The sequence below is a fragment of the Melozone crissalis genome, unplaced genomic scaffold (genome assembly GCF_028551555.1).
Source record: "Melozone crissalis strain CALT ecotype California unplaced genomic scaffold, PUWL_Pcris_2 ptg000002l_1, whole genome shotgun sequence".
NCBI lineage: Eukaryota > Metazoa > Chordata > Aves > Passeriformes > Passerellidae > Melozone > Melozone crissalis.
In genome coordinates, this window is record NW_026535780.1 from 8,450,217 (window position 1) to 9,026,932 (window position 576,716).

Genomic DNA, 576,716 nt, shown 5'->3' on the forward strand with positions numbered 1-576,716 from the left:
TATATTTATATACTGAACATCTCTCTTTCACAGTCCATGTACCTTTTGAGGGTCCTGAAATCAGTGACTCCTTCAGCTTTGCAATATTAACTGAAAACAAAAAAGCACCACTGTTGCCAGGTGGAGACAAAGAAGGAGCAATCTCAGCTGGTTTGCTGAAAATCTAAGGTTCTAAAACAAATATGTGTGAAATGACTTTTGCTTGCAAAACCCACTCCCAGCAGTAGTGACAGGGGTACTCCAAGGGATATTATTACAACTACAGGATATTAAATATATTTTTAATTAACTTACCAGTTACTTAAAATAATAATAATTAAAAAAAAAAAAACAAACCAGCCTCCTCCTATTCATCATTCAACACAAAGACTATTTTGACAGGCTCTCAGTTTTGTAAGTTTCTATAAACCATCAAGTAATTTGCTTCAGATGAGTGATTGCCTCTTTTGGATGTGCCCAGATCGATGCTCTAAAGCTCCATCCAGGAGTTACAGCCTTGTCCCAGAGTCAGCTTATTCTGTATGGATAAGAGCAAGTCTCAGCAATTCAATCCCTGTGTCCTTGTTCCCTAGAAAGGCGAGACCAGAAGCTTGAACAAGCTGGGAGCTGTTCTTTAGCACTTTTCCCATATGAATGATGCTGGGAAGAAGATCCTAGTAGGATCTACACCTCAAGGTGAATCAACACTCTGCCTTTACAGCTCATTCTTCTTTAACAGCCTAATCTGCAAATTGTTATGCTTGGCTGCTTGGCAGTCCCAGACCTGTTCTCAGGATAATGAGGACACAGGGAATACATCCCACATGCCACAGCTGACACTGCAGTGTGCAGTCACCTGCTGCCCTGTGGGACTCCCCTTTTCCTGGCAATTAACTTGGCAGGACCCATTACATCTCAGAAACCACCATAAGGATGTTAGCAGGCACGTTTTCATGGAACCATCTCCAGCAGCATCCTCTCTTTTTTTGCTGGTTTTGTTTGGGTTTTTTTAATTGCTTCCTGCAGAACAAAGAGGAATTCAAGTACTCATCATTTCCGTTTTATTTATCCATTCCAAATTTATTCAGAAAAAAAAAGCTCACCAATATTTAAAACTTTATTTAAGCAACAACATTTCCACCTCTTACTTTCTCAGACAAGGTAGGTCACGTGTCCATTGCAGCTTGTGGATCTCGCCATAGTTCTCTCCTAGAGCTAAGCTGTCCTCACCCCATTAACTGCAAGTTTCTTATACAGCATGTTTGCAAGGTGACCTCAGGCACCAATTCACCCCATCTTTCTGCTTACATCAATTTCAGAGGACTAGAGCATTCTCCATGAACCTGAGAATTATATTAACAAAAAAAAAAAAAAAAAAAAAGAAAGAAAGAAAAAGAAATACGGAACTTAAATAAGTTCCAAGCTATTTTGAGCTTTATGGATAAAAGTCAATATTTTATTTTCAGCTTTAAGGTCATGGTGAGCACAGAGAACGCCAGTATCACCCATTGCCCCTAGAACACAGTTTCACAGGTTTTATTTTCATGTTTGATGCTGCCTTCACAGCTAGTCTGTATTCCCATGAAGAGCATACGGACATTGACCAGTCTCAGCTAGGCGCAGCAACCCAAGCCTTTGGATTCTCTCTTTGGAGCATTTCCTCTCAAACATTAAAAAAATAAAACTTTGATAGTAACTGCTGCAATGGGGACTTCCCCTTTCAGACATTTTGCCATACCCTATTATGGATTCTTTGATTACGAGTCCAAAAACCATCCTTATAGCTCCAAATTATTTTGCATCTCTTTTTTTAAACCCATGCTGGAATATATCCTGTGCATGTCAGAAAGTATTGCATCTTAACATCAATATATGAGGAAGAAGTTGGTTTTGCTCCATGTTCCTAAGGTTAAGAAATTACCAGTAAAACAATAGCAAAAAACTTTCTTAATTTTAACTTGAAGCAGAGGCTGATGTCCAACCAGAGGTTCTCCTTTAAGGCAGAAGCCACTACACCTAAACAACGGCCATCATCGCTTTTGCTTGAGGCCATAGCTTCAAATTTGGGCACCTGTCTTTGCATAATGAACTTCGCAGAAGTCCATTTCAGATGTCAGACAATTTCAGCCCTGGCTCACAGTTTTGTAGCAGTCTTTGCTACTCCAACAGGAGCAGGGCAGTGCCCATTCCCCCTGTACTCAGCATGAGTGAGCCTGCACTTCAAACACTTGGTCCAGCCCTGGTTCCTTCATGAAAAGAAGAACTTTGAGGTCTTGGACAGTATCCAGGGGAGGACAATGGAGCTGGTGGAAAGTCTGGAGCACAAATCTGACGAGGAGCAGCTGAAGGAGCTGCTCAGCCTGGAGAAAAGGAGGTTCAGACCTTGTCACTCTCTACAACTCCCTGACAGGAGGAGGGGTTGCCAGGTGGGGGTCGGCCTCTTCTCCCAGGCAACAAGAGACAAGACAAGGAAATGATCTCAACTTGCTCCAGGAGAGGTTAAGATTAGATATTGGGGAAAAAAATAATTGTTCTCCTAAAGCATAGCCAGGCATTAGAATAAGCTGTCCAGGGAAGTGGTGGAATGACCTTTCCTAGGGGTATTTAAAAGAGATGTAGGTGTGGATCTCAGATTATTTTTTGGTGGAGTTGGCAATGGTAGGTAAATGGTTGGAATCAACCATTTGTTAATCTTAGAGGTCATTCCCAACCTAAATGATCCTATAATTCTGTGATCTTGTGATGCCTAAGACTGTCAAAAATGTGTTCATAAAAATTCTGTCGTAGGTCAGTGCCAAAACTAAGTCAAGTTGTGTAGCTTATGTAAATGAAGGCTTCACTGGAGTTAATTTATTTAATTCCAATGTATGAATGCATTCATGGGCCAAAAATAGTTTCTGGAGACTTCTTTAATCTAGTGAAGAAAAGCAGAACAAAAATTATGATGGGATGCTACACAAGATCAAATTGGAAATAAAGCACATACATCTGACAGCAAATATGCCTAACCACTGGAAGAGGACACAATGAAAAACAATGATCTGTTATCTCCTGAAGAGCTCAAAATGAGATATGGAGACCTTTGTGGAAATTATGCTTTATTCAAATACAAGTGCCTGAGTCCATTGATGGGAAACAATATGTTTTTTACAATCTGTGAAATTCCAACAGACAGGCTGGATATTTCGAGCTTTCTGTTTTCTATATCCATGAATTTGGCATTATCTCTTCACCACTAAGATAAACAACCAAAAGAGATAAAATCTTCAGTCCTGAGAATGTTTCACAGCTCTTGCTGGTACTGAAGATGAAGAACTGACTGAAGATGAGGAAGGAAAATCTTTTCAATTTCATGCATTGATTCAGAGGCTGGAAAAAACATAATTTGTTATATGTCTCCCTTTGTGAATGCACTGGAGGCGTTGCAAACCAGTGGCTCAGCTCACTGGCAGATACTCACCAAGCTGTTTAGCTTCCCAATCCCTTATACAACTGCTTCATTGATTTCACCAAAAAACTCTGTAGTCAAGCATCAAGAAAGAAACTGAATTACTCCCACAATTGCATTCCACCATTCCCACTCCCTTACTGCTCCCTCTGCCACGTTTCCTTCCTCACCCCAGTGCTCAGAGCAATCACTCCCCATTGCAGTTGCTCTAAGCAAGGCTGTAAGACCCACTTGGGGAAGAGCATTTGTTTCTTAACAAAATTTTCTTCACACAGGGTTCAGTAAGATGTCAGGAAGTGTTTATGGTGTTGTGTGATCTTGTCCAACTGAGGGTGTTCAAACTTTCCCTTATAATGAGAAATGTGGCCTTGACTTCAATAAATGAAGGATTTTCTACAAGAGTAGTTTATTATAATGAGGTGTCCCTGTCATTTTTGTATAAATATATGATCTTACATATGTAAGATACTCAGCCTGACAAGGCTTCTGTACATTTTTATTCTACATCCAGAAAAGCCTCTTGGGAACAGATAAAACAGGATGCAGTAAAAGAAGAATGAAAGGAAAATCTACCTCTGAACTTGTCTGGAGGGAAGAGAAAGAGGCACATTAAATGCTCATAAAATACCTTACAAATAACCCAATTACCTACTTACAACCTGCAATGGATGATGTATTTCTCAAACTTTTCACAAAGGCTGACAAGAACAGTTTTTCACTTCCACTACACAAAATGCAGTCACCTAATTCTGACACCAAGATGAGAATAACTCCCAATATTTCACTTGGATTAGCAGTTCCCACCAAGTGACAGAGGGGAGAGATTTGTGCTGGAAAGTCACAGTGGCAAGGCAGAAAAGTCTCTGCTGCTCTGAGTTATTGGTGGTGACTCACCTGAGAGCACGGCCCAGCCACACTGTTCTCTTGTGGGGTCTCAGGAGAAGGGGACACAGGTTCCAGTGCCTTTGCACAGTGCTGTGAACCTACACAGCTATTTCACACCAGGGGTAGTGGCAGGGCAGGGCACGCTTTTTAAAGACTTATCATCCTGTTAGGGGCATGAAATGAGAATTTCACAAGGTTTAATTTTGGGAAGACATCTTCAATTGCATCTAAGTGGAGGGAGAACAGTTTAGTGCCATCATACCACTTATATGCTGGTAAAAAAAATAGTATTTTTTTAAAATTATGTAGGCAAACAATTGCATCTGAAATGTCACCAACCATGAATCCTTTCTGTTGGTTGTCTTTATGTTGTTTATCCCACAGGTTCTGATGTTCAGACTTTTCCTAATATATCTTACACCATCTTAAATGGTGTTTTTCAGGCAGAGAAGCTTCTTCAAGACAACAGGAAAGCACTTTGCTGGATGCCTGTCATAGGTGTCCTGAGATCATTATGACTCATGGCAAATGCCAGCAAGCACAACTCCGAGGTTTGTCAGTCATGGTTTTGCTGCATCCACCTAAATGTTCTGGAATATAATGACCTTACTTTCTAAAAAGCTTGAAGTTTAAGCTGCAGCATGCTAGAGTGAGTTGTGTCCATTGTGCCCTTCTATGGTTATGTAAAACGTTCTTTCTTCAGAAACATCTTTATTTACAACTTTTCCTACCTCCTCTGTCTTGGATAAGTGAAAAAGTTCAAGGCATGATGGCTCACAGAGGAACCATGAACCTCTTTTTTAGATTAGTTTACCTAGAAAACATTAGATTGTATTTCTGCTGCAGAAGCTCACATTTTATTCCTTTTGCAGAAAGACTTAAAACATGAAAGAAGTATAAATGACACAGCAATTCCTTTCTTTCACCTGCAGGCAGGATGAAATTATTGGCCAGAGAGATGGAAAAGCTGAAGCAGACACAGCTGACTGAGTTACTAATTTTGATTCCCATAGCAGCAAGAAACCAGGCTCAGGATAAATCCAGACAAAAGGTGCTGCTGTATGTACCGTTTTCACAATGCCACCACAAGGAAAGGCAGGAATCATTACTCAGAGCTGTGGGCATTGCCTCATTATTCAGGACTGTGGCACAGTCCTTCTGCATGTTATGCCCCTGTTTTTATTGTCTTACACTGAAAACATCTAGGACTGGATAAACTAAACAAATTTTATGACTCAACTAAAAATTAGCATTAATTTCTGACCTCACTTGATTTTAATCTATGACCTGGACCCTGTCAGTCTACCAAGTTCTGAAATTTCTCTCCCAGCCTAGGGACAGCTAATCCTCTCCTCAGGAGTACATATATTGCATTTCTTCAAGCATTCATGGAAAATTATGTTTCCAGCTGTGTCTGAAGGCTCCTTAATCACTTCAGGTCTCTATTCTCCTGATGCAAATCTCAGACACAGACATGTGAAGTGTGGGAATGAATGAGCCCAAAGTTTCATTGGAGCACCAAGCAGCTCAACTGAGACTTTTCTTTCCAAGACAAACAGCATAAAGTGGCTGCTGGAGTCTCAGAAACTCCTGTGAATTCTTCTAATTTTATTTTTGTTGTTGACTTTCCCTCATGATCCTCATCCTGCCAGTATTGAGAGGCCACTCCAGGGACTCATCCTGGCATTCTTCATGTTGAATCTTGTACTCTGCTGGACTGTAGCCCTTGAGCAGGATGCTCATTGTTGTGGTTGCCAAAGCACATTAGGGACTGTGAGCTCTATTTCCAGAGCAGCTCATAACAGATACTCTCCGATATGTTATATTTATATATGGTATGCTATGCTATAGCACTTGGCTGCATCATATCAAGTTTGGTGCTGAAACACTCATATGCACACTTATATGAAATTATTTTAGCATATGAATCTTCCCACACTTGGCATTACCTGAACCCTTGTTAGAGTTAGGTGCAAATTCTTCTTTTCTGGTTTTTTTTGGAAAATAGGTGGTACCATGAGGAGCAGCTGAGGTCACTTGGATGGCTCAGCCTGGAGGAGATGAGACAGAGGGGAGACTTCATTGAAGTTACAGCTTCCTTGTGCACGGAAAAGGAGGAGCAGACACTCATCTCTTATCTCTGGTGACCAGCGACAGGACCCAAGAAAATGACCTAAACTGTGCCAGGGGAGGTTTATGCTGGATGTTAGGAAAAGTTTCTTCACCCAGAGGGTGTTTGGGCTCTGGAACAGCTTCCCAGGGCAGTGGTCACAGCACCAAGCCTGACAGAGCTCAAAAAGGGTCTGGACAAAGCCTCAGGCACGTGGGGTGACTCCTGGGGTGTCCTGTGCAGGGCCAGGACTTGATGATCAGGATGGGTCCCCTCAAACTCAGCATATTCTATAATTCTATGATGAAAATGATGGAGTTTATAAAGAGTCAGAAATATAGAAACAGGATGCAAAACTGCCTACAGAACATACCCATGGGCAAGCACAGACTCAGTCCGGCTTATCTGAAACAAGCTGTCATGAAATCAATGTGCTTTTATATCTCACTTCATTTATAAGGTAATAAACACCAAAATCTGTAATGTGTTGTGAGTGGTGGAGAAAAAAAGAAACAAAATAAGCTTCTTTTGCAGGTAGGGTGCTTGAAAAAATCAGAGGAATTCAGTATGGTTGTCTTAGAAAATGGCTCTGGAAAACAATCACATCTGCTGACTGTTGCAGTCTAATTCATCTGCAAATCTGTCATGCTGCATGCAGAGGAAAACCACAAGCATTAGAAATCATTCCAGTATTTTCTGAGGGATCCATTTACTGTGTAATCATTGTTTAGGTAGCTATGAACAACTTTCTCTCTTTCTTGCTTTGCTGTGACACCCTTAAATAGTTCTCAGTCTTTTACCGGCACAGAATGCTAATGTGCAGAAGGATCTGCTGTTTTCATTCCTCTACAGCACATCATTTTTAAAAGGAACTCATGTGGGCCTCTAATAAACAGCCATCAGATGCTCTGCTCATGCTCAATACCCTCTGCCTTGAACAAGGAATGCAGATATGTCCAAAAATATAATGCCATTGTATTTATAGCAGAGCAAAAAATTTAGAATGCAAATGAAAGTGCATGGAAATCATCTGACCTTACTCAAAGATCACATCAGTTTCCCAGAAGGGCACATAACATCTGAGGTATTCAGGCCATCTGTAAGACCCAAACTAACCTTCAGGTTTGGCAGTGAGGCTGGATGAAATGATCTTTAAGGGTCCCTTCCAACCAAAATCAATCTGTGTCTCAATGCTTGAATGGGAAAGCAATTGAAATGAGAAGCAGGGTGGCAGAAAACTGGTGAACTTTTCTAACCTGATTTCTTCTGGCAATCCTCAGCATTTCCTGTGTTTTCCTTCAAACCAGACCAAATATTTTTTTAGTATCTTTGTCCTGTACAGCATCCAGATGTGCTAGGAATAGCTAAATTGAATAAACACTGAGAATAACACCCAGGACATCTCCCTGATGGATGTCCATAAGCCCTGGGCTTTACAGCATTGCAGGTTTCCAGTGTGCATATCCCTGTCAATGTCACACAGATGCTGCATGGTAACACCACCATGTTCCAGCTGCACAGACAAATCATTGCTCCCCACAATGTTTAAAACAACCTTAACAATATATTGCAACCCACAAAGTTCTGGGGCTTTTCTTGTCTCTGATCTGGAGAACTCGACCTGAGACCCAGCCCTGAAAATCCTGAAAACTCTACCCTGTGCCTTATATTCTCCAAAACATTTCCTCACCTGAGCAAAATACAAGAAATGGCTCATTCATGCTACACTAACGTTTATATTACACCAGATGCTCCTTGATTTGTAATCCTCTCCAGCCAAACTTGGAACCCCACTCCACACTGTGCAAAATGAGTTAGTTATCTCTTCAGTGCTCCTGGAAATGTTATCAGGTGCTGGTCCATTGCAGTTATGCTGTGGATGAAGGGGAGAATTCAGCAGTGCTTTTGCATTGATACAGATTCATGTGTGGTGCTGACACCCCAGAAGACTTTGCTGATGGAAGGGGATCTTCCCTGGCTCTCCTCAGCTCCATCACTACACACAGATCCAGCACAGTGGGACTACACAAGGCTCCCTGAGTGGTCTCAGGTGCATAAATCTCTTATTAGCTGCTTTGTAAGTGTGTCTGTAATGCCAGCCTTGAGGAGTTTGCTACCAAAGAGACAAATGGGTTGAGTATGGAAGGAAGGGAAGAGCTCTAAGCACCAAAGGGATTTGTCTGATGCTTTTTGGCTTGTTTTATCAGAATCAGAATTGCATTTCAGGTTGTTGATCCTAACACAGATCTAAAGAATGGGGTTGTTTCACTTCAGGTAACATATAAGATTTTTCAGGCTGCTGTTTTGAACTGACCATAATAAACATCTATCAATTTTTTTTCTTACCATAAACAAACCCTTATAGAAGAGTTCCTGCCTGAGGAGTTTAATCCTCTTAGAGCCTCAAAGGGACTTCATGGATTTTTGTCTGTTTTCTGTCAGTGTTAGAGGATTTGATTGATTCTTTCATTATTCTTCCAACTCAGAATAATGGAGAGTGGCATTTTACTTGGAGAGATGTGCATTGGCTTAAAAAAACACTCCCAGTTCATCCATCTGCTGTAGCTCTGGAGAGCTGAATGGTACTTACAATTTTAGATGCTCAGTCTAACACAGAAAAGATTTCATTTTCCCTTGCTTTAAAGTGTTACACTGTGTTCACAGTTGTATCCCATGTGGGTTTCATCCTTGGTCTTAACCAGGTCTGGACTAGAGCCTTTCCTGCCCTGGAGCAGATCTAGGGTTGATTCTTGCAGCCCTGAAGAGATGGACCATGCCCCTCACCATGAAAAGCCACAGCAGAAGCAAAACCCAGAGACCACAGAGACATGTGGTGCCCTGGTGTCAGCCAGATGTGCTGGGGAAGTTTGCACAGCTGCAGGCAGGTCCCAGACAAGATCCAGCCTGCTGCTCCACAGAGCTGCACAAAGTGGGATGCTCTGCACAGAGTGGGATGAACTGCACAGAGTGGGATGTTCCGCACAAAGTGGGATGCTCTGCACAGAGTGAGATGAACTGCAGTGAATGCTGGACTGTCTCAGTCTATGAGCAGCAGCAGACAAGGTACAGTGTTCAGTCATCACTTTTAGTTTGAATTTGAAGATGACATCTCCACTAGGAGAAAAGGAATAGGTCAGTTTGCAGTAAAAAATACAAGGTGGGGACAGAGGCACACAGAGGTAACAAGCTTTTTTAAGAGCAATGATCCAGGCAGCCAGGTTTGTCTCAGTTATTTCAGCAGCTCTATGGCCACATCCACCTCAGATGGCAGTGGGGACAGTCCCTTTCCTCATCGGAGCAGCAGGCTGGAGCATCTTGGTGCTTCCCTTGGGGCAGATGCTCGGGGTTTGGTTTCAGGCAGTCAGGCACATGGTGGGGGACGAGCAGGTCTTGCACCCAGCCCCAGCAACCCTGGGACATTGTTTTAAAAGAGGTGGTTTCTCTGCATCCTCAGCCTCAGGAAAACTGCCATGGATTTGGCTGCACTTGTGGCTTGCTGCAATTCACTTCTCATTCTACTGCATGCATTGGAGGACACCAGCATGAAGGGAGGTCCTGCTTGGAATGAACAAACATGTTCCTTGTCCCTGTCCCTCTCACTTGTGCTCCAGTATCACCCAGAGCACACTTTCTGTGAGGTACAACATGGCAGCAGTGGTAGCAGAAAACACCACTATTCTGAGGCTACAAAACAACTGAGATTTGGGTCCAAATCCAAGCTCTAATACACCCCTTGGAAAGATGCCTTCACTTTCCTATGCTGATTTTTGTTGGTTTTTCTTTTTTTCCCCCTCTACTTTCTCCTTGTCATTTATTTAGAATCTGAAACATTTAAATGGGCAAAATTCTCCAGTATATTTTATAGGCAATTAACATGCTGGTGCCCTGGTTGCCTGCAAGGACTACAGAGCACATGAATGAAAATGCACAGAACCACCCTGATTAAACCTCTATTTGCATTCAGCACAGCCACTGTGGCTCACAGACACTCCCCCAGCAATTCAAACCAGCTCTAACACCCTGGCTCCCGCTTGAACAGCTCTGGGTAAAGCTGCCCCACATCACCCCCCAAAAATTCCACTCCACCCACCCCCACACAACCAATCAGAATTCCTTTATTATTTATGCTGGATTTTGGGATAAAATACCCCAGAGTGAGATAGTTTTGTTGCCACCAGGTCATCCTTCAAGTGCAGCTCTTTCCATTCGTGTCAGCGCTTCCGCAGGCGAAGAGTGTTTAAAAAGGGAAGGAGGGATTTGAGATAAAGCACTTAAATTCTGAGTTAATAGAGCAATTAACACCAGAGATGAGGAGGCTGAAGCCCAGGAGACCTTGCTCAGCTGCTGTGCTGTTATCACATGATCGGGGAGCAGATTTGAAGGTAATAGCAAATAACTTCATTAAGCTATCAATAGATTGAGAAGCTTGGAGAGCTTTTGAAAAAAAATAAAAATATTTTTCTCACCAGGTGGCTTCCACAAGCTCTCCTAGTTCCCACACAATGGTATTTTCAGAATCTTATTGAACACAGTGGGAAACTTAAATGCTTAAACGTCCTTGAATGTTTTTGTCTTGGCTTTTAGCAACCATTTTCCTTTGCTGCCCTCTTGAGGGAGAACAGCAGAAACACGCGCATTCACAGCAAAAATAAAAGCTTTCATTCACCAAAATACATCCTGACCTAAATTCACCTAGAATGGAGACAGATCTCTGTGAAAGGAGCCTTTTTCATTTCATGCAGTTTCTATACAGGAGGAGGTTCTCTGTTAATCTCTGTATGGTACAGCAGCTCAATGTCAAATATCTGTGTGGCAACACAGCATCAGACAGGACAGGTGAAACCAGAATTGAAGAGTTTTTCCTTTGATGAACTGGGGCAAAATAGACATACATACATATATATATATATATATATACACACACATACAATAATACAATATATATCTATATGCACTGTATACGCAGGTATTATGTAAATATACATTTAAGCACAAGTACAGGCTGGATGGGGAATGGGTCAAGATTAGCACAGGAGAGAAATTCACTTTGTGGACAGAAAGCTTATTGTGATTCAGCAATGTGCACCTGCAGCCAGAAAGCCAAATGTGTCCTGGACTACATCAAAATAAACATGGACATCTGGTTGTTTGAGGTGATTCTGCCCCTCCACCCTGCTCTGGTGAGACCCCACCTCAAGTGCTGCATCCAGCTCTGGGGTCCCCAGCACAGGAGGGACATGGACCTGTGGGAGCAAGCCCAGAGGGTGACACCCATGAGATTCATCACAGGGCTGGAGCACCTCTCCTATAAGAGGAATTGTTCAGCCTGGAGAAGAGAAGGCTCCAGGAAAAGCTGATATCTCCTTCCAGTATCTACAAGGGTCTATAAGAAACCTGGACTTTTGACCTCAGTTCTGAGGTTCTCAGGGTCACTTGCACTCCACATTCATCTCATGTTACAGATGATTTTGCAAGTACATTGTTATCCAAGAATTTCCTGGAAGAGATCTATTCTTCAGAGTAATACAGTTTTATCTCTAAAATGAGGCTGAAGAAAGGTGATTTTGGGGTTTATATGTTTGTGGAACTGCTTGAGATGATGAATGATGAAGATTATGCAAGTCCTTGTTTATTATCAGGTAAATACTTTTATTTATTATTATGACAATAAAAAGTACACTTCTCCATGCAGTCTTTTTATACAAAACAAGAAAGAGAGAAAATACTCTTAAAAAACCCAAATAATCATTTGTTTGATGATGTAAGGATTGCGCAAGCCCATAGGAATGGCAAAACTCGATGGCAATTTAAGGATGTCCTGTGGCATCATGAGCACAGAGTGTAACTTAATGGTGGTAAATCATAACAATTTACCTGAGTATTTTACAGCCCTGGCAAGTTCACAGAGCCTCTGAACATCTTTAATTTCTGACTAATTTCAGAACCTTTATTAACATCTTTAATATCTGACTAATGGTTCCACGTGATGTTTATTTATGAGTAGCCAAATGTTATTATCCAATACAGGGTGGCCCAGAGGAGATAATGTAATCATCTCTAGATGAGCTGCAGCCAAGGCTGCCTCCAGCTTGCTCCACTGTCAAAGAAAATATCCACAGAATGTGTGACATAAACCTGAGAGGCCTGGAGGTCTTTCTGCCATCCCAGTGCTGTAAAAGCCTGGGGGGCTGCAGGGCTTGTAGGTGCTGCAATACAACCAAACGTGGTTCTCACTAAGGCACTGAAAACAGCATCAGCTCAGACACTTTGAATTTGTTACCTTGAGATTATTTCTGCCTCTTTTTTTCTCTCCAGTTAAAAATTATCTCTTTTGGATGGCAAAGGCTGAATTCCATAATCAGCAGGCAGACATTCATATCTTTAAGAAGTGGTTGACATTTGCAAACTCTGGCAGTCTGTACCACCACAAACTCTTCCCATGAGTTTTCAAGAAGATGCTCCAAGTCTCTCTTTCCTTGGGCGTGCAAAAACCTTTGGAGTCACCATTAACCAAAGTAGATGAAGGAGCATACCCCCATAAATCCATCAGAAACCCTCTTCAGATGCCGCTTTGTGTGATGCTGGCATGTACAAGTTAGTTCTTTGAGGGTGCTTAGGGAACTAAACATCAGCCCTAAAAGAAATGGATTTGAGAAATTATGCCACTTCCCCCTCCCCCAAAAACAATTAATTCATTAAACCAGTGCATTCTTTGCAGTACTTCACAGCTGCTTCTAAAGTAAGACCAAACATTAGATTTTATGTAAAATCCTGCTCCTCTGAAACACAGTGATTTCACCTAAGGAGATGTTTTCAGAGATTCCCATTGGTACCTTCCTATTTTCAGACAAGTAGGTCTTCTGTTGGACTGTGCTGAGTCTCAGGTTTTGGTGTATGTGACTTCCCAAATCCAGAACAACTACAAATGCTCTGTGTTAAAGGTTCTGTGATCATTTGGAAAAATAAAGGACATTCTTTCTGTACATTTGGTGAATTACTTTAAAAGTGTTTAAACGGGGAGACCACAAATGCTAGAAGAGGACATCTGGTATTGGAGTGGGAAAGTTCGTCAGCAAGCAATTAATTAATGATGTAGGAACAGTGCAGAACAGCTACATCCCCGTTCATTTTTCAGGAAGCAATAGAAGATATCTTGTCAAAAGTGGTGTCATGAGCAAGAGCCTCAGTTCAAGAGGGTGAATCACTGTAATGGAAGGGATTCATCTACTGTGAGCTTGGCACTAAAATTTAAAGTGCTCTCACTGGGCTCTGCTAGAGATAATGAAGTAGACATCACTGGGAGGTTTTTCTAGCAAAGTATCCAAAATATTTTTCAGTGGAGATTAGCAACACAGCCACAATTCTACAGATGAGATAACTGAAAAACTAAGAGGCAAATCAATTTATTCAAGGTCACAGCAAACAAGCATATTCCATTCTTTGAATTGGACACCCTTACTCTGCCCACTTGACCAAACTGCATAATATTTGCATTCTCTCAGGGCAAAAATGCTTTATTTGTTCATGTAACGCCTGACATAACTGTGAGTGCCTTTCTATGCTGATGAATGCTATCCAGTGTGCAAAATATTCTGGCAATTCACTAATGCTCTCCACCCATGTGAACCCCAAGCTTTTTTTTTTATCTCCTCTCAGCAACACACAGCTGGAGACAGCACTGCCTCATGATGGAGCCAGGCAAGTGTTACCACCAGTAATTTGCTACAGTAACTACTGTTTTGTTTAAATCACTGACACTTGTAAACTCATGCACTGCGTGTCACATATCTCATTAACAAACAGTCCAAACATGAAGAGCAAAAAATATATCTTGCTTTGAGATGTGGGGAAGGTGTGAAATGGAAATCAAGACACTGCTCCAAGCCAATGCAAATTTCTGTAAATCACTGATTGGTGCAAATGAGTGTAGCTCTGTTGCATTGACTGATGCTACATTAATTACCACCTGCAGAAATTCTAGCTCTTGAAGTATCATTTTCCTTGTGCTCAATTTAAGGAACAGCTTAACCAATCTTCTGCTCAGAGTATTAAAAGCAAACCAACACCTCCAGGTCCTAATTTTCTGCAGTCATTTTTTTTAAGTCCTCATACAGAATGTGGCAAAATGAGCAAACACAATGTCAAATCACAGTTTTCCACTCACTGGACCCACAATAATGTTTAACACCCAGAAAACACAACATAAATAATGAGAAGGAAGTGATGTCAATTAGTATCGCACCTATTGATTTTCAGGAATGACCAACACATTCTGGACTGCACCAATTTCTGATTCCCAAACTGTAGTGACAACCCTGTTTATTCACACCTTGTGAATTTGGCACATTATTTTTTCTGATAGACCAGCCCCAACCTGACTACAACCTCCTTTCAGAGAGTCATAGAGAGTTATTACATCTCTCCTGTGCTCCTTTTTCTCCATGCTGAGCACCCCCAGCTCCCTCAGCTGCTCCTCAGGCTGTGCTCCAGACCCTTCACCAGCTCCATTTCCCTTCCCTGGACATGCTCCAGAACCTCAATGTCTTTATTTTCATGAGAGACCCAAAACTGGACACAGAATTCCAGGTGTGGCCTCACCAGTGCCAGGTACAGTCCTGCTGGTCACTCTTTACTGATAACAGCCAGGATTGTGTAGGCCGTCTTGGCACCAGCAGCTGTTCAGGAAAGGTTCAGGGCCCCCCATCCCACCCTCTCTGCTGCTCACCCTGTTTGGGAGACCTGCACAGCACTGAACTGTCATGTCAGAAATGCCACAGCTGAATATATAATTCCTCCATTTTCCTAAATGTCTCAATATTGTATGTGCAGGGAATGTCCTGACAAAGGCAGGAATGATGCATCTGACTCCATGTTCTCAGAAGGCTAATTTATTACTTTATAATACTATATTATATTAAAGAATACTATACTAAACTAAAGAATACAGAAAGGATACTTACTCAATGCTAAAAAGATAATAATGAAAACTTGTGACTCTTTTAAGAGTCTCGATACAGCTTGGCACTGGTTGACAAATGAGTGAAAATAACTCACCAGAATCTAATCAAGCAATCGCCTTTGGGTAAAAAAATCCCCAAACACATTGCATGTGAGCAAAGCAGGGGAGAAGCAAATGAGATAAGAACTGTTTTCCTTTTCTCTGAAGTTTCTCAGCTTCCCAGGAGAAAAATCCTGGGCAAAGGAATTTTTTTCAGAGAATGTGAATGCCACATCTCAATGTCTCGATTTTCTTTCTTTGAATTCTCATTGTGTTGACTGCACTGTCCTGTGTACAGTAATGCTCAGAATGCAGATTCTGACACTGCTCAGCTAAATTACTTTGCTTTGCCCAGTTTATGGTGGCCAAAAGTTACAGTTGTAGCTTGTTGAAAAGTGGCAGAGTCCTAGAAAGCAGGATAGAAAGAAAGAAAGAAAGCATCTGGGCCATCCTCCTGATCCAAACCCTGTCACCTCTATCCATAATATTTCCACAGATATATTTCTGTTTCTACATTTTATTCAGCACTATTAATTTTTAATATTCCTCTACCTACTGCCTAAACAAAAATATCATTTTCACTGGATTATTTTGTTTATTTTCCTCTAAACTAAACCTATATTTTTTGCTAGTAGCTTTTCTGCTTTTATCCTTTTTACTAGTGTTCACATATCCCTTTAATTCAAAGGTTTAAGAACTCCATTAACAATCAGCCTACTCACCCTTCTTAACTAACATGAGTGTTAAAAAAGATTGATTCTAACTGTAACCATTAGCCATGACTTCAAAAAACCTGCAATTTCAGTGGTTTTTAGCCCACTTGCAAAGACATTTTGAATTCATGTTTGGGGTAGGAATCCATTTACACACAATTCTCAATACCTCTTTTAAATCAAAAGCTGTTTTGCCTTTAAGGAGAGCTGCAGGGAACAAACCTTTGCAGTGTAATTCTGTCAAAAATCAGATTTTCAAAACATCTCCCATGCTTTTCTGAACACAGTATTTTCTTCATTCAAGAACATCCCTGTCACTTTATTTGCAGGTAAAGGGAAAACAATTTCCAGGGTCATTTTCCTTTCATCTTCTGAGCACTATTCTTTGGATTTTCAGAGCTATCAGTTGTCTGATACTTTCCAAGTTAGAGTGTTATTCACCTAAATGAATGTATTTCTTTGTCATTTAGACATGTTTCAGCTCAAGTAACGTGAGAAAAAATATAGCATTTTTGATAATACCTGATGAGGCAGCTGGACCCTGCACATGGCTCTGAGAGACAGCGTTCAGCAAAATGGCACAGTGACTCCTTTTGTGATGCAGAGTAGCTCTAGCAGACTCCTGAACCTTTTGGTGGTGACCTGTGGATGTCAGAAATGTGGCACACCTGAGGACCTGAGCCTCTCAGCAGTCCCTCGAGGTGCTGGCTGGCCTTGGGTGCCTCTGGGATATGATTCCAGAGACCTTCACTCACTGTTGCATTGCGGCAGGATCTTGGAGTTTCGTTGTTAATTGCAGCCCCAAGATGTGCAGGATGTCTCTGTTTCAGCCAGCGCATCCCAAGAACGAGTCACAGCTCTTCAGTTTTCGCTCTTGAAGTTGTTTATTAATTCTTACCTATGAAAATTTTCTTTCTGCCCAGCCGAGGTCTGCTCAGCAGGGCAGCCAAAGTCACTCTGACCATAAATACATATAACATATTTACAATTACTTTCCAATACCTATCACCTATGTTAGACAGTGCACTCAGTGCACTTCTAAACCAATCCCAAAGTGCCAACATCACTGCAGAAAATGGAGAACAAGAAGAAGAAGAAAGGCTAGACATGCCCCAAATCCCTCCATCTTGTCCCCAAAAGCCTCATTCCAAAAATCCTAAAATATACATTTTCACCCTGTGATAATTTTATTATTATACTATTTAAACTTCTGTGACTTTCAGGTCCTCATACAAAGCTGGTAACTTGCTCCACAGGTCAAAATCAAATCCCCAGGTGCGCTGGGCTGTGTGCCAGGGTCTCTGAGCTCCCCAGCAGGATCATCGGCAGCTCTGGACACCCAGAGGGATGCACTGAGTTCTGACACCAGGACACCTCAGTGGCCCAGACACCTCAGCCCATTGTGAAAAGTGAGTACAGATTCCAGGCTGTGGCTGCATCACCTGGGCCACAAGGCTGCACATTAACACCTGCACAGAGCTGGAAGCTGCCTCTGCCTCAAGATCTGCTCCAACCTGAAGGGTTTAAAAGCTCAGCTAAGAAGGACTAATCAGTTTTGGGAGATATTCTCCTATGCTTTTAATTGGCTTTATGCTAAAGAAAATTGAGGCTGTGAGAGATTTAGATATGGCTGTGAGAGATTTAGATTTTCAGATAGCAGAAAAACTATTTACTCACAGGAATAGGAGTCTGCAGAAATCTTTGCCTCATTTTGTAAGAGGGGGAAAATATCCAAAACCTGTGGTTAGATGCTTGAAGAACAGCAGCACAATTATACATCTACCACTCTTAGAACAGGAAATGATCTGTGTAATAGACCTGTAATTCAGCCACCTGTTTTAATTAGGAAAAATGCAATTAACATTGAAATCACTGCCTTGAGACATAGGTTTACTGGAAGAATGAACCATTGGTCAAATTTAAAAGGCAAGGATATTGAAATGTCCATTTTATGTCCAGGAGGTTCATCCAAACCACTAAATAGGAACTTCTCACACTCTTGACCTGTTACATTTTATTCTTATGTTGTTGCACAGGAAACATAAGCAAAAATAATGCTTTTCTAGAAGTGTATCAGACATTGCCATCTGCTCAGGACTAGCCCTCAGCAGACATTCACAGGGAGCTCATCCAGCCCTGCAGTCTATAGGTCTCCTCTTTACAGTGAGAGGGGTTTCTGCATATATTTGGCATATACTTATTTAGTTATCTTTAGAACACACAAATTCCCATTTATTCACCTCAGGTTTAAGAATACTTTCTAATGAGATCTGAACTAGCCCACCAAGGGTGTGTGTTTCACAGGACTGGTACAACAGACATTTTCTGGAGAGATACATCAGTGATTGACTGTCTCTGAAGAGGACCTAATTTTATTTCAACAGAAGGCTTCCCATGGCAAACATATAAACTATGATTCTCCCATCAGAACACAGCAAAGAATCCCACATTTAATGCCTAACTTAGGCTTCTCCCCATCTCATTAAGACCAGCTGGAGCCTTTCTGTCTCTTGAATAGGCCCCAACAAGATACAAAGCAATTGTGATTGCTGTTTAACATTGATAAATTTAATACAAATGCCAGCATTGGTACTAATTGACTCTGAGAGTTTTTAATTTCACAAACAACCAGTTAAAATTAATTATACTTGAGGATTTCTGGACTTTATTTCAGCTTTGCATGTCATGATGCAGGCCTGCTCTGTCAAAACACCAAACCCCAGAATCATGGGGTAAGTGGGCACAGAAAGCTGAGGGAGAGGAGAGCACAGTGAAGAATTGCCTTGACCAGTTTAAACGCTTTTGTAGGCAGTGGTGAGTCAGTGGGGTCTGGGCTGTGATCCAGCTGGTCAAACGTGGGCACCTGCCCTGCAGGAAGATAATCACATCCCACACTCCTTTATCTCTGCTGAACACATCTCTGCTGGTTACAAAGGGATCCCACCGTCCCATATAGGGCTCTGTATTACAAACACCCAGATCTAAGTGATCTTGTACCATCTTGGATTTTGGGGGCACTAGGTGCCAAATGAAGTTGTTGGAAATGTAAATGCAAATCAGAACTTGAATCCTGGGTGGGAGATCAGCTCTTCTGTGCAAGGACAGCTGCAAGGTGGAAGGTCAGCTCCATCCTTTGCAGACAGCTGGGCATTAGAACTCATACAGAAAATCTTCCAAATTCATTCTACCTTCTCTTATTCTTTAATGGTCTCTATAAAAGGTACTGATAAAATTCTACTACATTTTTATTTTTCAAGGCATAACCATTCATTATCTTCTTGCCTTGCTTTGCACTGACTAAATTTTTTGTTTAATCTTCTGGCTAATATTGATGCTGATATTAATATACTTCTCTTCAGAAACTCCCTTTCTATAATTGTTATTAATATGATGTCTGCCATTCAAGGAAAATGAAAATTTTTATAAGGGTTCTAGACAGAAAATTAAAGATCATTTCTCATGGCTGATGGAAAAAAGTGTCTCTCTATTAACCTTCATTATCATAATGAATTGTCACCACTGACAAGAAGCGGTGTAAAATGAGGTTTAAAAATAACCTCAGACTAAAGTTAATCAAGTCATGCCCGGGGTGAGAGGATTTTTAGTTTGTGACATCTGTCAAACCCTCAACAAAGGAAAATCATCTGTACAGGTGTGTTAAAGGGAGAATTGAGACTTCAGCCTGCAAAACCAAGGAAGGCAGTTCTTCATTAACAACAGGATATGAACCCCCAGATGCAATTTAATCACCTTTAATTTCCATCCTTCTGAGGCCAAGCACTAGTGCTACTGAGAACAGAGGACTCCTGGTACAGCTGTATCACCTTAGGAATGCTGAAGTATGAAAAGCCTCATTTGAGAAAGATCACAGATGATTTATTGAAAGTCACAAGTGACCTGAGGTGTTTGTTGCCTTACTCACAGGAGCAGCCTCTGATATGAATTCCCCAGCTCTGTGCCTTGGACAGCTCCCTTGAGCTTTTACAATGTCAGTTTTGGCCCATGCAGGGAAGAAAGCTCCTGGGTCCAATCCCCACAAATCAATGAGTGAGGGCTGCTCTTTCAGCACACACAGGGTGGGATTGACAAATCTGTCCTTTATTAATGTTTTGGTTACCTTCTATAAGGTGCTGTAAGTGCATCATGGTGACTGAATAACTTGTTTACCAATCACATCCATATATTTTCTTTAAAATTCCAGAAAAGCTGCAGAGAGTTAAGTACTACTTTGCTGCCAGGGTGTTTTATCAACCCCTCACATTTACACAGTCAGCAATCAGTGAGGATGTTACACTCCAACAGCAATTATACTTCTTGCCATCTAATCAAGATAACTGTGATTGACTTTGCTACATCTTCAGAACAAACAGGGTGAGTTTTCTCCTCATTATTTTATGAAGGCAATGCCTTATGCAACATCAGAGAAACTCTCCTTACACACCAAACATGGGTATTAAACTCATGTATTTTCTTGGGAAGGAATGGTAGTTCTATCCAGAAGACTTGCACCTTGAAAACTTCATGTAAATTCATGTTTTATGCAGTGAAATTCAGGATATTAAATTTTGGCAACAAGTCCTTTAAGTCACTACCTCAACTTGGCTAATGATGCCTCAAATGCAATAAAAACTGATGCAAATATAACTACTGAGTTAAATAATTGTGTAAAAGCTGAGAAACAATGAGAAATAAAACATTTCAAGTAAAAATTTTGTGCATTTTCATGAGACATGAATCTGCCAGATGTTCATGGCAATTGACTGGAAGGGGGTAAGTGCTGGAGTCAGAAAAGAACTTACCCCTTTGCCAGCTACATAGAGATAAAAATGTGTTTCACATGAGATGGTCAAAGTTCAACCCCTCATCACAGCAACATCCTATCTTCTGTCATTATGTCCCTCACAATTTTGATCACATTCTGTGTTTGCTCCTTTGGTAGTGCTTGCCAGGCACAGTCTGTGTTCACTTTCTTCTATTCTAGTATTGAAGTCTTTCCAGCTAAATCTTTTTGTGATTTTTCTCCAGTGACATCGAGGCAGACAAGTACCCTAAAGCATTTACACTGTGTGGCAATAACAAGTTGTTACAGTCAATGTAAACACCTTTAACAAAATAAGAAATTAATACTGGATTGGCAATTCTAGAAGGTGATTGCAGGAGTACAATTTTCATTGTTTTAGATGGAAGTTGTGATGATTTATTGTTAAAAACTCATGTAAAACAAATAAAAATAAATAAATTTGGTTTAAAACGGACATTTAATTTTATTAGATAGTTACAGAGTTCAAGAAACACAATTTCACTAGAGCTTTGACCAAATTAGCTTTTAAATTTGCAGTTTCCTTATTCCCTTAAGGGTTGAATTTTTCACTGCCTCCCTAACAATATTCCACATCTCCAACCAGCAACTCTAAGAGAGTATATTGCAAGTAGAGGTTTTCCTAATTTTTGCTGCCAACTCTGACTGATGTTTTACTTTTGTTCAACAGGCCTTTATCATGTCAGGGCTGCTTCCTCCCTTGTGTTTGATGGCCTATCTGTCTGACACAACAATCACATCTCCTTTGCACAGAACACCACCTTATAAATTAAAAGGTGGCTTGAGAGTAACCATCTATCTAAATTTCTGCTGTGCTATTCAGTTTCTTCAGTTTTTAACAATAAATCATCATGTGACTTTCAGAGAACTTCCTCAGGTCACATCTTTTCAACTTACACAGGAAATCACAATATTATTCTCAACAGATTGGTTATGTGGTTGATTTTAGCTAAAAGTAACAAGTGCTAATTAATGTAAAACATAGGGTTTTAGCTACATACCACTATATATGATCTTTTTTAATTTACTTTTATTCTGACTTATTTTCCACCCACCCCTGTGAAATGCCACATGCCAGAAAGAATGCAGTAACTTCTTTCCTGTGCAAAACAAGACAGGAGATAAGGAGGATTGGCAATGTATCATGACCACTTCAGAGCACTTTTAAGGGCATTCAGCAAGAAAATTTCAGTGCAAATGGCTGAGTCAAAAGACTCAATCCAACCACAAAAATTAAAATTCAGATAAATAATTCAGAAGTGAACTTAATGGGGAATTTTGCTCTCCAGTTTCACACATGGGAATTTTTTTCAGAGGTAGTTTTGTGTTGTTTGTTTTTTCTTTCCCTCCATTATTATTCCTCAGCCTTTTTTCATTGCAGGGAGGTGACTGTAGAACAATGAAATATGGGCAATATCCTCCATAGCAGTATTCCAGCTTCAGCCAGCCCAATCTCCACAGTAGCCCATCCTTTTCTGCCTTCATGCAGGTTCCTGTAGAGTTTTCAGGGGTGCTGCTCATTGTGCTGCCCCAAAGCAAAGTGGTGCTCTCACAAATCACAAATATACTTACAAATGCTCAGCAGAGCTCTAACACAGTTGGATATACAGGACCATATCCTATTCCTACTGCCACTTGCTAAGGGGAGCATATAAGGAACACCATATGCAAAATGAAGTAAAGCATGTCACACAGTTATGAGCACAGTTTAATCACACAGTTAGGAGTGATTGAAAAATTGCAGCTGCAGAGATTAAATCTGATTCCCACTGCTTTTTATTCATTATTTGGCAGATCCCATATCAGGTCTCTACCATAGCAGCAGACTGCAGCTCATATTCCTTTTTATTAATTGCTGCAAGCATTGCCACTGAAGATAATGATAATATTATTTTATCAGATTCTTATCAGATACATAATAGAGTCAGACTGAGAGATTAGTGGTATGTCTTAGAAGTCTCTTGGCTCCACCTCAAGATAAAGAGGCTGACCTGGCTTGCAGGCATAGCCAACCTATGAAAATAAATCAGGAGAAAGGAAGAAAGCCTTCTGGAACGTCTATGTGGGATCAGCCCTCCCCTTCCCATCTTATCCTCATGTAACGACCCTGCACTGAGGGACAAACCCAACAGACTCCCTTGTATGGGAAAATCACCCAGTATCTGACATTACAATTGTAATGCTTTATGGCATTTTGGATTGGACACCTCCACGAGACAAAAACTTGTATATTTATTAATATAAAACTTTCAAAATTGCTCATTGTGAGGGTCACATAGGAATCATATATTCATTATGTCATATGTCTTAAAATCATATATTCATTTTGTCATTATGTCTTAAAATATTATAGGCATAATGATGAAGTATCCATACCCTGAAATATTCTGGTTAGATACTCTGTGGTAAGTAGATCCACTAAATGCCCTCTCCCAGTTTTCCATATGCCTCAATGTTTGCTACTTTTATATTTTTATACTGAAAATTCATCATAATTATAAACTCTGTCCCAGAGTTTCCATTAAATATCATTTAACAATCCGCAGATAATCTGAATCAGATTATGGAAATTTTTAATTCCTGAATTTCTTAACTGATAAATCCCTAGCTAGCTAGTTACTAGGTAATAGTCCTTACTTAGTTTTAGTTATTTCATCTCATTAATCAGCTGTAGCCCTGCAAAACTTCCTTCACAAGTCTGCATTTGTCATCTGATTCCTTCTGGGTCTGGGCTCAAAAGCAGAATTGTTTGAAACAAGATTTCTTCCAAGGAGAGAAAAGCTGGGCAAAGCTTCCCATGGGATCTTTCCCAATATGAGGCAGTGCACTGTGCCTGCTCTGCTGAATGCAGCTTTGAGACCAGACTTGTAAATAGTCTTAAATTGTAAAAAGTCCATACTGTGAGCTTACACCTGAGGTGTGCCCAGGAGAGCATCCCATGACCATGAGGGTTTTTCACCCAGCAGTGTGGGGAAGGAAAGCACAGGATGGGAAATGGTAGAAACCCTTCTCACACCATGTACCTGTAGGACAAAGGAACCAGTGGGAGAACCCACAGCCTGTATGGTGGGACAGCCTCCCCTGACCCCCTGAACCCCAGTGCCCCTGGGCAATCCTGCCCCTTGCCTGGGCACTCCTGTGTCCTCAATCCATGCTGCGTTCCTAGCAGTGCAGCACAGGGTGCAGAGGCACCATGAAGGGCACATGCAGAGGCACCACGAAGGGCACCAGCCTTTTCCTTCTCTCTATCCCAGCAGTCTGGGGGACAGCAGTGGCTGTAGGTCTTCCTTCCCTCCTCTAAAGAGAATTGCACCGCTCAGGAAGTGCAGAGGGGAAAGTACACTGTGACCAATACAGAACAGACACAGCTTTCCCCAGGTAAGAAAGGGAATCAGGGACCATTTTGCAACCTACTCAAACATTTTAGCATGGAACAAGTGTGTGCCATTTCCTCTTCAGAGATTTGATGAAAACCTGAGGACAGAGGTTGCATAGGCACAAAGAGGAGCTTAAATTAAAGACAGCATAAATAGAAACCTGTTTTGTGGCCAAGATCTAAGAATAGAGGATGGTAAATAAATGGGCTCTGTTAGTTCCTTGATCTTTTATCTAGCCCTGTCAGATTAGTATATTAAATTATTTAGGCTGGATTGATTAACTCTGATAATCTTTTAAATCCTACAAACGTCTTTTGTTGCCTGCAGCCTGGCACAATGATTTTGCTTCCCCCTCCCCTCCATATGCACTGCAAGGCATAAAGTTAATAGCTCTTTGCAAACTGCATAATCAGCTAGGTGATATTGAAATGCATTCAAAAGCCTGAGCAAGCGCTCTGTGCTCAAATCTCTTCAGCAGCAGAAGGACCCTTTAGGGATAAATATTAAATGTGGTGTGGTGGGATTTAGTTCCATGCCTCCTATTACTTTTCACAGGAGGTACACAGCGAAAGATTTCTGCACCATGTTAAAAATTTAGGCCTTGATGTTTAAATACTGAACAAAATGTTTAATGTGAGAGCATCAACTGCTCTTTCTTTGTTGCCCAGCCACTACCAAAAAGGGATGGAAACAGCTTATGAGCTGTCATATTGCTTCCTTTCACTGATGCTGCTGAAAATGAGGGCACCATTTGGCAATTTGTGAGCCTCAGCCCATGGCACAGAAGTGATGATTTTAATTTATTTCATGTTTCATAAATACATAAAGAGAGAATGGTAAAATTCCCACCCTGGCTTTCAACATCACAAGCAGTACAGGAACATGGATTAAAAGGGAAGGAAAAAGTACCAAACTGACATCCCAGGAAGGAAATTTTTACCTCCCACAATGCTTTGGAAGTCCTGGTTGGATGCAGCATGGGCCATCCTGGGGAAATTCAGCTGCCATATATATGGAGCAGGAATATATAAACAGGAATAGGATCAGGAATATAAAAAGGAATAAGGATCACTCCTGCACATGGACCTCTCACCATTTGCTGTGTCCCTTTATCTGTAATAATATTGATATCTGCCCCTGTGCTGCTCTTTCCCTGTGTTTTTGTCATGCTGTGGAAAGAACAACAGCCACAGAATTTTGTCTCGTCATTTCACCATAGGAATTAATTTTGGCAATCAGTAGGATGGTGCACACATTTGAGTTGGTTTTTAATGTGATAAGTATTTAGTACCTGATGGCTAGTCATGGTCTTCCAGGATTTCTAGACCCATGAAGATCCTAGGAGCTGCCAAAAGTTACTGAGAGGATGAGGAAATACAACTTCACACAAAGGACTGAAACCCATCAGAATCAGTAAATGGTGGAAATACATAAATGGGCAAAGGGTTAACGTAGCTCTATTGCTAGCTTGTAGTGCTGTGGTGTGTTTCCCTACTGATCCTTCTTCTGGGGCCCTGTGGAGAGAGGAGCCCAGGCTGGAGCAGGTTTTTTGGCAACACTTGTGACCCCGTGGGGGATCCTTGCTGGAGCAGCCTGCTCCTGAAGGATTGCACTCCATGGAAGGGATCCACATTGGAGCACTTTGTGAAGAACTGCAGGAGTGTCCCATGGCAGAGACCCCACACTGGAGCAGGGAAAGAGTGTGAAGAGTCCTCCAGAGAAGGAAGGAGCAGCAGAGACAATATGTGATGAACTGACCTCAATTCCACTCCATGTCCCTGGGTGCTGCTGGCAGGGAGGAGGTAGAGAAAATAGCAGTGAAATTGAGCCCAAGGGAGAAAGAAAGGCTGGGGAGAAAATGTTTTAAGCTTTAGTTCTATTTCTCATTATCCTGCTTTGGTTGGTAACAAATTAGACTAATTACCCCAAGTCAGCTCTGTTTTGCCCATGACAGTAACTGGTCAGTTGTCTTTCCCTGCCCTTATCTGCACCCATGAGATTTTTCTCTATCTTGTCCATCGGAGGAGGGGAGTGAGTGAGCTGCTTTGGTGGGCACCTGGTATCCAGCCAGGAATATTCCATCACATTAAAAAACTCCAAAGCAGAAGGAAGAGAGTTCAGAATAGTTCCCAGGCTCCTGAAGGCACAAAAAAGCAGAAGTGAGATCAGATGAAAGCAATGAGGTGTGCAGTTGGTAGACTTCAAATATTGCTTAATGTTGCACTTCCCTTTTATACCAACTGCATCCCAAGAAGAATCTAGGTTGATTCTTGATTTAGCTTAGGGTAGTCCACCAACATTTTAGCCAGAGATCCTGGAAATTTGTCAGCATGGTCTTTTTCCTGATTAGTGGGAAAGAATCTCAGAGTCAGGCAGCAGGAAACAAGAAAGCAAGCAGAGAATAAGTGACAGCCAAGCCTTTAGTAGCAAGAAATCACGAAAATATGTTGGAAACCTGTTGCTGTTATGATATCATAGCGCACATGAGCAGACATTAGCCCATGAGTTCTTGTATACAGATTAATTTTATCACATATGTGGCTACAAACAGGAGATAAAATGAATCATTTGCTGGTGACAGCAACTCTGTGCATTTTCTGAATAAATGAAGGAATAATCTATTCAGCAGTGCAGAGAAATGAAAGTTAGACCTCAGCAGAGCAGAGAAAGGAAAGACACCTGAGGGTCTTTTCACAACTAATGTTTAATGACAATTGTGTGACACCTCCAAGTCAGCTTATCTCTGTGCCTTTTGGATCCCAGCCTGCAGAAAGGAGACAGCAACATTTTCTTCTCAGAGGCCTCAAGGCTTCTGAAGGTAGCTTAACTGCTGCTAATGCAATTGAAAATGGAGATAAAAGCCTTCTTTTGCTTTTTCTTTATTTAATATTACCCTGAACTACAGATATGCTCCAAGATGGTTCTTCCTGTTAATTTTTTCCTCCATTTAATAAGAAACAACTCTATCAGAACCAGTTACCCTTCAGCACAAGGATTTCTGTAGGAAACATTAAGATCAATTTCAGTTGCGTGGCCCAAGGCTGCAGTGCCCCTGCCCAACTCTCTGCTGTGATATCAACAACTGTGATATCAACTACCTCCTCCCATGGAAAGCTTTGTCTGCTTGAGCTGCTGCTTTCTGAGATACAGGAGCTGCATCTTGAGGGAGCTACTTGTCTGTCTCAAATTTTGTCACCCATCCCAACAGAGTCTCAGGGGACAGCTGAGCTGCCATGGAGCCACTGAAGGTCTCCAGCTTCAAAAGCAGGAGCTGAGACCTTGCTGGAGACGGGCACGGAAGCCACCTGCAAGTGTAAGCAAGTACCTGATAGCCTGTGCCAAGAACTGAAGATGGAGAGAGGGAAGTGCTGGTCATGGCTTCCCCTGCCCTTGTGTGCTGCTGACTGAGAAGCTGGAGTGTCCTCAGTCAGGAGACAGAGCAAACACTGAACCTCACTTGCTTGGGGCTTTTCTTTATAATTGCCTGTGGTCAGCAGGACAGTTTAGATGACCTACTGACGTCCATTCTATATTTATAATCCATGGTCATTATTTATTAGCCAGGAGAAATGATAAAATGGCAAAGAGTAAAGTTGCAGAATGACCTAAAACCTGATAAGTTTCTCAAAGTTTCTAGATCACATATAGTGTGATCTAGAACACATGCAAGCTGAACTCCTGCAAGATGTTATTTAACACAGGCACAAGAAAGTTCATCACAGTGCCTGAGTTGCACTTTCATAATAAAGAACTGTGTGTTTAAAAAAGGCAGCTCAGAGTTCCCTGAGGGCAAGCAAATGAACACTGACTGTTTTTGCAATAAATCACTGAAGAGACCAAGCCCCATTCCCAGCTGTGGAAAGGAAATGCTAATCAGGAAAAGCTCCAAAGTATTTACCTCTGCCTGAGGAGCTCAGTGCAGGATACTGAGCTCAGTGCTAAGGTTTCCATTTGAAGAACAATGGCTTCCACCCACTGCAAAGTCTGGGGATTTTTCTTGTTCCTTTTCTTTAGTTCCCAAGAAACAAAGGTTCAAAAACAGTGTATGGAGAGGTTGGAGATAGCACTAGGGAGAAAGACTAAAAAGGATTGATAGAGAAGCTTAATAAAAATCACAGTGAGACGATAAATTGATGACAGAATATAAAACGCTTCCATGAGGAAAAGATGACCTCTATAAAGATTGTTTAACAGAAAAAGGACAGAATTCAGTCTTTTTTTAAAGTTGGGCAAATTCTGACTAGAAATAAAGCAACATTTTAATGGATAATCAAGCACTGAAAACCTTTCTTTACTACCTGATTAAATAGCCATCTCCCTTTAAATGCATCCTCTGTGATATTCTGCCTCTCTGAAAAGGTATTTTTTAACTCAGTTACGGACATTAAACAGAAATTCTGAGTGATAGTCTGTGGCCTGAGTGATCCAGGAAGTCAAATCACAAGGCAATAATGATGGGTTAAGACAGTGAGACACAATTCTTCCAAGTCCTTGTCCAAACTCCTTGTGTGCTATTATGACCTCTAAAATTCTTGCATGGACCTAATCTTTCAGTGCTCTCTACATAACCTTTTCAGTAACTGAAGTGTCCCTGACATCTTTGCATAAAATATTTGATTAAATCACAACATCAGAAGGATATTACTGGTGATATTACAGTAAGCCATAGTTCTGTCTCCAGTAGATCCACCTCCATGTCTCTTTGGACTATTTTTGACTTAAAGAGTATTAAAATGCACCCATTCCTGGAGATATCTTCCAGATCCTTAGACTGCAGTATAAATTCACTATGACTAGCAATTTTTTGCATATCTCCTACTTGCTGAAGCAAGGCAAACAACGAACAAACCAAACAAACAAAAAAAAACAAAAGAAAAGGTGGTATTTTCCCCAGCAATTTAATTATGCATTTTTCATTTTGATGTCCTTGACAAGATAATATTTAGGATTTCACTGATAATCCTCTTGGTTGCTAAGTGACAGTAGAACTGAGGATGAGGAAAATTCAGTTTGCAGGAGAGCACCCACAGAACACTGTTCTCAAGATAACACTTGTACTATCACAGTAGAACACATGTCATGGAAAATTATAAGATAAAGCACATCCAAGAAAGGGACTCCTCCAGGAAAGCTGACGGTTTGCAGATTTCAACTGAAGCAGTCATTGCTCAAAAAAATAAATGGGTTTCAGAGTGAAATCCATGCTGTCATATACAATTGATACTTCCAGCCCATACAGGAGTTATACAATTGATACATTCCAGCCACTTGCAGGGCACTGATTCAGTGGTTTCTTGAGCTTGCTGCCATAACCCAGCCATGCAGGGAAATGTGGGGTGTCAGTGGGTAAGTTTATTCCCCAGAAGATTCCATCCCAGTGAAGGTGCAACCAAGGTGGTTCCCAGTGATCCCAGTGAAGGTGCATTCTATAGGTGGCAGGCTGACACTTCATGATTTCTGGTCCCTGTCCTTGTGGGAAGCTTTAGCTTGTCAGATGTCTACTGGAAACTCAACACAGGAGAAAGGAGGCTGTCTAGGAGGTTCCTGGAGTGTGTGGAAGAGACTTCATGAGAATTTATGACCCTCAGAAGAAGAGGCAGGCAACTCAGAAAGAGTTCAGAGATGCTAGGTCAGGTAGAGAGAAAATTAGAAAGGTGAAAGCTCAGCTAGAACTCAGTCTAAGCAGTGCTGTGAAAGATAATAAAGTGTATCATCAAGAAAAGGAGGGCTAAGGAATATCTCTATACTTTGTTGTCACCAAGAAATAGGACTTGTCTGAAATATTTGATGCCTTCTTTGCCTCAGTTTTCAATTTATATCCTCAGCACAAGCAGTCCCCTGAGCTGATAGTCAGGCATGGGGAGAAGCCTAAACCCCCTTTAATCCAGGAGAAAGTAGTTAGCTGTAGCCATATTTCTCTTCACAGAGAAGAGAAGGCACAATTCTTCCCAAGAATATTTCTGAGTTTCACATTCTCTGAACCTTAGAGAAAGGAAAAGCAATTCTTATCATTTGCTGAGCCTGTGTTTGTGCAAAAGTAGAATGCAATACTACTTTACCCAAAGTGATGGTGTTTTGTTTCCTTGGCCTATCAGGGCCAAGTGTGTGTGAGTGCAGTTGAGTGCTTGGCAGATTCAGTTTAGATGTAATGTAATGGAGTGCAATATAATATAGAATAACATGGTAAAATAAAGTAATTAATTATCCTTCTGATAAGATGGAGTCAGATGCACCATTCCTCCCTGCCACAGGGATCCCTACAAATACAATAGTCAGTGACCTGCTGAGCCATTCAGACACTCACAAGTCTATGGGGCTGGCTGGGATCCACTCAAGGGTACTGAGGCAGCTGGTGGAAGAGCTGACAAAGCCACTCTCCATCCTTTATCAGCAGTCCTGGCTCACTGGGGAGGTTCCAATTGGCTGGAGGTAAATGTGATGAGAACAGCTGGAAGGAGGATCTGCGGAGCTACAGTGCTGTCAGCCTGAGCTCAGTGTCCATGAGGCTTATGGAGCAGAACATCTTGGGTGCTGTCACACAGGATAGCCAGGGAATCAGGTCCAAAAATAAATGAGTTTAAAAAAAATCAGATGCTTCTTGATGTCCTTCTATGATCAGGTGGCCCACCACACAGATGAGGGAAAAGCTGTGCATTAACCCACCTGGACTCCAGTAAATCCTTTTATGCTCTTTCCCATGGCTTTCTCCTGGAGAAGCTGGCAGCCCATGGCTTGGGCTGGGTTAAAAACTGTCTGGATGGCCAGGGCCAGAGAGGGTGAGTTACACCCAGCCTGCAGGCAGCAACCAGTGGTGCTCCCCAGGGCTCAGCAGTGGGGAAAGCTCTGTTTAAGATCTTGTCTGATGATCTGGATGAATGGGTCAAGGGTACCCTCAGTCACCTGGCACATGATTGTAGGGGGATACAGTATGGGTAAATGAAGGTTGTATAGAATGTAATCTTATCGCCTAAAGAGTTGCAGCTGAACCAATTACTAAAGATTAGGAGCAGGCCTGAGGCTAACAGGCCACACCTGTAGCAAATAAGAACAGTATTATAAAAGAGGGGATTGGCAGGAACTGGTGTCAGATAGTTACTGCAAGGACCAGGAAGAGTTAGTGCTTGGAGGAGCTGCCTACAAGAAACATCAAGAAGGTATGAAGCTCTGGCGATTTGGAATCCTTGCACTATAATGATAGTGGAATTCTTGATAAATAAGACAACGCGTGACGCCAAGCTGGGTGAGAGTATTGATCTGCTGGAGGGTGGGAAGGCTCTGCAGTGGGATCTTGACAGGCTGGATTGATGATTTGAGGTCACTTGTGTGAGATTTAACAAGACTAAGTGCCAGGTCCTGCCCTTGGGTCACAACAACCCCTGCAGTGCTCCAGGCCGTGGGCAGAGTGGCTGGAGAGCTGCCCAGGAGAAAAGGAGCTGGATGCTGATTGACAGCAGCTGAAAACAAGGCAGCATGTGCCCTGTCAATGGCAGGCCAGAGGCACCCCACTCTGTGTGTCAGGGATAATGTGGCCAGCAGGATCAGGGAAGTGGTTCTTCCTTTGTCCCTTTGATGTGGCACATGGGCCATGGTCTAGTAGATTTGGTCAAATGTCAGACTTGACCATCTCAAAGGTCTTTTCCAGCCCTAATGACCCTGGGATCAGTATTTTTATAGCTCTGGGGAGAGCTCTGTTTCCTTGTGGCAACCTCAGAAAGGGTTTGGGTCTGCCTCCTACACTCATCCTTTGGGAATGCCTGGAGACATTCTGCATGAATTGTTGAGGATATTTCTAAATCTTTGTTTGCTGGCCCCTGGTGTCCTAAGAGCACCTAAATTTCTCTACAGTCCTGTATTCAATCAGAAGCTTTGCTGTGGATTTGAATCATATGAAAGTGCAATGACACAACAGAGCAATATCTTACCCCACAATTTATTTTTTTTGGAGCAGGAAAGAGGGGTGTGTGTGTGTATCTCTAAAAAATAACAGGAACCCCATGCCAAAATTTCATGTGGGGAGTCATCTCTACAAATAAAAGTGAGGAGAAGGTGTTTTGAAATTTGGTTTTATTTCTTATTATCCTGGTCTGATTTGATTGGTAATTAATTAAATTAATTCCACCAAATCAAGTAATTTTGTCCATGATGGAACCAGTGAGCCTTTTGTTCTCTTTTCTCTCCCCTGCCCAGCCAAGGAGGGGAGTAAGAGAGCAATTTTGGTGGGCAACCACCACAATTACAAATATTAATTGTACTTTATTTTTCCTTGTAAATATTCCAAAAGAATATTTGGAATGTTAAACTAAAAATATGGTGTGCTATATAAATAAATGACAGATCCATTAATCTTAACCATGCAGATTAAAATTACCAGTTCTTGAAATCTTGCCTTTGGTTTTTTAAAAACAGGTATATTGTAGGAGTATGGTCTTTATGTTCAGCAATCTGGCAGAAAAAGATTAATTTAGAACTGCAAAGAGCAATTTTGTTTAGTTTATTGTTTTGTTTTTGTCCTGAATCTTCCACTGAGGTGGAATGACTATATCCCATCTGTTTCATTTTACACTTCCATCCTTGCAGCCCTTTAGTATTTTCTGTGTTACTTTGCCCACTTCTAGGACTGCCCAGCTGGCCACAGATCCAATTCAGGCAGCTGCTAGATGCTCCACTGAGGCACGACCTGTGCCAGGGAGGGTTATTAAACTGATTTGCAGCCTTTGCATGAAGTTGTGGATACCTGCCTGTAGAATCAGTATTCTTTTGCTGTTTCAGTCAGTGGATTTACACAGTAGTTCTCACATCTCAAACTGGTTCACAGCATGTTATTTCTAATTAATTTACAAATATAGCTTCAGAAGACTAGCTTGGTTCGATGTATTTGTAGAGTGAAACTGTAAAAGACCATACTTTATGAACAAGATAAAGATTTAAAAACATGTCTTACAAAGTTGTTTGCTCTTGTTCCAGCTATAAGCAGCCAATTGAAATGAAAACAAATTTTTAAAACACAAGGTTATATTTTCAGTCACTGTTTATTCGTTAATTGCATGTTTTCTGCATCCTGACATAATCTCTATTTGATCATCTAATAAGAAGCTGTACCATTCTACTAAAATATTAGTCATACAGACCACCTAAAGGCCTCCCTGTTTTTTAGCAGCCATCTGGTTGCTAGAGAAAACCTGGCTCAGAGGGAAAGTAGGAAAAATGCAGAACTCCAGAATAGCTCACATTTGAAGGGGAAAAAAAAGTTCTGGGTTAGCCATCTAAGAACCCACCCAAAACTGCTGGGTGAAATGTGAAAAAGTTAAAAATTTATCCAGGCCTAATGCTTCATAGCAGAGCATCTTGGAAATTCATGAAACAGCTTATTGTGAACGCATGAACACATAAAACCTTGTGCTAATGGATGGCCAAAATAATGGATGATAGCACCAGTAGTTGAGACAAGGCTTCATGTTTTGAAAGAAATTCTAGGATTTTTACATTAAACTGTGATTTAAAATATCAAACTGCTTGTGATGGACTTTAAATTTAGTAGAAGATGAATCCCAGCAGAGGAACAGAGCCAACAATTATTTTAAACTACAGGCTGGTTTTATAAGCAGACCTTCATGCTACCTGCTTATATCCATTTTGTTGCTATTTTTCAGCAGTTCCTGGGTTTGCTCTGCAGCAAGGAATAAAGAACAAGGACTTGTACCTCTCACCTTCAAATCAGCCACCAGACAGGTAGCACTGCCCTGCACATCTCTGTAGGACATTCACAAATTGGTAAGTGTTGTTATGTTCATCTTCTCTATAGATATGCAAGTGAACATTTGTGTTTGTAGGCTTTTTATTTATGGTATAACTGCAGATTTTGCTATGACAACTCAAGTATTCGATATTCTTCAGAAAAAGCTGAAAGTTGCTTTTTATCCTTGAACTGGGCCTTTAAACAGACAAAATTCATGAGTTTTCTCATCTCTATAACACTTTTTTGGCATTTGTGAGGACTTTTGAGTTGCCTCATTAGATCTTAAGTATTATTTGTGTTACTATTTATGTGTTAAAGGTTTGGGTAGACCTTAAATAGCACTGGCTGTTGGATATTTTCAGTCATGTTATGCATCATTTCGGGGAAACATTTTACCCAAAGATACAAGTTTTGGCAGGAGGGAGGACATTTTAATTGTATTTATTTTTCTTCTATTAAACTAAACCTGCAGCTGGTTCTCCAGAGGCTGACAGGGGCCTGACTGAGCCCCTCAAGCTGTTGCATGGTCTGTCATCCCTGTGGGACAAGGCAGGACAAAGGGATCCCTCACCCAGAATCTCCTGGACTGTTTGAATTGCTTTTTTATTCCTGACTATAGGAGACAGGATTGAGAACTTGAGGAGATTTTTAGCTGGGGTACCGTGGGCTGAACACAACTCACATGAGCTGAAGGAGAGTGTCCCCCTGTAAGGAGAAGGAGATCATCTGGAAAGCACATCTGGGATCCAAGACCAGGCATTCCCTCCATGGATTTAAGGGATGAGAACTTAGCATTTCTCTGCTCTCATTTTGTCTGTCACCTTATGCTCTCCACATACAGGTTCTGAGAGACAAAATAAATGTCTATAAATTATTTTGAGCATCTCAGATGAGTGATTTGAACCAGGAGCTGGATTATGACTGGGTAAGGCACAGTATGGTCATGGCAACAAAATGGATCATCTTGACAGATGGTGAAGTTGATATTTTTGTCTCTTTGATTCTTTTCACATTGATTTTGGAGTAAACTGGGTGATTTTTCCTGGAATGATAAACTGTCTGTCTGGACACTTGTGTGTAAGTCTAGATGAAACATATCCAGAGCTTTATATAGATCCAGCTTTCCTTATTTTTATTTTAAAAGGTGGGAAACCTCTTGCTGCCTGTATTAAAAGAAGAAATGAGGCCTTTGTTCAACTGTTTTGTCTCCAAACTACTCACATTTCACTCCTGAAGATAAATCCAGTACCCTTGCCAGACAGCTTTTGAGAAGACTTGTGGCAATTAGAAATCCAGGAAGAACAGATTTGTTGCTCTATTTCTACAGCTAGGCCAGACACTGGCAATGAAAAAAGAAGTTGGCTCAGAACAAGATGGAAATTCTAAACTTTCAGACTTATCAGTTCTGAAAGTTCCTCACGAAAATCTGCCATTTCAGACTCGGCAACAGCCAGATGGAAAATTTCTGTATCTTTAAAGACTTAGAGGTTTGCTTTATCATATTCGGAGTACTTTCTTTTTTCAAATGCTGATCTCACTATTACTGTAGAAACATAGAAATGTTTGAGGGGTTTTGTCTTATTGTGATAATAGCTAACTGAAGCTTCTCTGTGACAAAATGACCCTCCAAGTTGATGAGGGAAAGGCTCTGAATGTTGCCTACCCTGGCTTTAATGAGACCTTTGACATGGTTTTCCACAGTTTTCTGGTGTAAGTGGCTTCCCATGGCTTGGATTGCTGCACTGCTTACTGGATGGTCAGGCCCAGAGAGGGGTGGTGAGTGGAGTTAAATCCAGCTGTGGTGTTCCCCAGGGCTCAGTATTGCAGATAATTCTAGTTAATGTCTTTATCAATGATCTGGATGAGAAGATCAAGGGCACTCTCAATCAGTTTGCAGATGACACCAAGCTGAGTGGGAGTGCTGATCTGCTGGAGGGTGGGAAGACTCTGCAGAGGGATCTGGACAGGCTGGATCAACTGTATGAGGTTCAAAAAGACCAAGTGCCAGGTCCTGTCCTTGGGTTTCAACAACTCCATGCAGTGATCCAGGCTGGGGGCAGGAGGCTGAAAAGCTGCCCAGAAGAAAATGACCTAGGAGTGCTGGTCAAGAGCATCTGAACATGAGCCAGTGTGTGCCCAGGTAGCCAAGAAGGTCAATGGCACCTGTGGGCAAGAGTGTGGGCAGTAGGGCCAAGGCAGTGATTGTCTCTCTGTGCTGGGCACTGCTGAGGCCACACCTCAAATCCTGCGCTCAGTTCTGGGCCCCTCCCTGCAGGAAAGACACTGAGGGGCTGGAGTGTGTTCAGAGAGCAACAGAGCTGGGGAAGGGTCTGGAGCACAAGTGTGAGGAGCAGCTGAGGGAGCTGGGGGTGTTCAGCCTGGAGAAAAGGAGGCTCAGAGAGAACCTTGTCCCTCTCTACAGCTGCCTGGAAGGAGGCTGTGCTCAGGTGGGGATCAGTGTCTTTTCCCAGTAACAAATGTCAGGATAAGAAGAAATGGCCTCAGTTTGCACCAGGGAAGGTTTAGATGGATATTAGGACAAATTTCTTCCCCTAAGGGTTGTCAAGCATTGGAACAAGCTGCCCAAGGAAGTGATTCACTCAGCATCCATGGAGGTATTTAAAAGATTTCTGAATGTGGTGCTTAAGGACATGGTTTAGTGGCAGACTTAGCAGTGCTGGGTTAACAGGTGGACTTGATGGTGTTGGAGGGCTTTTCCAACTTAAATTATTCCATTATCCTATCAATACTGCACAAGACCAAAAATCACACCATCAGGTACAAATTTTGTTTGTAAATGGACCCATTTCATGTCAAGCAAAATGTGGAAAATGTAAAATAGCTCCCAAAGATTAATATAAAAAGTAGCAGGATATGTTTATATGTACACACATGTTTTCAGAACTTTGCCTGATTCTGGTTTCTGTTCTTCATCTGTCATACTCATTCTAGTTTCATCCGATGGGAGAGAAAAAGTCTGAATTAAATGTCAGTTGTTCAGAAAGTCCAGAAACAATATCCTGGCAGCTCTCAGCACTTCACTTAATGAGAGACAGCTGCTGGATTTGAAGAGCTAAACAAGAGCTTTTGATTTGAAGTGTTTAGGACAGAGGCACCTTCACTAGAGCACAAATCAGACAGATGTACTCCTTAACATTGTCTGCCAGTCACTCACTATGGCTCTCAGATCAAAAAGTAATTCTGCTCTAATCCAGGCACAGTACATCAGATAGCTGCTAAGTCAAGAATCATATCACATGTTCTGCTGTCCCTCTCACAATCTACCTGTAGATATGAACTTGGAAATGAACCACCCATTGTTTGTTTTTTCCATTAAACCTGACTTTTCTAAAGCAAAATTGCACTTATAAAAACATTACTTGTGAAAAAAGTCACCTGGGCTACCTGTGTGTATGAATATTCAGCATCCCAATTTCAAATGGCTAAAGTGAACATGTGATTAAAAGCAGGAAAAAACTGTACATAACAAACAAACCTCCTAACACATTGCTCCCACTATGAGGTCTAGCAGAAAGTCAGGTTTCCAGCTGGGAACATCAGACCCATTTCAGACAGCAGCTGGGAGCCTGTCCTTGCTCCACACAGCCACTCACCATGGGATGAAAAAGTGCTCTGGGCGGAAGGAGGAATAAATGGCTCTGCTACAAGGTCCACAACTCCAGAATGCAAGTTTCTTGGGATTTGGGATGTCCGATGAAGAACTATTAATTCTCATTTCAACTAGCACTGCCTTCCCTTTTTTATTTCTGTCTTGGATCCCTTTTTACCTCGTAGGGACAAACACAAGTCTCTCTGCTCTGTGAACCATTGTGGAGGCCAGTGATGTTCACTTGTGCTTCATTCTTCTCAGAAGAGAAGGATGGAAAGAGAAACCTGTTTGGCATAGGAATGAGACATTTTCCCATTTTTCCTAGCAAGGGCTGCCCGTGAGAGCAGGGCTGTGCGTTCAGAGCCTGCAGTGTGTCTGCAGGCAGGCCGCGCCATCACTAGGGCTCGCCAGAGAGCTGCAGGAGCGGCCTGCGCTCGCTGCAGGAGCCGCTGCTCCTCTGCTGAGCCTGTGCTTGCCTCTGCCAGGAACCGATGGCAATCCTGGGAGGGCGATCTGCGCAGCAGGAACCCTTGCAGCCCCTGCCACGAATTATAGAGGGATGCCCTGCTACCCAAAAGAACCAGGCTCTGCAGGTGGGTCTGTGGAAGTGGATCCTTCAGACCCTGCACAGGTCTCTGCTGCTTGCTGCCCTCCCTCTGATTGTGCTGCCCCTGTTCTGGGCTGTTTATGAGCTCTCAGCAGGCAAACACTGGTGTGACATCTCCTTCCTAAGTCTCATTCCCATGCAAGCCCTGACAGAGTGAGAAAAGTTGTTTTTTTTTAAACCACCACGCTGTTACACCCAAACAAACACCTCTGAGCAGTGAAATGCCCTGTCATTACTTCATAATTAATCATATGCTTCTCCTGGCACTGTGGATGACACCACCACTGGCATCAGCTCAGTGTGGGTTGTGCCCTGACACCAGCACCAGCGTTTCAGTGTCACCTCCCTCCCATTCCAGCACCCTTGGAAAGTGCTGCTGGGAAGGGGAACGTGACAAGCTGCATTTCTGAGGCACATTCAAAGCCATTTCTGTATGCTGTGTCTCCACAGAGCTGGGACAACTTGACATAATTATTGTGCCACATAAACCCTTTCCTAAACAACAAGGCTGCTGTCAGAAAGCTCCTTGATAGTCACTCACTGACGGATTTTAAAAATAATTGGTCCATATTTTCACAGGTGCTGAGCTTGTAATCCCAGTCACTTCATTACAGGGTAGGGTACAAAGAATTAAGAAAGTGCCAAGGCATCACCAAGGTAAAGCAGATCACCTGCTTCTGAACTTGAAGAAAGAAAACAGACACGTTCTCCTATTCCTGCTTAATTAGCATCTCATTTGCATTGGGTTATGCAGCTGCTCAGCTGCAATCAAAAAATGTGCAGCTCTGAGATATGGGGGACCCTGAAAACAGCACTGGGGCAAAGATTCCACCTTGTGCATTGTGTGCCCACAGGCCATGCTGTCAAATCACTGATCAGACTGAGACCCATGTGCTGGGAAGATTTGTGGTTTAATGGGCAAAGCAGTGGCTTCAGAAAGGAAAATACATTATTTAATACATTATTTATCCCCCTGTTCTGAATCCTAAAGTGCCTTCCCTTGTGCAAGGTGAGTGTCTGACAATGTTTGGTGGAAAAGTAACCTAACAGAGTCTTATCCCTGTTTAAAATCTTGGTTCCCTTGTGACTGTCATTCAGATAAGGACATTGTCCCCAGGAAATACAGATTTTTGTCATTCCTAAAAATTGTTCATCACATCTGATTTAGCTGAAATTGCCCTTTGGGAGCACACAGATGATTCACTAGTACAAAGTCAGCTGGACCTCAACACAGCCTTAAAGGCAAAGCAGCATTCCTCAGGCCTGTGGAAAGTAAATCTCTTGCTGATGTCAAAGCCTTTACAACAAGGTTTTGCAGCACCAGGATCTTCTTGGGCTCCATTTTAGTTGTCTTCTACTGGTCTTCTGAGTGATTTCAGGAATGTGTAAGAGCACTTTGTGCTTTCTGAACCTGCTGGGTGGTGTTTGTAGTGCCTCTTGACCTCATTTTCTAGAGGAGGCAAAGAGCACAGGAAAAGTCTGGGAGAGCTGTATCTGACAGTTTCTGGGAGGAAAAAAAAAAGAACGGTCTGGAAGAGATGCCGAGAGGCAGAAATCTTCCGGCAGTAACCAGGAATCCCTGCTAGCTAGCTAGCTGTGTGCTGAAATGTGAAGAATGGAAAAATGTATAGCTGGGGAATAAGAGTCTTCCAAGGACTGACATCCTGATTTCTGAGATACCTGTCCAAGCCACTGAAAACCCAAGAAGTTTTCAGGTAATCTGTGCATTTAGTAAACCAACTGACCCAGCTGAGAAATTTAGGGACTTGGTTAACTTTCCATTTGTAGGCTACTGGTATAAGAACAGCTACGTTTCTTATAGAAATAAAAATATAAAGCAGTAACAGTTCCACCCTAAATATATTATTTTATGAAACAGAAGTGGTACACTGAAGTGGTTTTGGAGTGACTCTCATTACAGGCTGTTCATACCAGTTAGTCCAAAGGAGGCCACAAAGACTGTCAGAGGGCTGGGACACCTTTCCTGTGAGAAAGGGCTGAGAGAGTTGGGGCTGTTCAGTCTGCAGGAAAGAAATCCCCAGGGAGCTCTTATTGTGTTCTTTCAGCATCAAAAGCAGCCTACAGGAAAGCTAGAGAGGAATGTTTTATATGGGTGTGTCATGATATGATGTGGGGGAGTTGCTTTAAACTGAAAGAGGGTAGCTTTAGACTGGATATTGGGAAGAAGTTTTTTACAAGTAGGTAATGAAAAACTAGGTTTTTCTGTCAGGTTCTCAGAGAGGTGGTAGGTGCCCATCCCTGGAAACATTCAATGTCAGTCTGGACAAGGCTCTGAGCAACTTGACTTATTTGGAAATGTCCCTACTCATGACAAGGCGATTGGACTAATTGATCTTTAAAGGTCTCTTCCAACCCAAACCATTATACAATTCTATGATTCTGTGGTTGTTCCAGTAAGAGGCAAAGCAAGGGGTTAAGGGAAAAAATCTGAGAGCATAAAAAAGGGAAGGATCATGCTGATGAGCCCAAGAGTTCATCCTGGAGGCAACATTAGGAGCTTTCATGTTAAAAACTGGGGTGAATCTTGGACAGAAAGTAGGGATGGTTCTGCTGATTTCATTTCTCCTGCTTTCAGGAAAATAGGATTTTGTATAGTCACATAATCATAGACTTATTTGGCTTGGAAGAGACTTAAAAGTCATCCAGTTCAAACACCCCTTCCATGGGGCAGGGCCATCTTCCAGTAAATCATGTTGTTCAGTCCCATCCAAACTGGTCTTGGACACTTCCAGGGATGGGGCATCTACAATTTCTTCAAAAAAGGTAAGTCAAAAATCTATGTCTATTATCTCTCTCTCCTCCTTAAAGTGACAATAAGCAGTTTGAATTCTCCAGTCTATTTGACCTGTGAAAGGCTGGTGTCACTTTTCTAGCTTACAACAATTCTTTGAGCTATTAATTAAAATGATATAAAGCACTTGGAGTCTCATATTAATGACATGGTATCTGTGCATTTTATCACTTGATTTATTGCAATCCTGGACACTGGACAGTAATGTTTCTCTGCACATTTTTGTCTTTCACCGTTTCTGAAGCACTGCTCTGTTTTCTCTCCCAGTTTTAAACCATGATGAAGTTTAACCAGTCATCTTTTTATGTTTACATCCTTGTTCAGCATCATCCTCTTTCATTAGCTGTCAACACCAGGTACCAGCAGAGTTTCAGAAACCACTGGTGCCAATGTCTCACAGTCCTCTATCAGAAGCAATTAGTCACTTTGGTGAAATCTGTCAAGGTGCCCTCCTTCTAAATATATATGCACTATTATTCCCTTCAACAAACTTCCTGTGTGGTAAGCTGATGTTCAGTCTGTAAAAGAGGAAGCTCCAGAAAATCCTTACTGCATCCCTATCAGTGTCTGAAGATGCTACAAGAAAGCTGGGGTTGCACAGTGACAAGATAGGGTCATGACATAGTAACCCCCATAAAGCAAGGCAAGTCTGAATCCATGATGCAGAATGTGATGCTTTTTTGGGTAATGTATGACTGCTGAACTTTGCTTATGCCAATAGTTGACGACAGGTGCAGCTACTTCTGAAGACAGGCAAGGTTCAGCACATTGACAAAGGATCTGTCAACCCTGGAGCACTGGGGACTTGCCTTCCCAAGCAGAAGGCTGGGTCAGAGCATGAAGACAAGGATTTTTGAATTCTTGAATTCTTTGTGAATTCTGAATAACAAAATTGAGAGTCAGCTCCCATGTCCTCATCCATTACATTCCCTTCAATTATGAGGAAAGGGGCACCAAGCATCAGAGTGAAAACTTTCTTTCCTTCTGCCCAGACATGCTCTTCTCCTCTGACTCCAGAGGGAGTCTCACATTTTCAAGCTCTCCAAAGGCCACCAATTGAATTCTACAGTTCTCATCTTCCCAGCCTGGTTAGCAAATGCAAATGTCTCACCATGCTGAACTCCAAGCCAATTCCTTCAGTGGAGTTGAAGGTCCCACATACAAACCTTGCTGCCCACCAATGCAGCAAAACAGTACATGGAGACTCACTGGGAGACCACATGGGATTGCAGCATCTTCCTGCTGATTCTGTGGAGGCAGTTTGTTCATGTTGGACACTCTCAGAGCAACATTGCCACTTAACACATCAGTCAGGCTGCCCATGACTTGACACATCACTCAAAATGTTTAAATGGGGACCCTCCCCATCGCTCATGGCATACAAAACAAAACAAAATCCAAAACATTTTCTGGGCAAATACAAAAACTAAAAGTCCTTCCTGTCTTATTCATCTCTTCCTTCACATGTTTTATGATAATTTTTAAGTGTTTTTCTGCATGCATAAATCTATCTTTGTTAAAAAGTAGAACTGACAATATGGAAAGCAACTCTTCTCCCAACAGAGATAATAATACATGAAAATGTCATTACAAACTGGTTTCATATATAGCATCTAGATCTAGGAATTATAAAAGTATCTCAATTTACCAGCTGCTATGAATCAATGCAAAGATGTAGTTGACAAGAACTAGAGTTACAAGCTGACATTGGAGTTCATTTGAGGACAACCTTGCTTTTCCAATTTATGCAATGAAAAGAAGAATGACAAGGGCAGAGAAAGAGGAAAATAGCACAGCACAAAGCCATAATGACCATAAGTCACTGGTGACTTCAGGTGATCTATTTGGAGGATAAACACAAGATCAAAGATTACCTAAATGAAAGCAATAGACCGGGTATTTTTTCACTCCTTGTATCTCCTCCGATGTAGTGAAGGACAAGTTACTTTCCCAAAGTTTGGATTAGCACCTGTAAATTGTCAGCATTCTGCAAGCAGTGAGAGAGGCAGTTCTTGGCAGCCCTGACCTCGGATCTGCTGTGATCTGAGCCTGGTTTGTCACATCCTGCAGTGACCTTACTGCCTCCCTGGAGCAGTCCAGTGATCTGCCTGGATATTTTTGGAACATCTATGGTGACAGTCATTCTGTTTTCCTAAGGACTTAAAAAAAAAAAAAAAAAAAGACAGACTTCATAGTTAGAACGAGCTGAGGCCAGCTGAGGATCCTCAGAAAGAAATGTTTTTTCCCTTCCCCTGTGATGAAAGGCAACCATGAATTCCCCTATTTCTTCCTTTCATTGCTAGCAAGGATCATTTCAACCCTTAGCTGCAGTCTCTGCTTCTGTCAAAACTTAGTCTGAAGAGATGCTAAATAACCAGGGACTGATAACCTGAAGGGACCCAGGATGAGTAGGATGGAATCTGTATGGCCCATTAGGAGTCATATTAGCAGCCTCTGGTCACAGTGCAGCTGCCACTGCCAAAAAAGGAGCAGGATGCCCTTCACACCCCCTCTATCCTCAGTAAAGTCATCCCTGGCAAGAAACAGAATTAATTCACCAGCCAAAGAAGTTTGCAGGTTCTTATTCTTCCAGTTCCCATTCAAGAAAAAGGAGGCATTTATCAAAACTGGAAGCTGAAAGTTCAAGCAGTGAGGTTTTCATGGACCACATGCAATTTAGCTGTTTTCTCTGCAATGCAGCTAGTTCTTAAAGTTAAATGCACAAGCAATATCTGGCCAAAGTCTTGATGCCCAAGTTGCCCTAAACTGACTAAAGAACTTGGAAGAGCCAATTAACATCTGTTAAAGTATTTTAAAATATTTTTCTGAGGGTGACAGCTACCAGGGTGACAGCTGATAGGGGACAAGGATTATCAGGTAACTGCTTGGAACCTAAAAATTCCTCTGAAATACCCAAAATGGCCCTTTTAAGAAACAGCTGGCATTTTAAGCAGCCTTTTTTATGAAAGACTGACTAAAAAGACTGAACCACATTTGCCAGCTTCTGATACAGTTTGTCATACTATTGTGGCAGCCTCATGGGATGTAAGTGGACTGACACAGGGACTGGATGACATAGCTTCAGGCTTGAATATTGTGCAGGCCTGTGGCTTGCTGTGTAGCCACTTTCCTCCTGGGATATGTGTCAGGTGACACAGCAGTGGCAGGTTTAAACAAAAATTGATGGAGCTTGGTGTCTGCACTCTGTTCACAGTTTTCCCATTGCTTTACCAGGACAAACATTCAGAAATAAGAGTTCCTTTTCAACTCCAGCACTCATCAAGTCATTGTGCCCTGTATTCCTGCCACACCACTGGGAAGAATGGGAAAAATTAAGTGGGAAAGGGTGTATCAAGACAGGCCCCTGGAAGACTTTTTCCCTGGCAGTCAGTCCCCATCACAGAGTCAGGCTGCCTCTCATGCAGACCTGCCTTCTGCAGGCATTTACAGGCATTGCTGCTCCCTTCAGCAAATGCTTGTTTAGCCTGGAGCCCAAAACTTGCTGGCTTTGCATGAAGACAGCCCAACCTTGTCCTTTTCACACTCCATCCCTGTGCCACAGGCTTACAGGGAGTAGTCTTGAGCAAGTCACTCATTATTTCCCCTAATTTCTTGGCTGGAGGTATGGGGCAAGAAGGGTGTTATCAATCAATTGCCAATTAATTGTAGCTTTAAACAGTCAGGATCATAATGCTTTCCATTTCAGACAACTCTGCAAGTAAGAATAAGCTATTTCCAGAGCTGAAGGCTCTCAGTGCTAGCTCCTTGTCTAGAGAGTGCTTACCTTTACACCAAAAGCTCTCATTTCTCTGTAGCCTACACTGCCCAGATGCTGATCCCATAAAAAAGGCACTACCTCAGTATTTTCAGGTGAAATCTTCAGTCCTTTCCCATCAAGGCAGTGTGAGCACGTGCATTTGGGGTGTAATTGCATGATACCCACACATTTCCAGAAAGCTCTCTTGGACAAGGGCTGCTATTCTGACAGCATTGCTTTCACAAATAAACCACAAATAAATACATAGAACATCTTGTTTGCTGTTTCTAGCAGCAGCCAAGAGCTTTATGACTGTCTGTTCTGCCTGAGGGCAGCCCATGCCCAGCACATCTTGGCCAAGCTACTCCAGGATATGTCTTAATTAGTTTGCTGAGATTCAGGGACAGGTGAACTTTAACAAGTCTGCAATGACTCAACATACATGAGCACCAAAAATCTCATTTAAACAGCTGTTCCCAATTGCAAAGTTCAAGGTGATGCTTCTGCAGAAGCTCTGTGCTCTTCAGCTACTGTAAAACTTCCTAGCTCTATTGAAATTATATTTCAATAACCTTTTCTAAAGACTTATGGTCTAATGTTTAAAAATCCTTATAATGCTAATCAGTTTTATTCTTGACTCTGTCACTGACTTGTTTATCAAAGAAACCTATTTCACCTTTTCTTCATTGTCCCCATCTGAAAACAGGTTAAGTAATTTTAAGAATCTTTATTTTTCAAAGGGCTTTCAAGCCTGGAGACAATTCACCATCCAGTACTCAAACATTGCTATGACCTTGGCTTTACCTTGTAGGATTATATTAAGCCAAGGAGCTCTTTGAAGACAATATTGCTGCTGAGATGGGTCAAAATAGCCACGTTTTTTCAAGAAGGCTACCAGGTAACCACTCATCTCATAATTTCTGCTTTGTGCAACTAAAGGGAAGTTAAATAAACACACAAGAGAGACTGCATAGAATGAAACAGGGAGTATTCTTGACTGGGTCTGATCACATTTATTCCTTTTGAACTCAGTAGTGCTGCATGCCAGAAAGCTTCCATTCATCGTCGCCAATTCAGAGGTTCTCTGGCATTTGAAGTAAATAGCAAAGCAACTGTAAGACAATGTTTAATAAATGGCACACTGACAAGCCTGAGTCCATTTTTCTTTGTATAAAGCAATAGTGAGTTATTCTATTATTTTTCCTAATGTTTTCCTTCCTTTCTGACCCTTGTCCCCCATTGCTGGTTTACAGCAATATAATAATTGCTGGGCCAGTTTAAAACTGATCTTTTAAAGCCCTTTTAAAGTCAATATCTTGATTATAAATAGTAATGGCAATATGATCTTTCTTTGTGTTCCATATTGCACATGAAAGTGCTTCCTGGAGGCACTACATGAGGGAGACCACACTTATATCCAAGGAAAATATAAGCCAGAATTTTCTGTGAGGCTCTTTAGCAGTGCAGCACTTAGGTTTACAAATAGGAGAGTGGCTGTTTAGATAAGTATAAAGGAGGAAGCAAAGTTTGGGGAAGAGGCTATATCTTCTCTCAGAACAGCTGTTGAGGTCAGGGAAGAGATGAGCCTCATCAGCTTGCTTAGACCAGGTGTCAAATATTGTTTGCTTCTACCAAGGCACAGACCTTGGTAGGTCTAAAAACAGACCTGGAGAACTTCACATTTAAAACAGACCTGCAGAACTTCACATGCTAAACATGAGGCTCACAACTGGCTCCTGGCTCACATTACCCCACAGGCAGGACAAGGTACCATCACAGCCAGGATGCCACAGCCACTCTCTTCATCAGAATTTCCACATCCATCTCTCCCAATGAATAGGAATGTTTGCAGTGAGCAAACATTCGTTGGGGGAACTCCTCAGTAGAGGAGTGGGTTACACAGATCTTGTGTAATGTTAAACTTTGAGATGTCCAGCATGGACAGGACTAAAATCATAATTTAGGGCCTAACAGAAACAGAGTACCTGTAACTTAACTGAGCTTTCAATGTGCTTTTAAAACATCATTAAGGACCCTTGTATGTGTGGACATGAACCAGAATTGTGAATTGCATGGTTAATTATAAGAACAACCTATAACAGCAATTAGCTAATTGTCAGCACAACACACCAAAATGGGCAATGAGTAAGAGAAGTCAGAGCTGACAGCCTTTGTGCTTTGTCATCTTGTCTTATGGGTGGTTTCTGACCAGCTGTATGCAAGTATTGCATTGCTTGTCCGATGGAATAAATGAAACAGAGACATCATTACAGCCCAGATAACCACAGTGAGAAGGGTCAAAGCCCCTGGCTGGAGAAAACCATGGAGGCTGGCAGAACAAACCACTAGAAGAAGGTCCAGGCAAGTATCAGCTAACCCATCATGTAAGTCCAAGTCCCATGGTACAGTGCATAACATCTGGTGCACTTTGGGATAAGATTTGGACAATTGTGAGGTCTGATAAATGAGTTATGCCTGTGTATAAAGCATCTATGGTTTTTCTCAGCTATTTTGCATATTGAAGCTTTTGGGGGTTTATTTTTATCAAAGCTGCTGGAATCAGAGCTGCATTACTGAGAGGCCAAGGAGATCTGTTTTCCACCACTGAATGGAAAAGAGTTTTCTGACTGGGTGGTCTTTGGAGATCACCACTGCTGGACAATACAGCTCTACGTAGATTTAGACTGCATTACCCAATGGAATGATTCATGGCTTAGAGAAAATACAAGGATCTCCTTAAGTAAAGAGAGGCATTAGGAACAATTCAGCTGCTCAGTCATTCTCTCCCGCCTAAGAAAGGGATCGTGTTGGGACATCCTTTCTCCTTTGATCCACAATTGACCTCAATTCCAGTCATCTGGGAGTAATGAAAACACTGCTTGACCCTTGGCACCATGTTTGTTGATAGGAAAAGATGGTTATGACAAGGAAACTGTGAATTACTTCACCACACCTCAAAACGGTAGGTGAAGATCATCACCTCTAGCCCAAACACTCCCTGTGTGAGACATTGTCCTGCAGAGGCCACCTAAATGTGCCACTCTCTCTCAGTTCTTTGCTATGGCTGCCAGCCAGGTGTCAGCTATGACAAAAGAAAGAAAGTGTTCAGCAAAACTTCATCTAACTTTCTGTCCTCTCCAGTAATAATCATGCATCTCAGAATACCAGCAAGCTGGCCACTAATATCACTGGATTTCCTTTCTGACACTGTTGTCTATTGAAACAAGCTAGGAATAAAATTCTTCACAATATTAACAGCACTTACGCACCACTAGCCAAAATTTTAGGAGTGTTTTATGAACACGAATTAATTAATCTGCATAGTGGAAACAAAACTGGTGTGACTTTGGCTACTGTCCCCTTAGGTTTAAAGCAAGAGAGTCCAACTTAGTTTTGCATAAATTTATTTCTAGGTCAAGCCGTGCATACTTTGCCAGCATTAGCAATAGTTACAGAAAGGAAAAAATATGCAAGAATGGAAGAGAGTGGATTAAAAATTGCTTTCAAAAATTTCCTTGAAATAGAAGCCTTACAAGGGTGTCTTCAGAGTTCATGAAATAGAAATAACATTTTAACAAGTTTAGATCAATAGTACTCAGTCATGAAAAATTTTCATTGATGCTGTGCTGGAATGGAAAGTCATTATAAAAATCTAGATGTGTTTAATTTCACAACAGATGAAAATTGAAACCCAGAGCTAGACCTCAGAGTCAGAAGATCCAAATTCTGATCTAGACTGTAATGGGACAAATTAAAACCATATCTCTGTATAACTTCTTACAACCCTTCACTTTAAGGCCTAGGATGATATCAGTGAAGGTGAATGTTGGTGTTTAAATGGGTTCTTGTCTCTCAGAAGAGTGTGACCACTGAAGCTGTTTTGCCTGCATTACTGAACTCAAGAAATGACTACCAAATGTTTGGTTTGGTTTTGGCATGGACACATATTTGAATTTCTTCTTCTAATGTTACTTTGGACTTGCTCTAAAATGAGCTCCGGATACTCAAGATGTGGAGAGGATCAAGGACTCAAAGGTCAGGTGTGGGTGCTGGGCAGTGCTGTGCCAAGGGGTACAGGACACCTCTGAGGAAAGAGAGGGTGCGCTTTATACCATTAGACAAAGATTAACTTCTGAATTACTGTCATGAAGCATTGACATCTCATGTGGCCCCTTTGGATCCTTCCTAATTGCCAGCTCATGGTTACAAACCCACTGTTTTAATCCTCTCTTCTGTGCTGCCCAATCCCATTCCTTTCATTCTATCAAGGTTTATGCAAATTATTACTTGGATTTGTAAGTTTTTGCTGTTCTCTTAAACTTCCAATTTAACTTCTTCCAGAACAACTTTTTTTTAGCCCCAACCCAACAGCTTCACTGAGGTGCTTACAGAGACAGAAGTTGCATTATGGAAACCATATCTAAAAAATCTCAAGAAATGGGGCTCTGATGTTTTTATCCCTATGGGCCAGTCAGTTCCTTCCTTGGTGTTTTCCCACAGTCATTCCATCCCTTTTCAGAGGACATCAGTACATCCTGATAATGTTCTACATGCATGTAGACAGCATGGATGGGTGAATTAATTTCATCACTTGATCAGGTATTCATGGAAGTAGAAGACCAGAATGACCTTTTTACCCTAAGGAAAAGTATTTATACTTACATAATCTGTGAAAAATTTGTGTCCTAATCCTCTTTAAAAATTGTCAGTGAAGAAGATCCCACAAAATCTGCATACTGTTTGTACCATGCGTCTTTCATATTTTTAAATATTTTCCTAATGTGTAATTTACATTTTCCTTGATGATTAGATTGATTAATGTGAACTGATTTTTTCCTATCTTACAGAAAGTACAACTGATGACATTCTCATTGGCCTCATCACACCATTTTGCAGACTAAATATGATTTAATCTGTTCTTCTCTAGATTAACACTCTTTTGACAGACTTTTCAAATTTTTTTTCTGTCTATTTCCTTTGGATTATATTCTTTTTGCCTATATCTTTATTTTAAAATTGCTCTGCTTATTTTTAAAGTCACACTTCTCTAATCTTACATCCAAAACCTTGCACAATACCTCTCAGAAGACAATGTTTGCAACAATGCCCCTTTATAAGTAATTTCAGTTTGTGATCCCCAATATTCACCATTCTCTTTTTGGCAGTTATACCAAAGCAAACATCAACCACCATTGTTCCATCTTTCTAAATTTGTCCATCTCTCTAAATTATAGCACTTGGCTTTCATGGAATCTCATCTGACCACTTTCAGAGAGCCTCTCCAGTTCAAATCTAATTTCAAAGCTGATCTCCTACCAAGACTTCACAGCCCAATTCTATCCAGGGGTCTCTTCAGCTGACCTGAGCATGTTGCCTCTTCATCATCAAAATCACTCACAAAATAATGTCCAGCTCTGCAGGCCAGACTCAGCCCTTCTGAATCCCCATCTTTCACTGTAAAAATCTCCTCTTTCCCTGTGGGTCTTAAACAAATATTTACATCCACTACCTTCATTTAGACCCCATGGTCTAACCTAGGACTCTCTTAATGGAAGTGGAAATGAAGGAGAAATGACTGACACAACCCATCCTTTGTCCTGCTGAGCTCCTGTGCCAGTGAACTTTGGCTCTCAGGCACCTATTCTCCTAGTGTACATGCTGGAGTCAATGGGAGATCATCAATAGCATCACTAAAGCTGGATGTATTATTTCTAAACAGACTTCATCTTCTGTGTCCATATAATTTTCCAATTCTCTTTCAAAAAAGAAAATTAAATTAAATTAGTTTGGCCCAATTTGCGATTGACATGGTTGAACTCATGGCTTTTTATCGCTCAGCCTTAAGTGGAAGGAAGCACTTTTAAGAATATTTTATTATTCTACAGACCTGAAGAAACTGATTATTTAGTAATGTTTTCTTGTGTCTAGCTAGGTAACAAAGTTAAAGGAGCTGATCTTGAAATCCCTGATCCATTGGATGCTTTCCTTCAGTCCTCTGGGACCAGAGTGCCCTTGCTGAGTGCTCAAAGATAATCATGGGTAACTCGGAGCTGTCTTGGATATTCCCTAAATCTGCTCCATTTCATTAGGTCCTGCTGAGCTGACAGCATCTATTTTATATAAACAATCACTGACTTTTGGTTCCCTCCCTGATCTCATTTGCATTTCAATCTCTTTGTTAAAATTAATTTTTTCATGTATCTAGGTATAAGTAATATTTTTGGGGGAGAAGACTGAAGCAAAGATGACAATTATTTTCAGTCTTCTCTGCAGTCTTCTCCCCTTTTTTGTGTTCTTCCCATTAGTGGTGGGGTGCTACACACTCTCTTTTCCTTCTTTATATTTCTAATGTATTCACAGAACATTGTCTTGTCAGCTTTGTGATTTCAAGTGCTGGATTAGAACTTGGACCTTTTGTGTTCAATCTTTACTTTGGGAAAGATTTAAAGAGGAGCAGGGAAAGAATAAAAAGAGAAATCCAATGAGAAACTGAAGTAAAAAGCAAGAGCAGGGCAGGAAAGGAACAGAATTGGAACATACTATTAAATAAAATAACTTCTCTTTAAAGGCAGTCATATTTTATCACAGTCAGTTTAAAGATTTATTCTGTATGTGCAGATAAAAAATATTAATCTAGGAAAACCATACTGGTGTTTTAGAATAATTTTAATTTCTGAGGTCACATGAAGAGTGAGAAAATCTGTGAATCTGAACCATTCTGTCATCTTAAAAATCAGTTGTTGTGCTTTCCCAAAGAACCACCACAAGTCACCCCGGCCATTTTCAGCTCACTCAGCTGATGCAGCAGTAAAGGTCACTTTTCAAACAGACCTGGTTCTGTCAGTGGCCCTCTGACACCCAGCACACCTGATAGAGCTGGGTCATTGTTCCACCCAGTCCTGAAGCCTTGGAGGGAATCCTGGCAACACCCCCACCAACTTCAAGGTGCCAGGCTGTCACCATGTCCTCTTGCAAAGGGAAAAGGAGCAGGTTTTCTGCTGCTGCCTGCAGGGAAGGAGCAGGAGTGGGTCCATTGAGCACACACAGTGCAGAGCAGGCAGCTCAGGGGAGCCATTAATGCAAGGACTCTGCTGTTTCTTCTGTGTGGGAATGAGTTTTTATTCACTGTTGGTGCTACATGGCAGGGTCACCTTAAAGAGGCTGGACCACAGTGACATTTTTAACCACTGTCAGTAGCCTGACACTGGGCACTGCAGAAGAGACCTGATCTGCTGATAGTACCAGCAAGTTTGTTACCCCTGGGGAATGAATGAATGGATGAATGAATAACCTGCTAGAGAATTATCCCTCCTCCTGCCTCCTTAAGGGTTCCCTGTCTTTTACTTGTGTGCACAGGTAAAAAATGCCTGGCTGCCAGGCTGGGAAAATGTAAGGGTACCTAAGCATGCACTCCTTGAATGGCTTTAGATCTTTAAACTGACTTGACATTTCAAAGTTGTACTACAGTATTGAATTTTAGGTACATGGCAGAAGCCTGGCAGTACATTCTTTCCACACAGCAGATATGGAGAAAGTTCAATGCAGATCACATTTAGAGTAAAGCTTTCAAATATTTGGTAGCTGGTAAGTGGGAGCTCAGCCTATTCCATTAATTAATTTTCTTTGATATAATTTTTCCCCTAGGGTGCTTTTCCAATTTAAAGCTATGACTCTGAGCCTTACATTTTGATATCAACTATGACTACAATAATGGTCTGAGAAAATTGGGTGATTTAGATCCAAGGCAAAAGGGACAGACCCAGGGCTGAGGAGTTAATGATTTTAAAAGGTGTGACCTGAGGGGAAGAAGGAAGGAAGGAAGGAAGGAAGGAAGGAAGGAAGGAAGGAAGGAAGGAAGGAAGGAAGGAAGGAAGTTAGTTAATGGGCTGTGTTCCAGCAATTCCTCTTAACCTACATTTTTGTCCCTAAAATTCATTGGGGTTTTTGCAACATTTTTTTTTTTAATCATCAGAGTAATGAACAACTGGTGAAATAAAGTGCTTTTTAGTGCTCTGACAGCATTAATCACTGGCATAACTAACTCAAGGCCAGAGTACTGTCACAGCAGATCTATAAATCAAGAAGAAAATTGTGTTCCAGGTCGCCCTAGAAGTATATATGCAATGCAGGATCCATTTGATGGCCTCTTATGGAATCTGGTGGAAAGAATGGATTATTTTCTCTCAGTGTTCCTTTTCAGTCTTAATATTTTCTTTTTCTGTTTTCAATCATGTTCCAGGAAAACATCTCTATTTCAGAGAGCATTTAGCCATATGCTTACTCTGCAAAATGACTTGCTTAAATCCTGTGAACTCCTCGGTGACACAAGTACATGCAAAACAGTTCATCTGAATTTGATTTACATTAAAGTTGGAATTCACTATGCCAGTAGAAGCGCTCCTAATTTATTTCTTTTCCCTGCATCATCATTAAAGATGATTTGATTATTAAGAGCAGCCTAAGTTTGCACTTGTAACTTTGGCTCAGGTCTGCCCAGTCTAGATCCTGTGGGTTCTGGAAAGACAATGTTTGGATGCTTACATAACTCCTCAGCTTTGATGTGGTTCAGTTTATTTATAACATCAAGCTCTTGTGAATAATAATTCCTGCTTCAAAGAGTTCACAGTCAGCTCCAAGTTCTTGGCCCCTCATTGCTCCCCTCCAGAAGAGCAGTCTGGTTATCAGAGCACTTCCCTGCCACCCGTGCACAGGGAAAACACCTCCAGTTTGATTCTGGCTGGGCAAAGCTCAGGACAATGCTATCAATCAGCAGACCAATTCACTGGATTGTCAACATATTCAGACATAATTTTGATGTTCAGTTTGAGCCTTTTGTCCTCTACTGTGTATTTTTAGAGGCTCTTGCCACTGGCATTGGTGAAATATTTACAGATGAATTCTTTGACTTTCGATGTCATCCAAATGCTCTAGGTGGCAATTAAAATTCAAAATAGACCAGTGACAAATTCAGAGTTGTGAAAAATTTTCTCTGCTCAGGACAATATTTTCACTTCAATCTATTCAGTGAATTTCTATTGACATGTACAGGAAGTTTGCCCAAGGGCCCTTGAAGAAAGACAAAACATTTTGCCAGTGTTGCATAAGGATTCTAAAGGCATTGTGTTTCACCAGCCTGATCTGACTTTCTGTCCTAAGAGAAAGGCACCAAGCACTCAGAAAAGAAATTTCTGAAGGAAAAAATTCAAAGGGATTTTCTGGCCTTTTGGTTTGTGGTTATAAAAACAACATTTTGGGATCTGAAGATTCAGCAAGGAATATAGCTTGTGTTTCTGGATTAAATTGGACTTTGAAATTGCTAACTAACATATCAGAAAATTGGTATTCACCTGAACTGTGGCTCTTTGAAGATCTGTGTGGTGTGGAAAATCACATGTGGAGCCTTTTGTGAAGCAATTGGTTCATCATTTCATCTTTCCAAGGGTGCGCTACAACATACCTCATTTTTTCTTCCTAGGTCAGTAATTTCAGGCCCATAATCATGTTCATGTCTCTCTTGAAAGCATTCTAATTTCCAGTAGTTAGAACTTAATGCAATATGCCCAGTGTAGTTACAGCAAAGCCTCTAAGAGCTAAAAAGGACTTCAGTTATCTCTTTGGTCTTTAACTGCAATATGTTTTGCTTTATTTGCTGATAATATCAAAATGACAAATTATTTATCCCCCATCATGGTAATGAAGGTGCTCAAGCTATTTCCCACGCACTCTGTAGAGCAACTAGAGAGCATTTTTCTGACATGCATTGTGTTCCTTTTTGTTCTGTATTTCTAGCCTGTTTCTCAATGTCTTATTTCTGGGATTTCATTAGCATGCACAGAAGCTCTAGCCCATTTTAAGAGCTGTATTCATCTGCTCACAATGGGTGATCACCTTGTAACAAAAATCTGTCAGTTACAAGGAATTAAGGCAAAATGTGTCAGCCGTCAAGGAAAAAACAATGTGAATACAATGCTGAGACAGCACAGAGATCACCTGGAGAAAAGCACAACACCACTCTGGTGGTTTAACCTCATATTATTTTTGATGGGCACTACAGAAACTCTGTCCTCTTCTACAGAACATAAAGTTTTGATTGGGCAGGGACTGCCTGATGGGCAGATCCTCAAGTGTTGGCCAGCCAGGTGGCTTTTGCTAAATCTGTATCTCCAATTTTGAAGGAAATCTGTATCTCCAATGTTTAACTGTTAAAGACTGCACTGAGACCAGTGTAGTCTTCAACAATCCTTTGCATCATTTGGTATTCCCAGAGATTGGGGAATGATGTGGGATGTGATATACCCCCTCAGTGCCAAGTGTTTATGAGACTGTTTCCCAAATGAATACCATTGTCTGAGTCAATTATTTCTGGGATGCCACATCTCCCTAAAATTTTCTTTTCAAGGCCCAGGATAGTGTCCCAAGTGGTGGCATAGGGCACAGGTTCTGTTTCCAGCCATCCAGGGTTATTTTCACCATTGTAAGAGCATGGTTCTTGCCTTGGCAGGGTTTTGGGACTGTTTATATATTGAATAAAATGTTCTGTGGTGTAGAAGATCCTTTGGCCAGTTCAGGTCACCTATTCTGCCCATGCTCCCTCATGACTCCTGTGCACCTGCTGAGAGCACAGGACACTGAAATGTCCTCGACTCAGGGCAAGTCCTGCTCAGCCCCAGCTGGAGAGTGTTTGCAGTTATCATTGGACTTAATTAAAATTAAAGCACTGTACTAGCTACTAAGAAGAAAATTAACTCTATTTCAACCAAAACCAGGGTGTGTTGACACATGAGTGTCAACTGGACACTGTTCAGAGGGAACAGAGAGAAAGAGGCACTTTCAGGGAGAGTTTTGCCTGGTCTGCTTTAGGCATCCACCTTGGCAGGACACTCCTTAAAGATGCTGTGTCTCTGCACTGAGTAAGTGGGGCAGGGCTCTGCTCTGAAGGTGTCTGATGCAGGGTGAGATGAATCCTGCATCTTGTTTTATTCTCCAATCCTGTTTCATTTCTCTCCAATTGCAGCCCCATTCAGAGTCACATACAGCTGCAGTAGATGACTGATTTCAGCTATAGCTGCTTGTTTGGCATCAGAAGCTGAGGGGGTGATAAGTGAGTTGGATCGGGACTAATTTCCTAGGATCTGCATAGACAGTAGGGAATTTCTACACCACCTAAGCACAGCTCTCAAAATAAGCTAATTACCAGCCTCTCTGTCCCACTTTCACAGTTTTATAGCTTTGATCATGGGAGCCTTTGAGCCAGACTCCTGACTCCCACATTACATATGTACAGACTCCTGCACAACAAGCCCATTTTGCCTGAGGACCCCCTGGGTGTGACTTGAGAAATAATACTAGACTAAAATAGGATTTTCATTTTCTCTAAATATAGTTCAAGTGGCCAGGCACATTGCTGCTGGTGGATACTTGCATCTTATGATCAACCATGAACACATTCTGTAAATACTTTTCTCCAATAAATACCACAGAATTTAGTTTACTGTTATTTCTAAAAGCAAATTTAAGCTTCTGGAATCTGAAGAGCCTGAGCTGCTTCTCAGAATGAGAAGAATGGCTGAAGGGACTGGGTAGATGTGTTCAACAAAACAAGCAGCACAATACCTTCATAGAGGTGCTTTATTTTTCATTAAAAGAGGCTTTTGTAAGCTGCCACTGTGCCTCAGTCTCCCTCCCTTTACCTGAGAGATCATGGCAGTGCAGAGCTCTGCAGGGTGGAAGATGTTCAAATTGAAAATGTTGTTCATTTAGTGCTGCTCCAGTGTTGTCCATCTCTCAAGGTCATTAGCAAATCTGCCTAAAGCCTCATTTGACAGGCACTGAAGTTGCTCCAGTCTAAGCACTGAGGGGCTCAGGAAATGATGAGATTTCACAAGCTATATTCAGCTTGCTAAGATACAAGCAGACAGCCTCTGGGCACACTCAGGTCTCTCAAGCTGAGCAAGCAAGCCTGGGAGCCAGGGCTGACTTGGCCACTCTGTGACATTCTCGGAATGACAGAACAAAAACCAGCAGCTCAGAATGATGGCCATTAGACTGTTTCAATTCACCAAAAACAAGTTTTATTTCACCTTGGGCTCCACATTCAGTATTGCTTATTTCAGGAGAAAGCAGTAATAAATAATGAGAGCAAACACCAGATTTTCACAAGATAAATAGTCCCAAGGGCACATGCAGGACAGAAGTCTTTTTTTTCCATCTCTTGCAAAAGAACAGGCTTCACACTCATTCTTTGTTCTTTTGTCCTACTTCTTGCAGCAGCATCTTTGTTGAGACTTTAAAAAATGGCACATTATTTATACTCCTGAGTTTTCCTCAGTCATCCTCAGGAATGGCTTTTTACCCCAGAAAAATGGGAGAGCTCCCTGGACTGCTCACACTGGAGACAGTGGCAGGCTTTGTTGTGACCCAGGCTTTTCTTGTCACATACAAAATGTTGACAGGAATTAGTCTCCACTGGAAAGCCCTGCCTGCTTGAGACAGGGGACAATCCTGTGTTTAAACAATCCTTAACAATCCCCAGGAAGAGGATACTGGAAGGATCTGCTGGGACCAATCTCATCTCCAGCTGTCACGTATCATCAGGTTCCATCTAAAAGCTGATCAGGCTTCTAGAAAAAAAAAAAAAAAAAAAAAAAAGAAAAAGAGAACAAAACTCCCCAAAATTACAGAAACATTTTTGGCTTTATTACCACTACTGGAGGTTTTTCCAGAATCTCAACAATTGCTGCAACAATTAAACAATTAGGAGCACTTTTCTAACTATCAGGCATTTATCCATAAGCAGTTAGTGCCTCATTTTCCTTATATCTGTATTCCTCAAATTCACTCATTCTGATATTTCCCTGGTGCTGACCCAATGGTGTGTTTATAGCTGACAGCCACACCTCTTCTCACTCACTCTCCTGCAGGATGGGACAAGCTCCCAGCTTGGTCAGACTTTCCAAGTGGTGAAATCTCCTTTCCCCAGCCACCACCATGACCCCTCTGTGACTGCACTATAAACTCAGTTTTCTTTTCAGAGGGGTGAGGAGAAGGATGCAGTATTGCAGCACCACTTAACACTTCCCTGCTGGAGATTCTTCCCCTGAGACACTCCAGGGGTGCCTTTGCCTTCCTCACACCTGCACCATTTCTATGGCTCATGTTCAGCTTTTATCTGACTAGTCCAGGTCTTTCTTTTCCTTAGTTACCTCCTGCTGATGAGCTCCCAGCTTATTGCAGAAATCCATCTTATTACCCCCTAAATCCCTGCTACAACAAAGTATTTAGGTTTCTAATTCCTATTTAGACATCTCCTAACATCCCACTGAAATCAGTAGGAATCAACTGATGCTACCCTGCTCCCTCTGAAATCAGTGGGAATTCAGTTTTGTGGTATAGAGCAGACTCAGCTGTCAGCTTTTCTCTAAGATGCTCATAATAGAAACATGATCAGCAGGAGACAAGACACTGTGAACCTTCATATTTCTAATAATTACTTCAGGAGTAATAAACCAGAAGGTGCTTTTAAAGACCTAGTAATGAATTCAAAAAAACAAAATAGTCATGCACACTGATTTGAAAGCATGCATTCTTTAAAAAAAAATAAAAAGAACCATACTAAATGAGAAGCCCTATTTGGTAAGGAAAAAATTGTTAATACTAAGTCAAAAAAGGCAAAGTACTACTACTAATGATAATAATATAAGAGTCCTAGCTTTTCTCCCTGAGTCAGAATGGCCAAGTGGAACTGAATTGAAAAGAAAATCATCCCTCCAAACCTTCCAGTCCCCTAAATCACTGTTGGTACCCCAGGAATTTTCAGTTTCAGAGCTCCTGTGAGTGAATCTTGAAGGACAGTGACTTCAGAGAGAATGATCTTTGATTATTGCATCCCCACATGACTATTTCTGACATTTTCCAAAACTTCTATATGTTTTTCTTAGTGCTACAGTCTAGCCTTGCCAAATTGCTAAATTATTACAGGATGATACTGTTTGGGATATCACTTGAAAAAATAAGGCACAAGAAGAGAAAAGTCTTTGATGGAAAAATCACAATAATTTAAGAATATGTTACTCCAAACAATCTAAAACCAGGCAATTATTTGTTGGGAAACCTAGACTGTAAGAATATTGCTAATCACTGGGTTCTGCAAAGTAATCAAAGTGTGTGCTTTACTTCCAACCTTCTTTATAAACATGAAATAATGTAGTAAAATATGAGAAAAGATTGCATTATAATAATTACATGACAGCTCAGAAGCAAAGGCATGTCAGTTTTCTTCTAAGAATATTTTTTTCTTGGATGACTGGCGTTTCTTCACGCATCAGAGAAAAGCCATTGTTGCAGAAATGGGTGCAAGAAAGGGGTAACCAGGACCTCTGAGTGCTTCCCTGCAGCTCATGCAGGGGCAGAGCACTGAGCCCTAGGTCTGCACCCCAACACCCACCTATTCACCTCCCAGTTAAATGAGAGGACTCAATTCCAACATAATTTCTCTTAGTGAAAGTTAAAAATGTTCATAGCATTTGTTGTGGTGAGATTTCCCTGACAAAAGTTTTCTGGAAGAAAACTGAAATAGCTCCCTATGAGAAGACCCAAGCCAGACACAGAGGCTGGCAAAGTAAAGATGTGTCCAGGAGACTTCAAAATTACAGAGCAGCCTGAAGATACAGCTGAAAACTTTTTCCCACCCCTCAGGCTTTTAGAAATAACTCAGCCCCAGAAAAGTCCAGATTTATAGTTCCAGAGGTAACTTGGTGAAGTTAGTGCTGTATATTAAAGAAGCACCCCAAAGAGATTTAACCCCAGGAGTGACATTTATATTTGTGTATTTGTGTGTGCACATATATATAAATATATATATATATGTATATTTATATATATATTTGTATAGAATGGAAGACAGAGAGATGCTCAGGTTCTCAGGTACTGCTTAAGGCATCAGAGAAGATGCGTAGAGGTGCAAATAGCAAAGATATGTTGACAGAAATTCTCCCATTCTGTGGATTGAGAGATGGATCCTGCAGGGTGGCACAGGCCACTGCAATCTTCCCTAAAATCTGGACTAAGCATGTGTTTTATGAGGATACCTAATCTCTTTGAAAGGACTTCAAATGAAGGAGAATTCAGCCGCTTTACTGGTAGCTGATTAAATATCTAATTTATCTCACAACTAGGATATTGCCTTTTTTTTTTTCCTAACTTAAAATACATCATGTAAGACAATACAAGGTTGGGAGAGACCCTGGGAGACCTCTTGATTCATCTCTTTTTCAGGTAGGGATCAGTTTTACCTAACATGCTGTTGTATATGGTGTTGGTTCTCAACAATCTGCAGAGACAGAGATAGGACCAAAGCCCTCATTCCCACTGTCTCACAAATAAACTGGATAGATTGTGTTATTTATATCTTCTAAAGAAAGGTTTATTTCATTATTTCTCAATTAGTGTTTGGGTCTGGGCCTCTTCTGGACTTCCTTTATTTCCATATCTGTTTGGAAGGATGTCAGCTCAGTTGGATGAAATATTTAGTTCATGAACCATCCAGTGTTATTTCTGAAGAAAGGATGACTGTCCTACAAAAATATTTTTTAAATATATATATATATATCTCCTGCAGAGACATTTGTGTTCTTTTTTTCCCATCCTTGTGTCCTTGCACCTTGATTAGGCATCATGAGCCCTCATTTTCTGGATGAAAACTAAAAAAAAACCACACCTTTCTAATAATTCCTCTCGTAACATGTGTTAAAAAACAAATATATATCACCTGCTCTATCAGAAGTGAAAGTATCATATGTTATCTGACCAAGAGCTGGTGACCAGACAAGTCCTCCACTAATGGCCTCACCCAGCACTAGCTATGTTAATAACTCCATTTCCAATTTTGTCAGTGAGACAGTTTTTCATCCATCTATTTTTTGCCCTGTTGATTCCCTTTAATTCAAGATTTTAATCAGTGTGTCAGGCAGTATTAAGTGAAGTGCCTTGGAGAAATCCAAAGGCACCTCCTCAGCACAGCTGTCTTAATCATCCAAACCTATAATCTTATCAAAAAGAGATAACAGACTTGTTTAACAAGATGTACCTTCCATTAAAACCATTTTGCCTGGCATCAATTCCCTTCTTCAGGTCCAACTCTTCACTGACAGAGTCCTGAACTTACTGCTCCACTGCCTGGCCCATAAGAAATATCAGACTGACTGATGATATCTGGTTTCTCCCTTTTCTCTCTTACAGGAATAAAAAGATAAAATTGTCTGAGATACAGACTACCTTATTTACCAGGATGAATTATCAAGTAACCACAGCAGATCTGGGCAATTCTTGCTTCATCCCTTCTTGATGCCTAATGTAAATTATTTTCTTGATTTGTTTATTTGAAGAAATCTGGTATCAGATTCTGCTTCATATCTTCCTTTGATATGGATAGTAATTTTTTTTTTAATCCACAACATTACTTGGGCTTAGACCTTTTTGTTTTGTATCTTTCAAATATAGAACAAAAATATCTGCAAATATCTTTTTCTTTAGAAGTTTTGATCTTATATATACTTATTGTATTATTTTATATCTGAATCCATTAGATAACTTATTCACAGAATTCACATAATGACTGTGTTGGAAGAGACCTTCAAGATCATCAAGTCCAACCCATGCCCCAACACCTCAACTAAACCTTATACTTGACCTCAGCTTTTCTTTTCTGCCCTAAAATATTTCTTCTCATTGTTTGTAGTCCTGGCAATTGTTGCTATTCTATTGACTCCTTAGCTTTTCCTGTCAATCACTTATTATATTTTAAAACTTGTGACTTTCATTTGTGGTTTTTTACTCCCACTTCTTTCCTGTTCTTTACATTAGGGAAATGCTTCTTTCATAGGTGCTTTTTCCTACAGGATGCCATTAAAAAAGCAACCAAAAAAAACAACCCAGACAACTCACTTTTCTTATTTTGTGTTTGGAAGATCATGATTTTATGGACCTTCAGGAGCATTCAGATAACAAATTTACAGAGTTCATTAAGCTTTGTCACTTGCATTCCCATGTTGCAAACAGAGATTAAGGAGAAGACAGTTGTGTTGTCCAGTTAAAGACAGGCAGAAGTTGTAGCTGCTAAACATCTTACACTTCAATACTCCAAAGGTGCATTCCAGCAGTCTTTCTGAGGTGGAATCATACATGAACACACAATGGTTACATGAGCTCAGATGAAGAGGGGCTTCTCTTTTTCCTTTCCCTTCCAAATTTACAGAGCCAAAGGATCCCCCTCTCTTCCCCAGGACCTTTCCTCTTCACAGCCAAGAGGGATGTCTGTCCCATTTGCAATGTCTCCCAGGCTCTGTGCAATGAAGCTTCTTCTGATGCCACCAGTGTCAGTGCAGGTCACTGCAGGGGACCAGGGGCTGTCCCTCCACACCTCAGGATCACATCTGCAGTTAAAAGCTTCCTCACCTTCTCCTGGAAAGGTGCTGCACTATTCCACTCTTCTTTTTGCAGGAGACCTGCCTAATTTTGCTAAGACTGTTCACTTCTTTGGGCCAATCCTTGCTACTTTCTGAGTTGTTCATTTTGAGTTGCACAGAGCTTATTTTCTTTCCCATTTTTTGAACCTGTTCATTCTTACACATTGTTATCCTCTGCCTAAACACATGGAGATATCATTTCCTTTCCCTCTCCTTTTCCAGGCTGTTCCTTACTCTATGCCCTGGTGATAAAACCTCTATTTCTGAGTCAGAATGTGCTGGGCTGTTGTGTATACCTGGATGTCAAGGAAGTCCTGTCTGCTCCTGACATATGATCAGCTATTCCTCAAGAACGTAATTTTTTAATAACTTATAGGCAAAGGCTCTCTCTTCAGGAAGGATTTTCTTATGCATGTCATGACCATTGATTTCTCTATAATGCTTTATAGTATTTAGAATTAAACTTGTCCCGAGAAAGCAAGACCACCAACCTTTCTCCCATTAATTCCCATGTAAAATCTATTAAGTAAAGAGATCTTGCATCCTTCAGCTGGGAGAGACTAGAAAAATATGTTTCATAATCAGTTTCTCACAAAGAAAATTGAAACAAACTACTGATATTTCAGGCCTAAAGCAAAATGTAGCTTTTTGAGAAGTTTATCTGAGGTCTTTTTCACTATAAAATTCTTTATTTTCAGAAATCTAGACAGGCAAATTGCCCACTTTTCTACAATTGAGCTGAGATGTTTTTCGTAAGTGTTAACAAGTAGAAGGCTATATTTGAGTACACCATGACATTTCTATAAACAAAGCATACTCTAAAACCAAAGCATATTGGGGGAGGAGAGATGGAAATGCACTCCGATTTCTGTTTAAGGTTCAATCTTATCACCCTTGAATACATGGAGCTTCTTAGACTTTCAGCACATGGATGCAGGATGAAAAGAGGGATTGCACTTTAAAACTTCCTACCAAAAATGCCATATTGAAAGCTGTCAGTTGAGTGTCCCATTCTTTGTGTAAATTGCAGATCATTAAAATGTCACAAACAGAGATCTACTTCTTAAATCTGGACTTCTGGAATGAGCAAAAGGAGATGCACAATCTAGGCCATGTAATTTCAGGGTCTAAAATTGTCAACAAAACTTCATAGTCTGATGTGATTAATATTCAACTGCTGCAACTGCTACAAAAATCTTTTGTTGTTGTTGTCCCAAAGCCTTAAAAATGCAACCATAAAACTGTCCAGCAATTGTTGAGCTGGGTTTCTCCTGATTGGTTCTGGACACAATTTTCAACATTCCTACATTGATTTTCAATATCTGGTTTATAAAATATTGGAGGAAGATGAAATGAGGAGTAATGAGCCTATTTGTGCACATCATTGAATCTGAGGGTGAAGATGTCAGGATTTCTTAGGTCTTTTAAAGTAGCTGCACCACCAGGTTTTTGTGCTGTTTGTTCTCAGGATGAGAACAGCATGAACTTTACTGTACTTCAAAACCTTTATTCCTTCTTTGACTTACCCTCCACTGTATGAGGGAAGAAAAGGGATTAAATCCCCTCCTGCCTGGATTAGCTGTGGAGATCAGGTGCTGCAGCAGCTCCCCAGGTACCATTTTCTGTCAATGTATGTCAGATCCACAGACATGGGTCCCTAAACAGGTTAGGTGGCACTGTGATTATTTCAGTGTAGGTATGGAAGGATAGATGGACCCAAAACTCCTCCAAGGGCACTTTTTGTCTCAATGCCTTCCCCAGCAGGGTGCACCACATCATTCACTGACAGATCAATGTACCATGCTGGAAAAGCAGCAGTGCTGGAAAGGGGCTGCAGTGCAGGAACGGGTCTGGCCATGTTTGTTCAATTGTCTGTGGGTGTTTTGAGCATGGAGCTTCTCCAAGAATGGATCCTACAATCAGCAGGTTATTGCTTGGCAGGCTTGGCCGTGTGCAAGTCACTCTTTGCTGTAATTCTTCTATGTCTTTCTGGCCCTGCCTTGAAGTATATAGAGTTAATTTATTACCACACCTGCTGTCCCCAAGGTGTGTTTCAGAATGACTTCTCCTTGACTCTGCATTATTACCATTCCCTCCCATCACCATTTAAGTCATATCCCCTCCCTGCATTTTCCCCATCTGCGTTTAAAGGGGTTGAGGAAGCAGAGTTTAATCACTGAGCTTCACTGGCTTTATTATGTTCTGGCATTGAACCTCAAAGCTTGGCAGTAAGGGAACTTCATAATAAGTTATAATGATCCATCTTTTCTTATGTATGGTGAATTTTAAGCCCCCTTCTCTGATAATTTATTATTTCTACTTGGTATATGAACTATTTTATTCTCCCAAGCTCTAACATGTAGGAAAAAATGCTATGAAGCAATATAGATCTAGATATGCTTCCACCAAATACAAAAACCCAGCCCCTGGCAATTTCGTTGGAAGCTAACAACTTATAGGATTGTTTAGATGGAAATTGCTTCATTACCAAAGTGATTTATAGTGTTATCTAGAGAGGTGTCTTTCAAGACTCATGTAGACACAAAGATAACAACCAGTTTCAACTCCTAAAATAAATTCCTGACATTGCAAGATCTCACAGAATTGCTGGAGCCTCACCTTCCTTGGTCCTCTGGTTTGGTCTCCCAAACTCTGTGGTCTGGGGTCTGAGAGAGGACACTGGTATGGTATTTATTGTCTGAGTAGAGAAACAAAGTGCTGTGCAGGTCTATTTTGGCTTCAGGCCTGGGTTAGGTATGGAACATCATTCCTCAGGACTGGCATAGGCAGTGCTCTTCTGGGAAGCAGTTGCTGTTTGTGAAGGGTCCAGGCTCTGCCAAAGTAAAAAGGTGGGTGCCAGGAGGGACCTTTATGCATCTCTTGGAAGGCATCTGCAGCTAAGGGAACAGATTCCAAACTTCTAGGCAAAGGGTCCCAAAAAAACCTCTGCAAAGCACATCCCAGACACTTCCCTTCATCAGCTGCAGCCTTTGAGGGTGGTGGAAGTGCTGCCCATGCCATGATCCTGGCTTTTGTTGCTATGGTAATCCAGAAGATTTTTTCAGGACAGAGCTGTAAAAGTTCATTGTTTACATTGCATTGCTGTTTCCTTCTGCTCATCTTCCTTATTTCCCACTCTCCCCATTCCCATGGACTGCCTGTCCACATCATTAAATAATTAACACCCCTTTGTATTTCACACCAGGGATAGTGTTGCAAACATAAGCCATAGGATGCAATTCAAAAGTACAGAAACTCCTCTCTGATTTGAAATTAAGCAGGGGAAATGTTCAACCTTGAGATCATATTCTTCAGTGCATTTGCATTTCTGTATCTCTCACAGCAAATAATTTTAAGAACTTAATTTGCATTTCAATTTTTGTCATTCCATACTAACTCTATTTCACTCCACATAAAGAATGAAAATAGACTGTGAAATTTACTGGAAGCTAAGAAATCTGGTTCTTCTTTTCTAGCAAAATGATGCAGTGTTTGGCTTATAAACCCAGCAAGGGAATAGGTCCAATTAAAATTGTTTTCATTGGAATGCTTAAATATGGAAATATTTCTATTGGTTTGAATCTTCATTTCCCAGAACTTAAATTCAGCTCTAACCTGATGTGTTGGTACAATTTCTAAAAAATCCACATATTCTCTTCCCAGCTTTCAGGCCCTAAAGTTGACTAACACTTAAAGAGAAGCTTTTAAGTAAAATTGCTGAGGCTTATCTGATGAGAGCAGGGCCCCATGCTATTTCTAAGCTGAGTGACAGGCTTTAAAACTTCTACAAAGAATAAAGTTCCAGCAAGAAAAAAGTCTCAAAATATATGAGCAAACAAGAATTTGGGAAATGTATTGGAAACAAACCTGAAACAAGGCAGTCCTCTTTTCTGCTAGTTAGTTGGAAGTGGAATAAGAATTTTTCAGGTTTTTTATCTCCTCTGGGCTGGAATTAACCTACCCTTCAAAGTTCTTTAAATCCAAAAAAAATGTAGGGCAAAATCCAAAATTTGCTCTGTGGACTGATTTCCATCCTTTAGAATTTATTTTTTTGCAAAACAGAAATCTCAACTTCATTATTTCCATGTCCAAAACCAACAGAGAATGCTTCCAAATGTAGACATACGGATTTAGTGTACTTCCACTGAAAACATGTGTAAATCTCCAGTTACCTTTCTTTGCCTGGAGGAAAATTCCTTACTCTTCTTACTCCTTGAAATCAACTGCAACAACACAAAGGATGTCTTCTGACAATAAAGAATTGCTTGTGATGGAAGATAGTAGCCAGGAGGTCACCTTAGCAGAATGTCTTTAATGATGTTTGAAATGTTCTTTCAGCCCCAGAAGGACTCTCTGACCCACACAGAATCATGCTTCTCCCTTATGACATGCAACATATCTCTGCAACATGTTGCTTTGAAGGTTTGCTTTGTTTGGGGCTTTTTAAACTCTCCAAGGAGAAATTCCTCTGGCAGTCTTTATGTTGGAGAAATGAGTCAGGGATAAGCACTGGATCTGTGGAACTCACTCTTGCTACTAATTAATGCATATCCTGTGAGGATTTGAAACAATAGCACCAACTCTGCCACCAGCATGAAAACAGAATGTACCTGTTTTTCAGCAGGGAAAAAATCTCTTTTCCTGACTACCTGTCAGTAAGTAATCACAGGGTCCTTCAGAGGAAGAAAAGGTGGCAAATACAACAGCTTCTTCATCAACCTGTTTTGAATGAGCAGGGAATCCTGATTCAAGAATTTTTCCTGTCTTCTATCATAGATCAAGCCAAAGTCCAAGAATTTTATCTCAAAAACTCTGTGCTCCATAGTAATCATTATTACACATGTGATGTGATATGGCAGCTCATCAACTGGACCTCAATCAGGGAGCTCTGAAGGAATGCATAAGGGAAGGGTCTCCCATGACACATGACTGAGATAATTCCATATTGCTAGGCACTTGAAGGCAAGGAGGGAAAGGAGGGAAGGACTAATCCCCTGTCCCTGCTCCCAAAGCACAGGAAGAAGATGCCATGTGCCTGGGGTTGGCTGCCACCCACCACACTCCTTGGCAGCCCTGTCCCTGACCCAGTGCCAGTTCAGAGCTCTGTACTGCAGCCCAGAGCAGGGCTCTGAGCCTGAGCTCTGCTGTGAAAGCACTGATTGAGAAACAGAAGCAAAGGATGAGGTCCCAGAGGGCTGGAAGGAGGTGGTTTAAGATGAAGAGGTCATCCAGCAGTGAGAACACTTGCTTCCAAGGGCGTAATTTGAGCTAAGCTCCTGACATCCTACAGACTTCCAACATGCAATCAAAGACAAATTATAGGCTCCACTTATGTTCCAGGTGCCCATGTACAGCATGGGTGCAATTGTATTTTCACTTCTTCATGGAAATGTTGGGCAGATGAAATGGAGAGGTGCTGCCATAGTGCAGCAGTTGCAGCCATGAAGGCCTGTAGGATCTGAATGGGACACAAGTGTGGACCTTCTGTGAAACTGGAGGGAGCTAGAATGAAACAGTGGACTGCCAGGCCAGGAATTACCATGAGAGAGAAACTGAGATGCAGAATAATGGCTTTTTGCATTCCCAGAGGAATTTCAGAAAATGACAATAGTATCAATAAAAACCATTCGCTGCTCTGTTTCACCCAAATAACCAGTGCAAAGCTCAGCTAAATGTCAGATCTCCTCCACTGACATAGAAGAGTTTGTGCAATGCTGAAAGTCAGAAACAAACCATTTAGAGGAATGAAGAAGATTGTAATGAGAAATGTCAGGGAGACAGAAATATCTGGTCCCCTCACAATTTCACCCTGAAGAAACATTTTGCTACAGCATGAGACTGGGGATGAAAGGGAGTGAAGGAAGGCTATGAATCATGCCATGGAAAGTCCTTGTTACAGAGAACTCTATGTAACTATAAATCTTATGAGAAGTTTTTCTTGCTCAGCATCAAAAAAAGACAGAGAAAGTCACAAGGAAAGGTGTCATAACTGAGAAGAAATTCAAAATTTAATTGTTTGTTTATTTGGACCAGAATGAACAGCAGTCCCATTTTCCACCATGCTCACACTCGTATCTGAGACCTTGCTAAGTGTTACTGTATTTAACCTCACCAAATCCATTGGCAGGGTACCTAGTGTGGGAGGACAGTTTCTAGGACAGCCAAACACCACCATGGAGAAGGTAACCATGGCCTGGCTGCCTTCTGTGCTTGTGCCAAGGTGCAGCACAGCCAGCCAAGGGTGGCAGAGATGGAGGGGACACATGGTGGCTGCAAGGAGCCACGGGCTGTGCTTTGTCCTGCTTATGACACCAGCCTGAAAGCAGAGAAGGAGGAGCAGAGAGGATGGTTCATATTCTTTAACCAAACCTGGGCCCCTCATCCAACCAAGTGTAGACCTCAGATGGACACACCCATCTTAAACTTGAATTTCCTCACCACATATATCCACACTGTTCATCTTGCCCAAGGCTGCTGGGCAGCTTAGAGCAACCTTCACCATGACAGCCTAGACCCCAAACCCATGAATAAAATGAGTCTGAGCAGTCACAGATGGTCAGTCTTCAGCCTTCCATCCTCATTAGAGCCCCATTCTGTGAGTGTTTAAGGGATATTGTTAAAATCTCAGAGCACAGGGGGAGGAAAGAAGCCACCACAGAGAATGCCAAGTGTTATATTTGCCCTGCAGCTGCCTTCCATCAGCTGTTCTGCAGAAATGTGCACTAACTCAAGAGGGAGCAGTCAGGGTACTCACACAGAGGGTGTAAAAGGACTTTATTGAACCATGGTTGAGCAGACAGGCCCCTGGTCCTGTCCTCTCAGAGGCTTCCTGGAACCACATCCAACACTAGCCAGGGTTTTCTCCAGAGATTAGCAGCTTTCCTATTTTTAAATAATTTACACAAAAGCATCTTCCTTCCCTAAGTCTGGTTGTTTTTAGACAGAGAAAAATACACACTTTTATCTTCATAAATAATCAGAACCATATGGCCTGAGCATTCTGAAGAGATCAGCTAAGCCAGCTTTCCAAGGGAGGGACGTCGTGTGCGCTGTGTGTGTTCAGCAGAGCTGAGCTGTGTCAGGCAGGCAGCCTCAAAAACTGATTGCAGGACTCACAGCCAGCTCTACAGCACAAGACATTCTTACACCACTGTTGCAAAGCTGCCTTGGGCTGTAAAAAGCAGGAGACAGGTCATTTTTTGCATGGTTGTGTTTTGTCCCTGACTCAATGTGACCTATAAGTGCCAGGATCAGACTTGGAGCTGCTAAAAATTCTGAGACAATCTCAGCGAGACAAAACGTTTGGAGAACTTGATATGAATAAAGGCTGAAGGAACTGGGTTTGTTAAGCCTTGAGAAGAGGAGATTACTGGGAATCTAATCATAATCTTCTAGTACTTAATGGTAGTTATAAAGAAGAAGGAACTTTCTTCACAAGGATGAACAGTGAGAAGACAGAAGGCAATGGGCACAACTGGATCTAAGAGAAATTCCACCTAGATATAAACTATATGCTTCACTGTGAAAACAATTAAACATTGGAACCAGTTGCCAACAAAAGCAGAAGAGTCTTCCTCAATGGAAATATTCAAGCCTTGACTTGTAAAGTCCCAGATAACCTAATCTAAAGTTTGCTTTCAACAAAAGGTTGGACTAGGTGATCTCTAGAGATCTCTTTAGCCTAGATTTTTTCTGTCATTCTGTGATTCAGAGTGCTTCATGTAAGACAACCCTCCAAGAGGAATAATTAAAAAATAAAATCCTCTAAGTATATCAAATAGACTCAGATAGTGAAGTAGAGCTCATAGCCTCTGTCCTAAAGATCAAGTTCTGCAGGCCCAAAGGTTTTGACTCTGAGGGACCTGAAGGTGCATGCAAAAAGGAATGAGTTTCCATATTTGAGGTAGGTATGCACAAAGTAATTCAGATCATCATATTTTGTAGTCCACAATGACAATTTCAGTATCAAATGCAAAAGGATAAGCAGGATCAGCCCCCATGTTTCAATGGAAGTCAGTGTTCCCTTTGCTGCAAACACCCAGCAACTTCTATAATTCATCTGTTGGTTTCCACTCCCATCCTGCCGCTTGGCAGGTCTGTGCAGAGCTCTGGAATATAAATCTCCAAGCAGCCAGCAGGAATCATGCTGCAACCTGCACGTGGGGGTTGAGGAGACAAACATACTCCCCAGGAGAGCTTGTTTATTTTTAGTTCTAGAGAACCCACTACAAATCTGTTGAAGAAAATACAGAGTCCCATGGTGTCAGCTAATGCTGTAAGTAGGAAGACAGATGCAAGTATGTGCAGAGTAGATTAGATGAGTGATCACTGCCCAAATCAGTCGGCGTATTCTTTTCAGGTCATAAAACTGTTTTTAATAGTAGGGCAGAAACATGCTAACATTGCTTCTCTGTTTACTTGTTTGTTCTAATTCCTTATCCCAGGAAGCAGTTGCTTTGAGCATTTCAAACTGTATATAAGCAGTTAGCAAGCCTAAAAATTAAGAGCCTCTGGTGGAGAGTGAATGAAGGTCTTTGTGCTGCCCAACCTCCAGCTCTCCTTGGCCAACTGAGATTTACCCTCATGTGTGGGGACTCTTTGATGGATGGTATAATGAGGCTCAGAGGGCTACTAATCCCCCAGGGTACAGGAGGGTCGAACAGAGGGTATGAAAGGCCACGATAAAGCAGATTTCAGCAACTCTCAGCCAACAGCCACTTTGGCACCATTCCCAGCCAGCGTAGGTTAGTGCAGTCTCTGGGGTATTTCTAGCTGCTGAGTGTAGGAGTCCAAGAGAGAAGAGAGAGTGAGTAGGCTGCAGCATCTGTACCTCCCTCAGTCAAAAGTGCAGTGCCAACCCTCCCTTTATAGAGACAAATCTCCATGCACACACAATCTCATCCTCGGCCTCACACGGCCAGGAGAAAATGAAACCTGTTGGGTTGGATGAGGGGGATGGCCAGCAAGCACAGACACAACAAGCTGGAAAGGCAGATTCCCAAAGGCTGTTGTGTCCCCAAACTCAATAGAAAATTATTGATTTGTGCTTATAGTGGGGGCCATGAAGCCAGACAGAGTGATCAGCAGAGGTAGGGTGTGCCTGCAGTAGTCTTTTTTGAGATTAGGAGAATTTCAGATACTTGATCATTGCTGCCAGCAAGGGGCAATTGGACATTTATAGACACCAAAAGTTAATGGATGACAGACATAGTATTGCCACTGCAGCTGTACAGAGCAGCAAAACAGTGAAAGATGACTCTGTGGCTCATCACTATGTGTTCCCTCATCTCACGGTAAATTAGACGCAGAACAATTCTCCTTTTCTCTAGCTCTCCTCTGGTCTTTTCATTTCCACCAACATGATTGCAAACTCCAGTCCTTTTGACGTGTACTGTAGGAGAGAGAAAATCAAACACACACATTCTTTGAATTCATGACTTTTAAGTTATTTACCTCTGTTATCTCTATCCAACCAGAGTTCTGTAGGGGCTTTCTGTCGCAGCAATATTTGTCACTGCTCTGACTTCAACCTTTCTTTTTGCTGGTACTTTAAAATTATTGGTTTTCTCTCTAAACAGGTGCTTAGTTTTAATCAGTGTTTAGCCCCATTACTCATCTAAGTATTCATTATTTCTCAGTTCACTGACGTTTAATCATCCCCATTTGATCAAACTGAGTTCTTCATCTGCTCTTCACAGCTTCCACGCTCTGACTCTGGTCCCTGGTGTACCCAGCTGCTTTTCTGCCTATAAAATTTCTCCATAGACATTTTATTTTTTACTTCATGTGCAGTTAGGATCAGGAGATGAATCCTTCCTTTGAGTGATTCCTTTAATATTCATCCCCTTTTTTTGCCTTTTGTGCATTACTTGCTTTGTGCACATGTGGGATTTGTGCCAAGAGGTGCTAATTCCTCATGACGTGGGTGTTGCAAGTGACAGGTGTTAATAAGGTTTGATCTGTGACTTCTACTTTACTGAACTTTAGAATTCTTCTTCTCATTTTAGCTGTCTCTTTAACACCTTTGATAGGACTGCACAAGTGTATATCAAGGCATATTAGAGCAGTCTCATTGATATCGATATGTTTGGGACACACTCCTCTCACTCTCTCTTTGAACAAATCCTTTGATTGAAGAGCTTTTCATTTATGCTCATACTTTCACATTTCTGCCTTCACTTCCAAGGAAAAGGCATCCAGTCATTCCCTGGGAGAGCCTTGGAAGGGCAGAACAAACTAGAGCCCCAAAGAAAGCAGTCTGGCAAAGGAATAGCCACAGTGGCCACACATGTGTTTAACCCTTACTTTCCCCACAGAAATTTGATTAATTTTTTATGAGACAGACTTTCCAGTAGTCACTAACAAGAATTTTCTTCCCAAAAATACTTTCCTCAGGTTGAGACTTAGCCCTAGCAGCAATGACTCAACAGCTACTGATTCCTAACTGGAAACAAGCCAATAATTAACTTAGTTTAGTGTCTTTGCAGAAAGTGATGGACAGAAAGTGATTCTGCACTATGGGACCCTGACAGACTCCAGCCTTTCCTACATTTATGTATTGATCATTGCAGGGATCTACTATGCGATGTCAGCAGCAAGAGTGCTGCATTTTTCTGCATCAAGTTCTTGCAGTGAAAAATGATGTGGCAGCACAGTTTTGTCAAGGGGTTGGTGTTCACAGTGTTAACTTAGATCCCATTCTGATCTCCATAAGCTGCTGCTTCTGCTGGTTCACTTGGTGCATTAAATGTTGCCTTGGCTACTGTCAGGGCTTCAGTGTAGATGTCTGCAGCTGAGCTGTTTAGATTATCTCTGTAGTCAGTGGAGAGAAAAGGGAGTTTCCACAGGGCAGATCATTCCATCTGGGAATAGGTGTCAAATCTGAAAAATAAATCTGTCAGGACACAAGGACTAACCCAGATGTTGATCTCTGTGTGGTATAAAGTGCTAGATTCATACTCAGATAACACAAATCCCAACCTTGCCTTCTCTTCAATGACCTTTGCAATGCTTTTTACCTTCTCATGAGGTTTCCTTGGAACAGAAGAGCCCAGGGTCTTCTCAGCCTCACAACTCTCTGCAGTCGCACTGCTCTGGACTCAAATTTTTTATTGGCCCAAATTTAAAGAAAGTGACAAAGTGTTGAAAAAAATCTTTTAAAGTCTCTGTCCTACCAACACCCCTAAAATCTGTTGGTTTCTGTGGTAACATTCCAAAATAGGAGCTGAGTTGTTCAGTATTCATATTCATCCTATTTGAGCAGAAAAAACCTACAAGGCTTACAATTCTCCACAAGTGCTCAAGTTCTGCATTTTGGGATGGTCCTGAAAACTGAGAGAATGGGAAACTCACTCACCATTAAGTCCAGCAGTATGAGGACCTCTGACAAGGCCAGACCAAATCTCTGCAGCCTCCAGAATCTGAGCTGGACCAGACAATTGCTGTTTGCCAGGACCAGGATAAATCTCTTCACAGAATGCTCCTCAAGGAGCAACAGGTCGTTAAGTTAATAACAGTAATTTAAAACTGTAATTATCCCACCAACAGGGAAACTGAGAAAAAATTATGGAAGAGCCACTCATTTGTCTCTTGCTCCCTGGGATGTCCTAACCCTGCAGACTGTGCCACCCTGAAAAGAAGGGTCCAGTGAGCAGGAGCTCATGTCCAAGGAGTCACATCCATGGCCACACCAGAGAAATCAATGAATTTACATTGATTCAGGATACCAGCTGGAAATGGCAGGGTTTCTTTCCACAGCACCATATCCTGCTGTGCTGTCACTTATCTTCCATATGCTGTGGGAATAAATAAAAAAAAATTAGCATCCAATGGCCTTTAAAGCCACTAAATGCCACACAGAATCTTTTTTCTAATAACCATTTACATTTAATTTGTGTCTATTGAAATGGGAAAGAAGAGGAAGGAAATGCACCTGTATTTATTTATCTCATGATTTCCTGATGATTTTGTCAGATCTGCTATCAATTAGTCATCAGTTTTCCTGTCAAAGAGAATGTTTTTCTCCTCAGAGTTTCACTGGGTTAAGTGCATGTTTTGATTGTCTGTTGGAAACTCCTTGCTTAAACTGTGCTCTGAGGGCATAAAAAATCTGCATTCAAAGTGAATGAAACTCCTAAGGACTCAGTTCTCTGCCATCCTGCACTAAATTTGGCCATTCACAGCTGTGCTGAGCAGATGTAAAGCTTACAACAGGACTGAGCATCCACTTTGCAGTCACGTACGTGACCCCACAGGGTGCCAGGCTCAAGGAGTTGAATCTTTGTAGTTGGGAATCTACCAATTATGGAAGAAAATGGGCTTTCAGCACTTATGTATTTAAAGTATCTCTCTGTGTATATGTGTGCATAAACAGAGAGAAAATAAGAGCTTCAGACTGGCCTTGCATCAGCCCCTTGAAGCCATCTGAGTCATCAAGAAATTTGGTACAAACATTGTGACACAAATGTTAATGTGCCTCTGAAGAGATGTTATTTTCTGTTGCCAACAATTGGAAGAGGATTCATCTGAAATGGTCAGATGGGAGGCAATCAAGAGAATCAGTGTTGCCTGGGGCCCATTTATCCCATCCCAAAGCAGACATCTCAGGTAGGTAGGATGAGTCATGCCTGATCATTAGTTATGTAGAGACATTAGATGCATAAAATTAGGATTAAGTTTACCATTGAGGTTTCCATCTGAGTAAGAAAGCTTCATAATCTCTGAAGAAAATAAAACATCCTCATGGATTTACTATTCTTGTCCTACCAAAAGCAAACATTATTTGATTTGGCTCTTGCACATTAAGTAGAACAGAGAATAACTTTAGAGACCAGAACTCCTGAAGTCAGTAAAAGTGATTTCTGTGAGCATTGGTAAGTTTTGAATCAGGCCTGAAAGAATCTGATCTTTACACCAAATACCTGCTTGAGACAGAAGCAATGTCACAATTTTTGGCTTTGGTTTTCTGCCCCTCAGACTGGATGTTGGCCACCACAACAAGATCCTCAAAATTCATTGCCCCTTTGCCCACCTGCATTTGATCGGGAGCTGTTGCTGGACTTTCTCAGCTGTGGTGGATGGTGGATCAAGGCCACTTTCACAGAAACACATTGGATTGTTTTTCCAAAACCAGATTAAATTCCCTAAACCTGTGTGAGCAGAAACGTGTCAGGGGAATGTGGGAGAGAGAGCAGAAAGGGACAGATACACCTTGGGCAGGCATTGCTGCCAGTGCTTCACTTTGGGTAAAGCATGAGGGCTTTGATCATGCATGGGAGTCTCACATGTTTGGTGGCCTGATCACCCCTGGGCTCCCACCCTGCCCCAAGTGCTTCTTGGCACTGTAAAAGAGAGCCTTTGTTCTAAGTATCATATTATGAAAAAATCTTTGGGACTCCATGGTAATGTGAATCACTTGATCCAATATTTAGCAACTGAAACAGGTGCCAAGCAGTAGAGTTATTTGGGCATTTTCCAGAAACATAGTTTATCATTGGGAAATGCCACTTTGTTGAAAAGGAGATTTCTCTTGGGGATATGCCAGTTTTGATGAAATTTTCTCAAGAATGGTTTCCATGGTAGGGTAGGATTTCAAAGAGAGAGAGAGAGAGAGAGATATTTTTGCTCCTCTAGGAAAGCCAGTAGGTTATTGTGAGGGCACCTGGTGAGATCAGAACACCCAGACCCAAATCCATAGCCAGACCACATCATTGACCTACCAGTTATCTGCTTGGGTACCTGAGAGTCCATTTGCTGTTCTCATCTGACTTCAGCATCCTCTATAAGAGCTACTCTGCATTCCCCAAATAACTGCTGGTGTAGGAATATGAACCCTAGTCCAAACAGGGCTTCAAACTCAGCCAAGCTCCTTCTCCTTTCCTGGCCAAATATTATTTATTCATTAGGAATGTAGTAATTGGAAGGAGTAGCTATTGCTCACTTAGCTTTAGTGTGTGCACCCAAGTCTCAACAGCTGTGCCTATGCAACAGCAAAACTTTTACATGTGTTCATGTTCACAGCCATGCCTGGTGTGCCTTCCCCCACACAGCAGCCTGGGGGAAACCCTGCAGCTTGCATGTCGATTAAAAAGTGCTGAGCAGCAACATGGGAGCCAAAAAATTTCCACATGTTCTGGAGGGCACATCCCAGCTCCACCGAAATCCAGCAGAGGACCCTGGTGAAGGTCCAGTGGTGGGTCTGCGCTGAGATGCAGGCTTAGGGCCATTTCAGTAAAGACAGCAAATGCAGACACTGACCTCAAAAGGGGTTGAAGACATGGGTCACAGTGGATGACAGCTGCTAGGGTTGTGTGGATCCACTTAATTAAATGAATTAATTGAAGTTAGGAATAGTGTTATTTCTTTGAATTCAGTGAGGGGTGCTAGATATCAGCTTTTGAGTTTGGCATGTCTCTGATATCTCCAGCTGAGTGAACTTCTGACTTTTTTGCTGGTAAATTTCCATAGTTTTACATTCTTAATGTCATCTGAGCAGACAAAGACCACAGATCTTTTCTTTTCTTTTTGTTTTTTTTTTTTTTTAACCACAAACCATTTCATTATACCCAGAGTTTCAGAGTGAACCACATTGTGGGCAATAATCTGTGAGAATTTTTTAAAGTTTTCTCCATGGAGTAAACATTATTTGCAAGTACATCATCCATCAGGGTTCTCTGAGGTATCGTAGTGATCAGCAGCATAAACAGAATGTTTTTTATTGTGATCCCAGCAGGCTTCTTCCTTATCTACAGACCCAGTGCTTTGGATTATGTAGGAAAGGGTACACAGAAAGCTTACAGCATCTGAAACTTTTTCATTTTATTTCCCACAGCCTCATGTGTCAAACTGAGGCAGAAAAAGTATATTTATATACTCAGTTATGAGGACGGTTGCTGAGTCAGAAAAAGTAGTTTTAGCAGGCCAGGAAGGGGAAGTGCCAAGCCTGGAAGAGTTGTTTTGCCAGTCTGATTTCCAGTGACACCCCTTGACATGCCCCCAGTCACAAGAGGACAGAACAAAACAGAAGCTGAGCAGGGGCTGCCCCTGCCCCACTGCAGCCTTGGGCTTGGCTGGGACAGAGCAGATGCTGTGGGAACAAAGGGTGCCAATAAAAGTGGAGTAAGGGATAGAAAACAACCAAAGGGAAAGTCTTTGCCTGCCAGAGCTCTCACCATGGCCCTGCAGGTGAAGACAAACCAAGTGGTTATTGCCACTGTCATCTCTCTTTTACACTGCCACTGGTGTTTTGGTCTTTCCTTGAAGGGTGAATTCTGGGTTCCACACCTGGCACAAGCTGCAGCCAAAACCTGGCAGTTTTGAAATCTCAAGTTCACACCCCCTTCACCCCTTACATACCCAGGCAAATATGCTTTTCCTCCTAATGCAGCAACAGGGGCTTCAGGAGAATAATAGTTTATTGATTTTTCCCCATTGGTAAATTTAGTAGAGGACAGACAGATGGAGCATTGAAGTAACATTGTCAAAACAAAACACATGATGGAGAAGATTTATCTAGCAAACAGCTCACTTTAAGGCATTAGTTTGGTGCAATCTATGGAGTGCAAGGGAGTGTATCCTCAATTTTCCATCAGTTTCTAGTCAGCCTGTACTTAAATAAAACTGGACTGCAATTCCATCACCATGAGGATTGTCATCTACAGTATCAAATATTTATATTTGATCATTATTTTATAGTCCCATGCTTTAATACATTTACATACACTTGCAAATATTTAATAAAATACACATGTGAAGTTTAAAAGAATGATTTTTCAAGTCCCATTTCTAAGAAATCTAGACATTTATTCCTTCCTTTAGTAATTTTGAAGGGAATATGACAAGAGTTTCAAAGTACCAGACCTCTATTGCACAGCTTACAGACAATGTCTTACAACAACTAAAAGTTATAAGACAATAGTTTAAAAAAAAATGTGATGAAATCCAATCCTGATTAACAGGACACTTAAGGACAAGCCTAAGTTTCACTTTTAATAGCAAAAGTCAAGTTTGTCCTCGAGTCCCTCCCTGCCCCAGCATCTTAGCCCGGTTAAGGGGTGCAGGGCACCATTACCTGACACATCATGCCTGACCCACACGTCCCTCTGCCATCTGGCCTGCTCTCAAAAAGCATTTTCATCTCTCCCAGCAGGCTGGAGCCACACCTGGAGCCCCAGTAGCCCACTTGGGAATTTGACAGCTCAGTGGAAGGGCAGCAGCCCAGACTGTCAACACAAGGAGGTACCAAACATCTACACACTGCTTTGCTTCAGAAAATTGAGTCCTCCTATTTCTCTGAGAAGCCATAAAAAAAGGAAAAAAGTGTCTGTTTAGGTGAGTCTGTTGACATGTAGCTAAGTGTTTGGAATTAGGGCAATACAGAATTTAAATTGTGGTTATTCGCTTTGCACATTGGAGTAGAGCTCAAGGTTGATTGTAGATATTTCAGATACAGCCAAAAGACAAATTCTAACTTAGGTCTAAATCAACTAAGCCTAACTTAGGCTTGCTTCAACTCATAAAAGGGTCTAAAATATGTCTATATAAAGGTCAGCAGTAAATCTTTATTTATTCATGAGCCTCTGTCTCTACTAATGGCTGTGTTTGCAAGTATAACAGAAATGAAGCATGGTCTTTTTTTCTCTGACTTCCTATTTGATTATAGCAAAATCCAATGAAATAATTAATTGTTGCAAAGAATGTACAACTAAATGCCTAGCTATTCCTTCACAGGTACAAAAATAAATCAGGATTAATTCCATTGGTTTAAAACATGGCTCTAAAGTTTACATGGGTGGCATCAGCATCAGATTTTATATACAGAACATTCAATTTCTATGTAAGTTTAAGCTTTGAGGAACTTCAATCTTCAGAGTATCTTATCTGCCTGAACATTGATTCCTCCAGAGATCCCAGCAGCAATTACAAACTCCAAAATAACTGAGTTATGAAAAATTTGGAAATACCACTAGGTTTTTAAGAAGTTTTCAGAGGTTCAAGTATTTGGTACAGATTGCATCAAAATGAATTAATCAGCCTTTTGGGTAAATGGGCAAAGTTTTTAGGCAGGAACTAAGAAAATATTATAAATATACATATATATATATATATATAGGTATATAGATATATCTATTATATCTACTATAGATATACCTATATATAGTATATATACACCTGTATATATATGTGTGTATGCATATATATGCATATGTATATATATAAATAAATATTCTATTTTTTGCTCGTTTATGCTAGTCCTGAGGTCCAGATATTTTTTCTGACACCAAAATTAAAAGACAATTAAACCCTCTAATTTTCCAGTCCTGCTTCAAAAATGCTTACTCTGTTTTAGCTAAAACTTCCTAAAATTTTAGAGAGAACAAAAATGCTTTTCCCAGGAGTCCATGTACCAGAGAGCAGAGCAGGAATGGAGGAGTTCAAGGAAACATTTCTAAGTCAAGCCTGTAGTGCAGAGTGAACTTCAGCCAGATGTGATGAGGAGTTCTGCTGGGTTTTTTTTGTTTTTTCATCGTTGAAAAAAAAATTGTCATTTCATCAAAATGTAAACTCAGCAAGGAAGCCTGCTGATTTGTTTTCTGGACAGACTTTGGAACATTTATGTGGGTAAAAGTGGAACAAAAGCAGTTACTGTCTTTCTCTGAAGCCTTATATCTGGGGTAATGGTTTGGAATAAATGTGGTAACCAGTAGGTTCTGTCCTTCTTAACTTATAGGATAAAACCAAACCTTGTTTTTTCAGCATTTTCCTGCCTTACTTATTTCATTATTGAACTTTACAAAATAAAAACCTCGTCCATCCTTGCATATTGGACAAAATAGCATCCAGGTTTGAATGGGGGCTTCTGACCTGTGTTATTTCATAAACATTCACCTCTTTGATTATTTCTGGCTGCTGCCAACCATCCCTCTGGACACTGTGCATGGGGAGCTCAATGCAGAGACTGAGTGACTCTGTGACACTGGAGCAGAGACTGGAAACATCCCCCAGCCAGAGAAAGCTGCAGGTGCCATTTCACCACAAGGACTCACTGCAAGCAAAGGATGTGACTTCTCTCTGTCAAGGATAGAGATGAAGACTGGAGCTGACCCTTAAGGAATTTGCTCTTCCTAAACCATTCTGAGCCTATAATATTAGAATGGGTGTTGGCCATGCTGAAATTACCGTGGTAGTCTCTAGGTATTTAAATGCCTAAGTCCCAGCCTGTTCCTGATTTTCTCTGTCTAGACATGGACTCTAGGATCTTTTATTACAGAAAAATCTAATGCAGTGTTTTCTATCGACCTCCAAGCAGTCCATGCCAGGCTGAAAATCTTTAATTGAGAATACTTTGGCAGATAACTGACTTTGGCCTTCCATGCAGAGGGGCAAACATTGGAGGAGGGGAACTGGGGACAGGTGCTGTTATTCTTGGATTCATAACTCACATCTGCTGCACTTTTAAATATTGCCTTGCTTCCACTCCCCAGCCTTCAGCCACTTTAGTGACTTCAGCTCCCAGCCCCAAATTTAATGAGTTTCTATAATCTGTCTACAGCAAACCTGGGGGTTTTGACTCAACACGAACTTGCAGAATGTGACACAGACAGTTAAACCCAGCCAAGGAGGATTTGGGTTTGTTTTCTCTCCTAAAAAGAAGCTGTAATCCATTCAAAGTATTACCAAGATATTTTGGAATTGAACTAACTCACTTCTGAAGTTCACACTGAGGTAATGTGTTATTAACCTCAATTGTTCTGTTTTAATCTTCTCTGTCCATGGGAACAAAGTTGAGTTTTGGCTTTGGCTTAAAAAATAATCATTTACAATCCTGACAAAACTCAGAAGTCAATGGAGCTGTGTGAAGGAGAGGGCAGCAAAGGACATGGGGTGCTATATTCTGCTGAGGCAAGAACCAGAAAGATGAACACTATTTTCCAGACCATTTCATGCCACAGGCTCGTGTGTCATGGGCTTACTCAAGTGAGTGGAGGTCACACCTCTTACCAAGAGTGTCTGATCACTTCTGCCCTTGGTGCTGAGTGGTTCACCCACCCTGGGGTGCTTCCAGTTTGGAAAGCAGAGGCAGCCCAGAGGGAGAGGAGGCTGCTCAGCTCCCCACATCTGCCTCCAGCTCCTCACAGATGCCATCCTCTAATCCTCTGCTGTATTCAGAGGACCAGGGACCATGACAAACTGATAGTGACTGTGGCTAAAGAAGTTCTCCAGAAGCCACCAGCTGGCACTTTTCAGCATAGCTATAATCCAGGTTTACTGGCCAATTCCTTCTGAGCTGATTTTTCATCGTGTAAAATGATTCTGCCTGCTCTGCTGCACTGATAGGGAGAAGCAAAGAGGAGAGAGAAAACAAGTGGGAAATGCCAGTTGGCACTGAGAGAAGTGATGTGCTTACTATGGAAATGCTGCTGTTTCATGGTATTTAGCAGGCCCCAGGTCAGGCTAGAGGATCTTAAAGACCTTCCCATCTAAGAAATATGGTAATATTTCTAAAATATTACTATTTTACAATTTCCTAACAAACAAACAACAACCAGAAAATATTGTTTACTTGTGCAAAATATATCAGAGCAAGTGTCACAATCTGAAAATACTTTCACCAGTTCACTGTCCCTCCCTGCAGCAGGAAGGAAAGGGTGGGCAGGGCAGATGTCAACAGGAAAACATCTGTCTCAACACCTGGCAGAGCTACAAGGTAAGGATGTGGGTGGCAGCATCTTCCTGAAGGGACCCTCAGGTCTCAAAGCCTGGAAAACAGTTCTCACAACTCTGCAATAATTTGAAAATAACAATGCAATATATTCTGTGCAGAGTCTCCATATAATTGCTTGTATCTCTTCACTCTGTCCTCTTGACAAGGAGATCCAGATGCTGATTTAGCTGAAGTCTGCAGATTTCACAGTCATTTTTCTGTTTCCTGTGAAGTGGTTTCTGCCTTTGTCTTTCTCTCTCCATAATTAATTCTGCATCGTCCAACTGCCCCTTTTGGCATTCCTGATTTTTAATGGTCTTAGCTTTATATGGTTTTCAATTATAATCCTTAACACTAAAGTGTATAGCTATCTATTTAATCCAGTTTTCTGCCTTCCTTCCTTTTCATCTCTGCAATATGATTCTCTCCCGTCTTTTTTTCTGCAGGCTGCCAACGCCAAAACAAAGCTAGTCCTATTACTCTGGTCATACATTTTTAATGAATTTTTGTTTCATGCTCACTATTCCATTCTTTTTAATAGATTTCTATCTTTCTTTCATGTATCATATTTTTATAGAGCTTTCTCACAGGTCTCCCTGCTGAGACTCTTTAACAGTAAGTCTCAGAGAAACAGAAAGACTCACATCAGCCAGCCAGAGACAAGCTGGATCCAGTGCCCAGGTCAGCTGGTTCCACTGGTGTTACTGGGAGCCCAAGTGCTCAGTGCTGCAACCTCACCCAGGTCCAGCACAGCATGGAACATCTCCACAGCTTCCTGCTGCAGGGAGCCCAGGTGCAGCCGGCTCAGAAGAGTCAGAGTGAGCTTTTCTGTGCCATCATGCTCTACACCCCATGGCATTCATCCCCAAGACAGCTGCCTCTGGGGAATGGCAGTCCAGCCACCTCCTGCAGGATTTTTCCAAGCAGCATTGCACAGACCATGACCTTGTCCACCTTTCTGCCTCTGTCAGGTGTGGTTAGAAGAACATGCTGTGCTTGCTTATACCTTCCATTCAGGCCTAGTTTATGTTCATTCAGTATTTTGTATTTGAATCTCTGTCTCCTTGGTTTATCCTCTCCCAAGAATCCTGCAAGTGCATTTGTTTTCAAAGTCCTTGGGAGGAGTCATTTCTCCACTATGATTCTGTGACATTTCAATTCCCTACTTGACTGCAATCAAAAAGGTGCAAAGTTTTGGATTCTGGGTATTTCAGCATTTCTGATAAAATAAGTATCAGTCTTTTTGGATGAAAGAAAGACTTCACTTTTCTCTGCCTGAGAAGAACCTCATAAAAAAGTATTTTCTTTTTCTTCTTGCCTTGCAACTTTTGAACTGAAATATTCCATTGCACAGAGCTGAAATTGGTCAGAAAACTTCAAATGTATCACCTTCATCAGGACCTTTCTTTAGCAGCTAAGCCCAAAACCACTGCTATGTCACTCCATTTCATTCCTCCAGCACAGTACTATCAAATCTAATTTTGGGGGCCCTCCATGGACCCTGGTTAGCTTGTATCACATATCACATCCTTGTCTCCAAAGCCATTCTGTCTTTAGAGCCTATTCAGATAGAAGGACTTATCCAAGAATCCATAGTGCATTGGTTGGGATACTAATCCATGGCTTCATGTTTCATTTCAACTGAATGTGACATTCAAAATATTATCATAGTGAGTAACTGCTCTGCCTCTGGAGACATTTGAAATAACTGGATGCTATCTAACAAGAAGAAAGAAAAGAGAAAAGGTCTAGGGATGTTTTGTGATGAAAAGCAATTTCTATGCAAGCAAAGCAAGTCTCTTCCAATATACAAATATGGATTTTTCTATGTACATTATTTCACACAAGTATTTAACTTACAATTTCTTAACTTCAAGTTTAAGCTACCAAGTCTGTCTTCTTGAAGTACAATTATACAAAATCAAATGTCAGTAAATACATTTTATGTGCACAATCTGTTTCCTGGAATTCAGGCAAAAATATTAGAAGAACATCCTCACAGTGGTTTTAATTTTTTATATAAAGAAAACTAAATCTTATGGAAAATTCTGCAAGTATATTGTAAATCTGGCTGTTCTGTTGGCTTCCTCTTGCAAATTCCAAAGTGATAGGGAGGACTTTGCACACAATAGCAGCTGATATTTGAATAGCTTGCATGAGGTTTTGCTGTTAGCATCTTAGCCTCAAACACCCGGCAATATTTCCATTTCCCCCCACAAAAAAAAGTTTAGAAGGAAAATAATTCAAAATTGAGTTGTCTGGAATTATTTTTGGCCTGAACTTGAATCACCTTTGGCATTAAACATGCCTTTCATTTTGGCACTTGAACTTTGCTCAAGGAGATGGGGAAGAGCACAGGCACAGTGCCATGTTTCAGAACAAAATACCCATTTTACATTACATTCCCACTGCCTGTATCTAATTGCATGTGAATATCTGACAGGAAATGGAACAGGATACTCAGCATTCAATGCTTTTAGGAAACAGATAATCGGTAAATTGGTCTTTGTTATAGTTAAAGGAACAATTGTTTTACTGGACTGACCAAAACCAAATTACACCAGGGATGCCAAAGAATACTGACAAACTGTACTCCACTGGGCAAAAATGGGATAATTCTTTTTCTCCTGTTTTACTCCATTGGGTTTTGCTCCATTTCTTTTCCTGCTCTGATGCTCTCTCTTTGTAGGTGCGTGACTGGTAAGAAAAAAAAATTAACTTCAAATGCTGTTAAGATAATTAGCTGTCACATACAGGTTTTACTCATTGCCCAGCCAGGATAATGTCATAAGTCTCATGGTTGGCCCTACATTACAGAAATTATCTGTGTTCCTAATGATCATCCAGCCTTTGAGATGGAAAATGGCTTTGCACTTTTTGAGAATTTTGAGAGAGTGATCTATTTAAATGCCAGTAATCAAGCAGTTCAAATACATGGGAAACCTTTTTTTTACCCCCACACTTCCCTGATAAAGATATGAGGGTAAAGAATGGTTTTTAAAAAGAAGATTTCCAAGCAGACACTCATAGCCTCCACCTAATGGTAACAGTAAATGATTTTCCTATGAACCTCTCCCTTAAGCAACTTCTTCTCTTCCAGGGTGGTTGGTGACCCCACATTTGAGAAAAAGGGTCCTTTTCATATGGACACTTCCAATCATTACTCAGCTTGATGGAACCTAAAACGTTGTGGTTTGTGGTTGGGTTCTCGAAGGTCCATGACTGACCTACTTGATCTTTCCTTTCTCCTTTTTCCTAGAAACCATATCCCCACCTGGTTCAATTAATTGCATCAATTACTAAATTTTTTTTATTTTTTTCTTTTTTTCCCTTGTCTTTGTGGGGGGAATCAGAAAAAACAAGCACATCAGCTGGATGGTAACTGCTCTTGCCTTCATTACTTAACATGATCTGCAAGTGATGCAGATACCATTGGGGTGGATTTGGTTTATGTACCCACCATGGACCCAGCCCAGGAAATGCAGTGCTGTTTTCTCAGAGTAATCATAACTTGCCATCTTGCCCAGTGTGGTTTTGTTAGTGTTCATGACATTAGAATATAAAAAACCTGTTAAGGAGCAAAGTTAACTGAATGATACAACTCAGTAGGTAAAATCAGATGAGCCTAAGGGACAATTTGAGTAGCTTCTGCAGTCCTAAAGAATTTCCCTTAAAATAAGAAAAGGAAATAGTGAGGAAAAGAGTACAAACATCTTACAAATATATATGAGTATATTTTAAATAAGCCTTTAAATAAGGCTTTAAATAAGGCTTGTGGGCAGCAAGATTATACTTTACTTTGTACATTCCTGCATGAGAGAAATAAAATATTTATATTAGAAAGTAGAGGTGTAATTTAGATTAAACCATTTAAAGACTGATATGCCAGATGACAATGAATTTAATAACTCTTTATAGTTTTCAGCACCTGTAACAGTAGGATAGTGAAGGACTTCATTAAAATTTACAATGCCCCTGCCAGATATTGCTATTAGACACCACTAAAAGGAAGGTGACTTGCCCAAGGTAGTACTACATTGAATTCATAACTCATAAAGCTCAGAATTCTGAGTTTTATTCCCTGGTCTTACTACAAACCCTGAGCTGTGCCAGCCTGGTCCCTCACCCAGGGATCAGGCAGTGCTGGCAGGGTTGCACATCCTGGTGTCTCTGGGAGCAATCACATCTTTTTGCTGCTTCTGTCTTCAGACAATTTGGTATGTCTCTTGCTTCTTAAACACCATCTCAGCTGGAGATGAGCTAATTTTTGTGGATTTTGCATGGACAACATCAAGTCCAACAGTCCCTGTCTGATGGATGACTCTGTGGCAGCTGAGAGACAGTGCTGCTGCACAGAGTGAGAACATTGGCTTTTTCTAGTAGGAGCAGCAACCACGAGCAGTTCTGAAAAATGACACAGATGTCCATTTGTTTTTTAAAGATACATTAATCTTTCAGCAAAGTGTTTCTGAAGTTGTATTTGGACTTGGCTTTTGCTGATGTCCCACATTGCTAATTGATTTTTCTGACCTTCCCAGCCCGTAAGAAAACAGGGCTGCTGGGGCTGCTGAGGGGAAGCACTGTTTGCTGCCACAAGAGCCACATGGCTGGCAGCCAGCAGCACAATTACACCACGTGCCTGGAATGATAATTGAGCTATTGCTCCCCTCTTCACTTTTAACCTTGTTCTTACCATGGATGCAGCCTCAGTGTGACAGACTGACAGACAAGATGGGCCACGAAGACTTGTTATGATGACGCTGCATGGAAGGTCCCCCGAAGGCACCACAGTGAGAGTTCACTTGGGTGCACCCAAGGAGGAAATAAGACAAATAGTTCTTATTAATAATTATTATTGTTGCTACTACTGCTGTTACTGCAGCTACTACTGTTACTGCTATTACTTGCTGCATTCAAGAAGGATCTGGGAGGTGCTAGAGATGAGAGTTTCTATTAAGCAGAGAGCAGGATGGACAAGAACATCATGTCCCGGGAGGAAGATCTACCATTTTTGATTCCTTCCATCCCCTTTGTACAGCTTCTACAGCCTCTCTCATGGCTCTGTTCCATTTTTTTGCCTTCTCTCAACCCCATTTTTCTGTAGCCTGACCTCTACTCACCATCTCAGGGGCTTGCAAAACTCCTGGGGAGCCTGAGGACAGTTTAAAAAGTTGGATGTGCAACAAGGAATGAAGTTCTAAGCTGAAAAATTTAATCAAAAGTGGGCCACCAGTAAAGAATTTGGCAGAATTAGGCCCTTTGGAGATCTATGGTGTTCAAGTCTGTATAGCACATAATGAGATACAGTCCCTTTCCTCAAAAAAATTTACAGGCAAAGTTCCAGAGAGGAGACCAAAGAATGGGAGGTACTTGCTGGGAAATAATAAAGAAGGGCACAAAATGAGTTTCTTTGACAGAGAGAAAACTTTGCTTTAAGATTAAAAATGAGGCAGAGAGGGTAAACAGTGGTGAGAGAGCAAAGCATTTAGTATAGCTATAGACTGATTTAAGACTTCACATTTTAGTATTCCTGTTTTTCAGAGCACATTTTTTTCTTGGGGTTTCTTGGGTTTGCTTTTATTTGTTGCTTTTTTTAGGGTTTTTTTTGGGGGGAGGTGTTTTTTTTGGGATGGGGCTGTTTGGATTTTGTGTCTGTGCTCTTTGTGGTTTGGGTTTGTTCTTCTTTTTGCATAGAAGTTGCAGAACTGTTCCTTTTAAAATGTTACTTCTCTTTAGGGAGGATATTTTGCCTTTTAGGTAATGAGATTTTTTTTCCCAGTAAATTCCCAAGATTTTCTCTATTTCTAGGCTGAACAGGTGTAAAAACTACATCTACATTACGTTAACATTTCTAGTGTTATTGCTAGATCCTTTTATCAATATTTTTCCTGTTTTACACACATCTCATGGGTACCAGAACAGTAATTTTTAGGCACAAATTTAACATAAAATTTCAGCTCAAATTTAATAATAAAATAACTTAATAACAATATACACAGCACCAGTTGAAAACAAAACCTCTGAGGCAATATGAGTCATAACAATATAACAATCCATTACTTGCTGTCTTTTGCTTTTTTTCCTCTTCTGCTTTCCACAATTAAATACTAATGGTCATGAAGAGATTCTCTGGGGCTTTTGCACAATGTAATTTTTCTCAAAAGCATCTACAGTTGCTCGTGCACTATTGTTCAAAACATACAAATAGCTGCACCACCAGACGTTTCAAAAGTAGAATTTTACTGCCAGTTGGAGCGTGTTTAAAGTGCTCTTTACCAATTACAGCTTGAGAGAAGCCAGGGCAGAGATGTTTATAGATATTCTCTGCACTGTAGGGGTGGATTCAGACACAAACTTCATGGGGGCTGTGCAGAATCACTGCCTCTCCTGTCTGACTGAGCACTGCACTTATCACTGCTGATGGAAAGATTAAATCCCATTAAACTGCCACATTTTCTTCTTATTATTCCCCCTTCCCCAGGAATTTCTCCAGCAGCAGGCTTGGACCAAAATATGACACAGGGTTCACATGTGGGGCAGCTCTGGTTTTGTACTGAGACTCAGAGCAGTTCTTACAAGGATGTGGTCTCCCAGTGACATCCTGACTCCTTCTCTCTTTCTCTCAGCTTCAGAAGCTGTAAATTTCCACCCACAAGTGAGACAGGAGTAAGGGTAGCTGATTTGGACACTCCTATTGGAAAAAAGAAAGAGGAAAACAACATTGAAACCACATACAATAAATAAAATGCAGTGCCAACTAATAAGGGAGAATGAATAGTTTTCAGTTGTCCACATAGGTCAGCACTGGTTTAGTGACAATTTTTTTCTTCTTTAAATAATCAAAATTAGTGTTGATATTTCTGGATGGGATGTAAAGGAAAATTCATGGGTTTAAATTCAGAGAAAAAGAGGAAATTCAGCATACTTATGGACCCAGTCTATGACACACACAGCTTAGTATAAGCACAGGAGTTCAAGTTCAGACCAACACTCCGTGCTTTGCTCATCATTGCTGCTCTCTCAGAGCCACAGCCTGACATCTCTCCTCTGCCAACCTCGATGTTTTATTACATCTCACATTATTGCATTTTTTCTTAAAGACCATGCTCCTGAAAACATGCATTACACAAGAATGTCAGCTTTCTCTTGAAGAAAATGAAGTTTCCAGACAGCACTGCTGCAGGACAAGGCTTGGAAAACATAAATCTTAAGTCAAACATAAAAGCCTCAGAAACCAGATGGAAACTCAGAAGCATGCAACCATCTCTCTGCCTCCTTTTTTTTATTTTCTTTTTTTAACACCCCTTGCTTTTAAAGCTGTCATACAATTTTTCTGATACCTGACTCATGATTTCTGAGCGCCCAAGGTTGTCAGTCCAACTTCCCAAGATAGGAAATTTTGCCAGTGAGAAGCCCAACAGTTCTGAGCAAGAGGCAAAATGAACAAAGCATCACCCCTGAGCTGTGCAGGACATCAGTCCACAAGCATGACTCCCTCCAGGCTTTGGGACCAATTGTCAGGCTGTGTCTGCTCATGGCTCCAGGCTGCCTTCCCCTTAATTGTCCAATTGCATGAGCTGGGCAGGAAGACTGTAAATATTTAACAAATGTGGAACTAAGTCAGGAGCTGAAGATACACAATCATTAAAGTCAAGGCAGGGCTCTCTTCAGGATGGAAATCCAAGGAGTGTCTGGAGATATTTCCATTGTCTGCAGAGGAAACCTTTTGATGGCCATGACCCTAATCTAGGCATACTAATTAAGAGCCTAAACTCAAGTTGGATGAAACCAGGCTAAATCCTTGTGTCTTCAACAGTTTCCTCTTCCAAGAGACATTTTTACTGAAGTGATTCTGCAACTAAGAGAAAGCTCTAAATGGCCACCTGAGCCAACTCACAGGAGAGTGTAGATAATCCACTACCACTCATACAAATCTCATTTTTCAATGTCATATGGATTAAAATTCATGCCTTGCATCTGCAGGACATTTTGGTGTTATGTTTAAAAAAAAAAAAAGTCAATAGATTCCTCCAGGTGTGCATTAACAAATGTATGGGGTTAATTCATATACAGGGGTTACAGAAGTGCCTTTAAAAACAGTCCCTTTTTTTGGGTACCTCAAGGCATGAGCTATGGTGATGGTTTGAGGGCTATGAAGCATCCCTCCCAGCAAAAAGCAGGGTCTTTGACTCAGGGTGCACTAAAATAGCAGGAATATACTTTCTGCTGCTCTCCATGAAAATCTCTAAGATATCTCCTTTTGCCCACCCTCCTCTCAGAGCTGCTGAGGCAGCTGGGTTTAGCTCTGAGTCCTTCCACAAAGGCTGAGCCCTGGGCAGCAGATGCAGGGGTTGAACCAAACCACAATCTCCAGTTTCAACCCAGGTATTTATGGTTCCAAAGACTGGAAACAAGAACCACACATCTCCCCATGCCCAAGTGTCAGGGAGGAGAAGGTGTGGGAGTTGAGAGGAAAAGAGATTTCGGAAGCCACAGGGATAATTAGGAAGGGGAGGGTGTGATCACAGGCAGAGGGAAATACACAGATGTAAACAAACACAACCCAAGATACTGAACAGAAGCAAAAGGCTTCCCAAAGCCTTTTGGAGTTTGGAAATACCAGAATTAAAGTTGCTAGGGCAACCATAATTGGCCCCACTGTGTATAAGCTTTAATTAGATAACCACAAACTATTTTTTCCACAGGACCTAAAGATCATTTCCAGTGCTGGGACTGGGTGTGGTGTTGGGCACAAAGGCCCCAGCAGTCCCACCCATAGTCAGGAGACAGCTGCAGGGACAACAGAACTGAGCTGGGTGAGCAGCAGCAAAGGAGCTTTCACAGCAGTATAAAGCACAGCCACAGATCCAACAAAGCAGGGCTGGTCCCTTGCTGTCTGATATCCTGTAGGAAATCACTGATTCCTGTATTTCCACAGCCAGTCATTGGTTGGGGATTTCTTTGTATATGTGGCTCAATGAAACTGTTCAAGGCCAGGTTGGATGGGGCCCTGAGCAACCTGATCTACTGGGCGGCATCCCTGCCTGTGGCAGGAGGGTTTGAAGGGTGATCTTTAAGGTTTCTTCCAACCCAAAGCATTCTCTGATCCCATGACTAACACTCACACCTCTAGAGGGGAACATTCACACGTGAAGCCAGAGTGTGCTTCACCCTGGAGCAGCCTGACACACCAGGCTGGTGTCAAGCACCCTTTTCTGTGTCATTGCAGGCTTTGGACAATAATGTCCTTCCAGTGAACCCTCACAGAAGCACCAGAGGAAAGCAGTATCTTGAAGTGACCTGAAAGCTGGACATGCATGTTTAGCACTGAGGTCACAAACTGCTCAGAGCAGACATAAAGGCTGCTGGAGCTCAGCACAGAGCCAGCACACAGAGGTGTTTGGGAAGAGGCTGCACTTCTGCCTTCAACATGAACATCTCCTTTCCTTGTGTGAGCACCCCAGCCTTGGCCACATGCCTGTAATACTCATCATGAATAGAACATTAGCACCAAATACAGGGCAGGCTAATTGCACTGCTCCCCATGCTGCTGCTGCACCCAAAGAGCCACTGGGTGACCTTACAGAGGTCATTATCCTGAGCCCCTGCTCCACCTCTCCTCATATTTTGTCTCTCTTTATTTTTCATTCTGATGGCTTTTAATTTAGAACTTATCCTCACTGCCCTTTCACACTATGAAACATGATTTTAGTCTGGTTTTTCAGCCACTTTTCATTTCACTCTCATAATCTAAAGAAAACCATCCAAAGTCCTCCCAGGTCTTTACTGTGTCACTGCTGTTACAATGTTATCAGTACCATCATTTCAATATTTCTGCTCAGCTCCAGCGCTAAAGGAGAATTCTGGATGCACACACAAGTATTTGAGAAGCTGTTTTTGCTGACCCAGAGAGGAGCATGTTATTTTGGATCTCCCTTTTGAACATGAACACAAACTAAAATGAAGGAGAAGCAGAGAGGAAGTGAGCGGCTCGCACAGTAAAATTGCTTTTGAGAAGAAATGACTCAGCCATTTTCTGCTTAAATGCAAACACACACACAAAAATATCCCTGCCACATTATGCAGAAATCACCCTTGTTTCAGCTGGGAAAATAAAGAGCCACTGAAGCATGATGAAAGCAGCCAGAGCCAGCCAGCTCCTGTGCGAGCACCCCACGCTGCCCTCCCCTCCCCTCCGCTCTTCTGCCCCTCAAACCTGACCAAAAGAAAAGGGGAGGGGGATCACTCCTGGCCTGAAGTCAGACTTTTGCTGCCAACTTTCAGCCCAGAAGCAATTTCTTACAGCTGAGTTAAAAACCCTGGGCAGAAAAAGGCTGGGAAACAGAGAAGGGAGGAAGACAGGGGAAAAGCAGGCATGACCTTTACTTCAGCAATGCAAGTGGGTGATGCTGGACTCTTCCAGGGGCAGAGAGGTCTTGTTTTAAGGCAAAAAGGTGAAACACCATCTGACAACAATAAAAAAATTATATTTTTCTTTCTTCCTTCCTTTTATTATTATTTATCTATTTCATTTTCAGGCCATTCTTGCTCATTTATCTGAGTTGCTTTAAAGTACCTGTCAGTTGAACCACTGAGTCATATAATCAGATATTGTCATTTCAATGGTGACAATGTTTCTTCAGCTGTGTTTTTTGTATTTTACTTTCGGCAATTATTGAAGACACTTCCAGAAGTTCAACAAGCCCAAGGCCTGTAGACATCAATTGTAGTTCATCTGCATAAAATTTGCTTCTTAAAATAATTTTCTGTGTTTGCAAATGTTGTCTATAAAATGCAAAAAAATCTGGACCAGTCTGACTTTAGACCAGTGGGTCAAATACCAGGAATTAATAATTTTGTGACTTTTTAAACATGAGACTGTACTTGTAATTCATTCATTCTGATGCAAGTATTTGTACAAATGGTGAAGAAGAAAAATGACCATAGATACAAGGGAGTTGCAAAGTGACTTGCCAAGTATCACACATAGGATTTTGGCAAATGGAGGAGGACCTGTGTCTCATCACAGAATAAAGAGCTGTTCACTTTTTATCACTTCTGTGACCTCAGAAGAGTGTTTCCCACCCTTGTTAATTAATGGATGTATTGTTCATTTCAAAACAAAATGAAAGGCCTACAAAGAAAAATATTCACGGAAAGTTTGTTGCAGTGTTGTCACAGTGTTTTCTTTATTTCCAAAAGAATAAAAAATAGATTAAATGTTAAACATTCATTTGTTACTTTTATTTTGCTCCTGTTTTCCTTGCTTGCATTTTGAGGGCTTCTGTGTGGGAGTATTCTGGATAGGTGGGAACAGGGATTTCAACATTTTGTGGAAACGCCTCCACATACTCTGCACAAGTCAACCTCGTAAATGGGTTTTGCTCCAGCATAAACTGCCTCTTAGTGAGCTTGAGGTTGATCCATGGTGTCCATGTTGATATGCCCTCAACCTGACCTTCAGAGAACACCACAGTACAGGAATATAGGAATTCTGTCTTTAGGGTATTTACATCTTTGGTCTTGTGGCTTACACCACTGAGCATAAATGCATCTGGGGTTTAGGGAGCGGTTTACCAAAGATCAGCCACCAGAAGTCACTGGACAGTCAATGATGATATCAGCTGTGAGGCAGATGTGATTTAGCTGAGAATGGAGATTTCTAGTTAGCAATGATGTGAAATGTTGGTAAGTTGCATTGTGTGAGCATTGCACAGGACCTTGTACTTTGCATCTTACACACAGCTGCTCTGGGGCTCAAAGCACCAGGAGCAGCCATAGCAAAGATAATCAGTGACTTGGATGGTTGAACAGGTAATTTCTCTTGTGTTTTGACAAGATTGTGAAGGGCTTCCAGTGTCCCTGGATCAGTTTGGGGAACTACTTACAGAAGGGAACTGCTCATTCTTGGACTTTGAGGAAGCAATGACTACACCACAGACTACAGAAAAATCAGTTCAGCTGATGCTCAGGAATCATCCTGCTCATCTGCTGATAGCTGCTCATGTCCCAGTCATGTGAGAGCCACTGACAGAGGGCCTGAGTAAGAAATGTAAAGGAAATGCTCACCCCACAGTAACTAGGATTATAGTCATGAAAATATGGCTCTCTCATACAGACCTGACATATTTTTGTAAGAGACCCTTCAGTGCACTCTGCTGCAGACACTGGTGTAGTTGATTTCTTTTATACTCTTTAAAAATAGTTCACAGAGTTGTATCTTCTGGTCTGCGTCAGAATTAGGAATAGGGCCAAACCATATCCAATTACCAAGTTACCACTGATGCTGGAAAATATGAAAAAAATAAAATCCAAATTTATCCTTGGATATCATTTTATTACACAGTTTTGCCAAACCACATTTACATAGTTCACAATTTGAAAAAGAAATAGGTCTAAAAAATTTGAAGAATTTTCAGTACTGAAGTCCCATTTTTGTGTACCACTTCAGCCAGATCTTCAAATGCAGGGAAATATGCAACTCCCACTGAAGTCATTTGAAAGCAGTTGGGTTCTGAATGTCTTAGCTATTTAAAAACTCTGAACTTCAAAGATACTAGATTTTACATCTTATGCAAAGTCAAAAATTGGGTTTGTATGTGACTTGTCCTGTCTGAAGCCATTTAACTGGCATCATCCTGCTGTGAAAAAGACTGGATATTTGATATAAAATTACGTGTTTCATATTTTTTCCATTGGAAAACTGAAAACAAAGCCCCTCTGACTGTTTTATTTATAGTGAAGATGCTTAGACTACCTTCAATGCAGTTTCATGTTCGTATCACAGCTGGTGTAAGCTGGTCTCAGAACCCAGAGGTTCCAGACTGGACACCCCAGTGGGTTCTAGAGACTTGTATTGTCACTGCTTGCAACTCCATATTTACCTTTTATTTTATTTTATTTTCATGTTTGGTGCTAGTCTCAAAAGCAAATATCCAGTCCAGGGTGCTGGTTTGCCTTTGCAGCTCTGTCAGCTCTGCAGAAAGTCAGCAGTCGCATCCTCAACCAAACCCAAAATGTAGTTAAAAGTGAAATGCTATGCAGAAGGCTAAAGGAAATGCTTCTGTCTGCTCCTAGATTATTCAGTCAAAAATCATTTTTTAGGTTATCTGGCCACTTCCCAGCCTTTCCTAAATGGAAAACTCAGTCAGCCCTAGCTCCACTCCTTTGAGATGTTTGTCGCCGAGTTGAAATGGACTGGAAAGATACAGGGCCAGAGACTGTCTGCCAGGAGGCAGGGCTTGTATCCCACTCCTACACACAAAGCCATAAATCATATTCTGCCATCAGATCATTATTTTTCTTCTGTTTCTTATAAACACAGCAGCAGCATCAAATGAAATATGAGCCTTCCAAGGCTGTTGGATTTCCTTGTATGTACTGTAGAAGGCAACATTTGCAGACATATGGCATGCAGGCCACTCTTAGAGAAGCATTTTGAAAACTGAACTTGTACATTTTTGAGTCCAATAATTGTAGGTGGTCTGGGTTACCCTAAATCACTTCAGTGGTAACTATTTCTCCTAGTCCTGCACATCAGTCTGCGTGACATTATGTTTGATGGGATTTTATTAAACAGATATCTCAAATATAATCTCCTGGAATGAACTATAAAATATTATCTTCTGAATGCATTTTTTTGCCTTTTTTTTTTGCCTTTTTTTTTTTTAATTAGAATTGCTTATTTGGTTACAACACCAGGAGAATGTTGGGCAAGCACACACCACTTGCAGTGCTCTGTGAACAATCTGGATCTACTCTCATTCCTTCACCAATTTGTATTTCTTCCTGATTTTTGCCTCTTCCTTTGCCACAGAAGTATTGTTAGGATATAATGACAAAAATTTCTCAGGAGTTCAGTTGTTATGAGAGAGGAAGACCATAGAAGTATCTCAAATATTTTGTTAGTTTTGATCTTTTAACTTATATTTATCCCCCTACCTTCAGAGAGAGAGAGAGAGAAGTGGAGGTCCATATACATATATTCATAAACATATACCCTATATTTTATAATTAATTGTTTTTATGTGATTGACTATTGAGCTACCCTCTTCTGTGTAGGAACTGTGCTACATAGGCCTTTTTGGAAACTGCATATTATACATATATATATATATATATATATATATATATACACACATATATATATATATATACACACATATACATACAATATATACATATTATAACTGCATATTACAGGCATGGCCATGGAAAAGAACAAAGGAAGAACAGCCTTAGTTTTCCTTGGTATGGGGATCTATATGGGTACAAGCCCAGAGACTCAGAAGGGTGATGAGGAATGTTGTGGCAGGCAAGTGAGTGTGAAAAGCTTTGTGAAAAGACAAAGAGGCAGAATCTGGCCACGTGGGACCTTGTGTGAGAGGGTGGCAACATTGTCCTGACAGCAAGCATGTCCAAAAATCCTCCCATGAACTCTCCAAAGCTTTGCTGCTCGCACGCTCTGCTTGTGGAGGCTCAAGGCTGCTGTGACCATGCAAGGGCTGGGTCCCAGCCCAGAGGTCCCCACTTCCAGCTTTGGAGGCAGGGCACCCTATACCACCCCTGTAACTGCACACATCAAATGCACTCAGAGTAATTTCTCAGCTTTTGGAGAGCACCCTGGGTCTGCTCTGCACAGCAGGGTGGCCACATTCCAATCACCTGTGAGGAGGGACGCTTGTCCCCTGCCCTTCCCCAGATCATGCCCCGGGGAGGTTTAAGAGACAGATCCTTGGAGCCAAGCCATAATGGTGACTGAGTCTGCCATTTTCACAGCACAAATGATCAGGTTCCAGTTCCTAGAACTGTTTCCTGGCACCATTTAAACTACTGGTATGAGTACAGCCCTTCCCCTTGCCCCAGCCACAGGGAGCCACATGGTCAGGAGCAGCTCACTCCAGCCAGAATCTCTCCCTGGCTTTCCCTGCCACAGAGTGTGGCAGCTGTGACCCATCTGCAGTGACACTGCAGGTCCCAGGACATCCTTTGTGCTGAGCGTGCAGCAGGTTTAATCACACTGTGCAACCTTTAACACGATTGCATTCTTATTTATTGCTGCACTGACACAGACAGTTCAGCTACTCTGCTGATGGATACCCTCATACATTAGCTCAGTTAGAAACCTGATTTCCTGCCTCTAAGTGAACTAAAAGATGCTCTAGATGCTGATACAAATGTCTCATGATCCAGCTATAGCATAGCATTAGGATAATTGTCTTGGGACCAGGTAGTGCCAGATTGATAGTCCCTGTTCCATTTGCGAGCAGCGCAGGTGCAGATGCCATTAACAAATGCATCCACGCCTTTTTAAAACACTGCTGAGCACTTTGCTCCAAGGCTAACCTTCAGCAAGGAGTTCCTCGAGTTAATTATTCACTGTGTCAGTACAGATAAAATGCCCAAATTAGAATTAATAAAATGCTGGAAAGTTAACCCTGAAGGGAATAATCTCAGAGAAGGATGCTACACTGACAAGGAGATTGAGTGGATGACCTAATAAGAAAAATTTAGTCCCTTTTCTAATTTCTCTTTTAAGGCTTGACCAGATGTGCTCAAATCCCAAGCACATTACATGCTTTGAAGTACTCCTCCAGCCCTGGGTGCCTCTCAAACTATTTTTTTCTCTGTGTATAGTATTCCTCACTGTTGTCTCTTTGGCCTTGTTGCTGCTGACAAGACTGATACGTGCATTCACACCCAATTCCACTCAATTAACACTCACTGCTTGTGCTGGAGTGTTCATAGTGAAACAGCTTCAAGGAACACTTTGGATAAAGCATGAAATCTTATTAGTTGTTTACATTTCTTTGTTCTCAGCCCACCTCTGCTTTTAGTTGTGTCTGCAGAATTATAACTACTTAAATCTAATGAAGTAAAGAGCATAAACAGAAGTGTATGATTGAATAGGCCTTCTTCACACTGAACTCTGAGGTTTCAAGTGGTGTTTAAAATTCAGTCAGAGCTGCAACTGCATTATCTTCTGCTCACTCAATCCTTGATTGTGAATTGGAAGTATTCATTATTTATCTACATCTGTCATCCATAAACCTGTTTATTATGAAAGGGATTGAACATTTCCCCCATACAAATCCCATTATTCCGTTGGATTTGTAGTCATACCATCCTTCTCCTTTGAAAATGCTGCTCTCTGTTCCTTTAGTAACATTGAGCAGTTGCTGCCATTTAGACAGACACAGGATAAATTCCACATTTCAATGGCCCTTCAGAAGCAGTGTCACTGTTGTTTTATCTCACCATCCTCTTGCACCAAGTAAAGCAGTGGTAAAGCCATCCAGAGCGCAATGAAACACCTGAGGGTCCTTTCTTCCTCCCCAGCATGTGGTGGGGGAGATCAGACTCTCAGACCATCTCAGGACTCTGGCTGGTCACAGTGACCCCGAGATACATTAGAAAATCTCTTTTCCCAGCCCAGTGGTCAAAGAAGGAGTCAGAACTCTTCAGTTCTCATTCTCAAGGTTGTTTATTGTTTCTTATCTATAAAATTCTTTCTCCTGGTCTGCCGAGGTCTGCTCAGCAGGTCAGACAGAGGCACTCTGCCTGCCCCAGGGCAGTGTTATCTTTTATACTAAAAACTACGTGTAAATTATTTACCATAACTTCCCAATACCTATCACCTATGTTAGACAGTGAGTTTCTACTCTAAACCAATCTATAAGTGCCAACATCACAGCAGAAGATGGAGGCTAGGAAGAAGAAGGAGAAAGGCTGGACACGCCCAGATCCCTCCATCTTGCCTCCTGAACCCTCATTCTAAAAACCCCAAAAAACTATTTTTCACCCCATGATAAACTAACTATTATTCTACTTAAAACTTCTTGACTTGTAATTCTTCATACAAAGGTTGGTAATTGTTTTTCCATGGGTCAAGATCAAAGGCACAGGGATCCTGGGCTCTGTGCCAAGGTCTCTGAGCCCCTGTCAGGGTCTCGAGTCCTCCAGGGCAGCCAGAGGAGTTTCCTGGGTTCTGACAAGACCAGGACTGTGGAGTTGTCCTGTAGAACAGATATACCACTGCTGGTGTCCCTGACGCCACTGGGGGCAAGACGTGGTCCATGGACTGCAGGGGAATTAAATAGTGGTGGGACAGTGATATTTGTAGCAAGAGTGAACAGAGGACAAAGAAAGAGCACTAGTGATCAAAACCATGGCAGACCTGGGAGTTGTTCTTAGAAAATGAGCTAACAGACAGTTCTTTCAGGCAGAAAAACAGGCCAATAAACCATGCCAGGTTTTTTCACTGGGCAGGAGTTTTGTGGTATGAATATTTCCAAAGGCAGATATTTGGAAGGTAAGTATTAGAGCAAGTATCCTTATGAAATGTAAATTTTCTGTGCAAATGTCCCCAGAGAGAGCATAGATCTGAGATAATATTTATTATTGTTATTATTTGTTATTGTTGCTACTGATATTGTTGTTGTCAGGTTACTCCTGGACTGAATGGGATGGCAACACACTGAGTAACAGGGAAAGATCTTTGGAGTAGAAGTGCAAGGAAATATGGCCATTCAGGCAACAGTCTTGTTTTCCTTTATTCCATTGCCCCAGGATAGTGCAGAAAACTACTAATGTCTAGCCTGGGTTCAACTGCTTCCAGGCACCACTGCAGGCACTCAAAAGCAGACCTGTTGATGCCACTCACTACATTTCCAAGCACACTTTGGGCTACAGGTCTGAGCTGGACTCTGCTGCTCTGCTCAGGCAGCTCTGTGCAGTCACCACAGCTTTCCCCAGCGAGGCAGCAGATGTCTCCTGGGACCAGAGCCATCTCTGCCATAAGTCACTTGGTTTCACTGATGTAGGACTGCAGCTACACTCATCCCAGGGGTCTGGACCTTGACTGCTCCTCTGCATTGCCATATGCTCCACTATAATTGTAAGCTGCAAAGCAAAAAACAAATATGCAGCTTAAACAAGGCTGCTCTGTGTGGTGTTATTTCACTTAAGGATTAGGTGAATCAGCTTCACTGAAGAAGGCAATCTCTCACCATCTGCCCACCCAGAGCCCCGAGGGGCTGCTGCAGGGCAGGAGGGAGCTGTGTGCTGTGAGGGGAGCCACAGCTCCGTGTGCCCCTGGTGTTCATGCCTGGCTGTAACAAATTCTACTTAGAGAAAAAGATCTATATTTAAACAAGGCCTCTTTGGGTAAATACCTGAAACCCAGCAAGGACTATCCTGAACTCTCAGAGAAGGATTCTTGAACACCCATGTCAAAATTCCCCCTGTCATCAGTGAGCCCAGAGCTTCATCTTCAGACTCCTCCATTTGAATGCACAAATTCAGAGCAATGAAAGCTTAAAATCTAATTACCTCAGCTGCTGATGTTTGCATCTCTGAGGCAGCACTTATTTACCTAAAGCTCTCCTTTCAGTCAGAGGAGAAGCAATTAGCACCAGGAGTCTCACCCAGAGTCAGGCATGTATATATATATATATATATATATATATATATATATATATATATATGTAGCACTGAGCATCAAGCTGGGACAGCTGAAGTACTGGGGAACCAGAAGACAAACAGGCAAACATTGCATCTGCTTTTGAGATAGGATCATAGCAAAAAACTCCAACCAGCCTCCAACTAAAAAGCCCCAAGCCTTGCAATCAATAAGGAACAGCAGAAAATACCAAGAAAAAATTATCAATATGTCAAATGGTAAAGTTGTAATACATTGTGAGGAAGAAAAGTTTAACCTGTGTGTATCTAACATAAAGACAAGCGATACTGAGGCTTTCATAGGCATATTCTTTATGAAACCAATCAGAATAATGGGTGCAGAGGAGGCAGACAGACTGATGGGCACACAGCCTTCTTTCAGTGAACTTCTGCAGTTGTTTTCATGGGCATTACACCTCAGACTTTCAGATCTGTGCCAGTTCTTACTCATCTATCTCCCTTCAAGCTGTCAGAGGGCATGGCCTGACTTGGAACTGTGCAAAGCTCCAAAGCATCATCAGAGACACAATAATGATTCCACCACTTTCACAGTTACACAGAGTGAAATCTTGGTAGCAGATATTCTCTCCATGAGGCAAAAGGAAGGGCAGAATCTCGATTCTCTCTCCCTAAAGTGCTGTTCTGCACAGTTAGCAGAAACAAAACACTATTTATGTCACTAGCAGTGGCATATTTTATTCTGAATACTTGAAGGAAACAGACCTCTAGAGAATTGAAGGGAAAATAAAAATAATTTCTTTGGAGGAGAGAGATGCTTCAAAATTGAAAAAAAGTACTGGACATGTTGCTCTCGTAGGAACCATTTATCTTGCATCTGTACCCTTAACTTTCTCTCCAGCTCCAATTATGTATGAACACAGCTGTGTGCATGAAGGGTAAATATCCACATGAGTCCAGTAGTCCAAGAGTCATGTTTTATCTCTTTAATTTCATTTTTCATCTCTTCATGCAGTTCAACCTACCTTATGGGCCTGACTTCAAAAACTCAGCTGTTGAAGACAGAGAACGCCTGTCTGTAACTAGCACAAAATCCAAAAGCTTTCAGACATAGAAGAGTGGTCTTAGTGTTAAAGGAATTTGGTTTATTACAGCTAGAAAAGATTTTTTTTCCAGCAAATTCTACTTGGTTGGCTATAAGATAGTCATTGAATTATTTAACATAACAGCATCACAAAAACACAGTAGGTATGAAAACAGTAAACAAATGGCACTGAATTGTTTTTCTCATTTACTTTAGTTTCATACAACTTTGGTTTCACTTTACTGGTTTTTTATCTCATGTAGATCAGTAGGTTTCTACCACAACCAATATCTCCAGAGTGATTTCATCAATTGAGGTTTAGCTCTATTGAGTTCAGTGAAACTACTGCTGTTTGTGCCATAGTACATAGCTAAACAATCAGGTTCCATATTTTCTATTTTATTATACTTCTCCTTAGAAAAAAATATAACCAAGTGTGTATGAAAAATGTTTTAGAGAAGTAGGAAGGGACAAATGCAGAACATTCAAGAATTTCCTGAGCAGGAAGATAAATATATTTTATTATGCACAATAATTAGCTCTGAAAACATTCTCAGCACTTCCAGGGTACTGCTCACACAGCAGCTTGCTTATAGCTACTTTTTGTGTCTTTCTTTTTCCAGTGCCCCAGATGGTTTGGGTCATATTTTGTTGCATAAAGATGAAAAAATTAATTTAGATTAAATGTGTCAACAGAGGGTAGTTCCATCAGTGAAGTGCATTTGTCTCATCTGAGCCTCTACAAGATTTCCAGCAGAGAAATGCCCATTTTCTCACTTCCCTCCTCCACTCTATGGAGCTCTGTAGGGTTGAGATAATTTTCTCCTGCCTCGGTATTGCTTTGATTCTGAAAGGCACAGGCATGGATTAAGGAAATGCCCCAGCTGAGCAGCTGTTATTTGTGAATCTATCCTCAGGCTAATGATAGAGCTAAAGCTCTAATAAAGCAGTGAAACTCGAGCCTCAGTGCTGGCAGAGAACTTTTTGGCATGAATTGCAACTTGTCTGAACCAGAAAGGTAAAATGGTAAAAAATGGAGAGGGTATTTATTTTAAAGCTGTAAGACATTGTTGTTAATGAACCAGATTATGAGCCCCTTACTCATACTTTGTTCAAAAAAATAAAGGCAGAACAACTCCCAAGAGGCTGAAATTTCAGGTAGATTGGTGAGCATCCAGGAGAGATATTTTTCTGTTAAGGTCTGAAGTAAATTCAGCAAGTCGTTTTTGAAACGGCAGCAATAGTCTGAAAAGCATGGGTTCAGAAATAGTCCTTATTTTAAAGGTCTGCTTCCCATGTTCATGGAGCAAACAACTTCCATGTAGAATTTATGTACCTATCAGTTAAGGGGAAATAACACCAAAAAAACCCTAAGAAACAACCCCTATTAATTTGTAAAGTGATTATATTTGATCTTATGTCATCAGAAGTTCAAAATTGTCAGTTTCACCTTTCCAAACAATGCTTTTTGATCTTCACATTAAAAAGCTGAAAATTTATCTTGCCTTCCCCCAGCACCATTTTATCAATTATAACTCAGGAGGCAGTAACAGATTTTTGAATTTGTGGACAAAACCTGATCAGCCCAATGAACAAACATGAAGCATTTACAGTTTTTCACGATAAAAAGAAAATAACAAAGCCATTGATTTCTCCTTTGGTCCCTTTCCTAGGTTAAGAAAAAGAAAAAAGAATGGAAACTATATGTTTTAGAAATGCCCTAAACAGGCATTACCAGTTTATTCAGTGGGTGCAGAGTTTTGCCAGGAGGTAGAAAGTTGGGGTTCAGTTCCCACTTCCCTCCCAGAGATGAGAAGCTAAAGGAGTTTGTTTACTCTATTGCACAGGGGAATAGTCTGCTGGGAAATACTTTGTGTCTTGCTTTTTCTTTTTTTTTTTTCCCTGTAGATCATGTTCTACTCTGTATAGAATATTGAAATATTCATTAGGCCAGAGAGAACAACTCTATATCATGGTGTTAAGGCCCTGCAGAGGAGAGACAGGACATCACTCTCATGAATATTTCAATATTATAAACAAGGTAGAACCAACTCTATCAGAGGTATTGAAAAAACATTTCCTCTGTCTCCATCCTGCACTGGGGAATATCAGTCTGCTACTTGGGGGCTGTTCCTGGGAAATTCAGGTGGGCTCCGATCTCGTCTGGCAGATGAGGAAACTAAAACCTTCTTCTTTGCATTTTGAATGAGTCCCTGCCAGATGAACTATTGAAAGACAGGAGACAGGTGGCTTTTTAATCAACTAATCTATCTTTATGTATCTCTTCTTCTTTTCTGCTTCTCACCTTCAAGAGTGACAAGCTCATCCTGACTTTTGGAGCAGTTCTAAGCCCACTGAAATGCCACTTTTGGGAAAAACACTTAACAAACAAAGATTACTCAAATCTGAGCATATTTAATGATATTTATATTTTTCACAGCTTTAGGTTCATCTCTAGAATTATACAAACTGTGTCTAAGCTTCTTTCTACTTCTCATCATACTTGGATAATTCTGATTTGTCTCTGATTTGGTGGAAAAGTAAATTGATAAGTTGGAAGGAAGGAAAAGGGAGCATAGGAATCATAATATATTTCACTGTAATTAAAAAAAAATCAATTAGAATTGACACTTGTGAAAAATATTTATCTGATTTCTATGTTACAGATTTACAGCTAAAAATTGAAAGTTTCTAGAAGCTGAGCTAGACTGGAATTTGTCCATGATTATTAAATTCACAGGGTAGGTAGCTGAAGTTTAATTCAAGTGAAATGCATTTAAAAAAGTCCTAACTACTACTACATTTCTGTCTAAGGAAAAAAAAAAAATAAACAAAACCCTAAAATGCAGAAAAAACCCCAGCATGCTCTGTTGAGCAATTCTTCCTGATTTATGTGAGTCCACTCTGCAGGCACAGCATGGTAATTCTTCCCTTCCTATACAGAATGCAGTCCTCCTTTCCTACCTAAATGCTGGGCTGAGGGGGAAGAATTTAGGCCAGCCATTTAATTTTATTGTGAATTTTGCTCTTATGACTATGCATTATAACATGGGGCATGGATAAAGTCAGGGAAGAACTGGAACAGATGAGCCCTTGGCTGTTCAGAGCTTTCATTTCCCAGGCTCTGAATGATAGGCACGCTTAGATTAGAATAAAATTTCTTTTGTCATCTCCAGAGCCTAGAACATCCCCTTTAGCTGGCTGAGCAAAATAATGTTTGGAAAATCTCTGTGTGATATTATATTGCTTATATTATTTATTTTGCCTGAATTTGTTCTGTAGCAAGCATTCTGAAAGCAATGCAAGTAAAATAACTCAGCAAGGAATGACATAAATGCAGTGAACTGTCATTGCATATAGCTTCAAGAAACACTTTCCACATACATCCACCCAGTTTTCTTCAGTGTAGTTGTCACAGGAGAGTTTGCTAAGGATCCTACATGATGGAAATTTCAAACACATCTTCCTACTGCAGTTTATTCACCAAAGAAGAGTCCCTAGGCTCCTGAATACCCAGGGAATCATTGGTGTTCTGGCAGGCAGGCTGTCACACAGAGGCAATGGGTTTGTGTGTGTGTTTTTGCTCCCCACAGGCACACGCTGATTCAGGCTGCATCTGCATGCACAAGTGATGTGGGTGCAGGAGGAGCACCAGAGTGTCCTATTGCAAATTGCAACCATCACAAAGCCATTTGTGCTGAGGACAGCAGCTATACCTCATGCCTCATGGGGTTTTACTGCAGGACAGCCCTAATCCTGTCCTCAGGACACAACTCCTTTCAGCTGCTGGAGCACACTGGTGCCTGGTTGCCTGCAGCACATTTGGCTGGATCTGGCTCCTGCACTCAGAGACAAATGGTGCAAACCAAAGCTGGAGAGTGGGGGCAATCAGGAGAGTAAAAAGCACAAAGCTTGAAGCTGAAATCATGCCTGTTCCTTACTTCAAGGCCATCATTTCTACACTGCTGTCTCAGAAAAACCACATGCTCCATAGAAACCTTCAAGCCTCTTTCTCACAGTGGGGGATAAAAGCAGAGACTTTTCCAAGGCACCAAAGCCAGAGCACAGAGGGCAATGCAGCCTGGGTGCAGTTGTGAGCCATTCTGGATGTGTCTGTGATGGCAGGGGCACAGGCTCTGCCAAAATATCTCCACTCTTGGGTCACTCCAGCACTCTGAAGAAGCAATTTAGATAATTTGCTAGAAGTACAAAGGTACATGGAGCTGGGGGCTCAACCATCCCAACTGGCCAGAGATGTCAGGATGAACCTCAAATCAAACCTGTGTGCATTGAAAGAGAAGATACTACAATTTCAGCATATTACAATGACCTGAGAGATGTCCAGTGGCAGACAGGTAGTGGGAGTAGAGGTTAAACTGTGATCTTTAATTATTTTCTGGTTGTGCTGAACGTCCCATTTCATGTACTGGCAAACATCTCACTCTGTAATGCCTAAACTGAGGGCCATGGGACAGTCACAGGGTCAGGACAATACCCAGAAAAGCTCATTTTATGTGGCTAGCGAATCCTTACGAAAATTTGCATGGCTTTGGTAAATCAAAACCTCTCACCAGCTTCACTGGAGGTTTTAACACATCTGCTTTTAACACATCTGCTTTTATACCCATATGCAAATATTAAACTCCACAATGATCAAATTTTCCATGTCACGACAAGAGCACATCTACTTTTCCCTCTGCAGCTGTATGTCAGCCATAGGAAATGCACTCTTCTACAACACCACTACTCAGGTGTTGTCAGAACCAGATCCCATAATTTTATGACTCAACATGTAAATCAGCTTTTAATAATATGTCAAAAACTTTCAAAGGAAGAACTTTACTTGAAACTCTCAGTTATAAAAGCAAATTGTCCTAAAAATGCACCTAAGCCTTTCGGAGATGGGGCCTACATCTTGGCAGGCTCCACAAGACTGCGGCACATTACAATAGTTCCTCAACATAAATAAAAAGAATCTAGATAATTTTTTGGTGTCTGCACATCTCACACAGCAGGGATCAGACCCAGCTGACCTCCTGATGACAGTGTCATATAAATATTAAATATTAATAGTACTGTTACTGTTAATTTGGCAAAATGTGATATTGTGTAAAGCAAACTTTGTCTCTTTTGGCTGTGCTGCAACAAGGAAAACACATGTTCTCAACATTTCTAGCTGAACAGCTTTCTTTTACAAATGTTTGCTTTTCTTAAATTAACATACATGAGTGGGTTGGGGAAGGGGGGATGGGGGGGGAGTTGCTTTTACCTGAAGTCTTTCAAGCCCCTTTTTTGTGAGTCACATTTACACCTACTGGAAATCTGGGCTTAGGTGACACTTGTCTCTAATTCAGAAACAGTCTCTGGTTCATCAGATAAAAGCCAGGAAAAGCTGTCTAAAACCATTCCTGTCTTTGACTTTTGTAGGTTTTTGTGCAGTTCCTGTCATAAATGTAGGTCAGAGACTGAAGGTAATGGCTGGAGCAATTAAGTGCTCCATTTGACACAATTGCAGATCACATAAAATACTTGAGAGTTTAACCATTATATACATACATTTATTCTTGTGCTTTCTATGTGCTGTAAATAGGAAATATTTACTTTCATGCAATCTGGAGACACAGTATCAACAGTGAGAAATAATCCTCATGAATATGGCTCTCAGGATATCTGCCAGCATCTTCTCTTCTTTAGCATTAAAAAATGTTTCTACCTTACTCCTTCATCAATGTACTTGAGTCTTGAGAGGTGAAGTAAAGATCAGAAGGAGTCTGAAGGAGGTATCCCTAACAGCCCCTGAGGACGAGGTGGAGTAGGAATTGCACTCTTAGATAGTTCTGCCACTAGGAGCTTGCAAACAGCTCTTGGAAGCCTAAATGTTATTAGTTCAACACAGCACAAAGAGATGAGGTGTTGTTGGCCATTTCAAGTGGGAAGAAAACGAGAAATAAACAGAAGATACAGAGAAAACTGAGACTATTAGAGAGAAAATGGAATGGCATTATGAGGAAGCACAAGCATGAAGAGAGCAAAAGCTGGTGATGACTCTGTTCAGAGCTGGCTGTTGAGTACTGGTGAGAAGATTGTGGAAAATTGCTTCACTGTCTCACTGGGGAAAAGGGAAGAAACAAAAGTATTTGTGGAGATAGGTGGAAGATTAATCAGCTGAGACAATGCTCTGCACTTTGAAACATGATGAGGCAGATGCAACTGCCCAAACTGGGTACCCCATGAGACACCCAGGAACAGCAGCTGGAGGGCAAACAGCCATCCAAGGGCATCTCAAGTAGCCCCAGACAATTTCCTGAGAGTGGGATAGCCAGTCTTACATGCATGCTGTTGCAATGTTCCTCACTCGGGGTCAGCAAATGTGGTGGTGTTCACTGGGGTCCCAGGACGAGGGAAAAGATGAGAATCTTGACTCCATGTTTCAGAAGGCTGATTTATTATTCTATGATATATATTATATTAAAGGAAAATTATATATTAAAATTATACTAAAAAATAGAATAAAATTATTTCATCAGAAAGCTAGAAAGGCAAGGAATAGAATGATAATAAAATCTTGTGACTGACCAGAGAGTCTGAGATAGATGGACTGTGATTGGCCATTAATTAAAAACAACCACATGAGACCAATCAAAGATGCACCTGTTGCATTCCACAGCAGCAGATATTTATTGTTTACATTTAGTTTCTGAGGCCTCTCAGCTTCTCTGGAGAAAAATCCTAGCAAAAGAATTTTTCATAAAATATGCCCATGATATTATGCATGCAAGGCAGATGGATAAAGAGGTAGATGGTCGTGGAGGCTGATGTGTCCAGTGTCATTTTGGGTTCTATGAATATCTGCCTTTTAGTACCCTAGAGGTTTTTCCAACCTAAATTGTTATGATTTTATCACTTTCTAGTCTCTCTTTGATGCTCTCTGTGATATTTTGATATGACAAGGTTTGGTGGGCATGGTGGTACTTAATCAAAGGCTGGGCTTGATGATCTTGGAGGTCTTTTCCAGCCTTAGTGATTCTACAGTTCCATACTGGCCAATCCACTGCAGATGTGCCAGGTACCATAGGATGTCTCAAACAGCACTGAACTGGTTTTAAACAGCAGTGCTCCCCCCCTTTGATACTACAGGCAATCTGAATTGCAAAGGGAGCTTCTCAGTCATTTTGTCTCAAAGTGGGCACTGAAAATTGGCCACTGGAGTTCTTCTTTCAGGTCTCTGGACTGCACCTTCATTGACTATAATGCTACCTTAGACAGCTCATGCACATGTAGACTCCTCCAGGTAATGTATCTTTAACTCTGGAGATGAAGTCACCCTAAGGAAGCAGAAGTTTGGAGAAATTAATCTAAATCTGGGGCAGTTCTTGGAATATTTGAGTGCTGCTGATCAGCTGAAGGGGGAGGGCCAGGCAGCAGAGGCCATGGTGTGAGCAGTGATGGGTTGCAGCTAAAGCTGTTTGAGGAGCCCAGCCCAGCCTGGCTCCATTGGATCGCCTGACACGGGCTCACGCTCCCTGGAGAAGCTGCCAGCCCTGCTCCAGCCCGCCCACCACGGGCTGCAGGACCAACAACTGATTCATTGCCATGCAAACAGCACAGTCAGCTGCACTGCTCGCCCCAGCAACAATAAACATCAGCACAGGGCTGTGGAAATGGGACTGTGCGTCTTTGAGATGCAAAAAGCCATGCAAATATGCTAAAACCATCAGATGAATGTAAACCCTCGGTGAGAAACTCTCACAAAAAGCACTGCCAGGGGTTTATAGGACCCAGCATGAGGCAGGACAATGCAGACAGACCCTGATCTGGTAAAGCAGAGACAGTGAATGTCCTCAGGGTGAGGCAGCAGGCACGGCAGGTCAGCTCTCTAATGGACAGGGGCACAAGAGAAGGAACTGAGGCTATAAATAAGCTTCTCTCCAGCCAATGAGCCGTGAGAAATGCACCGTGGAGTCACTGAGGAAGGAAGTTACAAGGCTGCAAAGAAAATGGATTGTTACATCTCTGGAAAGTAGAACGGGCTGCCTCTCACAGCAGTGAAAGCCTGGCAGACACTTGGGTATCTGCACTGACCCAAAACCACAGAACAGAATCACAAAAAAAAAAAAAAAAAAAAAAAAAAAGTCACTGCTGATTACCAGTGAGTGAAGCCAGAGCACTTGGGCTGTTCAAGGCAAAACTGTCTGCTGATGATTGCATCAAGATGAGTCTTAGGGGAAGTGCTGTGGATAATGGATTTCTCTGGGCTTGTGTTTTAGTCTGAGCAAGGCACAGGAAAGGTCTGGTGAATGTTGAATCACTAATGGAAGCCCTACCAGCAGCATTACACATGTTTTTCAGAGTGCAGTCAAGAGTTTGCTGGATTACAGGAAGGTCTCTGAGCATGCTTTAACGTGGCTATAATCAGATGGGACAAATATACAAGCAGTTGGCATTTGGGAATTTCATGGCTGGCCAAATCACAGGGAGAAAATCCTCCTGAATGCCCAGCAATACATAGGAAGGGCAAAGCATGCAAAACAAAGTATCCCATCTATCAGATTCCAGCCAGATTCTTGGAAAAGATCAAAACAAATATAAGAGGGGAATTGCATCATGAGAGAGAACTTTCCCAGCTTCTGGTAGGTGGATGATTTGGAAGCCATTCAGGCAAAACTCCAGTGGGGAAACAGAAAACACATTTTGCAAGATATGACATAACCAGGTCCCGCACTCAGACAGTCAAGCACATGACACAGTAGCAGAGTTTAAGTGACTCAGCACTCCAGGAGAATTTTAATACAAAACCTCTTCCCCTGGGTACACACAAAGCAATAGAAAAACCAGATCAGCACTAAATAGCCTGAGCTAAACATTCATCTGGACAAAAGAACAATCATGCAGGCAAATCTGGCAGGCTTATATGAAACAGCAACAGGCTTGGGACAGCAGATGAAATGAAAACAGTAGCAATGGAAGAGTAATGGCAGGGAGCTGGAGCTCTTGTAGAACGGAGGCCAAGGCCAGGAAAGCCCTGCAAGGCACCCAGCAATGAGCTGAGCCAGAGGAGATGGGAAGTGTGAGAGGAGAAGGCCCAAAGGAGGGATGTACTGAGTGCATGGTACAGCAGAGACACAAATCCTGCACTGGCAGGAGGCACATGCTGCTAGTGGCAGCCTTCTCCTTCAGAGGCCTGTCCAGGAGAAGGGCTACAGGACTTGGTAGGTTGCTGCAAACTCACTGCAAAAGGAATAGCCATACATCTCAAACTTAGAGTTTGAGCTTCTAACTCAAAGAGTTAGAAAATGCTTTAAAAATTAAAGAAAAAACAATTAAAAATGGAGTAGGTGGTGCAATATCTGTCATAAAAGCAAAAGGAGAAGCACAGGTTGCAAGAGCATGTGTTTTGAAAGGGTCACTAGAGGAGGCAGGCTGGGTGCACATGACTGGGGAGCTGAGTCAGAGACAGGAAGACAAAACCCTTTTGGGACATCTGAGAAGGTCAAACAGAAACATAAACCTGAAGCTCAGATTCCCTTTTCTTTTTTCCTTCCCATATTCCCTCCTAGGCCTTGCATATTGTGCTGCCCCTCTGAGAGCATCCCCAAACTCTGTGGGTCAGGACTCCAAGGAGACATCACACATTGTGCTGGGAATGCTGCAGTCTCTCTTCTGCTGCTAAAAGCCTCAGCAATACATTCCCTTTTGCATTTCTTCTGCTTCACACTGTGCAGGGACACATCAGCACTGTTCCTCTTAATCCCCTTTTGCTCAAACATCCCCCCTTGCTCAGGCACATTTAGCTGCTTATAAGGCCACTGCTACCTTAAGGTCAATCATGATTGTGTCGTTCAAAATTTCCGAGTGTTCTTTTCCTATTGACCAACCACATCACACAACAGACTAATTAACCCACCAGGTTCTCATTAAGTGGTATTCCTTTACTCTCCTCCAGGACCACCAGCTGTGCTGCAGATTTCCTCTGAGTTTTGGAAAATAACAAGATTCATTATTAGAAATGGATTTTTTTTTCCCTGTGGTGTGTCACAGGCCCACGGTCAGGTTTAAAATAGCAGCCCCCAGACTCTGGGGCTTGGGTCAGGATTTAGGTAGACTCCTGCAGGGGATGGGGTTGATGTTTCAGAAATTCTTTGGGGAGTGAAGGAAGGATCCCATCACAAGGAGACCTGGATTTCTACCCATATGCTCAGTTTGGGGGAAAAAAAGCAGGTTTTATTCTTTCACACAACATGATACATTAGATGCTGCTGTGCTGCTTAGGGTCACAGCAGGTCTGCAGCTCATGTGCTCTCCAGCTCTTGGGCAACTCTTCTACCACCTCAAAGTTCATGTTCACCAACTCACTTGTTTCTCAGAGGAAAAACTGCAATACTGACACCAAAACAGAGAAGGATGCTGAGCCCAAAGCAGCCTCAATTTACCCATCCTTTAGGTGGTTAACAGCCTCAGACACTACCCAGGATGCAGCAATTCCTACACCTGGCTTGGGCACCCACTCCTCACACAGCAGCTGCCTGGTGTTCCTGCCTGGTGAAGGAGCATCTCTCACCTCTGTCAGGATCCTGCCCAGCCTGTGAATTCACACCCAAACTTCAGACCTGGCAGCAAAAAACACCAGGACACCAAAGTGCTCTGTTCTGGCAGGCCAAAATACTTGATCCTCATGTTGGTGGTGAACAAATTAGACAACAGTGTGTGGGCAGGTGCCTCAGCTCTGAACAGGCTTTAAAAACTGGGAAAAAACCCAAAACAAAACCACTCTAAAGTAGTTTATTCAAAAAATAGTAGCTCATTTTATTGTCTCTCAGTAACTTCCAAGTCAGTATAGACAGTGTCTCTGATATTGGTTGCAACCAGCTGAAGAGAGGTTTCCTAATTTCTCATCAATGCCTGTAATTTGAAGGATATTAAGGTTGTAAAGGAATGCTTATTCGTCATTTAAAATACCACTGATGTATGTGTAATGAAAATTTATGTTGATTTGTATTAAGTGTAATAAAATGCCAATAATGAATAAAAATTTCTATTGGCCTGTTGTAAGTAAAAGAAAGATTTTTTTTTTAAACTAAATTGGACATAGAAATAGATATCTCATTTCATGAGACTCAGCAGCAAGTTCTTATTTTGAAATGAAAGAAAAAAGACTTGAAAAATTTTCATTAAAACACAGGTAAAAGATTATTTTGTTTTGATGTGTTCCCCAATCCCAGCCACTTTGAAGTATTTATTTAAAATTTAATATTACTCAGCTGTTTATGAAAATACATTACTTTAAAATAAGTTGTTTTGAGTAAAATGATTCTCTGCATGTTTTCATTCAGGCTTTATTTAGTCTGATTTTTTTTTAAATGTTACATATGTAAATTAACTATTACCTTTTCCTATTTGAACAGGAGGGGTGTATTTTTGCAGTTGGGCCATAGAAAATATAGGCATGCTGGAAGATTCCAAGGCCACTTTTATCTCAAATAAAATGTTTTCCTTCTGCAGCAAATTTTTAAAATTTCTAATTTCTTAATTAAACTGTGCAAAAGGGAAATACAAGGGATAAAATATTCATAAGGAAGAAAATCAATATATAGCTAAAAGGCTGTATATTACATGAAGTACATTAGAGTACATCGATTTTATGAAGTTGTCTTTCAACTGCTAATTACACATTCATTACAGGATTATAAATCTTAATAAAGGGATTGAGTCAATGTACTAGAAGGAAGAAGCCTTTTCAAGTCCATGATTTGCATGACCAGACTGTGGTTTCCAGCCTCACATCTGGCCAGGTTTGCTGTGAGAACAGGATTCCAGGCTGTGAAAGATCCTTGTGTGAAGCCAGGAGCAGCCTGGTGGGGTTTGTCCCTGCCTGTTCTCATGGAGGATTTTCCCCCTCGAGCTGCAGAGCTGGAGCTGGGGCACTTTGGAGAAGGGCCAAGATGCAGAGGGACACAGCTCAACAGGAACCTACAGACCTGATGTAATATGTGCAAGAGGAAGCAGCTTCCTGACCAACCTATGACTAAAAAAGCTTTTTTAGCAGACACTTCAGGTTGCTTGGGAATATTTCCTGTTGTTCCAAAATCCCTAGACAATCAGAACTCAGCTGTCTGCAAACCATATTGTGCAATGTAAACTCTAAATTTTGAGAGAGAGATATGCACAAATCCTAAGTGTACATCCATTGTCAAATTCTGGTTTAAATCTGGCCTTCCCAAAAATCACAGCATCATGCCCTATTTGCTGCTGAAAGATCAAAATGACAGCATTTGATCCTGCAAAAACTACCACTGTGAGTCGTGGATGTGTGGAGCACAAGGGACAAGATGGGCAGGTTCAACAAGTTTCAGATGAGAATCTTCTTGCTCAGATGACTCTGATCTGTGCACAGGATCCTGTTATCTGTGCACAGGTAATGCAAGAAATTGTGGATTACATAAAAATACAGTAAAAAAGTCAGGCCTGCTTCAGGGAAGTGCTAGCTATTCCACTGAGATGCCAGAGCAGTCATCCAGGGAAAGCTTAAAGCAGTAGTTTTGCTTTGTGTAAATTACAGTGCTCACTTGTGCACCCTAAAAGCCACATTTAACCCAACTGGTGAACCCTGCCCAGCTCTGATTTACAGCATGTTCTGCTTTACAAAACCTACTTAGTCAACATATCGGAACAAGGATGGGGGAGGAGACGTGAACATCTGCTTTCCTTGTCCTGGTCTTGCACCATTGCTGTGCGCAGCTTTTCCCTCTGGAAGACTTTCAAGTCTGAAAGAGTCACCAACCACTTGGATGCAACAGTGTGCTATGATGTTGCTGCTGTCTGTCTTCCTGCTGTGACTAACTCAGGATTTTTCTGGTTTTGACAGAGTGCTGACGTGCCTGGCAGTTTGCTTGCAGTCTTTGCTGGCAGGGCCAGGGGCCAGGGTCTCCACACCCCACACCCACCAGGCACCTCATGCTCATGGCCATCAATGAAACAGCTGCTTCTCATTAAAGATTTCCAATAAGGAGACTCAATAAATGACTCTGTTTGTCTCAATCTATACCACTGCTGTCACTTTCTATGTGCATTCTGGGGATGAGAGCATTATTTTTAAGAAAGACCAGCATTTCCATTTTGGAGGCAGCAGAGAGGGAGAGGAGACAGCCAGATGTGGCATTTGGCTTCGGAATGCGCCAGGGCTGGGCTCCAGCAGACAGAGCAGAGCAGAGGTATGGCTCTGGTATGGTTCTGCTGTGCAGACTGGCTGGCTTCTGACAAAAATAAGATGTCTCCTCAAGAAATTGGCACAACTCTTATGAAATACAGTCCCTCAAGCCTCTAGTGCCCTGGGATAAAAGGGCTTGAAATGCTCTTTCTAGTCCTCAGAGTTTCTTCTATGAGCTTCTATCCCCATAATTTGTTCGAAATGTGGCAGGAACTTGACCCTTCCCTTGATAAAACTCTCGCCCCAGCACATGTGAGTGCAGAAATTTCTGCTTGTCTGAAACGCCTGGCTGCTCCTGGTCAGAGTATGTGGGATCAGCAACTGCACAGAAGCAATCCCTGGGCCTGTATTTCAGGCTGAGAGCTTTCCTCAGCCTCTCTGCACACACCACATCTCTCCCACAAATTTTCTTTCTCCCTTCTTAACTCCCACATAAAGCACATAAAGCCTTGGAGTGGGGACTGGTGCGGCTGTTCTGCTTTGCTTTATCACCACAATGATCAGTCATGAAATCAGTGTTTCCTAAGGCAAAAGGGCAAGGACTCTGTGTAAAATCACAGTAAAGGTGGCCATGAAGATGCCAAGAACATGGCTGACTTGAGGGAAAGAAGATGGATCGGGTTCTATTGTTCCCACAGGGCCAGATCCTGCCACTCGCATGTCTGAAATCACTGCAGCATTAATGATTCAGTGGCTGATCTGGCTGGCTGGTGGGTGGTGGAGCAAGTTGGGGCCCCAAGGTAACCTTGAGCAGGAGAGGAAATGCAGCCCAGGGCCCGAGGATCTCTTAGGATCCATTTGCAGGCCAAGATGCTCGAAGAGATACCCAGCAAGAGGCAGCAGCCTGTGAACTGGAACAGATGAGTCAGATGCCACTTGTCCTGTGCAAATAAATGCCTTTCTAGTTCCACGCCCTTCAGACAGCAGACCTGCTCCCAAAGCAGTGGCCTGGGCCTCTGAGCACCACAGGAAAACAGGAGAACCATGAAGTGGAAAATGGGTCTGAAAGCAGCTGTGTGTACCTCCCAAAGCAGCCTCTGCTACCACTCCAGTAAGCACAGGCCTGTCTGCAGTTCAAAACTATCAAAAGTCACCCCTAATGAGTATGTCCAAAATCAGCGCTATTTTTTGTCTGCATTACAGTTCTTCCTCTCTATATTTTCAGATTTTCTGGGTCACACAATGATAAAGGATATCATTTCAGTTGTCATGTATGCTTTCTCTTAGTGCCATAGCTGAAAAGTTGTCCCAGGCACTGCCTTGTCCATGGCTTTGTCATTTTTCTGGCATGTTATTTCCCCCATTGTAAGATGCATTCCTTTACTGAGCCCAAGGAGGCCTTGGTCACTACTATTCCAGTAAGTGGCAACTATCATTCCATCTGTAGAGAAATTAATATCTCCCAGCCTTCTCCATCCCCCTCCCAACTCCAAAAGGAAATGTTTTTCAAAGTGCAAAGCACAGATCAGGACACTACTCCAGGTGGTGTCCTTTTTGTGTCATTCACATTTTTGTCATATGAACAGTGAAGAAAGAAAGCAGTTTGATGCATGAGCCCTTGACAGGTCCCACATCTTTGTCTTCCTGCCTTCCTGCATTAAACTCTGCTCTCCCTCCTGGTGCATACTCCTTCTCTCTGTCCAATGTGGGCTCATAATCATCTTTCATATAATTTATTTATATATAACAGCCACAACTTTCTCATGCCCTGATTTTTTGGCCTTTGGGCCCACTGGGCCTCAAGGAGAGAGCAAGATGTGTCATGGAGATGATAACAGTCCAGGATCTCAGCCCCAGCTCCTCAACCTTCTCTTCCCTGTCCTGCCCCTACATTATCACTCTCTCCATCCATACATTCCGTCTGGTTTTATCCATTAGTTTCCCCATTAACAACCAGGTTTTGGTTGCACTTTCCTGGGCAAACTGGCAGAGACAGTGGGCTTTGGCACTGCTGCTATCACCCAGTTCAGTTTAACAACTACCACTGGATTTTCAGAAGACACAACTTTACTTGGGCTCACTCTCTGCTTGTGCCTCTGTGTGCATCCTCTGAGGCCAGTCTCAACCAATGGGAGATGGCAGGACATCCCAAAGTTAATGCATCATTAGCCATGTCAGACCGGAGAGACTCAGTTGAGGATAAGGCTGTAAAGCAAGCTCAGACCTTCTTGGACACAAAAGAGATTTTGTTAACACTCGAGTCAGCATCAGGAAATAAATATCAATAAGCCTTAAGGCAGGAGAGGGATTTAGGTGCATCCTTTCAGATCATGAAGTAATTACTTGCTTTCAAAATGTCATTTGAAGTCAGAGTCACCAAAGCCCAGCTATTGAGAACTTCAGCTGTGATTGCAAGACCCAGCTTGTTTTTCCCCAGCCCAGTCTGGCACTACTCCCTCACATGCCCCCCATCAGCTCTTTAGGACTGGGGTCTGTCCCACAGGGCTCAACCTTGCAGCCACTTCACAGCCTGTAGCTCTCAGTGATCCCCACCTGCCCTTGGAGGACAAGGGTGATCATCTCTGAAGCTCTCCAGGCTCATCTGAAAGATTGTTTTGTCCAGTGGGGTGGCATTTGGTTTTCCTGTCTTCTGTGCAGAGGAAATCTGCTCTTTGAAAACATTTCTAGGGATGGTGACAAAGAGATATCACTGTTCTGTTGGCATTTTGAGTTTATTCTCATTTAATGTTGCTGAGGGTCCCAGAGCCATAGCAGGAGACAGCTTCCTAAGTCTCATAACTTTTCTTTACCATTTTCAGCATGTTTTCTGGAGTCACTGGGACAAGGGGAAGGAAGTGGGGAGGAGGGTTACAGATGGCCACTCCAGAGACCAACGCTTCCTGTTCTCCCACCTCCAGTGACCTCAGCACCCCAGGCCTGGCCCTCTCTTTAAGACAGTGTTGCATAGTTTTACTTGGGCACTGCTAAAGTGGTAAAAGAGAGAATCTGGATCTGAACATCCACATTGCACACACACAAAATTATTGCAGACTGGTTTTGACAAGTCAGTTACTATCCAGGCTGTTTGCCTTCACACCCTGGATGCTAAGTCTGAACGGCACTTTGAACATTAGCCCTTCTCAAAATGTTCTCAAATAATTGGTGATAAAACATGAAAGAAAAAAAAAAGGCAAGGAAAGCACTGATCCTATCTGTTCTACCCTGTGTGGGTGCCAGAGAAAACTTGGTATCCTCAGGGATTTGTCAAATACAGGACAATACATGAAGATGTGTCCTGAGGAACGTCTGCCAGTCTCAAAAATGTGTGCATGTCTCATCAGGGTGGTTTTCTCTCACCTGCTGACACTCTCAATAAGAACTCATGTTTCCATGGATACTTCTACTTTCGTTTTCTGTGATATCCTTCCTTCTGTGCTTCTTATTGCCTGCACAGCTGGTAAGGAGACATCACAGAAGCCTTCTGGAGGTAGAGTGTGGATCTGCAAGGTGGCTCACACACCACCTAGGGAAACACATTTTCCTGAGCCATCGTTTATACCTTTACACCAGCAGGGTTCCACCACCAGCCTTGGTAACTCAATGGGCACTCCTGTGATGCTCTTTGGAAACAAATATCCCCAAAGACTGATCCAGAGTGAGAATTATATGGTCTCTCTCAGCCTGCCTAGGTCCCAGCATCATCCTTGATGTTACCATGGTATCATGTGCTGAAATACCACAATATTTTAGCCTCTTCAAGGAAACACGGGAGGCAAGTGGGTTTGTATTATTTTCATATTGAGTTTTCTTGTGAAAATTGAAATGAAATCATTATTTGAATAAGAAAGGAATAAAAAAAACTAATAAAAAAACCACATCACTGCATATTCTTGAAGGACAAATGAGCTGGAGTTTTGCAGCAGCACTAGTCAAAGGACAGCCCATAGAAAAGCAGAAACCCACGCAACCAAGAGAGATGTGGAATGAAATCAAACAAGAGGAAAAAGCAAAATGTTGTGATAAATGCACCAACTGTATTTAAGAAAAATTAGAGGCAATATTTTGCTTGTCTTTTTAAGTGACTTAATGACAGAAATATAGCAGAGGCAGACTTGCAATTGAAAACCTTTCACCTTGCCACAGAAATTATTATCACAGGCTTAGATCCTCCTAACACAGCTTCTATCAAACATAATCCTGAACTAGTCCGTTTGAAAATTCATCTTCCAAGTCAGGTAGAGACTCCATGGTAAGAGCTACCAAGCTGAAAGTGATTGTCTTTTACTTGGGCCATAGACTTGATTCAGCTTTCAGAGGAAACTAAAATCTTTGTGAATTACAAGGAGAAACTACCAGTGACACTGATATCACTGAAAGCATTTATGGTCATACCATAAATCCAGCTTTAGGACACCCGTTGTCAAATAAAGACCACTGTAACTTCATAATACAAAACACTTATGTGATAAAACCTCAGTGTACCATCTCAATTTTTTTCAAAACCTGTGGGTAAGTTGACTTCATCCTGGCAGGCTTCAGACTGGAAAAAAATTATCACTGGCTTCTACTGCTTAACTTGATGACAGACCTCTGTCACTCCAAATTCAAGCTGAATCCCAGCATAAAAACACAGAGCCAGCCTGAACTCCATGGTAAGTACTCAGCTAATTCCTTGGAAAAATGGTTCCCAGTCTTGTTTTCCTACCCTTGTGGAAGGGGTGCTGCTGGGTGATGGGTGAATGCACAGTGCCACAGTGGGACCACAGCCCCTGTGCTCTCCTGACTCTCTCTGTGTTTAAAGAAGGTGAAATTGCTTTTTATCCCAGTGAACGCTTCAGAAAGATAAAATGAACCAATGCCAAAATAACAGGAAATAGCTGTTACCACAACATTAGCTCACTTTGCCTGGGGTCTGTCTCGCAGCAGCGTGCCAGGGTGCTACAGTCTCTCAGCAACTTGGATTTCCCGCCTTGAAAATTCAAATATGAAACCCAGGGTGGTATCAGCTGGCAATGTGCCAACTCCCTGCCACTGCATGGAGTGAAATCCCCTTCCTGGCATCCAGCTCACTGTGCCCCAGCAGTGGATGATGGGAGCAATGCAGCCAGCAGATCTCTCTGTCCAAACAAGACTTTTAACTGGTTTTGTCTGCAATTTTCCTCCTTCTTGCTTCCCTGTGGTAACATAGCCTATTTTGTGAAACAAGATAATTTAAACTCCACTGGCAATTACCCACCTCTCTACTGAAGCCCATTGCTTTATTTACAATCAATTTCTCTGCCCACAGCATCCAGCAAAACCCACACCAATGGGTGAGGAAACAGGAGTCCCTCACTGCCTTTAATAATATTTTTCTGTTCCAGCCCTCTATATTCAGGGTCTTAATGTTGGAACTGCTTGATTTTTGTCTTGTTTTGCTTTTTGGGGAGCAAGACTGTTTCTGAGATAAAGCCAATGTCCACGTGTGGGGCCACCTTGCATTTCAGCCCCACCTGCAAACAGAATTTCACAGATAAATAAAGAGTGTCATCCATTTAAAAATCACAATGGGTATTTAATAGATTTAGGAGCTGTCTTTGAAAGGCACCTCAATACCCAAAGAGGCCATCCTAGGGAGATGCACACACATGCATTTTGTTAGCAAATGACACTGAAATGAGCTCAGTGAGTTTTTCACATGATTTAACAGATGTTGTGAAAAATGCCTGCGTGTGCACAGCCTCTGTGCATCCACACACAAATAAAGAACCCAGCTACCTTCCACATTTCCCTTGGCTATTCCTTTTTGCCCGTCCTACAGCATTTTCTTTTCTTTATTCTTCAGGCATTGCTGGTAGGAAAAGCACTTTTCTGTTCTTAGGTTGAGTTCTATGAGTGCTGGCAAATCACAAAATATTTGACAATGGGAAAAGACTGTGGTTATCTCAATGTTGTTAATGAAGAAACTACTATAGGAGGATTTTGGAGGAATATGTCTATTTGCAGCATACACCTTCACACAGTTATCCCATCTGTAATAAAAGTTACAACTGATAAAATAAAACTTTCACTTCACTCAAGTACTTTCAGGAACTCATAAAAATATATTGAAACAAGATGAAGAGTAAAAATAGTGAAAATGCTTTATGGATCAAAATTCCCAAAAATATTTGGATTTGATTGAAAGCCTGATTTTTAAATATTTGGAAAATGTTCATATAATCTTTACCTTATTTTCCCTTATTTTTTCTTTTACCTCTTAGTGCTTACTCAAAAATAATCCATTAATTCATATATTTGTGCATCCATAAATTCCAACAGTAAGCATCTCAGAAGTAGCTGTTACACGTGATGTTGTTTATTTAGACTTATGAAACCAACAAAGCAAAAAATTAATTCAGACATTCAGGATCAGCAAATATATTGCTGCCATCATTAGCTAAACAGTTCACCCTTTTGTGTTTCTCAACACTCTGAGTTTCCCTCAAACAATTCAACACACCTGGACACAATTAGGAAGAAAAATACAAAACACCTCCGAAGTATTGCAATTAGGTTTGTTCTGGCAAGTCCTGCATCTGTATTCTGGTGGCAATTGGCTTCTGGTGCAAAACATGGTGCCAAAAGTAATGTTTTCTTTTGCATAAAACATATGGAGGGCCTTTGCTGAATTCCACTGTGCAGCATGCCTCTGGTACTGCTGTTGTCCAGCCTGGAGAGGGACAGCCCAAGTTACTGCTGGGAGCACTGAGATGTTATCTCAGTGAAAGGACACTGTGGCTTGCAAGTTGGTGTGAAGGATTTCACTGCCAACCAGCAGCAAAAGGCTTTCATCAGGAGAAATCTCTGATCTACATGTGGTGGCCATGAGCACCCTCAATCCCAGAGGGTGTAGGCAGGGAGGGGATTTATTGGAAATGTCAAACAATGAAAATACATAATTTGCAAAATTATCCAGCCTGAGCCTGTAGCAGCAAAGAGCAAACTTGTGCATCATGCTGAGTGTATCTGTATCTCTATCCACCAATTGTTTTGTGTGACAAATCCTTGGCCTCAAACACAAAACAGATTCTCTATGCAGAGCACTTGCAAAGAGTTTGATGATATTATTTGAAAAATATTTGCATTGTTTCATTTTCTTGGTAAACTAATACTAAAACTTTTCTGAGAATGGTTTGCAGGCATCATCCAGGTAGTCATATTACCAAGTTCAGCAAGATGTTTTTTGTCAGTGGAACTACTTGGAAATTGAAAATTGTAAACTGAAAGCAAAAAAGCTAACCTCAGAGCACTCCTTTCATAAACTTCCCAAAAACTGAGGGCAGTAAATGGCTGTGTCACTGCACCAACTGATCCTTGCAGGGGAAACATTGTCCAGCCCCCTTTGTGTCCACTCACCCATTTTCCAGCTGGTGAGGCTGGGCTCAGGCCAGAGGAGAGGCATCACATAACAGTGGAGCTAAATATTACAAGAGAAGCTTTGTTGTCCTTTCTCCTATGCCCACAAAAGCTCTCCTTTCTGGTGAATATAAAAGAAATGCACTGCTGGGAGAGAGCTTGATGCAGATCAGGCAGGATCGCACGTGAGTGAGGCTGTACCTGCTGAGGTCTAACTGGGAATATCTGCAGCTCAGGCTGGCAGAAAGCCCTGAAGAAGAAACTGGGACTCTGTCTGGAAAAGAAAATGGGCAATTAAAGCTGCAGATTAAAACATCTCTTTCATTTTCAGTTGGACCAACCATGCCTGATGACAGGTTGTGAGCCAAGGAGGGGCTGCAAGGCAGTTTAAGGGGTTTGGGGGCCTGCAGGGAGTTTAGGGCCAACAACAGCATGGATGAGCTCCATGTGGGTGTAGGAGTGTGGCAGAAGCACCAGCAGAAAGCCCTGCCAGCTTGGCTGGAGAGTGAGACAAGTTTGCTTTCACCAAAGCATTTCCTACTGCTCTTGAGGTGAACTGAGGCAGCAGCTGATGAGGACTGAGGAGATGCTGAAGCAAACATGACCTTCCTGTGTGCATGAAAGGCCTAGCAACTGGTTTAAGATAAGGAATAGACACAGTAAGAGGGACTTTATCAGTTACTACAATTCATTTCAGTGACTCCCCTACACCCCTGTGTATGGATGGCTTTTTTGCACATGGAGTTTTGCATTTGTGCAAAGAGCATTGAGCACTGCAGAACTAGGGGGCTGTTTTATTTCTGAGCAATCCTGCTCCATTCAGACCCTGTGGGGCACATGCTTCATCATCTTTGGGCACACAAGACATCTGGAGCAATTTCCAGGAGCTGGATACCTGTGCCAAGTGAACACAGGTCCTGCAATGTGTCCCCAACCTCCCTCCTGGGAACAGCAGAACTTCCTTAGTTAAAACTACCTTAGAAAATGTTGATTTGAAAGACTCTCAGCAAAAACTACTGAATTTTAAAAACAGGCATATATAGTGGAAATGTTTGGTAACCTGAGGTCCAGCATGGTCAGTGGTAGCCTCACTGCAAGGAGGGGAGAATAAAAATCTGTTTTCATCCCTGAGTCCTGTGAGTCCTGCAACTCCTGCTCACAAGCCAAGAGAGCATTCAGTATCCCCAAACTATTCTTGGGCAAATTTGTGTATTAAAGTGACATCTTGGTTGTCATTGACCACAAGGACACCAGAATATCAATTAATCTGTCCTTAAAAAGAGATTTGGCTGAGATGTGAATGTTTGGCTTTTGGTTTTGTTTGGGGATTTTTTTTTTTCTCTTTTGTTTGGTTTTAATGCCCAAACTTTAACTCTTGGACTGGAAAAATTAGCCAGTAATGTTCACTTAAAAAAAAAAAAAATCAAAATTTGCAGAGATAGAGAGAGCCTTTAAAGTTGTACTTGGCCTCAGTTCTGTTCCAGACCCAGTAATCTTATCATTGATTGAGGCATTCTTAATGGGCCCTTTAAAAAATAAATAAATGAGAATTGGTAGTTCAATCAATGTACTATCTTTAATTCAGTATTCATCCCAACTGATTTTCACTTCCAAGTTTCATTTTAGCATGAAGTAGGGCATTGTGTTAAGGAAGTTGAGGGGGAGCTTGTAGGTTTTGGCAGCTGGAATGAGTGGAAACTGTGGTTTTTAGATTAGAGGAAGGTGTGGGAACCAGTTCTTTAGCAAGCTGTTGGAGCAGCAGGGCCTGTGCTGTTTGTGTGCGTGTTTGTGTCAGCCCCACAGGCTGCCAGGGGCACAGGAGAGGTTGCAGAGGCACCAGTGGCTCCCACTCCAGCCCTGTACCTGCCCTGCCACCACCTCCTCCACTGCAGTGACTGTACTGGGCCACCAAAACATCCCTGAGCTGCTCCCCAGCTGTCCCTGCCCCTTAACAGAAGCACCATCAAATCCCCATGCCCATTTCAGCTGCCTGGGGAAAAGAAATTCCCTTTCCCAGCTGGGGCATCTCCATTTACAAGGCTGCCAAGCTCCTGAGGACTGCAGCTCTCCAGCAAACATATTTCCAGATATTTTCTGTGGCTGCACTATATATTCTGTGGTTCAGTCTCATGAGATATGCAAGGCTTTCCATGGCAACCACAGAGGTTTCTTTCTTAAAGAAACAGTGAGTGGCAGAAAGGGAGAACTTTACAGGCATGGAATCAACCCACTTAAGGACATCAAGGAAGCCCATCAAAACAAATCCTGCTCCCAGGAATGCAGCAGTGTCCCCATGGGGAGCAGGACTGTGGAAACAGTCACAGTCCTGGATGCACTATGGAACAAGGCAAAAAGAGCAGGAGGAGCAAAGAAAAACCCATCCAGTTTGTGCCTCGCCTGTCTGAGCCCCTCCTTGCTGCACCCAGCTGAGCCTGTCCCAGTTCCCTCACCAACAGTCTGGGGTCAGGTTTTCAAGGGCACTCACACTAATTTCCACAAAAACCCCAAAAAACCCCAAACCCAAAATACATACAAAAAAAGCAAACAAAAAGCCAACAGAAAAAAAACCCACAAAAAACCCAAGGTCCTTTGCCTGTGCTTCACTGTCTGCCCAAACACACATCCATGCTGGCATCATAACCATGATCCCAGCTGGTCTCCATCTTCTTTCTCCCTCCATAGTCAATAATCATTTCTCAGTATCTCCCTCAGTATCTCAATCTTTTTATGCAGCTCTCTGACTCCTCTCAGCCACATCAGGAGCTGCCAGTTAAGTGGCTGGTCCATTTATAATGGTCCATGCAGCTCTTTGTACTTTACTGCCCCATTTTTTTTTACTGGGAAACTCTTTGGGAAGACATCTGTCCACTTCAGGACCAGTGATAAAAGGAGCAAGCAACCAGTTCTGAATTATTCTGCTAGCTGGTATATGTGGCAAAAATCATTACAGCTGTAATAAGGAATGTTGATAAATTAGAGGTAAATTTGGGAAATAATGGCAACACCAAGGGATCTAAAGGGACTAACTAGAATATCTAAATACCTTCCCCAGGTAAGGGTTTTAAAAAGGCTTCACTAATTCAACAAAGCTATAAGGAGTACACATAGAAGGAAAGTACATGTTCAGGGTAGAGCTAAAAAGAAAAAAACCAGATAAGCTGCAGAGGATATTAAGAATCAAAACCCAAAGAGAAACCAACCTTATACCTTGACATGGTTCTCCATGCCTGACCACATGGCACAAAAAGCTGGAGTAGCCAAACCAAGGGCTGCCACAGCTGCCCTCCCTTGGCACAATCACAATGTCCTGTGAATTCTGAGCACGACCTAAAACAGTCTGGATTTTACCCCTGAGAATTAAACCTCAGACTCTCATCAGGATGAGAAGTCAACATTTACATAGGGGCCAAACAATTACCCTCCTTTCATGGTTTCCTTTAAAGCATGGGTGTGGTCATTTGGAAAAAAATTATATTAAAAGAATGAAGATCATCTGTTTGATACCAGTCAGAGAATGCAGCCACTTGGTGCACCAAGTGCTACAACACAGTTTGGAAAACAAGCTACATGGTTTGCTTGGAGTCACATGGAAACAGACAGGACTGGCAGCAGAGCTCTGACATCCAAGGTTCCAAATCTGAGACGTAACCACAAAATTCTCTTTCCTTCCTCCCACGGCACTGCTTGTGCAGCTTCACTGGGGGAGGGGAAAAAGCCCTCAGTGCTCACCAACTGGAAAATTAACTCAAAAGTAGCAAAAGAAATCCTGTTTCCAAACTTTTATATGGCAAAGACCTAAGGGAGGGAAGGGGTAAATCTATAAACCCAGGTAATTTACAATGTTCTGCTAACTGTAATTTTTAAAAGTGAATTACTCTCCGGATAGAATATGTATTCATTGTCACAAAATCACTGGAGTGGGAACCACAATAAATTGTTGCAGCTCCTTTGAAGTCTGCCAAACTTCTGTGAGCTAGGCAGGACAAACTTTGGAAAACTCTCTCTTCATTTGAATATTAAGAGGACTAATAAAACAAAGAGGACATGGTAAGTTTTGGAGGCTTTTTTTTAGTTGCCAAGGGACAATTTGGATGTCAGCATGGTTTTTAATAGCTCTCTCCACTCCAGTCCTTTAGTTGTGCTTACAGAACCAGTTGCAAAGAGCATCTCCTGCTGCTTTGCAGATTAATTACCCAATGTTTGGGTGAAGTGCTGTGTCAGTGCTAAGCATTATTGCTTCCAGCACCACCACTCTGCATGCACTGAATGCAAGTGGCCACTTTGGGAGGGTCACAGTTGCTTCTGCAAGACCTCCACGTTCCTCAAAGCCATGTCCCACCCTCTGATTCACAAATGGGATTTCTCCATAGAGATCCAGCAAACATGAACATAAGCAGCAAACACTGCATGGTGATACAGCATTTCATGCACACTGACAGACTGGATATGAACCCTCAAAGGATGAATCCTGCCTGATTCAGAGTAGCATCCATCAAATCCTGCCTCACTACTCTTGTTACCCAGCTTAGCTGCCCACAGTGATTTTGTTCCCCCACCTTCAGTTTCCTGTGCAATTGGGCCCTATATAATGATCCTTGTGAAATTTATTCAGCCACAGTGCCCAGGGACTGTAAAATGTTGAAGTAATGGCTGTGTTATGATCACAGAAGAATGCATGGATTGTGCCATGGTGGTGGCTCCCTGCAGAGTGCCTGGCCATAGAAAGCAGGACTTTAGGGTCAGGAGTACCTGCTCCTCACTGCACCCAGCAGTGGCCAGTGGGACCCACAGCACACAGCAATTGGTGTCTTTTCCCACAGTCCTTGGGACAATGCTGTCCTGTCTCCAGAAGTCTGCATGAGTGCTTTTACAGGGGGCAGTCATAAAAAGTCCTCTCCTTGCCTGTTTTACTCAAAAGCCAGCCACCATCATGCCCTACACTCAAGAGAAGTGATCTGTGGTTAGCTGGCATGTTCCCCTTCCTACAGCTGCCTCAGACTCCTTTTCACACTGATATCCTCTATCAAGATCCTGGGATGCTGCAGCTCCACTCCTGCCTTGGCAGGGCATTATCTGAAAGAACAGCTTTGGTAGTATTGCCTCCTATGTATGTTATGAACCAGCTGGGGCACATTGATCACATTTCCAGGACAAGGAGGAGGAAAGCAAAGAGCAAATCAGAATCAGGCTTTGTTTTCTCACCACCTTTTTAGCAGAAGTCTGGGAGAAAAGAGGAAGCAGTTGTGAGAACTGAGGTTCCCCTTTATGTTACCATAGGAGTTTGCTGTAAGATGGTGTGTGCATTTTCCAAGGAATTTAGTTATTCACTCAACACTTCTGCTGAGACTGTCCCACAGGGAAGAGAGATGAGAAAGGAACACTCATAGAAAATCCATCCACACACAGGACACTTGTGTTAATGCAAGGTTATAGCTCATTGCTGAAATACACATGGAAAAAATTCACATCACTCTTATACAGCTCACTGAATTATTATATTCCTAAAAGGAGCATTACAGACAAGATGGAGCCAGACTTCTCAGAGGTGTACTACAGAGGGATAACAGGAGCTTGATCTAACTTTGAAGCTGACCCTGCTTTGAGAGACCTCCAGAGGTCTCTGACAACCCCAGTTACTCTGTGGTTCTATGATTAAAATGAAATGTATTCTATGTAGAATGTTTATTAGGAAGTAACAAGATTTTTAAAGATGCTTGATTTTTTTAGTACTAAGCTTTTATTTGAAGTCATCAAATCTCACTGAAATTCTCCCCAATATTGTCTCCATTTAGCTGAAAATTTCCCTGGTTTTCTTCAGAAGTCAAAATAAATAAGCAATCTCTGCATAAGAGCATCAGCTCATTAGAAATGCCCTGCTGTGTTAGATCTGTCATCCATCTATTCCACCAGTGACAGTCAGAGATGCTATTTCAAGAGAATTTACAAGCCCAGATACTATTTGTAGTTCATTTCCCACACACTCCCCCAGCACTGACACTCAGAGCAGAGATGTTCAGATTCCCTCTGGGTGCTGCTCATGGCCTGTTTCACAGTCTCCTCCAGCAGCAGTGTCAGAAGTCTGGGACACCCCACCAAAGCAATTCTTTCTCTTTTTTTTGTGCTTTTAAATGATCCTCTGTTGGTTTCAGTGGGTGTCAGGCAGGTCTGGTGTTGTGGGATCAGTAACTGCTCTGCAGTCACAACCCAGCACCTCCTCAAGGCTCAGTCCCCATCATATCCCCCTTCAGCTTTGTCTTCAGCCAGAAGAGCCCCAGCTTTTCCAGTTCCTTCTCATACAGCAGCTTCTCCAATCCCTAAGTTATGCTGGTCACTTTCCTTGCCATTTCCCCTAACCCTCATGCCCTTGAGATGCAGAAACTCAGATCATGCACCAGATTCAAGGCATGGAAGAACCAAAAATGTAACAGAAAAATTATTCTTTGACTGCAACATCTTTCCAGATGAGCTCCAGCATTTTATTGGCATGCTTTGTTTCCACTTAACATGCCCAGTCAAGAAATTCAGAGAGCTGTCACTTTTGGCTGCAGGATCTCTTGACTGAGTTCTAACACCATCTTTTTTGATTTGTTACAAGTCCATACAGATATGTGAGAGCAAGAAAGCTCTGTGAGTAGGTGGTGTAAAATCAGGAGAACTAAAAATACTTAACTCATTTATAAATGATGAGCTAGTAATCTGGATAATTAAAAATAACTGCCTTAGGTCTGCAGTTAAAAAAAGCTTAGCTGCACATCCTTAACTCTGTCCAATGTCCATAAGAAAGATGGCCTGGTCTTTAACTATTGTACTGCACATTACCTCTCAAGAAATACATTTGTTCAAGTACTGGATCTGGGTTTGTGTTTGTTTGCAGAACTGGATTCCATTCTATATACATTTTCCTTAGAAATTTTTTTGGGTTTTGATTTCTTACACTCTTTAGAAGCAATTATGTATTTATGCACTTGCTGTCAAGGTGGCTGACATATCAACATTAGTGTGGCCTCTTACAGTAACATGTACCTGCTTATCTGGGCAAGAGAGACACTCCTGCCATACTTTTCCCCTTTGTATGTTCAGCACATAAGCATGATGGATCTATTTCTCCTACACAGTTTCCATAGATTGTTTGTCAAGAATTGAACCTGAAGAAGATATTTCATACTCCTGAGATGCAGAGATCCACTCCAGGGCTGAAAACAAAGAAGGATGTCCTTTGTTCAAGATGTCCTTCTGGATTCAAAGTTTTACTTTCTGAAAAATTCATAGAATCCAGAGAATCACAGAACAGTTTGTGTTGGAAGGCACCCTAGAGATCACTTAGCTCCAAACCCCTGCCATAGGCAGGGACACCTCCCACTCAACCAGGTTGCTCAGAGACCTGTCCAAACTGGCCTTGAGCACTTCCGGGGTTGGAGCATCCACAACTTCTCTGGCCAACCTGTTCCAGTACCTCAACACCCTCATTTTAAGGAATTACTTCCTAACATCTGATCTAAAGCTACTCTCCTTCCATTTGAAGCCATTACCAGTTATCCTATCACTACATTCCCTTATAAAAAATTTCTCTTCATCTTTCCTGCAGCCTTCCTTCCCTTCCATTCTCTTCCCTTGGAATGTCCCATTTATGCCACTCTGAAGCCTTCTCTTTTCCAACCCAAAGAATTCAAATTCTCCCAGCCTCTCCTCACAGGAGAGGTGCTCTATCCCTCTAATCACCTTGGTGGCCTCCTCTGGGCTCTCTCCAAGAGACCAAAGTCCTTCCTGTGCTGAGAACCCCAGAACTGGATGCAGGATTGAGGTGGGGCCCTATGAGATCAGAGGAGCTGAATCCCCTCCCTCCCCTGCTGCCCACAGGGCTTTGGGTGCAGCCCAGGGCATGTTTGGCTTTCCAGGCTGTGAGTGCACTTGCCAAGTCCTGTCCAGCATTTCTTCCACAGCACACCCAGTCCTTTTTGAGAGGGCTGCTCTTGATATGCTCATCTCCCAGACTGTGTTGATACTGGGGATAAAGCACCTTGCACTTGGTCCTGTTAAATCTCCTGAGATTCCCATGGGCCCACCCACTGATGGACAATAATCAATCACAGCCTCCCAAACCAGCATCAGAAATGTACTGTGACTTTAAGAGTAGTACATTTGTAATAAAAATGTAGGCAAACAACCAGATGATTAACTATTATGACAATGAATGTAGTGAAGGGAAAAAAATAGTAGGAGCAACCTTATGAGCAGCATTTGCAGTTAAACTAAATAGGTTTATGTCATCATTCAGATCCAGCAGCCTGCTGCTGGTTCAGGAGATGTTTATTCTTAGTGTTTGACAGCTGCTGAGTTCTGGGCTAGGGATTGTGCATTCTGAATTTTTTCAGTGACTTTTATTTTGTCATGGCCTAAAATTATGAAACATTTGCTCTGAAGAGCTCTTAAGAGCTTTTCACACTGCTGCCTCTTTTATTGCCATGAAATGGGAACATACACAACCTAAGGCTAAATGCTGCTCTGTGCTGGACAATGAATAAGTTACTACAGAGAAAGCCATGTATGCAACTCATTTCAAAATCTTCCTCCAGGCTCTGAACACAAATTAAAATCTTTTTTTACTGACTTCTCAGCTTGTAAATAAAACTGAAGGCAGGAGAAGAGAAGGGTCATCCATCCTGGAATTCAAGCCTATCTCAGGGGAGTGCTGGTTCAGCAAACCTGATGTTTGGGCTGCCACAGCATGATGAACACACAGGGAACAATATTAAAATAGAAAATTCCATGAACTTCAGCATCAGTGACAACAGGCAGGTCTTTTATAAACCAATTTTGTTCTGCCTTTGAGCAAGTCTAGGTCACTCCTTCACTGACAGCGTACTGGTGTGGCAACAGCATTTCCCTGGTGGTATCTCACATAACACAGCAGCATTCAAACCCTCGGTGAAGAATCACTTGGTTCTGGGAGAATCTAAACTCCCATTCAGGGGATCCCCCTGTCCATCTCCTGAGCCAAACACTGAACAAATCCCTCCAAAATTCCATTGTTTAATGACTTTCTCCTCACTAAATGAGACAGTTCTCTTTTTTCATCCACTGAATGGCTTTCACAGACATATGCAAAATGCAAAGGATGATCCTCAAAATAGACCTGTGGAGAAGGAGTTAGGACCCTGCTGGCTGAGAGAGGCCACCTGTAAGTACTTAGATCCTCCCTGAACTAGGATGTCCTCTCCTCTGCCTTTGAAATCACTGTGGCCAGGCCTGCCTGTGCTGTTTTCATGGTTACTAGCTTAAAAAAAAAAAAGATTATAATAACCAGATTATCATATTGACATCATAAACCCTGCTACATGTGAATGAAGTGCATCCATTCTCAAGCTGTGAGGTTATTTAATCAAAACCACCCAGGAGAGGAAATATTTAGGGGGTTTATGATGTCAGATCAAGACCTGGAGTGGCAGCAGTGGGTGCTGCTGCTGCCAAAGCAGTTGATGATTAAAATAAGATGATGTTTATCCACAGCCAGCACTAAAATAAGTTGTTTAAAAGGGAAGTTTGTTTATAGCACAGTAGTATCTACACTTCTAAACATACTCCTTCTTCCAGGAGCCATCTGCTCTGTGATGAGCAGAACTGCTTTAAAGCAGCTCAATGTGTGGGCCACAGTGCTTGGGGAGAAGGAGCAGCCTGCTTGACCCTACTGTCCTTCCTCTTCATTTATCAGAATCCTAACATCAGACAGGAAAGAGAACAGCAGCTACCTTCTCAGAGGTGATGGGTTTTTTACTCTCACAGTAAATTCCAAATGCCAGCTGTTGCCAGTGGATGGAGATGTCAAACAGGAGCAGGAATGGTCACATGGAAGGAGTCACACGTCCACCCCTGGTGCTGGGAGAGAAATTACATGTGGAGATGCAATCTGTGCCTCAGGATGACTCACAGATATCATACCCAGAGTCAGGGCAACCTCTGGAGCCTCCTACAGCTCAAGCAGAAAAGTTTTAGAAATGCTGTGGTACTTAAAGATCAAAGGACAGACAGTGACAATACTGAAATATGAGTGGAGTGACAATACTGGAGTCAAGTGGAGATCAAATCTCCACTTCATAGTGGAGACTTGGTCTTACCTCAGTGCTGTTTCCTGGCTCTTCTCTTGGTTTGAGGGAAAGCTCTGATCAGCTCAGTTTCACTCACTTTTCTGAGTCTGTGCCTCCCTTTTGTACTACACTCTGTACATTTCTTATTTTGTAGTGTCCTTATCTGTGCAAGAACAAGATGGGAATCCTCTCCAGAGCCACAACTGCACCTCCCACCTTCAGCTTGTCTCTATACTTGGTCCCATTAGCTGTCAGTATGATATGGCCACAGTCACCATAAGGGACACAGACCATCAGCCTTGTTTGTCTTTGCTGGGAAAACATCTCTTGGTCCATGGGCTGGCTACTGCTGTAGTAAACAGTATAGAAAACAGCTTGGGCTCAATTTCCTTCCAGTTCATTCTGTTCTCATGATGAAAACTCTTCATGTCTTCTGTTTTACACCAGTCTGTGCCTTGCCATTTGTGGGCATGCAAAAACAAGTGATGGTATTGCACAAGACCATATCAGATTCAGCTGTGGACACTGCTTTAGTTCATTTGGAAAATCATACACCACAATTGGCAATTCCTTTGATTAAAAACATTGAGCTACATTTTGGTCTGATTCCTGTTTTGCTGAAGTTGGGCAGATGTTAAATATAATGCATGTGAGTATTAAATAGTGTTTCCTCTGTGTTCATGTGAGCACATGCATGTGGGGAACTGGCAAGTCTTCCTGCCTAAAAGACAAATGGAAAGCATTTGAGCTTGGGACAACACAAGAAGGACTTGGAAAACTGGATGGCTTTGTGAGTGAGAGGGAAGGTCTCTCTGCTGTGCTGTGAAGTGTGGCCAACCATCCTTGGGGAGACTTGTCACACACACCCAGGGAAAAACAATCCATCATTCATTGCCCCCGCCATAATTTTCATCTGAAAATTAACTTTCACCAAATAACTGCTGATGTTGTTCTGTACAACCAAACTGCAGAAACAGTCCTCAGAAGTCATGTCTGACAGCAGGTCCTGCAGCAGATAAGCAAAATGCTGGTGGAGGATGCCCTGCATCTGCCTAGAAACCTTCCAGCCCCACTGCAGCTCTTCCAGGCAGCAGTAATGTCCAAAATAAACCATGCTGAACATGAGGAAAAATTCACCAAGGTTGAGCAATACTCTGTGTTCATTCAACATCTGTCAGTGCCCTCAGCAGCCTATTGCAGTGCATCTTGTTGTAAGAGGAGCAGGGCTTGGGTTACCTCTGCCCCAGGGCTGCTTTGCTGGTCAGGTGCTCTTAGACTGGCACCTCTATTGCCAAACTGAAATGATGTTGGTATAACAAAAACACTTCCTACTTTACCCTGAAAAGACAAGATCTTTCCATCAGGAGTGTTTCTAACAGGGATCAGGAGAGCAGCATTGCTGCAGCTGAAGCTCTGCCCCCAGCCCCAGGGTGACTGGGCAGCAGTGTGGCTGTGCTTCAGCTGGGGAAAAGCCACAGAGAAAATGTTAGAGCTGTGTCACATCCCCCTCAGGCCAGCACAGCTGAGGGTAACCATCAATGCTGAAGTCCCACTGAAATATGAGTCCTCTCAGCAAGTAGAGGTGCAGGCTGCCTCTTCTGCTCCTCCCTTTGCAGGCCACTACCAAATTTCTTTGCTTCAAATAAAGTCTGGGACAATAGGGGAGCAAAGTACTCTATAAAAATAGCCCTTGCTGTCTTCATTGCTCTGCACTTCCCAGGCCTGGGATATCATGAGAAAGTACGAAATTGTGGAGCTGGACTTCAGTATCAAAGCATGACATTTTTAAAGAAACGAAATTCCTAAACTAAGCATTAAAAAAAAAAAAAAAACAGGGCTCATATATGAACCTGTATTCAGGTCCATATATGTGCCCTGTATTCATATATATGCCCTGTATTCAGAAAGCATATTTTCTCCCCTCTAATCTCACTGAAATCAATTCTTAAATTATACTGGACACCTTAATCACAACATATAACATAAATATCAATTCTGTTAATTATTTATGTGTGGTCCAACTTCACAGAAGCCTCACAGCAGTTATTATTATCATATTCCACAGCATCCAATCACTTCTCATTGCATTCACACATCCAGAAACCTGTCTCCCCCAGATCTCTGCAATGTTGCCATGAGCCTGCAGTAAAAAATACTGCACCCAACAGAAGAGAAAAGCAAAATATTTAGGTCAGCTCAGAATAAATCAAATAAGAATCTGTTTTGCAGCCACATTAAAAAAAATAATAATAATTCAGTGTAGGAAAAAAAGAAAATGCTTACTGTGATGTGCTGCTTGGGGAAGTTGGTCATGCAGGTGTTTTGATGGAGAATCTGGGTCAAGTTTCTCTGAGACGTGGGCAAGGCCTCAGATGTTGTTTAACATTGTAGGAGTCTGTGGTACTTCCAGGCACTCTGCTGAGGAGGGGACACTGAGGCAGAGCTGTTTTCATGTGGGTGCAAAGGCAGGCAGTACTATCAGCTGGGAAAAGGTCTACAGACCTTTAATTTGCATCTCTCCCCTCCCTGTCCCTGGGAAATCAGCTGCTGAGAGCTGAGGCGAGCTGCCCTCCCAAAAGAACTAATTTGCATCTACTAAAGAGCAATAGAAAATGAAAGAGGCTTTCACTTATTCATTGTTTGGGTTTCATGTTTCACCTGTTTAATCAGAAAAGGACATTCAGCATGTAAAGCACCACAGGGCCCACAGTGAGATGAAACTCAACTTCTTCAGCCTGAACCTAGGTATGTCCCACAGGGCACAGGCCAGGCAGGGCTGTTTCCCTTGCCAAGGGCACCTCCCTCTCCCCTGATGAGAGACCATCATGAGACCATTTGGGAACTGGGCCCATCCTGCATGGACACAGGGCAGCACTGAGAATCCATCCCTGCCATCTCCAGCCCACCCAGAAACCACCCCTGTCACCTTGCAGGGGAAGCTGGGTCACACTGAGAGCAGCAAATCTGCCAGTGGTGCTTCCATTAGGCTGCACACCATGGCATGGCCAGAAAGAAAACACACTGGTTTCACACAAACACCCTCTTCTGCTTTTGTCCACTGTGACATCAGACTGCAGCAGCCCAGCCACTGCACCAGACCATGCATGAGCAGTGTGTCTCACCATGGCATGGGTGTTAAATGGGTCCACAGCACCAGTTCCTAAGAGAATGTGAGCTAGAGGACCCCAACTGCTGTACTGAGACTCCAAAAGATGGAGAAGCAAACTGGCTGCCAGTTGTACCAAAGACCCCTCATATTTTGCTACTGCAGTTTGCCTTTTCCAGCCCATGTCAGCTGGCAATTGAAGGAGCTGCTCTTCCTTCAGCAGCCACTCCATTCACAGCTCACTGACACAGCTCTGCTTGTGATGAAACATTTCCAGACAAAAGGTCCTTCTTGACTCAACCCTCCTGACAGGAAAACAGAAGTAAGATCCTTCCCCATGTGTGTGACACATGACTCACCTTCACAGATCTCTTTCCCAGAATAAGGATAGAAAAAAAAAGAAAAGAAAAAAAAAAAAAAAAGGAAGTACAGCCAGAAGAAAACAGCAGAAAAACAAGCAAGCACTAAGGTCATAAAAAAAACCTGCTACAGACAGCTCCTGCAAATCTACAAGAGCATCACTGAGATTATCATGAGGAGGCCTTGCAAACACAGACAGCAGCAAGATGTGGTGTGAGTTAGTGTTTGCAAGAGGACAGCAAATCCAGGACAGCATCCAGGAAACTGCTATTAGTGTGGGATCTGTCAGGCCACATTAACACTGCAAACATCTTAGTGACCTGCAAAAAGCATTTGAGAGAGAAGGTAAATGAATTTCCGAGCTTTGTGTCCTTGCTGTTTATATCCTGCTAGCACTGAGTCAAACTCAGCTGAACAGCTCTGCCAAGCCCCAGCTGCCTCCCTGCAGCCTTTGTGTTGTGTGAGCACAGTCACAGGGAGCCACATCTCCCAGCACTACTGCCTGCAGTGCATTAAAACTGTGCCCTTGGTTTAGCCAGGCATTTATCTGGAAAGGGAGGGTGGGAGTCATCTGAAGACGTGGAGGTAAATAAAATTATGTGAAGGTAAATAGAATACAGAGAAGTGCATCCCAGACCATCACTGAGTCTCCTCCAGCAATGAAATGAGAGGAACCAGCGCTTGGAGGCAATAATCCACTCACCTTGGAGCAGGCAGCAGACCTAGGGGAGCTCAGAGGGCTGATATCTCCCCAGTGGCAATGCAGGGAAGCCACCTGATAAGTCCAGGTGCAGGTCAAAAAGTGGGGACTATTTCCAACCCCACATGCTGCAATATAGCTAGTCTGTGAGACCACTGACACCCACATCCAGGTTTGGGGTTTCCCTGAATGAAGCCAATCACCAGATTTCCATTTAAATCAAATTAATTGAGGAAATTGTAGCAAGCCTCCCAGCTGGTCAGGTCTGGTCTGTTTTCATAATTTCCTAATTCTTCTGAATTAGCATTTCCATTATTGAATTTCCTGAAGGAGTGGGATTTGCTCCCCTTTATGGAGGCTGGCATGGGTGGGCCACCTGTTCAAAACCTGACATGAAAACAACCTGGATGACAGAAACAACGGTGGAAAGAAAAGACTGCTCAGAACAAAACAGCCAAACAAAACTGCCTTGGCAGCCCCAAGCTATTCCCACTTGTATTTGCAAATATCCATTCCCTGGTCAGTTCCAGAACACTCAATATGTGGAAAGGGTCCTTTTTATCCCATACCAGAATTAAGCCCAAGTAAATGCCAGCTTATGTCAGGTCCTCCCTCCTTACTCCTCTCTGAGGATCCCATACTGAGTGAACTGGCCCCACCTCCTCTCCCACTGTGATTTTTGGGAACCCCAGCAAGACAGGAGAGAGAAGACCTCTGGTAGATTTGCAAAGCAGAATATGTTTAATTTATGTCCATATGAGAAGAACTGCTCACTAGACACCAGTCCTGCTCGCAGGAAGAGACAACAGCTTTTTCTCTAATGCCACCCCCCATGTGGTTTGCACTGAAATCCCAAAGCCTCCTCCTCCAGCAGCTGAGCAGACAAACCACAGCCCCGCCACTTTCTCTCTCTGTGTTTCAGTTTTCCTCTTAGCAGAAGGGATAATAAAATTACCCAGCACTCAGGAACGCTGTAGCTTTAATTCATTAATATCCATAAGTAGCTTAGAGCTCCTCAGCGGCAGGGGGCTCTGGGAGTGCCAGTGGAAATGCTTTGCATCTTGTTGCTGTACTTCAACTTTCCAAATCTCCCTATTGCATCCACCGATTCCAGTAATTTGAGCTCTGAATTTTCTGACTTGGCAAATTCGAATCAGCTTTTCTCAATGGTTCTGTGAGTAAAAATGTGCTCTTTGTCAGAGAGAGGAAACAGGGAGCAGCACTGGGCTCTCTGTATGCTGTGTGAGTCAGCCACAGTTGTGCACCTGCTGTGACTTACAGTCTGAATGCATTGACTGCACTCCGAGATGCTAGTGTTGCAAACAGATGGATTTTGTAAATCCTGTTAATGTTTCTATGTGTAAGAGCTTCCCAGCAGAAAAGGATCATGTCCACGTGAGTATCAGATCCACTTACCCTTGTAGATTTTAGAATAGTAGATTCATTTTACTCAGGCTGGAGATATAAAATGGATTTATCGTAGAATGGCCACCTGGTTGTGTTTGTGAGAATGGTGGCTTTCAGGAAATTAAATTTTAAATTAGCTGCTCTAAGCTGTAAGAAGAGGAGAAATGTGTGCCTCTACACACACCAGCTCTGGAGGGCTCAGTTCCACCATACTCCAGCAAAATACCCAGCCTGGAGATAGCACTGGGGCTGTGCATGCAAATGGCTTGTTCTGCTCTCTCTCAATCGCAGGGTTTTATTCCAAAAAAGTTACTGGAATGTTTTGTTCTCATAAGGTTTAAGCAGCTTAGGCAGGGAAAATTGCATAACCCGTTTTCTGAGTTTCAGACTTTGACATGTACTGAGCTCCTTTTGCTTTGTTCATGTGCCTTTTGCATGGGATGGGACTAGAGAAGTAAACAAGGAAACTGAACTGGATAAGAAGGGAAAAAGAGTTCTGGGAGTTGCTGCTGTAAATGCAGGAGGAAGGGAAGTGGAAGGCAGCAGAAGCACAGCCTCTGTACACACAAAACAGCCAAAATCTTTCTATTCTCCTAGGCAGGGAAGCTGCAATGGGCAGGGCACACACATGCCACACACCTGCGTGTGCATACCATCACCTTCCAAGGGCACAGTCTCTTCTGGATTGACCAAAAAGAGTAAAACAAGGGGGAAAAAAAGTGGTGAAGGTTAGCATGCTTCAGCAACCACAGCAGAATGCTCTTTGGCACTCCTGGAAGCAGCCTCTCTTGGCTGCCTCAGTGGTGGGTTTAAGCATGGCTGTGGTTTGGGAGGAGGAGGGAGCTGCTAAAAAACTTGTCATTTTGGTATGTCTGTGAAGGGACCCTAACACCAGGAGGGAACACTGAGGTACTGGGGCAGGGATGGCAGTCCAGCTACGACCCAAGCTCAGACCCTGGCAGAAGGTGCAGTCAGGAGCTGAACCCAGCTCTCAGACCTGCCTGTGCTTAGGACACCATGGCACTGAACTTCCCTGCATTGCTGGCATCATCAGTAATGGAATGCTGAAAACCCTCTGCAGGCTGTAAAACCCTCACTGCTGTTACCGGAATTTATTATGTGGGCAATTAACATAGGCAATCCCATTTCCACTGGTGGGATTTATCTGAGTAAACCTCACATGTGTTGTTCTTCTACAAAAACAAGCCATCAACTTTTTGGCTTGGCCTAAGTTTCCAAAGATAAATGTCTCCCCTCATTCATTACTAACTACACAGCTTGTGGCCATGTGGCGTGAGTATAAACAAGCTGAACAAATGTCTAGTATGGGAAGGAATGAAATGTTAATGCAAAAAATTGATTCAGAGATCTCTTTGCAGGCAGTGAGATGAGTATTTCATTGCCAGGTCTGACTATGTAATATAGTAACTGTGTGATTAGCACTTAATGGCCAGAGTTTGTTTCTTTTCCTTCCCAATCATTAAAGCCATGTTGATTTGCTCAGAACATATTGATAGTTTCTGAATATGTAGGCAAGCAAATCAGAAACCACAACAGGCTGCTCAGGCTGTGTTTATTTCTCTGCACTGACACACAGCAGACCTTGGCAGATGGGGAGGTCTCCACCTAGGCAGGGCAAAGGACAAGAAAAAGGGAATGAGGCAGTTCCTGAGCTCTCAGTTCTCAGAAATACCAAGTCACAAGACCACATCCATCCAGAGAAAGATGACTGGGGCTCTGCTGCTGTTAAATCTTGGGGTCAGCATCCCATGCAGCTGCTGAGCACAGAGACAGCCCCCCTTGCTGTGCACAGCTCACAGCCCTGAGCACAAACATTGACCTCATGAGTCTGCAAATCCTCACCTGCACAAGACCCAAAGCACTTCTCCTTCCCTTCTTGGCCACAAAAGTCTTGGCTTCCAAGGTGGTTTCCTGCCTCCCTCCCCCATTACTTTCTGCAGCCTTTCAGAGATTCCAAGGCAAGGCTGCCCTCCATGCAGAGCACCCAGTGTGTCTCTGCACCCCATGTCCATAGGAATTTTAGCACAGCTACTGCTGTTATTTGGCTTTTGATGACATCTGTAGCATTTCCCAGTCCTGGGAGATCTGACCCTTCACCACCACTTAGGCTGCTACAAGTGGTGCTAAAAGTGGGCTCTTGAGTACCATGACTGGGATTTTCAAAGGTATTTAAGAGGGGTGTTTGAGGGCCTAGCTCCTGAAGTTTTACAGGAAGAAAGGATGGCTAATTCCTTTAGTTATGACTAGTTCTAAGAAAAGAGACTCTCTGCCCACAGTGTGCAGCAAGGACTCTCTCATGCATGCTGTGAACTGACCTGTGTGAGCACATTCATGTCCCTGCTCATCACTCGGCCCAGGGCAAGATGTATGGAGGCTTTGTGCCAAAATCTCTGCAGAGATTCTTCGTGTTCTGTGGGAGAAAAATCCCAAAACAGAACAAGCTACAGTTATGGATAAACATTCATCTGGCATTCAGAAGAAATCCAAAGATGCATCCCAAGTCAGTTTCCATCTGCTAGTGATGATCCCAAGCTCTGTTACTGGAAGCAAAACGCAACCAGCTAATTCATCCCTATTGCCTGCCATGCCAGAGCAGAGGAGAGCAGAAAGCCTGTTTCCCAGCCAGGTCTGTGTTACCAGGCAGATTGTCTGCCTGACTGATGGACTTCATTATGAGCAGGAGCTGTGCCAGGGCTTTGACTCTGCAGGTAGATGATGAGCACAGCATGTGGGAGGGTGGCATGGTCGAAGGGATCGCTCTGGGTGTCTCCTTGCTCAGGGGGGTGCTCCTGCTAACGTGCAGGGATGGACAAGGCAGACCCCATCATATCAGTCAGGAACAGTGTTGTCATGTAGCCTAGATGTAAAAAATTATGCTTGGGCAGAAGAAAAATCCTAAAGGAAAACCTTGTACTGGTAAACAAAACAAGCCAGGACACTTTGCATCTTCTTAAGAGCAAGTGAAGTGATACATCTCTCACCACTGAACTCTGCACTCTCAAACCAGAACAGCCTTATCTTTGCTTCCTCCTGGCCCTGCTGTCCTCCCAGCTGTGCCACAGAATCTGTGACAACAGTTGTTGGGATGGTCAAAACCTTTGAGGCATTAAAAATTGTGGAGAGGGTCTCCAGCCAGTGCCCTGGCCCTGTTTAGCTCACTAGCCTATGTGTAGCCAAAGGGCCTGACTCAAGAGTCAAACCCTTTGGACTAGGAAGTCCAAAGCTGGCTTTTCTCAGTGCTGTGGGTTGTGCTGAGGCTGTGAGTCTAAATTGGGAATTCCCAAAGGGACTTGAATTCCCCTGTAATTAGTAAGGGAGCTGAGACCATGTACTGTCCCACTTACAGCCCTCTCCCACTGGACAGGCAGTGGGCCCAGATGGCTGGGTTTGATATGAAACGTTTCCCCTATTTTGTCTCTCCTTCCCTGCTGCTCATGTGTTCACTTCACCCAGCTGTGGCTCCCTCCTTTTTGCAGCCTGGCTCTGGCCCTGTCTGCCCATGACTCACAGCAGAGCTGAAAATGCAGGGCTCGATACCTGAGTGCAAGCCACACACCCCACAGAGCAGGACCAATCAGTAACACAGAGCTGGGGACATGGCAAAGGAAATGGATAAAAATCTCCCTAAACCCAGCTTCAAAACACTGGAAAATAACTCACTGAAATCACTTTATTTCTGGCTTTGTATTTCCTATTGATACTGCTGTAGGTGGACATGTAAAAAATTGTAGGTGTCCTGCTGAATTAAATTTTGAGGGTTCTGGTGATGCCATGTTGCATTATAAATAGTGTCTGCCTAAAGCAGTTGAATTCATTCTTATAATGTTTTTTTTTCCCCTTAAAGTCATGGTGCCAAGTCCAATAAATTGGTAGAAGAACTCCCACTCGCTTCAGTAAATTTTGGATCAGATCCTGCAGGATTAGCCCACATGAGCTTTGCAGAGCAGGCACTTGCAGACAGCAGTGACAGATTGATGAGACCATTTCTGGGACCCAGCGTTTGCCGACAGGGGTTAAGTTTCCATGGCCAAGCACTAACAGACTTATGCCATCATTTTAATGGCCTCTGCATCCATTATGCTGAAAGTGAAATGAGCACATCTGGGTGCCTGGACATGACAATGATTAATAAAGAGGGGGAAAAAAGAATACTGAGCAGGTAAAGCAAAGAGAATGGGAATGTTCTTCAAAAAGTTTTGAACAGATATGGGGGGTTTGTGGACCTGATGTGCTCTTGCACAACAGAAGTGCCCTCCTACACTAACAAAAGTGCCCAGGGCTTGATTACCAGCTGAGGGCTGCTGTCAAAGCTGAACAGAAGTGCAGTTCTGCTCACTTTGATCGGAGCTCCCTGTGCACACCAAAGAGCACAGTGGGAGCAGTGGGGCCCAGGTAGAAACTCCTAATGTGAGGAAATTGGGAGTTAAGTCTAACAACTGGCTGCATGCACAGAGAGGGTTTAAATAAACATGCTCCAGTGAGGGGACAGGCAATGTGTTTGGAAATCTAGACAGACTCTTTCTGCCGTCTGTGTTTTGTTTCTGGGTCCAGTGCTATGATAATGAATAAGCTGTTTGCTCTTTCAACTGCATACCACATGATAGCTAGTTTCCATCCAAAAGCTTTGGCCCCTGCTTGTAAATTGATCCTGTAAAGTTAACTCCTTTGTTCAAGAGGTTAAGTATGTGATGTATCAATTGGGCTTTTTGGGAAAAAGCCCCAGAGAAATACACTTACTGAGCCATATATTAGTATAGTATTGCAGGATAATATGCTATAAAGATATGTGGAAGAGCAAAGATGGATCATACAAAATAATGTAGGCTCCAGTTCAAGAAAGTATCAGCTCAGAACAGAAGAGATTTTAAGCATATGCCTAACTCCCACTGAAATATGTCTTCTAATCACATGTTTCAGGTCAAGAGTGTAGTTAATGCTCACCCCAATAGGGAGGGATGTAGATATATGCTTAAAACATCTGAACTGGGGCATGGATAACAAAAGGGCCTCTGGAGTCTGGACTGACCAGACTGACCAGGAATCAAATTTGCATCCAGTCTCTACCAAACATGCCAGGGAGACTCACAAGGGGGAAAAAAAGTTGGAAGGAAAGAGCAAGATCATCTGGAGATCCCACAGAAGACCAGAAAAACAAGGTCAGTTTGATTCCAACCACAAAATAAGGCAATGACACATCCCTGGGATATAGCAGCACAGCCAGGAAATGAAGACACAATGGCCTTCACCACTCCTACATGGACACCTTGCTTACAGACAAGTGGATGCTGAGGATACCAGTCCTGGGCTCAAGATCTATTTGTTCTTTTGGCTCATCCCTCATAATATGATGGCTCTTGTACCTGTCCCAGCCTCCCGTGTAAGAGTAGAAAACCAGGAAATGCTCTCAGCCATGGGGGCCACAGAAATCCCTTTAGTAGATGGAAAAGTACCTACATTCTGGTTGCTGTAACCATAAAAATATTCCAGGGAGCAAAAAGGGTCTCTGTGAAAGTAGTTTTGCCCCCATGGAGAATTCAGAGTGAACCCTGAGGGAAAAAGGAATCTTTCTCCTGGGAAATGAGACTGTCTTGATATTGTCTTCTTCAGTGAAATTAACATTGCCTAGGAAGGATGACATCTCCTCTAACATCTTAATCCCTGCCACCTACCCTGCTGGCAATGGGATCATATGCATCTTTGGCAACAGGCAATTGGCATTTTCAAAGCATGTTAAATTCTTCCCTTCTGCTGCAGTGCATCGGGACACGGAACGTACTGGCAGCCTTGCTCAATGTTATCCTTTTATTAGAAACTCCTGAAGGAGCATATTTGTCTTATCCCTTCAGGTTTTTGTTATTTCTTTCTGGTAGCAAGAACCAACAGCCAGTGAGGTACTTTCCAGAGAAAATTGTGGCACAGGCCATCAATCCTTTTAAAATCCTCTGCAGTCTTGTGAAATAAGAGAATCAGAAACCCAACCCCACTGTTGTGACAATGTAAAGGTACTTTCAATATTTCTCTTTACTGGGTGTCTCTGTGTGTGTGTGTTTAACCTTCATCTGTTCAATAAGGAGGTTTATTTTTCCAGTGTAAATGGGAGGATTGGGAAAAGAAGTGTTCTTGATTTCCCTGCCTTAATCCAGTTCCTGCTCCAAGGTGGAGCATCCCATCAGCTGTGCTGTTAAACACCTAAAGTACTTTTCCTCCTCAGGAACCCTGGAATAAGCAATTCCTATAGATGCCCCAGCAAAGTCTGGAACAGCACTGGCTCAAAGAGTTTGTGGGGATTTCAGAATACACTCAGCATCTCATCTGATCTAAACTGGTGGAGCTCTGCCGTGTTCCTCAGAGCTCTGCCAGCTCATACCAGGTGGGGATCTGGCCCTCAGCCTCTGTTAATTGTCACATGCATTCAGAGATGAAAAATACATTTATCACAAAGTAGGGAGGAACCTGCAGGAGCTGCCAAAAGGAGAGGGGCTCACCCAGCTCACTCAGCTCAGCTCAGCTCAGCTCAGCTCAGCCCAGAGGGCATTGCCTCAGTGGCACTGGGCACAGCTCTGCCAGGAGCAGGGAGGCTCTCCCTGATGTTAACCAGCAGTGACAGAGACAGACCAGACAGTGCTTTGGAGTTCCTCCCTGCCCTATTTTTCTGATGTCTGTTATTTAACAAGGAAACAATTCTGTACCCTGCTGGTACAAGATGCAGCAGCCAAGGCCAGGCAATGCCTTGCAGGAGCAGGGACTCAAAGGGTTGTGTGGCTCTGTTCAGGCAGGATATTGAGGACAAATTTGGGCTTCTGGGGATTGGAGATATGGAGGGAGCTCCCAGTGGAGTAGGGCTCCATGCAGTGATGGTGGTGGATGAATTCAGAGCAGCTGACTTTCCCTGGGTGTTTCTCTGCCTAGTTTGAGAGGTTTCATAGGGATTAGGGAAGGATTTGTCAGGCTGTGGTGCCAAACCAGTGTTTATCCACAGAAGCCTTTTGATTTTTTAATTGTGTCAGAGATCTCTGGCTGGCATCTCTCTCTCCAAACCTGGCCAGTCAGTGGAAATGGAAGATTTATACCCAGCCTTTGTTTTTGGACTGGAAGTAGGCAAAGGGAAGGCTGAGCTTTCTTTTGTCTGGCTTTAAAAAGATACCCCCTCCTCTTCATCTGCTTCCAGCTCATCCTCCTGGCTGGCAGACATGGAAACACTCCTGCCAGAGCTATGGAGGGATGGGGGAGGCAACAATGGCCCCCTTAGTGTGAGAGCATCAATAATAACACAAGGCCCCCTCAGATGCACACGAGCCTTTCTGTTGACTGCTGTGGGAGTTGCCTGCATATTTTAGGAGACAATTAGGCCGGTGCTGTGTGCACTGCCTATTCACTCTCCATCTCCAACCCTGGGGAGCAGGAGGAATGATTTATTAGTGAGACAGACTTAATGTCTTCTGGCTTTGGTCAGCTGTGATGTGAAAATAGCCTCACAGAAGGCAATTAGTATCAAACCCTAATTAAAAACATAATCTTTCCTTGGTTTGCTCACTGCACTGGAGCACAGTCTTGCAGGGGAAGGACAGGGAAGGTGTAAGAGGAGATGGGAAGTGATGGGAAAAGGCAGGAGCTCCCAATCATGAGGAAGGCAAGTGTGGGCACCATTTGGGAGCACTCAGCTCTTCACAGAGAGCTGCCTGGCAATGCTAGAGTCTCCATCCTGCTCTGCTGGGGCTGTGCAGTGACCTGAAAAGCTCAAGAGAGATGGTTTGCATTGGCTGGTGCATATCCAGACAGTTCAGGAGATACCTGCACTGCTCTCCATGACAAATCCTCAATAATCCTCCAAAAGCAGAAACAAAAACTGAACAAGTGATGCAGCCTGAGCTTGCAAACAGGCGTGGGTGGCATTGTTTGATCTTTGGTCCCTGCCAAAATGGAGCTGGCTAAACCCCAGCACTCCCACGAGGTCTGCACCAGCAGAGAGCCCAGGTTTGCACAGGTGCTGGGATGAGCTGCTCACCCCCTGGCTGTGGCATTGCTGCCAGCCCTCATGTCCCTGCTTCTGCCCCAAAGCACAGCATGGAGCCCCCATCAGCTCTCTCACTGAAGATATGCTTGCTCTGCGCTTGTGCCTGGTCCTCTGTCAATTCATTTAGTGGCACTGACTGAAGCCATTGCAGGGAGGCTGTTTTGTGCCTTTACACTAAAATGGACCCACTCTTGGGTGTCCCACTTCAAGCCAGAGGCTGCAGAATGGGACATGGTAATGTGTGGGTGCTGGGGAAGCTCCTGTGAGGCTGGATGAAGTCTCCAGCCCCCATCAGCCCTGTGGTGGGGTGCTCGCCATGCCCCCCTGCAAGCAATACCCTGCAAGGTCTCCTCACTACATCTGGTGCTCCAGGGGACACAGCAGCTGCACCTCTGATAACAAATGGACCATGCCCAGGCCCCTACTCTGTCACTGAGGCCAACCAGCTTAGAATAGCCTGCAGCTGTACTTCTGAGCTTTTTTGCTCTCCAGAACAGTGTAACCTCTTCCAAGTTTCCTGCTGGGAGAGGTGGCTGACCCATGCTGCTTCCTGAATGCACTGGAGACTTTTCTAATAGCACAGACAACTCCCAGTGCTTTTCAAATGGAAAATCTCCTAGCAGTATTTAATTTATCAGTCAAAACAGAGATTAGATGTTTTCAGTATCTTCAGGTTAATAGAGGACTTCTGTGATTCAAAGGGCTATTCCAAAATGCCAATGGTGTGGGAGAATTTTTAGGGCTGCTGTTCTGGGAAAAGCAATCTCTGCTGGAGCTGAAGCCATGACTGATCTGAGCATGAGTCTATTCAGCAAGTTCACATCCGCCACATCTGCTGCAGCCAGGGACAGGGGGGTTCCTGCTGCATGCCTGCCCATCTGCTGAGCCCCCACCTGCATCCCCCAGCACTGCTGAGCCCTCACTGCATCCCCCAGCACTGCTGAGCCCCCACCTGCATCCCCTAGCACTGCTGCTCCCTGCTCCCTGCCCAGCCTGGCTTGCTAACGCCAGGAAGGAGCTGCAGGTGGAAACACCTGGGATGCTGGAGCAGTGCCTGGGATCCCACAGCATTGACATGGGATGCTGGAGCAGTGCCTGGGATCCCACAGCACTGACAGCCAGGGGATGGGCCCATGGGGGTGCTGATGCTCTGCTGTCCCCTGCCACACCAGCCATTCTGATGCCCTGCTGTCCTCTGCTGATGGCTCTGCTGTCCCCTGCCACACCACCCACTTCTCCACTGCCTTCAGGCTCACCACATGCAGGACCTGTGAGCAGCCTGAAGAGCAAGCCAGAGCCAAGGTGGCCCACAAACAATGCACATTGCTTCTTCTACTAGAAAACAGACTATTCTGACTATGAAAATTTGTTTCTGGAGTCTGCTCCTTGGGCTTATTTAGAGCTTTGTTAAAGTTATACATATTTCAATTAAGCATCCATATGCATCATCACAGTTCAGTAAATCAGATGACACAGGGCAGCCAAATAAACCAACCATATTTCAGCATTGTAAGGTGTGTGGCAACACATGCAGCAATGTGTATGGGGGTAAGAGAGACTTGGTGACGACTTGGTACTGAAGCATGTGATCCCACTCAGTTCTGATAAGACTTCCATATAAAGAAGAGGTTTCCTGTCCTAGTTTCATCTGGGATAGAGTCATTTTCTTCTTAGTAGCTGGTGCAGTGCTGTGTTTCAGATTCAGTATGAGAATAACTTTGGTTGGTGCTGAGCAGTGCTGTCCCTGAGCCAAGGGCTTCTCAGTGTCCTGGGCTCTGCAGTGAGCAGCTGCCCCAGGAGCCAGGAGGGGACAAGGGCAGCAGAGGTGACCTGGACTGGCCAAAGGGATATTCCACACCCTGCAATGTCAGGCTCAGAGCACAAACTGGAGGGAGCTGGCTGAAAGAGGCTGATCACTGCTCAGGGATGGGCTGGGCATTGGCCAGTGGATGGTGAGCAATTGTACCATGTCTTTCTTGGGTTCTGTTCCTCTCCCTCTTTTTGTTATCTCTCCTCTCATTACTATTTTAATTTATTTTATTTTACTTTGATTATTAAACTGCTCTTATCACAACCCATGGGGTTCTGATTCCCCTCCCCATCCCACTAGGGGTGGGGCAGTGAGTGAGCAGCTTGGTTGCTGTCTAGGGTTAAACCATGACACTTCCTTATCTGAGGATTCAATAAAAATTGGGTTTCTGTTCCTGAGAGGAACTGATGTATGCTATCAGCTGTCCAAATTATTCTGAGGCGTCCTCAGGTTCCCCTGCATGGCTATGAATCACTTCCCCAGAATTATGTGCAGATATTTAAAATGTATGCCTGGAGTATTTTAAAAACAGAGCTAATTGCCAGTTTTGAGCTCCTTTTGCACAGTCTATCAAGAAGATTTTGAAGATTAACTGTTTTATTAGGCAGGCAGGATTAGATCTTCAGCTGTATAAACTAGGACAGTCTCACTTCAAATTCCCATATATGATCTTTATCTCACTTGTGCATATGTCTTCAGCCTCAGGCTGCACTCACTTCTGCATCCTGTGAGAAACCCAGTGGGTGGAATAACCTGTTATATATCCTAGTGAGGGGGAGATGCTGTTGTAGCACCTGCCCTAGAGCCCACAGAAGGCAGAAAAAAGCTGCACTTAGATTTTAGAATCAGGCCTAAGCCTGGCACAGGAAAGCACTGCATAAATGAGTAATTTACTTCCACTATGTGCCTCATTTTCAGTGACTTCAACGAGACTCAGAGCTGAGATTTTCCAGAGACTGATTTGGTTCTATGGTGAAGAGCAGAGAAGTGTTGAATCAGAGCCTGGCTGGGGTTGTTTCATTTGCAGAAAATGGAACAGGAGCTGCACTCAGGGATGCTGCTGCAGACCTTCCAGGGCAGATGCCCTCACTGCCACTCAGTCCACCACATGCCAGATCCAAAGTTTTCAGATGCTGCAGTTAACCTGCCACATTCCCTATGGAAAAGTCTTTCACAACTTAATAGGAAATTCCATCCTTGTTAATGCCTATTTGGGGGCTTTTTAATAATTTTAATTCTAACAGGAAATTGCATATAAAGTGCTGTAGAATAGACAGGAAATCTGCTGAATTTCAGGGGGTAGTCTGATTTTTTCTACACTTCCATGTCCTTGAAGATCCTCATGATTTCACCAGTGTTAAAATCTGCAGAACTTTTCCACAGAGGAAATCTGTCATTTATTTTCTTTACAGTTTCAACTGAGCAAATACAGACAAAATAAAGTTTACTGTGGCACAAGGGAGGCTTGAATCTGAAGTCACTTTTCAACAAATACCTGAAGCTGTGAGTGATATCTCATGCCCAACAGCTGAGTATGTTATTTGAAAAATCCTGTTACATGAGCAAATGAGAAGAGGAAAATATCTTGCTCAAAGCTTTTCACTTTTCCAAAGTTTCTTTTTTTTTTTTTATTTCTTCCTCTATCTACCTTGATTTTAAGAGACTGACTCACAAAAAGTGTGCTTTTCCTAGTCAAGAGAGAGCTGTATCCTCAGAATTCTCACATCCAGTCCAAACTGAATCTTGATCCATGTGTTTCCTCAAGCTCCAGACTGCTTGAGACTCAGGGCTGTGATTCAGGTGCATCTTCCAAGTGAAGATTAATTACATCTGGGTTTACTTGAGGCTTCAGAGACCCATAAGGCTGCAGAGAGACCAGCAGAGATTTGATTTTTAAATGAAGGAAGACTCACTGGTGCACATACATCTTTATATACCCAGTTTTTATATGCAAGAACAGGATTGACTTGAGTATTTTTATATGCCTTTGTCTAATTGAGAGACTAATTATCCAGGTACAGATTTATAAATAGAATAGAGAAAGAGGGCTGAAAAGAGGTAGAGCAGATTATCCATTTCATCCTACCCAATCTATGCTCCTCCATCCCAAGGACCTACAGAGCCTTCTTCCCTGGGTGGGGCTCCATCCACTCCTGCCATTCAGGCACATTGTCAGGCACACACAGCTGTTGCTTTAGAATAATGAATCATTAAGCTTGAAAAAGACATTTAAGATCATGAGGTCCAACCATCAACCTAGAACCACTGACATGTTCATGATAGAATCATGTCCTTAAGTGCCATATCCACACCTTTTGAACACTTCCAGGGATGGTGACTTCACCACTTCCATCAGCAGTCTGTTCCAATGCTTTACAACCTTCTCTGTGAAAAGTTTTTTACTAATATCTAATGAAATCTCTCCTGGTGTTACTGGAGGCCATTAGCTCTCATCCTTACATTGCTGTGTTAAACCAGGCCAAACACCTAGGTGCTATCTGGATGCATCCAGATAGCAGGAAATTGACATTTGAGCCATACAAAGCTGATTGATAATGATAAATAACATAAAAATCAAGAGGAGATTTTATGCTTTGAGTTATCACAGCAGTGCAGGGAACCTTCCACAAAATGCATATTTCGATTCAGTGCCCTGGAAATCTCACATCTGCAGCTAATATTTCTTTTCCAATTATTGCTGTGATTGGATAAAATATATTTTAATATCTTTGTGCTAATAGTTCTAGCTAGAGAGAGAGAGGTATTTCCACTGCACTGCAAGACCATTACATTTATTTGCACAATTCACTTAACTCTGGCCCATGGTATTGCCAAAAGCTCTTGATGGAATTATGGTTCCATAATTACAGCTTTATACATTAGAGTCCTTAACAGCCTTAGGGCTGAATTCTCACTTGCAATAAATCATCAGGGCTTCATTGATTTTATTGAAGTATATGAAGGAATGTCAACTTACACCAGCTGGAACCTGAGGTGAGATCTTCACCCTTTGAAGTCATCAGGAGTTCTGCCATCAGCTTAAAGGCAGCCAGACATTAACCCTTGCTCTTCATTTTCATGGCCACTTTGCTACCATGAGCTATATCAAGAGAATAAATTGTTGAAACTAATGCTGTCACAAACCAAGATGCTGCTGCTAGTAAAAATCTATCATTATCACTCATACTCTAAAAGGTTGGGCACTAAAAGGTTTGATTCCCTACCACTCTTAGATTCCCTTTGTACAGACCAAGTGCAGCAACCCCCTCTTAACTCCTGCAATACCCTCATACATTTTTATGGAGGTTCTTATATATGCACACATAAATTTAAGGGTTGGTTCAGAATATGTCACTGTGCACTCTCAGCTAATTTATTGTTCATATATGAGCCTCAGTAAAAGGAAAGTATAAATAACAAGAAGACATTCAGCATTTCAAGTGGTCAGCAAATGGATGGATGAGTTCACTGAGGCTCCTCTGGAAAACTCCACAGCCTTCTGACTAGAAGCCAGACAGTGGAAGAGGAGGTTAAAATATGAGTGTGGGGAAATGCATTGCACTGGGGGAAACAAATATATAATATTCATATGTAAGCAGTGAAAATCACTCACTGCCATAGCTCAGATTTGACCTAGTATTGATCACTTGGGATGGACACAACTATCAGTCACTTAAGAATAAGTACAATATGCTGTCATGTCTTTCCCACTAAAATAATATATATAGCATCAATGTATTTTAATGACAGTATTTTTTGTGAGCTTAAATTTGGCTGTTTGAATCTTCAGTTATGGAAACAGAGCTACTGAAAGTTTCAGTCCAAAAGAGACACTGGTTTTTTGGCAATTGAAATGTGGATGTCTGTGCCTTGCCCCAAATTCAGCTTTGGCAGGCACATCAGAGATAAGCAGTTCCTAAGTCTGAGCAGTGAACTTTGATTACAGCTTATTACCCCCCAAATCTAATTCCTTTAAAAATCAAAACAGGTCCTCCAGAGGAGGATTATTAGGGGTCTGCTAAGGATAGAGCAGCACAGGCCCAAATTTACCAACAGATGAGACGGCTGTGGCGCAGGCAAAAGAAGGCATAAAATGTTTATCCCTTTAAGCCACAGTGGCTGATGAAGGGAAAGCTGGAGGGACTGCTCCCCAGCGACCTCTCCTGCACTGCACTGCTCCAGTTTTGCTTTCCTCTCTGCTCATGGTTATAACTGTCTTATTTGTCCTTTCACTAAGATAAACATAGCTTTTCTCCATTTGAATCTATTATGATAAATTTATTGGATTCACTCAGAGAAAAGCTATCTCTTGCTTCTTGATAGCCCCAGAACAGAAAGATAAGGGTGGGCTGGTGAAAACATTGAGCTTCTCATTACTAGAGAATCCACATCCAAGGGACAGGGAGGTGATGAGGAAGCTCCTGCTCCAGGGCAGGCTGTGCTCTCCTCAGGAACCTGGGGGAGCAGGGGAACCCTTTCAGCTCTGATGCATCACAGGTGGCACTTGGGAAGAAGAACCATGATAAACAAAAAGCAAAGACAGAAAGTTAGGAAAATGGAAGAATAGGCAAACAATTTCCATGGAGCACATAACTGAGAAGGTAAAATCACTTGGCCAGACACTAGTGAGCAATTTAGTTTAGAGGATAATGCACTGATGCCACAAGCTGCTCTGAAAGGCTAGAGTGGCTTTGTCACAATGGGCAGCTGGAATCCTTTCAGGCCCACTGCAGCACGAAATGTAAAGGCAGGGAGGAGCCCAGCATGCACTCCTGAACCCACATGCTTTCATGTTAACTAAGCCCTAAAAATAACATGCTGTATCAAATGCAAATTGATAAAGTCAGTCCAAGGGGTTTTTTTCTCCTCTGCTGTCTCTTGAAGAATGCTGTAAGCAGTTTCACCTCAGTCATTTAGTACTAACAGATGCCTCTGCTCCTTGCACTGATAGAGAAAAGTGAAGTTTTCACGTAGGCAACACAGTTAGTCCAAACTACCTGCAAGGCAGTGATGAATACAGCCCCAGGGAGCACATTTTTCTGGGTACAGCGCATTAACAGGGCATTAACCAGGAGGACCTTAATTACACATTGTCACTGCTGCTCACCCAAAAGGAATTCAGACTGGCAAAACATGATCATAAAAAAAAGGCATTTGGAACAAATCAATGTGTGTGTGACATAAGAATGCCATTTGCATCCTGGCTAGGAAGGCTCTGCAAGCCTTGCATCTGCCTCTCAAGGTCTCCACAGCACCATCAAACACACCCTCAGATGATGGTCCAGTGACTCTGAGCTCCACTTAATGAGCACTGGCAGGGAGATTAGAACAAAACCCAAAATACCCTCTGGAACGTTTCCAGATATAAAACCTCATTTTCTAGGGAGTTTTGAGCTCTTTTCTTTTTTTCTTAATAATTCTGTTTTAAGACAGACTTCAACATTCCAGTGACTGAGGGCCAAGACATCTGGGTCTCTGAGGTTAGAATGTGCTGTGAGGACACAACTTCCTGATTCTCTGCCCAGTTTCATCCCCTGAGTCTCCCAATCTGCTCAAAACTGCACTGTCCCCAGGGCCCACAAACCAGATGAGGACAGAGCAGCACAGCACACCCTGAGCACTCAGCTTGCACCCATCAACCCCTTGCAGGAGACCAGGAGATCCATTCTGCCATCTGTGACTGCTGGAGATGACACAGTGTAGAGAAGAAAGTCCCAAAAGTGTCAAATCAATTGAGCCATAGAAAATCTGCTTTCTACTCAGACCTGTTAAATGGAATACTGATCATCCATCTTCAGGGCACTCTGAATGAAAGCATACCTGTCACCACCATCGCTACCAAATCACTGCTCAGAAGAGCAAAGTGACTTATATTTTAAAATCTACACAAAAGCTACATTCAACAGCTGGTTCTGTTAGAGAAACACTCAGCTGTTAATGTGTGCACACACATGGGGCACAGCCTGGTGTGAGCGTGCCACTTTGGGTTAAAGCCACCATTGCTTTATAAATCGTGCACAATCATCTGTAATCTTTGCAAAATACAAAATACAGTTTGCTCTCTGTTGCCTGTTCTGCACAGCCCTTTCATTACAGAAACATCTGTTAGAAGTGCTTTAGTTGAGAGCTCGTCAGACTTTCCATTATAAACCCCCATATTCAAGGGGTTACTGCAACTGAGCCATAAAAAGTTGCTCCAGGCTCAAATTTGGCATAAAAGGTCTCCAGTGGGAGAATTATTTTTTTTTCTAAGCCCAAAATGTTAAAATACATGCAGTTAAACAAAAGCAATTCACTTTCCCTCAGAGACTGCCTCTCCTGATTCTATGTGTTAGACTTACTTATATGTACTAACATTGTGCATGAGCCTTTAAATGCAAGCTATTGGTTAATTAATTAATTAAGCTATTTGTTGAAATAAAGTCACCAACTTCACAGCCTTACTGATTCATTCAAAATATAAGTGGCCAAATTATTTCAGATAGAAAAACAGCTACCACATAGAAAATAAAATATTCATCCATAAATAAAAAAACAGGGGGGGAGTACTTTTAGGTCATATTTTCATCCTCAGCTTTAACTAACTGCTCTCTTGCAGAAAATGCATTTACCCCTGGGCTGACAGTAGGATACAATGACAAAATTACCTGAGGGCAAAGAGAGGAGCTATTTTTTTTCAGAGGCAGCCTGCTCTAGAAGGATGGTGGAGATTAGCAGAAAGATGTTAAGTAGGAGGAAATATGCTTGTTTAAAGAAGATAAGCGGGGGTGGGTGGGTGTGTGCTTGTGTGTGTTTCACTGTACAGCACTGATCAAGGCAGTTAAGGTGATCCACTGATCCACAAGCAGTGGTAGAGACAAAAATCCTTCATGCAGCCTGGAGACTATGAAGAAGAGGCAGAAACCATAGGAGAGGTCAATTTAGGAAAGACTGGTTTGCAGATAAAGGAAGATGAAGCAAAACTAAAACCCAGGAGACCTTTGAATTGAAGAAGGGCTCATTTTTCAAGCTTGAGGCTAAGAGCAGTGCTGATGTTCAGCAAGGCAGCCCTTGGGCATAGAACGAGCAAAACTCTTGTTACACCATTAATTGTACTGTACCCAGCAGCTGCAGCAACAGACCTCACTGCTGATCCTGCAGGAATTTAAGCCCATGAGTAATCCCATTTAAATTAATGGGATTATGCCTCAGAAGTGTAGAGTTAAGCATATGTGTATTGGTTTGCTGGAGCAGGCCTGGGGCAGTGAGCAGGCTCACAGAGCCCTGCCGCTGCTCTTTGTGCTGCCATCCCACAGCTCCTGCTCTTCCACCCATCCAGCCATTGGGAAGGAAGGCTGCAGAATGAGCTATAAGGTCTCTAAGGACAAGCCCCAAACTGGGAGAAGTCACACAGTGATTCACCATTGAATGAGCACCACCATTGAGTGGCACCATTTCCTCTGAGTCAGTCCTGAACTAAAGTCCCAGCACAGCTTCAAGATGGGAAACTGTGGCTGTATGTGCAGTCCCTTGGGGGAGATGGAAAACAAACATCCTGCTGGTCACCGCCGCACAAGGTCTCCGTAGCTCGTGTGGAGGGTTCGTTTTTTCACCCTGGTGTTTCTGGCCAAGATCCAAGTGCTGTAATTCCAGCTTTCTGGTTCACCCTCCCAGCATGGGCTCCTGCTCTTGTGGCCTTGGTTGCATTTCTGAACACCAAGGAGCAGCTGCTGGAGCCCTGATGGTTGAGGGACAATGTCTCTGTGCACACAACAGATGACCCAGACACCCCCAGAGAACGAGCATGATGTGAAGGAATAACACTACAACCTTCACTCATGCTGAGGAGAGCTTTGGTTTGTATTAAATTCAGACGCTGCTCAGCATGCTTGACTACAGCAAAGTGGCTTTCCAGCCTTCACTGACATTGGAACAACTCGAGATTTCACATGCAAATGTTCCCTTTAATCCACTCCAATGCTTCAGCTCTAGCAGTGAGCTCAGGGAGAAGCTGTGAATGTTGTGCAGTGCCTTATGTGAGTAATGCATGTATTACATCCTGCCTATGGGCGTAAGAGGAATATTTCACCACTGCAATCTTGCTATCAGCATGTGGCATGCTTGAGAGGCTCCTGATTCTTGGATGTTGGCCAATCTCCTCCAGAGCTCTGGAATTAACATTGCCATCATCTGATGCATTGTGTCACACCCTCTCTTGAGCATCAGGAGCTCCTAGAAAGGAAAAGTTCAGACAAGGAATCAGTCACTTAAGTTACAGATTATCTGAAGTGAAGGCTACCCATGGCTTCCTTCCTTTTTCCTGTTTTCTGCAACATTATTCTATAGTAGTTGTCACCATATTTCTTAAGTCAAGAACACTCAGATAACCCCTCCTCATATTATTAATTATTATGAAACAATTAAATTCCTCTAAATTAGAATGAGTGTCCCAAATGTCAGGTATTTGACTGGCTTGCACCCCAGCAATTCAGTTTTCTGGTTTTGCTTTATTTTATATACATGTTTTGACTGGTTCAGAAAACCTCTTCTTTTAGATATAAACAAATACTAAAAATCTGAAAACAAAAGCTGATATTAAGTAGCTAGAAATCTGAGATAGGTATAAGCTAAAAGGAATTTCCTGTTGCTACTATGTGTATTCCTACCTTTAATCATTGTCATATTATCTTCTTATTCCTGGTTGTCCTCCATGGCATGATCAAGGCAGATATCATCAGATCCTAAAAAGACTTTTAGAACAGACTGGTCTTTTAAGATTTGCCTTTGCTGTAAGAAGTGAATAATGTTAACAAAAGTTATATACTATTCTATGTATTGAAATATTTTTCTTGGGCAGTTATCTGTAATGTCAACTCTACCTTTCTTTCCATTTTGAAGTTTCAAACATCTCTACAAGGCCAATTAAAAAAATCTTTTTCTTTGCATATTTTTTAAGTGAAAGTGATGGAAATCGGGTATTTAAAATGAAAGGGAATGGATTGTAACCTGTTACTTTAACAAGAAACAATCTGGTATTTCCATAAGCAATTAGACTATGTTAATAGCCTATAATCTATCATGCCAAGAAATGACAGAAGCAACTTCTCAACTATATTAAAAAGTGTCAGGGGTTTAGTTATGTTTCTTCTTTAGAGAAAAGATAACTCACATGTCCATCTGGATCTAACTCAGCTGTTGTGAAAGAGCAGCATCAGCATCCAGAACAGCAGAAACAGCAGAGTCAGAGTTCAGGTCCCAGTGCCATCCTGTTGTTTCTGCAAAAGCAAAGCAAACAATCCTGGAAAAATACAGCAGAATGCATCAGGGAGAGAGGTGTTATCCTAGGCTGTAAAGCTCTCTCTGAAGTAACCACTGTGGGTGTTGATTTGCCTTTCTTTTATTTTGCTTTTAAATAAGATCTGTGATCCTGTTAGCATTTTGCATGTCACAGTGAAACTTCACCCCAGAAAGTGACTGGGAAGGAGATTCCTCAGCTGTGGTCCACAGCTCAGGAATGGTGAGCTCACTGTGCCTGCAGTATGCTGACTTGCACCCTGGACTTCATTGGAAAGGAACAGAGCCAAGGGAAGGAGAAGAGATGAGATAAACAGCAAAAGCAGAAACCATGGTCAACTTTTACAGGAAGGTCAATACCCATATTCCTCTAAAGATCTCTTAACAAGAGGCACAAATGCTTTTTCAGTATGGTTTTCCATGTAATGTAAATTGCCACAGGGATGTTACATAATGATTTGGAGGATAAGTGCCCATGAGGCAATTTCTTTATTGAGATGTGGAGCTCATCACAGAAAAGCTGGAAAACACCTGTAGGTGTGGGAAGAAGTTTCTACTCTTACTGAAATAATATACTCTGGTTACTGTGCTGGCTTTTCAAGATCCCATAGCACAGAACATCTATTCCTATCTGTCCTCTGAAGAATCCCTTCCTTTTTGTTTCACAGACGAGACAATTTACCTGGCATCTAGCAGAAGGAAAACCATTAACCCACACATTTAAAATGGTTCATGATGATCAGAAGCCAAGAGACATTGCAAAGGGAGGAAATTAAGTGTGTGAAATGCAAGATTATGCAATCTTGAGATGCAGTGTTAGAACTGGCTTTCAATGCACCATGTATGTTGTATTCCCTATAATAGGTACAGCTCTGAATGATTCAGATGAAGACCAAAAAATGGAGAGAAAGTTTCCTATTGACTTCAGGGCCTTTGGATTACAAGCTTTTGCAAGAAGCACCATTGATTACTGAAATAGTCTCAGCCATATGAAAACCCTGAGAAATTTAGTTCACTATGCTGTAGTTATTTCTGTCACTACTTCTACCTTAGCTGTCTGTCTCAGGCTGATCTATTTTAAATAATTATTTCTTTCTGGAACTTTAAAGGCTTGAGTCATCCAAGATGATGAATTTTCAGGGAAAGCTCCTTTTCCACCTCCTCCCCCACCCCTCACATAACAGCACTGTGGAGGCCTTGTACATGAAACTTCACTCCTCCATTAGAAGAACTTGAAATTTGACAGTGGTTTGAAATTCGACAGTTTGAATATGGCTTATCAAACACACATATACTTTCACATCTTTAAAAGCCGATATATACCACAGAATCACAGAAAAAGCTGACTTGGAGACCCACAAGGGTCATGGCATCCAACTCCTCGCCGTGCACAGCACCATCCTGAAGAGCCACACCATGTGCCTGAGAGCATTGTCTAAATGCTTCTTGAATTCTGTAAGGCTTGGGGCTGTGACCACTTTCCTGTGAGCCTGTTCCAGTGCCCAACCACCCTCTGCCTCTGGCTGAAGAAACTCTTTCTAATATCTAAACTAAACCTCCCCTAAGCCTCCTCTGGCACAGCTTCAGGCCATTTCCTCAGGCCCTGTCACAGGTCACCACAGAGAAGAGATCAGTGTCTGCCCCTCTGCTTCCCCTCACAAGGAATGAGGTCTCCCCTCAGTCTCCTCTTCTCCAGGCTGAACAGACCAAATTACCTCACACACTCCTCACATGGTTCCCCTCAAGGCCCTTCATCATCTCTGTTGCCCTCCTTTGGACACTCTCTAACAGTTTAATGTCTGTCTTACATTGTGTCACCCAAAACTGTCCCCAGCACTTGAGGTGAGGCTGCCCCAGTGCAGAGAAGAGCAGGACAATCCCCTCCCTTGCCCAGCTGGCCGTGCTGTCCCTGATGTCCCCCAGGACAGGGCTGGCCCTCCTGGCTGCCAGGACACTGCTGGCTCATGTTCAACTCCCACTGACCAGGGCCCCAGGTCTCTTTCTGTGGTGCTGCTTTCCAGCCTCTCATTCCCCAGTCTATACACACATCCAGGGTTGCTCCATCCTAGATGCAGAACCCAGAACTTTCCCTTGTTGAACTTCATATGGTTGGTGATTGCTCAGTCCTCTGATTTGTTGAGGTCTCTCTGCCCTCGAGGGAGTCAGTGGCTCCTTCCAGTTTAGCATCATCTGCAAACTTGATTAGTATCCCTTCCAGTTCTGCATCCAAGTCATTTATGATGATTTTGAAGAGCACAGGGCGTAAGAATGATCTGGGTTTCCATGACCAAAATTGCCTGAGACACCTTTGCTACGTAGGGTATGTCAACGCTGAGCTGATCAGGACTGATCTAGACTGCAACTGGGTCAGTGCACAGACATCTGAGAACTGCAAACCTCACCCCAGCTGAGAAGAGAGGGAAGGTAAATCAGGGATCAGTCAAGAAGTGAAAACTACATATTCACATATCCAGCAGGGATGGGAAGAAACTTAAGTGACCAAAGATGGGGAAGTGGCAGCTCTGCCACAGCTCTGCCCACGCAGCTTTAAGTGACTGATCTACACTCTCTTACAGTATGGTTATGGTACATTTTACAGTATGCATTGAATTTTAATTTTTCTGTGCAGATTTCACAGCCTTCCTTCCTCCTGTGGCTTTTACTACCCAAGAAGGGAGAGAGGCGGAAGAAAAAGCTGCAAACCAAAGGGAGTGTGGGTGTGAGGGGGTTTATGTGTGCTTTGGGCTTGAAGCTTTGGCCTGAAAAGAGATATTTCTGTTAACAGACTACAAAAGATGGATGATTTGCTTTGCTGAAAAAGTTAGAAACTCCTGCAACGTCAACACAGTTCATTGAAAGTTAAGAGGGGGCGTGTTATTTTTAGGTGCTAAGTAATTCACAACATTTCATGTTTAAAATAAAATATTCATCTGTATCATTATGAGTCATCCTTGTTCAGATAGTTTACTAAAATATTCTCCTTATGTAATACTATCATCCAACACGCCTGAGATCTCTATTTTATTTTAAAGTTGGTGAAGAACAGAAAGTCAACAGATACATTTGTGTTTTTAAGGTTAATGGTGAAACAATATTTCAGGTATAGTCACTGTTAACAAGTTGTAAAATGTTGACTTCCCTTGCTATATTTTCAAATATTCTGTGTCTTTTCTATTATTATTTTTCTGCTGCAGTTTATATGCTGTACTCCTGCAGCCAGGAACATGTGTTTCCAATTACTTGAGCTTTCCATACCAGCTTTGCATTCAATAGCAACATTTTTTTTAAGGTACTTCTCCTCCTCCCACAGAAGTTAATATTCCTCTCCTTTTTCATGCAGCTAACAGCAGTGGCTCTTGATTTCAGGCTTATTTTAGAAATCATTTGATTGGGAGCTCCCCCAGACAAGAATATTTCTTTCTTCTAAACTTCTTGTACATTTTAAGCGAGAAAACCAAGCTTTCCTATTGAATGTATACGAAGTCTTGAAGCAAGACTGGGAAAACTGATGTAATCCAGTCTGCCTTGCATGACATTTTCTCTAGTTTCTTATACAGCAAAGAATCCGACTTGACCACTAGAGCCACAATGGTAGAAATATGAGACCTCATCCCATCCTTAAAATTCATGCATAGGTCTTACAAATCCCATTCCTGGAGCATTTGTACAACCTGTGTCCAAGCAATGTCTTGTAAGGTCATACGTTGTGATTATGACCATTTGTACTTGGAGAATTGAGGCAGAGAGATGGTTTTAGCTCTGTGTTGGCTTAGGCCTCAAGTTTGTATTTGACTTTTCTGCACATTTCTGGGATGAAGAGGGATCTGAAGGTCTATAAATGTTTCCTGAGGAGGTCAACAAAGCCAGTGAGAGGGCTGGAAGTCATGTCCTGTGAGGAGCAGCTGTGGGTTCTGGGCTTGTCTGGTTTGGAGAAGAGGAGGCTGAGGGTGACCTCGTGCTCTCTAACAGCTTCCTGAGGATGGGAAGGGGAGAGAGAGGTGCTGAGCTCTTCTTCCTGGGATTTATTGGTAGGACAAGGAATGGTTTAAAGCTGTAGCAGGGGAGGTTTAGACTAGATATTAGGAAGCATTTAATGGAGTCACAGAGTCATGTTAGGTTGGAAAATACTTTTAAGATCTTCAAGCCCAACCATTAACCCAACACTTCCAAGTTACCATTAAACTATGGCAAACTACTACTAACCTTAAGTGCCACATTTACACTTTTTTTTTAATACCCCTAGGAATGGTGACTCAACCACTTCCCTTGGAAACCTCTTACAATGCTTAACCACCTTTTTTCTGTGGATTTTTTTCCAGTGTCCAATCTAAACCTCAGCTGGTGCAAGTTCAGGCCATTTCCCCAGCTCCTGTCACCTGTTACCTGGGAGGAGGGACTGACCCCCACCTCTCTATAACCTCCTTTCAGTTGTACAGAGCAATAATATCTCTCCTGAGTCTCCTTTTCTCCAGGTTAAACACCCCCAGCTTCCCCAGCTGCTCCTCACAGGACTTGTGCTCTAGACCCTACCCCAGGCTGCTTTGCTCGGCTTTCAACATGCTTCAGAGGATGTCAAAATACTGGAACAATCTTCCAAGAGGGGTGGTCAACACACCAAGCCTGTCAGTGTTTAAGAGGTATAAGGGCATGCCCTTAACAACACGCTTGGTCAGCCCTGAAGTGGTCAGGCAGTTGGACTAGATAAACATTTTAGTCCCTTCCAACTGAGATATCCTATTCCATTGATCATCTGCATCACTTAGACATTGGCTTTCACTCAAGATTCAATCTGAGAAAGGTCATGGGCTCACCATACAGAGAAAATTCAGGCACAGAGCTGGAGATTGAGATGCAGACCTTACAGATAGTGCAAACATAGCCAATATAAAACACCTAACAAGAAAATGGACCCCAGCCTGAGGCACAGTCCATCAAGGTAAGAGGTGTAGCCAGAGAGACCCTGGCTGTGTCTTGTCTAAGCAGGAGGTACAGGGCAATGTTTGAGTGGAGTGGAGCAGGGTTACTGCACATCCTTTCATCCTGCTTCAGGCTGGGATTAAGACAAAACACAACTAGACAGCAGCTTGGCTGTGCCTTTATATTTGTCACTTTAAGTGAAGTTTGGGTGATTTGACCAAGGCCAGCATAAGAACTTGAACTTGGCATTATTCACAAACCTGCTTAACAAAACTTCATTAACAATTTAATCTGCCTCCTAGGACTAGGTGTGATCAGAAGGGGCAGGCCACTGGGGCAGAGTGGGCCCCAGGCAGCAGAAAGGCTAGTCAGAAAGTGTTAAGGTGTTAGGAATAGGTTATAAACCTCTGGCCTTTTGTCACTGAGTAACCAAAGATTGCCTAGCAGATCTCTCATTTGACCTCCGTGAGAGGAAAAGTCACAATCCCCTGTTTGCATGAAGAGAGCCACACAAACACTACTTTGTGGTTGCCCTGAACACTGGGGAATGTGGGTATCTCCTTCTGAAGTACAAAGCTGGTGAGGCAGTGTATGCTGAAATTACGAGGTAGGAATGCAAGATATTTAGCCCAAGAAGAGTCATTCAGAAAGGGGATTAATTAATGCATGGTGTTGCATGATCTTCCTCCATGGATGTGCTTTGTAGACCTCAGATGCTGTGTTTGAAACCTCCAATGGTAACATGGCAGAGCATAAATGAGAGATCCTGGCTGAGCCAGGATGAGTGTTTCAACTGGTGAACACTTGCAGAGGGATTCACAGCAAGTGAGAGTGGGATGAAGGCAGCCACCACCTCCCACAAGAGATGAAGGAGCTTTTCCCAAAGAGAAGCCTATAACCAAAGTGTAAGCCAGAACAGTGATGTGATGAGGAGAAATATGGAAATGAGACATCTGCAGGCCCCATTCCTTCTTTGGGGAAGTGCTGCAGTCTCTGTGGCAATAGCAAGTCTCTTCTCTAATCACTGTTCCTCCCCACAAACCTCTCTGGTGCTGGTCCCTGGTGCATTGGTAGCAGAGGACAGGCACTGCAGCCCTCCTGAGCATGGGATACAGCACTCTGTGACTCACTGCGTCTAACAGAGGCCACCCCACCACCCACACTGCCCTGCTTTTCTCCCTGTAAAAATCAGCCACACATTCATCATTTCTGCAGCAATCCCAACCTTCTGCTGGGCCATCTCCTTCTCATCTACATACATCGGGGCCATAACACAGCAGACTTCTGTTTTATCCTTTGGCATTGTTTCTCAGTCATGTTTCCTCATCAGCATTCTAGGGTTTGGATTTTGATGACACCCACACATGCATATGCATAAGCATAAAAAGCTAAACTCCTAATCAATTACAGTAATAAAAAAAAAAAAGGATTTGTATTTATCTTTCTCTTTGTAGGCATGTTTTGTGATGACCATCACCTATTTCCAAAAGATGTGAATACAATACAACATTTTTTTCCCAGTAGCCTTTAATTTTCTGGACCACTCTAAAGCTCTCCAGGCTAAAAACTCATGCTCACAGCCTATGTGTTGTTGCATCCAAATATTCAGTGCTTAGGGCATGTGATGCTTGCAGCATTTATAACAGTGTTGACTCTCACATGTCTATGACAAGTCTCATGGCACCCATCCATACTTTTAGCTCCTTGTGATAATGGATTGACGAGAAATATAGCACTAATTTTTATGCATACATTAGTCTTCATTTGTAAAAATAGCTTAAAATAATTGCTCATATGACTTCCAAAGACCCAGATCATGAGAAGCTTACATCTCTTTTTTAAAAAATCCTCTAATTGCTAAACAAATCTGGTGATCAACTAGGGTTTGTCATACTGTTTGTTAATGTCTGGAATTCTTGACTTCTGTTTGTCATTTAAGTTTTCTGTAACAAACCAGTGGCACCACATTGAGAAGGCATCTTTTTCAACAATTTTTTAAAAGGAATTCAAGGAAAACTTTAGTGACAATTGGAGAATAAGCCCAGTGTGACACTCACATGTCCAAGGTGTCCATCCAACCCAGCCATTTCAGCACAATTGACATCCTAGAAACCTACAGAGAATGATGTAGAGAGAATCAGATTTCTCCACACAACATTTTTATTGCAACTTGGGTCTGTGGAGCATAATTCAAGTTCTAGTTGTGTCTCAATACTGTCTGGACTGTGCACATATCTTTAGGAAAAGATGAAGCCAGTAGCTGCTCTGACACTATGGGGACCTCTCTATGTGACATCTGCTTTCTTTAGTACCCTTTATTGTATATTTATATACAGCATCTTTGAGCAGAGCTGGTAAAACAATTGTTTGTACATGTCTTTGGTTTCCTCCCTTCATATGCCACATTGGAAAAAAAATAGGAGGGAAAAAAGACTATGAAAATACTCCCCATTTTTGCCATTGTACCAAGGAACAATGAAGGAAAGGCAAAAAAGTAAATGCTTCAGGGTTTGGAGTTTTTTCTTATTTCAAGAAAGAAAACTAAAACCAGTTAAAAATGAAACATGCACAGCCTTCTGTGCATTAGTGCAGCCTGTAGGTACCACTAAGGGTCAAGTGCTTCTTGTCAAGGCAGTTTCTAATGCCTGGACCTTTTCATAACATCAAAAAGTGCTATTTGCTTAATAAATGTACAAACATGTTGTTAAACCTGTTAGAACACAGCTTCTGCTGTATTTCACGGAATGAAAAGTGGGGAAAGTGACAATGTTTCTTGTGTAATGCAAGAGCACATGGTTTGCTGGATGGAGGGGGCTTGGTGCTTTTCCTAAGGCAACATTGCCAGCGGAGATGCTGATCTCAAAAGTAAACCTCCTTGGCTGCTCACTTAGGAAGGAGCAGGACTAGCAGTAAAAGTGGCAGGGATCTCCAAGGAAATGTTAAAATTGAAAGCCAATGCACAAAGAGATCTGTTTTGTAGTGCAGCAAGAGGTCTCTAAACAAGTTAATTACTGAAGTTTTCAAGAAAAATACTGTTTATAGTAAGTTGTGTCAGTGTTTATGAAATCCCTTTGGACAGTGTTTTCTACTAATTTTCTGTAATGCTTGCAAAGTTTTAGTATATGCTGCAGTAAATCTAGATGGAGTCACAGTGTGATTAGGGAATGTGGTTTAGTGTGTCACAGTATTTCTCTGGCATCCAGTTTCTGGTAGCTGGAGGGAGAAGAGTCTGGGATGGCTGAGACAAAGGGCTGGCCATGCTCTAAAGGGAAAATACATTAGTTTCATGTCAATATATTAAGTAATTTTTTTCAAGGATGTAAAGCCTCCAGGTGACTGAAGGGTGGAGAATGACAAAACTGGGACATGCAATTTCTTTCTCCAAATGTTTTATTTATTCTGTTGAAATCTTCTCCAAATCCAATAAGTAGGGCAGTAAAGAACTGATCTTTCTTTCCAATCTATAATGAAAAAAAAATTCCTAATTATAATAATGGTAGGGCTTGTAATTGAAACATGAAAAGTAACAGAGCTTGGGGCCTCATAGGTTGATGATAATTTTCTTGAGCATTTTGTTCATGATCTCAATAATTATTTCATGTGCTTTATCTTTCACATGCATATCTAAATCATTTTAATCTTTAATGAACTGACTTGTCTTAATTCAGTAGCCATAGAGTTCTATATGGAAGAAGTGACAATTTTGTTATCGGCTCTAGGAATACACAAAGCTACATCCTGGGGATATAGAATAATTGATCAGAAAGCTCAGCTGCTGCAGGTACATCAAGGGTGGATGTGGTTGAGGGTTTTTTTCCCAATTTAAAAGCAAGCATCTTCACATCTGTAATGAGCAAGGCCACTGGCCTTTTTTTTGCTAAGGTGATGGGGGATTTTTTGCAGCTGCTGCGCCCTTCTTTATCCACTCTTTAGCTTTGATAACTCTGCTTGCCTGAATTTAAAAATTTCTTTCTACTCCATTTCTGCTGGAATGTTTCTGTAAAGTTTATTATTTTCAGCTTCATTATTTTGCCTACCATGCTGTCCCTGGTCTCCCTATTTCCCAAGATGGACAATAACATCGTTTTGTAGAGTTTTTCAACACAAATATGTCATAAAATTAAACTTTTCACAATAAACACAACCTTTTTTCTACTTATTTTTTAACTGGAAAAACAGGAAACTATAATTTTTTGGTGGTTCTTTCTGGAAATTGTTGGAGATGTGTTATAAACTGATAGTTTTCCATTTAATATAAATTATTTCCCCCCCTTTTGAAATTGTTTTACACAGAACCCCAGTTTTGCAGAAAGCATTTGCTTTTCTGCTTACAGCCCATAGAACGTAGCTGGAGGACACTAGTCTTTTTAATTATTGCTTTATCCCCTCTCACCTTGACCTCACTCTGCCCTGGTAGGGAATGTTTGCCTACACCTAACTGATTTACAGCAGATGTTAGTGGTAATAAATTATATCCCACTTCCCCCAGCTCCTTTTTTTTCTAGACCTGCTTGAGCATTTTCAAATGAAAAGTCTCTCAGTCTTAAAAGGCTTTTTTTTGGTCAAAATGAATATTTTGAAGTTTTATGCCTATTTTCTCTATTTTTTAAAAATTTCTGTCTAGTTATACTGAAAAGGCTGGACTTTATACCTTTTCTCTGTTTTTTGCCTTCCGACTGGAATGAGTGGCACTGAGGGGAAAATACAAGAAAAGAGAAAGTGAAAAATACTATGACAACAGAAGAACTCCTATGGAAAAAAAAAAAAGTGAATAACTGAAATAGCTCACTGGCAAAGCACATGGAACAAGAAAAAAAAGAAAAAAATGTTCAACCCCGACATGTTTTAACTTTCCCCTGGTTTTCCACCAGTTCCTTCCTGACATCATCAAGCAACCATTTGGTCCTTGTTTCATGCAGCACGTGCTAGCAAGGCAGATGACTTCATGCCTCTAAAGTCAAGTATTTGTTCTACCAGCTCTTTGCACAGATGCGGCCACCAGTGCTCCAACCACACTCACAGGGACTGACCCCCATCATCACGTTTTAGAAAACCTCATGTTTTCCAAAATGTAGTAGGAGAATGACTGGGAACATGACGACCCAACTTGAAAGATATTTTTTGAGTCAGAATTAGGCTGGAGACCAGATGATAGTTCCTGATGAAGGGATGCCCCCAAAGCCCCATTTTCTACCCCAGCTCTGCTGCCAGGCACAACCTAACTCCATAATCCAGGCACGATGTCCAAGCCTGGCCACCTCCCGGGAATGCTGCAACCAATGCTGGTTTGCCAGAGCTTCTATCTTTGAAATAACAAGCAGAAACACACTGCAAGTAGTAGAAGGAGCTGAAGGAAGCCTTTTCCTATAGTGCTCCTGTTTTGTACCTAGCAGGAAAGTTAATATAATGACAGAGGTTAACACTGCATGTGGGACTCACATTAGGGCCATTTCAGAGGAGATAATTGCCAATGCCTCAAGCGAGGGCACCAGTCAGTGAATATTACCCTGTACTAATTACTCCCACCAGCAAGTGAAATTCAAGGTAATAATTTTTTTTTTTTATTTATTTCTATGAAGTCTTAGGAGAATCAGAAAATCGAAAGACAGGATGTTTTCTTTCTAACATGCTTTAGGCAGGACTGTCCCAAAAAGTCAATTTTCAGAGAGAGGAAGCATTTTTGGAAGTGGGCCCTTGCCTTAGGAGTCCATAACCTCTGGAAAGCAGAGAAGCCTGGAATTGTCCTCCTCCAGAAAACACAGTGAAGTTCCCATTCTGCAAACATACAGAGTCTTAACTCTGTGTATATGTGTGCTTGTAATACTATGAATTTAAATTTGGCAACTCTTATGTAAACTTCACTTTATTAATTACATCTATGGGGTGAGGGGTCAGCTCTATGCAATACTATTGCTTCTCCTTGCCTTTACATTAATAGTGTAGCCAAGGTAGATCATATCAAAGAAATAAATGAAGTCTAAAAGTGATATTTTTATGATGATGAGCTAACCACAAGACACAAAGAGCAAAATGTATAATCTGAAAAAACCAATCAAACAGGCTTCATCCTAATTTTGCTAGGGACTGCAGAGTTTGTTCCTCAGTTCACAGAATCATAGGATAGTTTGAGTTGGAAGGGTCCTTAGAGGTTATCTAGTTCCAGTCCCTCTGCCATGGAACTAGATTCCTAGACAAAATGGCATAAAGAGAATCTCCAAACTCCCCTGCTGCTTTAAGTAGCCTGTCCCTACAATTTCCAGGGGAGGAAGCAGGGGGTCTCCACTGTACCAGCCTGGGGTAAACCATCAAATATCCCACAATATATGGGAAATATCCCACAGACTGCCATATGAATCTTGTGTTACAGCAAAAGAGAAGTGGAAAAACAGGTAAAACTCCCTCAGGACTACCAGGTACCCACAGTCAGTGGCACACAGGAGTTTGGGCAGGCTGCTGCAGGGCTCAGGGTGCATCTCCTTTTCAGAGGAGGAAAATGATGCACCTTTCCACTCCAGCAGCACCATGTAGAAACCAATGGAGTTAAAAAAGGCGAGGGCAGGGCTGAACGCAGGGCTGCTGCTCAGAGCGGGGAGCGCTCAGGCTGCGGAGCCCCGCGGGCAGCTCGAGTTTCCAGGCGCTCCTATCGCAGATCTGATTTCAGCCGTGGGCAGGCAAAGGGTTAACAGGGACGCTGCATGTTAACTGTATCTGTGGAGATTATGGCATGTTTATCCAGTGTTCAGATTTCCTGTCTGAGTGTTTGGATTTCCTGAAATCCCTGCTATCAGCCCAAGTGCTGTCCACTGAGCAGACCTTTTTCTCTCTCTCTCTTCCCCCCACCCCACCCCACCCCCCTTTTTTTTTTAACTTTGCTCACATGGTTGGTTTTCCTTCCTGCTCTCTTTCCAGTTGTAGTGCCTGTGTCTCCTCACCGGTCAGGACATTTATGGATGCTGATCAACACTCTTAGACTCCACAGCTCTGAGGATTGCCGCACATTGGATTTCCTTTTTATTATTATCGCTATTATTTTATTTCACTTTATTTCAACATTTTGTGGCAAGAAAACCTGAAGAAACATGCTCCTTTTCAGCTGCCCATGGGAGAATATGTTTTAGTCTGAGATGGAATAATGGCCTTAGGCTTGGGGACCAGATCTGGAATGGGAATTCAGACTGCACACGTCCTGGTGAGTTACGGTGCGTGGGGGCTGAGCGTGGCTGGCGAGGAGCAGCTCAGGGCCAGGGACAAAGGCTGAGCCCGTCCATTCAATGTGGCTGCGGAGCAAACGGAGAAAAGCAGATGGGTGAAGCTGAAGTCAGAACTTTTTCAAACAAAAAAAAGACAACTGAAGTCCATTTTTCGATCCTGAAAATACACACACACTGCTCCACAGCCCAGATAATGCCTGGGTAAACTTTGTAGCAAAATGTGTAAGGCCAGATTCTGTGAGTCCTTTCTCATGTAAGAAACTTTTACTCACGTAAACAACCTCAGTGACTTTAACAAGAGCTCATGTAAGAAAGGACTTGCAGAATGGGGCCCACATTGTAAATTGTAATGTCTCACTCTCAGCAAAAAATCATTAAAAAAAAAACACCTTTGCATTTTCTGATTATCTTTGCATGTTTCCTTGGCCTTTTACATTTTATTGTGGATCTAGATTTAAGTTTAAAGAGGAATCTGTGTGCCAACTATTTGTCCTATTGTCTCTTAAATAAGTTTGCAGTAGGAGCAACAGTATTGCTGTATTCCATGCAGCAATTCCGGGAGGCCAGAAAGGGGCTTTCTGTTGTTGGAGGGAAAATGCTGAGTGCTGTGCTGCTCTGAATGAACTGGAAAGCTGCACTCAGACATGGGGCTTAGCTGAGGTTTTAACTTCATTTTTGGATGTTACAGTTCATTATGACATTATCAGCCTTAGGTGGTTTTAGCTAAACCACAGTCACAAAAGCAATAAGTTGACCAGCCTCAAAATCAGTGACTCAGAATTTGAAAAGAAAAAATCTTCCTTTCAGGCCTCTGAAACAGAATTCATTATTGGCATCCATGGAAGTGTTGCTGGAGTAAGTTGTGGAAGATAAAGCATCATCACTGTTGCAACTTTTGCTCTGTCCCATGGCTGGAGGCTGTGGTTGTGCTGAACATTCCTAAGCTGCTCATTGGAGCCAGTCCAGGGATTTGATTCTCTAATTGTAGGGAAAAAACTTGTTTCAGGACTTGCTTAGATGTAGGGAAACATCTTTAGGAAAATCATCTTTTTATAGCAATTTTACTTTTTATAGTAATTTACTGTTTTTCTTAGACTACTGAACAAGTCCTGAATTCTAGTGTACAGCATTGCATGTCAAACAGAAGATGGATATTTAAATTTTGGGGGTTTAGTAGGACAAAATACTTTCCTTCTTATACCAATAAAGGAAAAGAGCCATTTTCCAGTTCTTTGCAATGCTTTCAGATTTGAGGTTTTAAACTAACTTCCTGGTGTGCCAGCTATCTGTACAACCCTTTGAACATGATCCTGCTGCTCATCTTCAAGGTTTTCTTTGCTTAAAGAGGAATGTTTTCTGGAGGAGCCAGACCAAACTAATGTCTTGTCTGCCTGGGAACCTCCAGGAATTTAGTTTTAATTATTGACATGGGGCAACACTGAACCTGGAGACATTTTTTGCATTGAAAGGTCAGTTCTTGCTGTGTATGTAGGATGTACTCTCGTTCTAGTCAAAAAAATGAAAGGGAAGCCAAGGAACCCTCACCTGAGTTAGGCTGGACTGTGGTGCCCTGCCCTGCAGTTACCACACAATTTGATGGTCCGTGGTCATGGATGTGATCAAACTGACTGGAGCAGAAATGTGCTCCTCTCAAAGCTGGCAGAAGAGTCAAATGTCATCAATGATCTGTGAACTGCAGAAAGTACAGATGAGGAGTCAGGGGAATTATAAAGACTCATCTAGGTCTACCCAAATCTCCTAGATTTGGAAATTTTGTTGGCCTTCCTATGAGCAAGATCCTTGAGACTGGGTCAGCTTTTGGATCAGTGGGATTTTTGCCCCCTTTTTGCAGGGCTGTCAGAACTTCTCTGGTTTCAGCCAGGTTGGGAATGCTGTGGAAATAGTTTTCCTGGTGGTATTTTGGTATTTCCTCTTCTGCTCACACCCAGAGCAGGAAGTGCAGAAGCACAACCTTCAACTCATTGTGTACGGGTTTCTTTTTATAAACCTGAATTCTCTGCCCGCCCCCTCTCTTTTTTTTTTTTTTTCCCTAATAGCCCTCACATAGGCTATTAAGGCTCTGTTGGATTTAGACTGAGAATTTTTTATATATTTTCATATGACCATACTAAGCACTCAGTAATTCCTTAATAATTCATTAATAAGGGATTATCACATTAATTTTCAATTGTCTAAGTGCAATATTCCCAATCCCATGGTCAATAATGTCAATGTGCCAATGTCCCCAGCAGCTGCTTCTGCTGGCATTTACTCCTGAACCTTCAGCATCATGTCACCATGGCCACCAGGACCTACCTACTCAGTTGCCCATGAAGAAATTCTGCAAATTCTTCTTTTTTTGTAACAAACTGTGCCATTAAACCCTCTAAGATTAGACACTTCATGCTTTAATGTTCTTTCCCTCACTCATTTTCTTTTTCTGCATCAGTGAGGAGGTTCAACTCATGTGCCCTCACTCCATGTGTCCAACTCACTCACCATCACGGCTGCCAGTCCTCCTGCCTTTCTTGCTGTTTTTGGCAAGTATGGATAAACAATTTTGACAGGTACAGAGTCCTGCAGAGCTAACTTCATAAGCAGAGTGATGTTTCACTGCTCAGATGATAAACGGACCAGAGGAACTAAACCACTTTCACCGAAAACGTCCCCAACATTAAAAAATTTTTAACCCTTCCTTTTCACACAGTTTTCCTCAAAAAACCAAAGAATTCAATTTTGTTTCATACCTGAGAAAGCATATCATGTTTGGATTGCATCTTCCCCCTCAAGACTATATTAGCCATGATGTGAGCCCTTAATTGGCCATTTTAGAATTGAAAATAAAGTTAAGATGGATCTTAAAGTTGGCCCATGGCAAAATAATTATCTCCACTTGGGTCCACTTTAGGAGCACTACATGAACAGCTATGCCAGTCATGATTGGAAACTCTCTCCATGAGTTTGTAAGACAATTTGCTCCTCAACAGTTTCATAGTCTTCAAAAATACAAGGAAACACAAGCAATGGGAAGTTAATTTACTTCACTAAAATCCTCTGTAATTTAAGATTTAAGCAGATGCAATACAATTACCAAGGGGATTTGAGTTCTGTGATTCTTTCAGGGTGTTTCTATTGCTGTTGGCTCAAATTTTCTTTCTTGGGCTTTGGGGAGCTGCAGAGCTCCAGAGAGGGCACTAGGAGGGAGATGGAATGACAGCCTGGGTCATTATTTCAGACACTGATTAGCAGCAGGCTCAGCCTAGACCACACATCACTCCTCCCATGTGGCACCCAGGAGCCAAGCTCCATCCAGGCTGAACAGGGGGAGATGTGAAGCTCCTTGCTCAGTCCCCCCCTGAACCCCAAAGCTGGGTTCAGCCCTACCAAGTGATGCTTTTAGTGCATCTTCCTCTATCTCGACTGGAGTTAACAAAATCCATCTGTCTCTGTGAGTCAGCAGAAAAGTATTCAGCTTTTATAAGAGTTAAGGGACATGGGATAGGGCAATGTCAAAGCGCAGAAATCTTCCCCCAGCTTGGCACTTGCACATCACACAGGGAGAGGAGGTTGCATTTTCAGTTCCTATTCACCAGAGGAGCTGATTTACACCAGCAGAGGATGTGGCCCGTGGTGTGCATGGCCATGGCTGCTGAACAAGGCTCCTTTCACCAGCAAACAAATGTGCAAACGGCATCACCCAGCACGCACTGTGACACAGCGGCTGCTGGCACTTCAGGAAAGTCAGAAGATATCTCTATTTTCTTCTCATCAAAAGCAAAATGAGGAAGTCTCCCCTCTCCTCTTGTGCCCCCACTGCTACCACCCTGGCTTGAGCAAGTTGATCCTTAGGTATTTGTGTGGGGGTTTGTTCTCAGTGGTTAACCACATAACAATTTGAAGCATGTGGCTCACTCAAAAGAAACTGCCTTTAAACATTTGCAGACTGGAATTGTGTTGGAGAGAGGGGGCTGCTGGCCACCCTGGGGGCTGCAGCAGGAAGCCCTAAACATCCCACAGCAAGGTCCCATGAAGAGGGGGAAAAAAGCTGATTTTATATCTAGGAACTTTTCTTCTTGACAATGCTGTACAGCCAGGGCCAGATGTTCCCACCTCAGGTTTTGTATCTTTACTTGGTGTGTCAGAGCAAAACACCCGATAGGAAACAAAACAGAGAGAAAAGGGGTGGCAATGAGGGGAATAGTGTTTTGGCACATCACTTTCATAAATAAAGACAGAGAAAAAATAACAAAGAAATTGGAGAAGCTTTGCTGTGAAGCTGAGAGTGCCTGAGACTGCTGCATGATCCCTGGGGGAAGGGGTGAGGCAGGTAGTGTGAGACTGGAGAGCCAGGCTCTGCAGGGCATGGCAAGGAACAACCCTGTTTGGTGTGGTAAAATGCCTCATTAGATTTCCTCCATCCCTCCAACCTTTGTTGGACAGAGAGGAAAGACTGGAGAAAGGAGGTGTGCAAACAAGATGAGCAGTTGTGCTTGAAGGGGTAAAGACCCCAACACCTGCATGGTGCTTCAGCACTTGTTATCCCAGAGCTACGGGGCTATACTAACATCCAGTTTTAAAGAGTCTGAGCCTTAAAGAAGCCAATAAAACTGAAGATTGCAACATTACCCGATGGGAGAAGATGTCTGTGAGACATTCTGCAAGTAGTTTGTGACTCCCTAAGGCCATGGGCTGTTAATTGCCATCTGATCCAGTGCATCCTCAGTCCATGGTTAGGAGAGTCTCTCCTTGGCTGCACATATACATGCTCCCAAGTGTTCATTGTGAAAAATAACAAGTGCAACTAATCTTCTTCACCCAACTACAAGCCTCACTTCTAATTTAGCAGGTTAAAATACTGTATCTGTATAATTGCCAGAATGGCACCTGATCTAAGAAAGCTTTTGGATTGTGGCCTTAAAGGTTGTAAAGGGTAAATAAGGCCTTGCCAAGTCTTCTCTCATGGCTACAGTGACAGGAGCTGTGGCCTGTTGGCACAGGGATGGGATTGGATTCCAGTCAGAAATTGAACTATGCCCCCAGGTCCTGGGAGGACCTGCAACCCCACACATTCCTGTTCTCCAGTCTGGGGAGAAAATAAATCAGCTCTTAGTGGCTGAACACCACCTCTGGGATTGCCACCTTCTGTCTCTGAGTTATGATGGGCAAGTCACTGCATGGCCCTACCCAGACCAGCAGCAGGAGCAGCATGGCTGGCTCCCACCTTCCTTTTGTTCATCCCTGCAGCAGCCAGAAGGGAAATGCAGAGCACATGGCTGATGTGCTCCTCAGAACCACTGGGGCAAGGACAGGCAGATATCTCCTGCCAAGCCTGGCACAGCATCATGTCCTTTTTATAGCAGCTGGCCAAGTGCACAGAGAGCAATTTTGTCCTGGCCAGTCCTGCCAGAGAGGCAGCAGGACATTTGAGGCACTAGGACAAGCCTTATAGTATGTGGATTCAGCCTAAAACAAAGCCCTTAGCAAAGTGCTATGGTTCTACACAGGAACATGAAACCATCCAAGCCAACACGTCAGGATCTTGTCTTCAGCAGTGCCTGACACATGAAAGGTGCAAGAGTTGAGCAGGGAGGACATGTAGTGGTATTTCACAGATAATGGTCCCAACGTTCCAGGATCTCATCTGGAGGATTTTCTGAGCTTTCAGAGCTCATGCTTAGGATGTACTTGTCCTGCAGATATTTGCAACATGCTTTGTGGGCTTTTTCCTACATAAACTAATACACATTTTAGGCATCCATCTTATAGGTACAAGAGATTGTTAGACAAAAATGAGTAGGCAAAGTCATGGAAGGAATTTTGTCCTGAGTTTACAGTTATTAAATCATTACTAACAGTGAGAGTACAATCCTAGTTTCCTACCTGATTTATAGTAGTGCTACAAACTGAATTTTGTGGAAATATTCCAGATTTATTTGCGAATAAATAAGATCTATGCCAGCACCATGCAACTCCAGTACTTTATTTATGTAATTTAGCATGGAACTATATTGCTACTTTCCTTCTGCATTAAGATTCAAGCAGTTCAGTATTCACACAAATGAATATGCCTACTGATGTAATTATTTACATAACAGCATATTTCTCATGAAATGTGTAAGACTGCTGATGAAATGTGTTCTCTGCTGATGTAGGATACTGGCTCCATCCATCTGATAAGAGGCAGGTTGTAGTCACACATCCTTTAATAATTATTTCAGCAGGTGTCCTTTTATTCCTGTTCATAATTAGTAGCTGAGTACTTAGCAAAGCTTGTCAGGATCAGAAATTCCTACAATTCAGTAGTTATCTATATTCATGAACAGACAGGATCTCTACCTTGGTAGAATAATTTCTGAAGATATTTTAAAATAATTAGGGTATTTAATACTAACGGGTACTGTAATTCTACAATAAGTATAAAGCTTTTGAATTATTATCAACCAGCAGGGTATAATTCTGATGTTACATGTGTCCTAAATGAATCTGATTCCAGATTTAATCAATGGTAAGATAGTTCTTAGCCAGAATCCCAGATCTCACATTTTTATTTTCTGTGTTTTTGAAGCTGTGGTAAAGAATGATCTATCATATTTCTGTATTGACCAGGATGGGGTTAAAAATCTAATATCCAAGATGATCTACAGCTGGAATTTATTCTCACTACCCAGACAAATGGGATTTGGCTCAGTGGAAACAAATTTCCTTGCTATTGAGAATATTAAAGGGCGTCAGTAGCAGAGGAACAAGGATAAAAAGGTGATTGTAAGTCATGTTGTGCTGGAGCCATACAACAGCCTACCTGACACCTGGTCTGAATTACACAAGTCTCTTGATGGTTGAGATTTATGCTTTTCTTCTCAGAGCCGCTTGGAAGCTCAGAGCAGTAATTAGGCTGTTTCCCCCACAGGGTGGTAGATACATGTCTGCACAGGGTATTCCATAAACTCCTACACTTCATTCCCTCCAGTCCCTTCCAGCATGGAGGACAGCCTGGCTGCACGGTTCCTCTTCAGTGAGAAACATCCTTCCCTCAAGGACCATTTCTAACTCTACTTCTGCCCATCTTAGGACACTTTGATTTCCCAAAGAGCCACAAGTGGCTGACACATGTATCTCCATCTCAAGTCTGGGCCCTGCAATAGGCCTCTGTACTGTGAGTCACATCAGCAGCGTCCTAAGCACAGTCCTCCAACAGTTACAGCTTGAAAAATAGCTCAGACTTAGACTCACAATAAACTCCTACCATAGATTTACACCATTAGACAGAGGAGGCACAAGAAGGAACATGACCCCAGTCAGTAAGACCAGGTTTAGCCTGACCCTAAGGAAAACAAGGAATCTTAGACAACACTTTTCCATGATGCTGGTGCTGAAAGACAACTTATCATTTAAGGGAACCTTATCCATGTGATGATTATTTACATTCTGGGGGGGAAAAAGTAACTTATATTGTAGATATTCATATTATTTAAATAGGGTTTAAATAATGTGTCACTGAGAAACTGAGAACTCTGCAGTACCTATAGCCTGTTTACAAGTGAGACTGAGGCAATTGCATTTTGTGTGTGTGTGTGTCTCCCCAAGACTTTGACACCCCCCCTTCCCTAACCAAGACAGATGGAGGAACAGAGGTCTCAAGTGCTCCTACACATTTTGTAAAAATAGGCAGATTGCTAGAAGAAAAAAAAACACTGTTTGAAACATCTAACTACCTCCTCTCAAAGGGAAAAGCCACAGCTACTGTGAAGCCAAAAGAGAATTTCCACAGGAGTGTAATGATGAGCTCACTGCAACCCAGGAGAAAAGCTTCCATAGCATTTGCCCCTCCAGGCTGCCCATAAGGGGTTTCAGAGATTCCAAATCCTCTTGGTGTTCATGCAAACCTATGTGTGCTAATGGGGCTTTAGCAGCAATAACAGTTCAGAGAAAGACACCTGTTGTTATTTATCCCAAGAGTTAAATTCTCTCTCCTTGAACTATTATAAACCATTAAACTACCATGTTAATGCAAGAAGTGTTTCCTGGAGATAATAATGTGCTGGCATCAGTATTGCTTCCCTACCAGTGCTGGCTGCTAGTACAGTGGCAATGTTTTGAGAGGACCCTGTTTGCTAAAGCTGGCCATTGAAGGTAAAATATTCATTAGTAATTTTCAAAAGATGGTTGCCTAGAATTCAGAACTTTAGCTCATAACAAATTAGATAGATTGGATTAGATTATTTCAATGCTCTTTTAAAAGTGAGGTTGATTATTTTAGTCTAGTAAGGGTTTTGCTAGGAGTTTAGTGCTTCCTCTCAAGTGTCCCAGTGCAGGACAATGTAACTCTGCTCTGAGCTGCAGAACATTTGTTTTTACAATTCAAGACCTGTTCTAAATAGAAATCCTCAGGTGGGCCAGGCTGTTGAAGCCAAGTCAATCTGAGTCTTGTGAAAAGACACTAGGCTCCCTTCAGAATAGGAGCTTAGATGGGAGAGAAATGGGGATGCCCAGAAAGGACAGGTTTATGCTTTTGCCCCTTAGTACCTCCAGCCATCTGCACCATAAATGAGTTTAGCAGGTTTAGCAGGAGACAAGTGAGTGGTGGCCATGAACACCAGAACTGAGCAGTACCAGCCAGCTCCCACTCCAGAAGGAAACTGCAGCAGGCTTTGCTCTGGTTCCCACAGATGGAATGCAAGGGAGGAGGAACACCACAGTGACCAGGCAGCATCTGTGTGAACACTGACAACACCCTTTGGTTTCAACAGCAGTTATCATGAGAAAATATGTTTCTGCTTTGTTGTTTCTTGTGCATGACAGAAACAAACAAGATTTTTTTTTTTTCCCCAGAAATGAAGCAGGTTTGTTCTGGAACGTGCTGGGCAGATCAGGTTCTTCTAAGTACTGAAGGATATATATGTGGAATTTCACCATTTTTAAGCTCTCCCAGGATATTTTTGCAATATTAATTGTGTTGGTTTCAGCACTGTTTTTGCAGCAAACAGTAGACCCAGTGTAAGGAAAGCTGGCCTCATTTGTGGTGTTAAGTCTTTCTTAGAAGCAGAAATTATTTGCAAGATCATAATTTCCCTCACAGACACTATGTTTAATTAGGGAAGAGTTCTCTTACAGGAATAATATTCTTACTTCTGTTCACATCTGCACAGTATTTTCCTGATCAGGAGTTCAAGAGAAAGAGAATCTGAACAACTGCTTCTCTAAGTCATAATGAACAGAGAGCTGTGCAGTAAATCATAATGTTCAATAAAATGAAAAACAAAATTTGGCTGGAGATTAATGGCTGGAAAGGGACTTACTGAATTAAATTGGATCAGATGTTCCCTGGAAAAAAATCTGAGATGCATTCACAGGGCTCTGTGGTGTTGGTTTTATTTTTCACAAAGGAAGATTTAACTTGATTGTTTTGCAACTATTAACAATTTCTAAGCCTTGCAGACTGATCTTAGGGGCTTGTGGTAGAGGACAGGGACTGGCTGGAAATTCTGGTCCCATTTAGGCAGGGGAAGGGAACGAACACGGAACCTTCCTGCTACACAATGCTACAAACTTTTCAAGTGTTGCAGGGGCGTTGCATTTTAACAAGAAAAAGAGGGCTGGCTTCAGTTCCCATGTTCAGGGGTAGATTCATGATTACAGGTCTACTGCAAAGACTGATATCCCTGAGTTCCCTAAGGCTGTGCTCAAAGCCCAGCTGCACCTCTCATGTTCCCTCTTAGGTGGTTTAAGTGCCTCCTTCTAACTGTGCCTTCTCCTATAACCTCTGTTTTAAACATCCAGTACTTCAGATGTTGGCTGAAGACACATATGGGCTCTGAGTCAGGCTTTTGAATTTCCCCAGGGACTCAGGCCCTCTAAATCTACCCTCGACTTGGTATTTCACTGCCAGATTTGCTTGTGACTCCAACCACAAGCAGCAAAACATTTACACTTCAAGAACTTCTCACCAAAGAAACCAACTTAAAACTGTAAACCAGTGATGGGGACCAACATTTACCGCTGCTGCTGGTAGTTTTTCTAATCAGAGATGTCGCTCGTTTTGTCAAGATCCTGACCTGGTTCATTAATATATCAGCTGAAGGAAACCAAAGCTGCATAAATTGTCACTGATCGTGCTAGAGATACTGAAAACTCTTTCCCCCTGAGTTAATTCTCTGAACTCAAAGCGAAACAGACCCGTGGCAGGACAGATCCCCGGCAGGCTCAGAGTCGAAGGGAATGCACACACCTCCCCTCTCACCTGCTCCCTGCAGCACAGCAGGTCTGCAGGGCTGTGCTCAGAGACTCGGCCTTATTAACTTCTCTGGCTTTTGGGAGAAATGGACTTAACAACAGTTGCCTAGAGCCAGAAAAAGAGGGGAAAGGCTATGTTATTAAAATCTAGAATGTAACATCATTTTAAAATTCATCAAAGAGCTCAGAGCAAATTCTCCAGAGATTGGAGACTTAGTCATCCCAGGTTTCTCCAGCTCATTTAGATAATTGCCCTTGAAATAGCTGTCTTCTTTCTTCCTTCCTTTTCTTCCTTCCTTCCTTCCTTCCTTCCTTCCTTCCTTCCTTCCTTCCTTCCTTCCTTCCTTCCTTCCTTCCTTCCTTCCTTCCTTCCTTCCGCCACTTCCTTCCTTCCTTCCTTCCTTCCTTCCTTCCTTCCTTCCTTCCTTCCTTCCTTCCTTCCTTCCGCCACTTCCTTCCGCCACTTCCTTCCTTCCGCCACTTCCTTCCTTCCTTCCGCCACTTCCTTCCTTCCTTCCGCCACTTCCTTCCTTCCTTTCTTTCTTTCCTTTCTTTCCTTTCTTTCTTTCCTTTCTTTCTTTCCTTCCTTTCTCTCTCTCTCTCTCTCCCCCTTTCCCTCTTTTGGTAAGTAAGTAAGTAAATATTCCTGGAGCAGGCACATCAGCTCCACAGCTGCAGAAGGGCAGAAGAAACCTCCAGATACTCACCATGCACATCTGTGTTCTCTATAATATAAGCTAACCCCATCTCAGTGCATTCAAAATATTCATCTCACTGTCACTTGCAGAGATATTAGGAACTCATTAGCCAGCTTAACTAATTAATGCACTGGTAATATTATTTTTTTATTAAGCACTTTATTAAGTAACTGGAGCTGTTTAGAAAATATAATGTGTTATTTATTTCACATTTTTACCTACCCTCAAGGTCTGAAGGCACTCAGTCTCAATACTTTCTCACCTTCTTGAAAACTGTATGATTTGCTTCCTTCTGTCTTGGTATAAATTCATTGGCTGTTACCAAGACAGGAAACCCAAATAGTGTTACATGAGGTTGAGCAGGAAACTGATACAAATGAAACAGAAAAAAAGAGGTTAATTTTCAGATTTTATTTAAAAAAATAGAACTTAAATTACAACATATAATTTTATTGTGGGTTTTTTGTGTAACTTATATCAAATTCTGAAAGATTAGTAGAACTTCCCATTAGATTGCCACTGGAAAATATATCAGCATCCATGGCAGTGCACCAACATTTTTTGTGTTGTTTTCCATTGAAAGGTTGGGACTTCTTAAAATTTGTTTTCTTCCTCCTAATGTCTCTTCTTGACTGTAGAATCAGAGGTACAGTTTTACACCATGGTATGGTTCAGGCAGAAATAAGAAGGCCCTGCTGCAGGCATGCAGCATCTTTGGAGCAGGTCTTCACCTCTGGAATCAGCACCCTACTCTCTCTTTTAGTCAGTGGGATGAAAGAAGCAGTTTAGTGTGTGATTCATGGGATTTTATAGACATCTACTCTATTATCTCTGTTTTAAACTTCTACTTTTGTAGGATGAGGTGAGATGCAACCTATTTTCAGTTATCTGTGTTGACCATATCATCAGTCAGGATGAAAGGAGTCTGGAGTGAACAGCTGAGGCAAAGACACCTTGTCAGATACATCCCCCTTTTACAGCTTAAAAGTTGAGTCAGAGCTCACTAAAGTGGAGGTAAAGAATCCCATTTGCATGGACTGAGTTTGGGTTAAGTTGTAAAGGTTCTGTTCTGTCACTGACTTTTGAGTTTATGTCATTTTTCTATGTAGATTGGACACAAAATTTCAAAGACATAAATATCCATGCTCATGGATCTGGGCATGACTCACTGTATGGGTAGCTACAGACCTGAAGAGAATACTTAGGAACATCTTCTATGCCTATATTGAGGTTTCTATGTGCCTTTTATTTTGGGAAATTCTCTGCAGGCACTTTGATAGTTCTGCACTCTGCTGAAGGACAGGATGGCTAGAAGTATAACTGAGCCAAAATAAATTACATTTTCACAGGGCTGTTCAGTAGAAGAGTGGCACCACTTGGTGCTTGTCAAAGAGGAAGGAATGACAAACATTGCACTGTGAAGGACAGAGATATATCAAGAAAAGTGGGGTTGTCACAAACTGGAGCCTGATGGTCTTGCCTTCAGTCTGCTGTAGCCATACTACAAATATATATCAAATATATTAAATTCTGTGAGGTGCTCAGACACCAGGACAATGCTTGACCTCATGAGTGCCTGATGAATCAATGAAGGCTGGAAGTAGGAGGTGTGGTGCTTGCTTTGCCTGAGTGCTGCCAGCTCAGGTAGAAAAGCTGCTGTAGGAAAGACATGAAATGTTCAAATGAACCCAAACTTTTGTGCAGAGATGATTTGATCTTTAACACAGATGTACCAGGTTTATTTTCTAATTTTAATAATGACTCCTTCCTAAAAACTCAGACAGGAAATGATTGATCTTCAATTCAGTCACAATCAGTGGCTACTGAGAACGAGTGGGGGCACTGACAAGAGAGCTTGATGTCATATCTACATTAGATTATTAATCTGTAATCTATATACCATGCACAGGGTATTTTGCTATTAACTTTGTACTGAGTAAATAATTAAGCAGTGACTAAGCATACAGGGAAGGTGGGAAGCACTCTTGTGTGCTACTAGCCCCTCACAGTTTTCAGAAGTGGATTATAAGTAACTCCAAATCTTGGACTGTGAATGGCAACCTTGTCATCAAATATAAAAAAATACCCTTGACAAGATCAGTGAAAGCCCTGCAGAGGTCTGAAGCTGGGCAGCAGACACTCTGATTAGATGCTGCCTCCACAAAATGAAAATTCTTCCCTGAGCCCAAGAACAGCTGATGGATATAGTGGGAAGTGATAAAAAGGTCACTCTTAAATGGATACAGGGAGATTTAACTCACAATACCACCATCCTGAAGCCCTTAGACAAATAATAAAACACAGGCTGCAAAGACTAGAAATTCATTCAATCGAAATACTTACAAAAATCTTTGTCATAGATCTGAGTCCTAAAGAAAATTCACCTCTGAACAAGACTGCATAAATTGACCAAATAAGCACCCTTGAGCCCTCTGGCCCTCTCTGGCAATGCGCTATAAAATCCTAGAGTAAAAAACTGTTCAGTCTTAGAATTATGTTTTGCAGCACGAATTCCAAACGACTGTTCTACAGAACCTGCACAGCCCATCCATGATCATTTCATAATCATATGGCAATTATATCACATGAGACAGAGAACTAATTTCCATTCTAACAGTAATAACCATCTCCTAAAACTAGGTTCTTTTTAAATCAGTTGTTATTTCTAAAAGTACCATGCAAGAAAAGGTCTGAATTTTTAAGGTGATTTTCCTTACATATTCAAACACAAGGATATGTCAAGATGAATAGAAGAAATCTCATACTTTGCCAATATATTTTAAAGTTTGGTGTAATGACCTGAGGATTAATAACCCTCTCAGCTTGACATCAATCTGGTGCAAAACACTGGAATTGTTAATTCCAGGTACTATTTATAAAGAATCAGAGAAAAATAATGCAATTTATTACTTTTCTCATGACTCATTGCATACCAATCAGGATGGAATTAAGGAAAATACATTTTATTTCAAGAAAACTATCTTGATATTTTTTCAGGTTTTAAATTTTCCTGAGGAAAAGAAAAATCTTTACTACTTATGTATTACTTATGAACTTTGGTAGCACTTGTGGCACTAAGCAAAATTTTGACTAAGAAATTAGAATTCTCCAAAGTCAGTACTGTAATGATTGAATAGATTAAAATCTGAGCAATTGACATTTTTGGAAACCCTCATAAGTGGAGACTCATCCTCAAGAGGATGTCACTCAGCCCTTCAGGGTCACTCCTGGGCTCTTTGCTGGGTTAGTTTTCCACTATTGTCTTATTTCAGGATTCAGCCCATGTCTGTAAGCATGCTAATACTTTGATCATATATTTTTATGGAAGCACTGAAAACACATACAGCTAATTCATCAGGGTGGAGCTTCTATTGCTTAGGACATACTAAAAGCAAGTCCACAGACAAATATGCTCAGATTTGCTTCCCTGAAGTTTGTTAGACCACATCTTAATAGTGTTATCCAAATCACGGATTAGGGCAAAGCCAAAGAACATATGTTTGTCACATCCTGTTTGGATGATACCAACACAGACACAAACAGAACAAGCAGATTTTGGCATGAAATGAAAGACATTTTTGTTAACCTCACAGTTGCTAAAGAACATGTCAGTTACCACTTGGACTGAGTAATTTTGGTCCCTATTTTGCCCATGAAAGTGTCTCTAATAACCTTTGCAAAATGCGATTTTGAGGACAATCTTTAAATATGTAATATCTGCTTTTCAACAGAACATAGATAGAACATTGACTTGATTCACTGCTTTTCAAATAATCAGCTTCTTTTTTTCATTTGTAGGAAATAAGATTTTTCTACCTGCTTTATTTTAAAGCTTTTTGGGATATAAAAGCTTTCTGCTCAGTCATTAGCTGCAAATTGCAGAATGAAGCAGCATTTCCAGATGAAGTAGTCTGTTTACACAGAAAGCACAAGAGCTATAATTACTACATGATCACATTTGTATATCAAGGTCAGATTTCTGTGATTCACACTATTGTTTGGACATAAAGGGAGTTGATTTTCAGCATGGTGGTGCACAACTACTATTGTTATTGCATCAGTGACTGTAGAAACAATATTAACTTTTGCTTGTTTGAGTTTTTCTAGTTAGGGTACTTCTGTTTCAGGAATATGAGAAAATTGACTGGCTAGTATTTGCCCTAAAATAGTCATTAGACATGAAAAAATATGGATTTATATTATTGCTACTCAGGTCATAGAGTGTATTAGGAAAGAAAAAAAGCAAGATAAAATAGGTCATTAAATGACTTATGCATGAAATCACAGAGTTTAGGCAATATCAAATACAGGTAACTAAAGCGTGTAAAAAATATTTCCTGATATTTTCCTCTCCTCTGCAAAATCCCTGCATAATTGTTTTTCTTGATTATTACCCAATACATTAGCAATTTTTATATTCTCTTCCTGAGAATTCATTAGCTTTCCACAACACCTACCCTGTTCTAAAACCTTAAAAATACAGGGATTCAACTCATTATCCTTATTAGTTAAGCATTAGGATTAGTCAAGCAGTTAGATTGTACCAATTAATCCAATATAATTGTATGTATTTATAACTAGGCACAAGAACAAATGCTTTCCTCATCTAAGGACTAATAGAATCTGCTATTGTATTCCTGCTATTGTGTCGAGTTGTCACCCAGCTGCCATTAATGTCACTCTGTTCTCAGTTAGGCTCCCTCCTTGCTTAAGCCCCACTAGACTTTCTCTTTCCCAGTGTAGGTGTTCCTGGGTGAAAAGCAATCATATTTCTCCAGTTTTCGTTGTTCTCTATATGTTCTGGGCTTTTATGTTTCGTATCCACTCCCTGCTCCCACTCACATACTGTCATATATAAGGATTTTCCACAAATCTGGTAATGTTACCTCCACATTGCCAAGGACAGTTGGGGAGCATTGGTATTGTTTTCTTAGGGGGGGTGAGAAGAAGAGTCAAAATGCCATCTTGACACAGCCCAAATTTTTCTAGTGTCATTGGTTCTAGGATTTCAGAAAAGCTGTATTTAGCCTCAAAAGACTCTTTACCCATATAAATGATACTAATAGGTGTACGGCTTGAGGAATTTGCCATTTGAATGATGCCCTAAAAAATTGTACAAGGTCACTGAACCAGTGTTGAACTCTTATCAGCACTTTCACCACTGGGCCACCATTCCTCTCTCTAGGAGAGCCACATATATTTCCTTCTCAGTGTTGTTTCTCACCAGTCAATGATGATAACTTCAACCAACTTCATCTCTCTATAAATATTTCTCTGGATTTCTTTGATATTTCATTTATTTGCTGAATGCTCTTGTATAAATAGGCTCCTAAATGAGTAGGAGACCTAGAAAGGGAATATAATCATTCTATAACCACTGAGATGTAACCAAAAATGCTCATAATGCCACTTATAGCAAATGAGCAATTAAATAATATTCAGTAGCTTATTATAGCAGACATAAAGAGATTCTGTGACTTTTTAGACTTACAAAAAATGAATTGCCATCCATTTAAAATTTAGTCCAATCATAGTTACTTGTAAACTTAGAAAGCAATGAGCCATTATATATTTTTTATTTCTTGCTTTGATTTAAATAACATAAACCTATGATGATGGTGACCTTTTTTGCCTATGAAGATGAGCAACATAATTAAAAGGAAGAGGTATGCTGTAAAATTAAAGAACCAGCACACATGTCATCAGAGGTTGAGTCACATCCAGGGCTGCCAGTGGTTAAGGGTTTGTTGTAAGATGATGGTACTCAGTTGTCTGCCAGGAGACACCTTTCCACAAAAAATCCACAAAAACAGTGCAGTGCCAGGGCTTCCTTCTAACAACTTTTTCCTACATGTACCACAATATTCAAGCACAATGTTCTTGATTTGAGGCAGATACTCCTCCTCTTGCACACTTGCCTTCAAATCAAAGGACATACCTCCTTATCAGCAGAGCCCATAACCATGTCTCCTCCTCCTATGCTGCCAAGTTGATGGCATATCTGGTAAAATCTCAGATGCTTTCCAGGCAGCATGTAAAAATCTCATGTCTGGTAAAAAAGATGTCTAACCCTCTTAATAATAAAAAAGCTCTTGACAATATCACTTGAAAGTATTCTAAAGGCTCAGAAACAGAAGGGAAAAGGGAGATACTAACATCCCATCCAAAACCTCATATGTCGCAATTTTTAATTGAATCTCATATGTCTTGGAGACAGGGACTATTCTATGTTATTTTTAATGTTAAGGGTTGGAAAACATCCAGACCCACATGAAATATCTGGAAACACAAAACAAACAGGACAAACCCCATAAACAAACTACAGCAGTCTCTGGGGAAACAGGTCAACAAGCATAACAAGGCTTCTCTTAGACAGAAGGTTAAAAAAAATACTCATAGGGAAGGATTTGTGTTTTTCCTCATGGAAGCAAGGAATAAAGTGATGTTCTTGAATGAAAATGGGCAGACTGGTTAACCAAAGGGTGTAATCTGGGGATGGCCTTTCTCCCACTCCCCTGCTGCCTGGGCCCCTCTGTTTAACTCTGATCTCACTCTCATCGTTATGGGCCCTTGTCACCTCTCCCATGTGCCAGCCCATGCAGTCCACATCCCTCTGACTCACGGGCTTGTCCCAGCCCACCTGATTTACCATCTCATGGCAATGGCTTCTGTGTAGTGTTCTCCTTCTCAGCACCCATATCTGGCCTCAAGTCCTTGCCAATCTTTTTCCAGCTTGTATCTTTGGACCAAACAGGAAGATCATCCCAGAATGTCCCAAACTGAAAGGTATGTGCCAGCCCTACTCACTGCTCAGGGCTCTGCAGCATGTCTAGCACCTTCCTTTCCCCACAGCAACACAAGTCTTAAACTGGAAAGAGTATGCAATATAGTGGCAGAAAAACCTGATGAAAAACTGTGAGACCACTTGTCCATATCCTGCCATGGCTGGTCCACACCCTCCTGCCCTCTCCCACATGCAGGATTATGTCCCATCAGAACCCTTCTTGTTCCCAGTCACTTTATCCTTCAGATCTTATCTCCATCTTCCAAAAAGGATCATTCTGGTGCATACACCTGACATAGAAATTTTCAGCTTGAATGGTTAGACTGAAGTTATATCAGAAAACAGGGTCTTCTGAAGTGTCAGACAGCTTGGACAGGCAAGTCCTTACCAGCACCGCACTCAGTGCAGCTGACTGAGTAGTTGCCACATTGAGTTAGACTGATCTTCCCAGCCAGCTAAATGAAGCTCTCCTCTAGAAATTTTTAACAAGGTGTTCTTTATCAGGGAATTTCTAATGGAACTGTTTACCACAGTGAAACTCATATTATCAAATGCAGCAATCAAATAATGGAAGATAAATTTCCATCTCTGAAGAATTAACACACATTGTTTCAAACTGACTATTTAAATAAGAGACTTTGTCAGTCCCATAGCTTTGGTCAGTTTTACTTACTTGACCTTTTCTCCTCTTCTAGGTAGGTTTCTGGTCGTGACAGATGAGACATGAGATCTTCAGCATCCAGGCTTTCAAGTTTTTCTTCAAGAGATTCACTATGGAATCGGTAAGAAAGACAAAGACATAAACATAAACATAAATATAAATATAAATATAAATATATAAATATAAAATTATAAATATAAATATAAATATAGTTTAAAGAGTAAAAGGCAGACCAGATGTTTTATAAATTCTAATACCTGCCAGTAGGTTTTTTCTGCTTAATGCCACTTCAGACCTTACAGTGGGTGTTCCTCAGAAAAAGTCTAACCTATTGCCTTTCAAGGTTCAAAAATTCCAATGAATCAGTAAATCCTTACAAAGCATTGGCCACCTGAGCAATTATTGGAACAAACACTAACATTTATTACATAGTTTGCTTTGCTTTCATAGATCTTAAAGCTGGATGAGGGCAGCAGGGTACACAAAGGACATTGTAACTCCTTTCAACTCATCTAGATCTGGTAACTGATGTTGTTTTAACTTTGAAAACAACAAATCTCTCATATCAGCCTGAAAAATCTATGGCAAGATTTGTGTGGGGGCTTGAAAAGAGGAGGGACTCTCTTCTTTGTGTGATGGAAAGCGCTGAATAGCACACAGTTGTCTAAATATGCTTTTTGTTTATTCAGTCTCTGGATGGTGAGTTCTCTTGTTTTAAAATTTTCACTCTGTTTCACTGAACCACTAAAATCTACATTTGGATTGCCTGACTTGAATCCCCTACATCAACAATAGTGATGGTTAAGGCTGAAGTTTTCTTTGTACTGGATGCAGGGGCTGGAGCTACCCTGGCACAGGTCACTGCTCCCTGTGACCACAGAGCAGTGTGGGACTTTCATCCTTTCTTCCTCCCTGGGGGAATCAGTTGACCATACTGCAGTCCAGACCAGCCAAGAGGGTGAATCACTGCTGCTGATCTTCCCAAAACTGAATAAATCCTCCTTTGGCGCATTTGCTTTGTCACATGGCTACACATACTTTTCCTTTTTGGGTCCATGAGGTCTTAAATAAGCACGAGTTCAGAAGTCAAACAGTTGTATTTAAAAAAAATGGAGCTATTAAGCTGGACATTCCTACTTGATTTTAAAATGGCACTTCCATTTTTATGTCCAACTGTTCCTAGATTTCCTTGAAGGAAATCACAATCACCAACAAGAAAATAAGTAGTGCTAACATCCCAGAAGTTAATGAAACCAAATTTCCTACGGATCTGTGTCTTGATGAAGCTCCTGAGGAGGTGCAAGCCATCACTGAAACTTTTCCCATGACTGGGACACTTAGGGGATCCTTCTCCCACACTGATTAATTTGACAAAGAACACGGTGACAGTGAACCTCTCCCATTCATAAGGACACGAAACATTTTGTTACCCCGCTCATTTTAATTTTATCGCAAAACTTTTAGGACCTGAAGATTTTTGACATCTTTCCTGCTGCCCTTTCAAATTTTCTGAGATCAGCATTGCTTCAAAAAAAATCCTTAAAGGCAGAACAGATGAGCAGATGGTCACCGTCTACAGTAGTCAATGGAGCGCCAGTTAACTTAGGAAGCTGCAAGCTCAAATTCAGTGTTTAAAAGTAGAAGCAAATGAGTAATTGGCTAAAGGAGCTGCTATGATCAACCTCTAGACTGAAATTCTGCACTGTTAAATTTCATTTAGCACCATGTGAACATTGGCCCAACAGAAATTTGGTACACACAGCAAGACTAGTTTCCAAAAACTTCCATATGGTTATCTGTCATCCTGGGTTTTGCCAAAACCTTATGACTTCAACATTCAAATATCTACACTAATAAAACCTGCAAACCATAATTTTAAATATGAGTAATTTTGTTTGAGCATAAAGGAGACATGCCTCCAATTATTTCAGATCTTACGTATCGTTAAACATTCTGATTTCCTTAATAAAACAAACAAACATGCAAACAAAATAAACACAAACAAAACAAAACCCAAAAGGCACCACTCCTGAATTGAAAATTTCTTATGCTACTTTCAAGTCTAGAGTCTGGCCAAGGGATGCATCCTTGAAAACAGTAGCTTATATAAGGCAAACACAGATGTGCTAATATGTTCAGTAGCTGGAAGAACCTTTTTTTATAACATCCAACATCTGCAGATTTATTTCCAGCCTTTCTCTAATGAGATGCTATTTAGGAAATTATGTGAAATAAAGTATGCTCAGACAACACTATAAGCCAGCACTTCAACTCAGTAGGCCCATACACCTTCACATCTGCAAACTGTGTCTTAGCAAACCTTGCTAATGACTTCTGTTTATTATCATGGGGGTCTTAGTCCCTCTTTTTCCCCAAAGTAATGCTAAAAAACTATAATATAGAGGGAGGAGGAGTCCCTCACAAACCCAGATATTTCTGATTTATATTTTCACAGCATTAACAACTAGTAGAAAGAAACCCTTTCATTTACCTGCCAAACCTTTTTGTCTGTCCAAAAAAGTGCTGACAAAACTGTTTGGACTGAGAGTCCTTCTCATCCCTCAGCTATTTTTTGAAACTCTTACAATAAAATATATATTAAAAATACTTAGTTCTGATACAGTAGTATTCAGCTGAAAAAGCCCAGTATTCTTTCACCTAGAGAAATAAATGTAATTGTCTGCATTCCACAGATAGAGAAATGATGCACACAGAGATCAGTTGCCATGTCAGAGCCATAAGTGGCAGCTCAAGGACATGATCCCAGGTCTACAGAGCATTTATTTCATTCTCCAACTGCTTCCCAGGTTCATTTTGGTCTGAACCTTCATTTTTACTGCAGGCAAAACACTGCATGTTGCCATCAGCATAGATTTAGCATCTTCAGTAGAACCAGAGATGTGCCTGGTAATGACACAGCCATATCGTTTCCAGAGGGAAAGAGAAAATATTGAAATGTTTGCAATGTGGGTTGAGGCTTTATTTCATTCTCTTTTTATTTTGGAGAGCCTGCTATGCCAGCTGCCCTGCAACATGTTCATTTCTGGAGTATCACCCTCTGATTTTAGTCATTGCTATTTCTCATATTAAAAAAAAAAAAAAAGCATCCAGCTACTAAGACTCCTTCTTTGGAAGGACTCTTATTTCTCTCATTTCAGTCAGAGTACCCCTTCATGACATTCTGGCTTCATCTTGTCCTTTGAATCCCACTGGAATGACCTGCTCTCCTGCCAACGTGTCTGCAGTGTCTTTCCCAACAATGCTTCAAAGATTTGCTCAGTGTCAGGAATGCAAGGACAACCGTGTCCAGGTTTCCCTGTGGTGCTCCTCAGCCTCACCAGTGCAGTGATGATGGGTACTGCAGGAACACCACCTCCCTCAGGGTCAGCAGTTCCTGCCTGACCATCTCTGTGAGTAATGAGCAGGCTCATATTGTCACTTGGGCAAGGGTTAACATCAAACCTACGAGTGGCTCCACTGACAGATTTCTTATTCATCAGCACGCGTAAGAGTTTGATACCTTTGGACTGTCCAAAAACCAGTCCATACAGAAGAATATAGTGCTGTGTTTTTATATTCTGTAGATGTTGTAAGAGCTGTGTTTGAACCTGTTGTCTCCTGACACACTGAATCACAGAATCATAAAATATCCTGAGTTGGAAGGAACTCATAACATCACTCAGTTCAACTCCTGTTCTTGCACAGGACCATGCCCAAGAATCCCATGTGCCTGAGAGCATTTCCTAAGTGCTTTTTGAACTCTGTCAGCCTTGGGGATGCAAGCACTTCACTGGGGAGCCTGTTCCAATGCCCAACCACCCTCTGGGGGAAAAACCTAATATCCAACCTAAACCTCCTCTCACACAAGTTCCAGCCATTCCCTTGGGTCCAGCCTCTGGGCACCAGAAAGAAGAGATCAGTGTCTGCCCCTCCTCTTTGCCTTGTGAGGATGTTGGAGATTACAATGAGGTCTCCACTCAGTCTCCTCCTCTCCAGCCTGAACAGTCCAAGTGACCTCAGCTGGTCCTTGCACGGCTTCTCTTCCAGATAATTCATATGCATTATTGCACTTCCTATCAACTGAAGTAAGGTTTCTTAAATGAGCATCTCTAACAAAAACCATCTGTGAAATAGAAATACCAAATTCATCACACCTGTAACAAGAAAAGGAGGAACTCTGTCCTTCACCTGCTGCCTCTTGCTGCAGGTGACCATTTTTCATTTTTGGAGAATGCAGAGGTGGCAGGAGAGCAGCCCACTGCTTGTTGTTGTTACTGGGAGCCTGGAATGCCATTACGTGTTTGTCTGCTTGACACTTGATCTTGCATGACAAAACCAAAAAACAAAGGCAAAACTGAATCAGCAGATTAGTCAGCTTAATCTTGTGTAACTCAATGCTGCACTTCATTTTCAGTACTGTTATTTTCAGCTGTCCTTTGAGGTGGGTATTTGAGTTTCCTTATCATTCAGCCAAGCTACTTGCCCAGGACATTCATGTAAATAAGATGCAAAATATATAATTCAACAAAATATTTCTGATGTTCTGACTTAATCTTTTTTCATTTTGTCCACATAGTGTTAAAACCACATGATCTTAATGCTACCAAAATGTCATTTATAAAGAGAACACAATGGGCTCTCTTTTTGCTCTCATTTTAATATTGAAAGAATGTGAAAAGAACCTTCTGTTTAAGCCACTATTGTAAGCGCTAAAAGGTTTCTAAAATAACATATAGTTTCTGAGACATTCACTATCTCATTTTAAATACCAGATGAAGACAAATGGTGGGAGATGCCAGTATTAAAATTGGAATCAGCTGATTCTTGCATTCAACACAGTCACAGCAGCAGCACAAATTCTTGACACAGCTCATGCAGTTCATAAGCCACATTAGAAGATACTGTTCCAAAAACACCACAGAATTGCAATCAGCACGTTTGCTGGATCTGGATTTTGGTCTTCTTCACGTTCAGCAGTGTGACATAGGCAAGAAGTTTTCTTTTACTGGAAAGTTACCTATTTGGTCCCAGTAACATAATAATTTCAAAGGTTTGTTTGCAAATGTCAAAGCCAACAGCCTTCTTCCTCAAGTAGAAAGATTCTCTGCAGTTTACCATGTACGTTCCCTTCAAGCAAATTAGCACCAGTCACAATGTGTGATGTAGGCTTCAGTGTTTAAAATAGACTTTGCCTTTTCCTGTGAGTACATCATGCACTTGTGTGATATTAAACGTGCAAACATGCTGCAGGTTAGATACGTGGTTGTTACATTTTGTGCAAGGCTGTCAGCCGTCTGACCGTCCTCTGAGAGGACACAGCTCCTGGAGGTGAAACGCCTCCTGACTAAACATTTCCTGCTGAAGTACAAAGTGATGATGTTACTTGTCATTACATAAAAGGGGTGGTTTTGCTTTGCAAAACAAAACTAAGAGAGTTCCATTAACAAAAAAAGTTTACTGAGTTTTAGCACGTGAGATATTCCAAAACCAAAAGCATAACTCATCCTGCTGAGATTCCTCTTGATTTGAAGCTTCTTTAACCCCCTAAGCCCAGCATCTAACTCAAATGAGAAGAGCTGATATTCAGAAATATTTGTGGATATTCTAGTATTATGGCCCTAAATAAAAATAAGCCTTTCCCATTAATTTTGTCAGAAGTTATCTGAAAATAAAACCATAAAAATGTAGGACCAGCAATTTCCCATATAGATGTTTTTTCAGGGAACCTCAAATCAGCTTTATCAGGTATCAAATGCCATGGATGCCTGATGTCATACAACTATCTCATAAAGAGAGTTAGGATCAGGAGGAGGATGGGGAGTACTCCTGACTGCTGTGTTTAGCTGAAATGGATGAATCTAACACCAAACCACAAACGTATTCAGGATAGCATTATAGTAGAGAAACATAGCCTAAGGATATTTTCCTGATGCATTTTAGCACACTACTGTTGCTATTTGCTGCTGAGCTGGTGACACTCTCCATGTTTGTGGAGATGCTAAGGAGCATAAAAAGAACAACTATATAGTTTACTAAGAAAAGCATGTGCATTTCAATGATTTGATGTTTTAATGAAGCACTACTGTCTGTCATATTATAAAATCAGCACTTTTATGTGCAGTAACCACCAAGATGGAAACCTTGCAAGTCAAGAAATGAGTGTAAACCTGTAAACCTGTATTTGCAAAAAGCAAAAAGCAAAAATTAATCATCATGTTAATACTTGAGAATCAAAACCCCCTGAATGTGAGATCCTGCCATGACCACACTGGTACTAATCAGAAGGATCACTGCACGGAAGGGATGTGCATAGTGATTTCCATTTTCCAGCTAACAACTCACTCTGCTGCCACACTGAGAGGCTGCAAATGGCCCTGGAGGCAGCTTGTCTGAGCATGCTTGACAACACACTGGTGCACAGCCATGGACCCGGGTCAAGTTTGTTTCCAAAAGCAGCAACCACACCTGAGTTTGCATCTGTGAGTTTGCTTCCTACGTGGCAGGGAAGCATGACCTCAGGGTGGTCCTGGGGCTGCTCTCTGCAGGCAGCATAACCACATCCCACAGGAGATTCACCACCAGCTTCAGCCTAGATGAGGTGTTGATACCCTGAAGAGATGGCTTTGCATGACTAAAGCTAGACAGGCACAAACACAGCAGGGCCACAAGCTCATCTATCTGGCTCCTTATCTATAGTGGAAACACAGTCTTGCTGTTCTCTACCTCATGGCTGTGTGGTTTCAATAGTTAATTGCATTGATGATGTGAAGAGCTGTGCAAGTGCCATGTAGCTCTTCACCTCTGCACATACTGGTCATGCTGCAAAGTTCACAGTGATGACAACATCATCACCTGTTCACTCCTGCTCAGCTCCTGTGCGTGAACTAATGGCCTCAATCTAAATATAAGCTCTCTAAAATACTATAAAATGAAGAATACTATCATTGCTATTCAGTTTATTGCACAACACCTGTGTCTGCAGCTTGTCATTGCTATGTTCCTTAGCCTCTCCCTAAGCATGGTGACTATCACCAGTACTGCAGAATTACTCTCAGTTTGCTGTAATTAACTCTTCTGTTTGCAATCACAATACAAACCAGGGAATCAAGTGGATTTGTAGACTGAATCACTGGGTGGGATGGCAAGACAGCACAACTTCCTTGACTGCAATGCATCAGCAGTAAGGAGTAAGTGATTTCCAGTGCTGCTTGCATGATCCTCACTGGCATTAGCTTGCCCAGGATGGAAAAGATGTATTTCACTTCAGAATACCAAGAGGATTGAGATAAGCACAACTTCACTGGCAAACCTTCCATGAGAAAAAGGCTGTGGCACAGCCTCACCCAGGATCTAGCACAGACTAAGACAGGGTTACAGCAGACACTGTGAAACATAACTTTCACATTCTGATGATTATTCTTTGACATTTGTGAAGTGAAACAGTGATTTCAGTTAGTGACAATTTATAGAGGGGTGCATCTTACAATTTAGAATTGAATCTCAGATACTGATTGCAATTCAAAACAGGAAACATGGTTAAATCTGAAAATAACTGAATACTATTTGAAATACTTACATAATCTGACTAGTTTAAACATTAGCACATTTTTACAGGTAGCTTGTATGTTTTTATTAAAATCACATTAATTTACTGATCTTGTTTCCATGTGTTTAAATGAAAATAATCCAAGTCCAAAGAGGTCATGCCTATAGGGCTATTTTCTTTACTAACATTTGAATAGGGGAAGGGGAAATGCTGCTTCTAAGCAGCAAAACAGAGCACTGTATTCTCTCTGGCAGAGTAAACAATTTCAGAACAGTCAAAAACAATTTCAGAACAGTCAAAAACAGACCAAAAGGCAGCTATGATCTTCCTTTTTCATTTTTAGGCATTGTGCCATTCTCTTTATTTACCAGTATTCTTCTGTATTCATTCTATTTCTTATATATTTTATATGTCTTTTTAGAAGACAACTTTTTTCCCTGATGAGGAAACACAAAAGTTCAGTTGCACTTTCTGCTCTGCCTTCACTTCTGTCGCTCTTCACAGTTTCCCTGGCCGGTCTACTCCCTTTCTTAGTTGAATATGTTCTTCAGTTCTGTAGTTTAAATTTGCACAAAATAGTATCAAAGCAATTATGTCTTTAGCAATATGTTCAGCTTCTGGGGGGATTTATTGGGATAACAGATGAGGTTATTTTACAATCCAGAGATTAATGGTCAAGCTCAATAACTTCAGCCCGAAGAAGAGCAATTCAACCCTGACAGTGAGAGTACCCAATTAATTAAACCAGTTTGTCCACCAGTGTGATGGATTTATCCTCACTTGAAATCTGCCAGTGAGGGATCAGGAACCTTCCTAATGTGAACACTGTGGCTGACCCGTGGACCACCAGGCACAGCTGTGTGACAGCCCATGATTGATGTTCAGCAGGAAATTACAGGGGGTGACCACAGAGACCCTGCTGGGCCCTCGGGCCATATCCCTCACCCATCCAGTTTCCAAGCAGGCTAGGCCAAAACAGCTCTTTTGGATTTTACCAACAGCTCTTCCCTGGCCCAACCCCCCAGCCAGTTCTTTACTCTCCTTTCCATACTGCTTTTGATGCCACCAGCCATTTTTATCTTCTTGGTCTCTCTTCCTCCTCCACTGCTCCGATGAACACGATCATCAACTGATTTTCTTCCTACCTCTCCCGCTGCTTCTTCAGCCCTTCATTTTCTTTTGCCCAAATCCATTTTTCACTGTAACTCCCACACAGTTCTTTTCTTGGCTTCCTCCTCTTCTTGCCTACTCTACCTTTCAGAGTCTCATGACGTTTAACAATCATCTGTACGAGCTCAGAGCCTTTGTGCCAGAAAGCTGCATCACGTGAAGCAGCAGCAGCAGCAATCACATGGCCACATGGAAGGCTTCTACTAAGGCAATGAAATACAGAAACATGTTCAGGCAGGACCACTACTCAGGAGTATTGGTCATATTTTTGCTGACAGAACTGCATAGAAGTATTTTTTTTACGAGTATACTCAAATCAGGCATCTCCTTTTTATCCTTACTCAGGCATTGCAGTTTTTAGTTGATACTGTAAACTATTTTTGAGTTGCACAGGCATTTTATTGGAATTACATGCAAAATCATGTACAAGCCTAACCACATTGTAATGTGGCAGGTACTTATGCAGAGAACATAAAATCTTTTGAAATGGATACAGCCATATAATATTGCTCATTCTCAATTGTTCAGATTTGAGAATATTTACCATTCCTGAATGGCCCAGCTTATGTGGAGAGAATCCCAAATATAAGGAGGAGGTAATCACACAGTAAGGCTAAATAAATCACACTGATGCAGCAGATGACCACAATTACTTGAGCCTCCTGAGACTGAGCCTTCTTTAGAAATGAACATATGGGACCTCAAACCTAAGCTTTAAGAAAAAAAAAAAAAAAAAAAAAGGGGGGTCTGTCTGTCTGTCAGTTCCCTGAGTTACGTGATATAACAATGGATAAAGGAGATGTTAACTATTCAGAAATACTGTTTGTGAGTGGACACAGAGCTGTGAGCCCGCGGTTCAGGTTCGGGCCAGCGCTGCTCTGGGGCACCGCGCTGGGCTGCGCGACCCGGCCACGGCAGCACCGAGACAGCTCTGCTCCGGCAGGGCTCAGGCATAGAGCTTGTAACGCAAAATCGGCAGTAGCAACTTCAAGGGCTTCTCTAAATCATAGCAGGACTTCTTAAAAATTAACTAAGACTAAGGAGAGTAAAAACCTATGCAGTCAAGGCTGCCGAGAGGGGTGGCTCCCTCAGCTGCACGAATACCCGGCTGTACATCACCGGCGGATGGGCTCCGACCGCCCGTGACGGACTCACGGAAGGGAAATAAAGAAACAAGAGAGCCTCCGACTCGCCCTGGGGGTTCCCTGGAGCGGGAGCGGAGCCGCAGCCCGAGGCGGGCAGGGTCCCTCCCCGCTGCCAGAGGCACAGGAAGCTCATTCTCCCGCTTAGGGACAGAACCGCTGTCCAGCACCCCCCGACCTTGTCAGCTCCCACCAAAAAAACCCTTTTTTATGATAAGAAAACGAAAGAGTGGCAGCCTCCCCCCCTCAGAAACCGCGGGGCCGGGGGAGGGGAGCGCCGGCCGCGCCTGCGCGGAGCCGCTTCCTCGTTGTCGCGCGTAGCGGCGGCGGGCGGCGCGTGCCCGTGCGCGGTGCCCGTCAGCGCGGCCCCGCGGCCCCGCCGCGCCCGGCCCGGCCCCGCCTCCCCCGCCCGGGGGGCGCAGCCCGAGCCCGCACAAGTCAGTGCTCGACGCCGGCGGGAGCAGCGGCCGGACCGGGGGGCGTGGGGGGGTCGGCGCGGGTGGGGAAAGGGGCTGAGCCCGGCGCGGTCGCCGCTCCCCTCCCGCCGCCCTCCCCGCAGCGCCGCGGCGGGGCCGAGCTGGGCTGCTCGGAGGCGGCCGCGGGAGCGCTCCCCACCGGCGGGGCCGAGCGAGGGGCGCCTGCGGGGGCCTCTCCCCCTTCACCTCCTGCCCGGAGGAGGAGGAGGGGGCGGCCGGGGAGAGGCTGGATGTAGAGGGCGAAGCTTCAGCCTCCCTCTGCGGCTCTGGTGCTTTGATGCTGCGAGTCTCTGCTGGCTGTTAACATCTTCTTCCCTCTCCTTTTTTTTTTTTTTTTTTTTTCGTTTTCTTATTTTTTCCCCCCCACCTTTCCCCTCGAAACTTGGCTTCTTCTCTCTCCGGATCTGTGTGCCCGCCTTCTCCTGGGCTTTACCGGTGGGGCAGGATCATGCCGGACCAGATCACCGTGTCGGAGTTCATCGCCGAGACCACAGAGGATTACAACTCCCCGACCACCTCCAGCTTCACCACCCGCTTGCAGAACTGCAGGAACACGGTCACGCTGCTGGAAGAGGTAAATCGTCCACACCCCAAGCCCTATCCCCTGGTTTTTATAATTTTCCCTCTTTTTTGTTCCTTTTTATTAATTTTTTTTCTGTACGCCTTTGAGAGAGCATCAGGGACGGGGCAGCACCACCCGCCCAAATCCACAGGAGCCAGAGGCGTTGGTATGCATGTAATCTGCTCTTTTAATTGTGGGACTTTGCCCTTGTGTTGAGCTAGTTACAGAAAGCTTTCCTGCTCCGGCGTCTCAAAGATTAGTGCGTAAAGCAGTTGTCTGAACTTAAATGTTGCTGTGGTACTTCTTGGTGTTTTCAGTGTTGTCAGTTGTTGCAGTAGAAAAAAAATGCGTGAATGTTGGGATTTTCAGAGGGAAGATGAAGGGTGAGTTTTGTTTGAGAGCATTAGTAGAGGTTTTCCCCAGCCACTCATTACATCAAGTAAGCACAGAACTCTGGCTGCAGAAATCTGCCAAGGGAGACTTGGTTTAAGAAATGAGGTAAGGATGAAGAGATGAATGTGGAGTGAAGGAAATAATATGAAAACAGAATTGGTGGAAGGAGAGGAGCAAAATAATGCAGCAGAAGAGATTATACGGTCTCAGCGCTTCAACCTTGAAGCCTCAGTGCTGGGGTTTTTCATGCTTGTTATGAGCGTCATTTAAATGTTCACCCTGCTCTGCTGTCAAGAACTAGGAGCATGAAAATGGGTAAACTTCCAGAGCTGGTTTCCAAGGAATATCAGTCCACTGCTTCCTATTTGAGGTTTCAGAGTGATTTCCTATGGACTAGGTCAGTGGTTATGAGGAAATGTCTTCCAAATGACTTTAAAAGAAGACAGTGTACAACTCTTCTCTTGCCTTTTGCTTGCTTGAAGGTCCAAGCATGACGCCACTGAAAGAAGACAGATTTTTGCTATTGTTGCAGAGGTTGCAGTTAGTTGTTGGTTTGGATTATACACTCAGTTCATCAAGTATTTGTCGATTCTTCAGGAGCCAGTGCGTATCTAGGAGATGGATTTAATAGAGTCTTTTAGTTCTGCTGAATGTGTTGGCATGAGCAAAACATTTGGTATGCAAGGAAAGAGTATTAATTATTTAATTATGGTTTTTGCTTGATAGTCTTGGGTATGGAAATATAATGCCACATGATTCAGATCAGCTGAAGTTTTAATAGAAAAACTGTCTATGTTCAAAACTGTGGCAACGGACAAGAGTAAGTTCACATTTAGAATTATCTATTTTATTTTTATTATGTAACCTAGATTAACATCTGTAACTTTTCCATAATTGTAACTGGTTTGGTTTTTCTTTTCTCTTGTAACTAAGCCATGGCCACTGATAGATTTCTCAAGAATCAACCTGTTAGGTTAGTGTTTGACAGAATTGCTGCCCCCTGTTCTTAACTATGTGGAATAGGTACAGACATTGATATGCTTATTAGTACACTTGACAGCATGCACAGAGTTAAATAATATATATTTTGTCATCATTGGCAACTTACTTCTAGGGTAAGAATACAGTGTAATGCTTTCATGGTTTGGGAGATACATCAGTGCAGGCTGAATGTGATAATGCCTTTCCAAAAAGAAACAAAATATATAAGATAAATACACAGTGTTCTGCACTATTTGTGTGGACTGTGTGTATTTTAGAAGTTTTTATGTTGGATTTGACTATAAATCGAGGAATAAAGAATGGTGGGTACTTCTGTTGCTTGTGTTGCTCTTCTTTGAATTTCTTTTGTTTGTATAACTGTTTTATGTGCCCTATTTGAACTGATTGCAGTTTAAACTGGACTTGTTTTGCATTATTTTTTATTATCTGTAAATACAAAAAAGCTGTATTTGGTGGGAAAAAAGATTTAAACAGGCTCTACTGTAACATGTGCAAAAAATCTGCAACTCTCCCAAATTTATAGTTAATAATTTGCATTGGGGAAATACAGTCAGGATGTGGCTACCAAAAGGCTCCTTTGGAGTCTTTGTGCATGCAAGCTCCAATTACACTGAAGACACAGTTTTGCTGCTGCTGCTTTCGAGCTGGGCTGGTTTCTCTACACCTGCTTACCTAAAGCAGTGAGTTCTGTGAAACACGGGATTAAAACCAGTGGTTGAAGTGGGTGTTCTGCAGCTCCTGCTGCTGTTGTTGATGTGTTGTGAGTGACCTAAGAACTCCTCAAGCAGCTCCTGAACTTCAGTGGTGAGCCTGCTGTGTTAAGGCAAAGGGGATGGTTCCCTCCTTGCAGCTGTTTGGTTTTTAACTGGATGTTGCATCTGGGCTCTTGCAGGCAGTGGCAGGCTCCGTGCTGTTATGGCGCTGCTGCCTGGAGGAGCTGAGCTTGTTTTACACCTAATTTAATTCGGCACAACCTGCACCTACCTCTGCGACTATGGGCTAGTTTGTGGATTAACTAGTTATTTTCTTTATTCTAAGCAACCTTGCAAACTGGAACTGTTTGAACAGAAATGCAAGGGAAATTAAACAGATTTAATGAAAGTTAGCTCTGTTTTCCAGCTTCTGAGTCCAGTGTAGTTCCTGCTGTAGCTCAGATCAGTAGCTAGATAAGAAAAACCTTTTCATAAAGGATGTGACAAAAAAAAAGTGGTTTTGTGTGGATGTCATTACCTGGTTCTGTGAAGTTATTAAAAAATGGTGAACTTACTGTTCCTGCATCACAACTAACAAGTTTTCTGAAATAATAAGAGGTGATGGACTAATTTTCTGAATTTCTCACTTGCTTGTCCATCAGTAGAGGGGCAGTATGTTCAGCTGGGTGAATTGCTACATATTATCTCCTAGTTACCACTCTTTTTCCTATTTAATTCATTTTCAGAGGAGATTTTGGATCCAGTTATATGCAATTTTGGAACAAGTTTCAACTGAAAAATCAGAGCAGGCATGTTTACTGATTCTGATGAGTTTGCATTCAGTAAGTTTTCAGTGGAAGGCCTAACAAAGCACAAAGGCATACCTCACAAAATGAGAACCATGGGAGTGCTCCTCCAAAGGACTTCGCTGTTCTCAACTTATTAAAGCAACAGACAAAACAAAAGAAAATCTTCCACCCAAACTTTATTTAAATCTGCCATAATATTAATCAAAGACAGTAGAAAGAACATGCTACTCTATAGCGGTTTATTGAATAGGAAGGTTTAATGCTATATTGTTCAAAACTACTGAAATTTACAAAGATTTGCAAGTTGCATTGTTTAAAACTACTGAAATTTACGAAGATTTTCTCTCCTTTCAAGAGACCAAGCTTTGATTTTTATCATCCAGTCACACCAAAATAAAAAAAAAGACCCTGCCATATTTCTAGCCAGGCTTAGGCCTCTTTAACAGTAGTTAACAAAAGCTGCAAGATTGTTTTATAATATTTTTTTTAGAGAATGAGTGTTGTGTAATTGCCTCCAAGTAAACACACATTTTCAAGATCATTCTATTGCTAAAATAATAGGGTTTTTTCTCAAACTCAGAGGGAGAAACAACCATTATATTGTACTATAGGTCGAATTTGAGAAAATTTGCAATCTGTACTCCTTTCTGTTGATTTCTTCAGCATGATCTGACATTAATGTAAAAAATATGTTTTTAACATATTTCTGCATGCAGGTGGGAGGTTTTTTTTGTAATGCAACACCTTTGCTCTTTAGAAGGGCTGAGAGAATTGGAGTTTTCAGCCTCCAGAAGAGAAGGCTCTGGGGAGGCCTTAGAGCAGCCTCCCAGGGCCTAAGGGTGGTTGCAAGAGAGTTGGAGAGGGACATTTACAAGGGTGTGGAGTGTCTGGACAGGAGGGAATGGCTTCAAACTGAATTAGATATAGGGAAGAAATTCTTTACTGTGAGAGTGGTGAGACAGTGGCCCAGGCTGCCCAGAGGAGCTGTGGGTGCCCCATCCCTGGAAGTGGATGGGACCTGGAGCAGTGTGGCCCAGGGCAAGGTGTCCCTGCCCATGGCAGGGGGTCGAGCTTGGTGCTCTTTAAGGTCTCTTCTGACCCAAACCATTATATGAATCTGTAAGGATCATATGAAGAGGGAATTATTGCATATGTAAATGGATGGCTAATTACTTTTTTTAAGTAAAAAGCCTAAATAGTGAATACAGACAGATCACTGATACAGTCTCTTAAAATACAGCCTCTGCTTTGTTTTGACCAGACATGCTTTTATATCCACAGAAGCTCCATGATTTGTGTTACTCAAATAGATTTTGAAAAGTTGATTTTAATCATTGAGTTAATATTACTTTGTGAGCTAGCTGGAATTTTTAGAGAATGATGACATCTGTTCTGAGAATAAGTAGTGCACATGTGGGATCACCACAAGACTGTCTTGATTATCATTCTGCTGTGTCCCAGCTCCAGCTGAAAGGACATCTTTGCACTCAAGGGATAGCTCAGTTATCATGACCAGGCAGTTCTGAGTCTTTCTCTTAAAGTAGCAGATGTTGTGCAGGACTGTCTGGAGACAGAGATTAAGCTTAAATATTTAAATTCTCTTTAGTCAGGCTGGTAGATATGAAGGGACAGCTAGAAGCTGATGATAAAATAAAGAATAGCTTCAGTTGGGATGATGCTGATTTTGCAGTTTAATGCCTGTTTTGCTGTTGTACTTCTCTAATACTTGAACATCTTAAATGATTAATGTTATTTCTTTCTTTCTTTTTCACTTGAGTGAGAAGCTGAAACTCAAAATGTGTTTTCTGACAATTAGATTGGCTGCAGATACATTTGAATTTTGCTTTCAGGTTTTGGTTTTGGTTTTGTTATGTTTTGGTTTTTAATTAAAAAAAAACCCAAACCAACACTATTCCTGGAATGATTGTTGCTCATTTTGTTTCTCACAGTGCTGATCTGCCTGAGCACAGCAGTCTGTCAGTCTGGGCTGGTCCTATAACAGATGTGTGCATATACATCACTAAAAGAATGGCTGTCTGGCTCCTGCTCAGCCTTATACACATTTGGTTGTTCTTGGTGCAAGTCTGGTGTAAACTAAAAAAGCTTGAAAGGAGGAGATTTCTCATGTTCTTCTTCATGTCATGGATACATCTCTAAGATTAGAGATGGGAAAAGGGAAAGTATGGGGTTGTTACTTTTTTTGCTTTGCCTTTTAAAAAATTTTTCTTTCAAAATGTGTTGTGTATGAATCATTTTCACAGTTTCCCATATGTATCTTTCCCTGTGGGCTTCAGTTTATGCATTTATTTCTTATTCTACTGTGAGGAGGGACTTGGCATGAGGATGAGGGGACAGCATTTTTCCTCCTTATAATTTTGTTGAAACTTGTGTAGCACTGAAACTGCCATAACATCAGATCTTCTGTGGTGATTTCATACATTTTTCCACCCCAAGATCCTTCTCCAGTGACAAAGTGTTCTATCAAGGGAGGCAGCTGAAACCATGCATGAGAACAGGAGCATTTCCATTCTGTAGCAACTTTTGCTGGTATTGTGCATAGACTTTGTTCATTACCCTGGGCTGTGATAATGAGTAGGATCTATTTTGTGTGTGTGTCAAGAGAAATAAATAATAGAAAAAATTTCTATCACCTAATTTCTTTTGAAGCATCACTTCTATATAATTGCAACAAATAAATTATAACATCCTATTCTTTGCATTTCTCCATTTTTTAATTAAAATATATTTTTATTTTTAGGAGGTGAATCCAAGGAGCTCCAGCAGCATTAGACTTAAACTCAGCTCTTCCTAACCTTGTAAATTATTACTTATGGCAGTTAGAAGCAGTCTTGCATCATAGAGAGCTTTGTGCTTCAGAGCTGTTTTTTTATGTAACAGACCACAAGCAATCTTCAGTTTTTGAGGAAATAGGCTTTTGATAGCAAACTGTCCTAAAAATAACGGATAAGAAAAATTTATTTGTGTAGGTAATAAAACTCAGGATAATTATTGCTGCTTTTGCAATGAATGACAAATTGCAACAGAGATGTAAAGATGGGCATGTGAGCATTCTGAAATACAGAGGCCACAGTGAGAGCACATGGGTGACTCCCAATCACAGTACTGAAAATGTAATGCAGATGGAGTTGACAGCAGTGTATTGTATTTAAAATGCAGCTGAGGATGCTTTTATATTTGCATGCTACAGTATTTATTCATTTAGTGTGTAATCAGTTTTACCCTTCATTTGATAGCAGTCAAAGCATTCGTCTGTAATAAGCAGGCAATCTCCTTTTACTTAAATGTGACTGATGTTAGGAAAAATAAGAAATACTCTCTAGTAGCTCAAATTTTCAGTCATGGCAGTTGAATTAGCTTTGCCTTTTGACAATTTGTATTCATTTTAGGCATATTTATGAAAGTACTTAGTGCATTTGGTACCTCATATGTTTTTTGGGGAAGTATTGCTTCTTGTTTTGAACTCCCAAGAGGCTTCTTCATGTTTACCCATCAGTTAGGAAGCTGTGAAAGTGCTCTTTGGTGCACTCTGTTCAGTATGCTGTGCAGATAAGCCCTGACAGAGTGTGTACCATGTAGTCATGGGAACTTGGCCCTGATGGAGGGGAGACACTTAAAGTGACACGACTTGAAGCTGAGTTTAATGTTTAGGTTTGAGTCCTGTGGAGACACCTTCCATAGTTAAAAAGCAATAAAAAAGTACTTTGAAGAAAACAGAGAGGGGGAAACAGCCCACAAAGCCATGTTTGTATTTCAGCAGGGTGTCACTGAAGGACTGCACGTGAATGATCCAGAACAAAATGAGATTAGTTGATTTAATTTCCAGTATGTTTCTTAGTACAAAGAGTAAAACTCAATTTTCATAACTGTCTTTATGATTTGTAACAATATGAATAAAGATGGCTTTTAATAATTTTAAACAGCAGATGTGAAGCAAATTTACAGAGGATAATTGTAAGAAAGATCACAGCATCTCATTTTGAATGGAATAGTGCCTTGCAATAAAACCATTAGGCAGAATCAAGCTGAGAATGCTAATTATCAGTATTGTTTCAAGTGCAAAGGTAGGCAATATAGGCAATATAAGCATGTTCTAAGAAAAGGACTCTCAACTCATAGAGTTTTTATATCTCATGGAAAACTTTTCAGAGTCCAGTTAGCAGCATATTTTGGTACTTCTCTTAGAGACTGTTCAGCCAGGTTTGTTTGATACTGGCCAAGAGGTCTAAAGTTTATTGGTGAGTACAAAGGAAAAGCCCTGAGATAATGGCATGAGTTTCCTTTCCTGAAGGAGTGCAGCTGGAAGTCCATTCCCTGCTGAGAAGTGCAACAAACAGTTACTTTATATTTCTAAAGAGAGAGTGTTGATCTGTAGTATTTATCTATGGCTGTATGTAATGGGTTGTAAATATTGCTATCAGTGGGCTAATGCTGAGCTTTTGTATAAGCGTTTTGACAAGTAAGATTTTGGATTACAGTGGGCTTGATTGTGGTGATTATGGATCCTTTAATGATCCTGTGAAAAAGCAACAAAATGTAAGGATTTCATTTCCCCCTTTACACACATAGATGTGCATGTGGGTGCATGTGGCCTTCTTGTCTCTCTTAGTCAGTGGTGAAAAGAGAGGCCTGAAGTTGTGCTGTTGCTGTGGTTAAACTGGAAAATGAATGCTTTTTCTTTCTTCTAAATAGCCATCTCTATCTTGACCTTTCGTGTTTTATCCTTCTTGTTACATTTCTTAACAGAAGAAATATAAAACTCTTTCTGATGCAGAAATAGAAACTTACAATGCCAGAAGAGTCTTTTAATTTCTTGGTTTTGTCTTGGTTAAGAGCTAAAAATCAGTATGGTGCTGGAGGTAACTCTTGCTAAACGAGTCTGTAGGACTGTCAGACCTTAGGCATGGTGTGCTCTGGGAGCCTTCTGTCGCAGCTGTGAGAGATGGACCAGGTCAGGGATCTGCAGGCTGGGTGGGACATGGCCTGGGTGGCCAACACAGAGGATGAGGACCAATGAAGCCAAGTCCAGCTGGCATCAGGTTGCAAGTGGCACTGGTGCCTTCCAGGATCAGTTTTGGGATTAGAGCCATTTGGTATCTCTTAATTGGGTGGATGGTGGGCTTGAGTGTGATCTCATCAGGTTTATTTGATCATCCCAAGTTGTTCAGTGTGCTGGCAGCAGTCACCCTTCAGTGGGACCTGGAGAAGTGGCCTGACACAGGAGGAGCCTTGCGTGACTCATTGAGGAGAAATATGAAATCCTGCCCCGGGGAGGGATGGAGCTGCCATGTGCAGCAGTACAGGCTGGCCAGAGGACAGCTTTCTGAGGAAGAACCTTGGACCCAGGTGGATGGGCTGTTGAGTGTGGCTTCACAGTGACAAAGGCCAGCCATGTACTGGGCTGTGCTAATAAAGTTGCAGCTGGAAGATTGTGGTTCTTCCCCCCTGTCAGGAGCTGTGAGGCCACATCTAAAGTACTGTGTTTGAGGTTCACCAATACATGAAATACATGCCACAAGTCCAAGTGAGGATCACCAAGGTGATGAAGGGCCTAGAGCACATCACTTAATGAGGGAAAACCAGACTTCTTCAGCCTTAGACAAGAGACTAAGGGAAGGTCATATTGATTTCTCAAATATGTAGTATATGTAAAGGCAGAAAACTGATAGAGTAGAAATTCTGATTGCTTTTGAGAAGGTTTTGAGGGGGTGTATTTGTGGTTTTCTATTATTATTATTTTGGGGGCTTGTTTGTTTTGAACCATGAATCTGGTGAACAAGTGCTCAGAGAGAATGTGAAACCTCTTGTCCTCAGAGACATTCAAAACTCCACTTGACTGTAGAAGTAGGCTCCTTAAAATTGTTTGGACTGCATGATTTAATCTTTTAGAACATAAGGAGGCAGAGTAAAGTGGTTGTTTAGTTTCATGAATGTGTTTTTGTATTTTCAGGTAGGAGTTTATAGTGAGCTTATTCTTGGAAAAACAGCATATTTAAACCTAATAAAACCAGTGTAAGAAAATTGATATTTTTTTTCTTTCAGTGGGAGACTGCTTTAATAGAGAAAATGGGATACTACTCTCACCTCTGCAAAAGTGTAGTTAAAAAGCTTATCAAATTTGGGGCTTTGTGTGATTTTTAGGAATAGTTTGAATAGTTATTGAATGTTGGCAAGTTATGTAATTCTTTTTAAATGACCAATCTGTACTTCTAGAAAGCTAATATATTCTGTGAAGTTATAACTATATTAGAGCTGAACTATGTCTCTGCTGGGTTAATTTTTATTATTAACTTTTCTTTGTAGGAATTTTGAATTCTAGAGCTCCCACCTTGAATTTATTATAATAATTTCCTTTCTTCTTGTAATATATTTTTACTTTTCAGGTAAATTATCTTTTGATTTTTTTTTTCCTCAAAGCAAGAATTTTGGACTAAAGAGGGAAATATACCTGAAGAAATGTCCTTAATATAAAACTTGGTTTTTCTGAAGTGCTACAGAAAAGATTTACTAGGGATGGGGGAGGCAGGAAAGAATAAAATATAGCAGGTTTTGTTTGTTGGGAGAGTTGTGTCTTCTTGTGAGACTGTACTAGGATTTAGATATCCTATTTTGATTAGGTTTTGAAAACCTCATTTTCTAAAATCATGGAATATAAGGAATTTTTTCCTAATGGCTAATCTAAACCTACTATATTTCAGTTTGAAGCCATTCCTCCTTGTCTTACCACTACGTGCTCTTGTTGGAATAAGTCTCCAGCTCTGTTGTAGCCTCCTATAGGTAATGGAAGGTGCTATAAGGTTCCCCTGGAGCTTCTCTTCTCCAGACTTAACAAGCCCAGTGCCCTCAGATTGCTTTCATAGGAGAGGTGCTCCAGCCCTCTGATCATGTTTGTGACTGTCCTCTGGACTTGCTCCAGCAGATCCATGTCCCTCTGATGTTGGGGGCCCAGAACTGCAGGTTCTTCTTCAGGGGCCTCACCTCCTTCAGCCTGCTGGCCATGCTTTTCCTTGTGCAGCCAAGGGTACAATTGGCAACTGCACATTGCTGGCTCATGTCTGATTTTTTTTTTAATTTTTTTTTTTTGACAACCAGAATCCTCAAGGCCTTCTTGACACTGCTTCTCTCAATCCATTCATCCCCCAGCCTTTTGATAGAGGGAATTACCTGGACCCAGGTGCAGGAAGTTGAGCCATCAATTCAAACACTTTGGATGTGGTCATTGAGCCAATTGCTTGTCATCCAACCTGTATCCATCAAACCTGTGTCTCCCTGATGAGTGACAAGGATGTTGTGTGTGACCCTGTCCTAGGCCTTATAGAAGTCAAGGCTGGTGGCATAAAAAACACATGACAGTCAAACTACAAGAATGCAATGCTCATGCCAAACAAACAAAACCATTCTAATCAGTACTTGTACATGTCAGTGTCATAGGCTTGAAAGTAGTTGAGATGTTCTCTGCAGTGTGTAGTGAGGTAATGAAGACAGCTGTTAGAAAAATTTAAAGGTGATGTTAAAAGCTTAGGATGCTTTTGTTCAGTGATGACAGAGTGCCTGTTTACAACCTTCAAAAACTGTTTGTTAATTGTCTGTTTATGAAACTGTTGAATTTCAATAAAGTTAAATGATGCCAGGATGAGTATAACAGAATGTGAAAATTGTGCCAGGCTGTGCCACATTGTCAGTGAGCAGGACCATGATGGTCCATCCCTGTGTTAATAATGTAATATACAATGGTGATGGTGTTTGTGAAACCAGTGGGAATGGATGACTTTTAAGTAAGAATTCCTAAGGAGGTAGCTTAAATCTAAGATACTTGGATGCTGTTGGTTGTGTTTTGGCTTTGTATTTTTCTTGCCTCACTAAATGTCAAAATTGTGGGGAAAATTGTTAAATGAAGTGTGACGATGCTAAGACAATGCAAGTGGGATATCCTGACTATGTCTGTTGTTCAATCTCTTATCTTGGAAAAGTATTTATATTATCTGTGTTAGTCATGAAGTTGAAATGTATTAAAACAGACAATGAGTTTATAGCAGACAAGAATTTATAACTAACTAGAAATAGAAAGTTGAATGAAGTTGCCTTAAATGTTTTGACAAAGCTGTTTGTTTTTACTGTAAAACTGGCCTCACACACTACATTTTTCAAACCTTATAAATGATGCCTTGATTTCTTTTGCAAATTGTTCTTCATATGAGACTTTGCCAAAATTAAACTTTTATTATTTGATTTGGGGAAAGCTACTTGGGCAAAACAATAAAATTTTGATTCTTTTGCAAGGCAGATGGATATATATTTTAGTTTTCTAGTATATTGTCATGGCTGCAGCACTTAAAATGGCATCATTTTTAGGAGATGTTTTGTGGTGGGTTTTTTTTTTTTTTTTTTGTTGGCCCTTTGGTTGGTTGTGGTTTTTCTTCTCCCACCTCTAGTCTCTTTCAGGGAGGGATGAAAGAAGCCTAAAGAGACTCTTTGATGTTAAGACCTACTTCAGTTATTTTTCACTGTTTTGATACCAGGACTGTCTGCTCACAGATTTGGAAAATTGGTGGTATTCCTTAAGTGATGTGATTCAAGCATACAGAGAAGTAAAATCTTTTGGGGTGGGGTCACTTGCAGAAGCCCAAGTGCCCAAATATTGTCTGCTCACTAGTACAGTTACAAGGGAAGAGATGCTAGATCTCTCTAAATCCTCCTTTTAAAAAATGTCTATTATCCTCTGGTGGCAGTTTTGTTGCCAAGCTTTCACAGGAAGTGCTTGGAAGGAGACCTTGTTTAAACTGGCAGAGAAAACATGAGAAGAAATGCCCTTTTTTCTTTGCTGACAGTTTGCAGGTTTAATGACGCTCATTGCTGCTGACTTAAACCCTCAGATTCACTTCCTGCCCTTCCCTGTCTCCCCATTTCATTTGAAGTGCTCCATATGCTTCCTTGCTTGCTTTTTTCCACCATGTCTAGGACAGGTTGTGCAAATTTTTTTTTCTGTGGTTAAAACAGCTGTAATGGTGTTGCTTTACTTCAGCAAAGCCTGCTCTGTTTGCTGAACTCATGTGCAGTTTAGTACAGCTTCCTGTTTTTCTCATCCTATTTAATTAGGCAACAAGTTGCAGCATAGCTGCTTCCTTTAAAATGAATCAGTGAATATTGTGCATATTGTAAATATGAAAGCAATTCATGTCTCTTTGAATCTTAAAAATCATGACTATTTTTTCCATAGCTTTAATGTTTGTGTGGAAGGCCAAACCTGGTTGCATACAAAGCAATTTTCTCCCTTTCTGTGTACTCCTTTTCAATTTGATTTGATTTACTTTTTGTTCTCCAATCCTGACCTTTGATGGTAACAAAAAAGAGCTGTCCTGCCTTGTTTTTTTCTGTCATGATCTCAATTGCTTCATGACATAGAACTTGTTCCTACAAGTAATGGTGCTACTTCATTGGGTCCAGATGAGTGTATGCCATTAGATAACTCATCAATAAAGTTGACAAGTACTTATTAAAACTGTCTCATTTGTCTTGCAGTGAGCAAGATATAGTGTGATTGTTCTTATAGCAGTGCAGCTGTTTCTTTGAAACACTCCCTGTGTGTTCCCTGTGAGAAAAGCAGAGGGAAATGAGGAGTTAATACAATGTAGCTGGTGCAGAGCACAGTTCATATAATAAACCTGGGAAGCAATTACAGACTTGGGCATTAATATGAAATCAATGATTGGCTCATGACTCAAACTGAGAAACTACTGGGTGGAGTGATGACATTTTGCTTGTAGTTGAAGTATGCTGAAAGCACATGTACAATGTGTACAGAGATATCTGGGTGGATGCCTTTTTGATAGAGTGATTTTGCCTGTTGTAAACATGCACCTGGACCTTTGTCCATGTGCCAAAAGTTAAACCAGAAGGTTGTGCTTTAGTCTTACTCAACAGGACCTTTTGGAGTATCATTCTCTCATCAAGTTGCTATGACTCTCTAATTTGAAACAAACCTATAATCTTGTGGTAGAGGAGCAAAACCTGAACTTTGTTCATCGTTAAGGAGAGCTGGAGCTTGGCCTGAGGCTTTAAAATAAGTAGATGCACCTATAGTGAATGTTATTGGGTGCAAGAAACGCCCTATGTGGTGTTAGTGATGCCTGCATGTCAGTGAGTGAAGTGCTGTGCTTGAAGGACTTCCCAGTCATTATGGACTGTTCTACCAACCTGCTGAATAATTCCACCATTTGGGGAGTTTATGGTGCTTCTGCTGGAAGAATTTACAAATGTAGTTAAAGCTTGACCATGATTGAGAGTTATAAAATAAAGATTAGATCACTCTGAAAACAGCTGTAGATGAATTAAGTGTATAAAATACTAGGGTTTGATAGTGTGAATTTTTAACTATTGTTTATACACACTGAAAGTCTTTTTAGTGTTGTTTCCTGTGTGTGAAAGCAATTGCAGGAATAAGAAATTTATATCTCTTGGTCAGCTGAATGCTAGAGAAGTGGGTTTGTCTCTGTCCAGTTAATGAATTTTTCTGAGGTAATCAAAAAATCATGTAGTGTGTTTTCCACATGATCAGTAATTGGAATTTCTTAATTTCTGAGAACTTGCCTTGAAGCTGAGTAGCCTAGCTGAATGAAGAGAGTACTGAGGCCTCCATGGGAAGGCAACTGAATGTATTAATTGACCATAGCAAACTTTATAAAACACTGGTGTACTGAACACTTAACCTTAATGGAAGATCTTAACTCTGATAGGTCATCTTAGTGTTTTTGACAGGGCCCCAGGTAAATTAATTCATTTTGCAAAATTCTGAGTTATAGCAGTCTCATAAAATAGCTAAAGAAAATTTAAGATTTCTGTTTTCTATGCAGGATTTGAGTAGCATGTAGTTTTAATGGGAAGGAAAAATATACAAGCCTAGAAATTTATATTGAAAGTAGACTGAAAATGTTTTAAAAAGCAGTTCACTGAGTGCCACTCAGTCATTTGGGAAGCTGAGTGGGCTGGGATAAATTAAAATGGAGGTCTGTAGAGACAGATGGTCATTTAGGGATGTGTCTTACATGTGGTAACAATTAAGACGTGAATGGAGCCTGCAACTGGGCTTCTGTGTTCTGTACTAACCTCACTTTTTATCCTCTGTGTGTCAGGGTAGATTCACCCACATCAATACAAAAAATGTACACACACCTCAGTGTGAAACTGAGTGGGGCTGCTGCTTTTCTGTGTCTGTGCTGTGCTTTCTGGCCTGCTAAGCCATGCACATGCAGGATATAGACAACCAGTGCTCTTTCTTCATCAATATGGGCATTTAATTTGAATTCAGCTGATGCATAAAGAGTTGACTCAGGCTCAGGTCACTTCTCTCCTGAAGCTTAAAGACAGTTGGTAAGTTTAGGGTGATATAGAATCATAGAATGGTTTGAGCTGGAAGGGACACTCAAAGGCTTCTATTTCCAGCATCCCACTGGTGAGAAGGAAAATCTTCAGCTGGTTCATGAGCTTTGGTTTATTTGACTGCACTGTAGTCTCAAACAAGCTTCCTGTAATCAATGGATTTGTTTGTATTGGGCTTTTATTTTGTGTATTAATCTTTGAACAATTTTGATCATTCTTAGGAAGATTTTAACTGCGTTTGAAGAAGTCCTACTTCATACTTTGTGTGCAGTTTTTGAAGCATTTTTTCTTCTTTTCATTAATAATGGAATTAACAAAATGGAATACAACAATATGTTGGTTGAAGAGATAATTTATGTAGAAAAATGAATTGCGTCCAGCAGAATAATAGATGTGCTCCTCAAGTGCATATGGTACACAGATATAATGAGTTGTTCTGTCTTGGATGTTGCTTTCAAAGAAATTGGATGAGATATGTGATGAAATGTAGAGCCAAAGGTAGATAATGAAAGTTTATGATCATGTTCCAGGATCTGCTAGGGACCAGGTATACTTTAGTACTTAGTGAGTTGAAGCATCATGGTATTCCTCCAAAATGTTGGAGTGATAAAACTTTCATTTCAGCTGAGGAATGGGTAAGCAATGTTTAAAAACTTCAGCAATATTAAACTTAAAATTAAATTGAGCAGTATTTTAAAAGAAATTTTATTAATTTCTACTGTGACTTTGAGCAGAACATTTGTATAGTACTTTCCACCCAACTTTCCATCCTTGTATATCTTGTCCCTTCTTGAAGGGCCTAGAGTTGACTGATATCAAGTCTGTGTGGATGGCTCTTAAATGGTTCAGTGCTTGTAGCAAGACCTCCACAAGACTTAGATAACAGCCTTTTCTATAAAAACTGCTTATATTTTGCAGAAATAAATGTATTATTCACAACTTGGTCTATTTTGTTGTGGTGGGTAGTTTGTTCTGAAAGTCAGTGCATGTCCCTCTAAATTGTACTGGTTCTGTCCTGGTCATCCTGCTGTTAATTCTGTCCTGTTACCCATTTTTTAGCTGCATTAACATAGAGCTTCTGAGACTCCCTGGCTTATGTGAACACAATAATGAGAAAAGTGAATGGTTAGGAATTGAAACACACGTTGTGGGTGGAGAAGTGTGCTATGATTGAAACAGTAAAAACTTTACTTGCTCTAGATATTCTCAAAACTTGCTTGGGTTGTCAAATTTTTCTCCAGAAATTGCCACGACATTGAGTCAAATCACAAGTTCTCCTAAGCCTGTATCCTGCTCTTTAACAATCACTGATCAATAGCATCTGTCTTGGGGAGAACATTAACAGGAAAACTTAACCATGATGCTATTTCAACAATCTGCTGCTCAGAAATTTTCTGAGCTGTAGATGATAAACTATTAAACACACAGATGCCCTGAGTATCCTTCTCATTAATTAGAATTTGTTAGCATTCATGCAGACATAAATTTCACATCTTACCTATGTGGTGTTTAAGATAAAAACCAGAGTTTTTAATTAAACTTGCATCCTTATGATTTAATTTGTCATTTTAATAGTATGAGAAAATAATTATTCATTCTGTGTTTATTTCCTCTGTTATTACAGACTGTAGACTTCTCTTGCTTTACATCAATCACTTCTTTTTGAGCTTGAAGAACATTAGCATACACATATTTGATCCCACCCCCTTAGGAAGTGTTTCCATAGTTGAGGTCAACCTAATTGCCTTCTTATATCTCTCTTTTAATGTTTTGAGATACAAAGACCAAAATGCAGATGTACTATGAACTTCCATCCTGATATAATAATGCCTTTTGTGCTGCTTTTACTCTGTCCTCAGTGGCTTGATATCCTGGTAGCTCCTGAATATTCAAGGATAGTTCAAGAAAACTCTTAAAACTGCAGCATGTATTTTGTCTACCATGGTCATGGTTGATTCAGAGACTCACATTATATATGTAAATTTAGAAAAATGTTTTTTTATGTGCATTGCTTTATGCTTTTACATACATATTTTTCATCTGCTTTCTTAATGGGTAGTTAGAATTTGAGAAATTACGTGGCCTCTGCATATTAATTTCTATTTTTCTTTCTTGAACATCTTATATCATCAGTGAACTTTGTCACTTTACCAACCACCTTCTTTCAAGACAGTGTAGGATGGATTGAGCTGCACAGATGGCAGGACTGATTCCTCATGACTTCCCTTGAATGGCAAAATGGACATTTTGGAGTTAATTCCTATTTCCTTTAATTCTTAACAGTTGCTGCTCTGGAGGAATGACTTTTCCTCATCTCATGTCAGTTGTTTCTTTATCAAGCACCTTTGGTGTTGAGCATTGGTAGATCTTGTTGAAAATTCAGGTAGACTAAACCAAGCAGGTTGCTAACAAACCTATCTGTCCACCAAAAAGCAGCTGTGGTATATTCAGTGACTTGGATCCTGAGGTATCTCTTCACCAAACTCATGGTTTGGGTTATTTTTGTTCTCTGTCTCCCCATGTTTCTCAGTTTCTTTGTCATTTGGAGATGTGGGAATGAGAGAGGAGGTTCACAGCAGAATTAAGACAAGCTTTTAATATGTTTGAAAAATATATTGGTTTGTAGGCAATTAGAAAAATTGTTGCCGCAGATCTCTTGGTTTGTGATTTTTACATTCAGTTTGCAGAGTGCTTCAATGATTTCCTTATTTGCCCATGACTTCATCTTTTTGGAGGATGTCTTCTTTTAGTAATCTCATTTACAGGCTCTTTTGTCATTATGAAAAGCTCTATTTTTTTAAATGACAGACATTCATTTTCTTAGATACAATTACTTAAAACATTATAATCAAAGATCTGAAGTTGTGTGTTGGAGAATGGGAGATCTCCAACATACTTTGTTGGAAAACTGTAATACTGAGAATTATATGGGAGTACTAATTTAATACAAGTATGTATTTATACTGTTTTATCAGGAGATCATCTTATATTAAATATAATTTTAATGTACTTTGCAAAAGTTTTTGTGTTTTCCAAAAAGCTTAGGTTAATAGTGCAAATATTTGTACGTTTTCAGGAAAAAAAGACCCTTTTAACCAGCTGACCTTTGCTAAAAACATGGCCAAGAGTGGAGTGCTTATAGAAGAATTTTACCATAGAAGTACACTGGAGACATGAGCATCTAAGTTCAAGTGGGATTGCTGAACATATTTTCCATGCATTGTCCTTGTCCACTGAGGTGATGTTCAAAATGTCAGGAGACTTCCTTCTTTCTGTGTGAAAAATGAGACAGCACTTCTGTGGGTCAGCAAACATTAGGATACCCTCGTCTGAAGTTATCTGGGAATTGGGCAGATGCTTACTTCAAAAACATCAACGAGTACTTAAAACTGGGCTAATAAATCAGGGGTAGGGTTTGCAATGTTACAGTTTTTTTTTCTTGCTTAGTTAAATGAGTTAAACTTAAAATATTTACTCTTTACAATGTTACCCATGTGTCTTTACAGAGCAGATTTTGTCCCCTTCTCCTGTCCTTATGCCGGTGCATTGCTGGGTCAGTGCACTGCTGAGGGGCAGAGCCTGTGCTCAGCACTGCTGGAGCTGCATTAACCACACAAGTGCCTGCACAGGAAATGGAAACTTTCTGGCATGTGCTGCAAGAGAAGTTGTGACATGATTGTGCAGGTGGCACTGCTGGCAGGAAGTTCTGCCTCTCTGCAGGAACAATGTCCCTTCTCTGCAGGAAGAATGTCCCTTCTCTGCCCTGCTCCTGAATAGGGTTGGTCAGGGAGAAAGGTGGGATTACCAGTCTTCAAGTGGGCACGATCAATTCAGGATTTAAAAATGTGTAGCCAGCGACTTTTAGTTACACTGTTGGCCATAGCAAAGGATAACTTTGTTTTTTTCATGTTGCCTTTTGGCCTGGTTTTGTCTCAGCTTTTGATCACCTGTGCAGCATGGCAGCAGTAAAGGGTGTAAATCCTCCAGGCTTGACTTGTTAACCAAGCAGTTTCTTTGCTCTTTGTTCCAATACACGTCCTTATATCAAAGGGCAGGTGAGCCTGTGGTGTTGCACAAGTCCCCTTTAGCCGGGGGTAGGTGCACGAGCAGCAGGAGTGGTGTTTGCTGCCACCCTTCCTCCCCAGCCTGCTCCTCTCACCAGGCTTGTGTGCCTGGAGCAGGCAGTGAGCAGCCCTGGACTGTGCCACAGCAGTGGCTGCTCTTGGCTCTTGCTGCTCAAGAATTAATTGTCTGCCTCTTCTTGCTTTTGTTCCAGTTGATTGGCCATTTGTGGTTCCTTTTCCAGGAGAATTTTTGTTTACTGAGCTGGATGTTTTGGCTGACAGTTTTTAAATGTGAAAAAAATACGAGCAAGGCATCTGCCTCACAACTGGGATTGCGTTGGGAGGGCAAAATGACAAAGTTCTGTGAAAAGAAAAAGGGATGAAAAGGGAGATGAAGTTCTTCAGGCAGGGTGGAAGAATAGTCTTGTGTATTATCTTCAGCATGTGGCTCTCTTCATCTAGTTCTTTTTTTTCTTTGCAGGATGGCAAAATGTATCATTAGATTGAACTAGGGATTTGTTTGAGGCCTGAAGGTATTCAGAGTGTGGGGTTTTTTGGGATCTTTGATGTTCATTAGGGAGTAGTTCTGTGCCAGGTAATGTTTACTTTGCCTTTTTTAGTTTCCTTTGCAGACTGCAGTTGTACTGTTTTGTACTTCCTCCTGAAACTGTTGATGTTTCTTATTTAGCTTTTCTTCCCCAGATAACCTCTTAGGCTTTAGAAAATTTCATTATCTGACTTCTGTGAGATTAAATTTAACACAAGAGAAAATGGTGAAGATGTGGTTTTGGGTTTTTTCTTTGTATTAGTGGTTTTTGGGGGTTTTGTTTGTTTGTTTTTTTACAAAGGACTTTAATTTTTTTTTGCAGCATCTTAGCACTAAAGTTGCAAATAATAGATAGGTTATCCCCCATGTGGTCATTAAAGTCAGTACTTAAAATATTACAGTCTTGATGTCACGCTCTGTGCTTGCTTTTTATATTTTTCTTATGATAGACAGTAAATTGTATGTTAATTTTATTTTCTGTTCATGTTTTGAGTATTTGTTTCTTTTTCAGATAGTTTTAGATAAATGATTTTTTTTTAGTCTAATGGAAACTCTACAGTCTTAAGAGATGACTTCATAAAATTATCAGGACTTTACATTTGGTGTCATATTTAACATAAAATACTGTTTAGAAAGAGAAAGAGTAGTTATGCCCGGCAAGTCATAACTTACAGCAAACAGAAACTGGTTTTGCTTTGTTTCCTGAGTCTCAATTTCATTTAGCTCTCTCCACTCCTCACACTGTGAACTTCTGTCTGAAATCATGTGGGTGCTGCAGCCAGGTGTCACGGGTGTTTACTAATCAGATTAAGAGAAACTGAAATAGAGAAAGGAACTTGCACGGAAGCTCAGGGTATGTGACAACAGCGCTGAAACGTCTGCGTGGTTTGTGTAGGAAGCAGCAGCTTCCAGCTTAAGGCCAGCAGCAGGGTAGAGGCTGCACCAGGGTTACCCTGCATGATTGATAGGAGGATTGCTCTTTGAGGGCTGATGAATAAGCTGGATTCCCATCTCTGTAATCGTGTTGTGACCCCGGCTGGCCTGAGCAGGTCACAGGGCACCACGGCAGCAGCTGAGCCCTGTTGTTGCTTTCAGCCTGCGATACCACTGAGATGTTGCAGGTTGCCTAAGAGAAGTCTGAGGAGACAGCCTGCAACCTTCTGGGTTTCTCAGTAGCCTTTCAGATGTGTACTTCTTCTGTTTTGTACTGAATAGCTTTTACTGATTGTTACACCATTTCACTAAGCAGGATTGTGAGACACATACCTGAAAAGATTTATCTAATTCATGGAAGTTACAACTTGCTTGATAAAGTTGAATGAATGGTGAAATAAATGATAAATGGAATTGTAATTCATTTTAAAAATTATTCCTGAGATTAAAAGCAAATTGCAGCCACTGAAACTAAAAAATAAGTGTTGCCAAATATATCAGGACGTCCTTGGAATAAGAGCTGACTCTGTCCAGCTTGAAGGCAGCTTCTGGTGTCTTCTCACAGGAGCCGCCTTGCAACCTGTCTTTATTGCCCTGTCCACAGCTACCAAAACCTTACCACATAAACTAAATAGCACATCCACCTAGCAGAGAAGTTATTTTAATGTTGAATTTGAGAATGTCCTTATACAAGTTGTGGTAACAGCAGCTGTTAAGTATGGCTGTGGGTTAGAGAATAGGGTGGTGAAAGATTGATCAAAACATGCCTGACATCAGCACACAGTGCTGATAGTGCAATGCTTTGCATGACACTCTCTAATGTGCAATTGCCTGAAAGTATTTGCCAAGATCTAGTTTGACTGTTAGTGTACTTCAAGGACATTTAAATCAGTTTTTCAGAGTTATTGCATATGTAGCCAGTTGGACAGTTTTGGGGGAACCAGACTTTGGGTAGACTTGGTCTGGAAGTGTATGCAGTGCTTTTAGGAGCTGCTGTGCATCCCTTGTAGATTTTGCAGAATGGATATAATGAGTGGGTGCTGATGTCCAGATTGCTGAGCATGTACAGGAGTTTCTGATGCACATCATGTGAACTGGTACTTATGTTGGGTCAAAAATCCTCTGGGAATTCAGACAGCTGCAGAAAATCCTCAGTTTGTGTGGGCACAATTTCTGAGTTTCTTAACCTGTCATGCCACTTTACTGCTTGGATCATCCAGCTGAGGTGGGAACTTGTGCTTCTGATAACCCCTTGAATAATCAAAAGGATGTAATAGGCAGCTGGGTGTTTGGTAGCACACCTGTCTTTGGTAACTTGCTACATACTGGAATTTAAAATTCCACCTATTTTGTTATCTTAAAATAAGAATCAACTCCAACCATGGCAAAATGGAGTGCAAATTTAAAACATCATGACTTTGTGAATGACAACACACAGTGCAAATGTTTCTGAATGAAGTAGGAAAAAAAAATGGGAGAATGATGTTTAACCAAGTTGCAACTAAATTCACTTAGAGCTCTTTTCCCCTCTCTCTCTCACTGATTCAGCTGGAGAACTGCCTGTCCTGAATTCTTTCTTTGATCATACCTCCTGCTGCACCTGGTAGAAAGCACAACCAGCCTTGATGCAGTGTTTGTGTGTATGACTAATCTTATCCTTGAAGCCATGGGTGGACAAGAGGGAGAGGTCTAGACTTAAAGTTTTCTTCATTTTTTTCTTTCTTGTTTGCAGCTGCAAATGTGGGTCAAGGTGTCCTGCAGAGTAGCATGTTGTATTTGACAGACTGATTAACAAATGTGTTTGCCTGAGAATGTGGTAACATTTTCTGTCCCTTTTTGTGACTTGCTAAGGTTGTTATTCTGCAGAATCTGAGTTACCTTTTTTTTGATGGCACAGACTGTGACTTTATACACCAGCAATCATATTTTCTACTGAATGTGTACTGAATGGGATAAGTATGCATCATTACAGGCATTGAATTGTGTGTAGCCACAATGAGGTCTACAGTTTTTGTGGTAACTGACCTCCAGCTTATACTAACAGTAGGCAGTAATCCATACCTGCTTATCAAGTGTAAACAGGGTGTAGAATGAATATTTGAGAAAAACACACCAAAACCCCCATTACTTTTATGTGTAATAGTTGTTCTTCTGTCAGAATAAGGTGCATTCAGTTGTTCTTAACACAACTGTAATAAAATCATCATCTTTGAAAAAGAATGGCTCATTCGAGAGTACTCATACTCTAAAGGTATTGTTAAGGTATAATAAGTTACACAAATCAGTGGAAATAGTTAAATTGTATATCAATAAACATATTATTGCATGCAGTACCTATTTGCTGGGATTTGTGGTAAATGACCTGTAGCAAGACCTGTTCGAAATTACTCCCTTATGTTTACTGATGCCAGTGCTAAGTGAAAGTTTCTGTTCTTAGTTCAGTGGTACAGTAACTACACCAGTGATGACTTAGCTGGTGTTAAGACCACACAGATGTGTTATTCTTCTTGAGAACACTTGAGATTGCTCAGAGGATACTATTTACAGGTAAAGCAAAATCGTGGACAGCTTGTTTTTCATTCCTCTCCAGCAGCAGTTTAGATCGATTGGGCTGCAAGCTGGCAATTATGTTTCATCTTTAGAGGCCCTAAAAGATACCTTTAAGGTACATATATGTTTTAGTGTCTCTCTAGGTACTTTTTGAAAATGATGCTTCTCCTGACAAGTGAGTTGCTTGGAAACTGCTGATGATTTGGAAAGTGTATTTTCTGGTCATAATACTCCTTGGTAATGTTTGGTGCAGATGCAGTAAAGGCCTGTAAATTGGGTGACTGCAACAGTTGCAGAGTGCTGTTAATAGAAACTTGTAAAAACATGGTCTGAGCTACTCTGGGTTTGTTCCAGGCTGGGAGCATACATGGGGGTATCAATAATTCAATTTAATTTTATTTATTAAGATGTTGTATATTGGTTAAATATCTTAAGATTTGTAAAACAAAACAACCCAACTTATGTTGTATGCTCTGTAGACATTCATACATTGGTAATAACTCACTGATTTTTCAAGACTTGGTTTTATTTTTATTAATATTGGTGAGTCATTTCTGCAGAGGTTGTTTTGTTTCCTTGTGTCACAAGAAATAATTTAAAAACTACTGCTTCTGTTAATAAAGAGCAAAAAGCTTTATACTGACTCAAGGCATAAACAGAATAGAGGTCTCAACTGAGCATGCGACTGTTCAGGCATAACAAAATCAAAGCAGCTGGTTGAATAGCTTGGAGGTTTTTGTTTGTGCCAACCTTGCCAAGACATCTGTGTTCTATAAGACATTAAGGGGAGAAGTTGATTTCAAATAGTTGTATGTTTTTGACAGCCTGGCATTTGAATAAAGGGTTTGTGTAAGTTTCCTTGGTCAAAAATGCAGCATGCCTTGTACTGTGTCTTCCTCTGCAATCTTTCCAAAATTCCAAGTGTTTTAGTAAGAGTCTGTTTTAATTTGAAGTGTCAATTTTATATCAGCTGTTCTGTTACCAAACAGAGGTGTTTCGATTCATTGCAACAGTTGAACCAGTATAGGTTTTTGCCTTGTGAAAACTAGGGGGAGAATCTTTGCTTTTGGGGTTTGGGATTAGCTGTTGTATCACACAGCTGTGAAACTACAAGGTGCACAAGTTATTTGGCTTTTAGCTACAAATTTCAGAAATCAGTGCCAGAAGAATATTGTATGGTAGCCATGAGTGAATCCTTGGAATATCCTTTTTAAAGTGGGCAATTACTTCCAGCTAATTGGTTTAGAATGCTTCTTCTTTCAGAAAGCTTGGAATATAACTGAGATTTCATTTTTCCCAAAGATTCTCAAGATATCCAATACACACATTGTAATCTAACATTCAGCATAACTCCAGGAGTCTGTGATACCACACTTCATTTTAAATTACACTTGTAGGATTCAGAAGATACTGCTGCATCATGGAAAGTGCTTGCTTTCTTGTAAGAGTGAGGTTTCTCTGAATTCTGTGAGCTCAGTTGAAGTCATTGACACTTTGTTATAGGAATAGTCCTTTATTTTGGCTAGGATACTGAATTTATAAAGTTACATGCTGGTACAAATGGTTTAGTTCTTAAACTCAGAGAGCAATTGAGAAGAAGAGCTAAGATGCTACTAATTGCTGTGTGATGTTTGTTTGTTTGTTTTAATTTTAAAGTCCCATATGTAATTGCATGCATGCATTTCTTCCATCAGGTAAATGTGTTATTACCCAAGTGACCGTGTAGTTTTTCCTTGTTAAGTGAAGGCACCTCAAGGTAGTAACAAACATTACTCAAAGTAATGTAACAAACAATCTGAAAAGAATCTTTGGAATTTAAATGTCTTACTTCTTCAAAGAAGTCTTACTTAACTATTAGCAGTATGAAACATGTAAGTGTGAACTATTTGTTTGTGGAACTCATAATTACAGGCCAAAGCCTAAGTCATGTTTTTCACAGTTTCGCAGAAAAAGTTTCTGTAGCATCTGTTCCTGCAGGGCCAGGCCTGGTGAGCAGCTGAAGTCTGTGCATGAGCCTGAGCAGGGCAGCCCTACCTCTCTTCCAGCCCTGGGCTGCACATTCTGCAGTGCCACACACAGGAGTGCACATGGAAGGCAGCATAAGAGTCTGGGTTGTCTACCTTGGAAAACATTTCTGGAGTAAAATTTGAAAAATCAAAGAAGTTCTGCATTTTTTTCCTTCCATTTTATTAGTATGCATATGGTAGAACCTCGGGAATAATTCCTTTCTTTCTTTTCTAACTGCGTGGTTTTTAGATTTGTATTTAATCATATTAATTAGGGGTCAGTTAATCTATGAATTTACTTGATTGTTTTGCTAGACTGTGAGTATGTGATGCATTCTTTGGTTGTTGCAGTTATCTGCTGAAAAAAGAATGTTAAAATGTGTCACTTGTCTGTAAGTTTTTGGGTAGGTAGTGGAGTTCATGGGGTTTTTTGGAAGGATGTGAAGTTTTCTTGAGCTCTCAGCCAGAATGGCTGCAGAAAAATGTGGTTTGCAAGGCACTGATTGACTGAGAGACAGAGACAATGGGAATAATGGAGAATTGAGGAAAAAAACATTAAATTCTCCAAGTGAAAGTGGGAGGAGGAAGAGAATAGGTGAAAGAAAGGGTGGGTCAACTTAGACAAACACAGTAAGGATTCAGAAAAAAAGAGGAGCCCAGAGAACTTCACCAGCAGGCAGAGAAAAGGACACGGTGTTAAAACAAATGTAACCAAAAGGAGTTTTATTTTTAGCAGCACACAGCAAGGCAGCCTTTGGGAAACCAGAGCACAGAGGTGCTTGTAATGCAGCTTCTTGGAGCTTGTTGATCATGCCAAGGCCTGAACTTGGTGAGGGTGAGATTTTTCTGATTTTGCAGTGGGTTTTATGTGGTTTTGGGATTTTTTAAAGGTAATTTATTTAATCCAGTCCTTGACAAATTCACTGATCTCTGGAATACAGGTGAGGAATATGTGTTATCTTGAACAGTTCTGCTGAGAAATGAGTGCCTTGATTTCCTCTAAAATAGCTGTGCTGACTTTTATGCACACCTTCACCTTTGCTTTTACTTTTTGGGGAGAAGAAACCTTACAGCTTTCCACTTTTAACCTGTTGTCTCTTGCTGTCTTCCACATTTGTCCATACTTGGCTCTGGCCTTCTGTGTTCTTTTGCTTGTAGACTTAAAGGGAATTTCTTTGACTTCATGTTGCCTCTTATCCTTGCTAGGGACTCTCTAGGACTGTGCTCAAATGTTACATATACCTCTTTCATGTTGTCAGTAAAAACTTGAAAAGAGTGCTGTCTGTCATGCTAGCAAGTGCTGTCTTGTTGTGCTCCTCCTCTGTGTGGGAAAACATTTTCATTTTCTTTCATGTGTTGCCTCTATCAGATCAGAGACTTTGCCTGACACTTGCAGAGTTCTTACCCCAAAGGACTTTGGCTTCTCTTTGGGAGCTTTGGTAGTATATGTAAGAATACTGGAATACTCCTGCCTTTGCTATTATTTAACTTTTTTTTTTTTCCTTTCTCATTTTTAGATTATATTATCTATAGGGAAGTTGTCATCAATTGGTCAAGTCCTTATTGCTGTAGAAGGAGAGAGGGAATGGCATGTACATCCTAGCAAGTTTCTGATGATTTGCAAACTTTCAAATAGATCTTTATTAAACAATAGCCTTTTTTTGGTATGGTAGAAAATTGTTAATGTTGGAATGGGCCACTAAAGTCATCAAGTCCAGCTGTCAACCCAGCACAACCACCATGTTTACCACTAAACTACATCGTCAAATGCTACCTCCACATGTTTTTTGAACACTTTCAGGGATGGTGATCCCACCAATTCCCTGGACAGCCTGTTTCAAATTACATCCCTTAACTCCTTGAGTGTCTGAGGTACAAGGTGTGCAATGGTGCAGTCCTCTCTTGCTTCACTCTGAAAGCCAGGGGATAAATTAGGCTGTGTGGTAAAAGGCTCATCTCCAAAACCACAAAGAGACCCACTGGAATGGTGACAGATGGGGAAATAGCCTGAGAAATGGAGGATCCTGACCTGGTTCTTCCCAGGTCTGCCACAGGAAGAGGATCATTTCCATGAGACATATTATGGGGAGGGGAAGACCATCCATAAATTCTCCAGGATGTGTTATGGAATGTTTAGAGGAAGGGCAAAAGGCAGAGTCTGTGATTCTGTAAAGGAGGATTTGAGGGGATTTGGAGCAGAAGAAATACAGGAGAGCAGAATGGGGGAATAAAGGGACTAGTCATGTATTTCTGGGTGAGGGGCTCTCTTCTAAATATATTTGTATGTGTGGAGTATTGAGTGTCTGTCAGCCCACAGTCCTGACTGAAGTGAGGCCATTGGGTGTTAGAGGCCCCTGCACTTTGGAGTCCAGTCAGCTGGAGAGTGTGTCCTGTGTGGAGGCGTCAGTGTGCACCCAAAGCAGGGCTGGTGTGGCCTGGAGAGTGGCTCAGAGGCTTGGAGCCAGGTATTGAAGCAGCCATGAATCTGGGAGAGACAGAGAGCAGAAGTCTGCTGTACAGTTGGCTGATTGAGGGACTCACAGGTCCAAGGCAACTCCTGCAGATATGATAAAGGTCCCAGGCCTGGCTGAGGGTTTGTGCACGAGGCACAGCACACTGCAGGGATGAACTTCTGTCCATGTCAGCTCTGTGGAGCCCAGCACGAGGAGCCCTTTGTGCTCTCTCTGTCTGCTGGAAGTACCCACTCAACCTTTGTCCTGGGGAACCTCACCTTCACTGAGCTGCCAGAATCAGCACCTCACCTTCACTGAGCTGCCAGAATCAGCAACACATGAGCCATTTGGAGGAGTTTGTGTGTATGGTTGTCTTTGTCCTCTGCTGTTTTATGGGTGTGGCTAAAAATGGTACAAGGTAGACTCTGGATATATCTAACATGTCCGTTAGGCTCTTTACAGATTACAGTTCAAAATGAGTTTTTTTGGTAAATTATATGTCTAAGGATAGCAAGGCATCATTGACATATAACACATTTTCAAATTTTCTTTTTTTTTTTTGTGGAGCCCTCTGAATCCTGTTCTCAAGAGGGTCTCTTGCCTCTTCCTGCAGTAACTCAGTCATATGTGCACAACTTGGAACACACAGTTCCCTCTTTCAAGGAACAATAATGAATAAAATGTATAGAAATGAACATGAAATTTACAGAAGTGGAGGATGAGTAAGCATAGTCATCTTACTATTGCCTTCTGAAAATCAGACTCATCTGACAGTAAGAAATCTTTGTAGGGGTCTTAGTTTTCAACACAGCAGTGTTCTAATTTGGAGCATGAATATTGTTTTGATTTAAATTTCCTTAATATTCCTCTTAGTGTTCTGTGTTTTATATCAGGGAGCAACTTTATAGGAGACAAAACTGGATTGCTTTTGTATGAAAATAGACTGGAGGATGCACTCTCAGGTATTGCTGAGCATTCAATTCACAGAGCAGTTTAGATCTGGTCTGGAGTAATTCTGCTTTTGAAATGTACCCTATGTGGATAAGTTTTGTTTCACAGTTCTATCCTACTATGGGGCTTTACTTGTGTCTACAGATTTTTTTCTATTTCATGGAGCAGCACAAATATGTGGGATGGTTGTTTGTTTGCTTTTCCTTGTTTAAACAACAGCAAAGCTTCACCTAGGAGGAGTTGCTTTCTTATGTTCTCTAAGGTGCTTTGTTTTTGTGCACCATCCTGATGAGGCAGCTGCAAGTCACATATACTTCTTGAAAAGGTTTGGGATTGCAAATCAGTTCATCCTTCCTTATTATGGTGTGTATTTAAATTATTTTCCACTGTGCTGCTTCTTTTTCTTCTGTTTGTATTATTTCCTCAGTGCTTATGACTTTGTCTGTAAAATAATCCTTTGTTTATGGTCCTCAATCTCTGCCTTTCATCTTTTTATAACTATTGTGGAATGTACCATACAATCACATCCGCCATGGGAGCTAGTTAGCTGCAGTTGCCATCACCTTCTGTATTATGTGACTTTAACTATGATTTCTATTTTGTATATTATAAAAACTGAATGTAACATTGGCATTAAATCAGTCTATTTCTAAATTCTGGAACTCTCCAATTTTGTAATTAACAAGTGTTGCCTTTATGATTATTCAGTATATAACTAGAATTTGAACATGTTCCAAATGCAAGTGCTTAGAAAAATAGTTCTTTACTGAATCTTCTATTTATACTCCTCATGTGAAAGAGCTGAAGGTTTTCTTACTTTCTTCCTCAGATTCAGGCAGAATACAAATCAGCAATAGGATTTTTTTGCATCATTGCACACAGCTTCCTTTTCTACTGCTCCGTTCTATTTGTGTCCTGTCTTCAGCCCTGCTGCAGCCCTTAGCATTCTGTGCACTGCTGGCTTGCAGGCAGGCAAACAATGCCACGTTCATGGAAGCTTTGAAAGCCTGCAGTTGCCAGGTGTAGGGTTTACTCTGTTCTAGCTGCATGCTGGCAACTTGTAATAAGCCAAGACAAAAATAGAACCCTACAATATTCTCTTGTGAATTCACAAGGAAAGATTTATGGTCACGGGGATGGATTACCTTTGCTTGCTCAGCCCATAGCTGTCCCTAACCAAGGTGAGAAATGGATGCTTATAAAAAGGGTGTAGAAGCAGTTTGCAGTGATATTTCTCTTGGTATGCAGTTCCACTGGTTTTTGAGCAGGGATATTTTTAGCTGGTGTTGCATAAAAGCTGTTGTGATTAAACCAAGACCTTCCTATTTAGAGGTAGCATCATGACCATGTCTTTTACTGTTTCTGTTTTCCCTACCCTCAATTTAATACAAACCTGTGATGATGCAAAGTGGAATTTTATTGTGTTTTGACTGGTAGGTGTTCACCAAAATTTTTTGTTTTTTTGTTTGTCAAAACATTCTGGGTCATGGTAGATAGTTCTCAAGTGCAGCATTATTCATTCTCATTGCAGGAAAGGGCTGAATTTACCATGGCAGGTTTCTCCAGTGTCTGGTGCACCAAGATTCTTACCAAAAAAGTATATGTATTAAAAAAAAATTCTATATTAAAAATGTTCATCTTAAAAGGCTAGGAGCTGACTTAATACAGTCAGTTCATTTTTCTGTAAAGGATTATGGATTTTATTAAAACAAAATGGCTTTCTGGGAAAATATTCTACTCTTAGTCTTTCAATTTAATGCATTAGTTTAGTAACTTTCCATTCACTGCATAAAGACTGGATGTCCTTGAGTCATATAAAAAAGTTAATTAACTTTTACTCTTGGTGTGTATAGGGCAAAAGTAACAGTATCAGACAGCTGTCCTTGTAAAGACTGGCAATAAATAGTGTTCTTCTTTTCCTGTGACTATAAAGCATTCTCCAGTCTATACATTAAACAATCAGGTTCTGTTCTCTTTTTAGTTTAAAACATACTGTAAAGTGTGCAATGGAAATTTGAGCAAATTATATATTTTGCTTTGAGTTTATTCATTTGATTTTGAATGCAGCACATCAATTTGATTTGTAGAATGAGAGTAATGTCTAAAGGGTATGTACATTTAAAAACCAAAATGTATGAAATGTTTCATTGGTGTGGTGATCATACTTGTTCAGTTAATTCCTTCCTACTTAGTTAGTGTTACACCTTTTAGAAAATCTTCCCCCTTCTATGTGTAAATAGCTTTTGGAGCATTTGCAATGATACCTGATTCTCAGATCTGAACAGGAAAAGTTGTCCTAATTTTCTGCAGGACTTTTGTGGGCTTTTTCCCCCATCTTTTTACTGAGGTTTGACTGTGCTTGGTATTGTGCATATATGGTTATGTACTGGTGAATTCCTTCTTGTTACAGCTTACATAACAGAAATGCCATTAGTGAGGGGAAGAACAGCTGTGATGGGGTAGTCCAGAAGTTGATAAGACCCTAGGAGCTTTTCTGACATTGCCAGCAGTAGAGGATAAGGGCCGTAGAGGAAAAAGGCAGAGTTGCAGAGATACTTTCTCCAGTATGACCTCCCTGTCTCCAGTAACATGCAGCTCAGGGTATGGCAGAACAAAGGCATTAAATTTATATTTAAAGGCTGTACTGAATTTTTCTTCCATGACTTTACCCATTTTGTCTTCAAGTTTTTGAAATATGTATAATTTTCAAATTCACAGGGAGTTCCACAGCTTACCCTTTGTGGTGCAAAGCACTATACTTTTCCTTCTTTCTTTTTTTCTTTGAATTTGCTACCTGCTGGTTTGTTTAAAGTCCTCTGCCCTTTATGTTGGAACAGACTGTGTTCAGCCATTGAATACTGACCCCAGTTTGCCATTTGGGATTTTTATAGGCCTGTGAGGCCAGGCAGGGTGCTTGGCCCTCTGTGATGCCATGTGCTCCTCTCCAAAGCTGGACCTTGTGCCTGCTGTGACTGCTCTGCAGAGATCTGAAGGGTTGTACTTACTGTCTTGGGTAAGAAGGAGGAATAGGTGAGACTTTTGAAGGAGCTGCTCTGTGAAAGAAAATTCAAGGTGAAGTATTTCTGGAAAAGCTACTGTCCATTTCCCACAGCTTCTGTTGCATTCCTTAGTGTTTTCTTTCTGTTTAGTGTTCTGTTAAGGCCAGCATCTGGCCTGCAGAACTACATTCCCCTTTATTAAATACCACCCTTCTCTGAGCAAGAAGTGCTGAGAGGAAGTGCTGTGTGCATGGAGTGATGTCTGCTGTGGTGGAGAAATGGTCTTGTAAAAGCAGCAGGAGGTATTTAAACCAGGTTACCTGACAGTTAATAATACAGAGCACTGCAAGTTACATAAAGTGCTTTTCAGATTTTGCTCCATTGATATTGTCAAGTGCAGTAACTCTGTAGCTGCAAATGTAAAACTTCAGACCCTTCTTCAGCCATGGTTTATGTACTTGTGAAGATCATGAGAAAAGGTGTAAGGAGCAGCAGTGAGTTGCTTTAGTTTAAATAGTTGACTGAGTTTCTGAAGGATAGAAGCATTTTAAAATCACGAGAAACAATATAAGATTTAAACAGGAAATCTGTAGATGGAGTCACCCCTGCTTGGTGAAGGAGAAGATGGAATTTAGCTCTGTACATGGATATTTCTGCCTTCTGACAGAGTTGTTTTGTAAGCATTCTAATTTTACAGTCTCAAAGTGTATCTTCACAGATCAAAAGTAGGTGGGTTGCAAGGAATGCAGCTCAGATGGAACGGATCCTAATGTAGTTGAAAAATGCAATATAATCTGTCTTCTCAGGTCACATGGCAATTTTCATGGAATCCCAGTGTGGGTAAGGCTGGAAGGGACCACAGTGGGTCATCTGATCCAATGTCCCTGCTCAAGCAGCATCATCCCAGAGCACATGGCACAGGATTGGTCCACAAGTTTCTGGAAAATCTCCATTGAGGGAGACTCCACACCCTCTCTGGGCAATCTGTACTGCTGCTTGGTCACTGCACAGTAAAGAACTTCTTCCTCATTATCAGGTAGAACTTCCTGGACATCAGTTTCTGCCCACTGCCTCTTGTCCTTTGCTGGACACCACTGAGCAGAGCCTGGTCCATCTTTTGACACCTCCCCTTGGATACTGATAGACATTCATGAGGTCCCTTCTCTGTCACCTCTTTTCAAGGCTGAACAGGCCCAGGTCCCTCATCCTTTCCTCATAAGAGAGATTCTCAAGTCCCTTAACCATCTTTTTTACCTCCACTGGACTCAGTCCAGGAGTGTCTGCCTTGTACTGAGGAGCCCAGAGCTGCACAGATCACTCCAGGTGAGGCCTTGCCAGGGCTGAGCAGAGGGGCAGGATCCCCTCTCTGACTGCAGGCAATGCTCTCCCTGATGCACCCCAGGGTACCTTTGGCCTACTTGGCCCCAAAACACACTGGTCTGTGTGTGCAAGTTTGTGCTCTGTGCATCCTTTGAAGGGGTTGGAGCCACCATGTGTGCAGTTGTGCATCCTCATTTGCAATGACCACAACCCACCAAAAACGGCAACTGCAACCTGATCTAATTCCTTGACTTTGTGATCACCAGTGTGCTGGTACAAAGAAGGTAATGGGAATGAGTGGTTGGAAGAGAAGAAACAGGAAAATCATATTTTTCAGGAATTCTGACCATTCTAGCTTTCCACTAAAACCTGCAGGCATTCCTGTTGTCCTGTTGCTTTCAGTCATGAAATACCAGCTGGAATGTGGAATGCTGTTGATTTCAACCTTCATTTGCTTAACAATTTCATCTTTCCTATCCATATTTTTATTATATTACTCACCATTTTTCTTATACATTCATTTTATGTTCCAAAGTGAATCTTTTAACCATACACATATATTTGGTGTATATTGTAGGACATCTATTGTATTTTTTGATACCTGAAACCATTGTTACTTCCTGAGGAAAAGGAGAACAATCTATTTTCATTGATATGCTTCCACTGAATTAAGTTGCATTTGGAGGTATTAAATTTTCATCAAAAATACTATAAGGAAGCTGCAGAAATGTAAAAATGGAGCAAGTGTCAGTCTCACTAAAACTGATCATGAAATGGTACTATATTGGTGATAACATTGTGTCATGTTGCATAGCATCAAAGTTTGAAGGTGTTTGTCAAGTGAATATACTGTACCATAAATTCAAAAGTTTCTGTTGTGTTCACAACTTCTTCTTTGCCACTTTGTGAGAAGCTACTATGCTGTTACTTAATTTTAAAATATTGCAGCCTATTAATCTATTATTTTTCTAGTATCTGTCTTGTTTTTATGTAAAATTATTCCTTCATTGTGGAAACCTCTTGATTGTCTTTAAGACTGATGTTGACTGAGGTTAATTTTATTCAAGCACTAGCTGCATCCCTTAGATTTAGTTAATAGAATATTTGGAGTGGGCCAAAATGAATAAATTGTTTTTGCAAACCAAGGTAACTACAAGATAAATGCTATCATTTAATGGGGCTTAGTATTAGTCTAAATTTTGTGCTTGGGGAGGGAATGTATAGTTAAAAGGAAAAAAAACATTAGATTAAAATATTAATAACTTGGTTTCTATTAAATATACTTCATTATGTAATTATTGCTCTTTTGTATGGATTTCAGATTATGGAATTTTGTCCTACGTTTAAATGTAGCCTATATGTTCTAGTTGCATATTATACAAGCATGAAAAACTACATGGTAAGAATCAACTTTGTCCATGCATTCTTGTTTTCCTGTGTTAGCAATCCTGGCTTCCATTTGCTTCCCCACATTCCTTTCTCCATTCTGAAACATAAATAATAGTCCTTATTTTAAAGAAGGGTATTGCCAACCTGTGTTCTTTTGGAGAGACATACATCCTCATCATAGAATCCTAGAATGATTTAGGTTGGAAGAGACCTTAAAGATGATCCAGTTCGAGCTCCCTGCCCTGGCCAGGGACACCTTCCACTGAACCAGGTTGCTCAAAGCCCCATCCAGCCTGGCCTTGAGGACTCCCACAGGTGGAGCACCCATAACCTCTCTGGGCAGCCTGGTCCAGGGCCTCACCACGCTCACAGGAAAGAATTTCTTCCTAACATCCAAACTAGACCCTTCTTCAGTTTAAAGCCCTTCCCCCTTGTCTTTATCCCTCCATATCCTTATAAAAAAGTCCCACTCCTGGTCTCTTGTAGCTCTTTAAGGTGCTGAAGGTGCTGTAAGGTCACCACAGAGCTTTGTCTTCTCCAGGCTGAGCAGCCCCACCTCTCTCAGCCTCCATTACTTAGACTGCTGATTAGATAAAACAAACCAAAATAAACACAGCAGAGTTTGTTGCACAATTATTCTATATTCATTGTGGGTGTGTAGAACAAGTGTTAGCCAAAGTGTTTTGAGCTTGAGGAAGAGAAGGATGATTGTGTGTGGTCTTCTCTACCTCCATTGAATGTGAACCTTCTCCTTCAAGCCCTGCATATATGGGGAAGTTGTGTTCTTTGACTAACTTTTGCATTTGAATCTGTGGAATGTGAATGCTTTTTGCCTGAGTATTTTAAAGAAAATTGTTGCTAGTGTAATTTAGTTATGTTTAGGATCTTGGCTATGAATTATTATCTGAAGTGTGATATTATTAAAAGAAAATTATAGAATATTCTCCAAGGGCATCTGTTCTCCAATACAGTAATAAAAGAGAAATAGCATGGGGCTCTTTTTGCAAAACACAGTACTAGGTTTAAAAAATGCTGTGAAGAAAGTAGCAGCTTGCTTGCAAAGTACTCATAATGTTTCCTAAAATGCTGGAAATTGCTGCCAAATTCTTCTAAGTTTCACTGTGGCTTTAAAAAAATACCTTTTAAATCTGCCCTGTATTTAAAGTGTCCTTGGTATGGAAGGGAAAGTTGCAGATTCTGTGCTGTCCCAATGACTTTGTCAGGTCATATATACAATTTGGGGAATTTAAGGTTACCTTTACATTGTAGGATTTCAGTGGTGTTAAAATATCCTCTTCTTGCACCCTTCGTTGATTCCTGTCACTTATACACTTGTACATGAGTCAGAAATTCTTTTTTATGCATAACCAGTTTGCAACTGGTCATAATGTGTGCCAGCATTCCCAAAATAAACCTACAGAGTATAATCAAACACAGGTCTTTGCTTTAGTTTGATATCCCTTCTCATTTCACTTTTTTTACTTGTATATTGAGAAAGCAGATTTTACTCTGGTCTTATGTTGCATATAGAATTATTCTGCTAATTAAACATATATATAATTAAATCATATGTATTACACACATATCTATTCCTTGGTTTTCTTCAGCCTTTATAGCTTTTAGAAGTCTGTAGGTTTTCTGTACCACAATGGGGATGAGATATACATCTTCATTTTCTACTGTGCATTTATGCTATTTTTGCATGTTGATTGAAAGGGAGTGTAGAAGAAAATAGAAGCTTTGAGATGAGGCTTTTATTAAAATACTGGACTTGGCTATCCTGATTATTGTGTTTCCTTTTCTATGATTTTCCCACTAAATTATATATGTCCAGAGAAAATAATTATATTAAAGAACATAACATGGAAATTAAAAAATTAATGCTTCACATCTAAATTATACTCTTGTGATTTTATTTTTCTTTTTTAAGAGGGTACCTCCAATCCCTCATTTATGCATTTTGTAACAGCCTAGTGACAGGCTAAGCATAATTAGAATTAGATTAGAAACACAACTTCTACTGTATATAGTAAAACTTCTAGTTTTCTAGAATCTTTCTAGATATCCATTTTTAAATTTACCTTAAACCAGAAAAAAAAAGAATGTATGCTTATTTTATAGATTTGTTCTAGATGTGTTTTTATTCCTCTTTCTGTTATTATCCAGTAGTGTCATTCTGTGTTATAACCTGTAATGAAGTTTGCTTGCTGATGATGCTCTGTTAGCTGGTGACATGAATGTAGCTCTGAATTTCATAAGTGGTGCTGCTTGAAGGTTTAACATGGTGAAAGGTGAAACTCACCGAGTCTGCCATCATTGCAGTCTCCATAAGCAGAACAAAACTGGACCCTAACAGTGTCCCATCATGTTGTAGTAGTCTTCAAGGTCTGTATTATACTGGAAATCCTATTTTTTTTTAAATTAACCTAATAAACCCTTGAAAACTGCAGCCTGGAAAACATAGACACGATTTTAGTTTTTTTTTTTTTTTAAGAAACAGTATTAGTATGTTAATATACTCACTTTTTTTTCTCTGAATGGAATAATTCTGAAATGGAATATTGCAGTCATCCATCAATGTATGCATTTAAATATTTTTCAGGAGTTAGGAGGAGAAGGAGCATGAGTTGTTCCTGTTCTCAAGTAAGAGATCATGTCTGTTCCCTCACCTTAGCCAGGACAATTTTTTTTCTTAAAAGGATTTCTGATGGTAGTAGTAATGGTGGAATGGTGGTAGAAGGTCCCAACAATGCCACTCAGGGTTGGAGTTTATGGGGCCATGAGATGTGAGTGTGCTGAGTGCCTGCAGCACCATGGAGAGGCTGCATTTATTCCTCAAAAGTATCATTTTTGACTTTTGTAGCATTCACAGAAACTGTGGACAATATTTGTAGAGTTTTGCTGCCAGGAAGAACAACTAGTCCTGATCAAGTAGTCCCTGAGTAGAAAGTGTCTGTGAGTTACTGGGATAACAGCTTAAATGCAGAGCCTGCTGCAAAATATTTTGTGGCTTCAGAGAAAGAAAGAAAGGAATTAACAGGAGACAAAAATATTTTGAAATACTTAACTCTGGTGCTGCAACTAAGGAGCTGTCCTGTTAGTGAAATTTACAGTCTGGTATAGTGGGGGGAGCAATTTTCTGGAGACTTCTGTACTTTTTTCCACTTCAAGTTGCTAAGAATCACATTTTTAATAACCCTATATTTGTTAGCACATTTGTTGTATGTAGTTGTGTTTATGCTGTTTATATGTCATCTTCTCCTCATTTTGTTTCCTTTTGAAAGACCTTGCCTCAAATATTCACTATCTTCTGATGAGTTTATTGTTTGATTGTTCTCAAAAATACATAATCTTGTTCTATCTTTTTTGGGTGTGTTAGTGTATAGATATATCTCTTGCATATAAGCTTTTCAGGTTAGATTTTTGTTAAATGAAAATGTCACTTTATAATGTCTTGGGTAAATGACAAGAAACTTCAATGAATTATGCTGGAGAAAAAAAGAAGTAATCTTGTGAGGTAGTATTTGGTAGCCAATATTCACACCCAAATCAATGTATTTCCCCTAGCTTTTGTAAAAAAGCATAAGGAGAGGTTTGAAAGAATTCAGGGAGAGAGTAGACTTCTATTAGTTTAGGATCATTCCCTTTGTGCTTTTAAAACAGTACTTAATAGATTGCTGATGTGGGCAAGAACTATCAAGTCACAGGAAAAAAGACTGACAATATGCCATGGCTCACTAAAAAGCAGAGTGCAGCAGCACTCATTATTTTAAACACAGGAACATTTGTAATGTAGGAAGGTTCTTGGGTGATGTGCTGTGCAGCCTTAGTGCTGGCAAAGCCCTGTGTGCAGCCTGGGAATTGGGGACAGTGGCATCTTCAGGAGCTGGGAGCCTGGCTGTGGGTGTGCTGGTTTCTGAGCTGTAGCCATATTTTATCCCAGCAGTCGTGTCAATGTGTTTATCCAGCTGCTGTGGTGTGAAATGGGTAAAGTTGTGCTGCAGTGACATTTAAACTGGAAAGGTTTTTTCACTGTTTTTGCCGTTCTAGGTTTCTGTACTATTCAGCTTCACTACTGCTGATTGAAGTGAGTTTGTATGTAGTGAATGATAATTGTTCCAGCAGCTGTAGCTAGCTCAAAGTGTGTTGTTGCCAGTATAAAGATAAGAATATTGTCACTAAGTAGTTGTGGATGCCCCTCTGTGTCCAGAGAAGCTGTGGATGCCCCATCCTTGAAAGGTTTCAATGCCAGGTTGGATGGGGCTTTGAGCAACTTGTTCTAGTGAAAGGTGTCCCTTCCATGTCAGGAGCATTGGAACTAGATGATGTTTTCCAATTCAAACCATTCTCTGATATTTATCACCAAGATTAGTTTCTACCCAGTGAAGCTGATTTAGAGCCTGTGGGAGAAACTGTCACTGGATGCTTTCAAGTGTTGTCACGAATTGTGGGCTTTTCAGCATCTCCTACATGACAAAAATTAGAGAATAAATCTGATCAGTGTACTCAAAATTCCTGCAAAAAAATCTCTTAGCTTATTTTTCAGATATCTCTAAAGGTACCTTGTGCACAAAATAAGTTAGACCCAGAAGTATTGATGTAACTCAACTGAGAGCTAGAAGGAAGAAATTGCCCAAAATATTGTTAAACTTTCCCAGGTGTGCCAGAGTGTGCACAAAATCCAACATCCACACCATGGTCATTAGAAAAAGTGTGATGCTAACTTCATTTAATGCAGAAGTGATCATACATAGATGTTTACTAGTGTCTACATTCTTGCTCTTGCAGCAAAGGCTGCTGGGTAGAAGTCTGGTTGCAAAGAAGGATCCAGTTGTTAAACAAATTACAATTAGCAATACTGTGCTTTTCCAAGCAATATCGACTGTGCTTCCATTTGAGTAATACTTGGAGAATAATTAAGTGGCTAACAGTTCTGCAGCTCTTTTAAGAGCCCACACAAATGAGCTGGCTCATCTGTTGTGACCTTCACAGCTCTGGAGGTTGGTGATTTTTGTCACATACGTGGAGTTTGGAGAGGCTGTTGCATTACATCAGACCACGTAGCTAAGAGCAGATGTGAGGAAAGTTCAACTGATGGGATCTATGTTAAATTTGAACATTACCTGAAAAAATGCTTTTGGGAAAATGTGTTTACTCAGTTTGATCACTGAATGCTTTTTTCATTAGGTTATGCTTAAAACAATTGATGCTTAAAATTTTCAGAGAAAAGACAAGGTTTTGAAAATGATGTTATTTTAATTGGTGTTCTATTAGAAGCAGCTGGGAAATGGTGGTGTATGAAATGATGCTGGCATCAGTTACCACAGTGATAAGTGCTTGTTGATGTGTTATTTTGGTTTGCTTCTTCTCACTGTCACCCTTTGGGGTTTTCTTAAGTAGTTCAGGACAAGTTCAAGCTGGACCTTTGTATATCTACCTTTTACACAAAGAGGTTGTCTCTAGAAAATTCTTAACACTTGAACACCCTTATTTTTGTCATGTAGACATGTGCTGAGACCAACAATTGAAAACAATTTTCATTCTGGTGACTGTCAGGAACAGTATAAATTGAGTGGAGAGGGAAGGACAGGAAGGGTGGTTTGAGTCAATTCTCTGTGCTCAGAATTTAGTGGGTTTGGAATTCTGCTCATTTCTGAGCTACAGGAGACCAACACTTGATGCTAATCTTCTCTTTTGGTTCTGTTTCACTGTGGCAATTATAGGGGTTTGTGTTGTTGCAATTTCAGTGGCATGCAATAACTTAGTAGCTGTCTAGTCTGTGTTTGTTGTATTTCCAATAAAGTCTGGACTTTATTGTGAGGAAAGCTGATACTGCTGCTACACAGCCATGACTTTGTAAGGTGCTATTTCTCTACTTCATTCCATGGGTCCTGTAACTGGGACTGGAGCAGAGGGCAAGCATGTTTTATAGGATAGCCAGCAGTAACTTCTGTGCCAGGGTTAGAGAAGTGTGTAAATTGGTAAGTGAAAGGTTTACTACTTTTTAGTCCCTTGAGGCCAGTAAATCATCTGTGTGTGTTTCATGAAATAATTATTCTTGTGTCTGACAAGACAGGCACATGACTACCAAGCATTCATTACACCCATTTACGTGTATTGCCTCAAATATTTTTATATTTCACATGGATTACTTTTTCAATATAAGAAAATAATTTCTTAAAATACATGGAGAGAGAAGTTTTTTGTGATAAGTACATAGGTTGTGCATGCTCTAATCCCCTTCAAGGTTTTGTCATGGATTTGTCTTGTGCAAAATATTGGAATGGTTTAAAATATTTCTTCTCTGGTATGTTATTTTTGTGGATGGATTCTGGTAGTGGTAGGATATGGAATCTTTTAGGGCAAATCTCCTACAAATGGTGTGAATTTCTAAACTTTCTCTGATATAAGCATGAGTGGTTTGTTCCAGTTGGAACATGCATCTCCTTCAGATAATAATATACTGACATATTAATGTGATAGTCAGTGTCTTGAGCCACTTTTTTCTTTTGTTGTTGTTAGGCTGACACAGAAATTAGTGGGTTTTTTTACCCCTCTTCAAATTGCAAAGGTTTGCAAGGTACACAAAATGTATTTGATATTTTAGTACTCTAGTGGGCTCAATGGGCAGTAGCATCCTTTGTGCAAATGTGTGCCTTTGGATTGGTGTTGATTTCTAGAAAAGCTACTTTAATATGTGTGCAAAGCACTTTGGTGATTGGTTTCTGGACAGTAGTTTTATGTTAATATAGAAATAAAGGTTTATGTGCTGTTTAAACCATGATTTTCATTTGTACCAATAAGCACCTCAAATATTCAAAGTATGGTTTACAGTATGTAGACTTTTGTGTACAGACACATCAGGACAAATATGGAATCACAGAATGGTTTGGGTTGCAAGGGACCTTAAAGTTCATCGAGTTCCAACCTCCCTGCCATGAGCAGGGACATTCACTAATACACTCTAATATGTATTTATGCACACACATGCCCATAAATATATACATATCTGTACAGAATAAAAAGACACAAGGTTTTAAAGAAACAATTAGTGGTTTATCTAAATGTGAACCTGACAGTTTTTACTACCTCAGAGACAGATGGCAAACCAGAATTTACCACTTTCCGTGCTGTACTGTAGTATAATTTCTGGTTTAAAATTTAGAGACTATTAAATCAGAGCATGGTCCCAAAATAGAAATACCTCTCACTGAGAAGAGATCAGGCTCTTGAGGGTTGAGGAGAGGCAAGGCAGTGTCTGTCAATATGAACAGCAGTGGAAAATGCGTAGCAGAGAGGATTGGTGTGGGTTAGGGAATGTCAGCATATACCTCTCCTGACCTGGCCCTGTTCTGTGTGCTGTGGCAGGCTGGTAAAAGTGCCCATGCTGCTTCCCAGTGATCTCCATCAATGAATGATCCCTTGGGAGAGCTCACCTTGTCTCCAGCCCAAAGTTAATTTGGTTTTATATCCTCAGGTGGACAAGTTTTCCGCTCCCTGGTATGAACAGCTAGCTGTGAATGTACATGTTAGGAGGGAGGAGGTGCCTTCTCTGAATGTGCAATGGTAGCTAAGTACAGATGTCTGTCAGTGTGCACTGCACTGATGGAAGGTGGGCTGAAAAAGAGTTTCACAGGGCTGTTGGCAGCACTGCAGCTCCTGAGCTGGGTGTAGCCAACAGGAGTGCCCTGGGGTCAGGGAGCAGAGACAATGCTTTCTTCAGCAGGGCAGATTGGAACCAAGTTGGTGGCTTGAAATGGCAGGCTGGGTTCAAAGCACCCATATTATAGCAGAAAGGAGAAATTATATCTGGAGTAACTATGTGGGCAATTCTGCACTGATTAGTTAGAAGAGATGATGTTGAATGATCAGGAGATTTTCTTCTTCAGCATAAGCTTCAATATAAGTGAATGCAGCAACCTGAAACCTCAACAAAGCCAGAGAATCCGCTGAGAATGAGGAGCAGGGAGCTTTCCTTGTTTCATTCTACTTAAGCAGATTAAATATGGTGGTTGTTTTGTGTTCTTTCTCAAATTTTCCCCCTTTTTTTTATGAAACTGATTTTGCATTTTTTTTGATCTTGTCTCCAAGATGGGCATTTTCAAGAATAAAGCTTTGTTTAGCTAATAAGGTAGTAAATCTGTGGTATGGGTACCTTTAAGTGATTCATCTTTGCAAAATGCATAAGAGGGTAAGAAAATGTTCTTCTGTTGAATTTAAAAAGGCCTCCTGCAAGATGGTTTTATGGAAATGAAGAAAGAAGCATTTGTCAGGAGTGGGTGGTGGTAAGGAAGAGTTCAGTAGGTAGGAAGGAGTGCCACTGAATACCCAGAGATTGTCACAGAAACTCCTTGGCTCCCTAAGACACTGAAATTTCCACTTATATAAATGTATGCCACTTTTAATGGAAGATCACATTTTGTGTCTTCAATGATAAGCAGTTAAAATGTTTAGTATTCTAAATACTCAAAATGAAAATTAATGGATACTGCAAAAGCTCATTTTCACCTAGCAAGGGAAAGCAAGGCTGTTCCTGTCTAAGATGCTGAGAAGGTAATATTACTCTGGAATAATAATTGAATTGAGCATTGAGTGCAACTTAATTGGCACCTAAAAATTACAAGGAAAAGACATCTAAGAGGAATGTAATATATTTGGAAACAATCTGTCTCCAGTTATATAAAATAAACAAAACAAAATCAAACAACCAAAAAACCTCAACACCCAAAAGCACCTAAGCAACCCTAGATAACAGGTTTTGTGTACTTGGTATGTAAGTGTGCTTTATTTATAGTTTTGGACTATGAAGAAGTAGTTCATGTAAAAATTGTATTTGCAAGTATAGAAATACAAAATTGGCCTGTGATGTCATTTTCACTTAGATCACTGGCTCCTTCAGGCTGTGGATGTCATCTCTGTATATTGCTTTACTCAGTGATTCCTCTTTTAAAATAATGAATGTTCCCTTTCCTCCTGCTCTCACATTAGTGATTGCATCTAATTCAATACCAAATCCAATTTAGAAAATTTTTCTAGTCTGCTTGTCATAGTCTTTTAGATTAATAACTTCAGGAAAAAGTTTCCTGGGGATTTTGTATTTGTTTCTTTCTCCTGAGTGTCCAATTTGCTTCAGTACCAGACCTTAGTGCAAAGTTTTATCTCTCAATCTCATCAATGTTAACCATTGTCTTTCTTTCAAAATACTGGTTTCAAATTCTTATCTTGTGTTCAAACTCTCAGTAGACAAATGAGTCATTATTTTTTTTCTGGTCATTGAAGATAGAAAGAACTTCAGTAGAAATGTATGATAGCAACTGCCTGACGTAGAGGCAGGCAGGAGCAAAAGCTTTTGACAGCATTTGCAAAGGAATCAAAGAGAAGCACTTGCTGTGCACTGTCTTGGAAAGGAACACTGAGTTCCCAATATTTTATTACATTTAAAAATGGTAACTTTTCCTGGCAAGATGTAAGTCAAATCCAACCCACTATTTTAGTGAGGAGCAAAAGAAGTAATGATGTTTGCAGTTCTTAATGTTTTAATCCATTTTTCTGCTGTAAATGGAAAAAAACCCCCAGAGATAAATAACCTCAGAAGGCATTTTTACAGCTTTTGTGGTTCCAAACGTTCTAGTTTTAGCTGCCACAGGAGTGATTGCATGATCTGAGAAAATGGTTGTTTCCAGTTAAGGAACAGAAACATTCCATTTTTTGTTACAGATTATCATGTATTGTTCAGCTATAACATTTTGCATGGTTAAAATTGGGCTACTCAAAACAGAACCATTATATATTAATTGGTTTCTCTCTGTATGGATTCCTACTGGAAGTGTTCACACAGAGGAGCACTCAGTGTTTGGAACTCACTGAAGAGCAGAACCCTCACATTTACCTGTCTCCAGTGCTTAATGCTGAGTTGACTGGAGCTCCTGATGTGGTTTTCTGGAGCTTCTTGATGCCCAGTGGAATATCCTTCAATTATAGGATCATAGAATGCCTTGGGTTGGAAGAAAAACTAAATATCATCTAGTTCTTATGCCCTTGCCATGGGCAAGAGCACCTTCCAGTAGACCAGGTTGTTCAAAGCCTCATCCAGGCCTTGAGGACTTCTAGGGATGGAGTAATCACAACTTCTCCGGGTAACCTGCGCCAGTCCCTCACAACCCTCACAGTAAAGAATCTCTGTCTAATATCTGATTTCAGCCTACTCTCAGTTTCAAGCCATTCACCCTTCTCCTATCACTCTATGCCCTTATGAAAACCTCCTTCTCCAGCTGTTTTGCAGACCCCATTTTTCAGATATTGGAAGGTGCTATGAGGTTTTCTAAGGCTTTTACTGTCAAAACCATCTCAGATTTGGCAGTGAAAGCTCTGCTTATGGGGTGTTTTCACTCAGTGTTGCTGGTGATGTCCTTCTGTTAGGAAGTAGGAGTGGCTGACATTGTGCCTTGTTCTGCCAGGCTTCAGACCCCCAGGAGCTCCAGAGTTTAAACTTCTGGATAACAGGGCTGTGCAAGGGTCTCTGCAGTGTGAATGGTGTGGTCTCTACCAGGCCCCATGCTCAGTTGTGCTGCTGTCCTGACAGTGGTTCTGAGTACAAGTTCTCCAGTCTCCAGTGATTTGGAAGTGAATATAATATAGCAAATACTGCCATAATGCCAACACTGATCTAACATTACCTAGGTGATGGGACGTTGCCTGTGATCTAAATGGGGAAAAAATATAGCACACTATTTAAACATTTCTGTGTATGATTGGAAATCTAATCCTCAATTCATCATTACTTAATAAAATTTTATACTGGATTTTGGAACTATTGCAGAAAATTTGAAATTCTTAAAGATGTAGTCCTGAAAATGTATATTTGAATATTATTATTATTATTATTGTTGTTATTAGTCCTTCAGTCACATTATATTGCACAAAATCAGGTGTTATTCCTTTATTTTGATTTACTGCTTTTCATCTGCTGTACTTTTAGAGTTATGTTGTGAAATTTGGTGCAAGGGATAGTGTTGTGATCTGTGCCTACAAACACTATTACTGTAGGAAAGTCACAGATGTTATCAAACAATTTAGTTGTAGTAGAAACCGTAGGGCTAGTGTAGAAGCATCTGCTATTTCTTTTTTTGGGTTTTTTTCCAAAATATAATGCAATTGAATAAAGGCTTTGTCCTTTGCAAAACTAAAATGATGTTTTTCTTTTAGTGCTGTCAGTACTGTTCTGCTTTGTCAGAGCATTTTCAGTTCAATTCTTTAATTCATCCTGAAGGGGTTGAATGACCCCAGACCTTCCCACAGGCTGAATCAGTTGTACCTGCAGCTTTTTCCAGCCTGTGAAACTACTTGTTTTGTTGGTTTCTTTTTAGTTGTTAAAGTATATTCTGGCAATCAATGAAGTAAATATTTAAAGTTTGTTTGCTTCTTGCTATTGTAGGCATTGGATCAAGACAGAACTGCACTACAGAAGGTGAAAAAGTCTGTGAAAGCAATATATAGTTCGGGGCAAGGTAAGACATTGTTTTCAATTTTACAAGAGCCAAGGCATTTAATTTCAAGTTTGAGATGTCTCACAATTCATCCTGTTGACATGTATAGCATAAGAAATGCCTATCTGTTTAGGAGTGTTTGGACTTCAAAATTTTCTTTCTTCACTTCTGCTTATACATCAGATTAATGTGCTCTCCAGTTCTTTTACCCTCATATTCCTTCTCAATGGCCTCTGGGAGAATCCCACCGGTAAATTTTTTTGCTGTCATAATATTTCAAGCATTTACCTTTAACTAGAGCAATGACAAAAAGGTGTTCTCAACTGAATTTTTAGAAAGCAATTAGAAGTGAAATAAGATTTAGAACTTGTTTAAAAGTTTTAAAAGTAAATTTAAAAAATTCTAGGTTTGTTTTGTCAACATTTGCTCTCCCTTCATGATGTGTTTCTCTTCTTGCCTAAAATCAAAATTATGTATTTTCCCTTCTTACCTGAAATAGTATAGTTATATAATTGTTTTGCTTGCCTGAAGACACTGTTGATGTTTTACTGGGACTATAATAGTTACTTTGATGGGAGTTTATTTGGTTAGAATATGAATTGATAATCAGTTTGAGTGCAGTAACAAATGGTGATCAAACACATCAATATACAGATTTGGTTTTAAAACTCTAATGCTTCTGCCTCTTCTTCTCTTAAGTTCTAAAAACTGTGCCAAAGGCAGATAGGATAACAGAGCTGTGGACTTGCCAATAATCTTCTGGCTGTAAATATATGATTTGAGGAAATCCCAGTTCCAATTTCCTAAAAATAATAATGATCAGTTTAGCAAATATTTTCCATATACAGAGTACTTTTGAGTGCTCTTAGTTTATAAGTTTATGGAAGTGTCTGGGATTTTCAATATCTTGTAGATTCTTAAGTATTCTCATTTGCCAATCATGTTGGTTTGCTAGCACCATGCTTTAATTAACTGTAATTTCAGTTGTTGGTGAATGTTTCCCAATAGTCTGTGAAGCCTGATGTAAAGTGAGAATAGTTTTTGGTGCAAGTGTAGTTCAATGCTTTTAGAAGTATTCAGATGCTCCAGTAAGCTTTTCTATTTGACAGTACTTACCTAAACAGAGTTTTGAAAACAGAGTTTCAAAACTGATGAAAAATGTAGAACACATTGAAGGTGTTTCTGCCTGGTTTAAAACAATAATATAAATAGCTATCATTTGAATCTTGGGATAAAAATAATATCGTTGTTAAGGCCTGTAAGTAAGGCAGTACTATATGATGAATTAGTTGCATTGAATAAAAGCAATAGAAGGTGGATTTATGGCTTTCATTGGGTGCTCTGCACTTAAAAAGGAGCAGAGATGGGTAGCTGGTTTTTAATTTCTTTTTATTTTTTTTACATTTTAAATTGTTTTTTTACCAAGCTTTGTTTCAAAGGTACAAGTTAGTAAGAATTCTTTTGGCTCAAGAAAGCCAAAGCTTTATACACAATCCTCTGGCTCCCTCTTCAGAGTGCTGCTGTCATAGGCACCACAATGAAAAGCTGTGTGCAGGAGGCAATTCAGGCAGTGACTGATAAACTGGGATCAGTAAAGCCAAGACCAAAAACGTCTTACACATGTGAAACATTATAAAAATAAATGTGAAGTGAATCAAAACTCAAGCTCATTTTGTCTGCTTGTACAAGGAAAATTGCTGAACCAGCTATTTTCTTGTGCTTCAGTGATAAAAATGGATTTCGTTGATATTTAAGTAAAGCATTCCAGAAACAGCTGTAAAAAGAATTGGGGTTTATCAGTTCAAGAAAGTATTATGTGGCTATTTTTATACATCAAAAGAAAGCCTCTGACTACATTTTGAGAACCCAGAATTGGAGTTTTGTTTTACAAATTTATTTGTTTGCTACCATGTTTATTTACTAAAGTAGGAGAAGGTTTTGTAGTACTCCTTTGCTTCAAAATCTCCTTTGAGAACTCCAGCTGGACTGGTGAGAAAGAGTTATTCAGGGACAATAGAAATTCTTTTTTCAGTTCAGTAATCCAATTCATACTCTACCAAAAGCCATAGCTAGTTTTTTTGGATTGTAGTGGTTTTGGGTTGCTGAGGTTTTTTCTGTTTCTTTGGGGTTTTTTTTGTTGTTTCTTTGGGTTGTTTTTATGTCTTTGGTTTTGGGGTTTGGTTTTTTTTTTTTTAATGCTTGTTTGTTTTTTGTGGGCTTTTTTTGTTTCTTTGGTTTATTTTTTGTTTCTTTTGGGTTTTTATTGGTTTTGCTTTGTGGGGAGTTTTTTTTGGGGGGGGATTGTTTTGTTTGGGTTGAGGGGTTTCTTTTGGTGTCTGGGGTTGTTGTTGTTGTTGTTTTTCTTTGGTTGGTTTGGTTTAGGTCTTTTTGTTTTCTTTGGTTTGTTTATTTTTTTTTTTCCTGAGTAACATTTGACTAGTGGCAGTGACACAGTGCAGTGTCTCATACAGAACTCTTCAGGAGGGCTGAACCTTTTGGTGTGTTGATTTGTTCCTCTCCAGTGCTGAATTATCAACCACAAGGGTCTCTGGTCTGTTACAAAGAGCTTTAACATCACCCAAATACTTTCTGCTCTCCCTGTACTTCCCTCACCCATTTGTCATATTTACCATTAGAGCTACTGCTGTGGAAATTAAAATAAACCAACACAAGAGTATAGAAAACCCTTAGAAATGTCCCTTCCCTATTTTCATTTCTGAAAGGGTTGTATGGGAAAGGACTGCTCATGGAATCCAGTCAGACAGACAGACACCTCCTTCTCACCCCTTGCTCCCTGTCAGGCTTGCTGTCTTCTGGCATGATCAATTGGGTCTGTAACTAGGAGCCCTTCTTGTGGCAGGAGTCCTCAACTTCATGGAGGATCTGTTCTGGCTTCCTTTCCTGTAAGATTTGGATTGAATTGTAACAGCAGTAGATGGCACAATTATTTTTGCTGTAGGTTTTTCAATAGGTCTTTTTCATTATTTCCCTGGGATAAGTCCCAAATATAATCAAAAGAGTTTACACAATGGAGAAATAAAAGCATAAAATCCATACAAGACCAAAGGTACTGAGATAAATCAGCAGTCCTCATCGTCTCCCACAATGTTCAACAACAGATGCTTGAGGAAGAAGAAAAATGGTTCAAAGATGGAGTGTATTTTAAGTACTTTGTTTAGCACTTTCTCAGCTCACACTGACATAAAGGCCAGGAATTACCTTGAGTCAGAAATTATATTTGATGTTTGATACTTCTTGATGGACTTCTGCAACTTATTTTGTCCAAGGAATTTGAATTAATGTAAATCTTTATCATTCACAGTCCTGCATCAATCTAGTTAAATTCTCCTGAGCAAAGTTTCCTAGTGCATGCTCATGTTCTTCAGATCTTAAGTCACCTGAGGAGGAGAGTGTCCCTTGCCATGTCTCAAATTGGCATTGACCTCAAACCCACCAAAACAACTCATCTGATATGAAATTGAGGGAGCTTTGCATGTTCTGGGCATGAAAGTTTGTAAGAGGCTTTGAAGTGCCAAATCTTGCTAGAGTAGAGCCAGAGGAGTTTTTGGTGGATGAATCCAAACTGTTCTGTGGACCATTCTGTATCTTGAAATAGGTTTGAGTTGTTTCTGTTATTACTCACAGTATCTCTCTTCTAAACTCAGCAGCTCTAGGGAGTATTGAGGGGTGATTTTTTTTGATTTTTCTTTTTGTTTGTTTGGGGGGTTTTTTCTGTTGTTTTTTTGTTGGTTTTTTTTTTTTTTTTTTGGTGTATGTGTGTGTGTTGTCTTTTTTGGGGGGGGGGGGGTTTTACTTGGGTTTTTTTTGTTTTGTTTTTTTACAGAAACCATTGCCTTTAATCATCCTCACTTTCTCCAAAATGGAAGCACAGACTTCCTTTTCTAAAATAGAGAAGAGGAGGAGTGAATTTTGGGCAGCAGGGACAGGAACTGCACACAATATTAAGGGTTTAAGCCTAATATGGCAATATTTTGATATTGCGTGCTTTCTTCAACTGTTAGATTTGGTATAAGCCCTCTGAAGCAGAATAGAAAGAAAATTCTTCCATGAGAGCTTCTTCAAACATGTCAGTGATGAACAGAGATGTAAAAAGAAGTAATTTACTTTTCTGAGCTGCCTTATCTCTCAGTGCTCTTGTACGGTGATGATCTAGAGAACCTTGCAGACACAGTGAGATGTTTCTTGCTCTGAAATATGGAAAGAGGCTTTTATTACTTTTCCCTTGAGCAATCTCATTCCAGAAGGCGTTATTGTTATCAAGTTCAGACAATTGTATGGTGGTCAAATAATTTTTTTCTATTATTTTTTCATTATATTTCAACTTGTGAAGAATGAAATGAGAAAGGGTGTTTTTTATTTCAAATAAAATTTCTGCCATCCTTTTTAACCTTGCCAGCTTTCTTGCTTTTCTAAAGCCTTTCTGAGTCATCTTTCATTCATAAATGCATGTTGGCTCTGACCTTGGTTATTTTTCCTCTCGCTATCCATGGAACAAAGCTGTTTTAGAAGAAGCTTAAAAATAGTTTAGAGTTGATCAAAATTCTGAAATAATATTTTTATTTTTGTTAACCACAAATGCAGAATTGATTCTTATTAATTTAGACATTCTTCAGGTTTCTTTGGGCATAATCAATGACAAAAGTAGTGTTTTTCTTCTGTAAACTATTTAATTTTTTTGTGCTTGTGTTTTTCAGTGTTTACAGGATAATATATTTGAACAAAACTGTTGTAGAGGAAGGAAATTTTAAGCCTTTAATTTCAGTGATGTGTTTTGTAGGTCCAGCATATAAAGGCTATCCTTTAACCTCTCTTCACAGAATTTGTACTTCTGTACCCTTCTTTAATATGCACGAGTAGTCAGAAATCTCACTAGGCTCAGAGGCATGTGCTAAAATTCTGATAATTTTCGGGTGGAAAATAAGCATAGCATTTCATGAATGCTGTGGGTTCTAGTGAAAGAGTACAAATTCTGGCAATCTCATTTAAGTATTTTCTGTTCATCCTGGGAATAATTTCCCACTGGGTCACTCTAGGCATGGAGAGCTGCAGGTGACTGCCTGGGAGTGCAGTGCCAGGTGGGGTTGAGCCCTGGGAGTCCTTCAGAGCTCTGTGCTCCCTGCTTCTGGAAGTGCTGCTGTGCAGCCAAGGGCAGCTGAGAGCTGCCACTCCTCCCTGAGCTGCTTGGATCTGCATCTCCAGAGGCATTCCTGTTATTTCCTCTGAACATTTCCCCAAAATACATGTTAGAGCTCAGACATAAGGGATGCCACAGCATTACTGTGCACTGGGAGCTGCGAGGATTTTCTCAGACCAAAGGGAAATTCTGTGCTGAATGTTGCCCGGGGTTGAAGGTGTGGGTTGTTGGGGGATGCACAGCTTTCATTCAGCTCAGAAAGTGCCATTGCTGTGTCCAGATGTGCTGTTTTACTCCACATCTGCCCCACTCTGGTGGCATTCTCAGCATGGGCTCAGGGGCTGGGGGCCTTGCCAGCTCCCACTGGGAAGGGAATGATGAGTGAGACCCCTCTGAAGGGAGCTGTGTGTGTCAGTGGGTGCAGAGCCCTTGCTCAGTGTTCCATGATTCCCTTTGAAGGGAGCTGTTTGTCAGTGGGTACAGAGCCCTTGCTCAGTGTTCCATGATTCCCTCTGGAGGGAGCTGTGTTTGTCAGTGGGTACAGAGCCCTCGCTCAGTGTTCCATGATTCTGGCACGCCTCAGAGAGCTGCTGAAGGAGCAGGATTCTGCCTGGGGAAGCTGTTCTATTTTCATCCCAGTGCTGAGCATTGCTTACAGTATTGGAAAGACATGATTCAGTTCTGGAAGACAAATCTTATTCCCTGTATGTGCTGCTGTCAGTGATCCTGTCTCACTCTTAGGGTTATTGAAGTCTTGGACATATAAGGACTTGTATGTAAGAAAGTAAATATTGTCATGCCTATTAGAGCTTTCTGTATGCAAAGGAAATTCTATTAGGACATTAGGAAGTAATTTCTAAGTGCATGAGGCACCTAGAGTGAGATTAAAGAATGCTCTTTGCTCTAAGCATGCCAGGTTTCACATTCCATATTTTAGTGTAGGCTACATTGCAGATTTAATTTTTCAGCTATGTGCATTTATGGTTGAGTAGGGAATTGCCTTGCCTCTTTAATAGAAAATATTTAATCTCATTTTGCAAGATTTACACTGATACTTATGTCGAAATTGAAAATTTCTTATTCTTACAGAATACTTGCATTTTGTGTGGCAATTACAGAAGTAAGTATAGGAGTATTCCTTCACCATCAAAACTTCATTTCTAGATTTAGGTGATTTGTAGTCTGGGATTCTTGAGCATTTCCTCTATATTGTTCTAGGACAATGATCTGCTTCCTGCTTCCTCTTTCTGACCGGGAATTTCTTTTGCCTTTCTACAGATAAAGGAAAAAAGCTTCTTCAGCTCTTTTTCACTCTCTTTATGAAATCATTTTTGAAAATGCTCTATGAAACAACACAGTGCTTAACATCAAAATGCTGGGAAATACTGTGATGGAAAAAGTGCTTCACAAGCAAGGACAGGGATTCCATGACCTAGCAGGGCTCTTTCTGACCTTCCCTTATCCTTGCTTTTCCTTCAGCACAGCTGGATATGCTATGCTTGAGCTTTACTCAGTTAGAACTTAAGCTAAAGCTCCTTCATAGATAAAGGCCTCTGTGTGTATTTGTGCAAAAGCTTTTACATCAAAACAAAATGCATATTTTATTGTTATGTAGTGGTTTCCTTGAGTTCAGTGCTAAGCTATTTCATTAAAATTGTATGCTTTTGGAACATTTTCTTAAAAACATGTGGCTTGAATTGCAATTCTGTATTAACATATGATTAAATATTTGGCCTCTTGAAAACCTCAGTATTAATGTCTGATTTTTTAGAATGTGACTGATGTGATGTGTGAGCTTTGGGGCTTGGTATTGGTAAATAAGGATTGTACTTTTTTAACAGGTTTTGGACTTTTTTTTGTTGGAGCTCTGGTGCACTGTTGTTTGAGTATCTGCAATACCTTAAAAGAGTTAACTGTTTAACTCCTCATCAGCTATTTGTTAATGCCCAAATAGATTTGTGCATCGTGAGACATTATTTATGAGACATTATTAATGGAATAATTGTTTGAATTCATGGAGGAATTGTTTGAAACTTACATCTTCTTTTTTCCTTTTCTTCTGAGTCATAACTTGTAATTCAGATGCTCTTAGGCAATATTATAACTTCAACTAAAAAAAAAAAATAACCTTGGGGATTTTGAGGGAAAAAACCCATGGTACCTCCTGGCAATTGTTCTCTCTTTCCTTTCCTCCCTTGCATTACACAGATCTTGTTCTGTAATTCTGTGGTTTTGTGTTTGTGGTTTGCAGAAAAAAGCCCACATAGTAAGCCCAGACAATTCATTAAAGGTAAATATTGATTTAATTAATACTGGTAATATCCTCTAAGAGAGATAAAGGTGATAAAGCCTTTCCCAAAGGGCTGTAGAGGTAAATTATCTATTTAAAGACAATAAAATAGAAGTAACAAAAATTATGTGAACACATGCCAGAAAAGAAACTAAATAGAAACAGGAAGGACATTTCAGTTACAAGAGCTTCAAATTCATTCTTGATTCAAGGATTTTTCTCACTTTCCCTGGCTTCAACTGCATTGTCTTGGTTCTGACCTCTCTGTATGTGCAGTGTGCTATTAAATACACTGGGATGAGTCTTTGGCTGTGTACCAATACACATTCTGTTATCTGGGATAGCTCAGGGTACAAAGCAGCCAGAAAGGGAGCCTTTGTAAGATGCTGCTTCTTTTGAGCTTACAGTCAATTCAGACTTGGCCTTCTTACATTTAAATCTGATACTTTTGCCTTTTTTATCTGATACTTTTGTTCTTTTCTGAAATGTCCAACATTTCAAAAGAAAAGTTCATGTATGGATGAAAGTTCCTGTAGTGTGCAGGTAAAAATTCCAATGTTGTTTACAAAGCAATCTTATATTGTTTCACTGATGTATTATTGATCTTATTACTCTGTCAATAGCTACAGAGTTTTCTTCATCTCTGTATTACAAATTTCAGCTTGCTGATTTAAAAAGCATATATATGACTATTGGTAAATAATTCTTTTTAATCTTAAAATTCTTTTAATTTTCAGCAAATGTGTTGACTTGTGGCTTTTCTCAAAGTACTGTTTATTAGTTTGTTGTTTGAAGTTGCAGTAAGCTTAAAATTATAATTGGCTACAAAAAAACTTACTTTTGATTTTTCTTTGCAGATCATGTTCAAAATGAAGAAAACTATGCACAAGTACTAGATAAATTTGGAAGTAATTTTTTAAGTCGGGATAATCCAGATCTTGGCACAGCTTTTGTAAAATTTTCCACACTTACTAAAGAATTATCAACACTGTTGAAGAACCTGGTGAGGAGTTTTGAACTTTCTTAGCTTTTAACTTGTTTCAAAACAAAGTATAACACAAAAACTGCATGCATGATCATGATGACTAAGGATAATTTTTAAGGTGTTTTTTTCCAAAACAAAACCTACAGTTTCTTCAGAGAGGATCTGTAAAGGGTGTTATGACACACTCTGTGTTTGATTGTTAATTGGAAGTTAAGAAGGTAAATATAAATGTTGAGCCACCCCTTGAGTCATCATTCACAAGTGATTGATGGTGATCTATACCTCATGGAGCTTAATTTTAAATCATCCCTTAACTTGAAGTCTTTCTTGTTAAAAATACAATATCATTAGGCATGACTGATTTGTTTTACCACAAAAGGAGAAACATTCACTTTTTGGAAAAAAACTAACAATTTGAGCATGTTTAATTGGTGTTAACAGTCCACTCTCCCTTTAATATATAAAGCATCCATGCAAGGTTTTTGAAAGTGGTTTAAAGATTTGTCTCAGTTAAAGTTTGCCTTAGGCCTTTTATTTCTGAAAACTCCATAATAAAACTGAAGTCATAGCAAATATCTTTGAACACTGGAAGTAATGAAGCCACATTTCTTGTGAAATAATTTTTCATGGGCTTGGTAAATGTAGCTGTTTTATCCAGAAAGTCACAGCTTCACTTTTATATTTTTCTTATAGTTGTGTAAATTTTTAAGCTTTTCTAATGTGTGAATTACAAGTGATGTTACAGATTGGTCTTCCTGTAGTCCCCAGCACAGCCATAACTGCTGCAGGTCACACCAAAGGTCCCTGGCTGTGACAGTGGCCCAAAACTGAGCCTTGTGCTTTGCTCTGTAGAGACTTCTGTCACTCTGGATTAATTTGACCTTTAATTTAAATTTAGCACACAATTAAATGTAAGTATTATAAAATGTGAATTAAAGTGCAGTTTAAGGACAGTTTGGGACTAGAACTCAAGTTTTTTGGAAGCTTTCTGAACTTTGTCGTTCCTAGCGGGCCATTCACAGATATTTTTTACTTATTTCAACTAGCAAAGATTTCAGGGTTTATTTATTTATTTAAAATAGTGCTGTTCATGTGGAAAAAACACTTTTAATTTAAGAACCACACTATTTCAGCTAGATTATGAAGCATTATCTACCCAAATTCTTGTTAACAGGATTCAAAACAGGGTGTTCACTAATTTACTTCATTTAGCAGTCTCAAATAGACAACAAACTTATTTTACGATTGCCTCAGCATTTTTTAAACCATTTATTTTTCTTATTTTTTCTCCTTGAGATGGAAAATTCTGCTTTGTTGTTCTTAAGCATCATTCTGTTTAATAAGATTACACTGAAAGAAAAAAAGATGTTTATATCAAATAGAAGTTGAGGTCCATTGAAAAAGCCATTGAGAGAAGGATTCAGTTGTGTCACTGCTAAGGCCCCAAAGTAGGTGCTGCGCCCTATGTTGATAAAATTAATTGGAAAAATACCAGGAGTTATTAAGATGAATGGCAGGATAATGGGTTTAGGGATTTTTTTTATTTTTTTACCTAGAACAAATTGTTGATGCCTTATTTAATAAAGGTACAATAAAATAATGAATAGTCTTTAAAGACATAAAGATGAATAAGGACTGGAGCTGCACAGTAGACAAGGAAAAAATGCTTCACAGATTTGGATACTTTTTGTTCTATCTTTCAACTTCAATTTTGATTCATTAAAATTTTCATAGAAATTTTGATAATTTGGATATTTCATGACAAGGAAGGTACAAAATAACTTACTTTCTTCTTTGTCAGTTATGGAGTGAAGGAGTGACTATTTTGGAGTGATAGTCACTTACTATGGAGTAAAACCAGCAACTTTTTTACATACTCAACCTTTGAAAGGCATAATTTTGAAATGATTGCTCAGCATACAAGGGCAAGAATAAAATCACATCCATTAATCATTTTAACAAGGCTAAATAAGTTGCTGTGCAGTTTTTACTACTAACCGTTGATGTTATCATTAAATATAATGTCTGAAACTTAAAATTTATGAGTGTACTTAAGTTTTTCAATCATTGTTATTAAGATTGTCTTATAAGAAGGACACACAATGACCCTTCAGTAAGATTTTATAAAGGTAAAACATTGGGATTGGCCATTGCCAAACCTGGTCTCTGTTTTCAGCAAATTCTGAGTGTCCCACCAGAATCAGTTTCTCTGTTTTTTACTTCTACCTCCTTGGCCATTTCAGGTTGCATTCTTTATGCAGTGATTCATTATAATAGTGCATTTAAAAGCTGTATAAAGACCTGTGTATTTGAAAATGAGTGTGTCAAGATCTTTACATTGATCTAGATGAGGTTTTGGCAGAACATTTGTAGCAGTTGTAGATGATTTCTTTTGAAAATTTGCATGATTCTTGCCTTTTTCCAAGTGTTTAAAGCCTGTTTTTCTCTACCTCTCTTTCCTGTAAATGTCCTGAGCTAATCTTTGCAGGCAAATTATCTTTTGTTCACAGCCCTCACGAAATTTTCATATGTGTTTCCATGTGTTAAGGGATTTTTTTTCCCTTTATTTTGTTCCATATGTGAGACTGCTTTACTTTATCAGATTGTTTCCAGTTCATTTGGTCTATTGTTTTATCAAGTCTTCAGTGATGTAATACATGATTGCAAATCCTTACTGTATTGGAGTAATACACTGCTATTTAGCTTTGGGTTTTTAGGGGTTTTTTTTGTATAGCTGACATATTCATTGGCTATTGTTCAGTCATTTCAAGCCAAAAATTAATGGTTTGAGTTGGTTATCTTTAATGGATACACCTGGAAAAATCAAAAAAAAAGGCTACAGTGTCTTTAGAATATGTGAGGAGTTTGAGTGGAACACAGAACCTGTTTCAGTGCTTGTTTTGCTATTCTTGTCCATAACCAAGCAGGCATGAACTCAGTGGGGTGAAATTTAAACTCAGGGGAGTTTGAGGGGATGTCAGATATACACAATGGACGAGGAAAGGAACAGTGTTCCCGAAAAGGGGGGAATATTCACAGAGCTGGTGCCCCTGTTTGCTCCTTCTGTTCATGCTTGAATTTACATGTGCTTTGTGTGTTCCCAGCCTGTGGCACAGCAGGTCCTTCTTACTCAGGAGGCTGTAGCCAAATTTGTACCCAAATCTTTCTTTTGCTTCAAGAGGATGAATATTGCCTTGAAGTGCTTTCAGAACTTTGCTAACATACTATTTGTAAAATTCTGGATATATGTCACCTTGTTTAAGTAAACGTTAATTATAATGTTTCTGTGGCTCATGCAAGTAAATGTTTATTAATTCTTTCCAGACTTGAATTTACTGTGAGTTTAGAAATGTGAGGTGGTTGCAACTTGATTAGTGAAGTTCAAAAAATTGTTGGCAGTAGTTTGATAAGATGAGAATAAATCCTTCTGAATATAATGTTTTTGTTTTTAGCTCCAGGGTTTAAGCCACAATGTTATTTTCACTTTGGATTCTCTCTTAAAAGGAGACTTAAAAGGTGTTAAAGGGGTAAGTGTTGCAAACTAAATTTTTGTTTTATGTTCATCTGTGTAGTAACTGTTTTCCTTTCACTCATGAGAGTATTTCTTATGTTGGCATTTATTAATAATCCGTATTTAGTACGAAGAACAAAATTGGCATGACTGCAATGAAATCTTGAAAATTTCATTGTAAATTGCTGATTTAGTGTGCACAGGAAAGCAATACTTTACAAGATTGAAACCCAGTATTTTTTTCCAACTACTTTCTGAAAAGTTTTGAAAACAGCAGTTTTTTTGTTGCTTTTTATTACTTGATAACTACACAGAAAAAGTTTAAAAATGTTCTAAGACAATTTTTTGTTTCCTAAGGACCTCAAAAAGCCTTTTGACAAAGCCTGGAAAGATTATGAAACCAAATTGTAAGTATTTGTCTCCCATTTGTTTTTTTGTGGTGTTGGGATTTTTAAATGAATTATTATTAGCAGTATTATTAATATTTTTATTGCTATTATTAAGGTATAATTTTTTCCCCCAGGTAACACACAATCTAGAGAATACAGTTGAAGGAAGGACAGTTTCATGGCTCAATAGCTTCTTGAGATTTAAAATATACAGGATTTGGTAGAAGAGCAAATCTTTAAAATGTCTTCTTTGATCCTTCTTAACTATTACTTTTTCCCTAAATAATGCCAGAACACATTTTAGCAGAAGGGATTCTCTAAAATTTTTTCTAAATAAAATTTCAGTACCAAGATTGAGAAGGAGAAGAGAGAACATGCAAAGCAGCACGGGATGATAAGAACGGAGATAACGGGGGCTGAGATAGCTGAGGAGATGGAGAAGGAGAGGAGGCTCTTCCAGCTGCAGATGTGTGAAGTAAGAAACAAAGTTCCGTTTTTAATTGCAACACCAGAACTTATTATTAACAGACTTTGGGAGTCTTTCTTGAAGATGGTGAAATCTTTTGTTGCTTAATGGGGGAGGAGGAGGGAGGAAATTATTTTCATGTGACACAGTATAGCAATATAAAGCTAATTATTTTAACAACTCTTGCACAAAACTGGGCTTCTTTTTGTTTTTATTCCTTTTCCTGGTTTTTAGATTATTGTGGAAAGGTTCTTGGGCTGAAAATACACTGCAGAAATATTTCTTATCAGGTTTTTGGCTTAGCAATATTTTGATATTTTTCTTCCAATATGCTTTCTGAAGCCTTCAAAAATTTCTAATAAAGTGATAAATGTTAGTGATACGTTTAATTCCATGAAGCTGATTTTTTATATTAATAGTTCTTTTTATTACATTTTAGTGGAGAACACAGTGTTTGTAGTTTCAGAATATTTCAATAATGGCTGCTGTAGCATTAAAAAAGGGAAATCTTTAGACAATTCCAAAGGATGAAAATTTTTTCTTAAATTTGCTCTAAGCTTTCGGATGTTTAAATTTTATGGAGTGGCCAGATAAGTTGTTGCCTGTTTTAAGTTTAGTTTAGCAGTGGTGAACTGGTGTTTTGTGGCTCAGCACCCAAGTTAAACACAGAGTTTAATTCATTGAGCAAATGATGTTTTATTGTTTGAAAACTGTTGAAGTTTGTGATACATGATTGTCAACATGTTGTCTATTCTCTCTACAGTATCTTATAAAGGTTAATGAAATCAAGACAAAAAAGGGTGTGGACCTTCTGCAGAACCTTATTAAATATTACCATGCACAATGCAAGTAAGTGCTGCAATACTTTAAGCTTTAGTCACTATTTTCTTTTTTTGCACAAGTTTTTGTTTCCCTTTGTTTGAATGTATCAGGGTTTTTTTCATGACTGTGATGTGACAGGTGTCTGAATCTTCCTCTTCTGAGGCTGTAGACTTCCAGGAGGGAGTGTGTGAGTTTGGGGGGCAGGGCAGTGATGGAGAAAGAGGCCAAGGGAAAACCTTGCATCTTGCATGCAAAAAATAATTTTATTTCCTGAGGCATAAATCTAGAATGCATTTTTATAAATATCGTGTTTATTCTAATTAAGTTTTTAGTTTTTGTGTAAATTTTAAAACCACTGTGAAAGCCAGTAATTTCTTTGGATTTCCCTGAGGTGAAACTGGTGAGATACAACCTTGTCATCATCAGAACCACAAAGGCAGATGCACAGGAACTTAATTTAAATATAGAAAAAAGATTTTAGAAGTTACTGTAGGAGAAACACATTGGCTATATTCTCTCTAGTTTGATACTTGTTAAAGTCACAATGGTGTATCTCTACTGTTGAAAGATACTCTAAACTACTAGGAAGGGTTTTTTTATTGGAGTTTTTATTTGTTTAATTATTTTGTTCAGTTTTGAACGTGGAAAAGCTTGATATGTTTTATTGGTTTTGCTATTTTTCTACACAAGACAGTCTACTTTGTGTTGTGAACTCCATACATTCCTGATAAATCCAAGGTATTTTTCATTCCAGTTTCTTCCAAGATGGCTTGAAAACAGCTGATAAACTTAAACAATATATTGAAAAGTTGGCTGCTGACTTATATAATGTAAGTTTACTTAAAAGTAACTTTATATCTAAAAATGAAAATGCTTTGTTTATATAAGTACATATATGAAGTACATAAATTTTAAATAGAACTACAAGGATGTATATTGAATTTACATCTTATAAATGAAAAGTGTGTTACTTGAAACTGAACATAGCTAGGTGAAGAAAAGACCGCTTGACTGTTAAACTTCATATGCAATTTTTAGAGCTATTAGGAAAAGTAGTTGTCATTCTACTGTTATTTCAATAACACATTAAGATAAATCTACTTTTAAGTATGAATATTGGAATCAGCTTATATTATTAACATTAATTTTAGCACCATTTTCACTTTTTAAAACCAAACTACTTAATGATAGCACCAGGGTTTTTAAATGAATTAATTGTGATGTTTATTGAAGAAAAGTAATAACATGGAATCATAGATCACTTGTCATCCAAGTATTTTTGTATTCCATAATCAGAATTACAGTAATCCCATTTGCTATTGTAATTTGTTGCTAAATTAAACTGCATTTTCATTCCTTAAGTAATTTGTCAAATTTGTTTGAGTTATTCTGATATTTCAGAGGATAATTTAGTTGCATTAGCTATAGTAAGCCATGACAATATAGCAGAATAAACAGTGCATGTCAAGTTATACATTCATTTTAATTTGTTTTTCAAGCAGTAAATGCATAGAAAGTGAAGATATAAGAATGGACTCGTACATGAAAATAAACTCAACTATTACAAAAATACAAAATAGTTGAGCATCTGAAATGGTATATTAAAATGCATAAAACATTAAAATTAAAGTTGCATCCAGCAAGCATATAATGGCAATCTCTTTCTGTAGATAAAGCAGACACAAGATGAAGAAAAGAAGCAACTTACAGCTCTTAGAGATTTGATAAAATCTTCTCTGCAGCTTGATCAGAAGGAGGTAAATAATTTAGACATGTTATTCTTGGAGATAATGTAAATTTGTGAATTTTATATTCAGAAATTGGTTTAGTTAATGTTAAATTTTTATAGTCATTGGTTCAAAAGAGTTGGACTTTCAACATCATGGCAAAAATGATATTTACAATGTTCAACTACATATCAACAAACATTCATTTTCTGTTTTCATTTTATGTACAAAGAGAAATAATTCTCTTTTTTATGTACTTTCTTGATGTACTATAAGAAGAGTTGTAATGGGTCAGATAAATGTTTCATCTCCCCCAGCATCCTGTCCTTGACAATGATAAGGAATGATTGTTCAGGGAAAAAAATGAAGAGAAGGGATGCACACTTCCATCTTGTGTTCTGCTGTCCTCCAGGCAGTTTGTGCTCAGGATTTTCCTGACCCAGGTGATCCCAAGGCAGAATGAGAACCAGAGGTTTGCCTTTAGCTGTGGTTTGCACTTTGGAGTTCAGCTGCTGACTCACATGGGTTTTGGGCTGTTGTTCTCCTCTCCAAACTCCTTTTGCTAATAGTATATAGTAAGGAAGAAAATTTGTTTGCTATTCAGACAGAAGGGACTGAGACAGGGCAGTTAAAAACTAAAATTTATCATCAAATGCCCTGGTGTCTGGTATGCACTGCAGAAGTGGAGGGAAGCACATGTGGTGTCCATTGCAGATGTTCTGAAATACTTCTTGAACTAGGAGAGAACATAATAACACACATCACAACTTTTACCTGAGATAATACTCTGACTTTCCAAAATCATCATCCCTGAGAGAAATACTGAATAGCCCATGGTGACAGGGATTGTTGGGAGGGTCAGTGTAGCTTTCCTTCAGGAAAAATTTGCTTATCCTCTGTTCAGTTTTGTTGGTGGTGTATAAGACATTCATATTTACCAGGTGTCTGTTATGAAATATGAATTATAACAAGACATTAGGCAGGTGCCATTCTTCTGAATATATATGATCATCCAAATATGTGATCAACAGTATTGCTAATATCATATATGCATAAAAACATAATTTACACCCAGGTCACTTAGCCAAGTTTCTGATGCCAGTTTATAGTGGGTGTTGAGAGTAAGGGCAGGGCAATAAACACTGATACTTCCCCAGAATACTCTCCCATTCGTAGCTTGGCTAGCTTGGAAGTCTTTGAATTTGTGCAGTTGCTTTTTGAAGAAGTGTAAATCATTAGCTTATGTTACAGCTGAGCCTTTCCCACCACGGCTGCATGTTGTGTGGAACAGTCTTTCTGCTTTTATTTGTTTTGTATTTTTTGATCTGCTTACCCTCTTCAGGATCTGAGTGTGTGTGTGAATTTATTATATCCTTGCTAGATACGTTTTTGTTCTTTTTTTTTTTTTCATATAAAACCTTACATTGACTTGCTTTTTTGGCCAGAGGAGGTGTGTAAGTTTGATCATCTGTAAAGCTATAACCATATCATCCTGTTTCTGAATCTTCATGGTGAGCTCACAGTATCTTATTCTTCCCCTCTGCATCACTTGGCATTTTTTTATGCTGATCTTCACCTGTCATTTGTTGTCAAGCTGCTCACTATTGTTGAGTTCCTGAGAAATCCGTCAGTGAGCCTTTCTTGGGTATCCTGAATAATTTAATAACATCTAACAAAATTTGACAGTTTACTGTTCACCCTTTTCCATATTGTTTGTGTAAGACACAATATGTGCTGGCACAGCTTTCTGTGAAACTCATTTGGCTGTTTCATGCTTTTAACCTGTTATGTCACCTCAGGACTTTTCCTCCTGTCCTGTGGCAATGTAATTCTTTCCCTTTCATAAGGAAGAATAAGTGCCCATTGAAAGTCCAGGTTCACTGCATCAGTCATCATTTACTTGCTGATTCTTCCAGGAAATTTTTGTACATAACCTCTCTGTTCAAAAGCTGCCCTGATTTTCCAGTATATGTAATAATAAATATATTCTTCAAAGTAGTTTTCATTAATCTTCCTTCTGTGCTGTGAAGCTAAAAAAATCTATCTTTAATTTCCTGGAATTCTTTTGAAATTTTTGAAAAACAGGAGAAGTAATAGGTGTAAATATTTTTGTGGACTGTCACATAATTCTACAGATAGCCCATTGTGATCATGGCCACTGTGTGTAGATGTGTGGCTTGAAGTTAGTAAATTAGCTGATGTGGAATCCCAGTTAATAAGGAATAAAGGACAAGTAATTCCTTACAGTGGTGGTTTGTTTTTTATTCTTTTGAATGTTTGCTTACATATGCTTACATAACACAGGTGTACATCATACAGCAGACAAACCTTGGCCAGCAGGCTGTTCCTCTTCCTGCACCTCTAATCCCACCATTCTGAAGGACAACACAGCCTTACAATGCACTCTACATGTTTTTTAGAATTTCTTTTGTGGCACAAATGCTGACAGGAGTACCACAGCGCACCTTTGACTAGATCCCAATTTACTGTAAAAGCTGTCAGCTCTTTCTAGTGCTCAGTATTCCCTTAGCTCATACTTTACAGTCTTTCCTGATTCTCAGTTTGGTTTGGGTTTTTTTTTCCCTTCCATCTCCAATGTGCACATGGATTTACCAGATCTCTTCCATAACACTTATATTTGTCATCTCCCTATTATTTAAATCACTCTGAATTCTAAATCACTCTAAATCACTGCTCATTCTTCATCAGGAATTGATTCCCAACACACAGAGCAGCAAGACTTGCTCTCCTCTCATGTATCTTTTCTTCCACAAGCTGATTATTTGGGAAGCAAAGGAAAACATCTCCTCCTCTCCTGGATGCTGCATATGTTGTTGAGTTCATGCTTCTTGACAATCAGCCAGTTCTTGGAAATAAAGTAGGAGAAATGGGTGGATGTTCTTCAGCAATGTATTGTGCATTCATAGATGCATATGGTACAGTCCACACAAGTCAAGTTTCAAAATTACTCATAGATTATTATGAGGCAGAGTAACAAGTGAAATATAATGTTTGGATTTTTGGTTACCTATTTCCTTGATGTGTAGTATAAAAATATATATAGTAAAAAAAAAACTCCTCTAAAATATATCAGTTAAGTGAAATTTAAGTGTGAAGTCAGATTTTGAAACTTGAATACATGTTGAAATAAAGAAGCTTCACAGGCATCACCAAAATAAACTGTACAACTGTTCTGATTGTCATTACAGTCTGGACAAATTCTAGGACTCTTGAAAAGCTCTGTGTGTGTATATATGTATAATATATGCATATAAAGTTATAAATGTAAAAAATAAAGTCTTTGTTTTGAAGAGAATTGGAGTTGTGTCTTAGAAGAAAAAGGAGCAGTATTGTGATTCTCAGATATCCAGGCAAATCACAGGAGAGAGGTAGAGAAATGCTGTAATGAAAGAATCTGCTTTTTTTGATAAAACAACCACTTGATCACATTGATGTTCAAGTTTCTGTCTCAAAATCAACGTGAGGACTTTGTCATGAGATTCTGCTACATGACCTGAGTCAGAGGGTAATGATGCTGGCAGAAATTGAGGAGCTTGATAAGACAATGTGTTACTTAGGTATTCAGTGTTTGCTCCTGAAGCAGCAGGTCAGCATTCATTACTCCTTGGTTGAGAGGCAGCAAAGCCTGATGTGGCCTGAGTTTTTCCCAGTCTGCCTCCATCACTGTGTGTATGCAAATCTTCAAGTGCATAAAGCTGGGCTTTATTATTGTGACAGATGGCCTGGTGGATTATGATTCAGTATACATTTCTCCACTTATATTAGTGCACTATAATCTCATTGATGGAAAATTGATGGATGAATGGGATTATTGAAGAACATTCAATGAATGGGATTTTCTGCAGTGGATTTGTAAAAAATCAGAAGTATTCTTACCAAACATTGCTTTGGCAGGGAAGCAGTTTGAAATAACAAATTGAGGCCCTAGTTGTTGATAGTAAACAGTTTTTTTGATGGAGAGAAGGAAATTGAAACTAGGGATTCCTGTCCAAATTGTAAATTCTGCCACCTTTAACCACTTTGGAGCTGCTGTGAGAGAAGTGAGACGTCCTGACATTTTTGAGGCCTCATAATGCAGCTCCTGTTCCACTGTTTCATTTGTTCAAGGTGTTTATTTAGCACTATGGGCATCTGTAATGACCTTGCACATTTTTGTGGCATACCTGTCCTTTCATCAGTGAGAAAGGTATTACTGCAATTACTGCAATTACCTGGCTCCTGGAGAAGCACATCTGGGGCAGGTTTGAATCCTGGGCTGGGCAGCAGTGCCAGTGCTGCAGCAGAATTGCAGGAATTACCATTGACATTGGCCCTGTCACAGGCAGTGTCTCTTGTGGCTACTCTTGTGCTGTCCTCATGTCAAGCTGGGGCAGATTCTGTTACCTTGTGCAAGAATTATCTGATTTTTGAAAATTATTATGGTTCATGGCTTTTGGAAAAAGTATTTAGTGAATACTAGTGTACTTTTAATTGTGTAAAGCATCTGATCTTGTATGTTGCAAAATGCTCATATCCTAAGAAGATTCAATTTTAAAAGAAACTGAGCCTTTAATACAGCCTTCTGTTCCCTCTTTTTGTCTATTAATTATTACTGCAAAGGTAACTTAACAGCATTAAGTTGAATATAGCTGATTTTTGGAATGTTTTGTGTCTGTTTTGTCAATTATTTCTTTACTTTTTGATTTATTTCCCTAAATCTCTATCTTATATGCTACTTGCAACAAGAGCTATATCTCCTTATGTTCTTTCCTATGCTAATACCAGCAGGATTAATTCCCTAATTCCCATGGGAATTTGAAGTTTGATTTTAACAAACAAGCTGCTGATTATGGTGGTGTGAGACTGCTGGTAGCACCCAGCTTGCAGGAGCCTCTGTGCTGCTCCCAGCCACACCTGCCAGTTTTACCAAAGCACTTCTCTAAACTCTGTGGCAAACTTGTTACAAAATGAAAGTCAGTTGTAAATGCTCTGGATAAACCAAGAGGGAGTAATTTCAGTATATATTGGTTGTGGTAGTAAGAAACTCTGCTGTAGAGAAGAAAAGTTATTGAGAAGGGAATAACTGAACTTCCCGTTCTTTTCAAATTTTTTTTTTTTCTTTTGGTGAGGTGTTGTCAAATGTTTTGCAGGTTATTGTTTCACAGTTTTATTCAAAAACAAATTGATGTGCCCTTAAATATAGCTTTTTGCATACACTTGCAAAAAATCAGTGTTAACTTTGGGCCTGATCTTTCTCAATGGAAATTCGGAATTAGGTGCTGTTGTGGAGGATACAATATAACTATCATTTTAGTCAATTTAAAGATTACAAAGATTGGAAGATGTATTAAACTTTGATCCTGCAGTCCTCTTAGTTATTTTGTGAAGCCAATGTCATATATGCCAGATTGCCTGGAATTTTGTTATGGTATTTTGTTAATGGATGCAACAAAACACTTGTATGCCTACAAATAGTTCTTGCCTTCTCTCTCTTAGTGTCTTTAGAAAGGGGAAACATTGTTTTAACAGTTGGGGCTATAAAATTTGTGTTCAGGGAGCATGTTTTTTTAAATGAATAATAATTCTTGTTTCAAATTATTTGCTTTCTCTTTCCTTTATTGCTTTTGCCTTTCGTGATCGAAGTCTAGGAGAGTAAGTCAATGTTTTAATGAACTTGGGGGATTTTTTTTTCTGATGTGCTTGTAACAAGTTAATCCATTTCTCTTAATTGTTTCACTAGATCAGGCCAAAAGTTATTTCAGCTGACTTCATTCACTAAAACTCATGAATTATAAATATATTTTATTTGAAGAAAAAATTACCATTTGTCTTTCTTTATATATGTATTTCTATATATAGATGCATGCTATATTCTGTTGTTTTCTTTTTGAAATTTTATCTTTTGCTTATGAGGTTGTGCAATATTAAATACCTGTATTCTAAAAGTCATTTGTTTTGAGATGCGTATTTGCATCAAAGGCCTAATGTATTAATTAAATCTTGAAAATGCATCTAGTTCAAGATCACATGGTGTAAAATCAAGCTCTCCTGTCAATGTAAAACATGCAGTAGGAGTTATCCTTTTTTAATCTATATCAATTTGTGGTGTTGTAGAGAAGAAAAAGTAAAATAGGCATAAAGGTTAAGAAAGTTTACTGTGCACATCAGGAGAATATTAATGTTGTGTTTCCCTTTTCCAGGATTCACAGAGCAGGCAAGGAGGGTACAGTATGCATCAGCTTCAGGGGAATAAGGAATATGGCAGTGAGAAGAAAGGTTATCTTTTAAAGAAGAGTGATGGGTACGTTCTGGTTAATAATAGTGAAATCTTCTGCTATGTTCAGGCTCTAATTTTAACAGCTTTCTACTGTGGGTGCTTCAGGCATATTCTCCTAATGCACCTGCCACAAGTACTTGTGAGTTCCAAAGTTCAGGCCTGAACACAGCACTGAATGTAATGTAGCACATATCAAAAGCATGACAAGCAAGCATAAAAAGTAGTCATAGTTAAAAGAAAACTGTTGTCTTTATAACTCTCTAAAAGATGATTAAGAATTGTCACAAAACTCCAAGTTTCTTTTAATGAAGCATTTAGTAAAATTTTGACTGCATCTCTTTGTTTTTTAAACCTAATTGTCCCAAAATGATAATGTTATTTATGAGTTTTGAAGTCACATCTATTTACTAAAATTGATATTATATTCTTATGTAGGTTAAGGAAAGTATGGCAAAGAAGGAAGTGCACTGTTAAAAATGGAATTCTTACCATCTCACATGCAACGGTAAGTTACTTTTATACCTTTATATCAAAAAAATAAATAGGATTATCCGTTCCTGATGAATCCATTGTTGCTAATATGCTATTGCAAAAGGGATGTTACTTCAGCTTCTGACTGTTGAAGTTTTGTGAGACTGTAGCTTATGAAATGAATTTATTAGTAGTTTAATAAGAAAATGGCAAATGCATTGAACAGACTTCTCAATACTTCAGATGGTTTTGCTTGTAAGGATTGTCATGGTATATATGTGAGCCACATAATTTGGGAGCTTAGGAAGTATTTGATATTAGGTTAGAGTCTGACAGAGGAGTGAATGTGTTTACTGTTTTGAATGCTTTCAATTAAAAGTTTGGAATGCTAGGAATTTTTGTTCACAGTGAGTTCTCAGGATCAGGCACATATCTGAAGAATTTTCCTAGGAATGCTCAGTCATGAGGGAGCACCAAGGAGATCAAGGGGGAGGCAGTGCTAAAAGTGCCTTGTGGGAATGTGACGTGAACCTGATGGAAACAAGCACAGGAGTTGCTCTTGTTAAGGGAGATCGTCCAATTTCCTCACCACTTTTCCACCTTTGCCCCAAAATCCACTCAGCCTTCAACTGACAGCCCTCAATTTCTAAAACTTACTACCTGTATAAACCCCAAATTCCTCAGAGACATTTAATTATCATGTCTTAAGTCACTTAATTGCAGCTCAGAATATTGGTATTGGTATAAATCCTGAATTTTGAAACTCCAGATCTTCAGCTTTCCACTTCCATTTTAAAGTTTTAGGATTATATCTTTGATTTATTTAAAATGGGAGGAAACTTGGGACATGGGCATGCTGTAATGAAAAACTGCACTGTAGTTTTGCCCTTGTTGAAGAAATGCAATTAAAAACTATTAATATTAGCATATTGTAAATTTAATTTTTCTTTTCATCCTTTTCAGATAAAGTGAGACCATAAAGTTTTTAATTTTGTTTAGATTTAGCAATGTGTCCCTTTTGAGAGACCAAATCAGACCAGGTGATGCTGATCTCCAGCTTTTTGAGGGTGGATATGTGTGCATGTCCAAGCTTTATGTAATATTATACATGCACACTCCCAGAAAGGGAAAATAATCCTAAATCAATACATTTTTAAAATAAAATAAATTTTCTTTTTAGTCCAACAGGCAACCAGCTAAACTGAATTTATTGACCTGCCAGGTGAAGCCAAATGCTGAAGATAAGAAGTCCTTTGATCTGATATCACGTATGTAGCAGCTTTAGTTCCATCTTGTGTTATTGGGGCTTCTGAAAATGTCATTGAAAGATGCTTTGAGTAGAACACAAGGCTAGAGCTCAAAGTTCAGGTCTGTGTCCAGACACACAGAGTGTCTCATGACTGTTCAGAGCCTCTGTTTCTGATGATGAGCAAATGGATGATGTGACATAAATATTGTTTGTTTGTGACAAGCCATGAAATGCAGCATATGTGCTGCTCCCTAAGTTCAGAGATGTTTAACAGCTTTGTGGAACATGTGTTATCTGTATCCATCAGGAAAGGGGAAAGAACTTTGGCTTTATCCTGCTTTTCAGTCATTGTTCTGCTTTTTGAGTGCTATTTGAGGGAACGAGGAAGACAAGGAGACCCAATTTCTTTCTCTCTTATCCTACATTAAAATATATTTCTCTTTGTCTGAAAATTGGTAGTGCCTTTTCTTGTCAGCATTAAAGCTCTGTGGTTCCCCTGTTTCCTATTTTGGTTTTGTACAGCAGGTGTTTCTATCCAGTCTGGTTTTAAAAACTCTTTTGATGAGTCAACTTAGTGTTTTCAGACTTCACATATAGAGTATTAACCAAGTAACAGTTTCAGCATTCTATATTGAAAAGGACAGTCTAGGAAACCTTTGACTGTGGGAGATAATAGCCACTTCATATCTTCATCTGTTGGCTAGTAAAACAATTTTCTTGGCTCAGCTGGAGGGAAAAACTATATAAAAGGAACAAATTAATTTTGCCCTCTTCTAATTATATTTCAGTTTTGACTTCTGAAAGGGTAAAATTTGCTCCATATGTTTATTTTTCTTTATTATTTCAAAACTTAAGACTTTTAAAATACATAAAATTAGTGTGAATCAAAATTTACAGTTTCATCTTCCCTTTTTTTTTTTTTTTGGAATTGTTATGCATAGCTATGAATAAAGGATTAATGATGCATTTTAAGAGAAATTGCTCTTGAAGGCTTTAGCTGCCAAATAGGTTTTATACCAAGTATGTAGACAGATTGACTTTTGTCATATGCCACCTGAAAAGATTTATTTCTTTCTTTCAGATAACAGAACTTACCACTTCCAAGCAGAAGATGAGCAGGAATACGTGGCGTAAGAATGTTTACATTTTTCAAGTTTTTTTTTGCCAATAGATTTGTGTAAAATCACACATAACAGTGAAAATAATTTTCACAGCTAATGCACAATTAGTGCCTACTGTCTCTTTTTTCTGCTGTTATGAATCTATAAATGTAAACTATTTTGTTCACACTACAGAGCTCCTTTAAAACCTAGTAATGTTAAATCTGAAACTAAACCAAACCCAACTAACCAAAACCCCATTTAGATTGTTCATCCTGCCATTACCTGATTTGTGTGGAGTGCTTGGGATGATATTAGGATTACATCAGATTATTAGGATTCAAGTGAAGTATTTTTAAATTGTCCTCAAATCTTCTCTGTCAGCCCTGTTCTGCAGTTACTTCTTTTCCTCTTGATCCTACCTTTTCCTTGAAAGTAAACATAATAGATAGATAAAAGATCTCAATATGGCACATAGAAAATATCTACAGGCAGTACATTTTTTCTTCTGTAGGCCTAGAAATAAATGGCAAAGCATATCTCTGAGATTTGTACTTCAGAATCCAAGAGCTTGCTACATTTAATGCATGCTTCCAATTAAATTATTTCCTTTTAAACAATCTTTCTTCCCACTGCATCAGAATTATTTCCTGAGAGCCATGTAGCACTGGCTTTCCCTCTTGTGTCACCAGATGTGTGTTGTGCATGTAGTCTAATGTTCAGCACCCAAAAGGGCAAGGAATAAATTTACTACTGAAGAGGACAGCAAAGGCTACCTCATTTATTCATTAAATATCCACATTCTAGTGGAAGACTGTGTTGCCCCATGTGTATTTTAAAGGCATAGGGGATGTTTGTAGGGTGTTTCACTTTTTGGTGGTGTTGGGTGGCAGTGGCATTGACAGCTCAACCTTGGGAGTCGTGGGTGAAATAAAAGGGCTGGAGAATTCTTTGGTGTGCAGCAATTTCCTTCTGAGCTTCCACAGCTTTATATGGGCTCTTACAGTGCAAAGCTGACTTGCTAGTCATGATTACTGCATTCATCCTGGAACTTAATTATTCCAGTAATTTTCTTAGTCAAGAAGAAAACACTGTTATTTCTTATGAGTCATAAGTTTTTGGTACTCTGCCATAAATTAATTTTTACTGTATTAGTTGGTTTAGTAGCTGAAGTGGTTTGTTTGGGTTTTTTGTCTTAAGACATGAACAAGATAGGGGAAAAATAAATAAGCAGTATCCTTCTTTTGAGAGGCAGATAAATAAATTTACTTTAGCAGGCTGCCTGTTGGACTGTTTTGAAGTTCCAGGCTGGTTTTATTTCCTATTAGAAGCATTGAAATTTTGTCTATCACTCTAAAGTCATTGATCATTTTTGAGTGTGCAGCCTGGCGGGAAGGCCTGGTGACCAACTGGGCACTTCTTGATAAGCAGCAGCAGTCATCCAGAGATGTCTGTCCCTGTCCTTGTGCTTGTGGGGGAAGAGCTGCCACTGTGCTGCCTCTTGCCCTCACTCACAGCTGCCCCAGTGACAGTGCTGGGCAGAGTTTCCTTTTTCCTGGGCACACACAACCAAAATAATGAGTTCTCTGACAGTTTAGGTACTCATAATAAGGAAATCTATATCAACTACCAGCTGGCTCAGTTGTGTTTGTTGTAAATGCATCTAATAATTTTTTAATTGTTACTGCTCAGTTGAGTTTTATTTAAATTCTGCCTTTTTAACAAACTAATCAAATTGTAACTCTAAAAAAATTATAAACAAATGTCAGAATAAATGTTATTTGTCTGAGTTTAATTATTATTTTACTTTCTGTATTTAACGAAACATTGTTATAATATTAGAACAAGACACCATTGCTTCTTATTTTTAAATAACATTGAATTTCACCATTAAAATTGCAGAAGAATGCCCTCTAGTGTGGGTTCTTCTCATGCAATGAGAAAGATGAATGTACCTTCATTGTTGACACCATGTAAACTTTGGAGCAAATTTGTGTTCAAGACTTTCAGTTTCTCTTTTATTCTTAACACTGATTTTTCAAAATTTTTAAAGCATTTTAAGCACTACTTCCTAGATTCTTTTATGCACATAAAAATTAAAAGAAAATGTGCATGAAGTATATAATATGCAATGCCCATATATTAGTTCAGGCTCTGAATCTGTGTTCTAAGATTACACACATAAATTTCTCTCTGAAATCCTTTAAAGCTAATATTTTCATTGTTATTTTAGTGAGAAATTAGGAATTTCAATCTAAAATTCTCTTAGTTTGTTTAGATGACCATAACCATTTCTGCATATTTCAGAAGACCAGTGATTGCAGGATATTGTTAACATGAAATGCATTGAGGACACTATCAATTTGCAACATTTCTGCATTAAAAAAAATAAAACATTTGCAGTAGATCTAAAATCATCTAAAATCACTTTACTTCTGAGGATTTCTTTTTAACTTGCTCTTTTTTCTAAATTGGCAACACTGCATCTGCAATGTGCTTAGTCCTTAGTGGAACTGCTTTCTCCTCCTTTCTTCCACATGGAACACAGCAGCTGCTGAGAAGGGGTTTTGTTTGTTTTTAATTAAAACATTATGTGTAAGCAACAACTTGCAGAGTGATTGGGAGGGGAGGAAATATTGTCTGAGATACCATTAAAGAGTCTTGATTTGTTGCACTCAGCTTGCTCCTGAAGTTTGATATTGGCTCTTGGTACCGTTACTCTCCTGTCCTCCTTCACCCCCTGGTTGCCTTGGCAGTTGTCATTTTTTGGGCTTTGCAGTCTGACTCTGATCAGTGCTCAGAGACCTGCATCTGAAAGGCAACTAGACATCAACCCATGCACCAGGGTGCTTGCTGTTTCCTCTGTGAAGAGACCGATGCACACTGGAGAAAGCAGGGGTTATCATTTTCTCCAGGAAGGAGACTTTAGGAAGATTTTGGGCATCTTTTAAAGCAGTTAAATTTGCAGCTTAATTGCCCCTTTTGTCTTCCACAACTTCTGCTTATTTGAGGAACCTGATAACTTGGCTTTAAAATTGTTAACCAAAGGGATGCTAGAATTAAGACTTTCTCTCTTTCTCTCTTCTCATTCTTACTTATCTTTTTTCAAATCTTTTCTTTTTGTCTTTCACTTTTCCCCTTCCTCATTCTTTCCCAGAATACAGTCCTTCCCTGTAGTCCCACTAGTATTTTGTTCCTTGCAAGATTTCTACAGTTTATAAATTAACATGTATTTGCAAATGCAGATCTTCATTAAGGTCTTTATCTTGTGCTAGATGGATATCAGTGTTGACTAACAGCAAAGAAGAAGCATTAAATATGGCATTCCGTGGAGAGCAGAGCACAGGTGAAAACAGTTTAGAGGATCTGACAAAAGCCATTATTGATGACATACAGAGATTGCCCGGCAATGAAGTCTGTTGTGATTGTGGCTCACCAGGTATCTCCATTTGTTCATGTCATCATGCTTCATCATGCTTCTTGTTGGGAGCAAAGTAATTTCTTCAAAGAAGTGTTCGTAGAGTGCAAACTCATTTTCTAAGTGATGTTTCTCAGTCTTCAACCTGTTTTTAAAAGAACAAATATGACTTTCCTACGTTAGTTCCATTTAATTCACTAAAATATTTTTGTGTGTTGTCTGTGCTTACTTCCAGCAGTTCAAGCCCCTCTGGAGTTTGAACTGTTCTTGTTGCACTGTGTCTAGATGCTTGTTGCACTTGAATGGAAGTTGCTTGGCATCACTGATCCTGTGCATGCTACTAAGTAGAAGTGAGTAATATTTAGACAATGCTTGTGGAAAAATTGACCTGGCCAGGATCTTGCTCTGAGGCTTTATCTTGGCATGAGACTACTGGAGTTGCAGCATCGTTTTCAGAGGTGGAATAAGTAGTCTTGTGCAAAGAATGAGAGCCAGAGTTGAAATCCTATCAGATAATATCTTCAGAAGTACAGAGTTACAGGTCAGTTATGTGGCACTCAGAGCTTGAGAAGGGGCAGCTGGTCAAGCAGGACTGAGCTGGTATGGGAGCTGGCAGCTACTGCAGCTTTCTCATCAAAGGGACACTTCAAGAAGGTGATGCTCATTTTGAACTAAGTAGATTGTGTGTATTTTGCAGATGCTTACTAGTGCAGAACTGATCCAAATTTGAAATAGCTAGATAAAATTACAAACTGGGATATAATTATGTCAAATCCTGGAACCAGTTCATTCAATTATTTCATTATGTAAAGCTATAGAAACTTCAGATTACAGTTCTCATTCATCTTTTAATTTGTAGTAAAGTTTTAAGCTTCTGTACTCCAGCTTGCTGCTTTAAAACTCTTGGCTTAATGCTTCAGCAGTTACTATTTAAAGTCAAGGAAGTGATTAATTTGTGCACAAAGTATGTCTGAAGCTTATTCTTTTCCTTAAAAACTGGTCATGCTTCCTAGGTAGCATTTGTAGTATAAAATCTATTCTAATATTACATGCAGATCTCCTCCATGACACCATTTTAAAAGATTGGTTTTTTTCCTGGACTAGCCAGCATTCCTCAAATTTTCTACAACATGCTGCTGTTTTACATACTGGAAAGCACTATGATTAATCTTTTATGAAAGACTATTTAAAGTTTAAGAAGTAAATTTTAACACTTCAGAGGTTGTCAAATTTAGGAGATCTGTTACTTTTAAAAACAGGAATTAATTTGTACAGGAAACAAATACAAAATGTATTGAAATACATTCATGCAGTATGAATGAATAAGTCTAAATTCAATGCATTTGGGTCTGTTCCTAAATCTGAAATACTGCATTCCATTGGTAGCAATTTCTGGTTAAATTAGAGTTCGGAGAAAAGTATGGAATGTTCTTAGTTTATTTTCGTTCTTTGAAACATTAAGTAAGGAATAATTTCAGAACACATCTCTTACCACCATTGCAAACCTTTTCTTGGACTTTTATTAAATACCTTGTGTTCCAATTGTGCAGATCCAACATGGCTTTCGACTAATTTGGGCATTTTAACCTGCATTGAGTGTTCTGGGATACACAGAGAAATGGGTGTCCACATTTCTCGAATCCAGTCTTTGGAATTAGACAAATTAGGAACGTCTGAACTCTTGGTAAGTTTCTTTAATTTATATTGGGATTTTTTAGTCAAATGTTGAGGAGGAAGCACCAAAATGTACAAGTTACTGTTAATCTTTTTCAAGGAATGTGTTTTTGCAGAATTTTTTCCTCATATTTCTGTAGATATTTTACAGGTGCATGGTTATATATTACTATATATTATTGGTGCGCTTGTCACTTCTCATTTCATGTCCTGAGGTGTTGCAGAATGAGTATTGACATCCATTGTAGTTAGTGCCATCAGAATTTTGCTCTCAATAGCTGATCTTGACCCAAAATCACAGCAGTCTAAAAGCTGATGTGATTTAACACATTAAGCTAATTTGACTTGCAAGGGAGAATGACTGTTGCTAATTCTGAAAGAAAAATATTGTAGGAATCTTAATTTGTAGGAATCTTAATTTGATGGATGAAATTATGTAGTATTGAAGTTATGAAAGGAATATGATGTGAGAGTACAAAAAAAAAAAAAACTAAAGGAAAAATATAAACAAGTCAAAAAAGAAATAGTTGCAGTAGTTTTATCTCCCTAGCTGTGTTTGGCCTGAAAGAAGAAACTTGTTACAGAAATTCTGTAAAGCAAAATTGATAGAAGTTGTAAGGCAGATCTGGATTTGGATACAGGTTCAACTTTATCACTTTCTCTCTTCATAAAATATTGAGGTTTTTTTGCCAAGTTACTAGTAATCTAAATCAAGTGTTACTAAGAATGATCTTCAGTAGGACTGAGCTTCTTTCCCAAAGCAGCTTCCTGATCAGTGTACCAGCACCATTTCACTGTTCATGCTGCTGGTTTCTCTTTCTGGTTTCATGTTGGAGGCAAATTGTCTTGAAATGCAAATAATTTTGTGACTGTGAAGTCTATTGTACAAGTTCTGGTATAACAGAAGCATTTTTTTTTTTTAATTGCTCTGTATCTGCATGTAATCATTGAGTTTTAATTTTTCAGTTCTGTGTTTTCCATCTTTTAGAAATAGTGTGGAAAATGCACATTAATGGTTCTGTTGTTAGGTTGCTGTTAGACCCCAAAAGTCCTCACTTTTTATTCTTTTTCTTATCTCAGCTGGCCAAGAATGTAGGAAATACTAGTTTTAATGATATTATGGAAGGGAACTTACCGAGTCCTTCACCTAAACCCAGTCCATCAAGTGATATGTAAGTACTGAATCTTTAAACTTTAAGTTTTCTGTGGAATATATCTGTGGTGTAAAGCGTCTTAAACAGTAAGCAAGCCAGGGGAAGGCATGGATGGCTGAACTGGAGGTTTTTATTCCCACTATGGAGCTTCTTAGAAGTTCAGTCTCCAGTCATAGAGTCACATTTTACTTCCTCAGCTTCCCTGTGTAGAAAACTCTTTGTTTGGGTTTCAAGGTGCATTATTTGACTTTTGAATGGTTTTGAGTTTTGTAGTAAACCCTCAGATGATAAACACAGAGGACTAAATGGCACTAGCTCTGCTTTTTCTCTGCTCTTAGTCCCCACAGTCAGTGTAATTTTTGTATATAACAAGAAGACAGGATAAAATTGACAATGTTCCATATTTGGAGCTTGTTTGCAAGCAAGACATGCAGTGTAACAATAAATAACACGCTTTTTATCAGGTAGTTTTCTTCTTCCCTTCTCAGCTTCCAAGTTAGACAAGGTGATTTTAAATTATAATCATTGACCCATTTTTCTAAAAATTTCTAAAGCAAGCTCCATTTTCACACCCCACAGGACTGCACGTAAAGAATTTATCACTGCTAAATATGTAGATCATAAGTTCTCTAGGAAGACTTGTGCATCTGCAGCAGCTAAACTGAGTGAATTACTTGAGGCTGTCAAATCCAGGGATTTACTTGCACTAATTCAAGTCTATGCAGAGGGGGTAGAGCTAATGGAGCCACTGCTGGAGCCTGGACAGGTAAGCTTATCAGGTAAACAATTACTATTTTAAATCATGTGTATTTGTAAAATGCCCAAGATCTGGGACTGCTGCTTTAGATGATAAAACAAAAGAAATGACAGATGAGAATTATAGGGTTTTTCTTTCTTTCCCTAATGTTGCATCCTTGTGGGGAGGGAAAAGAGCACTTTATTTTTCATCATCAATTGGTCTAAAGGAGTGTGAAATGTAGTAGTGATATCATACACTGTTTTGGTGCCACTACAGTGTGTTGAAAAGCACCTGTTCTGCAGTGTGTCTCTTTTAGAAAAGTCCCAAAGAACAGAGTTGATTGCCCAGGGACACCTGGTCCCACATACAGTATCATGCCTGCTTTTAAAATAGTGGCTGGAGGAACACATTACTGAGTGTCTGCAAGTCTCTGTTTACTGTGGACAAGGAAAGAATAAATCTGATGACTTCACAGCTTCTGATGAGACATTTACAGAAATACAATTTCTTTCAACCTGGAAGATTCTTTGTGTGTGTATCAAGTTATGAGTACTTGATCTTCCTTCTGAAATCAGCAACAGTTTTTGGAAAAATCAATCCAGGTTGACCTGAATTAGCCATGGACAAATGTTAATCATGAGCAAAGTAGCCTGTTTTTATTGATAATAGATAATTGATGCCATGTAACCACTTGCTCAGCAATGTTTTCTCCCAGCCTGGAGACATGTCAGAGACTGTTTTCAAGAAGTTGTGTGAAAATAGCTAAGTTGGCAAAGGACACAGTGGCTGTCTGTGTTCAGTATAGTCTCAGCACCTGAGCTGTCACAGAGTGCTTATCATGCAAACACATTTCAAATTCTCTGACTGCAAGGTCAGCTTTCTGTATTTGTCATCCACAGCAGTTTCCACAGAATTAGCTCCTCAGTCTTCCCAGCTGTTACAGGCTGTGGTATCTAGAAAGGTATAAGCACCAGTTGAAATGTGGTTTGCAGTTAGGACATTTATAGCAGCATTCTCCTCTGTAAATTCTCTGAGGTTTAATAAAATAATATTTTTTTAATTATGACTTTAATTCTAAGTATATATACTGTAATATGCTTTTTTAATTGTCCTTTATGATCAATAGGAGTTAATCTAACTTTAGGTTTCATTAACTTCTCATGCAACTTTCAAATGGAAATAAACAACATTTCTGTTTCTATTTCAATGCATTAATGCATATGAAATGTATAGAAAATAAAGTATGATTCAATTCAAGTTAGACAAGGAGAAACCCTCTATTATGGGGGAAATGCCCCATGCATCAACTTTGTGCTGGGAACCACCCAGCTCTGCCTAAAGAGACCTGGAGGTCCTGATGGACACCAAGGTGAACCTGGGCCTGCAGGGTGCCCTTGTGGCAGAGGTGACAGTGGGGACACATGGCCAGCACATGGAGGGCAGTGATCCTTCCCTCCACTCAGTCCTGGTGAGGCCACAGCTGCAGTGCTGTGCCCACATCTGGGCTCCCCACAGCAAGAGTGACTTGGACATGTTGGAGAGACCAGGGAAGGGCCACAAATGTGTCCTGGAGCACCTGGAAAGGCCCAGAGATCTGGGGCTGTTCAGCTGTGAGGGGCTCAGGGACATCCCATCATTGTGTGGAAATACTGCAGGGAGGGTGGGAAGAAGATGGAGCCCAGTGGTGCCCAGTGATGTGACCAGAGACACTGACACAGACTGGAGCACAGGAGGTGCCCTCTGAACATCAGGAAACCTTTTTGTATTGTGAGAATGACCAAACACTGGCACAGGCTGCCCAGGGATATGGAGTCTCTGTCCTTGGAGATATTCCAGAGCCATCTGGACATGGTCCTGGGCAACTGGTCCTCAGTGGCCCTTCTTGGGCAGAGAGATTGGTTTACATGACCTTCACAGGTCCTTTCCAACTTCAACTGTCCTGCCAATCTGTAAGAGTTTTAATGTATGTGGGACTGTGATTTTTGTGATGCTTTTTGTAGGAAATATTGCTGTGACTTTGCTTAGTGTTCACCAGGTTATTGTAAAGCAGCAAGTACTGCAAACTTACTCAGTTTTCCTTGGCAAGATCCCTTTCAGTTACTGGTAACTGAAATGGTTAAAGGCTCCTCAGGGTTGTTCCATCCAGCTGGGAAAAGTGAAAATTTGGTTTAGGAAAGCTGAGATCTCAGAAGTGTAATCCCATTTTCCTTTGAAGCACGTGGTGTCTTTTAGAGATAAAAAAGACAATAATCGTTTTCATCATCATTTCCTAATATTTTTCTTTGAAAGACTGTAAAGAGTGAATGAGATGTATCTCATAGGTTTGATACATAAGCTCTGCAGAAATAAGACAGAAATCTAACTTCCCTTTGCATGTGTTTAGGAGCCAGGTGAAACAGCACTTCATTTAGCAGTCCGGACTGCTGACCAAACCTCTCTCCATCTGGTTGACTTCCTTGTACAAAACTGGTATGGATTGCTGACTTTTCATTCAATTGTACATGACAGTTGTGGGTGTTCAGAGTTATCCTGGCAGTGCCTTGGATGGTGTTTGCTCATCACTTATAATCTTTCTCCTTAGATATGTTTCAAAGGAGAATAGTTTAGTGCCTTTGAGTTGGCCTTTGTGCTCCTGATCAGTAGGGAGAGGGAAAGATGTGTGCATTAAAAGCATTGAAAGCAGTTAGATAAAACTAGGATGAAAGTCAAAAGTCTGTCTTGCATGAGAGAACATTGATTTAGAGCACATGACAACATGAAGCCATGCAAACAAATAGTTCAGATACAGGAGGGGTGGCAAGTAAATGTTCCAAATACAGGACACATGTGAAGGAACTGTAAGAGTAGAAAACAAGGATCTTCCTCAGAAAATTATGAACAGATGCTAGATTGACTTTGAAAAAGGTGTTCCAATAGTTCATTAACTGTATTAAAGCTATTGAGAGCATAAACTTAGTTAGTAATTTTCAACATCTAGTTTATTGGCTGAGTTGCTCTTTGTTGTCAAGGAATGTGTTCATAGAAGTAAAAAACCTTAATGAAAAGTGTGAGTGCTTTTTATAGGAGTGTTATTAAAGTAACAGATAATAAACAATGGAAACATGGAAAAATAACATTCCAATATTTTCAAGCTGTTTGAGATCATAATTTGAAAAATGTTTTAGGAGCCCAAATTGTTATTTTCACCTTTATTAAAATATTTTTAATTTTGGATGATTATTTACAATTTTTTGGGGTTTTTGTTATGAAGCTTCCTAGTTTCTTCAGACAGCTATAACTTCGTGTGTGTTTCTGTCTGCTGTGTGGTTTTTTGTGGCAGTCTCAAATTTAGGAGCATCTTTACAACCCTGTAGGCTCTTACTGTCCAATATGGGTAACACTGGGGAAAGCTGTTATCTCCTGAGCTTTGCTTTCTGGTTTATGAAAATATTTTATTGTTCCCAAAATGTCAGTAACAGTTTTTGAAAAACCTGGGTTTAAAAGTTGAAAACTGAAGGAAGTACAGGTTTTAAAAACCCTCTGAGCCCTTTTGCACATCTGTGTTTTCCCCTAAGTCAATGTGTTGTCCTTATATTCCTTCTTACAACTCTTTTGCTCATTCTCACAGTTGCCCTCTTGATAGTTCCTTGACTGCATGGGATTTATTAATCTATTTTAACTGTATCAGAATTATTCAGATATTTCTATTGGGCTAATTTAGCATGTTTGAAAAAAGAATTATGGTGAAGTGGCAACTGGTATGACCTTAGAGAGGCCTGAGTCTCTGAGTTTCAGGTCTTTAGTTTTTTGAAGGAGTATCTGTAGATTTTCAGTCCTTTTCAATCACAGTTCAAGTATTTCCAGTGTTCTTGGAAGAATTCTTAATAGTCTTTGAAAGCAGTGTTTGATTTAATTTTTTTTTGTCCTACTTCATATTTGTCCAGTACATTTTTTATTTATATGAATGTTAGATCTGAAATGAATAGCACAGCTACTATACTCTTCTTGATTATTTGTTGTTTTTTTGTTTTTTTTAGTGGAAACCTGGACAAACAAACAGCATTGGGTAATACAGTTCTACACTACTGCAGTATATATAATAAGCCTGAGTGTTTGAAATTGCTTTTGAGGGGGAAGCCAACTATTGATTTAGGTAAGTTCATTATTTAAAACCAGGAAATACAGATTTCCTAAAATTTCTTCCCATTATTTTAGCCACTTTTGGGTTTTTTTCTGTGGTAAGTAAACTTCTAAAATAAAACTGTGGTAGAAAGATGAGGACCTTGTCAACAGCAAGCATAAAGGAAACATTCAGTTAAGAAATTGAATTCTTAGAAGATAATAATGACAAAAATGTCTAATATGAAATACTAATGGCAAACCCTAAGCAGAGTTCAGAGTTCTGTTTCTGACCCATTTTAAACTGCCTGGCATTTAGGTTCATTGTTTATGCTAGAACTTAAATGTCTAATTCCACTCTTAGGTACGTGGGCTTTATGTGCACAGCACTTCATTCTTCTGTTGATATCAATGGCAGCTGGTGCTGTGGTTTCATCCCAGCCAACACTGCCACTGGTTAGGGAGGGGACACCATCCAGAGAACAAGAGATTATCCTAACTGAGCAAACAGAGATTCCATTTTCAATTAAACTTTTGGTATGTCATTATGGCAAATGAACTGATAGATGTACAGCAGGTGTTACTCCTGTCTCACAGGTAGGTGCAAAGAGAAGCTGAAAGGCAGCTGAGAGAGCTGATCCCATTTTTCCTGAGTTAGGAAGGCATCCCATGAATCCAGCTAGTTAGGCCCAGGAGTTAAATGTGATCAGCCTATCTGTAAAACATTTACATTCCATGAGTTAGTGGTATAGGAGAGAAGTTTTTTTAACAGCTGATGCAAACTGGATTTTATTTCTCCCTTTTTCTTTATCACCATTACTTTCCTCCAATGCCTGGTAAAGAACTACTGTATTACTGTATAAATTGAAGTTCATAGTTTAGTGGCAGAAGTGACTGCTTTCCTTTGCCTTTTTATAGGCTATTAGAATATATTCCAATATTATCACAAATCAGAGAATTTAATGTGACCATTTTTGGCAGTTACAATGGGAAAACCATCTGAGCAAGTTAAAGTCCTTCATTGGTCATTCCATTGAACTTTCTCCTAGGTAGATGGCAGAGGAGTGTTCACACCTTTTTGGGCCCTTGTTTTTTTAAGGGATTTTTTGTGGGAAAGAGGGTGTTGTGCTCTTTTTGTTGGTTTTTTGGTGTGATCTCAGGTAGGAACTTGAGTGATCTCACACAGACCCTGAAATATGAGGTGTATATTTAAAAGTTCAAAGTTTGGAATTTATGTAGTCCTTAGGCTATCTGTGTTCACATAAGTACTATGTTTTCATTCCTTTTCATATTAAACCATCTCTGATAGATCTTTCCATAACTAAATCCTTCTTTTAGGGATCTGAATTCTTTCAAAGTCACAGGTCTTTCTAGAGGACTGCTTTGTAAATTCTAGGATTCCTACCTGGCATTGTTTGTGTAACATTTCACACTGACATTATCGATCTCAGTTTGGTAATTTTCAGTTCCTGATCACAGAAATGTTTTACAATCTGGATGTGCTGTGGAGCATTCTCTGTTCCAGCCCCATGGCATTTACTGATGTACTGTGAGAGTACATTTTACATAGGGTTTATCCACATCAGATGTGGGAGTTGTTTTTGTTTACTGAGACTTGCTACTGAGCATCTGGGAAGGATTCCATTAGATGCTGTGCCTGAGGACCTCCCAGCAGTCTCAGATATCACCTTCTTTCTTACCAGGTGTTATTTTAAATTGTAAACCGTTTTATAGCTTTGATAAAGACAAAGTTAGAAAGTTTTAAATTTATTCTTGTTCAAATGTCTTCAAATTAAGGCTTCAAGCCTCTACGTATTAATCAAAGTAAAATCTGCTTGGATCAACATTTATCCTTTTTTTTTTTAAAGTGTTAGAATTAGTTTTCTTTTTTGAGCTATTTTACCCGGCCTTCTTGCTTATTGAGTTAAGAGTTTTATTGGCAAAGGCATTGAGTGGAGATTGAGATGGCTAAATTTCTTTGCTGGGGTGGTTAGGAGGGATTTGGGAACTGTTGCAGCAGATGCTGCTGTTCAGGAAGAACCTGATGATAGATGAAATGCATGGGCACTTAGAGTGGAATCTTAAAGAGCTGCAGCTGCTATAGAGTAAACAGACATTTTTGATCACTTTTAGGAGTTACTGTGCTACCAGCAGTGAAATTCAATAAATTGTTTCTTAAAACATCTCAAAGAATTGCTCTTTTTTGTATTGTTAATTTTGTAGTAAACCAAGCTGGAGAGACGGCTCTGGACACAGCAAAGAGACTGAAAGCTGTCCAGTGTGAGGAACTGGTAAGAACCAAGTCTGGGGGCAAAGGGGAATGTTTGCTTCTTTAAAAATGTGATTTACTTCATATATCATTACCATTGCATCTCACACGGGGTATTGCTGCCAGCTGGCTGTGTGTTGGTCCAAAGGCCCTACCACAGGTGGCTGTTTTCTTACCTAAAACACAACAGTAATTTTCTTTGTAACAGCTTAAGAAAAAGATCTTTCTTCTAGTGGCAGTATTAGTTATTTTAACCAGTGTATTTGAAGACCTTAAGTAATGGAGGGTCAGATGTGTCAATACATACATCATTCAAGGAGATTTGAGCTTCATCATCTCAAAAGCTCTTCTTAAAGGCTTTCATATCAGGACTGCTAAACAACCCCTGTAATTTTAAAACTGTCAAGACCTTTTAAGTCAGGATCTTTGCTTGTCTTCTCCTGCTATGGCTTTTTTCAGATTATTTAACAGGACAGATAGTTCAGAGATGGTGAAAGTCTTTTTATAAGGACAATTGAAACAACTTAAAATAAATTAAATTACTCTCCTGAAAAGAGGAAGAAGCTTGAGTGTAATGTCTGGAAGTTGGTGTATCAAAAGATGTAGAACACCAGCTTCTGTGGGACTTTGTCCCTCTACTGAACATGATCAAAGCAAAAACCTCCTGGAATTTTGAGAATGTGTGAGGGATGTTAACAGATACCAAAAAGATTATTGGTGTCCAAGAATTAAAGGCGTTAAGGAATTTCCCAGGTACTTCTCTGAAGCATTTAGCCAGCGGTAAGGATTTTACATCAGACCAACAAGATTGTTTGTTCTTGGCCCTCTAGGGTGCCAGCAGCATGCATTTAGTAGGCAAGTGAATTTAATAGCTGTCAAGGCATTAAAAAGTCTAAGTAGTGTGGCAGTTTCACATTTAGGACAAAACCAGGAGAATTTACAAAACATTTGCCACTTATTTCAATTTCTTCTTTTTTACAACTTTGATGATCTGAGGATATCTACTTTTGCTCTGCAGCTGGTAATTTTAATACCTTTCCTATGACAACTGAAAGTTCTTGTCATGAATTAATTATTGAATAATCAAAAGACCTTGTCCTTCACAAATCAAAGAAATTTTCCATGTTTCTGGGGATGCAAGTCAGTATTTTGCTGTGGTTGATGAGGTGGGACTGACTTCTCAGTTAATGCCATGTCTGCTATGTAAGTAGGTGCTGTTTCCAGTGGTTTGAGTATTCTGTCAGCTGGATCAAGCAGATCACCTGTGCAGCACACAGTGGGGATGGATTGCTTTTTTCTTTATATTGTCCCTTTTAAAAACTTATATCTGCCATTAATGTGGACCAACTGGCTGTGTTACAGAACAAACAGTCAAGGGGATGTTATCAGTGAGCTTATCTAGAAGTTAATCGTTTAGTTATAGTGATCCAAATTCCATGAATACCTCACTGATTATTTCACTTAACTCTCATAGAGCATTTATGCCTTTTCTCTTTTTTTTTTTTTAATTTTTGAAGAGGAAAATATTTCTGCATTTTTTTCCAAAAGCAGTAATGAGTTAAGAGTGAAAAAGAAACATGAATGAGCACACTGTTTGGTGTGGGCAGTAAAAAAGTACAAGATAAATAACTAGGTGTTTGCATTAAGATAGCTGTACTAAACTCATTTCTGTTGCATAACTGGAGTCTTAACTGTATAATTAAATTCTATTTCAGCTCAAGTGGGTTCATGAATACTTACATAACAGATTGGAAATACTGTCTTTATTCCAAGTTTTATTTCAGGAACGTGGTTGAAGGCGCTCCTGAATCAACTACTATCAAGTAGACTACATTTTAAAGGATGTGAAGGACTAAATAATGAAGGAAGATCTAGGCATTGAAAAGGAGAATTTATCTCCTCAGAATAACCATGAACTGCTCTATTAGGTTTTTTTGCTGATCATTGAGGTAGTTTTTTTTAAAGAATGAGAAATACATTATTTGGGCTGGCAAAGTCAAGGAATTTGTGCTTAAGACATATTGGCCTCATCCAGGGAGAGAGAGGGGTAAAATATCTAAATGAAGAGTAAATATCTTTTCATTTGATTTGAGTACAAAGATTGTGATTTTGATGGGGCAGCAGATGTATGTACCAAAATTTATAAATAGGTTTTGCCTTTCCTTTCTGGAAAGGAGGGCTCCAGATAAATTCTGCTTTTGTGCATATGCCTTCTCTTCATGTTATCTTTTCAACTGCTTGTCAAACATGGCGACTTCTTTCCATTTTGAGAAAATTTTTCCTTTTTGCCTTTTAGCTCTTTTTCTATACCTCAAACAAATGAAGGATGTTTGTGTGATCACCCCGGAATAATTTTAAACTTCTAAATATTCCAGTTTATTTCTTGCCATTACAAAACTAACGTAGGTAACACCAAAAGAACAGCAAGTACTTTAACAAGACTTTTTATTTCTTTCAGCTTTCTCAAGCCAAGGCAGGAAAGCTGAACCCACACGTGCACGTGGAGTACGAGTGGAATCTTCGGCAGGAAGAGATCGATGAGAGTGACGATGACTTGGATGATAAGGTGAGTGGGAATTTCTGATACAGCCTTGCACAAAAACTGAACAGCTCTGCTCCCTGGAAATAAGTGGTAATTAGAGACCCACTTCAGCCTTTCTTTTCTTACAGATATTTTGGGGGGGAAAACCCCCCTAATTCTGAGGCCTGTGTTAAAGACTACCTAAGTGCTTTTTGAATATACTTTGTCAATCTAGTTATTATGGGCTGCTTCAGAAGTTTGACTTTGACAAGACATACAGTATAATATAAATCAGCAAATCTGGACTACTTTGTTGCTTTATCCTCTTCAGAATTCTAAGCTGAATTCTAAGCAGAATTAACAGCTGCAGCTGTTAAATTTTAGCTGCAGGAAATCCAAAGCTTACATACTTATTTTTTTTCCATAAATTAATTAAAAACCTAGTTATTGAATAAATAACTGTATTTTTCACAAACCGTGCTGTGCTATTTATTCCTGGGTTGTTTTTTTTTTTAAAGAAGTAATGGAAAGGCAAAACTTGAGGGCATAGAATAATTGCCATCCTACAGCATGTGAAAAATTAGCCTCAGTGTCCTACTTTAGCAAGTCAGTTAATTACTGTGTGCTCTATTTCTGCAATAAATGCGAATACACCTCTCCTATTTTATATGAGTGCCGCAGAAAGAAGTGTGGACAACTTCTCATTTTCTGTGACACTTGGGACTGAAAAATTCAGAAACCAAAGTAATTTGCATGTCCTCAAGGACAGCAGAGAACAAAATAATCATCTGTATGAGGAGCCTCTGGAGGATGAGAGATGCTGTGCTGGAGATAATAACCTGATCCAGAGCTGCAGGGAAACAGATCGTGCTCCATATGCACCCATTAACGTACAGCAGGCAAAAACTAATGTGGAAAATTTCTTCAAAGAGCAATTAGATGTGTTTAAAAAGAGCTGTATCGTGGATTATATTACTAGTTCAGGGACCAAATAAATCTGATCTGTCAAAAGTGTTTGCTCATCTTTACTAGGCATCAGTGGGGTAATATACTTGATACTTGAGGATAATTGTCTAGTCTGAGTAATGTGCTATATTCCCTGAAAATTACTCTTGAATTCTAAAACTTCCCAGGCTTTTATTGGCATTTTATTTAGTATATTATTAGTGTGTATTTCCTGCTTTGACATTAATTCTAATTTTGTGTTCATGATGATTTGTTGATGATGGTACAATCATAATTTTCATTTAGAAGAGAGGACCCTTCAGGTTGAATTGCTGAAAAAGGGAGGAGTGGGGGTTTATTTGTCCAACAAAGAAAAAAACTCATGTTCACTAAATTATGTTCTGGTATGCTATTTTCCAAACATACTAACTATAATTAATGTTTAGACAGCTGTATCATCTTTGTTTTTCTATTCACAGCCTAGTCCTATAAAAAAGGAAAGATCTCCAAGACCCCAAAGCTTTTGTCACTCTTCAAGCATTTCTCCCCAAGACAAACTGACTCACCCTTCATTTAGCACTCCCAGAGACAAGCAAAGACTCTCCTATGGAGCCTTTACCAACCAGATCTTTGCTTCTGCAAGCACAGACTCACCCACCTCTCCAACGTCTGATGCTCCTCCTCTTCCTCCCAGAAATGCTGGCAAAGGTAAGTCTCTCTCCAAACCGCACTTGCAAGCAGTGATTTTAACACTGTTGCCCTTCCTTTAACCCAGGACATTGCAATGTTTCAGAGTGTTCTTCTTATTGATGCAGTAGTGTGGTACAATGCATGTTCTAAACTAAGAAGACCTGGGGAGACTTTGTAATAGACTCATTCATAACACTGAACATGAATGGGTGAGAAATAAACTAATACTCTGCTAAATTAAAGTCACTTAATTTTATGAGACTTGCAGCTGCAGTGGATTGTGATGGTTTGACCTAGATATCTCTAATCTTCAAGTTTGGAGGTTATTTTTATGGAACAAAAACTTTTTGCTGTATTATAATTTGTGCAGATCTACTTTTTAGGACAAAGAAACCTTTAATTCCTTTTTACATGTTTAATTTAGAAATTGATAAATTGTGTTTTTACAGTAGACTTGTTAGAGAAATCTTTAGTTGTGATGAGGGTTACAGTAAAGTTTAGCACTTCAGCAGTTATGCTGCTGCTTCTTTTTGTTAGCACTGCTTCATTTCTTACCTCGTTATTGACTTTGTTTAGGAAATACGCAGAGATGCTCTCACCAATATGTGAAAGAGTAAAAGGCACAGGACAGTGCTGGCATCATGGTTCAGATGCTGTGCTTAAGCACTACTGTTCCATCAGTCTTTGTCATGTACTGGCAACTTTCAAATGGATCCCTTGGCTCTCTTTTAAACAGGTTTGTTTCCCATTATGAGGCAAAGTGATTTTGCCAGGGTTTGCATTTTTCACATGAGATTTTGGAACCCTTGTTTCCCTGGGGACTCAGTTGTATTCCTTGTAACTTTACTGTGTCAACCTGATTGTTGGCATTACAAGATTCTACTTTTTCCTTCCAGTCTCCCATCCCTTTTACATGCTCACAGTCTGCTATGGATTTTTCACTGCAAACACAATGTGTACTGGCTTCAATGTTCCCTCATGACCTAGGATAACTTTTTTTTTGGTCATAAACTTGCAAGACTTGGAAATTAATCATGCATCTCATTTCCTGAAGAAGGTTAATGAGGTTGTGTCTGGTATCTGTACACACTGCTTAGTATATTGTCAGCTTTCAACACATTTTAATGAACTTTATTTCTTTGTCAGTATATAGTGGAGCTCTCCTACAGACTTACCTAGAAAATTGTCTTTTTCTCCAGGAAGGGGAATGCTTATATTTATATTTCATTCTAAGTATATATTTTGGTTTCTGAAATGTTAGGCATTTTCCCAGTTGTTCCTAAACAAGGAGTCAACACAACACCAAAGCTAGTCAGAAAGAATTGAGGCATTGAGTTTTCATGTGTTTTCATGTCAGAGGTTATGCAAAGGAATCCTTATTTATATCACAATGAAATAATATTATAATATCACAAAAATGCCTTCTAATGTAGCATTAACTGCTTCATCGGAGTGGAAAATGTCAGATTCACAGGGTAAGTCAGAGAGGTTGTATTGAACTGCTGTTACATTAAAGTCACTGTGCTTCTCTGCTTCAAACATGCTGAAATTCTACAGTCTCTGAGTGATGCTGGAGTGGAGTTTTGGTTGATATCCACTCAACAGTACTATGAAATTAGAAACTTCTGTTGTATACATGCCTGTGTTAAAAGTTGGGGAAAAAAGTAACAAATGCATAGGACAATTCATCAGTGTGGAAAGGTTGCTGTAGTTGCATCATTTTCAGATGCACTTATGGTTCATTTAAACTGTACTGCTCCTTGTTATCTCCCCTCTTCCAGCTCTCAGATTATTTAAAAGAAAATGAAGCAGAGACTCTTCACTTCCATATAAAAATGTTGACACTTCAGATGTTGACACATCTGAATTTTGAGACAGTCAATTTTCTTTCTGTAGGAAAACATAAACCTGTACATTTTTCTCCTCTTTTGGATGAGTAGTAATAGAGTATATCCCTTACATTGAAGTTTGCACAACCTTACTTGTCAGATGTGTGTTTTTGTTTAGGAAGTTCATTTGAATATCTTGTGTTTAAGATTATATGAAAACACAGTGTTACTTTTTTCACTAAGCTCCCTAAACAGCAAAAATAGCAAAAGCACTGAATGTGAATTTAAATTTAAGCTTACCTGCTGTCAGAAAACAATCTGATCTTTGTCCCTGTGCTGCTGTGAGCCCCTGGCAGATGGCATGGGCCCCTGCTAGGACATGGAGCCTTCAGGGAAGGGATAGCAGGTGCATCTGCATTTTAGAAGGAGGCAGACAATTTTGAAGTTTCATAAGTTTTTCATCCTTTGCGACATGCAGATGAAACTGTCTTGCCAAAACTTGTTTTATTTTTAAGAAAACCCCTTCCCTGTAGCCCTCTGTTTCATTGCCCAGTGAAGTTGTGGGTAGCAAAGCTCTGTGGAGTTCCTGAATGATCAGGAAACCATCCACTGAAGTTGTGTGGGGGAGAGGAGGGGAGTTTAAAGTGATTTTCACAAGGCACATCATTCCTGCTCATGGTTTTCAGTGGACATGCTGGCTAAAAAATAATTTTATAGGTATAATAGTTGGAGGAGGGAATATGGCGAGGTTTTAAATTTCTCCACACATCATTATAACTCATGTCCTGATTTTTCATTTGATAACTTTTCAAAATATTCTCAAAAATGCTGGAACCTTCATATATTTTTCTCCACATGTCTCATTTGTGGATACATCTTACTTGCTGTTATCTCTGCTATAAATTTAAGTAATCCTAACAGAGTGAAAAGTACAGAAGGAGTGCAATGGCTGCCTGAGCCACTGAGCCAACCACTCAATAGTGCCTTTTTCAATAGTTTATCTGAGCTTATTTAGGGTCACCTTACTTCTGTTCTCAGTCAAATCTTCAGCCTGTATTATTCTCAAAATCATCTTTTTTATTGTTCTTTTTAACTTATGCCTGCATTATGGCTCCAGACATCTAGCAGGTCTTCTGCCTGTTGTTTTACAAAAAGCTTTCACAAAAAAAAAAATCAATATTTAAGTAATTCCATGACTTGCCTCAGTAGCTAAATAAAATTTTGCACAACCATCATTGCCAATCCTGTGTGGGTGTAATGTTACTAACTGACTTTGGAGGAATGTTAGGCAGTCTAATCCAGGTTTCCTTCACCTCAGCTAAAGCTAATTGATTTTAGTGATTCTGCCTGTTTATCCCAGATGAGCATGGAGGTCAGGGATAAATTCTGTATCATGAAGTTAATTTGGATCTTCAACACCTACAAGGCTGCACAGTTTACACTGTCTCAGCTCTGACATGGGGTACCTAAACCCAAAGGCACTTCCTTGGTGTTTCCAGTGCACTGCAGACACAGTCCCATCATCTGCTCCTTCACTACACCACACTCAATTTCTAACCAAATCAGTTTATTTGAATTTGCTAGTAACTTGTAGAAGTTGTCTGACTGCCTTGCACACAGGATGAGAGATCTTCTTGGGCTCACTAAGTTGTGCATGCACCAGCATTGCCCTTCGGCTTTGGAGGTGTTTCTGTGGCTGGTGGCTGTGCCAAGGTCCTGAAAAGGATGGAAATCCTACAGGTCCCCATGTGTGGGGTGTTACACTAAACAAACCAAGGTTATTTTACCTTATCTGATTGAAGAATATTTTCGTTCTCCTGGAGTTCAAGTTATCCTTTCATCCCACTAACTCTTCTGTGTACCTTTGCTGTTTGAATCAGATTTCTGAAATACAACTGGCTGGAAGTGTCGGGACTGCAGTAAAATTTGCTGTTTCTACTGGAAATGCCACATCAAAGAATCCTTTGGTCCTAGGTTTTTTTCCTGATTGTATCATACTGTGGCATAGCAGGCATTACACAGTCTCTACTCATTTGCAACTGAAGTTCTTAATTTATAGAACAAATGTATTTATTTTCATTTCCATTACCTCAGCCTTTGAGGTCATCCTATTTCTTCTGAATGCTTGCAGGATTCTGTACTTCTCTTGCATATACTTGGGGACTTTTTTTTAATATTCTTGTAAATGTGTTGCACATTGTGATTAAATAATGCTACTTAATCCATTAAGACTTTGTATTTTTTAATACCATAATAGGAAGGGCAGACTAGCTGATGACTTCTGGTTTCATGGGCTTTTCTATTTCTGAATCAACCCAAAACACAAAATTCTTTAGTATAACTTTTATCTTTTCTTTTCAAACTGAACCTTTTTTAAGCATTAATTATCTAATGTACTTCAAATACTAATGTTGAATCAATGTATATTCTTAGCTTTCTTATTCAGAGTGATCATGATCATTTTGTCTTTAATTATGCTCTTATTTTCAGTGCTGAAAATGTATTATTTTAGGTAAGACAAACTGAAAAAGCTTTTAGTAATATCTATGCAATAAGTCACTCGTGAGAAATTTAAAAATAAGGATAGCAACACTTGTTAATGAAAATGCTATTTTTAATTCAAGTTACTTTCCTTTGCAGTGTCCATTCTACCATTAGCAGGAATTCTCTGTTTTCCCCCTATGTCTCATTAAGTGGTAAAAAAAAAATTACACATGAAGTTTTTACACTCTAAACCCACCATTTCTTGATTGAGTGGCAGCAGCTTTGCATGGTTTCACAAGTACACAAATGAATTGTTATACTAACTGCACAAACCCTAAAGGGCAATGTACTACTAATTGCACATCTTATCCAGTTATTTACCTTAGTACAATAATTTTGAGATTATTTGATCTATTTACACATGAAAGCCTGATCTTTGTAATATGAAAAAGAGATAAAACATGATAACAGTTCTGTAAGCATTTGCTTTCCACTAGCTGAGGAAAAGAAAGCCTGACAGAAGCAAAAGTAAAAACTTCTGGGCCAGGTTTTTTGGGGTTTTCTTTTTGGTTTTTGGTTTATGCTTGTGTTAGGAAAAGGTCCTTTACAAAATGTGAACTTCTGAACTATGTGACAAATCATGATTAAGACATCTATTGGATGAGGAGAGGAAATGACTGGCTCAATTGCTGCCTTGCTAAAATCACAAAATACCTTTGATCTAGTAACTGCTCTGGTAATTGCTTAAATATACCTAGCCTAGCCTTGTATAATTGAGAATATCACACAGGAATTGTTTTGAGCTGCTGATTTTACACAAACATTTATGTGAATATATGTGTGGATACACACAGACATGTGCAGTTGCTGAGGTGAGCAGCCCTGGTCCCAACACAGGAGGGATTCCTTAGCCTGGGCAGTGAGAAAGCTGCAAGAGCCACAGCAGCTGTGACAGCACAGCAACAATGGGGACATGGCCAGAGCCAGGGGCAACAGGGCCCAGCCCAGACATGTGTGAAGGAACTCCTGGAGAGCACCACAAACAGTGCAAGGGCATGGTGTGGCACTTGGGATGGGAATTTGCATGGAATGGCATGCAGGAAGGGGTGTGACTCTGCCAGCCTGAGCAGGGAGCAGTGGTATCTGCCACTGAGTTATCAGTGCACATTGAAAGAGCTTTAAACTACATTAGAAAGGGGAAAGGGACAAAACCAGGCTTGATCACGGTAGCCCTAGGGCAGCACACCAGTGTTTGAGGGAGTGTGTGTGCCAGTGAGGGCCTTTGGGCTCATAAGACATAAGGCATAGAAATGCCTCCAAATAGTGTTGCAGAAATCAGGGCTTCTCCCCCAAAAAGGTGTCAGGATCAATATCCCAACTGAAGTGCATCCACACCCCTGCACACAGCACAGGCAACAAACAGGAGGGGCTGGAAGCCATTGTGCAGCAGGAAAACTGCAGCTCTGGGATGGCTCACACAATTGGAGTGCTGTGATGGATGGCTGTGAACCCTTCAGGAGGGACAGGCAGGGAGGGAGGGGCAGTGGGGCAGCCCTGTAGGTTAGGGACTGTTTTGAGTGTCTGAGCTGGATGAGGGTGGCAGTAGGGTCGAGTGTTTGGTGGTAGGAGCCAGAGAAAGGTCATTGGGCAGATGTGCTGGTGGGATCTGTTAGAGAGCACCCACCCAGGATGGAGAGGCAGATGAGATACCCTGGGAGCAGGGTATCTGGGAGAAGTCTCACAACTGCTGGCCCTTGTTCTCATGGGGCAGGAATGTCCAGGATGTGTCTGGAGTGAGTGGAAGAGAACTTTCCTACTCGGCTGGTGAGGGAGCCAGCAAGGGAAGGCCCCTGCTGGACCTGCTGCTCGTGGAGAGAGAAGGACTTGAGGGTGATGGAGGCTGTCCGGGGCACAGGGAATCACGAATTCTCAGACAAGTAAGAGGGGGAGATCAGCAGAGCTGCCACCTTGCACCTCCAGGGGACAGACTTGGGCCTGTTTAGGAGCCTGGCTGACAAGAGTCCCCTGGGAGACAGTCTAAAAGGAATCCAGGACATTCCTTAAGAAGGGAATCCCAAAGGCACAGGGGCAGTGGTGTGGTTTAGGGGAGGATTGGCAGTGTCTGACTCAATGATCTCAAAGGTCTTTCCCAACCTAAGTGACACCATGATACAGTGTATTTTATAATAATTATACAGACAGTTCATACATCATCAGGTCTTGTATTATTTCACCAGTTGTTTCCATAAAATGATTTTAATTCCAGCACTTCCCCTATGTTTTCATTATTCAAAGAATGATGTCATTTTATACCTCTTTCTGAAATTATATTTTGAAGTTTTCCTTTATTTTGTTTTTATTTGACCATAATTAATTTTTGTATTTCAGCCATGTAATCATCAGTGTATGACACTTGTATTCGTAATTATTTCTTCAGTGAGTTTAGTACAGAAACAAAAACTAGGAGTCTGAAAGTATGATTTGTAATTCCTTAAACAACTTTTCCCTGTCACATTTGTATGCCATGGGGACTTCTGAAAGCTGTGAAGGTATTTTTTGCACCTCCTCAGTAATGTCTGGATATGTATAACTAATGTGAAATCTAAAACATGCCATAAAACCTAACCTAAGGGGTTTTAAAAATTCTACTACAGTTTATTTTTGTAGAGAAGATTTCTTCCTCCTTTTGGCAATTAAAAGCACCAGTTTCACTCCATGTCTGAAGCTGAATTTTTGCAATAAGCGCACAATAATATTTCAGTGCCTTTCCTCCCCTTTTTGTCGCTCTGAGCCCGTTTTGGGCGGTTTGTGAGCGGCGCAGTGCGCGCCGCCGCCGCCAGGGGGCGCTGGGACACGCGCTGGGACACTGCGGGCGCTGGGACAGGGGACAGAGAGGGGACAGGGACAGGGGACAGACAAGGGACAGACCGGGGACAGACGGTGCTTGGGGGACAGGGACAAGGGACAGCCCGGCTGTGACCGCCACTGCTTCAAGAGTCACCTCACTGTTAGCACCGGATACTGACTGTTCCTTCCCCCTTGCCATTCCTAGACGCATTCCCATTACATCACAAATCAAATTTGATTCGTATTTCTGAAATAAAGAATTAGGAGTTTAAGGCATCATCAATCAAAATTTAGAATGAGAAAAGTTGGTTTTCTTTCAGAAACATCTCAATGCACAGTTTAAGTTGTCTTGCTTATTTAAGTTCAAAGGAGAAATTAAATTGAGAAAGGGTGAGGATGCAAACTGGGGAACAATCATTAAATGCACTGGCATTTGACTTGTTGTCAATTAATGGCTTTGTGAACTTGGAAGCAAATTGAGAGGAATGGTTGCAAAATATATAATTTGATTTACAAAAGTAGCCAATTAATTAAGGCCCAAAATCTCTGCTGGGCTTGTGGTTGACAGATTCTCCTGCACAGCAGAAGACCTTCCAGGACTGAATCTGGAAGAGAATTGATTTAATTATTGACTTGTTAGGGGCAATTCTATTAAATTTTTCTTTTCTGTTTATAAGAAAGTGAGAGGTCACCTGCTGAAAATATCTCACAAACAGATTCATGCTTAGAGAATCATTTTGTCAGTGTTAAATGTTTCACCTAAGGAATTTTAACAAATATTATTTCTTACTGATTTTCTATAATATATAATAATTTGGGAAGGAGTGCAGGTATTGATCATTTCCAGACTGCCTATAGAGAATATTTATAAAGGTTTTTGAAGAAGGCAGCTCTAGTTTTGTGGTAAGATATATGTCAAGTAACTAAATGAAGGTTTTGTCTCAAATATTGTTCAAATAAGGTAGCTTTTCAAAAATAGGCAAGTTGGTTCTACAGTGCTAAAAACCAGACTGACAATAGACTTGAAATTTCAGTATAAATAGACTTTGCTTTTAAAGTTTTATGTCGATTTTCTGCATTTATCTGGACTGAGGCAAAGCTGTCTGACGTGAAAATTTATGGCAAGCGAAGACTGCAGTGAAGTCTGAGTTGTTGGTTAGATTAAAACAAGACAAAACCAACAAACCCACAAACTAACAAAAAGCAGCCCAACAACAAAGCCCCTGGAGCTGTTCTGGCTCCAGAGCTGCTGCAGAAAGTGTTACAGGACATTTCTTGGGCAGTGGTGGCAGCTGACTCCAGCACTCGTCCCCTCGCTGCCATCTGCAGCCAGCCCTGCTGCTTGGCAGAGACCTTTGTGAAGGTCAGTGCTGGAGCTGATTAGGAACAACTCTTGTCTTCCCACTGGGTTATTTTGTCTTTCAAGCTGTATCTGTTCCCATATTGTGTAAAACATGCATTGTGTTGAATGATACTTGTGCCAGCATTAAATCAGAGGGAAATAAAAGTATTTAAGGGTAGGGATGACTGCACAGGCTCTTACAAGCAATGCTACCATGAAATATCTAATCTCAGTCCCAGAAAGGACTTCTCTGATGTTTATTTTATTCATACCATGTACAACAATTTGCATTGCTTTTGGAATGCATAGTTTGATGTATTTGATCTACAGAAAAAAAGAAAAAAGACTTAGAGAAAATCTTCTCTAGCTAAAAATCCTATTTTGAAAGTGAAAGGAAAATTTGTAGGCATATTTTTATTTCTTTCCTCCTGCCTTCCAGTTTATTAACAAAATTTGTATGGGATGGTCTGGAGGGCTAAAAACCTCCCCACATATTAGAGCATATAGAATGTGCTTTTATTCTGGTATAAATTAACAGCAATTTTAATCCCATGTGCTAAATATTACTTAATTTTAATATTTCATAATGCTTTTTTTTTCCTTGAATAATGCCTAAAATTAGAAATCTTGGCACGATTAATCCTGTATTTTTTAAACATAAGTACACATGTCATTCTATTGTCAAGTTGCTTATATTCCCACAGCTGAGATGGTTAAAAATGTGGTGGACGTGTCGTTTAATCTAAACAGTGTTTTTGGCATGGCTTGTCTTTTTATTTTAGTCTTTTGCTGCACTTCGCTGTGGGTCTGACTGTGAATTTTTCGGTGCTGCTTTGACGTTTATGCACATGTATTTGTAAGAAGGTTGTTTGTTATTTTGCAGGCCCACCTTCAACCCTCCCTCTAAGCACTCAAACCTCTAGTGGCAGCTCCACTCTTTCCAAGAAGAGACCACCTCCCCCACCCCCAGGACACAAAAGAACCCTCTCTGACCCACCAAGCCCACTACCTCATGGACCCCAGAATAAGGGCCCAATTCCTTGGGGTGAGTTTTGAAAATGCAAATCAAAAGGGCAGGGGAAAACCTTTATGATGGCTGATATATGATCTTTGGTTTCTTTTTACCTGGTGCTTGCTTTCCAATGATTGCAGCTTGATGTAATGTCAGCTCAGATAAATCAGCAGTTCCATCTCCTGTCACTGCCTCCCGGGCTGGGAGTCTCACTTGGGAAAGCTGAAAATCCTCCACGCTGCCCTGGGGCCCCTCCAGCGCCCCCGGTGCTCCCTGTCTGTGCCCCAGCTGCCCAGGCTGTGCCCCCACCCAGCCCTCAGCCCCTGCTCTCCCCTGCCCCTGCCCCTGCCCCTGCTGCTGCTGCTGCTGTGCCCAGGAGCCAGGGGTGCAGCTCTGGGGCTGCAGAGCCACCCACAGTGTCTGTGCAGGTCTCTCAGCTGCCACAGGAGCTCCTTTCCTCTCCTCTAAAGTGTTCACACCTCGCTGGTGGGAATGTGTTATCTTAGTTTGTATTTGCTTTTTGTGATGTTGTCTGTACATACACAAAGACTGATAGGTTTGCATCCTGCTGCCAGCAGAAGTTACACAGAAACAGCGCATTTTAATTTTTATTTTTACCAGGATACCTTTCTGACAGATGTTTTTTGGAAACTATTTTCCAGACTACTCAGATTCCTCTTCTTTTGAATAAACATTGCTCTATGCAGTCAAATTCTCTTGGTAGCTATAAATATCAGGCCCGTGTAATTTTCTGTGATTTTAGTTTTGGTGGCAGGATTTCCATGAATCTGTAAATTTTTTAACTGGAATCCAGTGCTTACATAGGTGCATCATCCATATATTACTTGTATTTTAAGAGAATCTTCTCTCTATTCTAGTACAAACACACAATTACTAGCCTAAAATAAAAAAATTACTAGACTGAAAGCACCATTTTTCTTAGCAAATTGAGTTAAATTTAGTAAATCATGGAGTATTCATGTGTGATTTAATCTAGGATTCAACATGAAGAAAAGTATAGAGTCCAATGAAAAGCAAAGGCTTTTTCTCAAAGAATAAAAATAATGGAATCTTTTCAGCTCTCTACTTCTCAGAGGTCTGGGATATGGAAAAAAAATGTTTCCTATGTTGTGGAGTCCAACAGCCCTGTACTTTTTCAGAAGTAGTTCAGACATTTTTAGAGCTTGGACTTTAAATATGTAAAAAATCCCAAGTATTTAAGTCCAAAGCACCTAAAGTACCATATACAAGAATACTGTATAATGTAGCACTGTTAGGATGAAAGGTGTGGTAGGATTAGATGCTAAGCAGGTGTCAACTTTTCCTTAAACACATTAGGCAGCAGATAAAGGAAGAAGAAAATATGGGAAAGGTGCAGGTGTGCAGTTGGAGAAGCCTGTAGCAGTAAAGCACCTTGTCAGAGCAGGGCCAGGGAAGAATATGGCTTTTCCTGTCTCTTCACTGCTTTTCAGGCCAAGCTAAACCCCAGTGGATGGAAGAGGGACCTCTTGTCCCCATTTTTCTTAGCTGAAATCTGTACAAAAGCTTGTTTCAAAGTCCATTTGGATTTTTAAGCAAGTATGAAATTTTGTGTTTATAAAAGAGGGAGTTTCTTCTATCTACCTTTGTGGTTTTTTGCTTAAGGATATTGTCAGATATTCACTGCTTTTCCTTTCAGATGCTTTCTTTTCTGTTGATATATTTCTTGCTATGTGGAATTTCAGCATTTGTCTTCTAATCTGTGCATTAATTGAAGTTTCAAGCAGTGCAATCCTTAGCTTATGTCTAAGCAAATTGAGTTACTATTCAAAGATGTTCTAAAAATGTCATTGGGATTATTTTGTATTTCCATAGCAACCATGAGATATTTTTCCTTCCTTTATCCATAGGATCTACATGTTTGCTGTTTTACCTTAGTTCCTTTTTTGCACCACTTTTAAGCACATATTTTTAGCAAGGCACAGCATGAGCCTTTTCTGCTGTTTCATTTAGACATCAATGTGCCAAGAATGGTATTTAGAAAAATGTGTCATTCTTTTGAATGAGAAGTATTTTGTGTTCTTGGATCATTAAATGTCACTTTGCATCTATTTCAATGACAAAATTTACTAATGATTGTTGAAGCTGGTTCTGAGATTGATGTGCTGTAAAAGGAGAGGCAAAGGGGATGAAAAGGCACTAAGCCAAGAGTTGCTGTCCTTATACCTTGGAAATGGTGATTGCTAATGAAGAGAAGCTTTCTGCTGGAGGAGTCCAGAGTGCTTAGGTTTGGATTTTGCTGCCTTTTGACAGAATTCTGGATACCCAGGATCTTTTCTTTACCAGTGGCTAAAATGCAGATTATGGGAACATACAAACTTGGTCACTAAACCAGTAAAGCCTGTTCTTTGCATAGGATAAAATACCAATCCTTAGAAATTTAATGTTTTGTGAATAAACTCACATTCATGATGGTTTAAAAAGATGTGCCTCACAATGCAAAATGTAAACATCAGTGAAAAATGAATCTGATGTGTCTCCTGCTGTATCTCCTTCTATGCAGAGAAAATTGAAACACTATTTCAAAACAAATGCCCTACAGCAATGTCATTCAATCTTCTCTTGCCAGGAGATGAGAGCTACCAGTGAGTCGTTTTAAAATGTGTTATATGAAAGGTCATCTTGGATTATTTTGGTCCCTCCTGCTTTTTCAGCTACAAAATTATTAACAAAGAATAAATTTATAAATTATCTTTTAGATATGTTGTATAGAACATGCATAGAGGAATACATGTTTTGCTTTAAATTGCACCCTCTGCTGATTATATTTCAGTTATCCTAATGATTTTTTTGTTTTGTTTTTAATTGTCCTTTTTTCAACTCAGGTAATGATTTGGGCCCACCTTCAACTAAGGCTGCAAACAAGTTTGAGGGGATGTCTCAGCAGTCAAGGTAAAATCTGCATACATGAAGGCAAAGATGAAAATTTAAATAAACATAACTAATTTGTAAATTAGAAAAGAAAAGCCTTTCATAGGAAATAAAATCCTAGCTATGTTTCTTACTAGTTTCCTGCATGCCCTGCTAGCATACAAATGCTTTGGCTGCCCTGAGCCTCCTACGCCGTCCCTCGCTGTCTGTGCACAATCCGTCCTTTGAGCAGGACGGACAGAACACCCTGTGCCCACATCTCTGCTGCTCCTACAGAAGTGCTCTCCCAGCTGGGGAATGCTGCCTCAGACCACAGGCCAGCAGGACAAAAGTTTTATTTTCATGTCTCCTGGCATTTCATTTTGTCTGCTTCAGTGTGAGGTGTCCTGCCTGGAGCAGCAGTGTCACTCTGGGTACAGGCTGCCATCGAAGATGGCTCTGTAAGAGGGAGAGTTCATCTCAGTCTTCCAGTTTAGCTGTTTTCCACTCTGTCAGGCTCCTGTGCTGCCACACAGTTTGCAGTAACACAAACTGCTTTTAGCTCATAGTTCATCAGCTCTGTCCATTACAAGTGTCTTTTTCAATAGCTGGAGCAGTAAGGACAGCCATACATTGCTGTCACTTGGAGTTTGCTACTCCTCTATCTGTGCTGTGATTCCAAAGTCCTGAGGTTCAGAGCATGATAATTCCAAAAGCACCTGCCTCAGGCACACAGCCTTGCATGACCACAGTGTGTGGGATGGGCTGTGGCTGGGGAGGAATGTGTAACCTCAGACAGGGCACAGCAGATGTGTAGGAAGAGTTTCTGGACGCCCCCAGACTGCTCTGCCTTGCCAGGACAGGGAGGGGACCTGTTGGAGGTAGCACAGCTGCTTCCCATGTTTGCTGAATCCATCCAGCTGGCACTGGGCATTCAGGGGAAAGTGGAAGTGTTCCCAGCACAGAAAGCTGGGCCCATCCTAGATTCTGGTCAGACAAGGGTAAAAGTGTGCTCCTTGTACTCCATGGCATTAGAGAGAGGCTGAGGTAGGAGCTGGGCTTTGAGGATCTTTGTGGGCCCCTTTCAATTCAGGATATTCTATGATTCTGTGATTTATTAAATCAAGATTGAGCCTGGCTGTTCTTTCAGTTTCATGTCGTGATGTATTTTTGCTATTTAAAAAAGAGCTAAAAATTAAAAGTGTTTCTTCATGCTCATTTTGAAATGTTGGCTGCAGAGACAAGCAATACCAGAATTAAGCTAGCTGATGCAGAAGAGTCACTGCTCTGTTGAACATACATTGGCAGCTTTCTCACTCATTTTTCTTTTTTGAATCATTATTTTGAGCTGATACTGATTTTTATGTATTGTTTGATTTTTATGCCTTAAATCAATTTGCTTTCTTCTCTTTTTCCACATTCCTTTTCTATAAAAGTGACTTAGGTGGGGTTTTAAAGGAAAAACTTTGATGGGAATAGCTAACACATGTGTAATCCAGGTTGACAGAGTAAAACATGTTGTTTTCCCACAATCATCAGTATTTCCTGGGAGTAGCAGAGACTTTGTCTCCTCCTGCAGCAGAGAGTGTGTGTGATCCAATGCCACACATGTGCAGGAGGCTACAAGGCATAGGCTCAGTCCTGGAAAGCTTCACTGACATGAAGGACAGATTGTTTTGTATGTTTCAGTATAATTATTTTGAAGAACAAATTTTTCTTAAGGTTCAGGATCTGCCCACAGAGTTGGTCTTTCAGCTTCACCTATTTTCAGAGTACATTTGCATGTACCATAGTTCATAGAGTATATCTACCCCATAGCATTGAAGCTGGGTAGGGTTTGAATGTTTTTTCTCTGAAAAAAACCCCCAATTAATTCTAAACAATGCTTTGAGTTTGGGATTTATCCACAGACCAAGTGATTATACAAAAGGGGCAAAATAAATGTGGATTTTTTGTGGGAGTTTTTATTTATGGATGTGTTGAAGGAGAAAATGAGAAATAAGTATATTTGATAAAAGTTATAAGCACTAATAACTCCCATCTGTTGATTTAGCACTGGGACTGCAAAGACTGCACTTGGCCCTAGAGTTCTTCCCAAACTACCTCAGAAAGGTAAGCAATCTCTTTGTGGCTATTCTCATAATGGATCTTTTAAATGTGGGTGAAAGTGGGTACTTGTTTGAAATATATGGATCTTTTCAGCAGAAATTTCATTTCTAAAATGCCACAAACCATGAAAGCTTCACAAAACTGAAAGGATTTTGGAAGATGGGGAAGCCTTTTATTAAACTGAAAAAAATACACCTAGGGAGGAAAGAAATAAATCATGAACTAATTGAAGCTGGAAGAGCCCTCAGGAGGTCTTGTGGTCCAGTCCAGCACTCGGAGCAGGTTCAGCTCTCTGCCCTGAGAGCAGGTTCAGCTTTCTTCCCTGAGAGCAGGTTCAGCTTTCTGCCCTGAGAGCAGGTTCAGCTCTCTGCCATGAGAGCAGGTTCCTCAAGGCCATGTCCAGTCACATTTTGAGCATCTCCATGGATAATTTCTCTGGGCTTCTGTTTCTATCCTAGACCATTCCTGTTGGTAGTTTTGGGTTTTTTCCTATTATCTCCAAGTCCCATTTCTTGATAGCTTGGAGCAAACTATATCTGTGCCATGCTCTGGCAATCAGGGTTGTGGTCAGTGCAACTGCTTGGGAAAGAATCAGGTGCTGCTACATCCTCATTTATATATCAGTGACAAGCTGAGACCATCATCCCAGGGAGCACCTTTCTTTTAGAAATGTTCTTTCCCAGTCTCTTTAAACTCACACTGAAGGTTTGTTTGTTTGTTTTGAGTTGTGGCAGCAGTTGACTATAAAGTAGAAAGTAGACCTACTTCAGACTGTTCTGTCTGCATGCAGAATCCATCAAAAATACATTATATCTGTCTGAATGGATGATCACAATAGAGCCTGAAGATCAAGAAATGCTGCTTGTCCAAAATTCTGAAGCCAGATGTCTGAAATTTAGAGTGCAAAAAAATTTTGTAACAGAAAAAGCAAATGTTAATTTTGTAAGTTTGTTAAATTACAATTATTCTGACATGTTATCTTTTGAAAGAGACAGCAATGATGCACTAGGGTGGCACTGTGAAGGAAGTCAACATTTCCTTGATTTAAAATTATTTAGGTGAAAATTTAAGAAGGGCTAAATCAAAGCACTTTGATAAGGGCTGCTATCAGGGTTTTTCATACCATCTACTTAAATCTCAAACCCATGTGGAAGATCAGTGTGTGTACATTTGCTGTGAGGTTAGCCAAGGGCACAGCCATAGACAGGGATCAACTATTTTTTTTATAATAAACATCTGATAGTAATAATACAATTTCTTTCATGGAAACTATGCAAATGGGTTTGGTTTGGGGTGTTTTGTTGGTGAGATTTTATTTTTGGGGGTTTTTTTTGGTGGGGGGGTTTGGTTGGTGGGGTTTTTTTTATTGGTTTGTTTTGGTTTTTTATTGGTTTGGTTTTTTGGGGATTTTTAGGGCTTTTTTTTTCGGTATAAGTACCCATAAATATATTGTTAAAGTGTTATGGAAGTGGGTGATATCCAAAGGGAGTGAGGGCACTTTTTTGGCTGGTAGAATATGATACTAAAGCAGTGCTGAATGCAATAGGAAATTGTTCCTTTTAGTTAAAATGTGTTGCTTTCATCACAGGTTGTAAATTTCTTCTGTCTTGTACCCCTTCATCTGTTTTAACATTAGGGCTGTTTTATTTAGGAGGTTTTGGGTTGGGGAGTTTTTGTGTGTACTAATGATTTTGTTTTTTCAGGTAGATTTCAGTTGAGTTTTCTTAGGGAGCTTAACAGTAAAATCAATAGATGACACTGAGAAAAATAACTATTTGAAAGTCTAGTTTCAATTTCCTTCCATCAAATCTGAAAAATACACATTTTAAAACTTTAATCTTTACTAAATTGTAAATATATACAATAATTCATTTTTTCTCAGTTTTAGTGTGAATGTCTATAGTACAGTATGTTCTATCCAGTGCATAAATAGATATATGTGCTCACTCTCTCTCTTCTGAGAGATTTTACAGGTATTAATCCTGAGAGTCAGGTGGTTTTTTGTATGAAATTGAACTGTATATGTGAGTAATTGTCATTAAAATAAATTTTGTTACAGTCGTGTCAATTGATCTATAGGTGGTTTTGCAAAGTCTTTTATTATATTTCATATTTTTTGGTTTAGTTCCAAAAAGTGATTCACTTTATTTCATTTGAAGTAAATAATCTATGAATTGACATCTAATAGCTGTTGGATGAAGCACTGCTGCCCTCCAGGAGGAGCAATTAAAGGAGACCTCAGAGAGCAGGGTTATGTGAGGTTGTATTATCCTGCTTTTGTCATAGACTAGGAACACTTGTGGGCAGTTTTGGGGCTCAGTGACCATGTGGTCATTGGCACAATTGCAGTTGTGATATATGCCTGACTTCTTTAATATTAAAATACTAAGATTGCGAATCCTAAGACTGTTTTGCTTTTTTGTTTCAGTGGCACTAAGAAAAATAGAAACCAGTCATCATCTTTCAATAGATAAATCCCATCAGCACATGGAAATGTTTCAGAAGCCCTCACTGTCCATCGATATACCACAGAAACCACAGCCTGGAGACCTGCCCCCAAAGCCTCTGCCTCTGGAATTAACTCAGAAACCTCAAGTGGGAGATTTACCCCCAAAGCCTGGAGAACTACCCCCAAAGCCTCAGCTAGGAGACTTGCCACCAAAACCACAGCTTGGAGACTTACCTCCAAAGCCACAAGTGAAGGACCTTCCTCCAAAACCTCAGCTAGGAGAGCTGTTGGCTAAAACTCAAGGTGGGGAAGCAGCACCGAAGGCTCAGCCCTCAGAGGCAAATCAAAAATCTCACTCCATAGATCTTTCTCCAAATGTACAGTCCAGAGATACCGTCCAAAGGCAAGCATCTGAAGAGTCCAATGACATAACACACACCCTGCCAGAAACCCCAGTGCCACTCCCCAGGAAGATAAACATGGTAGGTGTTACTGCAGCTCCTTGGGAGTATCCATGGAAGCCTTTGAAGTTACTGTAGGACTTTGTGTGCACCCTTGAGCTGTGCACTCAAGGCAACATAAAGCTATGGGCTGGGGAATGAGGGGCTCTTTTTGTGCCCCAAAGCAGCTTCAGCAGGTGTTGGGGATTTTCAAGGTCTCCTCCATGCTCAAACAAATACTTGCAGCATAAAACAATAACCTTGGGAGCGTGACAATGTATTTAGATTTGTTGGGATTTATGTATTTATTATATCTATGCCAATTACAACTCTGAATGAATTGATGGTTTTCTCTGTTGCCTTTGCTCACGAGTCTGTGTGCCTTAGATTGGTAGAATATTTATATATTTGACTCAGTAAGCTTTAAGAAGGGATGTTAGCACCTGTTATCAGTAGGTGCAAAATTTAAAGTAAAGTCAACTGTGGCAAAATAGTAAATGTCCCTGTTGTGAATATTTAATGTTGATAATGGTTGAGGTGTAGGTTCAGGTTTATTGATGAAGTGGCAAAATTGACATTGCTGCATGGTGTGTAGTAGTAGATGTGGAACTCTAACTTGATTCCAACCCCCCATTTATCTTGCTGTTCATCTTTCTAACCAGTACAATTTCCAGCAGAGGATTCTTAATGCCTGTGTAGATTGAGATAACTATGAAACTCCAAAGCTCTCTTAAGATTTTCATCATGAGGGATACATCAAAAGGGAGATGGCTTTGTTTGCCAGATTGGCTATGCAAAGCACTTCTGTAAAAAGGAAATAAGACTTCATCCCAGTGAAATAGTGAAAGCAGAGGGTGAGTTTCTGCCTTGTGCTTGTGTGAGGAAGAGCCCTGTGGAGCCATCAGTTTGGCTTCTGGCATGGACCTTGCCTGTAAGATCCTGTCTGAGCTGAGCACAACAGAGTTGCTGCTTGGGCTTCCTGAGTATTCTGGAATTTAAATATTATAGAGATCAGATCAAAAAATGTTTGTTTACTTTTGTACTTTTAAATATAAGCAGGCAAATGATGCTGTCCATTCTCAGCTACTTGTCACTTTATTAAAGAAAAAAAGAAAGCAAATAATGGATTACCTGTTTACTTTGGTTACTTTTGGCTTTTTTTAAACTGTCACTCTACTGTATATAGAAAAAATCTGAGGAAAGGTTCTTTGTTTGAAAATGTGCAAGAATTCCTCTGAAATGTATCTTGCCTCCATTTTCATCCTCTGGCTGGTGAAGTGCTTCATCCCAGTGAGCAGTGAGACCCACGCCAGCAGCCACAGTGCCCGTGGGCACCTCTCTCTTGGGCTTGACTATTTAACCACTAAACAGAGAAACACAGGGTTTTTTTATTGATAGTTTTAGAAAATTAATTGTCCAGAAATATAATTTTAAAATTCCAATGCTGATAATTTATAAAGGTTTGAAAGGATATTTTTAGAGAAACAAAACTTGCACTGAGCGCTCCTGAAATCACACTGAGCACTTGAGCGTTCTTTTGTGCATGTGGTGGTTTCTATAAAGGAGACAAAATACTCATTTTTAAAGGGGGAAAAAAAGGTGTTGAATGTAAATAAGAGCATGGTTGGATTATTAATGATCACAGCATCTCATTGCTGTTCAGTTTTAAGCACAAAATCTCTTGGTAATAAGCACTTGTTGGGTACAGGGAATCAGTCGGTGGTGACTGTATTGTTTTTTGTATAGTATTTGTTTTTTAGTCACAGATTACATTTCCTGGAATTGTTTCCATTTCTTTACACAACAATGCCACAAACTGTTCTGGAACATGAACAAAATATGTTCTGGAACATATGTGCTCTCTACATATCCATCCTTTTTTATACCTTCCCATGATTAAATAGACCTTGAGCTTGAATGCTGCTTTTTGCTGCTCTCCGTGAAAAGAATAAAATTTTAAAATCTGATGGAACCGGAATAATTATCATTATTTCTCATGTGCTTTTACAAGCTGAGTTCCATACAGTTTTCTATGTTTAGAGGAATGTGAATTTCTTTATTCTTTTTATTGAACAAGACAATTTTTACCTTGCAGAAGTAGTGGCTTCCCTTCATCACCTGGGGGATTGACTGGGAGGGAACGCTCTTGGCTTGTAAAGGTTCTCTGGGCTTGGAAGCTGGGACTGTCCCCAAGCACCCATTCCTATTGAATTCCAGTCCCTAGTGCTAGATGAGATTTTGTTTAAATTATATTAACATATTTTTAAGAAAAGAGAGAGCATTCTTTGAAGTGACTTCTCACTGCAGCAAACCTTTGCTGTAGAAAAAACCCTTGATCTCATATGATCTTCAGGTATTTCTCTTCATTTGTCTTGGGTATGGGTTCTTTTTTTTTCATTTTATGTTGTGTTAACTGCTTTCTCTCTTAAATCCCCCTGTAATTATTATTTTTCTGTACCTTGGGTTTAGTGTGAGTGTTTTTTTCAGTGTGTCTGTTCTGCTGTTGAGCTGCAGGGATTTTTTTTTGCCAAAAGATGGAGGAATTTCAAGTGGGTAGGTAACAGCAAAGAGAAGACTCCCTAGGAAATTTCCTCTGTGAAGTTAGTTTTGGCCCAAATTCCTCTAAACCTGCTGACATTTCCCTTCGTAGCCCTTCTGCTTCTCATCTCCTTCTGCTCTTCTTGGGTTTTTGCATTCTTGTAATCTGATTACTTCTGTTAAAAGAAGTAACTGTAGGTTTTGAAGAGGTGTGGGTATGAAAATACAGGAATATAAAGTAGCAAGAGTGTTTTGCTGTGAACATTGCTTACTTACTCTTTTTGGAAATAATTTAAGTCATCTTCTCTGCCATAAGAAACATATGTTTGGGGAGGAGTCCATGGCTGAGGCTTTTTTCATATGAATTAGCAGTATGCAGCAAAGTATGACCTAGAAAATACTTGGACTCAGAATGGCAGAGCTGTGAGAATATCTAGTGTGAATTATCATCAGAAAATAGTACTGCCATCTGACATTAAGGTAATTTTAGTAAGAAATTGCTAACATTTGGATGGAAAAATCTCTAAAAAAATAATTTCCAGTCCTGTAAGCAGATTTAAAATCAAAGAATCCTGTATTTTTGCACTAGATCCAAAACAAAAACTGTAAGGAATACTGAGATTCCAATGCAGCATTTTCCTCAGTCCTTACCCCTCTTGGAACATTTAGAGGAGACTGGATTTAATTTTCTGTTCATGGCAGGTTTATTGAGGAGTTATGTATTAAAGGAGAAAGAGGGTGTTTGACTAGAACAATGTAAAGACATTATTTAAGCTTTCTTCACCAGAGGAAACAGAGGTTACTTAAGCCCTCTTAAGGGCCACATGTTAAGCACTACACATTAAATTCTGCTGGGAGTTCTGAATCTTAAGGGAAAAAAAAAAACCTTACACCTGTGTAGGTAAATTTTTATTTTATTTTTTTAATATCCTTGTTGAAGGAGTTTTTGGATTTCTATATTCCTAGTTGCAGGGAAAATAGTTGATAGTCTTCACTTTCTTGTAAAACAAAACACAACTAAAAGGCAAAAATCTTTTTGTTTTTTTCTCTTTCTCATGTGCTTCATCTCAAATTTCATTCTTTTTTTAGGGGAAAAACAAAGTTAGGCGAGTGAAGACCATTTATGACTGTCAGGCAGATAATGATGATGAACTCACTTTTGTTGAAGGAGAAGTAATTATTGTAACTGGTGAAGAGGACCAAGAGTGGTGGGTATGTATCTTTCCCTTTTACAGTTCCACATGACTTTTCTTTATGACTTTTCTAGGAAAGCCTCTTTCTCCAAATGTAGAGGATTTATTTTTATTTTTGTTTGTAAGTGGTGGGTTTTGTCTTTGTTTTGCTTTGATTTTTGTTTGGTTTCTTTTTGCCTGAGCTAACAGCCAGCCCTTAAACTTCCATTAGAGAAAACCCTCTATCTGAGAGGGAGAGTCAGTTAGAACCAGCCCCACTAGGTTTAGCTTTATTGCTGGCTCATACAGCACATATTTACACACATCCCTCTCTGTAATGCACACAGCCTTTCATTAAGTGAAGAAATGATGATTCTTACTCCATGTAACAAACTTGTACCCTCCATGAAAATGAGATGTGTAACTATCTTCAGTTCACCCAAAAGGTTAAGTTATACCTATAGAGGTTGCTGGAAATCTAAAGAATAGTTTGCAATTAATGATATAAGCTGGTGGTTTTCTTCTTAAATGAGAGGCAGATAACATTTTGTTTCTCTTCTTCCCTCTCATGTCCCTGTTTCATACCATACTCGCCCTATTATGGACTGCATATTGTTCAAGTGCTAACACCAGGCTTTTCTCAATCCCATGTGAAGGCTCCAGCCTTTCTTAACAATCCAGCTCATGTCCCTAAAGCCCTGCTACATCATATTTCCCTGCCAAACAATTATTACTGGGGACAATAAGACAGATTTCATTTGACTAAAACAAATTCTAATTGCAGTGCTGCCTGTGATATCCTAATCTAAGGGCAGCACAACCTTTGCTGTTTTGTTTCCAGCTACGTTTTCCTCTCACTCATCATTTAAGTGTGGAAGATTTTCAACTGAAAAGCTGGTATCAAAAGAGCAGTGCCTAGTCCCTGATTACTGCTGCATTCCCTGCTGGATCTGTTTTTGGAAGTGCTTTTTAATCCCCTTGGGACGTGCCCAGCAAGTTCCATGAAGCGCCCCAGTCTGAGTGTTTCTGAGAAGGGAAACAAGGCCTGTTGACTCATATGCTTCAAAACTTTGGCTCTCCAAGAGGAAAAGGCCAGCCCTGTATGTTTCCCCTTCCCATTTTGTAAGCTTGTGGAAGAGGAAGGAAAGTACACCATTATTCTGAAAGCAGTGAGCAGCATTGTAGCAGGGTGAGAAGAGGATTATGTGGTCAGTCAGGGCTGCTGCTCCAGTGCTATTCAACAGTTGTTTATAATTATGTATTTTAAACATTGAAAGTTCATACAAAGTATTCCATTTTTTTTGATGTCTTTGAATAAGTTTATTAGCTATTTCTTTATAAATAATAACTATGCAAAAGATGTGGGTGGATGTAGCCGAAGGACGCTTAATCAGACCACACTGTGATTTGTTATAAACACTAGTATGCACCTAAATCATTAGGTATCATATTAATTCAATGAGAAAACAGCTGGGCTCTTATCACCTTAAGTGAAACAGGCAGATTATCATAAATAACTTCACAAATATAGCAGACAATTCCCTTCAGTGAGGTGTTCAGGATTCATTCACTTAACTAAGATCAGTGGTTTTCAGAGAAGTTACTGAAAATCTGCCTGTCAGACAGAAGAAACTCAGGCTTCTGTTTTGATTACATTTTTGAAATTCAGTGATGTATGTAAGTTTCCTAAAAAAATTGAGTTTTGTTCTCTTTAGATTTAATTGACTTAATTTCTTTTATTTATAATGTGCTTGTGCAATTTCATTTTGTTCCTTTACACAAATTCAAATGTTAACTAACTTCAGACTGTCCCAGAGGTGGTAGAGGCTCTGTGAGCAGTGCTGGTGCTTTTGAATGAGTGCAGGCTGTGAACTCTGTGTACAATGCACATCTATATGTATATGTATATCTGTACCTTCTTCTCCTGTGTTGCAGATTGGCCACATCGAAGGACAGCCAGAGAGGAAAGGGGTCTTTCCAGTGTCCTTTGTGCACATTCTGTCAGACTAGTCAAAACAAACAAATCCTAAACTTGAGCATTGCACATTCTTCATGCAAGACGGGCTTTTTAGCAAAAGCGAACGCTGCTGCCTCCCTGTAATCCTGTGCACAACTGTATATATAGCTGCTGTTACAAATTAAGAATTCATTTAAGTTTCACCTCATGAGGTTGAATTCTATGTATTGTAAATATACTGTGTTATTCTGCCTTTGCCAGTATTATGGTAGCCTTGGAACCTGGCACGCCTTACCGGGTTTGTTGAAGCCATCCTGGGCATTTAGCACTTCCATCTCTGTCCGTGCTGTCCCACGTGTGGACTGCCAGCTTTCCAACATAGGTGGTCTCTGTCACCCACGTACCTGTACAGAAATGACTGTTCCTAATAACCTGGTATTCTCGATATACAATTAGCAGAAAGTTAGAATGAGTGAATGGTTTTGGACAATTTAAAGATCGGTCTGCAGTTCATAAGTGTATGCAGTTTACAGCTATGAAACCCACTTCGATATTTATTTAATATAGTGCTCAGTTAAGTGTAATTATGAAGACAAATATTCACTGACTTTACAGATAACAGTAATGTTTTACAGTGTGCATACAGCATTTCATGTTTATATTATGTGGACCTATGCCAAACTGTGATTGCAGTTCCCCTGTGATATTACCTCACTATAAAAAGTTACAAATTTATTTCATTTGAAAACTTACTTTAATGAAAATTAGTCATATTGTTCTTTAGTAGATATGTGTGAAATTTGCTGGTTTCTTTCACTGAATTCTTAGTAACCAAGGACTTCTAGCAACTGTTAACTGTTGACATTGTGCATGCATTTAGATGCTTACTTGAAACCTGCCTTTGTACAAAAGTAGTACTGTAGTCATATAGCTACATTTGAGGAAAAGAACATTTTAACTTAATTGCTATTCAGGTTAATGTGAGCTTGCAGTATTTGTTTATAGCTAAATTGGCTCTTTGAAAAATGATTTTGTGGATTTTTTTCCTCTGTCTTCAACCTTGCTAAAAGTTAGTTACCTAAAATGAATTTTTTAAGTGGTGATATAAAGATAAATTGAAATTATTTTTAATGCTCTAAAAAGTGGAAGCTAAGATGACCTCTCGTGCATTTGATCAGGCTGGTAATGACAGATCTCAGCTCACAAGGATCAAGCTGGTTTTCATGGAGTTCACCAGGCTGTAACATGTAATGGTCGTAACCCAGAGCACGAAGTAACAGATTTACGGTCACAAAAGTAATTTCTAAGAAAATCTTTGGAAGGCTGCATTTGACCTGAGGTTTCTTGAAAGTTGGTATAAAGTTGCATTGCCAGAAAACATTTCAATGTATTACTGGAAACTTTAATTTCCTGTGTCACTTTCAACATAATTTTTAATCTTTTGGAACATCATGCGTTTGTGTTTTTCCCATGGTTTGTCTGTAGCGGGTTCCATGACTTTCATATGTAGTTTTGTATTAGTTGCTTTAAATGTTATTTTGGCTTCAGTACCTAGTGCTGCTATTTCAAAGCAGATTGTCTTGGCTGCATGGAAAGATTTTCATTTCATAAAAGCGTATCTCAGACTTTCTGAGGACTTTCATTTCTAATACAGTTTTACAAGACTGTAGTCAGTGAATATTTAATTCTGTTTGTGGTTAATTTAGAAACAAATATCTGTCTAAATCCCACATGAAAAAAAAAGCAAAACATTTATCAACTATTAATGGTTTTATCATTTATTTTAAAAAATTAATTAAAAAAAAATATGCAATGAGTGAGAGAGCCTGCTGGCGTCTAATCTTCAGTATTACCAGCTCCAGTATTTCAGACTTTATTCTGTTTTTATGGAAAGGAAGTCAGGTTTAGCATTTATTTAGCATTCCATTTTATCCATTACTACAATGTTTTAAGTTGCATTAAAGAACAAAACCTATTCACTTTTGTGGTCAATTGTATTTTTAAGTGATCTTGAAATAAACTGATAAATGCAAATCATATAAAGAAAACCTAGGCATGTAAAATTATGTAGAGTCAAATGTCTATTCTTTTCTACGCTCTTTAAAATAGTATACATATGCATTTTATAAAATTAAATTAGTTCCATAAGGAACAATAGTTCTGTTTATTCTGGCTTATTGTGGGTCATAAGAAATCTGAAAATGTATGATATTGATTGAGTTTAAGTACAGTATTATATTTGAACTCAATGAGCCACTGTCTGCAATTTTGTATATGACATAGTATTTGGAAAGTCTAAATCTTTATGGAAAATTAGCTGATAAAGGGTTGGGGGGAGGGGCAGGGGAAGGTGCCCCCAGAGGGGGAAGTTTGCTCTGCAGATGATGTCTTATTTACTGTTGAACAACAGTTGCTATTTATTTTTTTATTACATAGTACATCAACGTGTACAGAAATCAGATCTGGTCATGCCACTAGTTAAAATCTTGACTTCTCATTGAATGTTAAGGTAAAACATCAGTACACATGTCTATTCACATGTATTTAATGTGACAGTTTTTGAGTACTGTATGTGTTAATTTCTACTTTTTTAATATTTAAAATTGCTTTTAAATAAATGTATTCAGTTGATCCCAGATATCTGAACGAGGCCCTTTTTGTCAACTGGAATATCTTGTAGGGAGAAAGTCTGGATTCCAAACAGGCAGAACTAAGACACTTGAAATGTTTTCTCTTTAATATAAAGCACTCCTTATATAATGCAATTAAATGTGTATCTCTTTAACAGCTGTTAAATATGGATGCAATTGCCTTTATCTGGAAAACTTCACTTACTAAAGTTAGCATCAAACCACTCGTTTTGTGCATGAGTTTGCATTGCTTTCTGTCTGGCCTCAGCAGGCTCTGTGTTGTTTCCCCAGCAGCCTGTGGGGCTGGAGGAACCATCCACAAGCCCTGTCCCTGGGCAGGGGCTCCCAGCAGCTCTCACACCAACTAGAGCACTACTAATCTTTCCTGGATGGAGTGACTTCCTTGCTGAGAATTTCAGGCCTGACCCAGCTTGCAGAGGTTATTTTTTCCCCCATCTCTGACTCAGTTCTTGGATGTTTCTCATTTAAGATCCATTCCCGTCAAAGCTACTCCAAAATGAACAAGTCACTTGAAATTGCTAGAAAGCAAGGAGAACATCCTTTAGCCAGAGGAAAAGCTGGAGTGTGGAGCTATCAGATTTGGTTTGTATCAAGAGCAGTAGCTGCCACAGCACAAGGCTCAGGAGACTGCTGTGGGAGAGCTTCTTCAGGCTGGATTGTGGCACTGGTGATGTCCCACTGTCACAGAACATCCTGCTTGCTTTGTTTGGGGCTTTCAAATCTACATGGGCTCAACATGGGGGGGTTGGAGGGGGGAAATATGGATATGGGGCGGGAGAATCAGTCTGGTTAAATGTTGTGCTCTTTCTCAATTTCTGCTGTGTCACAATATTTCAGATAACAGCATTCAGAGAGACATTGACTCCCAGTAGCCTCAGTTCTCTGTCATACTTGTATTATGTGTTCTTCGGTGACATGTATTGATTTCTTTTGCTAAGTCAAAATTGAGGTGCATATCTCATATGCTGTTTGGAGCAGCAGAGAACAAGACAAATGCATGCCCAGAGAAGTCCCTTGTCATTCAAAGTTTCAGTCTCCTTACTTTTCTCCTGGCAAGCCTAAAGCTCATAGTTAAACAGAAAATTGGCAGACTGTACCAGTGAAAGTGGTGCAAATATTAAATACCAAAGACTGAAGCTCAAAATAGCTCCTCACTGCACAACAGAAAACAAACAGTTCAACCATATAAACCTGATTTATTTTCAGGTGCTTCCCGTCCCCAGAACTCTCTAGTTCTGTGTGATAGTTCACCCGAGTATCAACAGAAAACCACTTTATTTTCCCATGCTCCACACTGTTACATAGTTTCATGCCACTCACACCCTGGACTGGGAACCTTTCTATGCCATGAAACCAGAACTAGACAGAGGAGTAAATGTCCATAAGAAAATAAAGTTCAGCTTCAGGCCTTGCATTCTTACAGAGAGCCTCTCACCTTAGGAGTTTAAGGCTCTCAGGGATGCTTTTATTAGACCCTTTAGCCCTTCTGAAACAGCTGGAGGCTTTTCAGGTGGATGCAAAATGCACACCCGACTGTAAGATGTTTTCCTCTGCATAGCTGCAAGACAAACACTTTTCTTATCTAATACAAACTAACTATTCTAAGTTGTCTTAATGATACTTTTAGAGCTATACATAACAAGATTTACAGCTCTGTCATCTGCTGAGGGAGTGCTCAGGTTTCTTCTTGAGATAAGCTAAGTGCTGTTTGTCAACTCGTGCTTCAGCTGCCACCCCCCCGAGCTGCAGCAGGCACAAAACCTGCACGTCCTGGCTGGCTCTGGTCAGCTGCTGCTGGGGAACAGTAAAACCGATAGTGTGTCATGGTACAGGCTCTGCCTTGTTCCTCTGTCAATTACAGAACAGATCCTCCCGCCTGCCGCACGGCGGATGTCTGCTCCACTCCTTTGGTAATGCTGGGGGCAGGGAGCAAACTTGGTGACGGCTGTCACATCTGCTAAGCTGGCAGAGCAGAGGGGGAGCTGATCAGTCATTTTCTGCACCACCTAAGGAATGTTTTCCAGCTTACCTGGAACTTTAAATCCAGTGTTGACTCGATTAATGCTGTTCCTACCAGTTTGACCTTGGTTCTTGTAGTGTCTGACCAGAAAAATCCCTTCCCCTTGTGCTTTTTGCTCTTCTCTGAATGGCTGTATGGGACCAGGTCCATTTCCACATGGGTTTTTTTCCCCCTCCAGGCTTGAAAATAATTTTGTGCCTCAGTTACCACCAGAAATTATGAATCTGATTTCTCTCTCACAGTCCCATTGGGTGGATGAATCAACCCTGGGCAGTCAAACACAACTGCTCTAGAATGACTCTATTAGAGGTTTTTTCTTGTATTTAATTTTGTTCACTTCAAAACAGTAGCATTAGGCTTTGTTTTTTGATAAGTAATTAATTTGCCCAGCCTTTTCCTCAGGGAATGCTCCAGGAATAACTTACTACCTCTGCCTGCAAATTTACAAGCCTAAGTTGCTCTTAAACCTATTTTGGTAATGTTTTTCATCTCTCCCTGCTCTCACATCCCTGCTACAGTAGGTGTCAACAGTCCCTCTGAGATGGGGTTCTTAGTCTTTAAATAAAATACAAAACTTAGGTATCAGAAAGGACTGAAATGTGCTCCTGAACTTCAGACTGAAGGAGAGACAAGGCACCTTGAGCTGAATGTGCACAAAAGAGGTCAGCAGCTGTTTGGTGATTAAGCAGGGGTTTATTGTGGTTTCTGTTGGAGCCTGCAGATTTCCTTAATGACCTGACACCAGCGGTCACTTGCTGCTTTAGACACCTCAAAGACAAAGCAGACTTTTTGTCAAATAAGTAAAGGTTCTACTGCCTGTAATCACTTGTCTATTTGCATCTTTTCCCATCCATGGCTCCAGATCTATATATCCAAATGCCTTCCCTTGATTCACTGTAGGGTTTGAATTCAGAGCTGTAGCCCTGCTTTAACAACTGTAGGCAGGAAAGCAAGAGCCCCAGGCAGTGACCAGTAAGTGAGCTGCAGGCAGCCACATGCTCTCACCTCAGCTGGGACTTTCTTATTGTGTGGAAACACACCCAGGAGCTGGGAAAAAAAGCCTTGTGGAGCAATTTCAGGACCACTGCAGTACTTCTGACCTCTCTGGATAGAAGCATGGGGATGAAGGGCAGAGTGGTGACCCAGGATACTCCTCACTCTGTCCCCCCTACAGGAGCTGGGCCAAGCTCTGCAGAAAGAAACAGGACAACAAATGCTAAACCTGCCTTGATAGGGTGCCCAGAGCTGCTTAAAAGGGAAGTTTGGCAGTCTGGACAACAAGAAACATCTTCATCTGAAGTGAACTGACACCAAGTGACGCTGGAAGATAGGGAGTTCCAAGGCTTTGGCAGAGTATAGAAACAAATCTAAGCTCTACTTGTGCTACAAGGTAGAGATGTGAGAAGAGCAGGGGATGGAGGCCATCACAAACCACAGCTTGGACACCTTTGAAGGAGTGTAGATGACTCCATTGTTGAAGACGAGATCAATCATAAGGAGTCAGCAGCTCTCCTGTGAGCACTTCCTCTAGGCTGGCCATATACACACCTGAGAGGTCAAGGTGATGCAAACTCCTGTGAGGAGTGAGGGCTCCTTGTCCAGGAGAAGCAGCAAAATCTTAGCAAAGAACACTTGGGGTGGGAGGGCAGCAGGGCAGAGAGACCATCTGTCAGCATTATGCAAGGAGCTGCTGTAATAGCTGGGCCCTGAGAAGGAGCAGCAGGGCCTGTTCCTCCACATTTGGCTGTAAGCAAGGAGGTGCTGCTGCCCTGCCAGAGCTTCACACAGGACCCAGATCCACCCTTAGACGTGGTTCTGGCACCCACAGTTCCTCCTTGGAGATCTGGAACAGTCACCTTGCTTAGGGACAGATCATCCTTTAACTTGGCACTTATGTTCCCAGCCAGGTCTGTCTGGATGAGATGCTGCTGGGTCCAGCAGAAAAGCTCCTTCTGTTCCCCCTTCCCTGCTGGGATGTAGAGAAATTTGAGAGGAAAAAAACCCAACCCAAACCAAAAAACCCAAGAAATTTGGAGGTGGAAAACCCCTCTCTACTTTAAAACCCTTGAGAGCAGGATTTGTTCCTCTCATTTGCCCATGGCAGTGTTCTATATGAATGTTTTCCATATAAAATGTAACCCCTAGTAATGTTTATTTAGATGGGGGCTGCCAGGGGTCATCGCTTCCCTCTGTTTGTAGAGCAGGAGCCTGCTCTGCCCATGATCCCCAGCTTTACTGCTTTCCTGGAGGGATGTAAACAAAGGCACCACATGAAGTACTTCTGTACAGGGGTCCCAATACCTGTGGGATTGCTCTGCACCCCAGCCTCACTGCTGCCCAGGTCTCCATCTGCTTTGGGCAAAAGACAGGTCTTGTAGCCACTGTGGCAAGACCTGGGCCTTGGGGGCTGCAGACTGAACCAAAACATTACAACCCCCCACTAGTGAGTAAAGCTGGGAAGCAAAATGCCATTTAGAGAAATTACCTTAAGACATGTTACCCACACCTAATCCCTGTCCCTTCCTGAAAGGGATTGATGGTGCAGGACAACAACAGCATCTGTTGCTGGAGGGAGAGCTTCCTGAGGAGCAGATGGAGAGGCCGTGTCCTGGGGGAACCCTCACTCCTGCAACCAAGATGTCATCAGTTGTCAACAGGATGGAGAAGATGAAGAAGGAACAGAACAAGGTGCCTCAGAGATGGCACAACTGCTCTGGACTCTGAGTGTAGCTCTAGAGATGGAAAGAGCTCTTGGGGTTTGAAGGAGAATGTAGGCCTTGATGAGTTTTTCTTTGCTCCTCCAAAGTTAGTCTTACAGACAATGTCTCACTGAATTGGCTGCCAGGCTGGATAACCAGGCCGTTGACCCTGGCAGAGACATCACCTGCATTTGGGGTTGCCAACAGCCCTGTCCCAGGATGTCGCTCCTTCCCTGGGCACAACCCTGCAGCCCCAGGTGCTGCTCGGGCCGGGGCAGCTCCAGCAGAGCCTGCAGGAGACTAGTGGCGATGGCTGGGTTTTGTTACACACCTTTGAAGCCTGCAAGGTGCTCCGGCATGTGGCTGCTCCCTTCCCATGGCTGCAGAGCCTCGCCCGTGCCCCGCTGTGCTGTGTGTGCGGCCCGTGAGGGCAGGGCCCTATCTGGCTCCTCACGAAGGGTCTCTCCTGCCCCCCGGGATGGATGTGGGGGGTGATGCCAAGGCTCTGACCTGCCCCCATCCTTCACCCCGGCCCGGCGGGGTGAGCCCCCCGGGAGTGCCGCTGGCCCGCGGGGGCTGCCCGGGGGAGCCGCGGCCGCTGCCCCGGGGCCGGCGGGGAGGGAGCTCGTGAGGGGCCCGGGGATCGGGGCCGGGCGCGGCGAAGGTGCCGGGGCCGCCTCTCCCTCCCCCCGCGCCGCTTCCTTTTATATCGATGCGGCACCGCCGCCCGCAGCCACAACCTGCGGCCGTGACGCCGCCGGCAGCCGGAGGGACGAGGCTGCGCCCCGTGCCCAGGTAAGGGCTGCCCGCGCCCCCCGGGCGGGCGGAGCGGGGCGCGGAGGCAGCGGCGAGGGGCGGCTCAGCGGGAGCGAGAGGGAGATGGGGATCGCCTGAGGAGCCGGGAGGAGCCTGAGCGGAGCCGTGGGGTGGGCGCCCGTGGGGAGCCGCGGGGCGGAGAGGAACCGGGAAGGAGCCGGGGCAGCCCCCGCCCCGCTGTCCCCTATCCCCGGGCGGGAAGGCGCAGCCCCCGCAGAGGATGCTCAGCACTGCCCGGGCAGCTCCGCGCCTTCCCGGCCGCCTCCCGCGGGCAGGGCGTCTGTGGGGCCGCGGACAGAGCAGGAGGGCGGCCGGAGGCGGCTCTGGCCGAGCTCCGCTTCCCCCAGAGCGCGGGGACTGCGAGGGCCGGGAGGGGCCGAGGCGGGTCTGCTCCTGTGTGCGAGGGGTGACAGGCCGGGCATGGGGGGTCCTGGCAAATCCAGCGAGCGCTGTGACAGCCCTCACACCAACCCACACCATCTCCAGTCAGTGTCCATGGAAGCCGAGCTGCACACGCCGGGCTGGCCGGCCTCAGGAGGAAGCCATGGCTCGGTCCTGTGTGCCATGGGTGCTGCGTGTGGCTGTCCTGGGCTGGGAGCAGCACCGACCATGTCAGATGGAGGCCTTTTGTACAGATGCTGGGTGCCAGGCCGAAGACTTATCGTGCGTCCTTGTTCATGCAAATCTTGTGCCTAAAAGTTCAGGCCAGCAGGCAGAAATGTGCTGGACTGGCTGGTGAGAGGGTGAGCACTTCTGCTTTGGGGATCTGGTACTTCCTCATCTGGGCAGGAACGGTGCTGTGGTTGTGATCGTGACTCTGTGTGAAAACTGCCCCTCTCTTGAGCAAGCTGCAGAGTTTCAAAAGGGTTAGTGCTGAAGCAGAATAGCACAGAGCAGCCCCTAAACAGTGAACCACCTGGCTGTATGGTTTGGAGCAAAGTTACCCTTCTGCCATTTAGAAATGAACTCAAATCCCTAATTATCCATTTTTAATATATGTAAAAATGTGTACATTCTTTAATTTAAGACCCAAAAAGCCATGAAGATGATGCTTATTCAGGGTTTTGTTAAGTATGTGATTAAAACAGTAGAAAGGCCCTTTTTTAAAATTCAGACAAAGAAAACCCTGCATCTGCACCCCAAACTGAGAAGTGCTTTGAAGAGATGTGGGATTTTGGTGGAAGTTTAATGTCCTCTTTGTTTCAGAGCTTGACTGAAAACAAGGTTGGCAATGGCTGCTGCCTGTTTAATGTTGAGGAGGACAGAACTGATGCTGTGGGGAGTGTTCATGGTGCCTACATGAGCTCTGAAGGACTCTCTCATTTGCACACCCTGGGTCATTTCAGTGCTTGGCTCTGCTCAGGCTCATCTTTCCTTAGAGAGAGGCAGCATTGGCTGCATGGCTCCTGCTGGGTTCCCTGCTCAGCAGGGATCAGGAGCCTGTGCCTGCCCAGGATGCTCTCAGCTGCTGTAGCAGACAGCAGTCCCTCCCTGCTGCTCGCTCTTGCTCTCTGGGGGCGCTGCTCAGGCCAGGGGCCTCACCAGTGCATTCTCTGAGAGTTGTCACCGTTTGCTTTCCCAGGGTGGGTGATGAGGTTTCCTCCATGGCTCAGCACGAGCCCCTGGCATGAAGGAGCTCCAGGGCAGGTCTGAGGCAGTGCTCTGCAGGGACACTAGGAAGCACAGCATCCAGTAGAACAGTTGTACCAATAGGACTTTTAAAGACAATTCCAATAAAGTCCAGAACATCCTTTTCTCTCTCTGAGATCAATAGTTCAGACTGGTCAGCAAAGAGTGTGTGTGATGGATTTTCAATAATCGGCACAGCACAGCTCAGGCTTGAGAAAAAAATTGTTAGGCCTCATTCTGTGCCTTTAAATGTGAGTGTGCCCAGCAGGAGCACTGAGGGGAGTTAAAAACATTAATACTGCCTCTGAGCATGGAAGGGCACAGCCACTCTCAGCTCCTATTTATTTCTTTGTACTCAAAGGTATCAGAGGATACGCAGTGGCTCACAAAAATAAAGACTGGTATTTGAGATACTTCCTGTGCTTGTTGGAGGAGAACAAGGCCCAGAGTATTTTGAAAGTAAAAGCATATTTCCTGTGAAAAACTGCAGAAGTGACGTGCGAGATTGTTTCGGGGCTGGAGGCACAGGCGATGATGATTCAGGCCAGCAGCGTTGGCAGCTGTGGGGCCGAGGGGAGGGTGCTGAGCCCCAGCCTGTCTAAACCTGCACACAGGGCACAGACACAGCCTCCTGTGCTCCTCTCGCTGCCCTGGGAACAGGGAGCCAGGCTGTGTCCTCTGGCTGCAGACAGCCTCAGGGCTTGATTAGGGACCAGAGTTTGGTCTGGCAGCAGGTATGAGCAGACCTGCTCTGGCTGAGAACATGCTCCAGAGGCTCCATAGAGAGCCAGTGCAGGTCTCTGGGCTACCCAAGCACAAAGGTGATTCCATTGTGGTATCAGGACTCCTTCTGTAAGCTGAAGGTCATTCCTGCATTGCTCTCTCTACCCTGACTTAGAAAGACTTGTCTCTGAGGTTAGCTCAGTCCAAGACCTGTCCTCCTGATAGTCTGGTTTAGGTTTTCATTTAGTGCTTATCATGGCTGCAAAGCCTGCTTATCAGCTGAATCACTGCCCCCATGCAGACCTGCATGGTTCCACAGGGAGCTGAATCCAGCTCTCTGGCTCCCAGGAGCCTTCTCTCCCCTGCAGCAGCTCAGCTCTGAGGGAGGAGGTGGCTGGGAGCAGAACACAGCCCTGACAGTCTGCTGGAACACAGTCGCTGGAGCTGGTTTTCAAATCTGCAGCAGGGCTGTATCTCACAGTGGGTAGGAAGCACTTTGCACGGTGTCTGCAGTTACTCAGCTGTTGGAAACCTTTGTTCTGTGCTGCTCTGTGTGGAGCTTGATATAGCTTGGATTTTTTTTTTTAATTTTTTTTTTTTTGGTGCTTGAGTTCTATTACTGTCCTTGCTGGGTATATTTTAAAACAAAAACTACACACATGAATTTATTCCCTTGAGGTCTTTCTGCACTAGAGATGCTCAAACCGAGTGTATGTGTGACCTTGTGGTAATAGGTGGGATAAGTCTAATAGGTAGCTTTGGTTTCCATTCCCAGCAGTTTTTCAGGTGGTGCAAGCTGCTTTTCTATCATAAAAATTAATTTCTCCTAAAAGTTCTTTCTAGAGCTGTGTTTGCTATCTGTTTTGCAACAATGCTCTATGATTGATCTACCCCAGGGTATCTAGTGGACAAACTCATTTCTCAAAGGCTTGCTGGATAGAAAGGGAAAAAAAAAAAAACAAGTCTTCTGACTACAGCAGAAAAGCAGGCATTTTATCTGAGTCTTGCTAAGACAGTCTTTGTCTCAGCTGAGAAATAGGACCCCCCCAATCCTGAGCATCTGCCTTGTTCCCAATCTCGAGGTCAAACCTCCTGGCCACAACCCTCTCTATTTAAGAAAAAGATGTAGACACAAGTTGTAATCTGTGCTATGAAAATCTAATCTGTGACCTAATTTGTTGTGATACCATGAAGAACCTGTCAGCAGCAATCAGCGTAACCCGTGGCACGGATGCACTGCCGCCTTTCCAAGGGAGCTCGCTCACTGTGGCCCCAGAGGAGAGGTGTCATGGCCAGTGAGTGCATTTGGGCTCCTCCACTGACAAAGCTGGGGATAATGCAACTCTCGGGCCACTTTTGTTATTCTTCTAAACATGGAAATGGTATGGGCAGTCTTACTGCGTGTGAAGGGAACCTCTTCTGAGGATCCCTGTAGAGCAGGCTGGTTTGAAACACGTGGGAAGGAATGAGGTGTAACCAAAACTGGACAGTTTTCTGTGCATGCCACAATAGCTGTTTACCTGTCTGTTGTTCATTCTCCATGGCCATGGCAGCAGCTTGGATGAAACCAACTCACTGGGTGAGTGGTTAGAGGAAGGACTTGTCTGAATAACTTCTCACCAGTGGGAGCTGTGGTTGTGTGGGCTGATTCTCACAGGGCAAAACTGGCTGGCTTCTGGTACAGCCCCTTTGGGCCAAGTCTGTTGTCCTTTAAGAAAAAACAAGATCTTTTTTGGTGTACTGCTGAAAATACAGCACTGTCAATCTTGCTCTGCAAGAGTAGAGAAGGAAGGAAAGGTTTGCAGGTCAGGAATGCACATGTAATCGGCTGAAAAACTGGGAACTGTACTCCCAGGTTCCTGCATGGCTACATCTGTCAGGGAAAAATCTTAACTAAGAAACTACTGCTGTATCAGAAACAACAGAGCTGGGCTTCCATTTTGATTGTTCTAGAAATCGCTGTTTGGTTTTTTTTTAATATTATCCTTCAGATGCTTTACTTGAATATATTAAATTAAAATTTACAGGGGCATGCAGTCTGTTAACAACTGCTAAAATCCATGTCTGGTTAGTGAGACCATCAACCCATTTGGACTCTGAGAGCCAGTAACCTAGATCCAGTAAAATGCATGTGCATGCTCTGCTGCCTCCCTTTCTCATCCTCACTGGAGCTACCTGTGCTGCTGTTAAGGCATTAGATCTTAAGACATCTTCTTTATTTTGAGCTTGCCCTTTATTTTCAGTGCTTTGTTCCCTAGCATACATTAGGTGTTTGTTAGCATAGAATAGCTGCATTCTGGTAGTAATTTGTGTGTTCTTTTTTTTTGTATTTCAGTGTACTTTTACCACCCTGAGCACTCAGAGCTCAGGTTTCAATGTGTTATTTGTTGATTTTTGTTCACTCCAGACTTTTCCCTCCACCCACTCACTTCCTCTCACAAATGTTTCCTCATTTCGTCCCTTTTTCACACCCGTTTCTAGCACAGGGTTTCCTCCCACTGCGGGCAGGCTCAGCACTTCATCTACCTCAGCAGTTCATCCACCGTTCACCTCTGCAGGAGATGGGTGACAGATCCAGGTGTGAGGGGAGGAGCAGAGGGAAGAGAAGGTGTTTGTCCATGTCAGGGGAAAGGCACAGTGGCAGGGAGAGGAGGTCTGGGTGCAGGTGTATTTTTGGGCAGCAGGACCAAAGGAATGAAGTGTTGTGGATGTATGAGTGGAGGGAGTGAAGGTAGAGAGTACAGGTGGTTTTATGCAGGGGCGCAGCACAACCTCTGTGTGTGCACAGCTGGGAGACAGCTGGGCATGCTGGGCTGGGACCTCTGAGGTTTGAGGAAGGTACATCTCCAGACCACAATGCAGCCTGGCCAGAGGCCCTCAGCAAAGCACAGGCAGCTGAGGTGGCACTTGTGATAGCTCCAAGTTTTAATGTGCAATTTTGTTCTGTCTGCCTTTTATTTTTAACAAAAGGTTTCTCACCTCCCCTTGGACAGCATCAATTTCTTAAACCACAAGGAGTGCATCTGGCAGCTTACAACCTGTTAAGAAGAGGAAAAAATACCATGGTGAAAATAGCATGTCTGTAGTTTTAAATTAGGTAAGGGCTAAAATTAGTAGGAACAGGCCTGTCTGTGTCTGTGCAAACCAGCAGAGAATTAACATTCATCTGATGCTGAGCAAGGCGAGCAGAGGTTTGCAGCTCACACTTCCTTCGCCTTGTCCCACTCCTGTCCTTGCGGCTTCGCTTCCCCGCAGGGCTCAGTCACCAGTTAGCAGAAAGCTGTGCACATACCACTAACCTGGTGCCAATACTGAGTTGCTACTTTCAGCACTGGAAAGTGTTAGCAACAGCCAGAGCATTTTTGCCACCCTCTTTTAATTTCTCTGCTCAGCTGCTGTGAGTGCAGCGTTGGATGCATCGTGCTGAGGTCAGAGCCCTGGATGTGGCCTGAGTCCCACGCTGGGGCCCAGATCCACCCACCATTTCCTCGGTGAGATAGGAGCCCCCAAGACACTTGTTTTCTCTTCCCAGCTGTGGTTTACTTTCCTCTTCTGTAATTGTGTTTCTGTTAACAGGGCTGCAGTAAAAAACAGTTGCTGAATTATTTACCTCACTAGAATAACTCTCGGGTGGTTTGGCTCTTTGCAGACTATTTTTCATCTCACACCCTGGTGTCGTTTTCATTCACAGCATGCAAACAGGTTTATTGGTGCAAGCTAAGGTGTGCAGCAGACTGGTGATGTGTTTGAGGGGGGGAGAACAGCCAGAGCCTTCACCTCTCCTCCTCCTGCCCTGGGAACTGCCGTGCTAGGCCCTGTGCCCACTGCCTAAGTCAGACTCCTGGGAATGAATGTTCTTCCCCGCTAGCACATCCAGAGGAATCAGAGGTCACTTGGAAATCAAAATTAAACAATGCCTTAGTGCAGCTTTGAAAAGTTTACTCAAAGGGCTGGCGTTGCTCCAGTGCGGTGACACTGGTGACCTCCCTCCTGTAACAGCACCAGTAAGGACTCTGGTTTGGCTCTCAGTGGCCAGGGGTGGCTGCTGAGCTTCACCCTGGGTGGCAGGGCTGGATTCCCACTCCTTGCACCGTGCTCCCAACCAGAGCATGCACAGTGCAAAACCAGGGAGGGCTGGACTGTGCCAGGCTCGTTGCTGCCCAGAAACCTCTGCAGGGGTTGTAGGGGAGGCTTGTGAAGTGTCCAGGCTGCTTCAGGCAAGGGACAGGGACCATCCCCAAATGAGAAAAGCCACAGAAGACCTGGACTTGGCTTGTTTCCCTGGGCTATGCCTCCTGTGAACTATCCCATGGAGGGACAACTGGAAGCTGTCTGTGCAGGCTCATGCAGCAGCACGCTCCTGGCAGTGCACAGCTATGTGATGCATGATTTATGTTCCACCAGCTCTGTGTCTTGACAGAGACAGGGGACAGAGTGTGATGGGGAGTGTCTCTGTGCTCTGCAAGCTCTAGGGATGGTTTGGTCTTCCACGGTGGTTTGTCTGGATCAGTCAACAAAAATCATAGATAAAGACTAGGACCTTGATTCCCAGGACTCTTCTGGCAATCCCAGAACTGAGGAGAGCAGGTGCTCCTGCCTGTGAATCCTAACTCTCACTGCAGGACTTGCTGATGACCAAATTCCATTTTCTGTGCTTTAGTGGGTGTGTCAGGCATCCTGCTTACACTGAAGCATTAAGAAATATTTACTGTACATGTTAGTGTTCTCTTGTCAGTGCACTCTGAGTATCACAGATATCACTGGCAATGGCCTACTGGAATCCCTCAAATGTGGATGAAGAAGCCACTCCCATCTCTATTTAAGGACTTGGGACCATGTTTCTTTCCCAGCATTACTGCCTTGAAAGGAGGTGGTTTTAGGAGAGCCTCCAAGTTGCAAATCTTATACCTCTAGTGCCGAGGATCCACAGCTGATACATCCTGGTTACTGGTATTACTATAATTACATTTATGAGCAAAACCTGCTTTAGGTCCACTTGCACCCATTCTAGGTCTGCTGCTACCCCCTGTATGCCTGGACATGACATGAATCCCAACATCTCTAAAATACATTTATGCATTGAGGTATAAATGCACCTAGGACCTGTAGCTGCTGTTCATACCAAAAAAATAAAAAAAAAAGGTCTTTCAGACTTTGTGAGGTTCTGAGGTTCTGTTTGGTCTGTCATCTTTTTTTTAAAAAAAACTAAACTACCTGGTGTGAGAAGCACTTGGTGGATGCACTCAGAACTCTTGTTCTGTGGGAAAAGGCCTCCTGTGTGGGGACTGTATCACCCCATGTGCTTTTACACAGGGCTCCCAGATCACATAGCTGGCACAGGAGCAGTAAATTCTTCCTCCTGCAATGCCAGTCAGTTTGAGGAAGCAAGAAAGGAGAGCAGGGGCCCAGAAGGACAGTGCTATGTTCAAGTGAGCACGTAGAAAAGATCCTGATAACCTTGAGTGCCTGCTGAGCCCTCTGGCAGGCTGGAGCATTATCCAGAGCCCTTGGAGAGGACCACCTGATCCAAGGCCATCCAACAGATCATGCCCTATCAGCACATTGCCCAGTGCTGCATGGGTTTGGAGCTGTTCCTGGGAAGTTTTCATAGACTTGAATATAGTTATTTGCATGTTGAACAGTGTCTGGGCTTTTCCTCTTCCTCTTAGCTCTGTTGGGCACTGCTGTACAAGTGTCTGCAAGGGAAGTTGTGTTCTCAGTCAGTGCCCAAATTGGTGTAACTTCCCCTGGACAGTGGCTCCCAGAACTGCAGCCCTGTCTGCAGCAGCCCTGCTGGGGAAGAGGAAGAGCAGAGGCTGCTCTGCAGGGGGACTTTGGTGAGGAACTTCCCCTGGGTTTGTTCTCCTCCCCGAGTTCCTCATGCATGAGATGATCCGAGTCCTCATGTTCCCCGTCAGGTGACATTCACCAGCTGGGGTTTCTGCAACAGGGGATGCTCATGGCCACTGGAGGGGAGCCATGGGCTTCCTGTGAAATCCCCTGTGGAACAGTAGCACACACCCCACCCACATTGCTGCCCCTGTGTCCTGCATGCCTCAGCCTCTCATCAGCCCCGCTGCTGGGAGAGCTCTGGGGGCAGTCAGAGGTGTCCTTGCTTCTGGGGGAAACCAGAGCCAGCCCTTGCTGGCCCTGCCTGCTGGGGCTCAGCACAGGGAGCAGATTCCCTTTCACTCCCCTCTGCTGGGAGCTGCAGCACCTGCTCAAGGCCAGGGAGACAGGAGGGAGGTGAGCCCTGTTCTGCCCCTAGTGCCCTGCCTGCAGCCACGGCAGTGCCCCCCAAGCCTTGGTCCAAGGGCAGGAGGTGATGGTTCACACCCAGCTCTCACCCACCAACTTGCCAAGCTGGTCTTCCTCCACAGTTGCTCCATATCTGCTTTACCCTCTTCTGCAGGATGGAGCCCAGACCAACATTCAGGCTTTGCTGTGTTCCCTCAAGGTTTGACCTACTCACTCTCTGTCAGCCAGTTGTGGGTGTGTTCTAAATATTTGTTTAGCTCATCTTTCTCATATGTGCTGAATAGTTTCTGAGCTGGAGGAGCAGTCAGAGCATTGGCTTGGGAACAAACTAAGCTACCCCCTCTTGCTATGATTTTACTTTGTTTTGTTTTCTTTCCTGCACTATTTTGTTGGGCTCCAACCCTGCAAATTTCACTGACATCAATAAAACACTGACAATTTCCCCAGTGGATCTCAGCAGGATCAGAACTCTTTGGAGATGAAAGCATATCAGATTGTGTGAAAGACATATTTTCAGAGGTCACTGACATTCAGTCCCTTGTTCCAGAGCCTCCTTTTGCCTCAGACACTAATATTTCAGGTGCAGTAGGTGAATTTAGATTCCAGCCCCATGAGAAGTTACACTAGTTAATACAGAGAACTTTAGAAATTGTCCTTACTCTCTCTGATGTAATTTTTATCCCTTGAGTGTACAGAGATTAAAAGATAGTTGATGAGCATACTAAACATTCATTGCACATTTCTCTTCCAGTATCCAGCTGACCTCAAATCTAGAATGAAATGAATTTGCATTTGTTTCTAAAAGTATCTTATTTTGTGAATCAAAATGTCAACACATTTGAAAATGGTCCCACATGAGACATTTGTATCTCTTGGAGTTTAAATTGCTGGATCAATGTCCCATTAATACTAAGGGTGTTTAAAGGACAAATTCTCTGCCTACTGCAGTGAAAATTTACTCCAAGGTATGACATTTCACCTGCCACTGAGTATAAGACTGTTGAATATAATGGACCGGAATAGCAAGATCTGCACATGCTGCTAACAAAAACGGGTGAGCAGCAGATCCCATTACAGAAACCTTCCTCTTTTTTTTTTTTCCTCCTCCTTTTTCAGATATTTAATCTTGCATGCTCTTTGCAGCCTAAATTGCTGCACTATTCAGAAGCTGGGTACAGTTTAGTCATGTAACATATGAGTGGATAAAGAGACCGCCCCGAAAATCTTCCGCTCGAAAGGGTGCAAGGAAATGAGAGCACCAGGGTACATGCAAGGTCTGGTGGCACAAAGCCTGGATCCAGCCAGAGCACAGAGCTGTGAGCCCATCACATGCTGTCCTGGTGGCAGCTCTGCTGATGGACGGGGCTTTGCCACAGCTCAGCCCTGCCCTCCCCGTGGCTGTGTTCTGGGGGAGCAGAGGACAGTAGGCAAGTCTCGACCCCCTCCTCCTCACATGAAATACAGAGACAACTGGCCAGAGCTATCAGCAAACTAAAGCACTGCAAATCCTCTGAAGGCAGGGGCCCAGAGAAGCTGAGCCTCAGGCCAGGCATGTTTACCCCAGGAAGTGCCAGCATAGCCCAGGAGAACATTCCAGAAAATTGCACCATACTGTCCCTCCCTTGCGCTGCCATGGAAACCAGATGCCAGGATGGAAAAGCACCAGGAGAGGAATAAAAAAGCTTCAAGTGCCAGAGAGCCCTGCTCAGCCCTACCTTCTGCTGCAGGCCATCTATGCTTCCCAGCATTCCCTGGTCTCCTGCCAATTCCCATCAACAGCTGTGGTTTGTGGTTGTAATGCTCAGCATTTGTCTCCTCTTTCTCCTAGCAGACCTGCCCAAAAGCTGGATGTGCAGCATGTAGCAGTTCAGGAGACCCAGGACTCCCAGAACTGGCCTCTAAGTATGAAAACAAATCTTTCTTTACTCCTTTGTCTTCTCCAAGGCCTTGCAAGTGTGGGTTTGTAAGGTTTCTGGGCCCTTCTGATGGCATTTGTGAGGAAAGATTACATAACACAGTGCTTTATAATACATAATTTTCTTTCTTTTAAAGAACAAAAAATGCCAGCAGTAAACCTAAAGCTGGATTGCCAGCCCAGAGGCAGCCTGCTTACTGCATTTAGCAGATGAAATGTTCTTCTCTCCGTCATGCTTATTCCCAGTTTCTGTGTCTGTGTATTGCTGCTGAGGCTGCAGCTTGGGTAGGAGCGGCTCCAAGATGTTAGCAAGTGTCTGTTAGGAATCCCACTCCCTGTTTCAGGAGGCCCCAGAAGTTCATTAGATGTTTAATAACTTCCAGCCACTGCTGTGCTGGATGGACCTGAACTGGTGACCGAGGGGGGAAAGGTTCTCTCACACATTTACAAACCCTGAGGCATCTGTTCCCCAGACACAAATTTGTCTAATTCCCCTAAACCACTGATGATCTGCCCTGAAATGATACTCCCATTCCCTTAGGAAATCCCTTGGGTTGATATCAAGTAGATAGTTATTTTTGGATTCTTTCCCAGAGAGAGTGCACTGTATTGCTCTGAACCCTACACACCAAATAAATATATCATCCTACTGTAGTAAAGGTTCAAAAAGTTTTATTGAAGGGGAAACAGATTATTAATAATTAAGGGTAGTTCACTATATTGGTTTTGAGCCAAGCAAAGCTAACAGGGCTTTTTTTTAGAGCAGAGATAAAAGTGTATAATATTGAGACTGAATTGATTGCAGCATTTAATGCAACATAAAGTCAATTAATGAATTTCAAGGGTTAACTCTGCATTAAAGTGAAACATGAAGCCCACAAGCAATGTATTAAGCATTTTTAAAGATTAGCAAAAGCAAACAAACAAAAAACAAAGCCACCCATTTTTGATTAGTAAATGCCTGTATTTTTTTCTTCCTGAGGGAGAAACTCATATTACCAATTCTACTTCTTTTATCCTAAAGCTCTAGGTTGTTATATGTATGTGTGCACTTTTCCCTCACCCACTTTTAGAATAAAATAAAGCCTTTACAAGAAGGTGATCAGTGATTAATTCTAACAAAATCCTCCTACATCTGCCTGCAATATTCTTGTGGCAGGATGGACAGGAGTGTAGAGGGAACACTATTGGAAAAACACTTTTGTAAGAAAGGCACTAAATGAGGAGAGTTCTAAATTGCTACGTGTTTGGATCACTCCATGTTGTTTATTTACAATTTCTTAATTTAAAAGTATATTTTCTATTTCTCTGCAATAACAGAAGAGCATGATATGGAAAAGAGAAAACAGAATCACTGGGTGATTAGCTGTACTAATGAGGATGAGGAAGGTTTTAAAAAATTCTGCACTGAACAATTTGAATATTTATCACAGAATAAACCTGCAGCCATTCCTTCTCACTGACAGATATTATATTGTAATGTTGTTATTTTGCAGTGTTTCCCAAACCATCCACTTCTTCTGAAACCTTTGTCCAAGTCCCAATATGACATGAGGTCTTTTTCTGCACCGTGGTCTCCTACTCTCTGCCTTCTTTCTTGGTAGCCATTCAGTCCTCCAATGGGCACACGTGCCCCTGTTTGCCATCTGGCCACGTTCAAGTCCTGGGTGCAGCCCCCTCTGCACTAAAGCCAGGCTTGTCACACTCAGCTGCAAAACCTTTCCCAAGCTCAGGGGCAGAGTCTGGCATCCGAGCAGCAGCGAGTTGTGCCTTAGGACACAAGTGACCCCATTAAAACCATTTAGAAGCATGCACACTTATGACTGGCTCACTGCCCTCATGCCTCTCCTTGCTCTCACATGGTTCCCCAGGCTCTCTCACATCCCTGCTTAAGCTGGTCTTCTTTGAGCAAACCACAGAAATGTATTCTCTACATCTGCCCCTACCAGCCTTTTAAAGTCAAATTCAACTGATAAACAATTAAGATTAAAATAATAATGGCAACATAATGGGAGCATGAAGAAGCAGGTACCATTTGTCTTTTTTTAGAAGAGAAGAAAATATAATTGAAAAATAGAGTCCTGTGAACACTGTAACTAATGAATTGTAATTTTCTCCTGATTTGTATTCCGTGTGCCCTGCATTTCCCACTGGATCTTCTTCTGTGCAAACCTTCTCAGCTCCTCCCTGTTTCCAGCTCCTTCCTTCTCTGCTAAGTTCCCACTGCAGCTCCCCCAATGTCTCTCTCACATCTTGCCAGCCAGGCAGGAGATGACCCAAGCAGGCTGACTGGGCAGTATACACATGCTGTTGAGTGTCCAGCACCACAAACCTGATTTCCAGGGGAGTGCAGGCTGTGTGTCCTGGGACAGGAAGAATGGCTACCTGGCATAGGCCAGGGGCTCACAGGCAAACTGGAAAACAGCTCAGAATGATCAGCCTCACTGCATAACACATTTCTGTGTGAGACACACTGCTGCTCCAGCTTTTGTGCCCAGGTTTGTTGGTTTAGGACTAGCTTGGCTGTAGAAAGCCAGTGTGTACAGCAGATCTCAGCATTTGTGTTTTTCTCTCATCTACAGCTTAGTCTGCAAGCTGCTAGGAGCAGGAATTGCACCAGTGGTTTTTTAAGGCATTGTACAAATATTTCCAATTTAGCTTTTTGCATCTGAAATTACTGAAGTGTAATGGCATCATTTTAGGCACTTGGAAGTTTTTGGAATGGGAGGTACCACTGCCAGGCTTCGTAGCCTTCTTGCTTAATGTCAAACGAAAAGTCTGAGGTCAGAAATATGGTCTAAGTTTCAGAGTTACAGCCTAGCACCTCACAAGAGAAGACTATTTGCTTCTTTCAGGTTTTTAGCTTGTTCACTGCCTGAGACAGGAATCATTTAGAATCAGGAGAATATGAGCATGTATTTAAAAAGTCCCGCTGGTTTGTGATGCAATCCTGCAGAGGCGGTGTGGTCATGGGGAAAGCTGTCTAGTCTGATCATTAACATAATAGCTACCTAAGCTGTGACTCCAGGAACCCACATGTCTCAGATGGGACTGGATCCAGATTGCTATAAACAGGCACAGAATGTTTCCTAGCTCATGCATGGGGTTTATCAGCTGGACATAAAAAATATTATCTTTTAATCAATTGGGAAAACTCAGAATAAGTTTAAGCAATTCCAATGTGCAATACCAGCTTTACTGTCTTTTCTTGCTAACTGAATCTCAAACAGCTGTATCTGGTGCTATATTTAGCCCTAGGTGCCATATTCCTGCTCAGGAAAAAGGAAGAGAAAGACGTCTGGTGTGCAGTGTTGCAGTTCCTCAGCAGAGGAAGTGTTTAAGTGCCTGCCTAAATGCTTTGTTTCATGGAAGTGTTCATCTGCACTCAGTCTGTCTCTCACAGATTACAGCACAGGAAAGTCCTGGCTTTCCATTTCCTCTGCTAGCAAACTCTTCCTTGCAGCTAGAGGGACTTGTGCTTGTGGGACTAGCAAGGACTCTGTTTCTGTCCCTCGAGCTACCCAGGCATCTTAAAATGACTGTGCTCAAACATTCTGCTTCATAACCCAAACATGCCTACCATGAAGGTGATGGGTGACTGGGAATTTCTTATCCCACAGAAAAAGAGTGCTACCTAACCACTGCATGTGAGGTCATGGGCAAACCTATCAGAAAATGTGTGTACTGATGAGAAAAGGGTTTCTTTTCAGCAATTTGGTACACTAAAATGATTTTAATGTCTGCTGCTCTTTGGAGCATATTGATGGCATTGTGAAACAGCAGAAGTATAAAGGTATACAACAGATGACTGCATCAAAACAGTGTAATTTTAAAGAGGTAGATGCAGTTGGTGAGTTAGTAACTAAATCATAGTCTATTTTTTCTCTCATTATTCAGTAGCCTTACACTCAATATCACTTAGATCACACACAAAGATAAATTTTGTTTATAGAAGTTCAAGTGAATGCTGCAGAACCAGTTGAGGTTTTGATTTTTGATTTAAATTGAATTCTAGTTTTCAGATGGGACCAAACATTCAGGTCCTTTCAAACTGTAATAGTGGCACAAGGGCAGAACAGCAGCAACAGTGACCCTGCAGTGCTGTGAGGTGCTGAGCCCCTCAGCTCGTGGTTGTGCCTCTGGAGCTCAAGGAACAATCCTGTGCAGCCTGAGATGCTGCCCTTGCTCGTGTCTTGCCCAGCAGTGCCTAACACTGTTCCATGAAGTTCATGTTTACTCACTGAATTTTGTAATTGTCCCCTAAGATTGGTGCTCTGCAGAGCCCTTCCCTGAGGTGCTTTCATTAACTTACCTATTTCCCCAACAGAAGATTGCAGCTTCCCCTGTGATGTGAAGAGGAAACTAAGAACAGCTGTAGCAGAGGAAACAGCTGAGGCAAAGTGAAATGGTCTCTTGACAAGGTCCCTTGGTAACACCTAGACACAGCCCAGAAACAGAAATCACTTACGAGCCAAATGCTCTTCTGAGGGCTTCTAATAACAAATGAATTAGGCACTTTGGGGAAAAAGAAAAAAAAACAAACCACCCACCAATAAACAAAATCCCTGCAATGATTACATCACGACAAAGGATGGGATCAAAGTAAAATACCAGTCTCATGCTCCTGAGGTAGGCAGAATTCTCAATGAGATCAATGAATATTTGTTTCCATCAGGGCAGCACAACTGTGTCAAAAACTCCCAAATCAAACCAAAACAAAAAGCTGGGTTCTCTTCCAGAGAGCCATGAGACAATCTAACTCTCTGGGACATTGTCTTCCCTGTTCTCTGAAACATTGATTCTGTCCATTAACTGAATACTATTATGCTGCTGATCTGAAAAATTCAGTGGGGAAGAGAAGAAAAAGAAGAAATAATGTTTGTAAGAAAGTTCCAGTTCACATATATATTTTATTTCCTCCTGTGGCCCTGGGGGTTTACTTTGTTTAATAAACTAGCTTGACTGGGGCTAAAGGGAGGTCAAATGAAACTCTGCCACTCTACAGCACCTGATTTGCAGCCTCCTCTGACTTGGTGAAGCCCTCACTTTTAAGTAGCACTGACTGGTACTCAGAGTGAATAAATACAGTGACATTTAGGAGTTTACAGAGACATTTAGGAGTTTTGCTGGAGAAAGGCACCTCTGAAACGAGCAAAGGTGATGGACTCAGCACCTGCTGAGGTGATCACAGCTTTTCCATTCCCCAAGCACAGACACACAGGTGCATCTGGGCCTTTTCCTCCACTGAGTGCTGCAAGTTCAGAAGTGCAGTCTGTGGCCATGACCTCCTAAACTTGGTGATGCTGGATTATCTCAGGTGCTTTGCAGGCCTCTTCCCTTGCCAGTGTGCTACCAGCACAGGTTCAACACTGCAGCCACTCAAAGGCTTGTCAGTGCAATGGAGTCCATGTGAGATCACTGGAGAAATTCTGTATTTCACAAACTTTTATAAGCAGCTTAAAGATCTCAGAGTCTAATACTGTGTTCTGCTCTATTCTGCAGCAGGTCTACTACTGTAATTTATCTTTCTATTTTCCAGTAGAGATAAAACATGATTAAAATAGCTGCAGTTCCTCTTTCCACCTTCCTCTATGCTTACTGGTCTGTAATCTTCTTCTAATGCAGGCTTAACACCTGACATTTTCTCTTTTTCCTTCATTTTTCTTCCCTGTCTCTCATATAGATGAGCTACATTTTTGAGGTAAGGCAGCAAAATGTCAAAATGTGAAAAAAAGAGCTTTATTTTGTAAAATCTCCATTATTCTCAATCACAGTCCAGCTGACATGGCACTGAACCTCTCTGTTTTATTTGACTTAAAGAAGTGTTCATTAATTGAGATCCTGCTGTGTGTTTTAGCTGAGGCTCCCCACATGAAGGGGCCATGCTGATCATAGGAGGAACAACTGCATCACCAGATGAGCAAACTCTGAAATAATCTTGGACCTTGTAATGGCAGAAGAGGAGATGTCTGATGCAATTAGTCACGTGAAGTGACTGGGGCATAGCATGAGGAAATGACAGGATTTCACCAGGTCTGTCAGGGTAAAAAGACTGAACTCCAGAAGCATTTCAGTTTTCTCACTTGCCACCCAAATATCCAAATGACCTTTTTTTGAAGGGGGGGAGGGGAGGCATTCTGAGACTGTGAGTGCCTGTGTCCATGCAGGTATAAAACATTCTAACTCTGGCATGACAGTATCTGGAAGCACTTCAGGGATCCTTATGAAGTGATTTGATCTTGGCTTTTTGTTTTGTCTGCGTTTCTGGAAATTTATATAGATCGTTCACATTTTGTTACTGTTTACAAAACTGTTTATATTCTGAAGAGCAACATTCATATCAGAGGATTTGTGCTATCTAAGTGAAAGCCCTGGAGGACTCTGTGGTATAAATGTGACTGCCTCTGCACTCTCTCATCTACTACTGTGCCACTTGAGAATGTGGGGAAATCTGGGCAGGGGAGGGCAAAACCTGATGTTGGTTTTATCTGAACTGAAAGGTGCTATGAGCCACAACCCTAACAAGGAGCCCTGCAAAGCTGCATTTCTTCCATTCTTCACATTTTCCATAAGAAGTTTTGTCTTTAACCATTTCTTTAAAAGAATAATCTTTAGCCATAGGATGTTTCCTTTCTATTTTCATCCATGTAATGGAAGAGCTATTGCTGTCCTCCCCCCCAGAACAAACAGGGCTGCTGTCAGTGGTCAGGGCACTCTATTGTCCCTGCTGAGCACACATGGCCAGGGTGATGGTCACTTCTTTTTCCCTCTGGACTCTCTCCTCTAGGCTACCATTAGGTTGAAAAGCAACCCAAATATTCCAACAGTGCCTGGCACCTAAGGGCAGCTTTGCTCCTGTGGCTTTATTTATCCATCTGGCCATCCGTATATAAAGTCAAGTCATCTTTTGTCACTGGTACATACCCACAGATACGCAATACAAATACATCCCAGAGTAACTTTAGAGCTTATTAATCTCTTCTTAATGAAAATGCTCTGACCTGTTTTCTTTCCTGTCAGACATACCTACCTGGTACCAACTAACAAAATCCTCAGGCATTTAGCAGAATAGGAACAGGTCTGTTACCACTCTTTTATTCTATGATACTAACCAAAAAATATAGTCTTTAATTCTGTTTTATTGTTGTTGTTTTGGGGGTTTGTTTTTTTGGAGAGAGTTTTAAATTTATTGCAGTGATAACCTGATAAAATAATTTTGCATTCAGAAGAAGCAATTAAGAAATTAAAAGAGAAGGCAGAACTAATAGAAAATTGCTGGGTTTTTCAGTCATGCAGCATTTTCCACAGCGTTCAATGATTTTTTATGCTTCAATTATCATGTGGGATGTGGATGTCTTAGTGTGCAACTGCTGTTAAGCATCAGCGACACTCAGCATCTGGGCATTCTTGTACTTGTGAAAGATGTGAGATCCAAATCAAAGGTATCTTACAATTTTGAAGAACACTGAGGACTATATATTATGAGAAACCTGCTCATGGTTTCAGTAGGGAATTTTCTTTGTCCAACCCCACGCTGCCAAGCCCCAAGTGCTTTTTAATGTTATGAGGAACAACAACTGCTCATCCCTGAGGCTGCTTGTGTGTAGCTCTTTAGCTCTGTGCAGAAGGACAAAGCTCTATAGTACAACAGGTAAGACTCCTGGTTTCTATTAAGCCCAAATGGTAACAAGTCCAACATTAACTCAGAGCACAATCCTGCTTCCCTTGAATGCAGTTCAGTGGAACCTGGGTCACCTCCTGCGTGGCACACAGACCTGTAAAGCCCTGCAGACTTTAGAGAAGATGAGGATGTGGTGCCTCATCTCAGGAAGGAGTGTGCATCGATTCACACCTCAAAATTTGTATCCACTGCAAAAAAATCCTTTCTGTGGCAGAAGTGAAAAGCCATGTCAAGCATTTGTTCAGCCACTACACAAATCGCACACAGCAGAACTGTGTCCGTCATTCTGCTGAAGGTGCTGCTGTGAAAATCTTTTTTCATCTCTTCTTCAACATCTCCTCTGTTTGCTCCAGTACAAACCTCTCAGAGCCTCCAGAGCTTGTCTGAGCACTCCCTTCTCCCTGCTTAGCTGAAGGTATGTGGTGCACCAGCCCTGGTCTTGCCTGACTGCTACCCAAGGACCAAAACTCAAGTGTGGTGATTTCCTTTGAATTCACCAAACAGGTTTTGCAGCTGAACTATACTCACAAATGGTTTCCTTCATATCCCAGGATACTCTTTTAGCTAGAACACTTTAAAGTTATTATAATTAATCTATATATCTTGAATCCTAATAAGTTAAAGACAAACTAAGTTTATCAGATTAAGTCAACATACACATAGATATAATAATAAAAAGAGAAATACATTGACATATAAATAAATCTCTGAGCTATTTTCCATTTTTGTGCTTTCTCAGTGGGTTTAGAAGTACCTGATATTCACTATATTTGTCACTTAACAAACTGCTATCAGGCTTTGAAGAGGAACTAGTAGAAGTGGTTGGAGTGGTTGGTTTGTCTCTTTTAGACTGAGAAATACCCTTTGATTAGAGCTGTGTCGATGTTTTACTATTGGAAGGTGCACGTTTTGCACTGCCTGGCTGCTGCTGGTCTCTGAACCACTCCCGGTGCAGCCTCACTGAACGAGCTGTGAACTGCCCTTGGTGTTAGAACAGCTCAGTGAGGAGGCCAGGGGGGACTGCATGGCAAAATTTAGACAAGCATTGTCTAGATTCCAGGCTACTTCAAGGAAAAAAAAACACAAACAAACAAACAAACAAAAACCAAAGCAAAACAAAGGCAAAACAAAACCAGCAGAACTTTTAATTGTTTTCTTTCTAAGTAGGTCTACGTGGAATTTTACTGAAGCAGCAAGCCCTGAAACTAGGTAATTGTGCAATCCCTCTGCTTTGGCAAATTTATGCACAGAGGAGAAGCAGTTCAGCGTGTGCTTTGTCCCTGTGTGAGGATACCAAAATCCAGGGTGAGATATAGAAGGTGAAACCTTCATAAAATCAGAGAATCACAGAATATGCTGAGTTGGAAGAGACCCACAAGGAAGATTGAGTCTAAATCCTGACCCTGCACAGAAAGCCCATAATTAAGTCTATGGGACGTTCTTAAAATATGTTTTTGTGTTTGGAGTCATTTAGAATCATTAATGCTGGAGAAGACCTTTCAGACCATTGAGCCCATTCATAAACCCATAGCAAAGTCACCACTAAACCACAACCCTAAGTGCTACATTTACGTGTATGTCAAACTCCTCCAGTGATGGCGACTCCACCACTTTTATGCGCAGCCTGTCCCAATGCTTGACAACTCTTTCTAAGAGGAATCTTTTCCCTCATATCCAATCTAAACCTTCCCTAGTGCAACTTGGGGCCATTTCCTCTTGTCCTGTCTCTGTCACTTGGGAGAAGAGACCTGTCAGGGAGCTGTAGAAAGCCATAAGGTACCTCCCGAAGTTCCTTTTCTCCAGGATAAATGATCCCATAACCCCATGTGGGTTTTTTTTTTTTTTTTTGTGATTTTTAAACATATTTTGCATGTCTTTTGCATTTTCGCGAGGATGGAGGTGGAAGGCATTCCTGGATCAGCCTGAGTGCAATGGTATGGGGTTCTGGCAGTGCTCACTGACGAATGGAACTTTCCACATTTTTTACAATTATTTATTTTTGCTTTGATCCACCTGGGAAGACATTTCTGAACGGCTTTGAATCATCAGCCCCACTTTTCCCACACAAGGAGCACCCCATCTCCCTTCCCAGCCTGCCTTTGCCAGCTGCAGACACTTCAATGCCCGAGCCCGGCCCCAGAGAAGCCCCGGACCCGCACGGCTGCTCAAGCACCGATGGCGAACGCTGATTGAGTTAATGAGCTGTGCCCGGGGCTGCGGGAACCCCGCGGCCCCTTTAAGGGGCTGCCCCACTCGCCGCCTCACCCGCCCGCCCGCCTCTCTTTCGCTCCCCCGCCCGTGCCCGAGACACTGGGAGTCGAAGCAGGTGCATGCGCAGTGCGCTGGCGGCCGGGCGCGCTTGCGCAGTCACCTGCCGCTGGCCGCCCCCCCCCCCCCCCCCGCCCCCCCCGGTACATCCGGGTCAGCGCACGCCCGCCCGCACGGCCGGTGCCCGCGGTGCTGTGCGGCCGCTCCCCCCCCTCCCCCGCTCCCCCCTCCCCGCGCGCGCTCCCGCCGCCCGCGCGCGCTCCCGGCGCGCTCCCGCCACCCGCGCGCGCCGCTCCGTCGCTGCTCCGGCCGAGCGGGGGAGGCGGCGGCTCCGGCTCCGCTCCCGATCCCGGTCCCGCTCCGGATCCCGGTCCCGCATCGCGGGGCGGCTCGGTGAGTGCCGGGAGGGCGGGAGGGGCCGGGCGGGGCGCTCGCCGCTGCATCCCTCGCGTTCCCTCGGCGCCGGCGGCGCGACCCCCGCCCCGTTCCCGCGGGGCCGCCGCTCCCCGCCCGGCTCCAGCTGTTGCTCTCCCCGCTCCTCAGCGCTTCGCAACTTCTCCCGTCCCGCCGCCGCTTCCCCCCGCACGCCGAGCAGGGGCCCCGGGGCGCGGGGGAAGCGGCGGCCGCTGCTCCCTCGCCGGGGACCGGCCGCCCTGCCCCGGGCTGCCCCGGCGGCTCCTGCCCCCCGTGGGTCCGGTTCGTGCCCGGTGCGGGTGCGGGCGGCTCCCCGGGATGCGGGATGGATTGACAGTGCTCACGGATAACGGGAGGGGAGAGCTCCTGGAGGGACATCCGCAGTGCTCCCGAGTGCGGCTGAACATGCCGCGGGTTCAGCGGAATCCAGGGATTGGGAATACGGTGCCAAATTTGTCATGGGTAGGGTGTATCCTGCAGGTTTGTGTGCGGCGCTGTGATGCTGGGGCTCTGATTCGAGGTGGGGTTAAGGTGAATTGAGAGTCTGTAACAAGAGAGTGTTGTTTCTAACCTATTCATTATGTAGCCGATAAAATCAAATTTTAATTCCATTATAATTTTCTCCCATGTAATTCAATGATAAGGATGCCTACAACTTAATTTATTGTTACTTTTTAATCTGGTGTCATATCACTTGGTAAAAAAATACAAGAAGTTTATTCACAGAAACATTTGAGACCCTGAAGAAAGCAAGAGACTCTATGTTATGAAGGTTTTTGAAGTTTTTTTCTCTATCTGTTCCATAGCATCAGCATCCAGGATCCAAATGTCAGCAACAGTGTGACAGCTGTCATACTGCTGTGATAGTGGAGTATTACTAACATTTAAAATCTGTCATTCTGAGTTTCTGGTAACATAATATGGAAATACAAGTGTACATTAGCATGTATGTTAATCTTCAAACCAGTAAAGCATTTTCTAGATTGATCTGATAATCTGGGTTCTTCCTTATTACTGTTTGTAATGGTAAAAATTGCGAAGTCTCTTTTGCTCAAATTCTCCCCCCCCTTACTGTTGTAGAATTTGCTTTCTTTGTGCTCTGCTTGGACTTTAAATACAGCGTTTAGTTAATCAGCATTTTCTGTTGTAGGTTGTGTGTTGGGCAGCCTGAGATTATTGTTGTCAAGGTTGGAACATGGGTTCAGACTTAAAAGCTTCCCCCTGACAAATATCTTTGTTGAGCAAGGTGTGTTGTTTTGCAGAATATATCTTTGGTTCTGTGTGGCAAGCTTAACAGCAAAATCCTAAACCACATGAATAAGATACTGCTGTTACATGAAGTTGGATTGTTTCTTGCCTGGCATACAGGGAGTATTCTATTGTTGAAACAGAAGCTTTGAGTAGGAGAGAAGATAGCTTTTTATCCCATTCAGACTGTCAGATTTGTGATTGCATATATTAGCTGTCTGAGAGCAGGGGCTGTGGAAGAAGTGATCCCAGGATTGTTTTAAAATATCCCTGTCAAGAAGTGCCACGATTATATGAAAGTAAGGAATGAATTTGATCCCATCTGTTATACAGCTTCCATTTGTCATCAGGTGCTCTAGATTTTCTTCCTTGTTTGCAGTTTAGCTGGGGCCACCTGAGGGGACAGATTATAGAAGAGTTTGTCTTCTGAAAGTCCCTGCCTCTTCCTGTGACAACCTTCCCTGCTCTGGCTGTGGAAACCTGGTGTCAGCCAGTTCTCTGCTTGCATACAAAACTGTCCTGTCCCTTTATCTGGGTTTTGTGTGGGTCTTTCTCTTCATAAAGAGAAAAAAGGATTCCATTTTTTATTGTGTCTAGCAGTAGTTATATATATTTCCAAAAGAATCGATTGTTAAATTAATTGAATGCAGTATTTAAAGACACTTATGGGGGCACCTTAAGGTATCTGTCACCAGACCTCTAACAGTGCTTACTAAACACTTGGAATTAATACTGTAAAGAGACAGAAGGGCAGGGAATATTTGTATTGCAAACTGCTAAATTATTGAGTAATACAGTAACAGAAATTGTCTCTGTCATTTGGAAAAGCATATGTAGGGGCCACTTTGGATTTCTGCAGCTGCCTTGGCATGGTAAACATAAATGCAGATTTTTTTTTTCCTCTCACTGTGTATCTTGGAGAACACAGACACACAAACAGCCTGCAGTCCCCTTTTTCTTGTTCCTGCCTGCCAGCTGGGGGCATAGATGGAACCAATGCACGTCTTGATTTAGTGGAGACAGGCAAAATTAAAGCCTGTGTGCAAGGAGTTGGATTTGTTTTTTAAGCAGGTTTGTGTGTGGCTGTTGTAGTTCATTTGGTTGGTGATTTTTAGGAAATGATGATACTGGTGCAAGTCAAGGTTGTCACCTTTGCCTGTCCTACCTACAGACTTGTTCTCTTTAATGATACCAAGAGTTTCTGTCATTGATGTAGATGGGCATAAGTGAGAAGAATGACTCCTGTTCCTTAAGGTAATGTTAAGTACCCTGAATGCATTAGAAATCAGTTTTATGAGACACATTAATCGTAAAAATGTTTGAAAATACATCTTCAAAGCTGAAATATTTTGAGTGTTGTCAAACTGCATCTCATGGATTATCAGCTGTCAAGCAAATGTGCTACAGGCAAGGCATGCAGCTGATGTGAATGCATGTGCTGAATCCACACAAGGCTTGGATGTCAGTGCCAACTCCTGTGCTTGGAGCCAGGATGCAGAGAGTCATCCTGGTGGTCCTTTTGGTCCAACTGAATCCCTCCAGTCTGTCAGCATGGCTTCAGAGGTGATGGCAGTGTGGGGACTGGGGATATGAAGGCAGCTCTGCTTGGGTTGGAAAGAGTTAAGCACTGGGGATCCTGAAGCGTTGGCCCTGCTTGCTAGCTGTGGCACCTGAAATATGTGCATCAGTTAGGCAGGGTAAGAATTATTTCAAATAATTTTCCAGCAGTTAATGTTGGCCACTTGTACCATTTGATGTCTTTTCTACTCCCATTTGTTTGCATATATCGAGAGCACTTTAAGTAAATAGATGGTCCTCTTGCACACCTCTTAAATTTTCCTCTATTATTAATCTATGGCTATATAAACTTGACTAAGGAGTATCAGTATTTTCTTCCTTGTGATCGTGGAAAATTTAACACCTCTACCCAATGCAGAGAAATCTGTATTTCTCTTCATGTTTACAAAGACAGGGACTTACTTGATGCCTTTAATTTCAGGATCTCTTATAAAATCACCTCAGTTTCCCCCTGTCGGTGATTCAGGAATGTTCTCTCGAGTGCCACAAGTTGGCTGCTGCAGCTGGCAGCGTGTTTCCAAATGTCTAAAATTTGCTGAGAGCAATAGGCTCTTACATATGCACTGTTTTACATTTGCAGTTCCAGTGCTTACTGGGGATACATGTATTGCAATCATATAAACAGCAGAGCTTAACAGAAACCAATGACAAACAATGAGCAGTTTTAGAATTGACTAGGTAAAGCTGAAAGTATTTTTAGCTGCAGCACTTTCTCCTGTGTTCCCCATCCCCTGTGGTTTTAATTGCATTCTGCTTTTTAGAAATGGCATTTTGTCCTCTCTGTCACGTGAAAGCCTGATGTACAGAGAGTACCTTCACTGTGGAAACAGTGAAACGAGTTACAGGCAAAGCATAATTGAAAGGTGTAAGGGAAATTATGCAGTCTTTGGCCTTTCACTCATGATCATTGAATTTCAGGATAGTTGTAAGACAGTCATAGTTGTGAGGTAAGGACTGACCCTGTCCTGCTCAGTATGTTTATGTGGCTTATGAACTCAGATCTGTTGTTATAACCTTTATTGTCTGGTTATGCTGCCCTCTTCATTTGCCGTTGCTCTCGCATATGGTTATATTGATGAAATGTTTAGTAATTGATTTCTGGTTAACTCTCACAATGTTGATGTTGTTCATGTAATTGATTTGTAAAAGTGTTTTTGGTTCCAGACTTATTATCTTTGAATGATTTTTAGGATTGCTTTTTCGGCACCTAGAAAATGAATTTTTATTATTCTAGTACCCAGACAAATGTCAATACCTAAAGTGTTGACTAATTTTTGTGTCTTGGGAAAGGCTGTTTTTTACCTTCTTTGCACTAACCTAAAGTTCTGATGCTGCATTTGGGGAATGGTGTCTGACTGACCACACCTGCCTTTTTTTTCTCTACTACATGAAATCATTGCAGGACTGTAGGAAAAATTGGGGACTAAATATCGCTGAAATGAGGAGTCTGTACTTATATACAATCTTCAAGTGTGTAAAACTAGTTTTCTGTAATAATGTTTGTATGGGAGGATATATTTTTATTCTTCTACTCCTGTTCAGTGAAAAGGCTGTATGGTTTGTGGTCTTGATTACGAAGTGTTGGACTGATTCTCTGGCTTATATCTGCAGCACTTGGGATTCCCAGGTGGTCCCTGTGCAAATAGTGTGACTGGGTCTGGGACAGCTTAGCTTGTGAGATTTGAGTGCTTTCAGTTTGGTGTGGCTGTAGCTACAGAAATAGCTTGCCTTGCAAAACAGGCCTTCTGTCTGCCACCCACACCAAAACCTAAAGCTTGATCCTGTAGGCAGTTAATGCATTTATCTGGGAGGCTGATTCCATCAGCAAATGCTTTACCTGAAATTGGTGTCCACCAGGCAAAAAAAAATCTTATATTGGTAATCACTTTATATATAAGAAAGTGCAGCAGAACACTGTCCTAGATACATTTTAAAAGCACTTTTTACTTCAGACTACAGGGCTTAAATGTTCCCCGGTAGCAGGAGGCAGTTCTGTGAGCAAATTCTGTTTAACTGGCGTAGTTCAAAAGACTCTTAAATTCAGCCACGAGGCAATTCTGGTTCTCCTTCAGTCCTAGATGATTAAATTAAATGGAGTGTTAGCGTGAGTAACTTTTTCTGGTGTACTACACAAGGTAATAGATGAGTTCCTAGGAGCCCTAGTTGTAAATTAGATGACTGGAAAGCCCCGTTTCTGTGTCTAGTGGCTGTAGCAGTTGAATAACTTCAAAAGTTGGATCTAATTGCGTATTCTCCTAGTCAGGTGTGGCACTGGATGATGGCTCCTTCTCCTTTTTATTACAGCAGTCTTGAGGGTAACATCCTCAGGGAAACAGATTTCTTGCCTTTTTGTGTTGCACAACAAAGGTGTTTGTTTCAGCCTCTGATGTACAAATCAGTTTGACCCTCTATTGAATAATAAAAAAAAAACCACCAAAAACCAGACAGCCTACTGAATTCAAGCACTGTTATTCTGGGGAAAAAAAAAGCTATAAGAATTAATAAGAAATACAATAATAGCAGAATTTTTGTTGTTTTGTGGGTGTTTAGGTTTTTTTTGTTTGTTTTTTAGTTTTTTTTTGGGGGGGGGGGGCGGTGGGTTTGTTGTGGTTTAAACAGAACCTTCCCGTTCAATGTCCTTGAAAGTGAAAATTCTTAGGCAAAATGCATTCTGGGCATGAAAAGACAGTTAATTTCTTGTTGTATTTGCACCTTTTATGTGCTGAGACATATGGTTACTTGAAACTGTTCCCTTCAAAGGTGGAAGTGAAATAAGTAACCACTAGACTCCATGAGGCTTCATTTCAAAGATAAAATTGCTGACCTTTTACATAAATGAAGATCATACAGACAAGAGAGAGCATTGTGTAAGGGTTGCTTATGGAAGCAGTTAATTGATTTGGAGTTTAGATTTCCTGCTTCTGTGTGGGGAGATGTGGATTTGTTAGCTGAACTGGCAATTGAATTGTAATGATGGTTTTGAAGTTTTTTGCTATGGCTACTTTGCTTGTTCTCATGTATAACTGACCAAAGTCATGTTCTCCTAAGCACTAAAATAGTAAATGCTTTTTCTGTTCTTACCTTTGCATCTCAGAGTTCAGAACTAATTAATTCAGAAATAATTTCTTTGCAGGAGTAACAGAATAGCATAATCTAGTTAAAGAACCTTGAAGTTTGGAGGACAATCCTACAAGAACTTTCAACTAGTATAACAAAGCCCAAGTTGTTTTCTTATCTCTTCTGAAGTTTATGGTTTTAGCAGTGTTCAAAATTTTTATGGGGAAATTCACCATTATTCTGTAACTCTGGCTTCTTAATAAATGTGGGGGAGAATTGTGTCCCAGTAGGAAACTCTCTGTAGTTGTGACTGGCAGTGTAGTAAATGGCAGTGTAAGACACTATTGATTAAGACCTAATATTTTGAATGTGACATAATATTGATGTTAATGTTGTGTCAGGTTTACAAAGGAATTTCAGTCAAACTACTTCAGTAACTGCCAAAAGTGAAGCTTGGGAACAGATGTTGTAATGGGAGTCTTAAAATTTGACAGCTCTTCAAATAACTCGTGTGCCTCTGCTTTAGAGCAGAGTGTTTTTGCAGGGCTGATGCCTCTGGCTTTGCTTTTCTCCCTGTCCCCAGTCCAGAATGGGCCTCAGTTTGACCCCATTACAGTCCTATGCAAACTCATGCTCTAATAAACATGTATCCAGGCATGGAAGAAGAAATGGGTTTGGATGGAGAGGACAGCTGAGGTGAGGAGAGATGGCAATTAACTAGGAGGAGGAGCAGCTTGCTTTGAATTGAAAGCAAGGAAGAATATGAATTAGAATCTAGGACTGAATTAGGCCCAGCTTGATGGTAAACTAGCAGAGAGATTGGGTTGTGGGCTCTTTGGCTGTGTGGAAAGTATTGGTCAGTACTGAGGGAGTGTGTAGGAATGATGCTGCCTCTCACCCAGCATCCTGGGGACATCAAGGAAAATGAGGACTTGCAGGACAAAGAAAATGCATAAAAGAGCTGATGGGCAGGGAAAGGCAGACAGGAGTAGTGAGGGTAGAAGCTAGGGTTTTGTAAAGAAGGCAGAGAGGTCTGTTGGACAAGGAACTTGTGAAGGTAAAAGCAGAGTTAGAAAATCTGCAAGGAAGGGACTACAGTGAAATAAACAGAATTTTGTCCATTGCCAGTAGTATCCAATGTGTCTTTACCACTTTAGCTTAATATGTATCTCTGAGTGGTAAAAATTGGTGTTGTGAGCAAATGGTTCTGATTCTGGTCATGAGCTATGTAGTTACAAGGATGAATTGTCTGGGCTCATCTCCTGGTTAAGAATTTATACTATTTGGCTGCAAAGCAGTGCTCAAAAGAAGAAGTTGCAGAAAGCAAGCAGCCTTGAATACATATTTGTAGGCCGTTTCTTCCATTAGTACCTTGCTTCATTGCCCCAAGTGTCTGGTGCTAGTTCCACCAACACAGTGTTCAATGGTGTGTCTTCATTGCTTTTGGCTGCACCATGCTCTTGCTAGATTGCTCCAGAGGAGCAGGTAATTTCCTCATGGACAGTGGTGCTGCTTTCTGTAAGGTTATTTATTATCAGAATGGTCTAGTGAGATGAGGAAGTAGTTTGCTTCCTATTTCACAGGAGGAGCAAAGGCACAGAGAAGTTCAGATAGTTTTGCATGGTTAGAGATGACTGTAACCTGACTTTTTTTGGACTGCTTTACATATTGCAGCCACATCCCCATAGAACTTGCTACTTTTCTCTTACTGTGATTCCCTTTTAATAATGAATTCTAACATCACACTTTTTTCTTGTGTTTGTGGTCTCTTTGGGCATGTAGCTGCTAATCGAACTGGAGAACAAGGCACTGCTCTAGATCTGGTTATTGCAGCAGCAGGACATGGCCATTCAAAAAGGCAAAGTTGTTTCTAGTTTCTTCTTTTGTAACTGTGTTGCTTGCTGAGAGAAATGAGGAAGTGTTAATTGGAGCATTGGGTGACTCTGGAGAATTTGTACCCTGGTGTCAGTAGCTCCTTGAAGCATTTGGTCTTGATGCATTCCCTCCCTGTGCTGTATTCACACAGCTCTGGGGCCAAACTGGCACATGCTGTGCAAAGACACCTACTTGGTGTTTAAGTGTTGTGGAGAAGTTCAAGTGCTGTTGCAGCTTTATTAACAGAATTGTGGGCAATGAATTCCTTTCTCTGCTTCATGAGGAGGGAAGGAGGGATGAGCTGTTTTTCCTTTTCAGGTGGGAGTCTCTCAGTTGTCCACATTGCTCAGCTTATCTGTTTAATTTGACAGACAGTTCTGCCCTGCTGTCACCACTGCGCTCATAAGTTCTTTCTGTTTTGGAGACCCTTGTGGCTTCTTGAGTTTCTCTGTAGAAATGAAACTGTATCAACCAAGGTAAGAGGTACAAAGCTGCTGTTTCTTCTGTCAGTAGAAGCAGTGGTAAAAAAAGCTTTTGCTACCCTCTTGGGGTTTTTGATGATTTGTTTGTGTGGGTTTTAGAATTTTTTTATTTGTTTTTATTTTGACTCACGCTCATCACTCAGTTTTTCTTGGAAGCTTCTTTTTCAAAGAGAAATACTATGAATTAAGTACATTCTGGTTAGAAAACTATATCGTTAAAAAAAAAATAGAAAAAAGTGTTTATTCCTAGGTAAAGAAAAGACCAGTAGCCTCTGTTGGTAGAGTTGTGATGTTTTGCCTTTTCTTATATTGGCTTATGTTATATTTGGCTGACCAGCTTTTCAGCTTGGAGGACTAGAAATACTTCTGCTATGGAAAAATGTGGTGGAAACTTGCTCTCTCTTGAATGGTGTGGCGTTCATTGGTAGAAAATCTCTCTTCAGAGAAGGGAATGGTCATGGGAGTGTTTTTGATCTCAAGGGTCAGTCTGGGTTTCTTAGAAGCACAGCTGGCTTCTGATGTGATATTGGGAATGTGACAAACATTGGTCTTTAGACCTGAGGTTTCATGTGGAAAAGGACACATAAACAAAGATTTTAAACCATTAGAACCCCAGGTGCTGTTTCTGGCCTTATGTAGGCTTTTTCTGTGTTTAGTTATGTGATCTGTCAGCTCTGCCCACCTTTACCTCTGTGGGTGGATTTATTCAGTTTAAGTCTCTCCAGTTCAAGTAAGAATTGTAGTGACACTTTATAAAAGAACATGAACTGCAGCATGCTGAAGCACAGCTACGTGTGGGTGAGTCAGGAGAGAGCTGGAGTAGCAGCACTAGAAAGAAAAGGAAGTACAGTCATGATAAAACTTTATTTTAAAAGGGGGAAAACACCAACCAACCTAATGAAAAAAAGCAAGTCCAAAGCCATCTGTCTCCAGAGGATGGAATTCAATAAAGTGATATAGTTTGTATCTTGGTTACTCTCTGTGCGCACAGAGTTTTGAGTCTGTATAAATCTGTAACACCACATGTGCACCCATTGCTTGGTGTGTCTGCACACTGCAGGGAGTCACAAGGCACTACTCAAGCAGGGCAGTTTATATCTAAAGTAAATTGGACCTGATGTAGAACCCACATGTACTTTTAGGAAACTAATATTTTAATTGCTGGTCAAAATACTTCAGTGATTTTTAAGCCCCCATTTTGGTGTACAAGTGATGCAGCCTTTGCTCATGTTCCATCTGTTGAGGGCAGGTCTTCCCTGCCAGGGGACAGGCATGCCCACACTCCCTCATCAGGGAGTGTTGCTGACAGTTGTCAGGAAATAAAAAATGCTATGTACACTAAAGTTCAATTTCTCACAATGTGTTGGATTTACAGCACTGCCAGAATGGTTCAGTACTGCATAATTTTGTGGTTTTGATGTATATGCCATAGCTTCAGTGAAGGAACTAAAAATCACTCACTAAGTTCCAGTAATTTGTCTTTAGCTTCCACAGTTACATGGCTTTTACTTCCTCAGAGAACATGTCATCTTTGGTCTTAGCATTTTAGCATGTTAAAAAAAGAAGTTGAAAGTCAGATGCTTTCTTTAAAATGAAAAGCACAGTTGTTGTGCTTAGAAATGGTCTATTTCCTGGTTCTGAATCAGTGTTTGAAAAAAAAAAGCCCAACAAAAAAAAAACAACCAAATGCATTTACTTGGTAAAATGTTGTTCTCTGCAAAAGGATTGGTGTTTTGTTTTTGTCATGTGTTGTAAATGAGCACAAATTTCATTTCCCAGTTCAAAATACTTCTTCATAACTTAATAATGAGAAAGATAAGCTATTTTATGTTGGTTCTTCAGGGTATCTCTTTTCAAGGACAGTGCTCTATGTCATGCTACAACTTTTTGAAAGTCCAGAGACAGAAGAAAATTGAAGACAGTGAGTGAAAGCCTTTTTGATATGTCTGAGCAGTCATCATAGGGCTTTATAAATACCCTAATTCTTTGAACTACTTGTGTTGTGTGTCTTTTTTTCTTGATTTAAGCTGGTTTATTTAAGGTATTTTTTTCTTCTTGCCTTAGGCAGTCCCAGAGTATGAATTTCTACACTTTATGTGCTGCCCTTCACTGCAGGAGGGCACCTCATAGAAGTATTTTCTCTCTTATCAGGCAGTTATTGTGTGTAACATCATCTGTGCCTTGCTGCTGTCAGCTGTGCTCTGCCTCAGGAATTGCTGAGGCTGCTCTTGCAGGGCTGGCTCCTAGAGGAACTGTGGAGGCTGTGTCCTGCCTGCAGTGCTGTCACACAAGTCACTGCAAGGTGGGGTTCATGCTCTGGTTTAGGTCTGCTCACACAGTTCCACTCTCACTGCTCTGTCCTTCCTTATCATCTTCTATTTAGCACTTACGTAAAAGGCTCTTCTTGCTTGTACTTCAGGAAATATCTGACATAGATAACATTCTTTGTGTTTTGTTTTGCTCTTACCAGCCATACTTTTCTCCGCTCTCTGCTTCCCCTGAGTGCTCCTATAACAAAAAGTTTAGAGTAACAAAAAAGAGCTATTAGTAAAGTCTAATTGGGTAGTACATAGGTCTGGTTGTTATCCTACTGCTTCTTTCGTTTAGCATCATTAATATTTGTAATCATCTGTGCAAAGCTGAGGCTAGAACTGCCTGAAAAGGAAGTTGTTTGAATTTTTCATAGAATCATAGAATGCTGTGGGTTGGAAGGGACCTTAAAGATCTCCTAGTGCCAAGCCCCCCGCTCCTGATGGAGAACCTGTTTATCAGTTCTGAATTCAGGGCCAGTCAGGCCAGGAGTCCAGAGGGGTTTTCTTTGAACGGTGTTTTGGAATTGGGGATGCCTTGTTGAATAGGACATGGCTTCCTTTCTTTTTTTTTTTTTCTTTCTTCCTTTATGCTGGTTCTCAGGGTTTCTCAGTACTTGTAATTGGGGCAGACTGTAGTAGTCTGGTTTGCATTTCTGACAAATACTTCTTTTGGGTCTGGGTAAAGTTTATAGTGCAGAAGCAGACTTCTCTTCTTTGTGAGACACTACTCGTTTCCAAAGCAGTGCTTCTAGGGAGGAAAAAATTACTTTTGCAGTGAAGCTGATCTTCAAGGTCAATACTTCAAACTTTTCTAATATCATTTGAGAAGAACTCAATTCAGCATCTACTGCCTGAGATTTTACATTGGAATACATTTATGCATTTCTTGGTTATATGTAATTCTAAAAATCTGTCTTGGCTTTTGTAGTTTTTCTTGAGCAAGTTTGAAAAAAGTAAGCTTTTTTTTTTTCTTAGACAGGTGGAATCAATATCCTTCCTCATCCAGATTTAGTAGGTTGCTTACAAAAAGAAGCCTGTAAGCAAAGTTTGTCTCTGGCACAGGAGCCCTGTCCTCAGCTTGGAAACTTAGTGATAGTTCCTCCTTTGCCTATAGCACTTGTGACAAGTAGCTGACTCTCTGTACCTTAAGAGGTGGGACTGATTTAATCTTTAAATAGAAACAGTATGGTCATGGTTTTGAAACATGCTGCATTGTTGTTTTAATAGCTAGCTGCACTTCAAATAAATTATTTTGAAAAACACTTGTGGAGGTTCAGCCCCAGAACTGTCCCACCTTAATGGGACTTGCACCTCTTGCTGTTGACTTCCATGTATTTTATCTAACCTGTGTTTATAGAAAGCTGCAGCACATATAAAGATTGAAACAGTAGTATTGGTACCTTTGACTTACCCAGAACAGAAAAGATGGGAATGTGTTATCTGGTCTATTTGCCTGGTAATAAGGGATCTGTTCTATCTGCTTATCATATTTATAAGAAAATTATTATATTTGCATTTGTCTCATGGACCAGCTTCTGTCTCGCTATGCATATTCTATTACATAATACTTGTAAATATACTATTTATAATACATCAATATAAAATATATATTTAAACACATGATATTAAATACTCTGGGATATGCAAATAATTTTTTCAGAATTCAGTAGATGGAGTATGTGATAGAAACAGCTGCACCAGCTGATCTGAGATTTTTTTGGTTTTGTTTTGGTTTTGTTTTTGTCGCTTGAGATGCTCTAATCCCAGTTGCTTAATTGTTCTGGTCATACAGATGTGCAGGGCAGGTGATTTGAAAAGGTCCATCTATTTCAGTGTGATGGAAAGAACTGCAGTTGTCTATTGCATAAATAGAAGCAGTCATCTAAAGCTTGGACTTAGCTAAGTTCACAGTTCTACTTGCCCCAGCCTGTGTACTGGTTGGGCCACACAAAACAGGCTCGTGAAACTGGTCCAGACTTCAAACAAACAACTTGTGGGCTTGTAGTAGTTTTAACCAGTGAATTTACCCATGTTAGCCAGTGGTGTTGCTGTTGGTAGAGCACAGGAAGTAAGGCAAGAACTGTCTCTGGCAGTCCTGGTTTAAAATATTTTATTTAAAGTGCTAGAGAGAGCAAAGGAAATAAATACAGATCTTAATTTTATACTTTTGAACTTGCTGTGTAAAAGATTTTGTCTTTCTAGACAGTTGAACTGTCTGCTTTCTCCCATGTGAGGGTGGTTGGGTTTGTTTTTTTTAAATTTTATTTTAAATGCAGTAAATGGAGTAATTTGTATTCCAAATGAGGAATTTGTCTGCATTATTCACTCATAAATGTTAACGCCTTTCATTTATCTTGGAAATCCTTTGAGAAAGTTGTCTGGCTGTGAAGAGCATCAGGTTTTGCTTTGAGCAGGAAAAAAGGTGTGCAGTCCTCTTGTCTGACACAGCAGAAGATGAGCCAAAGAATTGAGCTGTGGCCTTTGGCAGTTCTGTATCTTGCCCTGAATGCAAGGCTTTTCTGTTAAAGTTTTTTTTTTTCTTTTATCATGGTTTTTTTCTTTTATCATGGTTTTTAGCTTTCTAAAAGGAGACCTAAGGATGTGACTCAACCTTTCAGAAGGAAGGAAACATGAAATGTAGGCTGCTCTCCTGTTCTGAACTTAGAGCAGAGGGCTCTGTATTGTTGCTAAATAAGTGCAGAGCTGCTGTGCATGGCAGCCAGGGAGAGCACAGCAGTGAGAGTGTTCTGGTCCATGGGAAAGACACTGCATGTAATCTCATCTTGTGTGTCACTACAACTAAAGTAAGCTACCCTCTCATTTAAATCATCTCAATCCAGAGGAGTATCAAATCCCATTCTTCCTTCTCCACGTTTTTTGGTTATGGGAACAAAATGCTCTGTATCCTTGCTGGTGTCAGAGGAGAGTTTGAGGTGGTGGATTCAGGTGTGCAAACGGGAGAAGTGTGGATAAGAGGATGATAATACTGCTGGTTCCCCATTTTTATAGATACTTTAATCATTTTATCACTTAAGAGGTCTGAATATGGTTATTCCTGTCATCTGTTGTTCCAAAATAAATTTGTAATCAATACAAATTTGGAAACCGAAGTTGCTAATATAAATATTAAACTTCTTGGTTTATGGTAGTTTTCTTTGTCTAGAACAGTATGCTAGCTAAGGAACAGATGATGTCTTTCTTTATTCCACTTTTTTAAAATATAATCCATAGTCCCAGGAAAGATACCTTCTTCATGGCATTACTGTAGCAGCTTTTGTTTCCCCCTGACTGGAGGTATGGACAATGTACTGCAGTAAAGTTCCATAATAAGTAAAAAACCAAGAAAAAACTCCAAAATGTCATCACAAATCATGACTGGTGACACCTCTGAGCCAGGGGAGAGACTTGCACAACCACACAAGCAGTTTCTCATGGCAGCTGAGGCCAGTGGTGATTCCCAGTACTTTGGTAGTAGGAACAAAATTTTGGGAGGCAGCCGAGACCTGGCTGATGGCTGATCCAGGACTTTTGCACTACATTCTTGCTCTTGGTCTGTTGTGCTCCAGCTGGAGCTACAGGGTAGGTGAAAAAGAAGGGACCTTCAGGGAATTGAGATGGAAGGAGAACAGGTGGCAGAAGATGGACTTGGTTAAAGCTGCAACCTTGTGGGCTCAGTGTTGGTTTAGTGATCTGTTCAGGTGCCATTTAAAAAAGTACAGTCATCCAGGGCTTTAGGAATAGATCAAAGAAATTCCTTGGAGCTTCTGTAGATCAGCCTTGTTCTAATAAAGGTTGAAGAGTCCAAATGAACCAAACAAAACCCTACCATACCATCACTGCCTTTTTCTGCTTGTTTGCAGAGATTGTGTCTGCATGGATTTCAGTCAATGGTTGACCTAGTTTCTCGGCTAGCAAACTAACATCTATGTCTGATTTTTATAGACCAAGCTAATGTGTAAGGTGATTGGAAATCTTAGCATGTAAATGTAGTTTGCTAAACTGATTACCTTAGACCTTGATTTTAAGGAAATTGAAAGGCAATGTGGTAAAGGTATATTTAATAAATGATATAGCACTGGCTGACAGAATCAGGAACTTTTCTTCACAACACTGGAAGTTGGCACCCAGTTATCAGGCAATATCTGTAAAATAAATCTGGCTGGTGTTCCCCCTCCTCTCATACAGTACCTAACTGGGCTGTGGCACTTGCTGTCACTATTGGTTGGACAGGCTGAAGATGTTCATATCAAATGTGCAGGGGTAACTTGTAGTTCAGTCTTTGCATTACCTCTGAAGTGGTCCCAGGGATATTTCCCTAAATCCCTGCTCTTGGACTAGGTGAGTACTTTGTGTGAATCATTTTGACTGTTTGTACGTTGCAAAAAACACCCATTTGCATTTATGACATGTGAGTGTAATGGGTGATAGTCTGTGCTCAGTGTCAAGGTCCTTTAACATTTAAAGAGAAAATTCAGGGCTTTTCTTTGTCTTAGGATTTTAGCAAGTATTGAGACAAAAAGGATATTCCATGAAAAAAAATCCCATTACAATGAGGATATTCAGATTTAAGCAATGCTTGAGTTTATAATTTTTGTAAAAATATGAAGATGTCTGTACTTATTCTTGTATCAGTGCTAAAAATTAATGTATTCAAAGCTGTGGTAGTGCTGTTGTGATACTGATTGTGAGTTGTTTTTGACACCAAAGAATAGAGAGTGAAGGAAGGCAATCACCTTTGGTTATTGAAGGCCACTAGATCAAACTCCTGTATCTTGAGAGCTGTTTCTGAAGTAGCCCTAAGTGAGGATCTCATATCATTCCTGTGGTAGTCTTCATTACAAAAGATGCTGAATGGTTATTTGTGTATCACTTTTCAGGGTGGAAGGTGATTTTCTAAAGCTGCTGATGTGGGACTCTAATCAAACCCCTCATCACCTACATACTGGCATCAGTCAACTTGTTTGCATTTCTGCTCTGCAAATCCAAATTTTGTGACTGCGTTAAGCTTCAATTGGAGGATTTTTGGGGTTTTTTGCTACTTTGTACAGCAGGAGGAGCAGGTTAACCTGCTGAATGGAAAAGAAACAAGTTCTCCCTCTTTTGTTTGTGTGATGCTAACAGTGCTAAAAGTGGAGGGAGAGAAGGGCAGAAAACACTTGCTGATTAACAGCTGCTGTAATTTTCAAACAGAGCTACACTTACCCTGTTAGTATTGTTTAGTATGGGATTGTACAATTCTGTATAAAGGTAGTGCTGTATTTATTTTGTGGTTACTTTTTCGTGCCAGTAGTGTTTTCTTTCTTTTGTGAGAATACTATAAAAACTGAATTGTTGATAGTGATCTGCACGAAACAGAACTTGGTGGGTATTGCTGCATGAAAGTGGGATTTTTCTGCTACCAGATGTAGTTCAGGGTTTTTAGTTGTAGTGATTCCTGTTAGTAGTTAAAGTATTGTGTAAACTGACTTTTTGTAGCTATTTTGTTGGTTTTGCTTTTTTCCTGACCTTAATAGTCTGCATGTAGTTCAACATGCTACATGAAAAAATGAAATGTGCAGCAAAAACCTAAATAAAACAGCACAACCAACTTCCCACTACACCACAGCTTCCTACCCATCCCCAGCCCCCAGGCTCCACCTTAGGGCTGCTGTGGGTTTGATTTCCCAGCCCAGTGCTGGCTGAGGGAACCCTGCAGTTCCTGTGCAAAGGTGTTTTGTGCTTTCCCCCACCCTTCTCCAGCTGCCAGGCTGGGTCAGTGACAAGGCTGTCTCTGCACCCCATCACATCTCCTGGGGTGCTCTCCTCGTGGTATTGCACTGCTTGAGGCTCAGGGCACTGTGGGAGGTGTCAGGGGGGCTGTGGTCAGCAGTGAGCAGCTCTGGGCAGTGAGAGCAGGCCGGTGCTGGAGTGGGAGGTGCCTCTGCCAGAGCCAGTCCATGGGGACATTCCTGGGACCATCCTGGCTGACCAGGAAGCAACCCAATACATCTCACTGGGCATTGGAAGGTCTGCTGGGTTCCCAGTGGATGTGGAGGGCAGCACAGTGTCTGAGTGTGTTGCTGCCCAGAGCAGCGTGAGGTTCAGCAATGACAAGTGCAAAGTTTGGAACCTGGGTCCAGGCAAGCCCTGGTATCGATGCAGGCTGGGGGATGGAGGGTTCAGAGCAGCCCTGAGAGAAAGACTTGGGGGTGTTGGTGGATGAGAAGCTCAGCATGAGCCATCAGTGTGCATCTGCATCCCAGAGCCAGAGTGTCCTGGGCTGCATCCCCAGCAGCAGGGCCAGCAGGTCAGGGGAGGTGGCTCTGTCCCTCTGCTCTGCTCTCATGGGACTTCATGTGGAATACTGTGTCCTGCTCAGGAGAAATCAGCACAGCAAAGACATGGACCTGCTGGAGTGAGTCCAGAAGAAGCCCACAAAAACAGAGGGATGAAGCCCTTTTTCTTTAAAGGCAGGTGGAGAGAGTTGGGGTCGATCAGCCTGGAGAAGAGAAGACCTTGGGGAGACCGTAGAGCACCTTCCAGCACCCAGAGAGAACCTGTGAGATGTTCTCACAGATGGGGCCAGGCTTTCATCATGGGCCTGTAGCACTAGCACGAGACCAATGGTTTTAAACTAAAAGAGATTTAGACTAAGGGAGAAATGTTTTGCAATGAGAATAATGAAACACCAGCAGAGGTTGCCCAGGGAGGCAGTAAACCCCCATCCCTGGTGTCATTCAGGGCCAGGTCTGAGCAAGTCTGATTTAGTTGAAGATGTCCCTGCCCATGGCAGGGTGTTGGACTAGATGATCTTTAAAAGTGTTTGAATCCAAGCCATTCTGATTCTGTGCTTCTTGGCAGGAAGTGATGCATTGGGAAAATCTGTTTTGAGATGTTTCTCTGATCTGATGGTGTGTGTTGATTTTGCCTTATGCATTTATGGTCTGAGTTCTGTTTTTGTGCTGTTGAGTAGTTCAGAATCAGGAAAACAAGTTAAAGCAAGTTAATTTTTGGACTTGTGAATGTTTTGATCTGTTGTGTAGCTTTTGCCCTCCTTTACTATAAGGAAAGAAGCAGTAGTTGCATAAATACGTAGTTTAATCTTCTCAACTGAGAGAATTGAAATGAACTTTTCTCCAGCTAAAAATGATGAACAGTTTGGCCTAATCTGAAGTCCATCAGAGGCAGTCAATGACATGTTGTCAAGGAAGGCTAGAGTTTAACTCATACTCATTATGCTTTATATATTCTCTGTGCTGCCAGGGAAAGTAGCTTGGGAAACTGCAGGCATATGTACTGCTGGCAGTTGTGGAATATCCTAAAGATCCAAGATTTTGTTGATTTACATTTCATGTTAAACATAAGTCCTACCAAGAAGTTAAGCAGGACATCCTTCCAGGATCAGATTTCCTTCAAACCAATGCTGTGCTTCTGATCCTTTCAGAAATCTGTTCCAAATGTGACATGTCTCTGCACTGTAGCCATTATTTGAGACCTTGGTTTACTAACCTGTTGTCTCAAAGCAAATTTGTGTTAACTATAGGTCTCACAGATAGTGTTGACAGACTGTTCTGTTTAAATAAAATTGGGAATCACAGTCGTTGTAGTTGTGTCATATTCTCAAAGAAACACAAACTCTAAACTGTATCTTAGTATAAAAGTGATCTAAATTGTGCCTGTAACTGAAACAATAATTTGGCAGTATTTGTAAGTGACTTTTTTTCAACTTACAAGGATTTTGATTGCTGAGTAGCAGCTTTTTGTGCATGTGTGTAAAGATGAGCAGGAAATGATGGCTGGCCCAACTGCACTGCAGCACATTTTGCTGGCTACTGTTTAAGTAACTGACACAGTCCTGTAAAAGGTGTCTGGGGAAATGAAAAAAAAAATTACACATACCAGCAAATTCTTTTTGCAGTTATTTGTGTTGTACAAGGAAAAAATACTTTTTTTTCTTTTTATCTCAGTATTCATTAAGCACCACTTGGTTAGACCTGACTTTAGACATCTACGTATAAAACTCTCTCATGAGAATGGACTGTATTTATCTTCCCATGATACAGCTTGAAGTGAGGTTAAGTATGAGGTCTAGCCTCAGCTGTATGGAAGATAGGTTAGAAAATACATAGGTTAGATAGGTATGAAGGCTAGAAAAAAGAGAAGGAAACCAAGCTAAAACTCAGCTGATAATAAATATCTGGTGTGTAAACTCAGAAGATAAGACAGTCTCACTGTGTAAGTGTTCATGGTGGCAGAGCTGAGTTTTGTGGGGAATTTCTGAGTACCAGACAGTCTCTGTGGTGTTGCAGTCTTTAAAGAGTAAAGCCCATGGGAAAGAAACCTTGATTTATTCTGAGGAGTTGGGAGGGATTGTGTTGAATAAACATGAAAAGTAAAACTGAAATCTGTTTGAGTATGTGACTGTAACATGTCGACTGACTGTCATGATTTTGGTGTCAAGGGCTGTGTGTGCTTGGGGTTGGAGTTAGGCTGAGGCATTGGTGTGAATGGCAATGCCTTTGGAATTAAAGGTGTTTGATGAAAATTGCAGTTTTAACTGTAATCTGTAAACAAGGAAGTTGAGATTCTTTTTGATGGTTAGATGGTGGAAAGGTGTAAGTGTACACAGATATTAAATCCTGCAAGTACTTGACACTTGCAGGATTTAATATCTGTATTAACTCCTCTGTTTTATCACAGACATTGATGGAGTTTTGACTTTGGTGAAAAGACAGGCTGCTACATAACCCATAACTACAGCTGCTTTCTTGGAACTAGTTACATCATTTACAGCATGGCTTTAACTGTGTTCTTGGCATGACAGCCTTCCCCCTCCTGATTTTTATATATATTTTAAAATTTCCTGCTTGCTCAGAGCTAACTTTTCTGTGCAGTACAGTAATAAAAGATGTGTCTTCCTGTCTCCCCTGGGAGATAATGGGGGCTGGTGATAAAGGGGTTAATATTGCCTCCTACCCCTACCTCTGTCCAGTTCCGCCTTCTCAGCTTAAATAAATTTGCAGTAGTTTTGTTCAGAGTTTATAGTTCATTATGTTCATTTTCAATTTCAGTGGTTTTAAGTCTCAAAACTTTCTATCTGAAGGCTTTTCCTCTGACAGTATCAGGCTTGTAAAGTAGCAATAATTCTTACTAATCCAGTCTCAATAAATGGTTGTCAGTGACAAGTTACTTGTGAGGACCTGAATGGGTTATGTCTGTAACTGTCCTAAGAAATTCTGGCATCTTTCCTGCTTTTAGATGTTTTTCAAAGAAAGCAAAAGCTGGTAATTCAGGCCAGTTAACCTTATTTTTGTTGGGAGAAGAAGTGAGCATTTTCAGGTCTGATGACAGAACAGATCTTTAAGGTAGGAGCACTTACTGTCTTGCAGATACCTTTTATTGGATATCCTCCCATCAAAGTTGTGAAGCCAAATGCTTTAAATAAAAACTTGGAGATAAATTTAATCCTGTGATCTTTGTCACAAGCAATATTCACTGTCAGACTGATTCAGGAGTAACATGAGATTGATTGCCCTGATGCCTGCCTTTGAATTCTGTACAGTTGTGCCAGTTTAAAATTAGTTTTGTAGGTACTTTAGAATATAATAGGAGACTCCCTTCTCCTTCAAGGAGGTATTGAATTCACCCTTTTTCTTTGCCTGTTCATATATGTACCACAAAATTGCCTTAACAGTTTGTATGCTATCTCCTCAATGAAAGCATCCAGGAATGGCATTCCTTGATTTTTTCTCTTTTCTACCATGGAAAAGAACAAACTGCCAAGACTTCTTTGCCAATTAAAAATACTCTTCTGCATTTCTTTGTAATTATAGCTACCTAGAGACAGTGTAAATTAAAGAATCTTTAACAGTACAAGTACATTAATCTAGACTGACTGAACAGATACTGGGACTTGCTTAACTTCCCCTTTTAGTCAAGTTACAGAGGTAAGCTGAAAGCCTGCCTGCTCTTAACTGTGATACAGTACAACTGTAAAAATTAATGTTTGAAGTAGTTCTGAGTTAAGAGATTTATAAGAACAAGGCTGGTGGCTGCAGATACTTCTTCATTTTCCCCTCAGGTAAGTGCAAAGTTTATTCATATTTGAATAATTTGCCCAGGGGCTTACTTCCATATACAGAGATTTCTCCCAGACTTGTATTATTTGGCCTGGTCTCTTCTCCTCAAATAGTTGTAGGACATTTTTTTGTCTTTCTTAACTAAGCTGAGGATCTGGAGTTGCTTGCTTTTTAATAGTGTCTATTTTAGCCTCTGAGTATCAATTCTATAAATAGGGAAAAGTAGACTTGGTTAGAATTTTTGAAAGCGGAAGCAAAGTCTTAAGGGTCAGTCATTTCAGAAGTGCTCATTTTCTATTAAAATATCCAGCTAGGCATTTTTAAAGAATAAACAGGCCAAAAGTAAGTTTTTTATTCTTCAGCACACTAAGGAGAAGGTTGAAAGCTATGAATTTGCATGTAGGTAATGGTGTTTATGGTGTTGACTTTAAACTGTGTTGCAACACTTGAGTGCTTTACTGATTTGAATATGCCTGATAACAATGCTTGCACACCAGAGGAGCCTGGTGAGGGTGAGGGAGCAGGCAGCCTGTGGCAGATCCAAAGTCATGAACAGTCACATAGATAATAGAATGCATTAAAGCATTATTAATACTCAAGCTTTCAAAAGAATTCATAGTTTAGAAAACTTTTGCGGAGCTCTGATTTCCGATGAGAGATAGCAATAGATTCAGGTTAAAACACTAAACTGTTCTGTTGCTCTCTGTAGAGCAGTCTCTCTGTGTTAACTTAGGAAGGGTGCTGATGTGGCTGAGTGTAATTTAGAGCAGTTTTTATGTAAAGGCTGTATGATGTTTAGGGTTCTTTGCCTCATGGCATTTTCCCATTGTAAATACCTAAAGTAGTGTAAGATGTGAAATGTATATCTTGTATTTAAGCATTTTATTAACTTACTAGAACTTGCAGTGGAAAACTTTGACAGCCATAAAATTGATGGTATGAAATATTAATTCAATTTAAACGAGAAATTCTAGACCTGTCCTTTTGTGGGTGCAAGACAGCAGCTTTATGGGAGCCCAGAGTAACTATAGTGAAAAGTTTCCATCAACAGCAGCATCCTGAAGAGTAGAATGTGTCAGGTATAGCCATCTGTGGGCTGGTTTCTGGCTGTGTCTCTGTTTCTGTCCCTTTCCTCCACCCCTCTTTTGTCCCTATGTGGTCTTAAGTACACTTCTTTCCACCTTGTGGATCTTCTGAACTTCCTGTCGCTCAGTGTGTGCTGTAATTGTGCCTGAGTTGGTGTGCTGAGGAATGATCCTGTTTGCCATTCCCCTGCTCTCATTCACATCTCAGAGGAAGTAAAGTCAGCGTTCTGCCTTCAGGCTGCCAGAGTTAGGGCTCATTATGACAAAAGGTAGGAAGAGCTGCAGTTGGAAGGAGGTTGAGAATCACTGCCTTTAAGCAGTAGCTTTTATTGTCTAGTAGAAAAGTTATAGCTCTGTTTTCAGAAATAAATCTGCTTCAGTGGCTTGGCACTACCCCAATGTACCTTTTTGAAACAGTGATCCTTGATATAAGTGAGCGTGCTGAAGCAGCTCTTTCCCATTGCAGGCAGAGTGCTCAGTGGAAGAAACTAAAAGTCTGTAAAATAATGTTTGATAATTCCTTATGATAATCAAAACTTTGGTAGTGTGTACAAGAGTTTAAGGTAAGGAAGACGTTATTTCCTCAGAGTTTATTTTCCTACCACATGTTGCTCTTGTGGTGCCATGTGTGTGCACAAAGGCAGCACATGGGGCTCCAGAAACTGCCTCAAATATCAGGTTTCTCAGTGAACTAGTTCTTGTTATTGTTGTATTCCGGTAATAACAGGATGTGATACCTCTTACGGCAAGGTCTGTGTGCCTGAAGTTCCAGGTTTTGTATCTTCTCTTGTGATACATTTTATTTGCTGGTTTCAGAGTAGGCAGAGGAACATAGCTGCTCATGCCCTCTGCTATCTGTCAGGAATGTGACGTGGAGCCAGAGTCAGAGATGCCACCTTTCTGAACTACCCTTGTTTCCTTGCCTGGCTCTTGAGAATGCTTTTCATGGTCTCATGAACTGCTTAATGACTTCTCTGTTTTGTTCATGATCATGGAGGATAGTCTGGCTGACTAGCAATACAAAAAGCTGGTTCTACTTTTCCAGGTGTGGTTTATTCTTCACTAGTTCTACAGACTTGTTATAGACTCTTGTTGTATGAGAGACAATAGAATTTGTGGATCTTGTTAATGGCCTAAACACAAATTTCTTTTGCTTGAAGGCTTCTTCCATGGGAGCAGCTTATACTGTACATTAAGTATGCTTACTAAAATGCAAATTGTGCATTCATGCTCATTTTTCATTTTAGGAAATTGTCCCAGTGTAGGTTCAGTGTTGTTTTTTAAGAAATGTGTTCTAACTACAGGACATATTGGGACATTCCTCTCTGATAATCCAGCAGTAGCCAGTGTTGAAGTTGGTTGATCTGGATGAAACTTTTTTCCCCTCAAGCACATTGTTTAACATGTGCATCTTTTTCCTTTCTTAAAAATTATTTTTGTCATCTTTATGAAAGGATAGATGGATCAGCAGTTTGGAACACTTGAGTGATTTTATAATTAAAATAGTCTTAATAAAAGATTTTTCTTTAACTATAACATGCATATTTAAAGTGAAGTTACTGTTTATGTCCAGGATTAGACTGGACTGTCTCAAATGATTAGTTAACTTCTTACTGTCTGTAGGGCCTTAACTTAAAGGCTTAAGAAGCTCAAGTTTTCAGCAGTAAAACAGTAACTTCCATTATTTTTTAGGCTGATGGATGAGAGTTTAACATTAGTATCTTTGCTGAGTTGGAGTGCAGGATCTGATTTTTGGAGTCTGTATTGCTTCAGCAACTTCTGTCTGTAATGTGATGTAGTGCAGAGATTTTGGGGGTATGTTGCATGTGTGCTTCACATGGAGTATCCTCAGTGACTGCCTGGGGAGTCACTAAACAGCCTCTTCTGTGCTTTTGCCTTTATCCATTGCTGCCCTGCCAGCTCTTGCTGTAGCAGAATTCAAAGACAACACACCTGGCTAAAGTCCTTCTCTTCTTAGTGTTGAATGTTTGGCCTTATCATGAAAGAAGATAAGATAAGGAACTGAGGTATGGCAGTGTTAATTACCTGGAAGCAAATAGGAAGTTGTAGTAAAAACCAGGGATCAAATGCATATTTCTCTAGTTACTGCAGCAACTGGACGGAGTTTCTGTAGCTGAATGACTCCTCATAAAACATGTTTATAAGATAGAACTAAAGTTAGTAATAGGATATGGGACTCCTTTAGTTTCTCTGAAGTGATACATTAACTGAAAGTACCTCCAAGTGAAACCTTTTTATACCTTCAGATCTGGAAGATCTTAGTCATTGTTGGTGGCTTTGTTTTTAATACTATTTTTGCTGATACTTGTTTTTTAAAGAAAATAACAATTTGCACAAAAATGAGATGAGGCCCAGAAGGCCAACATCCATTTCTAGATTTGAGTGATACAATAATGAGTAAGTTAATATTTGTCTTGTTACTAAATTATTGAAAGCCAGATTGTTTTTTTATTTAAACTCAAGAAAACTACTGGAAGCCTCTTGTCCATGCAAAGGGGTTTTGCAGTGCGCTTTGTGAAGTCAGCCTCCTTTTGTTAGTGAGCTTTCTTTGGTGCTCATGACAATACCATTAGGCAAAAGAAATTTTCTAGTTCAGCCACAGTGAGAAGCATATCTTTATTAAAAAGATTTATCCTTATGTAAGTCTTCATACTTCCTCTGTCTTGTTTTTGTCACGTTCCAGTATTCAGAGATTGCTGGAAAATATCTGTTGCTGGAAAGGTCCTGCTATAAGAGATTTCTGCTATAAGAACACCCATAAATCATCCAGTTCTTTGGCAGTGTCTTTGCCACATGAGATGTCCCTGATAAATTGTGTGAGTTCATGAATGGCAATACAAATAATTCCATAGTAGGTAATGTTTGTTTTAGCCCATGCTGGGCATGGTGACCCTCAAACTAAACACTGTGAAAGTTAACTAGCTTTACTTACTCTGAGACTCCTTCTGAGAGAGATATGGGAGCTTTCTGCACTTGCACTGAGGGAGGCCAGCAAGGCTCAGTCAGTCCTGTTAGAGCTGATGATTTAACTTTTCTGAGTGCTCCTAATTGTCTGTGTGTGTAGCCTTCTTCTGTCAGCAGCCAGACACATCTAGGGTGTGCAATTAACTTTTGCATCTGTACTCAGTCCAACACACCCTGTAGGCACTGAATCACAGTCCTTGGACAGAGGAGCACTGCAGCACCACGTGATGGTTGCAGCTCCTTGCTGGAGTTACACATCCATGGTGTGTGTGCTTCCCTTTGTACCTCTCCAGGCTGGAGCTCGTGCTGGGCTTCCAGCGCTCAGTTCCTGTCACACTCTTCCCATTCCTGCCTTTCTGAGGAGCTCTGGAGCCTCTGGTTTGGTTGAACATTAACCTCGTGTGTGCACTGCCCATGCTCTGGCTGCACGGTGCTGAAGGGCCCTGTGGGATTCTCATGGAGGAGCAGCCTCAAGCACGCTCTGCCTGCAGAGCAACTCTCATCACATGGTTTGATGGAGTCCCTGATCTAAATTTGGAGACTGTAGGAGCCAGGCACCGTAATTTTAACTCTAGTTACACATACTAGTACAATTTATCCCTGGTTTTCAGTGATACTCCTAAAGTTGGTGGTCCTAGGACTTTTTTCAGGATGCTTGAAGTGCTTATACTGATGATATTCTTGTTGAATGTGCTGGCATCTGCGTGAAATAAATGATAATTGGATGAAGGGAAGCTGCTGCCTGTGCATGTCTGTTGTTGGAGTTTTGCTTAAATACAACAATTTTGTGTCTACCAGAATTATGCTGGCTATGATTTCACAGTTTTGTGTGATACAGTTCCTTTTCTTCATGTGTGGAATTTGAATTTTGTGGCTGTATTTCTTCATGGAAAGTGGTTCTTCACAATCTGTTAGTCTGAAGTAAGTATTTCTAGCCTCAGAATAGCAAAAAAGCTTTGTAGTGTGACACATCTCTAAATAAATAATAATGGTTTGGTTTTGGGTTTTTTTTAATTATTATTTGACTTCTGTTCCAGGGTAAAGTTTGATTTCAAAGCATGAACTAACAGCCTTGCTGCAATCTCTAGAACATGTGTGTGAATATTTGAACATTGGAGTTTGTAATTTTGCTTAAGCAGAAAAATGTAAGACTTGTTCTTGAATGCTTCCTTTGTTACTCCAATACAGGGTAATATAGAAAAAATTGTGGTGCTCCTGTTTTGGCTGAGGTTGTAGCTTCCACATTAAATGTAGGAAAAATGCCTCTGGAGATGATGGCATCTACAAGTACCCTTTGAACAAAGATCTTGTGCTATCTCAGTACACACAGTACATGAGAGGATGTGGGAGTGTAAGAATGGCTTGAAAATTCATCAGATTTCCTGTGCAGAAACAGGAGTCCAGTTGCTTTAAAGTTTGGGTAGTGAGAAGCGGATGTGAAAGCTGAGAGTTGACAGACAACCTTGTCAGGGTGAGACTTTCTACTCAAGGTTTCAAACATAAGCTTTGCAGTTTCATTTTTTTTCCCTTTTTTAACAAATATTGGATCCTGAAAAGATCATTCAGACTGCTTAAGCTAAGAGCTTAAACTATTTACTCATCAGATAAAGTTAGGTAGTGTAAACATCACTAAGAGCTGGAACTAATGCCTGCCTCTCTGTGGACTAGATAACAAGCTTGTCTAAATCCAGCTGATTGGAAAGTGGAGGGGGGGGGGGGGAAGGATATATTGACCAACTACTCAGAGTTGGGCTTCATAGCATCTTTCCATAGGTTGTCTTCCCCTTTCAGAATTTTTAAATTACAGACTTGTTGCCATAATAAGTGGGTAGAAGGGACACCTGACTCTACCCTCTGTTTAAGGAGTCTTGAATTGATTTGTCTGCCTGAGAGCCAGGCTCGTGCCTCCCTCCCAGCTGAAGCTGGGACACTTTCTAAGTAAGAATATGAAGGACCCTGAAGCTGAGACATGTTGTGAATTGGGGCTTCAGGTGTGTATCCAGGAAAGACTAAGCACAACAGAGCCTGATGAGAAGGAATTTTTATGGAGTGGGAAAGTCTTTTGTGTTTAGTCTTTGCTTAGGACAGATCTCTGTCCAAGGGAGATCTTTAACTGATCTTGCAGTTAGGATATGCAGCTTCTATCCTATAATTACAAGTTTAAGCTTAATGAAGAGTTTGTGTAGCTTGCTCATAAGTGTAACAGTTAAAGCTCTTAGAAAGCAGAACTGGTCCACTGGCTCTGGTCACAGGAGGATCTTCTTTCATTGTGCCTCTGTAGGCAGTAGAACAAAACAGGACTGATCCAACAATCAGTCCATGTGTTAATTCCTGGTTTCTGTAATGTCATTCAGTGCCTTGGTTGGGTGTTGTGTATCCAAGGAGAAAACACACATTAACTGAGATTGCAGGTCAAAAAATTTGTGGCATCTGTACTTGAGAGTGAAGAAATATTCCAGGTTGTGCCTTGTGCCTGTTTCTCTGTATGACAAAAGCGTTTTATGACAAAAGAATTGCTCCTGACATTTGTTATAAGAATTATCAGACTTTCTGCAAGGACTCTGCACTTCTGAGCAAGTTTCTGTAAGTTACATGATATGAAATTAATTATCCTCCTTCTTTGTATTTATCAAGAACATCCTCTCATTAGAAATAGGAAAAGATTAGTCCTGTCTCAGTCTGTCTGTACGTTCTTGCCCTTTTCACCCTGCTATGGAAACCTGCTCCATTACTAATCTGGAGAACATGTCATCTGTGTCCTGCCTCTTCATCTCTGAGTTGAGTCACTCTAGGACTTGAGTCACTCTCAGAAGAGTAGTTCTGTTTCAAAAGGAACTGGAGAAAATACTCAACGTGTTATTTCAAGTCTGGCATCAAATATATTCTTCTCTGTTCACAGTTAAACTTTAATCCTGTCTAATATAAGAGTATTCAAATGATTGACATATTTACTGCTTCCACATTTGTCTTTGAAACAGAGGCATATGCTTATTGTATGGCTAAATGGAATAAGTATTTAGCAGTTTCAGTTTAGTTGGTTTTTTACACATGAGCTACTTTCTCCTTATTGCTGCATTTGTAGTAAATGCAGATACAGGTTCCTGAGCTCCAAGAAGCTGAGTAAATTAGGGCTTGAAGGTCAATAATAGTCTGGTGAGAACTTCTGCAGTGTGAGCAAAGTCTACTGGAATTGGGGCATACCCTATTTCCAGTTATAATTAATAAATAATAAACCAAAAAGTGATAAGGATAGTCATCTACTAAATGTCAGTCCTTCTGTAAGTCTTAGTTATTTTGAAAAGCTGTATTTTTAAGGGAAGTTGCTAAGTGGTGTCGCAGTACTGAGCTTGAAGTACCAAATCCAGTGTTTGAAAGCTGCAATACAGCCCTGACAGGAGAAAGTGTTCACAATTGGAAATCCTTTATATGACTTTGGAGTAATTATTGGAGGAAAAGCTGGTCAGTGTTCTGTTCAGTGAATTGCACTTCAGAGAATACATTGTGTTGGGCTGATAATACTTTAAACCTCTGCCAAATGTTTGCCATAGGACAAGAGAAGGTTATGTGTGCCTTCCATCTCTGTCTTTGCAACTCTTAGTTAACTGGGTGATCCTAATTTACTCACAAAATTAGCTTCTAGTACATGAATAAATACTAGAGGTACATTTTTAACTGTAGTTAGTGGTTTTGCAGCTCAAACCTGTAAGGACTGTCACACTTAAGTCCTGTAACTCATGCTGCTCTGATGAATGAAAAAAAGGAATACTTTTGTTGAAAATGGTGTCACTAGAGTGCTCCAGTGTTACATGGAAGCAGAGCTGCAGGCTTCTGGAGGCAAATAGTTTTAACCTTGGAATGTGTCTTTGCATCAGTGTTATTAACTGCATGATGTACAGTTGAAGCTCAAACTATTGAGTTTTAGTGTAATTATTTGATCTTAAACACTTGGTTTCATTTCTGTCCTGGAAATAAAAGGAATGACAGCTTACTTTCTCAGCTGTGCAGAAGTGAATAACTGGGGATTTTTGAATAGTTCTCAGACTACCAATTCCTCAAATCACAGGAGAATTTCCTCTTTCAACTGAAAATTAAAGTTTTGGCAGAATATGTTCATAAGGGAAAAAAGTAGCCTGTATCATTTTAGCAGAATATAAAATTCTCAAGTTTTCTTGCTGTGGACCTATTAGTGAGTTCTGGTATTTTTATGTTTTCCTGCTTTTGTGGGACACTGGTTTTGTTGCTTTCTGCCTCTTTCTTGCACAGCTATTTGCTGTGAAGGGTGACCTGCCAGAAGCTCTGCAGGGGTTATTTTGACTACTCAATGTGTGTTCTGTCTTAGTCTGACACTAGAAAGGTTTGTAAGCCATAAGCCTTCTGACACTCAGTTATCTTTATGGATCTTTATGGCTTATTTTTTTCTTCAGCTCATTTTGTATACTCTGCATTTCAGATGTATCTTAGGATGTGTTGTTGTGTCTAGCAGTCTGTTGTGATCTGTGTTATGGAGGATACATCACCTTAAATCCACATTACTGTCTCTCCTGTGCTTTCTGTGTTTTGGACTAAGCCAAGTCAAGCACAGACAAAGATGATGTGTGTTATGTGATTTTTAAATGTGGTTCATATCTATACACCAGTGTTAGGTATACAGGCTAGGTGGAGTTACTCCTAAGTGGAATTCAGACAAGCTTTTGAGCTGAAATAGCCTGCATGTTAAGTTGTGAAATCTATATTTGTCTGGGCTTTTGAAGATTCTGTGTAGGTTACCAAATAAAGAGGAAATGAAATGGCATCTCAGGCCACCCCAGATGGTCACTTAGTAGTGTCCTTGGTGTGTGATTGTCTGACTGGAGCAAGGCAGAGACCTGGAGTGTGGGCTGTTGGGTTGAAGGTTTGGGCGGAATTCAAGGACAGACTGACCTCTGCACCTCAGCCCTGAGTCATTCCTGTGAGCTGCTTGTGAGGACATGTAGCCAGTTCTGACATGGGCTTTACATGGGCTGTAAGCCCCAGTCTTGCTTTAATGGTGGCAAAGACTGCAAAATCATTTAACTTGAAGCTCTGTGTAGACACTGCTGTATCTGACAATAACTGCCTGTTTTGCCTCAGTATTTCAGCAAACTGTCTTGGATGGAGTGCCCTGAGTCCCTCAGTGAAACCAGCTAAGCCCTGTGTTAGTGGCTTTACCCTTTGCTCCTGAGGACATAGCCATTAATAAATTTCTCAGAAGTTTTCTTCCTTGTAGCTCAAATGAGTGTGAAACTTGGAGGCTTGAGAAGCACTTTCTGTGGCTCTGCCTGTTGAAACATGCACCCAGGGAAAAGCAAACTCTGTGCCATTCACAGAAGGCTTTCTGCATCTTTATGGTTAATGGTCTTCTTGAGCATGAATTTTGTATGGAGAACAAGATTTAATCAGGTGCTGTGCTAATTCCAGCTTCCCCTTAAGTGACAAAACTAATGAAGTAAGGGATGGTCGCTTACATCAAGAGGTGAAGTCTCCCTAATTTAGCAGGAACAAGTAGGTTTATTGTCTGCTTCCTTCTTTTGAACTTATCATCCTACAAAGCTATGCCTGCACAGTGTGTGGAGGGCAGGCAAGGATATCTCCTGGGAATAAGCTTACTCTTTTGTTGTTCACCTGCTCTTCCCATTAGCCTGTCAAAGAAACAGTGTTAATTTACTCCACAAAGGTCTATTGAAGTAAAGAAAATGAGTTTGTGAACAAATCTTGTCTGTAAACTAAGATGGCAGTTACCTTGGTTTTTCTCAGCTATGCTATTTATACCATAGGTTACACTTTGGGGATGTGTTATTTAAAAAGAAAAATAAATCTCTCTTGGCAGTTTCCGTGGACTGAATGGGATTCATCTAGATCATATATAAGGAATTGTTGCCTTGAAAGCTGTGGAGATCTTCCAAAGGGGCCATGTTTTCTGCAGCTTTTCTGTGTGTGCTCCCCCTTCAGCAGCCTTGTCCTTGCTGTGTGCAGTGCTCCTGTGCAGCAGCCTCCTTCCTCTCCAGTTCCTCCTATCACACCAGGCTTAATTCATTGCCCTGTGCTGGCAGAGGATGTGCTTCCAGTGCTTTTCTGGATGTTTCCATCATCTCTTCAATGCACTGGAGCATATAGCAGTTCTGCCAGGTGGGATTCTCCCATCCAGAACTGCCTCACAGCTGTTGCTGCTGGCTCTGGCTTCCCTTTCTCCTGAAGCCAGGCTGCAGGAATGGATGGTCAGGGAGGAGGAACTACAGCACAGGAAATGCTGAGCAGCCAGGAGTGGGAGCAGGACTGCTGAGGGCAGAAGGGTCTCCAGTGAGCTTAGGTATTCTTTTCAGTAAACCAAAATCCTGCTTGTGATTTCAGTAGTTACAAGGAGATTTAACCATTCGAATTTGTCAACGTGATGCTGTCTGTCCTGACAGTAGAACAGCAGAAATATAACAATTTTCCTGTTTAATGAAATGATCAATCATGTTGAAAAAAAATCCATTTTTGGTAGTGAATAAGAAGCTTTTCATACTGCAGTGTAGCAGGGTAGAAGGAAGTGTTTTTGATTGAGTGTATTGAAGGAACTTGTTGAGTTTCTTAAATGGTCACTCAGGCAGCAAGGCTTTCAATTCTGTTATGGACTGTAGGCAGTGATAGAACTGCTCTGCTGTGCATTTGCCAGGCAGCATGAATGAAAGGATCTTATATCTTCCATTCAGTTTATAAGATAATTGTTAACCTATACAGTTGTCTGGCAAGAGGTCCATGAATGAAGGGGACTGAATAGGGTAGTGGAACAATGGTTTAAACAAAGCCTATGCATTAATGGAGTGAATGTGTTTTGGGTGTTGTTTAGATTTCTCCTTCTGCAAGAAAGAGAAATAGTGCTTCTTACAACATTTGCAGGAAAAAAAAAACAAACACCAACACATTAACTTGACAGGCAGTTGCTTATCTTAAGTACTGCCTTGACACAAATTGGCAAAAGTTATCATTAGTTAATATTAGTCTTTTTTTGGTTTTGCTTTTCAGCTGTCTGTTGCAATTATTTGTTTCCATGTAGCTGTGAACAGGATCCCTTGGTTTTGTTTGTCATAGTATCTCAGAGTCCTTAGCGCCTTTTCTCCTAGCTGTGCTCCTCAGCTTGCAGGTTTTTCCCTTTGCAGAGAGGGCAGGAGGCAATGGGGAGCATCTTTTGGATGGTAGTTTTCATTGTGACTAAAATCATTCCCCAACCTCGATACTTTATAACTCTTCCTCTTCCCTCCAGCCTTCCCAAGCTGGGGAAATCAGTAATGTTATGGTGTTTGTGATTATATATTTAACTGCAAAGCAACATATTTTTGTTAAATGCCCATTAATCAGGATTACCTGATGTAAGAGGAACTGCTGATAGCTGATTAAATACAAATTAACGCTGAATATTTCATGCCTCTTCAGCTGGATTTGAAATGACATGACAGGGATTTTATATTTCTAAAGCAAGTTTGTGCTAAAAACAGACATGTTGCAGAATATGCTTGACTTGGCTTTAAGAAGCAGAAAGAGAATTGGAGGACAAAATGGGAAGATGACTCTTTAAAAGAAACTTTGAAATGTAAGATACTAAAAAGAAGGATTCTAGTGCCAGGAATACCTGAAGGAGAAGCAGCAGTGGTTTTACTGGATACAGTTTAAGTGACAGCACTTAAGTACTTAAACACTTAAGTATTTAAATTAGCTGAAATCCTTGAAAGAGAAGCAGCCTACAAAACCCCAAAGGGAAAAGACTTATGAACCTTTCACCACAACAGAAAGCTATCAGTTCTGGGCAGTTCATCACCCAGTTACTGTACTAAAAAAGGTAGGCTGCTTGCTATATAAATCTACTCCAAATGAGCTGAAATACCCTCCAGGTGCTTGCAGTGGAATCTCAGTGCTGCATTTCCATAGGAAATGCTGTTTTGTTTGACCATACAAATACTGATTTTTCTAAACCAGAAGCTTAATTTTGAAGCAGAAAATCCTAGTGACCCTAGAGAAGTCCAGATAGGTAAAAACTTCTATTGGTGGCATTTTTTCTTTAACTGATGAAAACCATAGCAATGAAGTGCTTTTCCCTGTGTGCAATGTATGTGGCACTGTAAATAAAGCTTGAACTGAGACCTACTTTTTTCTGCTGCAATTATGTGTAACTCGGCTCTGTAATGCAGAGATGTAATGCTCTATTTTTTGTGCTGTAACTATATGTAACTTGGTAATGCTGAGCTGCAATGCTCTATTTCTGATGCTTGTGATCATGGCTAGCTAATAGCCTTACTGACTCACAGAAGAGGTTGTAAGGATGCTTCTCTGTTTGCTTGTAATGTCAATTCCATAAAATCACCAAGTGTTTTTGAATTCTGCATGTCTCATTTGCATTCCTAAAGGATTATGTAGGTTCCTTGGCACTGCAGGATTAACTTTGATTTACCCCTGGCACTGGTTTATGTGATTGAAATACCATGTATTGTTTATGTTTAATGGTGTTCCTCTGCTCTTTCAGATTGTGAGGACGAGCTGCTGCATCAATAATCTGAAGAAGGGAGTTCTCTGTTAAGACTGCAAGAAGATACTACTAACTGGTAAACGCTTGCTTGGGTTTCTTTGCTTGTAGAATATTTCTTTGTTTTCCATAATATTTTAGGCCAAGGAGTATAAAGTATTTTGATCTGTTGAAAGCAGGTAGTTTCTGCAACATTTTTTCTTTCCAACTGTCTGTGGCTCACCAGACAAAAGACTCAGTAGCAGTGGATAATGTGTGGGCATTTAAATTGGAATACAAATTGATTAAATTCCTGCTCTCTCTATGGAAGAAAAAAGACTGTTGTTTTTTTTTTTTTTTTCCTGTAATGACATGTTAGACATAGTCTGTTTGCTTTTTTAGCTGAGACAAATAGGATGTGTCTGTACTGTGTTCTGTATAAATACTATTTGAAGTGTGATAGTGCAAACAGTGAAACTTCAAATATAGTGCTTCAGAGTCTGGAGAGAGACAAAGGGAAGCCTTAACAGAAGTCCACATGCTTTGGAAGATGCCATTAATGTGCTTGTAATGACTCAATGGATGTTTGTTGAGGCCTAATTTTCACTGAGAATAATGTATGATAATAAAACTAAGGATGTCTTGTGATTCCCAGACACACCAAGTCATGTGCAGGCTGCTTTTGGTTACAGAGCAATAATGGGATCATCAGTGAGGAGCGATGACCACTTAATAGCAGTTTGCCAGTCCTTAGGTTAAGAAGATGTTGAGCTAGAGTATTACACAGCAATCACAAGCAAACCTGAGAATTTAGGGCATTGGAATGTCTTGACATAGGTAAATCATGTGCACATTGAGAGTTGGTACCAGAGTGACAGCTCACTTCTCAATTATTTAATACTGTAGATGAAGTAGCAGTTTTCCTCTGTAATTATACCTTCCTGTGCACCTTCCATCAAGATTGGATCTCACCTTTCTGTTTACAGCTGCCACTTGAGCTGCAGGGCTCATTGAATTTGTGTCAAGAGAGGGTTCTTTTGCCCAAATGGGGTGATGTGGCTGGGTTCAAGGAAGAACATGGAAAGAAGCACATCCTAGCCAAGAAGAAAACATTAAGCTTTCATGACTTAAGCATTTGCAGATGCTTTATTAATCTTCACTTGCCAGTTAATTTGCTTAGATTTTATAGGCAGTTATGGATAACTTTTAAAGTTCTTTTGTGTAGCTGTTGCAGAGAATATTAAAATGCTTGGTTTGGTTACTCTGCCAAACCTAGATTAATGATAGGAAAGTTTTGAAAGCTTATAGTAGTCAGCAGTGTGCATCTGTCAGAATGACACAGTAAAAACAAAGTTGTTTTAGTCTCTTTTTTTATATAAAGATGACTTTCATAGTACAGCTATTTCTGAGCGATAATTTCAAGAGTTTTGTTGCCTGTAAAATTGCAGTTCCTGAAACTAAAATACATATGAGACTCATTCCTAAATACTGGGTTTGAAAGTATATGACCTTCAGCTTTTAGGAGAAAAAACCTCTGGCATTTAGCGTGCCACATTTGAGGTACCAAAGCACTGTAGTGCCACCATAAGTTTTGAACCACATTAGCATCATCTGATAGTAACTTTTAGGATAATACTGTGGATTATTCTGATTGTATATGATGTGAATAAGTAATGTGTGTCTTTCACTAAATTTGGGTGCATAACTTGCCCTGTACAGAAGACTGAAAAGCTCATGAGTCTAGAATTGAAGTCTTCTGTCTTTCTCCCTACTTTGGCTTCCTTTTCCAGCCCATCATCTCCCCATCTCTCTCGGAGAGAGAAGTTTAACAGGATGGTCATGCTGAGTGAAACTGGGTAGTTCTATGAAGTGGTTCTTTGTCTGCAGCTGTGGTAAAGTATTTATCTGAAATCAGTATTTCCTTTAGGATCAGTAAGTCTCTTTTAGCATGGGGTAGTGCTAGTGCTGCAAAAACTTGGTTTCACTGTTTCCAGCAGTAACTTTGTTTTGGAAAGGCAGGAGCTGAGAGCCTGCTGAGCTCTGCTGTGTTTTAGACCTGCCCCAGGGTCTCAGCACAGGCCCCCAGCTCTGGGACTGTGCTGGAAAGAGAATGTGACACGTGGGTGCTGCATCCCTTGGGGCAGTGTCTGTGTCTGGGTCTTGCAGGACTGGTGCCAAGATAAAAATCCTAACCCAGTTGGTCCTTGATGTGCTGCAGACCAGCCCAAGTGGTTGTGGGGGATGAGCATGCCCATTTCATCCAGGTGGTGTTCCTTTGCTTAAGACAGTTTCAACTGTCCGTTATCACAGCCACTGAAGGATGAGTATCATTTCAGTGTTTGCCCTATTTTTCTTGTATTAGCTGTTCTTTTTCATTATGCGAACTTAATTTATATGGGATTATTTTTCCAGAATATCAGTTGTTCAGAAAATATATTAATAATTGTCTTCTGCTTTCACATATAATCTCTGATAATTATTCACTCTCATTTTAGTGTTATCTCTTACATGCAGCTTGAACTTGTCTGCATGCTTGAAGATTTAAAAATCTTTCCATGCAACTTAGAATTGTTCCCCCATAATGATGATGGGGAGATGGTTTGAGCAAACTGATTAACATGTTGTGAAGTCTCTCCAGTACTGATATTGCATTGATATTGTGGGTGGATTAACAGGTTTTTCATTTATGCTAATTTTAATAAATATGAAAACACCTTCAGTATTATGTTTACAAAGTGAAAGCAAATGCATACCTGCCATTTTCTTATTAATTTTGAGAGCTCTTTGTTGTGGCTTGTATTGCTCTTATGAAAGTAACATTTGTCTGGCTGACACATCTTTAAATGTTTTGCTTCCTCTTGTGAAGAACCTTTAAAACTTCTTCAGTAACAATGTCAGTCTTTTCCTGCAAATCCCTTAATAAGTGTTAAACTTACAAAGAGCAGGAATATTTGTTGTCTTTATACCTGTGTGTGTAGAAAAGGTTTGAAGTGAAGGATCTCATGCAGGAGAGATCCTGTATTTGAGTAAGGCCCTATTTCATGTGTTTACAGAATTCTGTTTGATTTTGACTGGTGGGAAAGTTTATATGAAGTTAAACATGCTGCAAGAAATATGAAGCTTGGTTCTGTTTTGCTCAGTGCTAAATGTTTCCTCTGTTAGACAAGGAAATAGGCTTTATAAATGTGTAGCTTTTAATGGCTGCTTTCAGAAGGGTTTGTTTGTTTGTTTGTTTGAGGAAACCTGTGTAACCACCACAGAAAGTGGTGACATTGCAAATACTTCTAAAAGCTTTCAGTGCAAAGCCCACGAGAGACCAACAGCAGGGTAATGTGGGAACATCAGGGGTAAAAGAATAACCTGCCACAGTGATGTTATAGAATGTAAATATGTTAAGAAAAATTGCCTTTCTGACAACTAAAACCACTTGTACTTCCCATTTGTGCCACAACTTAATCTCCTTTGATATCGGTGCTCTAAATATATTGTTGTAGGTTTGTCTGTAAATTCAGCAGATCCTCTTGAATTGATTTCTCATTCATGTGAAAGTGGGTTTGTGTTAAATGGCTCTTAGTACATGGAGGTTAAGTACTTGTTGTGATTTTGATACTCAAGATAATGTGGTAGAAATTCTGATCATGATACTGATATTCTAGCAGCATGCATTTATTTTGCATTAATGGTGGTGTCTAAGGCAAAAAAAGAGGAATGGCTGACTTGTTTTAGGCTGAACTGAGCTGTCTTGTACTTATTTGCTGTATTTTCTCTTGGGACTTGTTTACTGTGCCTCACTGCAATAGCGCAGGAGTAGATTGAGGTGTTAGAAGCTTTTATGCAGTGCTGTGGTTTTTAAAGTTTAATAGTGTTTATTACCAATGTAAATAATGTGCCTGTGCTGAGGGAACATAATGTGGTATCTTCTTTTCCACAGTAGATGTAACTAAGTTAAACCTTAAACAAAGATTGCAGTAATCTGCAGATGATCAGTGACAAGACTTTTTCAGTGGAATCAAGTGAATTCAGTGTGGAGCTCTTCCAAAATATCTTTCCTTTACATGTAGTAGTGCTACTGCAACAGTTAATAGAATAGTTTAAAAATAAGTGAGTTTTGAATTTGGTTTAAAGACTTATTTAGTAAACAGTGCTCTGCTTGAGACTTCAGCCATGCTGGTTTGTTTATGAAGGTAAAGCTGCTATTTTTCTGTACCTGTAAATAGTTGCTCAGAACAACATGAACTGTTTAATTCTGTTTGTCCAATGAGCCTTCAAATCAAAGGCATTAATTTTAGGGTTGTTTTGACTTTTTGAAAAGTCACTTTTAAACAGGGCAGCAAAATATGTAAACTTTTCTCATCAGAAATACATTTGACCTGAAAAGCTGTGCTTGTTGAGACAGGTGACTGTGGAGGTTCATATTCAGTTTTTTGTGGCCTGTTCTATTAGGTTAAGGTCAGATGTTGCTTATTTCATTTCCTGACTTAGAGAAGAAATCTAAAATACTTGTTAAAGGACAATTCTAAGTTTTGTGGAGAGAGGGTTGTTTTTTTATAACTCTGCAGGCACTTGAACTATAGACCTAAAGTCCTTTAGTTCTTGTTAGTGTTCAGCTTACTGCTTGACCACATAACTGCAGTTTTACTATTTAGAATCATAGAATGTCTCAAGTTGGAAAGGACCCACACAAATCTTAAAGTTCAGCTCTCTGCTCCTTGCAGGACTCCCTACCACTAAATCATATGACTCAAGAGCATTGTCCAGACACTTCCTGAGCTCTGTCAGGCTTGGTGCCATGTCCACTTCCCTGGGGATCCTGTTCCAATGACCACACACCCCCTCAGTGAAGCTTTCCTGAATATCCCATCTGAACTGCCTCTGATGCAGCTTGCCTCCCTTAAGGTGATCATAGAATTAATTTGAGAAATTATTGAAAAGAAATAGTGTGCAGCTGCTGAGACTCAGTGCCATTAAATTACAATGCAGGAATTAAGACCTTGTTGTATAGCTTCTGGATTTTTTGGTTTATTTTCCTGCCTGTTGGATAAAGCTGTTGAAAACACACAACAGTCCCTAGGAACTGAACCTGGACATTCCCATATTATCTCTCTCATATTTGTTACCCTGTATTCTGTAATTCTTGTGTTTTTCCATCTCACATGCTGCCCAAATAAACATTTGAGATCCCAGGTTAAAATAGCATGGTTAGATTCTTCCTTTCTGGACAGCTAATGATTGATTACAATTGCTTTTAGTATTCTAATCATCCATGTTTTTACTAGAATAATTTCAAAACTGTACTACTGCAATGTATAGCTGATTGAAAAAGCTTCTTCATACCTGCTTGTCCCAAGGCTGTCCTGGAGTCACCCTTTGGAAAGTCCTGCCTCCTTTTGTGGATGAGTTACAGCTGGAAGGAGCTGCCTCTGCTGGGCTTTGCATGGTGGGGCAGCCCTGGGGGCAGGAATTCAGGTGAACTGCTCGCCTGTCACCTGGAAACTGCTCAGCCCTGAGCCTGTGACAAAACTTACTGCTGCTGGTGTTCATAGGAATGGCTTTTCAGGCTTGTAAAAATCTAAACTGTGTTCTTAGCAATCTGAAATAAACACATCCATTGTCTCTGAGCAGCAGAGATGCTGTGTGGGATACTTCCATAGCTGTAGCACAATCAGCTTAGGTCTAAGTTCATCTTAGAGTTTTACCTATCAGAGGGGTAGCTAGGGCTAAAGCTCTCAATTTTTGATACTGTTGATGAACAGTTGATGGTTAGAACTCACTAAAACCAATAAAAAGATCTTTTAGGTGGTGAGTGACTCTAACTCTTCTGTGGCTGGGGTTTTTTTTGTTTGTTTGTTGGCTTTTTTGGAGGTCTTTTTTTTGTGGTAGAAGTTCCTTGCTGTTCATATGACCTATTACAGTCCTGAGGAAAGTGTTTGTTGGGTTTTTTTTTTTTTTTTTGGTTTGTTTTTATTTACCCTGACAGTAGAAATCTAGATTATAAGGAATAAGGACTCCTCTGTTCAAGCATTAGGGAATAGGGCTATGGGTCTTGGTGTTGCTCAGAGCTGCTCCTACACACTAATAATGTGAATGGGAAAGCCCTGCTGGCCTTTCCTTGTCTTACTGTTTGTGTTTGTGCAAACTTCCTGGGACAGGACATGGTTTCATTTCTGTTTGGATGATACTGAGCTAGAACTCTCTGTTAAACTCTGTCATATTCCTCATAAATTATATCATCTGTATATCTTAGATAAATAAGCTGTTGAATCACTTGAGTGGTATTCAGGAACACTTCACAACTGGGTGTTAACAGCATAAAAACAAAGGAAGCATCTACTGTGGTAAAGCAATGATGCCAGGTAGTCATGGGGAAGTTAAACATGCAGTGCCAAATGCCAGTGCCAAATGGCAGTGTCATTTAAAGGTGTCAGAATGATATCCTGTGTCTCTTCCTACCTTAGGAATATTTCAGTAGTGTTTTTGAGGAGAGTTCTTAAAAATTCTGCTTGTGTTTTATATCCAGTACTAAATCACTTCAGGGTTTGGATTTATGAAAGTTCAAAAGAAATACAGGAGATAATATATTACCAAAAGTAGAAAGTTCAGTTGTCTGAGTAATTGACTATTAGACACAGGACTTGCTTTAATAATTCTTGCAGTCTTTTTAATTTTTTTTGGTGTTTTTTTTTTTTTTAGTAGAACCAGCTGTGTCACCTGGACTAAAGTAGCACAGCTTTACCCTCTACTCCACTACCAAAAAAAGCAACCAAACACAAACTAAAACACAACTCTAAATTAAACAGCTAAAGAAGCCCCATCTCTGCGTTACTGTAATTCCTTACTTGTCTTCTGGTTACCCAACCTTTGTTTTCTCAGCTTATTTCTATAAGTGAAAAAGTTTATTTGGCAATATTTAACTTTTTGATCTGGTTAAAAAAATCTCTTGTACTTGATGTTCAACTTGCAGGTTTGTAGAGCTTTGAGATGCAAAAATGAAGATTATGATAGTTCATTTTACTGTTTCCACTAAACCAAAGTAATGGTTTGTCCCAGAAACAAATCATTATGTGTAAGTGGATGAAAATACAAATTTTCATGCTGAATACTAGTTTTGTGTGAATATCCACTTCTGCCATACAAGCTTCTCAAATATCTTTTCATTTTCCCTTTTTTTTTTTTATTTCTTTTCTGAAGTTGTTGGAAGGGGTATATGTATAAAACCTTGTGTCCCTCCTATTGGTCTACAGTGCAGCATGTAAACTTTTCTGAAAGCTTTCAAGGAATCTTTTAGGTTGGAACAGGCATGCAAGGTCAGGTCCAACCATCACCCTCCACTGCCAAGTCCACAACAATATAATGTGATGCATTAACTACAAAAGGTGTTAAAAAAACCCCAACCTTGAAATTAATACCATATGAAGTGAAGCTGCTATGCAACAGTAACAGCTTAGAGATAAGGTATCCCGTGAAAGTATAATAATTAGGGAAAATGAAATAAGCTTGAAAAACTGTAGTGGAACAGTAGGCCCTCTGATGCATTCACAGTCCATTTCTGTCATTAAATTACAAATTTAAAACATGAATTTGAGTGTAGCAGGTAATGTTAGGTACTGTGGCAGCAGCATTGAGAAATTACACAGGATAGGGAAAGATTTAATATAACATTTGAACTTCTAAGAAGCAATTTTGCCTCACCAAGATAAATGAAAATGAATGGAGAAGAAAGATTTGAGCTGGAGCTTTACAATCAGAAGTCAGAAAAGTGGTTTTATAGCAAGCAACCAGTACATTTGCTCTTTGTGAAGAACTGAGGTCACTTTGCAGTAGTGGTAGCCTGCTTGGCTAATCTTAGTCTCATATACAATTGCCATACAGATATAGAAGGATCTTTGCTACAATCACTGATGTTAAACACCAGAGTTCATCCATTTAGCTTTGAGCCATGGGTTCATCTGCAGATGCTCTGAAACTCTCTTTGAAATATGATCCTAGCAATGAATTATTTTTTATAGCTTAGACATCTGTTATTGTTACTGAAGTAAAAATCAAATTTTATTACTAAACATTTCTGACTTTTCTCTTTTTATTACTCACAAGATGTGGGATGTATTTGACTTGTGGCTCTCTTTTGGACTGGGCTTGGTTTTTATGTTTTAGTGTGTGCTTCTAAGGGTAGCAAGTTTTTTAGAGCTGTTTCCACAAACTTTATTTCAAGTCTGAAACTGAACCAAGAGAGCAGGAACATCTAAAAATTGCCAAGGCAGGTGGACTTTGAGCTAGATCCTGTTCTCTTCTGTATCCAGGAGCTGTTGGCATGAATGAACTGAGAACATCTGTGCCATGGTCCACAACTGGTTCACATGGATTTCAAGGTGCTGATGCTTACCCAGAGGGGTCCCAGTGCAGGCTTGAACTGCAAACCAGGAATTGAAACATTTGCTCTGTCAGAGCAGCAGTCTGCTTGTTTTGAGAACAGCTTTAGTCTGGGTGCCCAGTGTTTCACAGAGAGTACATGAATCCCATGCAAGCTTTTGCTAGTAAGTGCTGTAAGCTTTGTGAAGTTCATACTTTCTGGAGTTCCCTGATGAGCTGAGGTACCAGTTGAGTAGGCAAAGTAATTTAGATTCTTGGTGCAAAGTTGTTGATGATTCTTTCTTACCACTCACTGTTTTCAGAACGTGAGTGTTGGAAAGCCTGAAAAAATCATCATTCTGCAGCAATTCATGAGTGACAGTCACTGACAAGTCTGTGCCTGAGTTGAGGCTCCTTTATTAGTTCAGCCAGAGCTGGGCAGAGGACAGTGGTTTCACACTGGAAGTTCATGGTTTGCTGTTCTCATGTGCAATCTGTTTCCATGTATTGCTGAGTTAAGCAGCATCAGTTCAATATGAGGTGGATGCCCAAAGCACAGGGCTTACTCAGCGGTTAGCCAATTTTCATTGAGGTTTTTTCCTCCAGTTTCATCATTCACAATGATGCCAAGTTTACTTACTGCATCTTTTTTATCTGGGTACCATCTGACTTGTCAGCTGCAGGCTTGTGCTCTGACAAACCGAATGATGCTTGGTTTTGTTTCTGTTATGCTACATGTAGATGGTTCACTGTCCCTCTCTGATGGCTCTAGACAGTTTTCCATTTTGGTTCTTCAGCTGCTGTGACAGTTGTTTGAATTTCTGTTGTAGTTGGCCTGAGGTATTGGCACATGCTTTGGCCTCTTTCTGCTGTGGTGAAGTTAGGCTGCAGTTCAAGGGAAGGGGTTGTGTGGCTAAATGAGATCCCTGGGATGGGATGCATTAATCTGTCTGCTGTTTGACTCCATGAGCTGTAACCCATTGAGTAAAGTTAATTTTCCTGCCCAGAACTTTTTTTTTCTGTAATGTAGCATTAAATATTTGACTACCTCAGAATCACAAGGAATTGAAAAATGCTGGGTCTGAATTATTCAATTTTCACTGCCTATTAAGTTGTGTAGTTTGCATGTCTCATCTTGTGCCTGTTTGTGGTATTTCTATAATAATCTGCAGATCTAAACCTTGAGGATAAGTCAGAAGGAAGCTCAGAGGTTTTGCAAATCCTCTATCCCAGCATGAAAACCCAAATAGTGCATGTTGAACCAGAAAGAGTTCTTCATTTAGAAACTCCTTAGTCTAAATCAAGGTGTATCCAAAGTGCAAAAATGAATTCTGAAAAGAAGCCAGTTCACCAATCATTTCACATCTGTGTATTTTTAATGCATCTTTGCTGGTGTTCCTCCCTGACTAGAGATCAGCAAGTCAATTTCTTATCCATTTAGGCAGTGCTTTATTATATTGCTCAGTGCCAACCTCTAAATTTAAAATACTGTGATGTGAAGTCACACTATGTAAAAAAATCAAATACCTGTCAGCTTGCCAGGATAAACCAAGCATCAGCAGTGCTCAGTGTGAGCTGTTTTGCTCAAAGGCTTGTTCATAGCTACTAAAGGATAGGAAACCAGTTAATGGATTCCTGTGCTAACATCTCTGCCTGTTATTGATGACAGTCCAACTGACCTATAATTCTCAGCTTTCCTGGCTGCTTCCCTTTTGCCTAATGGCTTTGCTGTTCTCCTCCTGCCTTCATTACCACAGGAGTCCTAGAAGGCTTTGTTAATTATTAACTTCCACTCATTCATTGAAGCCTTCAGGACCAGCCACCTGAGCATCAGCACGTTGTTCTTGCAGGTGTAAGTGCTCATGTCTCTATGTGTGCAGCACTGTGTCCAGAAAGATGGAAAGACCTGACCTCATTTTTTTTGCTAATAATTCTATCAGTTGGAAATAGGTGTATTTCTGTAGAAATGAACTAGTACCATTAGAGGACACTTTTTTTTGAAAGTCCCTAAGCTAGCTGCTACAGTGGGCTTTTTTTCCTTTCACTTTCAAATTTATTTCTATAGTCTGCTCATTCTAATGAATTTAGGCTTCTTGTTTTTGTTTAAAGCCCAGTCCTATCTGACTTTTCTTTCACTCTTTTTCAGGAAATTAGCTTAGAGTAGTGTTGGGTCACACTTTGGTTTCAGTTTCTCTTTGCAATGCCAGTTGTGTTCAGCCCTGACCTGCAGGGGACTAGCAATTTCCAGAGTTTTATTTTTGTTGTGCTGTCTCAAGGCACAAATTGAGCAGTCTGAAGTCATGAGAAGGGAGAAAACCCCCCATATTTAAAATATGCCCAATGTGAGTGGGTGCATTTTAGGGAATTGCAGTAGCTCCTACAAGGACAGTGCTGTTAACCATGTTGTCCTGAAGTGCTGGCTGTTGCCTATTTTTGAGGAAGTAAGGGGAAGCTGAAGTCAATAGGAAAAGGGCAAAAGCAGCTGCTACCCAAACTTAAGGCTGGTCAAGGGGAAAACTTCTTTGAGAGAGAAGTGTGCACTGAAAATAATGGAGAGTTAAATTTCTACAGTTGTAACTGTCTGATGGTCATGGTTTTGCTTATGTTCAGTGCTCTGGGCTGTGAAGAGTCATTCTCACTAAAGTCCCCACTCTGCTCCTTGCCTGTGTTGCAGTGTACCTTCAGAGCCTTCCCTAGCTAATGTTACACTATTATTTCCTGTGAAGCTTGCAGTTACTGTAATACTCCAAACCTTCTCCTTTAAACTGTACTGTTAACATAATTATTTCACCATGTTATGACGGTGGTAATGATGTGTGCAGCACACTGATGCTGTCCAAGAACACTAGTTTTCTTTGTTAAGCAAATGGTTTTCAGTGACTTGAAAATGCCTTCTCTGGAGGTCAGCATGCAAGCCTTGAATTTTTTCAAGTGCACATTTGTGTGGTTGGATTAGAATCTTGTGTGATTTTCTTGCTAAAGCAATGTGAAATGCAAGCAGAACAGTTTGCCACTGGTATTTTATTGCAGCTTTGACTCTTAAGTTATTAAATTTATTCTGGAATATATGTGTTTATGCATTGTCTAATTTTTCCCTGGAAGCACATTCATTGCCAAATAATGGCATTCCCTATTTATTTGTATGCCTAGAGATAAAACACAGTTCTGAATTACATTTTCTTAGCATATTTTTTAAAAGTCCTGGTGGTGTATGGATCCAGGACTGTGTTTATGAAGTAGATACATAAGAACAGTGTGTCTGGAGCAGATGTGTGTTTGCTTTTCCAAGGTCACACTGCATTGCATTTAAGACTTTTGGTGTAAAAGAATTAATTTCCATAATCTCTTTTTTCTTTTTAAAACAGACTGGAGGCCAAGAACAGAGTGCAGCACTGGCTGTAGGTAAGAATTGAAACTTAACCTGCTTGAAAACGGCTGCCAAATAAGCAAAATTGTAGTATGTTAAAGGACAGAAAATGGGACTCTTTCAATATTAGTCATTTTCCCTGCAAGAACTTGCTTTCCCTCTTTTCCTTCAAGAACTCTTGAAATGTGTGGTGTTCTCTGGGAGTCCTGATCCCTGACAGAATTTATGCCTCTGTGTTTAAAGATGCTAAACCAGGCTGCAAGGATTTGGTTTTTGCTTCCACAGGGCCTCAGCACAGAGCCTGGTGAGGCTGATTTTGAAAACTCTTCACCAGAGTGATGTGAAGTCTCATTACTTCAAAGAAGGCATTTCCATTGTACACGAAGTGGTTTGGACACTTGTGTGAACTTACCCTAGAAGACTGTGCAGTTTCTTGAACTATTTAAAGAAAAATAATGTTTTGGTGGTTTTTCTCTCTGTGTTTTTAGTAAAGCTACTGTGTAGCTGAACCAGATCCCTTATGCCAGAAACCAGTACTGTGAACCAGCTTGTGAGACTGAAGAGGTAGCACATGCTCATGTGAAGGTTTTAGCTTACTTTTATAACCTGCTGCTTGTCATCTAAGTGTCTGTGTGATACTTCATGTTTATTGTGCTTTGCCAGCACAGCCATTCATCTTCTGTCACATTGGGAAGGTGATGGTACCAAATGTGAGGTAGGATTTATTTTTCTTCTGTTTTTGATTAATCATCAAAAAGCCATTGAATTCTGGGGAGCTGGTTAGATGGATTTGTGTTGAGGGTTAATCCAGGCTAGATACAGGTGCCCACCAGAGCCACTCTGTCACTCCCTTCTGAGTTGGAGAAGGGAGACAAAATACAACAAAATCTCATGGACTGAGATAAGGGTGGGGGGAGATCATTCACCAGTTACTGTCATGGGTAAAACAGACTCAGCTTAGGAAAATTAGTTGAATTTATTACCATTAGAATTAGAGCTCCTTCCCCCCACCCCTTCTTCCTTACTAAGCTTAACTTCATCCCCAGTCCTTTGCCTCAGCCCTTCCTGCTCAGTCAGGGGAGATGGGGAATGGGGGCTACAGTCAGTTCATCTCAGGTTGTTTCTGCTGCTGCTGCTTCCTCCTCAGAGAGAGGAGCCCTTCCCTGTTCCAGTGTGGGATGTCCCTCCCACAGGACACAGTCCTCCAGGAACTTTTCCAACATGAGTCCTTCTCAAGGGCTACAGTTGTTCACAAACTGCTCCAGTGATGGTCTCTTCCATGGGGTGCAGTCTTGCAGGAACAGGCTGCTCCATGTGGGTCCTCCACAGGTCCTGCCAGGAGGACCATGGGCCCACCATGGGCATCCCTCAGGGTCACAGCCTCCTTGGGCATCCACCTGCTCTGGTGCAGGGTCCTCCACAGGCTGCAGGTGGATCTCTGCTCCCATGTGGGAATAGCACTAATACCTTTTTCATTTCATAGCTTGTACTTATAAAATCCTTGAGGGTATTGTTAAAGGTGCAGTTGGAACTAGTGCAAACTTCTAATTTACAGTATTGTGTGCATTTACAAATGAAACGTTATAAAAGTTACTGAAGTGAGTCAGACCATGGGTCCATCTAGGCAAGTCCAGGCTCCAGGATCACCATCTTTCTTCCCTGTGCATGTGTGCACTTGGTTTTGCACATCCTTTTATAATCTCCACTTACTCATCTACTAGAGCAGTGCTGCTTCTGCTTAGGAAGGTGAGTGTCATCCAGAAAAGCTAGAAAAACTCAGGTTGAATTGCTGGGAATGATACTGCCTGCAGGAAGAAGAATGCTGTCCAGCAAATGGCAAATAACTTCTGTTTTCTTTGGAGAAACTGTGGACCAGCAGTGTTTCAGGTATTGAAGGGAGAATGTTTGCAAGTCAAGGATATGTGGTGTCCAGCTCAGCAGAAGCTGCGGTGTCACTCCTGATGCTTTCAACTTCTCCAGCTATGCCAAGACAGAGTTAGCTGCCAGATGCTTGACAGCATCATGAACCATCAGGCAGTCACCAGAGTTCAGAGTTGGGAGGGACTGACCAACCCTACCCAAGCAACATGTAAAGAAGTGAAGGCTATGGAGGCGTTTGGTAAAGTTTTGAAGAATGGACAAACTGAATTAGATATTACTGTTGAATAAGGTTAAAACCTGAGAAAAAGCTTAATATTGAGTGAAACCTAATTCTTTGTGTGAGCAGGTGCTTAAGGAATAGTAAGAACAGGGATACCATGTATTTGTGGTTCTTCTAGTATGTATTTTCAGCTGGGGTATTTTTCAGAGCCACATGTTATTAAAGGTGTTCAGTATACTTAATGTCTTTCCATTCTGCCTGTGTACCTGGTTTTCCCCAGGAACTGCTGCAGACTTCTTGTGAGACAAGATGAGATGGACCTGTAGAGTTCACAGATGGACCACTGCAGAAAATCATAACTCTGCATGATATTCTATGTATTTGTTACTGATCTTAATGGATTTCAGGTTGTATGATATCACTGAAGCATAGAAATGTTTCTCCATATTTCCAACAGGTGGATGAGAATGAATTGTCTTATATTATCTTAGCCTTACTGGGTACTTGTACTTTGATTTTAAGATATAATAAAACTTGAGATGATGGGAGAAATGGAAAATGGGATAAAAAATTATCATATTTGCACAGATATATAAATCTGGACCAGAAATCTGTAGTGGACTACCAGCAACAGAAATCTGACCCAATCTGGTCAGGTGGTGTTTTTTTTGTTTAGTTGGGATTTTTTTAACACTTGCTTTCCAACAAGAAAAGCTATCCAGGTTCAGTAGAAGTAGTTGGTGGTCTTTTGAGAGGATCTGAAGAAGTAACTTGATGTAACAAAGATAGCTGGTAGATCCTCAATCTTGCAAGGAGTCACTTTTGAATAATAAATAAACCATGTAGAGACCAGTTTTATCCCTCTGCCCTGCCTAATGCTTGTCTGTTTGTTACTGTTTCTGAAAACAGATGGGATGGGAAGGAGCATCATCCTGCTACTCATCCTCTGTTGTACCATCATCATCTTGATGTGCTTCATTAGCCTTCTGTATCCTGCAAACATACTGTGTCTGACTGGTGTCTCAGAAAAGGAAAATCCACAGAAACATCAGAAAGCTGTCCTGAAATATGGAAACCTGCCCTTCTAGCTCCACAATTTGGAAGGCCATAGGCCTTCCTTTCCTCCTTGGTATTTCAGAGCTGCTGTATCACTGAATTATCAGGTGGACACTCAGTGTCAGGTTCATACACACAAGGTTTGTGGTTTAGCACTGTGACATTCCAGTAGAAGTCCCTTGAGATGGAATATGTTAATGGCTATTTATATCCATCAGTTGGATGATGGGGTGATTTGCCATGACATCATTACTGCAGGATTGCAAGCCAAGGCACTGAAGGGATGCAACATTTTTGGAACTGAACTTGGAGAAAACATTTTACCCGAGTGTTGCAGTGATGTGGATGCTTGTACTCCTTGTGCTGGTGCATTGGATGGCAGCACTGCCAAGGCTGTGGGATCCTCAGTGCGGCTTCACCCAGCTCTCGTACTGACATGTGTGGCTGTCTGAGAGGTGGGAGTTCAGCTCCTCTGAAGGAAAACACTTTCCAAATCAAGGAGGCTGGAAGAGAAAGTGCTGTTTCACGTGTGAAATACCAACTGGAAAATGGCACATCAACTGGACTAGTTAGGAACTGAAACATGCTCCTTTCAGTTAGGAACTGAAAACATACTTCTTTTTTTAGCATTTAGATAAAACTTGCAGGTTTGGTTTTGGGGTTTTGAGGCTTTTTTTTATTTTTGGTTGGTGCTTTGCTTTTTTTATTCTTACAGAGGTGATTGGCAGGAGAAGGACTTACCATACAAATTATTGTTGGGTTTGGGTTTTTTTTCTGGAGATGAGAGCTTGAGGGTTCTTAAATTATAGGCTGACATCCTGGAAATATGAAACTTTCTTAGTAATGTGGTAGCATAGCACAGTTCTAAAGGCATGCCGTCTTTCATAGAGTGAATAGCTTTTATCTAAAAGAATAACAAAAGTGTAAATCTGCCACAGCTCTTACTAAATGGGGTTTTTTTGTATCTTTATGTACCTGATAAAAGCATTACCATTGAGGAAAGGGAGAGTTGAGATCAGCCAGTGTTTGCAGTAATGGCAGTATGAGTGCAGTGTTTGGGCAGCGGGACGTGGCTGCCCTGGCAATGGGATCCCGCCGGTCCCGGTTTCCCTGGCACTGGGATCCCGCTGGTCTGGGCTGTCCTGGCAATGGGATCCCCCGGTCCCGGCTGCCCTGGCAATGGGATCCCGCCGGTCCCGGTGCCCTGGCAATGGGATCCCACCTGTCCCGGCTGCCCTGGCAGCGGGATCCCGCCGGTCCCGCTGCCCTGGCAATGGGATCCCCCGGTCCCGGCTGCCCTGGCAATGGGATCCCGCCGGTCCCGGCTGCCCTGGCAATGGGATCCCCCGGTCCCGGCTGCCCTGCCGCTGGGATCCCGCCGGTCCCGGTGCCCTGGCAATGAGATCCCGCCGGTCCCGGTGCCCTGGCAATGGGATCCCGCCGGTCCCGGTGCCCTGGCAATGGGATCCCGCCGGTCCCGGTGCCCTGGCAATGGGATCCCCCGGTGCCGCTGCCCTGGCAATGGGATCCCGACGGTCCCGGTTTCCCTGGCAATGGGATCCCCCGGTGCCGCTGCCCTGGCAATGGGATCCCGACGGTCCCCCTGCCCTGCCGCTGGGATCCCGACGGTCCGAGCTGCCCTGGCAATGGGATCCCGCCGGTCCCGGTGCCCTGGCAATGGGATCCCGCCGGTCCCGGTTTCCCTGGCAATGGGATCCCCCGGTGCCGCTGCCCTGGCAATGGGAGATGCAGCGGTCCCGCAGCGCCCTCTGCTGGGGAATCGCCGCGCTGCAGGCTGCGCTCCGCATCTCCGGGCTAGCGGGGAAAGCAGAGTGGGAATTGCCCTCCAGTGGAAATGTCCCTGAACTGAAGGAAAAGGGTGCGTTTACCCGATAGCTGCGATGGAATGGAATTAGAAAGAGCATTTTGCAGAATTAAGTTAAAGTATGTTGGGCTTGTGTCCTTTTGAAGAAGGAAAGCGCATGTAAGTATTTTTTAACCCCAGATTCATGCTTGGAAAAATTGTGCTGTTACTTGTTGAAGAGTAAATCAGAGCAGATTTCTGGAGCATAGTCTCTGCCCTATTCAATGCCAGTTCTGTTTTAAAAACAAGCGTAATTCTTCCAGACAAATTGGGTTTGTTCCAGACTTGTGTGAGCATGCTTAGTTATTTTATTGTAGCCCCTGTCAAATACGTTATTCAGTGTCAGCTGTGCCACTAAAATGTTCCCAAATTAACCAGGCTCTAAGACTACTTCTAAAGAAACTGTGGATTCTTCAGTGCCTTTCCCTTGATTTCCTCTAAGAGGAAAAATGGACTGAATAAACACTCCTCTGACCGTACTTTACAATTCTGGTTTTGAGGAATGTGAGTCTATTCACTAGTCTGTTTTCCCTGGCAGACCTCCATCCTCCTGATATGACAAGTTTTGAATTCAGTTTTGTTCTAAAGGAGACTTTATTGATGATGTGTGATCTCAAAAAAAAACTAACCCAAAAACCAAAACAGCTTCAGCTAAAACAGGTTATTGTATCAGTCAGTTTAGTGAAATGAATGGACATCAGAGGCAGCTTCAAACAGCTTTTCAGTAGTCTGAACACTTACTTTTCTGTACAAAAACATTTCCTATCTGACTGTATCATTGTTTTTTCACTTTTCAGATAGGATGCTAATGATTGAAGCCCCATTAATTCAGTGCTATAGGCTGTTTTAGGGGGTTTGGAGGGGGATTTTTGGCCTGCATATATTTTACTTTTCTTGTGGTTGATTTGCAGTCCCTGGTTTGTGGCCACTGGGTGTCAGCAGTGCAGAGCCTGTGGGTCTGGGCGTGGGTTTGGACTGGGAGTCTGTCCCAAAAGTGTCTGTAAAGCTGCTGGAATCTTAATGCTTGCTTGAAAAGCTTGTCCATCAATGAGGAAAACTGTGTGTTTTGTGCAGAGCTGGGGGTGGCTCTGGCAGTTGACTCATGTGTTTGATTTAGCAGATTTACACAGGGGACACAATTTGAGCTGTACCTTTAATATTAGTGATGATACTAGAGCTGTGATGAGTCCTGAAAATGAAGCCAGTTTATCCAAAATATAACTTGCTTCAAGCTAATGGCACCAAGCTTCTCCTTCCTAAATCTAATGGTGATAATGAGTGATAGCTACTATTTTTTTTTATTTTGACTCTAATTATTTATTCTCTCATATGTATGATATTACTTTGGGTTTTTATCGTGACAGATCTTTATTAATTTAAAAAAGCACTAAAATCAATAGATGAGATTAGAATGTGTTAGAAGGCATCTCTGCTGCTCTAGCACTATTCAGAAGAGAAATAAATATGCATTAGTCTAGGAAAAACATGTTTGTATCCAGGGAGAATTTTGAAACAATCAGAAAAGAGAGGTTCCTGCAGTGCATTTTACCAGCCTGTTTCCATCTCTGCAGCAGTCTGTAGCATTTCAGGGTGAGGGCAGAGATGTTCTCCCTGGCTGTGAGGCTTTGCTGCCTCATTGGCAGGGAAAGGCATGCGGGCTCCCATAGGCTGCCAGGCTGTGATGCCATGTGTTGCTAAGGGCTGCCTTGCATTCAGCTGATCTGGGCAGGCACCTATCCACTGCCTCATTTCTTTTTGCTTTTCTCTTTTTTTTCCCCTTCTCCCTGTTCATGGTTAGATACTGTTCAATAAGCCTTGAAACAGGCTGATAGGATTATCCTTCTAGAAAAACAGTATAGGAACACAATAAGTGTTTTGTGCATGTAGTAACCCTGCAAGTGTTATAACATGGTGGTATTTCACTATAATGCTAGACTTCTAATGCTGTGCATGTTTTTTACTTACTCTTTTGCCAAAAATATCTCTGAATTGGATGTTTATGCTGCACTTACATGGCCAAATGAAAATTCCAAACTCAAATCCCTGGAACAAAACCTTTATTGCTTCATTAGATGTGCTTTCCTTATAGTGTTAGGCTTAATTGCATATGGGATTTTCAGGGAGTTTTTCATACTGCAGTTTTCATACTGCAGATTTTAGTATTGGGAATAGCCTATACATGCATGTCCAAAAGGTAAGCTAAAGCAGATTTTCTTCAGGGATCACAAACAAATGTTTTAATCTATTTATTTAACTGTTTTTAAACTAGTTTGAAAGCATATTAGGCTTGAAATAGAAAAACAAAAATAGAAAATATCACTTATGAACACCTTGGCAGTGTTTCACCTGTAATGAGAGTAAGTTCTCCAGCTACTCACCAGTTGCAAGCAACATCTTTGTTAATACAATTTTTCTTCCAGGTGTGAGAGGGGAAATTTCTTTGGTGCTCAGATGAATTTACTTGCATTGAGTATTTCTATTACATTTCCCCTGGGCTTAGCCTGGGGGCTGGGGGGCACTGAGATGTGTTGGGGATGTTTTCCACAGGAAGGGCATGCGTGCAAGGCTTGTTTTGAAAATATGCCTTTGCTTTCCGCTTGTCTGATCAGGGCTCTGCACGCAGCATCATCCAACCCCATAAGGCTGCAGTGGGCCAGATCACCCTAATCCAACGTGGCATTCCGTATGTCTTCCTCTGCAAGTAGGTCAAGTTTGAGCCATGTTCCTGGCTTGTGCTCCCATTTCCCATAACCTGCTCCACGTGGCTCCAGTGTTGTGCTGGAGTGCAGAGCATGCCAGCAGGGATTCTGGGCAGTCTCACAGGGACAGTCAGTTTTTGGACAGAAACTAGTGGTTTTGTTCTGCTCTGATCTCGTGATGTTGCTTTTGTGGCAGGAGAAAACTTCAGTGCTTAAATGTGTGCTTTTACTGAGTCTTAGGCTGTTAGTTTACCTAATGAGTTGCCTCTGGACACTGCACTATAAATTTTTAAAATCAGTAATACCTCTGGGAGAGAAATTGGTTTCCATGTTTTGAAGTGTGCTGTATTCTGAATGAGAATACCAAATAAAATTGGATAGAGGTTGATGCTCTGAAGATGTGGAAGAACAAATAGGTAGTGACCTAAAGTGTACTTTAGGCTGGACATGTGAATATTTTGATGTTAGTGATTGCAATATGCAGAATTCTTCTTGGTAAGGATTACAGCTTCAGTGTGCATCTTTCTCCATTTGTGCTGGAAGAGCTGTGGGTGAAAAGGTGATTTAGCACCCACAAAGGTCACCTGCAGTCAGTGCTCTAAATCAGCTATTCAGTTCCAAAACAAACCCCAGCTACAGGATATCAAAATCAGCAGTTCTGCTTGCTGATGGCTTTAGTATTCATACAGGCTTAAGTCTTTCTTCAACTGCAGCTGATTGATGTGGTGATGTGCTCAAGAAAGGTGCAGTAAGTGCTGGGAGATGTTCTTCACTAGTCAATGGAAGCTCAGTGTCAGGGCTACCTAACTGGAACCACATCTGACTTTCTAAACTAGTAATTTTACTTACTCAGATGAAGTTGTGAACTTGCAAGGAAACTGTAAGAGAGCTTGGTAAATTAATACTGGCTAGGCATGCCCCTATGTGGTTAATTACCAAGGTAATTCTCAGAACTACCGAAATCTTCCTGCTGGTGATGCTTTTACAGGGTATCCCATAGCAGAAGAGGTCACTGAAGCTAAATGTTCATTAGTTGGATTTGTAGACTGCTTCTCATGCTATGTGTAAATTGTCATCATCTTTAGTATTAGATCCAGTAGCACTCTAATCTTTCATGTGTTCAGTTCTTTCAGGTGTTTTGGGCCCAGAAAAATTGCAAGTTATAGGCCATCTTGAACAAAACATGAGTCTCTAGTAAATCTTTTTTATATCTATCAGGAACCTGATGTATCTCTGGGCTAGCTTGCTTTACTCTAGATTGGGCCAGGTATTCTGCTTTCACAGCACCTTCTCAGAAAGATCAAATTTAATTTTCCTCTCTGCAGTGTTCCCTCAGAGTACAACAGGTCAGCTCTGCCTGCTGCCCGCCTTGCCTTCTGAAGGAAAATGTACAAAAGTGAAGGGCTATCTAACCTTAGCTGTGGCATATTGACCTGCAGCTGCTTCCACAAATCTGGGAAGTTCCACAGAGGGCACCATGGCCTTGTTTCTAAAAGGTCATTTCAGAGCTCAGGAAGAGCATGCTTAGCTTTGCCAGAAGAGTAGAGTCTGACCTTTTGGCTCTTGGATTCATTACCTGCAATGCTGAGCTGAGAGAAAGCATCCTCTAAAAAAGTGCTTGAGAAATTACATCTTCTCAATATCTATCTAAATTGAGTTTCCAAGCTCTTCATAGCTTAAAGTCTTTTTGGATTGCAGCTGGGAGAAATGGTTGTTTTTACAGTTCTTAAAACACAGGAGGTTTTTCAGTTTTAAGGATGCTTGAGATCCTGGAGTAAATGTTGCAGTGCATCTTGATTCAAGTTTCAGAAGTACTGGGTTTGTCCAGTTTCAGCTAGATTTCCATGCACTCCATAAAATCTGTATGAATATACAGTGACTGTTTTGCTACTAAGAAAGGAAATGTGATTGCACATCTTGCGTGCAGAACTCTGATGTGACTAAAATTTATCACGATTTTTTTCAGTACAGTGAACACACAAAGGGAGAAGTTTGTTGGGAACTTCATTATGAAAAGCTGTTCAAGCAGCTTTGTGTTGATGTAAATTGAAATACATTCCTATAGCACATCTTGTTATCTTGCTGCTGTCATGGTTGAATTAATCTATTATCATCAGTTTCTCTCCTTTACTCTTCACTGAGGCTCTTTACTGAGCTGTTACCTTTAGATCAGTTGCATCTTCTGCTTGAATATCACATTGGCTCTTCCATTGTAGTGCCAAGACTTTTATTATGCTTCTCTATTTGTTAAACTTAACTCCAGGAAAAGAAAACAAATATTCTTTCTGGCAAACCTTCCTGAGGGATGAAGGTATTTGTATTGCAAAACCGAGTCCCCAACTCCCTACTCATGTTAGGAGGTGGTAGGTGCTCAGTGACACAATCTGTTCTGCTGTGCCTCCTGCTCTTCTGTGAACTTCAAAATATTTCAACCCTATGAGCATGACCCTGCTCTGACCTTCACAAGTAATGTTATCCAATATTTAAGCCACGTGCGTGAGCCTGTAAACTCTTTGGAGTCTGGTTAATATAAAAAAAAAGGTAAAACCTACACAGAGGCATTTTTTTTGAGATATGGAGAATATTTTGTTGGGGGAGGGGATGGTGCAGCTGAAGCACAACAGTAATTGCAGGTATAGGAGTTCTCTTTAGGCCATTATACTATTCACTGCCATGTGTTTGCTGCTTGATGTTAATGTTGGAATTGAAATATGTTGTATGCTGTTCTGAGATTGAGGTTTGGTTTTTAGACCTGAATCTGTAAACTGCGTCACTGTTATTCAGCTTCTACTTCTGATTTTTTATTGGCCCTGTTGAGAATATTTGTTTAAGGGTGCCTCTGTCTGCTCCTCAACAAGAAGAACATTCATAATCTGGAAAACTCTGAAATACAAAGTGGCTTATTCAGTCCTGTGTTACAGAACACGCTGCGAGATATGGAAAAGTAATTTCTCTGCTTTCTACTGCTGCGTGTTTACACAGCACTGGTGCACTTGTAGTTTTGAGAGTTTGCCATGCTATGGGATAGGAAGTCCTGGAGAAGCTGCCTCTTTGAAGATCCATGTTTTAATGGATTAATTTTTAAGAAGAGTCTCTCAGCTGGACACCTTAATTTAAAAATTCCTTGACTTAATAGGTGCTTCTCACAGGCTGAGAAGTCGGATCTGAATTTCTAGGAAATAAGTTCAAGTTATTAGGAAGCAGGTCCTTCATTTCCTTGAGTTTCAAGGAGAAGGTTGAGCATGTGAAAAAGCCAGCACACACCTGGTGACTGCTGTGTGCAGAGTCCCCTGTGGGTCACAGTGCTAAAAGTCTGGATTCTAAACAGTCATTTGGTCATTGTGTAGAAGTTGTTAGAGCAAAGACTTGGGTTATTTTCAGCAGTTTTGTATTAATTGCCCCTTCCTTCTCAAGCTTTGTTTGATTGCTGAATCTTGCAGATCCCACAAAAAAATCGTATGCTTTTCTAAGTTTGACCAAGAAATCTGTCAACACAGGTTCCGAAAATGCGTTTTGCCAAACAATTTGTTTAGAGTTCATGTTGTTTTGGTTTCCTTGGACTCCTAATAAAGTAATGATTCTTGGTGTCATGATATCTTACCTCCAGGTGAACATGATTCTTCAGTAAAAGTAAAAATCAGGAAAAAATAGAGAATAAACTTGTTTGTTGTTATAGTTAGACTAATTTGAAAACTGATTTTTTTAAAATATTTTTTGTGCTTGAATTCAAATGCCAGATTGTTCATGGTTTATTCTTAAATAATTTGAGATGAGATTTTTGGGTGTGTCTTGATTGTCTTGCAGCAGCACTCTAGTGAGTTCTTGGCATTTCAGAGCAATGGTTAGTAGGTATATTTTCAGCCTCTGTAAAACATGGGAAGGTTAATGAAAAGGCAGCTTTGTTATGAAATGCAGTTTTCATACTCCTACTGCAGGTATTGATTTCTGAAACTTGTGGTAACATTTGAAACTGTTTTGATAGTTTATCTGATTTCAAGAAACCTAACAAATATTTTATTTTTCTTCCACTTTTCATTTCTTTTAGCTGGGATGTGACAGCAAACATAAGAAGAACTGCTGCAACTTGATTTTTCTCCTGGTTTTGGAAAGTCTAGTTTTTGTTTTGCTTGTAACTCTGTGATTTAATGGGAAAACTGTTCATTGGCCACAGATGACTACTACTGAGAGGCTTTCCAAAATCTGTTTTGGATTACAGTGAGGTAGTAAAAAAGTGTTATGATGACACCAGTTCCACTTGAGGTTCCTTTTGTCCTCAACAATAATGGTTTTGTCTGGCACTGAGTGCTGCAGTTATGCAAAACAATTTAAAACAATTTCTCAGTCATCGTAGGTCACATGTTCTTTATATGTATTAAACAGTGATGAAAAAGAGCCAGTAATTCACATCTTTATTTTCCTCAAAGATTATAACTTTTCCAGTTTTTCAACAATCACTGCTCTCTAGGAAGAAGGGGCATGGAAATGCACTGTACAGTGCACAGGTTCTGCTCCCCACCAGAAGTGAATCCAGAGTGCAAAACACAATGGGAGCCCTGATCCAGTGAGACCCAGGCGTGTACTTAAAATAGGAAATGGTTATTGGAACTAAATTATTTTGCCATTTTTATTTTTAGGTTTGCTGGCATGGGTAATCTCATTAAGGTGCTAACCAGGGACATAGACCACAATGCAGCACATTTTTTCTTGGATTTTGAAAGTAAGTCTCTCAGCCCTTCAGAGCTGGTGCATTTCAAATGGTAACAGTAGGGTTGCTTATACCTGCTGCAGTGAAGGCCAGGGGACTCAATTGCCAAGTTGGAATTGGAAAGACTTGCATGTAGTTTTTGTGGTTGTTTTTTTCTTTTTTTTTTCCCTTTTTCCCCCTCTCCAGTAGTAGCCAAGCCACCATCATGCTGCTGTGTCAGTTTTCTTTCCATGCGCTTAGTCATTTCAGGTCTCTGTGGTCAGTGATGTCCATCCATCTGCCTGCAAATCAAGTAATCATGAAATGAGAAATTCTGTCAGTATGCCATAGTAATCTGTGCTGAGCAGTTGTTCACTGTAATCCTCTCATACACAAGAGTGAGTGCTGAATCATTCCTGGTCCTGCTTGGGTCATTCCTCGTGCAGTTAATGTGGTTTTTTTTACATCCAAAAGTCTAAAGTGAAACTGTCTGAGTTTCACAAATGTTTTAAGCACCTTGTGTAAAAGGTCTGTGGCATTTCTCTGTTAGCATTTTCTGCACACTGAAATGATGTATCATGATGTGTTTTCTGTGATGACCTTCTGACACAATTATAAGGGCTGACAAAATTAAAGCTCTTTTCCTTCTGCTGTCCCATCAGGTTAAAATCTAGCATGGCTAATGCTTTCCAATCTGGTACTTGGCCCTCAAGGCAGTACTCCTGCTCAGGACACTGGTGCTAGGGTGTACTGGGACAGAACAGTCCCTGGCAAAGGTTTTGGTTGGATTCTGCCCCTTTCCCAAAGGGGCAGCTGTGAGGATGTTGGTGACACGGTCACTCCTTCCAGGAAAGCTGCACTGCTGGGGTGCCCAGCTGTGCCACCTCGAGGTGGGGATGTCCCTGCACCCAGCCTGAAGGACGGGTTCGTACCTGATGGAGCTCTCGGTCTTCTTTCCCACTGCTTCAATCAACTGCATTTGGGCTGTTCTTCCTTATAAAAAGAAAATTTTCTTTTCTCTCATTCTTGTCTTGGCAGGTACCTTAACATGGGGAACCTTCTAAAAGTTTTGACATGCACAGACCTTGAGCAGGGGCCAAATTTTTTCCTTGATTTTGAAAGTGAGAAGATGATTTTATATATCTATTACTCTTTGCCTGCAGTAGACTGCATTTGTCTTGTACTAAATGTATGTTTTCATTTTGCCATCCTTCTAACTGCTTTGCATGCCTGAGCTATGGATAATTGTTCAGCGAACTTTGGTAGAAAGCAGTAACCTGTTCTAAAATATCCTCAGGTCCTAAAATGTAAAATCTTTATTTCTGAAAGGGCTTTCAAATTGCATTTGACTGTTGAAATTTGGTTCTTCTTTTTTAAACCAAAATTCTTCCTACTTTTTATCAAAATGTTAAGAATAGTTGTAATTATTTGAAGACTTACTGAAGTTGCAACTGACTTACTCAGATTTGTGAGTTTTGTCCCATGCTCCTTAAAGGAAGAACTGAAAATGAAACCTGATTCTCATCACTTCCAATGTGAATTAATAATGCTGCATAGACAGACTGGCTCACAACAGCTATTCATAGCTCCAGCATCATCATGTTAAAGGTTATATGTGAACCTTACTGGATCTGGCACTGAAATTTAACCTCATGCCTTCTTAAAAGGGAGTCTCAACATGTACAGAGATTAAATTGATTTTGAAAAGAAGAGACATGTTGCTTGTGTGATCAATGCCAGGTGTTCTAGAAGGTTCACATATGTCAGTATTTCTGCTTCTGGTTTTTGTTGCATGATACAGTGTAGCCTAAGAATGGCAGGTAAGTGTTGCTGGCTTCTGCTATGCATGTTTAATTACTTTCTTTTGGGATGTGCTGTTTCTTTAGCCAGCTGTACATCAGCAAGCATCAAATAAGAAGATTAATGTTCAAGTACATTTTGACCATATAATAGAATACAATGGAATAGTGTAATAAAAAATACTGATGAAGTATTATGATATGGATAATTTGAGGTGCATTAAATCTTTTTCCCCTGAATTGTTTTTCAGTTGTTTGATTAATCAGTAGCAGTTGTTAATATTAGTTATAACATGAAAGTAAATGCTTGAAGAAATATGGTTTTGCTTCAATGACATTTAAAGTTACAACTTCTCTAAGCTCTTACCCTGTTGTGTTGATTTTTATTACTTGTCTCTTCTGAATATATTGTTATTGGAAGATGCTAGCCATACAAATTATTCATAAAGGGAAGATTATCAAGGCCTGTGTTCAAAAATCAGAAAGCAAAATTAATCTAAGACCAATTCTTGTGTATCATCACATTAGGTGGAATCTAGTGAGGTGGGAGAACTCATGTATGAGGCCATTGGAGTTGTAAAGCTCCAGCTTAATCTGCAAATATTTAAAATTTAATTGGAGTAAAGTAAATGCACATTAGCTGGATAGAAGAGGCATGGTTCCTAAATTGCAATAAAAATGCTCCTTTTTTTCTTTTTAAATACAGATTTTTTTGGCCATCAATTTTGTTTTAAAATGCATGTTTTGAGCATGAACAGGATTTGGCATGAGAGTAAGCAGGTTGCTGACATGAAATGCTTTCATATGCAGTCAAATTAGGTGACTTATATTATGGCTGAATTGTTAGACTGTTCTTTGTTCATTTTGGACCCTGTTCTGCATTTGTTTCTGCTGCTATACTGTGTATACATGCTTCTTTCTCCTCTGTTTCAGATAGCTTGCCTTGACAGGATCTTGGCTTTGACACAGCCAAGATCTTTCTTCAAGACTTGGCACTTAATCTTGTGATACTTAATGTTGTGGTTTTGTGTGGAAGGACAAGTAAGCTCTGTATTAAAAACAAATTTGCCAATTCTGTGTTATGCCTGACTCAATAATAGGCAGTTTGAAGTCTTTTGTTCTTAAATCCATGTATGTGAGCAGGCTCCAATGTTTCTTACATAGTACCTTAAAGAACTAAAACCTAGCGTTCATGAAGCTTTGTAGTGCTAGAAACTTCAGATTTTAGACTTCTAACCATTATTATTCCCCCAGATGTTTATCTTGGTGCTAGATGCCAGTGATTGGTGTGACTGACTATCAGAATCCATGTTAAAAATACGGTGAGCTGTAGGCTTTTCCTTGCCTCTGCACTGGTTAAGCTTGTGCTTTCTTTGGCCATTCACCTTACTTGTTTGATAGAAATAGTTCTCCTGAGTATTCTTTTAAAGTCTGTGCAATACCATCAGAACACAAGCAAAGTGCACAGGTCAATTTTGTTTACATAAAACAGCCACCTCAAATGTGGGAAACTTACAGCTCAACTTTTACATTGGTGTCTTTACTGACACAGTTGCAAATCTTTTCCAAATTTACTGATTGGAATAGTAGCTAAAATACAGTGTACTATGAGGTGGTGATCTCAAGCTAGCGCTGACAGTATCCTGCATTATCTCCAGAAGACTTGGCCAGGTTTCAGAGGAGCCACAGAGACAGCATTCTCCATAGTAATGCCAACAGAGATGAATAAATTATTTCATCTCCAGCAGTCTGGCATTTTTTTCCCCTTGTTTGTGAGTTTTGTCCCAGACAGTTTCAGATGACTTGATGTGTTCTTCCCTGGGAAAAATCTCAGCTTAAATAGTTTGCTGTGCAGTGTAAACTTTTAACCCCAAATTTCTCTCCCTACTAGTTCTGTAGGCTAGCCAAATATTATTTTAATAGTCACTAAATGTGTGTGTTCCCCGCATGCAATATGTTGTCTCACTTCTGTAGTATTTAGTTCACATAACAACGTTTGTATATTGTTTCAAGTCTCCTCTACTGTCTCTTACTGTGTGAGCATTCTGAACTCTAAGTGTATATTGCATCTAGTGCAGTAACATTCTGATTAAACACAAATTTATTTAAAGATGAACTCCCACTTACTTGCAGAACCTCAGTCTTTTCTTACTATTGCATTGAAAATAGTAAAGTTGCCCTGAATAACCAGGGCTCAGCTGCTGTGACCACAGTTTCAAACCTCAGAACATCTGGGCAAGCTGTGTTGTGCTTGCTGGGTTTGTTCTTTGTATGGAAGGCATTTCTGATAAAGGCACAGCCTTGTTGTAACCTTGTAGCAGGAACTTAAATGGTCAGGGGAGAAGGGAAATCCATGAAATTGTGTATCTCCATCCTTCTGTTTGGATGCCTGCACTGCTGGCTGCTTTTTCTTAGCAGCCAAGAGTAACTCCAGAAGTACAACTCCCTCTCCTGCTCTGTGCACTCCACCTTGGGAAGAGGAGTTCCACAATTAGTGATTCCCAGGTGAAGGTCCTGTAGCCTGAGCCCTCAGGTACACACTGAGGGATGCTGTTCCCATAGGATCGGAATGCTGCCTCCATATTTTCAAGATGGTGACAGTGTTTAGGAAGAGAGACCTCTCCCTCTTTCTTCCGTCTGATGGGCTTTCAGAATACAATGCCCTGACCAGCACTGGGAAGCAAATAAACCAATTTCGCTCTGGGTCAGCCAGCATTAGGCCCTGAAGATCTTTTATATCATGCATTTTAACCCTATTCTAATAACATCTTAAATGGTTTGTGAAGGGATTATAAAATCATTTAAATTTGCTTTTTAAGTTTGACCTCTCTTTTAGAGATGGCAGAGGAAATGAGTTGGGACAAATCGGGTTTACAGATGTTTTTTATTGGAGAGGAATAGGTTGACCAAAAATGAAATAGATACCAAAAGAAATAACTCTGTACCTACTTGATTTTCAAATAGATTGATGTCTAGAAGTTTGTAATAGTCGAAACAAACAAATAAAAATCCCCACCACCCCAACAAATGAAATATCAACCATTGGTTTAAGTTTCCTGGAACATTTTAAGGAAATGAAACACGGTGGTTGAGTGTTTACATCCTACACTTAGAGAGGTGATGATGGTATTGATTTGCCTAGCCACCTGTCCAGTGAAGACCACTAAATTTGTATTTGGGAGATTATTTTAATTTCTAAACATGGAGGGTCATGGTACTGCAGCTGTTCTGCTTGGTGGTGGATTTTGAAATGAGGAGCAGGAATTCTTTTGGGCCATTCTGCTCTGCCCCTCCCAGTATTGAAAAATGAACTCTCCTTACTACACAGGGTAAAGAAAAAAAATGGCATGAAAAATTAAACAGGCAGGAGATGTTCTCAGTGTGAGACAATCCAAGTGACAAGTCTTGATTGCATTATTTAACAGCACAATCTGGAACACTACAGAGCTTCACGTCTCAGTCTGTATTTCACTGTAACATTTCATGTTCGTGCATGAACTGCTGCCAGTCAGCTGGTGTGCTTCCCTGTCTGCTCTTTTCCCTCATTTTTTGTCTTCATTTCTTACAGCAGTCTTCAGCAGCTTTCAAAATTATGTGACCTTTGTGATGATCTGAAAAGCACTGGCCACTTTTACTCGATGCCTAATCAATGTGGTGCTCTTTTATTTATTTATTTATTTTAAAAAGAATGATCAGGTTCTTTAACCTGTGCTAATTCTTGATGTTTCTCAAAATACCAGTTAAACTGTTGCAAGGTCTATATATAGGCATATTTGCTAATAATGCCCACTCTTTATGCATTAAACTATAAAAATAAGAGGTATTATGCAAAAATTACAGCAAAATCCAGACAGGCAATGTATATGAAATTTATTTTCTCCTTATACAAACATTGTTTTCTCTTGTGTTTTTCTAGTGTGTAACACTAAGATACTGTGGAAGTTTTATTTCAAATGTAAAGATGTACCTAACTTCCATGGGAAGTTGTACATATGGATCATGGAAAAAGCACGTCTAAAAAGACATTTTCCAGACTCTTCAAAATGCACAAAGTCATGAGGATATATTGTCCTTAGATAGTTTCTGTCTGTCCCTATAAAAAAATAATCTATTGTTAATACCCTCATTTTTGGCATTGGAAATAATGGACTAAAATACAATGATATTTATTCCATAACATATTTTGCCCATGTTAACAGAGAAGTGGGTTTTTTTTACAAGAGCTTTAGTAACTAACAGTTTCTTTGATTTTTTTAAAAATATGAGTCTAAAAGGAACTAACCTTATAGCTTTCATCAGCATTCTAAAAGAAAAAAATTGGTTCAGGTAAACCATGTCTGAGATACTTGCCCTAGGTGATTGTTTTTAAAGGTTAAAACCTTTTGTTGATTCTTCTCAAAACATACTTATTACCAAATCACATTTCTTTAAAAATGTGCATGTAGCTTCTTGAAATTATGACCCAATATATTTTTGGGAAGCCCTTAGTTGATTAGAAGAAAATGGGAGACAGCTTATACCTTTAAAGACAGGGAACAAAAGAAAAAAGGCCTTCACAGGCTCACACTAGATCTTTTTGTTCTCCACTCTGATTGTGTGATGAGTGCAGTGAAGAATGTTTTGAGAATTAAATATTTTTAGAAGTAAAATATATGACTCCTTTCCCAAGCAGTTAAAGATGAGTAAGACAAGATGGAAAATAATCTGATGCAGTGTTTCTAGATTATAATAAAACATGGACACCTCCTGTGCTATCTGCAGTGAGAGTGTCTTTTGAGTGCTTACCTAAGTTTCTTCCAGTGAGCCTCTGCTGCACCCCAAGGTGAGATTATATGATAGTCATAAAGACAACTCATCAGGATTTCTTCTCCTTACTCAGTTTTCAATAAATCAAGAAGATAAAATCCAGGTGAATTTTTGGGATGGTAAAAGAATTGAGACTACTAAAATGAATACAATTAGTCTCTTGGAGTTCCTCATACATTGTAGTAGCTCTTCAGAGAATGAAAATTCTTGATGAGTTGCTGCATGAAGAATTTGTCCCATAGGTGATGGTGTGCCTGTTGAATTCCGTGTTGTTGTTAAAAATAAATATATATACATTTAATATGTTCTGCTGTTTAGATGCCCAACCTACAGAATCTGAAAAGGAAATTTATAATCAGGTGAATGTAGTGTTAAAGGATGCAGAAGGAATACTGGAAGACTTGCAGTCATATAGAGGAGCTGGCCATGAAATACGAGAGGTGAGCTAGAGCGTTTCAATTGTGCACAGCCTGTGGTTGTTCATTGTCTGATCCTAACCAAATACTGCTGGGGTTTAACTTTGCTTGCAGGAGCTGTTTTGGCAGAGCATGTTGTCCTTTAAAATCACTGTCTTGAATTTCTGCTCTGGAATGTTTCTTTTTAACAGCAAAACAGATGTTGCTTGTTTCAGTCATATTAATCCACACATGTAATAGCAAATGATGCTTCTCAGAGTTTTTGGGGTATTAGGAATATTGATTTTTCTTTGTGTTCCAACATAATCTCTTCTTGAGTTAATAGTGAATTTGGAAAGAGTGTGATGTGACTACAGTGCAAAACTGAATAGTGTTGACATCCTCTTGTATGGTAACTGGGGAAGCCTGGTTTGGTAATCCTAACACAAAAGGCATCTCATTTTCACTCCCTTTTAATTGGCTTTTATTTACTAAAGTAGATATTTGGAACAGAAACAAAGTTCCTGTACAGAATGTCATTCAAATGTTTCTTTGTTTAACAAAGGGTGGAATAAATATTCTCCCAACCCCCTTTATTGTCTTCCTCACATACAGCAATGGGGGCTTTGCTCATGAAGGTAGGAGTTACTCACTGTAACATATCTTTAAGAAATAGTATTAGGTAGGAGTATTAGATTACTATTTACTCCATAGCAATTTGAGATACTCAAAGCCATTCACCTTTGAGAGTTTTTCTCTCCATGGAATTGATAAGGTAGGTTTAAGAGGGATGACTGTATCACACAAACCCCTTAGGAGGGGAGATAGTTTACTATCCATGTTCAGAGACAGGCTGTAGGATCAGGCAGGAATGTGTGTGTGCAGATGCCATGGAGAAATGAGAGATACTCCTCTGAGAGGAGGTAGACATGGCAGGAAGGAAACTTTCTAGGACCTGAGAGGAGTGTGCTGCAAGCCACAGGCCATGGTTGACTGAAACAGTTCTTGAAATCAAGAACCTGACAGTGAAAGTGCTGCAGGAGAGTTATGAACATCTTTATTTCTGTTTTCTTAGTATATTTTCAGTTGCTAACTGGAGAGGTTGAATTTAAGGTATTAAATGTCTGGGAAGTTTACTGTAAAGACAAAGTCTGTAAATATATCCTTCAAAACTGTGGTATATGCTTTGTACTGGTGGTGCTTTATGTTGTTGATTATTCTTAAATGTTCCTGCTGTAATAGCTAGCCTGAATTTCACAGTAATTTTTTTCTTTGCAAATTTGGGAATTAGTGATAGATATCAACATTAAGATGAGGCTTTGATCGCTAATTTTTTTTTTTTTGCTTGGAGTAAGCACAGTAAAGTTGTTAATTTTAATTAACTAGATCTGGTTATGTAAATTGTCTTATCTGAGTAATTTGATTTTTAACCATTTCTTTATACTCTCTCCAAGTTGTTTTCCTGTTCAGGATGCTTACTTTCAACACAAATTTTTAGACCTTTTTGGAACAGACATGGGTTAGTACATGCTTGTCTCTCAACTGAGAACTTCTTAGTAGGTAGATATTTAATTATTAGCTCTTCAAACAATTGTCTTGCATAGGTGTTTTGGTTTTTTGTGTTTTGTTGTTGGGGGTTGTTTTGTCAGCAGTGCATCAGTTATTCCCAATCCAAGCATCTTTTTCTCCTCTCTTTTTCCAATTTAAGGCAATACAGCATCCAAATGATGAGAAGCTGCAAGAGAAGGCATGGGGTGCAGTTGTTCCACTAGTAGGCAAACTAAAGAAATTCTATGAATTTTCTCAAAGACTAGGTAAGTGGAAAGGTGTTAACTTGAGGGTTTTTTTCTCTTAATTTATGCGTATATTTGGCATATTCAGATGTGATCACATCTAGATCAACTCCTTTGTGGAAATGAGCTCATATTGCACAGATTCCTCCATACGTTGGATGACAGCAATCTTGCTTCAGTGGATATCTGAGAGGGGAGAGAGAATGGGATCATCCTTGCTGCTCTTCCTCTACTCCTTTAGTAACTCAGGAAGGCAGTAACCAGCTGATTGTCTGGAAATTAGTAAACTAAATAATCAGGAATTAATGCTGTCAGTGTTTCTGATACCAAGAGTAATTAAAAGAGACTGTATTATTCCTCCCTAAACACCAGAAATAATTTGCTATGTGGAAGTGCCTGATCTTGTTCATACAAATGCAGTACTTGAGATGGTGCTTCATGCCTCTTCTGAAACTCACTGATGTGATGGCTATGCTGATAAAACCTGAGACTTGTTTTTTTACCAGCTTTCTGTTGTTATCTCACTTTTAATCAAATTTATTAACATAGCTTGTATAAAATGTGTTTAAAACACAGAAACTTGTTGCAGGCAAGTTCTGCTTTTTAAAATGGGTGAGGTGTTTTTCTCAAGATGAACAGGAAGCTGGATTATAAATTTATCTTAAGTCGTGACTTCTGCTTACAGCTATGTGCCTCTTGAATTCTGTGTTCTCCTAGACACTGAAGTCTGCTAACACAGGTTATTGAAATATGTTCTACACAAATGTTGCAGACAAAGCTTGAGTAGAAATTTTCAAGAAGTTTTTTTTTTTGTGGCTGTCAGTGCTGATGGATTATTGTCACAGACATCTTTTGTGAAAAATCCTTTCTTGGGATTTTTCTCCCTTCTGAGAAGCTGTGGCCTCAGCAACAAAATGTAAACAATGGTTATCTGCTGCTGTGGAATGCAACAGGTGCATCTGTGATTGGTCTCCTGTGGATGTTTAGATTTACTGACCACTCACGGCAGAGCTGCTCTTGCTCTCTGCTGGGACACAGATCTTGTTGTTCATTCTTTTCTATTCTTAGCTTAGCTAGCCTTATGAGAACTTTTCCTTCTATTTCTTTCTAGTATAGTTATCATGTAATATATATATCATAAGATAATAAATCAACATGAAGTCAACATTCTTGTCTCTCTTCACCTGCAACCCTTGCGACCACTGTCACAGATTATAAATTTATCTTAAATAATGTATGACTTTTACTTACAGCTATGTGCCTCTTGAATTCTGTGTTCTCCTAGAGGCTGAAGTCTGCTAACACAAGTTATTGAAATATGTTCTACACAAATGTTGCAGACAAAGCTTGAGCAGAACTTCTCAAGAGGTTTTTTTTTGTGGCTGTCAGCATTGATGTGACCTGGTCTGTACAGCAATTTGTACGTAAATATGACAGCAGTTGACACATAGCTGAGCAATTCATGGAGTCCGTTTATTATTAACCACCATGTATTTTGGCAGCTATGTATTTTAAGTGTAGCATGCAGGGTCCCAGGCGGTGCTGGTGCAAGGGGCAGTGCAGGTGTGTGTTCAATCCCCTGTCCTGTGTTGCAGAGGCCGGGCTGCGGGGCCTGCTGGGCGCCCTGACCAGCACTCCGTACTCCCCCACGCAGCACCTGGAGCGAGAGCAGGCTCTTGCTAAGCAGTTTGCAGAAATTCTTCACTTCACACTCCGATTTGATGAGCTCAAGGTAAGAGCTTGTGATCAGAAGGGCTAGAAAAAGAAGCCAAGTGTGTTTGCTGAAGCAGTCTGGGTTGTGTTCTGTTCTGGAATAGAATGTGCAGCGGATACTCAAATATCCAATATGCTTGGCTTGCTCTTGTGACCTAGAGTAAGATCAAACTGGAAAGCAGATGAAATATCATATTAGCTTTAGGCACTTGTGTTTCAGTTCACATTAATCATGTTTTTTCACCCAAATTTGGCATATCTCTTGAGATAATGCTGTTGCTTTTAGCTTGTGTGCAGCCATAGTCCAGCTATTTTCTTGCTATATGCAAAGAACTAAGCTGAAACGGTAATTAATTTGCTGGTCTGATCCTTGGAGTCAAATTAGCAAAGCAATTTTTTCAACCTACTAATTTCCAACTTGTATTTAGGAGATTGTTCCTTTTCTCATTCCTGTTAGAGCTTGTTCTGATTCTGAGACACCAAAAAGCTTTATGTTGTGCTTACAAGTTCCAAACATATCACAGGCCTTTTTGCTTCACTTCAGGAAGTTGAATATATTCTTGTTGGGTGTATAACATTTTATGAAAACTTGTCCTTACTTTCCTTGAATTTGTCACAACTCTCTTGCTTCCATATCCACATAGATGACAAATCCTGCTATACAGAATGACTTCAGCTACTATAGAAGAACTCTGAGCCGTATGAGGATTAACAATGTCCCAGTAGGTAACCCTTGGATAAGATGAAATTAATTCTGCTACCCCCTCTCTTCTCCATGTACAGAACAACTAAACCCTTTCTTCTGTTTTTTAGGCAGAGGGAGAAAATGAAGTAAATAATGAGTTGGCAAACAGAATGTCTTTATTTTATGCTGAAGCAACGCCAATGTTGAAAACCTTAAGTGATGCCACAACAAAGTTTGTGTCAGAGGTAAGAGTATAAATTTATGGCTTGGGTAATGTGTTTCACAGCACTGCAGGGCCAGACATAATAGGTAACACAACCTCCCCTAGGCCTAATCTGGCATCTAGGAATAAAACTTGGGGTTTGGAGCCTCAGGAAATGTAATGTGTCATTCCCAGATGCTGTAGAGTTAGGGACTCCAGCCAGGCACTTTGTGTATGCATCCCCAAAATTTAATGGGAAGTGTCACATCAGCAGTGATGGCTTTTCTCAAGCAGGGAGCTGGGACAGGTGTTTTGCCTGCACTGTGGTGGTGTTTTAGAGCAGAAATTTCAGAAAATTGAAAGGGAAACAGCTTGATTCTCTCTGCTTGAAATAAAGAATGGAATTGAAATGTAGCTTCCTCTTCTCCTTCTACTCTCCTGTGTAAAGTCAAGTCTACTACATTTTATTGCAAAAGGGGGAAGGAACCTGAACTGGAAAAGTATTTCAGCATGTTGACACATCCCTATTTATCCTTGACTACCTAAGTAAATACTGGTTGTAAAATCCAATCACTGCAAGTACTGTGCTTGCCTTCTGATAACTGTGATGATTTTTGGCTTACATGCAAAGAATGCTCACTGTTTCTTAGTAGAAAATAATTTTACATTACATGATTCATGCAAAGTTACATCTGTCTTTTAATATTCTTTTTTCTCCTGAGTTCTGCTTTGTGCTTGAAATGCCTTAAGAAAACTGTCCTCTTATTTTACATTTATTTGTGATGGTTGTCTGCCACAATTAAGATTTGCTATTACAGCAGATGGATATATTTGGCTATAGAAATTTTTGTCTTTGGAGGAGCGGGTTAGATGATGATTCCTTCAAAACTTTCCAAAAGTCAATCATATCAAGGGTGTAGTTGCTTGGCTACAAGCAAGCAGGCAAAATCCATGTGGTAGCCTTTGCTCTGTAAAGTGCTAATCTATATGATAATATTTTAAAAAAACAGTGCAAGACTACCTGACTTACCATAGTTGTGTTGATTTTTTTAATTGCTCCACATTACTATGCCAACAGATAACTGATATGACTTAGGCTTTGTAGTATAATATTTCACAGTGATTGAATTGTGGAAACTGTTCACCTTCTTTTGCAGAATAAAAATTTACCGATAGAGAACACAACAGATTGCTTAAGCACCATGGCCAGCGTGTGCAGGGTCATGCTGGAAACCCCGTGAGTACCAACACTGCTTGGGTTGGGTGTGAGTCACCTCTGTGTCTCAGACCTGATGTGTGATGCATGAAAGAAATATAATTGGAGTGATTAGGAGCTGTGATGTTTCCTTTGTACCAGCCTAGTTCTTTACACTGACATGAAACCACCTTGTTTCATTTTGCCAGCCACGGAAATCGTGCGGTCTACTTTTCTGAACATATTAATATTTAAAAATAGAATGACTATGGAAGCTAGACAACCTCTTGGCACGCTCTATAAGTGGTTTTCTCATGTATTATTCAGAGAAATAGGCTATTTGAGCATGATTGCCTAGGGTCTCCTGAAAGAGGGGCTGTGGGCAATGCCCTTGCTGACTGGCCTGGCTGATTGCTCTAGAAAATGACAGTGCTGCTCTCAGGGGAATTAAGAGACAACTTCTAGGCATGAAGGCAGTCAGTTGTCTTCTGTTTATTTGAGAGGCACTGAGAGTATGACCAAAGTCACACTAACCTTTGGTTATTTTTTTTTAATCTGTTTCTTCTGTGTTCTAAATAGTTTTCTATTGGTAAAATTACTGGGGCATGAGCCATGTCTTTTTAAATAAGTTTCTGTCCAAATACCGCAGGACATTTGTTTTGGAGTGCATTAAGAGCTCCAAGCATTTATACTCTTACTCTTCTTAGGAATGAACTGTTCCATTTAAAAAAGCAGTTAAAGGTTGTCCAGTCGCCTGCCCTTTTTTTTCTAAGTCAGAAGTTTGGGTGTTTATTAGAAGGTGGCAGAGAAAAGTGTAGGAAGCACTGGAGACCAAGTTGGTATGTTTTAATCTTTTTCAAAATTAATTTTTTTTTTAATTTAAAAATTTTAGAAACCTGCTGTTTTAGGTTTGCGAATTTTTATTAATCTTCAGGTAACTTTGTAAACAATCATTTGTCTTTTGAAAGGAATAACAAAAACTCACAAGTTTGGTGTTTGTAGATTTGGTTGGGTTGGTTTGGTTTTTTTTTTCCTCTTGAGAATTTATCATAGAATTTTTCTCTTTAATCTTAATTTGGGTATTACTAGTATGTACTGTTATCTTGTGTTTCATAGATAATAAGCTGTGTTTTTACATTCCAGTGAATATAGAAGCAGGTTTACAAATGAAGAAACAGTATCATTCTGTCTGAGGGTAATGGTGGGTGTCATCATACTCTATGACCACGTGCATCCGGTGGGCGCTTTTGCCAAAACTTCAAAAATTGATGTAAGTTGACTGTTGCTAAATAATCTCCTGAGTATTTAAATGGTCTGTAGGCTTCTTTTTTGTATTGCAGATTCTAGTAGCAGATGTATACACTGGGTTGGTGCTAAACACATAGCTGTGAGCAAAGATGTATATTTCAGTAGTGAAAAATACAAACTAGGCCTTTTGGACATGTAAGTGGGTCATGAAAAATCTGTTTTTATGTAATTCTGGTAGTGTCCAGGAATACTTATAAGCAGTAGTTGTGATGAAAAAGCAGATCAGAAAGTAACAATGGCCCCTGCCTTGTTCCTCACTGACAGGTGAATAGCTCAGTTCACCATCCACCACACTTTGAGTTTCTAACTTTCTACTGGTTTTGATAGTAAGCCTGTGGAATACATGCTGTTACTCTGTGGTTTTGTGGCTATTTCAAAGGGAGTATTATCCCACTGCATTAACTACAGTTGGTCATTATTTCACTGGCTGAATGAAATAATTCTTAATGGATTTATGATAAGCATGTATTTCTGCTCACAGTTCCATATTTTTTCTTTAAGGCTGATAAAGCAGAGCTTGAAAGTTGCATTCACTAAAGTTATCATAGAAGGGTTTGGGTTGGAAGGGACCTTAAAGATCATCCAGTTCCAGGCCCCATCCATGGGCAGGGACACCTTCCACTGGACCAGGTTGCTCAGGGCCCTGTCCAGCCTGGCCTTGAGTACTTCCAGGGATGGAGCAGCCACAACTTTCAAAGCTGTTCTCCCTCATCTAATCACTGCCTGCTCTTGTAAAATGTCTCTTTCCAGCTCTCCTGTAGCCCCTTTAGGTATTGGAAGGTGCTCTGAGGTCTCCCCAGATCATTCTCCATGCTGAGCAGCCCAAATTCTCTCAGCCTTTCCTCCCTGGAGAGGTGCTCCAGCCCTCTGATCATCTTCATGACTCTCCTCTGGACTCACTCTGGCACAGCCATGTCATTTTTCTGTTGGTGGCACAGAGCTGGGTCCAGGTGGGGTCTTACAAGAGCAGAGCAGAGGTGGAGAATCACCTCCCTTGCTGTGCTGGACACATTTCTTTTGCAGCCCAGGACAGTGTTGGCTTTCTGGGCTGCCAGACCACTTTGCTGGGTCATGTTGAACTTCTCATCCAACAACTCCCCCAGGCCCTTCTCCTCTGGCCTGCTCCCAGTCCATTCCCTGCCCAGCCTGTGTTTGTGCTTGGGATGCCCTGATCCAATGGCAGGAACTTGGAGTTGTTGAACTTCACAAGGTTCACAGGTCCCACTCTCCAGCCTGTCCAGATCCCTCTGGATGCCTTCTCCCCCTCCAGACTGTCAACCACACCACTCAGCTTGCTGTCATCAGCGGATGCACTTGATGCAGCTTTTTAAGTAGCTAAGCCAGTCTGTGATAGGAAGATGTAATACTGAAAGCTTAATTCCTTTTTAATATCCAGAAAATGTCTTTACACTGCTGCTATTTTTAAATACTTATTTTTCATCTTTTACATACTGATTATAAAACATTCCTGTAAACTCAAAAGGTATTAGCATGGGAAAAACTGTAATTTTTTTAACTCCTAGATGAAAGGATGCATCAAAGTTCTTAAAGACCAGCCTCCTAACAGTGTAGAAGGCCTTCTAAATGCTCTCAGGTACTCCTTTTTGTTTCTTGGGTATTTTAATGTTTTGATGTGAGTTTTAATGAATTGTCCAGGTCATTTTCTTTGCAACAAAGTATTCAGTGACTGTTACAGGGAAAGGTGAATGTAGTTATTGCAGGCTTTTCTTCTAATGTGTCCTGAGACAAGGATGTATGAAGAAGCCTCTGTGCTTTAAGAGGGTTGTGAATTTGCAGTTTTTCATTCTAAGATAACCTTTTCCATGCATGCAGGTTAAGAATGAGTCAGTATGGCATGGTAAGTAACTAGAAATTGTTCCTTTTCAGAAAGAACTAAAGGCACAAATCTCTGCTGTAGAATAGATGAGACAAGAATTTGCCACATTAATCGGAGAAGTAAAGAAAAATTAATAATTCAGTGTATTAAATCTAAAACCTGCTAATTTGGGTTGTAAAGCTGTATGTATAGTCAGTCATGTCTTCATTGTGTAGGTGTCCAGCATGGGAGAAGTGGCAAAAAGTGCAAAAATGTGATAGGCAGGTGAAGTGTCTGTTCCTGTCCTTGCTTGGAAAAGTATCATTACATTGGTAACAAATAACTGGGACTGGGTGTTATTACTCATGTGCCTGCTTGGAATGTGGAAGCTTTAGTTTGTCTTGTGAAATTGTGCAGTTGTGATTTGTTTTCCGTATTTGTAGTGAAGCTGCTTTAATTTCATTTGCCCTCTTTTTATTTTTTGTGTCATGATGACATAAGGAGTTAAATAATGTGGTATTGTAGGTGGGTTCTTTTGCAAATTTGGTTCAGATTGTTAGCTAAAATTTTAAAAATCCATGCCTAATTTGAAACTTCATGTGATTATTGCCATGCTAAAATCATGTTCATCTCTGAACTTCATAACATGATCAGTCTTTGAGGTGGTGATCAGTAAAAACACAGGCTTCCAGAGGGAAAATGCTGCATTAGCATTTATTTCTGACTAGTTTATTGTGATTGCAGCTGCCATGATCACCAGTCTTTATTAGTAGCCCATTTTTCCCATCACTGCTGACACTATGAAAGTACATGGACGGTGCACTTCAGGTGCTCACTGCACTAAGCAGTGACATTAACTTCTGGTTAATTACACAATTAACTTTGTGGTTAGCAGTGTAAATCCAGTCCGTGCTCTCAAGCTGTGCTTTCCCTTTCCATGCATGGATGCTGTAACAGTCCTGGTTTTGTACATTTGATTACTCTCTGGGTAGGATATTCAAACCTTTTCTAAGCCACGTTTGGAATTGTTAGGAAGAGATGCAGGGGTGACCTGCTGTGTGCTCATGTGATGAAAACAGGTTCAAGATGTCATTGTGACAAATTAAGTCCAAATCTAAGTCTTTGATTATGGAGGAGTGAGAAGTCCTTGGGTTTTCCCAAGGGACAGATAATGTGTTTCAAAAACAAATGGAAGGTGGTATAGGGTTTTGGAGGGAGATCAGCTCTTTGTAATTTCAAATTCATCTGAGTATTGTAATCATGTTTAGCTTTTTCACGTGGGCAGAATACCAAGTGCAATAACTTTTCAGGATTTCAGAAAATCTTAGGCTGCTTGTTTGTTGAAAGTATGAATTACCAAAAAGTGCTGAAATATACAGTATTATTAAATTCTAAAGTAAAAGGCCATTATATATTTATCAAGTGAACAAGTTAAGTAGTACTGCAGTTGTGGATAACAATAAAAGTTTTAATTTAACATGTTAAATTACAAAGTAAGTTTTATTTGCTTTTAGACAGTTAGGAAGGAGGATCAGGAAAATTAATCACACAAAAATTCTGCAATGAGGATATCTTCTAAAAATAGATATAGCTAGGGTTTTTTATATTGATTTAAAAGTGTGCTATTATCCTAGAGAATTTGAAAGCTGAAATAAGTACATGTGTGTGCTCTTTTGTTTTAGCAGCACAGTCACTTAACTAAGCAGGAAATTAGGCTGAAAAGTGATTAAATCCATTGTCATTGAGGGATTCTGGGAAGGTTTGGTCACTGGAAGTTTCGATGAAGAGTTTCTCAAGCTGTCTTATTTGAAGATGTTTCCTGTGGGCAGAGCCCCCAGAGTTAGTCTGACAGATAATTACCTGTCACCAGTGCTACTGTGAGCTTGCTGTGAAAGGCAATGTCCTGCTGAGGCTTATTTAGAGCTCCCCTTGGTGCAAGGCTGCTAGATTCTCGTTCTGATTGGCAATATCATTTTCTGGTCAGAATGTCTGACTTGTGTTCTCAGTGACCATGGAGTGGGTGATGATCCATGGCTGAGGGTTTTGCTGTGGTATGGTCAGGTTGAGCCATAAACAAAGAAATTACACATTTGTAAGCTGAAGTGCAATAGCATTTATGCTCACCTTGACTTTATTTCTGTGTTTAGGTACACAACAAAGCATTTGAATGATGAGACTACCTCCAAGCAAATTAAATCCATGTTGCAATAACAATTACCTGGAATTCGCACCTGCTGTAGACAGTATTCTGCAATGACTGAGATGCACAGATTTTTTTTTTTAGTGATTGCAACTACTATCTCGTTCATTCTTGCTTTTTATTTTCTCTCTTCCTGTTTACTCTTTTTTTTTTAATCACTTCCTTGTACCTAAGTAAGCTCAGACTTCTTTTCTGTGCCAAATTAATGAAAATTATCAATTCTGGAAAGTATTTCTACTTTTCAGAATAGCCATCCTAAGTGGCAGCTAATTATGCGTTGCATTTGGATTTCTCTGTACTGGGGAAAGATTTGTGACTTGAACTAAATATTTTTAAACTTGTGGGTTTTTTCTTTTTTTGAAAAACTAATATTTAATATTGCTTCTTCTGCATGGCAAGACTGCCTACTTCTGCTATTTAAAAATCCCTTGATGACTTCATTTTCTATTGCAGCTTATTTTCATGTGCAACCATGAGGAAACTAAAAGCAGATTTGTTTAAATTAACTGTGTTTGTACAAAATGGTACCCAACACAAAAGTTTTTTTAAATGAGTAAAAACTGTTTTGTTTAAAAGTTACGTTTGCATTTTGACTCATTTTTGTAAGGATGTATGTTGTATGTTTAACCTTTAATAACTAACGTTAAACTGTGGTGTGTGCGTAGCAAAATTACGTATGCATGTTCATGTCAAATGATTGGCTGTGGATAAGATAATAAAATCAGCTTTCATTTTTCTAAGTGTGGTTTGATTTACCAGTATTTTGAGTGAGATGTCTTCGTGCTCTTTGGATTTTTACAAAAAAATAAATTTATAAATTTTATATAGTGAAAACTCTGCTGTTTCATTACCAGTAACCAGTTGCCTAAGCCACTGATTTAAGCCTGGTGTGTTTTAGGATTCTTGCTCTCCACTTTGTGCTGCTTTCCTCTCCCTGAGAATTATTACTCAGGTAGGGTTTGTGATGAGGAACTTGGTGCAATCCATATAGATCCCAGTAGGAATTGCTGAAGAACCTGCATCCAGGCTACCCATGCTGCCTCCTCATAGAGCCATCAGAAATGACTCTGCACACTGGGCTCTCTCCACACCAGGAGTGGGAAATGAACTCCCCTTGCTCTGTACTGCTGTGTTCTCCTATGGATCTAGGTATTTGTACTGTGTAAAATCTGAATAATCACAGCACACTAAATAATGGTTCTTCTTAGGGAAACAATTTATAGCAACAAGTCTTACATACGTTGGTGAAAAAATTAAAGCTCTTTTGGGAGGGAAAGGATTGAAGGGGAAAAGTTACACCCCTTCCAAAGGATTTTGGCAGTTAAGAGATGGACAGAGAGGAACTGTCTGAAATTCAGCAAAGGCAAATGCGGGCTCCTGCACCTGGGGAGGAACAACCCCAGGCACCGGCAAGGCTGGGGCTGACCTGCTGGAGCAGCTCTGTGGAGAAGGAGCTGGGGGAGAGCAGCTGTCCCTGAGCCAGCAGTGCCCTGGGGGCCAAGGCCAGGGCTGTCCTGGGCTGTGTTAGGAGGAGCACTGCCAGCAGCTCAGGGAGGGGATCCTGCCCCTCTGCCTCACCTGGAGTGAGGGCTCCAGTTCTGACCTCCTCAGGACAAGGCAGACACGGAGCTCCTGGAGTGGGTCCAGCGCAGGGTCTGGAACATCTCTCTCACAAGGAAAGGCTGAAGGAGCTGGGCCTGTCCAGCCTTGGAAAGAAAACAGAGGGGGGACCTCATCAATGTCTGTCTGTCTGTAGGGGGGTGTCAGAGGATGAGCCAGGCTCTGCTCAGTGGTGCCCAGCAATAGGACAAGAGGCAATGGGCAGCAACTGATGCACAGGAAGTTCCACCTGAATATGAGGAAGAATTTCTTTACTGTGTGGGTGACTGAGCACTGGCACAGATTGCCCAGAGAGGATGTGGAGCCTCCTCACAAGATACACAAGAACTGTCTGGACACAATCCTGTGCCATGTGCTCTGGGATGACCCTGCTTGAGCAGAGAGGTTGGTCCAGATGACCCACTGTGGTCCCTTCCACCCTTACCCATTCTGGGATTCTGTGAGAACAAGAATTGAGAATGACTAGAAAACTCTGGGAAGTGGCATGTTTTGCACTGATGAGCAAACATAAGCACTCCTTGTGTGGCACCATTGTGATTATGCCTAACATGAGTTGTCAGGTTCTAAACCTGCAGGCAAGTGTGACAGCTCTCAGTCTTATTTGGTGGACAAGTAATGTTTTGTAACTTTGCATAGCATGCTGGCTCCAGGTAGAATGTGTGATTTCCTATGGATATTCCTTCTGCACCATGAAGAAATGTTTTTATCTTCTCTTTGTTTTGAAAAGATCTGCAAAATTGTAATTCATGACACTTGAAGACTTTGAAAGAGGTTCAGGTGTGTACTGTGGGTATCTGCATGCCCATCTCTCTTAGGGCAATACATTTTTTCTTTCTGGCCAAAGATGCTTAGCCAAGGTCTCTGTCACAGAGAAACCAACCCATGTGCTTTGCTGGCCTCAGAAATAAAATACTCTTGCTTTGACATGATGCTTCTCAGGTCCTTTTGGCAATATCACAGTTGAATCAAGCTGAGGAAAGACAGAACTGGATTTGTTTGGGGTTTTCAAAAAGGAGAAAAAAAACCACTTTCCCAGAATTGTGTGAATGCTACAAACTGTATACAACTGACCCTTCTGCAGGGATCTGAAAGGGAAACTGTCCTCATCAGCTCATCACCCTGAAGAAAAAAATAATAATTTAGTGTCAGCCTTGTTGCTGTGAATACAGTTAAGGAATAATAATCCCAGGAGGAGCAAATCATGCTCCTTCCAGTATTAGTTTTTGTAAGTAAAGCTTTCTAAAGGAAAGCTAATTTACAGAGAATGGGTTTTAAGCACAACTTCTGTATTTGACAGTTTTTACTTCTGATTTGATTGAAAAACACTTGAAACAGTAAATCAGGCCTGAGGCTGTTGTGGCAGAACCAGCCATACAGCAGGTTTCTTCTTTGTCTTGCCTCAGTGGCTGCTGCCTAAAACAACACAATTTCTCCAGTCAGCTGTTTTGGACAGATCTTCCTTTCTGCTGCCCCGACGGCATCTTTGTTTTTAGACATCGTTGTTCTTGTGGTCTGAGAATAATTGGAGCTTTCCTTTTTTTCCTCTGGCATTTGCGTTTTGCAGTTTCTCTGTGTACGCAGCTGGGACCAGAGATTAGAGCTGGCTTGCCTTGGAGTTGTCTGGCCCAGTGCTCCACAAGCTTCCCCACTTGTGAGGTTTCCAAGAAACCAGGCTTTTCCAATGCACCAGGCATCAGCTGTTTGAAGTTTTGAGCGGGAGCTGCTGTGTGTTCCTGCTCAAGCTTTGGTGTTTGTTCCTTGCAGAACCATCTTGCCCTCTTTGTTTTATCTGTGCTAGTGGACAGGAGAGCAGCTGGCAGGCCTGGCACTAAGTATGGGTCACTGAACAGCCTCCATGTAAGTTTTGGGGGGAAATTTGCCCTGTTTGGATGGCACCACCCTGTTGTGTGCGATAGCCTGTGATTTTGGAGGGCTGGGCTGGCTAGCACTCAATGGTTAAAATAAATGCTGGGCTCAAATTAGTCATTCTCCCTGTGCTGTGAGCTAGTGTAACCAGCCTGTTGTGGATGACAGGCCTTCTGCTCATGGTGCTGTGTCTCTGAGTGTAAACAATGTTGCTCCTTTCTTGCAAGCCTCAGATTCCAGGCACAGATGGGTCTCTGGGGGAAACATCTACAGTGGTGTGTGTGATGTGTGTCACAGACAGTGGAGACTGCATGGCTGACAGTGTGTGCCACGATTGGAGCAGATCTGGAGAAGAGGTCCCTGAAATGGCCTTGTTTCATGTGGGCTTGGAGCATTCCTGAGCAAACATCTCATTCTGGATGAACTGTCCTCTGGCTCTTTCTCCTGGCTTACACAGCCAATGCCAGCATGTCTTTGGAGCAGGGATGTGATTAATCTGCAGTCTGCTGCTTCATTTGAAGGTTGCTCAGCTTCCTTTTCTTTGGGTTTGCTAAGCTTGGTGTTGTCTTTCTGTCCCTGCAAAGACTCAGTCTGGTGAAATAACTAGCAAGGAGTAGTTGAGGCAGTTGCTGTGAGTTTAAAGCTAATTGCAGGATTTGAGTGTGTCAGTGGGAAGTTCACTTCCCTGGCTGCTGCAAACATGTGTGATCACAGGTCCTGTTGGATGCAGGAGGCATCTCTGAGGGTGCCATTTTTGGCTGTGCTGATGGGATTGCTTATTTTTTAAAATCTGAAATAACTGTGAAGCAGCTTCTTCTGTCAAAACAGAAAACGAGCTCTAAATTACCAAGCTGCTTGCTCTTTCTTGCCCTTTTGGACTAAACCAGCCTAAGGAAAGTGTTTTGAGCCCTTCTCCCAAGCCCAGTATAATGCTTGCTGGCAGATCACAGTAGCAGCTCAGGGGCAGTGGAGCAAAGACTGAAGCAATCCCAGTATAAAGTTCATGGTATTGATTTGCATATGAATTTTGTAATGAATTGCTGTCACACAGGATATTTAAAATCTGGTGATTGCAACCAGCTTGATGTGATCTGGCCAGTGGTCTGCTTCCCCCTGTGCTAATGACCCTTTCAGGCTGGTTCCACCCTCAGTTTTATTACTGTGGTAAAGCTGGCTGGACAGGGTTACCTCTTGTGTCAAGGTTACAACAAAGGGCTGTACCTGATCAGGTGTAAGCTGATCCTGTCTCTCACATCTGTGCAGTGCTGTGGACTCTATCACAGCTGGAGCAGTGAGAAGTGGCCCTTTGTGGGGTTCTGTGGGCCACTGGTGAAGTTACCAAGTTACTGCACATTTGTTACAAATTACAAGATTTGACCAAGTGATAGAATCAAGTTTTCTCAAGGGGATCTGCCAGATTAAGCACTTTTCTGATCTGAACATATACAGGGATACCATGTGCTGCAGAAAGATGTCAGATACAGCTGATGATGCTGGATCACTTGAACTTTTAGGTGTTTTATTATGTGATTCACTGCTCTATTTCACCAGCAAGTGCTGGTGTGCATGGTAGGCTGGTAACAAGTTACACAGACTTGGTGTGTCCTGAACACGCTTCCTGAGGCTGCTATTGTATGTCAGTAGTCCTGGGGCTCCCAGGGCCACATTTACTTGTAGGCTTTCCTCAGTTTCCCTGCTCAGTCATGTGTTTTACAGCTGCAGCTTCACCCAAGACCCTCTGTTTTCCTTTTGAAAGCATTCACCTTACCTGTCTTATATATGCACGTGTGTTGGTGCTGCCAGCTGTCTTCCATGTGCTTCTAAGGAATTATTGAGGACAGGTCTTAGGATGGCTCATGAGACCTCAGTTTGTGCGAGAGGAGTTGGAGAAATTCAGGAGGTGTATCTGTCTTCTCCCCCTCATGCTGTGAACTGCAGCAGTCTGCTACCCCCTGCAGGCTCCTGCCCCAGAGCCCTGCATTCCCTGCTCATGCTCGAGCCCTGTTCCAGAGCCAGCACTTACTGCAGGTGGTGGCCAGTAGTTGAGGGGAGGAGTTACAAGCACCTGCTGACCATGATGGTGCAGTGAGATACAGGAATGCTGTGCCCTGTCCTGGTTCCTGCTGTGGGGTTCCCTCATTAGAGGTGACAAATTCCTGTTTGGAAAGTCCCTAGAGGAGTGGTTCCTTGCCATTCAGGGTGTATCACTGATGTCCCCATCCTCAGAAGCAGGGAGAGCTCCTGCTGCCAGTGGCTGAGGTAACCTCAGTGGTCATGGTAGTCTAAGACAGCCCCAAGTCAGAGCTGGTCTGGCAAAAACTTCTATCTGGCCTGATCTGTGGCCTGCCCCATCTCTTCCTTGGATGCAGGCAAGGAAACAGCTGAGCTGATATTCTGTCCTTGCTCCCTGTGTCCCTGCATTGTGTGTGATTTCACATGTGCCTATTGTGTCAGAGTGGCTGGATGCTGGGCCAGAGTGCAGGCTTGGGAAAGGAGTGTGTGCACACATCCAGCTCATCCAGTGGGCTGGAAACACACCCATCATGTGAAGGGGCACATGAGATGTGTCCAAGGGCAGGGTAGAGAGAGATGAGATGTTGCAGTATAAAACTGATGTCCCCATACCCAGCTATGTGACCCCTGCTCAGTATTGGTGTAATTGAGCAGTGTGGGAGTGCTTTACTGAAACATGTGAGTTTAAGTAATGTGGCCATCCTAGCTGTGCTCTTTCTGGCTTTAAAGCAGTCACCTTTATCCTCCTTAGTACCCTTACTGTTGTTTTTAAAGTGATAGGTTCTACCTTCAGTACTGCACATCTTTGAAATGACTTGTAGTGCTTGAAAGCAAAATGCCACTTGGAGGCCCAGGCTAGAGATGCTTTCTTTTTGTGGCAGCTGATTGACTGTTCTGGCTAGAAGAGTGATGATTTAATGCCATTGGAAGGAAAGTTGGCTGATGTCACAAGGAGTTTCCTAACACTTCTCTTACGCTAGCGTAAACATCTTGCAAGAGAACTGTGAGAGGGTGGCTCCTCAGAGACATTCAGTCTGGATTAAATAAAGGGCAAGAAGTGTCCATTAGGAAATGTTACTGCACTGAAGTGGCCCAGACTGATTGACATGTCTTTTTCATCTTAAATTGAAGTTTGCACTGGAAATTATGTTTATGAGGTGTTCCTGCAGTTTGAGGTGTCAAAATCCAGAAGCTGGGAAGCATTGGACCAAAACATCCTCCGCAGAGCATCAATAATAACTGAAAATATAACTTTGGCTGGAGTGGCAGGAAGCTTTTGTTTGTATTGTACAAACCAAAAATTGCTCCCAGAAAAGCTGCTGCACGTTGGGAAAGAGAAAGCAGCCATCCTGAAGATGGCAGTGATGCTCTTCTCAAACAAGCCCTGTTTGCTGGCTGAGCGCTGCTGTTCTTTGAGAGCGACTGTCCCACCCGCAAACTCTCCCTCCTATAAATTACTGCAATATTGCTTTTCCCTTCAAAGACTCAGTGATCCATTGCTCTCTTTATTTCTCTCCCCATTTTGACACATTAACACAACTTGCTTCATGCTCTGGCTTTGCAAATGAGGAGCAATTGAAGCAGGAACATAATTGTGTGTCTGCTCTCAAGGAGGGAACAGGTTTCAGAACAGTCCTGAACTCCAAAGTTGTGCCTCTGCTGATCTGCAAGTCTCTAAAGGGTTTTGAAATATGCTGTTAATCAAAAGCTAATTAAACATTTTAATTAGTTTTTACCGTGTGGGTTTTTTTATAGAAGGCTCTCTCTAGGTTCTTGTCATGGGTAGCTCTTGCTCAGGAAGCAGAGCAGGAGGGTTTCAGTCAGTTGCTTAGCTGAAGGATGCTCAGCCTCACAGGCACCACCATCTTCAGTGTCTGTCCCTCTTCACCCATAGCAGGGAGAGCTGTCTCTTGTCAGTGAGGCTTTGGGAATGATGCTGTTCACAGTTCATCAGCTGCTTCCCTCCAGCTGAATGTTTGCTCCAAACTTGGCCAGCTCACAGCCCCTCCTGTGCTTTGGACTCATATTTGTCCTTCAGGTCTGAGTCCTGGGATCTGCAGCCCCAAACAGCTCCCCAGCAAGGGGATGGCTCATCTGGGGTTTAGATCTGGAAACCCTTAAAAGAAAGATCCCAAGAGGGAACAAGCCCACCCCATCTGCTCAGGGGATAGATTTATTCTGCAGTCTAGGGAAGCTGGAGATCAAACCATGGGAAATTCTGTGGTCTGAACCTAGATCAGCATTTGCAGTTACGACTATAAAATGCTCTGTGCATGTGTGTGTGTTCATCTCTCTCATCACCTCCTGTGCTGCTCTTGTCAGCACTGTGAGGTTACAACTAAACCTGTGCTGCAGGTAAGGGAGGAGCTGATACTGGGCACTGCAGGGATTTCTTTAGCCTGCTACATCTCCCTCCCACCCCTTGGCTGAGGCTTTTACTGGATTCTTATTCCCCAAAACTGTTTGGTGTTTTGGGTTTTTTTTGTATTTTAAATAATGTCACCAACAACAGCCACAGCTTGAGACTGCATACAGTGCAGGGAAATTTCTGATTAGCCTGAGGCTGGGAATATCCCACACTCGATTTCTCCTGTAAAGGAAGAGTCCTGCTCTCTGAGTCCTCACTGCGTTTTCGGCTCTGAGCAAGCGGCCAAGGCTGTGCTGAGCCGGCAGGGGCTGAATAAGAGGATCGGAATTCGCTCGGTCTGCGCCGCTTCCTCCTCTGCAAGGCCTTGGACATGAGGGAGGGCTGCTGGAGCCAGGCCCTGGGCTGGTTCTGGGGACACACGGAGGAGGGATGGGGCAGCAGACAGCCTGAGCCGCTCTTCAGACACAAACTGACGCTTTGGCAACCCACACAATGCCTGAGCATCAGGGAGCAGGGCTCTGGACCTAAACCAATGTGTGACCAAGTCATTGATGAGATTGAGACTCCCTTTTTAAGGACGTTTTTGGGCAAGGATAACAGATATGCTGATAGGCACAGATATGCTGTAGGTGTAGGCTGTAAGGGGGAACGCAGATAAATCTACATTGCGTGAGTTTCTGAGAGTGCTAATCAACCTGTATTTCTTCTTCAGGAGTGATTTGGCCACTCAGCAGTTCTGTCACCTCCTCTAATCAACAGCCTGTTGCCTGAAATGCCCATTTAGCAGCAGGCAAGCTTGCTGAGCACCAGGTTTTAAGCACGAGATTTGAATTTAGGCCAGGAGGAAGGACTTGTTTCTCTTTAGTAGCATCACTGGACGATCAAACCAATCAGGAGGCAGAGCAAATTCTGCTTCCCACCCCATCAGTGTCTGTTAGTGCTGCTGACCATTAGGTGCCATCTCACAGAGGAGGAGTTTTTCAGGAAGATGCACAAAAATAATCTGAATTTTTCATAGGGAGCCTCACACAGTGAACAGCAAACCAAATGGGCTGCCCAGGATTGGTGTTGCTAGCTTTGCTGAATCCCACAGGAATCACTTTCCTCTCATTTTTTTGTTTTGCTCTCTGAGTGCAGCTACCAGAGCAGCTCATTAGGCTGGCTCAGCCTGAGTGCAGGTGCTGCAGTGGGAGGGTGTTGTGCTGCATGCTCTGTACCAAAGTGAGACCATTGCTGCCAGCATTCCAGCTGCTGAGGGGTGTGCCCAGCCCCAGCTGGATGGCACCACTGCTGTGGAGATGGTGGCACATCATGGTGGCATTGCCAGTGTGTGTCAGTGCTGCCGCTGCACCCCTTGTCTGCTGGTCCTGGAGTGCTTTGCTTGCCATGCTTTGATCAGCTCCATAGGCTTGGTGGATCTCAAAGAAACCTGTCTTCTCTTCTCCTCCCGTTCAGCTGTGGCTCAGCAGGGCCCCAAAAGGAGCCGCAGCAGGAGCCCCAACAGGCACATTTGACTGGGAATCTCTGCTGAAGCTCCCTGCTCTCTGTATTGGCCCTGACCTGCCCAGCTTGGGCATTTCTGCACCTCCTTTCTGCAGAAAGAGCCCTCTCACCCTTGCAGAGACAGTGGCTGTAAATCTGGCACAGCCTGCAGCAGGTGGGGGCTCTCACTGGTGCAAAATGCTGCTGTGTGTCACTGGACCAGCACTGGCTGCTCCAGCACCTGCCCTGTGCTGCTTTAGCACAGAATCACAGAATTGTTTGTGTTGGAAGGAGCCCAGTTCAACAGCCCTGCCCCTTGTACTAGACCAGGTTGCCCAGAGCCCGGCTCAGCCTGGTCTTGAACATCTCCAGGGGTGGGGAGTTCACAAACCCTCTGGTCACCTCTGCCTACCTGTGGCATTCTTCAGCTTGCACCTTCTCCAGAGGTGTGAGGGAAAAGATTGCTGGGCTTGAGCCTATAATACTCCAGAAATCACTAAGTGGTGTGATTTCTTCTGGTTTATCATCAAATTCCTTTGGTGACCTGGTACAGCAAAAGAACTCATGTTGGGGCAGGAGGTGAAACCATCCTGTGTTGAGGTTGTGGATCTGAGGACCATGATCAGCCTTCACAGCTGCAAGGAGCATCTTTTGGCCCTCCTCTGTATGAAAGCAAAACCAGCTGCCTCCACAATAAAGCACTGCCCACGTTCCTGCCTGGGCAGGCTGAAAGCAGAAGGGGCTGTAACCTGGGCACACACAGGGATGTAACTTTGTGTTACAGGACTCATTTGTGTTGAGGGACCCAGTCAAGGCTGGTCAGCTCTTGCTTTGGCTCTTACAAAATGGGTGGTGAAAATTTGTTGGGGAAAAGACTCAAAACAATAAATGGATCCAACACTGTATGGAGGAAAGGGAAGTAAAGCAGACTGCACGTTAATTATTAAATTTCCAGAGAGTTGAATAGGTCATATTTTACATCAATGAGTCCTATGATCTTCCTGTATTGCTTTAGACAGTTGACCTGTAAAAGTGTTTAAGCTTGGGTCCCCTGCCATGGGAAGTTCTTTTCTCATTCTACCTTTGTTATATGCTAGAAAAACACTTTAATGTAGTTTTCCGCACCTAATTTGTATATCTATGTGTGTATATATATATATGCAGATATAAAATCCAGATTTTGTAATGGACAAGCTATTAATTACAGTTCCTGGGAGAAAAAAGAAAAGGTAGCTATGGTAATGTTATCCTGTAACAAAACATCTGGGTTTAGATAATAATATATTTCTATAATTACTGTAGGAAATCAAATGTTTGTAGCAAGAAAAGTATAAGTTACAATTGCTTTTCTAGGAATTTAGGAGCTGCTAAGCTCCCTCAGACCTGCAAGCCTTCTAGCCCAGGATTTTGACAGTGACCAGAACAGAGCAGACCAAGGGTGTTCCAAGAAACCCTGCAACAAGCAGTTAGGTTATCCCTTATCTCAGAAAAGTTTCCATTCCTCCCCTTCCCTCTGTAATTAGAGGTTAGCTAATGCCTCTCAAATCATGAGTTTACATCTTTCCTGAGACTTCATTTCAAAAATAACATTAAATATTTACTGCCGTAACTCTGGTCATGCTCGTTGCTCATCAAAATGTCTAATCATGGCTGGAGTCTTGCCAGGCTTTTGTTATCTTTCAGCTTCATCCCATTTTCCTCTGCATGATAATCCAAGGATGGGTGAGAGCTGTAGAATGACCAAATAAAGAATGGTAAATTTGTGGAGATTACTGGAAAACAACAATTTTTTTCTCTATATAGTTTTTCCATGTATAGTTTAACATTCTGTTGCAGGAGCACAAAAGCACAAGACCACCACATTTTGGGGTTGTTTTCCATCCTGATAACTCTGTGTTGGTGGCAGTACTAAAGCATGATGCCCAGAGGTGGCCCTTGCTGATGGGAGCTGCAATGTGCTGATGGCTCAGAGCCTCCTCAATGTGCTCAGAGCCTCCTCAGGTGCTGGGGTTCAGGACCTTGGCTGGACCAGTCCCCTCCTCACCCTCCTCATGTGCTGAGGGTGGTTCCTGGGGGCAGAGCTGCAGCTGTGGCCCTGCAGGGAGCAGACAGGGGGGCTGTGGTGGCCCAGGCACGGAGCTTTCGGGCACAAGGGATTTTGTAGGGTTTGGGCACAGTGTGCTGGGGAGCCTGTGCCAAATGAGGCAGGTAAGTTGTGCCATATGGAGGCAGACGTGGCCCTTGTGGGTGACATAGGCACCTTTGGCATAGGGGAGAAGCAGAGTCAGCACAGAATTCAGCTTCATGGAGATGCACGGTGGGCTGGACACACCTGGTGTGCTTGGGGATGTGTCTCCAGTCAGTTACCAAAAATCATCCTTGTGCTAAAATGGACACAGAATAGCCCCCAGCCATGTCTGATTTTCCTGTGAGCCACAGGCTGGGGCTTTGTGTATCAGGTGAGAGCAGGGTCATTCCAGCCCCAAGGTTTGAAGAGGTGACAGTGGTTCTCTGCAGCTGGCACTCTCTGGAGCACAGAGCTCTCTGAGACACCCTGGTCCCTCTGGGGTGAGCCCCAGGGGCTGCGCTGGTGTCTGCCCAGGCATGCTGATACTGGGCAGAAACAGGGCTTTGGTGGGATGATCCCTCATCACTGACTCCCTCTTTGGAGTTACTGATGGATGAGATCCTGCTGATAAACTGTCTGCTGTGATGTTATCAGGATGGATCTCAGTGTTAAAAGCTGATTTTTGATGTGGTGGATTTTAGTTTCCTTCCTACTCCTATCAGTGATAAGACAGTGATGCTTAGCTGGGATAAATACTCTGCTGGATTCTGCGGCCAGGGCTTTCTTCCCCCCCCTCATCTGCTTTAATAGCAGGCATTATTATAAATGCATTACTGTGTTCAGCAGGGAATTGAGAATTTCTCAGTCTCTCTTGTTGAAGCGAAGCAGCTTTTGCTCAGGCTGAGTCAATATTTAATCTTGGATCCATCCTTTCCTGTATCTGGTCAAAACTGCTGAATAGCAGGGAAAACAAATTTGTACTTTTTTTGGAAGTTCAGTGAGCACACAGTAAACATTCTATTTAGTATGGAGGAAGCTTTGCATTTGGAAGAAAAATCATAGGCACTTTCCAATGTTGATAGGTGAATCTTCAAAAAACAAAGCATTTTCCTAACACTCTACTAATAATAGTGGTGTGCTTATTTGTATTTGAGTGCAAATGAAGGTACCTCAGAACCTTTGATTTAGAGACTGAGCACTCACAGTGCTAAAAATGGGTAAAAAATAAGAGAGCAGCTGTTCTGGTGATCAGACCAATGTGATTATTGATTACAGATTGCAATACAACATGGAATAGAAGAGACAAATGAACTGGAAGAGCTGACTGGTCATAAAAGGAAGTATTTCAAAAATTACCATATCTTAATTCACAACTTAGTGGTCCCCATGTGCCATGATTTACAGTAGGGCTGCCCACATATAGGGGGAAGAATATAATTTATTTGCTTGCTGTGGATTGTTGCCCTGTTTTTTTAAAGTTTTTCTAAGCCTTCTGTTGCTTACATTCTAGTAGCGAACTTTTCTTTATGTAAATAACTTATTGTTTTGCATTCTTTTATGGAGGAGGAGAAATTTGATCAACTGTTGGTTTGTCCAGTGTCATTGGAGAGGTGGCACTGTCATCCTCCAATCCACTGTCATTTTTGGAAATCTATAAATGTTAGAGTCAGAAATTAAGTGCCCTCTTTTTTACCTTGGAAAGTCCAGTGTCCATGTTGTTTTATTTCATGTCCTAGAGCAACAGTAGGTGTTAAAACATACAGTGTTCACAGCCAAGAATAACAGTTCCCATTCAATGGACAAAAAGATTAAGGTGTGGTACCAAAGAAAAGCTGTAGCGAGCAGGGAATTGAGAACAGGTCTCCCAAAGCCAAACAACCCTAACCACTGCTTAAGATCACACTTATCTTCAGGAATCAGTTATTGCTCCAGCAGCAATTATCTGGATGAGCAAAGAGCACCAGGCTCTTTTCCTGCAGCTGCTTCAGATCCTGCTGCTGTCTCCAGCACTGTGGAATTGCTCTTTGTCAGATTCAGGGCTGATTTAGTCAAGTGCAAGGCTTTGGCCTCCACCCCCAGCGCTCTGGCAGAGTGGCTGAGGTAGCACATAAAGCCATCCTCATGCATTTAGATGTCTTCATCAGCACAGAGAACCGTTTGGGAAGGAGACATTTAAAAATCTCTTTGTTGGGTTTATAGGTTCTTTAAAGCCACTTAGTCATTAGATAGCAGGTTAAAATTAGTCCATACAAGATGAGGCATCAACAGAGTCTTTTCCCAGAGCTCCTTATTAGCATTGATTTTTCAGTCAGAGAAGGGTCGGGTATGGAAGATGAAATTAATGAGGCTGCGGTCGGTTTGCTGGAAATGCCTGGCATCTTGTGCAGGCATCTTCTCACGTGGTTCTTCATGATACAAGAACTAAAGATTCAGCAGCAAGAACACATAAAGGTCACTCTCATTTTAGGGTGTTATTTTGACTGTGGCGAAAACTACTTTTCCCCCTGTCTTTCATTTCACTAATAGACAGTGGATGACATTATATGATTCTCATTTTCCAGAACTTCATTTCAAAAATTTCCTGGTGATTCTGGTCTTCAAAATCATCCAAACACTTAGAAACAGTAAATTGATTCTTTCAAGAAAATCTAGTAAGAATTTTTTTGTTGTTGTTCGGTTGGTTGGGGCTTTGTTTGAAAGCCATGTGTGAGGGAATGCTCTGCAAAATGGAAGGAGGGGATGCATTCCTAGTCCTTGTGTTTCACTGCTTGGATGTTGCAGACCAAAGGGCTGATCCAACATCTTGAAATTGATGGGACTTTTTCCCCTGGCATCCGTGGGCAGCAGAGAGGTGGGATGGGAGGAGGCAGCCTGGCCAAGGCTGGAGCGTTCCCTGGTGCCTTCAGTATCTCTCTCCTTGTGACTGTAGTGGCTGTGCTCAGGTGTGGCTGGGGTCAGGTGTGTCAGATCAATCTGCACAGGCACATAGTGATAAAAAAGGGGAAATGGCTTTAAACTGATACAGAATAGGTTTTGATTAGATACTCAGAAGGAATTTAGTGTGGGAGTGGTGAGACTCTGGATCAAGTTACCCAGGGAAGCTGGGGATGCCACATCTCTGGAAATGCTCAAAGACAGGTGTGATGGGGCTCTGAGCAACCTGGTCTAGTAGGAGGTGTCCCTGTCCATGACAGAGAGGTTGGAATTATATGATCTTTGGGATCCCTTCCAACCCAGACCATTCCAGGATAATTCTATGATGATGGGTTTATTGCTGCTATTTTCTGAAGGGCAACACTTGAGCCAGCACAGGTGCAGTTATAAACTCATGACACAGACCCTTGGGTTGTAAAATGTCTGCAAGACAAGGAGGTCACAAAACTCGTGCAGACATATCCTGACATTTTCTATTTTCTTTTTTTCTACAATGGAAGCAGCAAGGACTGGATAACCTGATGTCTGTGTACTTGTGGTGCTAAGTGATTGGACCATAGAGCTTTATTAAGAAAAACCTGAAGGCTAGTTTGTTTTGCACCAGTGAAATCACCAGAACTGTAACCCTGTCCAAAGCTGTAATTAAAAACTGCTGAAATGAGAAACAATGATAATAATCATGATCTTTGCCTGACAATTGACTGATTACCAGTGTTCTTCATAGGCATTGTCAAAGTCCTGCTGATAACTGAGAAGTCCTTTTTTGGATTGTTTTTCCTTGAATCATTTCACAGAGCCATTTCCCATTCCACAGGCCAGTTCCAGCCCATACTGGTTGGTCCAACCTTGCAGGCTGCAGACCACTGGGGGTTGGATTAGTGCATCATAGGGGGGAGATTTCAGAGGCTGAGACTCCTCTGAAGGAGCTGGCCTGAAGGTGACCATGGAGGTGACCACAATAAGGAGCCAGCTCTGTATACTGATGGTCAGTGTGGTGTTGATGCGCTGAGCCCTATGGGGGTGGTGGCCTCTCTGGAGAGAGGGGACACTAGCTAAGGAGATTTATGAAGGAGGGACTTGAAATACCAACCATATTTCCCCTTTTAGTTATTTTTTTATGTCTTTAGACTCTCCTTTAGGGGGATTATGCAGGTTTCCAAGCCCAAATTTTGCCTTTTGGGAAAAAATGTGTCCTAATTTTTGTTTCTTTGGATGCTAACATGTCAGGCTGGGGTCCTTGAGGAAGATGTGACCCCCTGTCACAGCAGCTTCTTTAGCTCTCCTTCTTCCTTTCCCCAAAATCATGTGTTTGAACACTGCAGAACATGTCATCAACACTAGAGCAGCCAGTTGCTTTATTCCAGTTGATGCCATCATTTCATAAATTAGATCAAAAACAACACTGGGTCATTCTGTCCTGACTGAAGTGATTAAGCAGATCTGTGCTATTAACTGCAGTTATCTTCTGAAATGTCAGACTTCCTGCCAAGATCTTGCATAGTTTTAAATAAGCATCTGCTGGCTGAGGATTCAAACTCCAGATTGGAGGCAAGAATTTGTAACTCCTAAGTGAAAACCTGTGGATTAAGCTGCCCCCTTGGACCACTGGATCCTTCATCTTGCTGCCCCTTGGTGCTGTAGTTCTGCACAGAAAACTCCTGTGCCTTGCAGTTCAGTATCATCTTTATGGTTTCTTTCCAGCTGCGATATCACACAGCTGACAGTTGTTTATTGAGAGGCAGCAGTGGGGAGAGAGAAGTTCTAAGGAAATGAAATATTCTTTTAAAATGGCAAATATTTTTCTGCATATTCACTCTGCTATTTCAGTGGCTCCCCTAGACATCTGGCAAGTATTTTGGCTGTGTCTGAGAGATTTTGGAGAAGGAAGGAACCTTGGCACTGGCTTTAAATGCAGTGAGACATAACGGAGAGGAGAAGAAATCGCTGCTCTAAGGAGGGAGAGCATTTGCCGCATTGCTAAATGGCCCAGGGAGCTTTCCCTGCAGGCTGAGATGGGATTACCATCCCTGCAGCAGCGTTTGAGCTGCTCCTGAGTGTCTGGAGATGGCTCAGGACCTGCTGCCCCCCTGCCCTGGCAGTGCTGCCGTTTGCATTCTTCATCCACAAATGGATGCTGAACCACACCTCGGCCCTTCAGAGCTCCCTTTAGGAGCTGGGCACATAAAACATTGGGAAACTTGCAGCGCTGTAATAAAAGCCACTGGGGATGTTTGGTAAGACAAACTATTAGAGGTTTCATCTTGCATAAGTAGTCTGTGTTTGTGTATATATATATATATAATATATATGTGTATGTGTGTGTGTCTGTGTGTCTGTGTGTCTACATACAATCTTTGCTTCAGATGAAGTGCACAGACAGAAAGTCAAAGCTTACTGCCCTCTTCCAGTTCAGGGCAAAACCTTTGATGTTGCTAAAGTGTGAAAGCACAATCAATGGCTGAATTCTGTGTATTGTTGTGTATTGGGTTTTATTGTTTTCTTAGGATTGCTTTGCAGCAGAAATAAAATGCTGAATCTTTACAACTGCAATGCCCTTTACATTGACAGTGCAAAGGCAGGACTCCCAGCTTTTATTTCCCTTGGAATTTGAAATGCTGTCTTGCCTATTGCACTAAACTTCTCCGAGATCCAGTTAACTTTATTGCTACAACAGGAATATTCCCTGGTGCTGTGAGGCTGCAGGAAGCAGGGCAGTGGAGCTGTCTGGCCTGTGCCCATGTGCTCACCAATCACTGTTCCAGGACATTTGCTGTGCTTACCATTGCCTTTGCTTCCAGAGGAAACGCAGAACTGTGGGTGTTTGGAACAGTGTGGTCACTTGCAGGCTGTTTGGTGTAAGGTCATCACTGTCACTCAGTTTCTGAGGTGGTTTAATGGCAAGGCTCAGCTGGGTTTGCTGGGTTCAGCATCCTGTTTGGGTGCCTGCCTCAGCAGAGTAAGGGCATCTCCTGGCTCATCACTGCCAGAGCACCTCAGCTTTGGAGCAATGGCTGAGGGCCTGGGACAGATGGGGATGGTAACTCCTCCAGCCTGCATTGTGTTAAGGGGGTTCTTCCACACAAGTCCTACAGGATTGTCCACTCTCTCCAGGTGAGGATTTTCCATTTGAAGGTAAGAGTGCTGAACTGTGCAGGGCACGTTTCTTTCCTGGTAATTCAGTGCTGTGCCAGGAGAATTGGCCCCTGGTGGGCTGGTGTCAGTGCTCCAGGCATTTCCCTTCCTGGAATGCTGCAGCCATATGGACACAAGGACACATGCTGCTCTCACAGCTGGTGGCTTTGCTGCAGCTGATTTTTTTTCCCTTTAAACTTTCAATTGCCTGAGACAATACCCAAGCTCAGAAGCAGTGTGGCTGTGATGATCCTTTGCTTGTTGGCTGTAAGAATTTATTTGCTTGTTTATCACCCACCCTTGTAATGCCTTAAACCCAAGGCCAGGACAAGAAAATATTAAAAAGCCTATTTTATAGTCTCATGTAAATACCAGGGCCATCAGAGGCATTATCCCAGTAGGATGTCAGACCTCAAATTCTTATATTCTTGTATTTTTGCATAACTTTGTCAATGTTCTCTGAGAGTAAAAACTGTTGTGTCACATCCTCAGCTGCTACAAACTGGCACAATGCCAGTGAAGTCAAAGGGGAAACAATAATTTACAACAACTGAGTTTTCTGACATTGTGAAGTGGTGAAGAGGGGACCCAAATTGTTTCCCCACATGCCCTGTACTGAGTGACCTGCTGTGTCCAACTTCTGCATGGCAGATTTATCATTTTCTTGTGCTGCTTGGCAGTTTCAGTCTAACCCCATGTCCCTATTTCCTTCTGCCAAAAACAAAATAAAAGAAATTAGCCTGGTCTCCATCACTCTGGATGCATCTCAAAATCCCTTGGAAATAATGTTGCTGCATTGTAGCAATATTTGGCATGGATTTTTTCCATCAATGGTGTATGGCTACTAATTATGGGCTTTTCAGGCAGTTGCACAGGGCTGTCTGTGGGAGTAAGGAGCACTTCATTCATCTCCATTACAGTTTGGGATGGCAGATGTTGTTTTGTGAAATATGATAAAGAACCCCAAAGTTCAGTAGGAGATGGGGTTATCATTTTTGCATTAGGGGTTTTAACAAAGAAGTGACTATATATATATGTGTGTGGGTAATATTTTTTTTCACCTGTTTCTCTAGTTTATCATTTACATATCATCTCCAGTAAATTTCCTGTCGAAAGCTGTTTCTTGACGATGGAATTATTTTAACCACATATTTATTTCCTTAAAATAATTTGTCTACTTTTTTTTTTGTTTTTCTGCTTCCTCCCATCAGTTTTTTTTTTTTTTTTTTACTTGCCACAAACAGAGTTCTCAACCTCTAATATTAATGACATCCAGGTGTAAGTATGAATTTGGTGCAAATTTTCCAGATTACTACTGATTTCTCTGACAGAGGGAATGGAGAACATAACTCATGAGCTGTGAGTGCTCTTTAGCCTTTTGTATGGGTAAAAGTGCTTTTTTGTGGGTCAAGGTACCACAGTGATGGGGCACAGATGGACACACAGGAATGAAGCAGAGGTGCCAGGATCTGCACGTTACCTAAAGGCTGTTGTGGCTCTGCACCTCAGTGACAACTTCTCACCTCTTCCAGACCAAATTGTGTGCCAGTTAAAGGGAAGAGCAAAGATCTTGTTTCTCTCAAGCTGCTGGTGTCAAATCTGGGACCTCCCAACATTGGGCTGACAATGGGGAGAACACAAGGCCTCAGATGGGGTCAGCAGAGGGCGAGGCTGAGGAAAATCTGCTTTATTTCAGCCTCTCTTACCTGGTTGCTCTGAGTCTCATCACTATTTCAGCTGAGGGACACAGTGAAACATAGTATGAGAACTTGAATCTCTCCAGGTATCTTTGTTGAAAAAATACTGCAGTGTTTCCTCCTCAAGCTCAAGTTCACTTGGGGACCCACCAGTTCCAAATATGCTCAGCTTGTGAAATAATGAGTTATTTCTTTGCATTCAAGTGGTGTGCACCCCATATGCTGTGGGAGAAGAGAAGGCAAGTTGTGCTGGGTTTAAAGTGCAGCCTCTTCACGTGCTCCCTTCCCTCCTCCTGTCCTTTCCCCAAACTGGGAGCCCTTTTTACTCTCCTGCCCTTAACCTGAGCTCTGTAGGACACCAGCTAAGGGAACACAGTTGCTTTGTATGGTGAATTAATGAGTTCAAATGGTCACCTTGCACAGCAGAGATGTGAAAGAAAGAAAACCTGTGTCAATGTGAAACATGTGTGTGCCTGTCCAGAGGATGAGGCATCTGATTCATAAATCAGTGGCAGGGAGGTAAGGAGAGATATGTGGGTTTGGGAACAACTGTCAGACTTGAAATGGTGCATTTTATTCTTTTTCATCTTAAGTCTCCCAAGAAGAACATATTTTTGACTTACGTGTTTTCTCTCTGGTGCTGGCCTGAGTTTAAAGCATCCAGAAGGTCAGTGTGTTCCCATTTTGTGTCATCTTGTGATTCGTGGTGATGCTGTGGGCACACAAACCCTTTCAGGATCTGCAGAGTACTCGTTTGGGGAAACAAAAGCAGGCTGCAAAAGCTGTCTGAGAACTGTGTCTTGAATGTCCCTCTGGGTGGGTTGAAACTTGGAGTGTGTTAATGCTGCAGTGAGTGGCACGTGAGGAAATTCAAAATTTGCCTACCTGTGCTGGAAGCATTTCCAGCAAAGACACAGGAATATCTTGTAGGGGAGGATGTAGAATGTATTGTTCTGCTTGTATCAATTGCTCCTTTAATAAAGACTCTGGCTGAATTTGCAGTAGCAGGAAGTTCTCCCATTGCAGTGAAATCTGGAACCCGTGAAGAAGCTCCCTGGGGCAGGCAGCTCCTGAAGATGGGGTCTGAGACCAAAAAATAGCTTTGGGACTGAGCCTGTAGTTGGCAGAATCTCCTCTTCCCTTGTGTGATTTCATGTTACTCATTGCAGCTGTGGATGTTGGGGAGAGCCCCAAACCTGAGTGCTGGACTTGTCCCGGAACCAGGCTAAGGTACAAAGAGGTCAGAGAGAAGATAGACGGAAAGGAACCTGTCCATTTTTCCAGAAGACAGCAATTCCATCTGGTATTTTAGAAAGGCCTCTGCTTTTACCCTTGGGCTATCTGCATTACCAGTCCCTGAGCTTTGCCTTCTGGGCTGAGGGAGAGTGAGGCTGAGCTGAAGTAAACCACATCATGTCTTCTCCCTCACTGCAAAGGACAGGCTGGTCCTGCCACAGCTCTGCAGTTCCTGTTTGCGCCATCCATGACGTTCCCAATCCCCTCAGCACTTGTGGTAGAGCTTCTGCAGCTCTTCCTTGATAACTAACTCCAACTGGCACAGCTGAGACATCAGCAGGATGAATCCTTGGAGTGCAGCCAGCTCTGGCTTTGATTTCGCACTCGTGTCACTGATGTCAAGCCTTTGAACGAGGCCCCTGCTACAGCGTGGGGCAGATGCATACAAGAAGAGCCTTCTTGCCTTGTGGGGACACCCAGAGTCACAAGATCTCAAATGGGATGCCAGAGTGCAAACGTTTGTTGTGGTCCAAGCCATGACTCCTTTCCTCCTCCACTGAAGCAAGCGTGTGTCATTCCTGTTTGGTGCTGAGCCGTGCAGGGGCAGATGCTGCCCACCCCAGCATCCCTCCACTGTGTCAAACCCAGAAATGAGGGGCTCCCTGCAAACAGGACTGGCTGGGGTCACTTGGTCCATGGGCTGCTGGAGCTCTGAACCAAGAGCTGTGGGTCTGGAAATGTCTGAATGAAGACTGCGAGAGTGTGGGGTGTGTGGCATCTCATGGAGCTGAGACTGGCAGGGGCTGGTCCTTAAACTTCTCCAGCTGCAGTCAAGAGCTTCCCAGCAAGAGCTGAACATTTGCCATCCACATCTGTAAGAGCTGTGGGGAAGAAAAGCACACTCTGAACTAGTCTGTGACAATAACACCACTCCTGTCCTTGGTTTTGTTGTAGGTGTGTGGGTTTTAGGGCAGGACTGCATGTGAGAGCAGCAGCTCTTGGGGACTTGCATTGCCTTACAGAACACTAGCAGTGGAAAATGCACCTGCATTGCACATGCAAAGGCATTTCTAATGTTGAAGACTATTCTGTAGAAGTGGTTATTTTCCAGGGGACACTGATCAGTCCCTTCCTTTTCCTGACAATGCGTGACTCCTTGAAAACATTGGTCTGTTCCTGTGGTCTTCCCACTGGGCAGGTGAAAACCTCTACAGAAAAACTTTCTGATTTGGAATGACAAAGCCTTTTTGTCTGTGAAAATCAAAAATTGGCTATGTGTAGATCCTTCCAAAGGAAGTAGATTTCTTTTATTCTTATATGTTTTTTTTCCTGGTGTTTCCTTGTAGTGGAAACTTTCCTAATGTTTTGCTGGGTTATTATGAAGATTTCTAGATGCTACAGCAATAATGGAATTTCCCTGCCTTTATTGTGTTTTGTGCACACAGCTGCATGCAAACTGAAGGTCTGGCTTTATATCCTCAGCAAGACATGGGACAAAGTCAAAGGCCTGTTAAAACCCAAGTGGAACTCTGTGTCTGAGATATTTGGCCCTGTCACCTGCAGCTGTGAGGCTTCTGTGCAGAACAACTCCAAAATGCTGAAGAGGATGTGGCTATGTCTTAAATAGCTTTCCCAATAGAAACCTTTGCTCTTATATTTAGGAGAGAATGTTTTTACAGGGCCAAAGCACCATATGCTTTGATTTGCCATTATATGAGTTGGAAAATATAAGTAGAATTACATAATGTTACATAAACATTTTCCTTGCCTGACTGATTCATTTCCCCGTACACACACTTTAAAATATTGGGAGTTTATTTCTTCAAGTCTCAGATCTGATACTTGAAATAACTTTTTTTTCTGATTCACAGAGGTCATAAAAATCTAGAATCTCTGCTTTTGTAAATTAATTAAATTACAGAGCAGACCAGAGAGTTACTACAGGTGCAGAAAGGCTTTCTCTGCCTTCCTAAATTCTCCAGTCTTATTATGTGGCATGACAAATTTCTGACAATTGACTTACCAGCTTTCCAGTAGCTATGGCCAGTCATTCTTCTTAGTGAAAATCAGACAATCCTTTTTAACATGGAATTAATGAAGTGATGAAAATTTACATCAGCAAAGGATTTATCACAGAGCCTTACTACTGAATTAAAGGTACTTATGCTTCCATAAATACCAACCATTGTTGCTAATCCAAGACTTGAAGTCTTAATTCTGTCACTTTATAGTTAAGCTGGTAGAGAATAAGAATGGGAGAGATATTTTTCCAAATTTAGTTTAAAAATGCTTATTTTGTTCCTCCAGTAAAAAGAAATGATCACTTGAGCAAAAATTATGATTGTGCTAATTGGTGATCTAAGAAATCTAGCAGACTTATGCAGAAGGTTTTCATTGTGTGCAATAAAAAGGGATTCTGATATCCCCAAAACTTTCTTTTATCTTTGCATCTGCTATACAGAGTAATCAAAAGTCAAATGCCAATATGCATAGGGTCAAATGGGCCAATGAATCCTCTTCTTCTTCACTCATCCTGAAGTCTTCATTTCTCTGTAACAAGTGAAAGTCAGAGGTAATTTGTATGGTCTGACACCTGACTAATCACCTATAGTTTAAATGAGACCTTGAAGAGCCTGTGTGGTCATTGTGAACCTACTCAGGAACTCCTGAGTCCCAGAAATAGCATTCCTAAAATATATACGGAGCAATTATTCATTTTTTCAATGGGATGGGTGCGTGCTGCGAGGTGTTGCTATTGTAAACTGTTCACAATTCTCTCCTGTTGTGTTTAAAAAACCCCACACCTGGATTTGTGCTCTTCCCATTGGATGTTGGCAATGTCTTTGTAAAGAATTCCTTGGAAGAGAGGGGAGCATGCAGGTGGGCAGTGACATAGAGACCAGCTACTACCTGCACTCTAATGCAGCCAGATCAGGAGACAGTGAGTGCTTCTGCTCTAATAATCAAGGACAAGTCCCAGATGTCTTGACTAAACTATTTTTTGTCTTCTTCCTAGAAGAGAGAACATATACAAATAGTCCAAAAATACATGGAAACTTACTGATAAAGCCCTTCCTATAGGAATGAATAATTGTTTTTTTTATATTGGGGTGGTGCTCTGAGAAGATGTTTCTGGGTGCCAAGAGAAGGGAGGATGATGTGGGAATATACCCACTGGCAGCCTGAAGTAACTTGGGGTGTGATAAGGAATGCCTGGTCTGGACTGTGCAGAGCCTCATGCAAGTTTCCACTGCCTTGCTTCCTTTTTGCTCCTCAAATAAAAGCAATCACTCTTCCTATGAACACATGTGATTAGAGGTGAGTATTTAGCAGCATTAATTCATGGTCTTTGTGAGAGCTCATTCCTTCCTCACCCCACCCCAGAGCATTTAAAACTTCCCTCTGCCAAGATATAATAAATGGCAGGTCTGGCCCCTAACGATTCCTCACCCGAGGAGCCAGGGACGAGGGCAATTTATCTCCTAATGATTAAACCTGCAGGAAAAAAAAGGGTGAATTGCCTGAATGAAATTACTTCCCATGCATTATTCAGCCAAATGCGGGGGTTCTGCACCACATCCCAGGCAGGTGGGTTCCCCTGGGATGGGCAGCCCAAGCCCAGCCCCTGGGGAGCCGTGGGGCTGCAGATGGCAGCAGAGGCTGCGGGATGGGGAGGCTCAGGCAGAGCTGTGTCAGGGAGATGGGGGTGGTGCAGGATGGATGGAGCTTGGCAAGGCCATGGCGAGAGGAAGGGTGCTCACCCCAGGCTGGGGCTGAGAAAAGACAGCAGAGAGGATCCATCCTGCAGACAAGAGGAGTGGGACAGAGAGAAGGGGAGAGGAGAAGAGAGCTCTCTGCATTGGTGTGTGCTTGACTGCCCTGTCTGGACTGTTCAAATCCCACCTGTGCTTTGCTATTTTCAATCCCTCTCTTGGCCCATGTACAAGGCTGGTGCTGCATGCAGTGCCTTGGGGCTTTGCTTCCCCCCCAGCTGCAAAGGGACCTGTCCCCTGCTCAGGGACAGGAGGGGACAGTGGAGGAGATGCAGCAAATCATCTGTCATGCTGCTCTGCTTTGATAGTTGCTAAATGACTTTTTTTTTTCTCCAGTTTTAATTATAGTGCCCAACTGGATACACAGATGTTAAAATTTTGGTTGTGAGTGCAAGTTATTTGGTCTCCCTCATCCTGCACCTGTAGTGTCTCAGCTTCTGGGGCTGCTTTTCCTTTGCCTTCTCAGTCAAAGAGCCAACAGGTGGGACAGGGTGTTCTACAGTGAACTCCCTGATATTTGCTCCTACAAAAGACAGAGTTCCTAGCTGAGCTGGGACTAATGAGCAATGTGTCACATCTGGCATATGAGGCTGCACAAGACTTTCAGGAGCATCACTTTTGCCATCCTGCTTGAGGGGTGAGCTCTGCTGGCTGTCCTGACTGATGGGTCAGCTTTGGTGCACTAAGCCCACACTTTACCTTCCCTGCAGGGTAACCAAGCTGGGAACCATCTCATCATTTAATCTCAGACCATTGAGAGATGCAGGGGAATACATCCAGATAAATGCTCCTCAGTGAACTCAGATGTTGGCCTGGTGCTGACCCTGGTGTTCCTGGAGCTGCTGCTGGGGAGCAGAGGGAGTTTACACACTTGTCTGCTACGGTACAAACTCTTCCCTGAGCTGTCAGTTGCAACGCCCTGGAAATCAGGGGCCAGCATGAAAAGCTGTATTTCCCTCTTGGACAATCCAATGAAAGATACACATCCAGTCTCCAGTGAAATCACCTTAATTTTTTTTCTTTAGTCTCCTTTAGCTTTAACTGATGTAGGACTGGGCAAAGGGTGTGCTCAAGTGCTGGGAAGTGAGAGCTGCAGTGCTCTCACTGAAGTAGCATTGCTTGGCAGGCTGAGTGCAAGCCACCTTCACGCTGTGCCAACTGGCTATTTCGAGTCTGGGAAATAGGCAATACCTCTAGGGTGCTAAATTAATTTTCTTTACTTTGATTGCAATACATAATAGAGAAACCAATACCCTTTGCTTCAGCAAGATGTGAGCAAGTAGTAGGGTTCTGACTGATGTCCCTCCACAGTGAAATGTGTTTTCTTCTTTCTAATCTCAAAGTATTGCAAACGCTTTTGGCCCCTGATCAGGACCAGGAAGAGTTTTCCATCCCAGAGCAGTGAGGAGAACTGTCTGACTGTGGGTGAATGAGAAATGGCAGTGCTGTGGGAAGTAGGTTGGCATCTCTGTGCCAGGGATGGGTGGCAATCCCAAATCGCTGCTCCAGTGCAATGTGTGGCCTCATCCCCTGTGAGTCAGACCTGCCTCACACCCCAATTTCCCTTGAGCAACTCTTAAATGGCAGATCACGTCACTGAGCCTCATGCAGTTACAAAACTCATCCTAGCTGGGAATGGGCCAGGAGCACTCTGGGGTCTGTCCCTGAGCCCTCCTGCAGCAGCCTTGGGTGGGTGCTGGTCTCACATCAGTGACTGTCCAGACTTACTGGAATTGCCTGAACCAAGGGTCATGTGAGGGCTGGTGAAACTGGATGGATGCATTGTGGTGTGAGAACAAAAATAAATGGCATTGCACCCATCAGCTCTGGTCCATGAATAATAGAGATTCCTTGTTTACAGGATGTGGGACAATTGTTTAATTATCTCAGCATTGGCTGGTATTTTTCTTCCTTTTTGTCACATTTTAAGGCAGCATGTTTAAAAACAAGGTCACAGGAGATGGAGTGAGTCCATGGAGCCCTCATGCCCACTCCTGGAGTATGGATCTCCACCAACAGTGACGTCCAAGAGCCATTCCCAGGGAACATCACCTTTCCAACCTCTGTGCCCAAAGGCGCCGTGGGATTTTTGTTCACCTGTTCAAAGGGCCTGTGAAAGAGACAGAGAGAGCTAAGGGAGAGCTAACAAATGATCCCTCCTGCTCCTTCTTGCCCTCCCAGCAGCCTGGAGGTCATGTGGCTTTAATTAATCAGTTGTCTCACGTGGTGATGCTGACACAAATGGCACCTGCTGTCACCCTCTGCCACGTAAATGCTGGTGATAAATGGCACGGGCTGTGCTGGCCAGTGATTCCAGTTGGCCGAGCAGAGATGGATGCTTGTGTCCCTCTCTGTGACAGAGGAGTTAATCATGATCAAGAGTGAGCATGTAGGGCAAGCAGCTCCAGAGCCTGGTCTTCCAAGAAGGATGCTGTGGTCCAGTTCACAGAGAGACTTTACCAGTGGCTTAGAAAGGCACAAAAGGTACCAAGTTCTCCCTCGTGTGCCAGCAGATGGATTTGGTGCAGGTCAGTCACATTTTAGAGGATGTTTTAGGTAACTGCATTTGGGAGGCTGGTAGCTGCTCCTCATCCTCAGCCCCTCCTGGATGCTGTGAGTTCCTTTTCCAGCAGAAAGGTCCTGGCTGGTGCCACCAGCAGTGCAGCCCTGCTCCAGCCTGTGGGAGGCAGAGACACTGCTCCTGCCAGGCAGGACTTCAAGGCTTCTCAGAAGAAATGGTCATTAGGTACATCTTCAGGTCGTGCTGACCCAAAGGGTTTTCTTGATCAGTTTTCTTGATCTGATCCCTCTCATCCAGAGGGACGAGTCTGGGCTCTCCAAGTTCCCTGAACCTGCCATTGCTCCTCTCCCTGTCAGTACTGTCTCACTGTGCAATCCCAAAGCTCCCTCCACCATGTGTGTACCTTGTAGGACAGGAGATTCTATGAACAGGATGTGACTCACCACAGAGCCTGTGAGGTGATGCAGCAAGGTGAGTGTCTCCAAGCCTGGAGTACCAGAAAAAGGGTCAATGCCACCAGATAGTCACATACTCCTCCCTCTGTTTAGCCAAGGAGATGTGCTGGTCTGTGTCAAGCATCCTTATGGCTCTCAGGCCAACGCTTCTCCCAGCACCTGATCTCACTGCCCTAAGTGACAGAGACTAGTAGCAGTAAAAAGGAGCCAGGCCAGAGGGCACATATGTGTGTACCCGATTTTCCCTTTGCAGAATTTTTTTACAGGTATCAGACACTCAGGTGATGTGCTATCTGGTGGTGGAAATGATATGGGGGCAGGAGGAAGAGTGCAGTGGGCAGAGAAGAACCAACTGAAATTCAGCAAAGGCCAATGCAGGGTCCTGCACCTGGGGAGGAACAACCCCAGCCACCAGGACAGGTTAGGGGGCTGACCTGCTGGAGAGCAGCTCTGTGGAGAAGGACCTGGATTCCTGGTGGACAACAAGCTGTCCCTGAGCCAGCAGCATCCCTGCATCCAAGATCAGCGGTTTCCTGGGGCACATTAAGGACACTGCCAGCAGGCTGGGGAGGTGATCCTGCCCCTCTACTCAGCCCTAGTGAGGTGTGTCTGGAGTGCTGTGTCCAGTTCTGAGCTCCTCAGCACGAGAGACACATGGAACTCCTGGAGTGGGTTCAGTTGAGGACAACAAAGATGATTAAAGGACAGGAGCATCTCTCTTGTGAGGGAAGGGTCTGTTCAGCCTTGAGAAGAGATGACTGAAAGGGGAGCTCAGCAATGTCTGTCAAGGATGAGCTCTGGGGAGTTGTTTGGTCTGTGGTGTAAGGATGGGGATTCAAAGTCTGGAGCACAAAGCCTTTATCTCTGTGCTCAGACTGGCTGCACACAGTCTGCAAAATCTCCAGGCTCTCTTTCAGACCTGGTCCACCAGATCAAAGCATAAAATACTTCCATTGAGGGAATCTTTGGAGCCTTCTCCAGCAGCCAAGGAGAGCCTTTTTAATGTCTGCAGTGTCCTGGTGGCTTTGCTACGTGACTGAAAACTCAATATTTGTATTGTTATTGACTTCTCCAGAATGAATTCAGCAACCCCTATTAAAGATCTCATTCTTGAAGTAACTTCACAGTTATTGAGAGCAATCTTCATAAATGATGTTATGCTTCTGTGTAATCTCACCCAATAGATTTTTCTGTATCATCTATAAAATTTTTAATGGGGGAATTGGTGCAGAGTTCCTTGACTTTTTCAGTCTGTGCTGAGCAGTGTGATTTAAGATTGAAAATACATGTTTTTGTCTTTTGGCAGTGCAATTTGATTGGGAAGAAGTGTCCAGTCTGTTCTGCTCTGACAGCTCATTGCACAGGTCTGTGTGTCAGCGCCCTGGATGGGGACATTACCCAGGCTGGGGTCACCAGGGTGGCCTTCCCTCATCACTCTGCCACCAAGCTGGACAGGCAGGGAACTGGAGATCCTGTCTGCATGCCAAATGAGATCAGTGTTCCCAGTCCTCCCTCTTCTGCTTTGGGACCTATAGATCACTGTCAGTGAATATCTGTTGGGTGTCCCCTGAAATAAAGCTTTCCTCTGCTGCTCTCTGTCCAGATTTCATCAAGGACTGAAAGCTTCTTTTGACTTCAGTGATATTTGGATAGTTTTCTTTGAAAATGAGAAAATAAAATGCATTAACTCTGCTCCAAATCCCCAGAATAATTAGAATAATATCAGTAAAAATGGTGGGGTTGACTCAAAGATGAGTCGTGCTGCTGATTTGTGATGCAGCTGCTGTGAAAAAGTGGAGGATGATCCACACATTCTCAGGCAGCATTGCTAGTCCACATCCATGGACTAGCTTGGTTTTCCCACCACCTTCTCAGAATAGAGATCCTGGCTGCTGTCTAAGGTGGGACACAAGATCATGCTTCAGACTAAATGTTCCACATCTCCCTATCCATGTGAAACAGGGAAAGCTCTTTCTATCCTCATTGCTCCAGGCTAGAAGTTGTTGAACCTCAGTGCTGGGTGTGTGCTGCCCAGAATTTTATTGTTAACTTTCTTTGTGCCAATGAGAGCTGAAAAAGCTTTGAGATATGTGGTTGATGCTGATCTCCATAAGTGCAGAGATGTCCCTACCATCTCACAGGTGACTCCAGAAGAAGCTGACAGACAGGATGAGAATTGGATGGAGCCTGCAGCAACCCCTTCCAGGCAGTGGTCAAATTTTCCCCTGGAAAGTGGAAATGGAGAGTGGAATGAGCTGGTAGGGTTTGCTCATGTCTCAGTGATCACACCTGTGTTCACCCTAGGGTTCAGCAGTCTGTGGAGCTGCAGTAACAGCATTGCTTGTACTTTCAGCACAGACCTTAATGTGTCTTGATTGTGGAAAATGAGCTCCTCTTTCAACCACTGTGATGTTCCTGAGGGCAGAACTGATGTGGTTTTGTTGGACCAGATTTTTGGGTAATCAACATTCATCATTATCTACTTCAGGGAAATGTTAGAAGCACAAATGTTAGAGGCATTTGATCTCTTAATATCTGAGCTTGCCTCATATTTTAGAGAGATCTCAGAACATTTTGGATTAAAGTTGTACATGTGTGTGACTTGAATTTCCCACAAAGCACATTCTAGTCTTTTCCCTTTGGACCACTTCTAAAGCGGGAACCTACTGTAAAGAACATTGCAAATAAATATTTATGCCTGCAGAAAGATAATTTTGTTCAAGCACTGCCACCAAAGCCTGCTTAATGAACTGAAGAAAAATTCTCCCCAGGAGAAGGACAAAGTTTGGAGAATTGAAATAACTGGAGCAAATTCTTTCCTTGGTCAGTATGGCCACGTGTCACTGCCAGGCTCCCTTTCACACAGTTCTTCTTGACCACTCAGGTGCCACTTCTTTATGCTGTTTTTGTTCCTTCCAAGAATGTGGTGAATGTTTTGGAGATCAGATGAAGAACAGAAGAAATCAAGAACTGGCACAGTGCTGCCTTCGTTTTCACCTCCTGAGCTATGATATGGGAGTGAAGCATGACTACAGAATAATTTCTGGCATAAATTGAGAACATTTACAGAATCCTGGATTTCAGTTAATTGGGCAAATCCTGGTGGCTATGTCAGATTCCAAGCAATGAACTATCTTTGTTTCTATTAAAGGAGTCTCAGGATTTTTATTCCTCCATTTTAGATTCCCTATTTGAGACACTTAGGTTTTGTTCTCCTGGAAGTATTTAAGGTCTGGTTGGACAGGGCTTTGAGCAACCTAATCTTGTGGAAAATGTCCTTGTCCATGGCAGGAAGGTAGGACTAAATGATCTTTGAATGTCACTTCCAACCCAAATCATTCTATGATTGTATGATTTTCAGTGAGTCCAAACATCCACAGGTTCTGTCACTTTTAAGCCATGAATTTTTATCCACATACACCTTTACAACACCTTTTCCCCAGCTTCAAACTTTGGTAGAGCTGTGTTTTGGCACTGTTTACACAAAACCTGCTATAAATATACAGCTTCTCCCTTGGTTTTTCCCCAGGATTTTTACTTTATTATGTTTCCCAGATGTATGCATTTTAAAATCCCTTGTCACATTGCTATCAGACCCAGGGGGAAGCACAGACCACTCTTTTAAATCACACAGCAGCAACGAGCCAAGCAATGCATGCACTCAGTGGTGCATGGATGTGCCAATTAAGAGTGCATCCTGCTTTTCTCGTTCAGGGGGTCTAATTGTTTGCTTGAAATTATTTAGAGAGTCTAATGAGGCTGAAAAGAGGTCAGATCACCTGTCTTAGAAGTCTGGAAGGGGATGTGATTTTTTGTCTATAAAATTTAATGCTTCAAACACCTTAAGGCGAAACAAAAAAATCTCCCCAGAGTCATGACTCTGCAGACTGAATATAAAAACAATTGTCTCCTAGTCCACATAACCTTTGGGACTCTGGAAGGGAACTGCCTTCTAGAATTAAAGACTTGTTGCATTCAGTCTGTCACTTGTAAACCCCAGTGCTGCCATTTCTGCATAGATACTAATATGTTGATATTTTTGTTCATCATGCCCTGAGTGTAGTCTTCACTGCTGAAAAAAAAATCCCACAGGGATAATGACAGCTTTTTACTTGGGCCACAGGTGGTTTCCTTGGTGTTTGTGCAAAGTTTCAATTGATTTTCCTAGAAGAAGTTCCATGACCCTTTCGTGTGTTTATCAGTCACAGTAAACTGTACTTTAGGCAAGACTGAGGTTACAAAGGTTGTGGTTTTCTCTGGTATGTCCTGGGAAGGGTTCCTATCCCAGGGAGTTAAGTGGACATGGATGAGCCTTAACCCTGCTTTGAATCAGGCCCTCTTTCAGCTTAGGAAAGCTGTGATGGCCTGAGCTGGAGCATAATCATAGCTGAGTTTGTCCCTCTAAAGATTACTTTTTACTATAATACAATATAATATAATATAATATAATATAATATAATATAATATAATATAATATAATCTCTCTCATAATTATATTTTCAGTAATTATTTATAGGTTTGTTATAATAAACTATCAATAAAACCTATTCATATCCCTCTGCAGATCCTTCCCACCCTCCAGCAGATCAACACTCCCATCTAACTTGTTTTCACCTGCAAACTGACTGAGAGTGCCCTTGACCCCCTCACCCAGGTCATTGATAAAAATATTAAATAGAATTATCCCCAAAACTGAGCCCTGGGGAGCACCACTGGTGAGTGACCATCCAGCTGGATTTACCTCCACTCACCATCCCTCTCTGGGCCTGACCATCCAGCCAGGTTTTACCCAGTGAACAGAGCACCTGCCCAAGCCATGGCAAGCCAGTTTCTCCAGGAGAATACTGTGGAAAATGTTGTCAAAAATTTTTCTGAATTCCAGGTGGACACACCCAGCCTTGCTCTGATCCTCCAAGCTGATGTCCTTGGCACAGAAGGAGAACACATTGATCAAGCTGGACCTGCCTTTGATAAACCCTGATTATCCTGCATGTGCTGTTTTTGCCACTCAAGGCCATCAGCTCCACAGCCCTCCTGGGCTCTGGGCTCTGGGCTCAGGCTGACAGGACTGCAGCTCCCCAGATCCTCCTTCCAGCCATTCTTATAGGTGGATGTTTGTATTTGCTGACCTCCCCACTGAGCCAGGACTGCTGATAAATGATGGCGAGTGGCTTGGTCAGCTCTCCCACAGCTCCCCCAGCACTCTTGGGTGGATCCCCCCCAGCCCCATGGACCTGTGTGTGTCCAAGTGCTGGAGCAGCCCCATCTCCCTTGGATTGTGGGGGTTTCATTCTCCTGCCTGTCCCTGTCTTCCAGAGCAAGGGGCTGCGAACAGCTGGCCTCCCAAAGACTCAGGGAAAGATCGTGTTAAGTACCTCAGCCTTATCCTTTGTCACTATGTTTCCTCCCTCATCCAATAAAGGATGGAGGTTTGCCTTCAACCCTCTTTTGTTATTGTATTTACATAAAAATTTTTATTGTCTTGTACAAAAGTAGCCAGATTAAGTTCTAATTGCGCTTTGGCCCTTCTGATTTTCTCCTTGCATAACTTCATGACATCCTGGTAGTTCTCCTGAGCTGCCTGCCCCTTATTCCAAATGCCATAAACTCTCCTTTTTCCCTAAGTCCCTGACAAAACTCTTTGTTCAGTCAGGCCAGTCTCCCCCACTGGCTCATCTTTTGGCACAGGGTGATAGCCTAATTATGCTCCTTTAAAATTTCCTTCTTGAACCATGTCCAGCCTTCCTGGATTCCTTTGCTATTCCAGAAGTTCCTCCCAAGGGGCTCTGTCAGCCCATAAAATGTAGGTTACTGACTGTCTTTGCTCCATAAAGCTCCTAACCATGAGAAAGCATGAGAAGACAATATTAACAACTCTAGTGGTTCAGAGAGATTTTGGCTCAAGCTTACACATTGGCAGATGTATAACACAAAGCATATCGTCACAAAGTCTAATAAAGTCTTCAGGGTTAATCACCAGTGCCAGGTTCAAGAGGTGCCAGTTGGGTCTTTTCTGCAAAGATTCCTGAGAAATTTCATGCTAACTTCCCATAAAACCAATAATCTTCAGCTACAGAGTATTTAAAGTTTTGTATGGGTAAATGCATTTCTTAAGATACTTTTGAATTTTGGCCCAAAGTATCTTTCCTAGTTTCACCTTGTGTATTTCTGTTTGGGCTGACACAGGAATCCAAATTCCTGCAGTCTCATTGTATTACCTTACAACTTCTCACCCTCCCCTTGTTTTACACTAATATGAAATAGAGGCTCTTGTACCCATTCAGTATCCTTCTTGGGGCTCTGTGGAATCATGTTGCACAATGTTTGTAGGGTTCCTGGAAGATTTCTAGTTGAAAAAGCATGATATTGGAGCTGACACCTCTCCTTCTTTTCTTCCTCTTTTTAAATTTTTTGTTTCAAGAGTTATAAATCTGCTTGCTGGTGTCCCATCCTCCTGTGGCTTGGTCGTTGGTCTGCTCCACATCAATGTGTTCATTATATAATATGCTGATGTGGAAATTGCAGGAAATTATTGCTTCCTATTACACAACTGTTGCTGCATATCTGACGTGTTTTCTGATGCTCAGGGGAACAGAAAGCCTGGTGCCTCTAATTGCTGCTACACCTTTGCAGACCCTTGACTGTACTCCATCATTAGCCTTGAGCAGTTTCTCGATATGATTTTATTGCAATGTCATAGGTTTTTCTTCCAATATCTTTATGTTTGCATGTTTCTTTGCTGTTTGTGTAAACTCACAGGTGGTATTTGTGGTTTTGCACAGTTATGATGGAAGCTGTGGAGATCTAGATCCCTGCAGCACCCAGGGATCTCAGGCAATGGGATCAGACAGCTTAAATCAAGCACACACAGGGCTCAAACATGCAGCAGAGATGTGGCAATTCAACCCACTGAAATGTAGGGGTGTGATGGTGTTCACAGGGGTCTGAGGATGAGGGAAGAGATGAGGATCTGACTCCGTTTCAGAAGGTTTGATTTATTATTTTATGATATATATTATATTAAAACTATACTAAAAGAATAGAAGAAAGAATTTCATCAGAAGGCTGGCTAAGAATAGAAAAAGAAAGAATGATAACAAAGGCTTGTGGCTCAGACAGAGTCCGAGCCAGCTGACTGTGATTGGCCATTAATTAGAAACAACCACATGAGACCAATCACAGATCCACCTGTTGCATTCCACAGCAGCAGAAATTCATTGTTTACATTTTGTTCCTGAGGCTTCTCAGGTTCTCAGGAGGAAAAATCCTAAGGAAAGGATTTTTCAGAAAATATCGTGGCTACATAGGAGCTGGTCTGATGTAGCTCTTTGCAACCCCCAGAGCACAGGCTCTTGTCCTGACAATGAGGTCAAGTCTTTTATCTCAAACTTTGATAAATAGCATTAAAGTTGCATTATATTTCCACACATCTGGAGATAAGCAATCCTCTGGACAGTCTCCAGAATTCAGCTGATCAGTGATAACTAATGAAACCACTGTTTCTCAACTGTGTGCACCAAGCTCTTGATGATATTAGTACCTGATAGAGCTACTGGCTTCTGTGAAATGGGAAATGGCAAACCTCAAGGTTGTCACAGTGGTAGCTCATGTTCTCTCTTTTAATCTTCTGTAGAATGATTCTATGTTGGAATTCATAAAGTTAGAGGGTTTTAAGGTTTTAATGAAATAGTTAAAAAAGAGTAGGTTTCAGACAGAAGTTTTGTTAGCATTGCAAATATAGCAAAAAGTTTAAGTAGTAGAGCATACGTGACAAATAATAATAGACTTCTATAGAATTGGCTTATAGATTGCAACAAGGTTATTTAATGTATATCTTTAGAAGGTTAGTATGAATAGAGCTCTGTTTTTTGTCTTAGATAAACAAGTCTTTGTTTTAACTACCATTACGTGTGTTTTATACGATTGGATAGAATTCTTGTTAATAGGTGTTGCTTTATGTGTAATTAGCTGAAATCTAAGCTGAGATGGTTTTATGCTATGCTGTAATACCACACCTCTTTAGCATTCTCTGTAGATCAGTGAGCTGTTAACATCTTGTCTATTCTACAGCAGCATCAGACTACAACTCTGCTGGCAGTTGCACATTTCAGCAAATATTCACACACAAAGTTATGTGAATGGATTTGAGTCAGTTTGGGAGTCACCAACCAACAGTGTAAGTAATGAACCCAACCAGAGTGTATCCTATAAACTCTTGTGTCACAATGTGCTCATAGCACATTATCCAGCAAACACTGCATCAATTAAATGTGTCATGCAACAGGGGCACATAATTTTGGGAAGATGGTCACACCAGAATCAGAGTTTTCAGAATGAAATAATATCCTGCATCTGGAAAAATGTAACATGTAAATTTCCAGTAAGAAGCAAGAAAAATAATTTTGTAGATTAGGAACTTTGAAATGGTCCTGGTATGTGTTGAATATTAATGAATATGCCTAGTTAAAACGTGGGACCCTTTTAAACAGGTATTTTTGAAAAAAACATGGATAGAGGACAAAGTCTGTCTGCCTTGAGTGACATTAGGTAAGGTAAGACACCAACACTCAGTTCTGTTATAGGTTTGTATCCTATTGCCTTACCCAGCTCTTACTGCTCATTGAAAAGATTCTGCCCCTACTACCCATGTGTTTTGCAGTTTGTTCAGCAAATTCAATGTATTTCATCTGAGACCATGCACAGGCTGAGCTTTTGGTGCTTGCTGGGTGTGTGAGTTGTTACTCAGGTAGGCAGAGCACAGGACACAGGATGGGCCAGGAGATCAGGTTTCAATAACTCATCTATCACATTGCTATCAGATTTCCTGGATAATTCTAGGAAATCACCTGAGCCTTTCTGACTGCTGTTGGAAACACTAATGCTGGTATCAATGACACAAATGAAGCTTTTGTTTAGTATCAAATACATGTGGAAAAAAGAGATGATACTATTTCTGTTTCTTCCAGTGAGACAAAATTTTAATTGAATCATATTGCAGAATTTGGGACATCTTTAAATTAACAATCCACTTCCAATTCTGCTGAGAATATGTTTGGCACAGTAAATAAGTTCATGGGATAAATCCAGGTTGGAAAAGACCAGAGAAAATTTTTCACCCAGCCTCCTATTGAAAGAAGGATCAGCTGTGAGATTGGAGCTTCATCCCATGGAGCTTTCAAATCCTTCAAGGATGGAGAGATCAAAACTTCTCTGTTCTGATGCTTGGCTGTCCTCATGGGGATCTCTTATTGCCTTCTGAAAAGTGTACATCAAGGGTGTGATTCTGCTTGGTTTTTTCAGACCAGCTAGTCCAGATACTGCACCAGTCATCTGAAAATGGTAGGGAGATCCCTCAGACTTAGGTAAGAGGTGGAAGTGTTTGGAATAAGCAGGAAAAATTGGTGAGCACCTAAAGAGCCCACAGCCAATAGGGAATCAGGGATCTTAGGGTCAGGAATAAGAAGGTGCCTGAGATCATGCTTAAGTGGCTTTTGCTAGAACTAAGTGGCACCTTTTCTTAATTTTTTTTCATTTTTAATGTTCATAATAATAAAAAAAATCACATTTTTAAAAGTGCTTCTGTAATGTACTTTAATTTCCATTTTCTACAAACACTTGAGGAGAATAAGAGGGCATTGTAGCAGGGAGGGTTAACATGTGGTGAATGTGCCAGGTCAAGTGATTCCTGTGTCAGCAGTCATTTGCTAGCAACTGTGACCAAGGAGCTGGGATCGTGAGTGCCTTGATACTGATTTCTGCAATGTCCTCAGGCATGTTTTTTAATTTCTTTTTAGTTTCTCATGCAGAAAATTATGCTGCTTGTTTTGTCCCCATATTTGTCATGTTTATCTAGAAAGATAGTGTGAGGAATCTAACACAAAAACCTTTGTTCTTGGAGATCCCTGTCCTACTGATGTACAAATAATAAACAGAAAAAAAAAGCCACGCTAATGCTTAGCTCATGCTGAAACAATTATTCTAAAACAAAGATGTTTTTTGTTGTTGAATTTTTTTCTCCTTTGTTACCTGTACTCTGTGTGCTTCAGAGGATTCCTCTATTCCTATCTAATTATCTTTTTCCTAACTATATCAGAAGGTCCATTGTATAGCAAAGCTTCCAGTCATTCACTCTCTCACAAATCTTTCTTCTGGAGGTGCCTTAGTGAAGTGAGGAGAACCTCACAGCTGATCTGTTTGGATTTTGCTCCTCTGGATCTTTGGTTTCCTTCAGCTGCTTTTCCTGGGGTTTTCCTGGCATACTCTGATTACATTTTATGTCAGCTGAAAAGCAGATTACATTTTCTGACTTCTCAAAATGCTGCCAAAATCTCTGTATGGAAAGGTGGGAAAATGCCTGCCAAGGCTGACCACAGGTCCCCAGGATTCACAGTTCAATCTTTTGTGATATAATTTGTGAGTTGCTTTGCAGGGGATGAAAAGAGAAGGACTCCCTACTTCTTTTATTTCTTCCTGGACTATTACAACATCATTTCTCAGACTGGTTCCCAAGATTTCAGTGAAAGTGAAAACAGCAATCCAACCACAAAACCTTTAATCAGGTTTGTCTGTATAATGAATATTGAAGTAGGTGATTTCCCCAAATCCTCTGTGAGTGTAAGGAAGATCATTCTCTTAGGAGACTATAATTAGGCAATCTTAACAGAGTATTGAATGTTCTTTTTGGCTTAGTTCCATCACTTTTTCCAGAGTCGCTCAATTTCCATCACTTGTATTTCTTGACCAAGTCATCAGTTTTGCAAAATAGGATCAGAGAGTGGTACATGTACCCTGTCTGTTAAACCCCTGAGGGACAGAGATGGTGCTGCAAATTATTCAGGTGGGAATACCTACAGAAATATTGCCTTGAATTATAATATTTTATGTCTACTGTTTCTTAACTTGCATTGTATAATTTGTTCTTTCAGTGATAATTGCCCAGATAAGGATTGGTTGTTTACTGTCCTGAAATAAAAATGCTTCTGATGGTAAGTAATAGGACTCCATGTAGAATTATTAAATCTGATAGCTACAATACTCCTGACTTCATTTGGAACTACTGTAAATTTATACCCATATAAACCTCATGAAGAGGATGGCATAGTTTATGGGTTAGCACCTGATACTTCATTGAATATTGAGTAATACCTTTTTCCAGAGGATGCACAATTCCCTTCAGTCAGCTGTGAACGAGCTGAAGTGTCACATAAAGTCATGTCTTAACAGCTGCTTGTCATTGTGAATAAGGGCCTTAGCATCTTGATCTTGTTTTTCCTCTGTTTATAAAATTTAGTTGTAAAGGGAGATGTTCTGTTTTGGGTTAACACAAGGAGTTTGACTCTTGCTCTTTCTAACTATAGTCTACTGCCTGATGGAGGGAGGGAAGTAGAACCTCAGAAATCTTGTTTCTTATGTGTTTGTCTATTGGCCAGCATGAGAGGTACCATTTCTATGGATTCTTGGTATCTAAAATAAATTCCTGCACATCAGCCTTGCTGTCAATAACGAGCCTTGTCCCATCAGTTATCAGTATCCAGAAATCCTGTAGGGATGCAGCCTCTCTGAGGTTGCTATTCCTTTGCCACATTCAGTTGATGGGGATTCACATCTCCAAGCTATTGGTGAAGGATTGTCTGACAGAAGCCATCAGTATCAGGATACCATCAGTATCCTAAGCCTTATTTATTTAAGGAACCAAGTTAGAAAGAAACATAAACTTTGGGATAAAATTTTCCTGATCAAGTCTCTTAGACCATTTCTGCTGTAATGTCTGGTGTATGGGTGACATAATGTCTTCCACAGGTGTTCCTGATTTAAACCACAAGGATTATTAGTTGATTAAAAAGAAATCCAAGGTTTTCTGGAATGTTCTACCAACAGAATATCTGGAAGCACATAGTGGGTTAGTGACACAGAACTTCAGACTGGTAAAAAATCTTTAGATAGGACTGTGGGTCTCGTACTCTAGCTTGTGTGTTCCCTTCTGCTGGAGCCCCCAGGAGCTGTGCTCTGCTGGGAGCTGTTCTGGGCACAGCCACTGAGACCACATTTGGCATCATCTCTTTCTCACTCAATGCACACTGTGAGCAAAGCTCAGTGGATCTCTCATGGGAACTGCTTCTGCAGAGCCCACTGTAGTTTTTTGGGCTGGATATTGATGAATCTTTTCTGTGTCAACTGATCAAGTGCTGAAATAAAGGAAAATAGGCTCATAAGAGTAATTTCCAGGATACCATAATGCTCATAGGTTTAGCAACCAACCAGCAAATGCCTTTTCTTTGCTTTTATGCTTGACCTTTGGATAACAGAATTTTAGATTCACAGAACACCAACAGTTCTCTAAAAACAGAAATGTAGTCATTGGCAGGACTGAGATTTTGGTCACTACCCAAATGGGACATCTTTTTCCTGACCTGAAGTTACCAATTTGTTGAGACTGGAATGACTCAAACACATAAAGTTTTTCTGCAATAAAATAAGGAATTAAAGCAATTGAGAGGCTCCTGTGGAATCTTTTTGACTTTATGTTCTTGTTCTTGTAGTGCCTGTCCTTTTAGTTTTAACTGTATTTTTTATATTCTATAAAATGAGAAGCCTAAGTCTTGAACACTATGTTATTTTAACTGTAGGAGGATCACAGCATAGGCAGGTCTGGAATCAAAAGGAAAAACTAACTAGAAATACTCATAAATATATTAAACATGCATTGGGAAGTAGATGAGGCTTGTTTCACCAATATATTCTATTTATAGAGAGCTGTTCATGTGTGTATATGTCAGTACAGACACATTTCTACAGATGCACCCAAACTTTGACAGAAAAGCACTGATTGCTGGTCTGTGCTGGTGTTTTCCACAGGTGGGCTACAGGCTGAGGAGTCAGAAGTGGGACAGTGTTGAATAATGTTATTTATCACTTGCTGCAGGGATGCAATTTTCCAGAGGCCAGGAGCACCAGCTCAGCTCCATACTCTGCCTTAGGTGAAGGAGAATCTTGCTGATTACCTCAAGGCTGCCTGATCTTCCTGATTTCTCTACCAGCCTCCACTGAGGTTCTAAAGGTGCTTTGATTCTGTGTAAGACTGTCTTAAGGATTGAACAGGTGTTGAATACGTGGTGTTTCAAATAACCCACCTCTGTCACCATCACGTATGAAAAACCCTTTAGCTTTGAGCCAGGTCATTCATGGCAGTTATTCTGTGTCTCTGTCTGAACTTAGAGTGTTTCATGACCAAATTCCTGCTCACAGTCATTAGTGCAGGACCTCACACAGAGACCTCACTTAAACTCTGCAGTTGCCACATTGATTTGGAACAACAGTTTCAGATGTCTGGATATTGAATTTTGTTTGGTTTGTTTTCAGTATTCCATCAGTTGCAATTTCATTGCATCCTTTTAGCACTTTTCTTCTCACAATTGCACTGTATGAGTTTGCAATTTGTTCAGTTTTGCCACTCTGTTGGAGACTGGCTGGGCTTTTTCTCTTTCAAAAAGGGAACTTATGTTTAAATAGAACTTCAAATAAATTAGATAAAATAAACAACACTATACAGCTCAACAAAATTAAGTCATATTTTGATAAATCTAGACTTCCCTCAGCTTTGACAGGAGGAATCTTGCAATTTTGTGAAAAATATGTATTTTTTCCTTATGTATGATCCATCATTTCATATTCATAGTTGCTAACTGTTAATTGATATGAGCAGATGTGTCCATTGTGCTCTGGAGCATTTCCCCATCTTTCTCACAATATTGCTGAAATATTTTTCAATAGCTAGGATAATGGTTTTTTTCAATCACGGAAGAAATACATGAAAATATACTATCAATTTTTTGAGAGGGTTGCCAGCCTGAGTGGGAACAGACCAAGGCAGCCTCAGTCAGATATTTAGAATACATGTATATTTATGACATTATTAATGGAGGTGTAATTTTGGTTTGAATTGTGCTTGGATTTTTTTTTTGTTTACTTGTTTGCTTTGTGATGTATGGGTTTTTTAAAAGACTATTATGAATAAGCTCAAAAATTCAAATTTTATTTTAGTAGTTTAAACAAAGAACATGTTGAGGGCAGGATTTGTATGAGAAGTGTTTTGTATCATGTCAAAATGTTTGCCTTCCTTTAATCCCATTTAAAAATCTGAAGAACCAAGTGTCTTCAGCCAACTCATCATAATGTGTTTTGGGAAAATGATGAGCAAATGTTGGTGAGGCATATGTAGGTATTCACACCTGTTGAAGAAACAGACAGTGGGGCTGCACTGCTATTGGGAGGGTTACAGGAACAAGTTATGGGAGCAGAAAGACTTCTGCAATGAGAAATGGCTGGCCACTGAGGTTGGCAAAGGAGTTTTTGGACAGCACAGCCTCATACAGACTTATGAAACAAGGCACAGCAGATTTAGATCAAGTGGAAGCTGTCTCCTTGATTTGAACTCATTCATGAATTTGAAATTTGAGGTCTAGGCAAGTGGTAGAAATTGTTGCTTCGAGAGCTGTGTAATGAGGGTGAAAGAAGATGTGAAGCTGGAAGGTGAGAAGGAAACTGCTGAAACCTTGTTGACTCCTGCCTTGTCTGTGGTATTAAACTCAGCTATCATGAAACCATCACTCTGTCACCTGTTTGTGCCACTAGCCAGGAGTATTTTGGCCCGTTAATTCATGCCCACAGGTGTTCTCGGGCAGCAGAGAGATGTGGGATCCCATGGGGTCATCCCTGCCTCTCTGCTGGGTGGTTCGGTTTCCTCCACTCTGCCAACATTCCCAGGTGTGAAATGTGCCCTCATTCAGAACTTGAGGGGTCAAAGAGGAAGCAATGCTTTGATTTAGAACTTTTGAGAAGACCAGTTTAGGCAACAAATGCCTGAGCAGGTTTTAGTAGGTCAGAAGTGATTTCCAAAGAGGGAAAGGTGACAGTGAGCTTCTCAGGGTAGGCTGGGAGAGAAACCTTCTCCAGGACTGGCCTGCAGCAGAACAGGCTGTGTTATTCCTACATCCCGTTTGTTTCCACTCTGCTAGACAGCTCACAAGCCTCAACCCTGTCTGTCTGTGCAGTCCTTGGATGCTTTGACTCAGCCTGCCTGCCAGCACACTTTCCCTTCTCCCTGCTCTCTCCTGCCTCTTCTTTATTCCTTATACCCTGTGGCTTTGCAGCTCATTAGACAAAAAATATCAGCTCAACTTGACACTGTGGGAACAGCAATTTACAATTTTTTTCAGTTGATTTCTCTGCTGCTTCTCCTGGATTCCCAATGAAGTGCAGGGTTACAGACACTTTGACCATCGGAATGGTTGGTAATGACCTCGGACTGAGGAGTACCCAAAACAAACTCCCTGAATGATGAGGCTTAGGCAATAAGCAGAGCAAGGGTCACCCAGACACAGGCATATTTCCCCCCTGTTGCCTCAGGGTTAAGAGTGGGTAATTGGTATTTCCAGTTTGGCTTCTTTCTCATTTTGTGTCATCCCATCATGGCATGCCAGGATGCATTACATTAAATGGCATCAAATAGTGGGAGAGTGTGACACTATACATTATATGACATGTCATCTCACACCCTGTCATAACACAGTGTACTCAAAGATCAGTGGGGACCAAAAATTCATTTGTCTGATTCCATTTTATCAGTCAACCTAAAAGGAGGCAAGCATATTAATTATTTGCATTGTGCTTTGCATCCAGGGCTGGTGGGAAGAGGATGAGGAATGATGGCAGAAGGACAATTTCTATGCTTCAGAACAATTTTACATCTACTCTCTGTGCATATAATGGTGGTCAGGGGGTGTGATAGTGAAAGATCAATCTCTAAAACTTGATGCATGACGAAAAGCAACACAAAAATAATGAGAAGAAATGCTGGTTCCTCAGCATGAGCAGGCACTGGAATAGGAATTAAGTATCTGCTCTGCAAGAAGGAGTGATTGCACAAGCCCAAATTGTAAGGATGTCCAAAAAACCTTTGTTCACAGCAGATCTTAATACGTAGATTTTTGTATGCTTCAGAAAACTTGCTTCAATGTTTATAAAGTATATGATAAATGAGCCTTCAATGGATTTAGCTGGGGTGCTTTATGACATTTGTTCCTTGTTTTTAATGTCCAAACTCTCTACAGAGGCCAACAATGTTGATTTCAGCTATACCCATATGAACCTAACACATTACCTGATACTCTCTGAAAAGTTGTCTCATGGCATGAGACTGAATATGTAGAAAAGGTGAAATCATATGATTTGGACACCTGAAAAGAAAAAGATTCCATTTCTACCTGATTTGCTAAACTATAAATAAGTCTGGGCTCTTCCCGATTTCTTGATGTGCTTTTTTGTGAGTAATTGTATTCTGTGACCAGAAATTTGGAGCCCCAAACTGAGATTTGTATGAATAAATGAACAGAGGTTGTTTGAGCTCATCAGACAGGTGAATGTCACAACAGTTTAGAAAATGTTCCTTTATAAGTTACAGATGTCACATGAACTCACAGGCATTGTGCATGACCAAAAGAGGCAGCCATGCATCTCAGTGAGTGAATTTAAATACAGGGATATGTGCTGCAAACAGTGTGAGCAATGCTTACCTCTAGGATTGCTTTTAAAGAGGGAGATGCTGAATTGTGGAGCACATCTCAGGAATGTGAGTTCTAACCTTGCTGCAGGAGGTGTTGCTGGTACCTTGCATGTGTGAGCAAACCACTGGTGGTGTCTCAAATCTCTGGCTGTGGAGAGAAGCAGCTCCAGTGCATGGTTCAGATACCCCCCACATCATTCTTGCTCTGTAATGCTTTAGCATTGGTTTTAAGGCACTCCTTGAAGTGGGTTATGCAGTATGGTGTAAGTAGTGAGCAATGTTAGCCCTGGAGGAACACAAAGCTGTGTCCAGTGCCAGGGTATTTGCCCCTGGCCCACATTTCCCCCTGCTTTGCAGGCCAGTTGCAGTTTGACTTGTGGATGAAGGTTCACATCAGTTCTTCCATGTGAACTGGGTAGTGCTTCCCTATTTAGCATAGATCTGCTGAGAAGTGTACACATTAAACATCTGCACTGGCAGCTCTGTTTCTTGTGGTAGGAAACTGCATTCCCCTCCTTTGGCTGCAGATATCCTTGGCAATGTCCCAGGTTTGTGGAGTGGGATGGTGGAGAGGCCATAGTTTGCCTCTGGGGAGCAGGATGGGAAGGCATTGCTGGTTCCAAAGATGTGTCTGCAGCAGGGAAATGGATTTCACTCACACACATCCTTCAGGGAAATATCCCTGAAGTCTTTCAGCTTTATGACTTGGATCCATGCAGGCTGCACAATGGAGAGATGTGTGAAATCAGAATGTCAGTGAACAGTATATGCTCATCCTGTACAACCAGTGCTAAAGTACATGGAAATGAAAACATATTTTCTGGTAGATGACAGCTTCAGATGATTCATTGATTTTGGAGATGAATGCTGGAGCCATGATAGACATATGCAAAACTCCCAAAGACCAGGTCTGGTCACAAACTTGAGAGAAAAGACATTTTGGGTGGAACTTAGCATTGCTTGTAACTAGACCATGCTTTCATCCCCAAATCAGACCAAAAACAGTGCCCCAAAACACACTGAGGATGAAGTCATCCTGTTCCTGAGTTGATAAAGCAAGTAATGAATTATGACAGATTATGTGAGGGCTCTTCTCAGGTGTTTCAAAGAGACCTTTCCTCTGAGTGCAACTTGCTTTGGCCCAGACTTGGTGTATCATGAAAGGGAAGGAACGAAATTAGTAGGTTTTATCAACCATGGTACAGAATGGTCAGAATGGTCAAAAGGGAAATTAAGAATGGTCAAAAGGGAAATTATTTATATTTTCCCAAAGAAGATTCTCTGTGAACAAATGCAGAAAGTGGGAGTGAATTCTAGGAAAGGGGAGTATTTTACACAGATTATGACTTATGACTCTCTTGTGGCTCAGACCACAGTACAACAGGGCTGAAATCTTTGATATAAACTCCTATAGCCATTGTAAAGGAGAGAGTGGGAATGAGTGTGGCACAGAAAGTTCATGATGCATAGACTTAGAGAAGACCAGAGGAGAGGAAGGGATTGAATGTGAGCAGAAGGAGGAGAATAAAGAAGAAAGTACACTTGGAGCTTTAAGGTGTGAGTTTGAGTGACACTCCTGATGACTGCCTGTGCTATTTCAGCTTTTGGTGGGAGAATGTATCTCTGCAAAAGCAGGCAAAGGGCTGGAGCTGTGATCGGGATGCGTTCTGTAGAATTTGTACAGATGACGGGCCTCGGTACTGCAAAGAAAAAACTGCAGAGGACATCAGGAAAGCAGAGATTTAAGCCACCTCACTGCAGCCATTCAAGTGAGGTGTCCGATTTAGGAGCCTGACAGCTTTAGACCCCTTCAATAACCATTGAAGGCAGGGAAGGATACATGGCTAACAGAAAATATGGATCTTTCTCCATGGCCTTAGCTTGTGCTAAGTGGGTTCAAAGCCAAGTCAATAAAGAGGATTCCAGCAGGCTCACTGTCACCCCCATTGATAAGTGCCTTCTGAAATGAGAAATATGGATGGAGTTCAGTCCATCTATCATGTCCATCTCACATTTGGTGTATATGTCATCAATAGAGCAAGACAGGGCATCAACCTGGGATACCTCTGCTGGGAGAATGAGTTATGCTAAGATGAATCCTTCTTCTTTGACTGGATGGAGTCCAGACAAACAACTCAGACTAGATAAACAGCTGAAGATGGACAACAGAAAGGGTACACTAGAAGTTTTGACTTGGTCATCTGCTCAGGACTAGTCCCTGTCATGGGCAAAATGCATGGTTTCCTAAAGAACTGCTCAACAGATGACATCTCACTTTTTCACTCTGACTGCTGTGGTGGGTGTGAGTGAGAAAACACACCGTACTTATGGTCAAGAACTCAAGAACTGGCCAGGCTCAAAGATGAATCTTTGTTCCACATGGCAAAAAGTGATTTGAAAAATTGGGGGTTTGATTTTCAAAGAGGCTTTCTCACAAGCAGCAGGGCTGGTTCCAGGAACAGTGCTGTGGTGGTGGGGTGTGGAGAAGACAATGTGGTTCCCTATGCTGGCCTCATTGTTGTTTTGCTTATGCAACATTCCCCTCTGCCCACAGTGCTTGGGTGACCAGAACTCGTGAACTGTTTTTCCTCTTGGCCACATTTTATTGCTGTTATCCCTCAAGATCGTCAATATCTAATTGAATGTGGGTTTTGTTGTATGCTCAATGAATTCCATGTGTTCATCTCTTAGAAGCAGTTTGACAACAATTAAGACAAGAAAAATTGCAAAAATAGCGACAACTCCTTTTCAGGGAAAAATAATTGAAATTATAGAAGCCCCAGTCGTGGCTGAATTTCTCAGTCCATGACATGGCTTGAGTAGAAGGTGCCAGAAGTTCTGGCAGGGTTTGTTCCAGAAACATATGAAAATGCCCAGAAAATCTGTATTTATCATTTAATGTCCTGTTGATTCACTAAAATGCAGATCCAGGTTTAACCTTTGTCTATTACCAAATTGAACTTATCAGAAGCGTGTAACTGAAAGAAGTTTATTTATATCCTGTAAATGAATATATAATAACAAAACCCAAAACACATAGGATACCTTGATCAAAACTGGAAATTAAATAATGCACAAAGCCATGTAACTGCTTGAGCAGACTGAAAAAAGGATGAGACAATTATACCAGCCACCTTTCACAAAATACTACTTTTCATAACCTAGGATGTTATATTGCACTGATTCTGATCTTGTGTGATCACTGACCAAATGGCAACACAAAAGAATTAACACCCACTCACACACACACTGGGAACAAACAAACAAAGGAACAAACCAGGCAGGGGAAGCAATAACCTGAGAGGTGGCTGGGGACAGAATATATTTGGCTCTGAAGAAGAATCAGTTTCTTGTGTAAGGGATGAGAAGCTATCAAATTTACCGTTTCCCTCAATTTCTTAATTAATCACGACCATACACAAGCATTTCATGTCTTTCTTCTCGCTCTGTTCTTTCCCTCTAATGGACATTTTTCCTAACGGCGTCTGGCTCATTAAGCACTCAACAGCCTATTGCAGGATGTTAACCCACTGCTATCTGACCGTGGACTTTGTGTAGATTTCCAGTTTATCATATTTTTCTCTGCTCGGTGCCTGTGATCCGTGCAGTAGTTCTGGTGATAGCCCATTCATTCACATTGTGTTGAAGGGCTGACTATAAAATTCTTCTTTCTTTCCCCCCTCCTCTTCTTGCAACTTAATGCCTCCTCTTGCTCTTTGATTCTGGCTGCATTCTTCTGGGATTAAGGGTTTTCTGTTTCCTAGAAGGAATAAAATATGACTATCCGAGACAGAGGAGTAGGAAATCTCTCTGTAAAGTCCTTAATGGGGGTTTTTATGGGATATATTTTCACCTCATTTAGTTTTTATTTCAGTATGGCCCTTTCATCAGTCTGAGCATCTGAAGGAAATGACAACTTTATGGGAAGGCAAGTAAGAATCATTGGATTAAAAGGAGATATGAAAACAGAACTCAAAGAATAGAAAGGTTTAGAAAGAATAAAGGCCTAAAAGGTGATTCACTGAAGTCAAACTAAAGGGTTTTTTTGGATGGAGAGATTCCTGAGACATTCTACATGATCACCAAGAGCAGTATGGGATGGTTCATAAAAGTGGGCAGATTATCTTTCTTCACAGATTTTAAAACCAGTAAAGAGGCCTTGATCTCCCATGCTGCTTTCTTCTCAACAAGGGCCCTGATCATCCCCACATCAAGGTAAATCCTTCCTTCAGCCAGGTCATGGCACTATGGAAGACAAACTGGCCTTTGAGATGTCATGAGATTTGCAAATCTACTGCTTTCCTGGGTATTCAGGAAATTTATTATTTCAGTGATTATCTGAACTCATCATCAGTATATATAAAAATGTACATTTTATCTCACCTGTGTGATTTCAAACTCTAGTTGGTCACACATTGCACGCCTTTTGTCTCCTAACTGAGCAACTTTTTACTGTCAGAAATATTTTCCAGTCCCAAATACAGACTGATTCCATTGATTCTCATTTTTTTTCTAAGAGAAGTTAAAGAGGCTGAACTTCTTACATCTTTTGTTTTAAGGCAGAATTTCCAGACATAGAATCATTGCTCTAGCCTTTTTCTGATCACTTTCCAGTAATTCAGATTCCTCCTTGGACTCTGCATGTTATTTGAATAATGGACTCACCAGCACCGTGTGCTGAGGTAATAACAACATTCCATTTGGCTCAACATGCTCTTTGTATACCCAAGCACTGTATCTTCTGTTTTACAGGATAGTATACAGGAATCTGAGTACCTACTCCTGAATATGCTTTTAGAGTGGCTCTCCTAGATGTAGAAATAATGTGTTTTACTGCAGGGCAATGTTGGGGATAATGGTATCAGCTAAGCTTTGAGGCCTATTGGCCCGTTCCCATTATTGTTGAGTGTTCTCTAAGCGTTTTTGTCCTCTGAAAACTTCACCATCCTGGCTAAAGATGTTGAACAACTTTTGACAAAAGGAGATCTCTGTAGGATGCACAAAAAATGCCCCCCTTTGATGATGATTTCCTATTAACAATTGTTTTTAGGAGTGTAACTCTGGAAGAGACCTCCTGGGTCATTGAGGCTAATCCTCAGCTATTTCAAGTAACCACATCATACAGTTACTATTAGAAATCTAGTTCAATTTTAATCCATTTAATATGTGCTGTGTTGGTTTTAATATAGTGCTGCTTTTGTGCTGAATGCCATGTGATAGTAAATCATTAAGTCATTATTTTATTTCTAGTAATGACAAAACCCAGCTGAAGTAATTTTTATACATTGCAACTTCAGTCTAGAAACAATGAAAACCTCCCCAAAAAAAGAGCCTGAGGTTTTTCTTCTTTGCCCATTTCAAATGAAATGTTTATAAAAATTAAAATAACAACTAAGATGACACCAATTATGTGCTGAGACACACTGATGAAAAAATAACACATGGGAGGTTTTTAGTAGGATAGTTCAAGGTTCCAAAGGATATTGATTCATAAGAACAGGAAGATAAAACGTAGATGGCAGAGTTAATTGCCTTCCCCAGTACTTCCTTCCCTTCTTCTCCCAAAGGTTGCTCCTTTCCTTTTCCTGGAAGCTGAGTTCCATGTGAAGTAACTTTTGGACTATGGCCATTTGATCTGCTCTGTTGAAATCCCCCAGCCTGGAGATGGTTGGAGGTGGCTTGGGAAGCAGGACGTGCACAGTGTGACTGTAACCTCTGCAGTGCCACATCTCCAGGAAGCAGAACAGGTCATTGAGGGAGGGCCCTGTTTAACCTGCTGGTTGCCACGAGCAAGCAGCCCCAGGCCCAGGCTGCTGCTGGGCTCAGGGTGCTGGGGAGGGCCAGGCAGCGTCTGGCTCAGTGTGCTGCAGAAGTGACGAGCTGAGGGATGAAGGACACTGTCACCTATGGCTGAGTTCAGCCATGGCTGGTGGCATGTAGTGATGTGCTTCCTTCTCTGTGCTCCATGGCCAGCAGTGATCCAAGAAGATGCCTGTGTGTGTTTTGGGAGGAATGAAGGCAGCACTCAATCCTCCTGCTCTGAGGATTTTGCTGTATAATTTCCTTTCCATTTGGTAACTGGGAACTAGATGGAGCTTGGTAGTTTATGGAAATATACTTTAATTTTTTGTAAAAGTGGATTTAGGTAACATGTATATCCTTCTGACACAGTTTCATCCCAACCAACAACTCAACAACACAGAGCCACTCACTCACACTCCCCTGGTGGGATGGGTGAGAATATCAGAGGAGAAAAAGGGAGAAAACTCACAGGTTGAAATAAAGACACTTTGAAGGCAAAACAAAAGCTGTGCATGCCAGCAAAGCAAAACAAGGAATTGATTCACTACTTTCCCTGGGCAGGCAGGTGTTCAGCACCTCCAGGGAAGCAGGGCTTCATCAGGTGCAATGGGAACTAAGGAAGACAAATAGAATCACTCCAAATGTTCCTGCCTTCTCCTTCCCCAGGTTTATATGCTTTATAGGATGCTACATGGTGTGGAATGTCCCTTGGGTCAGCCGGGGTCAGTTGTCCTGACTGAGACCCCTCCCAGCTGCTTGTGCACCCCTGGCATCCTTGCTGCTGGGGTGGGGTGAGAAAAAAGACCTTTAAAAGCATCTGTATAAACACTGCTCAGCAGTAACAAAACATGCCTGTGCTATCAACACCGTGTCCAGAACACCTCCAAAGCACAGCTCCATTCCATTCACTGTGAAATTACACTCCTAAAATGACTCTACCCCAGTTAAAGCAAGAATATTTTCTTAAGTGTTGGAGACTGAGCATTTCTGAGCTCATCTTTAAGAGTTGGGGACGTGAGAAGAGTTGGAAAAATACTGGGTCTCAGACAATATATTCACCCTCATTTATTTGATGAATTATACTTCTTTAAAGCAGCCCACAGTATGCAAGGCTTCCCTGCCCCACTGTCATAATCACACATGCTTACAAGAGATGTTTCCATGCCAGTGACTTGTGTCCAAACAAAGAACAGAGTTTTGGAAGCTTCAAAAGGGAGTTATTTGATCCTGCTCAATAACCTTAGAAATATCAATCTTGCTACTTCTATAAATGTATTTCATCAGGGACCTGTTCAGGTTGGGCATCAGAGTGGAAAACATGTGGGTATAACTGAGGGAAGGCATTCCCTGCACAGCTGAGTGCACTGGTGTGATGGTGTGGGAATGAGGCCAACAGAGCAAAACTGTCTTCTCAGAACTTTTCCCCTTCCATTTGCTGGGACTTCCATTTGCTGCTCCTCGTGGACAGCTTTTACAGAGACTACCTATGCAGAATTTAGGACCCAAAGATCTTTGTGATCTGCAAAGATCACGTAGTTAAAAAAAAATCACCTTGTTTCTAAATCTATATATTTACCAACTGCATTTTACTTGAATTCTGCTGGATGAAAGGACTGTTCCATTTTGTCAGTGTTCCAAAATGTGAATGTTCCAGAGAATTTAATTTTATTTTAGATTATTCTCCTTATTCTATCCAAAGGGGCATGCAGTCTTTCCTATTGACAGGTTAGGAAGCTTTCCAGGTGTGGCTTTTTAAAGCACTCTGATGTGGCCAAATGCCTAATTTCTAGGCATCACAATATCCAAACTGAAGGCAGCCATGGTATTTTATTGTCCATAGCCTTAGCTCCCATCTCAGCAGTGGGGTAGCCCATTCTCCCTTCTAAGGATGGTGTGAGGATAAATACATTAAAAAGGATGAAGTGCTCCATTATTATGGTAATAGGTCTCCTATAAATACCTAAGCTATATATGTATATTTGGATTTTAGCAGAACCTGACTTACAACTGCAGCTTAAAAAAAAAAAACCTGCCATAACCCCCATATAAATTCCATCTGTGAATATTTGATCAGATGCTATGTGGGTGGAAAAGTATGTTTCATTGCTATTGTGATTGCTTTCTTTCTTCAGCTTTTCATGAGTAATAAATGTGAAGAATGTCCCAATGCTTTTATACTCTCCCAGTCAGTAATATTTTCTCTGAACCTGTGTGCGAATGTTTAATTCATTAAATGGTATCATGCAACTTTATGGTGAAATCATAAATCTGCTCTGTTGCATTGCTTATTGGAAAATCTTCCAGCCCAGCAAGCCCCTAGCACTATAGCTTGCCTCCCTTGATTACATATGGCTTTTTTTGGCTGCTTCCCACTTTCTCTCAGGTTGTTTTCTGCCTCTGCTTCCAAACTCTTCGTTTCACTTGATAGTAGTGAATCCCACTGGTTTGAGAAGAGGACTTTTTTCACAAGAGTGTATAGCTGACAACAAGGAAGATACATTGTGTCCTTCCTTTTACTTCATAGGGATTTTGTGCTCAATACTGCCCAGATTTGTCAGTGCAGCAGTGCTGGAAAATTCCCTAGGGGTGTGAGACACCTGTGAAAGTACTTGTGGTTAAAAAAACTCAGAAATGTTTTTTTCTTTCTTGTTAGCCATTTCCAGTTTTAGCAAAACTGTGCAGGATAATGTGCCACATGCAATATCATCCCTTGCCATCCTTCTCAGCATCAAACTCATGGTCATGAGTAATCCTACAAGGCTTTCAGGAAATGCCTTTGGAGACCTGGAGGTGGGCATCACTAAACTAAAGACCTCCTAGGAAAGCAGTTTGATAGCAAGAACACAGGCTGATAAATCTCTGCAGAAAAGCCCAGCATGCAGCCTGCACAATCTGCCAGAGGGGTGCAAGTTTTGGCTATGACTATAGACCAAATACCTGTCCAGACCGATGATAAATTAACTGCTTTTTCTAGAGTTCTGTGGCCATACTTTTTGCCAGAACCCCAGTGAAACGCAGTCAAAGCCAGCATGGCTGTGAACAGCACCCCAAGGGACAGATGAAGGTGCTCCCTTCTTGTGGCTCCTTGCAGCTGCCTTATCTGTGAGACCATCAGCATGTGCAGCTGTGAGACAAACAGGGCAAGTTGCCCAGTGCTCAGCTGTTCCAGATTCTCTTGAACACCACCTTTGAATCCTTCTTCCTGAGCTGTGCTGTGCTTTTTGTGGTCATGAATGAGCTGCTTGGGCAGTAACTATTACTGAAGGCTTGTTGGGGGATCTTTGATGAATACCTAATGGTCCAATGTCCCCACCAAGAAACTGCCCAGGCAACTGGAAATAGTTGGTGGCTTCTTGGTAGTGTCATCTGAAACACTCAAAAGAAGAGATTAAACCTTAACTCTAAAGCTGGCTCAGTGCCCATAAGTTACAAGAAAATTGCCTTCTCTTGCTATGTCTACTTCTCATGGCTACTGCTGCTTTGGTTCTCTTCTGTCCCCATGCTCTGATTTCCAGAATGGTCAGCAGAAAGGTTTCAATCCAACAAGATATGATGCCACTATGGTATCGTTGGACATAGCAGTACAACTCATGTCTGTGCCTAAAAGCAGCTTTCCTAAATGCCTGGGTACTACCAAGAGCCATAGGATACAATAATGTTTAGGCATCTAAAGGCACAGCATGAGACAACACTGGTTTTTAAAACCCACATGTAAGCTCAAACATGGTTTTATGGAATCCAAAAAGCTCCTTTATTTAAAGTGGGCATGTTCTCAAATGCTCTGGTCTATTTTTCCTTTTCCCTTTAAAGTCTCCTGTACTTTAAAAGGATGATTACATTTGCATTGAGGAATGTCCTCTGTACAAAGGGTGGGATTCCAGTATATTTTCAGGAAAGTGAACCAGGCAATTATCTTGCAGGAGCAGTGCGGGCGCCAGAATGAGGAGGTGTGGTAGAGGGGAATGTGTGATTGATTTCTCTTCGACTCCAGAGCTGGATGAAATGCCTGACACAGCTGTTAGCTTACACTGCTTACAAGAATGAGGAATCAATCTCACCAGATGTTGTTCATTTCCTCTGTTGCTGTGTGGCCAGCTCTGTTGTACAGAGGATGAGGGGGGCGGAGGGGAGGGAGGGAAAAGGGAGAAAATCTCAGTCTAAATTACACAAGAGGGCCCAGTGTGGGAATTCAGTGTAAACGAGGAACACAAGAATGAGCCATGACTGAGAAACTGGAAGCTGGAAGACAGAGCCTACTCATTTGTGAGCCTCATTCATTCTCTGGGGAGCACAGCAGACTCCTGTTCCCTGTGAGACAACACATGACCATCTCATGAGTTTTCCTGAAAGTTAATGTTTTCAATTAAAAGTATGCAGGAGGTACATGGGGAGGCTTTGGTAACAAATGATTCAAGGCCTCGTCTGCCAGCTGCATCATGTGCTGTGTTGGGTGAGTCTGTGGGGTGCTTACTCGTGTGTGTAGAATCTTTGAGTAACATTCAAGGAAGGGATCACAGTGCCAGTGTGATGTGCTGCTACCACAAACTAACAGCCTTTGTGCTTGGGGTCTTGTGTATGCCAGCACCATTTCCAGCCACCTTCTTTTCCCAGGCTGGAACAAGCTCCTCTGCTGGGAGGTGCAGCTGGGGAGACCAGTCCTGACAGGAGAGGCACCTGGTGCTGGGAAGCAACTGAGAGGTTAATCCCCTCTTCCAGCTTTTTCACCAGAGCAGTTGCCTTCTGCAGATCCCCAAAAGGTTTCTTTGCCAGTGTGACTGGTTGACAAGGAAATAAGCAGAAGGAGAGGAAAGCACCCTCAGATTAGGAGGGCACCTAAAGCTAAGGGCAAATGTTTCAGGAAGAGAGATATGAAATAAGAAACCTTTGCAGATGAGCTGTAGAGGTGCCAGAGACCAGGAGAGGGCACGGTGATATCTGTTTCCCATGGAGAAAAGCTGTTTTAGTAAAGCAGTTGAGCCCTGGTTTAATTATCATCATTTTTTCTGGAACATCCACTCCAAAGTCAATTGATTTTTGTTGTACACTTTTTTGACACCTTTTCCTGCCCATTCTCTATTTCCTTGCTGTATGCAGCATGTAGGTTACTGCCTCTGCTTCTCCACCATCCTTAGCAGGTGTAAGGAAAAGGGGAATGCTCACAGGGCTGCTGCCATGGGAGGGAAGACCAAGCAATGCTCACAAACAAGCTCTGGTTTGAGGTCTGTGAGGAAGGGCTACTGCCATGCTTTGTGACTTTCTGTCTAAAACACCTGAAAATAAGCCCATCTCTCTCTGCTGTTTAGCATTTAATGCATTATTGGTAAAGACAAAAATCCCAAAGACTTAAAAAACCAAACAAAAAAGGATACTACTGAGGAAGGGACAGCCAGCCTTGGCTCTCTGGATGTAGGACAAATGTGGCATTCACAGATATATTCTTGCTGAGATGAGAATTGGGATGGAAACTGGAATGTAATGTTCCCAATAACGGTGTTGTGTTGCACGATGTGTGGCCTGCAATTATGGACCAGGTTTGACCTGCTCCAAGATGTCTTCTCATGAAGCAGTTACTTCTGCCATGGGTGGGAGGCTGGGTTCTATGGAGCACTCCTTTCACTGTTGTGCCAGTTCTGGTTATCAAAGGGAGTATAAATTAACTGAGGAAGCTTTGTGTTGAAAGTAATGCAAAGGTTCTGTTTTCCAGATGCAAGGATGCTAAATTCTGAATAAATCTGTTGACATCAGTGCAGATAATCTAGATTTACATCAGTGCAAAATGTGGTCATCCAGATGGATTATCTGAAGTGACTCTTTATGGGTGAATAGAATGTTCTCACAGGGCATGTTAGAGGCCCTGGTGAAAGGAATTATTGTATGGCTCCTGGGAATGTGGATGGGACATCCTGATGCTCTATATATAGTTACATTGATCAGATCCTCACTATTGCTCAAGGCAACCTGGGAGTTATTCCTTGAAGTCCATAAATTTCCTGTTTTGTTGCAATTACACTCAACCAACTCCTACTTTGTCACATGGCTTGAATAGACTGCTGTGAACATCACCTTGGATATCCCTTACTCTCTGTAGTTTTGAAGTCTTTTACGCAACCCATGAGGTGTGCCAAGGGGACCCTTTCCTTCAGTGCCAAAGCTGGCAGCTTCTGGTAAGTGCCTTGCTCAATGCAAACCTCCTTTGCCATAGCTGAAAGGCAGAAAACACGTGCAGTTTGAGGCAACGGTTAAAATTACGTGGAAAGAAAATGACAGGAGCAGCTGTCATATTTTTAACAAAACTTGGTCACTGCGGATATGAAACCTGAGAACTTGCATAAGAGAGCTGCTCCAGTGAGTGTTGCTTTAGTCCACCGAGCAGCTGCAGGAAGGGGGGCACTTCGCCGCTCCTCTGGAGCTCCCTGTCTGGGGAATTGCGGCCGCAGGTTCCCGAGGGCCCCCTGGTGTTTTGCGCAATCTATCTTTAGAGAACTGCACGTTAACTTCTGAGAAGGGCCCTGGCTTGGAGCAGGGGCTACCTCCAAACTGACAAACCACTTCCTGCAATCGTTAACTGAATTAAGAACTTGCTGTCCCCCTCAGTCCCCTGAAAAGACCCCACTTCCCACCCCTTCACCACCACCACCACCCCCTTGGCTTGGCATCAGGAAATATTGGTAAAGACAAAAGAACAGAGAAGGTTGAAGTGATACTAATTCATAGGTCTCCCCCTTGCCTGTGTCTTCTACAAAGAGCTCTGATGTCAGTCCTGTTGGCTTTCTGCTAAAGTCATGGCAATTCCAGAGTGTTTTCAGTCAAAGGAAGGAAGGTGCCTGTGTGTTTGGTGCTTTGTTTGTATTTCTATCAGGATAATCCTCCTCTGACACTGATGCAGAAGGGTGTTGTAATTTTTGGTGAAATTGTAGGAAGTAAAAGAACACCTGCAACTCCTGGGGCAGGATTTCCTTCTAAAAATATCCCAGATTTTGTCAGTGTCAGCTTCCATTAAAGGATATAGCAAAACCTTCCAATCATCAGTGTTGACTTCAATGATGTATTCTTGTAGCCATTGAGAAAAAGAACAGCAAAGCTACTCTGAATTCTTTCTGTTTGATTTTGTACTTGGTGATGGTGGTTGTGGGGTTTTTTTTCATTTTTTTTGTTCCCAGATGTGTGGTCTTTTAATATCTACTTCTACTTAATAGCTACTCAATTTTGGCGCATGTTTGCCTCCAAAATGTCTTTCTGCTGTGTGAGATTTACAAGTGGTTACATTGCTCTCTCCTTGGGTTTCTGGTCCTCCTGCTTTGAAGGTCCCCAGGCAAGTTTATTCCCTCTGGACTTACAGATGCCAATCAGAATTTTGCAAATCAGTAACTGAAATGGAAATGTTAGCTCACTAAGACTTTGTAGTTATGGACAAGGTAATTTATTTGAAAGCATGTTTTTCTTTTATTTTTAAGATTCCAGCATCATTGCAGATATCAATTGGTTCTATACACATGAAACACACAGGTAGTTTTAAGACTGTAAACACACTTTAAAACATACTCTTACTTAATTTTTATTATATAAGCTCCATGAGAACATGACCCTTGCTTCATAACTTAATTGGTCAGGAAGGATATTCTTCCTACAGATATGTCTATCTCAAAATAGACTATAAGGGTTTTGACTGTTTTCACACACAAATGTAAATAAAAGTTTGTTTTGCAAACAAATATTTTCTCTCAAACATTTTTTTCTCTCAGCTGCTTTCCTTCTACTTTGCCACAGACGTGATGCCAACAAGAATCAAGGAAGAACTAAATGGGGAACATATGCTCTATATTATTACCCAAAAGTGGGAAATACATGGAGGAGTGCATAGCATGAGCAGAAGAAGACAAAATCAAGAATATATGAAAATCTAGGAGAAGCCATTTGAATTTCTTATTAAACTTTGAACGCTACTTCCAGGTGCTTGCTTTTTATCCTGACAACATTTGCAGGGCTGAGTACTATGTGTTAGAAGACCTTCCAGAAGTTGCTGACTTCTGTCCCAAAAATCAAACAGAAAAGGATCTGGAAGCCTCAACTTCTACTGTCTGTGCAGGATGAGCAAGAACAAATGACCAGGCACAGTTTGTCATTCCTTTCCATCTGGAATGGAACACACAATGGTGCATTTTAACCCTTGCAGGAGATGGACTGAAGAAGCATGCAATCAACACAGTATCAGAGGTCTTGATCCAGTATTCCTGAGTGTGTAGGGCATCTGAAAGCAAGATGAGCCTTTCAATTATCCCAAAAGACAGAACTAGTGAAAATTTTTAGTGGAACAGATTTTCATTGGGAAATAACATTTCTTTGGAATAAGAACTTTGCCTGGGAATGTACCAGTTGGAGTGAGATTTGTCATTGTCATAGCTGAAAAAGCTGCAAACTCTAGAGGTTTATAAAAACTGAAACTGCCTAAGAAAGACATACAGGCACGTTGCTTGAATACATTCTACAATATATACACCCCAGGAGTCTGGAGTGGATAGAGGCAGGCATTTGCTCCCACCAAAAGCATTTGGAGTGTTTCCATCTTTCTTAATAGAAGCAAGATCAGGCCCTGAGTATGAAAAATGCAGAGGCAGATAGTGTGAGCCCAGGGGAGAAGCTAATTTGTCCATTGCTGTATGTCTGTTGGATGCTCATGTTAACTGCAATACTCCTTTTTCAGTAGGAAGCCATTGATGCCAAGGATGACATTTTTTGCATCTGTGTAAACTGCAGTTCATTCCATAAATGCACTGAAGCCTTCACTGGCTCCTTGGTGAAGGTGGGAGTGAGAGTGATGTCCACTTGCACTGCTGTAAACAAAGTTTTTGAGATAAATAGATAAAACATGCTATGAACACATGCAGGATTGTGTCACTGTGGTTGGTTTGCACAGGGGTTGGCTATTGAGCTGCCTCTCTCCCACATAACTCACACGAGATCAATGGGCTGTGGCTCACAGCCACCCTGGGCCACCTGAACCCACTTCCCTCACTCTGAGAAGAGCATCCTGCCATGCGTGCCCAGGGGATATTTGCAGCACGAGCAGTGAAAGCTGAATTTGGATTCTTCACTAGAGGTGGAAGGTTCTGAGAAGAGCAGGAAGTGTGAGTGAGCCTGTGCAGCCCAGGGGCTGGGCAGGGGGAGGCCCTGGTCCCACAGCAGTGACTGCCTGCTATGGCAGATGGACAGGAGCACTCACACAGACTCTGAGAGAAGGAAGGTGAAGAACATGTCTCTGCAAGGCCTTTCTGAACCCTTTCCAAATTATACATTTATCATCCCTTTTGGCATTTTTAATTCTAACTTGCAGATACTCTATTTGATAATGGTGGGTTTTTAATGGTATAATTTTCAACTAAGCACTTTGTTGGCTGTCTAATGGAAAGACCTGTATTAAACTGCTTTTACAGTCTCTGACCTAGGACTAAAAACCTCTGCCTCAAGAGGCAGACTAAGGTTGGACTAAATGCAGGTATGCTTGTTCACAGGTCTGTGTTCTAATGTATTTTTCACCCACCCACTGCCAGAATCTCCCACTTTGAACTTGATGTGATGTAGTCCTTTGACTCAAATCCCTCAGCAAAAAATGCATGCAGAAGATCTGCTAAGATCTACCAAAGCCAAGCACCACTACAAAGAAATTTTCTGGGCTACCACAGAGAGCAGCAGTGACTTTTGAGAAGGATTCCTGAATCTCATGGGTCCATTTCAAGAAGCAGAGCTGATTTTCAGCCTCATTGGCCAGAGTTTGTCCCCATGCAGCAGAGGTTGTCATTGCACTGAGTTACACCTCCTTGTTGCTTCTGCAATTGCCCATCCTTGGTGCTCTGCTCTCTTGCCTACTCCCCCAGCCTCTCCCCATCTCTGCTCCTATTTAAGAAAGTTCAGCTTCTCGGTGCAGAGCAATAGAAATCAGGGCCTGAAGGGATTTTGTGGGAGCTGTCTAGCCCCTCCCCTTGCCCACAGAAATTCAGCTATTCCTAAATTTGTACATGAGGAAGGGGAAGAAGGGGCAGAGAGGCTGTCAGGCTCCAAGCTACTTTTGGCTTGGCTGTGATTAGCACCAAGCACAGGTGTTAAGCACCTCTTCGCTGTCAGATTTTCCATGCAGTGTGTGTCCTTAATACAGGCAGAAACTATTTTTGGTTACAACACAATCAGCTATCTTTATCAAGGGGTTTTCTACAGGACCCATCTGTACAGCAGCCAAGTACTTCCCAGACAGATTCAGTCTTCATGGCAGGAACGAGAAAGCATTTCTCTGACAAATTATTTAAAAATAGTATGGGCAGATTTATTAACACCTTATAAAAACCCAGGCAGCTGCTGCTAAGTATAAAGTCAGGCAGCAAAACGATGGGTAAAAGCTGGTTTATGTTTTACGAGAAGTTTTCTAGACATAAAAGATCACTTTTTTAAAAGTGAATTTCTTTTAGAGAAATGATGCGTTTGAAAAGTTTTGTTTGCAATTCAATTATGCATTCCAGACACACAACCCACAAAATAAACATCTTAAACTCGAGAGACGCACTTCAGTTTACTTGATTCCAGTCACTAATTATGGATATTAAATTTCTGTAAGTAACATCTAAGCTAAGTTTACATCGTCTGCAGAAAGGTTTGCACCATTTAAATCTATTTAGAAATCTGTTAAATAAATCTGACTTGAGTTTAGTTATAGCAAATATTTTAGCTAATAAATTTCTTGGGACTGGGTTTTATCTTTTCTGCATGCATGGATGAAACTCAGGTGCTCTCAAAACCTCAGCAGATAAATAATAAATGATGCAAAATAGCTTTTTGATACATAATAATATCATAATTTTAAAATGGCTTTTCTTTCTAGGACTAGAAATAAGTGAGTTGTGTCCCTCTGGGAAGTTATTAAATACCAAGAAAAAAGAGCTTTTTCTAGTTTTGGAAGTGTGTTGATGCATCTCTCACCACACCCTAGTTCCTGGTAATCATTTACACTCATCTCTCACACCCTTCCAAAGGGGCTGTAAACTACTGCCAGCTCTGTATGTTGCACCTACCTTATCACAGGCAAAAACAAATTTCAAAGCCATGAAGATTCCAATCTTTGGTAGGCACATGCACAGAAAAGCTGCTGCTTTGGGTTATCAGGCACCTTTATTTTGCTTTACTCCATTGTAACCTCATGTTTTATACTCTTAACCCTTTCTCAGCTGATATTTGAGCCTGTGTATCAGAGGTCTGCTCTCTCTCATTTGTCCATAAAGCTTTCTTACTCAGATTAATCTCCATTTAGACAAAAAGTGTTTCTCAGCTCATTAAATTGATGTTTAGTGATCCCTTGTGACTGTGTGGCTTATTCTTGGGGCTCTTGGGTTTTTAAGGCAATCCAAAATCTAGCCAAAGCTGAAATCACTTAACTGATGTGGTCAGGTGGGGTATAGTCGGTGTCACAGGTGTATAATATTTCTTAATCCATTTTCCATTGTGTATAAGTAAATTAAAAATATCTTTTAAATGGCTCTATTATAACCTTAGGTAACCACATAAAATGCCAAATCTTCCCCTCTGTGATAAGTTTAAATGGAAGTTAGACTTAACCCTTGATTTTCCTTCCTGGCAGGAGCTGAACAGGCTGAAGACATGACATCTGTTCCTCTCTTTCCCCTTCCATTTGCAGGAGCAATATCCTTGCTTTCAACACACCTGATGTCCCCACAGCCCCCTGCAGCTGCAAAGCTCCCAGGACAGTTTCTTAGCACCTCACAGGGGTCTTGCAGCTTCTCTGCTGCTGCCTTGTCCCTGCTCCTGGGACACTCTTAGGACAAAGAGGCAAATCTTTGCCATCAGCTTTGACAAATGAGATCTGCCACCTCAGGCACAGGAATTCAGAAGTGTTCCTTGTAATATTTGTCAAAACCTTTGTGAAAGTCCCTTTCATAAGTGTTGAAAGAAGCCTGCAATGGTGGCAAATTTAAGTACACCCAAATTAAGAGATAAAGAAGATAAAATTGTCTATGCAGCTCCAACTTGATCTCTTCAAAAAGTCATCTTTAATGATGTGATTGCAGACCCCTGCACTTGCTGGGGCACCTGTGCACAGAGGTCACTTAGCACTGGGCCCTTCAGTTCAGAATGCTCAGTGTGAGGCTCATCTTGCCAGACCCACACACATCAACTCCTGAGTGCAGCACCACCCATTTTCTGAGTGTTTTACCATCATGGTAGGCGTCAAATGTTATGCCAACTCCAAAGGAAATATTTGCTCACTAATGCCCAAAGACTTAAGCTATCACTCTCATTTTTGGTGGCAGAGAGATTCAATAGCTTTCCATACAGGTCATGATTTCTCAGGGCACTTGGTGCATTGTGCATGCTCAGGGTGGCTCCCTGCACCTCCATTCACAGCTGAGGATTAAAAGAGTTTTATCCTTTGCTCTGAATGAACATGGGTAAAGCAGGCTGAGTATGGCATTATGGATCCGAAACATCTAGAAAAATTGAAGAAGGAGGCTGGTTATGTGGCCTTTGTTTCATCATGTATTTACTAACTTTATAATCTAAATAATCCTTTCTATCTCTAAGTTGGAATACAGCACATTTTTAGATCTTGTTTTCAACACATCTAAAAATTTGAAAACACAACATATAACATCATTAGGATCTGAGCTTGCTGTTGCATCAACCAAACACTAAATTCAGTGTTTAAGCCCTGCCAAATTAATCCACAGAATTAGTGTGTCCCCATCTCCCCTACAGTCTTGAAGAAAATGGAACATGAGGCCTATGAGTATCCCAGATGTTTGTGGAGAACAGAGGAATGAGGAGATTTGAAAAACAGGAGGCTCAGAAGTGGGGAAGTGGGTTTAAGACAGAACTAAGAAGAATTTGGGGCTGGAGTGTAGAACTGTAATGATTCTTTGATGCAATCACACCAGAAAATCTGGCATTTCAGGAAAGAAGAACAAAGGATCTTTGTGTGCTGCTGAAGCCACTGCTATCAGTGCTGGCTCCCTTGACCGCTGCTTTCAACTCACACACCATGGGAGGAATACATTGTGTTTTATCTCAAGCTTCCTAAAGGATCAATTACTCTAACACCTCATTCCTAGGTGGCAAATTGCCCAGAGGAAAATTAGAGATTTCTAATGAGGCATCACCAGGTTCCAACCAGTCTCTGAGCTGACCATCTCTGTCCTGTGGATGTCTGAAGCACTCCATGAGTTTTAGCTCTGCTTTGCTCAGCCTTGAACCTTCTCTTGCTTTATCTCTCACTTCTGCTGGTTTTGATATCAAGAGTCCAGACTTTTTTTCATCTTCCTTTTGTTGTGGAAACTGTGGATCTGTCTTCCATTAGTAATTACCTTGTTGGGAGGGAGGCAACTTCACAAGAGGCTATTGTCCTCTGATGTAATACACTAGTCCAGCAAACTGCAGATCCATTACATTCATGTTATCCAAGACCATTATACATTTTCTGCTTCACATTTTTTGGTGAAAAGGCTCCACCTTTCAGCATCAGCACCTAAAGTAACATGCTGGTCTGGGCACAAATGTTCTCTGCAGGTGGCAGTCCTGTTCAGAGGGTAATGCTCTGTTCCAGGTCTGGATCTTCATCTCTTTTAAGTGTCCTTTTAAACAGTTTCTTTTTATAGCAGCAATAAAATATAACTATCCTAGAGCTGAAATAATGCTATTTTTAAATAAAACATTTTTTTTCAAAACAGAACCATGGCATTTGTGGCCTGTGAGCCATTACTGCTGCAGATGGTATGCTGTGGCTCACAAAAGGATTTCACATGTGAGATGTCATGTTTGGGGTTATATTCTATAATAATGCTCTTTATGGGTAAAAAGGGATGATGATCTAGACTTTATTTTTCCTCAGCACAGCCAAATGAATTGATATCAGTCTTGGATAATATATTTAAAGTTTTTTGAGTTGCCATTCTGTGCTGCTTCTGTTTGTCTATTCTGGCCCTTTTAAGCGGCCTTTTCTTTACAACATTACTCAGATCATATCAGTATTGTTCTGTGTATGACATTTCTCTACATCCTGGGTATTTTGAAATATCCTGGTATATTTATTTTTTAATTTCCATATTTAATCACTTCTCCCTCCCCCTTACCTCTCTCTTTTTTTTTTCCTTTCTCTTTTCCTATTTCCCTGCATTCCTCTTCTAATCTGTGCTCTCCCAGTTTGCTGTGCCTCAGAGGGACCTTTGGACAAAGTAATTGCAAACCTCATCTTCTAAAGATTTTGTTCTATCTCAACTTTATGTTCTCATGACAGAAGGGTTTGTTCTCTTGGTTTTCATAGGTATGCTTATGATCCACTAAGATTGGCTGAATATTTTTCCCAATCCCTGAACACTTTCCTTCTCCTTTCCATTGGGTGCAACCCAGGGAATTAATGGATAGAGAGGCTGTGACATTACTGAGGAAGCATCTGGACCCTGGGAGTTTGCAACATGTGCTGGGACTGTGATGAGTTTAGTTAGGCCTCAGAAATGCATGGAGAAGCTCCCTAGAGAGCAGAGGGCACTGGACAGTGTTTGCTGCCACACAGCAGTGCTCAGCAGGCTGGAAACAAGAACCTCCAGGAGATGCAGAGGCCATGGACAGGAGCCGGTTGTGTATAAACATTGCTTCTTCCACTTGCCTTACCAAGCTGGGGTTTCTCAATTTAAAAAGTGAAGGTTTCATTCAAAATCAAAGATATCTTTTCAGGTAGTAAACTTTCTAGAAGTCTCTGTGCAGTGCCACCTCTCCAGGCAGGTGGCTGTCCTAAGGTGCCACCTCTTCAGGAGCGATGTACGAGCTGAGCATTGTTGTTACTGATTCTGTCTTCCCAATCTGCATTGTAAATCAGGCATCACCCTGTTCTGTGTGCCCCATTTAAATTAATAAAGGATCTGCTGGTGTGTGAGGTAAAATCCACTCCATGTAAGTATAGTTTAAATCTTTCCAATAAAGAATTATGCTTGCTTGTGTAGAGATAATATAGTTTACACCCACTTGTGTCAATTCTGTTTTTATGGCCAGACTTTGAAAAATACTGTGCTTGTTACAAAATATAGCAGCTCTTTACAAAGGCAGGATGTAAATTTGATTTATGTTTTCTTCCAGTTTTTGTACAGTTTGTCATGATCCTTCTTTCAAATTTTTTTGCAGTTGTCCTATTCCCTTCTGCGCTTTTAGTTTTCTTCCAGTTGCTCCTTTGATGAACCTCACCATCTGAATACGACCTCTTTTCCTTCAGAGATTTCAATCTGCAAATTATATTCTCCACTTATGGTGTACTTGCCTTTTCCAAACTGAAGTCAGAATATTTTCTGCAATCTTATTCTTGGTTTTGTCTCTCCGTTGCAACTTTTGCCTCCACTTAGAGTACCTAAACAACACAATTGATGCAATAGTCACAATTCTGTTCTCAAATCCTCAAAAGCCCCTTTCCCCTTCTTTTTGAGTTCTCATGTATCTTGTCACATATTACTCTCAAAAGTTTCATTCTAGCTTGAAAGTTTTTTTTTCAGTTTTGATTATAATCTCATCACTAGTTTGATCTTCACTTACATGCATATTATCAAACATGCTTGTGATTCTCTAATGGAAAGGCTGATTTTAGTCACTTGTTTCAGTATCTTTGCCTTCATGAAGGCTTGATCCAATTGGTTGCTGTGGATTGACAGGGTCAAAGCTGTTCTGACCTTCTGTGTGCCACATCCTTTGCTCTTATTTTCCCTCCTGTTTCTAGACACACTCATTTGTAGCAGCCTCCAGCTCTGCTGCCATGTAACACTGCAATTTCAGCAAAACTGCCCAGAATTTTCTAAATAAAATGGCAAAAATCTGCTACGCCCAAAAGATTCTCTCGTGTTGCTTTTTTTGGGTTTTTTTTTTGTTTGTTTGTTTGCTTGAGCTTTAAAATTTTTCAAAAAGTTAAATTGTTTTTTAGTGTATTTTCTTATTCAGTAATTGTAATGCATTGATCAGCTTTTCCAGATTTTCATTGGTTCATATCTACATGTAAAAAAAATAAGCCAAAGCAGAATGTAACCTGTGTTTATGAGGTTAAGGTTTTGCAAAGTGTATGGTTACCTGAAATCAATTTTAGAGTGGGAAATATAAAGCAGCCAATGTGTGCTTCCAGCCCACCATGAAGGACACCTCTCTCACAGAAAAAGGGCCTTGGGCAAGGTGTGCTGGGCTTGTTGAAATGTCAATAATGAACATATTCACCTGCAACACTTCATCATCTTTCCAGCTTTTTACATTTGGACTCTAATCCTACATCCCTGTCTTTGACTGTTAGCTGCTCTGATTGTCTCACAGTATCTGTACTACATGTCTGTAATCAAAGCCATGCTGGTCTTTATCTGCCATTAGTCAAATGTAGGAATAGGCACCTTATTCCCCTACCTCCTGCTGAGCTGAATTGGGAGTATAAGTAATTACACCCCTTCACTGGTCTGGCTGCAGTCCTCTAATGCTAAGGGACCAGGTATCTTTTCTAGGGCAAATCATCTGGGGGCTGTTACAAATCCATTTTTCTCTGCTGTAATTTTGTTGTTCATAGAGCTGTTTTACTTTATTTTGCTCAATGTAGGAAATGATCTCAAGCAAATATCTGTGCAGCAGGGTTAAGGGGAGACACATTTTCAATGTGAAAGGTTGTGAGAGTTCAGATTCATTTTGAGATCTAATGCATGCATAATGCATTTATAATACTATAAATAGTTAGCAGGTCATGAGAAAAACTCCAGTGTTTAGAGCTGGCTGGACATGAAAGCTGTTTGTAAACAAGTGAAGTGAGCAAGAGTCACCATTTGCATGTGTGAGGACAAATCCAGAGTGGTTCCCTGTGGATCATTGGGCATTTCTAAATTTGTCCTAATAGGATAAAGGTGACTGTGATTTCACTCACTGAGGATAATGACCTCTTCCTATCCCCACACAGACCACAGGTTACCAGGAGAATGAGAGACAAATCTAAGTGTAAGAAAGGTATGAAATGGAATTGAATTTGTCAACTGTGACTAAAAGCCAGGACAGAAGCTCCTATTCAGAGTTTAGGTGACCTTAATTCACATCTGTCTGGTTGACTCTAAGTGCACTTACCACTGGCTCTCTTGTGCATAAGAACATCCAGGTTCAGCTGCTTCATAAGGAATAACATACTCAGGATGTGCAAGAGAACTCCAAGTTTCCTTTTAAACAGCTGGAGTTTTACATTAATTGAATCTATCCATAAATATACTTTCTTCATCCTTCAATAAGAACAAAGAACAGCTGTACTCTTGTTAGTTGTAATGTGAGTATGCACACATCTCTAGAGATTGCCCCCTCCCAGGCCTATGTGCTCATCTCAGATCTGACTTTGTGAGGCAGTTTGCTCTGTTTTTTGTATATGTAGTTTTAAGCATAAAACTTTTCTTTTTTTTTTGACACAGCTGTGTGGCAAGACTATTCCTGTTGTGGTCAGTGTTGAGTTACTGTGATTCAGTATCAGCAAGGCACAGTGTAAAGAAAAGTAGTTTCTAGATGAAAATGTCACTTTTACTTCTCACTAGCCTCCAAACAAATGAACTGAGTTCTGATGTTGTGCATCTCATCCTCTCGTCCTCAGCACTTTGCTCTGTGTTCTGACAGTGGCTTTTTGAAGTATGATCTTGTCTGAGGCAGATGCCCTCCAAAATTTACTGTAGATCAGATTTATTTGTCCTCTCTTTCTTACCTTTTTTCTGATAATCTTGCCCTTAACCTCTGCTTGCCATCACAGAACTTTCTAGCAGACATTCTAACTAAAACTTTGACACATGGGATTTACCACTATGTGCCAGAGATGGTTGTGGTTGGCTGATAGAGGGGAAACCAGGTTGCTCTTCCTCTCCAGTGATGGCCCAAGGGACTGGAGGACACAAGTTTTGCAATTATTACCCAGGGTTATAACTCCCAAATGGAAGGGAGGATTGAGATCACTCTCATTTCACAGATGACACCAAGCTGGTGGGGTTTTCTGGAGGGCAGGAAAGATCTACAGAGGGATCTGGACAGGCTGGATCAAAGGGCCAAAGGCCATTTGTATGAGGAACAACATGTTCAAGTGCCAGGTCCTGCTCTCAGGTCGCAACAACCCCCTGGAGTGCTCTGAGCAGAAAATAACCTGGGGTGCTGGTCAGCAGTGGCTGAACACGAGCCAGTGTGAGCCCAGGTGGGCAAGAAGGTCAATGGCAGCTGGTCTGTGTCAGCAATAGTGTCACCAGCAGGACCAGGGTTGTGATTGTCCCCCTGTACTTGGTACTGTAAAGCTACACCCTGAATCCTGTGCTCAGATTTTGGCTCCTCACTTCAAGAAAGCTGTGGAGGGGCTAAAGTGTGTCCAGACAAAAACAATGGAGCTGGGAGAGGGTCTGGAGCAGATGTCATATGAGGAGCAGCTGAGGGAGCTCGAGGTGTTTAGCCTGGACAAAAGGAGGCTCAGGGGAGACTCCACTGCTCTCTGCAACTGCCTGAAAGGAGGATGCAGCCAGGTTGGGTTGGCCTACTCTCTCAAGGAACAAATAAAGAGACAAGAAGAAATGGTCTCAAGCTGCACCAAAATGTTTTAGATTGAAAATTAGAAAGAATTTCTTCACCAAAAACATTATCAAGTGTTGGAATAGGATGCCCAGGGAAGTGGTTGAGTACAATCCTTGGAGGTGTTTAAAAGATGCGTAGATGTGGTGCTTAGGGACATGGTTTACTAGTGGAGTTAGCAGTGGTGGGTTTACAGATGGACTCAATGATCTTAGAGATATTTTTTAATGTAAATTATTCTAAGGTTTTCCTTGAGGAGGTCATGACTGGCTGGTATTGAGTGGGAACCAGTCTGGTCTTCCTCTCCAATGATGGTCCAGAAATGCTGGTGGACACAAGTTTGGGCAGACATACTTGACTGACATCTGTATGGGGTGACACATAGAACTTCCATTTCCCAAGAAAGGTTGAAATTGGTTTTGATTTCAAATGTGATGACAAAGTAGAAAAAAGATTGATACGTGAATATGTGCCACTGAGTTAAAGAAGATAAGCTGACTACTCTTAGTGGCTTAAAAAGCCAGACCAAAAAGTGACAATAGCTTTCAGCTTTTCTGCTGTATTGTGACAGGTGAGCAAAATTTTTCAAAATTATACACTGGTAGTGCAGTATATAATTTTGAAAAATTCTCTAGTGTGTGTTCAATATTTTTCCTCAAAGTTTTTCCACAATAAAATGTTTATAACTTGATTTTTTCTGCAGGAAAATAAATTCAATTTGACATAATTTTACAAGGAAATATATTTGATTTTGGTATTTTTCCTTCCCTGAAGTAAAGCTCCCAGATTGTTTTGTAGAAAATTTTCCAGTATCTTTCAATCTTATAAAAATGACCAGTGATATTGCACAATTTTGATATTTGGTGCAGATAATACCACTGCTGAAGCAGATAGCCTTAGTGCTTGCGCACTCAGAGAAAATTCTTAATGCAGTTATTTGGAATAGTGTGCAGTCAATTAGATAGCAGGACTTAAACCACATAGATTTTGGAAAAAAAATGTTGTGTATTATAAAAAGCTACTGGCTTTATGTGTTTATGCTCACACTATCTCCAGGAGATTTTAATCTAAGTTAAATCGAGTGAGATAAGAGCTGGTCTCTAGGGAATAGCACAGGAGCTTCTGGAAGGGGGTGGATGTTTTAGCAAGAGCATTCTTCCTGCACTGACTGGAACAGAAAACATAAAGCTGATGGAGTTCCCAGCTAACACACCAGAGATAAAAAAGAGCCCCGAATATTTGTGTTTATGAAAGATCTCCTGGCATTTTGAAAAAAAAAAAAAAACTCTCAGGAAGCTGAACTTCAGATCTGCATCCTGGCTGATTGCAACTTGTATTCTCCTCCCACAGACACACTTCTTCTAACAAGAGGACAAGGGTGTTGTGCTTCCCATCTCCAACTTCACCTTTTATTTATCTCAGTGGAAGTGTGCACGGGCAGAGCTGCAAAGGTCCCCTGTTCTGACAGTGGTGCTGTGAGCACATGGCACACATGAATTCAATCCTGGAATTTAGTTGCCATGACTGTTTGTGACAGGAGAGATGAATGCTATAGATTTACATTAAGGAAAGCATGAGAGACGTAAAATTATAGAATCACAGAATCCCAAAATAGTCTGAGTTGGAAGGGACCCACAAGGATCATTGCAGTCCAGCTCCTGGCCCTGCATACGACAGCCCCAAGAATCAGACTATGGGCCTGTGATTATGGGATTATCTTCTCTGCTTTTGTGTCCAGGCTCTGGGCAGGGTACATAATGCTAGTGACAATCCTGCCCAGATTATTAATAAGTCTTAATTCTTCTTGGGCATCAAAACAAATATCTGATTAATTTTAATTTGTTATATACTGTGTATAGTTTTGCTGCCTTTTGTCCATCATAATTTTGATTAAAATGAACTGCACTAAATGGCAGAGATGCTGATACTGAATATGTGTGAGACACATGTTGGTACAATCCCTGGGTTCATTGATCATTGAGACTCCTGCTGTCTTTTCCTAAACTCTACACTCCACTTCTAGAAGGCACCATGTAGTCTTTTAACCATCAGAGACTGGCTCAATTTACATCATTATGTATGTGATTTGTTTGAAGGAACGAGTTTAGATGGAACTGGCTATAGCAAGTACATATATAAGAAGATGAGATCCTTTGCATTTGGATTGTAAACCTGTGTATGGAAGAATCCCATGTTGGAAGCAAGGGAGACTGTAGAATGCCATTGGTTCCACTGCTTTGGAAACAAGTGAGGCACTGCAGGATCTGTGGACAGAACAGGTGCAAGAATCACACAGTCTGTGGTCCTCTGGAGGAGCTGGGACTGGTGTTATGGAATCCAGGCTTTGTTCTGTCCTGTTCCTTCTTGAGTTTGGGCAACTTTTGATCTTGAGCATTAGAAATGCAAACACAGTTGGACCTCCTTTTTGGAAGGGGCATGGGGAAAGGAAAATATGGAATATTCAACCAGCATGATATAAAACAACAAGGAAATAAAATATATTCAAGTGACGTTATCACAGAATCATGATTCTTAATTATATGCAAGTGGTGTTTTGGTAATCTCACCAATTTGCTATGAATTTATCCAAAATCCATGCCAATCTTTCTTTCAGCTGGTTGTATCTGTCTGATGAGAGATATTTATTTTGGGTGACTAATGGATGTGAATAAAGATAAACCACAAGAGCACATGTGTTTTCACGATTATGTCTAATAAAAAAAATCCTTTGGTCAAAGATCTTTTGGAGAACCATTTTAGATTCCCAATTTCAAAAATACCCATTGAAAAGCCAACTGAAATTAAAGCATATTTATCTGAATCAATTTTAGTTTTTTGTTCTCCAACTGCTCTAGAGCCTACTTTTTTTTTTTTTTTTCCTGCTACATTTCAATTCACTTAAACAAAGTATCTCTGCCTGAAGGGTGTAAAATACTGACCTTTTCCTCAGTGCTCACTGCAATCCCTCCAGGGATCAGCAGGGGCTCCTCTTGGACTGTGGCTAACCAGGCTCTCTGCTCTCCCTTGCCGTTCACTAGCCCAGGGGGTTTCCTCACTGGCTACCTGGTGCAGATTCTGTAATGCTGGGGAAACACAATTGTGCAAATGTGTTCATGAATGCTCTAATTTTCTCTCATATGCAAATATGTTCGTGAATTCTCTCGTTTTCCATCTCACAGAACATCCACAAAGTGTAAATGGGTGGATCACTATAGATGTGTTTTCAAAGGAGACTGACTGTGCTCTAAAAGCCAGGCAATGAAAGAGCAGCATCACCACCACATTCAGGAGATTATGATCACTAATGATGTGAACAAACTTTTATATAGTTTTTCTACACCTGCAGTTAATGCATTATGAATTACACATGGATAATAGAGAAAAAAAACCCACACAGATATATTCTCTGATGATATTACGTTGTCACAGCTGACTATAAGCCTACCTAGAATATAATGCTCTTGTTTGCCTGCAGTATGTTTAGTTTACCTTCCTCTAGCTCAAGGGTATTTGTATCACTCAGCATTTGGGTTTCAGGTCCCTTGGGAGGTGAGGAGTTTGACCACACGACAGGCAGATGCAGCTGACTGTCGTGGCCAGGGTGGCTCATGACAGTGTGACCTGCATCCTCAGGGTGACCAAATGACTCAGGTTCTTTCCTTCACACGCTGCAAAAAACAGGAACAGAAAGAACTAGCTCAACATCAACAAGACTGGCCAAATGGTCACAAACCTGTGTTGCTGATAAACAAACAGACTGGACAGTTGGAAAATCATTTATTAACTGAGATGAGGCTTAGGACAGAAGTAGCTTTCAGAAGAGAACTGAAGATGATGGAAAAGGTGAGTGTTTACCTAGTTTATGTTGAACAATTAATGTCATTACTGAAAATCTGAGAGGATAAATTATTTCTTCAGCTACTTTCCAGCATACAGAACCCCAAATCTCATACTAAGAAACATTCACTGAAGGCTATTATGACTTATCATGAAAAAAAATAGACACTAAGAGCAGTTTCTGTAAATAGTTGTAGATATATATGATACAATGCAAACTAATGCCTCTCCATTTTTGCCACAGAAACATGAAGAACAGTAATAATTGATAGCTCAATCTTTCCTAACCTTTAATGATATAAAATTGTTTATTTTTTGTAGAGAGGGAGAGAAGGGAAGCAATATTTTTTGGAACCACTATTCATGTGATATTGTTTTCTCATTCTGCCATTCTCTATACTGTTTTTGTTCATCAAAGCTCAAATGAGAGAAGCTTTTAAGGTTGGGTTTCAAGTCTTTTAACTTCAGGTGTTCACAGTGTAGGTGTCTGGATGTGAGCTGGCTGCCAGTAGATCTCTGTGACAGTCTGTGAGTCCCAACACAGCCAGTGGAGTTCAGGGTGAGATCTGACCTCCTGAGTCCCCTGTCTGTCTGTGCTGGGGTCTGTCTGTCTTGCTCCCTAAAGGACATAGATGCTATTGATCAGCTCTTGATGGACTTTGTAGATGTGCTCAGACTATAAGCCTATGTTATAAGCTGTTAGATAGCATGGCATCATAGCTCTTAGGACTTGCATTCCAAGTGCTGCTTTAGGACTCTGGGCTCTTTGGAGGCTGCCCAATCTGCCAGAGTGGACGTGGATACCCTTCCTGGATGAATGTCAGTGAAATCTCTGGGTAAAATTCCAACTTTCATTGCAATTCTCTATGATTTGCTTGTACTTGTAGTGAGGGTGTGATTTCATTCCATGGCTTATGATGCTCAAGCTGACAACTATGTGCTGGACATTACCTAGGGCAAAAATAGGGGAGACTTTCAAGGCACTATACCTAAACCTGGGAATTTGGTGCATAAAATAGCCCAAACAACCCAGCCTTTTGCATTTACTATCAGGTCACCTGAATGAAAGTGATAATTTTTTTTCTGTAGCCTGAGATTGTATGGACCAAAAGCAAGGAGGCTTCTCTATGGATGTAGGGGATGAGTTTGAGGTCAGGCCCAGGCTTGTGCTGAAGCTCACCCCTCTTGATTTGCATGTGTGATAAAGCTGGCCAGGCATCCATCTCCAGAGAACTGCTTGTGCATCAGAGTACTCAGAGCTTGCTCTGCACACCTTCATCTTTTTTTCCTGGGCTTTGTTAGGAAGAGTGTGGCACCAGCTGTCTAACATGGAGAGAGAGAATTGGAATGCAACCCCACTGGATCAGACCTGGTTGACTGCTAGGACCAGCCACAGCACCTGATGTGGCTGGTTCCTTTTGTCACTGGCTGGTTCCCTTTGTCACTGGCTGGTAGGTCACCTGTCCCAGCTCCTGTAACATGCCTTGTGCCACAGATCTTCTGTGGACTTGGCTTCAAAACAGTTTGGAGGAGGTTCTGTCTCTTGCAGAACTCATCTGCAGTTCTGCTCCTGCTGGCACATGTAGACACTACAGCTATGCAAATAACATCTGGCTAATAAAAGCAATCCCAAATGTTGCTGTTATTGCAATGAACACAAAACTGTTGTACCCCTTCTTTCTTCATACTTGCAGTGTGCTAGAATGATAAACATGAATTACCAGGTAAGGATTTGTTATTGAGGGATCAGCCATGCTATTCTCCTGTCAGGCAATAGGATATGCATGACTAATTCCCTGAAAAATGAAAGGACAATGTCCTTTGTTAATATTAGATAGAAGGAAAACATTTGCATTATGAATGTAATGATTTTGTTACTGAATGTAATCAGCTTTGCTCAGTCTATTGCCCTTAAATGATTTCTCTGTCTTGCATGCAGAGCAAAAAAACCATTTCACAGCTCCTCATGAAAAGTGTCCAATCATTACTGCAACCCTTGGGACTACCCAGGTTGTGATAACATTATTCAAGATGAATTGGTGGGGTATCTATGGAACCTTAATGCCTCTGGGCTGCATTTCAGACTGCTGCAGACTGGTTTATATTTTTCTTTGCATTCACAGAGAAGTTTTTCCAGTCACTAAAAGTATCTTATTCACAACATCTCGCTTGACTATTTGCTACAGTACAACTGCAGATTTTTGCTTTTGTGAGGTCAGAACCATGAACTTAGCTCTTCTGATTAAAAAATGTCTTAACCATAAGCAAACTGGAGACTATATGATCTCTGAAGAAATTAGAGCCTGAAACAGTTCAAAAATCCTACAAGCTGTTCACTCTAAAAAAAAAAAAAGAACAAAAGATCAAGGGGAAAACTTATCTCTTCCTGTGTGATTGATCTTTTTCTCTTCCAATTGCCCTCTGACCTACAATAAATCATTTTAGAGTGTGTCAGGAAAATCCGTTCAATAGCTTTAGAGCTGGGAGGAGAAATGTTTTGTCTCTTAAAGTATTATCACAAAAAACATCCAAACAATAGCAGCTTTTCTGTTATTTTTCCCACATCCAGTGAGATGATGAAGGAAGGTTTTTTCCCCATGCTGCTGTGAGTTGATAGTGTTTAAAGAAAATTCCCATCTAAAATCCATATACAATTTTAATGCTGTAGGAGATATATAGAAGCAGACTTGTATTTCCTTATGGCTAAAGAACATAAAAAGAAAAAACACATTGGAGAAATTATTGCCCTGCTTTTCAGAGCGGGTTGTCACTTGGAAATTATAGTATATTTGAAGTAATTCTCTATTGAACAGTCAAAAGTATATTGTTGAAACCATTGTTCCACTGGTGTCAGGAGGCAGGAATGGGTATGAAGGCTGACTTTCCTCTGATCTGTTTTCAGGTAGTATGATCCCTCATGTAATTTTTGTGGCAAGTTGCTTCTAGAAAACCACTGTGTCTGCAAAGCCACCTGAGCTGTTGTGAGGGGCAGCAATCCCTTCTAACACATGTTGGCCTCATAAAACCTGAACTTGTTGGCCTCTGATGAATGCATCCTGCACAAGGCAATCATTTCACGAGTAATTTGGAGGTGGGTGATGCCTTCTGTAATGACAAAAACCGGGAAAAGACTTTCTGTAGGAAGCTGAACTGATTCCCATTACAATAGAGGTGAAAGTTGCTATTGTTATTCTGGGTTATTAAACACATTTTAGGACATTTGGGATGTGATTTCTGTGAGTAAAACAAACATCCACTATACATCTACCTAACTGTGGGCTAGTAACTATGCACCCTGTGTAGTCACTGCAGACCAGAGAAAAGTTTGATGCATGCTAAAGAAAACATCTAAAATGGCATTCTAGAAACACCCTCAAAGTGCCTATTTCTTTTAATGGGCTTTTAATTTCTCTTTCTGGAGCTCTCAGAGCTTAACTCAGAGATAGATGTCAGTGTTACAGATGTGTGATGTTAGGAGAGATGGATCACTGTGGATCACAAGCAAATTTATAGGCATTTTAAAAGCAGAACTCCAAGCCTAAACACACTAATAGATTCAATAGCTTTCAAATATTGACTTTCTATATTTAATTTTACAATTATATGAGTCTGTTGCATGTTATGTATTACAAAAATTTGTAAAATTGTTCTCCCATTTAAATTCAATTTTTTGTGGTTTTGCTATCCACACCCCCATCCCTCCCGTCAAAGAGGCCCCCACGTATTTACCGTAAAACACCCCAGAAATGTCATTATGTAACTCTGATACCCTCCTAATCAGTTGAGCTCTTGCTGGGTGGGTAACCCCAGAGGCAGCAAGAATCTCCTGCACCTACAGCTTGTCCAGCTTCCCGTTCTCAGAACTACCGACCACAAGAAACTCCTGTGGTTACTAACAGAAGAAACAAGTTCCCTCCAATCTCCCAGTGCACCTTGTCACTTGTGGTTTGTGAGAATTACACTCTGCTCTTATCCAAAGCAGTCAGGACCAGGGCAGACTTTGCACCCCTTTGTGCTGCTGGTTTGGGGTCCTCAGCTCTTGGCTTCGAACTTTCCAGCACGGCGGCTCCAAATCTGTGGGAAATTGTTCAAATTAGTCCCACAAAGAATGCAAATGCCTTGGGAAAACTACCTGTGCTCAATCACAATTACTCTGTGGAAATGAAACAATGCTTCCCTTGAGATTCTTTGATTTATTTTTCATTTATGTGTCTGCTAAAGTGTGAGATTGTTTGGGGCTAAAGATCTTGGTGCTTTCTTCCTTCTAACACTTTCTGAGCAACCTGTGTTCACTTGTATCATTGCCTTTGCTGTGAGAATGATAGGAAATGAACCATTCAGTGGCAGTGAGATGGGAGCTGGGCGATGTGAAATGACATGTTTCCTAATTAAACCACTAATGACCATAAAATATGCCACCATGTTCTTTCATTATAACACATAGCTACAGCAGAAAAACCTTTGGAATATCATTAGTCTCTCCCCTTTCATTTCCTTGAACTTTATTGTACATTTATTTCTCAATATGATCCAAAAGATCAGGCCTTGGAAAACATCTTCCTTTGTGAAAAGCTACCCTGTGCTCTGTCAGTGCATCTCTCCTGTCGCTGCTTTTGTCCTGTGACTGCTTGGCTGTGATCCTGGTGGGATTACACCAGCCTCTAATGGGCATGTTTTCCCTGGTTGCTCCTGGCTATTCTGCAATAGCACCACTCAGCTCCATCAGGGAAATAACTGCAATTTCTCTTCCCTAATGAATTTCATAATGTAATCAGTGTAAGGCTGTGACTGAGAATGAAACTAAAATTTGGTGTTATGGTCAGGCAAGAAATTTGACTTGGAGCTTTGTTTTGACTGGGTCCCAAATGAGGAGAGGCATTGCTGACAGCTCTGAATATACTCTGTGGATGGTGATGGCTCCAGTGGCAATAAAAATGTTCACAGTTTTTTTGTTTTAGTCTTGTTTTCATTACCACTGTCATGTTGCTTCTTTCTGTGAAGTTTGGGTTGCCAGCTAATGAACTGCTTCCAGGGACAGGAACGGCCTTTGGCTTCCTGCAGAGATTAATTAAAAAAAATACAATAAAATCATGCTGGGAGTTCTTGTGTGGGGGCTCAGCCTCCCCAGGGTGCTGGCTGAGAGCAGGTAGACAGCTGAAGATGTCACCAGGCATACAAAGATGTCACCAGGCACCCAGGGGGTCTCAGAAATACTCAGATGCTGAGAGTGCTTGGGATATTGAAAATGAGTTATCAGGCATAAAACACCAGGGACAAACTGGTGAAGGGGCACCAAGCTTCACCCACACAAGGGCACAGCTCCACATTATTTTTGACCCAGTTTAGGTTGGACCTAGTACAGTGAGTAAGAAATGGTGAAAGAGTGACAAGACTGACTCCTACTCCCTTCCCTGCTTTTCCATGCATTCAGCAGCAACTGGCCATTTCAATAAGTCTGGAGGAAAATTCTGTTTGGACCTGCACATCGTTTTTGGCTCTGGGACAGGACAGTTCAGGACTCCCAAGCCAAACATCTGTTGGAATTTGAAGACTTACAAAGTCCAGATCCAGAGGGTTTTAATGTAAGAAAAGATTTGGCTTAGTCAACATGTTGGCACGGGAAACATCTGAATGATGCCAGATCAAGAGACCAATGCAGCAATGAGCAGGCAAAGCAGTGTGACTTTTTCTTCAACACGTTAGCCCAGCACAGGCCAGATGCCACCATAAGTGCTGCAGCTTCTCTAAGGTTCCTTGGTGAGCCTGAGCTTGGTGGTGAATCACGAGGACTGTTGTCTCTCTGAAAACACTGATTTCCCAGGAGGGTGGAAAAGGATGAGATGGCTGTTTGGGAACCCTTGAGTTTGCAACTGGAAGAAAAAAAGCCACCCATAGTTCTGTTGTGCTCAGTTGTGGCTGCAGTTTTGGTGCCACCCTTCCTCCCTCAGAGCCTGATCCAAAGGCTGTGCTTCTTTCCCCTGGGGCTGGTGGCTTGGGAGATGAAGCAATGGGAGACTTCTGGAAAGGCAGTTGGGATTTCTCCTTGCTGCAGGTGAGGTGGTTGCTGCTTTCATACCACTGAGAGTGGTGGTGAAATTTCCTGAGGGGCTTTTGCTGGCTCATTGTGCTGATAAGCAGAATCCCACACTTCTGGAGTGCTTTGGTGGGGCAGGGCAAGCTGTAGCACTTTAGGAGAAGTGCATGCAAGGCCTCACAAAGTCATTTATTACAACTGCTGTTCCACTGCCAAAATCTCTGCTATGGTCATTTGGCACCTGTTTGTGGAGCTGAGTTTAACAGGGACTATAGCCACCAACAGAGACTTGGCCCTCTCTGCTGGAAAATCCCAGATTTCCAGGATACGCTTATCTTGCTACAGCTATTTTATTTTGTCTGCAGGAAAGCTGGACAAGTGATTTGGCAATGATGGGCTAGGCTGTAGAAAGCATTCATGAATGTGAGGAGTTTCATCAGTGCAGAGGACTCAGTTCCACCCCCCACTGAGGGCAGCAGTCTCACTTCAGTGAAGACAGGCAGCCAACAGTGCTGAGCCCAGAAGATGGTTAATCTTCCCTGCCTCTTGTCCTAATATGATTTATTTTGGATATGTCTGACCTGACACCTTGAGTTTCCAAATCCCATGGCTCACCCATATGTGAGTATTTGGCATCTCCAGTGCTGTGCTGACCTGCTCTCCTCCCCTGGACTGGGATGCTCTGATGCTGTGTCCCTGGTGATGTGGCTTCCCCTTCTAGGCAGTGGCTCATGGCTCTGGGTACACCACAGGTGGCACAGTGTATGTGTCTGCTCATAGAGAAAAGGACCATAAGGATGCTGATGTTCATGAACTATTTCTGACTGGGTCCCAGGCCATTTCTTGAGTGTTTTAAACTTAGAGCTGGCCCACAGGACAGTGTGGAAAGGTGGGGTTTCCAGAGAGAGCCACCCAACACAAAGCAGAAAACTCAAACTATTGTTTCTGAAATATGCAGATAATGACATACTTTAGTATGTCATACTTTCTCCTGCTCCTGAACTGAAAAGTGAGTATTGGTGCTAGCTGTGTTCAGGATCTCGCTATTTTGGTGGTCACATATGCATTCAGAGACTCACTTGATATTCTCTTCACTTGAGAAGGAGAGACACTTGTGCACTGTGCAGAGCACAGTGCTCTCAACCTGGCCAGGGTGATACTGATGAATGCAAAGTGCACTGAGGTTTCATATGTCTTTTTTTTAGGATGAAAAAACTGTTCAATACAGTGTATGTTTGATGGAATACAGTAAATCCTATCAATAGCATCCTATCCTATCAAATCCTATCCTAATGGCAAAGAGAAGCCTCACAGGGATGTCACCTCCACACAAACTTTTTCCTGTAAAGAGGAGAGGTGAATTGCTGAGATGAATGATTCAAAATAGCTGCAATAGTTGTGGATTGTTTTCTTGGTTTCACTCTGTGATAATGTGATTGCTTCAAGGTACACTCTGCCTTTCCTCCCAGGACTGCAGTCAAAACATGGAATGTGGAAAGCAGTTCCCTTTTACACTTTGACTGCCTGGTATTTACATTCTCTGCTCATTGTTTGTTCTCACTTTCCTCTTGCCTCCGTGCAAGTGCCTGCTGAGAGTTGTGCCATTTGTTAGGGACAGCCAGAAGATGTTGACTCTACTGCCTTCCCTGCAGGAGTCTTCTTTGCAGTGGTGCTCACAGCAGCTGTGTCTAATTTCCTGAAGGGTGTGCAAGGCAAATGTGCAATCAATTAGGTGCACTGCACCAGTGATGGGATCACATTGCTGGGATCCATCGATGGTAAAAGCAGAAAGGACTCTTATCACATAGCCTGACTTGGCATTTTCAAGGTTTTGTTGCATATTTTGTTAAAAGCCCTTTCCCATCTTTGTGGTCTGTGGGAATAAGCAGTACTATCCATAAGGCTGATGCCCACATCCCAGTTTCCAGAGGCAAGCCCCAGGAGGAGATGTGAAGTTGGAAACTTGGTGAATCAAACTGGTGTTTAGTTGCTACAGCACCTAAATGCCAGTTTCAGCAACTAGTTGGAATATATGGACATCCTGTTTGGGCAGGGACAGGACATCATGCACTGCAGTCTCCCAGCATTAAATGTTAGAAAATCAGGACAATGACTTCCTTTAGATTTTCAGTTTCAGACCAATAAGTGTATTGGAAAGATTATCTGTATACTCTGTTGTTAAGCATATTTTTGCAAAGATAGAAAATAACCTTTCACACACAGCAAATTAAAAATGGGTCCTTAAATAACAATCAGAAGTCTCTATACTTCTTACAAGCAAATTTTCCCCCCTCCTCAATTAATGACTCCTTAGGCATATTAATAATTTCAGCTAAAGGCCTGCTTTCTCAAAAATTCTGTTAGAATCATAAAATATCCTGAGTTAGAAGGGACCCATAAGGATGATCAAAGTCCTACTCTTGGGCCTTTATAAAATTACACCATGTGCCTGATAGAGTCATCCAAATGTTTCTTGAACTCTGTCAGGTTTGAGGCTGTGATCATTTCCCCAATGAACCTGTTCTGCTGCCCAGCCACTCTCTGGGTGAAGAATCCATGACACAGCTCCATGCCCTTCCCTTGACCAAATCTATTAGTTAGATTGGGTCCAAGGTAGCAGCCATGGGGGCTTCATGTGACTATTTTTAAACAACTTTTGATTTCTTAAATCTTTAAATCAGGCAGCAGTCGTTCAGGAAACAGAGCAGGTGGGAGACTGTGTTGTTTTGGACAGTTTGCAGGATAAATCTAGCTGGGAGGAGAGGATGGTCTCCACTACTCATGGAGTGTGACTGCCAGCATGCAAAGGGTGGGAGTGGCTGTGGTGTCCTGCCAGGTCAGAGCTGCAGCATTTGTGTTTCTCTTTGGTCTGGTGTGAAGGACCTCACACACCCTGCAGCAGTGCACACCACGCTGTGTAGTCCAAATTAAGCTCAGGTTACTTCCAGCACCACACTGAAGAGTGTTGCTGTGGATTGCTCTAAAGTGTCTCTCTTTCCTGACTGACTGAGGACACAATTTAAGGGGAAAAGTTTCTTGACTCTGTAATCTTAACAGAACTCCACAGGTGTGTGGGCTGATCCCAGATCTTGTAAGTGATTGCTGCCCACCATGCAGCCCTTACTAACATAGATAAAAGTAACTAGTGCTGTTGGGAAAGTTTATAGCTCCAGAGGGAAAAAATTCAAAACTCTTCTAGAAAAAGGAGTCTTGTAATCAACCCAAAGGTACAAGAGAGACAAAGATGAGAATTCACTGAAATTTCTGTGCATGTGATAGAGTTCTGTGAGGCTTTCTCTATGGCTATGTGAATCAAGAACTATTGTCAGCCCTACTCTCCCTGAGACCACCAGGAAAACTCTTGCTGATTTCTCTAGCTATGAGATCAGACCTGCAAATGTTGCCCTGAACAGGCAGAGATCAATGAGAGAAATAAAAAGCTGGAATGGTGTTAGGCAGCCGGGTCAAACACCAGCACAGCCTGCCCAGAAATGACCCTCTCTGACCTCAGCTGTGGCCATCCTGTGCAACCACAGGAGCACTTGACTTTCCTTCCATTTCACAGGCATCTTTGTATAGGTGCACAGATATCTACAAATGGTTAGTTTGCTCTGTGTTGGTAAAGGGATTGCTTCCAACAATAAATGAAAAAAGTCAGCTGGAGCTTCCAGGGCCACAGTAAATAAAGACAGGGCATGTGTGCACCACAGCAGATCAACCCCTAATCTGTTCCTCCTGTCAAAATACTGCTTATTGCTGCTTGTCGGTAAAGACTGACCAGTAAATGGAGATGCCAGCTCCATCTGGGAGCCAGATTACCGGGAGGAAAGTTTCTTCCTTTGCATCTTCCTGGCAGATTTCTAACACTTAAGCAAGCTCTCTCCTTCCCTGAGACTGAGTTCCAGCCATCATTAGAGGGAGCTGTTGCCCCAGCAAGCTCCAACCTCTGCGTTGCTCATCAGACCTGTCCCGAGCTGCTGTGCTGAAGAAATTCCCTTGAATCGTGAGTTGGCACCTTTCTGTAAGCACCGTCAATCATGTCAGCTCTTGAGGGTGCCTCGCAAATAAAGACCTTCACTTTCATTTATTTGGTTTTCTGTACACAACAGAAGAGAGACATCTGAGCTGAACCATGGAGGTGCTGGGATCTTCCAGCGCTGGGTGGGCAAGATGGGGAAGCCTTTTAGCCCTTCTGTTAACCTGGGTTAACAAAAGCAGGGAGATCCTCGACACAATTTTCTGACATTTTAGTAGCCCTTTGTTTGAACTATCAGTCCTTTCCCTCATCCTGACCCTGCTCTCATTTCCATCACGACTGGAGTAATTCAAATCAAGCCAGGAAGTTACATGAGTACAAACCAGTGTGAATGAGATCAGAGTTGGTCTTTTTGTAAAGAATAACAAAGGCCTGTGAGTAAAACTTAGCAAAGACAAGCATCTGACTCAGTGGTAAACCTTTGCTTTTAACTTGTAATGATTTTTCTTGGAAACAATCATCAGAATGGTGGTTCTGAATACTGTCTCCATGCCTTCCTTGCTTGTTTTCCTGTTGGGGATGGGCACATTCTTAGGTTTTGTTTTCTGACCAGAAATGTGTGGAGATTAGATACACGATGTCACTGGTGTTATTCCAGGCTGATAACATCACATTGTGTATTTCATACTCAGAGAGGGTGTAGATTGAATTACTGCAGGCCCAGCATGGGTCGTGCAGTGAGTGTGTAAGAGAGTATTTCAGCTGCATGAAGCGACACGTGAGGCATTGTTTGAAATGTGCATGGGCTAAATCAAAAATGCCAGCTATCACATGAGGTTTGTTTTTTAATGGACAGGAACAATTGTGTAACCAGATCCCCATGCCTAGTAAGCCAAATTCAGATTGGTAGATAAAATTTAAATAGGAATTTATTTGGCTGTTTACTCCAAATATCTCCAAGCTGGGAGCTGGCTCCCTTGCTCCAATGGGACTGTGCCTTGTATACCTGTAAACCACCATTCTTTAAATTGTGCTACTCATTTGAAGCAGATAAGGTTATCTTGGTTTTTGCAATTTCCCTTCTACTCTTCTGTTTTTCCTGGGGAGAACACTTGGCACTGTCTCTGCTCTAAGGTAACACCATTTATTTTCCAAAGCAATTTGTCAGGTTTCTAAGTGTGACCATTCAGCATGTAAATTCAATGCATAATCCTTGTGCTGTCATCTTATTCACTTAAATTAACTGAATACAAGGCATATTTTTGTAATCTGTCTCTGCTCTCTTGGGACAGCTTTGTAAATGACATGTTACATTCCCGAGTCTCAGCCAGGCAAAGAGGTTTATTCAGTGCCAGTAAAGAGCAGTTATTTCCTAATATGTATATTAACTGCTCAAAACGTTGTTGTGAAGATCTGAGAAAATGCTCTGTCAACAGAAAGCAAGTGTGAGTGAGCAGCAAGCGGCTCTGCTCAGGCTGTGTGTCCGTCAGGCTGGCAGAGTGTGTCCATCAGGATGTCCAGCACACTGCTGACACACCCGGCCTCTTCACCTCCCTGAGGTGACCCCAGAGATGGGCTCAGCTGTTCTGGGGTCCAAGTGCACACTGCCAAGCAGAAGGTGCCCAGGAGTCAAGTGCTGTTTCTGGGCTCTCTGTAAGCCAGCAGCAGCCACCACTGCACTCAAAGAAGCAGCTCTGCCTTTCCCTGCCCTTCCTGTAGCCATCACCAAGAGTAGGTTTTTCTCAGTTCTGCAGGTAACAGGGTCTTGGAAGTGACCTGGTTTAAAACTACCCAGGAAACAGCAACCAAAAATAATTTTGACTGATCTGATTTATTGGAAAGCCACAGACACTGGCCTCAAGGTATGGTGAATAAATTGCAGAAATAAATTGTGTGGAGCAGCAATAGGACTGCTCCTTCTGGTTGCAGTGCTGGTTTATAGTGGTTTAAAGAGAGCATTAAGCTCTAGGTTGAGATACCTATTGCAGCCAAAAACTCCTACCTGTCTCAGCTGAGCCATTAATTCCCTAAGTTAAAGGGCTCCAAATGGAGGTCTGCTCTGTCAGCCCCCTGGCTATATCCCTGCCCAGCTTTGTACCTCCTCTCTGTCTTGGGCAGTTTGGTTCAATCAGTGCCACTATCTCCTCTAGTGAGTTCTCTTTGTAGCTTCTTCTTTTGCTGCCTTAGTTTGTCAAGTCATGGTCTTAAATTTCAAGCAAAGCAAAGCAAATTGTTTCACAGGGTTCAGAATCAACCAGGGGAAACTACTGCCAAGGGATATAGATGGCAAAAGCATAGGGAAATTTTTTAAAGGCTTGTAACCTTATGAAGGAGGCCTATACTGAAAATGATTGCATATGATGATCTTAGGAATGCTATTATTAGCTAATTCATTAGAAAAGGATCATTCTGCACATTACCTGCTCTGCTCTGTCCCTTAAACCTAATGTACTCCCTCTGTCTCCTCAGTGTGACAGGGGATAAGATTCAGGACAGCAAACTGGAGTGTTCAACTTCTGGTTTGATCCAGAACAGCCATTCCTACACTTCCCAATATTTTAATAATCTGTGAATGGAACTGAAGATCTGAATGTGCATTGTCACACTTAGTGCACAAATTATCACCTGCAAAAGCAGTAGCTTATCTGGCAAACTGCACAGTTGTATATTCTCAAGAAAGAATAAGATATGGGAGTTAGCTTACAAACATGAAGCTTTCCAGCCCTGCACAGCAAAGATAAGACCAGTTATGTCAAACTTCCATGTTCTTACTCCAGATGGTATTCTGCTGTGGACACTGAGTTCCTGGGGAGAAAGGAGGAATGTGAAACCTGCTCTTTGGTATATAGCTTTAATGATAATCATTTATTTATCCCACAAGCAAATGTTTGTAACTGAAAATCTGCACAAACTATTTGGAGATTTGCTTTTATTTGCAGGAGGATAAACAGAGAAGGATTTCTTTGCAGCTGTTGGATGTGGGACAGTGTGACAAGGAGCAGAATCAGGCCTTTAGTATGTCATGGTGCCTTCTCTCCCTGAGTCAGATACAGCAGAGTCAGGGAGAGCTCCTCATTCCTGTCCTCTTCTTATCCCACTGGCAGTGCAGTTGTAGCTCTCAAATGGCAATTGGGAACATTGAACCAGTGTCTTTTTCTTTTTTTGGTAAATGCTCTTTAAATCTATCTCATTAAGTAAGAGGGAAAGACAAGTACTCCATCATCCCTTGCAGGTCATTTCTGGACCATGTAAGAACTTCTTAAACCTGTGCCATTACTTGTTGCTGGCCCAATGAACTAAGAAACACTGTCACCCTTAGTGATGTGGAGCTACATCAGGTGAAAGAGGGATTCCTCCCTGCTGTGGTAGAAATGCCAGGTGGTGTGTGAGGAAGGGAGTTCTTGCAGTTGGCTCTGGGGTTCCTTAAGTTCCTGGAGGCAAGAAGGGAACCTCTCAGGGTGTGCTTCAGATATGTGACCTCAGGCACACTTGAGGGCCTGTGGGATTTAGCAAGAAAAAGAGAGATGGTTGTACACTTTCACTGTGTGGTTTGGAAACTACACCCAGCATGGCATTGCCAAGTGAACCTGTTTTCCAGTGCAGTGAACTGCACAGAGCCCATTTTTAGTAACAAAATGCACAAAGAACTCCAAAGCCTGCTGCCACAATAGCTGCCACCAGAGATGCAGGTTTTTCAGGGCTGAGCTGAGCTGCAGCAGGACATGCAGCAGGGAGGGGATCCTGGCCACCCAAACACAGCAAAGAAAGAAGTGGTTTCATTCAGAAAGGCAGTTTCTGCTTTTCATTGAGAGTGGGAAGTGTGTGACAGGATCCAGAGATGATGGAGGGAAGTAACCTGGAGGGAAGTAACCTTTACACGCAGTGGGAAAGGGAATTCATTGAAGAAATACCTCCCCATCCCTACCCATCTCCTAAACCCATCTTCTGCCCCAGGGAAGATAATTTACCAGATACTGGCCACGCTCTCGTTTTTCTCAAAGAAAAGTAGGAAGCTCTGAGCACCAGACACACAGACCCTGCTTCCTCCTGCGGGCCGGAGCAGCAGGCGCTTTCAGACCACTTCTGGGGGGGAAGAAAGTGCTCTCTGGGGGGTTTGGCCTTCAGGGCGGCTACGGCTATCGCTCTTGTCTGGGAGTCATGTGCCTTAATCCCCCAGAGTGGACTGCCCTGCAGTTGAACATTCCCCGCATTCCTGCCGCCTGCTGACACGCAGCCCATTCAAAGGCAGCTCCAAGGCTGTGGGAAACCTTTGCACCGGCTCCGGGGGCGGCCGCAGCTCCGCTCGTGGCTCCGGTACCGGGCGAGGCCTCTCTGTGAGGGCCGCCCGCGCTGGGCACGGACAGAGCCGCGGCAGCGCCCACGGCTGCATGCTCGCTCGCTTCCACAGACCTGTCAGGGTAAACCCACTGCTTGCTAGAGAGAAACTGAGGCAGGGGACAAGAAGGATTTTCTGGGGAGGCTGGATCTCCGATCACAGGAGCATGGAGGTTGAGCTGGGATGGAAAGAGAGGTCCAGAGGAGAGGACAAGCTATGGTGACTGCACCTCCATCCCCCCAGTGAGACCTAGGAAGGTGGGAAGGGTGCTGCTTCTGTCTAGAGTGTGCTGTAGGCAAGGTCTCATAAAGCCTTAAAATTCAGGAGAAAGTGACATTTCTGCTATCCCAGATGGGTGGAAAATTTTTATCCTTGTCCTGCCTGTGTGTTTAGCAAAACTTAAATAAACTCTGGTCTAGATCAAGGCTGAAAAGGAAGGCTGACCTTCTCTTGTTTTTCTGTTTGCAAAGTAGAAACAACAACAACAACAACAACACTAATAATTATAATAATAATTAATTCTGTCACATAAAAATGTTTTAAATTGGCTTATAAATAATAAGGTAATGCAGGTGTCTGCATCCTTTGAAAAGACTGAAAAGTCTTGAGAGTATCACTAAGATGGCTCTGCTGAGTAAGGATTGTGCTTAGGAGAAAAGGCTGAGGACCCAGGCGGTGGCAGAATAGGAAGGATCACAGTTATTTTTTCTCAGTCTGTTATGGTTTCTCATTTTCTAAGAATTTCAGTGACAGGTAGGAATTTGGAAGCCTTTGTGGGCTGATAACAATGGCCGTTAGGATTTGACAAGTGTGAAAGACAGGCATATGTTGTCCCCAAAGATATGCAACACCAACCCTCAATGCATCATCTGTGGACGAGTGTTTACATTGTACAACTTTCTGAATCAACTGTCACTTTTTCTCACTCTCTCTCTCTCTTTTTTTTATGAATGAAGTCTGAAGCAAGCCAGACAGAAAGGAAGGCTGCAGCATGTTTTATAGCTTGTGTTTCCTTCTGGTGAGGATGTTACATTTGCTGAAGTGAATTTCTGAAAGAGATGTGGAAGGGTTTTCTGGTCAGGGTTCGGGGATATTTCATTCATGCAGGAAGTTGCAAAAGCTGAACAGAAAGTGTATATTCTAGAAGTTTCAATTTTAAAAAAAACTAGGCTGAAGGGTAAAATTGCAAAATACCAGCTGAGGCTCAGCAGTTGAGTTCAATTCATAGTCTTAGTAAAGTTTAATGTTAATAGCAATAAAAAAATGTTTTAAATCCACGACAGAGGAATACTTTTTCTTTCAATATTCTAGTGCAAATTTTTGAAAATGCTCTTTTCTGTGATGCATTTCCATGACAAATAATAGCTGCCTTTTATATAAGCAGTACAGAAACCTTGGACTGAACATGGGGAATTCTTCAAAGGTCAGATGGGATAGACATAATATCACCTGAATTTGGGTTTAGGGAGTTTCAACATGTTGCTTTCAAGCAAATCACCACAGCAGCAAGAAATTGAAATGCTGCTCTGTTGTCCAGAATGGATGCATGAGCTGATTTGAACAGGGATTGTGGTTCAAATGCCTTTAATACTCCACATACCAGTGCATCAGGGAGTGGAAGCTGATGTGTTTTAGCTTTGTTCTGTTAAGCAGTTAGCTTTTCTCATTCATTTGTCCTAGACCCATGGCACACAGCTTTACTACAGATGTGTAGCCTCAGTGGGAAAGATGCTGAGGGGGTGGGAAGGGAGTGTTGGTATAAGCAGTGAATTATGCCTTACTGAACCACAAGGATTTGTAGTTTTACAGGTTTTGATGTCAAAAAGAGTTCACTTGGTTCACTTTGGCTATCTAGGTTGACTCTTTGTGTCACATGGGTGAAAGAATCTCACCTCAAACTTTCTTACACCACGCTTGAAATTTCTGTTTGGATGTTTGTGTATTTTTAGAGAGACAAAATCAATCTCAATTTAAAAGTCTTCCAATGAAATTTCCATATCTTCTGTTAAGGTTATGCATAGATACAACTCAAGTTGTGCGAGCCCTTTGTGCAGAGCAGTTTCAGCCAGTTCAATCCTCTCTTGCATCACTATTCCAAATGGATAATTTCCCAGGTCTGAGCACATGATAAAGAATAATTGAGTTACTGATAATGCCCATTCTATGAAACCTGCTAACTAACCATGTGCATGCCTTAAGCCTGTCCCACTGAGAAGTGTGTTAGTTTAAACTGCCTCTACAGTGGATTTCATTTTCATTAGGAGCTAAGCTGGCAAAATTTACTCTGCAGCTGCATTATGCTAAGGACACATGCATGGTCAGGCACCAGCCATTACTGTGGCTTAGCTGACAATCAGTGGCTTGATTAACTATGTGCATTCACTCATGCACCTCAGCCCAAAAGGAGTGGGTGGAAAAGACCTAATATTGATATTGTTATCTCATTTAGTTGTCCCTGGACACTTTTTATAAGCTAGAGGAGGCCTTGAATGCACTTCAGAAGTCAGTTTACTGCACTATTTAAAAGTGAAGGGCAAACAGAGGCAAAATTTACATTTCTCCACCCAGAAACAGGACCTCTAACTTCAGCTTTTTCTGTTAGGGAAAGCAGCCTGTGAACCTCAAAGGTCACAAGTGTTCGCAACAGCAGCTTAATGTCTCATCCAGAAAAAGGACTTTTTCTGTAGCTTAGCCACCTCCTAAAATCACATGAGGGCACTGCTCTGAGGGCTGTGACTGCTTTGCCTGTGTGATCTCATGGAATCAGAGCCTGGAATGGCATGTAAAGTGACGGGCTGACCCAACAGATGGTTTCATTAGTACTGCACAGGTCATGACAGCAATGCCTGCAGTAGCCCATGAGCATATTGAGAGCTGAGTGCCAGGACATTGGGAAAGCAAAGACAAGTTGACAAAATCACCAGAAGAAAAGTAGTATAAATAGGAAAGCATAAGAAACCTGCAGGCAGACCTGATTTTCTGCTGGTGTGCACACCTGCCTCTCCAACACACCAGTGACCAAGTGCCTGACATGGACTCCAACAAGTGCTCAAAACCATGAAATGTTCTGAGGTCTCTGCCTTTGCTGTCATTCCTAATCATTTGCAGGTAGTTTACAAAAGGGATATTTATTCAGGAGCTCGGTGTCTGTCAGTGCTTTGCAGCCTGACTGAACCAGCCTCCCCAAGTCACAGCCCCACGAGCCCCATTCAGCAGGGGCCCATGATGTTTCATGGTGTGTTGTATGGAGCAGGGACTGCTCCTAGCTCTGTCTGTGCTCCAGAGGATTGCAGAAGTGGCTGGCGAAAGGGAGTCTTGGGGGACAACCAGTCCTTCCTCCCAGAGGAAACAGGAATATTTTCAAATAGAGTGAAATGGAGGGCCACTGTATGGATGGAAGTGCAGCTCAGGGCTTGCAAGAACAGAGCATCTTAATGCAGTCAAGAAACACCAAATGGGAAAAGAAAATAAAGGAAAAGGGGAAAACCCTCATGGTTTTCCAAGGAGAAAAAAAGAACCATGAGAACACATTTTGACATCTATCATGGACAAAGTATAGGAGAAATCTTTGAACTGGAGAGAAGTAACTTTTGGTGTAATCTGGGTATAAAAATGGAAGATTTCCACTCTTATGGGATGAAACCCTGGAGTTCAGCAGAAACTTGCAGCTAACATCCAGTTGCACTGGAAAAAAAAATTACCTACTGCTGGTTGTCTACCCAGCTAGGCCTACATGCCTAGTGAAGAAAACTGGCTCAAAAAAATAGTCTCTGGCAAGGTTTTTCCACTGCTGAATGTGAATGCCATTGATCTGCTGAGCTTAATTAAACTGTCTGCCTGTTTCAGCTTGCACAATTTAGATAAGAAAATGACTATTCGTCCCAGACTCAGAAAGCAGCAACTCACTCTCTTCCTTATGTGGTGTGAGCCCGTTGTCCTGCTGCCCAGTTTGTAACACTGAGCTGCCTGTACTCAAATTGAAAGCTGCTCCCACCACAGATCAGTATTCTGTCTTGCTTCTCCTCTAGATGGCAAACTCTCCTTAATTTTGGAAGGGGAACGACCACAGTGATTGCTGCTGGCTTTTGCAATCATTAATTTGCAGCACAAATTTAGTTTCTAATTTTGAATCAACCAGACCCAAGAAAATAGATCCCAGGAATGGCAATGGAAGAGGAGGGAAAGGGGGGATCAGTGGGGGCATGCATGAGTTTCACTCACAGATTCCTGGTGAGTGAAAATGGGAATTAACATTGATACACCACATACATTGGGAAGTGCAATCTGGCCCCTGCAGCTGGGTGCTGTGGATCTCCAGGAATTCCTTCTCCAGGAATACTACATAGTTCTGCTTAGATGCTTCAGTTATGCTTGAAGCAAGAATAAACCTGAACTTTTATTTATTCCTCATTCATTCATTTTGCCAGTGAGAGGAGCCTCAAGCAAGGAGTCATGGGTCCCATTTTCTCAGTACACAGCAAGTTCTCCTGGTCTTCACTTGACAGCCCATCCCCACAGGTTTACCTATCATCCTGTTTCAAAGTCTATTTCTCCTTTTCAGCTGCCATCTCCTGCCAAATGTTTTCTATTCTCTTTTTTCAACTACAGTCTAGCCCTGCCACTCCAGGAGCTGGGCTTTGAACCTTGTGGATACTTTCCAGCTCAGGATACTCTGAAAATCTGCATGATTTTTAACCCTTGCAGCTATGCACCCTATTTCCAAACCCCACCTCCCCTCTCTGCCCAATTCTCATTTTCCCTAAACATTCAGATCCAAAACATGGTCAGCACTTTTGCAGAGCACTTTGGCAAAGTCACAAATAACCATCTATCAGCTGCCTCTCAATATCATATGCTCCACAAGATGCAAATATTTGAAGTCCTAAGAAATGAAGAAAGTTTGTTGGGTCAGTTCTTAACCATCCCCCCTTTCCCAGAAGCACAGGGCCTTGGGGGAGAGTGTGGGCTTCCAGGGAGGGATTTATCTGCCTAAAGTGATTGTCTGCAGTACACTAATCAATATCTGAGCCAGCCACCTGGGCTGCAGTTGCAATCAGTGGAGAGTTGTCAGCAGAGTTCAGGGAATCTAGGGTACTTCCTAAAGTGGTGACCCACACTAGTTAAAAGTGTGACACTCCCTAAACTGCCCATAAAGAGAGCCTGGACACTCTGCTTACATGGAAACTCATACCACAAGCAGAGTTAGGGAAGACAAATCTCATTTTTTGTGCCTCAAGTCAGCTGAGGTGACATTTTTATTTTATCTATTTATTGGAATTCAGAATATTTCAGACTTCCTCTTTGTGGAGGAAACGGAACAGCCTTTGGCATGACTAGTAAGGCTTCCTCCTTCCTTTCTCCTTAAAAGCTTTTAGAAATCAATTCTCAGCCCCTCTAGGGGAATTTTTAAATTTAAAAAATAAAAGAAAGTGAGAAAAGCCCTCCGGAAAATAAGGAAAGAAGGTAAATGTAGTATTTTCCAAATCAGAATTGGGTGAACATAATGTCTTATGCGTACTCTTGATTAAAAACCTAGGCAGAAATATGAGGTTTCAGAAAGGAACTCATTCTTCTTTCATTTTTGGTATGATGAGGGGCATGAGGAGAACCAGCTGAATATCTGTGTTTGCTGTCTTATCTAGCACTGCAATATTTTCCTATGGCAAGTGAAACCCCATTTGTCTTTTCTTAATCATCTGTTCTCGGGATAGAGAAAGAACAAGTAATTTCCAGACTACATAGAATCAGCTTGATAAATTGCTCCCCTCCCCAGTGAAATATTTACCAGTTTCCTTTATGTTGCTATGTTGGTACCAAAGGAAGGTGCTAGGCATGTTCCTGGATGAGAACATGTTCTCAGGATAACAGGAATTTCAGAGTGCACACACAATGACTTCTCTGTTCATGACACAGTCAGTGGAAGTGTCCCCATTTTCAAGCAGCTGAGCCAATGGTCTTCTATTACAGAGCCTGATTTCTTATGCTTCCTGTAATCTGTTAATAAAATATAACGTTAATAAAAGAAAACTGCTTGTGCTATCAAGTGCTACCTTCTCAGTATATTCAGGCTACAAGGAAGCCACATTCAGACCTATGGAGATTTAATACAGAGCTGTGCTGGAAAGGAAAGGGCCAAGGAATGGGAAGGTCTGGAGCTCACAATGATGCATTAGAGTGCTCCTGTTGAGGTGTTACAAAAGGCAGTGAGCAGCTGCTTTGCAAAATGCAAAAGCACATCAGCTCATGGCATCTGAGCTTTGATTTTCTGAAGGTCTTGCTCAGCTGTATGTGAGATTTTATTTGCAGATGATATTTAGTTATCTGGTGATGGTTATCTAGTCTTCAAGTCATAGAAGATTTGTACTTTAAATATTTGTTAGGACTCCAAGAAGCTGGCTTATTTTGTATATAAAGAAAAATATACTAATGAAAGAAATGAAGCTGTGCGAAAAGTGCCAATGGTTGATCTCAATTTAAACAGAGACCCCCACCAGTAATTACATTATTATGAGCACATTGCTGTAGAGCTCTTATTACTCATGGGAAACTATTATTTTTATTAATTGATATGTACTTAATAATTTCAGCCATGACTCAGTGCCTGTGTCCCAGAGATTGTATGACTGCAGAGGAAAAAGACATAAGTCAGAGAGAGAGAGCATAAGGCTGCCTTTTCCCATATTTGCCTTTATATTTACAGGTGGTTGGCAATTATCCTACTAGGATATGCTAGTTTTGCAGAACTAAAATTTGCATTAGGCAAAACATAAGTTTTGCCTGAAAATGTTGAGGGGATTTTTGGGAACTGAAAATGTGGTGGGTACCTTCTGATCTGGGAATCCAGTTACATGTCCAATTGCTCTCACTGGTACTTGCCAAGGAAGCATTCTGTCTTACATCTGAACTGGAGGCTCAGGGTAGCAGAAGGGGGGAACAGGACAGTTGCAGATAAATCAGCTTTCCTAGACATTGTGAGGCCCAGTACCTCCACTACAATCACCTCTGGGAATGGGTGGATAAAGGAATTAGCCTTGTTAATTACTTGGTGTGGTGGAGGGGTTAACTATTAATCCCACCTGACAATATTGTTTTTCTGAAACCCTGTTGTTTTCTGTGGAGCAGAAATTTCACTGATGGCCAAGTGTACAGCACAAACCTTGCTCTTTACCATGCCAGTTACTGCTGACTGACTGTGTTGCGATGCAGACCAGCAGGTACATGGCTTAAGCATTCACCTTAATTGGTCCATCATATCTCTGCAAACATCTCTAAATCCAAGTTGATTACCTTTATTGCTGTCTCAGGATAAACCCTACACAAGCTGATCTTTCAGTGATTTGTAAATGCATACCTCTCCATAGGCTGTTTATCTGACATGTCCTATGGAATTAATGATGTTTATTCCCAGCTGACCAATTTGCATTAGTGCCACCTTTACCCAGTTGCAGGATATGCTTGAGCTGACCCTCCACAATTAATCATGCCCATCAACACTGATTGTGCAACATTCACTCAGTCCCATTAACCAGCTGGCAACTGTTGATTCCTAATAGGTGGGGGTACTCATTGTAGTCCCTGTGAAAAAAAGCAGAAATTAAATCTCACATGATATTTTTTCTATGCATGTACCTTACAAATACTCTGGGCTTAAATCTGGACTAAAATGGAGGTAATTTCTCATGCACACAGCACTCTCAATTTTGACTAGTAAACTCCAACATTTAGACTCATCCACACATTTTTATTTACTTAATTCAGAGGCCAAATGAAAAGATTTTACCAGCAGAGCTGTTATAGCTGAGAGAGAGAGAGAGAGAGAGGGATGGCCTTCTCCAGGGTGTGCTTTAGGTCACTAAAAATCATACCAAGAGAGGTACCTGTTCCTTTCCGCTCATGACTCTTGAGTTTAAAGAGAATAATCATGGGCCAAAATGGGTAGGAATGGCCTAAGAAAGGGCAGAATAGAAATCTCAGGAAATCTTCATAGGCATGAAGATTCCAAATGAAAGAGGATTCCTGAAGGATGAGGAAAGGCAACTTTGCTAGTGAGGAAGAATCTTGCTTAAGATGGGTTTTGAGTTACCTGTATTCCACATCAATCATTAGCCTAAATACATGGTCTGGTGACATTTCAGATGCCCTGCCTTGCCCAGCCTAACCTTCAGCTGCTGGAGAAGGGCACAGATTTCATGTAGTTTATGTGTCACATCTAGAAGACTGACTACATCTCACACCTAGAAGACTGACCACATCTGTCTACTTCAGATACAGAAGGGCATCTCAAATGGCATCAGATACTTGGATTTAGGTAAACCAAATCTGCTTGAGAGTTATGTAATATCAAAAGGTTAAAGAATCCTTCGGACTGGAGGAGATGCCCTGGTATTTGAGTTCTTTTGGACAGGTGAATTGTTTGTGTCCATCCTCCATGCCCACAGCCTACTGTAGAGGATATACCCCTGCCATAATATTGAGTGACTGATTCATCTCTGGGCTCATCATACAGTGGTTGTGCAAGGTGTCTGCTCGCATATCCAGTTCTGTGTGGGTTGAATTACTCAGGTCTCAAAGACTGATCAGAAAAAGACAAAGGGATAAATGTGTATTCTTTAAGTATGGTGCTGTGGGGTGACTTTGTTTCAGTTGCATTCAATTATTCAAATTTTTTTCAGTTATTCATTCAGTTATTCAAAATTCAATCAGTTAAAATTTAAACCACGTCCTCCAACTTAGTTAAGAAAAAGAAAAATTATTCCCTTCTTCTGATTTTATTCTTTCTTCTACATTTCCTCTCCTTTTCCTAGCAAGATCCTTTTTGCAGGGCATTGTCCTTTTTGCCAGGGTGTTGCTGCTTTTAATGGTGTAGGAGCCTGTCTTTGGCTGTTGGATTAACCCAAAGTGCAGGGCCTTAGTGCTTATTTCACTTAAAAGGAAAAGCTAGGGATGTGTGATGTTTCTCTTTATTGTAATCTGCTTATACCAAGGAGAGATGAAGTCCTTGTTGATGGGATCAATAATAGCTACTGAAGATGCTCAAAACATATCAGGCACCTGTCTTTGAAGCTGCTGTGAAGCTGCCAGCTGCAGGCACATCTGGATGGAGCCTAGACACATCTGTACAGGCAATGGTTAAGTTTCCGTTGGAGAAGTTAGATTTCCTAAAATAGATTCCTAAAATCAATGCCTTGAGTAGTCTCTGTCACATACAGTATCTCCTCTGACAACTTATTTCTGCATCAGCATTTGCTCCCTCTTTGCAAGCTTAGTTCCATAGTTTTCTCTGGATTGGGTCTGGCCATTTTTACTTCATTTTCTGCCAACCTTTCTCACAGAACACATTACTCAGTGAAAGCCTCCTGGTCCCCACATGCTTTAAATTCACCTGTGACAGGAGCAGGCTCATGTACCCATGAGGTGGTGGAGGTTCCAGTTACTTGTCTTTTGAGGGAGACTTGGTCCAAATCAGCACAAACTGCTCCTCTTGAGCAGTGTTTTCCACAAAAACATGGGATAAAATGTGGCTTCAGCTCTCCCCCCACTCCTTCATTAACTGTGTTGAACCTATTGGCAGTGTTTTCTGCTAGCAAGGTCAGTAACAATGTGTATTAGTGTATTTTATATTCATGCATCTGTGTGTATCACATAATTCTTTCTTCACCCCAATAAGTTCACTTTCCCAGGCACACATTCAAATCCCTTGACTACAGTGTAGTATTAAGCCAAGCCTTTGAAAGTCTGAATGCAAAATTTTGAAGAAAAAAAGCAGATTTGCCATTTAACTAGAAAAGCAATAATTTCTCTTTTTTTTACTAAACTGTTAATTTAATGATTGCCCAAATAGTTTTCACTGGTACATGGAATTTCAACCAGGATTATTTGGTTGACAGCTACTTGGCTAGAAAGCTCCAGCAGTTTACCAAGGCTATGGGAATTGCTCTACAGAAGTGTAGCCACCTCACCATGTGAAAAAGAGTCATGGAGAGAGATGGAGGAAACATGGATCTAAGAAGAATCTCCTGTGTGTAAAAATGAAATAATTAATTAGTAGATTGAAGACACCAGTCCAAAAATATGGGTTTTTTCCTTTGAAGATGACTCCAAGAGCTATGTTAATTGAGGGGTGTGTGTGAGGAATAAACAGGTCCCTGAAGCAGTGAGGTGACATTACTGCAATGCCTACGCTGCCACCCAAGCTCAGAAGCTCTGCAGTGCTCAAGTGCAGTGGTGATTATGCAACATTTCAGTCCATAATTGGTGCATTTCAGGGGTAAACATGTTTCTGGCTTATGACAGAAGCTGGATTAATCTTACTTTGGCTTAGATGTCCATGGTGTAGAAGCCCATCCATACCAGCCAGTCACCCATGGCTTTTTCCTAGTTGATGGAGAGAAATAATACTTTTCAGAATCTTATTCCTGTGATGGATTTTAGATGTCAGCTTTACTGTGAGATAAATTGTGCCTCAGAAGAACCTGTTTCTCTCCACTGGTGATAAAGGAAATCTAGGTGGTTAGTTCAGAAGTAAACAACTACAAGGAACTAACTGGAGTGCTGTCTGACAGAATATGCAGAAAGCATGAATCTGATGGCTTCAAGCTGTGTGTGTTCTCTGCACAGCCACATTCTTCTGGCAATGGACCCCTTTTCCATTTTGTTGTGATTGTGATTAATGACACATTTTCTGCCAAGTAAATTTCATCTGGGCCATTTGCTGACCTTTGCATCCCATATTTGCACTTCAGTCTTCATTTTTAATTGGATTTATTTTGGTCTTAGTGAACTTTTCATTTGGAAAGCAGAATTTTGACTTGACCTGCAAGTATCAACCCCTTTTACAAAGTCAAGCCCAGTGCTGCAATAACATTGATCTGACCTTGTTATCAGTTACTCTACAAATAATCTGCTAACTAATCCATTTCCTAAATAATTCATTCTCAGTAGTCTAGTTTTAGCAGCTTTCAGTAATTCTCATGCTTCTTTTGAAGTGTGCTGTCAGTTTCCAGTGCCTTTGGAGCTGCCACATCCAATACTGGGGAAGATTTCAGTCTAACTTCCCTGCAGTAAGGCTTGCTTCCAGGTACAATTAGAAAAATGACAATCATTTTTTCTACTTCTGTGCCTCAAAGGAAGAATCTGAATTTCTTGCATCATGCTGTCATAGTTATAAAAGTTCAGTGCTTCTGTTATGTCTGATACCTGTCGTTATACAGTGTCCTCTTCAAAGTGGGTAGAAATTTATGACTGGCAATAAATGCTAGATATATCAGACTGGGAGGATTTTGCTGATTCAGTTCAGACCTTGGAATCAGATGTAAGGCAGGTTCATGGAACAGCCAGTTTGCCCCATTCCTGACTGTCCACATCTATGGCAACTTCCCAATGATTTTGTCTATCAATGCCCTCCAGGAAAGAAGCCCAACAGCCATCAAAACCAGCATGATGTAGAAAGTGAGATAGAGAGGAGAACAAGAAAATGTGCAGAAGAAATCAACAACATCAATTATGTTCTGTAGCCACAGAACTGAAAAAGGGAGAGGCTGAGGATGTTTGCACCACAAGATGGAGAACCAGAAATTGCTTAAGTTATCTGAGTCATGAAAGATCACTAGATATGTAAAGGTATGAAATCACTTACACAGCAATGAAAAGAAAGCATGGCAGTGAAAATTGCTCAGGATATAAAAAAGAGGATTCATCTCACTAAACTGTAAGTGAAAAGTCAGCCATCAGGCATGGCCAGCTCCCTTGTAGTCAGTGGAGAAATGGTTACTAGGATTAGCAGAGTTTAGGGTGCACTACAGTATTTTCAAGGAGACTGATATTTGGCCAAGTGTATTTCATCTGGCCTCACTCTTTCAGGACTGAATAATTCCATGATGCCTTGGGCATTTACCATTACAGAGCAAGCCAAGTACTGTCCTCACTGTATAACCAATTTATAAATGTTTATTTCCTGCATTGTAAATGGAACCTTCATGTGTTCTTTGCCAAACACACTGACTTGAATTTTATTCAATTACTAATGAAGAAGCATGGAATACTGAAGACCAGGAACTTTGGTGATTTCATGCACCAATGTTTGACACTTCAACAGCAAGCAAACACTGGTTTCCTACAGACATAGTTACACACTGGTGGGGCAGAACCAAAGTCAACAAACATCTTAATTACCCTTGGTACCATATCCACAGGTATCACATTACAGCCCATGTACTTCAGAGAAAGCCGCAGCTTAGCTGCAAGGAGACCAGAGCCTTTGCATCAAGCAAGGTCAGAAGTCAAAGGAAATGTCAGTGGAAGCAGTAGTCACAGTAAAGGAGCTCAATAAACCCCTCACCTTCTTGTTTACTCTTGATTTCTCATTTATTGTATAATAAAGGCAAATCTAAATGCATAAAGCACAAGAAGCAGCTGGAGTGTGTTTGTTCAGGGGGACTCAGCTGCTGAGGAGACAGGAACTGGGTTAATCAAACCTCACTGCTGTTCTGCTCCTCTGTGCCCTGAGGCCATGCATGCAGTAGCTGGATTAAGTCCTCACATTCGAAGTGATGGACAGGATGTCTATGAAAGCACCATGGGGGAAGGAAAAAGTTGCCACTAATATTAAGTATGTAAATAAAGCCAATGGATGAGATTAATACAATTGCATGTCTAGTGAATGTGCGTGGCTTCTTTAATTGAATGTGGGACCCAGATAATGCTGGATTATTGCTTGACAGCTGCATAACCACCAGGCTGCCTTCCCACCTTCCTGTAGCCAGCTGGAACAACTCTTGATCACAGCTATGCTGGTATAGTCTTTCTGTCTTAATGGGTTTAACTCAGATCATAGATTAATGCAGCTACAATAGGGCCCACATTTACTGGGGCAGGTCCTTGAATAGATGTGGTCAGGGCACAATTGTTTTGGCATGAGGTCTTGTGGTGTGAGTGGCTGGAGCATTGGGCAGCTGCCTTTGCAGGCTTTGTACCGAGGTCCAGCTGCCCTAGAAGCTGTGGTCCTCACCCTGACCATTGTCCTGAACCTCGTTTGTGTGTCATCTGCCCTGATTGGTGTCTCATCCTCTGCCACCACTGCCATTGTAAACATGCTGACACTATCAACAGTCTGTTTCTGTTCTGCTTTAGGTGTCACCATGGACCATCCCAGGGACTGCCAGGAGGTGCATCCTGATTCACAGAGATTTCATCATTATGGTGCTGATGTATGGTGCAAATCTAAAGCAATGGATATCCCAAATACATTTTCTTTGGGTTAGAAAAGGTTATTTTTTCTCTGTCTCTCTGGTGATTCTTCTTCATTCCTTGTAACTTTCCATCCTGAGTGACCCCAGGGGTAGCTTCTAGGATGGAACATGCATGACATGTCCTTACAGAAACCCAGAGCTCAGCAGCTGGGCAGAGAGTGGTACAGGCTCTCAGTTAAATCTGGTGCTCTGCCATCATTTCTTCTGTGGCCTTGGACATTCCCCTTATACACCTATAAACCACAAATATGCTGGGTGTCTGTCCATGTCTCAGACACCCTGTGCACAGCCTGCTCCTCACTCCTGCTGGTGCCTCCACACTCAAGGAGAGTTGAGAGAGCTGAGATCCTATTGCACTTGGGCTGAGCAGAGAGCAGAGAAGTGACAGCCATAATTAAAGCAGCTGCTCTGGGGAAGTGATCTGAAGGTGATATCTTAGGGACTCTGGGGTGCTCAGGTGCTGCACTGACTGGTTCTAAACACTGAGAATTTACCAAAAGCTTCACAATGTTTATATGGATTAAATGATTAATTGTAATAGTAAATTGCCCATTTAGTTGTGCAACTATTTCAAATAGCCCGTTATATACTAAATCACACACCTGCTTTCAAGTCAGTAATAGTTACTTCCATTTTCTGCTCTCTCAGTGTAACTCATTGGCATAAACAGATCCATCCCAATGACTAGATTTATCCTGGTACACAATCTGACTTTTCAGATTACTTAATTACTGAAAAGAAAGCTGATACTCAGACTAACTGCAGAATTATGTCCTTAGTCTTACAGAAGGAGATGGTGGTTGTTTATCAGTACCTCATAGAATTAAAGCTGTATCTTATGAGTTATATGTTAAATACAGTAATTCAGCAAATAGTTTGGGTTTCGGAACCTGGGATGGAAGTGCTTACATGTAATGCTCACCACAGAAAAACACAAAATGGGCAAAATTACTATTTTTCTACATTCACAAAAGTTTTAAAAAATTGGCAAAGCTGCTTTGAGGTCACCTGTAACAAGTTCCAATTCCCAGAAGCATGTGGGAGAATTTTCAAAGTAAAAATCAATGGCTATGAAATTACTCATTAGTCTAGGGGAGTGTATTTGCCTGTTTTCACAGTTAACATTCATCTTCCTATAGTAATAGTGGCATAGACAATTTGACACAGTAAAGTTGATCTATAAGTGCTTTAATTAAAGCTCTGACAGTAAATTGGAATCTTATTCTACTTACAGAGCAGACAGAATTCATCTCCCTCTCACCTGAGGACTCAGGTTTAGAGGAAGACCTCAGGACTGACACAAGTCTGGGAGGTACATTAGGAGAACAAACACTCATCAAACTCTAAGCTCATGCTGTTGTGTTTTCTCTCCCACAATGTAGTTATGGTTTGGATGCTTCTTGGACATTAAGAATCATCACCTCTTTAGCAAAGGTCTCTGGAGACTTCAAAGTGCTGGTTTGTAGGAGTTGGGAGGAGATTTTTTTAGCTGGTTAACTCAAAGGTAAGTGAGGAGAACAGCACCCTGTATAAGCAAGGCATGGCAGCTGCACAGAGAGAGGATATAACAAAGGGAAAATGTCACATCTTTAGTAAAGAATCTTTGATTTTTTTCTCTCATGCTAGAATAAGGCAGTAGCCTAGAGGAAGGAGAGGGTTATCACAGGCTTTGACAGACTCCAAACCAATGCTCAGGAAAGAGAAGGAAAGTAAGGCAACAGTTCATTGCAAATTTTATTGATTTCTGTGGCTCTGCTGTGCCATGGAAGACACAGCCCACGGTTGAGCAGGCTTCAGATGGAGGCCAAGGTAGCTATCCAAAGTAGAGAGGTGAAAATGACAAAACTGCAGTTTGGGGAGAGATGGCCTTGGTCTTGGAGAAGCATTAGTGTCTCTGTGAGAGGCAGGTGCAGCTCAGTGCAGCAGGATGGCGGGAAACCCCCAGCAGTACCACCAAGTCCTGATGTACTTTTCCTCTAGGGCTGCCACCCTCCTGGCAGCTCTTCCTCTTCCACTGCTGTCCAAAAGTCTGTGCATGTTGTAGAGTTGCATCTGCTGAGAAGGCAGAGCCTGGGAGCCCTGGTTCCTGGCTGCATTCCTTGCTCTTGCACCCCATGGCACAGTGGGCACACCTTCAGCTCTGCCAGAGGAACGGGCTGGGGACAGGGCATGCAGGGCCATGACAGACTGGTGCAAGAGTTTTGTCTTCCTGAGTTATTCAAGTGATGCTGATGCCCAGAGGAGTTCTTCTGTTTCCTGTGGCAACATGAACTTTAATGATGAGAAATGCTTTACTCTGTGAGTTTAGAGATCCTACCTTTCACTGATTTAGGCACAAGTGGTGTCTGTCTGTTTCCACTGACTGGAGAGGGCATCTACAAGGGTGTGGAAAGACACTGAAGAGCTTATAATCCTGAGAAAAAGCTAATATCAATCAAAATGAATAATCAAACATTTGCAATCATAGGAAGGAGCATCTTAACTCCTAGGAGTTCAAGGAGAGAATTAGGTGGTCTGTAAGAAGATGCATATCAGTCTCCTGCCTTATCAACTAAACTAAACTGGGATCAATGGCTGTAATTCAACTTTCTCTGTTCCCAGTTTTCTGTTTCCAGTTTTCCCTATGCAAAAGCAAGTATAAAGTATATTTATTTCTTACAGAAATCTCTAATTTCTGCGTTCTTACAGTGGCAGACCTCTGGTGAGATGGATGCTAATGTTTTAATTGAGCTTTGATTTGAGAAGTGATCTGAGAATTGGCAAACTGTAACACCATACACCTTTGCTGTCAAAAATTCCCTCTTCAGGTTAGCTCCCTCTTTCTCTCTCTCTCTCTCTCTCTCTCATCTATTTTTTTTTCAGCCAGGGTAGAAAAACCCTAGGAAGCCACCAAGGCTCGCTCCTAATTTTCACAAAGTGTGAGGCCATGGTGGTTAACCTACAAGAAGGAATCATGAATCTTTTCTAAGTCTGGCATCTCCTTTTGGGACTCACTCAGAAGCTTGGTTTTGTAATTATTTATAGAACATTAATTTTCAGTCAGGAAAGAACTAATTGTTTACTATTAGCATACCACTCAATTTGAAATAATTAACAAGAATTTTTTTCTTGTACTAATCTTAATCTAAGTCTAAAATATATCCCCAAAGTCCATTAAAAACCAAGAAAAATCCTGTTAATTAGCAAATTGCTCTGTTACAATAGCTGTGAGTTTTAACAAGTTCAACCAAGGACTATGCAACATTATACAATAAATCTCCTGGTTTGTCATATTTGAGAGTTACTAATAAAGAGGATAATTTAGCATTATAAAAGTGCTTACTTTGTCTGGGAAGGCCTCACAGTATGTCAGTACTGTATAAATTCACATGATGGCAGATCAGAAGAGAGATATAAATTGTCTGGTTGGGTAAATTAACTGAGGATTGATTCTCTCTGTTTTAATTTAGCATCAGAATGCTAGAAAACTTCTAAAAGCAGATGGGCTATTGATCCAACAAGAGGGTAATCAGTGCATCAAAACAGGGAGAGGACGAGAAATGAGTACTCTTGAGGCTCTTCAGCAATTGCTGCTTTAGACAGAGAGCTCTTATTCACAGCAAGTGAGGAGGGGCTAGAGGAAACTGGGGGAGGAGAAGCTGCTTTGGGACAAACCCTTAGCCATGTAAGTGAAGCTGAAAAAATATATCTAGAAGAGGAAATATAAAATTTAGAGGGAAGATCTTAAATCATAAGAGTATGGGGGAAGGAAAATCTTACAATCACTCACTGAGGACACAGGATCCATCAATGTCCATCCTGTCTGCAGGGCACTAATTGCCATGTCCATGAAAGGAGCTTGAGAGACCTGAGGGGATGGGCTCCCAAGAAACCAAGAGTTTTCTGCTGTGTGAGGTCCAAGTCCTGGCATGAACTTCCATGACAATTTACTTGTCTCTGAAGCTTTTGAAGGTATGGAAATAATTAATGATCTGGTTGTGTCTCTTTGGCTCTGGAAGCAGAGCATTTCTGTGTCCATGTTAACCACACAGAAATGATGCTGTCCGATGGGAGGCTGTGTTACAGGCAGAGTCAGAACGTTCTGACTCCTGGCACAACACTGTTATGTGCACTGTCCTAAAATCAGCATAGGAGCATCACTTTTGGAAAAGAATAGGGAGGAGAAGAATAAAATTCTCATGTTTAGCCAGCAGTGCTTAACACAGATCCTGGAGGGAATCCAAGAGTACTTAAAGCAATATTTTTGTTTCCTTCATCTCAGTTACTTTCCCGACATAACTTCTCTCTGGCAAAACTTGGATGACCCAGACGGGGCTCTGTCTTGTGCACTCCCTTGTAAATCTGTAGTCCTAATACAGCACTTGGGGAATATTTGGGGAACCCTGTAGCCCATTTTCAGACAGTGCACCCTATTATGGTGTGTCTGTCCTCGCAGATGGGGGCTATGGGAATGTGGTGTTTGATTGATGAACCAGAATGAGACTGGCCTATGAACCATAGACTTCCTCAGTGATTCTAAGGAAATCACTGTCTCTTTATGTTATTTACATAAAAACAAGATGAAAATTTCTTTTTCCTTACCCCTTGTGTGGCTGTTTTGATTATAAGCCTTTCTAGGAAGATAGGCTTTCTCATTATATAGCATGCACCACACAAGAACATCTGTCAACACTTAATTGTCTCTCAGTTGGAGAGTCAGCACCATTTCACACATCCCTGAGTGTACTGCAGACCATGGTCTGCTGGATGTCCTGCATCAGACCTGTCAGCCCCCTTTGGACATCCTGGATGCCTTTGGGCTCCTCACAATTCCCCAACTCATGGCTTGTTTGCTGTGGTGGATCCATTAATAGTCATCTGTTCACTTATTTGTATTTCTAAACACTTCTGAGGCATAAATTTGGTGAATGAAGTTTGATGTTTGATCCTTGGAAGTGCTCAAGGACAGGTTGGTTGGGGCTCTGAGCAACCTGGTGTGCAAGGGGTCCCTGTCTGTGACAGGGAGTTTGGAAACAGATAATCTTTAACGTCCCTTCCAACCCAAACCATTCTGTGATACTCAGATAAGTCTTACAAAGCAATAACTTGAGGAACTTCGTGACATTTAGCCATTTTTTATGACATTGAACTAATTCCAAAGTATTTACTGACTCTATGATGCTTCCAATGGGTTCCAGTGACTCACAAAGTTTGCTCATCATGGACTTTCTTTTAATTGTGATGTATTCATACAGCTAGTGAGCCATGCCTCAGCATTGGTGTGAGCTGCTTCCCAGTTACCAGAATACTCTTGGAATGAGTGGAATGGCTGATGCTCAGAACATTGATATTAGGAAGACTGTAGGATGTTTTTACTTGTTTTGGATTCAGGACCATCCCAACCCCTTTGAGACAGTAATTGTGCCGTTGGCATCAGCTCTTCCTTTTCTTCCCTCTGACACCCAGAGGAGGAGCCATCATCATACACAGGATTAAGGTCTCTGTGAACCAAAAGCAGGTGCTCTCCTTACCACAAAATTCTGTGTTTGTGCTGGGCAGCCATAAAATGAGTACAATTTGTCCTGATCTGGGTATTCTGAACCAGCTGCTCCAAAATTGCTGGTTCAGAAATGGCTATGTAAAGAACAAGTGGGCAGGGTTGGAGATGCTCCCTGTAATTCTGAGGTTTGCCCCTATCTGGGGACATTCAGTTTGTGGTATCACCAGAGGAAGCGATTTCATATCACAGGGACTCGGGGAAGGAGAACTAAAACCTACTTCCTTCCTTGGGATCAAGCTAAATGCTCCTGCCTGAGAGACATCAAAAAGCTTTCTTTATTTTGTTAAGTGTTCATTGAAACCAAAATACTGTGCTTGCTAATGTGTTGTGGATTTGAGTCTACAGCTGAGACACAGGCAGTAAGAATGCTTAGGAATTCCCTAAGGAGTGGAAAATATTTTTTGATTCCGCATTTTTTAATATTATAATCTCAAAACATTAAAATGCTTTTTAGAAATTTCAAATTTTTTTGACAAAATGAAGTTGTATTTATACCTACATTAAAAATTCCGTCTGAGTTTGCAAGGAAAATTTGAGTATTAAGAAGCTGAAAGCCGATAAATCCCTACCCTAAAGCCCAAACCTTTAAAATACCCTTTAATTTTTTATAGGATTTAGAGTTGTATTAACTTTGAAGTAGGTTGATAATGTCATGTAGACAGAATGTAAACCTCTTCCTTCTGCTGCTGGCTGACTCAGCAGCTTGTCACTCAGTGCTGGTTTCTTACACCACTCTTTTCCTTTTCACTGTGTTGACAACCTGTGTGCTCACCTGTGACGGTGTTCACAGGGGTTTTCAGGTGAGGGAAGAGACGAGAATGTTGCTGCCATATTCAGAAGGCTTGCTTTATTATTTTAGGATATATATGGCATTAAAACTATACTAAAAAGAATAGAAAAAAAAGTTTCATCTCAGAAGGCTAGCTCAGCTAAGAATAGAAAGGAATGAATAATAAAGATTTGTGTCTCGGACAGAGAGTCCAAGCTAACTGGGCCGTGATTGGCCATTAATTATAAACATCCAGGATGGTCCAATCACAGATGCACCTGTTGCATTCTACAGGACACATAACCATTGTTTACATTTTGTTCCTGAAGCCTCTCAGCTTCTCAGCAGGAAAAAATCCTAATGAAAGGGTTTTCATGAAAAGATGTCTGTGACACTCACCTGAAAACTCCATTAGCTGGCAGGGGGATGTCAGAAGAGAACATTGAAAAGTCTGTGGTCCAGATGGGAAAGGGAGATTTTATGACCTAAATTCTAAAGGCACTGAAGCCAAAGGACAGTAAAAAATGTAGCAGATACAATGTTCAAATCCCCCTTGCACTCATTCCCCTGTTCACTGATGGTTGCATCTGAATGTTCCTGCCAAAACTAGTTGTCATGAGGTTTACTTTTCACTTGTTTTAGTTGTCAATATAAGATATTTGAAAAGAGTGAAATTGAAATGATGACTTTAAAGGGCTTTCTCTGAGGTCAAAAAGTTGCTTGGGTTAATAGTTACGTGTATGTTAATTGTACCTTCAGCCTCCATGCAGAAGCTGCCTTTGCCAGGGAAGAATTCGGAATTAACATCCTGCAGGGTGTTAATCCAAGCAGACCAGACAGACAGAGAAATGATTATCCCTTACTTATCAATGGAGATTTGAGGGATTAAACCTTGGTTCCAGAGACCCAGGTATGACCTTGATGGAACTAAACCCAAATAATCTAAAACCCTGTTCAGTGCTATTGGCTAACATTATTTCTTTGGATTTAATAGTCTGAAAACAAACAAACAAAGAGCCAAAAAAACCATTGTACAGGTGTCCAAAACCAGTGATAGAGCCAATTAGGGAAGCATGATGATATTGCATTGTGCACTTTGTTTCATTCCTCAGAAAATACCCCAGGGAACTGCTGTTGCCTCATTTATGGCACTGAGGAGTTGACTGTTATGGATGGGTATGAGGAATGTGAGCAGCACATTTAATAGTGAGGGGTAAAATAATTTCTTAGACCAGCTAAGATAGATAGAAGAAGCAGGCAGTATTTTAGGCAGTCAATTCCTTCCACTGGTTACCATGTCATAATTAGATGATAATGAGGTTGCTAAGTATTCTTTAATGGCTTTTAAAATATCACAAGTCATTCCCTCCAAGCCAAGCAGTTTGTTTCCAGCAATTATACAGTCTTTGTTATAAAAGGGCAACAGAATCCCACTGTAAGTGGCTCCCTGAATACAAAACCTGTCACTGTGGCAAGAAGCACTTGTGGGTTCCATAGGATCATTGGTATGAAGATTGAAACTCTTTGGTTTTACATTCTTGGACCACAAAACAAATGAAAGTATTCTGTTTCTCTCGAGTATTTACAAGTCTCAGTTCAGTAAATGATCTGGTTCATGTGGTGGAATCATCTGTTTAGCATAATATCCACTGGAGCAGATTAATTTATCAAGGAAGGCGCATAAGCCTGAGTGTGACTGCACTGTTTCTGATCCAGCACTGGTTTAACTGTCTCCTTCCTGCTCTGCTCTGCTCCTTTAGGATGGCCATGCCCTCTGAGGACCCCATGTCATATTCCTGAAGAATAGATGCCCAAGCAGGCCACATCAAACCCTCCTGAGAAGAAGACTATTTCTCTTGGGCTGGCATTATCACTAGAGGGACACAGGAATGAAAGAGAGATGCAAAGCCCAATGACATTGTAGGTGGCTGAACCCTAAAGAACTCTACAGGATCAAACTGTGAACCCTAAACATCTCTACAGGATCAAACTGCCTCTTCATCAAGTCATTTTCACAGAATGGAGCCACTCTAGGTCTTCTTATTCAATATTGCAGGTAGGGACAGGTAAGTGTATGGATACACACACTTTGATTACTGCATGCTTCCAAGGGTCATTTTCCCTGCTGGATACTTGACTGTGAATGCTGCTGAAGGATGGGGTGTGCCCTGTGTTCCACAATACCAGGAGTAAAAATTTATGAAGAACCTCTCAGGACTTCCCTCTTTTGCTCTCTGCTATCTTGTCTCTGCTGTTGCCCTGTGAAATGAGGATGCCTGGAAACCAGAAAGAAAAAGGAAAAGAGAGGGTCTGGATCTTCCAGGGTTATAGATTTCTTTTCCAGTAAATAAATCTAAAGAGACTTGTGGTCTCCAAAATGGTAACTCCTGGTGTCTGGTGGTGTTTGAATACTCTACCCACGATGCCTGAATGAGCAAGTATTTTCCCACTTAATTGTTTTCAGCCTTCCCTGTTCAGTGGCTTCTGGAAATTTATGATTCTATGATTCACAAAGGAAATAAAAATACTTCAATTGGCTTATGCATCTAACATATAAAGTTTATAGTGATTCTTTCAGTAAGTAAAAGCATGATTTTATTGGCCAATATTGAAGTAAGTAACTGAGTTTGATTGCTAAATCATCATGCATCATTCAATTTGGTTACTTTGAAGATGTCCTGAAAATTGCCACTGTAAAACAATGCAGAGCATTTGTGGTGTGTTGCTGACATCACAGGCCATTGTTTTAACTGACACTGTAGTCAACTATTTAATTATACCCATATCATCACCAGGCCTCAAGCTTTGAAAAAAATATCCTAATAGAAGTTGGATGAAGACCAGTCCACCTCTAGAAAAATTTGCTGTATGCCTTGCTAAAAAGCCATTCTGGGAGGCTCTGTTTGTGCCTTTGGGCTGTAGTTCCCAAACAGGACCACTTTAGTGCAGGAGAGCTCTCAAGTCCTGCTCTGTCCAGCATGGAAGGCGTTGCCAGGAGTTTTCAGCACCAGCCTTCACCCAGATGTGGATTGCACCACACTCCCAGAGGTGAGGAATTCCCTGAGCACAGAGCATAGGGGTGGGGACATGTACTAGTCAGTCTCAGGTTGGCTCCTCCAAAAAAAAAAAAAAAAACCCTGAAAAAACTCAAACAAAAACTAAATGCAGTCTGTAAGGCCAACACATTTCAAGAACCAAACAAAGGCAGTGCAGTGTAGTCCTTCACATCCTTAGGGCTTTGGAAAAGCATATTGCTTTTAAAGGACAAACACACTAGTGGAATTCCTGTTCCTTCAGTCTCCTTTTCTGGGCAAGTCCAAAACTAAGAGCCTTTTAATATCCTCTTAAGGAAGGAATGTCTTGTGGGAGACGCTTGTTAAAATCTTGGCAGTGTATCATTGCAATGTACCTTTCCAAACAAACCCACAGACCTTATGATTGCTTCATGGTGTTTAATGTGTAACAAGGAGTTCTGCTGCTATTGTAAAAATACCAGTTGACTTTTAACAGGACCATTAATTGATACACTATCTTATTAGAACACTTGTTTAAGTGGCAGTAAAATGTTAAACATTCTTGAATGTATTAATAAAGAAAAGCAATTAGACATGCTTGTTTCAGGAGTCGTGATAAATGAATAAATCTTGAGTTAATTACAGTGCTGGGCACTGAGATTTAGCTCTCAGAGGCTACAATCAGTACATTTCAAAAGGACTCTTATCATAGTTAAGTACGTGAGTGCACTAATGGTAAATCTGGCAGGAATGATTGTAAGGGATAACAATTCCATTCTCCTCATTAGTTATGATTTCTTTTTTTTCAAAGTTCAGATGAAATCCAGTTAACACTGCAATCTGAACATCTCCAGAGGTGTGAGAGGAAGTTTGGCCACCAATTTTTCTTCAGATCCTTTGGTATCATTCATTACCAGATAAGTCACATGAAATAGGGTGAACTGTACATAAACCAAAGCCATTTCCTACCTAACATTTTTTATCTCACTCTGTCTTTCAGGTGGGATAGAGATTAGACTTAAGGCTGAATATAGACCTGAAACATTGTCTGCTTCTTCACCAGAACCATTTGCTCTAGAACTGTATCAGTAAATGCAGGAAGTGTTTGCTTAAATCTTGGTATATACTTGGTGGCTCAGCTTTCACTTAATTTTTTCAGTAAGTACAGGTATTTTTACACATACCAACTTTGATACAATACACCCTTGCTATAATTCTGAAAATCCTTGTGATGCTGTTTTTATGTCTGTTTGCCTGAAAATCTGGTCTGCCATAACTGGTGACAATGTTCTACTTGATTTTTAAAGGTTTTATTGATTTAATCTATAAATTTATGGGTATCCTATATTCTCTAGTAATATTTAGTAGACTTTCTACTTTTACAACTGGTTCACACTCTGTGAAATGTTATTATCTTGAACTCTGCCTGTACTGGCCAAGACCCAGTGGCACTATTCTGCAGAGAATAGAGTAATTGATATGTTGACTATTCAGTTTTTTATTTATCTGTCCAATAACACTTCTCTATCCCTCTGGTCACCATGAAATTCTGCAGAACCCATTGCTTTTCAGATCTTGGTTTCTTAGGTGGAATTTAAATAAAGCTTGATGGAAATGCAGAGGGGAGAGAAGCCTGGCCCCAGCTGTAGGATTCAGGAAGCCTGGACTCCATGGCATTATTCCCCAAACTCAGAGTCAAGAGAAGCAAGGTTTTGAAAAGATGTGTGTGGTTAGTAACACAACAGTTTCAACAGTGTATTTCTACATGTTGTAAACTGGAAATGACCCTGTGCTGAGAACAGCTCAGAGTGTAAAATTCAGTTTAAGAATACTATTCTGCCATGGTCATGCAATTTAAATCATACATGTTGCACTGTCTTTTTATACTAAAGATAATTTTTTTGACAGAGCATGGGTTTGAAGCTGAAGAAAGGCACAAGGAGCACAACACAAATAGGATCCTTTCTTTTAAGTCTGTGTGAAGAGGAACCAAAGGTTTTATTAGCTTAATGTAACTCAAGGCTCAGTGAAAGCAGATAAGCTGTGTTCCTCTGAAATAAGCATGGCAAAAATTGACCCACCAGCAATCACATGGAGATCACATTTTATTAATTCTGCTTTTTACTAGGCAACCAGAACATGAATGCAAAACTTTGAGTCTTTACTTCAAACATTTACTAGAAAGATAAGACTTAAGTGAAGTGTTATAATAAAAACCCTTATGAGAGGCAATCAGAAGAAGGGTTAAAAATCTAGTTTCAAGTTTTCTTAATTTCATGCTAACCAGATAATTATTTGCATTTCAGATCCATCAAGCCATACACACTGTTTTGCCTTTGGTAAGCCATTGTTTTACCTGGGTATGTTTTTATTGATTCCTTCAAGCTGGAGATTCCCTTTGCTGGATTTCTGCAGTAATTCTCAGTCAAGTCTGATGACAAACTATTGGTCTGTGAGAGCTATTAATAAAGAAATGTCAACTGTTTGTGAAGTCAGCAGAGAGCTTTCTGATCTCTCTCTCACTCTTTGAACACAATGACATTGCTTCAGTTTTACAGCAGTCCCCCTGCACCCTGGGATCTGTCCCAAGAAATTTACTTTTGTGAGGGGTGGATGAAGAATTATGATTAGGACTCTAATTGTTCTATCCTAGCCTAGCAGAATGACAACTGTGGATAGCAACAGGGTCATTTCTGTAATAAGAAAGCAAGTGCTATTTGTTTTGTGTGGCTTTTTATGATTAGAAAAGCAAATCTAAGCAATTTGTAAGGAAGTTAATTACTTTACAAATGTGCTCAGATTTGCTTGTCTGCAAAGCTGTGTGCCAAAAAATATTTACAAAGCTTTTACTTGGATTAATGGTGGGAGGCCAGAGGGCCAGCAGTGTGCAGGGTTGTGAGGGAGCTCTCCTGAGTGGGTGGCTGGGAGCTCTCAGAGCAGAGTTCCTCTCCTCTCTGCCTTGTTCAGAGATGGCAGAGCCCAGCACAAGTGGGTGTTATTGTTCCTGTGAGCAAACACAGCCCCTGTTCCCCTGACTGTTCAAGAGGTGGGATCAGGAAACCCTTGCCTCATTTTGGGGCAGGATACACCTACTCTGTGCTGGGTTTTCTCTTTTTAAGGTGGGGACTCCCCTTCCTGCCCCAGTTATGATCTGGCTGGATAGCAATCTGGGACACACAGCTGGCCCCTGCTGCCCTGGCCTCAGAGACAAGCAGATCCCTCAGGCTTAATAAATATGAGTCATCCTGCAGCTCATCAAGCATTACCAAGTTGTGTGTGTAACTGCTTCTGTGTGTTATTGTGGATACCTCTTTAAACACTGCTGGGAGGAGAAGTCAGTCATGATGGAGGCCACCACACATCGCCTGCAGTCAAAACCATGGTATCCACTGGAGATCTGTGCACCCTGGTACCTTAACACCACCCAGCAACCAAGGGGCTGAGCCTCTGCACAGAGCCATCCACACACTGTGGAAGCTTCCTCACTCCTTACCAAGGAAAAGTGTGCCCAGTGCTAACCCATGGCCAGGGAGGGTTTGTCTTATTTATCAGAGGGTCTGGTGATCTGCAGTTGAGGGGAACAGAAACAATAAATATCAGAAATGTTCAGCTCAATGAAACCAGTTGAGGTCTCAGAGGTCTCTACCCAATACAAGGGTAAGTGACAACACCTCTGTATTGTGAACTCAGATTGTCCCCAAAAGTGTAAGGTTTTAGGCCCATTTCCACTGGCAGAATCCACACAGGGCATTAACCTGATCTGAGATCTTTTACCTTTCTAAAGTTTTTAGCTGAAAAGATGAGAAAAGAGAGACACTGTCTTCACTACCCAATGCCAAAATTACCTGCTTTCAGAGGTGAAGTTTCCCTGACCAGCTCATTATGCCACATCTCTCCTGGAATTAAATTAACATATCATTTTAAAAGGGAAAAGGCTGAGGATTAATTTTCTTTAAAGCCTGTATTCCTTTATACCGACCAGTTCCCCTGTCTAATGCTCTCTACCGCTTGGTCACTGAGGTAATGCCTCCCTGAGACAGTTCTCCAGCATGATGACAATGCTGTTTTTAGCCATATGTCTGATTGCCAAGCCAGATCTGACAACTCTTCATTTGAGCTGAACCATCCTGCTCATAACAGCAGAATGACCAAAGTGAAACCTCACCAACTGCATTGGGGAAAGAAAATGGGTCGGAAGGGTTCAGGTTTTAACACCTTTCTTAAAATTTTGCTTTCTTCACCTCATTTAATCTTTGTACTCGTATGTCCTCTAAACACATCTCACTTGGTTTTTGTCTTCGAAGGAAACTTTTTAAGTGAAACAACTGCCCAGGAAATTTTCTGACTGATATTCCCAGGCAAGATGACACTTCTTCCACCCAAAGGTAAAGTCTAAGTGGACCTGAGGTCACTGCTTTTTGTTTTATATTGAAGGGAAGATGATAGAGTCTACAGAGGCAGCGCTGCCCTGACTGCTCTCAGGCTGTCCAGACAGTGATGCCAAAATAAGAACTGCATGTCTATCCTGGATCTCATTTCCCACTTGTGAAAATCTGCCTTCCTCTCAGGGATGTCACCCTCCTCCTCCCATGACCCTGGATTGGTCCCACCATTCTTTGGTCTGGTGTAACTTTATGTATTTAAATAAGAATTTTGTGCTGATTATATATACTGTATATGCTGCTAGTAATGTATGGTGAATAATAATAATTTATCAATTATTATTATGGCACTGCCTGTGCTTTCTGCCAGGATGGCAAAAAAGGTTAAAATTTGGAGCTTCAGACGTAAGACTAGTTAATTAGGGAGAGTCCATGTGCAACATTGGTGAAGAATTAAGAAAGAAAGAAAGAAAATGTTGATAGATTTGCATGGAAGGAACCACAGAACAAGGAAGAGGGCAGGTTGCTGTTTTCAGTGAGACCTGCATGGCCACAGATCTACAGTGGACATGTGTGTACAGTGTGAACTTCCCACATTCCACATCTGGGGCTTGGGAAGAAACCTGTGCAACCTCCCCTGATCCCTCACATTCTCTCACTGTCATTAATAGAGCAAGACCACAAAAATGTGAGAGCCACTCTGATTTGAGTGGCATCAGCTGGTGTGTGCTGCTCTGCTGTGCTGCTCTCCTTGTTGCAATCAGGTTCTGGGAGAAGCAGAGCTGTCACTCAGGGCCCCCTTTGCCTGGCTCTGAAGGGCAATGCCAAACAGCCACCACAGCTTCCCTTCCTGCATGTGACACCTGGCATACACTGTGCCACATGGGGCTGAAAGATTTCTCTTTATAAAGCCTCAGCAAATCTGCTCTTTAGGAGCTGTGTGCATGCAGTCTGGAGTCTGCAAGGGAGAATGTAAAGCTTGTGCTGTGGTCAGAGATCCCCAGGTACTGCAGATGTGCCACATCTGGCAGTCAGGCTGACTTATGGGATGCTCACAAATGTGTGTCTGGCTGTGTCTTGTTGTCTATATCTTCTTAAATGTACCAGTGTAGCTGTAAAGAGGGCTGAGAAGCTTTCTGCCACAATGAAAGTGAACCCTATGTGCTGCTTTTGCAGCAATGTGACAGAGACATTGCTTTTATCTCTGGGAGCACCTATAGGACTAGTCTGAATTCATCCACCTTCAAAAATTGCACTCTTGTGCAGTTTTGGAAGTATCATTTTTGCTGAACATGGAGTCCAGACTCCAAGGAAGATGAGCAATAAGGCTTAATAGTTGCATCTTCAGGAAAACTGAGTGGCAAATAGGGATGTTTTCCCCCATGAAAAGATGAAGCTGAGAGTTACAGAATGCTGTGGTTGACAGTGGTGTACCTGTTGAAGGAAAGACAAATTCGAACCTGGTGGAAGATGGTGTCCCCATTTATTATGGGACCAGTACCCATTTCCACAGAGTCACACTAGTTCTGCCTGGAAAAAATTCTATAGCTACAAAATGATCAAATATAATTGGAAAAAATGTCTTCATTAAGCACCCTAAAGCTACAATGGATCCTGTAAAAACAGACAGATGTCTGATGTAAAAGTTAAGCTGCCTTTAGCCACCTCCCTGCCTGTGAAAAGTTTCTTGCTCCATATTCTATGAGGCAGCCATTTGGGGTCACCACTTCTAACCAGATTGAAATGTAATCTCTACCCTAGACAGCCATCAGCAGGAAGGTCTCCTGACAAAATACTGAGGTTAAAAAGGGAGAACATTCACCTTAAAATCAAATTCACCATACACTGTTGGCCCTGCCAACAAGCTGGCCCATTTGAAATGGTAGCCAGGAGCAGGAAAGTCTAGATTTATTTCAAGACATCTGGAGCTATTTGTGCTTTTATTGAGGTTGTGTTTCAGAGTTCACAGCCACTGAAACTCAGGTTTATGTATGTGGTCCATGTAAGCTGTTTTGGTCCTTACAAAGAATGACGACCAGTCCCATGCAAGGGAATAATTTTCAACCATTACCCTTTCCCGCAAGTCTTCAAAGCTATCAACATATTTAATTATTGTTTTACATGACCTAAATATTGCCCACCACTCCTTAGAGCTGGATTTCACCTTAGATAATGACACTGCCATTATCAGCTGTATGTTAGCCAGGCAGCAAATGAAAAAGATGATTAATTTCTCTGATGCAGGTGATAATAGTTATCTAGGTGTTTAGATTAGTACCAATTCATTGACAGTCATGCACAAACAATTTAATAAGATTAAATATATGAGGAAAAATACAGTTTTTTAATTCAAGGATTTCCTTTTCCTTTGAAAAAAAGGTTAACTCTGTATTCAGAAAGAGAGTTGCATAAAATTATGTATCTGCCTTGGTGTGCTGAGAACTATGAAGCAATGACATTTGCAGGGCTTTGACCCTTTCCTTCCTTGGATGGCCAAGCTGTAAATGTAAAGCTTCAATTTGCCAGGCAAAGTTAATTCAAAGTTTAGAACAGAGTAAAGATGGAGACTGAGAGCTGCATTTTTAATCTTTCATTATTTCAAGCCTCAGAGATGTAAGGTTTTAATTCAAGGCCACATTGCTGATTTCATTTCTGTTGAAAAGCAGCCAGGCTTTGAATGTGAGCATCTTTTTAAAGGGTACTGTAATAATTTTATCAATATTCACACTGACAATTTATAACTAGTTTCACAAGTTTCAAAACCTTGAAGAGTTATTTACCTTACCTTCATCCTGCTTTTAAAAACCTACAAACTGCTACATATCTCTTAAAAAGCCCAGGCTGTTACTGGTGATTTTACACTGGCAGCAGTCAAATTCTTTGTGCTTTAAGCCTTTTGGGCACTACAAGTTAATGACTGAAACTGAGTAGCAGTAAAAGAATGATTAATGAAAAAACCTCATGTCTCCCTATCAAAGCTGTCTCAAGAGCTATGCTCATATAGCTGCAGATACAATATCTCTTAGCTTTGCAGTCTCCAGACAATGAAAAATGGCATCTTATATATTTCTAAGATAGATAGTTCCCTTAATATTGGCTCCGTTATATGAGAAAGTTATGCTTTAAGTAAGGATAAATATTGACATATTTTATTATGGAAAATAAACTCACATTTGAGTCAAAATGCCACTACTATCTTCTTCAGTGAATTATTGTTTAATCCTTATTTAAATTTTGGGTTGATTTACTCTGAAAAAAAGGCACTTCAAAAGCAGAAAATTTAAGAAGCTAAAGCAGAGCAGAAATTACAAGAACCCGAAAAAGCATGGAAAGTTAAAGAGTGACATAACAGGGAAAAACACTGTGAAGGAGTTTTAATGAGAGGAAATTATGACACGTTAATACCTCTTAAAACACATACTTTGGGTTTAACGTGTTCCATACAGGCAGTTTTAGAAATCACGTGTGAGGTTCCCAGGAAGCTACGGCAGAGGGGAGCCCTGTGGGACCCAGGGCAGGTTTGAGGGGCCACAGCCCAGGGAGCTCCGTGCAGCTGCCCCACAGGGTACCACAGCCTGGTGAGGAGCCTGGTGACTGCTCTGCCAGGAGCTGGGTGAGCTCTGCACTGCCACACCCTGCTCAATACAGAGAGAGGAGTTTTGGTGTGGGGTTTAGTGCTGTCCATGGGTCCTGGATCCAAACAAATGACTACAGAACAGGTGGAGTTTAAACTTAGGAGACGCTGATTTATTGTTGGTATAAGTCTGAAACTAAGTGTGATAATGACACTGGAGGCTTTTGATTGCAGTATTGATCACTAGATTTCTCTTCTTTCCCAGAAAAGAAGTGTCTTGTCTTGTTCTGTCTTATATAAATTCATTGTTTCATTATATTATATCTTATTTCATTTGTTTTCTTTAATTTGTGCTAGTATTGGAATTGGGCTGGGAATGCTTCTACCACACAAAATGCTTCATGATTTTAAAAACAAATCCCCATTTAATATGGAAAATGACCCTTAATCCCTTAGTGTTCTGTGTGCAAAAATTGGGAGGTAGCTTCTGAGTTCCATGTGGATAAAGGAACCCAAAATGCAAGAGTTTGGTGCTCTTGTGATTCCTGGGCAGATGACAAATCTGAACTGGCTTTTTCCAGGTTATTGATTATTACTTTCAGTTTTCCACTCCTTGGTCAGAATTAGAAGCCTTTTCCTGATCTTTGCTGATAGAACTTTCCCTGAGAGATTTTTATCTCTCTGTAAAAAAGATTTCATTTCCCAGACAGGTGCTGTCATTTGGACAGCATTCTTGCACTACTCAATCTGAAAAAAAAAAAAGAAAAAGAAGTTTAATTAAAGACATTTCAAGCCCCTTGGAGAGCAGAAGTGCTCACTCTGAGCTGGCAGCATCCTTAACCTCAGAAGAGACTTCTGCTAACAGGAAGAAATGGCGGCTGCAGAGCAAAAGGTGAATTTCCATGTACAGAGAACCTGACTCTGGAAGGCTTTGAACAGCAACACAAAGACACAGACCTTGATTATCTTAAAAGTGAGAGCGCCACAATATTTCATTTTTTGGACATGTTAAGATCTACGGCATTTCCTCAACAAATTGCTACAGAAACGTGGACAGAGATGTGGACTGTGGGTAGGTTCAGGTGAATTTCCAGACTACACTATCAAGTTTTGTAATTGCTACAGCCTCCAGTAAAATTAATTTGCAAGCTATTGGCTTTCTAAAGGTCACATGTCTAGAATTATTTTTTTCTCCTTTGTGCTAAGATGCAGTTTTTCAAGAAAAAAGTATTCTAAGCAAAGGGCACCTGTCTAAAATTACTAAGGTTCAAGTAAGAGATTTGCAGATCAACTTTGTTGCCCTTTTCCCCTTGCAGTAAAACTATATGCTTTGCCTACAGAGAGTATGATAACAAGTGAACATGCCCTTGCCTTGATTTGTGAACTCTAAAAATGCTGAAAAAGTATTTGTGAGGAAAATGCAAAACTGGCCTTCAGATGTGAAGGATTTATTTTTCCTCATTTTTTTAAAAAGAAAATGAGTATGCCATAAACAATCTGTCTTTATTTATGCTTGTGGTCCTCTGTTTTCTCCTTGAAATAATTATTGCAAACTTTATTTATACCATTTATTGATTTACACTCTAGACAAAGCCAATATATTTTCAATATTTTAAAAAAATTAAAAATCCAGATTTGAATTTGTTTATTTCAGTAGTTATATTTAGACCTAGTCAGAAAATAGAATTTACAGTCTACACAGAAATGTGGAATGTCTGTATTTCATTTTGGTCTTCACTCAGTATAAAAAGACTAACTATCACTGGCAGAATATAATGCTGCAGAATAGTTTGATTTAGAAATAATAACAAAGGATTATTTATTCTACATTAAAGTTCAACAGTTTTCTGCTGTGAAATAACCATCTGCCCACCTCCTTGCTATATCTGCCTTTTCTTGTGCAACTTTCAACTGGAGGAACATTTGCTGTGTAACACACTTTCCCACTGAAAATAATTTTATTAAACCAGCTTCCATCAAAATAGATAATTGCCAGATGATGATTATCAAGAATCTAGTTAAATGTTGAGAATAGTAAAACTTGGGGATTTTCCAAGCTGATTTCCTACAGCTGTGTGATCACTGTATTTGCTCCCTAGTACAGGGACAGCTGTGCAGGGCCAATGAAGGGGTTTTGTGTGCTGGATCCCTGCACCATCTTCTTCAAACTAGTAGGAAAGAATCATAAAAATAAAAAAGAGAGAGTTTGATGAGTTGACAGTATAAAAGTGATGACAAAATACCACATCCTGTTACTGATAAAACCAGTCATAAAGAAGCAAATGTTTTGGGCCCTTGCAGTGGATCTCTCATGATTCAAATGTGGCCAGGGTTAGCCTTTACCTGGTGCATGGAATTCTAAAGAGCTGGTTCCTGAAACCCTCTGCAAAGGAAGATGCCACTGAGTAGCAATGACTTCATCTCTACTACAGTTTATTTAGAAATAGTAAATATTATTAAGGCACTGCTTTTCTCCCATGATAATACCAGCAAAATCTGCTGTGCATTGTTTTATGTTACAAAATTTAATATACTTTTCCAATAAAAATATATTTGCAATTGGAAGTATCAGAAAAAAAAATTAAGAAGGGGCAAGGCTTAGTTGTTATTAGCATATGTTAAACATTGCCACTCTATGTTGTACATGAAAATTAAATGTAGAGACCTGTGGACTGAGGGTCTGTGTTATAACTGTGCAACATTGCTCAGTCTGCAGACGTCCTTCAAATCTGTGACCATAGTTCTCCAGCTGCCGTAATCAGCTTAACTATGGTAATTGACTTCATTGCAAGATTCCTGCTTCAATTCAAAATTTTAAATTCCCCTGGGTTGAAGGTAGCTGTGGATGAGTCTCTTCAGATAAATTCTTTCACGTTGCAAAATGGTGCAGCTTTGTGCACATAAGTTCTTGCTCCAAACCAACTGTTCCATGACAAGAAGGAAACAGCTTCAAAATCAAATTCAGAAGCTGCTTCTCTTCCCCAAAATATAAACCAGTTCTTCACTTCATACCAATGTGTGTATTCACTTGAAGGCAGAGCTTAGCTTCAGTTAAGTCAAAATGAGTCTCATTTTTTATATGACCAAGAGGCTTCTGTGGGTAATTTTTTAGGAGTAAATGTACATGTTACTTTTCAAAAAGTGTGTGTGTCAATAGTGATGTCTATACACATACCTGCCTCTTTTCAGTGCCTAAGAGTCAAGGACATAAACTTGAGCAGCTTCCAGATTTTGCACAAGTAGATATTCTCTAAACAGCTCAGCAGACACATCAGATACACAGAAGTAGTATTAGGGCAGTGCTGTTACCTGGGTTTAAATAAAACCAAAATAAAATTGCTTTGCATGTTGTTTTCTTTTTCCTTCATCTTTCTACAATTCTGTGCAAAGTAACCAAAGAAGCAAAACCAGGCTCCAGCCACTGACGTAAGAGATGACTCAAAGTGTCACAATCAGTGAAGCTGGGAAGAATTTCTCTCTCATAAAGTAATGTGTCCTGATAATCCTGGATACCCTTCAGTGGGAAGAACAGCCTTTTATAGGACTCAATTTTCTGCTTTGAATGAAATTTGCTGAGTGTCTGGGTCACTGTGGATCATGGGAGACATTTTCAAAGGCACCTCAGGCGCCAAGGAGCTCAAATACAAAGAAATTTGGTGGTACCTGGATCCTTTATCTATTTCCAAAATGTTCTCATTAAGGAGAAAAAAAATATATAGAAAAACTTTAAAACAAATCAAAGCACATATAAAGGACAAGTGATATGCGGTGTGGGGAAAAGAAGTGCAGCAACAGGAAATAGGTTAGTGTTTTAAAGCACAAATTCAAAGTGTCACAATATTTATTTATTTTTTTACAATGACCTTCTGAACTGGAGGTAGCAAGTAATGAAATAATACTGGCAAAATAAGATATAAAGGTTCTCCTTACAGATAGTGCAAGAGTGCAAGTCCCATGATGCTGATAGCAGGAGTCTGTGCCCAAACCTTTCCATTCCAGGGAGCCCTGGCTCTCCTGACAATGCCCTGCAAAAGATGCTGCAGGTCCATGAGCAGTTTGCATCAGATCTGCACGCACTTGGATTTCACTCTGTTCTCAGTGCATTAGCTCAGCTTTACAGAGTGCCTGGTGTGGTTAGGAGTGAGCTGGCACTCTCCCCCCTGGCACTGAGCACTGGGCACGTTGCACCCAGAAGGAGTCAGTAGCTGACCCAGCAGCTGCCTGCTGTTTACAGGAGCAGCTCAGGATCCCACAGTAAATTGCCAGAGAGCCGCTTTCATGACAGACCACATTCCTTTCCCCCTCATCGCTCCCCTCTCCACATGACATAGCTGGATTTCCAATTATGGTTGAACACTGATGTGTCTTTTATGCCCCTTTTATTTTTTTTTTCTAACCTCAGAAGCCATTGCCAACCTGCTCTTCTCTTAACTAACCATATTCTTCCCTCATCAACGTGAGCAAGTGCGGCACCATCGAGCCCTGTGTAAATAGCCACAGTGAACATCTGAAACAACAGAAATGTTCCTTTTGGCTTGATGGGGGTTTTTAACAACATGCTTGGAGATGTCGAGGGTTTGCTTTACATCTGCAGCATATTCACTATGTGATCTGTTGATGGGTTGCAGATGGCATCATGAGCCACCGCTTGCAGCAGAAGTAACAACCCTGGTCACATTTTACCACATTAAACAATTTACTTGGGTGGTAATTACACAGCAATTAACTTTGCTGCCTCACAAATGCTATGTGAGCAGTCTGGCTTTTGCAGTTTTTTCTTCTCTGTCAGCCTCAGTCTTTTATCTAAGGCTGGCTACAAGTGTCCCTGCCAGAACAAGCCATTAGGAAATGAGGGCCAGCCATGATCTCTGTGGGAAATAACGTCTGCTCCTCTGGGCAGGGCTGGGAGATGAGCTACCAGCCTATATTTTAGCTGCCACTGGATTACTGTTACCACTGAAAGGACAGAGTCTGTCTTGATCAAAACATCTGATGTCTACTCAAAATCTGTTGCCCAGGCTCCTTCTGCAGTCACTGGATGGAGCAGTATCTCAATGGGGGGATTCACACCCCTTGTCTGCTGGTGAGGTGAATTTCTGATGCTGAACACAGACATGACTTGTATAAGATGCTACTTTTAAAATAACTGCATATTAAGTGAAAGGAGCCCTATTCAGCCTGGCTACAATCTGAAAATATCTAAATAGCATATGGAGTGTGGACAAACTCTTTACAAAGAGAAGCAGCTTGACCTATCCATTTCAAAAGCATTTACTTACAGGTGATAAGACAAAGTGACTCTCTGGTACTTTTAAGATTTATAACCAAAAAACTTACAGTAGAAACATTTGTGTGGAACAGAGGTGTTATCAATCACTGAGACCTCTGTGGTGCTCTGTGGTAGGCTCCTGAATACTTGACATGAAGACTGGGCATCTTTCCAAAATATATGCTGTAATACATACAAATGATGTGCTACATATTAATGTGATGAGTAATGCATGGATATTTTCTCATTGGATGGCTGGTGTAATCTTTCTGGAGCAAAGTCTGTAAAAAAATTCTTACATACGTACTTCCTGTTCACCAGTTTTGCTGATAACCTATCTTTGTTGTATTCACATACTTTCATCACTAAATTATTAATAACCACCTTTGAAGAGGAAAGGTAATCATGGAAGAAGGTACTGCATGAAAACAGAATTCATCCAGTTTCCATTCTGCCAGTGATTTTGTCTCATTAAGGTTCAGAATTTGCCATGTTTTTAATATTGCTTTTGAAATCTGTGGGAGAATGATTCATAATTGAGCTTTGGGCTATATGAGTTACATGTAAAATTTCTATAATAAGAGCACAACAATGCCACTTCTGCTTGCTTGACATCAGTGTTCAATAATTATCTACTGTGGCTGCCTCTTGTTCAGAGCTGCCAGACCTCTGCACCTTAATCAGTTGAGACAGAAAATCTCAGCTCATAGTTTGGCACCTCCAGTAGCAGGTCAGAATTGGGTCTTTTCTTTCTCATATCTGATGGGGGTTTTTTTTGCATTCCTCTTCTTTTTCTGCAAAGGCTGTAATCACATTATGTGTAGACATTTTGAATTGCAGATACAGCTGTAAGTGCCACTTTTGCATAACTAAAAGCCAGCTACACAGGACAGTCACACTTGATAAGTTTTTTTCAACGGCTTTACCATTTTGAGCAGTGTTACTGGACATTGTGGAATTGCTTACATTATACAAGATGGACTGTAAATTGATAAATTTTGCACCATAGAAGAAAGGTGGCATCTGCAGAAGCCAGGAGTTTAAAGTCCATTAGAAGTCAGTAGTATTGTTGTTTTATGATCTCCTTGTGTATCTTTTACTATCTCTGACCATCTGTTCTGACAGAACTTCTCTATGTTCTGAACAAAATCCTGGTAAGATATTTTTCCAGTGCCATAAACTTAATGCAATCTAAGCTCTGATTACAGTAGGATAATGGAGTTTTTTACCTGTGTTCAGATAGTTACTATGCCAAAATTGCTGTAAAGCAAATGGTGTGCTGACAGCCTAGAAAACTCAACAATTTCCATTTTTTTTCCTTGTCTAATATTTAGCAAGTGTCATTTAGCTCTGTGGCATCTGGAAAAGAGCAGTCCAGAAAAAGCTGTTAATGTTATTTTTGATGATATGTTTCCCTTCCTGACTATCTTGCTTCCTACAACAGCTGCTGCAAGCAGTAAAATGCAAGTTCTACCAGTCTTTAGGTTATTTTTATTATTATTACTGTTATTATTGTTGTTATTGTTATCATTGCAATTTTCCTAGTGTGACTCACACAGCAAAAGAAAGTTTTGCAACAGTCAAGTTAATCTGTGAATGGAATTTCTGTTGTGGCTCATTTCTTCCAAAATGATAAGAGTCTTCTCAGATTTATGCCAGAAACATACCTGGAAAGAGGATAATATTGTTGAGACTTTTACTAAGCTATCTGAGCCATCACTACTGAGTTAGATTAGAGTTTTCCTAGTTTACATCAGACTGACCTGGAATTTTTTGTGGTGAAAATAGTGTTACAGAAAAGCCAGCTCTAGCAAAAGGGAATTTGCTACTATTTTAGGTACTGATTGGACCAATTAAATAGAAAATTCACATTTGTTAATTTGAACTGAAATTTTTACTGCTTAGATTAATCCATGTTTGCCTAATGCTGTGGCAACATTTACAAGATGTTGTTGGAAAAGTACTTTTTGCCACTTTCCTTCTTTTTGCAGATCAGTATTTGCTTGTAGAATAGCACAGATATCCTAATGTATAATAAATTAAGATTTGTGTTGCTTTAAAGTAGTCTGGATGTGTACTAGCTGAATATCTAACCAGGGAACATCACCTAGGCCTTATAAAGTGAAAACCAAGAAATTTCCGTATCTTCTAGATAATGATGTGATCGTCATTAATGTAGTGTAGGGTCACATCGCTTTCTTCCTTCTCAACATCCATGAGTCAGAAAATTGCTAGTATTTCTGTTTTTCATGTGGGAATGGAAGGCCAGTTCACGCACTTGCTCTCTGAACAGGAATGGACAGGGGTCTGTGCTGCATGCTCAGCTACCTGCTGGGCTGAGGTAAAAGCACTAAAATGAAGCTTAGGCTTAAACCTTGTCTTTGCAAAATAGCTTCCAGATGTAAGAGAAGTGTAAACTGTTTTTTTTTTTGCCTAGGCCAAGCTACCTCTTTGTAGATGGAGAGCTTCAAATTCAAACTTTGTTTGGTTTGAAGCAGAGCTTGAGGGTCATTTTTCTTCTCCAAAAGGAGTGAAAATTACAGTTGTCTTCTGGAAGAGTTACACTTTATATAGACCCATTCTTCACCATGGCAGCTTCTGGACTCCACTAATTCAATTAAGGACCATGATGGTTAGGGTGGATTTCTCTTATTTTATCTCTTCTTATATAGGAAGAGAAAACAGCAGTCTGGTGAGTCAAGAACTCTCCTAGAGCTGACTCATGGTATCAGGTTCCTGTTTTGATCTGGAGAGTGAAAAGCCACGTTTCTTCTGGTGCAGATACAGGCTGAAATTACTGGATAAAGGAGGGTAGCAGTGGCACCAGCCTTGCTGTCAGACTGCTCACCACCTTGGCTGTGGGGACAGAGGGCAGCACACAAATTGTGAGTGTGGAAGAGCCTCTGCAGATCACCAGGTCAGTTTACATATTTCAAGAAAAAGAAATGTCATTGCTGAAGGGGTTGCCTGAAAAAAACCCACCACTTTGGTGCTTTCAGGGTAGGCAAAAACTGAGTGGCAGGGTTGAAATTTTAGTGATACTAAAATGTTAGACCTTTCCATTTAATGGCCTGAGATCAGCCTGAAAACTTAAATCAATCTGCTTTAGAAGCAGGTTGTTTTTTATGCTGGTGGTTAACACCTTAGATGAAAAGGACCATAACATTACCCTTGTTTATATTTATGTTTATTTTATTAGCTGTACTTGCCCCTTGTTTATGGACACTCTGGAAACACTCCAGGATGTGACTTTGTCCCATGACTGTACTTTGGGAAACTTCCTCCTCTGCTGTGGTCTAACTGTGCTACGTGGCTGAGATTTACAGTGTGAGCTGAGCACAGGTGTGACAGCTGAGGTGTCACCTGGAGAGAGAGGCACAGATCTATCCACAGTGCAGAGAACCTGTGCTGCTCCCCAAACTGGGGGTGCCAGGGCTGCCCCAAAGATGGGCATGGGCAGCAGAAATGAACACCTGAGAACCTGGCTCTCTTCTCAATTCTTGACTGCTGAAGGTGGAAAAATTTTAAGTCACCCTGAGAGTTTAAGAGCAGCTGAGGGAAACAGGATATTACCTAACTTTCCATGATAGTTCCATTTCCCATAGAACTTCTCCTCTACCTGAGAAATCCCAGTTAAGCAAACCTGCATGATTACTCTCCAGGGAAGTAGAAGAAAGTGAAGAAAATAATGGCAGCCACATAAAGGAAAAAAAATATGCAAGGAAAAGCTTCACTCTTTGGTTTCATGCTGCAGTCACTGAACTTAGCTGTTTGTCCCCTAAAATAAAAATATCATAATTCATAGTATAATTGAGGTTGGAAGGGACCTCCAGAGGTCATCTGGCCCCTGTCTTATTTTCCATTCAGATATTCTCCTGACCTGAGCGAGGCAATCAATCAAATAACATCTCTGTTATAATGTGTCTTGTTGTAAATATGTAACTATGATTTGCATCTCTCCAATCTGAGATGTAATCCTAAGGATTTTCCTGCCCTGACAAAGCAAATACAGCCTCAGTATTCATAAAAAGTTAGACATTGAAATAATATTGAGTAATCTTTTAACTGTAAACAATGTGTTCAAGGGGATTCAGTGGGAGAAGAGCAGGGAAAGGCAATGAGGATTCACATCCGTGTTGTGCACCCTGATGTATACAAGGCCAGAGGAGGAAAGCTGTGCATGGGTGACTGCTCTGACTCAGAAACATTAAAAAAACCAGGCCTATGAACTGTAAACACATGACTAACTCTTTGCCTTAATCTGAATTTTCTCACTGATGCCTCCTATTGTGTCTGTCATAATTTATGCTTAATATCTTTGCATAATCTGCATATATGACAGGATGTATCTAACAGACAGAGTCAGCATGTAATTCTAAACATCTTCTAGAAGACATTACATGTTCATATATGTGTTCAAATGTTTTGTAAACACTAGTTGCTGTGAAAATGTCTATTATTTAATTCCTTCATCTGCTGTAGAACTGAGGGTACTTCAGAGACCTAGTAATCTTACATTCATGCCATTTAAAACTGAATAAAGTCCAAGAAAATAATATAGGAAATTATGCATCACTGGAGGAAGAGGGAAAGTTTGGCTGCATTCCTTATGCTCATTAAGAGGCTTCTGTTTCAGATTTCAAAAATGTAAATATGATGAGATCTCAGAGGAGTCAATGAGAGTTGAACTGCATAAGGGGTCAAAATAAAGGTCTGTCTAGCTCAGCATCCCTCTCCTGTCCACCTTGTGCTCAGTGCAGGACAAACAAGACATTCTTGGGATCTTGCAAAAAGTTCAGGAGAAATTCTACATAAAAAGAGAAAAATTCACTGGGTCAGTTCTTTTCATGGTGTTTCCTGAAGGAATCAGTACAAGTCATTTTGGGGCAAGGCATGGAAGGAAATAAAGTTTCTGTTTCACAGGTGCCTAGACAAGGTATCCCCTAAGGCTCTCTCTTCTTGTCTCCACCTGACAACTCAACTTCTGTGGGATGCCTTGAGGTGAAAATCACTTCCTTGTCCTCCTGAAGCTTCCTGAACCTGGTCCTTTCCAGTCTGAACTACTCTCTGTTTTGTCAGGGTGGATTCAGTGAGGAGAGAGGAGCAATTAGCTGTACTTGCCCTGGTTTCTGCACCTCGGGAGCAATCACTCCAGCTTGTGATTGCCATCACGTCATGCCAGAGTCTGCCATGTGGTTGCTTTCATCTGCTCAAATTAACACAGGGCTGCCTTCAGTTGCCAGACGCTGCCACCAGCTGTATTTAGTTCTCACAGCCTTGGCAGGTGCAGTAATTCAATGAGGTTAACCACCAGCTAAGGGATGCAGAAACCACTTCTCATGTTTCAAGCTATTGTATTTTGTGTGGTAGGAAATGTCCCTTGTATCTATATGGTTATTGATCATATCATTAAAACGTAACAGTGGCTGGAAACTGGAGCTGTGCAAAAGTATCAGCGGTTTTATTTCCCAGAGATATGATCAAGAAATATCACCTCCCGTGCCCTCCATCAGGCTGGTATTTACATGAACTCAATATTTCTAAATTTAAAAAGCAGATGTTTAACAACTAGCATGCATTGAATTTAGTGCTTTTTTTCCAGGCAAAAAATTTAACAAGGATGAAGTCACCAAAACCACAGAATAATCAGAGAAAGCTTTGAACACAGCTTATATATCTATTCTTTTTTCAAGTGTTGGCCAAAGTTTTGGATTGGGAATGGGATAAAAAATCAATCCAAACATCTCTATGCCATCATAAATTAATAGCAGGATTGTGCAGTGAATCACTGAGATCACTGTACAGACTCACCATTTAGCTCCCTGATTGTAAGTTTGTTTTCCTACAGCATGAGCCCCCTCATTTGGTCTCACTTATTTTTCCCTACTCCTGCTAGGGAAGAGCTGCTTTATTGACACTGGGTACAGCACTTTGCACATTAGTACCTTATAATGTTCTGCTGCACATGCAGAGCACTCCTCCAGCATCCCTTTGGCTGGATTTGTAAGTTCTATAGGGTGCAGCTTTCCCAAGTTATGTCTGATTTATATTTAATTAGGTTTTTTGGTTTATTTTGTTTGTTTTTTTTACAGAAATATTCTATGTGCAATTTCTGAAGTTGATGATCAAACAAATTAATAAAAGTTACTAATTGCAGACTGACCCATGGTAAGAGTCCTGGTGAAATGTGTGCTGTGTGTCCCCACACAGGCCAAAGCTCTCACAGCTCTCAAAATGTGCTGATTAAAACCAGCCCTATGAATCTTCATTAAGCCAGAAATTATAGGCATTATCACAGGTCTGATTCTGACTTTCCACATCTGTATCTAAGATTGTGCTTAACAAAGATACCCCTTCATTTCCAAATAATTTACAAAGGTATATTTTTCCCCACTGAGAAGTTGCATTGTAACAGCAATCAGCAATTCACAGCTTTCAATTAAACATTGTGGCAGTAAATGGCAGTAAAAATGAAATGGTTGAGCAGAATAGGAAGGAATCTAAAACCAGTTGCAATTACATTCATTTTTATTTCAGACTCTTAAATTTTAATGCCTTTTACAGGCACACGAATAAATGAATTATGCAGAATTCACAACTGTTTGGAATTAATTCATACTGTTCCCGAAACCTCTAGTTCAGAAGAAGTAGAAAGTGGAATGATAGGATCTAAATGTGCCAACTGTTGGCCATAGGTCTCCCAGTGATTCCAACCACAGGTTACAGCACCTGCTGTGGGGCTTGGGATCAGGGGAAGGGATCACACCACACCCTGACAAAGTCACTCCTTATGAATATCATTGGGAGAGAGCTGGATTCTTATTTTGTCTCCAAGGAGAGCAGAGGTGCTCCTTACTGCTGCCCACACTTTGCTTCTCCATCCTCAAGTAGTATTGGCAGTGTAAGTTATTTTCTTTTGCCCTTGTATCACTGCACACAAGGGCACATAGTGATAGGACAAGGGGGGATGGCTTCAAATTGAGAATCAGTTTAAAGTAGATATTAGGAAGGAGTTTGGTTTTTTTCACAGTGAGAGTGATGGGACATTGATACAGGTCACCAAGAGGCGCTGTGGATGATCCACCCCTGGCAGGACCAGGGCCAGAATGGATGGCCCTTGGAGCAACCTGGGACAGTGGAAAGTGTCCCTGCCCATGGAAGGGGATTGGAAATAGAAGATATTTAAGATCCCCTCCAACACAAGCCATTCTATGACTCTAAAATAACAAACACAGTCTCCTGTACTTTGGACATTGGTAGCTGTCATTATAAGCTCAGTGGCCTGTCATGAAGATCCAAACATCAATTTGTATTTAGATTTACACTGTATAATTCTATCTATAAGTTGGGACTGCATAATTCTATCTGTAACTTGGGACCTTTACACTTAGGCTCCTTGTGGGCTGCAAATTTCCTTCAATTCAAGGCTATTAACACCTAATGGGATTTACAATTGCTAATTATAATTCAGGAGCTGAGGCTACTGCTCTGCTCAATGAAAGTCTGAAAGTTCCTCTGAGGATCTTACTGTGTGAAGTCTGATGATATGAATACCCCTCCTTTATCTGTCAAAGGCAAAGGTCTGAAATCACAGCTCCAAAATAAATCACTGACTTGCTTAAACAAGAAAGTAATTTCTCTTATCCATGAAAGAACTGGAATAAGGCTTGTCCTGAGTTATTTTATCATTTTGGGCAGGAATTCAACCCTTTATAAATGTCAGGGAACATCAGTGGCTGACCTGAATCATACCAAGCCCATTTTGCCATGTTTTGAGTGCTCTGTGTTCTCACCATTCAGTAGAAGTGAAAGAATATGAGGAGCTCAGGTGGGATTTTCTGAACCTTGCAAAACCAGGAGTTTATTAAACACCATTCCCTGCCAATTTCTGCACACAGCTGTGACTTGCTAGGCTGCCTTTTTACAGCACTTCTCCTCTGAAGTGAGCCAGGGTTTTCAAAACAAAAACCTGTTTTCCAGGTCTGGAAAACAAGATACCCCCTTGTATTCAGGTATCTTTTCTCATATAGGAAGTAGCAATGAAAGGTCAGATGGCCACAACACTGGTTTGCAGTGTGATTTTTCTACCATGAGATGCTGCTATGTGTGTCTTGCTCAGCAGCCATCACCCTCATGGAATCATAGAATAGAACAGAATAATAAAATATGCTGTGTTGGAGGGGATCATAGAGGACCATCGAGTCCAACTCCTGGCCCTGCACAGGACCACCACAAGAATCACATCATGTGCTTGAGAGCATTGTCTAAATGCTTCTTGAGCTCTGTGAGGCTAGGTGCTGTGACCACTTCCCTGGGAGCCTGTTCCAGTGCCCAACCACCTTCTGGGTGAAGAATCTTTTCCTAATATCCAACCTGAACCTCCCCTGATACAGCTTCAGGCCATTCCTTTGAGTCTATCACTGGTCACCACAGAAAAGAGATCAATGTCTGCCCCTTCTCTTCTCTCACAAGGAGGCTGCAATGGAATATCCTTTCAGTCTCTTCTTCTCAAAGCTGAACAGACCAAATGACCTCAGCAGCTCCTCACATGGCTTCCCCCTCAGATTCTCCACCATTTCTGTCCTCCAATTCCATAGTACCTCCACATCTATTTGAAGGTGGGTCACACTGAATGCCTGGCACAGTGGACCTGGAACATGAAGAAGGCCCCAGAATGCCAATTAAATTCTGCTGAAGCTGCAAAAGCGTGTGAAGAGGGGACACAGACTCAGACACAAATGCAGCTGCTTTTCGTGGCTGATGAGTTCAGTATCTGGTCATCCTGGCTTGTGTTATGAGGTTCACACAGGAACAAACAGGAACAGAAAAAGGAACTTTGCTGTTCAGCTTTACCTACACACACCAAAAAAGTAACTTTTTGGTCTCATGACCCTCATGACCTCCCCTCCCCACCCTGCCCCAGCACTGCATTTCTTAGCATTACTGTACTATTCTAAACTTTCATTATTATTCTTCAGAGCGTTACACTGACATCATTGCCACTCCCATCACATCAGGGCAAACTGGCTAGATAAAAAGGTGAACCTGTCTGTCCTCTGTCTGCACCAAAGACAACTGCTTTAGCGAGGAATTATAATATGAGGCTATTAAGAGTATCAGATTCTAACTTTGCTAACAGCAGGGTAACTTCACTCCCTTTTTCCATGGTGCTTTGTAATTTATTCTCTCGGAGAATATCCTTGATTCTGGGGCTAGGAACACACATGGAGTTTGCAAAATTTGTCTTTTAATTAAACTTGCTGGATCTCAGATAAAGAACTGAGATAGCATTAGGAGGAACATGGAGTCCTCCCAGTTCTTCCCCCCCTTCCATTCCTTGTAGTGAGATCAAAGATCCCTGGAGTGTAAGAGTAGTTTTTAAAGGGAAAGGCAAATCTTCACCCCTCTCCTGATGGGGCCTTTCCCTGATTTCAGGCTGCTCTCTGTGTGCAATGTGCAATGTAGAGTAGGGTGCTCCCAGAGAAGTCCTAAGCTCTTTAAACCCCAACTACTCTGGCCTGGCATTTTTGACAACCTTGTAGAGTGTGTTTGCAGTCACAGGACAATGTACAACCTTTAACAGGAGACTGGCTGATGCCTCTGGAGTTGTTTTCACTCTGATAAGGATTCAGTTAAGGTAAATATAAACAAGAAAGATTTTCTTGAGTGCTAAAGGACCAATGGCAGACAGGGAGGCAGCTTCTTGTTGGTTGATCATTGCAATATATGCAGTGGGATCTCCTGGAAGTGGTTCTGTCCCTCAGCTGGCTGATCCACAGCACCTTTGTCCTTTGTGTGCATTAGCAAAAGGGATAAAAACAAACCCTCCTTCGTTCCAGAGGACAAACCACTCAGCTGTGTCAGCTTACTGTCACTTCTCCTGCAGTTAAGCTCCTTTAGCAAAGGCACAACAAACTCTGGCTCAGACTTTCTCTCCCACCACCCATCTGCACTGTCCAGGGCGAGCTCTGCCAGTTCTTGCACAGCCCAGTGATAGATCCAGCCTGCCCTGGGAACCTGTGACCCAACACCCAACACTTCTGCCAGGGCAGGTAAGGAGGAGACTGCTCTGCTCTGTCCTCTGGGGCCAGGACTGCATTCCCTCTGTGTCCTTAGCTCCACTTGGATAGAAAAGTGCTCTGAACAGAGGCTGAAGACCTGCTTGGGTAAGACAGATGAGCATAAGCTCAGCTCATGTATTTTCTGTCAGCACTTTTCAAGTGTGAGGCTCAAATGAGTGTATTTTTTATAATTTCCAAGGTGCACATTTTTTGATCCACCACCTATGAAAATCCTCCAGCTCAATTGTATTCTGGTGTTTTTCTCCAGAGGGCTAAAAGTGCTAGAGATAGTTAAGATTTCTTTTTTTTATGTCATCACACTGCTGACCTGATGTAAGAGCCATATTTTCTAATGCATCTAAGTCACAAAGATTTTATTTATTGGATATTAGCTCCCTTCATGATAACAGTAATTTTAAAATTTCAAATTCCAATTTTTGGAAGCAAAAAAAAAATTAGAGAGTTGACTCTGTAGACTCTTTAAGAATAGCTCTTTCTAGAAAAATCATCTGAAAAGAAGAATTTATAGAAATCTGATTTAAACAGTTTAACTTGGTTGGTAGCTTATCAACCAATGGTGGCACATAATTCTCATCAACATTCATTAAATGGCTGTAAAAATACAGAAATGAAACAAGCACCTCATTCCCACTGCAAACAAAATGGGAGAAGCAGTAGTGCTTTCAGTAGAAGCAATAGTGCTTTCAGTAGAAGCAATAGTGCTTTCAGTGTTCACCCTGGTCCTTATTTGCTTTTAATGACACGCCACTGGGGCAGCATTGCAGAAAATTGTCCTAAGACTTCCTGCAAAAGGCGGCATTTTTGATTCAAAACAGTTGGAAAAACTCATGTCTAAATGAAAGTGCATTCAGAGGACCAGCTATTGAGATGACTGTACCACTTGAAGTCTTGGAGAATATAGTGGAAAACTGTCTCAGAACTGGCAAAGAAACAATCTCAGGACTGATCTTCCCACCAGACGTCAGCGTGCCAACAGGAGTGCAGATACAAGGGTGGGCAAAAACTTGGATGTGAAGCCACAGCCACATCAAAGCAACAAAAACCTATAAATGGGATTATTTCTTGAAACAGGCTGGGTTTTGTGCCTCTTTTAATATGGGAAATTTCACCAGGCTATGACTGCCTTACTAAGGGAGATATTAGAAAATGACAATTCAAGGAAGAACCATCAATGGCAAGAAGAATGACTTCAGAGACATGACACAGATTCATTATGCAATTATTAAACTCCACTGATTTATATGGGAAGTTGTGTAAAATATCTCTTACCAGAAGTGTACAATTGCCAGCTTCTAGTGGACATTAAAAAAAAAAAAAAAAAAAAAAAAAGTGACTGGAGGTTATGCACTAATAGTAAAAAAAGAAAGAAATCCCTCTTTTTACAGTTTCTGAAGGTAAGAGCAAACGTTAAAAAAACAACTGAAAATGAAGTACTATGTTGGTTGTTGACTAGTCTCAGAGGAAAATCTCTGAAAACCAGAGAAGTGGGAACACTGGTCCATGTTTAATAACTTATGGAGGTCTGCCCCTGACATGCACCAATCTAACATCCAAATTTCAAATCCCTGAGTGATGATATGCACCTACATGGTGGGCAAGGGAGGGAGGGAGCATTCTGCAGCCATCTCTTCTGAGGGAACAGAAAAGCAGTGCTAATAAGCAGGGGGAGAAACAGCAGCAGTGTCTGGGCATTAAAAGCAGAAAGTCACCATGTCACTATTTCAGCTGTGCTCTGCACACCAAGGAGCTGGGACTGCCAGCTCTGAGAGGAGGAGGCAGTGAGACACAGAGGAATTCAGCTGATTCAGTACGAAATAACCAGATGTGGAATTTTAAGGCATGAACAGGTGTAGACATCTCTGAATGCACTTTTGTCTGACTAAGTGCCCTGCAGAGACACAAGATCAAAGTTAGGCTCTGGTAGGGGAAGAGAGGTTTGTCTTTTGAAGAACTGGGGGAAAGCTCATTTTGTGAGCAGACGGTAAGTGAATAAATGCTAGCTGGGAGTGTTCAGGGCTGAGAAAATCAGAACAATGAAAAGTTTGCCAGGATTAAAAGCATCATCCTCTGCAAGGGTCCTCATTATGCTCTTTCACTCAACTGGCTGTGATCCAGCATATGCTTGGGTGGAGCCCGTGGTTACATAAAGGAAAACACCTGAACTCTTTTTCATATGTGCACCCACACACGTACGGGTACACAACCTCCAGATTTAAAACTTGTCCTACTGGGAAATGAAGAATTGCCACTGGACTTGCTTTTGAGGCATCATCCCTGCCTTCATCTCTATCCAATTGCTTTGTCTGCAGCATAACTGAGGTTGCAAAGGGCCTCACACATTTGTGTGTCTGCCACTAGAAACAAACAAAATTAAAAAATTTGTTAGAAGGAAAACAATGGGCTTTATTCAACTCCCAGAGTCTCTTTGTTTTACTGCTGACCACATGTGTGGGCTTTGCTGCTATTCTGATTTTCACTAAGTCAGTTCTCTACTGGTCCCTTCCTTGCCTGGATAAAACTTACCAAGTCCATACTTGCCTTTCTGCACATGCATTCACTGGTGGTTTCTGCATGGACACAGATTTGCTTGATATGTAACATATTAAAGCTTTGCATTTCATCCCACTCTTATTACTATTGTGATTGTAATCATGTCTGCAGTTCCAAGCACTGCACAAGCACTGAGCATAAAAAAGGCCCTGCTTAGAAGAATTTGAAGACAGACATCAGCAACCACCATCACCACAACAACAACAACAAAACAATCAGAAATTGAGAGAGCAGAGATTTTTTTCCCCTCTTCTCTTGCCTTTTGCTAGCCACCCCTCTCATCTCTGTCCAGCAGTGAAGACACGTGCTCCACCCTGCTTTGTCCATGCAGAATGCTGCCCCGGCACAAAGGGGCCTCCTGCCACATCTGCATTGTGCAGGGAAGGCAGAGGGAAAAGAACAAGCTGGAATGTTGCTGAGTGACCCATGACATTGGTGTAGGTAACACCAGCACACAGAACCCCAGCAGGCAGCATGGCTCAGATGCATATTTGTACACAGATGAGGCTGCACTGCTGCTGCTCCCAGCTGTGCTCAGCAGTGGTTTGTGTTGGCATAAGCACAATAAGTGCATATCTTGAAAGGGGAAAAAGAAAATGGAAGAGAAATCCCCAACCTGCTCTCTCCAGGCATGCTCATCCCCAACATTCTTCCCTCTAGTAGGTCTCAGAAGGGCAGACCTGGGAGCTCCCAACTTTCATCCCTCTGTCATGAAACCCACACATTAGAGCTGAATGAGTGCTGGCGTGTCTCACCAGAAGCTGTTCTGTTTGTATGGGAGGGCCTGCAATCTGAAAAGCAACTCCCAGCTCTTTGATGGGGGACAGTGACTGCTTTCACCTCCTCCATGCAATGGATGTGGATAATGTGATGACAGAGAGACAGGAATAATTTGAATTTGAGGAAGTCAGTCCTTGGTTGCTGATGTTCATATCACATTCAACATGGATTTTGTTGTCCTTGCACTGCCATTTTCCAGTATGCCACAGAGTTTGGACTGACAGATTTTAAACTGCATCAAAGGAACTGTCAGAAGTGAAGCTACATGTTTCAACAGCTGGAGAGTGGGCAGCTGATGCTTTAGACACCTGGAAAGGCCTTGGGATCAGTTTGAAGCTCTAGGATAAGCACATTAAGTGGCTGTATTGGCAAAGCAACAAACTTATTAGAATGGTGGGATTTAAAATGTCATTATAAAACCTTCACCATCCTGGCTTGTACTCCATTCTTGTTTTCTGGGCTACCTGTGTAGGGACACACTGTTTCTTGGTGCCTGGTGATTTCCACAGTGGTGGAGTCCCACATTATCATGGGGAGCATGTAGCTGAGCTGCTTCAGCTGTGCTTCCAGTAATTATAACTCTGGCCTGGATTTTATACTTTTTAACAGGTGAAAGTTGGAAGGGTCTCACTTTGTCTTCTGCCTCAGCTGGTTTTCTTCCCTGATCACACACGGTCATTCTCTGACTAGCCTGCAAACCTGTTTTGCAAAGACTGAGTGTAATAAAAGAAGATGATTTGAAGCAGTTGGAGATTTTATTACCAGTCTACTTCACTGGATTTGAAAATTCAGTACTAAATCTCCACCACCAAGCCTTTTTTGCAGGGCTGTGACAAACCCTTAGAGTTCCTACCTGAAATACATAACATTTGTTGCACAGATGTCAGAAATACATCTGTGGTGACACATACACACACAACCCAAACTCATTTGCAGAGCAATCCATCATCTTAGTGATTATTTTCCTTTTCTTGTTTTCCCATGGATATGATTAATTAACTTCAAAACTCATTCCTTCATCTTGAGGGCTAATGCAAGGCTTGTTTAGGACTAGGTCTGACCAAGATATGCAGGACATTTGTAGCTGGGACAAGAGGCCCTGTTCCAGATCCAGCTGACATGCAGCCCCAGCAGCTGACCCAGGCATCCACCAAACAGCTGGCAGGATGCAGCCCACAGCTGTTGGAAAAAAAAAACAATGAGAAACAGTGTCTCTTTAAAGAGGCAGAAGACATAGTGTAAATCCTATGACCCAGGGACTAGCAATACACAAAAAAAGATCCTTTCAACCACCCTGTGTCATACTTGTGGATGTGTGTGTATGCAGACATGCTTAATTGCAGTAGGCTGCAATAAAGTACAGTGGGATAATTGCAGCCTCAGTGCAGCTAGCCGTGGCAGGGCTGCATTGTTCAACAAGGCTGTGTTGTTTAACTCCCAACAAGAGGAACCCCATGGGATCATTTCTCCATGTGAGAGAGATAAAAACTGGGGGTAATGGCAGGGTGTGAGTGAGGCTGCTCTAGATTCAAGGGGTGAGGGGTTGCATTAGTGAAGTCATTCCATTGCTGCGATGTGATGCAAAGCTATGCCAAATGTTTTGACAGGTTCTGTGTATATCAGGGAGCAAAAAAGGCTGAGGCCATCTGTCTTGCTGCTCAATGAGATCACTGTTTAGATGTCAGAGTGGCTTAAGGTCAGATTTGAAAAGTTTAGGAGTCTAGAAGTAAAGTGCTGTAATGTTTGACATTTAGGAGCCAGGTCTCTGGAATAGGATCCAGAAGTTGAATTGCTCCTCACACGATGCCTGAGGAGCATTGGTGTCTCCAAGCTGCTGCCCTGACAGGAAGAATATGCAGTTACAGATACTGGGGAAACACTGGTGACAGTAATATGGGTAGAGTCCAATCCCTCCAAATGCCTCACTCCAGATAACAGGGAAAAGGCAAGAAAAATATTGTACTGACCTGACCTGGTACCTGAGTTGATTATCTCCAAGTGAGGTCTCGCCATAGTCTGCATTGGGCTGACATGGGGTTGTACACAGGCCATGTGTGAAGATACACCCATTCACAGCTTGCAGTCTCCTGTATTTTGTCACATAAAAGCTTGAGGATTAACTGTAGTCAGAGATGGAAAAGCTCCCTGCTGAACCCCAGCCCCCTGCAGTATGGGATTATCCTCTTGGATAGCTCAGTCAACAGGGGAAACAGAAAACCAAATGAAATTAGATATTTGGCCTCACAGAACTCAGTTTGGAAGCTTCACTTTTATGGACATCTGGTAATGTTGCCTCCCACTCATAAATGTCAAATGCAGGACCCTCCGTGTCCCTTTGGTCAAGATCTTCCCCTTCTGCTGCAGTACTTTATCCAGGGAGGAATTTAGAACATTTCCTCCCTCCCAGCAGGTTGGAAAGTGGAGGCCTTAAGGTAAAAAATTGTTTCCCACTGTTTCATTTTTGCTTTGGGATCAGAAGGGACCATTTTATATCTTCTCATTAATTAAAAGTCCTCACATATTTTCCTGGTCTTTGTGTCAAAACCAGTAAGCAACTGTAGGTCAGAGCTTTTAATTCATTACATAAGAATCATTTATTTAACAGTAGGTTTTTGAAAGGTCTTAATCTGGAAGTGGGGGTGCTGAGGTAGGCTCTGGCCTGTGGACCAATTTCTCAGAGAGGAGACAGGGACATCTGTTTTGACAGTGACTATGTTGACATAACTGCAGCTAGTCCAGTGCCAGCCCTTGGTACACACATAAGCCCAGACACCACAGCTGGGGAAATGGGAGCACACAAGGACCCTCAGTATGAGATGAGCTCTGGACCACGTCCCTGATTTGGCCTCCCAAAGAGAAAAATTTAATAGGATTTAGTTCCTGTGGTGGGCAATTGGATGTTCCAGGTTAAACTATTGCTCATCTTAAGTACAACGAAAAATTTAACAACTGTTGTCACATGGGTCATATTTGAAACAGAGGATGGGCTTGAATACTTAGGCCACAATGGATGAAAGTTAAATAGTTGTAAACCATTTCCAACCTCAGGGTAGCCTCTCCTCCCACTATCCTTTGTTCTGCCCACATGTACATAAGATCAACGAGATTTCCGTGTCAGCACAGAAGCAGCAAAGAGTATGTGCCTCTTGGTCTCTTGTTGGGATAGACAGTTGACCTCACCCCCAAATTCACTGAAATCAATGTTAATTGCCTTCCATAGGTGTTGATTTAAAAATGATTAAAAAATAAAATATTGTTTGGGGAAAAAATAAAAGCCTCCCTTGACTTCTTCTCAAAGGTAAAGAGCAATAAAACCATGTCAGTGTGAACAGACACAGAGAAAAGAGTTCCTAGCTTGATGCTAGTACAAAGATTCCAGGCTGTGGAGGATTGCTGTTCCCAAAGGGGTTTTTCTTCCTTTCTCACCATGATCAGTCATCCTCTAAGACCCTAATTAACTGTCTTGTGATGTCCCTAATGGAGTGGGAAGAGAAGAAACAAATCCACATGGCTAGACTCTGCACAAGGGTTTTCAGATGTCGTGTAATATAAGAAAGCCACTAGAGGGGTCTAGTAAGAAAACATTGCTGAAATTCGATAGCTTAAAAAACTGTGGAGCAGTTTCTGTGTTCCTTATTTCTGTCTTCATGAGGAAGGCTCTTCAGAATCCCACTGGCCAATGTTCATAGAATCATAGGATATCCTGAGTTAGAAGGGACTCACAAGGATCATCTAGACAGGCTTTGCTTTGGTTAAACTTTGTATGGATGGTGATTGCCCAGCCCCCAATTTGTCAGGGTCTCTTTGCAGGGCCTTTCTGCCTTCATGCCACTTCTCTTTCCCTCTTCATGTTGCTTGAATCTGTCTAAAAACTGTCTAAGGAAGAAGATATGCTCCTCCTGCATCTTTCTGTCAAACAGTATACAACCCTGAATTCCCCCTCACAAGTATATACTAAACTATTTAAATGAAATTTCTCACTTTTTGTTGTCTTTTGCTTACAAAAAACATAGACCAGAACACACAATTGCATGTTGCTAAATGTTAATGAAAAATATTAAATTTTTAATATTTCAGCAGAGTTTAGTGTTTAAATTTACAGAGCTCTGTAGAAATATTTTATTCACTAATTCAACAGTTCTTTTCTCGACCTTTCTTAGTAACTTCAAGAAACTTCATTTAGTCTTTTCCCAGAATAACCCATCCCAGGACTGCAATAGGGAATAGGGAATGCTTATCACATTCATCTTATCTATGCAGTTGTGTTCTGCCATGGATCGTTTATAAATCTGTTTCCATGGGTTTATTCATCCTCCTGCTACACCACGGCAGCACTTTTTAATGGTGGCTGTTACAGCCCATGACACAGCTTCAAAAACCATCATGTCAGCAATACTTATTTCTTCAAGGCATTTTTGCCAAATAAAATCTTAAGTGACAAAAGCAGATTTGTAGTTCTGGTGTGATTCGTGTGTTTTCATGCCTACATCTATGTGCCTTCAGCCTTCTGATTTATTTTGTTACCTCTTTGGGATCCAGACCATCTATTTATTTCCTTCCATAATATAGTCATGATGAAGTCCAGGATGCTTAAGCACATACAAGTATTTAACTAAAAACAGCAGAGAAATTGCTCATGTTCCTTAGACATCCTAGAAGAGAATAGGAGATTCTCAAATTTTTCATGGCAGCCAGTAAAAAATCATGCTGTTAAAAGTACTGTGAAACACACCCTTGGAAATACAGTTAGAATTTGTCTAACAGTCATCCACCCCCTCCAAATGCCTATGGCAAAATACTAGTAATGACATAAGTGTAAAAGATTATAAATGTATCCTCATGTAAGCCTTCGTTATATAATTAATGATCAACATCCACAGGGACGAAATAATTTTTGTACAGGGGTTGGTGTGAGACGACATTGAGATGTGACAATCTCCACTTGATGTTGCTTCCTTGACACCAAAAATCAGCCCCTAAAAGGTTTATCCTTCTGCACAGCATGGTGCATCCATAATACCTCAGCCTTCAAGACTTAGGTACATATTCCTATTAAGTAAATGAAAGCTGTGTCAGTTTAAATCACAATGCTAATGGAAAGACAAGATTGATTAGAACTGACAATATTTTTATGGAATATAATTTCCATAAAATCATAAGAAATTTCCTGGTATCATTTGGATAAAATTTATACTATCTAGATTTCCTTTCCAAACTATAAGTTAGCAGGGATTTATTTATCTAAGCTGATTCAGAATGTGAGAAAATGAGAATGTAAAATACTAGACTTTCAATGGAAGGGAAATGGCATCCTTACAATCTCAGGAGTAGCTCAAGTTCCTGGGCTAAAGAAGTTCCATTAAATACAAATAAACAATTGAATGGTTAAAGATTTGTTATTAATTTTTTTATTTAATTTGGACCTTACACTGGCCTCTTGCAGCTAAGAGCTGAGCACATACACAACAGCTTGTGACCAGAGGATGAGCTAAAAACCAGTACATGAGTACAGATAGAGTGAAAGAGACAGTGAAAATTATAGAACTAGACATAGTAGGTGACTTTGTGCCATTTCAGTGTCAGATTCTTAAAAAAGTATTTCCATGATTATTTTGATGATTTCTATTATTATTGTAATGAAAGGTAGCAAGGTCCCTTTTCTCCCTTCTTCTCTCAATATTGATTTGGAAAACCTGTGTATTTCTGCTTCTTTCATGGTCCCAGCAGAAGCCAGACCATGAAGACCTGAAGAGAGAAATTTAGAATATTATCAGTTTTATTACTTCCATAAAACAATCAAAACTAGAGTGAATTCTGTGGGAAGATTTGGTCTCCTGGAACTCTTCCTGTGAGAGCTGATCTGGCCATACAGTTTAAACATAATCTGCAAGATCACATCCTCAGCCACACAAGAGCACCAGGTTGCAGAACGGGTGATAGAATGCATGGACAGTTCCTGTTGGGTGAATACTAAGTGATTATGACTCTTCAACCCAGAGAATAGACAGTAATGATAGAAGTCTGTAAAAGCATAAACAATGCAGGGAAAATGCCTCTTACAGAACAGGGGGATGTAATGTAAAAGTATTAGGAAGCAAGTCCAGAGACAATTCTTCATACAACGCACTGGTAAACTGTAGGACTGCTCCCTACAGGATGTGGGGGATCTAGGTTTAGGAAGGACCTGGATCACTTCATGAAGGAAAAATCCATTGAGGGCTATTAAATGCAAAAAATTATGTCTGGTTTGGAACACCACAAAATTACAAATTATTGGCAGCTGGGACTCTTTTCTGGGAAAGTATCCCTGAATGCTTTCCCTAGCTCTTCCATGGGGATCCACAATGGAGCCAAACTGACCTTTGATGTGAGATAGTGTAGTTGCTCTTGTGTACTTAAATCACAGGATTACTTTAGACCTAAAGGAAAAAATGCCCAGCTTATGCAATTTTAAAACTGTACATTTCAGGATTTGTCTCCTACTTCAGAAAGCCAGTCAAGCTTCTAAGCAGCTTGCCACATATATTTAGCTCCAATGGAACTAATGCCAAGCTTAAGGCCCACACTTAAGCTAAACTGGAACACATCTGCAGGTTCAAAGACACAGGAGGAAGAGTCTGTGATGGGAACTATCCACATTCTAAGTGTGGATGCTTCCAAGACTCTGTTGATACAACTACATAAAAATTAAAGTATGATCGAGAATTGTTCTTTTAAAGACCTTGCTTCAGCCCTGCATGTTCATTTTGAAACTTAGAAAGCTGTTTTGAACAATGAACCTGGAAGATAATGTGGTTAATAGCTGAGTTATATCAATGTCCCAGGCTAAACTTCCCATGTGACAAAGCATCAGTGGGTTTCTCTTCTTTAACTGAAAACTTAACCATGAAACCCAGAGCAATTCATCATCAAACAGATTTTTCACACCTGTTCGGAAAAGGTAAAAACCACCAAGGAACCACCTGGTGTCAGAGGCAGCATCTGGAGTTGTGGGGACAGCCACCACCCAAGTAGGAAGCAGAGGTGTTATTTTTTCCCTAGGGTACTGACCTATGTTCCACCACCCTTTTCTTGCCTAGCTGAGAGATTAATCTCCCTCTGCCCTCTGCTATATCTACAAGGAAGAGGCCTCTGTCATGTGCAATGACCTGGTTGCATTGGTGTTATTTGAAGATGATGGCAAACAGGCAGATTGTTATAGCTGGAGTCTGAAGACAAATGTTTCCTTCCCCTTGAAGCCAGAGCTTCTTAACTTTGGGACAAGTGCAAATAAACAGATTCACCTTAGGAAAAACATATATGAACTTTTTTACTATTGCTTTATTTATTTTTTATTTATTTCATGCATTTTGAACAATGAAAACCTGTATTTCATATGCTTTTTAATCTCTCTTCAATTGAGATGTTGACACTTTTGATTAAATCTTTGATTGACCCAAACCTGAACCCATTTTCTCAAGCGTGGAACAAGGAAACACTTTTTTTTCCCATACCTTTTAGGATGACTGGTAATTTTCTGTCATTACTGTAACATTTCTCAGCATGTGCAATCTTGCAATATCACCTCAAGCTTTTAATTCCGTCCAGAAAAAAAGCTTAAACTCAGTGCAAATTATGCCAGATAATGTCTCTTTTCACACAGGATAAAAGAATAGCAAGTGCAAACAACAAGAACTTAAATTATTTATTTAGCCCTCACAGTGTTGAAGGCTACAATGCTCATTATAATGACATCCTGCAGACAAAAACATCACTGGATTTTGAAGAAATCAATGGAAGGTATCAGATTTAGGAAAAAGTCAAGAGCAGTCAATCAGTGCTCTCAGTGCAGAGTTGTTTGGAAGGTGTGACTGTAGTTATCTAATAGTCTATCTAGTATAAAGACCATTAATTTAGGTGCCTAACCTCAATGAGAGAGGTAGAAAAAAAATTTCTCTCTTAACTCTCTGTATTGGGATTTCCAAATTTTAGGGGGTGGTTAAATAAGCTTAGGGGTTGTCCTTGAACCTTATGGGAAAAAGGATACTCTCATTGGAATCTGCGATGTAAGATATTCTGCTGTGAAATAATAACCAAAAAAGCACACAACACTGGAGTTTCAATCCACTTGCTATTGTTATAAACCTATCACCTCTTGTCATCAATCTAACCTTTAGTTACTTATTAATACTTTGTTACTTGCCTAGATTTTATGGTCATGGGCTGTCTGATGAAACCTTCAAGGTAAAGTTGGGTGGTTTCTGGAAGATTGCTAACAGTTAGCACAGGAAGCAGGACTCAACACACCAGAGAAGTTGAGGATGATATATATTGGATTATATGATATAATGTGTTCATTTACATATTTTGTACATGTCAGAATAGATCAATTAATAAGGATCCTGTCAGGCCTATTTACTACAGTGTCTCTGTGGAACATTATTCATGTAATTTCAGTCATTTGAATCTAAATTTTAGGTAGCCAACATTGTGAATTTAGTCCAATGCTTTTTTCTTTTTCCCCCTCTAGGTATTTTTAGAGCAAATAGTGCTGCTTTTGTTGTTTCACTGGCTTTTTTTAAAAGCCTTTTATTTGCATGCTGAAAAAAAAAGCTCTGCTTGCATCTTTTCCCTGCAGAACCAGCCACGCCGTGTTGTAATAATAACCAAATCCCTCCCCACATCAATGTCACAATGTTTGTTTTAGCAATCTTAAGTTCAGCTGCCAGCTGTTCTGTTCTTTGGATTTTATTGCAGGAAGTATAAATTCCCCTAGGTTTGGCTGGAGGTGATTTTAGAAGCCTTCAGTGAGGGGGAAGGGTAAGGGAGAGCAGGGAACAGTGCGTCTATTTTTGTTGGGGCGGGGTGACAATCAGTTAAGGACTATTAAGCTTAATGGCCTTGATGTTATAGCATTGCATCTCTTTTTACCATTTCTTAATCACTACAGAGTAATAACATCTTTAAAATTTATTGGGGCAATTAGAAGAAAGCGCAGTTCCTTTGACCCCAGCTGTTTCAAAGACTTCTATGGTTTTCTCTTCTTTCTCTCTCTCTCTTTTTTCTTTTTTTTTAAGGAAAAATAATCACTAGATTAAACTTCTTCTTAAGCAGTTTCTACCTTGAGATTTATGTCAAGTTCCAAGTTGCTGATCAGATGATAATTAAACTCAAAAAGAGAAGGAATGTATTAATGAATAACATAGCTACCTTAATGAATTTAAAATTGTGCGACGAAGACCTCACTTGGATAAAGAAAAAAGTCCCTCCAGTTCTTTGGCTGAAATTTGAGGCAAATACCTTTTTAAGAGGTTGGAAGAAAGGGATGGAAATTGAGTTAACACTTCCCTTTGTTTACATTCCTGGTGGCACTTGAAGTCAAGTGATACTGAAACACAGTAACAAAGATTGCTTCTTGTCTTTTATCAGTCTAAATGTACTGTCCCATGTCCATTCATCATCTCATTTCCTCCTCCCAGTTCTGAGTTTTCTGCTCTTCAATGCACTTTCTTCCATTTTGTTAGACATCTGTGAATTTTGTGGCTCTGAATTTCTCTCTCATTTTCTTTCCTTTCCCCCTTCCATGCCCCACCTAAAGATAATTGCCATTGTTCATTTTGTCTGTGTTCCCCACCCTAAAAGATAGCTTGCTTATTGCTCTGATACCAATGGAGAAACAATTGCATCTATCATCAGGTTTTTGATCATTTTTACATTGATTTTTTATAGCTTCCATGTCAGGGAGAGGAAGAATTACACATTTTAAAAGAAGAGATGAAACTCATGGATTAGAACATTAAATACCTAAATGAGACAACTAAGTTATGAGCGTAGTCAATGTTGCTTCAACTAAATAGCTATCAGGAAAAGATAATTATCTCCAGAGTACGATTCAACCCAGATAAATCTTAATCCAAGTTTTCAACTTCTATCTCTTTCTATCATCTACATAAAAATTCCTACAGAAAAAAAAAATAAAAAAAAGAAGAGACAGTATTTGAACTCAGATAATCCAAAGACAATGACCTGGACATGTGCCAAATTGTTGTAGTGAAAATTGTGTCAAGATGGAAAACCTTTATGGCTTTTTCAGAACAGACAAGTGAACTTTGAGTTCCTACTTTCCGTGTAAATATCCTAGCAGGTGGCAGGGCATCACCCCCTCTTTTGGGATATGCTCCATTTGGATAATTTCAATTAGGTCAGAGTGAGACAGACTGCACAGCCCCATTAACCACACCTGGAGACCCTGTGTGTTCATTCACTCCCAGGGAATCACCCTGGGTATTGGCATCAGAAGAGGTCTCCTGATGAACATTATCATTCAACCTATTTGATAATAGAGTGATCTTGTTTTTCCCTACAGTATGTTATGAAAAGAATATTCTGAAGCAATATGGAAACAAATGTTAAAATACCAGCAGTTTGCCAAATACACTTTTTCTTTTCTATCCAGCTTTGTCCTTTTATTTCTGCTTAAATCACTGCCCCAGCTTTCTTCCACTAGAGTCCTAGTAGTATTATGGGGCTGTCATCCTTTTAGGACCTTCAAGACTGAAAACATATAATCCACATTGTTTGAGAAATGCCATGTATTTTCACAATATAGTACACAATATATCATCTTCTAGGTTTGGTAACACTTAGGCTCAATTTATTAATCACCTCCAACAAGAATCTAAGCAGTTACCTGAAATGATACACTATATTGATTATGTAGTTGGAAGCATGGAACATGCAGGACCAGAGCTTTTCCTGTTGTTCTGTGTTGAGAGATCTAATTCAATACAGTGAGATCAGGATTCATGAATAATCATTTTAACATCTATATATCGCCCCAAAAGTCTCTGCAGATACAGTCAGTAGTCAGCCAGTAGCTGAAGCTGGGCAAGCACTGGCTGATCACAGCTTCCTACATTCATTATTTTATTCCCATAATGTACCCAGATATTGTACTACCTAATACTCCATCTTCAATCCATAATAATAGAAATTTTAGATTAGAGTTAACGTCATAGCCTGGCAACAAAAAATTCCAACAGGATTTTGTTCTCTTTTTCTTTTTGAAGGCTATAAACTCATCTCTCTCTACTGAAATCAAACTATAGGCAGAATGTCACAAACATATGAATATATCTGAAATATTTCTCTTTTAAAAAAAGAAACACTTGAAAGTCTGGAGCAGCAACACATGATGATTTTGAGTTGCTCTAATTTCAGCTTTCTTTTTTCCCTTCCTCTCAGAAGATTCACAATCTTCTCGCATAAGTCAGGGTCCTAATCAGCTAGTTACATGTTATGGATTCAATAAGGTTGCCTAAACAGGCACTATCAAAATGGCATATAGAGAGCTGGAAGATCAGCAGTATAAATAGGCACTCTTACAGTAATTATGTAGGAAGCACATAGATGTGTCCATGTGCATTTATTTATATATAATGTGAACAGTATTTTGTTATTGTTATGCTTTATTGAGCCCATTGATTACATTTACATAATGTCATTAAATATCTCCGCAGAGGCTCATCTGCATCAATATTGTTGTAGCTCTAAATCACCAATGGATTGGGCTTCACAGTAATGGTAAATAGCTCCCTTTAAGATATGCTACAGAGAAACAAAACCAAACTGTGAAAAACTGCAAGACATTGCTGTCCTGCTAATTTAGTAGTTTGGTTACTGCTGAGAGCTGAAGTCTGTCTAGCTGTACAGGCAAAGTTAATGAGAAGGAAGGAAAAAATACTGGTTATTAACAGTCATGAAGTACCAATGGAGATCTCTGAATATTCATTCAGCAATAAATTAAAGAGAAAGGGCCTTGAAGAAAAGCAAAGACTTCCATAAGCATGGAAATGAACTAGAAAGGCCATGATATCAAATAGTAGAATGTATAAATGGTCATTCTAAAGATAGTAGTGAAAACCTCTTTTTTTTAACACATGCATTACATGTTTTTCATATATAATGCATGTGTTAATCTCAAGACCCTGAGTGCATCTCCTTTCCAGGGTTAAGGGGTTAATCAGGCTGTATCTACCTTTGTTGATAACAGGTTTTGTGAAGAAATCTGAAGAGGGAAGGTACAAGGCCAGGCAGAGACACAGCTGTGATGCCACTGCAATGCAGCACAGGTGAGAGCCAGGGACAAAGCCTCAGTGTAAATGCAAATCCCAAGGTTAGAGAAGGACAGGCTATTTACTCCTAGCTCTAAAGAGGTGTGCTTAGGGCCCTGACACTAAGGGGAACATGGCATGAAGAGAAGAAAGCCCTATGTGTACTATCAGCTCTTGGTCAACACAGAGATGTTGAACTAAGCTTGTGTATGGTCTTTGGTGAACTTCACATTAGAAGTGGAAGCACCATTCCCAGCTCTGAATCTCATTCTTTTCAACATCTGAAATTGAAAAGGGTGGTAAGTGGTACTTCTGCTAGAGAAGTGGTCCAAAATGTTGCAAAGGCTATAATTTTCAATGGAAATATAAACTTAAGTATTACAGCTTCTGTAAGATGAGTTCAATAGTAACTCCCTACATTTGTAGAAGCCAGGGCGATTTTTGTGGCAATTTGTTGAAAGGGCATTCATGGTTCCTTCCTGCAGAGCATTACTGTACAGCTATGCAAATGTCACATGAAGCAGCTGTCTGCAACATTCTGTACAGTGCTGGAAACTCTATTTTCTGCTCCTTGAAATTCAGAAAACATGGGAAAAAATGATCAATTGAAACCTAAACACATAAGTTAATGTGTAAGTGTAATTGTGTATGGGTTCAATAGCATTGGGTGTATTTTATGGGGTGTAAAGGACTGGTTGTTTGAAAATAAATGGTTATGTTTGTCTGACATTTCACATTGTCTCTGATTTCAGTACTTTATCTTCACCAGTCATGAACAATTTTATTTATGTTTTTGGACAATTCTCTATTTCAGGAGATTCTTTTTGTGCATATGCCTGAGGGGGATTTACTTACAAGTTCCAGCAAAAAAGTTCAGTTATTTTAATGAAGAAGATTAGGGGAAAAGCATGAAGTTTTGTTACTATTGAACCACATTTTATGAAAAACATCTTTTGAAGCAAGTGTTTAAAATTTAGAGGTTTGTGAACTTCATTAGTGATAGATCTCTTGCTGATGTCATGTTGGAAATCTCAGCATAAGTAGCTAAGATATAAATAAGGGAAAATCCTTTATTAATAGTTGCTGGACTCTTCTATTTTGGATAGATGACCTTCCACATCCTCTCTCCTCACGGATATCATGCTTAGATGGCACAGCTGAATACACTTCTCCCCACAACTTCTGATCCAGACTGTGTCGGTGAGATCCTCCCTCCTCTGGCCTGATACTCAAATCCTGGTGTGGTGACAGGAGGGTCTCTTCCCTCACCTTCAGATGGGACAAAAGCCAGACCAAACAGGATGAAGGTGGCAACACACAGGTAAAACAAATGTGCCTGCATGTGCCAAAACAACACAGGCAGTAGCTGAATTTAGCTGACTAATGTATTTTGTTAGTTTCTTTGCTGGGACTTGAGCAATTTCTCCTGGTGTTTCTTATTGTTCTTATTGACATGAGGCACTACAGTGTATCAACACTGTTCTCAACTGGGAAGAAACAGTAGTGCTGGTTTTTTTTTTTTAATGGGTAAATGACCCAGGGAACTTTGGGGTAAATTGAGATGTTTAACCTTGATATTCATGCAAAGGGTGAAAAGGGCTCGTTAAGACATTGTCAAGTAAGAGCAAACCTGGCAGGAAAGAAGGCTGAAACCATGAAAGGTCCAATGTTTTGGTCCAGGCTCCCCTCCTTTACTGTCCAGGTGAGCAGTCCATTCTGAGCACCTCACAGTTATCTTCTGGCCTAAAACTTGATCTTTCCTTTCATAGAAAGGTGAGAAGCTGCAGAATGTGCAGACAACTGATGTTCTCTGCTGTGTCATCTCAGTTTGGAGTGGGAGCATGAACAAGATATGAAACCAACACTCCTGGGAGTGATCTGAAATTGAAATTGGTTTTCAGAGACTGGGAGAGTTGGCACATAAAAAATATCTGGGCATAAGGAGGTTGATAAATCATGATGATTATTTTCACTTTGTCTACTTGTAGAAGGAGAATAACAGTTTCTTCTCTGAACAGTTGTGGAGTAAAGAAAAATTTGTAGCCTTATTTAATTTGTTATTTAGTCTAAGTGTTCAAAGGATGTCAATCCACAACTTGGGATACTCCTTCTAAAAAACATCACAAAAATAATAGTCTCCCAATGTCTGTGAAGAAATGAGATAAAAGCCAGAGTCGTTATATTTGGAGCAGTGTTGGTAGACAGTTTGCTAAACAAACATGAAAGCAGACACTTAAATTAGTGAGGTTGGAGGTTGAAAATGCAAGATGTAAATTCAATGCATATAATTGCTTTTGCATAGTAAAGAGGGCACATAAAAAAAAATCTATCATTCTCTAATTAAAGGATATTTGATAAAACAAGCATATAAGGTATAACTGAAGTTGTATATTCATCCTTAATGATGGCATTTCCTAACTGATGATTACTTGATCTTTCCACCTTATTGCTCTTTAAACATAAGGGTTGGATTTAATGTATTTATGCACTCCAAAATATGCATATTCCTCTGAACCAGATAGCCTTCTGTATATAGACTGTGTATAGATATACTTGACTTATAATTAAGTAAAAAATGTAGAGAATCAGGTATTTTTAAATATTTTAAATGACACCAAAATAAAGTTTAAAACCCACAAAACATCATGGACCAGAAATAAAGAAGAGACCGACAGTGTGTATGATAAAATAAAATTTTGTCCATGAGAGTTCAAATGGCTGATGACTTTCAGTCAGGAAGGAGGGCAAAAGGATTTTGAATAAACAAATTTAATTACTAATGTGATAATGGTACAGTAATAGCATGGAAAAAACAGATGACATATTGGAATTGTTTTCTAAATTGAAGTTTGTTATCCTACTGTTTACACTGAAGGTGTCTGGTTACCAACAGGATATGGAATCATGCTTCAAGTCAAGTGTTGTTTGAGTGTTTTTCTTCATCCTCGAGACAGTGAGAGTGTGAGCACAGAGCTCCTCATATCTCCATGGGGATCAAGTGAGCAGCACCATGCTGCTTGCACAGCCTGCTGATCAGCTGGGCCAAAGGAGTAAGACCAGGGATACTCACTTGGTGGGAATAATTAGCATTTAAAAGGAGAGAAAAAAAAAGAAAGTGCAGGGTTTATTTTTCTTCCCTAAAATTGGTGCAAACCAACCATGCCAAGCAAAAATACATTTAGACATACTGTGGAAGTATCAGAAGTAAAATTAAGTTCTAAATCTAGTGAGACATGAAATGCAAGGCCCCTATCTGTAGAGCAAGCCCATAGTACCTCGTATTAAGAAGATTATGTGGGGATTAGTTCCAGTGTAACTGCCATATTAAAATATATGGTGACAGGTGTTTCTAAATTACTGTAACAAGGTGGAACCTTCTCTCATACCCAAAAATTCTGGCAACAAAAGAAATGAGGTTTTAAGGATAAGAAGCTGCAGACAACTGGAACAAAGAGAAATCTATTGACAACAAGTGGAAGACTCTAGTGTATATTTATCACAGAGACTTGAGTGTTTTTCTTAAACTTGGCCATGTACTGTTAAAAGAATAAAAAGAAATTCCGCTGAAAAATTCCCCCCTACTCAGTTGAAAGTTCTCCTAGCTGCACATTTCCAACCAGCTTTCCTGAGATTATTTAACATTTCTGTGCTGTCTGGTGAGGAGTCACAAACAAAAAAATGGACAAGAAGCCTCAGATGTGAGCTCTACATCAAGTTTAAGAATTTTGATCAGGATGCAACAGCTGAAATCCAACTCTAGAGATAAACAGTATCCAATGAGTGGCAAAAATCTGTGCCTGACTTATTGTGTCACTGGGCTACTGCTCTTAAGGCATTTATAAGTCACTGGCCCATAAAGGAGTGACCTGACTTGTGTGATATCTTTCCCACATGGAAGGATGGGTCCACCTCTAAGTGGCTCAATCCAGAGTGAGCTCTGAAATCCTCATCCTTAAATCCATGAGACAGAACATATGGTTCTTTGGAGACCCACTGTGATTCAGAAAAAAAAGAAACAGCAAAACTGGTTAGGATTTTTTTGTTGACTTCCAACTAAATTTATGGCTTTAAGTTTTACAGTGTGAATCAGAACCAACCACTGCAGCAAATGAGGGAAGGAAATGGACAGCTAAGGTGGTTTATCCCTAAGGCCCCATCTTGATACAGTAGTGGAATAATGAGAAATGAGAAGCAAAGATGGAGTCAAAATGAGTCATAAAGAATCTATTGCTGCACTAATACATTACAGACACTTCACCTTGACCTGCTAAAGCTCAGTAAGGTGTAATCACTAAGAGCCAGTGGAGGCTGATTGGCACTCATTTGATTTCACAGCACCTATTCAACTGAGATAGTTTCATACATTTCAGTGGCCGGCTCTTTACTGACTATAATGGCACCCAAGATGATTTTCTGAGCTGTAAATACCTAAATTGTAGGCATTCTTAGGGGAATCCCACAATGTAATTTTTTATTTCTTACTTCCCAGGTATGCAGACCTCTTGACATTCCTGTTGTGGTGCATGACTCAGGCCCCATGCCAGTTTACAAGGCAATGAAAGAGGAACTGGCTCTTCCCTGCATTGCTGTGCCCTTCTTGTCAGGGATGCTCTGCATCCCTTCCTCTCCCAGACCCTATTGATCCTGGGACAGGTCCTTAAACTTGGCCTTGCTGAACTTTTCCCAGGCTGAGAGGAGCATCCCACTTCAATGGAATATTTCTTAAGTATAGGCTACAAATGTTGTTTTCAGTCCAGAGTAGATATGTTCATGTGGCTCTCAAAAAATCTGCAAAATGCTGCTAGTTCAGAACTTCTTTGTAGGAGATGAGTTTATAAATGTTCTTGAGCACTTTTTCAGCTGCCCTATATTCAAAAGAGGTATCTCCTCCCACCTTCATAGTACAACAACATGGAAATTGAAGTCCTTTGCTGTAGAATGAAGCATTTCAGGAAAGGTCCCCGAGTATTCATGCTGCTCCAGTAGTAGTAACAACCATACAGCGTATGTCATCACACTCTTTAGACAATAGCTGAAAGAAGGTTGTTTCAGCAGAGCTTGACTCCAGCACAGACACAGGTGCCTGGTCTGGAGGTATTTACCAGAGCACAGCCCAAATTATCCCAGGCTGATGGAGCTTTGCTGAGGCCAGCAGAGGCATTGGATTTAGACTGCTTGAGGGTCTGCCTCACTAGTTTTACTACACTTTAAACATTTGTGTTTATACATGTGGATTCTTTTGATTTTTTACACTTTTTGGCATTGCTAACCTCCTGCAGATGAATAGTTAATTACCCTCCCCCCTGTGCACTTAATAGCATAAGTGGCATTTGCAGGGTTTTTAAGTGCGTGTGCCAAGCAAAAGAACTTTCAACAGCCACAAGAAAGTGAGTTCTTATGATCCCTTGGCTGGAAGTGTATGCAGGGCCCTTGAGTGGTGGCACTGCAGTCTGCAAATCCTGGCACCGTTTGGTTTTACATGCGCCGAGGAATGCCTGCCCTTCCTCTGCATCCAATTTCCCTGTCTCCAGCTTTATTTGGTTAGATGTTTCTCTTGTGCATCCAGTAAAACTCGACCACAAGAATGAGTAGTTGCTGTTTATAAAATCAGCACATTGTTATGTAATCCAGATGACAGGAGAAGTGTGAAATGCTGTTAAATACTCGGCTATAACCACAGCTCAGTCAGATCTAGACAGTTAAAGTGCACTGGCGTCGAGGTTTCCTGAAGGGTTGACTCTAGAAGTGGGAGGCCCACTTCACTTTCAGGGTGTAGGAAACAGAACAGCTTTCACTGAAGTGTACACACTTATTCTGACTTTTTCCTGGTATAAATGAAGGAGCAAGGCTACCAGTGTGACAGAAAATATTAGATACGTCCATAATTTCTCTTAAAATATTAAACTTCTGGTAAACTCCAGAATATTTCCATTCACTTAGAGAATGATCACACTGATAAAATGGCAGTTTTGTTAACAGAAAAGTTTTGACAAAATTCTTTCATCTCCTTATTCTAATGGGGGAAAATAACAACTAAAGACTTCTGGACACTGGGTTTAGGGTCTGGCATTCTGCTCAGGAGCACCAGTTACTAAATGTGCAAGTATCTTCTTGTTCACAAATGATTTTTTTTTCAGTGCTATTAGCATGGACTGGGAGAAATTTTGGTTTTTTCTTTAGAAATGTGATTCCTTATGATGCCTTATAAGCTAGCTAGTATATTTGACTCTGTATCCAAGTAAGATATTTAAGGCTGAAAATAGACCAAAATGGCTGAAGGGAGACACCTCCCTGCTCCAATTCTATTGTCTGCCCACTGATCCTGCCAAAATATAGAGAGGAGTGGTGAAACAGCTGGGTGACAACCCTCTGTCATTCTCCACAGCCCTCTCCATTCTCCTAATTTGAGTCCTACACTACCTGGTGGAAAGTACAACCTGCCATGACCCACTATTGATGTCAACAACCCCAATAAACTTACACTTACCAACATTACAATGTGTTAATGTGAGTAAGATGAAGTGGTTCCTATTAACTCCACACCCAGGCATATTTTTGTTACTGGCAATGTACTATTGAAAGCAAGAAGAGATTAATGTAAAACATCTTCATTTCTTTGTAAAACAGAGAAATACTGCTAGCTTGAACTCCAGAAGCACATGAAAAAGAAATACCTTCCCCACATTCTCTTCAGAAGTGGTGTTTCTGTAGCTATAGGAACAGGAATTCTGTATAAAACAAAGAAATACTTTATAAATGAGAATGACCTTAGGATTTGGGAGAAAAAATCCAAACACAAGGTGATACTCAGACATTATCTCATTTCCCTGTCCAAAGATGTGAATTTCCTAAAAGAAAAAGCCCAGTCATTTCCTTTTTTGCTCGGCCACATTCATCTCACGGTTTTGGAGGTGGATCTCAGCATGGTTCAAGTATACAGAGTCTGTCTTCAGTCTCTAAAATTGTTTCTTGCATCACTGTAAAAAACAGTTGCACTGAGTTTAGTTTTACTGATACTGATTGAATTATTACCTGGATTTACTCAATTTTGTTGCAGTCATCTGTAACAAGAAACATCTTTGATGCTGCCTCCTGCTGCCCAACCATCTTTAGAAAATCCCATTACAAAACTCTCAGGGGGTGATGTGTCAAAAGCATAATTTGTCACAGAGATGGTTCCTACAACAAGATGTGAATTCTGGCTTCTCTTTCACCTTGCCTTGCTCAGCCCTGCTACCTCCCAGCTCTGAGTTTCTGTCTGTTCTGGGAGCTCCTCAGGTTATCAGTCAAGGCAGAAGAGAAGTAAATTTCACCTCTTAGCTGCAATTTCTGCTGTCCCCATGTGGAGTGACAAACAGCTCATTCCAACATGCAGCTGCTGTCCATTGCTCCCTCTCTCCCTTAGAGGATTGTGGCAAGCTCAGCATTTTATGCATTACAAGGATATAGAGTCAAGCCCAGAAAAATCCTGTTTGAAAGGTATTATTCCCAAGATCATGCAGTGGAATTACAATTTTTATCTGCCCATAGCAGCCATTTCCTATGGAAGAGTTAATGTTCAATATTAAATTCTACACCAAAAAAATACAGGACAATGCTGGGCTTTTTTACTTAAAAAGTGAGAAAACTTTATCTGCTCAGATGCAGCAGTGAAGAGAGAGCAGACACTGGTGCCCATGAACACCAGGAGTGTGAACAGGTGTGTGCCCACTCACTCTTGCTTTCTCCAACTTTCATCCAGGGAAAATTGTTCCCTGTATATATGGCAGCCTCTTCTTTCCTTCTGAGAGCTGAACCTGATCTACTTCAAAGATTGTCTGTGGTCTACCAAAAAGTTTAACAAAGTGGGGTGCTTCATATAGCAGTGAACAAGGACTGCATATTTCTGAAAGTGGTCAATATCTGCTTTAATGATCTCCCAGAAGCTGCTGCAGATTCTATTTGATCTGTTCACACTATCTTTCCATGATTTATGCTCACAAGGATCTCATCTCCCTCTCCCTCTTTGGGATAGATTCCCAACTACTCCCATCCTTTGCCCTAGCAGCAGTCCCCCTGCCACACTCCTGTTTCCAGGAAGTGCTTTTAGAGACAGAAGGGATCAAATATTATATCAAATTTAATTTTTGGATAGGATAAGTGCATTATCAGGGCATGCATCATGAACAGGGATTACTTTCATTAAAATGTAAAAAAAAAAAATCTTACAAGGACATTCTGATGTACAATTCCCCCAGCAAATTATGATTTAATATTTAGAGTAAATGAGTAGATCAAATTAATGAAACAGACCTTTGAAAGGTAGGAAATTAAGGACCTGCATGAATTTGTGTCACAGGCTCCATTTTATGTGCTATATTTTATCATTCACAGTACAAAATGAAAGTAAAGAGCTCTGTTTCATCAGTTACTCATATCCAGCTGCTATGAAGATAATATGTTTGATATAATTCATTTGACATTTGATGGGTTTAAGGTTCCTCTGACAAGATATAATCAACTCATTATGGAGAAACAGAAACCTTCCTTGTTACAAATAAATTATTCCTAGTCATGATTGAATTACTGTGTATTCAATGAAAATGCGATGGAGGGGTTTCCAGTAGAAGTGGATATTTTATCATCAGGCCTGTGTGATAAAAGCCAACTCAAGCTACTTTATGTTTTCTCTCTTCAGTGCTCAGATTAATGAATGGCATTGCTTTTTCAAACCAACAAATTAGGTCTTTCCTCTCCATTTTTTCACAATAAAGCTGTTAGATCAAAGTATAAAAACTGTGTCTTTCCTTTTTATGCACAAAGCCTGGATAAACAGCTTGAACAGAGTGTTCTTTTACATTACTTTGTTAGTTTATTTTTAAAAATCTCTATGGTGTTTGTGAAGCAAAGCTAGCTTTATGGGTGGGGTGTGAACTGTCTGTTTTAAGTCAGAACAAGTGATTAATTGAATTTTGGTCTTAACATCAAATATGTTGCATGCTGTGTTTTGCACCATTACTTTGTAGGAACAGGAGAAAGTTGTATCATTTTGCTGGAATTAATTAATTAAAAATGCATCTCCAGAGGCAGCTGAGGCAATGCAGCCATCCAGGACTGCAGAGCTGAGCATGTTTGGGACTGAAGGAACGGCACAGTGTGCACCAGGCTGTGAGATCAGCTTCCATGATTTCAAAGGAATTTGCACATGCACAACCTTTTTACAGTTTTTATGGCCTGCAAAATCGATCAAAATAATGTTACATGGTGGAAACATAAAAACAGCAATGAAAATAAATCTGGGATGACAAGTTTGGGGAGCACATCAACATGTGAAGTGGAACCCTGCAAGCATCACCAGAAGACCAGGTTTCCTCCTTCAAAAGCTTCCAATTATAACTGTGCTTCTTAGATACTAGAACAAAAAACTCTAGGGCCATTTTGAAGCAAAGGCACATAAATTACCCAGCAGCTACTGATTGTTTCTCTAGACTTCCAGAAATATTGCCTCTCATAGGAGCCACTTATTATTTCTGCATATCTAAAGCATAAAAAATGTTTCATATACAGTTAAAACGAAGAAGAACAGACCTGAGAGCTATGCACCATTTCCCCTGTTCTTTCTTGTTCATCTTTGGCAGGAAAGAAAGAAAAAACTTATTTCTTTGCTCTTTGCCATTATTATAGCATAAAATGTATGATATGTGTGTGGCTTCATAGCTCATAAAAAAATTTCCTGTACTGCGCTTAATTAATGTTACCACAATGGGTCATCCAAAGTCCAAAAAGATCTGAACAAACTGAAAATGAACAACTGACGCCACTAATGCTGTGGAAAACTAGAATGATGCAATATGCATAAAAGTCACTCAAAGTCTCACTAATTCCACATGTGCCAGTCCTGACTCTGCTCTGTGTTGCCAGTTACAAGCAGTGCAATTCACCATGACACAGAGGGATTTAAAAATTAACCTCCAGCTATTCCACTAAGTACCATTCACTAGAACGTGATGATCGCTCACGGGAAAGTTTGCAAGGTCTTGCAAGCTGCCTATTGAGACTGAATGGTAAAGCAATATACTCTCAGGAGTCCCTGCTGCTTTTCAAAGTGCAGCTCTGTAACCCTTGCCAAAAGTCAGAATAATCTCATGTTGCCATACTTTCAACTCTCTTAGGTGGCTTTGAAAGCCGTAGCATCCAAGGTCTCCATCATGGTGACAGGTTTGAGTCTGCAGTTTCTTCTTGGGGGCTGGAATTCTTTGTAATTTTTCAACTCTATTGCTCAAAGTAACTTTGACATCTTTCATTTGGTCTTTGTTTTCTTCTGCATTTTGTCCCTTTTTGTTCCTGTGAGCTGTGAATCACATTTCTCACCTATTTACAAATGTTTTATAAGGGGTTTTCCTTGCCATGGGTCAGCTGACCATGCTTGCTTTTCAGAGGGATGTGAAAAAAGAGATGGAAGAGACCTATATACATAATTAATATACAGATAATTTATATCACTGGTTTCCCCATTTAGACAAAATTAGATAACTTTCTCTATGGCAAAATGCATGACTGCAGTTTATGGAGAGCAGAGACTTTAATATATGTGCAGCTAGCCAGGATTTCTTCAGTTCATGCTTTTGTTTCTGCTGTTTTTTGTAGCCACAAATGACAATTGTGTCTCTCTCACTGAGTTAATTACATGTGATAACTATTTTCTGGAATTCAAGCTCCTCTGAAACATAAGTTTCTTGGCTGTCATGCAGATGTACTGTTCACACATGTACATAGGCAGAGGATATTAATTATAATACAGGTGTTTTAACCAAGATTGGAAGTGGGAATCTGCATTTTTAGAGTGGGCATTGCAGTCTTCTACACTATCAAGTAGCCATAATTTAGTTAGCAGCCATAGCCTTTGGCAGTGAAATTAAAGCAGTTCCTGCACAGCTGGGAGAGGATTTGAGAGCAAGATTTCTGTGGATACTCTGGGGGGATGAATGGCCAGGCCAGTGGTGGGAGGGAGTAGGAGTTGATGGAGAAAAGAAGAAAAACTCATGGGAGGGGTAGAATTTATCTGCTGCTGATGGTAAATATGTTCATAGAAGAAATTTGTATTAAAACTAGAAGAAATAAACAGCCTCTTCCCATCATCCTCTCTCAACAGGAAAGGGAGTTGAATTTGCTAAGAAAGAAAAAAATAATCTTGGCAGTCAGTGCCTGGAAATACAGGAAATTTAAAATCTAAGGAAGTTAGACCTGCCACATTGCAAGGATCTGTCTACATTGCAGGAATTGCTAAGAGGAAGGCTGCTTGGGGTGACCCCTTTTGTTACCATGGGAATAGAAACAACTGATTTAGCAGCACAACAGCCAGTCAGATTGGGCAAATTCATGTGCATTTCACAGAAAGTAAGATTTTAACTTCATTATCTTAATTTTCACAATTATGAATCTGTTTATTTGGCAATATTCAACCAAAAAACCCCAAACTGGACACCTTAAAAATTATGTGACATCAGGATTTGAACAATTATTTTGTGGAGTGTGAACCTAAAAAGTTTTTTTTTCCTTCTTTTATTTTTTTAGAAAATAAATTAGAAACAAAGCAAAGCAAGGCTGGTTGATTGATATAGATTTTTAACTGCTTCTTGCTAAAATCTATTGTATAGACAAGCTGATGCCAATAGTGAAATTATTTCCTCTGATCAGCAATAAAAAAAATTATTAGGGATTGGCAAATGGATTCACTAAGATAATTTAAATAATCATTATTTTATAAATGATGTTTTAACTGTCCTCAATAACTGCAGAATGTGATTAGCTTAGTTCTCTTTAATCAAGGCTTACTCTGTTTTCCCCTCTTAAGACATGAGCAGATTCTTTCTCAAATCAGAAATTACCCAGAATTACAGAGCCTCACATTTCTATTCTCTGAATTAGCTTCCAGTGTATAAATGGGTTATAATTGAAATGACAAGTGTGTTTAAAGTTCCTCAAATTCAATTCTGAGAGAAAAAAAATTCAACCACCTCAAATGCCTAGATTTGGATTGTATATAATGGAATTGCTACTGACATAATTTTGTCTATGCAATGAGTTTTAACAGGGGCATTTAAAAAGACTAGGGACCTAAAAACATTAAATGTTGAGTTTTCCATCTAAGACAGAATCCTTTCTATTATTTTATACAGAAAACATGGGTCAATTGCTGAATGCCTTTGTAAGGATATTCTGGATGAAAAATTTGGATAAGGAATCCTGGTGACAAACTGGATTCTGGGTGGTAAACCCATGAATTGCTTAAAAATTCAACAAAAATTTCATAGAAGAAAAGGGACCCAAACAACTATAGAAAGCAAAGCTGTGGTCTCTGTTTCAGAGAGCCTTTAAGCCACAGACTTCAGAAGAAAAGCCCCTATCTCATGTCCCTACATGATGTCCCTAATCCAAAGAGGGGCAGGAGCCATTCAGGTGTGGGAGTTTTGCTGTGCATCTCCTGCTGCAGGCATTGCCATGGTTTGTTGGTCAGTGTCTCCTGATAGCAGTGGGTCTGAAGCCTTCTGAATTAAAAAACAGTTTTTCTTGAAACTGAAATTATTTTGAAATAATGTTTTTGGCATTCCTAATTTCAGCTTGCAACATTTGTGATTTTATGTCGCTTACTTACAGCTTCTTATTATAAGGACAGATTAAATTTTTTAAAATTTTATTTCAGAATCACTAGGGACTTGCCACTTATGTTTTAATACTTGTCCTAGACCAAACTATTTCCTTTTTATTAAATTGTAGGAAACACCATGAACAGAAATTAAACAAAAGGGATGTGGGAACAAATATTTTTCCAGTTTGAACAACTGTCATTAAATAGAAATTTCCTGTAATTATGTTATAATAAAAGAATATTAAAAACATTGAACTTGTATAAAATTCTAGATTTAAAATATTTTGCAATTAAAACATCTGATTATATCTCACATCTCATAATGATGGAATTTCAGAAAATTGGAAATTCCCATTTATCACCAGTTATTACCATTTTGTAAGCTCTTGCTCAGCATCAGTTTTACATCTAAATCTCCTAGCTGACATGGAACTTATTTAAAACATATCTCTGAGGGATGAGCTTTTGAGTTACACATCTCATTTCCGAGATGGGCCCAGTGGGACAGCAATTAAGCAATCATCTTCCAACCTAGTTCAATAATGGCAAATAAAGGCTTGAAAATCAACCAAAACACTACTTGGACATATCTTAGTGTTGTTTATGATTAAATAAAGTTGTCATTTATAATTTTCTGCTGCCTTTTAGTCATTCCACAAAGCCCCAGCACAATGCCTGGAGCACTGTTTTTATTAATACCTTCCTCAGGCAGAAGGCTGTAAATTTTTCTGCATTGTAGAAAATGCATTTTGAAGAACTTCAGTGAAATAAAAATCCTTACTGGGATATTTTAAGTCACGCCATACTTATTTTTGCTGTTCTTGTTGTTTGGCAATAGCAGTGGAGTCTTACTAAGTCCTGTGAATGCCCTCAAGTCCCATGAGTAACTTGCCAAGGGAATTCACGTTTCCATCAATAGCAATATTCCAAGGCCATCCAGGAGTGCAGCTAAAGCAGCCTGGAGACCTCCCTGCCTGATTGAAGCGGGGTCATCTTGATCTGCAGGGACAGTTCCTGTGCTCAGATGGTTTTGCTTTCAGTCACATCCATTTTCTCCCCCTAATTCTGATTCCTTAGGCATTCAGCCCCTTGCCAAGCACAGCCAGGGAAATTCCCAGGAGGACAAGTCTGTTGTGCTGCTGCTGGGCATGGTGTGGACACTGCTGGAGAATAGGGAACAGCTGCAAAGCTACCTTCCAACCAGTTGCTCTCGATACTTATTTCTTTCTTGTCTGGCTCCTGAAGAAGGAGAACATAATTTTATGGACTGTACAGAATTTTTTCACTGGGAAAAGAAAAAAAAATATATTACCACCAAGGGAAAAAGACAGAAAAAAGATTTCAGTATCTTCGTCCTTATGTTCTTTCCCAGCAGCAGTGACAGTGAGAGAGGTGCAGAGAAAAGCTTTGCTTACTGAACTGGATGTTTCAGAGAGATATATTGTTTTTCCAAATAGTTTTGCACAGGACCCTTTTTTTTTCAGAAAGAAAATAGAAAAGCATTGAAAAATATTTCACAATTTGGGAAAGGTAAATTCTATTTACCAATATTCACCAATATTCTATTTACCAAAGGTTCTACTTTACCAATAAAATTAGATAATTTTTCATCCTAAATGAATGAATAGCATCTAAGTCTTTCAAAGAATAACAACAATGCCTGTTCCATTCATAATTCACAAGAAATGAGAAAAATGACACCATTTTGCTCACTGGATTTTCTAACACAGAACTGTGTCACTTCATTTAGTGAAATATGCAGTAAGACAGATTAGTGCAACTAGAGTAAAACCAGGACTCTTAAGAATTGTTCCAGCATCTTTAGAGTTAACCATCTGCATTCCCTAAAGGCTTTTCTCACAAATGTTGTACCCTGTGCATCAGATGTGACCAGTCAAAGAGCTACTTATTGATCCAGAAGCCTCATTACAACTTGTACAATGTGAACTTACCATCACTGGTCATGCCATTAGTGTAATTATCTTATTTCATTAGCGATAATGCCATTTCACATTACAGTATATTGGCTCACTTAAAAAGTAATAAAGATTTGCAACCCAGAGATGTATTTGTTAACTTCAGAGCACGCCTCTGAACTTGTCCTTGCCCATGCTAGCTACCAGGATGTGCAGCAGTGCCCAAGGCTGTGTGGTTCTGAGGGTGGCAGCCCTCCTACACCAGTGATGTAATGAAATTTAAATGAGTGTAAGGCACTGGTGTCCATGCCTAGCTTCCTGGAGTTTAGGAGAGACAACTACGTCTCTGGGATCCTGAAAGGCAGTTTATTTCTCATTAATGCACCAATAACTATAAGCCAGACCCACTGAGGAAGCATTTTTGCTCTCAATATCACAGTCTCTATCAGGATTTGACCTTTCCCAGTGGCTTCTGAGCAGGATGCAAACACTGGTGGGGATGCATCACAATCTAATGTATGTGAGTATTTTTGAGGGATTTCCTCTTCTCCTTCCTTTCACACACTGACTAGTAGAGTGAAATGTAATTTTCTGTGGAGACTACCAAAACTCATCACCTGCTTGGGTTTAGAAAAGTTACCTTGAGGCTGTGCCTGGGGTCCTTCATTGCTGGGCAGTAGAACTCGTGGCTGGATCCTGAGTATTTGCTAATCTAAGTAGGCAAACCCGCATTCTCAGTCAAGCAGAGGCTGTCAGATGTTTTCTACTTCTCCTTGGCCTCCATTTTTGTGTCCCACCTGTGAGTTCAGCAAGGAAGTAAGATCTGGGATGACTCCATCTCACTCTTCTGCTCTCTAAGCTTTTAGTGAATGAGCAGAAGATCCTCTTCCAGGACATGGCAGAAAGGCTCCTTCCCACCAGAGACCTGCAGCACTTGGGCTTTGAATCACAGATCACAAAGCCCACTCAGATTTGGCACTGGAATTGTTACATTTGTTAATAAATCAATTTCGGTTTCATGTACTTAAGTCACACTTATGCATTTTAACAGTGGACAAGCTGATCAGTGTTTTTCAGCCAAGTAAAAAGCTGAAGTATATGGAGATTAGACTGGAAAACTGTTCAGAAGAAAAGCAGAAATCTAGCACGATAAAAGAAAACATATGCTTTCACTGTCTTGTCCTTCCTTTCCTTTATAAAAATATCCCATGGCCCTTCTCTAACATAGATGAGAAGTGACTTTTCTTATAGAAGTTTTTCAGAGTGGACAAAGCCTGAGTTCTCTCTGGCAGATACACACAGAAATTATTCACATTTTATGCAGTTGGTGTGGTCTCTACTTTTATTTCTTCTAACTAGTTAGTATTAATGGATTCTGCTGCCTTAGCACTTTTCTTCTTAAACTGTATGACAGCATGAATAAGACAACATTTCAGGTTACTTATTTCTGGCCAGTCCTTGGAAACACACTGACACTAGTGTGTTGTTTTCTTTCACTGGGCTTTTGTTCCTAAAGGATTGCCATTAAAACCACAGTTAGGAGACTGGGGTATCTCAGTTTGCCACTTTGGTCAGTCTCAGGGATTTGGCAGGGCATGTAAGGGATGCAAGAATTGCCATCTTCAGTGTCAGCTCTGAACTGTGTCTTGTCCCATGTCCAAGAATATTGAACCCAGGAATTTTGGGAAAAAAACATAAGTTCAAAAAATAAGATTTATCATATGTAATTAGAAATCATGCTCAACTGTGACACCAGTCTGAAGCTGGAACAGTATTTAGTAGTTAAATAACATTTGAAAGATGCTTTTCATCTTAGCAGAACTATGAATCATTTTTATTGTCATGGAAAAATGGAATTTTACTCTTTTCTCCTAATACTCTACCACTATGATAGATGAGTACAAATTTGTATATAAGAAAAGAAATTGAGAGACTCAGAAGTGAAAAAGTTTATTAAAATTAATATTTAATAAATTATTTTAAAATGATAATAACATGAACAAAGATGACTTGGGACTTTCCTCTCGCAACAGTGTTCAAAAATAGCTGCCATTTCATGGCAACTTAACTTCTCAAAACCAATGAGCCTCATTATCC

At 41.1% G+C, this 576,716-nt stretch overlaps 2 protein-coding genes across 11 annotated transcripts; both read left to right on the plus strand.

Moving 5' to 3' along the window:
• The first annotated feature begins 187,358 nt into the window (after window positions 1-187,358).
• ASAP1 (ArfGAP with SH3 domain, ankyrin repeat and PH domain 1) lies at window positions 187,359-310,851 on the plus strand. Of its 6 annotated transcripts, none has more exons than XM_054270166.1 (30): window positions 187,359-187,432; window positions 198,090-198,219; window positions 243,144-243,216; window positions 251,498-251,643; window positions 255,078-255,152; window positions 255,494-255,543; window positions 255,871-256,000; window positions 256,755-256,840; window positions 257,568-257,643; window positions 258,484-258,570; window positions 264,184-264,192; window positions 264,741-264,841; window positions 265,253-265,322; window positions 266,469-266,556; window positions 267,619-267,667; window positions 270,913-271,076; window positions 272,606-272,739; window positions 273,810-273,901; window positions 274,463-274,649; window positions 277,006-277,091; window positions 278,639-278,754; window positions 280,944-281,011; window positions 283,448-283,555; window positions 284,935-285,163; window positions 294,531-294,692; window positions 297,524-297,590; window positions 299,602-299,660; window positions 302,086-302,588; window positions 306,174-306,296; window positions 308,192-310,851. In XM_054270166.1, exons 1-30 carry the CDS (start codon window positions 187,374-187,376, stop codon window positions 308,264-308,266), a joined length of 3,402 nt encoding a protein of 1,133 aa, XP_054126141.1. In that variant the 5' UTR covers window positions 187,359-187,373; the 3' UTR covers window positions 308,267-310,851. The 6 variants fall into 6 exon arrangements, with proteins under 6 accessions (XP_054126141.1, XP_054126157.1, XP_054126160.1 ...); XM_054270182.1 differs by having other exon boundaries at window positions 270,913-270,983; XM_054270181.1 differs by lacking the exon at window positions 187,359-187,432 and adding an exon at window positions 197,553-197,606.
• A 5,431-nt stretch (window positions 310,852-316,282) lies between these two features.
• CYRIB (CYFIP related Rac1 interactor B) lies at window positions 316,283-413,230 on the plus strand. Of its 5 annotated transcripts, none has more exons than XM_054270674.1 (13): window positions 316,283-316,378; window positions 370,483-370,561; window positions 382,173-382,209; window positions 395,617-395,699; window positions 401,502-401,623; window positions 403,287-403,392; window positions 404,967-405,103; window positions 405,729-405,806; window positions 405,898-406,014; window positions 407,129-407,208; window positions 408,310-408,436; window positions 409,998-410,068; window positions 412,438-413,230. In XM_054270674.1, the coding sequence occupies exons 4-13, from the start codon at window positions 395,627-395,629 to the stop codon at window positions 412,499-412,501; spliced, it is 975 nt and encodes a 324-aa protein (XP_054126649.1). In that variant the 5' UTR covers window positions 316,283-316,378; window positions 370,483-370,561; window positions 382,173-382,209; window positions 395,617-395,626; the 3' UTR covers window positions 412,502-413,230. The 5 variants fall into 5 exon arrangements, with proteins under 5 accessions (XP_054126649.1, XP_054126561.1, XP_054126736.1 ...); XM_054270586.1 differs by lacking the exons at window positions 316,283-316,378; window positions 395,617-395,699 and adding exons at window positions 337,150-337,266; window positions 394,529-394,611; XM_054270553.1 differs by lacking the exon at window positions 316,283-316,378 and adding an exon at window positions 337,151-337,266.
• The last annotated feature ends 163,486 nt before the right edge of the window (window positions 413,231-576,716 follow it).

Excerpts from the sequence above, each read along its gene's own strand:
- ASAP1 (XM_054270166.1), top strand. The coding sequence starts at position 187,374 with ATGAGATCTTCAGCATCCAGGCTTTCAAGTTTTTCTTCAAGAGATTCA. Across the intron at positions 251,644-255,077 it reads CAACACTGTTGAAGAACCTG|CTCCAGGGTTTAAGCCACAA; the intron begins GTGAGGAGTTTT and ends TTTTGTTTTTAG. Across the intron at positions 278,755-280,943 it reads GAAGCCAACTATTGATTTAG|TAAACCAAGCTGGAGAGACG; the intron begins GTAAGTTCATTA and ends TTAATTTTGTAG.
- CYRIB (XM_054270674.1), top strand. The coding sequence starts at position 395,627 with ATGGGGAACCTTCTAAAAGTTTTGACATGCACAGACCTTGAGCAGGGG. Across the intron at positions 405,104-405,728 it reads TCCGATTTGATGAGCTCAAG|ATGACAAATCCTGCTATACA; the intron begins GTAAGAGCTTGT and ends ATATCCACATAG. Across the intron at positions 406,015-407,128 it reads CAACAAAGTTTGTGTCAGAG|AATAAAAATTTACCGATAGA; the intron begins GTAAGAGTATAA and ends CTTCTTTTGCAG.